This window comes from Armigeres subalbatus, chromosome 2 (assembly GCF_024139115.2).
Source record: "Armigeres subalbatus isolate Guangzhou_Male chromosome 2, GZ_Asu_2, whole genome shotgun sequence".
NCBI lineage: Eukaryota > Metazoa > Arthropoda > Insecta > Diptera > Culicidae > Armigeres > Armigeres subalbatus.
In genome coordinates, this window is record NC_085140.1 from 164,250,485 (window position 1) to 164,786,371 (window position 535,887).

The 535,887-nt window shown below is 39.7% G+C and overlaps 4 protein-coding genes and 1 long non-coding RNA gene across 7 annotated transcripts; 3 read left to right on the plus strand and 2 right to left on the minus strand.

Annotated features, from left to right (window-relative positions):
• Window positions 1-798: 798 nt before the first annotated feature.
• Window positions 799-3,602, minus strand: LOC134211114 (small ribosomal subunit protein uS4). Its single transcript, XM_062687744.1, has 4 exons — window positions 3,454-3,602; window positions 3,052-3,296; window positions 2,633-2,819; window positions 799-1,120 (listed from the first exon to the last, which is right to left on the minus strand). Exons 2-4 carry the CDS (start codon window positions 3,272-3,274, stop codon window positions 943-945), a joined length of 588 nt encoding a protein of 195 aa, XP_062543728.1. The 5' UTR covers window positions 3,275-3,296; window positions 3,454-3,602; the 3' UTR covers window positions 799-942.
• Window positions 3,603-4,365: 763 nt separating this feature from the next.
• On the minus strand, window positions 4,366-4,996 carry LOC134211115 (uncharacterized). Its single transcript, XR_009978927.1, has 3 exons — window positions 4,713-4,996; window positions 4,561-4,646; window positions 4,366-4,478 (listed from the first exon to the last, which is right to left on the minus strand). It is a non-coding gene; the product is annotated as an uncharacterized LOC134211115 (long non-coding RNA).
• An 808-nt stretch (window positions 4,997-5,804) lies between these two features.
• On the plus strand, window positions 5,805-28,703 carry LOC134211116 (cleavage and polyadenylation specificity factor subunit 6). Of its 2 annotated transcripts, none has more exons than XM_062687745.1 (6): window positions 5,805-6,125; window positions 6,185-6,892; window positions 25,901-26,098; window positions 26,210-26,655; window positions 26,719-27,036; window positions 27,679-28,703. In XM_062687745.1, the coding sequence occupies exons 1-6, from the start codon at window positions 6,060-6,062 to the stop codon at window positions 27,842-27,844; spliced, it is 1,902 nt and encodes a 633-aa protein (XP_062543729.1). In that variant the 5' UTR covers window positions 5,805-6,059; the 3' UTR covers window positions 27,845-28,703. The 2 variants fall into 2 exon arrangements, with proteins under 2 accessions (XP_062543729.1, XP_062543730.1); XM_062687746.1 differs by having other exon boundaries at window positions 5,806-6,125; window positions 25,901-26,050.
• A 24,203-nt stretch (window positions 28,704-52,906) lies between these two features.
• LOC134215424 (transmembrane 7 superfamily member 3-like) lies at window positions 52,907-55,327 on the plus strand. The gene is made up of 3 exons (XM_062694623.1): window positions 52,907-53,223; window positions 53,286-54,383; window positions 54,639-55,327. The coding sequence occupies exons 1-3, from the start codon at window positions 53,019-53,021 to the stop codon at window positions 55,178-55,180; spliced, it is 1,845 nt and encodes a 614-aa protein (XP_062550607.1). The 5' UTR covers window positions 52,907-53,018; the 3' UTR covers window positions 55,181-55,327.
• A 58,999-nt stretch (window positions 55,328-114,326) lies between these two features.
• Window positions 114,327-365,589, plus strand: LOC134211118 (protein rhomboid). 2 transcript variants are annotated; one of them, XM_062687747.1, is made up of 7 exons: window positions 114,327-114,346; window positions 361,830-361,942; window positions 362,073-362,190; window positions 362,528-362,670; window positions 362,748-362,869; window positions 363,038-363,184; window positions 363,348-365,589. In XM_062687747.1, exons 2-7 carry the CDS (start codon window positions 361,830-361,832, stop codon window positions 363,656-363,658), a joined length of 954 nt encoding a protein of 317 aa, XP_062543731.1. In that variant the 5' UTR covers window positions 114,327-114,346; the 3' UTR covers window positions 363,659-365,589. The 2 variants fall into 2 exon arrangements, with proteins under 2 accessions (XP_062543731.1, XP_062543732.1); XM_062687748.1 differs by lacking the exon at window positions 114,327-114,346 and adding an exon at window positions 315,986-316,889.
• Window positions 365,590-535,887: the final 170,298 nt, after the last annotated feature.

Below are 535,887 nucleotides of genomic sequence, written 5' to 3' on the forward strand. Positions count from 1 at the left end.
CTTTGATCAGAATGGTATGCTTTCCAGGAAAGCTGTTCTCGCTATACTGTAAGATGCAGATCGACACAGTTGGTGCATGGGACCTGGTAATCACAGCATTTTTGAACAATTTATTTGGCATATAGTAATGATCTGGCCCGTTGTCAAGCGACCTTCAACGAAGCCGGCTGGTTACTCCCCATGAACTCATTCACTATTGGTAACAGACGACGGAAGTTGACCTGGGATATCACTTTGTAGGCGGCATTAAGGATGGGGATATTGTTACACTCCAACTTGTCGCCTTTCTTATAGATGGGCACATGACGGTTTTTTTGACCGTGCACACACGCATATGACGTCACAGCCCTTAACATTTCCATTGAAATCGTGACGTCATGCTTGCACGACACGTTTGACAAATCGTTTGGAGACAGAGAATTTATCTTCGCTCATCTCTATATACTCCACTATCTATATTATTAACCAACTGTGACGGATTGACTTGTTGAATCAGTCCAATTATGATTCAAATTCAGCAATTAGATTATTTATGGAAATTGATTTTTTTTCTCCTCATACTAAGTTGGGCTAGTCTGATGCTTATCCTCAAACATAAAGCGCGATGCGCAAAGCGAGGAAGCACCCAATCAGACCACAGTTGTTTGGGACCCATATATATTCATTTTCTAGTGCATGATATCGCACAAACCCTACTTGATACCGTTTATTTATAAACCTTATAGTCTTTGATATTTAAAATAAATTACCCAAAAATTACTGCGGGAATTGTGATAAAGACAATTGACAACATTGAAATTCCTTCTGACAATGGAAAATTTAATTCACGGCCCTCTCTAGAAGTCGCCGGCAACTCATTGACGCGCGTTATAAACAAACATTATTTATAACGTATTGTTCGACCGGATAGCCGCGTTAAAAGATGTCTCGTTCTAGTAACGCCTAATCTTCCTCTTCCTCATCGGCGCCGCCGCCACCACCCTGTCCCTTCTTCATGTTCTTCCTCTTGACGCGTCCAGGACGGCCACCACCGAACGGCGACTTGAGCGAGAAGTCGATATGCTTCTGGGAGTCCAAACGGACGATGAACGATGGAATGTTCACAACTTGTTTGCGGACACTATTCGTGATAGGAGAAAAAAGGAAATAAAAATACGATTAATTTAAAACAGGTTCAACATACAAATTAATTCAATAATGTGAAAACGTTATTTCATTGGAACTATTGTCTGTGCCAGTGGCGTAGCCACGGGGGTGGTTTTGGACATAAAACCCCCCCAGAGACAAGATTTTTAGAAGAATTTTTTTTGTCGAAAAAAAAAATGTTCAGAAAACCCCCCCCCAGACCAATTTTCTGGCTACGCCACTGGTCTGTGCTATTGTTCTTTATTTTTCGGCCCATTTGCTCCTACTGTTTTAGGCAGCGAAGGTTCCTAATAAAGTTTTTAATATTCCCCTACGTGTGTGAATATGAGCAGTTACCATTGCTCGTCTGGCACCCTGAATCGGCACGAATGTTGCACGATCAAGGCGTGGCCGAGGGGATCGAAAAAACGTTTTCAAGCGACATGCTTATCAGGAGAGCCGAATACCCTAAAAATGAAATGTTTATTGACATTGCCTTGATCCTATGTTTAGTATTTTTCGGCCCGTTTCCGTCCATGTGATAGGAGTCAGAAAGGTTCCTAATACGAAATTTACTCTACCCCGACGTTAGTAAATTAAGAGCAGTTACCATTGCTCATCTGGCACCCGAAACTAACACAAGATCAGTCCGAGCGTGGCCGTGGGGCTAACGAATATTTCTGCATTGACGATTCTAATTAATGTAGACGTAAAAGTCAAGTGTCTCACATTTTTCGGCCCGTTTCTCTTCATATTACTGAACGTAGAAAGGTTCCTAATGTGATTTTTTTACTCTTCCCCGTCGTTATCAAACGTGAGCAGTTACCATTGCTCTTCTGGCACTCAAATACGATAAAAGTAATTACATCGTACCAAGCGTGGCCGAGGGGTTCGGTAAGCACAAAAAATAAACAGAATTCTGTTTTTACACGATTTACATTTTCTCAATTTTGCGTTCATCTAAATTGTTTACCGTTCATTAATTACCATCTGATTTTTCTTTGAATTATTTGGGATTTTTAGGAACATGTTTCATAGATTTTAGAGGTAAATTGAAGGCACACGATCAAAAATACGACCGAAAAAATCGTGTAAAAACAAAATTCTGTGTATACTTTATGTGGACAATATCTGTGATTTTAGGTCAAGTTCAGATTTAGAATCAGTCAGTACAACATATGAAGAAAAGTTACCTGCCATCCGTTGATCGTGCGCATAGGATTTCAATACGTTCCTGTACTCGTCCTTGTGAGATAAGTCAGGCTACATACATTGTTCCATGAGTATGTTTTGTTCTTGCTGCGGAACTATCAGTATACAATGTGAGGCGTTAGGAACCCGAGTGTTAGCTCCGATCCCTAAGTGGCACTCACGATCATTTGCGACAGCAAACCATCGCAAAATCTCACTGAAGAACTGAGACAGAAAGAAATGAACATTTGCTCGATCGACAATGATTCTAACGGGGAAAACCTACGAAGAAGTCCGTTTATCAAGCTTTACTTACCGGATGTGCCTTTGACGGATCAGAACGCGAGCATGATGGTAGGACTTGGCCAATCCCAGCTTGAACACCTGAGTCTGCAGTCGACGCTCAAGGAAATCTTCAATCTTCAGACCGAGAACGTAATCGAGCTTCATGCGGGATTCATCCAACACACCGATACGGACAAGACGACGCAGCAAGGCATTACCTAAAGCGGAATTCGCCATATATTATTGTTTGTGGTTTAACCTAATGATTTATTTAATTTTGTTCAACAATCAGTTTATTTGAATAGTTACTTTCAACAAGAACAGTTCTGCCAAGAGGTGTCAGAATTTTAGGTAACTAGAAATTTCATCACAAATGCTTCCGAACTACTAAATACAAAATTTCTACCCTAATGATTTCACTTCCAAAGCTGATCAAATCGGAACACTTACCCTGGAACAGACGCTTTTCATCCTTCTCTTCAAGGGTGAGCAGCTCACGAGCCGCTTTACGGATCTTGGCGAGGGTGTATTTGACACGCCAGACCTCACGCTTATTGCGCAGACCGTACTGGCCAATGATTTTCAATTCCGCATCGAGACGCGGCTTTTCGAATGGACGACGTGGGGTCACATAGGTCTTGGAGAAGACCGACGGAATACGATGGTTTACCATGTTGCCGGGTGGACGTTAGCACCTGTGGGGAACAAAATGGAAGATTTTGTAATGCTTCAAGTATCGCAGTTTCTCATTAAAAAACTCTTCACTATAACAGTCAACTAACACCGTCTAAGTACTATCTTGAAAGAATTTCAAATTACATGTTCGATTTAGGAAATTAGCAAGAAACCAACCTTAGCTCGCCCACAATGCGTGTTGCTTTGTCAAGATTCGACAATGAAAAGAGACCGGATAGTTGCGAACGGAAATGAGGTTGACATTTAAAGCGACGCTTCACGCTTCACCCACACGGTTGTTTGCGAAAACCCATTAATGGGTGAAAAAAACCCCATTTTCGCTAGAAGTGGCTCTCCCCATTTAATGGGTAAATCCAGTTTACTCATTAATGGGTAAAAGGTGTTTCCGTCAAACAATGGGTATTATTTTACCCATTGTGCAAAAGCAGATTTACAATAAAATGGGTAAATAAATACCCATTTTTAAACATGGAAATGGAGCGGTTTTTGTTGTAGTTAAATTAATTTAAAGTAAAAATTATATCCTTAACACATGTATTTTATTTCCTTAATATTTATAAAAGTTACATAATAATTGCTAATATAGTTAAGGCTCCGTCAGACGTTGCAAGCAAATCACTCGTGCGAGCGAATGATTTCTGAGAGCACTCGCAATTGCAGTCACACGTAGCAGTTTTTTACTTTAAGCAAATGACAGATTTACTCTCATGCAAATATAAACAAAAACGAAAAACTTGTTTTTCGGCCACAAAATCTAATTTCATTCCTATTTTTGCAGTGCAACTCTGCCACCTGAAAACGTTATCACTTTTGCGAGCGAAAAATTTGCTAGTGCTGCACTAGCAAGCGCAATTTCGTTTCTGCGAGTTGAAAATGTTTAACGCTTAGCAGTCACACATTGCAAGCGAGCGTTTGCTTACGAGTTGTAATTTGTTTGCATGCAATTACTTTCAGTGTAGTCAGACAGGCAAATTTTTGACAGTTGTCACTTTCTGCGAGCAAAATGCTCGTTGCGAGTGATTTGCTTGCAACGTCTGACGGCACCTTTATAATTTAGCTTCTTGCTCGCCAGCACTAGATTATATTGCTCCGGCTCCGGATGATGTTGGTGCTGCCCGATTAGGTCCTCGATATGATCCTGCTCTCGATTCGGCCTTTCGCATTATGTTTTTCTTTTAATTCTGTAGAAATTGAATACACAAACAATGTTGAATACAGTAATAAACAGAGTTAGAGAAAAGAACAACGATGACGATGACTTACCTTTTTTTCTTGATCATCATTTCGGTTTTCGGTTTTTAAAAGAAAGGAACAAAGGAGAAACCGTAAACCTCCACTCAGCTGATGCCCTGGTATAAAACAAATAAAGATTCAATAATATTCATATGAAATATATTAATAAGTCGAATACTTACGTTTAATTTCAAAGAGTGTTAAGGGTTTCTGTCTGACCGATTTTTCAATTTTCTTCCAACTACTTTTTCACCCATTAATGGGTATAAAAATAAACATTTTTCCTTGATTTTTCACTACATGAGGTTCCCTCCAATGGGTATTTTTTTACCCATTGCGTGATTCAAAAATTCCCCCATTTTATGACAGATAGTGATACAAAGCAAGACCATGCTGAGGGTGGCTGGGTTCAATTTTCGGTGCCGGTCTAGACAATTTTCGGGTTGGAAATCGTCTCGACTTCCCTGCAGGGCTTCCTTCCCATGGGCATAAAAGTATCATCGTGTTAGCCTCATGATATACGAATGCAAAAATGGTAACTTGGCTAAGAAACCTCGCAGTTAACAACTGTGAAAGTGCTTAATGAACGCTAAGCTGCGAGGCGGCTCTGTCCCAGTGTGGGGATGTAATGCCAATAAGAAGAAGAAGGAGGTCCGCTTTGGATAAATTGAACTCAGCTTTGGGTAAATTGTTTACATGGGATTAAACACGGTTAGGGAACATCCACAAATTACGTAACGCTTAGTGGGGGGGAGAGGGGTTGAGTGAAGTGTGACGATCCATACAATATTTTGAGAAGCTCCATACAAAAAGTGTGACATAGGGGTGGGTAAAAAGCCAATTTTGTGCGTTACGTAATTAATGGATCTTTCCTTAGATGAATTTACCCATTAATGGGTACTATGTTATTGTTGATATTATTCCCACCGTGAAAAATTCACCCATTTTCTTGAAAAAATGGCACTACCCATTTTAATGGGTAGTGGCGCTTTTTAAGGAAAATGGGTGAATTTTTCACGGTGGGAATAATATCAACAATAACATAGTACCCATTAATGGGTAAAGTCATCTAACAATGAAGGCAAACTATAGTGCCAGAAAAGTCATTTTACTCAAATTTGGGTTATTGGCCCGAACCACGGTTTTGAGTGCAAACAACCCAGTTTTTGTAGTTTTGGTTTTCAGTGTACTTTTCGATCTGCGGCATCTACCCGTAAATGTCAAAATATTGAAGAAGTACTAGAATGAATGTTGGCATTTTCTCTTCTTCTTTCTTCTGTGCCGTCGGTTTGCGTTTGCGGCATTTTGCTGAAAGAGAAATGAGAAACGAAAAAATCGCATCAAAACTTTCTCGTTGTGATTTTTGTGCATAATTTTATTTATTTTACTAGATCGTGGGTGGAAAACGTTTTACGAGTGTGAATTGCTACGTACGCTAGTGTATTTCGTTCAAAATAGCTGGTGAATACAATATTCTCTGGCCAAAAAGCGGTTGTTTAGCTGAGTTTTACTTCGAATGAGGAGGAAAGATGGCCGATGGCGTGGATATTGATTTGTATGCTGATGACTTGGAGCAAGATTTTTCGCAAAATAACGTAACTAAAATCAAGGGATTATGCGTTTCGGCAAAAGTTGAATTTATTTTGTCTTGTAGGAGGAATTCGGTGGAGATGGTGGCGATTTGTATGATGATGTGATTACCCCCTCGGGAGATCATGGACGGAATAATTCCGGTAGTGGTCCGTCGATCGAACGTCTGGATGGAGTGGACACTAACGGTGCTTATCACCATCATGGATCAGGACCTATGAATCATATGGCCCGGAGGTTCCAATTGTACGTGGGAAACTTATCATGGTGGACGACGGATCAAGATATTGCGGATGCAATTACGGAAGTAGGCGTCACCGATTTTCAAGAAGTCAAGTTCTTCGAAAATCGCGCCAATGGTCAGTCGAAAGGATTTTGTGTAGTTTCGCTGGGTTCGGAAAACAGTATGCGATTCGTAATGGAACGCCTGCCAAAAAAGGAGCTGCATGGTCAGAATCCAGTCGTCACATTGCCGACAAAACAAGCTTTGAACCAGTTTGAGAGTCAACAAAAGACGAGACCGACTCCACCGGCGCAGGGTCAGACCAACGGGCCACCAAGGCCTCCGGCGCCGAACATGGGTATGGGCCCAATGGGTCCGGGAGGCCCGATGGGTGGACCTCCGGGAGGACCCAATGGACCGGGTGGTCCACCACGAATGGGAATGGGCCCGAATATGCCGCCGGGTATGCGACCACCCCATAATCATCCAATGCCGGGACCGATGCATATGGGAGGTCCACCAGGACCGGGAGGGCCACCAAGACCGCAGGTTAGTTGTGTTTTCACTGCATGGACATTCTTAAGGTTTTGCATGCGTTTTTAATTATTAAACAAAGCTTCAGGGCGCTTACAGTCAATATGCTTGTTCGACTATATTAAATCCATTTAGATGAAAATATTGCTTTAAGAGGTGTATTGAAGCACAATACTGTAACAAAGGTACTTGTCAGGTCCCAATGTAGGTAACAGCATTTTCCGATTTTCAACAAAGACGTGCTTTACTGCCCATGATTTCATAGTTGACGTAACAACCATTGCACTTTCGCATGAAATTCGAATAATTTAGGGACAAAGGGGCCCTCCTTAGCCGTGCGGTAAGATGCGCGGCTACAAAGCAAGACCATGCTGAGGGTGGCTGGGTTCGATTCCCGGTGCCTGGGCATAAAAGTATCATCGTGTTAGCCTCATGATATACGAATGCAAAAATGGTAACCTGGCTTAGAAACCTCGCAGTTAATAACTGTGGAAGTGCTCAATGAACACTAAGCTGCGAGGCGGCTCTATCCCAGTGTGGGGATGTAATGCCAATAAGAAGAAGAAGAAGAAGAAGAAGAAGAAGGGACAAATATGGCAAATTTAAAACATTTCAACCCGTAAGCACTAAAATGAAGATTGGAACAAACAACGTATCGCTGTTGCAGCCTAGTAAATATGTAATAAATGAAATATGCTGAAATTTCGAATGGTTGATACGTCAATGAAATCATGGGCAGTTTACATCTCTCGTGAATTTGAACATGAACAACTGTTTTCAATGATAATTTCTTGATAGGTATCAATCGGATTCGCATGAAACTATCACGCAGAGAAATGTTTTTTTAACCCAATCGTATCACATATGGTCGGGGTTCAGCCAAATCACACCAAGCGCCATCGAAAAATTACCGATTTTTCTGCTCAAACTTTCGTTTAGCAGATTCAATTGATCGCAAATCGCATCGAATATCCCTCAGCCCCATAACTGAGGATATCCTACTGCAAATGTATGCTTAAATTGATATGAAACTATTTCCGTTGTCCTTGTACGAACAAAATATCACAAGTCAGCCGAAAAGCCGCTTGGTGCGGTTTGGCTGAACCCCGACCATATGTGGTCGCGGTTCTGCGGCTTATTGAATGACTTGTGATATTTTGATCGCAAAAGGAAAAGAGAAATCATTTCATATCAACTCATCCACACATTTGTTGTAGGATATCCTTAGTTATGGGGTAGTGGGAAATCCAATACGATTTCCTGAGCGAAAGCTTGGACAGAAAAATGGGTAATTTTTCGTTTAATTATTTTAGAGCGTCTTAGGGGAAATGCTACAAGGTTAAAAGACTATTATTCTTCCATTTACTTCCACTATTCACTTTTTATGTATCAACAAACAGATACGTATTTCGTTTCCTACTTGGAAACAACTTCTTCAGTGATTCCTTCTGATTCTTCGTCCACATAAACGAAGAATCGGAAGTAATAAATTTTGGCTGTTACACCCTTTTCAAATGTTGGTCAACCTATCTCGATGGTCCCTTCAATATCGAGGGAGGCAACTGTAACAACAAGATTTAAAACTAACAATCCTTCCTCTCCTTGATGATCTAAGGACGTGACCGCGCCATTATTGACATTCAGTTTTCGAAATTTCTTACATTGAGAATTTTTTCTTACTTATGGGGTGACCATATGGTTTAGGACATGTCCTCCTTTTTCATTAAAATTCATATGTCCTCCTTTTGCGCTAAAATGTCCTCCTTCTGGATATTTGGAGAAAACAGTTGCATGAATATTTATTCTGAAGATCTTCTTCTTCTTCTTCTTCTTATTGGCATTACATCCCTGGGACTGGGACTGGCACTGGGACAGAGCCGCCTCGCAGCTTAGTGGTCATTAAGCACTTTCACAGTTATTAACCCTCTCTTTCCCACGACTTTATTCAAAGATTTCAATAGGAAGGAATCAACTATGGGAAAAATGCTAGAACAAAAGTTATTTGGCATAGCTAAAATTGGTTGAAAACGAAAAAAAAAGTTTTTGATTGTAAATCAATAGTTACTTGATTGTTTTCAATAGTTTAACTATTTTTACATAAAATTGATTATATTTGCAGTCTAATGAAACCACAAAGTTGTGTCACATACTGCATTTTGTTGTTGAGATAATTCGATGAATGTTGGAAGGTGCAAAATTTGATGGAGCTCTACAGCTACCATGGGAAAGAAAGGGTTAACTGCGAGGTTTCTAAGCCAAGTGACCATTTCTGCATTCGTATATCATGAGGCTAACACGATGATACTTGTACGCCCAGGGAAGTCGAGACAATTTCCAATCCGAAAATTGTCAAGACCGGCACCGGGAATCGAACCCAGCCACCCTCAGCATAATCTTGCTTTGTAGTCGCGCGTCTTACCGCACGGCTAAGGCGGGCCCCATTTTATTCTGAAGATATTTTAGTTTAAAAAAAGTATAACAACAAAGATCCATTCGTAAGTAAAACGTTGCGCACGATTGCGTTGTTTTGCTTTCTAATCTATTTTTTTCAAGTTCACGAATAAAATCAATGTAAATATCAAAAATTAAATGCGTGAGTTATTGTAATAGGTGTCGAAGATATCAGAAGAATTGAAATTGTGGAAAAAGGGATAGGGAAAAAAATGCTTCTCAATACTTCTACAAGTAAACGCCCATCGAATTGCCTTTTGAACGCATCTCACTGTACATTTCTTGAATATGTGAGGCGAAGAGCAATCGCCATGCTATGGCTCCAATGGAATAGTAGTCTGATTTATTCTGAATAGTTTTGAGTTTCTTTAGTCTGATTCTTAACAGTTTTAAAATTCTCTAGTTAAGAATTATGTAGACTGGTCACACAGTTAATAAAAAATCTCCACTTGTCTGTTGATCATCTTGTGATCAGTCCTGATGGAACCAGATGTTAGGTCAGAATTAAATGTTAAATGATCAGAATTGTATGCGATAATTATAATTCTTGTAAAAATTCTATGGAATATCGCTAAAAATGCTAGCATAAGAATTTTCAACAATTTTTCACTGTTGATTTGAAACCTCCCATTATAAAAATGGTGCTTGCATTTTATAACTAGAAGTGCTTAATAAAGCAAGACTATCAAAAGAGTCGGAAATGTTTTATCTGGAGATGTAATGTTAAAAAAGTAGAAGAAGGTGTCGTATTTCTCTCGACTTACAAACACGTCTTCCAACAAACTTTAGTGTACAAGCTTTTAACAAATAGGGGGAATGGCGGCTTTGGCAGGTTTTGTTCTATTATTGTCAGGGGGGTTTTTATGACTGATTATGCTCAAATTTGGCCTAAATATTCTTTGCATATCAAAAAATATTGTGGCCAAATTTCATAAAATTCGGTCGACAAAAACCCCCCTGCAAACAACAAAACCTGCCAAAGCCGTCTTTTCCCCTATAATATTCTTAATCATAATAAAAACTTAAAATCGATTGATTTTTTTTTATGTCCTCCTTTTCAACCAAATGTCCTCCTTTTTCGCTACGATTCGGGTGAATCGTCCTCCTTTGGACAAAATTAATATGTCACCTATGGATCCCATGCAACTCGATCGGAGCAAAATACCAACTTGAAAGATCTCCATCCAGGGACATTCGTTCAACGGTCAACATAATTTATTCCTATATTTCTGTATTTGCTGCAATACCAGGCTGGGTTCCAGTCTAAGGAAAGTTCCAACATAACGCAAAAATGGGTAAACCCTTCTTCTTCTTCTTCTTGTTGGCATTACATCCCCACACTGGGACAGAGCCGCCTCGCAGCTTAGTGTTCATTAAGCACTTCCACAGTTATTAACTGCGAGGTTTCTAAGCCAGGTTACCATTTTTGCATTCGTATATCATGAGGGGCCCTCCTTAGCCGTGCGGTAAGACGCGCGGCTACAAAGCAAGACCATGCTGAGGGTGGCTGGGTTCGATTCCCGGTGCCGGTCTAGGCAATTTTCGGATTGGAAATTGTCTCGACTTCCCTGGGCATAAAAGTATCATCGTGCTAGCCTCATGATATACGAATGCAAAAATGGTAACCTGGCTTAGAAACCTCGCAGTTAATAACTGTGGAAGTGCTTAATGAATACTAAGCTGCGAGGCGGCTCTGTCCCAGTGTGGGGATGTAATGCCAATAAGAAGAAGAAGATATCATGAGGCTAGCACGATGATACTTTTATGCCCAGGAAGTCGAGACAATTTCCAATCCGAAAATTGCCTAGACCGGCACCGGGAATCGAACCCAGCCACCCTCAGCATGGTCTTGCTTTGTAAATTTTCAAACCCTCTTCCCCTCTTATGTCACACTTTCTGTGTGAAGTTGTTCAACACCATGAGACTGATGCCAGTTAAGTCTCAATTATGTTTCTGGAAGCGCGCGTTAATGAACTTTGCTTTGGTTATTGCTATATTTTAGATGCGAGGGCTGGCTGTCGAGCGTTGAGATATTCTACTATCTTAGTAAGGCAAGGTGACACCGACCTGAAACCGGGGCTGGCCTTGTAGCACGTCGTCCGATCCTGCCACCCAGTTTTGCCAACTGGGCCAGTAGGCTCAGATGACAATTTCTGAGTGGGATTCGTCGACAGCTGCAAGGGCGACCCAATTGCTATTGTTTCTTGTTTGTTGTTTCAACAGACGACTAGGTCCTAATGATGGTAAAAACATCGTGGATTGTTTAACATGGCAGAATAAGCCCTGGTAAAATTACGACGAATCGTCTGTCGAGATAGATTAAAATCAAAACCTGGGACAACATCGTTAAATGTCCGTTGTAGACCCAACAACGCTCCACGTTGTCCGTAATTTGTTCTACAAAAAGGTATTCTCAGCATTCCGTTATTTTGCAGTGCCTTAGGTTGAACGTTCAAGTTTACTGATTCCAGAAGTTCGGGACAGTCAATTCTACCTTGGAGCGTATCAGCAACAACCATTGCTCGCGGAATGTGCTTCGCAGTTGTAGACTTTCGAGATTAATCAATTGACAACGGCTGCTGTAACTGGGTAACCGGAATGGATCTCGCCATGGAAGCAACCGAAGAGCAAAACGAATGAAGATGCGTAGAACGAATTAAATTTTTGCTGATCCGTTATACTAGGATGCCAGACAGCGGAACAATGTACAACAGTGACTTCAAGCAATAAACATCGGTGAAGCCCTTGGCGATGCGAAAGATGAATCCCAATGTTCTAGAGGCTTTTCTATTCACATAAGAGACATGATGTTTAAATGTTAGCTGCGTATTCAGAATAACGCAAGATCCTTTATGCAGTCCACAAGTTGCATCACAGTTCTGTTGAGCTCGTAGTTGTAAATTATTGGCTGACGTACACGAGTGAAAGAGATCACTGACCAGTGCATAGCGCTTCATATCATCCGCATACGATAGTCGCGGTCCTCGGAGTACATTGTTGACATCGTTCAAATACAACAGGAATATCAAGGGACCAAGATGGCCTACTTGAGGAATGCCTCAGGTTGCCGAAAATTTGATGGATTGGGAATCACCCATGTTCATCGGCCTGAGTGCCACTGGATAGCGATTTGTTGAAAAACAGTTGAATAGGAGCGAGCAGAAGTTCGACGGACGGAATGCATTCCTGACCTGGATGCATGGATGATTTTAACTGTGAGGTAGCTCTTCGGATCATATCTGCATATATGAAAAACGTGGCACAAGTGATCAAGGCTGATGTAACGTTGTTGGCAGCCTCCGCGATTATGACATCAGAGATGACTTCATTACAATAGGTGCTCGCAAAACTTGGCGGCAACTTCCAGAACGTTTTAGGTATGGCCCTTAAGTTTCGCTGTATATTTTGCTAATATTGCGAAAACCAGAGGCGTTTAGCAACCTTATAAGCAGAGTTTAATTTTTTGTAGTGCTCTCGCACTGAGAAAAAATCTTGTTTGGAATAGCACTTGAAAGCAGCTTTTTAACAGTTTTCATTTTACGAAGCTGACGGGTCTACCAAGGACAGCTGTGAGGAACGATGTTTTTTTTAGGCACGTGCCTTTCAATCGTGTGTTCAATAATATGCGATAAAGTCAATGCCGCATCGTCTGCATCGCAACCGTCAAGAATGTCAACCCAGTCCAATGTAGCGAGGAATTCAACAATCGGCGTTATGGAAATTGTAGATTACGGGCTTGATTGATGCAACAACATTAGCTCGCATGTTGTTCAGCTTGAGTACCAACGAAGGATGATGGTTAACTGCTTTAACTAGCGTGAATGGAGCATGCAAAATGAGTGGAGCAGAGTCCTGAGTGCTAACAAAATACAGATCCAGGCTGCGATTATTTACGTTGGTGACGTGGTTGATTTGACGTAACGTGACTGTGCTGTAGTAATCGAGGAGTTTTCAGGGTGTCTACTTCCTGGAAAAACCTGGAACTATCAGGGAATTTCTCCCCTCCTGGAAAATACCTGGAATTATCAAGAAAATCCTGACATAATCAGGGAAATTTCAATACCCGGTGACCATGAGTGAAATTCTCTCAAAAGATGAAAAAAACCTTAAAAGTATTTGAATAAATATACCAATCAAATATATTGAAAATGTAGCACAAAACAGATAGGCATGATAGAACAAACTACAATTTTTAAAGTAGGCTCTTTGCGTAGCAACAACCGACGAACGGCACTCCCGTACATCCAAGGTGAAAGAAAGAGACATCGAAGCATGCGATGCTGCACTGTCTTATGCACGTTGTTTAGTAAAGTTTGACTTCCACCGCTAGGTTCGCTAGCGTTTCAAAATCATGGAAGGACCACATTCCATGGCGAAGATGCCTATATGTTATGTGAATGTAGTGTTAATGGATCGTTGTTCCGGAAAAAAACGTTTTGCCATCTTCTAAAGAATTCCTGGAGAATTTCCGAATCTATTCTTGGTGGAATCTAGGATTTTTTTTCTGGAAATCAATTAGGGATTGCTTTGTAAATTCTTTTGAGTGTTCCCTCGGAAATTCGTTAGGAATATATTTTTAAAAAATACTAAATTAGTTAGGATTTTTCACAGCAATTCCAGGAGGAACTTCCGAAGGAATTTCGGGATCAGTTTTCCAAGGAATTATTCAAGGAAATCACTAAAAGAGTGTCCATAAGAATGATTAGCAATTTTCTAAATTATTTCTGGAGGAACTTCCAAAATATAAACCGAATTCCCGGGGGAATTTCAAAACAAATTTCCGGACGATTTCTCGTATGGTTTCTTTAAGAAATTCTCGAAAGGGAACCTGAAAAGATTTTAAATTAAAGTGTAGAGTGATTTGTGAAGGATTTTTGCTAAAGAAATTCTTGAAAGAATAAACGAAGGATTCCCGAATGGTTTTATCAAAGGAGTTTCTAAAAGTATTCTCGAAGTATTTCCAAGGAATTCTTAAAAGCAAAATATCCGGAAAAACTCCTCCAGATATTTTCTAAAGTTTTCCTCAAGATACTTCTGAATGAATGGGGTTAGAATTGTAAAAGCACACAAAATAGACATGATATCTCGATTTTTATATTTTTTTCGAATACGCAGTTAATGCTTAAGATTGTTGAATTTCTAATCCCACAAACTAAAAAATGTTTGACAAAAAATGTCTATAACGTTCTAGAGACATTTTAATTCTCATTTTCTATATCATGCCATGTCAAATTTCCATGGTTCTACTTTTTCTCTAAACTTTTCCAGGTGGCAGCACTGATGAAGGAATTGAAATTCCTCTCCCATTGAAATTATTCTGCCAAAATATGCTTCAATAAGCTTGACAGACTATTCAGATTACGATTAGATTATTTATCGTAATAAATATCGTGTTAAAGCGGAGAAAGAAAATTTAATGTATGGGGATGGCATCAGCTTGTTTATCATGTTATTTATGATCATAAATGGCGTAATCTGAATAGGCTATAACTTGGTCGTTTGACACTTATAGTACCGGTACCTTGGCTGCTAGGTCCAAGCAAACTAGATGTCGGTCAAACAAACTAGAACAAACTAGACGTTGGTCATGCGAACAGGTATAAGGACGTTAGGTATAAAGGATGTTAAACATAAAATGTCCCAAAAATAACCCACGACATAAAGAAGGTATTTGCCTAACGTCCTTATGCCTAACGTCATGGACCCAGCAATCTCATATTTTTGCATCAACACATTTCCTGAAGGAGTTTTCGTAAGAAGTTCTGAAGGATTTCCTGACGAAATTCCCAAACGTATTTCCGGAACATTTCCTTAAGTTTCTTTAAAAAAAAGTTTCCAAAGAAATTCATAATAAAAAATCAGATGAATATCTGAAGAAATTTGCAAAGTATTTTATAAAGGTAGTTGCGGAAGATTTTCACAAGACATTTTCGAACAAACACCTAAAGGAATAAAAAAATCGTAAAGGAATCGCTAAATGCATCTCTAAAGGAATTTTCGAAACAATTCTTTGAGATGTTTTCTAAAGTTTTAGCAAAGAAATTTTCAAATTAAATCCTGTAGTAAGTTCTGAAGCAATTCTTAAAATCCGGAGGATTTTCCGATGGAATCTATGGAGAAATTTTCAAAGGAATACCTGGTGGAACTATGGGATTCCTGAAGGAATTTTGATTAAATGGCTGAAGCCATTTCTGGGTGAACTTGCGATGGAATTTCTTAAGTAATTTACAACATTGTTTTTGTGAAGCCACCAAAATATTCTTTAAAATAATATTTTTCGCAATATTTACTTTTTTGAATTGATTATTTTGCTGCTAAAATCTATATATGGCACGTTTGTTTTTGCCTGGAAATTAATGTAAAACACCTGGATAAAACCTGGAAAAATCAGGGAATTTTGTTTTTACAGATGAGTAGACACCCTGGTTTTGCAGCGTGACTATGTAATGAAGAATGTTCCATATCTATGTGAAGAAACCCGTTATAGGAGGAACTCCACGAAATTCCTGATAAATTGAAGTCACCGATAATGACGATTTCGTCCGAAGCATTCGTCATTTCGATCACTGAAAAGACTGATTGTGTGTGGGCCAATTCTCGTACCCTATCTAGCCAAAGACCTGGCTAGATAGGGTACGGGAATCGAGCCAATCATCGGATGTGGTAAGAACATATTGTTCGACATTACAGTTTATCCCGCCTGCGTTCTGATGATAAATCAACACTTCAGGGATATAAGAGTTCTTGCCTGCAATAGCTGGTTGGGAGATACCCGGTGTACATCTAAGTTCAGGGCCAGGACGACTTCGACGAACGCTGGCTGTAACAGGCGCGACTGAACTAGAGCAACCGAGATATTAGCATTAGCATTAGCATTGCCCAAGTTGCACAATATCGTAGGTGCCCGATTAGACGAAAATAGCTAATTAATATCAAATGTTGATAAGATAGCAAAATGAGATATGGACATGATTGATATAAGAGATAAAAGATCAGACGACAATATCAAAATTTTGCACTAAAATATCATGAAGATATCAAAATATGTTATTTGTAATATGTGATCGATATCAAGTATCATTGGTTTGTTCTTATCCATAGCATATCTTGATATTTAAATGATATTTCGTTGCAAATTTTTGATATTATTGCCTGTTCTTTTATCTCTTATATCAATGAAGTCCATATCATGTTTTGTTATTCTGTTCATGGCTTCTGCCCGGGTGGTACTACTCAAGACCATTGTTAAGAGCAAAGTAAACGCTTCACCCGTTTTTGGATAGGTAATAATTTTGGATTAATTATTAACTCTTAGGCGAAGACATTGCTTGTTCCAACAGCCCTGAATAGTCCTGGCCACGTCCTTGCAACTGGTGAGGATGGGAAAGGAATGTTAGTTCAACATTTACTTGAGAGAGATGCAGAGAACTCTACGACCTCTCATAAATGTTACGGGAAAACAGGGATTGTATTAGTAGGGTAGGGATTCGGAGTAAACATATATCAGGTGCAGCAGGACCGACGTAAAGATGAATCAGATGAACTGCGTCTCCTTGTTGCTCGTTGGCGGTTGAATCGATGCACCGTAGGTATGAGAAACACACTTCGTTGTTGTCTTGTCTTCCGAATCCAGACATGTTGGCATTGAATCACATCAGGTTGATGAGCAACGATCTAGAAAGAGTCTTTATATGGACCGAAAACAGTGCTACTAAATACCTTGGAATAAATACGTCAACGTCACCAAAGAGAGAAAAACAAACACATTTTAAATGTTTAGTATTTACGGCCTAGCTTTTAATAATCTTTATACAGTTTAACATTGACATAAAGGACATAAAGCTTCTAGGATTAAAAATAATTCACCATAACTGAATCATTATATAAAATTTATCGATACTCATTCATCCTCTGATTCTGACTCTGGCAAGTTGTATAGTTCTTTCAGTTTATTTTCAAATCGTTCTTTATTTTCGGCCAACTCATACCATTCATCCACACTTATGTTTTCGAACCTCCACATACTGTCGGCGATGGAGTCCCACCACGTGAAAGCTGGTCGACCACGTTTCTTGTGAGGTAGTTTATATTTAGCTGCAAGCTTGAGCAGATGATTATCTGGTCTTCGTACTATGTGTCCCCAATACCTGAGCTAAAGGATTCGAATCCATTTTGTAATAGATCTTGGTCCGTCACAGGTATTTGAAGAATTGTCTTCCTTGCACATTCCATCTATTTGACCATATATTTGCTTCTGATATCTTCGTAGAGATTGCCGGGAACGTTTTGTAAGTACTGTTGCTTGTGTTCCGTAAACCATTGTTGGGGCTACCACAGTTTCGTATAGAATGGTTCCAAGTTTTCTAGATGGTTTCCTTTCCTTAATAAACTCTAAGATGACTTTCGATGCAATGACTGCATCTTTGGAACGCTTCCTCGTTGTCAACTGGCGATTTAACTTCTCCGTGATTGGAATACCCAAATAGTACAAGCAGGATGATGTCTTCAAAACGCGTTCGCCGATCTTTATTTCTGTAGGCGCTTTCCCAAGAGGTGTTCTAACCATTATTTGACTTTTTTCCATGTTCAGATGAAGGTTCACTTCCCCCAAGTAATTTTCCAACACAGGCAGCAGCTTGTTTAGCTCTTCCACTGATCTTGCAATGATCAAGACGTCGTCTGCATATACCAGAATTATTGGAAACTTGAGTCTTCTTGTTTGGTTGAGTCTTAAAAATCCGTCCAACTCGTCTTCCACCGTGATCAACACTTCTTCAATTAGTAGGTCAAACACGTAAGGCGAAAGATGATATCCCTGTTTCACTCCTTTTGATCTGAATTGAGGTGCTGTTTTTTGGCCGTTCCATAAGATCTGTTGTTCTTCCGAATTTAGACAATTGATAACTCTGTTGGCAATCTCTATTGGCGCCCCTTTAGCTAATAGTATTTCAGGGAGTGCCGTTAAGCTTACATTATCAAAAGCTTTTTCTAAATCCAAAGCCATCACAATAAGATCATCTCCGGAATTCCACTTTTCTTCAAGAATTCTACGCGCTGTGAAAATGTGATCCATTGTGGAACGCTGATTAAGAAAGCCTGCCTGATGTGTTCCTATCGTCGTGTTTTGTGTCAGGATTCCCAGTAGCCAGCTCGCATAATTTGTATAACCTACACCTAACACTATTTTTCGGAAATCTTTAACATTCCTCGGTTGCCTTTTTTTTAGGAATAGGAACGACGAGAGTTTTTCTCCAGCCATCTGGGATGCTGTTTTCAATCCACACTCGTTTTAGCAGATTTTTAAATTCTTCCAGAGTTCCTTCGTCTGCGTATTTCAGCAATTCACCTTGGATTCCATTCGGTCCTGCCGCTTTTTCGTTCTTACAGCCCTTTAGAATCGTGTCTATATATGCAGTGTCTGGTATATATTCTTGATCACATTCTTGACTTGTATTTTCTATCAACTGTGGGAGCAGGTTAATGGATGGTGGTTCCAGAAAATGGTTCAATGAGATGTCTATGTTCCTTGAAGGTTTCTTTTTCTTGAACTTTTTTATGTACTTGAATGTTCTGTTAATCCTTTCTCCAGGTTTGAAACGCTTCAGATTATCGAAAAACTCGAATTCTTCTTCCTTTTCCTTTTCTTCACAAACGATCCTGTAGTTGCGTTCTGCGTCGTAAAAGTTCTCGAGCTTACGTTTATTGAAAGGACACCGATTTTTCCAGAATAGACACTTTTTCAGCTTAGCCAAAGCTAATCTCTGTCTTTGAGAGTTTGGAATTTGTGCATATTTGTGAATCGACTTTTTTGCAGCCGATTGTAATTTGCATGCAAGACGATCCCACACTTCTGAGGTTGATAATGACGGGTCTTCAATATCGATCCTTACACTTGCCAATTGCTCTTGGTATTTCTTCCTGAAGACAGCATCTTGTAATAATTTCACGTCCCAAGTGATCGGCAAATTCGTATTATTCTCACCGACCCGTAAAGCTCTTTGTTCGACAGCAGAAAGAGGATTTTTCCTAATATGAATCCTAAATGTAATTTAGCTTATGATCACTTGGAAACTCTTCTATCAGCTTCCCCTTTCAATTTCTTTACAAAACCTTTGGAGGAGATGGTATGCAATATGTGATCAATTTGTGAAGCTTTATCCTTGCATGTCCTTGTTATCAATAATGACGAATGTGCCATAGTATTCCGTGCCACCAGGTTGTGTGTACGCATAAAAAATTTCAGTTGATTTCCATTTTCGTTTGACTTGGCGTGTCCTACAAATTTTCCGATTAGATGTTTTTCATTCAAACTTATATCCATTTTGCCTAACTGGGCATTAAAATCCCCACATATTAAAACTTCGTTCAGATGTTCACACTTCATGAGTGCAATTCCCAATTCAGTTAAGAATGTGGATAGCCCCGTATTAGGTGCATGCACATTGAAAATAATACATTGTCGGCTCGCTTTCCCTGCTCCAATTGAAATCTTTATTTTCATTACGTTATTACTGACTCTTTCATTGCTCAAGATAATTATTCCTGCTGATTTCATTGTAAGTACCGCTAATCCTCTTTGTTTGTTTCCAGTCGCTTTTTGCACGTGCCATTTAAAGTTGTCCGTCAGGATTGAAGTGCATTCAGTGTTCACTTCTTGCAAAAGGGCGATGTGAACGTTGTTTTCCGAAAGGATCTTATCGATATAGTTCCTTTTTTCACTTTTGCAGCAACCTCTCACATTCCATGACGCAACAACACAGTAGTCATTGTCGATATTATCGGAAATTTTATCTTGTGCAGTATAGTTGAACTCTGGATAAGGGGTCCCTAGTCCAGCTTCAACATCATTGATTAACTTTCTCTTATTTGTTCGCAAACAGCTCCCAATAAGACAATGCTCTGCATCATAACATAAAGTGATCCTTTGCGCCAAATTTGCTCTTTGATGAGATGGAGAAAAGTCTAATAGTTGGTTTCCAAGTAAGTCAATAACTAGTACCTTTTTGACCAATACATTACATATGGTGAAGAAAAATTTCCAGGACTCTACGTCGATACCGTTGTTTCGTACTATTTCAGCGTTGGATTCAATACTTTCTCTATTGCGGGCAGAAAATTCATCGAACTCATAACGAAGAATTTTGGCTCGAAGGCCCATTGGAAGAATGTCACCAGTTCTAAATTGATGCTGTACTGCCAAATACCGTGAGTCATTGGTCCTTTCGAAGAAAAATAAGTTGAACTGTTCCCCACTGCGTGCAGTGATAGTTTGCAAACTAGAGCAATCGAGATATACTCCTAAAATGTTTTTCATGGGGCGTCCTAGAGATCCAATTGAAGCTTGTTGATTAGTATTAGATCTATACGATATCGTATTTTTTACGTCGTGGGAATTAATTCTTATCATTACCAAAAATCAAGTGAAGCGTCCGACAACTATGTGGATTGGTTTTCCAGACGAAGTAGTCTTAATAGGTCGTCCCATAGGTCGCCATGGGTAGGCGGCAGTGAGGAGTGTGGTAAGGTAGAGGAAGCGCCAGTGGAGATCAAAATGGATGGCGCCACTCTGACCAAGGTCATTAATGTGGCTATGACCAGCCACCAGGAGAGCGGAGGCCAGAAAATGGAGCTGATCACGAACATCTCGGACGTGATCATGTCCGGGATAACCGCGTGAAATACAACAGGGATCTAAAGATGTCTGTGACGACCATCTGCAACATGGTTGTACAGGCAAAGTAGAAATGGAGGTCCCTGTTGGAGGCTAGTTAAGAAGCGGTACGAAAGATCCGCCTACTTACTGAGGAGAAAGAGTTGTTAGTGAGCTAGGCTACGAAGGCCGAATTGAAGATTCGGCTCCTTACTGAGGAAAAACAGCTGACGGAACGCTAGACTGTTGAACTCTTGAAACGCATGACCGTCAGTAGGATCGGGATGGAATTCGATCAGAAAGGTGAGTGCCAAGCCAGTACCACCAAAGAGGAAGTATACGGCTAAACGTCGGGAGAAGGTCAGGAAAACGGCTGACCCTTAGGAACGGCGGAGGCAAGTGTCTCCACAAAAAAAGGGTGCTGAAGTTCGCTGGGAGGAAGGCCTTCCATGGGAAAAGGTCGTAAACCCCAAAAAGCGAAACAAGCGGAAAGACAGCCGCAAAAAAAAACGGCTGAGGGAGAGAAAGAAGCGCAAGGGCGGGAGGGCGCACCATCCAATGGCTGTAGTTGAAAGGACAGAGGTGAGGCAATTATTGTCAAAGCCTAGGGCAAAAGTTACACCGATGTACACAACAGATATTTTAGTTACTAGATAAAGATTGTCGCTTCGGTTCCCTTTGTTCTGCTGTCCGGAACATGTTGGGTACCAAGCTGTCAAATCGTGTGGATTTTCCTTCTTTGACATTTAGCTCCCATATCCTCGCCAGCAAAAGATGTTTCGGACAGCGACGACAGCGACAATCTTTATCTAGTAACTAAAATATCTTTTATGTACACTCACTCCTCATTATATTCATGAGTTCACACATGGATTTTTGCAATGGGGGTAGCGAAATGGATTCCATATTTTCGACACATATACTATCCATGTGGGTCATTTCGTGTGAATTTGTATTCAAATAAGTATGTGAAGACGCATGATACGCATATTTCAAAATACACGGATTTTTGCCATAAGGTACAGAGGGGTAAGTGGGCAAATGGGGTAAGTGAAAAAAACGCAAATATTTCATTGATGAAGCACAGAATTATTCAATTTCACTTCACAATCATACAAGGCCATTCAAATCAATGCGTTGAATAAGTGAAACATGAAATAATGAACCATTTCAACATGCGAGAGTAAAAATTTATTAACCTTTCAAGTTTATCTTTTGCACAAATTGTTTTGCGTGTCAATAAATACAAATATTATTTTATGTTGGTTTCCATAACACATTCAATTAGTGCATTGATAAGTTGGTTTTCTTTGTAGTTTTGAATCCCAGCCACAAAAATATTGATAAGAACATCAAAAATTTTGAAAAAAATGTTTTATTGCTTTGCCTTTTTCTTACCATGGGTGGGGCAAGTGAAAATTTTCCGACACTGAATGGATTTCTCTATTTTCCCAAACACAAATAATTTCTATTAAGCGTATATAAACAAATGATACCAATTCGAACTCATTCGAAGGCTTTTGGTTATTACAGTGATACGTGGTAATACTAAATCAGGAACCCTAAGTGCCAAGCGTGTCAGTCTTTTAAATAATCCATGTTTGATAAATCATTCGTGAAAAAATGTTATTTATATAGCTTTAATACAAGAATCACTACTATTGCAAGTATATCAACAATTATGATTTATTTAGTTGAAATTTATAAAATTTATTTATTTGTTAATGTAGACTCTTCTACTGAAATCATAAGTGGATTGTTAATGAAACACAATATGATTCCAGGTTTGATGAATATTTCAAAGATAATTTCTCTGCATTATTGCCAAGGTTCATTGTCTTACTATAAACCTGAAATAGAAAGTAGTGTTAGACACAAATGGAGATGAGATATTAGATCTCAAAAAATTCAAGTAAAGAAAACATAAAAACATAAAAATTATTTAATGGAGGCACTCTAGTGCCATTTGACTTTCATGAAGTGTCAAAAAGCATCACAACAGATCACAGTTATGTTCTATTCAGTATAATTATCATTTGCATGACATATATGAACAGAAAATATGTTCTTATATTAAAAATCCTCTTTTAAAATCATTTTTTCACTTACCCCACATGTGGGGCAAGTGAAAAATTGTAACCGATTTTTTTGTTTTCCAAATATTTTGTATCCTAAAAGTATTTTTCAAAGATCTTGTTCGCAGGCATATAAAGCTTGGATAGATGATGCGTTATATCATAAATATGATCAATTTCAATATTATATTCAACTTTTATGACTTGATGAACATGAAATATACGATTTCCTTGACCCACTTGCCCCACTGTACCTTATAGTATGTGTTGTTTTTCCTGAGTGTAGAGAGGGCAATACACAAGTAAAAAAGATAATATTATTTATTAGGATTTCTAATACTTTTTTGCCAACGCCCGCTGCAAAAACTTATACATCGCATTAGTCAAATACATTCCGAAACTTATACTTTTCATTAACTTATGAATGTTATTAGCTTTTTGATATGTGATCATTCATTAGGTGGCATAATGAAGAGTATAAGTATTTTCGAATGGTTTTTTGCCATGACATATAAGGTTATTTTTTACGTGTAGACGATGAAAAACTCGTTGGAATGGGTGAGGATTCAACTGCATTCGCAGAACTCAAAAGGTTGTGATGATTCTGCTGCGTATAAAAACTTAACAGAAGATGGGCTGGGTGGCTGCAATGAGAGATCAGTGTGGTGGTGGTTGGTTGAAGATAAGTTGATCAGTAATGCCCAGGGTTTGCAGAAATCGCTTTCAATAGATAACGAACAACTATAAAAAAGGCAAGACCCCCTTCGAATCACAACTAGCCATGAAAACAAAACTACAGACAAACAGACATAACACATTGAACATTTACTCGTCAAAATCATCGTCGTGACATCTGTTGATTTCAGTTAGTTGGGCAAATCACGAACTAGATGGCGGTAGGGAGCAAACGTCAAACTCGAGCAAATCCGATGCGCGCGCCACGAGTGATCGATTGGCCAACTAATGATTATTTAAATTGACCAGTGAATCAGTGAACGATGAAAATTTTACAAGTGTTATGTCAATTTTTCTGTGACAAAACTGTCGCACTTGTATTATACAACAAGTTGAAAAAAAACGCCGGAGACGAGCCAGCCTCGGACTGAAAGTCTCCTTAATAAAGACACAAACAAAAGAAAAAAAAACTGATTCGGATAGGCGAGGGGGTTTGATAAACCCTTTGTTCTCGCTCATTTTATGTGAGGCACCACATTTTTTCCGCACAGCTGTGTAAAACAAGTTGAAATGCATCATCAGAACCGGTGCCTACCGCATTTGGGGCTTTTTAAAAGAAATTTATCATGAGTTGTAGCCCCCCGAATCAGTTAATTATCGTAACAGCTACGGAAAAACGTCTCTCACGGTATGCTACCTATCGAGAGAGTATACAGACGTGATAAGTGATAGATTTTCTCTTTCTCCATTGGATTCAAACCCTGGTAATGCCCGATGAACATAAAACAACACACTCAGGCCTGCTTTAAGTGCTTCGATTTCGGACATAAGTCCAAAAATGACCTCATGGGTCCAGATCGAAGTAGGCAATTTCGGAGGTGTGGAGCTGAAGAACACAAAGCGAAGCTATGACAAAAGGCCGGAAGATAAAAGGTCGAAAGGACAATAGGTCGAAAAGATAAACCGTCGAAAGGAACAGAAGGTCGAAAGGGACAAAATGTCGATCAAGGAAAAGTATAGATAACAATTTGGGTGTATTCCAAAGGAATTTGTGAAATGCATCTAACTTCAAGCAGAAGTAATACACTCAGCTCATCGACCAAAGTCGAAGAAAGAGCAATTTTCAAAGAAGGAGTAATTACTATGAAACAATATTATGAATATCTACATAGATAGTTCTGTTAGAGATAAAAGAGATTGTTGATTTACGAAAGGGATCTACCTTAGCCGTGCGGTGAGGTACGCGAGACAAATCAAGACCATGCTGAGGGTGGCTGGACTCGATTCCCGGTGCTGGTCTAGGCAATTTTCGGATTGGAAATTATCTCGATTTCCCTGGGTATACAAGTATCATCGTGTACGATTACAAAAATGGTAATTTGGCTTAGAAACCTCGTGGAAGTGATTTATGAAAACTAAGCTGCGAGGTGGCAATGTCCCACGAGGGGATGTAATGCCAATAATAAGAAAAGATGATTTAAGAAATGAATAAAACTTGTAGTGTCAGTGTGCGAGATTGATTTGCTCCGTTTCAGTTTCTTGTCTTTTTCGACCTTTTGTTCCTTTCGACGTTTTGTCTTTTCAATCTTTTGTCCCGTTCGACCTTTTGTCCCTTTCGATCTTTTGTCCTTTTCGACCATTTGTCCTTTCGACCTCTTGATTTACTTTACAAAAGCAGTTTCGCTCTTTTAAAATGCTGGTGCCAAATTGTTCATGGTCACCGTGGAATTATCGTTTCCTCTCACCTTTTGTTCACGTTCATGTTTACGGGCAGGAGAAGTTGTATACCAGGCTTAACAAAGATCACAACGCGTCGTTAAGTCGTTAGTTTATGGTATGATTGAATTCTAAGAATTGTTTTTCGACGTAATAAATATAAATCTAGTATTTATTGCGGTTCGGATTCATTATAGAATTGGCGATATAGAAACAAAGGAAATAGGTATTTTATGCTCTTTTGAAAATTCAGTTGACATATATTGCTGATGGTTGCTGCATATATGCAATGCGTAATTAAACAAATCCTCATAAAAAGTACGTGTTTTCCCAATAAAACATTTTAGCTAGCCAACGCGTAGTTTTTTGTTTTTTTTTGTGTGCTTTTAATGTTTGTGACACCATTTCATGTATCATCTCATATCGAACATTTAATTTTCATGGAAATTCTCGTAGGGTCCACCAATGCATCAAGGAAACGGACCTCCACAGCAAGGTCCACCACGATTCCAAAATCAAGGTCAATGGAATGGGCCACCGAGGATGAATGGGCCAAGACCAGGTGGGCCGGGTGGACCGGGTCCGATGCAGCATAGACCGCAAATGGTAAATAAACCGCCTTACCCATCACAGAGATCACAGAGATTCATGGATGTAAATATGTCTTGCACATTTTATTAATCGTTTAATGTTTCGCATCATCTACTGGTGTGTTTGTCGAAAATATCATTTTGTTTATGCATTTGCTTTATGAATCTATTTCAGTACCAAGGTCCCCCTTCGCGTGGACCGCGACCGGATTGGAATGGGCCTCCAATGCATGGTGGACCTGGTGGTTTTCCCCCTGGACCACCCGGGCCTCGCCAGGGACCACCCCATATGCAAGGACCATCTCGTGGACCTCCGATGGGTGGACCCGGACCACAAGGTCCTGCCCCTCACGTGAATCCTGCATTTTTCAATCAAGGAGGCGGCCCACCTAACCATCCCAACGGTGGACCTGCACCACATGGTCCACCGGCTGGACAAGGTCCACCGCCCCATTTTAATCCACAGGGAGGAGCAGCACCCCGTGGTCCTTGGCCGGGTCCTGGTGGAAAGCCCCCCGGAGGCCCATTTCCAGAGCATGGAATTGCACCGCAACTAAGTGAGGCAGAGTTCGAAGAGATTATGACTCGAAATCGCACCGTTAGCAGTTCGGCCATTGCTAGGTAGCTATTTCATTTATTTTTTGTTTTTTGAAAATATGACATTTTAAATGATTTATTTTTCAGAGCCGTTTCAGATGCGGCAGCTGGTGAATACTCGAGTGCGATTGAAACACTAGCAACGGCGATATCTCTAATCAAACAATCAAAGGTCGCACATGACGAGCGGTGCAAGATTCTGATTAGCTCGCTCCAGGATACCCTGCATGGCATTGAAACAAAGAGTTACAGCCGGAGAGAGCGATCCAGATCCCGTGAGCGTACATCGCATCCTCGTTCGAGATCACGGCGAGAGAGATCATCTTCCCGTGGCTATCGCGAGCGTTCTCGCGAGCGAGACCGCGGTGGAGACCGCGATCGTGATCGAGATCGTGAACGTGACGGGTAAGTTTAATTTTCATTGTTTAGTTCAGTTTAGTTTAGATGCTCATTTTTTTCCGAAAATGTTCCGAACATCCATTAAGCAAAAAGGGGTTAAAACACTTCTATTTTAGAAGTTAGTTTTCAAGCCATCTTTTGAAAGACGAAACCATAAAGGGACATTTCTGTATTCTTGCATTCAAATGCATTTTATTCTGTACATACATAATTACAGTGGTCCAACATTACGGCAAGCCTGCATTTTTAGTATCTGTCCCGCGCTGAGAAGTGTCCCGTAAAACGTCGATGTAAGATAATACCAAACTCTCATGATTTCCTATCTCCTAATATATGGAACAATTAACAAGTTAGAAACAATACAAATTTAAGCAAAGAATTTATTTTGGGTTTTCAACCATAGTACCTACATGTTTTCAAAAGCATTCATTATTTTCGTGTTCCGCTTAAAAACCCTCAGTTACTTACGCGAAGGCTCCTTACACATATTGATATTAAATACATGGAAGCGCCCATTAAAAAACACAAAAAAGTGCAATGGTTTTTCAAATCAATTGAAACTGCACAAACTTCCTAGTTATAGTGTACGCCTCAACAATGCTAATTGAAGTTGAATGTCACCAAATTAAATCAATTGTATCGTTTCAGTTCAAGACGCTCCCGCCCACGCAACAAAACGCCGGAGCCAACCGCTGAAACCTCGACGGACAACTCCAAACGCTACTATAACGATGATCGCTACAGGTCATCGGATCGCGACCGCGAACGTGAACGCGATCGTGAACGCCGCGAGGAACATCGTTCGCGACATTAGGTTGCACATCATCCTTTTTCAAATAATTATTCTTGCGTTCAATTCTCGAAACAGAGCGCTTTCGATTTTTTTATGTTAGATTGGCGCTGCCGAGTTGAAGTATTTGCTACTTACTATACGAGGCGGCACCATTTTGGAAACACACTTCAACATTCTTCAGACTCACTCCATCTTGACTTCATTTTTGCGTATGTTCGCAAAAAGCAAGCCCTCACATTATTAATTTCTAGGAAAAATGTTTATATTAATAATCATTTGTCAATCGCTCGGAGCGAACAAAAATCTGAATTTTAAAAAGTGTAAAATGTACCCTACTCATCGGGTATCAGTCTCATTGGAAACTGGGACCTTTGATTGTAAATTTACTTGCGAAATGTATTTCGAAGTCAAATGCAAGAAAGTATAAATTAATACAAAATGTGGTTTACAAACCACCTAATACTAAAGATAAATGTATCTCCCCATAATAGTAAATGTAGCGATCAACACCTCCACATCTCCGTACCACTCTATTAAACAGCAACCATAAATCCTTTAGCAAGCAACCATAGAACGATGTAATATTTAGAAATTCTTCCATCCATCTAACGTCATCTGTTCTGCGAGTATCATCGTTGGACGCCACCGCGATGTAGATTCTCCGCTGCTTTTGTAGCGGACCATTGTGTCACTCCGGCGATGATGTGCAGCCTACACACCTATCACGCATCTTATCAACATTGTAGCGGAGTGTGGTCCAGCGTTTCATCAGTGTTAAAATCAACGGCTGAGGAAAGGAGAGCAGAAAACAAGAAGATTGTATTCAATTTATTGATTAAACTAATTACGATGATAACCAAAAAAGAAGCAAAAACAAAAACTGTGGTGTGTATTTTTCTATAGCTAAGTAAGAGTGAAAATGTGCATTTATAAGACTACTATTTTTAAGTTGTTTTTAGTTCTCGTTTATTGTATTTCATTTTTATTTATATATTTTGTTTTTGTTTTAAACCATTTCCGTACATTTGTGATATTTCAGTTTTTAGGGAGTGGTTTTTATTGTTTTATTTTGTCTTTTCTCAACGGAATGCATCTCGTATGCCTTAGATATCACTTATTGTAAATAGTAACGAAAAGACTGATGTACTCATCTTAGTGACTCAAACAAGAATTCCTATGTTTTTCTATATGCAATTTTTTGCGGTAGATTGGTATGGGTGCTGTGTGTAGCCAAACTCTGTGATATTGTAATAAGTATAATTAGAGTACAAATCAGTATCCGAACGATATTTTCTTTCTAATGTAACGTTACTATCAACATCGTCTAATGCATCTAAAAATTTCATGTACGGGATAGCTTGAAAGAGCAGTTCCAAAGGCATCTAAAAGCTGCATTGTATTTCTTCCGATGAAGAACAGATTTGTTAGCTTCTTATGAATAGCCTTACAAATCCCACTTATTATAAGCTATTGTAACAAGAGTAATGAAACCTGTATGTTCTGCTATATTCAGAAAGTTATTTCGAGTAATCGCTGAAAAACATAGAATTTGATCAACCTTAAGCTATTTCTTATACTTCCGAGCAGAACAGTAGGTAATTGATCATAAAATGTGTAATATTCGAAACATCTTTTAAATGATCAAACAAGGGAAAGTAGGTATGCAGTAGGTATTGTAATAATTGTAAAAGAATCGGTTGTAGAATACCAAGATCTCTTTTTACCTGTCAAACTGGAATTGTTAAGACGAACACAAAATATATTTTTCTGATGCAATCATACGATTTTTCAAACCCAGTAAAATCTACCGGACATCCTTCACTGCAGGCACGTGTCCAAATGTCATGTACGGTAAGTAGTTTTTGTATTATATTTTATGATAAACATCTTGATTATAATTGCATATTATTCGGCAACTCGGCCGTACGAAAATCATTTTTTCGCCTTTCTCGTACACAAAGTATACGTAAAGGCAATATGATCGCTCCAAAAATAAACTTTTTATAGAAGGCCCGGGGACCCATAGTGTTATATACCGATCGACTCAGCTCGACGAATTGAGGTGAGGTGTGTATGTCTGTGCGCAAAACACGTATAAAAAACTCACATATTTTTAGGCACTAATCCTTAACCGATTTTCTCACAACAAGTTGCATTTGACGCAGAACGCTGTCCCATTTTTTCCTATTGAAAATTAGCCGGATCGGCCTATGGGCTTCGGAGTTATGGCCAAAATACGTTTATTTACATGAAAAATGCTAATTAATTTTTCAGTAAAGCACATGTGATGATTGGACAAATCAAGCATCCGAAAGATATTCAATTTACAAAAAAGAGCTAACCGCGGTGGAGGTTGGTATTCGGATTCTGATGGCTTTTCCGCAAACGTGACCTTCAAGTGGTCTTGTTGTGTAGGGGTTATCAAGCCTATCTAGAGAGTATGAGGTTGTGGGTTCAAATCCCTCCAAGACACGAAGTTTGTATGGTGGTTTCAGCCAAAATAAAAGATATTTTAGTTACTAGATAAAGATTGTCGCTACTGTTCCCTTTGTTCTGCTGTCCGAAACATGTGTGGTACATACCTGTCAAATCGTATGGATTTTCCTTCTTTGACATTTAGCTCCCCTATCCTCGCCAGCAAAAGATGTTCCGGACAGCGATGACAGCGACAATCTTTATCTACACACTTAGCCAGGGTTCCGCTGTTCGGTAATTATTTTTACAATTTTTGTTCAGTAATTTATGGTTTTACCGGGATACCAGTAAACCATCTGTCAAAATTGATATTTTTTACCGGTGACTCAGTTAATTACAATAAAAGTACCGAAGACCGCAAACAAAATAACTGACTTTTTCGGCAATTTTTTTGTTGTTCGGCTGTACGGTAAAAAAATACTGAAATTAATCGTAGAAATAATAATTTTACCAAACAGCCCGTCAAGCATGTCTTTGAAATTACCGAGCACAACTGTTAACCAGCAATGTCAATTTGATGGCAAACCTATAGATCGCCATTTTCATTATTCTATGTGTCGCGGCTTTACAGCATGGTTTTGCGTGAATTAAAAAAAGTTTTTTCTCATTTGATTTAAAGTTTAATCATCTATGAAATTTGAGGAAAGATGGAGAAGCATAGTGAAACCAATACAAATCTTCAGCATACATAAATACTGTTTGTCCGGTTTTGTGTAAAACAGTAACAGACTAGATCCAAAATTCTTAATCATTGCACCATATTAAGATCTCAACTTCTTCTTTTTTTATTTCCACCTCAGTTGTAATCGAAATGGAAGTAAGAGGAAGAAGAAATTGTTATCTTATAATATCCAACTTTCCGCTAAGTTGCTCATACTAAAAAATGTAATTGCTCAGAATACTTATTAAATTCTTTTTCAATATGTTTTCTATTTTAATTTCAAAATAATAAAAAATATCTATTTACCGATTGATCTGTAAAACAAATAAAGTTTTACCGAAAATATTGTTAAGCTTTTACTGACGTCCTGCTATTTTATTAACATTTTCAGTAATGAAATTACTGAACACGTCGTTAATTTATTACCGAACAGACTGCACTTTTTGACAGTTCAAACTTATTTTTGTTTACTGAGCATTCGGTAATCCAAAAAATTACCGGGCTCATTACCGAACGCTCAGATGTTTCAAAACCCGGTAAAATTTTACCGACTCCAGTGATCTGAGTTTACTGTGTAGTATCTAAAATATCTTTTGCCAAAATGCATAGAAAAATACACCTCTTTCGTTCAGGAAATTGGTTCGGTATGCTCGATTGAGCTCAGAATTGCAACAAAGGCAGTTGATATGTTAAATATCAATTCCAAAGAACATTAGGGCATCTTTAGTACTGTTACAGTTATAGTTATATTTATTTCCCGAGTGTAAGAGTAAAATCAGCAGTGATTCAAATCGTTCGGGGCTGTCAGTTTGTATATGAATCTGAAACATTGAATTTTCCAGCAGCTGTTCTAGATTCAGTTTTTATACCAATCAACTGTCAAAAAAATAAAACTGGTATAACGCTTCGTTCTATTTTCTGCAGATTTGAACCACGATTGAGAGTGAAATCAGGAGTGATTCAGTTTCATTCCAAATTTTCGACCACTATTCTAGTTTGAATCTAGAGCCAAATAGAACAAACTCGCTGGTTTCCCCAGCAGTGTTCTATTCATGTTTTCAAATTTTCAATTAAATGAAATCATCATGTTGGCGCCAAGAAAGGCGCCGTAATTGCAAAGTGGGTTGATCCGTATATAAAATGACGCATTCATACACCAAAACAATTGGAAAATATTTGAATCTCGTGATTCAATCGTGGTTCAAATCTGCAGAAAATAGAACGGCGCGTTATACCAGTTTTATTTTTTTGACATTTGACTGGTATAAAAAATGAATCTTGAGCCACTGCTGGGAGAGTGCATGATTCAGATTCATATTCAAACTGACAGCCCCGAACGATTTGAATCACTGCTGATTTTACCCTGAATCACGAGATTCAAATATTTTTCAATTGTTTTGGTGTATGGATGCGTCATTTTATCTGCGGATCAATCCACTTTGCAATTCCGGCGCCTTTCTTGGCAGTAACATAATGATTTCAATTAATTGAAAATTTGAAAAACATGAATAGAACACTGCTGGGGAAACAAGCGAGTTTGTTCTATTTTGCTCCAGATGCAAACTAGAATAGTGGTCGAAAATTTAGAATCAAACTGAATCACTCCTGATTTCACCCTAACATTTTATAACTTTCAAATATATAAAACAAGAAATGCATCTTCAGAGTAAAATCAGCAGTGATTCAAATCGTTCGGGGCTGTCAGTTTGTATATGAATCTGAAACATTGAATTTTCCAGCAGCTGTTCTAGATTCAGTTTTTATACCAATCAACTGTCAAAAAAATAAAACTGGTATAACGCTTCGTTCTATTTTCTGCAGATTTGAACCACGATTGAATCACGAGATTCAAATATTTTTCAATTGTTTTGGTGTATGGATGCGTCATTTTATCTGCGGATCAATCCACTTTGCAATTCCGGCGCCTTTCTTGGCAGTAACATAATGATTTCAATTAATTGAAAATTTGAAAAACATGAATAGAACACTGCTGGGGAAACAAGCGAGTTTGTTCTATTTTGCTCCAGATGCAAACTAGAATAGTGGTCGAAAATTTAGAATCAAACTGAATCACTCCTGATTTCACCCTCAGTAGTAGTTATAAGTTACACTTGTTTTATTCTGGAAAACAAAAAATAATCGTCCAAGGCAAATTCAAATGCTAAACTGTATGGTGTCGATAAAACAGTATTTTTAGTAGCTGATGACGTTATCACAGATAACAGATATTTAGGCTCTGTCTCATTTGGAGAATTAAACTTAAAAGTGACAGTTCGAAAATTAGCAAATAACCCAATCATAAAAATGGCTGGTGCTACCCAGCAATTCCAATAAGACATCGATGCAAAATGATTCGATATCTGTCAAAAGTAATCTTGCTCTGCGAGCAGGGTTATTCGATGATTATTGAAATGTCACTTTTAAGTTTAATTTCAGTTTAATTCTCCAAATGAGACAGACCCTTAGGCTAGAACAAATTTTACTGAAAATCCTGTGTAAACTTTTGAATTGATAAACTTTGGCGCCGACAGGCGTTGGCGTTGACAGCCGCATTCGGGCTGCGTTTTCCACAAGGGCCCCATACGCCTGTCACTGGCGAACAAAGCTCATGTACTCTGCATCGAAGCTTAGAACCAAGAGTGAAATCAGGAGTGATTCAGTTTCATTCCAAATTTTCGACCACTATTCTAGTTTGAATCTGGAGCCAAATAGAACAAACTCGCTGGTTTCCCCAGCAGTGTTCTATCCATGTTTTTCATATTTTCAATTAATTGAAATCATCATGTTGGCGCCAAGAAAGGCGCCGTAATTGCAAAGTGGATTGATCCGTAGATAAAATGACGCATTCATACACTAATACTAAAGACTCACTTGTGGTACAAGTACCACGATTATATACCCTATATAGTACATAGTACTATAGTACATATTGTACCGTGGTTTTCCACGTTGTACCAGCATGGTACAAGGTGACACACTAGTGCTACAACTTGTACCATGGTACGAATACCACCAGTGTGTCATTAGTATAAAACAATTGGAAAATATTTGAATCTCATGATTCAATCGTGGTTCAAATCTGCAGAAAATAGAACGGAGCGTTATACCAGTTTTATTTTTTTGACATTTGACTGGTATAAAAAATGAATCTATAACAGCTGCTGGGAAAATGAATGTTTCAGATTCATATTCAAACTGACAGCCCCGAACGATTTGAATCACTGCTGATTTTACCCTTAGGGGCAAGCCAGAGTAAACGCGACGAGCGATGCGATGCGCAATCGTTAATGCGAACAGTTTTATATTCGGTTAGTTACTGCAAATAAATTCTTTTTCGAGTCCCTTTAATCAAGCAGGTATCTCAAGCATAATTGCTGCATGATTGTTTAATTTTCATAAAATATCGAAAACAAAAGCACAGAGAAACAGACGTCTCACTCAACATATGTTCCATCGTACACCTTTTTAACGGTTTATTTAACTTTTTGTAGGTGGTCAATCGGCCACCGATGGCGCTTTCATCGATTTTGCTTGTGTTTAACGTTTGCACACTACCGCTTGGCCACTCACCGGGATTTTAGCATTGGGGGACAATGTTTTCGTGACGATGATTTTGATTGCATTTTGTTCTAAGTGAGACGTCTGTTTCTCTGTGACAAAAGTGTGCATAAAAATTGCCTCGCCATAACAAAAAGATGGTAGAGATTTAACACTGTTGTTTACATTTTAGAACCAGCACATGTCGTGGTAGGGATACAGTGCTCCGCCTTCTCCCCCTGGTTTTCCATAACAATGATCCTTGTGCCATCTCCAATCGATTGCCAAACGTGGTCCCAATTTAAAATACATTTGAATTAAATTAACTGTTGCGGATGTTTACACACGTATCGGATGCCAGCAAGGATGCCAGCCTCAATATCTGTTATCTGTGACGTTATCTTCTATTGTTTTGAACGAAATAAAACTCGAGTAAATTCTGTTGCAAATTCGTGCAAAAATGCAACTGAGCAGTATTCCAGTTATAAATTTTCCAACGAAACTGTTCGAATTTTTAAAAATATAACGTCTGTTTTTATTCCTTAAAATTGGTGAAATTATACCCATTAAAGAGTTTTCGAGGTTCTCCGTGTAGCTCATTGATCTGAGCAGAGATGCCAGATTTGAAGACATGTCTTCGATTTGAAGACATTTGAATCTCTGTGAAGACATTTATTTCGTGAAGACATTTTGAAGACTTTTCAAAATATTTGAAGACTTATCTACTTATTTGAAGATACTTGAAGACAATTAATAAGCTAGCGTGAGAAAATAAAGTTTTATTTCCTACTTATAATTCTGTGACTTCTATATGTAAATTATACAAACAAAAATACAAAAGTTATAATAGTCTTTGCCTCTGGCTTAGAATCTCAAACATAAAAATACATTCACACTAGCTAGCTGATAAATGCAACGCATTTTAGACCTCATACGCACTTAACTTTGAGTTGAGCGCTGATTTAAAAAATCCCGATACCGTGTATGTAAAAAGGTATTTCGATCATTACATCGGAACGCAATGACCGATCTAATTTACGGCAAAAACAGAATGAACTCTTCTATGACTTGGTTTAATCTATTCAATCGTTGACCTAGAACCTGAACTTTTTCTAAATTCCTTATGAATTCATTTGATTGTTTCGGTATTTCCATGTGACTTTCCTTTAAAATTTCCGACGGAAAACTCTTTGAATTTTCCTTGAATTTTTAAAATAATTTTCTGTGAAAATTTCAAAGAATTGTTCATGTAAAATAAGGAGAATTTCCGATAAAAATTATGAATAGTTTCTTGGCTTTATTAAAGAGAATTAAAATTGGAAATTCAGTATAACATTTTTATTAAATAATTTCCGATAAAAAGTTATTGAAGAAATTCTCAAAAATTTGAACGGAAAATTCATCTTGATTTCCACAACTCCCACAATAAATCCGTTTTAATTTCCACAAGAAAATTGTCTTAATTAATTTTCATAGAAAATTCTTACGAATGTCGATTAGAAATTGAAATTGTACTGGTTTTAAATGGATATTTCTCATAATTTTCAAGGTAAATTTCTGCAAAATCTCCCTAAAAGAAATTCAGAGGAAACTTGCTACACACTCTCGTTAAATTCTTCCTTGAATTCCTTTGATTATTCTTTTAGAAATATCTGTGGACATTCTTCCTTCCCCTCGGATATGTTACCTTGCCGCGGTGGGTCGGCTTACGCCATTAGCACTGATATGGCAACCAAAGACATATCCTGTCAAAGTAATTCGAGGGACCCATACTTCATACCTTCTGACTATAAAGACAAAAATGACATCGTACACATCAATCTATGTAGGTAATTAAAAATTAGATAATGGGAGAGAATATCTATTAAAGTTGTAAATATAATGTCTTTTGAGCCAGTTCAACAGTGTCTTAATGGACGACATGATCCTTGTACGGCTGTAAAACTGCTTCAAAAGTCATTAGCTTGTCATTTTTTATAAATCGGGAATTGAACACTTTCTTATATTTGATAAAAAAACCCAGAATCATCCACCTAGCGGTGATGGTGCCTTTCTCGCGCAAAAAAGTAATAAATGTAGCATTTACGCTTACACCTCGATGATGTACAAGAAAGGCAAACCAGTTACACCGTCTAATGTTATGATAGAAAATTTACACTAGTAGACGACAGATGGCGCTGCCAAAAGTTTCTCGAATTTCCTATGTTCGAATTTTGGCTTTCGAACAATTTCATGGTACTATGAAACTGAACGAAGAGCATATACATACGCCTAAATACGTGCAACACGAGCATCTTTATAGTACGATAAAACTCTTAATGGGTGCAAGCCACGGATAAACTTTAACAATATTCATAGATGCAAGGCATTTTTCATAACACATTATTGTTCTATGTGACTACGTCTCATCACTATTTTAATACTATCTATTTTTTGCAATTTGCAATTATTATGAAATTCAATAGTGATCAACAGCGTATTAGTCTCTGTCGGATGCAACTTGTTGCAAGAAAATCGGTTAAGAGTTTCTATGTGAAAATTTGGCTAATGTTTTTTATGGCATTTTGTGCACACACACACGCACACACATACACACACACACGCACACACGGGTAGCAGGGACTTTGTCCAAGGGCTTGACGACCCCTCCCCATGGCCACTGCGAGTTAGACCGGGACCATCGTCCCTAACCCCTAATCCCAAGGCGTCAAGCGACCCGTGCCGAGGGGATGCATGGCCAGGGGGTGAAATAATAAGCTAGGCCTTTAACGGAGCCTGTGGGGTACCTGGGCACCCTCCACAGTAATTGTCCCTTACCGCGTTATGCTGGGCTCTGGCGTGGTGGACCTCTTTTCCCGAGCAACTCGTGGGACCAAAATGGAAAACCAAGTCAATTCTTCAATTAGTGGTAGTAGTGTAGGCGACAACCCCTTCGCAAGAGGTGGGTTGTTCAGGTCTCCGCCTAGGAGGCCAGAGGCAATAGTCGGCAGCTCAGTGCGCAGCGCCAGCGTGGGTCACTCAACCTTCCTCTCGGCTATAAAAACGCCGGAAGGGGTTATTGACGGCCCATGGCTTGTGAAGGCGATGAACCGCAAACGCGATGGGCTTTCGGCCTTCGAGGTGGCGACGGAACAGCTGGACGCCATCATCGACTTTGCGTCATCGAAGCATAATATCAGCAAGGACCTCAAGAGGAGCTTGCAGAAACTTCGAAAGTCGATGCTGGACGCCAAGCTGGAGAGGGCGGTCGGGACGGCCAAGTGTAAACCCGTGAAATCGGTGGAGTCGAGGTCTACCCAGACTGAGACCCAAGGATTCGCGGACTCGGGCAAGGTCGAGTCGACCGAAGGCGTGCCAGCTAAGACGGTGGTGCCAAAGTCTACCCAGACTGAGGCTCAAGTATTTGCGGGTACGTCGGGGTGACTGCTCCAACGGAGCAGACACAAAAACGGGGGAGACAGTCTCCAGGGGATGAGCTCCCTGGGGGCCGCTCCAAAACGCGGAGGGTTACTACCCCGAACAAGGGTAGTGGGCTGGGAAGCTGAACCCCGGTCAGGTACCTCCAAAACCGGGGGAGGAAGGACCTGGAAAGGTCCGTCCACTCAGGCAAGACGGTGGTAAGGGGTTACGGCAGGCTGAAAGTTCTCAGCCGCACCAGACCAGGGAAATAGAGGGGAATGACGCCTCCTGGACCCTGGTCAAGAACAAGAGGAAACCGAAGACGCCAAGGGCCGAAAAGAAGGCCCAGGCGAATGAGGGTAGCAAGAAGTCTAGGGTAGGCGCCAATCGCTCCAGGGGCGATGCCCTAGTCATCACGGCGGACGAGGCTAAGTACTCGGATGTTTTGAAGGCGATGAGGAGTGACGTCAAGCTCGGTGAACTCGGCGCCGACGTACGTCGAATAAGACGTACCCGGATGGGCGAGATGATACTCGAGCTGAAGCGGGGCGTCTCGCAAAAGGGCGCCGCCTACAAGAAGTTGGCGGAGGAGGTCCTAGGCGAGACGGTCAAGGTGAGGGCATTCACGACGGAGGTGAATCTAAGGGTTAAAGACCTGGACGAGATCACTGAAGTCGAAGAGCTTGTCACGGCACTGCGGCGACAGTGTGAAGTGGAGACGCCCACCGCAGCCGTTCGGCTACGGAAAGGTCCGGCAGGGACGCAGGTAGCATTGGTTCGGCTATCTGCAGCGGACGCCTCCAAGGTAGTCAAGTTAGGGAGCGTCAAGGTGGGATGGTCGGTATGCCCTGTGCGCATATACGAGCAACCCGAACTTTGCTTCAAGTGCCTGGAACCGGGGCACAAGCAATGGGACTGCAAAGGCCCTGACAGAAGCAATCTCTGCCGACGCTGCGGATTGGAGGGACATAAGGCACAATGCTGCACGAACCCTCCCAATTGTTTGATTTGTTCCAGCAAAGCTGTGAACAGCAAGCACCCCATGGGGGGCTCGATGTGCCCGGCGTTTAAGCGTGCTGCAAAATCAAAGTGCAGGTAAAGCAGCTGGCTTGCTCGGCTTCGCCCGAGTGTTTGGTGTGCGCAGGTTTAGAGGAAACGGCGGAACACGTGTTGTTCGTGTGCTCACGTTTTCGCGCAATGCGTGACCACATGCTTGCCACATGTGGTCTGGACACTACCCCGGACAACCTAGTTCGGAAGATGTGTAAAGACGAAGTTGGCTGGAACGCCGTTTTATCGGCTATCGCCCAAATCGTCTCGGAGCTACACAGAAGGTGGCGCGTGGACTCAAGATGGCTAGTTCAGGCGCAAATAAGAGGTGGTCCAAGGGATCGGAGTCGGCTTCATGGGTCATACCGGTGGTCATGCTCTGTGGTCGAACTCGATCCTTTTATCAAACAAGTGGCCGCGCGAAGAACAACATGGTATCGTCGCTTTCGCGGCGTCGGTCAACCGGGCGGGTTTCGAGCCCGAGGACGGAAAGGGGTCCTCGTCAAGGCTGGGGCAGGCGTAGGCCTCGCGTCGGCAAGTCCCTCTGTGTGCTGGCGAATAGGCCCTATCGCAGAAAGGTCAATTTGGGGTGCACGCGGCATCATCATTCTTGATACCAGTCGTGCAGAGGGAAGCAGGCGCGAAGTCGACCCTGCCCACCTTCCGAGGACATAGGGCGTGGTAAGGCCACCTGGAAAGCCGGCAATGCGCTGGCACGATACCATGGTGTTCTTCTAAAAAAAGCGAGTCACGATGTTCGATGCTGCAAGGACACGCAGCTATCCTCGAGGGTGCGTCGTGCTCTGGCTCCCCTTTGAAGCATTACTTTCTGGTTGTACCGAAGGGACGATGGGCTTGGCGGCAATGGAATTGGTTTAGCTGGTCGGGGATGTAGCCCTGCCTCCCTCATTGGAGGTGGCCCCTAACCCAGCACTTCCTGGTCAACCCAGGATGTCTGTTGAGCAGATTCCCCCTCCATTGTTTAGGAAGAAAAAAAAAAAAAAAACACACGCACACACGGACAGACAGACATTTGTTCAGCTCATCGAGCTGAGTCGAATGGTATATAACACTATGGGTCTCCGGGACTTCTATCAACAGTTCGAATTTGGAGTGAAATGATAGCCTTTCGGTACAACTTAGTTGTACGAGAAAGGGAAAAAACTTCCGTCTCAGTTTCTACAATGAAGCATTGGGCAGCATGTTCCATGTGAGTCGGATAAACTGCTTCGGTTGATTTTGAACGCGTACAATGACAATAGACGTTTAAATAGCATAAAAACTGGCTAAATAATGTGACTCTGACAAGAAAATAACAAAAATGGCTTTAAACGATTACGATGTTAGTTAGCTCTGATTATCTATGAACGTAATTCCCTCTGATTCAGTTGCAACAGCGTCTTCTTGGACGACATGTTCCGTGTACGGCTGGCAAACTGCTTCGAACGGAATTATGCAACGGTATCATCAAAGGCCTGGTGCAGAGGTTTCTACTCTATTCAGAGTCCCGCCAGTAAACCTTAAAAAAAAGAAAGAAATATCTGTGGACATTCTTCCAGTGTTTTTCTGCGAATTCCACTAAGAATTTCTTCTAAAAATCGTCCTGGTATTCTTTCAGTAATCCTTCCAGGAAATTGTCCGGAATTTCAGGGATTTTTCCGAAAAATCCTCCAGTAATTCTTCCAGCAATTTTTCCGAAAGTTTTCCCCGGCGGAAGCTCCACCAGGGATTCCTCCGTATGTTTCTCCTCTGGAAGATCCTTTAAGAAAGTTGCCGAATGACTCTTCAAGAATGGCTCCGGAAGTATACTATGAAATTTATCTGGAACTGCTCTAAGAATTCATCTAGAACTACCTCCAAGAATTTCTCCAGAAGTTTCTTCAGGAATTCCACCGGAAATTGCTTCAGTAATTCCTCAGAAATATTCTTCAGAAATTCATCAGGAAAATCCTTCAGGTATTCCTCCAGAAAAAAAACCTCCAGAATTCATCCTGAAGTTTCTACAGGAATTTCTTCTTAAGTTCCTCCAAGAATTTCTCCGGAAGTTCCTTCTGAACTTTTTCCGGAAGTTTCTTCAGTAAATCCTTTGGATGTTCCAACAGGAATTCCTCGGGAAATTTCTTCAGGAGACTTCCAAAAGTAATAAGAAGCTCCATCCAGAAGAAATTAGCAAAAGTATAAGAAGCTCCATCAGGAATTTATCCGGAAGTTGATCTAGAAATTTTACCGGAAGTTCCTCCAGAAAATTCTCTGGATGTTTCTTCAAGTATTTCACAGTAAATTATAAATCCCAATAGGGTTTTCTTTAAAAAGAAATTTGGAAGAATTCCAAGTGAAAATTCAGTTTAAAAATCCGACTCAGTACAAAATCCAGCGGAAACTCGTTATAAAAAAAAATTAAAGAATTTTAAAAGAACATTCTCTTGAATTCTAACAATTTGTATGTGAAAAAATTAACAAGGAGATTATAGAATTTACAAACCTATTGAATTTTGAAATTTCTCGCTGATAATCATAATTTTAATATTGAAGACATTTGAAGACATTTTTAAACGACTGTGAAGACATATGAAAATATAATCTGGCATCCCTGGATCTGAGCAAGGGCCCCATACGCCTGTCACTATAGATAGTAGAATCTATAGATGAGCGAAAGCATGGCTGAGTCGATTTTTTTGCCCGTGCACACGCGCATATGACGTCACAGCCCTTAACGTTTCCATTGAAATCGTGACGTCATGCTCGTTTGGAGACTCGTTTGACAGTTCGTTTGGAGACAGAGGATTTATCTTCGCTCATCTATATATTCCACTATCTATAGTAGAATCTATAGATGAGCGAAAGCATGGCTGAGTCGTTTTTTTGCCCGTGCACACGCGCATATGACGTCACAGCCCTTAACGTTTTCATTGAAATTGTGACGTCGTTTGGAGACACGTTTGACAGTTCGTTTGGAGACAGAGGATTTATCTTCGCTCATCCATATATTCCACTATCTATACCTGTCACTATGGCGAGCAAAGCTCGTGTAGTATGCATCGAAGCTTAGAACCAGTATTAGGGCGCAATCGTTCATGCGAACATTTTTATATTCGGTTAGTTACTGCAAATAAATTCTTTTTCGAGTCCCTATAATCAAGTAGGTATCTCAAGCATACCACAACCACATCGTTATATTGCTGCGTGATTGAGTGTTAAATTTTGATAAAACATATCGAAAACAAAATTGTGCATAAAAATTGCCTCGCCTTAACAAACAGGTGGTATAGAGAATTAACACTGTTGTTCAGGGCATCTTTAGTAATGTTACAGTTATAATTACATTTATTTCCCGAGTTTTACATCTTATAACTGTCAAAGATATAAAACACGAAATGCATCTTCAGTAGCAGTTATAAGCTGCACATGTTTTATACTGGAAAACAAAAAAAATAATCTTCCGAGGCCAATTCAAATGTCAAACTGTTATGATGTCGATGAAATAGTATTTTTTGTAGCTGATGACGTCATCTTCTATTGTTTTGAACGAAATAAAACTCGAGAAAATTCAGTTACAAATTCGTGCAAAAATACAACTGAGCAGTATTCCAGTTATAAATTTCCCGACGAAACTGTTCGAATTTTTGAAACTATAACGTCTGTTGAAGATGGCATTTTTAGGGTGAAATCAGGAGTGATTCAGTTTGATTCTAAATTTTCGACCACTATTCTAGTTTGCATCTGGAGCAAAATAGAACAAACTCGCTGGTTTCCCCAGCAGTGTTCTATTCATGTTCTCAAATTTTCAATTAAATGAAACCATCATGTTGGCGAAACCAAAGGCGCCGTAATTGCTAAGTGGATTGATCTGTACATAAAATGACGCATTCATGAACCAAAACAATTGGAAAATATTTGAATCTCATGATTCAATCGTGATTCAAATCTGCAGAAAATAGAACGGAGCGTTATACCAGTTTTATTTTTTTGACATTTGACTGGTATAAAATATGAATCTAGAATAGCTGCTGGGAAAATGAATGTTTCAGATTCATATTCAAACTGACAGTCCCGAACGATTTGAATCACTGCTGATTTTACTCTAAAGATGCTACTAAAGATACTTTAGGCTCTGTCTCATTTGGAGAATTAAACTTAAAAGTGACAGTTCGAAAATTAGCAAATAACCCAATCATAAAAATGGCTGGTGCTACCCAGCAATTCCAATAAGACATCGATGCAAAATGATTCAATATCTGTCAAAAGTAATCTTGCTCTGCGAGCAGGGTTATTTGATAATTATTGAAATGTCACTTTTAAGTTTAATTTCAGTTTAATTCTCCAAATGAGACAGACCCTTAGGGTCTGTCTCAATTGGATAATTAAACTGAAATTAAACTTAAAAGTGACATTTCAATAATTATCAAATAACCCTGCTCGCAGAGCAAGATTACTTTTGACAGATATCGAATCATTTTCCATCGATGTTCTGTTGGAATTGCTGGGTAGCACCAGCCATTCTTATAACGGGGTGATTTCTTAATTTTTGAACTGTCACTTTTAAGTTTAATTCTCCAAATGAGACAGCCCCTTAGAACCAAATCCAGTTGTCGCACATGTCAGGGTACACGGAAGAAAAAAGTACCCAAAATTGAGTATTTTTAAACTTACTTTTGAGTTATTTTTTCTCTTCTCTTTTATCCACTCTTTCTTTTGTTGTCAAAAACAAAAGAGCCAAACAATCCAACGACGCCAGTTCAATACGGGAAGCCAATTTTGAGTTTTATTACCTGAGGTCGAAATTGAGTGAATTAAACTTACATTTCTAAGCTCTATCTGGTAAAAGGGCGAATGTCGCAAGAGAGAATTCTCCTCGTCGACCTTCCCTCTTTTGAATAAAAGTGACAAGCAGTAGATTTCTTTGTAGTTTATCATCTCAGAATGCAAGTTCGCATTGTTTAATATTGTTTTGAGGCGATAAACCATAAAGAAATCCGCTGCTTGTCACTTTATTTAAAAAAGAGGATGTCGACGAAGAGAATTCTCTCTTGCGACATTCGCCCTTTTACTAGATAGAGCTTGATTTGGGTAAATAAATTTTCCGTTGGGTACTTTTTTAACATGGGAGTAAGGGCAAACTACTTCGACCCTACTTACTCAATTTTGGCTTCCCGTACGGATGTTCGAGGTTGGGTGAATTAAACTCACTATTGGGTAGTTTATTTCTTCCGTGTAGGGATTCAGTGCTCCGCCTTCTCCCCCTTGGATCAGAGAGATCAACGAGATCAACGACGGGAAAAGTTCAGAGTGTCACCCCTGGAAATCCCCAGTCCTCCATCCTGAGATCCTTGAGGAACCCCTGAGCCTCACCTGAACTTTGAACTCCCTTCCTGAACCTCCTGAGCTCAGAGCCTGAAAGAATTTCCAGCAGCCTGAAGTTTCATACCTGAGGTACCCGGCTTCAGCGCACTCCAGCGAACTCCTGAAGAATTTCCTGAACTCCTCAGCCAGGAACCTCCCGGAACTCATGGTACCAATGAATTTTATGAGTTCTCCCGGGGACCTTCCTGAACTCCCGAGCCCAACTGCTTCCCAATCCCTGCAACTTCCCTGATGTTATAGAACCCGGCTAATTCTGCAGTGAGACCCTAGCCACTGACAACTGTCAGTTCAGAATTTCAGTCTTCACACCTTGTTCAAGAACCATCCCTTCCTGCTGCAATTCTCTTTTGGTCTCTCCCCAGCAAGGAAGGTTACTCTAACTTGAGCATAATGTGCACCTAACCTGTGAGATAGTTACACTAACATTCTCACTAACGGTTAGGGTAAAGTGAGGCTAAAGTTACGCTAGAATGACACACTTTTGTTAGGTATGTTTATGCTTGTGGCATAATTTTATCTAACCTGTTACACTCACGTTAGATTCTCGTTAGATATGTTTCGCTTTGGCCGGTTAGGCAGTTGTTATGGTAATTTCTGGTGGGATTTCATGCTGGTTTATTTATTTACATCCAGTTGTCATCAGAGGCAGAATGTATATGTACTATATAAATAGTGATAGTACATAAAGTACATAACTGCCTCGAATGACAGTTGGATGAAAATAAATTATCAATAAAAAGCATAAATAATCATATAATTAGCGAGATAATTAGCGGAAATACATTTATCAAAATAATTACATCGAATCATATTGAGGTAAGTAAAATAAAACTGTTTTTGCAGGCAGGCAGCTTGCCGCATGCTGATATTTTGTCGGCCGGAACCGTATTTTCATCGCCGGAGAACTTATGAAGAAGATGTCTTTCATTTTTCCAGGCTCCATGCCGCGCTTTACGATGCAACTCTCTTCCGGCCTGAAGGAATAGTCCATTCGCCACCTGTCCATTTCCGAAGACATCAAGCAGAGGAGATTGGTGCAACCCTCCAAATAGTATCGTCCGGCATGGGGAATTCCGGTCATCGTCCGAAATTCGAAGGCTGGCGTTTTCAAAGTTTCAATATGCATCAGAGTTTTTTGAAGCGGCTTTGCTCTTTCGATCCGGAATCATCCTCAAAAATTAATATAGCAAAGAAAATTCATTAAAACTAAACATAAAATTATTTTAAATTTAAGGAAAGTTAAATCTTCCATGAATTCTGGGAAAATATGTAGCATTTCTTTCTAAAGTTCGTTCACTTTTCATGCAATCCGGCAATTCCGTTAGAAATACTAATATCTTCTTCCTATTGCTCACCAATTCATCAAGATAATTTAAAATTAATTCCTTCCGAAAATTTCATTAGCAATTCATTCTGAAGTTTCCTGAGATTTAATCATCAATCCTTTCATCCAGCAATTCCCTTCACAGTATTCTATTAGAAGGCATTCATTTATCTATGAATTCCCCCAGGGAATTTCTCCAAAAGCTCCTCCAAGAATATATATGGAACTATGTCAAGGACGGAGACGAGCCAGCCTAGGGCTGAAAGTTTCCTTAATAAAGATAATAAAATAACTATGTCAAGGAATTCCTTTGGTTATTTTTTCAGCTATTTCTCAGGGAATCGTTCTACGGATTGTTTTACTAATTTATCCAGGAATTCCTCTAAGAATATTACCGGCATTTCTTCCGGAGATTTCCTGAATATTTCTCCAGAGTTCCGATGATAATTTTTGCTTCATCTGTAAATTCCTCTGGAAATTACTCCAGTGGGTACAGGATTGCATCAGAAGTTCGACTGAGAATTCCCCAGAAGATCATCTGGCAACTCCTTCAAGGTATCGTAAACTGCTGCAGAATTTTCTTTGGTATTCCTCCAGGATTTTTCTGGGAATTCCTCAAAAGTTTCTTCTGAAATTCCTGCAGGAGTTATTCTGAGAATTCCTCCTGCAGATCCTCTAGGAATTTCGTAGAAGTTGTTCCGGCAATTCCTCCAAGAGATTTTCTGAGAAGTTCCTATAGAAATTCCTCCAGGAGTTCCACTGAACATTCCACCAAAGTTCCTCTTGTTTTCCTGGAAATTACTCCACTAGTTTCACTGGTAATTCCTCCCGGAGTTTCTCTGAGAATTCTTCCAAAAATTCTTCTGGGAATTCTTTAGGAAATTCCTCTGGGAATTCTTCCAAGAGTTCCAATAGGAAATCTTTCAGAAGTTTCTCTGGGAGTTTCTCTGAGAATTCTCCCAGGAGTTGCCCTGGGAAATCTTTCGGGAGTATTCTGGAAATTCATCCAAGAGCTTCCCTAGGAAGTTCCTCTGGGAATTTTAGCATGAGTTTGTCTGGGAATTCCTACAGGTGTTCCACTTGAAATTCTTCCAGGAGTTCCCTTGGGAATTCATTCGGGAGTTCGTTTTGGAATTCCTCCAGAAGTTCTTCGGAGAATTCCTCTATAAATTCTGCCAGAGGATTCTCTTGTAATACTTCCAGAAGTTTTTCTGAGTAATCCTCCTAAAGGAGTTCCTCTGAGATTTTCTTCGGAAAATTCTCTGGGAATGTTGCCAGGAGTTCCTCTTGTAATTCTTCCAGGAATTTCTACAAAAGTTTCTCTGGGAATTCCTCCAAAAGATCCTCTGAGAAAATCCTCAGGAGTTCTTCTGGTTATTCTTCCAGGAGCGGAGAATTCCTCTATAAATTCTGCCAGAAGATTCTCTTGCAATACTTGCAGGAATTTTTCTGAGTAATCTTCCAGGAGTTCTACTAGGAATCACTAAAAGAGTTCTCTGGGATTTTCTCCAAAAATTCCTCTGGGAATGCCGCTAGGAATTCCTTTTGTAATTCTTCTAAGAATTTCTACAGAAGTTCCTCTGAGAATTCCTCTAGAAGATCCTCAGAGAATTTTCTCATGAGTTCTTCTGGTTATTCTTCCAGGAGCTCCTCTGGTAATTCTCCCAGGAGTTCCTTTGGGAATTTCTCCAGGAGTTCCTCTGGAAATTCCTCCAGAAGTTCTTCTGGAAATTCCTCCAGGAGTTTCATAAGAAGTCTTCCAAGAATTACTTTTGGGATTCTTCCAGAAGTTTCTCTGAGAACTCCGCCAGAAGTTTCATTGAAATTTTTCCATGAGTTCTTCTGGAAATTTTTCCAAAAGTTCCTCTAGGAAGTCTTTCGAAAGTTCCATAAGAATTCTTCCAGGAGTTCCTCCAGTTGTTTCGCTGGAAATTCTTCCAGGAGTTGCCCTGGGAAATCTTCCGGGAGTACCTCTGGAAAATCTTTCAAGAATTACCTAGAAACTCATTCGGAAGTTCCTCTGGGAATTCCAGCATGAGATCGTCTGGGAATTCCTACAGGTGTTCCACTGGAAATTCTTCCAGGAGTTCCCCTGAGAATGCTTTCGGGAGTTCGTTTGGGAATTCCTCCAGAATTTCTTCGGATAATTCCTCTATAAATTCTGCCAGAGGATTCTCTTGTAATACTTCCAGAAGTTTTTCTGAGTAATCCTCCTAAAGGAGTTCCTCTGAGATTTTCTTCGGAAATTCCTCTGGGAATGTTGCCAGGAGTTCCTCTTGTAATTCTTCCAGGAATTTCTACAAAAGTTTCTCTGAGAATTCCTCCAAAAGATCCTCTGAGAAAATCCTCAGGAGTTCTTCTGGTTATCCTTCCAGGAGCTCCTCTGGTAATTCTCCCAGGAGTTCCTTTGGGAATTCCTCCAGGAGTTCCTCTGGAAATTCCTCCAGAAGTTCTTCTGGAAATTCCTCCATGAGTTTCATAAGAAGTCTTCCCGGAATTCCTTCTGGGATTCTTCCAGGAGTTTCTCTGAGAACTCCGCCAGAAGTTCCATTGAAAATTCTTTCATGAGATCTTCTGGGAATTTTTCCAAAAGTTCCTCTAGGAAGTCTTTCGGAAGTTAGTCTTAGGAGTTCCTATGATAATTCTTCGAGGAAATCCTCTGTGAATTACACCAAGAGCTTCTATGAGAATTCCTCCTGGAGTTCCTCTGGGAATTCCTCTAGTCATTCTTCCAGCAGTTCATCTGGAAATTCCTTCAGGAGTTCCTCTGAAAATTCCGACAGGAGTTCCTTTTGTTTTCCCGGGTATTCCTCCACTAGTTTCACTGGGAATTTCGTTTTCCGCTGCAACTCCGGACCACATCGAAGTCAAACGCCACATAAACATACCTCGAAACATAAGTTTCCTTGTTTGTCCGTCTGGAACCGAACGATTAATGAATTAGTCATTTCCGCCCTAAGGTACCCACGACCAGCGTCTCGTCGATGCCTATGAGTATGCGCAAGTCACTAATATAGTTGCTGGTGCAGAACTGAATCCTAAAAGTCCCGAAAAGAATTCAAATTTAATGTCCCAATCCTACCTTAATTTTCTTTATTGGTGTAAATACTTACTTGCAAAAATAAATCCGTATTGCAGTATGCCACAATGCTTATTTTCCGGAAGAAAAACATATTTAACACTTTTCTGCGAAGACAGCATGAAAGCAATGTTGTTTCTGTTTCCAGCTGTCATTACCAAGCGCGAGAAGAAAAATAAAAAAGCAACATTCGAGTTTATGTAATATGCTTTCTGAGGGGAAACATAACTAACATTATCTAACAAGAATCTAACCTCTCACACTTTGGTTGCTGGGTACACGCTATTCTGGAGCTACCCATTTTTGGGTGAAAAATCACTCAGTCTTGTAAAAAGGGCAGCTACCCAAAAATGGGTAAATTCTTACCCACTTTTTGGGTAAGCAACACTCATTAAAACTGAGTCAAATCTACCCAGATTTTGACGTTTGACATATGTGTTGTTTTTACCCATTTTAACCGATTTTGGGAAACCACTAATAAATAACTTACAGTAAATGAAGGCGAATGATTGGTTCAATTTGGATCACCGGTAGTAAAATATACTGTTACATTTGTTTATTTGATTTATATATATTTTTATTCTTTCGTATTTTACTAACAGTTTAGTATCCTAAATGACGCAGATCCAGTTCGATTACATGACACGTTTAGATGCTATTTTTTCTATATCACATTCAAAATAATATTTCATCAAATCGAATTAGCGCATTCATTAGTGATACATATCGTTTCACAACGTGTCAATCTATTGACGCAAATGGTAGTAATAAACAAGCAATGGTAAATAGTGTAATGAACAAGCAATGGTGTTACATTTTCTCGGCTGCAATGGCCTCCTTTAAGTTGGCACAAACTTCGTTAACGCACTTCCGGGAGCTATTCTGAAGAGTTTTATATAACAGAACAGAGAAAACGTCTTGATGCTTTTGCAGATTGTTGGGCACTTTTCGTCCGAATACATGGAAACATTTCCAAAATACATCAAGCGAATTGACAAATGAATCGTTCGTCCAAAGAATAACGTCCTGAAATACAATATGGTACAAGCCTGTTTTGAACGTGTCCGCCACACAGGCGATATGTGGATCGTCATAAGCTTCTTTGATGTTCTCGTTGATATCCTGAAAAATAATGTTTGTTTTCAGTCGTATATTGATAGTTGAGATATATAATTCATTGTATAATTTACCTGTGTCCACCTGTTACCGCTTATACGCACAAAAACCTTCAGGTGCAAAATCAGAACATACGCGCCATTTTGAACTTGCGAAAATTTTCAAATTACCGTTTACTCAAATCTGGGTAGATTTTACTCGTCGAAGAAAAATTAATTTACCCAGATTTTGACAACTCCTCAGAGGTCGCAAACATGAGAGAATTCTACCCAGTCACTGGGTAATCTCAGAATAGCGTGTAATGATTTGAGAGGATGGGCGTTTTTCGGAAAAATATCGATACTGCCGAATCGATATTTTTATTATCGAAATATCGATGCCGAAAAATATCGGCGTTGAAACATCGACATTCCGATATTGTCAGCGTAGCACCAACTTAGAATTCGGAAGTCGGGACTTCCGAACCGAACTTTCTTCCGAAGTTTTATCTGTCAAACTAATTGATGCGCTGTTTAGCGCATCTTTAGGCGAATCTAGCGCACTATTTCCGAAGCTGGGAAAGTTGCCTGTATCTGGAGAAAAATCCAACTTCGGTATAAAAAGCGGTCTAGCTTTTATCCGGATAGACAATATATCAATACGTCCGAAAAATTAAAAGCACGACCAAAAAAAAAATAAGATTTCTTATTTCAGGTCATCGAATTACACATCAAAGATTCGCTGTTTTTAACAGATTGTGCCTAATGTGCTATATTTTTACTTTAAAAAAATCGAAATCCGATACACTGCCAAAAATATCTATATAAGATATATGTGTCGCCGTTATAAATTTTTGCAATAGCTCCACCCTAATATAATCGATACAGAACCACACATAAATTAAATAATTGCTAATTCGAGACCACACATAAAGTTTATTTGGACATATATTTTATTAGTAGTTCGCGTGGAGAATGGTTATGTGTGCGCTGATATCCAGCATTTTACGAACGCTAATTGGGAAAAAAATATCGAGTTTTTTGCAGTTTAACATAAAGAGCATGCTCTCCTGATCTCCAACATATTTTTATTTTGTTTGTAAACCTTTTATTTACATTTTTATACAGCAAACAATAAGCCATTTCAATCGATAGAATGACACTAACATTCATAGAATGACAGTTGGCCCATGCAGCATAAGAACAAATTTTTAGCTCCATATAAATTTAAAATGGAAATTAAAAATAGTTCCGGGGCTCCAAAATTCTGAAAAATTGGGGTTAGTCTCAGTTTTTTATGCAGATTCAGAATATGTAAAAACATATTGCTTTTCTCACCGAAGAATAGACTACCGTGCAAATTTGTCGAAGTACCGAAACAAATGCTCACACGTCCAATTGTATAGAAATTAGCGAAAGCACAATCCAAAACATCATTCTTGCACCTTATCTCACACCCCAAACAGCTCTTTCTTGCAGTGGAGACGTCATCCATATATGGAGAAACTGGTGGGAACATATTTTGGTGGGACAATATTTTTTGCATGGGAGTCGAACACGGCGCAAAATTTGCAATATATACCCCTAAACAACCCAATTGCCGCCACAATCAAGCTTGGTTTTTGGTACACGCTATTCTGAGATTACCCAGTGACTGGGTAGAATTCTCTCATTTTTGCGACCTCTGAGGAGTTGTCAAAATCTGGGTAAATCAATTTTTCTTCGACGAGTAAAATCTACCCAGACTGGGTAACGGTAATTTGAAAATTTTCGCAAGTTCAAAATGGCGCGTATGTTCTGATTTTGCACGTGAAGGTTTTTGTGCGTATAAGCGGTAACAGGTGGACACAGGTAAATTATACAATGAATTATATATCTCAACTATCAATATACGACTGAAAACAAACATTATTTTTTCGGGATATCAACGAGAACATCAAAGAAGCTTATGACGATCCACATATCGCCTGTGTGGCGGACACGTTCAAAACAGGCTTGTACCATATTGTATTTCAGGACGTTATTCTTTGGACGAACGATTCATTTGTCAATTCGCTTGATGTATTTTGGAAATGTTTCCATGTATTCGGACGAAAAGTGCCCAACAATCTGCAAAAAGCATCAAGACGTTTTCTGTTCTGTTATATAACTCTTCAGAATAGCTCTCGGAAGTGCGTTAACGAAGTTTGTGCCAACTTAAAGGAGGCCATTGCAGCCGAGAAAATGTAACACCATTGCTTGTTTATTACTACCATTTGCGTCAATAGATTGACACGTTGTGAAACGATGTGTATCACTAATGAATGCGCTAATTCGATTTGATGAAATATTATTTTGAATGTGATATAGAAAAAATAGCATCTAAACGTGTCATGTAATCGAACTGGATCTGCGTCATTTAGGATACTAAGCTGTTAGTAAAATACGAATAAATAAAAATATATATAAATCAAATAAACAAATGTAACAATATATTTTACTACCGGTGATCCAAATTGCCCCAATCATTCGCCTTCATTTACTGTAAGTTATTTATTAGTGGTTTCCCAAAATCGGTTAAAATGGGTAAAAACAACCCATATGTCAAAAGTCAAAATCTGGGTAGATTTGACTCAGTTTGGGCCAGAGTGTTGCTTACCCAAAAGTGGGTAAGGGGGAATTTACCCATTTTTGGGTAGCTGCCCTTTTTACAAGACTGAGTGATTTTTCACCCAAAAATGGGTAGCTCCAGAATAGCGTGTAGGGTGAAAACAGTTTGAAGTTTGGGTTGTGTCGTCTGACACAAAAACGATAAGTTTCCATCATCATTATGATTAATTCATGATGATGATGATCGCTACGATGTCAAACGACACAAGCCAAACGTCAAATCGATTGCACCCTACCAGAACATGAGCAAAGTTGTGGCGGCCATTACCGCACGTAAATTGCTGGATACATCATAAGTTAAACCTATGGATTTTTGCCAATAAATATGTGTGGATTTTTAGTAGTGTATCAGCTACAAAAAATCGTACGGTCAAATATCGAACATAAAAAAATCGATACAAAATATCGATTAATCGGAGCGAAAATATCGATTCTCGATATATCGTATCGGTATCGCCCATTCCTAGAATTAAGATTAAGCTCAAACAAAAATTTTGTTTTGGTTTGTTGTTTTCATAATATTGTATACCTTATCAGACTAAATATAATAAAATTCTTCGAAATCAATGAATTCTGAAAGTTATTTTTTTACGATTTCAATCTTGCTGGTCTGTAGTACATATTCACATCAATATCAAGCCGGAAACTTCACTCCAAACTCCATAAATGGCGGACAAGCAGGGTTCCTTGTACAGGGTGCCAGTACAAACAATTCGTCAGAATCGGCGAAACATGCCGAAATATTCGTGGAACCGGTTGAAGATAAGTTTGGTAAGATTTACTAGTAGAGTCTATGTATCCATCTTGCTAAACAACATTTTTTTGTTCAACAGCTTACAATGTAGTGGAAATGAGCGTACCTAAACACATCAAGATGAACGACATCAATGAATACCGGGAGATAGTCCTCCCGGCTTATTCCAACACAAACATTCAGCTGATTAACATGGCTCGAAGTGGTAAAAACGTAGGATTTGCATTAATTCAGATGAATGCATACGAATTCAACGTTACGCTTAGCTACACCAAAACTATAATAGAAGGAAGTCACTTGACCGGATTAAATCTTGGGCTGATCATGACCAGAGATGGTAATCTATTCGCCATCAATACAAATCCCCATGAGGATATATGGGTTTCATTAGTTCTTATGCTATACAACACGACAGCTCCATTACCGGGAGGATGTAATATGGAATTTCCGGTGGATGTGTCCCCTGTCATGAACCTAACGCTGAGAGATTCAACTATTGAAGTTGATACCCCACCTGCTTCTCTGGCAAGATCTTTCAATAGTTCCGATGATAGTTGTGGCAAAGCACGGCTTGTGTACGAATCTTACTATTTATCGATGCCGTCGTACGATTTCTCACAGAGAACGTATTTCACCTACATTCGTAAACTGATTAGTTATGCAAACGCAAAGGCTTCCGGTCGGTTAAATAATTTGACTGGGACTCTACCAAGCATCAAACGAATCTATGATAGACAGATTGGCCGAGGAATGGTTTTCGTCACGGTTGTAATTGATCCGGTTCATCGAGGATTTTCCGCATATGTTCCAACCCACACATACGCCTGTCAGCCATTTTCCAACATTGTGGGATGCTACGAGTTCAACGTTCCTATCCGGATTATTGGATTAATTGTAACGATTATTATGGCTGCGGAAATCGTTGTTGGATTTTGTCCGATTTTTGTGAAAGCTTTTATATGTGGTGGAATAGTGGGGCTACTGGGAACAATGAAGTTGGTCAAGTATTACAATTTATTCGTAACGGACACGGAATTCATTGCTATGCTGGTTTTGGGAGCCATCATTTGTGCCGTGTTGTTCCTGGTGATATCAATATACTGCCCAATAGCGGCCATACTAATCTGCAATTTTCTTGTTGGCTATATGTTATGCAGCGCCATTTACTACGGATTATGTGAGTATATTATGACGTTTGTGAATGAGAATTAGGTACTTTTGAAATCACTTATAGCAATTCCTTAATAATAAATAGTTGATGTAAACAACTCGAAATCATAGATTTTTATGCATGAGGTACTCCAGTAAATTTGAATAACTGTTTTTCGTTGATGCTCTTCTCACCATCTATTTTTGAAATGTCTTGTAGAGTTGAAGAAATTTTCTTAAGAAAACTTGAAACATGAAATAACATATTCTTTCCTCTTTTCAGATGGAAACATATTTATTCACCTCTACATGGCTTTGTTTTTGCTGCTCTGTGGTATCGGTCTAGGATTGCTGCTTAGTTCCATTCCAGTATTCCTACTAGCGAACAGTTTTCTTTTTGGAGCTGTTGCGCTATTCTACGGAGTCAACGTTGTGTTTAGCGCTCGTTTGCACTATTCGCTTCGTAACCTGTACCATGGAGTCTACGAAGACAACTACCAAACCGTACTATCCGATTCGACGCTGGACACCAACGAAATAATGGCCTGTACGAGCTTTGTCATCATTCTCACGTTATGCATCTATTTGAGAGTGCGCTGTCGGCTTCGGGAGAATCAAGCTTTGCCAAGTGGATTGTGGGTTCCTTGTGGCCACCGTGGATCGAGAAGTAGCCTTGCAATGTTAGCAGACGACGCCTTTACATACGATCATCCGACAATTACTCGTTGGACCAGCGGGGACGATGATGTGTTTGAATCACCCCAAACAAACACAAGATTTTTTGATCGCTTGCGTAACTTCAGAAGGCAGAGAGTTCCTATGTAATTGGTAAGAATGAATATATTCTTTTTTGAAAAATCTCTGAATATTTAATCTCCTTTTCAATTGAATTTTAATAACTTTGCTAAATTGTTTAAATCTAGTAGTTTATTCTGCACAGATAATACATATACCATGCTTAATATAACAAAATTACGTTTTGCTACTTTTATGATATTACATCCCTGAGACGTTGAGTATAAATTATGCCATTGACTAATGAAGAATTCGGTGTTTACAAATATGTTCCACTATGGACCTTATAATGGATGCCACATTTATTTTTACTCTCGATCTTCACATGTTTTGATCTTTAATTACACTTCGTGAAGCTTTTTTATCCACGTCAATTTATCGTTTACACATAAAGTGACGGGGATAGCTTCACGAAGTGAAACATTCACGGTTTTCATGCTGTCCCCAGCGACGGTATAATCAAATTATGTGCTCCCAGTATTAATCTTTCATTTGCTTCTGATATCCAGGCCAGGTTGGCCCCCGTCAAGGGCGCCAGACCTTAGGGGCGCCGAAATCAATAATTTTGGTAAGGGAAATGATCAGCGAATGTAAAACTATAAAGTTGCCATTGTCCGTATGAATAAAAAGTAAAAATCCACGCTTTACTACAAATTATATAATTTTTACCGTGAAGTACCCTAATTTTGCGCACTTAAGATCTGACAAAGTTGAAACGTTCATAGAAAAACATGTAGTGCCCATTTGGGAACATTTGCTACTGCATCACGCAGTAGAATGATTCTGAGTTCTCAACAAAATGTTTTGCAAATTTTGCTGCTATATAAAATAATTTGCGGTATAAATCTGAGACCATTGTATTGTTCCTTATTTCGCGCATGAAAATAGGATGGTTCCTAATTTCGCTCAAAAGTGGTTTTATGAAATATAATGAATTGACCAATAGAAGCATGTATTATTTATTCAGACTAAGGCCGACGTGGCCTGTGCGGTATATAAGAGTCTTCTCCATTCGGCTCGGTCCATGGCTACATGTCGCCAACCACGCAGTCTACGGAGGGACCGCAAGTCATCTTCCAACTTGCCCACCTTGCCCGCTGCGCGCCTCGCCTTCTTGTGCCCGTCGGATCGTTGTCGAGAACCATTTTCGCCGGGTTACTGTCCGACATTCTGGCTACGTACCCGGCCCACCGCAGTCGTCCGATTTTCACGGTGTGAACGATGGATGGTTCTCCCAGCAGCTCATGCAACTCGTGGTTCATTCGCCTCCTCCACGTACCGTCCGTCATCTGCACCCCACCATAGATTGTAAGGAGCACTTTCCTTTCGAAAACTCCGTCCGTAGAGGACTACCGGTCTAATGAGCGTTTTGTAGATTGTCAGTTTGCTACGGCGGCAAACTCTATTCGATCGCTAGCATCTTGCGGAGTCTAAAGTAAGTACGATTTCCAGCCACTATGCGTCTCCGAATTTCTCTGCTGGTGTCATTTTCGGCAGTCACCAGTGAGCCCAAGTACACAAATTCTTCAACCACCTCGATTTCGTCACCACCGATAGAAACTCGTGGTGGGTGGCTTACATTGACCTCTCTTGAGCCTCTTCCTATCATGTACTTCGTCTTCGACGTGTTGATGACTAGTCCAATCCGCTTAGCTTCACTTTTCAGTCTGATGTAGGCTTCCTCCATCCTCTAAAAGTTACGTGCCATGATATCAATGTTGTCGGCGAAACCAAATAACTGGACGGACTTCGTGAAAATCGTACCACTCGTGTCAATCCCTGCCCTTCGTATTACTCCCTCCAAAGCAATGTTGAATAGCAGACACGAAAGACCATCACCCTGCCGTAACCCTCTACGCGTTTCCAAAGGACTCGAGAATGCCCCTGAAACTCGAACTACGCACATCACCCGATCCATCGTCGCCTTGATCAACCGTATCAGTTTATCCGGAAATCCTTTTTCGTGCATTAGCTGCCATGCTGGTTCTGATCGATTGTATCATATGTGGCTTTGAAGTCGATAAATAGATGATGTGTAGGCACGTTGTATTCGCGGCATTTCTGCAATACCTGCCGTATGGCGAACACCTGGTCTGTGGTACACGCAAAACTGAAAGTATGCTCTTTTCGGGAGAAGTATGCTCTTTTGCGGGAGAATGGGACTACCCACAAAAGGAGTAAAATTTGATGCATAAAAAGCATAAGTTTTACACATTTTTCCTGTTTTTATGCATAAAAGTGAATCATTTGTGAATAGAAGAAAGGGGTCGTACACTTATTACGTAAGCATTTTTCCGGGTTTTTTGGTAAGATTTTCTTCATATAAAAGATTTTTTATTTATACGGAGCGTAAGATATGGACCGACCCCCCCCCCTCATAAGTGCTTACGTAATATGTGTACGGCCCCAAAGTCATAATTGTGCATAATATTTATTCCTTTTTAAGTGTAGTCCCATTCTTCCACGAAAGAGCATACTTTAAAGTCTTTTGTGTGTAAACTTTTTTAGCAGTGTAGAGCGTTCACCCATAAATCCCACCTGGTACTACCCAACGAACTCTCTTGCAATTGGTGTTAGTCGGCGGCATAAAATTTGGGAGAGTACTTTGTAGGTGGCGTTCAGCAATGTGATTGCGCGGTAGTTGCTACAATCCAGCTTATCGCCCTTTTTGTAGATGGGACACACGACACCTTCCATCCACTCCTGCGGCAGAACCTCATCCTCCCAAACCTTGGTAATGACCCAGTGCAGCGCTCTAGCCAGTGCCTCACAACCGTGTTTTAACAGCTCTCCTGGTAGTTGGTCAGCTCCAGGGGCTTTGTTGTTTTTCAGCTGGTCGATCTCCTCCTGGATTTCCTGGAGATTCCGACCCGGGCGTGCTCCTAGGTTCATTACCATACCGCCACCGTTGTCTGCCATATCGCCATTCAGGTGCTCTTCGTAGTGCTACCTTACGCTCGTTTGTAAGAAGGTTCCCGTTTATGTCCTTATCGGGCTGTGGCACGTGGTCCTTACGTGAACGGTTTAACTTCTCATAGAACTTTCGTGCGTTATTAGCGCGGTACAGTTCCTCCGTCTCTTCACGGTCTTGAACTTCCTGCTGTCGCTTTTTCCTCCGGAAAATCGAGTTTTGTCTGTTTCGCGCCCGTTTGTATCGTGCCTCGTTCGCCCTCGTGCGGTATTGCAGCAATCTCGCCCATGCTGCATTATTTTCCTCAACTAATTGCTCACATTCGCCGTCATACCAGTCGTTTCTCTGATCCGGAGCCACCGTGCCTAGTGGAGCGGTTGCGGTGCTTCCAATGGCGGATCGAATATCTCTCCAGCCATCTTCAAGAGATGCTGCGCCTAGCTGCTCTTCCGTTGGGAGTGCCACTTCGAGCTGCTGCGCGTAGTCTTGGGCTAGTCTGCCGTCTTGTAGCCGCCCAATGTTTAGCCGCGGCGGACGACTCCGACGCGTGTTGTACACCGTCGAGAGTTTTGAGCGCAGACATAAATACTGTAACGAGGTAGTGGTCGGATTAAATATCCGCACTGCGGTAAGTGCGTACGTTCGTGATGTTGGAGAAGAATTTACCGTCGATTGGAACGTGATCGATTTGGTTTTCCGTTATTTGATTAGGTGATTTCCATGTGCCCTTGTGGATATTCTTGCGGGGGAAGAAAGTGCTCCGGACTACCATTCTGCGGGAGGCTGCAAAGTTTATGCATCGTTGGCCGTTGTCGTTCGATACGGTATGCAGACTATCCGGTCCGATGACCGGTCTATACATTTCCTCCTTTCCTACCTGAGCGTTCATGTCACCGATGACGATTTTGACGTCCCGCAGTGGGCGTCCATCGTATGTTTGATCCAGATGTGCATAGAACACTTCTTTCTCGTCGTCGGGTCTCCCTTCGTGTGGGCAGTGCACGTTGATGATGCTATAGTTGAAGAAACGGCCTTTTATCATCAGCTTGCTCATCTTTGCGTTGATTGGCTGCCACCCAATCACGCGTTGGCGCATTTTTCCCAGCACTATCTAGCCGAATCTAGCTGTCAGTGTGAGCCGAAAACGAAACTCTCAAGAGCTTCCCATGGTAAAACTGTCAAAACGCACGCAAACGTATCCATTCTGCTCAGCTCTTCAGTAAGAAAATGTTTGCAGGCAATATAACAACAATAACACACAAAACAAAATTTATTCTTTTCAGGTGGCGCCTACGTTGATTGTTTTTTCTTGTTGCAAATTTACTTGCCGCATGACAACAGTATATATTAAATTTGATGTGTAGTATCGAGAGCTCCCTCCCAGGTAGAAGGTAGCCGCTCGATGTCCGCTTTTCCACACTTTCTGTCAGGTCCAGCAGATTTCCTGCAGCGCTACGACGTCGAAGTTGCGGGGATGTAATTCATCGTAGATTATCCTATCGCAACCTGCGAAGCCTAGCGACTTGCAGGAATTTAATTGAAAATGTCCGGCTCCGCGGTACCGTGAACAGGCTTCGTTCACCTCACCACCATGTTGAAGAGGAAATTGTGAGCCTGTAAGTGAGCCTGGCAAAAATGTGTAAAACAGTTGAAAAGCTGCTACAAAATAATACAAATGTACGTGAACACTTTTCTCCTTCTTCTACAATGAACGCAGATCCAGTGTCCAGTGTATCGCATGAGCACTCGCTTTCAAAAATACCACCGTTGACTTCTACAATGATTGCTTCGCCGTTTCCTGTTTGTTCGGATACTGCTACAGTAAAACTGCATTTATCGAACATCGCTAATGATGTTACCGAGGACGAAGTTTTGCAGATGATGTATGACTCTATTGGTATCACGGAAGTAATAAGAATTAAATGCTTGAAACCTGCTTGGAAGGGTGCGGCTACGATGGATTTCATATCATTCAAAGTTGAAGTTACTGATTGCTACCGCTCGAGCAGCATAGCATAGCATAGCATAACATAGTTACGGTGTACTTCGTAGATTGGACACTAGTGATACTCATGTTTTTCTTTTGAAATCCTTATTCAGATTGCTATCAGAAATCAAGGTGGGTGTGGTCCTTGATTTCAATCTAGGATAAAAATCACAAAATCATGAGGATTACTACTCCTGGCCACGCCCATCTTCACCGTAACTTGGGAGGGGAAGGAAGTGTTGGTGTAGTACTTACTTAACGAGAGGCCCCCGACTCAGCGACACTCTCATAAGTACTACGGAGTTGGATATTGGGGAAGGTATTCGTTGGATCAGGATTTGCCTGTAGCTGACAATGTGATCGAGGTAGATCTTACACCGTAAAACACCACGCAAAGGTGTCTACCCAGCGTTACGGGGGAGCTGATTGCTACCGCTCGAGCACCATAAATTCATCGAAATGGCCTAAAGGAATCCAATGTCGTGAGTTCAGGGACTTCTCAAACACAACGTGGATGCCAGCCCGTTAGATCTATCATGTGTACTGTAGTTGCAGAGAATATTTGTTAATGTTATTATTATTGATGTTCCTTTGTTCCTTTAACTTACTCGTGAGGCTTGTTTTTTTTGTTTCATATTTTAATACTGATTATCCGTTTCTATGTAAAGCTCCTTAGATATAAGTTTTCAATAAGACAACATCATGTCGGTTGAAATAAATAAACACAAATAACATTGAGCTAACATTATCGCACGTCACTAATGTTCCAAGTACACAAATTCTTCTACTACTTCAAATTTTTCACCATCCAGCACCACTTCGCTACCACCACCGCTAATGAACCCACGTTGATTGGCAGCGACCATGTACTTCGTTTTGCTGGTATTGATCGTAAGTCCAATCCTCGCTGTCTCCCTCTTAAAAGGCACAAAAGCCTCTTCCACGGCACGGCGATCAATCCCGATAATATAGGTATCGTCCGCAAATCCCAGCATATGCGATCTTGTGATAATGGTACCGATTTTTTGCACACCAGCTCTCCTAATCGCACCCTCGAGCGCTATATTGAACAGTAGATTCGAGAGTGCATCACCCTGCTTTAATCCATCTAAGGTAACAAATGACGTCGATATTTCATCCGCAACCCTTACACTTGATTTCGATCCGATTCAGCCGTATCATTTTCGCTGGAAAACCATGTTCAAGCATAATTTGCCATAATTCATTCCGTTTCACTGAATCGTATGCCGCCTTGAAATCAATAAACAGATGATATGTCTGCAAGTTGTACTCCTGGAATTTATCAAGGATTTGTCTCGGGGTAAACATTTGATCCGTCGATGATCGGCCCTCACGAAAACCGGCTTAGTATTCGCCGACGAAGGACTCTTCAAGCCGGCTCAATCTGTTGAACAGAATACGGGACATAATTTTGTACGCCGAATTAAGGAGGGTTATTCCTCGGTAATTAGCGCACTCCAGTCTGTGCCCTTTCTTAAAGAGAGGGAAAATGAGGCCGTCCAACAAGCTAGCCTCGTCTTCCCATATTTTCGACATAATATGGTGCAGAACTTCATAAACCTGCTCACTGCCATGTTTGAGAAGTTCAGCCGAGAGCTGGTCCTTTCCCGCAGCCTTATTGTTTTTCAGCTCTTTAACAGCTTTTTTAACCTCATCTATAGTAGGTGACTCCACAGCTTGTCCATCGTCGCTAATATTCATTCTGTTCAAAATATACATCGTTGAGAAACGTGTTCAAATGATTTGATCGACAAGTCAAGTACGAGACGGCCTTACAGTTGAGGTCGAAATACGTATCTGCAAAGATTACAAAGCGTGGTGGAATTAAATGGAAAGTAGGTGAAGGTGGTCGGTTGTCGCAACCTGTTGTTTTTGGTCCATAACTTTCGTCCAATTGCACATTCAAACCCATTCAAAATGAAAAACTATGAAGAGGGGGCGTTATGGCTCGAAAGATCAAGATCTATTGTGTCAATAGCAATGAAATTTATTACATTTAAGTACATCATACACATATTATAAAGATTTCAAAAATTGTTAGTTTTGCTTACAACTTGGCTTATATCCTGAAATTAGGCAATAAACTGATGATTTATCTTAATAATCACCTGGGTGCCGACAACAGAAATAAGTAACCCTTTTAAAAATTGAAAAAAATAGTTAAATTGTGACCGCTGCGGTGGCATCCAATATTGAATCACAAAATAGAGTAAATTTGCTTTGTAGATACGTAATGTGCTCACCATTTTGATCGTTTTACTACGGTTCCACCTTCCTCTACTATATATATATTAAATTTATTTATATTTTAGCTGTATATCTACTTTACCTTCAGCGTCTATTAATTTATTCAATACTTTCACATAAATGGATATTTCGACTGGGAACGTCCGGTCATCATACGGCAAACCATCAAACATAACACACAAACAGACTTAAATCATATATTTAAAGTATGACAAGTAGTAATCATGTACTTGTTTATTATGCAATGTGAAAGTGATTTTCTTTCTTCTCTCGAAAATGGCAACAATTGGGACTCGTATTATGCGGTGTTCAAAACGAATTTTTAGATAGCAATTGTCAAAGGCTATCACAACAAAAAATATTTGTTTTAGAATTAATATCATTTTAAAATATATCATATCGAAGTACACAATTAGACACAGGGCTTTAAATTCTTTCGTTTAGCTGTTGGATTCTTGCGGAAGCATGTTTGTGAGTATCAGCAATTCATGCACATACACTCTTATATGATTGATGTGTACCCAATGTACTCAATCGAAGTACGAAATAAATCGCGTAAAATTAGATTTTATTGTACCCTCATCATTTTATTATACTGGTATTCGAAAAAAAAATCTTTTCCATCCGTATCCGCGTGTGACATCAATAATTGCAGTATAGTCGGAGAATGTTATTAGTGTGTTCTGAATGATATTTCCTCACCAGTACCTAAGAGTAGCGGTACAGCTCGTGTAACCGCACATGTGCGTGAGCTCATCCTACATCCGACACTTATTTGCATGCAACGCAGGATCAGCCAAAAAGTGACTTTTCGGCGAGAACATCTTGATATTTAATGAGCCTACCGAACGATAATAAGAGATTTTTGTACGAGTGGAACATGTGATTGCAAGGGTAAGTGTAGCAGTAGTAGCGTAATGCAATTTCAAGATTCGTTTCCAGGTGTAGGTTCCATGTGTACAATTGTTCATAACTAAATAATTGGGTCTCATGTATCACACTTAATTTTATTTGACGGGCTCGGTAATTGAATTACCGATTTCTCAACAGCTGAGCTCTCGGTAGTCACCTCGGTAATCGAATTCTGTTACCGAGTTCTCGGTTCAGCATTAATGATGATGAACTGTCAAAATATACCGAGCAGATTTGTATTTCTTACTACTGGTGGATCTGTAAAAATGTAACCGACGGCTGTAATTCAAAAAACCGAGTAAAAAGTAATTTAAGTTTCATTTTTATCATTAATAATAAAAAACAGATGCAATATCAGCTCTTTAATAGTCTTTTAATTTATTTAGAAACATGTAAAGCATTTCGCGGGTTAGGCAATATTAGGTGTATTATTTATCTTCTCCTGTCTTCCTCCAGTAGCACTACTTCGCTCACACCTCGGGAAGCTACCTTGAAGATGGTGGCATATATGCTATGGCACCGCATTGCTGTCCAGAAAGTTTGTATCTGGAATTGTAGAATCTAAGAAAAACAGTAAATTTATAGAAATCACATACCTGCTGTTTTATTACAGACCAGGATCTAGAACTTAGACGAAATTTACTAGAAACGAATCATCAGCACCAACGGCGACATGAAATACTGGCTATGAATATTAGCCTGGAAATTAATTAAATAAAATGATCAACAAAACTCTGTAAACTAGAAAATCTTAATAAATGCTAGTGAAAAATATTAGCACATACTTGAACATTAAGTTAGGATCATATTTTTTCTGGTGCCACTATTCAAATGCGAAACAAATTCGTGTACTGAAATTTATCCGATTCCGAGTCGTAAAATGGCGTCACACCAGGAGACATGTGGTCGGAAACAGAGCTCGGTATTTGTATGAACGGGTGTCCAGTAAAGCACTTTTGATTTTACTGAGGCTTATTATTTGACAAGTGCAGAACATTTTCTTAGAACAGAGTAGGTCGGTAATGCTTATTACCGGAACTCAGTATTCTTTTTTGAACTACTGAGACAGCTGTAAAAATGAATGCAGAAATCAGTAAAAGCTTATCAATTAACTGAGCTCTCGGTTCAATTTTTCTTTTACCGAATAAAATCAGTTAATAATATTACCGAGCTGAAATTCTCGATTTAAGTGTGAAGCCTTGCGAACCAAAGCATAGAATTGGCAATCCGGAGATGACGAATTCTATTCTTGGTCCGGTCTAGGATGGAAAATTCGGGTGGGAAACATACTTGACTACCTTAGCCTAGTGTACCCATTGCATTGTGCTTAGGGGCCGTACACATATTACGTAAGCACTTGTGCGGGGAGGGGGATCTGTCGTTTTCTTCCGCGCCATATAAATAAAAAAAATCATTTGTTTGGGAAAAATCTTACATGGGGGGACGGAGGGTCGAAAAACCCAGAAAAAATGCTTACGTAATAAGTGTACGACTCATCATACACGGTACCGTCAACTGGGGGGAAGATGATCATTTTTAAGACAAAACATGCAATAACAATGTGTGTTTACATTTGAAATCGAAACAAATATTTTCAAAACATATACTGCTATACGTTGCAATAATCAACAACTTTAGTTTTCTGAAATGTGTTCGCATTTATTAAAATAAATTAAATTATCCCACATTTTTTGAGCAATCTGGTTTGGGGTGAAGTTGATCAAGACAGCTCTACTAAAATCATTATTCCCAACTTCGGAAGTAGTGCGCTGGATTCGCCTAAAGATGCGGTAAACAACGCATCAATTAGTTTGACAAATAAAACTTCGGAAGAAAGTTCGGTTCGGAAGTCCCGACTTCCGAATTCTAACTTGGTGCTACGCCGACAATATTCCAACAAAGAAGTCTACGAAGTCAATATTTGAAACGAAAATCGCGTCATTTATGACTATCTCTCTCTTTCTTCTACAAAATACATTTTCATGATTATAATCGAAAAACTCGTTTCATAAAAAAAAATTGGCATTTTTGACTGACACATCAAATGATCATCTTCACCTCAATGATCATCTTCCCCCCAGTTGATGGTACATATGTATGCAATGGCAAGCAAAGATCTTGGCATGTGATCTTTTCCCTCATAATATCGTGTCCTGTGATATACCGTTTTGATTCATACGTTGATACAGATTTCTAACACTCTTTTTTTAGCACACTAGCAGATCCGACGAACTTCGTTTCGCCTGAAATTGATTTATTCTCTAATTAGTTCACGATTTATGCCAAAATATCTGTTTCATTTGTATGGGAGCCCATTTTTACAGAAGGGGGAGGGGTTTCGAATCACAGAAAAATATCTTTCCTTCCAACATACCAACATACCGTTTTGATTCATACGTTGATTCAGATTTCTAACACTCTTTTTTTAGCACACTAGCAGATCCGACGAACTTCGTTTCGCCTGAAATTGATTTATTCTCTAATTAGTTCACGATTTATGCCAAAATATCTGTTTCATTTGTATGGGAGCCCATTTTTACAGAAGGGGGAGGGGTTTCGAATCACAGAAAAATATCTTTCCTTCCAAAACCTCCATATGCCAGATTTGGTTCCATTTGTTTGATTAATTCTCGAGTTAAGAAGAAATTGGTGTTTTATTTGTATAGGAGCCCCCTTTTTAAAAGAGGGAGGAGTCTCGACCATCTTAAGGACCTTCCCCGGCCCAAAAAACCTCTGCATACAAATTTTCACGCCGATCGATACAGTTAGTTTCCGAGTCTATAAGGGTCAGACAGACAGAAATTGATTATTATATAGGGGAACGGTTCGCCACTTCATCTCATAGCTCCTATTTCCATCCCATCAAAAACAAAGAAATGGAAAGGAATTTGGTTTGTTTATTATTTTTGTGATTTTTTTTCAGCAGTGAGCACGCATGTTGACAAAAAGAAGCGACGAATTTGGTGCCGTATTTCTTTGTTTAGCGATGAGATGGATATATGTACAGTGAGATTGAGATCGGAACAGTTCCCCTACTAGTTTATTTGTGGACGCAATAGCGCCCGTGGCAAGTGTTTTTTTTTCAATTTTTAAGCGTGGTATATTCTTTTCTGCATTCAAAAAAAAAATCAAAATTTTCAACGTCTGTTGTCTGTGATTTTTTGTATCAAATGCTGTGTCTGGTTGTCTAAGGTTGTAACAGGTTTTGTTTTCTGCATCGGATAGTAAAAAGAATATAAGTGTAAAATATTTTTTTTTTTGTGAGAATTTCCCCGCGTGCTGCGTCTGGTTGGCTAGTCACCGGACAGACAAATAGGGCTATTATATATATGATGGACTGGCCCAGCTTAGTATGGGGAGAAAAACATGTTGTCGAATTCCACGGGGCACCCCCAGGATTGTGTCTTTTGGTGAGAAAATCAATCTCTCAAAATTTCAGCTCAATCGCTTGTTGCATAAGCTGGCGCATTTGATTTGAATTTTCTAAGGGGATTTTAGCCAAAATGTATAGGAAAATACACCTCCGTCACACATTCGATTTGGAAATTAGCTCCGATTGCTCGATTGAGCTCAGAATTGCAAAAACGCCAGCTTATGCGCAAATACGCCAGCTTATCCAACAAGCGATTGAGCTGAAATTTGAGATTGATTTTCTCACCCAAAGACACAATCATGGGGGATGCCCCGTGGAATTTAACAACTTTTTGTTTCCTGGGCCAGTCTATTATGCTTATAAGATTTCAACTTTCATTGCGCGAATAATTCAACAGCACCTAGAATTCATCAGCACCTAGAATTCATTATGTTCAATACAGGCCTCTTACATGCTCTTATTGATTTCTATTGCTTTTTAGAACCCGAGTAAAAACATCCATTTATTTTAATATTTAATACTTTGTTAGACATATTTGGCCGGTGTTCAGACAAATCGCACCAAGCACAAAAAAAATCATCCATTTTTCTTTCCAAGATTTCGCTTAGCACATTTAATTGATCATAAATCGTATCGGATATCTCTCAATCTCATAACTAAGGATATCATACTACAAACGTACATATGAATCGATATGAAATGATTTCCGTTTCCGTCTTACGAATAAAATATTACATGTCAGTTAAAAAGCCGCTTTGCGCGTTTTGGCAGAGCCCAGACCATTTGTAAATACGTTTTTTATTTAAGTGAGTTCACTTTCAGTTGTGTTAATTTGTTTAACAAATATAATAATTCCTAATAAAATTTAACATAACACGCCTTTCATTACATATACAAAGCATAGGCACCTGCAACGGAATGATGCATCAAACCAAAAAGTTTGATATTTATCTTGTCTAATTACAAAAAAGGCAATGTGACAGAGTCATTACTAGATGATTTTCTTTAGCAAGATCTCAGATTAGATGTATGTTCTGTATCGTTTTTATTTTTTATCCCACTATTATTGGAACATCTATCCTACCGGAAGAATGATATGAGTAATGCGATGTTGGGCGAAGCTAATGGCGACAATCACTATGTTGCTTGTAAATGACACCATATTCGTGTTGAAGATGCTGAGGTCAACATCAAATTCTGCAAAGAATAAAGGAGAATCCATATGCTTTCCGGTCTTTCTGAAATCTTTAGCAAAATTAATTGTTGAGCCTGCTCCAGTATTCTCAGTTTTGATGTGATAACAAAATAATACCAAAGTTAGTGAACATTTATATTATAAAAAGTTTATTGTTTTTGTTTTATTTTTTTAAATGCATTTCAAACTTGCAGGTTCTTTGGGAAACTTGATTTTAATTTAAAAAAAAAACAGATTAATCCACCTAGCAGTGATGGAGCCTTTCTCGTGAGTTATAAAAATAGTATTTTGGCCATAACTTTTGAGCCCATAGTCCGATATTACCAATTTTCAATAGGAAACAATGGGACAGGATTCCGCGTCGAATACAACTTGTTGCGAGCAAATCAGTTAAGGATAAGTACCTAAAAAATGAGTGAGAAATTTTTACGCGCTTGTTTTTGGTATAAAAAAATTGTATTTTGGCCATAACTTCTGAGCCCATAGTCCGATCTGGCCAATAGGAAACAATGGGACAGCATTATAAGTCGAATGCAACTTGTTGCGAGTAAATCGGTTAAGTATAAGTGCCTGAAAAATGAGTGACATTTTTGCATAGTTTTGCGCACACACACACATACACACACACACACAGACAGACATCACCTCAATTCGTCGAGCTGAGTCGATCGGTATATAACACTATGGGCCTCCGGGCCTCCTATAAAAAGTTCATTTTCGGAGCGAACATATAGCCTTTACGTATACTTTGTATACGAGAAAGGCAAAAATAAAACAAATAAATAAAGAAAATTTCGGAAGTTTCGCGCTGTATAGCTGTGTATAACTTAGAGGCGATTCTCTACCATTTTAGTTGAGTACTGCCTCTTTAGATTTCAAAGTTAAGACTATTTGAGTTACCAGCTAGAATTTTTTCTACCAAAATTTGAGATTTTGTGCATAACTGCATAACTGCATACATGAAAATTTGATTATTCGCTTTTCCCTTGGCTGCTATTCAAAAAAAAGTTATCCAAACTGTTAGATTTATTGAGAATTTTTTAAACCTATTTTCAAATTTATCATCGGGCTTCCAACGAAATTTTAAGGATTTCTGCTTTGAAATATTGATTAAGAAAAATATATACGGCAATTTTCATGTGTCTTGAGCACCCTAAGGGGTAAGGGCCAACCTAAAAGATTTCCATCCTAGGCGGCTGCACGCTTTAGCCTTGACATAGGCCCAGGTCAGATTCCTGTCGACTTCCTTTATTTCTTTTTGAGGCTACGTCGCCACGAACCCATGGGTTTGCCTTTGCTGCGATGTCCTGTCGGTTTCCAGTGCAATGCCTACCCACTTCCATTTACGCTCTAGAATTTCTGTCGATATCGGTTTTTAATGGCATCGTCAATGGAACTCAGCATTCGAGATCCAGTTGTGAGGACACCAGGCCCGAATTATAAAACGTGGACATCGGCTGATGAATACTTGCAGTTTCTGCGTGATCTCTGTTACACACCTAGTCTAACTGGCCTAAAACAACGTAGTTTTCACGTTAGAGTTGAATATTCAAAATTTTGCGCATGGATTAATATGATTGGATCTTCATATATTTCTTAAACTCGCAAAAGCAGCCTTAGCCTTCTTGATCCATGTTCCTATGTCGATCTTTGTTCTACCGTAAAGTTGAAGGGGTTGTTCGTGTTGACATCCAACAATAATTGTTGACGTTGATGGTTAGACCCACCGTAGAGGAGCGTTCGGCCAGATCGCACCCACCACAATCTCGCCGATTAAGATGAGGAACAGTAGAGGAGATAATATACATCCTTGCCTCCCTCCAGCGACTACCCGGATGGGGTCAGACAAAGCTCCGTTATGCAGGGCTCTGCACGTAAAAGCTTCGTAATGCACTTCGATGAGGCCGACGATTTTGTCCGGAATTCCCTTGCGTATAAGGGTGCCCCACAGATTTATTCAGACGATCGAAAGTTTTTTCGTGGTCAATGAATATCAGATAGAGGGACACTTGGAATTCGTTGACTTGCTCCAAGATGATACAGGGCGTGACCTGCCTGCTACCGTCGGAGAGTCAGTCTGTTTTTTTCCTGTGTCCGATTTAGGATAACTTTGCACAGAACTTGGTATTCAGAATAGTTGATTCAACATTTGGGCAGATAGAATGGGGTCAGATTTGAGCATCTCTGTTGAAATGCGATCGACTCCGGGAGCCTTGTTGGATTTCATGCTTCGGGTGGCTGCTTTAATTTCCTGCAATGGGTTGACTCCGGAGTTGACGCGGGTAATGCGTCCTACCCTTGGCGGCTCATACCGAGATGTTAATGATGGTTGGTCGTCGAAACGTGAAGATGTTATTCGAAATGCTCGAACCAACGTTTTAGCCAACTTGTAGTTGATGCTAGCTCAATCGCAACATTTGCTTCTCTACGGTTTTCAATTTTCCGCCATTCTGCGATTTAGACAGGAAAAAAATTATTCCGCTAAACAATTCACACCATCGACATATCTGAAGACCATTTTTAATGTTCCACCACAGATTTTCTGCTACACTTACTGTTTCAAGTAAAAATTCTAGAAATTTTTATTTAGAGGCAATTAGTGTTGTATATACACCAAAAAATAATGAATTTTACATGTGACATAAAACGGAAACATGCTTGGAATTTACGTCTTAATTCATGCATATTTTTTGATTCAATTATCGACATGCTCTGAGCTACCAATCATTTAACTTCTTGTCTCGATAGACGTAAGTTTACATGATGTGTTAAATGCAAACATGAAGAAATAGATCAATCACCAGTCTCACTGCAGTCTTTCTATTTTTGCGTTGTGAACGATGGATGGTTATACCAACAGGTTCATTCGCCTCCTCCACGTACCCTCTTCTATCTACACCCCACCATAGATAGCTCGCAGCACTTCCTTTCGAAAAATCACGTTTATTCTCCACGAGCATTGACCAGGTCTCGTGTCCGTATATGAATACCGGTCTAATGAGCGTTTTGTAGATAGTCAGTTCATTACGGCGGTGAACTCTATTCGAGATTGGAGCGTTGTGCGGAGACCAAAGTACGTACGATTTCTTACCATGATACGTCTCCGAATTAATCTGCTGGTATCGTTACCGGAGGTCACCAGCGAGCCCAAGTACAGGAATTCTTCTACCACATCGATTTCGTCAGCATTGATACAAACTCGTGGTGGGTGGCTTACAATATACTCTGTTGACCCTCTTGTGTATCATGTACTTAATCTTTGTACTTCCATAACAACCCAGGTAACTATTAGCACTTTATTTCGCCTTTCGGCTATATAGGGCTATTATAGAGCTAGCATGAAGTTTGTTAGCTCTGTGGTAGCCTAATAGTCGCGCTTTCGGCTTATTTTAATGCTTATGGTTACCTGGGAATATATCAATGTCGTCGGCGAAACCAAATAGCTGAACTGACTCCGTGAAAAACGTAGCACGCGTGTCAATCCCTGCCCTCCGTATTACTCTCTTCAAAGCAATGTTCAACAGCAGGCACAAAAGACCCTTTGCGCGTTTCAAAGGGACTCGAAAATGCCCATGCAACATTATCCGGAAATCCGTGTTCATGCATTAGCTGATCTCGATCGGTTGTATTATATGTGGCTTTGAAGTCGATGAATAGATGATGTGTGGGCACGTTTTATTCGCGGGATTTCTGCAATATCTGGCGTACGGCGAACACCTGGTCTGTGTGGTCTGAGTCTGAGCGTATAGCACAACGAGGTAGTGGTCGGATTCAATATTCGCACTGCGGTTGGTGTGGACGTTCGTGATGTCGGAAAATAATTTACCGACGAGTATTGTAGAGTTTCATAATCGTCGGTCTTGGGCGATGTACCTCCAGTTTCCCCGAACGTTCAGGGGCCCCAGGTCCGATTCCACCGCGTGCAGCCAGCGTGTTCGTGACCTTCCTCGAAGTCGCCGGCCCCTATCTGTTTCTCTGTTGAATATTGTTTTCACTATGTATTCTTTCTTCCGACATTTGCACTAAGTCACTGAAGTCTGCCGTATTTTATACGATTCACAATATTTGCTTCTTTGTATAATTAATACAGTTCATGATTCATGCGTTTGCGCCACACACACCATTTTCTAGTTTCCCTCCGAGTATTGTATGGATATTTTCGTGGATATTTTCCCACAATCTGTTGACGTCGCCAGATCCGGTGGCATCTCCTATCCGCTCGTCCAGCTTCTGGTGGTACTGTTCAGCAACTCCTTCAACTGACAAGCGTTGGATATTGAAACGCATCGTTCTGTTTCGAGAATTCGTGACGCTGGAAAGTCGCGCCCGAATTTTTGCAACTACAAGATAGTGATCCGAGTCGATGTTCGGACCTCTGAAGGACCTTACATCTATAACATCCGAGAAATGTCGTCCGTCGACCAGCACGTAGTCTATCTGTGAGCAAGTGTCTCCACTCGGATGTTGCCAGGTGTGTTTGCGGATATTCTTACGTGCGAAGTAGGTACTGCTTATTGCCATCCCTCTAGCAGCAGCAAAGGTTACAAGTCGCAGACCATTATCGTTGGTAGCGGAATAAAGGCTTTCCGTACCAATGACAGGGCGAAAGAAACTTTCTCTTCCGATCTGCGCATTTGCATCCCCGATGACAATCTTTACATCGTGTGTTGGGCACACTTCATAGGCCTTATCCAGGCTCTCATAGAACTCGAGACAGTTTTCAATCCGAAAATCGCCTAGACCAGCACCGGGAATCGAACCTAGCCACCCTCAGCATGGTCTTGCTTTGTAGCCGCGCGTCTTACCGCACGGCTAAGGAGGGCCCACTGGGTAAGAGGCTAAGAACCGCAAAATTGGGTCTATTTTATTCCTTCAGGTACGCGAGTACCAATGGTACGCTTTACTCAGCATTCGCCGTGCCAGCATTCAATTATGTCCATTAAATATTCTGTATGGCCAACAGATAACGTAAGATGGTTTTATCCAAATTGCCCTTGAGTTCGGGACTTGAGATCTACAGCTTCTTAAACATCCTTTTTTGTTGTTCAAAGATTCGATATGGATTCAATTATATCCATTCCATTTCCTGGAAAGATCAACAGATATCGTAAGATAGTTTTGGGGTATTCTGGGTCACCTTAACTGTCCTTGAATTCGAAGCTATCTCACAATGCCCGTTTATCTACCGGAAGACGTAATAGATAGTATGGAGAACATACTTGAATTTTGAATGTCGAAAAAAAGCTGGTGTCGTACCTATAGATCGCTTGTTCTGAACTCAAGAACAGTTCGACTTCGACTTCCCAGAATTATCCTATCGTACCAGTTGATCTTCTGGATATGTAATGAATATGGTTGACTACATATTCAAACTCTAACTTATGCTTAGCTAACAGTTTCGATAATCGAGAATATTCCAGGAGATGTAATGGATATGGTTAAATACATATCGAAGCTTTGAGTGACGAAAAACGGTAGTTTTATGGCTGTAGATCACAAGTTCTGGATTTAAGGAAAATTTCGATGACCTAGCACATCCTAGTTAGCCTTGCGTGCAAAGGCGTAGGATTGACAATCCGGAGATGGCGAGTTCGATTCTGTGGAAATGCTAATAGAACACTAAGTTGAAAAGCAGGCCAAGTTCCAGGTTCCAGTTGGAATGTAGAGCCATAGAAGACGAAGAGGAGAAGAAGTACATCACAAAAAAAAATCTTTCCTTGTTTTGCCATTTCTTCATTATTTATCATGAAAACAAGTGGAGTATATCGAATGTACTGTCTAATACCGCCTGAAAAAAATTGGGCCTGAAAGGGTTAAGCTACTATTTTTATTGATGAAAAAGTATTTAGCTAAACACAGTATTTTCATAAACACTAGAATTTAGTCATTCGATCGTTAGCCGTGGAACTTCTCATTATTAATCGAACGCTCGCATTGCACCTTCATCACAGGAAGTTTAATTAGAGTTTTATTACCAATTAGTTCAATGGTATGACATTGGCTGAATGACAGTTTAAGATAAGTTGGCACTAATTGAGACAATAAGATGATCTTGACAATCATTTGCCACAACTATCATTCATTCATTCATCATTTCTCAACCTCCAATTTATCATCCAAAGCAAGTGTTGCGAAGTGCATTATGTTACAAATTTTGATTGATTAGTATCTATCCTGCGTTAATTCAAATTGGCCGATAATGAATAAATTTAGGATAAATCAATATTCAGCGTAGATTGATTTTCTAGTTTTGCTATTTAAGATGAAAAGATAAAAAAAGAAAAACGATGCTATATGCATGCAGAGGATAGAGATAATGTTACATTTCATTCATATCAGGTAATTTGATTAGACGTTTCTATGGATTTTTGTACAATTATGCGAATTTGGAATAATTGGAAACAGGCTATGTAGCGTAAAACATAGAAACTTAGCCTTGTACACGACCGACGGACGATCATTATCCTAGTGTGTAAAAATTGAGACAATCTCTTGATACTAGCCGATATGTATTGCTCTTACATGTTTGAATGAGAACAATCACTTTAACCTTTGATAAAACTCATAAAACCAGATTCTATAAAACTAATGTGTTGTGTGTATGAATGATAGTCAGCTCAGATTACGCAGTTATTCAATATGTGCCGTATCAATATTAACGGGATCATCTGACTAGAAAAAATAATTCCCAGATAAATGAAACCATTTATTCTACTAACCGTAACATGACTGTGATCTTTTCGCCATTTGAATCACATTCACGAACCGTTTTGATGTAGCCGCTTCGGACTAATGCAAGCTTCGTCACGCTTATCATACGGGTTACCCGAGCTGAGTAAGAATATGTGTCTATAGCGCCGTCACTGCCGACTATTACAGACAAAGTTACAACTGAAACGCCAGAAAAGAAGCCGAAAATAATTAAATTTGAAGTAGCGAAACGATCCCATCTCTTTCTAATTTCATTATCTACAGATATTATCAAATGTAGAACACCGTGGGAGGAATATTTTCCCATGATTAACACGCCATGTATGTCTGAGTCGGTCCATAAGAGTAAAGTACCAAACTTATATGAAATTGTATAATTTGTGGGTTTCATTCGCAATTAATACAAATCCACTGAACGCTAAGCGTGTCTGCCACCCACCTGGGTTCGATCCGAACCGAAAAATATCAGATCATGACCTCCCTCGGATAAGAGGTAAAGCCGTAAATCCATATACAACACACATGAGAACATTATGTAAAATCCAGGTGTGGAAGTCGTCTTCTTGGCATCGCACTGAGACAGAAAAGCTGGAATGCAACAATGAAATGTATCATTCAATATACCTATCGGTCGTTGGAACCCACAGGAGTCTTCATTTAAGTTTCTGTATTTCTGTATACGTCACTAACGACAGTTTCAACAGACATTGTAGTTTTAAAAATTCTAACAGTTTTGTTAGAAATTTTATAACTGGAATACTGCTCAGTTGTTTTTTGCACGAATTTAAAACAGAATTCTATTCTAGATAAAACTTGATATCCTGTTCGAAGCAATAGTAGATGACATCATAAGCTGCAAAAAATACTATTTTATAGACATCATAACCTTTTTATAGACATCAAGGCTTCGGTAGATTAAAAAAATGTATAAACCCGAGGAAGATCGGGAACGTTCAACTAGTCTTCTTCTCTATATATAAAAATGAATTTGCATTTCCTTTATGGCAATATAACTCACGAACGTATGGACCGATTTGCAAGATTTTCTCACTTATTGATTTATATTGAGGTCGGCTTATAGGGTAACGGTACCAATAGTGGAGGTACTAGTAGATCCACAATAGAAAAGATTTTTTCAAATCAATAATTATGGGAAGTTTACAGCTTTAATATCTTAACCAACAGATAAACTAATAAATTTGCTAACAAAAATTAGATTGATGTTATTTAACACCAACAACTACCAAATATTAATGGCACCACTAATGGGTACACTGTTCCTTTAGGGGTGGTAGACATTAATTTTGGTTCCCATAGCACCACTATGCACCACTGATTTCTTATGAGATTTGCCACGATTGGCACAGTTGCACCACTATAGATGCAAAGGAGTCAATTTTATTTAGGAAAATCAGTGTTTTCAATAGTTTTTCTAGTTCAAACTTATCTTAGGATAAGTTGCATTTAATCGGATATTTAAAGCACGATGCATCAGCTGAAACCATCGTAAAGTGTATAATTATGAAAAATCTCATTAAAACCCCACTACCTCCACTATTGGCGCCACTATTTTGCTCCCTTCAAGGCGCCAGGTAGGGACGGAATTTTTCCTGTACTACTACAGAAGGGAAAAGAAATCTTAGCACTCATTCTGACTAAGATGTTCCGATTAAGCTATATACCGACTGCATGGAAGGGAGTGCGTGTCACATTTATCCCAAAAGCTAATAAGAAGGATAAATCATCCCCAAAATCCTTCAGACCAATTAGCTTATCGTACATCATATTAAAAATAATGGAAAAACTAATAGATGAGCATATAAAATCATCTTATTTAACGAAAACTCCTTTAAGCGGAAATCAGTTCGCGTATCAGGAGGGAAAATCTTCAGTAACAGCGCTTCACAAGCTAGTTACAAAGTTGGAAAGATCTTTTGAAGCAAAAGAAATCTCACTTGCAGCGTTCCTTGACATTGAAGGAGCATTCGATAACACATCTCACAGTTCAATGAAAAATGCTATGTTGAAACGAGGTTTCGATGTATGCATTGTTGATTGGATTGGCGAGATGTTATCAAAAAGAGAAATATCAGCCAACCTTGGGAGCTCATCAATTAGTGTAAGAGCAGTAAAAGGGTGTCCCCAAGGAGGCGTACTATCACATCTATTGTGGTCTTTAATCGTTGATGATCTTCTCAAGCAACTGGAGGCTCGTGGCTTCGAAATAGTTGGCTTCGCGGATGATATCGTTATATTGGTGAGAGGAAAATATGACTGTGTTATTTCTAACCGAATGCAAATTGCCCTAAATTTCATCACACTATGGTGTGAAAAAAAGGATTGAACATAAATCCTTCAAAGTCCACATTGGTGGCGTTTACAAGGAGAAGAAATCATTCTTTTCCTACTTTGAAAGGAGCAGATTTGAAACTTTCAAACTCAGTCAAGCATCTTGGAGTTAGACTTGACAGTAAGCTGAATTGGAACTTACATCTTGAGGAAGCATTGAGTAAGACTACAAATGCTTTATGTATAAGTAAGGCGACATTCGGTAAAAAGTGGCCAAAAAGTGAAGCCAAAAATGATTGTGATTGTGAAACCTAGAATTTCATATGCCGCATTAATATGGTGGCCAAAAACAAAAGAAAGAGTGGTTCAGAAAAAGTTGGAAAAACTTCAAAGATTGGCTACTTTTTCAATAACTGGTTGGTGCAATGAGAAGCACGCCGAATAAAGCGCTAGACGCTTTGCTCCACGTGCTACCATTGGATCAATTTATTCGGTTAGAAGCAGAGAAGAGTGCTTTGAAGATCAAAAGAGATTCAAACCTCTTTGAAGGTGACCTAAAAGGACATCTTAGTATTCTAAACAAAATAAATATCAACTCACTTATCACAAACAATGATGCTGGATGAGGAGAACCCAACTAACATTTAATGTCAATGTAAATGTTATTTCAACTCGTTTATACGGCTTCAAGCTGAATATGTGTGCTATACTTATGATCAAGAACTTCTATTCAATTCCTTTACCAGCAAATCTGGCGAATCTATTCAGCTATTTTTGACGTGCCGGCACAACTACTTTACAGCATGTTACACAATTTTTTCTCAATCTTTACTAAACCATTTAATAATATAATTCGTTTCAATGGCGCTTATTCAGATTTTTTGAATCTGTTAAATAAGTTTTATACAGCCACTGAATTCAATTTGATTAAATATTATTTGAGAGGAGAGTAAATTTCGGAGTTTATTTAATGTTTTTTTTTTGTGAAAACTGCAATATCAATTTTGTTGCTACCTAGATTTGAACTCTTGATCTCCTGATTCAATGGCCGCTGCTCTGTCATCACCGTCACTATGACATATGTAAATAACAAAGAAAATTATGGATGTGCTTCTTCGCATACTCTATAGGTTGTTTTACTAACGCTATTTTCAGATTCATGCTGTATAAACGTTAGAAAGAGGCCTACATGCTGCTTTTAGCACATTTTTTTAGCACTTTTAGCACTTAAAATTATGCTTTCAGCATTATTTCAAATATTATTCAAACATTTATCAGCATGTTCTGTTTGCTAATTTTTTTGCATCATCAATCGCTGAAATTGTTTTTAGGCAACATTTTCTCGATCTGTATGGATGCTACTCTGCTGCTAATCGTTTAACAGTAGCCGTCAACAGAAATATCACTTTTAAATGGCTTGTTTTCTTACACTATCTGCTAGCATTAATGACAGCGCTTTGTCAGTTGCTATAAGAGCAGGTGAAAACCCTTGTAGCTGCATTTCAGAAATCAATAGCTCATACACAGCTCCGGCAACAAAAATCAAATGTAAACATTGCGGTTTTGACATTCCATACTGATAAGCTATTGAAAGAAGCAGTATAAGGTTTACTTAAACGTTGTGTAATCTTCAAAGATACAGAAGTTGCCTAAAAGCTTCGTTAGTTCATTTATAGCGCCATTACGCTATATTGTTAGTGCTATAACAATAGCGAAAACGTTTTCATTGTGAGTGCTACTCACCATAATATGGGAAGTTGCTTACAAGCAACTCAATTACATACATGAGCTCTTAACCGATGAGCTTTGTTGCTAATTCAGACAGAGCTGTTTTATGAATATATGAAAGCTGCATAAACGATAAAAGATGAAATATATTCGGTACAAACTGACTAGCTGATAAATATTTGGGTAATAGTCGAGTTGAAGTTTAATGGATTATATTTGCGGAAGATTTTCTTTTATTCAGCTTTGGTTGCTTTTATTCAAATATTATACAGCCAAAGGCTAGAAGTTGAAGCTTTTAGCACCAAAATTGTTAGTTGGGAAGATATAACTTTTGTCGTTGTTTTGATGTAATTAATTTTGAGCGAAATACATGGGCAAACGGTGGACCAAATCTTCGCTCAGGATCAATTGTATTTTACACCGATGGTTCAAAGCTGAACAATCAAGTTGGAGCCGGCGTGACTGGCCCAGGGATAAATATTTCGATTCCCCTGGGCAAATGGCCAACCGTTTCCCAAGCTGAAGTTCAGGCTATTCTTGAATGCTCTAAATTATGCTTACGCAGAAATTATAGGCATTCAAATATTTGCATAATGTCTGACAGTCAAGCAGCATTGTATGCTTTGAAATCAGATCAGATATATGTAGATCTAAACTCGTTTGGGAATGTGTTCAGTCACTCCAAACCTTGGGTAGTCGTAACAAAGTGAACCTGTATTGGGTTCCTGGTCATTGTGGCATTGAAGGCAATGAACAAGCTGATATGCTGGCCAGACTTGGTTCATCTCGACAATTCATAGGTCCCGAACCATTTTGTGGCGTATCTGCGTGTTCTCTTCGAATGGAACTCAAATCTTGGGAACATTCTAAAATAGAGGACATTTGGAAAAACACTTTGATTGCGAGGCAGTCTAAACGTTTCATCACACCAAACGTATTTATCACTCGCAAAATTTTAGATCTTTCAAAAAAAGATCTTAACACATACACAGGCCTTATAACAGGCCATTGCCCGAGCCGATATCACTTGAAGCTGTTAGGAAAATTTCAAGATTATGTATGTCGTTTCTGCGGCATACATGTAGAAGACTCGGAACATCTGTTATGCCATTGTCCGGCAATTTTTAGAAAGAGATTACAGTTCTACAACAAGGGGCTGATAGAACCCTCAGAAGTTTGGAGAACAAGTCCCAATATGGTAGTACGATTCATCAGAACCATAATACCGCATTGGGATAACGCTGGTAGTCAAGGTAATGCAATTGCTCTAAATAGTAATGATGCGTCAACTTGACAAAGCTAGATCAAATGGGGCATATATCACAATAGATCTAACAAATGGTCGCAGTGATTAAAATACCCAAAAAGGAAAAAAAATTGGTGCTGCCTCCACTAAGGGTAGGGTTACCCTATATACAAAAAGTTATTAGGGCGAGTTGGGAGAAAACTAAATGCGATCGCACAATAATGATCTAGATTGCGGCGCTGCAATGAACTCAACAATTGACAGGTAGAATGCAAAATAATACAACCCGACCAAGGTCGGTTACGTTCAGCTAGTCTTCTGTATATAAAAATGAGTCTGCGTTTCATTTGAGGCACTATAACTGAAGAATGGATGGACCGATTTTCAAGAATTTCTTACTAATCTATTCGTCTTATATAACGTACATTTCGATTTCAAGGTTGTACGTTATATCGAATTGTACGTTATATCGAAGTATGAAAAATCATCCTTTTTTCCACCTCTTAAATGTTGTTTTACCATGTACTTTATGGGCGGATATTTTTTTTAATAAGCTCAGCTACCAGTGTGAAACAGCTTTTCTTGTGCACAATTCCTACAAACTTGTACGTTATTAAGAAATATGACCCGAAAAATTGAAGTCCTTATTCATTATTTATAGACAGCACAGGGATGAATTTGTGAACACAGGGCTTGCTTGTTGTTTGCATGAAAATTTGTGAATTGTTAATTGCGATCACTGGTGAGTTTCAAATAACTGTTGGGTTGGCACTGTGACCCATTAAATTAATATTTTTCGCTGAATATTAATTATATACACCAACATCGTTCTGAAAAAAAAAACTGATATTCCGCCAATTTTTCTAAATCTTGGGGAAACTTCCGAAGAAATTTCTGGAGATATGTAGGATTTTTTTTCGGAAATTTCTTTGCAAATTCCTTTAGGAATTCTTCCCTTCAGTAAAACCATACAAAATACCTGACTTCTATCCGAACTTTTGTTGGATGAATTGTTCCAGAAAATTGCGGTTCTGTGGAACTGTGTCTGATGGGATTCCTAAAGGAATTTCCTAAGGACTTTACAAAGGAATTTTCGAATCAATGCGCAAAGAAATTCTTGGAATTTCCTTCAGAAGTTCCTTTGAAATTCCTTCGGAAATTCATTTAGAAAATCCTAGAATGTTGTTTCAGAACTTTGGATTCATTTTCGGAGGATATTTTGGAGGAATGCCTGGAGTAATCATCAAAGGAATTTTTGGTGGAATTTTTGAATGAATTACTGGTGAGATTTCCGAAGGAATAACTACTTCGAATGAATTCCTGGAACAATTTCACAGGAAATTCTCAAAGGAGTTTTTTCGGAAATTCTTAAAATCATTTGCTTCAAAAAATGCGTTCAGGAACTCCTTCGGAAGTAGGATTATTTAAAAACATCCAGCATATATTTCAAGCTTGGATATACAATACCAATTCCTTACTCGACATTAGCTGACTTAGACCTAAAAGCAACCCCACATCAGTTCTGGCTTTGACAGAACTTTTGCCCAAAATCGACTAGACATTTGTCCGACATGGAACATGCTTAAAACCTCAATATTTTCCAATGACTCGGAAAAATTCTGAGGATCGAGTTCGGTCGTGGAAGTGACAATGGATCAAATGGGGGTGAGAATGAATCACTGATTAAAGTAGTTAGAATACTTGTAGAATAGATTGAATGTATCTGATGAATGTATTGAATGTATGATGTATCTGCAAGGAAATTGAATTATAAGAGACCTTTTACAAGGATTTTGAAATCTGACGTCAATACTGTTGGTGAGAGCGATGACTCATTCTCACCCCCAGGGCTGGATTTAGCGGGGGGAGGGGGGTCTTTGGGCCGTAGCCCCGGGCCTCCACAAAACCTTATGTACCTTATGTACCTTATTCTGGGGCCCCATTCGTGTTAAATTTGGCCCTGCTCACCCCCTACACCCATTGTCACCCCCGAAGACGGCAACAATAATACCTCTAGGCGATAAGTTTTGTTGAAGAATTTTTTAAAAATTTATGAAATTTTCCTAAAATTTAATTGTTGCCCAATAAGTTCATAATTCTGTACAACAAATTACTTTATTACAAATATTTACATGCTTTAGAAGCTCCTACATAAGGGCTTAGACAAAAAGTAAGAGTTTGCCATTTTATTACGGTCCATTCAAATGTATGATAAAACGGAGGACGATTCCATAATTAGTATATCGACGCATACTGGTAAGATATCAATATAACCAAACTTTTGTTTGAATGATACCGTCTCACTACTCATTATTTGTTCTGCTGCGCGCGTCAATTATATTCCGATGCTTATTCCCACCCATTCTCCCAGCACTAAATAAGATAAAAAAAAAATGAGTTGGGAGCAAAAGCGTGGAATAATAGCGGCATTTGAACTAAAAAGATACGCGATCTTGGCTATTTAACTGGCACCGACTGACGCCGGACTGTGATGGTTATTGGACTGGTTGCGAGAGAATAGACAGACTGTGGGAACACAAACCGTTCGGTAATGATGGTAACTAGCTCATTTTTTGGCAAGCCAAAGTACTTTTATTCGTTTTCGGCCATAATTATGAATCAGATCGAAATGAAAACACTGCTATTCTAATTGCAACCGGCACACAAGAAAGAAGGCAATACTTATGCGCTCAACGATTATTTTTAGCTGAATTAAAATAATAATTGCGCCTTTCTCGTGCAACAAAGTTGTAACGCTTACTCACTCATGGGTCCTGAGCTTCTTTAGGATACTTTGAACCAACGTAAAAAATCTTCATCCTGGGCGGTTGGTCACTTTAGTATTGGCCTGAGCTCAGATGAGATACACATACGTCCTACCCAGCGAATATCCGACTATAGTCTTATAAGGTCAGACAATGCTATTGAAAAACACCTTAATAAAGATTAAAAAAAAAAATCAGACAGTGCTCCGTTATGAGGCCGTAACATGAATATAAGAAAGCTTTTTCGTAATCCCGCCACCGAACAGTCGTGTCTATTTATTTTTATATCTGAACTGCACAGAATTTGGGAATAACATGACGCCTCGCCAGTTGTCGCACACAGTCAGATTCCTTGTTTAAGGACCTTTACAGATACTCTTTGCATCCAGTCGACCGAAAAGGTGCAATGTCTCAGATATTGCAGAATAGTTGATACAACATTTGTGCGGAAAGCACCAGGGTCAGAGCTTTGTTGAATAACACGCTTTGGATGGCTGCTAGTAATGCGTCGCTTCCTTGGCAACTCATGGCGAGATGTTGATGATGATTATTCGGACATCAACACTTGGAGAAGTTGATCGAAGTGCTCGAACAAGCGTACGCTGATCAGTTGAGTCGGTGAGTAACTAACCTGTCGCTTCTTTTACTGGGATTCACATAGTCAGATTCATCCTTGCTTCACTTAAGTGAATATTGCCTGTTGCTGCAGCTTTCTCCCCTTCATCGTCCAGGAAGTCTATCCACGCACGACTGTCCTGCCTGCAGCAGCATTAAACTTCCTTTTCTGGAGGTTAACATTTTAACTTCCAAAACGAGCTTCCTATAGGCGGTTTGTAGACTCATAGTATCCTACCATTAGGCTTTCTTTGTCTAGGTACCGTGCGATACAGAAGATGTATTGATATTCTGAGTCATATTCCGCGCGTTTGGATGTTTTACCGGTGAAAGTGTCAGGTGAAGGATTCTTAGCTTCGACTAAGGAGTGGGGCTTATTGGCGAAGCCAAAGTATCCGCAAATTAGTTTTTCCGTATTTTCTTCAAAAAATCACGTTTTGTGAATTTCGTTCGGCGTCGTTTCCCGCGTCATTGATACGATACGACTACGAGTACGAGCTGAGCTTCATTGTTGCCTTCGCGCTGTGCTGGCGTACAATCGATAAGAGCACTTCCCCGAGGGAAGAGTAGCAGTTTCTATCCCAGTTGTTTATTGAAAGCGCTCTTAAAGCACATCGCTGGCCGGTTCCAGGAGCTTCGGATCGTAGGAAACAAAACAGTCCGTGTTGTCTTATTGCCCGTTACATCAATTTTTAGACTCTGGCGCAACTTCGTTTTGCTTCGAATTTTCAGCGTACACACCAATACATTCAAGCTATCTTTGTAATTGTTTTTTGTTGTTGTTATTTATCGGACACACGTGTTTTTGTTTACTCGACAAACAGCAAACAGTATTAATTCATTTGTGTGTCTGACACGGGGAAAATATTCACGCAAATAATTTTCGCGCAGGAGTCTAATAAGGCGGAATCTGCGCAATATTAAGTACGCAATTTTATCCCGAGAAATCCGCAGGGTTCAAAACATTTCGGAAAAACGGCTCGATGCTTGAATTCTCTCTTGCTCTCATTTCATGTAACAATTCTGCTCCGGGGATGGATAGAATCAGGTTCAATTTGCTCAAAAACATTCCCGACGTCACGAAGAGGCGCTTATTGAGCTTGTTCAATCAGTTACTGGAGTGCAACATTGTTCCGGATGATAGGATGCAAGTTAAGCCCCAAACGCAATACAACGGAACGGCGACGGAAACGGAAAATTTGACAGTTAGCCCATACATTTTCTGTCAAATTTGCCGTTTCCGTCGCCGTTCCGTTATATTGCGTTTGGGTCCTTAGGGTGATAGCCATCCAGAAACCCGGAAACCGCGTCGGATTGTAATTTGTATCGGCCTATCGCGATGCTGTCCTGTGAGTCTTCGGAGGCTTTTGGAGAAGATGATTCACTACGGGCTAGACAAATGGGTTGAATCTAATGGTTTGTTGTCAGATACACAATTTGGTTTTCGCAGGGGTAAAGAAATGAACGACTGTATTGCATCACTTTCTTTAGAGTTCAGCTTACTTTTGCTAAAACATGAACTTTTGATTCAGTTTGCGTCGTTGTCTCATCCGACAAATTCCATGCGTTTGAACTTTCACCGATTTTGAACAACTATTTGTTGTCAGAGAAGTGTATGAGTTTTTCTCATAATGACTTGGCTTGGCAACTTCTCGAATTAGTTACATGAGTCTCCCCAGGGACTCCTCAGGGGGTTCATGAAGTAATAGACTTCATTCTGGTGGAGGTCAGTAGAGTAGAGTAAAGAAGCTTCTCAACAGACTAGTAAAAAATGGATGACTACTGGACAAAAAACTAGACAGGCTCTCACGTGCATGCGTGTGTGCATGATTAGCATGCTTACTTTTGTACTCTAACATGTGGCGATAACATATGCGTCACTCTTGAAGTGTCCATTTTCTTACGAGCCTTGTTGTCTGTATACCGTGCCGAAATCCAAAACTAAATTTGCTCGCATTTTCAAAGGCACATCACTCAATACGGAAGGGAAGCACAACTGTCATTTTTATTAGTTTTCAACTGCTGCGATGCAATTAAATTACAATGGCAGTTGTCCAGAGCATGAGCATGAGCATGATTGACCGCCCACGGTTGCTACTCCGTTATTGCCAGGTCAGCTGTAATTACACAGAGAACCAACAGATGAAGTTTGGGACTAACATCATCTTCAATGTGTAAGAACTGGTGACCTAAAAATAAGCAATACCAGCGCCGGCCGTGTCCGAATGCAGGTCAATTGAGGAATAGGTAGGAAATTGTTGACGTGATACTCGCTTTGATAGAAGCCGACGAGTCATCTGCACTTCCACGAGAAATCACTGGGATGTTGGATATATGGGGTAGGGAGTGTGGCATGGTTCGTTTTGGTAAACGGTCTGCCGTGTATAGCGTGTAGTTTGATTTTAAACAAAAACAATCGAACGAACGTTTTTTGATATGAGGACTTAATTTTCTCTTTCTGATTACCTTACTCACCCGCACAAAGCAGAACAAAATTTCGGTGACCGGCCGATCGTTTTGCTTTCCGCACAAAGCAAAACTAAATGTCGATGACCGGCCGATCGCTCTGCTTGCTGGAGAATCATGGCTGGATACGAAACTAATTTTCACTTTATCACAAACAAGTAATTTATGCAGTTGTGTAAACTTAGTCACAACCCTGGAATGCATATCTCGGTTACCCACTCAAAAGGACGCATGCGACCCTGCAAACAAATACTCAAACGTCGACCCGTCCAATCCGATGGCACTCCCACGCAAACCAACACCACTAACAGGTAGCCGAAGGTTTCCCTACCTGTCGGCGGTGACAGTCTGCGCGGAACGCCACCAGACTGGACAAATGACAAATCGACGCTCGAATCCCGTCCACAAAATCACACGCGTCCCCCGAATAAGCACCCGAGATATGATGATACCATGTAAGAGAAATTGAAGGTCCCAAGAACATATTGAGGATTGGAAATTCCAATAAATTTAAATAAATAAAAATGATAAATCTTACCTGAGAGTCCGGATAGGAATATGCCACTTACGTAAAATTAGTGATCCCATTTGCTCTCACTACTGCAGAAAAAATCCAATCCTTGACGATATTTTTCCAATCATTCTCGACTAAATTTGATTTCGTCCTCAAGAATAACTTTCTCGCCCAAAAATAAATAGCGTGCAGAGCATGTACCTAGTTGTCTTTGATCCGGCGCGGCTAAATCACTTCTATGCAAAACAAGATTGGTAAATCTTATATATAAAAATGAAATGGTCTGTGTTCGTATCCGCATAACTCGAAAACGGCTGGATGGATTTTTTTCATTTCTTCAGCAGAAACATTCGTTATAGTTTCCGACGGGTTTATATGATATTTCCTAATGCGAAAATTACGAGTAAAGTTGAGCAAATCGTGAAAAACTAAAATTGTGATTTCTATGCGAACTTTGCATGGGCAGTTCGGAACGCACATACTCGCCTACTATGCAGGACAACGTCTGCCGGGTCGACTAGTAATTATATAAAATATGATTAAAAAAAACACGAGATGTAGTTATTTAGTCAATTTCAATCTGAGTTCATACGCAGTAAGTACAAACAAAGCATCCTGAAAAATAATTGGATTAGTTAGGGGGCGCCAAAACGCCATAAACTAATCATATAAATAAATATTGAAATGATAATATCAAAATGAGCAAGAATATAAAAATATTTAAAAATATATTAAAGGTAAGTGATAATGGGAAATTCCTTAGCCGAACGGTAAGATGCGCGGCTACAAAGCAAAACCATGCTGAGGGTGGCTGGGCTCAAATCCCATTCCGATCTAGAAATATTTCGGCTTGGAAATCCTCTCGACTTCCTTGCCAGTCTCATGAATGAAAAAATGGTAACCTGGCTTAGAAACTTCTCAGTAAACACTAAGCTGCGACGCGGCAATGAAATTTTTTTTTGGGAATATTTCCTAGTACAGAGTAGGTTTAAAAAAAATGAGAATTTATATATGAAAAATAAAAAAAAAATGATTATATGAGTACCAGTAAATATATGGGTCTATGATTAGGCCTGCGAGCAAAATCGCAAATCTACCAATCTGCAGATGGTCCACAGGTCACCCGCCCAGAGCAACACGAAAAAATCGCTCGATGAATATAGTAATTAGGAAAATTAGAATGATCTCACCCGATAAGGAATATACTCCAACTCATACTGCGCTTCCATAGTCCTCCTGTGTGGCATCATACTCCTAACGTGCACCGCTGTTGTCACAAGTCTCTCGTCGTTTTGATTTAATCTGATCGGCCCTACCGTCCTTACCAAGAGACGGAAGTCAGCTATCGTCCATAAAACAGCTAGGGAATCACCATTTAACCGCCTTTGTTGCACGTCGTTTATTTCCTCAGCAAAGCAACAGAATCCGTTCATCCACTTTTCTTCGGAAAATCTTGCTATTCAAAATACTATTACAAGACAAACTAAAGTATAATGAGTTTGTACTCAGAAATAACTTTAATTCTAATTACTATTTAAATCACAAAAATAAATGACAGGACCAATTGAGCAAATTAATTTTCGATCCACAATGGCAGTTGTCCAGAGAAGAAAATGTGTGTTTGTCCCGTTAGCTATGTGAAACATTGCCAAGAATCGTAATTACTTAGACACCCTAAATTCCCTTCTTTTCCTAATGTATTATTGTATTCAAAGGCGCATCCACGTTCTGAGTCGTGGGTAGGACAAATAGAAAATGCCGATTTGAGCAACTGTTCTGGTATTAGCATTGGCAATAAGCGATTCGCATAAATTCGTAGGTGTTACAATGAGAGTAGCATCACTTCCATCCGTTACCATGGATATTGACTTTGGACTATTCACTATCTCTTAGATAGAAACAAAGCACTCTCCAACAGTCGAGATCTGATCTGGCCACGTTCTGTAAATGCTGGATGGGTAGTTGACCACATATCGTTAACCCGCATCGGCCTGCGTGAAGGAAAAAAAAATGCTGCCATTTCGTAATTTTTTGTCGTATTGACTTGGTTTAATCACTGTTCTGCTCGTATACGGATTCCAGAATTCAGAATATATATTGGGACTTGTGATGTGATCTTTCTATCGGGAGTTATTCCGGTGGGTTCTCTTGCAGATGCAGTAAATTGGACCAAAACTTCATTTTTTGCGATATAAATCCAACAAAATGTCACTTTTTTCGTCTATGTTCATATAATTTGAAATATAATCAATTCTAAAAATAAACAGGACTTGAAAAGTTCTTGCGACCAGAATAGTCACATAATTTGAGGAAATTTCCTTGATTTTTAGGGTTTTTTTTAATGTTTATTAAAGTGATTTTTTATGGTTTTATAAGTTCATCACTGCGATTTTTAGGACAAATATTGCTTTTCCAAGATTTTTCAAGGATTTCCAAGATGCATGACATACATCTTGTTATTCTTATGATTATCGAATATCTGTACAAGCTTCCTTGTTTAGACTATCGTTAACTTTAAAATCATCTTTTACACAAATTCGTGCCAGCCGTAATCCTTACTAATCCAGCCTTACCGTAATCATGGGTAGGACAATGCTTTGACTGTCCCATCCAGGAAAATTCATGCGTAGGACATGTCCTACTTGCCCCACCCACTCCCGGCGCCACTGATTGTATTCTATATCCTCGACCAACAACCAAACTGCGAGCCGAGTCTCGACCGCGACCAAACCGCGAATCTTTCATCGGTTCCCAAAAACTAACACTATGAATCTAGAAATGTATTACTAAACTTGATTTCGGCGTCGTAACGCTTCATAAGCTTCCCCAACAAACGAAAGATTTATAATAAATAACCACTGAATTTTTGCCTTTTCAGGCCATCTTCAGTGTCTCGTAAGTTGAAGAAGGTCGATCCTAGTACGAGACACTGAAGACAACCTTACAGTTGAGGTCAAAATACGTATCTTTAACGACTACAACGTGGTGGAATTAAATGGAATAGTACTAAACTCGTCTTACGATAGCACTTTGAGGCGGCACCATACAAGTAGGTGGCCGAAAATATTTTCATTTCATTTCAGCAATATTTCACTCTTATATCGTAGATTAATGTCTAAAATATGTGAAATACTTGTTTTGCAGGTCATTATTGCTTCTAAAGTCTCCAAACTTCCTGGAATACAGCCCTTTAATCTCTATGGAATATATCCCTTTTATCAATGAACGTAACATGTACACAGCAGTCTATAGATATGTATTTTATTGAAGCACAGACCTGTAGAGTTCGAACTAGAAAATTGTATATTGTTTTTGAGTGTATTGAGTTGTACATATGCTTCAAGTTGCCCAAGGAATCAGTACAGGCCTTTGCATCTATAGGTGTAACAGGTTGCCTTCGACGGATTTTTTAAATTGGTTCAAAATCCTCAAATCAAGTAAAGGGAATACAACATGAAGCTATATGAAAGCTATACCAACTCCACGTAATAAAAGCTTCAAGATGTACTGCAACAACATTTATTTAACCATTATGTACATGAACAGCCCTCCTTAGCCGTGCGGTAAGACGCGCGGCTACAAAGCAAGACCATGCTGAGGGTGGCTGGGTTCGATTCCCGGTGCCAGTCTAGACAATTTTCGGATTGGAAATAGTCTCGACTTCCTTGGGCATAAAAGTATCATCGTGCTAGCCTCATGATATACGAATGCAAAAATGGTAACTTGGCTTAGAAACCTCGCAGTTAATAACTCTGGGAGTGTTGAATGAACACTAAGCTGCGAGGCGGCTCTGTCACAGTGTAGGGATGTAATGCCAAGAAGAAGAAAAAGAAGTACATGAACAGCCTCAACAAGTCTCAACAGCCTCAACAATCATCATTTATTTCTTCAAGATCGAATATGTTATCTGCTAGGGCATTTTTATCTGTACTCGAATCTGTTGTACTGCAGGAACTTTCGGTCACTTAAAAACTTTGAACATATTCTGGATAATTCAGATATCGAAGATATCGAAGGAGCCGACGAGTTCATAGCACGAATGAAAACGTCATGTAAATTATCTTCTCTTAAAGCTTTCCTGGCATGATAAGTACTTATGTTGACACTCAGCTGCTTCTTCAGCCAACATTCCAAGTGGCGCTGATGAATGAATTATTGTATCCCCAGCATGGGCAAGGACTTTATGCACCGTAGCAGGAATTTTATACCAATCGTACAGCTGCAAATATAACCTTGCTTTACAATAACTGTCTAGTTTTTCATGGATTGATTGGCTCTTGGAAGTTTATCGCGATCAGAATGTTCCAGAACCGGTGTATTAGCTCTTCATTTTCGTTTCTTGTATGTACATATTGTTTTTAAATTAATATCAAAATTCTACATTAATAATTTCAAATGAAGCCCAGAAGATTTACTTAATCCTCAAGAGTCCATTTTTTATTCATATTTATTTACTTGATACATGATAGATAATGAGTTGCATCCTCTTGGTGAGCCTGCGCCTAATGGAGTATAATATAGCTGCATAAGCTATCGTGACACGGCCTACCACGAAGCCTACGGCACTTTCCGTGTTATCTACTCTCACTATTTTAACTGTTCTTGATGCTCTTTTGGCATACGTTTGAAATTTGTATCCAGCCCATCGCAGTCTGCCGTGTATTTCAGGAATACCCATAATCAATGTTTCAAAATTAATGACCTTTTTTCGAAAAAGTGCTCGGAATCGCAGATTTGCAGCCATAAGCAGCTGGATTTTGTTTTAATGCCTTCTGGGAGGACCAAAGAAAAACGTAGGGGTAGTCGCTAAGCAAAACATTGAGAAACTTTTTTTGTATAAAACTTTTCGTATGAAAAAAATATTTTTTTCTTCGTCGGGTCGTATTTGGATGTTTTACTTCCTATTTTTCCACAAGTTACCCGTTCTTCGAAAGTCCACGAAACAAGCTTTCAGAAACTTTTTGAAGAGTTGGAAAAAAGCTACTGTAGCCGAAGATATTGGCAGTTGAATAATGCATTGATTTTTCAAGAACTAAAAAGTGTCTGGTTCTGATGCCTATATCTTGATAACCATATGGCTTAGAGTGCTGATATTCTGGGGTTTAATGCTCCAAAACATTAGCATTTAGTAGGTCAACTTGAATTACGAATCGGAGAAAGTCGATATTTTTATTTTCGGCCACCTGATTCCCCATAGTGCGATAGGTGAAGACATTCCACTAAAAGAGCTTAGTAATTTTCGTAGAAAATTAGGCCAAGTTCCAGTTGGAATATAGAGCCATTGAAGAATAAGATGAAGAAGGAGGAGAAGAAGAAAATAAGAAGATGAATAAGCAGAAAAAAGAAGAAGAAGATCTTTTAGTTACGTCATGCAAAAAAGTCATTTTCAAACCCTTTTCCATGTCGCACTTTCTACACTGAACTCAGCTCTGAATCATTCCATGGATTCTATTAGCATTTCCTCAGTTATAAGTTGAAAGCTTTTCTATGCCCGCCATTGCATGAGTATGTATCTTGTGTGGTAAGTACAATGGATACCCTATGCCGGATTGGCAATCCTACGCCTTTGTTCGTAAGGCTACTAAGGCATGTAGCAACATCTAATAACTTGAATAGAAAATTCTTATGCAAAACTTATTCAAATCATTTTCGGTTTTAAAATAAATTTGAAATATTTGATTGAATTTTGCATTGATTTTCATGCTTCAAACAGGGTTACTGCAAATCATCGCATATTTGTAACATTTGCTTTTTGGTTGATTTTGTAAATCTTTTATCAATCCTCCCCACAAACTCAATCATTTACAGCTTACCACAGATAAGCAAGATAGTAAAGCCTATTTTACTGTTATGGGATTAGATGCAGTAAATTGAGCTTTCTGAACGATTCCCAGGCTTTTTTTTACAAAATGAACAAAAATGCGAGTGTTACTAATATGCGATCATGGGCAGGTTACTGCTCCTGAACTTCATCTCGTAGCTCAAATATGCATCCCACGAAAAACAAAGCAATGATAAGGATTTTGATTTATTTCTTTCTTTTGTGTTTTTTCAGCAGTGAATACGCATTAGGGTGGCTCAAAAAACACCTTTTCAATTTTTTTGATGGGCCGCCCTCTTATTCGGTTCTATTTGGTGCCCTAATGCTCTGGACAAAATTTCAGCCAAATCGGTCAACGTTTGGGCGGTGCTAAACTCGTTGGAAGTTCATATGAAAAAATGTATGCAGAAATATCCTAAAACAGTGATTTGCAGTTGGACGGCACAATTTACGATCAAGAACCATGATACTCATTCAGTTCATGTAGAATCAAATACAGAATGTTATGCTGGAAACCGCGAGAAGATTCGAGTTTATTAGGCAAAGATATTAGCATTTTACCGGAGTGTTGTAGTGGTGAATTTATTTCTTTTCAAAGGTAAAAGAAACGAAATTTGCTCAAACCCCACTTCAGAGAAATGCTAATAACTTAGCCGGGCAAACTCTAATCTTCTCGCGGTTTTCTGCATAACATTCTGTGTTAAATTCTTCAAGATCTGAATAAGTATCATAGTACTTCATCATAAGTTGTGCCGTCCAACTGCCATTCACTGTTTTAGGATGTTTCTGCATATATTTTTGCATATAAACTTCCAACGAGTTTAGCACCACCCAAACGTTGACGGATTTGGCTGAAATTTTGTCCAGAGCATCAGGGCATCAATGAGAACCGAATAAGAGGGCGGCCCATCAAAAGAATTGAAAAAAGTTTTTTCCATACTAATTTGAGCCACCCTAGTACGGATGTTGGCAAAAAATGCGACGAAATTGGTACTGTATTTCTTTGTTTCGTATTGAGATGAATATATGTTCAGTGAGATGGAAAACGGAACAATTCCCCAACTAAAATAATTCCAAATATAAATAATTGCTTTCATCTCTGTATCTAAGTATCTGAGCAATTCAGCTTGCGGTACTGATGCCATTCTAATGCACACATTAGGAAAGCTAGAGTCTCCTGAAAAGATATTTTAGTTATAAGTTAAAGATTGTCGCTGTCCGGAACATCTTTTGCTGGCGAGGATAGGGTACTAAATGTCAATGAAGGAAAAATACATACGATTTAAGAGTTCAATACCCAAAATGTTTCGGACAGCAGAACAAAGGGAACCAAAGCGACAATCTTTATCTTGTAACTAAAATATCTTTTGGCTCCTGGCAACATGTCTAACATTAATTTTGACAGTTGTGGTGAAAAACATATATAAATAGATAATGTCATATTGAAGGAATTTTAATTTTAATTGCACTGTTCTATCTGCGTTGAAATTAGCACATCACCATATAGATCTGAAAAGTACGAGCACATGTTTAGCGCGCAGACGCCGATGGGCGCATTTTCCGAAGTGTGATGTTTCGTGCATTTCGTTTCCACCTCGTTGTCTATAGAAATTTCATCCCCGTCACAAATGGGGGTGCGTTTTCATGCAGTCTCCGTGAAAGAAGCTAGGGATGCTTGTTTATCGAATGACTTTCTATTATTGGTTACTGTTCACTTGTTATTACTATATGATTAATTTTCATCAAAATTAAATAGGAGATCTGCTCCGTTTTCCATCTCACTGAACATATATTCATCTCATCGCAAACGAAGAAACAATCGTGTCGCTTCCTCTTGCTAACATGCATGCTCACTGTTGATAAATCACAGAATATGAAACAAATCAAATTCCTTTTTATTGCTTTTGTAATAGCATGATAATGAAAGCTATGAGATGAAGTGCTGAACAGATAATTATTCAACGGTTGTTTCTTCTAACGATGCAGTCTTGAGAAGAAAGTCGTATGAGCAAATTTGATCGTGAGCATACATAAGAACGAGCGAATTTTCTTCTCCATAGGGAATGGAGTATGACTTGAATAAAGTTTTTCAATGGAATTTATCAACCTTTGTTTTTTTTCTGTTTTAATTCTTTCTTAATTTCGTTTATTTTTGATTTTTGTTGATTACATTATTTTCAAACATTTCAAGTGTTTGGCCACTTGGCCCTTCATCTTTGATTCTTTAATTAAAATTTAAATGTAATTTATAAAGTCTATCTAATGTATCAGAATAGCCTTAAAGAGGCATTGATTAAATTTCTGTGTTAATTTCCTTGTATACCAATTTCGAAGGCTCCCGTGGTATCTATGATCGATTCTCGTGATCAATGCTAATGGTAATACTACATAATAGCAAATTATTTCAAATTTTCTTATGATAGTATCATAGTATTGTCGGAGTATTATCAAATTCTTTAAAGCTAAATATGTATATTCATTGTGTCTATTGAAGATGACACCCCTAAAAGAAAAATCGTCCTTCCCCTACATCGCAATCAACTCCTCGCACTGTGTCCCATTTCCACCGTAACAAACGCACCCAACACATTTGGAACGAAAACAAATGGCGTAAACAACGGGAAAACCTACCGCGTTCCGGGTTTGTGCAATTCCAGTATAGAAAATGTTCAGTTTGTGGCTTTTTTCATAGTAGTCCAATCAATTTCAGTATTTAGTTGTTTGCGAAACTACTAATAGTGTGGATGTCGGTTCCTCCATTCAGAATCGGTGTTATAATCGGAAGTTACGGAAGTTCATTCAACTTTAGCTGTGTATGTGACGAAACGGTGCGAGTGGGCTGAGTGCGGTTATACGACGGTGGGTGGGTGCATTGTGCTCTGTGATGGAAGAATATGCTTCCGGGTGACGACGTGGTTTCGGTGGCGGAGGGTGCGAAATCGGGATTATATTATAGTATTGAAAATATTTGGAAGTGAATGTTTGTAAACCAAAATATTTATCTGAGTTTGATTTTCGTGTTTTTGGAAAACAGAAGTGAGTTGCTTGCCAAGAATACGCTAATTCCTCATTTTAGTTATGTATATGTATAGGTGGTGATGAATAATGTGATCAAAAATCAGCTAAACATTCCTTCGGAGGTAAGCATTATTGCACACATGCCAAAGTTCGATGTTTTGTTCGTTGGCATACTTTTGATTTGTGCCTTTCTCGTATACAAAATATACGTAAGGGCTATAGGATCACTTCAAAACCGCACTTGATAGAAGGCTCGGAGATCCACAGTATCTAGTATCCCACAGTATATCAGTGTTATAAGTTGCAATCAACGCGGAATGCGGTCTAGTTGTTTCCTATTGCAAATTGGCTCGATCGGCCAAGTTATTGAAAAAACATTGATTTTTGCCAATTTTGGAATTTTTTTCCAGAATCTGCTGCAATACATTCAAATGACCTTCTTTATAGCCATTACATTTCCCATTGGAACATTGCCGCCTCGCCTCTAACCGCATTGTTCTAAACCCGAATATTTTATAGCTAGATCGAAAGCTGGCGTAGATAGTGTAGGTAGGGAGTAGGGAGTGAGTGCTAGTAATGGACCCCGTGCGTATTATGGACCCCCTGAACAAAATCTCAAATTAAACGCTGGAATCGACTGTTTTCTGCAAACTTTCGTCGGGTGGAGTTGCTTCATGTAACAGGACAGCAGTTCCATACGTTTCTTATGGACAGGGAAGAAGGAATTTAGTTATATTAACTAATTTGTAAATATAAATATGCTAAAGGGTCCATTACTAGCACAAAAGGGGGGTCCATTGTAGGCACAAGGAACATGTGGGAATGGAACATGTAAATCAAATGGGAGGACCATAAAGGCTCCCCCAGACCTAAGCGATTTCATCGTCGCGACGGCGACAACTAGTCGCCGCGATTCTATCGTTGGGTCGCTGTAAGCAATTTGGTATTTACGCTTCCATATTGCCGATGACAGAATCGCTGTCGCCAAGCGATAGAATCGCGTCGCGACTGTCGCATCGCGTGTGTTTGGGGGAACCTTAATACGTATATAAACAAACTCGACGTTGCGTATTATGGACCCGGGGGTGGCCATAATAGGCATGCTAGTTACATAATTTTAAAATGCTTACTTTGGTAGTAAAAATAAATGGCTAATTTTTTTTGCTAGTTCTATGTACGAAACACGATGCTGATACCTGTTGCTTGCAGAGATATCCTACACAGTTGGCAAAAATCTGCTCTTTTATTTTTCAACAATCAAATAATTCATTCAGTGAGTGCAACTAATAAATAGATATTTGAGTTTTCTTAATAGTGCTGTCCAATGAGAGCTTGATGTAGCTCGAAGTTTCTCCCTGTCCTGCTCATGCCCATTTGTTGACAAAAAAGAACGAGCAGGACGGGAACAACTTCAAGCTACTTCGATCTGCACATTGGACAGCACTAATGGCACTTCGATCTGTCAAAATAATACACGCCAGGGCCCCGCGGGCGCGCGCACAGCAGATACAATGTATTTATTTTCTGTGAGCGCACCCGCGTGTAGGGTAAATCACTACTTGGGCCTATGGACCCGGTTCCCAGCTCACTGCACAGAAAACTAATGATTTAAACTGTTTGGAAGTCGTAGGTTTATGGTTGATAATTTTTAAAAAGTCTCCCATTTATTTTTCACAATACTCAATATTTTTCTATCACTTGTTTTACTCATAATTGATTCAATTGTAGAAAATAAAAATGTAGAATTCAAAATTTCACTCTCCGATGCCACACCACTGAGCCGGAGTGATTCTTTCCACTTTTACAAAACGGTATTATCGAATAAACACCTACCTGAAAATCGTCACAGTGCTTGATACAACCATTGCATGAAGCTGTTAATCACCACACCATAATTCTAAACACCCGCACTTCAATTATTCTTATTTGTTCGTTTCACTAGAACTTATTTAAACATACTAGAATACATTTTAAAATGTATTCACAAACCGAACAAAAATTCACCTCGGCCCAAGAACTTCTAGCCGCACCGTGCTGCCAAAAGGCCAGGATTATAAAAATGATCCTTCATCGTTAATAGGAAAATTGTCTAATATGTTGACGTTATCATGTTATTTATAGTTCTCTCGATTTTAAAAGGTGAAATAAATATTGTTTTAAAGTATTTGGAAGAAATTTGGATGAGTAAATATATCTTCTCAACCAAATAAAAATGATTATGAATAATACCATCTGGCATCTTGTTGTCGTGGAACGTGCATATTTTTGTTTACATCGCATTTTCTACCGTCCCGAGAGAGAATGAGAGTAAAATGTTGAGAGATTGAGTGAAATTTTGCTTAGGCCGGGAACTGGTTTTTTGTATGCCGGATTGGGAATCGCTATGACTGAAATGAGTGCTGCACCTCGTTAATTTAAATCAAATAAAAGCTTCTTTGAACGATATTTAGCACGAATAGCTATTTTTTAAGCAGAAGTGAACCCCAATGCAGTATTATACAGCCTACAAATTTCAAAAAAAGTTGCTTCCTGTCATAAATATCAATTAAATAATGCAGTCGTACGCATGTTAGGCCGGGAATGGGGTAAGAAACCCTATTTGGCATGCATCATTTTGTCAAATTGAAGTGACATTTCGAAAGCTAAAATATCCATCTATTAGTTACACTCATTCAATGTATTTTATTAGATTGTTTAAAATTGTAAAAAATAAAAGAGCAGATTTGTTTACCAACTGTGTAGGACATCTCTGGTTGCTTGTCATCTGGTGCAGCAGAACTACGATCGATAGACACCCATATTGCATGGTTTCAGGTCAAATAATTGGTCCATATGGCCGCCATCTTGGATTTCAAAATGGCGACGAACATTGATTTTCGAGTTCTACTCATCAAGCATATGCGATACACTTTCATATTACCTTCCATGTTTGTCAAATAGTTGACCGCGATACGCATACTCGGGAATCATACTGTAATTTGCCACTGTTTTAGTGTTTTGTGCCTCACCGCGGTACCGGTGCGAGTCGGCAGGGATTGATCTTATCATTTCATTATCATTTAGTATTCAGCCAATAACTTATTCCAGAAGCGGAATTCTGAAAAGTATTGTATGGCGGACTTCTTGTGCTATTTTCCCTCTTCAACTTTGTCTAAGGATACAATGCTATATGTCTAAAATTTACAGCGTGAAACGCTAATATCATTTAATATACTAAATATACTAATATACTAATATACTTAATATGCTAATAACACTTATTATCATTCAGCATGGGCATGAGCATGAGCATGATTGACCGCTCACGGTTGCTACTCCGTTATCGCCAGGTCAGCTGTAATTACACAGAGAACCAACAGATGAAGTTTGGGACTAACATCATCTTCAATGTGTAAGAACTGGTGACCCAAAAATAAGCAATACCAGCGCCCGTCGTGTGATACTCGCTTTGATAGAGGCCGACGAGTCATCTGCACTTCCACGAGAAATCACTGGGATGTTGGATATATGGGGTAGGAAGTGTGGCAAGGTTCGTTTTGGTAAACGGTCTGCCGTGTATAGCGTGTAGTTTAAATTCAAACATAAAAAAAATCGAACGGACGCTAATCATATAACTGGATGCTAACTAAATTTTCACTTTCTGATTAACTTCCTCACCCGCACTAAGCAGAGCAAAATTTCGGTGACCGGCCGATCGTTTTGCTTTCCGCAAAACTAAATTTCGACGACCGACCGATTGTTCTGCTTACTGGAGAATCACGACTGGACAAGAAACAATGCTAACTGTGAACTACAAACCAAGAAATTCGTTTGAAATGCGCCCGAGCAATAAATGCTGCGGACAGGAAAGAGGGGTACCGCCCAAATGGTCCGATACACTGAAATTAGGTTGAACTCACCGAATTTTCATTCTCATGAAAATGAGCAATCCTGGAAGGTTTCACTACTTTCTCGTCTATAATTAGTTTACTTCGGAAGTTCACTTCAATTTCTATACTGCGACTCAGCGTAATGAGGCCAGACGATATAAACTTAATCATCAATATGTTCCCCACTTGTCCTCATACTTTTTTGGTCCAAACGTGGTCATGAAATTTCCAATTTTTTCATGCTGCATCACTCGTAATAGCAAAAATTTGAGCATTCATTTGTGGAAAATGGGAAATACGAACAAACCTTTTATAAGGTTTTTCTAGCTGTAACAGTTTATCACTATAGAAAAAACTCAAAACTATTTTAGAATTAAAAATTGCTAAAAAATGGATCGAAAAAAAATCCTCCTTCTATAATCATCTAATAACACTTATTATCATTCAGTATATTAATTGATACTAGCGTTTCACGCTGTAAATATTAAACATATGGTAAAGTACCTTTAGACAAAGTTGTAGAGGGAAAATAGCACAAGAAGTCTGCCATACAACACTTTTCGGAACTCCGGCGCTGGAATGAGTTATTAATGATAACTAAATGATAATGAAATGATAAGTTGAATCCCTGGGTGAGTGTAACATTAGAGTGGCCCAAGCTTATATGGAAAAAGTGAAAAGTCTGGAATTTCAAACCTTGCACCCTTAAATGACAGTTTGGGGGTCCCAGAAGCTCCCCTGAAAATTTCAGCTCATTCGGTCCAGTGGTTGGCGTGCGCAAATGGCTCAAAGTTTGTATGAGAAAAGTGATCCAAATGTATGGGGAAACGCAACCGTTCCAGTTTTTTGCTCCTAGGTGGCGCTGTAGTCGACGGATTCCTGTTGAGGACAAAATGTAGAACCTTTCTTATATAAGGAAGCGACTGGTGAAGACCGGATGTAAATCTCTTTGTAATTGGCCAAGTTATAAGCATCCAAAGTCGAGGGTGTCGAGCGTGTCCCCCAGGGGTGTTTAAAATGAGAGCAACGTACCACCGGCGGCGGCGATGCAGGCGTATTCGGTGCCGAGCGAAATTAAATGCATGATTATCACGCAATCTCGCGAATTTTTATCCGATTGGTAAATACTTTCCGTGCTCTGTACAATAGTGTAGCTAGAGAGGAAGGGGGTGATTTACCACTGAAGCCAACGAGCTGAAGTTTTTAAGGGGCGACGAAATTCATGAAATATTTGTAACGAGTTGTTTTCGGACATCGTGATGCCCGTTGCATCAATTTTAGAATGATATTATATAATCGTTACAGACAGAGGGACAGAAGGACAGAAAGACAGAGAGACCTGGGATATTATTTAAGTTATATATTTTTCAAACAACAGTTTTAATGTTTATAGCATAATTTATTAACTCTATAAAACTACAAAGTTATCAACAAATAACACTTATACCTATATTAATTATTTATTTCAACTGCTAGGCCTTCCTTTATAACAGAGCGAGTGCAACCTGGAAAATTTTGCCTATGCTGTTGAACAACTTTGAGAAGATATTGAAGCTGTTCTTCATTTTTTGTAAGTTTTCCACAAAAATCTTGAACTAGTTTAACTCCTCTTTCAGCACAGTCATTCATTACCAAAAATGAATTAATTTGATTTCTACTTTCAACAAATTATTCCAATTCATCCCATATACTAGGATCTTCGTTGAGAAAATTTTCAGATATTCCAGAAATTAAAAAAAAAATCATCGTATTTTGAGAAACAAAATCTGAAAGCGTACAAGAAGTCAACTTATCGATCGTAGATACTTTCAATTTTATTTTTCTTACTTCATCACCCTTACAAGATTTTAAATTGTGTGCCATTTATTTTCTCTCATCAGTAGATATTTCTGGGTCGAAAAAAGCCAGAGCGAGTAGTTCTTCACTCAAGTACCATAGATGATTTGCAAATCTTGAAGCCGCAGCCATATACACATTTCTTGATTGATCAGGGAAAGCATCTCGTTAGTTAGTTATCATTTTTTTTGCCAGGTTTATATCATTTCGTGCTACTGATGAGGGAAAGGAGCTTTAAACCAAGACCAAATGTAAACTCGTAAAATAAAAGCACACATTACTGGAATTTTTCGCCTTTCATCATCGGTCATGTCAAATTGGCCTCTAAACAGCCATATTTTAAGACAATATATTGCTATATTTTTTTAACTCTCGCAAAGGCAGATCCAGGCCTTCCAACTTCCCTTTGCAGAATAAGGAACTGCTTATCCTTATCGTTTTTAATCAAATTTAATGCATTTCGTCGAGCAAAAAATCGATCCAAATTATTAATGAAACTAGACTCTTGCTCTTTCTGTTTATCTCCCGCGTGAGAAGATTTTTTGATAATTGCTCGCATTTTGTTAAATAATTTTAGGAGCTTAACAACAGCATTGTAGTGTTGCATTAGAGGAATTCTATATTTCTCCCAAAAAAAAAAAATGAAGTTCAGTTACTACAGTTTTAGCAGCTGGTTTTATATTCAAGTGTTGATTTTTCATTATAAAATGCATCCGACTAAGCACATCACTGTTTGAAGGCAACTTTACACCTTTAAAACTTTCAATTGGGACAACAAGTTCCATACTTAATTCTTCCTTAGATTTTGAATCCATTTGATGTATTCCACGATCAAATATCACTTCACAAAAGCAAGAAGCACATTTTTCTTGCAGGACCAGTGGTTTTGGAGATACAACGAGATACATCGAGGTATACCTGTAATTTTGAGAAAATTTTTTTAGCGTGTTAGCTCGAAGATAAAACGACGCCAGAAAATTGCGAGATTAAACATCGAACAATATCCCGGATGTGTTTTTCTCATAACAAGATCCCCCCCTTGTCCCCCCTCATTCACCCCCTCCCTCTCTAGCTACACTACTGTACAGAGTACGGAAAGTATTTACCAATCGGATAAAAATTCGCGAGATTGCGTGATAATCATGCATTTAATTTCGCACGGCACCGAATACGCCTGCATAGCCGCAGCAAAGGTCGGTGGTACGTTGCTCTCATTTTAAACACCCCTGGGGGACACGCTCGACACACTCGACTTTGGATGCTTATAACTTGGCCAATTTCAAAGGGATTTACATCCGGTCTTCACCAGTCGCTTCCTTATATAAGAAAGGTTCTACATTTTGTCCACAACAGGAATCCGTCAACTACAGCGCCACATAGGAGCAAAAAACTGGAACGGTTGCGTTTCCCCATAAATTTGGATCACTTTTCTCATACAAACTTTGAGCCATTTGCGCACGCCAACCACTGGACCGAATGAGCTGAAATTTTCAGGGGAGCATCAGGATTTCGTGCATTTTGGGCCAGTCTAGTGTAGCATGAAACAAATGTGCGCATGTGAGATTGACATCCCTGGTCGTAGGGATTAAAACCAACGAAAGCATGGTCCATTTGTTAGAACTCCACTATAGCAGAACGTTTCTCTTGAGTTTACGATTTGGTACGGATGAGTTTGGCAAAAAAAGTGTCTCTATTATTGGTTTTCGAGACTATAACAAAAATAAAAATGCAGACGAAAATACCTGCCTGAGCCCTATTCATAGTTGTTTTTCATCATGTCGTTGAATTTATGATATTTTAAGCTGCGTTATTTAAATACGTAGTACTTGATTTATCTAAATTTGACGAATATACTACTGCTGCAAGCATAACTGTTCCATCTTGACTTAAATCAATTGTTTTCCTATCTATATGGAACAATTATGCTTTGATGAGCAGTCAAGATCCATTGAAAAACTATATCAAAATTTAAAAACAAGTCCAGCATGAGTTTTTAAAACGTTGTATTTTAAAATGAGAGACTCTCTTCCATTACGCTCTCTTTCGCATTATTTTTATTTTTTTAGATCTCTGCTAAAAAATCGGATGTAAATATTAATGGTTTTGTAATAATGAAAAGCTCTTAGCCCGTTCCTTCCCATGGTAGCTGTAGAGCTCCATCATATTTTGCACCATCCAATATTCATCGAATTATTTTAACAAAAAAAGCAGTTTTTGACACAACTTTATGACTTCATTAGACTGCAAATATAATCAATTTTGTGTAAAAATAGTTCAGCTATTGGAAACAATCAAGTAACTATTGATTTACAAGCAAATTATTTTTTTTAATTGTAACTAGGGGAACGGTTTGCCACAGCATACGTCAAAATTTGTAATCACAGTTTATTTATTGCTAGCGTAAAAAGCTGGATTTTTTTTTAATTATTTGCAATTCTGTTTTTTTTTATGAACACGTAGCGCTTTAAAAGTTCTATAATTTTGTCTAAAAGGCCAATTATTTAAATCCAAAATTAACGCCTTGATAGCCAAATTAGTGTCAAATGACGTCAATGTTATGACATTTTTGTATATGCTCGCTCGTAATATCCCACATATTGAATTTGAATTAATGATTTACTAGATCTAGACAAAGTTATCGGATTCTTCATCACAAGTCTCAAATTATAAAAAACTTTAGAAATTTTTGTTGAGCAAATTAGCAATAGCAATCCCATGACATTTCAGTAATATTTCCCAGGCCTGGCAGGGATTAGAAGCTACCGTTAACATATGTAGGGGGAAAGACGGCTTTGGCAGGTTTTGTTCTATTATTGGCAGGGGGGTTTTTGTCGACCAAACTTTATGAAATTTTGACACAATATTCTTTGATATGCAAAGAATGTTTAGGCCAAATTTGAGCCTAGTCAGTCATAAAAAACCCCCCTGCCAATAATAGAACAAAACCTGCCAAAGCCGTCATTCCCCCTATGTATGTTTTCTATTGCCAACACAGCAAAAAATAATGAAAATTCAACAGAATGTAAATGAGAGCATATTTGGAAATACATAAATGTAAAGTACACGGATAAATAGAAAAAAGCTATATAGCTTACTATTTATGTGTTCTAAAGCTTTCTTCGATTTTATTCATTACAAGGATTATGAATAAATCTAGCTAAGCTTGCTTTTAAAGCATTGAAATGATTTAATGAAATATAATGTTGGGAATGCTTAGCAAGCTCGCATTGTTACTCTTAGAAGTTGAGAAAAAATATCATTGTACTTTCATCGTTCAGCAAGGTAGGTCGAATTGCAGCCACGTAAATATTTTAAAAATTTCTTCCAGTTTTTCCCAGCTTATTTGTAGGACTAGGTCAGTTCGATGGCTTTGCGCAGTCAGCGATAAATGTGAATATTGAAATATCCACCAAATGAAACTCTTTTTGCGCACTATCCGGAGCTGCACAATCCGGAGCTGAATTAACAATGCGACCCCACAAATACAACTGGTTTTCTCATGATACGCACGTTTATTCTAGTCTACGATAAATCTGCAAAACTCGAATCATAACGAACGGCACCAGTTTTTCCAAGCAGAACAATCCTGAAAAGGACGGAATATCCCATCCGTGCAGTGGGATATGTCGTCTTTTTCGGGATTTTTATGTTTGGAAAAACTTGTGTCGTTTGTTACGGTTCGATTTTCGCAGATTCCGTCTTTTACCACAAAATCTCTGGTGCGATCGGCTACCACGGCTTAACGGCATTTTTTTGCAAATTGGCATTCCGAGGCATAAAGTTACCTTGTTGGTTCTGATTTACAGATTTGCAGTTTTTTTATTTTTCTCAAAATATTGACATTTGGTTGTAAATAAATAATATGCACACCGCTGCTTAAAAAGCATACCCAAGAAAGCCTTCCAATGATTAAATCAAATTTAATCTTCAATAGATTAAATCAAAAATAATCCTTGCAATGAGTGGATAGACCGAATATGGTTTTAGATTAAACTTTAATCTATTTAGCTTTTAAAATTTTATCCGTGTAGACCGAATATGGTTTTAGATTAAACTTTAATCTATATAGCTTTAAAAATTTTATCCGTGTAAACACATTTCATAATTGAATTTTGCATCGAATATGGACTATAAACAGTTACACAAGTATTCTTCTTCTTGTATGGCTCTACATTCCAACTGGAACTTGGCCTGCTTTTCAACTTACCTCCAATTCATTTTTCAAATCAAAATCTTCCACATCATGTACATATTCACATCGGAGTTTTTCAGAACATTGTAAATTAATACCAATGCGGGCGGCCAATACCCGAAATATAGGCCAAAATTCGATTCTGCTCCACAACGCTTATTCGATTATGTCTTCGCCCCTATTATGGGGATATTATTTTTTTCATTATACTGATTAACGCGCTTCCCTATTAAGCGCAGGCGAAAAGAAAACCTACATAGCTCAAAGGAATACTCAAGAGCTTTCACTCAACGGAAACCGCATCTTGATTAATCGTTCCAATAATTATTAATCGAATTTTTTTCAAAATCCGACGATACAATGAATCGCTTATTCTGTTCGATGAACTTTAAAGATTACATCATGCGGATAGTTTTTAGCCAAATTCTATCATCATAAATCAGACAACTTGCTTGCAAAAAGTAATTCATCTGAAATATAGTAATGGAAAAAGCATGTTTTTACTCGGGAAGTTGCAACACGTGATAATTTTCAGAAGATTCACGCTGATCGATATAGAGAGGAGTGAAATCTGGCGCTCTTTCTAAACTAATAACATCAATGTATGTAGCGTTGAAAATTATCATCCAACCGTTGTAATTATGAATGTTGACGTAATCATATCAGGTATAGGTAGGTATTGCCTAAAATAAGGTTTACTCACCTCACGCATTGTTTATGTTTTGGAAACAAATTCTCTCAGAAGCATCGCTCCGCGAGACAAGGTGTCTTGATTTCTGCTTCCATCTGTATGGAAGGCAGTAGGCCGAAATGTCATGCAAAATCTGAAGTGTGCGTTTAGTTTTCACCAAAAGATATCAACAAACTGAAGATATAAAAGTTCACGGTGACCCAAACCCTACCAAGGGAAGTAAAATTGAATGTGAACCAAGCAACAACCCATCTTCATCCTTCGTATGTTCGAAATCAACAACCACCTGTCCCAAGTGGGCTGAAAAAAGTATCCACCTGTTAGAGACCATATAAGAAAAAAATATCCAACCATTTTATCTATTTCGTTCGACACTTTTGGTGGCCTTAATAAGCGATTATGGACAATTATCGTTGTTTTATCCTATACTTGGCGTAATAATCAAAAGTAAGCAAGTCCCCCGATGACATGATTTTGGTTAGAACTTTAATATAAGAAGAGGTACAACAATAAATGTTCTCAACCGCAGCATAATAGGGTAAGGTTTGAGCCATATACCCTACTGTACATTTCTATTGGTAATAATGGTCCCAAATATGTGTACAGATGGGATTAGTGACTAGTGTAAATCCAACTGTATGCTGGTAATCAATTGCATTGATTACCGGATCGTCAATCACCAGTTCATCTCTGATCTCAAATCAGAAACTCCATTGCCTACCTATCCCGTTGTTCCCATATTCAACGGATGTCGCCAACCGCTTTCTTCGGACCAGAAACTGATTCTCGAAATGATTTAGGATCTCCATTTCTACCTTCTTCAACATCCCTTCGAATGTAATGTAAAGGACTTCTGCAGAAGCAAACGTTGCATGCTCGAGGCGGTTTGTACTATACAAGCAATAACGGGACGCATGATAGAACATCCCTTCCGATGCTTTTCCTCGGGGGAACGATCCACCATCGAGCGGGATTGTGTGCAGCGTTATCAGCATGTGATGATCTGATGGATATAATTTATGTTTTCTTTTAATCGCCATTGACAAACGGGACGTGTACATGACTTAATCAAATGGTCACCAGCATCAGGATTAGGGGTGATACCTCTGTAGGAATGACTTTGACTTTCATTTGTATGTGCATTTTGAAGAAAGCAACAACGCGGGGATAGAAGGGAGCTGTGTTCAATCAAGAAAGTAATGGGTTGGCGCCTACCTGCGGGTAGTTTTATGGCCTTCGCAGGCGTGAAAATTTAAGGGTGGTCACACAGTAATATTGATAATTTATGTGCTGTACTAATCGTAAAACTGTCATTTTTTATAGTCTTTATGGTTAAAAATTTATGGAGACAATGAAAGCAAATGTATTTTAGTAGGTAGTCAAAAAAAATTGAAAATGTGACGGAGGTTTAGATCAAATCAATCAGCAAAACGATTTTTTTTTCAATAGTGTATTATCAATCTTTCATGACAGCAATTTTGTATCTTGGAAATAAAAGTAATAACAGAAAGCCTAAAATACCGTTTTTTTTTAAATAGTTGAGTAAATTAGGATGTACGTGATGTAATTGTTATAAAAACTGAATCGCATAAAGCATTGGCGTAATCTAATCCCTATCGAATGTAGGGTTTTCAAGGAGCGGAGATTTCCTTGACGATTTTGAAGCATCTTGCCGATTAAGTTTAATTTTGTTACACTAGCTTACCCCCAGCAACGAGATGAAAATATAAAAAGAATTTGACTTTTCTTAACTTTGGGAGATTCTCTAAGAAAATATGCTTCCAGCTATCTAGCTCTGGCGCTGCAGAAAAAGTTACTCATTGTGTATTGGGGTCCACTTAAATCAAACATTTTATAACATAACAAAAATTATGATTCACGATTCTTTGGTAACAATTGAAAGTTGTGTGTTCCTAGAATGAGACCCTGGGGTGATTTATCTGAGATTTTTCGTAACCATTCATACGGGCGAATTATGTGTGCAATTAATAGTGAAAGCATTCCTCCATATGCTCACACGGTATTTCGGAAAATATGGAACATCCGTAATAGTGGCCAATTCCAAAAGCTCATTATATAACTAGTTTTTAGTAACCTTTCATACCGGCGAATTATGTGTGCAATCAATAGTGGACATTCTCTATCACCGCCGACGCCAAATGATCACGTAACGGTCTTATTTGGTGAATCGGAAACATCCCTCAAAGTGGCTAAAATGAATTTCAATAGTTCATAGCTCAAAAGTTCATTCCATTCATACCTACGAATTATGTACGCAATCAATAGTGAAAGTTTTCTGTGGCTCCCAATGACAACTATTAATTCGGAACATCAGAAGTTTATTCTAGAGCTTCGAGATTTGTGGTGTTGGTTTGCGTAGTAGGACTATCAGATTGGACAAATCGACGTTTGAATCTATGTTTACGAAATCACATACGTCTTTTTGAATAAGTACCCGAGAATTGTTGATACACAAAGAGTCCACTTTGAAATTTGCACTGTCCTAGCTGGGATAAACACCTCGTATATTTTTCATTTCATAATAACGGTAAATGAAGCACCGTGGAAATGATAGTCGTTGCCAGATTTAGAACACGGGTCCGAAACCTTACTACAGTCCAATGTTATGCGCCAACCAATGCTGTCGATATGCAAAAAGAACATCTACAGTCAACTCAATGCCGTCGTAGATAGAATTCCATGAGCGCATCATGGGACGCCATGGTCTCGGAGGAATGAGCGAAAACTGAGAGCTGTTCGCAAAATTCGGTGGTAATAACGACATGATGATTGGGGTCCCTTATCGACCGTTTAACAAAGTCACGTCGGTCTCCCGTGACGGCCTTACGGAAAATCAAATCGACCACATCTGTGTAGTGCCGATATCGCACCAACGCATTGCCCGGATTCGTCAACAGATGAAGAGCATTGGACGACGATTCACCACACGCCGACTGAAAGATGCATTGGTGAAAAAGTCCTTCGTAGAGAACGTGAAGAACTGTAAACTCGTGCAGTTCGGAAGCTGGCAGACCAATGGATCGCCTCCAAGAACGCCTTCATCGCCAGCAGCGAGAATAATATGAGCAATGCCTGTGAAAGACGCAAATGGTCAGCTATTCATCGACCCAACTGACAACTTTTTCAAGTGCTAGCTAGGACCATCACCACCTCGGCATGATCTGCCAGGATCCGACGGATAACAAGATCAAAAGCAAAACCAATACCGTCAAGCTCCATTACTGCTAGAGATTCAAGCGGTCATTCAAGCTTGAAATCGAACAAAATCCCAGCATATCAGCCGAGATGTTCAAATCTGACTCCATGGCATCCGCTCGACTACTGCATCGTTTATTTCGTAATATCTGGGACACCGCAATTTTTCCGGTCGACTGGATGCACGGTATTTTTGTGGAGGTGCCCAAAAAGGGTGCCCTGAAGGTATGCGATAACTGGCAAGGCATAATTTGCTGTGTATCGTTCTGTGTACACTTATTGAAGTATGTCGACGCCGGTCAAGGTTTCGGCGGCGCGCCATTCGCTGGTTGGCTTCGCGTCGCCGAATTTCGTATTTCACGCCGATAATTGGTCGGGGTTCAGCCAAACCGCACCAAGCGGCTTTTTGACTGACTTATGATATTTTGTTCGTACAAGGACAACGGAAATAGTTTCATATCAATTTAAGCATACATTTGCAGTAGGATATGCACGATGGGGCACGTGACCCAACAAATTGAACATTTTTTTCAATCCTCCTTATACTTAAATTTCCAGAATTGTTCTGAAAAAAAGACAAATTATTTTGATAATCAATTCCCAAAGAAATTTCTTATCTCCGTAGTAATTTCTAGAAGGTTTTCTGGGGGAATCCCTGGAGAAAATTCCGAAGAAATTCTTGGCGGAATGTTCCTTTGGAAGTTTCTTTAGGAGTTCCTTTGGATATTGCTCTAGGAATTCGTATCAAGGTTGTTAACGTTAATCAACGTTTAACGGCGTTACGTTGAATCGTTGACGTTAATTTTAACGTTCAACGCAGACTTCGATGGCTCGCTAAATACCCTGGTTAACGGTAACGGTAACGAAATTCGTAAATTAACGTTAACGTTTCGCGTTAATTATCCCCTCCGGAAAGTCCCTAGGAAATTAATTCTATAAACCATACAAAATTCCTGAAGGAATAATTCCGGAAATAATTCTAATTTGGAGGAATTCCTCAAGGAATTTTCGAAGATATTTCCAAATGTATTTGAGTGTTAAACTTATTATCAGTAAACAAAAACACTTAAAAAACGGTTTAAAAAAAAATGAAGGAATTTTCAAACGAAGTTTCCGAAGATTTTTCAAAAGAATTTCTGAAGAGATTCCCGAAAGAATTGTTTAATAAATTTTCGAAGTTCTACGAGAATTTCTGGAAAAGTTGCTAAAAGAATATTCGGAGGAAAATCCGAAAGAATTCCCATAGAAAATTCGGAAAGAATTTCTGGAGAAAGTTCTAAATAAATTCCAAAGAGAAATTTCGAAAGAATATCAGAAATATCTTCCTAAAGTTTCCTAAGGAATTATTTGAGGAATTACTGAAAGAATTACTATTGGAAATTCCTATAAAAAATCCTAAATAAAATTCCGAAGGATTTCTATAAAGGGATTTCCGAATGTATTCCTAAAACAGTGTCCGTAGGTATTTCTATATAAGTTCTTGAAGGATTTTCCCAGGGTATTTTCTAATGAATACTTAAAAGAATTTTCAAAGGAATTCCTAAAATAGTTTTCGAATTAATTTCTGAAGAAATTACCAAAATACTCCATAAAGAAATTTCCGAAGCAATCCTTAAAGGAATTCCCGAAGTAATCCCTAAAGTAATTTCCAAGGAAATTCCTGCCGGGACTTTTGGAGAAATTTCGGAAAGAGGTTCCGTAAAATATCCATATAGAATTTTGAAGGGAATTCTTGAAAGAGGTTCTGAAGGAATTCATTAGGGAAATTCATAAATAAATTCTTAGAATTTCTTTTTCGAATTTTCTGAGGAATATGTTGAGGAATTTCCAAACGAATTTCTGGATTTATATCCGAAGTACTTTTCAGTGAACTTTTGTGCTGTGATGCGACAACTAGTGGAGGATGTAATGTAAACTTTTGCTGTCGAGAAACAAGCTTTAGCTATTAGCATGTTCACCCCATCAGTCTGACTGTAGCTAGCAATCGTACACAACACCTTGAAATTCATTAAAAGCAAGATATGCCTAGCCGCGTGAAATTTTTTTCTCAGTTAAAAGTCCTTCGCGCCGGTTGACACCGCCGCCGCCGGTGTAAAAATGGCCTTACGCAGCCGCCTTTCACTAATACTTCAGCGCACAGATCTAAACGACTGCAGGTGGGTGTTTATTAGGGTGCCAATAAAAATGACATTAATTCGAATTTCAAAAAACGACATTGCTCACAAGTTTCATTACCCCAAAATATGACCCCATGCAAAATTTGAGCTCAATCGGATATGATTTTGGGGGATGCCCAAAATTCATCAATTTTTTAAATTTTTACCCATGAAAATTTTTCCAAGGGGGGGGGGGGCAAAGGAAAAGTCGAAAATTGATGTTTTTGATGCCAAATGACTTAAAATGCATGAAACGTCGAGATCTGATGTTATTTAAAAAAAAAATTAAAAAAAAAACGATTTTTTCTCTTAGAACATTTTTGGGAAAATTCTTGATAGCAAGATTTTGAGCACCCCTAAATAATGTTCGATGGAGCTTAAATTTTGCATAGGGGCATATTTTAGGGCTTAGGAAATGTTTGCGAAACGTCCGGTTGATGAAAAATTGTTTTTGCCATAAGAATTTTTTTCGAAGTCCCAAAACAGTTGATTTTTTTTTCAAAAAATAATTCTCAAAGGTTCATGCATTTTGAGTCCTTTGGCATCAAAAAAACAAAAAAAGTATTTCCCCCTAGTTAGAAATAAAAAAGGTTTGATTCGACCTGTGCGCCGCCGCCGCCGCCGAACATTTTCTCACGCCAATGCCGTATGAAAATTGACCACGCCGCCGAATATTGTTTACCTGGAGAAATTCCTGGAGGAACTTCCGGAGGAATTCCTTGAGGCACTTCTGGAGGAACTTTTGGAGGAACTTCTGAAGACATTCCTGGAGGAACTTCCGAATGAATTGCTGGGGGAACTTCCGGGGGAATTCTTGGAGGAACTTCCGGGGAAATTCCTGGAGGGACCTCCGGGAGAGTTATTGGAGGAACTTCCAGGGGAATTCCTGGAGGAACTTCCGAGGGAATTCCTGGAGGAACTTCCGAGGGAATTCCCGGAGGAACTTCCGGGGGAATTCTTGGAGGAACTTCCGGAGGAATTCCTGGAGGAACTTCCGGGGGAACTCCTGGAGGAACTTCTGTTTTTCAGATAACATCAGATCTCGACGTTTCATGCATTTTTAAGTCATTTGGCATCAAAAACAAATATTCGATTTTCGACTTTTCCTTGGGTAGGTATTATGATCCGCTATAGATTACAATAGGCTTTTCTTCATTTTTGATATGCTTACTACCGTCCATTATTAAATACAAAGGATTCTGTTATTACACGATTTTTTGTTTCGCTCTAATTTTTGATTTTGTTTGACTTCAATGTACCACCACAATCTTTGCAACATGTTTAAAAAAATCCTGAATAAATCAAAGAAAATCACATGATAATTAATATGCGTTAAACATTCAGGATGAGTGCAAAATTGAGGAAATGAAATTCGTGTAAAAACAGAATCCAGTGTAGTTGTATGGGGTATAAAAATACCGTAACGAAGACCAAAAATAAAATGTTGTACAGCTTTCTTGAATGAGAAAAATAAAAACCTGCTTCAAAAAGAATCAGAATGTATTTTCAAACATCATGCTTTAAACAAGTCCTCCTGTGAGGCCATTAGTCATAATAACCCTATTATTGACAATTTCCTCATACTAATTACATAATTTTCATTAATTAATTCTCAGGAGGCAATACATCAGCGAGAGTCGTATCAACATCTACCTCAGTGGTCACCTCACATCCTATCGCAAAATTAGGAAGGACATGAAAAATTGCGTGTTTGAAGGCAGTTATTTTAACTCTGGTCAAGGTGTGTGTTCCGTACACAGAAACCATTCAGCAGGAGCTTTCCTTTTTTTCTCATGAAAGCCTATAACGCGTGCCATTCGATAGGGAAAAGCCAAACTGCCAAACAGTGTTCATCATGCAAATGAACTGCCTTAGTGACAATGCGTTCCTCAACGAACCAGATACACATATTTTAATACAATGTCGTGATTCAAAAAAATAGTGTAGCTCAGTCGGTATGAAGAAATGGACAGAGAATCGGTGACAGTGATTGCGGGACAGTGTAGTGAGTGGAAGATATGTACGAACAAAAAAGACGCAATGTGGTCGGGCTGTGATAAGGGTGGATCCACTGCCATAGTCGATGCAGCTAGCCATAGTCAACAGGAGACATTGGCAGATATTGAACATATTTCCACGATTGCTGGATCACTCGGCAGTATTGGATCTATTTCTCAAGGCCCGGAAGGTGACCCTGTATATGAAACTGACCATACTGATCTTAATTCTGAGTACGATGAAGCTGAATTGCGCAAGGAACTTATGAAAGATGTAAGTGAAGAGATTCAATGTACAGGTGATTAGGGCTTTTGAAAACTATAGTCTTTTTTAATATTCTTAAGTTACGTTTATATTTTAATTATTTTTTTGAAAGTAAAGTTAAGGAATACTCAATTATTGCTGGTGATTTTTTTTATGATTTGGCTTTCGATTTAATCAAAATAATGGTTACTCAAACAAAATTGAAAAAATGTATTAAAAATTTCTAACTACATAAACACAAACTGTTATTATTTATACACTTTAAAATATAACGCAGTTGTAGCATATCGAATAGACTGGAGCTTCTTCTTATTGGCATCACATCCCCACACTGGGACAGAGCCGCCTCGCAGCTTAGTGTTCATTGAGCACTTCCACAGTTATTAACTGCGAGGATTCTAAGCCAGATTACCATTTTTGCATTTGTATATCATGAGGGTAACACGATGATACTGTTTATGTCCAGGGAAGTCGAGACAATTTCCAATCCGAAAATTGCCTAGACCGGCACCTGGGAATTGAAGCCAGCCACCCTCAGCATGGTCTTGCTTGGTAGCCGCGCGTCTTACCGCACGGCTAAGGAGGGCCCCTTATAGAATGGAGCTGTGAACCTCTAAATATGATTTACATAAGCTACTTTTTTTTTGTTTTAAAAATTTTAAGGGTTAAAAGAGGGTTAAGTTAGAGAAATAAAAGTTCACTTCAACCCGAAATTCACAAATAGTTATGAATAATTTTTGATTAAAATCGAAGTTTGATAATTTTGAAGCTTGCGTTTCGATTTTATGTATATTTACTTTACTTACAACCAACCCTGCCCACCCTGTATAAAATAAAATGATTTTTTTAAAATAACTTAAATGTAGTTATCAATCAATATTTTTGTTTTGCAATTACAGAAATGGCGCCAACTTTTCGATGCAGTGAGTACCAACAGATATGTTCAAATGTACCTAAAACTACGAAGCTTCCTATTTCCAGTTCGATCCAGAAGGCTTCGGAGAGATTCCGGTTGATGACTTCATCGAAGCCCTCAAGTCACCGGAGTTCTTGGCCAATGTACCGCCCAATAAGCGTGACATTCTTTACGATCGTGCCCTAAAGGCAAAATCCTCCAAGGTGGAATCGATTTCGTTTCAGGATTTCGTGAATGTGGTAAGTACCTAGTGTTTAACTCTTAAATTTGTTGCAAACGATTGCTTGGTGTGTGTTCTGCTACAGTTATCTATAGCAGCATTACGGCCATAAAAAATACCCACCACATTGGGAACCGTTAAATGGGGTATCATTGACAATGCTGTGGTAAATTGTACATATGATATGTACTAACTGGGGACTGTTATAAGGATGGTTCGATTTACTTATAGTTGATCAATTCGTATATGTAAAAAAAATACTTCGTAATGCCAAATTAAAATAATGTAGAAAAGTCAATTGATCACCTCTGAATTAGTTTACCAAATTTATTTAACTTATTCAGATTAATTCCGTACAAAGTTGTCTCCAATCCGCTCGGTCCATAATATCAAGTTGGCAACAACGTTGTCTATGGAGGGTCATCTTCCACTTGATCGATCTGAAGTGCTCGCTGAGCAGGCCTCCCTACTTTTTGGACTCGTCAGATTGACATGGAAACCATTTCCATGTGGTAAGGTTCTACTTTTCTTTTTCGCCGATGCAAACTCGTGGTGTGTGGCTAACATTGTCTTCTCTTGAGCCTATTTCTATTATCAAGGTACTTCCTCCTCGATGTATTGCTGGTTCGATCCGGTGTTTCGGTTCACCGAAAAAAGCCAATCAAAGCAACAATAAGTTTCCATGGTGAATAAACTCCAGTCAGTTAAAAAATGGAAAGAATTAAAAAAATTCCGTTGACATAGTTAGTCGATCTAATTCCATTTAGTTGTCTTTTGTATGTCCTGTTCCTGTTCTCGTAGAACTGACATTTACTCAAAAACATGTTTTTTTTAACTTGGTGCATTAATCTGTTAAGAATATTTAGCAAATTAATTTTAAAATTATTCAAAGCTACCCTCGTTTACGGTACCTTTGACGACGAAAAGAAGCAAAGTATAACACTGACTGTAAGCGGCCTACAGACAGGTTCAACAAGGCTGGAAGTTTTAAAAAAAGCATTCGTTGACGATGGCGGAGGTGATATAACAGAAGATCGAATAATTGAGAGATGAAAGTATAGCAGGACATTCGTGGACGGAACGGATTCTCACGCCACGTTTTATGACTTTCCTGTCGTCTGTCCTTTTTTTTTTCGTTATTTCTATACAGCTTTATGCAGTGGTTAGATAGTTTTTCATAACTGTGTTCAGCTGTGATTTGGGATGGGAATCTGTTGTTGATTTTCAATTATCTCACCTGACGAGAAGCTTTTTCCTACTTAAAAGAAAGACGAGCGGTATACATAAGGATGAATTTTGTTATCGGGAACAATTTCAGAACAGATTGATTGATGTTAAGTGCTTCTAGTTTTATGACTTTTTGGAAAAGAAAATATTTGTGGCATTTCTATTCGCTGGGTGTTCTTATGAGATTACGTGTCAACTTATTTATACGGAATCCTCACTTATCCCTGCGTGTAGTGGTGCATGTGCCAGCAGGTATTTTATATATCGATTTGGGTTTGCCAGAATTGTGTGTATTTGTAAGAATTGAACGTAAGGGCATCGCATAAAACTAGAAAATGCGAAAATTAAGGAAAGGAATATTGATTTTTTTGGGATTTGTAAGATATTCACGATGAATTCTTAAAGATGCACAACATTCTTAGGTTTCTTATGAGTTCTGAAATAACTTTAGAAACAATGGTTCCTTGAATTCATATCATGTACCCAAATCAATACCATTCGAAAACAAGGAATTGGTGGGGAAATTGTTTCAGACATTTCCCGGTTTTACATAAAGTTGAAATAACAAAAGGCTGAACAATTGTGAGAAACAGATTTTAATTGGAGAATTCGCAAGTGCTAATCAAGGCACAAACGGAAATAAACCGAAACCTTCCTGAGACTGCTTGTTGTCTCTCAATTTTTATATGTATGTAGTTCTAATTTTTTTGTCTGTTCAGCACCAGAAATTTTGAGGTTCCTTCTTCCTTCTTTTTTCCCTCTATCTTCTTTCTGTTCCTTCTTTCCTTTACTTCTTCCTTCTCCATTCTTTCTTGTACCTTCCTTCATTCTTACTTTTTACCTTCTTCCTTCTACCATCTTCCTTCTTTTTCTTTTTTCTTTCTTCCTCCTTGATTTTATCTTCTTCATTTTTCGTTCTCACTTCTTTCTTGTTTGTTCTCCCTTTTTTCTTCTTTTTCCTTCTTCATTATTTGTTCTTTCTTTCTCTTTGTTCCTTGTCCCTTGTTCCTTTATTCTGTATCTTCCCATTTTCTTTTTTCTTTTTCTTTCTTCTTTCTTCTTTTTTCCTTCTGCTTTCTTCCTTCTTCATTCTTTTTTGTTCCTTCTTCTACCTTCTTTCTTCTTCCTTATTCTTTGTCTTTTATTCCTTCTTTCGTCTTCTTTTTACTTTTTACTTTTTGCCTTTCTTGTATTTCTTTTTCCTTCTTCTATCTTCTCTCTCCCATCTTTCGTCTTTCATCCTTCTTCCTTCTTTCTTCTCTTTTCATTCTTCTTTTTTATTCCTTTTACTATCTTCCTTCTTTCTTTGATTATTTTCCTTCTTCTTCCTCTTTCTTCTACTTTTCTTCCTCTTACTCTCTGCTATATTTTATCTTTATTCTTTATTTTTTATTTATTACTAGTCGACCCGGCAGGCGTTGTCCTGCATAGTAGGCGAAAATGCACGATGTGAACTGCCCATGCGAATTTTACATACGAATCTTTATTTTAGTTATTCATAATTAACTCGACCTTATTCGTGATTTTCGCATGAGGAAATATCATATAAACCCGTCGGAAACGATAGCCAGCATACCTGCTGAAGGAATGAAGAAAATATATCGAGCCGTTTTCAAGTTATGCGGATACGAACACAGACCATTTCATTTTTATTATATAGACTAGTCAAACCTTCCTGATCTTGACTATTCAACCACTCAACTTGTACTCCATCGTATGGTTGGGATTCATTTCATTCCACCAATTCCAGCCTTCTCTAACTTTCAGCCTTGTGAGACTTTTAGCCTTTCGAGATTACAGCCTTTTGAGTTCTGCCTATACGTATTCAGCCTTTCGTAGGACACCCCCATGATTGCATAGAATTGTCTCCAAATAGATAATTCTTTAAGCTGCCTAAGTGAAATTAGAAGGTTTGTTCTACAAAATCTGAAAAACCAAGTTGTTTTGCTACAAACTGTTCGAGACCCAAAAAGTTGGTTTTCAGATCCTAGTCGATGACCAGCAAAACCACAAGCTGGTTTAGAGCAACGGCAGTTTCCGGGGTGGACGCTTTTGATATACTCCCTGGTCCTCAGGGTCGTTTTTTCGTTTTAAATACTCTTCTTGGTGTGTGGAGTTAATTCTTTTTGGTAGTTTCATTTATTTTTATGTACACCCAACCGGTGATTGTTGGATTTTCCCACAATTCTGTATAAGATTATTATACAAATATTGTATGAGACCTTACAATTTTGAAAGCTTTACTTACAATATTTGTTTGTGAGCTTACATTTTTCGTATAAGAATCTAACAATTATGCATATGCCCAGTTTTTATACAGGTTTTCGTAGGTTTCGTAGGTACAGAATTGTTAGAAAATCTAACAGTATCTGGTTGGGTGTAGTGGAAAGGCGGACAATTACAAAGTGGACTTTAACAACGGAAAACAGGATTTCTGGACTCTATACTAAATGGGCAGCTGTGGTTCGGAGGACCATACAGATTTCAATGAAATAAATACTTTTTCTCGTTTTACTTATAGACTAAAGGAGGGGGGGGGGGGTGGTTCGCTCACCAGATTTCCATAAATACACTAAGGTAAAATCAAACGGGGTTGTTATCTGCTGAAATCGGCGGTGCATATTCATAAAATATATAAAAATTGTAGTTTCGACTGCAATATTTTTTTGCGTGTAGGAGTAAATGAGGTTAATTTCTGGCCATAATTATTTAGTGCTTTTAATGATGTTATTTACACTTGTATTAAGTTTAATTAATGTTACGAATTGATTCTGATCATTTTTGGCGACATTTAGTTTCTAGCTTGATTAAGGGTATACGGTATGTAAGTTAAATTGGCGATCTATCTAAAAAAACACCAAACATCAATAATTTTAAATATAACTGGTTGGATAATATATTTTACCATTAGTATATCATTATTCGTCATAATACATAATGAAATTATAGATCTCTCGGCGATTCCTATGTGCTACAAACAAATAACAATGAAAATCGAACTTTTTATTCAAACTAGTATAACTCTGGAGTTCGGACGAGTTCGGATGTGCTCTTGGCAGCAATAGAAGCGTGGAAAAGCTATCTTTCATTCTATTATGCTTTCATAATTTGAATCTATCTTAATCACAACTAAAACTTAATTTTAAAACATGAGAAATATTATTAGCGTGTCTCAACAAGTGTTTAAAATATGCTTAGAGTGCATATACAACTCAAATAAACTTACATATTATTTCATTATATGATCTAACACACTTCAAACTTGAAAGTCCATGTTGAAAAGTCCATCAAAATAGCTGCAAAGTACTCATTTTATGAGCATATTGGAATGGAGAAAAACGCTATTAATTATATTTCAAAAACAACAGACTTTCATCGACTATCTTTCAATGTAGACATACTTGTTTCGCCCTTAAAACCCCGAATAGTTATTCACCGCTCCGGAACATAGAAGGCACGGGGCCTTCTTCCAGAGAATCCCTTTTTATCTTTTTCATCATGGCTTCTAGAAACTTCTCAAAGTCATTATTCATAAGGAAAGCGTCTTATAATGGATGAGTTCTCGGAGCAATGATCATTTTCTTATACACTAATCAAAATTTCCATTAAAAACAAAAAATAATAAAAATAATAATAATAAAAATAATAAAGTAGCTGTCATGTGAAACTATTTATTTTAAATTCCGATGATGGCTACTTGCAAAACCTTTACAATCCTAGCCGGATACTTGTTTTCCATTTCAGAAATTAATTCTTGTAAATAAATGTTTGATGTAAATGTAAATAAAGCATCTCAATAAATAAATAGAATAAATAAATGAGGCGTTACAAATATTTAATTAACATTATGTCCTATTGGTCTCCGGAAGGTCAAGGGGGGATAATAAATAAATATTAAAATGAAAGAAATAAAAAAACTCCTTGGAGTTGTTGAAGAATGTTTTGAAAATTCTCAAAATTATCCTAATTTTATTTTGTTGGCCCCTCAAAATATTATGTTTGGGCAAAAAATCTTAAGATGGCGCGAGATATAATTGTTTTTGAATATTTGTATCGGCCTAAGGGGGAAAGAGAAAAAGGGGAACTCTTTAGAGAACGAGAAAATCAAAGTAACTTTTAAACCCCAGGTCCGATTTCAACCAGATTCGGAACACACAGTCTCAATCCCCAGGGGAAGATAACAAAGGGGCTTAGAGAGTCATTAGGAAATGGGGAAAGACTGGGTGGGAGTATAGTTAAGTTAACGATCTTTTGTAACTTTTGAACCGCTCAACTGATTTCCACTAAATTTGGAACACTTATTCTTTGTCATAAGACGATTATATAATAGAGGAGAGGGTCAAGGGAGAAAAGAGGGAGGGTCATGTTGATGATATAAACGTTTTTACATAGCTGTTAAACGTAACATTTAAACCAAATTTAAGATACGTACTCTCTATCCTGAGGGGACGATTATAGAAGAGTTGGAGGGTCATTGGAAAAGGCGGGAGGTGGTTACGGGGCGCGGGGTATATTTATTATGTAGAAAACTACCACTTTTCTGAACCCCTTGACCGATATCTTAAAAAATTGGGACATATGTCCTTTAGCCTAAGCAGGCGATTATGGATGGAGTTGACCGGAAAAGGGGTAAGTGTAAATGAGGAGTATGGTGCGCGAGGTTAAGCATCAGTATGTCAGGCGTGAAAAACGTAAGGCATAACGTACGATAGGCTTATCGGGCGTTGGACATACTTCAAATTTCCCATTCTTTAGTTAGGTTATTTGAGATTAAAAATATCCCTGGAAACCAATTCTTTAATTGGAAAATCCAAAAAAATAAACCTTTTTCCTGGAAATAACATACCCCGAAAATACCATTTTTCTCAAGTATCATATCCTTGAAAACATTTCTCCGTTAATGACATTTCTTCGAATATGCCAATTCCGCGAATATGACATTTTCCCGAAAATGACAACAATCAGTTTCGAACGTGACATTTCCCCGAATATAACGTATGTGTCCCCGAAAATATTTCCCCGAATATGAGTTTTCCCTGAATATTACATTTTCCCGGATATGACATTTTCCCGAGTATGACATTTCCCCGAATATGACATTTCCCCGAAAATAACAATTCCTCGAAAATGACACTTCTCCGGATCAGGGATTGAACTTATCATTTCATTATCATTTCTAGACCAACATTTGAAAAGGGCGTAACATCCAAAATTTATCCCTTCGGATTCTTTGTCCACATATAAAGCTATATATGTAGACAAAGAATCCGAAGGAATAAATTTTGGCTGTTACGCCCTTTTCAAATGTTGGTCTAGATTTAGTATTCAGCCAATAACTCATTCCAGAGGCGAAATTCCGAAAAGTGTTGTATGACGGATTTCTAGAGCTATTTTCCCTCTACAATCTTGTCTAAGGGTACATTGCTCTATGTCTAATATTTACAGCGTGAAACGCTAGTTTCACTTAATATACTAAATGATAACACTTATTATCATTTAGTATATTAAGTGAAACTAGCGTTTCACGTTGTAAGTATTAGACATAAAGCAATGTTCCCTTAGACAAAATTGTAGAGGAGAAATAGCGCAAGAAGTCCGTCATACAACACTTTTCGGAATTCCGCCTCTGGAATGAGTTATTGGCTGAATACTAAATGATAATGAAATGATAAGCTCAATCCCTGCTCCGGATATGACACTTTCGGTAAACATCTTTTTCTCGGTAATATCATTTCCTAGAATATAACAAGAATTTATTTGCTGGAATAAATGTTTTAAAAAATGACATTTACCTTCTTTCAATTATTGGATGTTCTTTAACCAATCTTATGATCTTCTTATCAACTGAGGAAGTATAAACAACAAAACACGATAACCCTGTTTACAAATTGGTTTTAGCGAAATCAAATTGACAATTCCAACAGCTGCGAAATCAAACTGGCAATCCCGGACAAGGCCGGGTACTTACAGCTAGTAATAATTAAATAATAAACAAATAATAAATAAATAATAAATAAATAATAAATAAATAATAAATAAATAATAAATAAATAATAAATAAATAATAAATAAATAATAAATAAATAATAAATAAATAATAAATAAATAATAAATAAATAATAAATAAATAATAAATAAATAATAAATAAATAATAAATAAATAATAAATAAATAATAAATAAATAATAAATAAATAATAAATAAATAATAAATAAATAATAAATAAATAATAAATAAATAATAAATAAATAATAAATAAATAATAAATAAATAATAAATAAATAATAAATAAATAATAAATAAATAAATAAATAAATAAATAAATAAATAAATAAATAAATAAATAAATAAATAATAAATAAATAATAAATAAATAATAAATAAATAATAAATAAATAATAAATAAATAATAAATAAATAATAAATAAATAATAAATAAATAATAAATAAATAAATAATAAATAAATAAATAATAAATAAATAATAAATAAATAATAAATAAATAATAAATAAATAATAAATAAATAATAAATAAATAATAAATAAATAATAAATAAATAATAAATAAATAATAAATAAATAATAAATAAATAATAAATAAATAATAAATAAATAATAAATAAATAATAAATAAATAATAAATAAATAATAAATAAATAATAAATAAATAATAAATAAATAATAAATAAATAATAAATAAATAATAAATAAATAATAAATAAATAATAAATAAATAGTAAATAAATAGTAAATAAATAATAAATAAATCTATATAATAAAAATAAGTTGAGGTTTCCTTCCTGACGATTTAACTCGCGAACGGGTTGACCGATTCGCAGAATTTTCTCTTTAATCGATTCGTTCTGGGATCCGCAAGGTTTGTATATATAAACAGTTGGTGAACTTAACGGGGAAATGTAAAAAAATCATTTGAATAAAATTTTAGGTCAGCTGTTGAGGAAAACAAAACAAACGCACGGAAATTGATCTAGAGTGCGGGGCTGCAAATAGTTCATTGTGACATTTGCAACACCCGGGCAAAGCTGGGTTTCTTTCGCTAGTAATAAATAAATAATAAATAAATAATAAATAAATAATAAAAAAATAATAAATAAATAGTAAATAAATAGTAAATAAATAATAAATGAATAATAAATAAATAATTAATAAATATTAAATAAATAATAAATAAATAATAAAGAAATAATAAATAAATAATACATAAATAAATAAACTATCTGATAATAAGAAAATATATAAATAATGAATCTGATGCACTATTTAAGTGGAATAAATAAATAAATTACGGGCGAATAAATAAACAAAACTTATAATGAGCAAAACATAAACACATAAAAATATATTTATAAAGCATTTGAATGGACAAAGAAAATCTGCAAACGGAATCTTCTTCTTCTTGATGGCATTACATCCCCACACTGGGACAGAGCCGCCTCGCAGCTTAGTGTTCATTAAGCACTTCCACAGTTATTAACTGCGAGGTTTCTAAGTCAAGTTACCATTTTTGCATTCGTATATCATGAGGCTAACACGATGATACTTTTATACCCAGGGAAGTCGAGACAATTTCCAATCCGAAAATTGTCTAGACCGGCACCGGGAATCGAACCCAGCCACCCTCAGCATGGTCTTGCTTTGTAGCCGCGCGTCTTACCGCACGGCTAAGGAGGGCCCCAAACGGAATACATAACAACAAATGAACGAATAATAAATAAAGACACCTTAAGTTACTAAGCATACAATAAACATTATAATCAAACACAACAATGTGGAAACAAAGAACGCGATATTTTAATAAAAAATATAAACATACAATTTGAAATAAAAAATAACAATAAGCATTCTCCAAAACATCAGCTGGCCTTTCCAACACATAACAACAATGTTACCAAAACGATTGGTAACAAGTGTCCGCATAACAGTAACACTGGAAAATTCTGTCGCCGGTATGCCGTGTTCCTCGAACAAAAAGTTTTGCAGTTAATGGCTTGACACTCAAATATCAAGTAATGTAAATGATTTGGCGATTTCTAGAAAATAATTAGATTTCCATACTAACACATATCATAAACTTAAACGTTCCATTTCTTCCATGAATACTTTTGTCGATTGTCACAAATATGTTGTCAATTGTAATTGCCGTCAAAATGAAATATTATTTACCTTATTTCGAATTATTTTTGTTAGTTATAGTCAATGCGACGAGCTACACAAGTGCACGATCTATCGGGCGCAGATCCGGAAATCCGCTGATCTACTGATTCTTTCACACTTTCTGATCCTTTCTTTTCTCTGCTGATCTGAGATGGCACAATCCAATGCGCACTAATAAAAAAACCGCTAATCGAAGCAGAAACTACTCTTCCGCGGTTGGCGATCCCCTTAAACAAAAAAAAAACTGCTCACTGCTCAGGTAACCGCAAGCACTTGAATAAGCCGTACGTAACAAGCTCTGGCTCTATAATAGCCTTATGTAGCCGAAAAGGTGAAATCAAGACAAAATTTTCAAAACGACTTATCTGCTTTTGTAAACAAAGATTCAAACGACGATTTGACGAATTTGATAGCTCTCCCACGCAAACTAACACCATCAACAGGTAGCGGAAACCTACACCTACCTATTGGTGGGTTTGGTTTGTGTGGGAGAGCTATCAGATTCGTCAAATCGTCGTTTGAATCTTTGTTTACAAAAGCAGATAAGTCGTTTTGAAAATTTTGTATTGAAATATGGTGCTAATGATTACCTGGATGGCGTGTAAAGCGATAACTTGATGCAACTAGGCGAGGTTGAGGTATCATTTCCTCAGTACAACAAAAAAGTTCTGTGCAAATTTGGGATTCAAACCAAATTTGATTGCCTAATTTCCGGTATATGTACGAATCGAGTTTGAAACATAGTAAAAGGACGAGACCAGTGTCATTTTAGCTAAAATTCCGCTTGAGACCCTTTCAAATCATTTCAACAACACTAGTACACCTGCGGAGACAATCTTACTTATAGCTATTATAACACGAATCGGCATATATGTATTTTTAACCAACTCGTTACAATATTGCCAGTCCGTCCTGTTCTTGTGCGGAACTTTCATCATCGCTCCCGCTGGATAAAACGATCGATCACACCTACCAACATAACCCAAAACCTTGGTTTTGCATATCTCGGGCCACCTTCAACGAATCTTAATCCTTTACGTTGATAGACCAGTCACGTTCGAGGTGTAAAAATCACATTCCGAATCATAATTACTTTGTATCCCACCCAAAGACAGAGCGTACTTACACGCAGTCAGTCTACGCTACGGGATGGCGATGCCCTTTGTGACCAGACAGGCGGTACTTTTTATGCAGTCTGCTGATTTCTTGTTTTTTTTTTATAGTTGACCGTGTCTCATCTTTTGATGTAGGTCAGTTCCTTCCAACTATATGGATTACATTTCACGTCGTCGTCACATGGGAGGTTTGTTTGGTTGCATCTTGGGCTTTTTATTAGCGTCAACATAGACGAGGCTTGACCGAGGCTGACGTGAGAAAGAAGACGAATAAAATGCAATAATTCATGGCCAAATTGAAAAGAACTTTGGCTTTTCGGTCGGAACGGGGCTCATGCAAAAGAAAAAAAGAATCGAAAATGTGTTCAACCACTTCGAAATGGGAAGGAAAAGTTATAAAATTAAGATAACAAAACGTCACGTCTGAACGTGTAGGACACACAGATAAAAGTTGCAGGACACTTTGTAGGGTTTGGTAGGTTTTCATCCGTACAGGAATGTTTACCTTTCGTAAGTCTCCCATTTTCTCATAAATAGAGCTGAATTAATTTATATTGGATTTCTGACACCATCCAGTGTCCGCCGTAGTCATCGCCAGCGTTCTCGCCGCCCGACGACGACGGTGCGGTAATCTACAAAGAGGTCCCTCTCCGTCGAGTCGACCGGGATGCTATAATAAAAGTACATTCACAATGATCAAACGATGCTGGATCAATCCCGAAAAACGTTCCTGCATGCTGCAATGGGCCACGGATAATACAACTATGTAACGTTACAGATCTGTTGTTAAAGAGAGGATTTTTTTCTCTAAATAACTAATAGCTTATTTTGAAAGGAAGATGAAAATCGGTAATTTTTCGTTGGCGCTTGGTGTGATTTGGTGGAACTCCGACCAATTATAAAACAGAAATCTCAAAAATAATTCTAACGTCTAACGAGTGTTTACGGATGTCTATAAGTTCGTGTAAATATTATTATCACTTATACATTCTTGCAATATACAAATCTATTAGAAAATTATAAACCCCGGGGTGAAAGTCTCTTTAAGAAAAACAAAAAATATGGTTATTTTGTGTTACATTTCTGAACCGTGACCCACAGTGATACCGTAGGTGTCTGGGATTACCTGGAGGTCTCCGTCGTTCCGTTTTGGTGCGCTGTCTTGCTAGTGTGATAATTTATTTTGAAAAATTAAAAAGCCAGATGAAAACAAAATATCTCCGTCCAAGCGGGAAGCTATTTAGGCACAATTAGTCTTTATGCAGAAGGACAGTTTTATAAATCTGTCAGCAGTAGGAGCAGCATGGGCAGATGCCGCCTTTTCTGGATGCCGTCTGGTTAGCCGAATCGGGGAGGTCGCCTATTGTGTGTTGTGTTTGTTTAAAGTCTATGCATCTTTAGAGATTCGATTTCATCGAGGAGGAAATGCCGCCATGGCTATTATGTCAATATCCTAGGTTGTCTAGGTGGTATCTACTTGGGTGCTGAAAGCAGGAATCGCAATCTGATCGTTCCAATTTTTTAGGTGTTATATTGACGGCGCGATTCATTTTACTTTATAATACTGTGTTGTGTGAATCATCATTCATTATAACGAATATTTTCTTATAACGAATATTTTCTTGGAGAAAAAGATTCTCACACAAGTTCGTATAAAAAAACTAACAATTATGCATGCTTTTATGCCATATCTCTATAATCATTTAACAAGTTTCTGTATTTGTATAATATAATTCAGATTTTGTTTGGTTCCTATATAGAATTGTAAACTAACCCTCTAAGACGAATTAAGCACTCTCCATTTAATTCCACTAGTTAATTTTCGTTATCTTTGCAGATACGTATTTCGACCACAACTGTGTGGTCGTCTTCAGTGTCTCGTACCACTAAAAGAGCTTTATATATTTTTTTGATTGTAAACTAGTTAGGGCAAAAGATCCGATAGTCGTGGATGTTCCTATAGTTGCGGTAGTGTTATTTTAACAAAATCTACGTATTCAACGCAGCAACCCATGTTGTCTATCAATTTGTTGACCTGTCATTATTCCAAATAAAAGAAAACAGATTAGAAAATCCCTCCGAATCGGTAAAATATCACTAAATAACCTTATCTTTTACTCGACTTTGCACCAATAGTTGCGGTAGTGTTCCAATAGTTGCGAGACCCATAAGAAAACAATGGGATTCGCAACTATAGGAACACAAATTAAAAAAATACCGCAACTATTGGAACACTGCACCAATAATTGGAGGTGTAATTTTAGGTTTCTGCAGCGTTTAGAATACTTCTCTTTCAAAATATAATTGATGAAGTGTTGAATGACTTAAGGTAAGTGAAATGAAATATAGATGTGGTGAAAGCTTAGTTCCTCCACTATTGGGTCTATTACCCTAACTTGTTTGGCATTTGGGTGTAGTTGATCACAGCATATTAAAAATTTTTTTTTTACTTATTTGAATGCATATACAATAGACTGGCCCAGGAAACAAAAAGTTGTCTAATTCCACGGGGCACCCCCCAGGATTGTGTCTGTGGGTGAGAAAATCAATCTCTGAAAATTTCAGCTCAATCGCTTGTTGCATAAGCTGGCGCATTTGATTTGAAGTTTGTATGGGGATTTCAGCTAAAATGTATAGGAAAATACACCTCCGTCACTCATTCGATCTGGAAATTGGTTCTGATTGCTCGATTGACCTCAGAATTGCAAAAACGGCAGTTGGTATGCTACAGAACAATTTCACAGAACATTGTATGATGATTGAATGAACTCTTATATAGGTTTCGGCTGGTGCGATTCGATAAAAAATCCAAAATACACAAATCAGCTCCTAATAAATCAGCCGAAAACTATATAAAAGTTCATTTAATCATCATGCAATGTTTTGAGAAATTGCTATGTAGCATACCAACTGCCGTTTTTGCAATTCTGAGGTCAATCGAGCAATCAGAACCAATTTCAGATCGAATGAGTGACGGAGGTGTATTTTCCTATACATTTTGGCTGAAATCCCCATACAAACTTCAAATCAAATGCGCCAGCTTATGCAACAAGCGATTGAGCTGAAATTTTCAGAGATTGATTTTCTCACCCAAAGACACAATTCTGGGGGGTGCCCCGTGGAATTCGACATTATTTTTTTCTCCCCATACTAATCTGGGCCAGTCTAATATACAATCATGAACCATACGCAATGGCTGTCTGTTCTGACTCACCCACCACTGAGGATAAAGTATAACGCTGGTTCTTAGCGTGGAAACCAGCAACAAGTTAAGTCTCAGAAATGAAAAAAAGGTTACTCCTTGTGTGATTATGCAGATAATCCAATGCGCAATGGCCGATAATCCCTATGGTTACAATCTATTAAATCATACTAAGCTGACTAGATCCAAAAATAACCTTTTTGCAATTCCTGATCATAATACCTGGTTTACAGTTGGCGTTTGAGTGATAAAACGGCCTACTTTTCCATACCAATGACATGGGTGCTTTAATGAACATTATACAACTCAAATGGGTTGCATAAAATCCATTAAAGCACTCATTTGGGTGCTATAATGGAAAACCAGCATTAGAACAATAGTTACACGACCATATTTAGCTAAATTGGCTTTGGTGAGTGTTCAAATAGTGAATTCTCGGTGTCATGTAATAAATGAAATAATTTGATGGACATGACATCAAATTCTCCAAAGGCAGGTTTATCTATCGCCTTATTGTCTGTCGAGCACACAATGAGGCACGATAACATGGATTCTGTTTGTTTCCTGTAGTAAAATGATTTTTTGGCAAGATTGGTCATGTAAAGTAAATAAAATTGTACCATTTTGGTACAGATTTATCATATTAAAGCCCATTTTTCGTCATTGCAAAAAATAGCGTGTGCAACTCGTTGCAAAACTCGATTTTTTCAGCACTCGTAGTATTTATCCAACTTGGCAAGCCTCGTTGGATAAACGTACAACTCGTGCTGAAAAAGTCATCTTTTTGCAACTAGTTGCACAAACTACTATTTCTCAATAGAAAATGGAAAAGAGCCCTAAAATCTATTTGACAAATTACAATCCAATTGATACCCATTATATCACGCATGATTGATTGTTTCGGTTCTATTTTTGTGATAAATGTGCGAATATTTATTTGCCCATTTTCATCTCGTTACTATAACGGCAGATGTCTTCGTTAAGAGAAGGTACCATTGCAAATCACTTTATCGTCACCCTAGTGTCATCCCGTGTTTCTCTACGATGCTCGTCCATAGTGGCGTATCCTCATTTATGAAGGTTTTATGAAAAGGTAACATAGAGGAAACCGGATGCAGCCGACTGCATATACGGGAAGGTGAGCACATGGTGTGTGTTCCGTCTGTTGGCCGTAGTTTGGGGAGTGGTGACAATGTTATCCTTGAATACCGAACCACAAAGGAATCCCTACCAGTCCCAATAATTAAGCAAATTAAAATATGTTACCAAGCAGCCAAACGTATAGGTAATCTGATCCTCATTTTCGATCGTTTGGATGTTCTTCGTCTCGGAACGCTCTATAAGCTAACATCGTACACGTTCGCTTGACGAAACCCTTGGGCACGATTCCACAGGCAGCACGTGCTACCCGACCATCTCTCCCGGGGCAGTTTTTTTAGATCACGAAATTCGATTACCTACGTCGAAGGCAACACGCCAGATGACACCGTTGTCGCCACCGCGGCCGTCTGCCGGGGGTTTCCTAATGGGTTTAAATAAACAAATATTGAAACCACTTAGTCTATATAATGCGCGTAAGAAGTACAGCAGAGATAGGGTAAGAGACTGCACACAATTAGTCTAAATAGAGCGCAGGGATGCCGGATGAATTGTTGGTTGCGGCGAAATAGGTTCAATCAATTTTTAAACTCAATTTTAGAATATTTTTTCCATATTATAGAGAAGCGTTCAAGAGAGTTCCGAATTTATTGTTTTTGTCCAATTAGAACAGAATCGACTTTTCTGCCTGATTTCTTCGTAACCTCTAGACAGATTCGAGAGAATATCCAGGAAATATAAATTATCGTAAGAACTCTTGATAATGGAAAAAATATTGTGGATTGTTCAAATAGAGCTTCGGGCTGGGAAATCCTGCATAGGGGAGATCTATTGATCGAATGAATTGAAAACCTTGGGTAGGAAATATCGAGTAACATCCCTTCTTCTTCTTCTTCAATTGATTTACATTCTAACTGGAACTTGGCCTGCTTTTCAACTTGTATTAGCATTTCCTCAGTTATTAATTGAAAGCTTTTCTTACTCGTCATTGCATGAGCGTGTACCTTGTGTGGCAAGTACAATGGATACACTATGTCCAGGGAGTCGAGAATGCTTCCCACCCGAGAACATCCTAGATCGGACCGAGAATCGAATTTGCTATCTCCGGATTGGTAATCCTACGCCTTTGCTCGCAAGGCTACTGGAGACCCCAGTAACATTCTTATTTCATTTAATAACACCAAATAATTGAAGCTTTATTTACAGATATGTATTTTGACCTCCTTAGTAAAGTGGCAGTCAGTGTCTCGTACCTAACTTGAAACAAGATCGAGTTGAGACACTGAAGAAGCCCTTACTGTTGAAGTCGTAATGTAGCTAGCTAGTGATAGTAATAACGAGATACTTAAGATCCGTAAGAGTTCCTGATGAAACATTTGACGTCTGTATTTTCTACACCGGGGTACATTTCGCGGTTGCAAACATCGAGGAGCTTCACGAAAATATGATAGACTTTGAACGGTAATATATCTATCTCTATAACCGTTTCTAGATGGATTTTTAATTTTTTTTTACCTTCCGATCAATGAAGAGTCGGCGTTTCTAAACCTACAGTCTTTTAAAATAATAATTTTCAATTATTAATCATCAGCAATTGTTGAAATAGTTTAATTAGCATAGACATCAAAATCGAACAACTTGCAGGTTCGGCACCTCAGTTCAAACAAGATTTCGCGGAAAGTGGACCAAGTAGCGCACCAACGATGTCCGATCAGCATCGGTGGTGGTTGTCGGGGTGGTTGTTGCGAAGAATTCTAGCTCAACGTCTGTTAGCGGAAATCATCAAGTGGTCGACCAGCAGCAGCACTTTCAACCGCCATAATAGTGCTTTTAAAATTCGTCTCAACTCAACTATCTTTCATTTAATATGGTGGATGTACGCTTCTGGATGCACCTTTGCAACCACTAAACCAACTAAACGATTGTCCAAATCTCGCGAAAATTTTTATTTTCTACTGTTGAATGGCAACAGACAGATGCTAGCGTGGCGAATACATTTTGCCGTTTGCGCAGCAACCATCGCTGACGCCATTGCACATTGGGCCAGGTTGCAAACAAAGTAGTAATACCTTTTTCAAGCCGAAAATAGCAGAGATAGAAAAAGCTTTGCTCTACAAAACAGTTTGCTAAAAAAAAATTCACGCTCTTACATTGAATGATTTTGAGAAATTTTCCCAAGTTGACTTACACAGAAAGAAAAACTCAAAGGTGCAGCCCAATCGGGTTGAACGCAAAGGTGACGCAGAACTACGTAGTTATATGAAATGGATGGTATTTGTCTTCATAGTTTTTGTCCCTTCATTAACATTGAGCAAACTGCTCGGAGGTCAACCGAATGAAGAAGCCGAATAGCAGCTCCCAGTTGGATGGACTTTGAGTCGCATCAGCCGCATGCCCGCTGAAGCCTCTCGTCTGGCCTTCAGTGGAGGACTTCAGAATACCATCCGCAAAAATGTGCGAAATAATGAAAAAAATATGCAGAATCGGAAGCGGCGCGTAAACGCAAGTACAATATTTCTCGGGAACTTTTTCAAATCGGCGTATGTAACATTTTGATCAAGCTGAGAAAATGAGCTTGGAAGTTTTCAGATTTTATTTTTATTCCTATTTAGAAACTAATCATTTTTATTGCAATTGAATACACCTCAACGATACATTATGAAAAGGTTCATCGTCACTGACCCTGAAATCTGCACTGCGTGTGAACATTTCGGTTATTTTGATAAAAATATATGTTACAACGTTCTGCAACAGATAAATCACATACGTCGTTTTGATACGTCAGCATGACCGAGGTCATGCTACTTTCGTCGAAATGTTACGCTGCTCCGTACGCTGCATTGTTGATACGTCGAAATGTTGCGTCAAGTTGAAACATTTCACGCACATGCGACAAAAAAATTGCAACACTTACAACACGACGTAACAACATTTGCTGCAGAAAAACAACGTAAAATGTTTTTCTTAACGAAAATCAGAATATTTAGGCAACATGCTTAATTTTGAGATCAGTGATGAAAAAGTACAAGCAGACGCACGTTTTAAACTATTTAGTTGTTCGAAAAAACTTTTTAAAGTACATTTTCTGCTAAGCGGTGTATGTGCAATATTTTCAACAATGATGTTACACCGTTTTGCAAAAAATTGATTTACATGTTTAAAAACACATTTTCATGTAGCCTTGAAGATATACACATTTTTAGATGAATTTAATGCCATATGCTGTTGAAAACGGGTTTGTTTACAATTTGCGACATACGCCGTTTTGAAAAAGTACCCGAGATTTATTTGCAACGTTCGGTTTACGCCCCGCGATGAAAGCGGACGTATATTGTTTTCTATGGCGCTGGTGGAAAAGGAAGGTGAGAGGAAGCTCAAAAACTAATTAACTAAACGCCAATAACGATCCTGACAAGATCCTTTATTTTTGATAATTCGACTTCTCAAGCACTAAAGCAGCTAAACTTTTTACTTGAACTAAACTTAACCTATTTTAGACTAAGGGTACAAGGAGTTGATCATTGCAATAGAAGATTGCAACGATTTTTGTCTAAAATTGGAAATTATTTTGTTGGACATTTGTTGTGATGTCTCAATATTAGAAATTCTATGAAGTTCATTGGTACGGAGGCAACTTCAGAATCATTTTCAAATTGTCTCGACTTCCCTGGGCCTAAAAGTATCATCGTGCTAGCCTCATGATAATACGAATGCAAAAATGGTAACCTGGCTTAGAAACCTCGCAGTTAATAACTGTGGAAGTGCTTAATAAACACTAAGCTGCGAGGCGGCTCTGTCCCAGTGTGGGTATGTAATGCCAATAAGAAGAAGAAGAAGAAGAAGAAGTGGATATAGACACTTAATATATTTGTTACATTTGGCTTGAAGGCCTTCAATGTGATTTTTAAAAGGTAATTTTTGATCTAGCAGAAGACCTAAATAACCCATGGCGAAAACCAAATTGCTCATCAGCAAAAATAGAATTGTCATTAATATGAACCATCATTTTATTAAAAATAATCTTTTCTAACAGTTTGCTTATTGAAGAAAGCAAACTGATCAGACGATAACTAGAAGCCTCAGCTGGGTTTTTGTCCGGCTTCAAAATTGGAACAACTTTGGCGTTTTTCCATTTATCTGGGAAGTATGCCAATTGAAAACATTTGTTAAATAAATTAACCAAAAAGGATAAAGAGCTCTCAGGAAGTTTTTTGATAAGTATGTAGTCTTTCATATTTTGAAATTTTCTAGTAATAGATCTCATTTCATCCAAATTAGTTCCCAACGAAGGTTCAAAAACATTATCTTAGTTGAGAATGTCTTCGAAGCTTCGTGTAACCTGACCCTCAATTGGACTAGTGAGACCTAGACTAAAATTATGGGCACTCTCGAACTGCTTAGCAAGTTTTTTAGCCTTTTCGCCATTTGTTAATAAAATGTTATTTCCCTCTTTAAGCGCTGGAATTGGTTTTTGAGTTTTTTTAAAAGAATTTTCGTTAATTTCCAAAAGGGTTTCGAACTGGGATCCAACTTCAAGACATTATTCTCAAAGTTGGTATTTCTCAGAATAGCGAAACGTTTTTTAATTTCATTTTGCAAATCTCGCCAAATAACTTTCAAGGCGGGATCGCGAGTTCTTTGGTATTGCCTTCGCCTCACATTTTTAAGACGGATCAGTAGCTGAAGATCGTCGTCAATAATAATGGAGTTGAATTTAATTTCACATTTAGGAATTGCAATGCCTCTGGCTTCGACAATTAAATTTGTCAAAGATACGAGAGCATTATCAATATCACTTTTGGTATCGAGAGGAATATCAACATCAAAATTCCTATCGATATACGTTTCATATAAATCCCAATCAGCTCTATGATAATTAAAAGTAGAGCTGATTGGATTATATATGGCTTCTTGTGAGATTTCAAACGTTACAGGAAGGTGATCAGAGTCAAAGTCAGCATGAGTTACCAATTGGCCACACAGCTTGAATCCGTTAAAACCAAATTAATTGTCGAAGGATTTCGAGTGGATGAAAAACATGTTGGGCCATTGGGATATTGAATAGTATAATATCCCACAGAACAATCTTTAAATCAAATTTTGGCGTTGGAATTGCTTTGAGCATTATTCCATGAACGGTGTTTGGCATTGAGGTCACCAATTACGAAGAATTTAGATTTGTTGCGAGGCAGAATTTGAAGATCAGCTTTCAACAAATTATTTTGCTGTCCATTGCTTTGAAAAGGCAAGTAGGCTGCAATGAAGGAAAATTGTCTAAAATTTGTTTCAACAGAAACTCCCAAGGTTTCAAAAACTTTGTTTTCGAACGATGAAAATAATTTATGTTTGATAAGTCTATTGATGACAATGGCGACCCCACCACAGGCGCTGACAAGACGATCATTTCTGTAGATAAAAGTTTGGATCTCTTTTAATGGAGAGTCCTGGTTTTAAATACGTTCCAGTTATAATGGCAATATGCACATTATGAACTGAAAGTAAGTTGAATAGTTCATCTTCCTTACCCTTTAGAGAGCGGGCATTCCAATTTAGAACTTTCACACAATTATTTGGATCTATTAAAACGGAGTCCGATAACAATTTTTGGTGTGTACTTTATACCAACATGAACAGCTTCAGGTATGGGATTTGCTTTGAGCATTGCATCAATCATGTGATGCAATTTTTCAGTTAAAAATCAAAATCGGAAGCAGACATGCTACCTGAATCGGCAACATGACCGTTATTTTCCGGTGGGTCATGGGTATAAACCTCATTTTGAGAAGAGAAATTTTGTCTACTATTCGAAAAATTGGAATTTACTGAAGTGCTTGCTACCCGTTGAGAAGCAGCAAAATTTGTTTGTGAATTGTGGTGGGTATGAATTGCTCGACCGGTAACTGGTTTCGAATTTTGAGCATTTGAAAAATTTCTACCCGTCGAAACTGGGATCCGATTGGAATTTCCCGTCATCAATTTTGCTTGGGAATTCAAAACTTTTTTTGCGTGAAGGGCATTCCCAGAAATTGGATTTATGATTGCCCCCACAATTTGCGCACTTAAATTCATTGGAATCTTCTCTCACAGGACATGCGTCCTTGGCGTGAGAGGTTCCACCACAAATCATGCATTTAGCATCCATGTGACAATGTTTGGTTCCATGACCCCACTTTTGGCACTTACGGCACTGGGTGGGGTTTTGGAAATTTCCCCCAGGCCTGCGGAAATGTTCCCATGTAACACGGACATGAGACATAATACAGGCCTTTTCCAAACTTGTCATATTATATAGTTCACTTTTGTTGAAATGAACTAAATAAAATTCTTGATAAATGCCCCTCTGGGAAGTACCAGAGTGGGATTTCTTTTCATCTTAATTACATGGACTGGTGAAAATCCAAGTAATTGAGAAATTTCAATTTTAATCTCATCCAGTGATTTATCATCACTGGAGAGACCTTCAAGACGACTTTGAACAATCGCTCAGTTTTGTCGTCGTATGTGAAGAATTTATGGCGCTTCTCAGTTAAATCAGAAGAAGACGTTTGCGATCGTCAAATAATCCCGGCAAAACGCGGCAGTCACCCTTCCTAGCAATCTGAAATGAAACCTTGATCCTCTGAAGGTTACTCAAGATTTCATTCCGAAAGCCAGAAAACTCGGCAACAGATACCACAATTGGCGGAATCCGTTGTTTCTTCGCATGAATCGAATCACCTGTTCTAGAGGTAGATTCGATTTCCTCAAATTCGTCATTAATCAAATCGAACTGATTGCTCAGTTCGATAGGAACGCCAAATCTCGCCAAATAACTTTCAAGGCGGGATCGCGAGTTCTTTGGTATTGCCTTCGCCTCACATTTTTAAGACGGATCAGTAGCTGAAGATCGTCGTCAATAATAATGGAGTTGAATTTAATTTCACATTTAGGAATTGCAATGCCTCTGGCTTCGACAATTAAATTTGTCAAAGATACGAGAGCATTATCAATATCACTTTTGGTATCGAGAGGAATATCAACATCAAAATTCCTATCGATATACGTTTCATATAAATCCCAATCAGCTCTATGATAATTAAAAGTAGAGCTGATTGGATTATATATGGCTTCTTGTGAGATTTCAAACGTTACAGGAAGGTGATCAGAGTCAAAGTCAGCATGAGTTACCAATTGGCCACACAGCTTGAATCCGTTAAAACCAAATTAATTGTCGAAGGATTTCGAGTGGATGAAAAACATGTTGGGCCATTGGGATATTGAATAGTATAATATCCCGCAGAACAATCTTTAAATCAAATTTTGGCGTTGGAATTGCTTTGAGCATTATTCCATGAACAGTGTTTGACATTGAAGTCACCAATTACGAAGAATTTAGATTTGTTGCGAGGCAGAATTTGAAGATCAGCTTTCAACAAATTATTTTGCTGTCCATTGCTTTGAAAAGGCAAGTAGGCTGCAATGAAGGAAAATTGTCTAAAATTTGTTTCAACAGAAACTCCCAAGGTTTCAAAAACTTTGTTTTCGAACGATGAAAATAATTTATGTTTGATAAGTCTATTGATGACAATGGCGACCCCACCACAGGCGCTGTCAAGACGATCATTTCTGTAGATAAAATAATTTGGATTTCGTTTAATGGAGAGTCCTGGTTTTAAATACGTTTCAGTTATAATGGCAATATGCACACTATGAACTGAAAGGAAGTTGAATAACTCATCTTCCTTACCCTTTAGAGAGCGGGCATTCCAATTTAGAACTTTCACACAATTATTTGGATCAATTAAAACGGAGTCCGATAACAATTTTTTGTGTGTACTTTATACCAACCTTAACAGCTTCAGGTATGGTATTTGCTTTGAGCATTGCATCAATCATGTGATGCAATTTTTCAGTTAAAAAATCAAAATCGGCAGCAGACATGCTACCTGAATCGGCAATATGACCGTTATTTTCCGTTGGGACATGGGTATAAACCTCATTTTGAGAAGAGAAATTTTGTCTACCAGCAGCGAAATTCGAAAAATTGGAATTTACTGAAGTGCTTGCTACCCGTTGAGAAGCAGCAAAATTTGTTTGTGAATTGTGGTGGGTATGAATTGCTCGACCGGTAACTGGTTTCGAATTTTGAGCGTTTGAAAAATTTCTACCCGTCGAATCTGGGATCCGATTGGAATTTCCCGTCATCAATTTTGCTCGGGAATTCAAAACTTTTTTGCGTGAAGGGCATTCCCAGAAATTGGATTTATGATTGCCCCCACAATTTGCGCACTTAAATTCATTGGAATCTTCTCTCACAGGACATGCGTCCTTGGCGTGAGAGGTTCCACCACAAATCATGCATTTAGCATCCATGTGACAATGTTTGGTTCCATGACCCCACTTTTGGCACTTACGGCACTGGGTGGGGTTTTGGAAATTTCCCCCAGGCCTGCGGAAATGTTCCCATGTAACACGGACATGAGACATAATACAGGCCTTTTCCAAACTTGTCATATTATATAGTTCACTTTTGTTGAAATGAACTAAATAAAATTCTTGATAAATACCCCTCTGGGAAGTACCAGAGTGAGATTTCTTTTTCATCTTAATTACATGGACTGGTGAAAATCCAAGTAATTGAGAAATTTCAATTTTAATCTCATCCAGTGATTTATCATCACTGGAGAGACCTTTCAAGACGACTTTGAACAATCGCTCAGTTTTGTCGTCGTATGTGAAGAATTTATGGCGCTTCTCAGTTAAATCAGAAGAAGACGTTTGCGATCGTCAAATAATCCCGGCAAAACGCGGCAGTCATCCTTCCTAGCAATCTGAAATGAAACCTTGATCCTCTGAAGGTTACTCAAGATTTCATTCCGAAAGCCAGAAAACTCGGCAACAGATACCACAATTGGCGGAATCCGTTGTTTCTTCGCATGAATCGAATCACCTGTTCTAGAGGTAGATTCGATTTCCTCAAATTCGTCATTAATCAAATCGAACTGATTGCTCAGTTCGATAGGAGAAGACATAATGTCAACGTTGGATTTAGAAGGAATATCTGAAGTCTCCAGCTTCCTTCTATTTTTTCCGCGCTTGGGCAGGATGGTCTTGAAACCTTGTTTCTTTGAAGGAAGTGGATAATTCAGAGACTCCCCCTTTCTCTTGTTTTTATTAATGCTCATGGCTGAGCGTGGAGACGTGACCTTCTAAGATGTTTTTTTCCCAGAACGGTGGCCCTGCAGGATTACCACCGCTTGTCGGAATTTTACTTCCGCAAACGGGTCCAACGTAAAACGAAGGCACGGGTCCTTGCAAAGATCGTAACGGGATCAGTGGGTACAAATAGCGCTGAGAAGCACTGTTGAAATTAAAATAGTTTCGGGTAGTGTTAAAAACTTCCGCAAAGAGAGAAAAGAACAGTACGAAAGCACGATGCGGTCCGGAAAGCAGCTAAACAAAATTTTCCACTAAGCAGACATTTTTAGCGTAAAATAGTGAAAATTTCCGCATCTCAAGCTTCACGTACTGTTTACGTTTGATTATTTTTTTCTGTCAAAGTGGCCCTTTAAAATTGTATTGCAATTTTTTTCTAACAAATCTCTCAGCAATGTGGCGTTCAGACCACTTTTAGAGCATTGCGAGGTGAACTTTTCGCGGACTTATCTTTTCAATATCTCATGCAAATAAAAAAATTTAAGTCTTTATACCGTGAGGGACCGAAATCCGTACAACACTGAAATCCGCCCACTTCGTGAGATATCATTAAATTAAAGGGGGTTTGAGGGAATTAATTAATGAATCAATTATCTTATCCTGGACAGGAGATGGACAGTAGACTCTGAAATTAAAATAACATAAATGAAAAACAAATCGCCACTCCGCAGACGCGAGGTTTTAGGTGCCATTTTGTTTGCGTGTTAGACGCAATTGTACCGAAAATGACTGTGTTCAAATTGCAAATCGCATAGCAGCATAAATAACAAAAGGATCGCTTCCCAAGGTGCGTATTGCGCTATTTACAGTGTTAGTCTAAGCAATTGGTCTATATTTTGTTCGAAAATAGCTGTACGGATTATGATCCTATGATTCGAAATCCGTCCACGATGGACGGATTTCGATTCAAGAAGTGTTGATTTTGTTGGTAATTTTATCATATTTTTTTTACTTTCAATGCAATATAGTGGAGCACATAAAAAATAGAGGATGTTCCGGATCTTCTAGGGGACCACCCAGTGGACACAATGGTCCGTATGTGGGTCAAAACATCAATTCCATATTCAGGGCTGGGTAAAAATGGTTTTAAAAATGGATGGAATTTGCAAATTGATCATTTTTGCGGATGTGCCGGATCTTCAGGGAACCGCCCAGTGGGCACAATGGTCCGTTTGTGGGTCAAAGCATCATTTTCATGCTCAAGGTTTGGCAACGAATGGTTTAACCTTTTGTCTGTGCTCTGGGGTCAATATGACCCCAGGCCACTTTGAGTGGCTGCCATTTTTTTAGTTTTCTACCGATTCTCCTAATTTTTGGTAGTTTGGTAAAACTTGCCGAGATCTGTCTCCTAGGTGCAAATTCACTTGAAAAATCTTGAAAATATGCGCTACAGTGTACTTTTTTCAAAAAACTTACGTTGTCTGTGCTCTGGGGTCAAATTGACCAAAAATTGAAATTGCTATAACTTTTTTAATGTTTGGCCAATTTTGGATTTTTGGGGCTGTTTCGAAAGATAATTTAATCATCTTTCAGGTCGTTACCAAAGATTGACTATAGGTGGGTGGGTACATCACGGGGAGGGGTTTTCGTAAAAAAGGGTACTTGAACAGTGTTTTTTCATGCTTATTTTACTTATTTTGAAAATCCAACCCATTTTGAACTGCACCTTTTCAAAAAGGTTATGCAGGAAGGCGTGTGCTTTGACATGAGGCATCGATTAGTTTAGAGCTTGGTCGCTAGGTGGCGGTATATTAGAATTCATTATTTTATACTACTATAGACTACTATATATAATATACAGATGTACTGTTATATGGTTGGGTACCCGGGTACCCCGTCACCCGTTTAAGTGTTATAAATAGTTTTCGACCCCTAATAAGTGCTCTAATCTCAACTTAAACCTAAAGATGTCGTAAAATCTCGATTTATCGATTAGTAACTAATCGATTACTCTCGTTTATTGGCGATTATTGAATCGATTGATCGTTGGGTAGTAATCGATTCAAAATTAATCGATTATCACAACGATGAATCTATTAATCGAAATAATCAATTAATTTGCAACTTCTTAAGGCTGCCTCACCTCGGGAAAATTTTCCGCCAGAATTTGGGGCCGGTATTTTTACTTTCCGTGCCCAAATTCCGAAAACATCGCTTATGCAAAAATACATGGGGAAAAAATCCGCGGACCAAATTCCCGAGGTGTAAGGCTACCTTTAATGATGTCGTAAAATCTCGATTTATCGATTAGTAACTAATCGATTACTCTAGATTCTTCCTGATTATTGAATCGATTAATCGCTGGGTAGTAATCGATTCAAAATTAATCGATTATCACAAAGATGAATCGATTAATAGAAGTAATCGACAATTAATTGAATATTATTCGGCAACTCGGCCGTACGAAGACCGTTTTTTTGTTAAATATCTTGGCTGTGCATATGCACAGCACATGTTTCGAAATGGACAAATTGATATGAAATTTGCGAAAAACAATCCACATGTCTTGGATGGACTCGAACCCTCAACCTCCTACTCTCTAGATAGGCGTGATAACCCCTACACAACAAGACCACTTAAAGGTCACATTTGCGGAAAAGCCATCAGAATCCGAGGACCAACCTCCACCGCGGTTAGCTCTCTTTTTTGCAAATTGAATATCTTTCGGATGCTTGATTTGTCCAATCTCCACATGTGCTTTACTATTGTATATCCACAGTCAAGCGAGTGCACGTTGTTTATTAAACGATTAAACGAGAGGATCGCACTCCATGCCCCCAACAACAGGCTGGGCGGACTGATATAGAATGCGAGTTAATCGCACTCTGCTGTGCCAAAGGCTTGCTTGGCTAAAGCATTTGATGAGTTTGATTGCCTTACGTGTGCGGTCGAGTGTACTCAGTAATCGATCAATTTGCCAGATCTCTACGAGATTCTACGATTCTATGAGATGTCAGAAGGTTAAGGTTTCATAGAATTTGAACTTACCTACAACAAGTTATTTAAGTTTCAATATCAGAATGGGTACCCGGGTACTCCGTCACTCACATAAGGGTTAAATAGCCCATGGGCCGCTTCACGAAACGATCTTTTTCATAAGTAGCGATTTCCATAGTAATTACCATCTTCTTCTTCTTCTCCAATGGATCTACACTCCTACTGGAACTTGGCCTGCTTTTCAACGTAGTATTCTAAAAGTATTTTCTCAGTTATCTCAGTTATTCATTGAAAGCTTTTCTATGCCCGCCATTGCATGAATGTGTATTTGGTGTGGCAAGTACAATGGATACACTATATCCAGGAAGTTGATAATGTTTCTTACCCGAAAACACCCTAGGACGGACCGAGAATCGAACTCACTATCTCCGGATTGTCAATCCTAAGCATTTACTTGGTTAACTGGAGACCCATCAATTATCGTGCAAACATCAAAAGTCGAGTGCAATCATTTTTTTTCTTTTTTATTAGAGAAGCTTTCAGCTCTTGGCTGGTTCACCTCTAAAAATCAATTTATATCCAAATTAGATAAAAATTTAAGCGAACTATTAGAATGGGAAATGGTATCGTTAAAGTACAGAGAAACAGACGTCTCACGAACAAAATATATTGACCACCTATATACAAAAAAAAGTACACTGTTAAAACGTGTTTTTGTAAATTTTTATATAACCCTCCATTTACTCAGCTAAATGTATTTTTTCAGTTTTTTTTTCTATTCAACTTTCTCAAACGTTGGCATCCCTTCCGCTAAAAGAAGTGAGAACGATGGGTAACAGACGCACTATCTCTAGTGGCCCTTGTTAGCTCGGAAGATATTCTTTCGCTCTATCTATAGACTCGACATAGTATATTATTCGATAGATTTCGACCCACACCGGCAGTCTCGGTGCGGTGTTGATTGATCCGCTTTCAAACAACTTTCAACCCTTTTTAATCATCTCGTTTAGGTCGTCCCGACCGCACTTTACCAGGAGAGTGATGGGTGTTTGTGTACGGAATTGAATTGTTGTTTTGTCTTCACGGTTGATGTATGATTATTTTCTTTTGAACAACACGTAGAAAAATCGTCACAAATTGGTTGTAATGTGGATTGGTTTTTCGGGTTAAAAGGCTAAACCGTATGAGCAGATCGTTAGGGGACTTGAAATAATGTCTAAAAAGTCTGGATTTACAATTCGTCTATTTCATGCCATCTGACAGTGGTTGGAATCCGCTTGTTGGAATATTTTTGTTTAGTAAGGCCGATGCGCGGCTACAAAGCAATACCAATCGAAAGCATTCTCTGGATTTGGGTGTATAAATTGTGCATGTGATTCATGAAGGTAGGCGCCAGAATCTATAACACTAAATAAACGTACCAATAAAATAGTAAAATTATAAATGCATTCCAAATATTTGGATCGTATTATTATAAGTTAGTTAGTTATCCAGGATCATGCGAGACCCGGAAGGTGAGGAAACAAGACTACTATAAAAATTTGTTCCCATACTTTTTCCAGCTGTGGCAAAGGTATAATTGGTGGAACATCTATAGGTTTTAATGCAAATTATTGCGCTATGACTTCTTTTCGGACAAATGACTTTTTTCTCGAAATTCACACATTTGAAATTATATTTACCTTGAGTTATTCAAATACAAATGGTGGGATTTACAACCTTACCTGGAGTTTTATTACATTTTAGAAGATGGCTCATGGTTCCACTTTCCCACGGTTGAAATTCTACCGTTCGAAATCAGGTAGGAGAAGGTAAGAGAAAATCATCGAAGAGGTGGTAAGAGCCTCTCACAATGTACTAGCTAGTTGGTGACAATTTTCAGATTTGTTTGCTGATTAGATTATCAAAGATAGTAATTTGATTCTATTGTGAGTTATACGCTTCGTATGGCTTTTTTCAAAACCCTAGCATTTGGTTATGCCTCGTTGCACCCTCAATTGCGCTAGTGGACAAAAATGGGACACTGAAAATACCACAAACTAATGCCGACCGAGCCATGCCGGTGACAATGCGTTTTTTGCGTTGATTTGGGACCGAAGCCGATTAGGCCTCTGTCTGTCCTTATGGTCCTCGTTCTCAATTATGGGGTAAAATTGTGCGGAAAATTACAAACAAAACAAAAGCTGCTGCTTCGGACCCGACAAAACGGGACCAATGTTGGTAAATAGATGGCAAGCAAATAAAAATAAATTGAGACACAATGCAATGGTGACCCTCCGGATGGTCGCTCGCATGTGGTCCCAACAGTGAGAGAGAATAAGAGGATAATGCAAGCTGGCAGTTCGCTCTATAAACGCCGCCGATATGCATCCAGTGGCCGGTAAGCATGCACCACCCGTAAATCCAGGATGAATAGAGAGGCAATGATAAATTAACGGCAATTTGGTGCGACAATAGGACTCCCCGGAAAGCGGTTCCGATCTGAGCAAATCGAGCATAAATAATTATAAAAGCAGAATAGACGACAATTTGTGAAGCGTTAGTTAGGATGCGTTTCTAGTTGATTCAACAACATTTTATTATCAATATAATTTTGAACTTCGAAGCATTGATAGAATATATAAATCCGGTGGCCAAAACGGTACTTCCTTCCGCCTCGCAGCCTAACTCAGTACTTCCATTGTTATTAACTGCGACGTCTCTAAGCAAAGTTACCATTTTTGCATTCGTATTATCATGAGACTAACACAATGATACTTTTACGCCCAGGAAAGTCGTTAAAAGTTTCAACCCAAAAATTTACAAAAGCGACCGGGAATCGAATCCTGCCACCTTTAGCATGGTCTTGCTTCGAAGTCGTGCATCTCAAGGCCGCATAAGTCCAAATTGAGCCTAAAATGGTAATAACATGATCTATATAAAGATCATGTTAATATAATTCGTATACATATTTTCGTGTTCTCATAGTATTAATATATAATGCAACACTTGACTGATGTAATTGTTATTTTTATATTTCAATGGATATTTGATGGTAGTTTTATTTCAGAAGTTTGAATTTATCACAAAGCTCTAGTTTATTTGACTTACAAACTCTGTAGAATGTTAAAATCGGTTTTGTGGTATTTATTTAACAAAATGACAAGTTTGGTGATCATATTCTAAGGCTCTCGTAGATGTGAATGATTTATCCGCAGTGCAATTAACACGTGCTATTAAAGCATTCATCGCATCAATCCACCACGTAGCGGCCGAATTTTCAAAAATATCAAAGCTTTTTTTTTCTGGAAATATGGTCTTCTTAGGCGGCTACCTGGTGCTTATTTTTTGTTGGGATTAAAAATAATTGGAGGAGTAGATTTTTATGAGCGGTACAACACAGAATGGTCTTGAAAGAAGGTAAGGTCGTTCCACTCTATTGATTTGTTTTTGCCTTTCTCGTACAACGAAAGGCTAAACGATTACCCAAAAAAAACTTTTGATAGAAGGTCCGGAAACCCATAGTGTTATATTCCGATTGATTCGGCTCGACGAACCGAGGTGATATCTTTTTTTTTTTTTTTTTTTTTTTTTTTTCTTCCTAAACAATGGAGGGGGAATCTGCTCAACAGACATCCTGGGTTGACCAGGAAGTGCTGGGTTAGGGGCCACCTCCAATGAGGGAGGCAGGGCTGCATCCCCGACCAGCTAAACCGTTTCCATTGCCGTCAAGCCCATCGTCCCTTCGGTACAACCAGAAAGTAATGCTTCAAAGGGGGGCCAGTGCATGATGCACCCTCGAGGTTAGCTGCGTGTCCTTGCAGCATCGAACATCGTGACTCGCTTTTTAGAAGAACACCATAGTATCGTGCCAGCGCATTGCCGGCTTTCCAGGTTGCCTTACCACGCCCTATGTCCTCGGAAGGTGGGCAGGGTCGACTTCGCGCCTGCTTCCCTCTGCACGACTGGTATCAAGAATGATGATGCCGCGTGCACCCTAAATTGACCTTTCTGCGATAGGGCCTATTCGCCAGCACACAGAGGGACTTGCTGACACGAGGCCTACGCCTGCCCCAGCCTTGACGAGGACCCCTTTCCGTCCTCGGCTCGGAACCCGCCTGGTTGACCGACGCCGCGAAAGCGACGATACCATGTTGTTCTTCGCGCGGCCACTTGTTCGATAAAAGGATCGAGTTCGACCACAGAGCATGACCACCGGTATGACCCATGAAGCCGACTCCGATCCCTTGGACCACCTCTTATTTGCGCCTGAACTAACCATCCTTGAGTCCACGCGCCACCTTCTGTGTAGCTCCGAGACGATTTGGGCGATAGCCGATAAAACGGCGTTCCAGCCAACTTCGTCTTTACACATCCTCCGAACTAGGTTGTCCGGGGTAGTGTCCAGACCACATGTGGCAAGCATGTGGTCACGCATTGCGCGAAAACGTGAGCACACGAACAACACGTGTTCCGCCGTTTCCTCTAAACCTGCGCACACCAAACACTCGGGCGAAGCCGAGCAAGCCAGCTGTTTTACCTGCACTTTGATTTTGCAGCACGCTTAAACGCCGGGCACATCGAGTCCCCTATGGGTGCTTGCTGTTCACAGCTTTGCTGGAACAAATCAAACAATTGGGAGGGTTCGTGCAGCATTGTGCCTTATGTCCCTCCAATCCGCAGCGTCGGCAGAGATTGCTTCTGTCAGGGCCTTTGCAGTCCCATTGCTTGTGCCCCGGTTCCAGGCACTTGAAGCAAACTTCGGGTTGCTCGTATATGCGCACAGGGCATACCGACCATCCCACCTTGACGCTCCCTAACATGACTACCTTGGAGGCGTCCGCTGCAGATAGCCGAACCAATGCTACCTGCGTCCCTGCCGGACCTTTCCGTAGCCGAACGGCTGCGGTGGGCGTCTCCACTTCACACTGTCGCCGCAGTGCCGTGACGAGCTCTTCGACTTCAGTGATCTCGTCCAGGTCTTTAACCCTTAGATTCACCTCCGTCGTGAGTGCCCTCACCTTGACCGTCTCGCCTAGGACCTCCTTCGCCAACTTCTTGTAGGCGGCGCCCTTTGCGAGACGCCCCGCTTCAGCTCGAGTATCATCTGCCCATCCGGGTACGTCTTATTCGACGTACGTCGGCGCCGAGTTCACCGAGCTTGACGTCACTCCTCATCGCCTTCAAAACATCCGAGTACTTAGCCTCGTCCGCCGTGATGACTAGGGCATCGCCCTGGAGCGATTGGCGCCTACCCTAGACTTCTTGCTACCCTCATTCGCCTGGGCCTTCTTTTCGGCCCCTTGACGTCTTCGGTTTCCTCTTGTTCTTGACCAGGGTCCAGGAGGCGTCATTCCCTCTATTTCCCTGGTCTGGTGCGGCTGAGAACTTTCAGCCTGCCGTAACCCCTTACCACCGTCTTGTTTGAGTGGACGGACCTTTCCAGGTCCTTCCTCCCCGGTTTTTGAGGTACCTGACCGGGGTTCAGCTTCCCAGCCCCACTACCCTTGTTCGGGGTAGTAACCCTCCGCGTTTTGGAGCGGCCCCCAGGAGCTCATCCCTGGAGCTCATCCCCTGAGACTGTCTCCCTGTTTTTGTGTCTGCTCCGTTGGAGTAGTCACCCGACGTACCTGCAAATACTTGAGCCTCAGTCCGGGTAGACTTTGGCACCACTGTCTTAGCTGGCACGCCTTCGGTCGACTCGACCTTGCCCGAGTCCGCGAATCCTTGGGCCTCAGTCTGGGTAGACCTCGACTCCACCGATTTCACGGGTTTACACTCTGGCCGTCCTGACCGCCCTCTCCAGCTTGGCGTCCAGCATCGACTTTCGAAGTTTCTGCAAGCTCCTCTTGAGGTCCTTGCTGATATTATGCTTCGATGACGCAAAGTCGATGATGGCGTCCAGCTGTTCCGTCGCCCCCCCGAAGGCCGAAAGCCCCTCGCGTTTGCGGTTCATCGCCTTCACAAGCCATGGGCTTCCATGGGCCAACCCTTCCGGCGTTTTATAGCCGAGAGGAAGGTTGAGTGACCCACGCTGGCGCTGCGCACTGAGCTGCCGACTATTGCCTCTGGCCTCCTAGGCGGAGACCTGAACAACCCACCTCTTGCGAAGGGGTTGTCGCCTACACTACTACCATTAATTGAAGAATTGACTTGGTTTTCCATTTTGGTCCCACGAGTTGCTCGGGAAAAGAGGTCCACCACGCCAGAGCCCAGCATAACGCGGTAAGGGACAATTACTGTGGAGGGTGCCCAGGTACCCCACAGGCTCCGTTAAAGGCCTAGCTTATTATTTCACCCCCCTGGCCATGCATCCCCTCGGCACGGGTCGCTTGACGCCTTGGGATTAGGGATTAGGGACGATGGTCCCGGTCTAACTCGCAGTGGCCATGGGGAGGGGTCGTCAAGCCCTTGGACAAAGTCCCTGCTGCCCCCGAGGTGATATCTGTATGTGTGTATGTGTACACATTTTGTAGACACACTTTATGGAACTTAGCATTACCCGATTTACTCGCAACAAGTTACATTCGACGGGGAATGCGGTCCCATTGTTTATTGTTTGCTATTGAAAATTGACCCGGACCTGGAATCATTAAAAAATCATTGTTTTTTAACTTGGAAAATCGAAAAAAAAATCATGATCCAAATCCAATCCAAATCAAATCTAAATCCAACCCAATTCCAATCTAATTCCATTCCAAATCAAATCTGAATCCAATCCAAATCCAATCCAAATCTAACACAAATCAAATCCCAATCCAATCCAATCCAAATGCAATCCAAATCCAATTCAAATCCAATCCCGATCCAATCCAAATCCAATCAAAATCCATTCCAAATCCAGTCCAATCCAAATCCAATCCAAATCCAACCCAAATCCAATCCAAACCAAACCATCCAAACCAATCCAAACCAATCCAAACCAATCCAACCAATCCAATCCAAACCAATCCAAACCAATCAAACCAATCCAAACCAATCCAAACCAATCCAAACCAATCCAAACCAACCAAACCAATCCAAACCAACCAAACCAATCCAAACCAATCCAAACCAATCCAAACCAATCCAACCAACCAAACCAATCCAAACCAATCCAAACCAATCCAAACCAATCCAAACCAATCCAAACCAATCCAAACCAATCCAAACCAACCAAACCAATCCAAACCAATCCAAACCAATCCAAACCAATCCAACCAACCAAACCAATCCAAACCAATCCAAACCAATCCAAACCAATCCAAACCAATCCAAACCAATCCAAACCAATCCAAACCAATCCAAACCAATCCCAAACCAATCCAAACCAAACCAATCCAAACCAATCCCGAACCAATCCAAACCAATCCAAATCCAATCCAAACCAATCCAAACCAATCCAAACCAACCAAACCAACCAAACCAATCCAAACCAATCCAAACCAATCCAAACCAATCCAAACCAATCCAAACCAACCAAACCAATCCAAACCAATCCAAACCAACCAAACCAATCCAAACCAATCCAAACCAACCAAACCAATCCAAACCAATCCAAACCAATCCAAACCAATCCAAACCAACCAAACCAATCCAAACCAATCCAAACCAATCCAAACCAATCCAAACCAATCCCAAACCAATCCAAACCAACCAACCAAACCAATCCAAACCAATCCAAACCAATCCAAACCAATCCAAACCAATCCAAACCAATCCAAACCAATCCAAACCAATCCAAACCAATCCAAACCAATCCAAACCAATCCAAACCAACCAAACCAATCCAAACCAATCCAAACCAATCCAAACCAATCCAAACCAATCCAAACCAATCCAAACCAATCCAAACCAACCAAACCAATCCAAACCAATCCAAACCAATCCAAACCAATCCAAACCAACCAAACCAATCCAAACCAATCCAAACCAATCCAAACCAACCAAACCAATCCAAACCAATCCAAACCAACCAAACCAATCCAAACCAACCAAACCAATCCAAACCAATCCAAACCAACCAAACCAATCCAAACCAATCCAAACCAACCAAACCAATCCAAACCAATCCAAACCAACCAAACCAACCAAACCAATCCAAACCAACCAAACCAATCCAAACCAATCCAAACCAACCAAACCAATCCAAACCAATCCAAACCAATCCAAACCAATCCAAACCAATCCAAACCAATCCAAACCAATCCAAACCAATCCAAACCAATCCAAACCAATCCAAACCAATCCAAACCAACCAAACCAATCCAAACCAATCCAAACCAATCCAACCAAATCCAATCCAAACCAATCCAAACCAATCCAAACCAATCCAAACCAACCAAACCAATCCAAACCAATCCAAACCAATCCAAACCAATCCAAACCAATCCAAACCAATCCAAACCAACCAAACCAATCCAAACCAATCCAAACCAATCCAAACCAACCAAACCAATCCAAACCAATCCAAACCAATCCAAACCAATCCAAACCAATCCAAACCAATCCAAACCAATCCAAACCAACCAAACCAATCCAAACCAATCCAAACCAATCCAAACCAACCAAACCAATCCAAACCAATCCAAACCAATCCAAACCAATCCAAACCAATCCAAACCAATCCAAACCCAATCCAAACCAATCCAAATCCAATCCAAACCAATCCAAACCAATCCAAACCAATCCAAATCCAATCCAAACCAATCCAAATCCAATCCAAACCAATCCAAACCAACCAAACCAATCCAAACCAATCCAAACCAATCCAAACCAATCCAAACCAATCCAAACCAATCCAAACCAACCAAACCAACCAAACCAATCCAAACCAACCAAACCAACCAAACCAATCCAAACCAATCCAAACCAACCAAACCAACCAAACCAATCCAAACCAATCCAAACCAATCCAAACCAACCAAACCAATCCAAACCAATCCAAACCAATCCAAACCAATCCAAACCAACCAAACCAATCCAAACCAACCAAACCAATCCAAACCAACCAAACCAATCCAAACCAACCAAACCAATCCAAACCAATCCAAACCAACCAAACCAATCCAAACCAATCCAAACCAATCCAAACCAATCCAAACCAATCCAAACCAATCCAAACCAATCCAAACCAATCCAAACCAATCCAAACCAATCCAAACCAATCCAAACCAATCCAAACCAACCAAACCAATCCAAACCAATCCAAACCAACCAAACCAATCCAAACCAACCAAACCAATCCAAACCAATCCAAACCAATCCAAACCAATCCAAACCAATCCAAACCAATCCAAACCAACCAATCCAAACCAATCCAAACCAATCCAAACCAACCAAACCAATCCAAACCAATCCAAACCAATCCAAACCAATCCAAACCAACCAAACCAACCAAACCAACCAAACCAATCCAAACCAACCAAACCAATCCAAACCAACCAATCCAAACCAATCCAAACCAATCCAAACCAACCAAACCAATCCAAACCAATCCAAACCAATCCAAACCAATCCAAACCAATCCAAACCAATCCAAACCAACCAAACCAACCAAACCAATCCAAACCAATCCAAACCAATCCAAACCAATCCAAACCAATCCAAACCAACCAAACCAACCAAACCAATCCAAACCAATCCAAACCAATCCAAACCAATCCAAACCAATCCAAACCAATCCAAACCAACCAAACCAATCCAAACCAATCCAAACCAATCCAAACCAATCCAAACCAACCAAACCAACCAATCCAAACCAATCCAAACCAATCCAAACCAATCCAAACCAATCCAAACCAAACCAATCCAAACCAATCCAAACCAATCCAAACCAATCCAAACCAACCAAACCAATCCAAACCAATCCAAACCAATCCAAACCAATCCAAACCAATCCAAACCAATCCAAACCAACCAAACCAACCAAACCAATCCAAACCAATCCAAACCAATCCAAACCAATCCAAACCAATCCAAACCAATCCAAACCAATCCAAACCAATCCAAACCAATCCAAACCAATCCAAACCAATCCAAACCAATCCAAACCAATCCAAACCAATCCAAACCAACCAAACCAACCAAACCAATCCAAACCAATCCAAACCAATCCAAACCAATCCAAACCAATCCAAACCAATCCAAACCAACCAAACCAATCCAAACCAATCCAAACCAACCAAACCAATCCAAACCAATCCAAACCAATCCAAACCAATCCAAACCAATCCAAACCAATCCAAACCAATCCAAACCAATCCAAATCCAATCCAAACCAATCCAAACCAATCCAAACCAATCCAAACCAATCCAAACCAATCCAAACCAATCCAAACCAATCCAAACCAATCCAAACCAATCCCAAACCAATCCAAACCAATCCAACCAATCCAAACCAATCCAAACCAACCAAACCAATCCAAACCAATCCAAACCAATCCAAACCAATCCAAACCAACCAAACCAATCCAAACCAATCCAACCAACCAAACCAATCCAAACCAATCCAAACCAATCCAAACCAATCCAAACCAATCCAAACCAACCAAACCAATCCAAACCAATCCAAACCAATCCAAACCAATCCAAACCAATCCAAACCAATCCAAACCAATCCAAACCAACCAAATCCAATCCAAACCAATCCAAACCAATCCAAACCAACCAAACCAACCAAACCAACCAAACCAACCAAACCAATCCAAACCAATCCAAACCAATCCAAACCAATCCAAACCAATCCAAACCAATCCAAACCAACCAAACCAATCCAAACCAATCCAAACCAATCCAAACCAACCAAACCAATCCAAACCAATCCAAACCAATCCAAACCAATCCAAACCAACCAAACCAATCCAAATCCAATCCAAACCAACCAAACCAATCCAAACCAATCCAAACCAATCCAAACCAACCAAACCAATCCAAACCAACCAAACCAATCCAAACCAATCCAAACCAACCAAACCAACCAAACCAATCCAAACCAATCCAAACCAATCCAAACCAATCCAAACCAATCCAAACCAATCCAAACCAATCCAAACCAATCCAAACCAATCCAAACCAATCCAAACCAATCCAAACCAACCAAACCAATCCAAACCAATCCAATCCAATCCAATCCAATCCAAATTCAAACCAAATCCAATCCAAATCCAAATCCAATCCAAATCCAATCCAAATCCAATCCAAATCCAATCCAAATCCAATCCAAATTCAATCCAAATTCAATCCAAATCCAATCCAAATCCAATCCAAATCCAATTCAAATCCAATTCAAATCCAATCCAAATCCAATCCAAATCCAATCCAAATCCAATCCAAATCCAATCAAAAACCAATCCTATCCAAATCCAATTCAAATCCAATCCAAATCCAATCTAAATCCAATTATTTTGTATTTTGATTAAATTTTCGCTTTCATTTTGTTTTTTCCTCGAAATGAAGGCTTCTAACGGATTTTGAATCAATGAATTATTGGTTTTGCTCTAAAAAGTGCGTATTTTTTGTTTATGTATGGAATTATTACACAATTGTAAGAAAGCAAAGCAAGTTAATTCGATGGATTCAACGAATAAGATCACGCAAAAATCATGCAATGATGCAAATCGCGAGTAGAATGATGAATGATTCGCTGAGCCATGAGTTGGGTGGGGTTTGACTGTCGCTTGATTTGAATCGTGGGTGAGATTTGAGAATTTGAGTCTTATTTATTTATTTAGTTTTTTTTTATGAAGTTTTGTCCACCGTTAACCGAGTTTGCCTTTAAATCTATAATAAATAACACGAACATCATTGTAATTGTCCACGGTAATACAGTCTTAAACTACTCATTAGCATCTCGGATGCCTCGTGCTCGTGCATTAGGTAGTTATGATTGCGCAGAGCAGGTCGTAGATTACTCTCGTCCTGGATCAGCTGAATTCTTCCTCGGAGGTGTATACTTTCGGTACGATCTGTCATGATATTAGTTAAGAACGCAATATCTGCTACCTTGTGACGGGTGAATATCGTATCCAGATTGACCAAACCACAAAAGTCTTGATAGCATGGCATTACTTCTCCAATCCACGGAAGGTTCAGAAGAGCGAACCTTACGGACTTCTTTTGGACACCTTCCAGATGCTGAATTCGGCCAGCATATTGCGGTCTCCAGACGGCACTGGCATATTCCAGTTTTGACCTCAAGAGTCCAACGGACACAGCCAGCATTGCATGCGGATCAACCAGATCCCGTCCATACCTTCTCAATATAGCAAACTTATAATTTGTCTAATACATGGAAGCAAGGCACTTTCCCACAGTTAATATCTGTGCTGGCCACGTCCTTGCGAAAGCTGAGGAAGGTTTTTCTTTGTTGAGGTTTAAAGTTCTAGACCCCTGAAGGAATTTTCAAAACTGATTTTGGCATGTTCTATTGAATATTCAAATGATGCATTGCAATAAATGTGTAATCATTAAAAAGAATTCAGGGAAATGGTTTGTGGTAATTGAACAAAATAATTGTATAACACACTTTTACACAGAGAACTCTAGCATTCTAATAATAGTAGTTTGTGTAACTACTCCCAACAAGCGACTGTTAAATTTTCTAAAAATTCTGTATAAGAAAGAACGTATAAAACCTGTATAAGAACTAGGCAAAATTATTAGCCTCTTATACAAAAAATGCAGCTATAGTTGCAAAAGGATATTTTTTTAGTACGAGTTGTACGTTTATGTCATTTCCATCAAACTATTTAATTTATTTATTACGCAACGCATAGAATATACTATTTGAATACTCACCCAAGCTAGTTGAGCAACATGTGGTCATGTTACTACTATTCCAATGTCAGTTTTTCTTTATATAGGTTGGGTGTACCAGTTGTCGCCATACATAAGAACAACTATTTTTTAAAAAATAAGTAAAAGGCATGTGGGTGAAATTTATATATCAAGGGAAAGGTTTTACTTCCTGCTTCTTAGAACAGCTGTGAAAACCACAATAAAATTTGTTATTATCCTCAAAATTGATTGATCCATAATAGGAACGCATGCACCAGTTGTGGCACTATTCTTAATTTTGGTTCCTTATTTGGCAAATCCCATTGTTTTCTTATGGGACTGGCCAAATAGGGACCACTAGTGCGACAACTGGTGCAAAGGACGTCGAAAATTAGGCAAAATCAATTTTTACAATTATGCTTTGCTTGTTTTGGAGGAGATCAAAGGTTTTATCGTTTCATATGAATATACTTTATCGATATGAACTTGGTTTGCGGTGATTTGATTGGCCATTTGGCATATAAAGCACTAGTGCGACAACTGGTGCTATAGCCACAACTGGTACATCTAGCCTAGTGTTGTAATGGATTTTATGCAATCATGTTAGTTGCACAATGGTCATTAAAGCATCCATTTTATTGTTGTGGATAAGTAGGGTAGGCCGTTTTATCACTGAAACACGCACTGTATTATGATCTAAAACTGCAAAATTAAAGAAATGCGATTTAATTCACACTATTTATCATCCTAATAGCAATAAGAGAAGCTACATCAATATCCTGCTGCATCATTTATCATTTCTATAAACAGCACGTGAAGCAACGGAACAGTGATAGAGGAAATTTATTTTCTTTCTGCAACATTTACTTGGAAAAATATATTCCTCAGCAATCATCCTCATGCTTGCTTTTGCTTGCTATTTTTCATCTAGCCACGAACTTTTCCTTCTCAATCATTCTCGCCTAAGCTCAGCTGCGGAAGAGTTTTCCCGCACCGAACGGCAGTTGAGCTAACTCGGAAATCCCCTGGAACTCATAACTTCAACCGTCTGTAACGTATTACATATTGCCGCATTTGCCGCAGTACCTACCGAAAGACAGTGTTGGTTACAAAGTATCATGAAGCATAAATCACATCGTGTAGCGGGCGATACGTGATGAACTAATAGCAGCAGGCACCCACGCCTCGGACTGCCTAACCGGGTACCGTGCTAAAGGGATATCTGATTACATCCACACACGTACGGAATGCCGTTTAATGACGATAACCCAACGAGTATGGATGCATTCCATAATCCGGGCTGAAAATTCCGGCTGCCGTGTCCGCCACCGTGCGCGCAAGATGTTAAAGATTAATCACACAGACCCGGTGTGCGACGAGGCGCCCATCGATCGTCGCTCGTGCTACACTTTGCCATGCTCGGGCGGAAATGAATCGGTATTCCGGATGGGCAAGATAGCCCAGCCGCTCCACTATGGGGGATCCCCATACAAGCGAGCGGTCAAAAATAAAATGTGGCTTTTAAAGCAAATTTTAACATAGTTTTAGCTGGATTTGGTCAAAATAGCTAGAAAATATCATTTCTAGTACCCCTCCCTCTCTTTTAAGGAGCATCCATCAATTACGTTATATTTTTTTAAAATAATTCGATTAATTGTCACATTAACCAAATAAGGAAGAATTATTTTATTTTTTTTCTAAGGAGAAGAAAGGTTGTTGTCCACAAACTAAGGGGCCAGCGTGCCCCTCCCTCTATCCTTTTGAAGACTTTTGTATAATAAATATATAGAAATGACGGCTTTGGCAGGTTTTGTTCTATTATTGTCAGGGGGGTTTTTGTCGACCAAATTTTATGAAATTCGGCCACAATATTCTTTGATATGCAAAGAATGTTTAGGCCAAATTTGAGCATAATTGGTTATAGAAACCCCCCTGACAATAATAGAACAAAACCTGCCAAAGCCGTCATTTCCCCTAAATACATATTTTTTGTCTTTCTTTTGTGGAAAAAAGTAACAAAACGCTTCATAAAAGGGAAAAAACAACAAAAACATACATAAACCATATCGTGGTTGCGAAAGGCCAATGTTCTATGACATTTACGTGTATAGTTTTGAAAAAATATATAAGCTTATATTCCTTATATTTGTTCCGAATATTAGATTTCCTAATTTAAAAAACAACATAATTTTTTCTCAAAACTTTTGGTTTATTTCCATTATTTTCAACATCATCATTCTTCTTCTCTATCAAGGTCTATGTCTTCAACAAAATTTTCTTCAATTTCATCAACGACATCCATGACGTCATCTAAAGTAGCAGAGGATAAATAACTTTTTGAATCCTGCAATTTTACTTTAATTGTTGATCCTGTTTGTTCTATTGAATCTTCAGGAGGAGCGCATAGTTTCTTTGCATCTTTAATGACATCGCGAAGGAGTGTCATAATGAATCGATTCATACTGATATTTACTTAAACCAGTTTCGATTAAAAACCCAAATGCTTCTTCTGGCGTCTTAAGCTTATATGAATCTGTTGAATGTATTCTAGAAAAGTGATGCTTGTCTTTCAAAAGTTGACCGATAACTTTGACTATATTGACATCACGTCTCTTGTACGCTGTCCTCCTGGTAAGCAATAATGCCTTTTCCACGGTATCTACATCGGGATTTAAACATTCCTTGTCAATTGTACGACGCTTACTTCTATCACTCAACTCCATAAAAGGCTTACCCGGTCGTCCGCGTTTTAAATACGTTGTAGAACATGTAGCAACATTTTTTCTTCTTCGATGAACTCGTCAATATCAAACTTGGTTTGCAACCATTCTCGGTTGACATACTCAAACCTTTGCGTACATCGAGATGCCTCCTTCCATTTACAAATGAATCTGCTTTCCAATTTGTATAGTTTCTCTTGCAAACGACACTTCATTTCTTCTTTTATTTGAAAACTAGTACAAATATATTCAAAAGCATTTTTAACATTATCCTTGCGTTGCAGCTTTGGATCGAAATTTGAGAATACCGATTTGTTATCCATTAGGCGCACTTGTCTTTCACTTCTATTTCAATAATAATATAACTCTGCACTCAACTGCCGCTTATTTAGTCTACTTGGGTACCTAATTACTAGCGGTAGGTATTCACTACAGCTCAAGACACTTACCTTTGATATTTCTTGAAGAGAGTACCCGCAAATGTGTCGATAGTGAAAGGGTTGAAGATTTCTTAGATATTCCTTTCAAATTGATTTACCTTGAAAATAGACTATTTTTGCTTGTTAATCATGCCTAAAACTGCATTTTCATTCACCTTAAAAAAATGGGGATAATAATAAGGGTAAATTTTAATCAATATGACACGGTGAAAAATCAAATTGAAAAAATAAAATAAAATTGAATTATCTCTGCTAATTGCAAATACTGGTGAAAAATTTCTTCGGGATATTGCAGTCGAAGCTTTACTCTTTATGTGTATCATGATTAGACCTGGGGAAATTTGGGGAAAAAAGCTCTTCACTATCGAAGTTGAAATTAGCGTTTTTTAAAGAAATTTTTGTGTATCTGCATTTTAAAAAAATTTCGCGTGTATACATTACTTTTTGCACACCATTTGAAAGCTTAGACAACAACCTTTGTAACGATGTATTAACATCATGGAAAAAATATGAAATAAAATTTAAAAAATAGTTGAAAAGCGAACATTTTTTCAGTAAATTTGTCTAATTTTTCACCAATTTTTGACTTTGGCACCTTGTATCTCTGGAACTAAAGTACGTAGAGACTTCAAATTTTGGATTTTTCCTAATCAGAATATTGGTAATCTATAAAAAATATTTAAAAATGATTTGGGAGACATGACATTTTCGATTAATGACCGCCTGAAATCCTATAGTGCGCTCCTCGATGGTTTCAGGATTGCCTGCAGCGCAGCTATGTGTGAGCGAAAAACTGCACATGCTCTTCGCTGCACTTAGTCGACCGCATATACACAGATGTGTTGTCCTTCGGTGATATTCCCGTGTCCGAAGAAATAATGTTCTGAGATAGATGGATTTAACTAATACTCAAAAAAGTGTCACAATAAGTGAAGAAATTGAGTATCGTCAATATACAAAAACCGTTATAGTTATTTGGCAACATTAAGTTTTCGAACGTGTTGCTAAAATCGAATGGGGTATGTGCAAAATATTTACAAATTTCAGGTTGAATTTGATAATTTTGTACAATGTAGAATAATATCTGGCGCTGTGGAAATGTAAACTGGACGCAGTCTAAGATCCAGTAGCAATAAAGGCAACAATTATATCAGGATGTTACAATACCAAGCTTAATATGTACTTCACTTTCCCTTTAACAGTGATTGATAAACTTTATCTTATCTTTATATGGTTTTAAAGATATAATATTGTTTACATTATGATTCGAAAAAAAAAACATAACGTTGAGCTCTGTTTAAAAATGCTCAATTGTTTCGAAACATTGTTTATATGCGTGCAAGACAAAAATAAAACAGATCGGTGCAACATAGAAAAGAATCGCACGGGAAACTTTTCAATTTCCCTAAGAAAAAGAATATAGTAGCACAAATATTAGTACTTTGACATAGAAACTTTGCACTCTCTAATTGTGAAGAACTTCATGCTATGTGCAGCCAGGAACGAAGAAGCCAGAACTTTTTTGCAGAACTTTACAAATATAAAAAAGTGAAAATCCGATAGATTTCCATGGAAACAGTTTGACTTAATTTCAAACACAGTTAAAAAAATTGCTTTCATAATAATTTATGTGATATGTGCAATGACTTAGGGGCTCCATAAGCAAGCGAAGGCATAATAATGCCAATCCGAGTATGGCGATTTCGATTCTTGGACTGCTCAAAGATTCTTTTGGTTAGGAAACATTCTTGACTCCCTAGGCATTAGTAGACAGCTACCCAGCTACACAAGAAGCTTCAAGCAATGACCCGCATATAAAACTTTCAATAATACTAATAATACACTTAGTTGCAATGCAAGGCAGGTTTCGGTTACAATGTAGAGCATTTGGAGTAAAATAAGAAGCATACAATGCCATAACTAGGTAGTAGTATTTATTCACTCTGGAGAACATAGGAAGTTTTGTAGCGAAAACTATTCCAACTTCGAAAAAACATTGAACTCGGGACTCGGGTATAGAGATTCCGTAGGCAACAACCCAGTCCTACTGGGCTGAAACATGATCGCCGCTTTTCGGGTGTGATTCCATTTTCCTCATTTTTCAACAGATTTTTTACATCATCTGCCTTGCCGAACGATGGACGGGACGGGAAAGAGGGTCTAGTCTTCAATCAAGATAGTATCGATCAGGATTAGGGCAAGGAAAACAAACTACAGACTGAGGGAGTAGCAAACACGGCTACTTTTGTGCGGACAAAGAAAGGAGAATGATAGGAAAGAAGCGACAAATCGGTTTATTCTACATTGTTTTTGGAAGAAATAAATTGCACAATTTTGATTTAAGTTTCCAAAATTATCCTTAAGATAGTAAAGAACACTTTATTTCAGCACTAATGATTTTTGTTACACTTGCTATTTTTTTATGTTTGATGAGTTTATTTCTGGTTCATGCTTGATGAAATGCCTATTTATATTTCTTCTTGAGCTCGGGTGTGTCGCATTGGTTTTTGGAATCACGCTGCATAAATGTTAAATTTGTTAAATATCCGAAGCGTTTAGCAGTAGACAAAACAATCCTGCCAATCGGATTTACAGCCAAAATAAAGCGATTAGCTTAACATGACTGGACTTTTTTTTAATTCCTTTCTGTTGCGTACCAAATCCGCGCAACCATTAGACTTTTGTGAAGGCAAACACATTGAGTTAGGAAACCTTCGGCAGACCAATTGAGGGATTATTACTGTTTACCGCTTATTTTGTCATGGTCCTATACAATGTTTTCACCATTTTCTCTTTTTCGGCCGAATCAACCACCGTAAATGAGGTAAATACCTGGTGCCTTGTCGGTATGGTTCGTTTTCTGGAAATTTGTTGGGATTTCCACCAGGTTGCGTTTGTTGCCGAGTTGGTTCTGCGGCATACAGTCATTCGTTTGAATTTATCCATGCGTGAATGGGTTTTAGCCCCGAATAGGATTTTCAGCCATGGTTCAGCAAATCTTTGTGCCATTTATTATTGCATTAAGTGAGCTCTTCCTTTTCTGATGCGGTGTTTTGTTAGCAATAATGATATTGAGCTTTGGGTATACATTTGCATATTAAGGCAGAGTTTTTTTTTATTTAAAACCAGTGTCATTACATTATGCCCAGGGAGTCGAGAATGTTTCCCACCCGAAAACATTCTTGACCGAACCGAGAATCGATCTCGCCATCTTCGGATTGGCAATCCTACGCCTTTGCTCGCAAGGCTACTGGAGACCCTTAATAGTATAATACTATTATTATTTAGATTTTTTTTTTGCATTTAGATAAAAAATATAAAACAAAAATTTATTGATTTTGCAATCGATAACCGAAATTTGGAAGCAGGATTCCAAGTTTCCGTCAGATAATGAAGATCGACAATTACTTAAACAAATCATTCTTAAAAAGAGCTGTTCACACAGATATATGTTGGTTACTGTGTTCTTGAAAATCAGCGAATTGGCTTGAACATTCTTTTTGAATGGCTTCGATTTTACAAGCATGTTCAACAGATTTGCATAAACAGTTTTCAACAAGATGAGGGAAATGTAACGGTTTTACGACAGCGCGGAAATGATGAGGGAAATGTACGGTTTCGACAGCGTATGCTATCTTAGAATTTGTGGAGACTAGAACCCCTTTCTATGATATCTACTCAAAAAATATTTTAGCTGTGCATATGCACATCACATGTTTCGAAATAGACAAACTGATATAAAATTTGCGAAAAAGAATCTTCGTGTCATGGAGGGACTCGAACCCTGCACCTCCTACTCCCTAGATAGGCGTGATAACCCCTACACAACAAGACCACTTAACGTGATACGGAAAGCACGAACAATCAAATCTACACATAAGGGATCAAGTGTCCCCATATTGACGCAACAACTTGAATTTCAAACATCGTAAAATTGTGATCGAATGTAGAAAATTTGACCAGTTCAGATTATTTAGCATATTTATGGCTTTGTGCTGTGAAATAATTATAGCATTTGGTCATTGTTAGGAAAAGTTGTTAAAATTTTGGGTTTCTACTAAAAAAATCTTTGGGAGGGTCAAAACAAACAAACTGTCCTGCAGAATCAATACGGTTGTCATTCAAAAATATAACTTACCGCATAACGACCATTTGTATAGATCCTATAATATACTAAAAAATACGCTAGAACAAAACTACTTTGGTTCTTGGTAAAACAGGGGTAATGCAAAACCCCGAATAATCCACCTAGTGGTGATGGTGCCTTTCTGTTGTATTATAAAATTTAGTGAGAAAAACATTGATTTTGTGAGAAAAACATTGATTTTGAAATTGAGCGAAAAAGCGAGAAAAAACTCTGGTCGATAACTTTTTCTAGGTAAATAATAATAAATTGATACCAGCGTGGCATAAAAATCAAATTTGGCGTTTGGTATACGCTGCAGTTTATTAAGAATCCTAGTCACAAGCCAACACTGATTAAATAAAGCATAAAACATGTTGAATGAAGGAAAATGAGGGCTCGACATTTATTTGAGGTTTTTCGGAGCGGTACCTTTGAACTTTAAATGCCTCTAATTTTCTGCCGGTTATAATATTTTAAGTTTTGACAACTGTAATGCTTGCCAAAAAAGTACAATGACCATATGCAATGGATTTAGTATGGATATTGATGAGAAGTTTGATGAAACTACTTGAAACTGTGTTGTGCAAACACATCAAAACCACGTGGAGGAAAACATCTAAAAACATCACTTATATTCTATAAAATCAGCCAAACTCAACACAGCAGTTCGATATATTAAAAAAAAAAGTTTGCCTATAATTTCTGGAAAAGTCTATATGGCGAATGTCCACGTTTCAAACAGATTTTTAAAAATTTGTATGTGCAGTTGTCCACGCTGGTCCAAAACTTGTCCACGTGATACATGGACAACCCCAAATGAGATGTAAAAAATGAAAATGAAAAGTAAGAAGTGAGGAGTGAGAAGTGGAAGCTGAAAAGTGAAAAATGAGAAGTGAGAAGTGAAAAGTAAAAAGTAAAAAGTGAACTGAAAACTGAGACTTGTGAACTGAGAACTAAGAAATGAGAAATGAGAAATAAGAAGTGAGAAGTGACATGCAAGAAGTGGGATGTGAAATGAAAGAAACGATAAATGAGAACTGAGTATTGAAAATTATAATCGTTATTCCATCTTTCGTTCTGCTTTATTCTTTTCTTCTTCTTCCTTCTGCCTGTTTTTTGTCTTCGTTATTCTTTCTATTCTTTCATGTTCCTTCGTCTTAATTCCTTCATTCTTCTTTTTTCTTTCTCTATTTTTATTCTTTTCTCTCTCTCCACCATATTCCTCTTCTCTTTTTCTTTATTCCTTCTTTCTTCTTCATTCTTCCTTTTTCCTTCTTCCTACTTCCCTCTCTTCTTTCTGTATTATTCTGCCTTCTTCTCTCTTCCTTCTTCGTTCATTCTTTTCCTTCTTCCTTCTACCTTCTTCCTTTGCTCCACTTCCTTCTTCTTTATTTTTTCTTCCTTCTTCCATATTTATTCCACCTTCTTCTTTTTTTCCTTCCTCCTTCTTCCTTCTTAACTTCTTCGTCTTTCTACTTCCATCTTCCTTTCTTATTCTTCCTTCTCAATACTTCTTTTTACTTCATTCTTCTTTCCTCTTCCTTCTTCTTTCTTTCTTCGATCTTCCATCTTACTTCTTCTCTCATCCTTCTGCCTTCTTTCTTCTTTCTTCTTCATTCCTTCTTTCTCCTTCCTACTCCCTTCTTTCTTCTTCCATCTTCCTTCTTTTTTTTCTTCTTGCTTCCTTCTTCGTTATTCCTTTTTCATTCTTTCTTCTTCCTTCTTCTTTGTTCCTTCTTCTTTCTTGCCTCTTCCTTCTTTCTTATTCCTTTTTTCTACCTCCTTCTTCCGTCCTCCTTCTTCCTTCTTCCATCATCTGTCCTCCTTCTTCTTCTTTTTTCTTTCTTCCGTCTTTTTCTTCTTTCTTCTTTTTTTCCTTTTTCCTTCTTCCTCCGTTTCTCTTCTTTCTTGTTTCTTTATTCTTTCTTCTTTCTTATTTTCCCTTCTTTCTTCCTTCTCCGTTATTTATTCTTCCTTCCTTATTCTTCCTACTTTCTTCTTCCTTCTTGTTTCTTTCTATTTTCTGCTTTCATCTTTTTTCTTTCTTCTTCCTTCTTTCTCCTTTCTTTTTCTTTGTTCATTTTTCATTCCCATCTCTCGCTTCGTATGTCTCACTGCTTGCTATCTCAGTTATCACATCTGATATATCTCATCTCACTTCTCCTAAATAACTTCACACTACTCATTTCTCATTTCTCAGTTCTCACATCTTACTTCCCACTTCTACTTTTCGCAACTCACTAATCACTTCTCAATTCGAAGATCTCGCTTCTCACTTCACACACTTAATAAGGAAACATATTTCAGCTAATCGGCGAACAGCATTTTCGGCCAAATGACCCTAAACCGTGATAACAAACTCTGTTTGACATACAATCCGATTTTGTTTGTAGTGATAAGTGATTTCAAAAAATGGTCCTGTAATAGACTAGCAAAATAGCCTGTGTGGGAAAAATTATTTATGATCCAATTAGCTTTGCAACATATTGCGATTTTGATAAAATTTGTACCTATAAACGATTATAATCGTGCCTTATTATGCGATGTGTGGTTGTCTGGGGTATATCATTATGTACACTATTATCAGCATATCTACAACAATCCAAACAGTCCACAAATTCAGATCTTGATATTCTAAATCATCAACATGAAGATATTCGATGACCCCAATATTGTTATCAGTTCGATTAGCTCCTAAGGACATTATGATATCTTAAAATCAAAAAGAAGATAACCATTGTCATAAGTTGGATCAGCTGCTAGGGATATCATAATACCGTTATGGATACTTCACAATATTATCAAAATATCTGCAATAATTAAAACTGTCCTCAAGTTCAGATATTGATATTCTAAGCAATCAATAAGAAGATATGCTATGTCCTCACCATTTTTATAAGTTGGAACAGCTCCCGAGGACATCATTACATCATTAAAGATGCATTACATTATTCACAACACATCACTATGGTCCAGGATACAGATTTACGCGGAATAATGCATTTTACGCCAAAACTATATTTTTTAGAAAAAACTGTTGTTCTACAACATTGTTCGAAATAGTAAGGCCATCATTATGATGCAACCAAGAAATAGAGTGGCCCAAAGTTATAATCGTTTTTCTGTCAAAATAACATTTTTTTCATACGTTGTTATCTTCGGTTAGGGCAGATCAAAAAAATATTTTTATACGGCATTTGAAAGAGAAATTCATATTCCTTGTTATGTCAAAAAATTGGAGATATATTATTTTTTATCTCAAGTTTTACCAATTTTACTAAAATCATGTTTTTTTTTTAAATTGATATAACTCGACAATGGAAGAAGATACAGACGATATTCTTATAGCAAAACACGCGTTTTGGAAAGCCCTAAAAGTCTTCAGAAGGTGACATTTGTGAGAAATGAAAAATAAAAAATCTACAGCTTTAAGACTTTTTATAAGTTTTATAATTATTATCGTATTGTAAGATTTACGATAAAAGATGCATTTTCGGCATAAAGCATACTTTTAAGCAAAAACATTTGTTCTACAAAGTTGTTCTGCATACTTGGGCCCTTATTATAGAGTTACCGAAAAATAGAGTGGGCCATTTTATAAAAATGTCAAATTTAATTTTTTTTTATTTTGCGGAATATTGACATAAAATGTTCTACAAAGTTGTAGCGCAACTTTTTCCAATCAACTTTGCTATATAAATTTTTTATGTAGCTCTTAAGCTCACTTATTTAGAGTAATTTTACTTACCCGAATTAGGGTATCTCTTAAAAAGAAAAAAATATGATCTGTATCCTGGACTAAAGTGCACATGTATGATTTAAAAATTGATTGAAGTATGATTCTGAGAAAATTGTGACCTGTTTATGACAAATAAATGACATGCAATGGATTTTTTCAACTAAAAAATTTGGCCAAGCCCAGGTGGAACATCTTCTCAACAATACAGTTCTTCGAAATCTGAGCTCATAATAGTTCGGAGTACCGAAAATACTCCGTCGTTCTGAAAATTCCGTGATATGTTTTTAGTGGCGAGATGATCCTGTGGAGCTATTTCAATTCAAAAGTATAGTCAAGACCCCGTAGAACGCTTTGATGGCCATACATTCCCTCAAGATCTGATACTGCAACATGCTATTAATAGTTTTTTTCCTGTTCGGATGTGCCACTGCGACCAGTTATTAGATCTATTGTAGCGTTATCCGTATCCTTAGCGCATTAAGTGCATGTCGAATTACTCCATTACTATTGAGCTGAGTAGCCATGCAGTTCGGTTTCGATACAGTTCTTGTTTTGTTTTCTCAAGAGCATAATGACAAGGTCTCGCTAGTAAGACCCTTCACAGAGTGCAATCCCATTGAAGGCGCGCCCCTTATCAATAGGAAATCAATCCTTTCTTGAAGAAAACAGAACAGGGTTATTTGGCCATGCACCTGAGCCCTAGCTACATCCTTGTCTTGCTTCTAGAATATCACCAGTAAAGCTACAATCCCGGGATTAATCTCTATCTGCAAAACCATTTCTAGCTAAAGAATTTGTTCGGTTACAAGAATTTCCGTGTGTTCCTTTCACTACCAATGTTAACAGTTCTTGAAGAGTTAGTACGTATTAAAACCCCTAACTCGATTTTTCCAGCGATCAGTTTAGCCTAAGATGGGTACTAGGGTGCGGCTTATTTTTCGAATGTTTCCGAAACCTAGAATTCGTGTGTTTAAACTCTTTTTTATGGCAAAAAAGAGTAGCCTCAGAGCTTGAGGCCAAAATGTTGAAGTTTAGACTTTGACTCCCCCAGATTCGGTTGTTATTTGACAAAGTTAGAGCGTTTGTAAAACTGATTTATCAAAATCTTCATATTACCATCATTTGGAGCTGATTTCAAGAAATATGATGTTCAGCAAAGCTCTTATAAATTTAATACTGAAGAGATTAATAACAATAGATTGTAAATCGGATGAAAATTGCCAAAGTTATGATTATTTTTATGAAAGTTTAAACTTGATGGTCAAAAAATCACCTTAAAGGCCTTTGCGCGACCTTTCAACTTCAATATTTTGGCCTCAAATTCTGAGGCTACTCTTTGTTTGCCATAAAAAAGCGTTTGAGCAATATGACATCAGCATCTAGTCTAGTCTAGTCTTCCACACTGATATTCTTCCCTCCCCCTTCATACGGGAGCTTGGCAGAAGGAAGGTCGTGCGATATGTGCCATCACAAATATTGCCCTCCGCTCGCTTTTAAATCGACTTCTATAAAACATTCTTCATGCCTGCCATATCCTAACGGAACTATCAATTCTATACTTTCGCCTCTAATTCTATCATGAACATGTACGTCTAAGTTTGGAAGATGTTATTTGCATTTCCATATCATAGCAAAATTATGTTTCATAAAAAATAATTTGCCAACAGGATTTATTATTTATTCATTAATTGTAATGAACTATATCAACCGCGTAGAAGCTCTTTATTCAAATTTTAGTGAGGCACCAGATCGGATTGTTATTCTATGAATTAAGAAAATGGATTGAAATATCCATCCATCCTGAAATACTTTAAACAATAATAAGTTTTGTGCAGCTGAGGTGCATAAAAAGCGTCAATCTCTGTTTTTCGCCACACTTCCTGATCACAAACAGTTGAGAGTAGTTCTTCGAAACGGCTCACATTTCTTTAGGTGTCAATTTTGACTCAATCTGTCATCGGCCACCTAATTTGGATTTATCTGATTCGATTTCAGAAAAGGCACTCCGAAATGTAAAACCTTCCATCAATATAACTAATCCAGGATTTCTTTAGGGTTCACCTTTGGAATACCTACTCAGTTCTTTCTGCAAAACAATGAGTCCAGCTACTTTCGCTCATGACCCGGCCAACCAGGCAACGACACCAACTGGCGATACGTGACACTGTTGGCTGGCCGGCGCTGACTGTTGGCACACCGTTTGCTGTAATTCGATCCGAAATGACCCATAAATATCCTATGTACACACAGCCAGCCAAAAAAAGTCTTTGAACGCAAACCGCCTGCCAGTTGTCAGTTGGGCCATGCACGCTTCAAACACAAACAGATGGACAGGCTTGCAGACAAATTAACTGCTAAATGATATAAGCGTGTAACAAATTTCGGAAAACTCCGTACCATCAGTCCGATCTGGCTGCTGTGCCTAGAACAAGATGAAGCTGAAAGCAGTTTGAACAGCTGCCGATCTGAATGATGCTGTTCGTTCACCACATAAGCGGAGAGGAGAGTTACTTTGTTTCGAAATAAAGCAAAAAAAAAAAAGATTTCGCCCAGCTTAGCAAGTGACACGTGTTTGAAAAGGATAAGATTTCAGTACAGCGCGTCGCTTCTTAGACTGTCGGAAAGGTCATACCGTTGTCTAGACGATTGCATTTCTGGTAAAATTCGGTTGAACTGTCACCGGGATAAAATGGAACACCTGATTATTGTTGATAGAATAACTACCAGGTCATAACAGAAGTCAGTACACTACGGAGGAAAATAACGAGAACTTGACAACTATATATATTGAATATCAATAGGTATGTGGGGGTAACATAAAAGAACTTCCGAATTACTAACGTGTAACAATGTCTATGTTAATTGTAGATTGTACTAGTGAAAATATTGATTCTAAAAAAAGCTGGAGCTATGCTGCCCATGATCGCATATTTGTAATACTCGCATTTTTGTTCGTTTTGTAAAAAGCCTGTGAATCGTTCAGAGAGCTCAATTTACTGCATCTAATCTAACAACAGTAAAATATGCTTTACTATATTGCCTATCTGTGGTAAGCTGAGAACGATTAAGTTTAAGGGAAGGATGAACAAAATGTTTTACAAAATCAACCAAAATGCAAATGTTACAAATATGCAATCATGGACAGTATAAGCTTGCTTGTCAGTTTAGTGTTCGTGTTATTACCTTGTTTAATTGAAGGCTTTCAATGTCGGTACCTCTTACTTTTTTCATTGAAATCGTCAAATGATCCATACACTTTTTTCGATAGGTTTCCTGGTGATCAATACATCAGGATAAATTGCAACATAATCAAAACTAGTAGAAATGTGCCCTTTTGTTTTCAAGGAAGATCATAGTACCAATAAAGCTATGTACATTTAGAATCCGGAATAATAAAATCATCTGTATCTCGGTAACGGATTGACGTACAAATAAGGTTAATACATCAAAACAGTGGTAAAGCACTGTACTTTAAGGAAAAATTATTGATACAAATAATTTCTTCTTGTTTCTAGTGAAAATTCGCACCTTCTTCTTTATTCCTCTCATCAAAAGTTGCACACCTCTGGAGTCAAGTTCCTTGGCACATTTGTTCCACATTTTGGTCATCTGAGTCGCGTCCCGAGCTGTTTTTCCACTTTTTCCACTTTTCTTAAGCTTCCGCTTCATTACTGCCCAAAATGTCTCGATGGGCCGGAGCTGTGGGCAGTTGCGTGGATTTATGTTTTATCGATGAAATCTTCGTTATTATCGCGGTACCACTGGATGACTTCCCGGCTGTAGTGGCAACTCGCCAAATCTGGCCAAAACTTCACGGGACCTTTATGGGCTTTATGGAAGGTCGACCGCGGTTTTTGAGACATTCCTCCCTGTACAGCTTCGAGTCCATCGTCTTATTCGTCACAAACACTTAGATCTATGCCCCACAGTTGCATATCCCTTGCCAAAATCATCCGTTTTTTTGCAAGCTTGTCCAAAAAGCAAACTTAAACTTCGCAGGAACTACTCCTCGTGCCGTTACCATGTAGAATTTTTGGCTAGGAAGCTGTCCGAAATCCATTTTGACGTAGGTTCCATCGTCGATGACAGGATTATTAACGTGGGTGTGCAGACTTTTTTTTCTCCTTTCGGCTTCCATCTGGAATAATTTTTGTTACGCTGCACGAAACATCGTGAAATATATACCACAGCAAGGTAGACAAACCGCTGTAAAAGAATTCTTGCAGCGGTCACTTTCCGTGCCGCTGCAATACAATAAATGATTCCGGATTCTAAGTGGACATTGCTTTAGACATGGAGTCTTCTTCACACCCGAGATACAAGAAATATTAAATAGATATGCGTAGATCGTCAAACGTGACATTTTTCAATGTACCACCATGCTTGACGGACGTCGAAGTAACGCAGGACGAAAAAAGTCATTCACTTCTATTTTTTTATCGATTTTATGATTACGTTATGTGTCGGCTAGGTCAACAGCATTAATCATCGTCACCTCATGGTTGAGTAGCATTGTAAAGCACAGCACTCCTATGTTTACCGCCCTGTTAGAACATTAGAACGTACACGACAGGTACCGGTTTGTGAAGTTTTTTTATGCCACCCCTCTCTCTGACTTACTACAATCTGCTCAAATTTACATATTCATAACTTAATGTATCACGAACGATTCATCGACCAAGTTCCCTTTTGCCTTTCTCATATACCGAGCTGTAACGAAAGGCTATAAGATCACTCGACGAGCTGGAAACTATGGGTAGAAGATCTATTTGGGAAACAACCCAATTTCTGTCCAAAAGTTTATTTTTACAAACCGAATTATACTCATTCATTATATTACATTCATTATGTTTTTGTCATGTATAAAACGTTAAATAGTTGAATTGTTTATGAATGACATAGGCAGAGTGTAAAATAATCGAATATTTTTGGTGAAGTCCACCTTTCTTCATTTATCAGTTCACTTCCAGACACATTCATAGTCGGCTCTGGACTGTCAATATTCTGTTGAATATTAGTCATTGAATATTTATGCACATTTTACAAAATGATAAATTATATGAAATCTTAACACGTTTCAAATGAGTAAAGTAATTTATCACATAGAACTAAATTCGATTTTCATTTTAATTTTTCAATTCGTTTCAATTCAATTCCTCATTTCAATGCTAAATTTGTTTTTTTTTTCTGCACATAGTAAGCACACTCAGTGACAGTCGAATGAATGAGTTTGTGGAGTAGTCGTCTGACTATGTCATTCTATGTTTCGAATATTCATGCGATGTTTGTCAAAATTCGGACCGAAGTTGCTTCATGAAGATGAATATTTTAAGCTCTGGACATAGGTAGAAGTAAATTTAATCACTTGTTTTGAGAAACTGCATACTTTCATTTTATACCCAGTTCTTTTTTACACGGTTGGGTTTTAGTCGATTGAAAACTTTAGCGTCAATGAAGCTATGAGTTAACCCCACAAAAAATTAGAAAAAAACAAAGAAAATTCAGGTGGTGTTCAAAAAAGCTGTGAAAGTTCATGTTAACCGAGAAATTAAAGAATACCAACCGTGTAAAAAAATATTGGGTGTACATAATTCCGAGAAAACAACAAGAAACTGTTTTTGAACGAATTGACACCGAATCGTTCGAATAGTTCATTGAGTATTGAAGATATAACCAAAATACTGATTTGTTACAGTTGCACATATATCGACGATTTCGCGCAATACTGGCACAGCTCATTTTTTTTTGTTTTTGACATTTTGATGGCAAAGCACGGAAAATAGTATGAAGTTTCACCTGACAAAGAACCAGGTCGAAATCCGCAATATATCAAAAGTTATGCTAATTTAAAAGCCTGACGGTTTTTCGAAAAATTCGTCCTCGAAAATATCCATTTTTTTTTGTTTTTTGCTGAAGCAAACAAAATTAATCCTTTTTTTTATCGATACATGCAAAAATATCCATGTAACTCGAAATTAATCACAAAAATATTGAAGTTTCATTTTTTGAGTGAAAATTTTAAAGCGTTATTTCAGAACATTTACAGATTTCGAGTTGTGACTGTATTGCACGAAACCGTCGATATATATCCAACAAAATTGAACTTATTTTCGCTCCCTTCAACCATTTTCATTGTACTCAATAATTTTTTTTACGCTGAATTCAGATACGTACTCAGATTTTCTGTAACACGTCCAGTTTTTGAGAGAAACGCATTTTAATTCACAAAAGTATGTATTTTCATAGAAATTTGGTTTCTATGCTCTGCAAAGCTGAATTTCGGCTCCTCACTTTGAGAATAAGGTTTGAATTTTAAAGAATGGGCCTTGTAGAATGCATGTGCGTTGTTGTATTTCATTTGGCACGTTCATTTTTTTGGCTTTACAGAACAGAGAAACATAATATCTATAAAAAATTGTAGTTTTGTGAATTATATTCCGTTTTTAGAAACAAATGTACGTGCCAAATAAAATCCAACAAACCATTTGCATTCTACGTTATACGACCTATTCTACGATATTCAAACTTAGTTCTAAAAGTGCGAAGCCGAAATACTGCTTTGCAGAGCAAAGAAACCAAATTTCTATGAAAATACGTACTTTTGTGAATTAAATTCCGTTTTCGAAACAAATGTGCGTGCCAAATAAAATCCAACAAACCATATGCATTCTACAAGGCCTATTCTACGATATTCAAACTTTATTTTCAAAGTGAGAAGCAAAAATTGAGCTTTGCAGAGCAGAGAAACCAAATTTCTATAAAAATACGTCCTTTTGTTAATTAAATCCATTTTTCTCAACAAATCTTCTTCATCTTCTTCTTATTGGCATTACATCCCCACACTGGGACAGAGCTGCCTCGCAGCTTAGTGTTCATTAAGCACTTCCACAGCTATTAACTGCGAGGTTACTAAGCCAGGTTACCATTTTTGCATTCGAATATCATGAGGCTAGCACGATGATACTTTTATGCACAGGGAAGTCGAGACAATTTCCAATCCGAAAATTGCCTAGACCGGCACCGGGAATCGAACCCAGCCACCATCAGCATGGTCTTGCTTTGTAGACGCGCATCTTACCGCACGGCTAAGGAGGGCCCTCAACAAATGTACGTGCCAAATAAAATCCAATAAACCATTTGCATTCTACAAGGCATATTTCACAATATTCAAACTTAATTCTCAAAGTGAGAAGCAAAAATTGAACTTAAGCCGAAATACTGCTTTGTCGAGCAAAGAATACAAATTTCTATGAAAATACGTACTTTTGTGAATTAAATTCAGTTTTTCGCAACAAATGTACGTGCCAAATTAAATCCAACAAACAATTTGCATTCTACAAGGCCTATTCTACGATATTCAAACTTAATTTTTAAAGTGCTAAGCCGAAATACTGCTTTGTCGAGCAAAGAATACAAATTTCTATGAAAATACGTACTTTTGTGAATTAAACTCCGTTTTTCGCAACAAATGTACGTGCCAAATTTAAATCCAACAAGCCATATGCATTTTGCAAGGCCTATTCTACGATATTCAAACTTAATTCTTAAAGTGAGAAGCCAAAATTGAACTTTGCAGACCAGAGAATCCAAATTTCCATGAAAATACGTACTTTTGTGAAATAAATTCCGTTTTTCACAACAAATGAATGCTTCAAATAAGATTCAACAACTTACTTGGATCATGTACGATTGCTTCTATATAATTCAAACCTCATTCTCAAAGTTATAGGCCGAAAACCAGCTTTACAGAACAGAGAAACCAAATTCCCATAAGAATACGTAGTTTTGTGAATTTAAACCCGTTTTTCTCAAAAACTGGACGTGTTACAAAAAATATTAATACATGTCTGAATTCAGCGAAGAAATATCTTTTAAGTACACTGAAAATGGTTGAAGGGAGTAAAACACTGTTGACTAGTCACTGTAACGTATATGTGACAAGATGCGTATACAACCAAGTTGTTACAACCTAGCTTTCCTAGCTAGTTAATTATTATTTTATAAGAATTAACTAGAAGCATTAAGGGGGGTCCCGTAGCGTAGTTGCCTACACGTTCGCCTTAATACAAGCGAATGGTCATGGGTTCGATTCCCAGCCCCTCCACCAAACCCTCGTCAGTCGCCGGATCCGCAGCCCATACGGTGGCGTTCTGGGGTGCACGCCTTACCGTCACGGCTGCCTGATGACGACTGACAACTTGTTCTTCTCGGAGGCATTCCTCCAACGTTACCCGGATAAATGGCAACCGAACAATGCAACGATCATTGGATAGACGACGTGGACAAACGGACACAATGGACTCACGATGAGATGGACAAGCAACGACAACAATAATGATAATGGTAAAATCTAAAAATAGATTCTGTGTGGATTCTGGCAGCAGAATGCCACAGTAGATCTCGGCACAGTAGCGGTTAAGTAACACAGAGTGCCTACCAAATAAAGAAAGGAATAGAAAAAAACTAGAAGCATTTTGAAGTAAGTATAAGAGGTGAAGATAGTTAATGCTTTCAGCGGAAAAGCTGCGAAGGAACATATCCCTATAACAATGATTATCTTCGACCTTTCCTTTTCTAATGCATGAAGAAAACACAACCATTCCTAGCTGGATTAATCTTGCTATTGGATTTTGCCTCCAACTTTTTACTCTTGCAGGCGATGTCACAAGTAGCAGCTCAGCGATATAATCATCATCGCCAGTGGACGATAAAACATGCTGTTTATGATAATTATTCCCTCGGCTTTGAAGTAAAAATATAATAAAATCTAAGAACTGGCACACAGTCATGGTAACACAACTGTCTAGAATTTTGGAGTGCTTAGAAAATCATTGATTGAGTATGTACTGAGCTAAAGCGGTGCCCAATTTTGCCGAGCTCGAAAAAGAAAAACTTAGTGGAAATTAAATTTGTCATTGTACTTCCCCACTAAGCGCAGACGGAAATAAAATTTACATAGTTAAAAGGAATACTCAAGAGGTTTCACTCACTAAAAACCGCATCTTGACTTATCGTATATCCCCAAACCATCCCGATGAAATTGATTAACATGACTAACATGCAATGCAGTATCCTAGAACTTTGTGATAAAATCATTGTTCTAAATACAAAGTGTGTGGCATGAGAGTGAAATTTAAAAAATGTCACGGAATGTCATGAAATTTATGTCATTTGACACTAATTTGGCTCTCATACCGTATATTTCAAATTTAGAGCAATGACCTATTAGAAAAAGTTGTAGGATCCTCTAAGGGCTACATGTTTATGTAAAAAACACAATTGTGAATAATTTGTGAAAAAAGTTATTAGCAAATCAGTCCCATGACTTCTAAATGACATTTCCGTTACTGCTTCCTAATGAGCATCCTAATGAGAATTAAAGAAAATCAACCTTGTAAATTTCGAACAACTTTGTAGAAACGGTTTGGCCGTGTAGAAACCCTTTCATTTGGCCGAAAATATCACCGAAAGGGTCATCTGGCCGAAAATATTATTCGGTTGAAATGGACATACTGGTCATTTTACCGATAAAGTCGTTTGGCCGTATTTGTCTTTTGGCAGAAAGGGCAGGTCAACATTTTTGGTCAAAGTGTTTAACAAATGTATGAGGGTTGATATTTTGGGGGCAGCAGGGACTATGTCCAAGGGCTTGACGATCCCTCCCCAGGCCATCTGCGAGTTGTGGCGCTTGCCTAGGATGTGGTGGGGTTTGACAGTGGGCCCTGTTAAACCTCTATAAAAAGCTGCATGAATCCGCAAGTAGGCTCCGCCAAAGCGACCGTGTGCCGCTCAAAGCGCACAAGCCCAAGTCCTGGTGTTAGGTGGGACGCTAAACAGCCCTGACACGACGGCCCTCCGACGAGACAGGAGGTTTACGCAGGCCCAATAAGCCGCCTTTAAAAACAACCATTACGAACAACATAGAAGATAATACGACTCGATACAATCGGCAACGACCTAGGCGACGAATAAAGGATCACGATTGGAAGCTTGGAACATGGAACTGCAAGTCGCTAGGCTTCGCAGGTTGCGACAGGATAATCTACGATGAATTACATCCCCGCAACTTCGATGTCGTAGCGCTGCAGGAAATCTGCTGGACAGGACAGAAAGTGTGGAAAAGCGGGCATCGAGCGGCTACCTTCTACCAAAGCTGTGGCACCACCAACGAGCTGGGAACCGGCTTCATAGTGCTGGGAAAGATGCGCCAACGCGTGATTGGGTGGCAGCCAATCAACGCAAGGATGTGCAAGCTGAGGATAAAAGGCCGTTTCTTCAACTATAGCATCATCAACGTGCACTGCCCACACGAAGGGAGATCCGACGACGAGAAAGAAGCGTTCTATGCGCAGCTGGAGCAGACATACGATGGATGCCCACTGCGGGACGTCAAAATCGTCATCGGTGACATGAACGCTCAGGTAGGAAGGGAGGAAATGTATAGACCGGTCATCGGACCGGATAGTCTGCATACCGTATCGAACGACAACGGCCAACGATGCATAAACTTTGCAGCCTCCCGCGGAATGGTAGTCCGAAGCACTTTCTTCCCCGTAAGAATATCCACAAGGCCACATGGAAATCACCTAATCAAGTAACGGAAAACCAAATCGACCACGTTCTAATCGACGGTAAATTCTTCTCCGACATCACGAACGTACGCACTTACCGCAGTGCGAATATTGAATCCGACCACTACCTCGTCGCAGTATGTCTGCGCTCAAAACTCTCGACGGTGATCAACACGCGTCGGAGTCGTCCGCCGCGGCTTAACATTGGGCGGCTACAAGACGGTAGACTAGCCCAAGACTACGCGCAGCAGCTGGAAGTGGCACTCCCAACGGAAGAGCAGCTAGGCGCAGCATCTCTTGAAGATGGCTGGAGAGATATTCGATCCGCCATTGGAAGCACCGCAACCGCTGCACTAGGCACGGTGGCTCCGGATCAGAAGAAACGACTGGTATGACGGCGAATGTGAGCAGTTAGTTGAGGAGAAGAATGCAGCATGGGCGAGATTGCTGCAACACCGCACGAGGGCGAACGAGGCACGATACAAACGGGCGCGGAACAGACAAAACTCGATTTTCCGGAGGAAAAAGCGCCAGCAGGAAGATCGAGACCGTGAAGAGACGGAGGAACTGTACCGCGCTAATAACGCACGAAAGTTCTATGAGAAGTTGAACCGTTCACGTAAGGGCCACGTGCCACAGCCCGATATGTGTAAGGACATAAACGGGAACCTTCTTACGAACGAGCGTGAGGTGATCCAAAGGTGGCGGCAGCACTACGAAGAGCACCTGAATGGCGATATGGCAGACAACGGTGGCGGTATGGTAATGAACCTAGAAGCACGCGCGCAGGACATGCGACTTCCGGCTCCGAATCTCCAGGAAATCCAGGAGGAGATCGGCCGGCTGAAAACAACAAAGCCCCTGGAGCTGACAAACTACCAGGAGAGCTGTTTAAACACGGTGGTGAAGCACTGGCTAAAGCGCTGCACTGGGTGATTACCAAGGTTTGGGAGGATGAGGTTCTGCCGCAGGAGTGGATGGAAGGTGTCGTGTGTCCCATCTACAAAAAGGGCGATAAGCTGGATTGTAGCAACTACCGCGCAATCACATTGCTGAACGCCGCCTACAAGGTACTCTCCCAAATTTTATGCCGTCGACTAACACCAATTGCAAGAGAGTTCGTGGGGCAGTACCAGGCGGGATTTATGGGTGAACGCTCTACCACAGACCAGGTGTTCGCCATACGTCAGGTATTGCAGAAATGCCGCGAATACAACGTGCCCACACATCATCTATTTATCGACTTCAAAGCCGCATATGATACAATCGATCGGGACCAGCTATGGCAGCTAATGCACGAAAACGGATTTCCGGATAAACTGATACGGTTGATCAAGGCGACGATGGATCGGGTGATGTGCGTAGTTCGAGTTTCAGGGGCATTCTCGAGTCCCTTCGAAACCCGTAGAGGGTTACGGCAAGGTGATGGTCTTTCGTGTCTGCTATTCAACATCGCTTTGGAGGGAGTAATACGAAGGGCAGGGATTGACACGAGTGGTACGATTTTCACGAAGTCCGTCCAGTTATTTGGTTTCGCCGACGACATTGATATCATGGCACGTAACTTTGAGAGGATGGAGGAAGCCTACATCAGACTGAAAAGCGAAGCTAAACGGATTGGACTAGTCATCAACACGTCGAAGACGAAGTACATGATAGGAAGAGGCTCAAGAGAGGTCAATCAGAGCCACCCACCACGAATTTCTATCGGTGGTGACGAAATCGAGGTGGTTGAAGAATTCGTGTACTTGGGCTCACTGGTGACCGCCGATAACGATACCAGCAGAGAAATTCGGAGACGCATAGTGGCTGGAAATCGTACGTACTTTGGACTCCGCAAGACGCTTCGATCGAATAGAGTTCGCCGCCGTACCAAACTGACTATCTATAAAACGCTTATAAGACCGGTAGTTCTCTACGGACACGAGACCTGGACGATGCTCGTGGAGGACCAACGCGCACTGGGAGTTTTCGAAAGGAAAGTGTTGCGTACCATCTATGGTGGGGTGCAGATGGCGGACGGTACGTGGAGGAGGCGAATGAACCACGAATTGCATCAGCTGTTGGGAGAACCATCCATCGTTCACACCGCGAAAATCGGAAGACTGCGGTGGGCCGGGCACGTAGCCAGAATGTCGGACAGTAATCCGGTGAAAATGGTTCTCGACAACGATCCGACGGGAACAAGAAGGCGAGGTGCACAGCGGCAAGGTGGATCGATCAGGTGGAGGACGACTTGCGGACCCTCCGCAGACTGCGTGGTTGGCGAAGTGCAGCCTTGAACCGAGCTGAATGGAGAAGTCTTTTATGTGCAGCACAGGCCACTCCGGCCTTAGTCTGATGATAAATAAATAAATGATATTTTATATATACGAGCAATTTGGCTCGAACAAATGGTTTTCCGCCGAACCGTAGAATTATCCATAAGCGAAAAATAGCGAAAGTTCCTTAAAATATCTAGTGGTGTATCACATAATAAACACTGAAGAATTTTCCGTGAAAATTCTGGAGAATTTCTTGTGAAAATTCTGGAGAATTCCTTTTGAAAATTCCAGAGCGTTTCCCGCGAATATTTTGAAAAATTATTATAACTCACTTGTCATAAGACGAGTTTGTACAACCCCATTGAATTCCACCACTTGATACGTATCTTGACAGATACGTATTGCGACCTCAACAGTAAGGCCGTCTTCAGTGTCTCGTACTTGACTCGACTTGAAGAAAGTGATCGCAGCTTACACTATTTATACTATGCGTAGGTATAATAATTTATCTAGGTACTTTTACTACGGTGCTTACTTTTACTCGCTTGTTGCGCTTAATGCTTGGGTATAAACTTGAAGAGCCAGGAGCTACCATTTCCTTGATCTTTATTCAACAACCGCGTTTGTACCTGTCGGTAGATTTCCAAGCTCTCAGAAACATCAAGTTTCCACGGAGAAGAGACATTTCTTTAAATTTTAATGTTTGATGTCGTAATTGAATGATTTTCCTGATATACATGTTCAGCTATCTTAGACCTAAACTCATAATTTAATCCCTTATCAGTTTCCCTCTTAGCCTTACTTAAATACTTCTGCAATATGTTCTTTAAACCTTACATGTTCTTTAGACATTCCATTAAAAAGCTCAAAATAATTTTCTTAATACCTATTATAACTCCTTTGTAACGCGCCTTGATTCAAATGCGAATAGGAAGCTCCCAGGGTCGGTTTATGTCAATTGTGTATAGTCAGCATAGTCACAACATAATTTTTGATGAGCTCTAAAGGTTCATTTACCAGGGTTGAAACCAACTTGCTAGCTCGATCTTAACTTTTCTACCCTCTGAAAGATTCCAGGAAACGAGGGGTGGGAAACTATTGATGAAGTTTGCATCGAATTTAGGGCGATATCAACCATAAGTGTGATTTCTGAGAGCTTCCAATTTCCTATTCTAGTAGAGAGCTAGGTATTTTTGGGTGAATACAATTGCTATTTATTATGCTTTCAAGTACCTAGCTATAGTAGCCTAACCTTGTGATCATGATTTCCCTATTTTAATTTGTTACTTACAGTTTTCCGGATTCTGTGGATCGTAGGCTCTTTTACGGTGATAGTGGCGAATATCTGGATCTATCTGCCATCCATAAAAGTCATCCGAATGGCCTAATGGTGATTGGTCATTCAACCTACTTGACGGTGGAGTGATGATGGGTAGCTTCGGGTGGGGAGCGCAGCAATTATCTTCTCTTTCGTAGAGTGAGGGAGGACCGGGCTAATTATCGCCGAGAACCGGTTCTCTCCCAAAACTATTTCCGCGATTGATTCTAGCCTTTCGAATAAAGGTGGCGTTTCCAACAATGGCGTCAAACTTCGGATAAGAATGGTCTATCAAAAGTCCCGAAAAACATGGTAGGACAATGGTGTTGTCTAGGATCATTCTTCTGCTATTTACCCCGAAAGAGTACACGCAGGGAAGATTTTTGGCTCTGGGATTTGATTTGCTCCGGAAAATTCCAAATTAGCTGCAAGTTGTGCGTTTGGGACCAGTTTCTCCCGGAATTCCAAACACCTAGCCTAAACAAACAGAAAAAGGCCTCGTTATGCCTGTTTAGGTTGATAATAGTGACCTGACAAGATTTCATTCGACGGCTTTTATAATAATTTTGGTCAATTTACCTTTTCCGCTAGGTTCAGTTGCACGCAATTCCCTTGAAATGCGAACCGCTCTTATGAGCCACACAGCACCCTCTATATAGTACATTAATTTTTGGGTTAAGTTTTTCTAACATTATTCACATTTCTTTGCCTTTAAAGAATTATCAACTGCATTACTAAAACTTTATTTTTAGCTTTTTATTACAGTGAACTCTCACTAACTCGATGTTCTGTGACTCGATATTTTCTCTTACTCGATGAAATTGAATGTCCCTTGAATTTTCCATACTGTGATACCTCCGTAAGTCAATATTTCCCTAACTCGATATTCTCTAAGTCGAAGTAATTTCCTAAAGCATTTTCACCTCGCTCAGAATCAGTTCGTATGCACAATATATACTATGTCGGGTTATTTGGTTGAATATCGTTTAGCCGAATGTCGTTTGGCCGAAAAGTGAAAAAAAACTTAGTTTGTGAGTAATGAGTAGTTGGAATTACATGAAGTGTGCAGCGAGAAGTGAGGAATGAGACATTTCGCACATCTCGTAGTAGGAAATATAAAGTGAATAGTGAAAAGTGAGAAGTGAGAAGTAAGAATTGAGAAGTGAAAAGTAAGAAGTTGGATATGAGAAATTTGAGAAGTGAGAAGTGAAAAATTAGAAGTTAAAGGTAAGAGGCGAGAAGCGAAAAGTGTCAAATTCGAAGTGAGAAAAGTTTAAATGTGAAATGTAAATATAAAGTAAGAATTGAGAAGTGAGAAGTTAGAAGTAAGAAATTTGAGAAGTGAGAACTGAGAGAAGTGAGAAGTGAAAGCGATAAATGAGAACGGAAAAGTAAGAAGTCAGAAGTGAGAAGTGACAAATAAAAAGTTAAAAGTTAAAAGAAAGACGTGAGAAGTGACCAATTTTAAGTGAGAATTGTGAAGTGAGATGTGAGAAATGAAAGGTGAGAAAAGAAAAGTGAAAAGCAAATTTCACAATTTGAAGTGAGAAAGAAGTGAAAAGTGAGAGATAAAACATTAGAAAGTTACAGTTACAGAAAGTTAGAAGTGAGATGTGAGATATTCAAAGTGAGAAATGCGAAGTGAAAAGTGAAAATAGAAAAGTGAGGAGCGAGAAGCGCGAATTCAATAGTGAGAAGTGAGAAGTGCAAAGTGAGTTGTGAGAGGTGAGAAAAGAGCGGTGAGAAGTGAAAAGTGAGAAAACGTGAAGTTATAACTGAGAAGTAAAAGGACCAAGTAGTGAGAATCGAAAAGTAAAACGTGAGAATAGAAAAGTGAGAAATGCTGACTTTAAATATTTCATTTCTCAATTCTTACTTTTCACTATTCATTTCGAACAACTCACTCCTCACTTCACTTAATAAGGAAATCAATTTGATCTATTCGGACAAAAGGCATCCAGCTTAGGCATTCTGTCAAATGACCCTAAATCATATTTCTACATGTTATCAAAAGTGTTTGATATTTTGGAGGAAAATATAAATGTGTTTTCTAACTTGATACCTCCCTAACTCAATGGTCCCTTCAATATCGAGTAAGGGAGTGTTCACTGTAATTGGCTTTTAAGGAACAACTATAACCAAAATAATTAGAAACAGGAATTACCTAAAAATCACACATGATTTTCTTTTTATAATTTTCACTACCTCGACTTTTAACACGCGCAGCGCACTTCTAACTTCCTTAAAGTCTTGAGCCAGGAAGAAAGAATTAATTCAATCATGCTAGCAAGGAGTCTATTTTTAAGTATTGGTAATTAATTTGTATTGAATAATGGTTTTGACAGCCCCTCTAGTGTCCATATCGGAAATTATGTTGATTTTATGAACTAGAATTCCCATATACGGTTCACCTTAAATTTTCTTCGAAAATGAACTCCCGCGACCTCAGACATAGGTGGCAGCACCTATCCCATTAGACCAGTTGCGTAAAAAGGAGATCGACATTCTGAAGTAGGTATTTCCCATGGAAATTAAAAAAACAACGCCGAATCACGCCTAAACCTGCTAAAATTACGTGCGTTTAGACTTCGAAAACGCCGATTTTTTGACCGGCGCATACCTTTAACACGTTGTGGACGAGGAGATGCAATGCAGTAGTTTAAGGTGGTTATACAACAAAGCCACAAATCGGCCCTCTTGGAAACCACGTGTTTTTTCTAGTGATTTTTCAAGCGCACGAATTGAGAGAACCACAACGCCCATGGGGATGAAACATTCGTTTGATCGTTTGCTTACTTATGCTAAACAATCGACTTTAATTTCAGCATTGTACGAAAATTATTACGCTAGATTTGACAATAGGAGTAGAAAACCGCGTGGTGAATTTGAAATTCACCACATGGCTTGATTGTATAATCACCTTAAGGAAACATAAGATGAACAGGATGTAACGAAAATGGTATTCAAAAATAAAACTGACCAGTTATGGGTACAAACGCAAGGGTATTCTGAATTATACGGAGAAAAAAGGAAAACTTTTGCGAGAATATGCGGGGGAACAACGGACGAATTTCGCGCCAACTCGACCAGCGGTTGGCAGTACCATCTCAGAATCGAATGAAACTTAGTGGGCATAAAGATATGGTATTTCTAAGCCACTCTGCATACTTAGTTTTTCAAAATTTGTCAAGAGTAACATTTGATGAGGGCCTATTTTTTTTCATTGATTTTCAATGGTTTTCAAAATCGATGTAACTCTAAAATGACAAGACCTACAAAAAAGTGTTGTATGGCGGACTGTCGTGAAATTCCCTGAAGTTTTTGGAAAAATATCCAAAAAATAAAAAACCGATTTCTACACTGAAAAAAAAAATTTAAAAAAAAATTAAAATCAATATTACAAAAAAACCTCATCTCAGAAATCGATGATTTTTTTCTGCAAATAGGTATTTTAATGATCTAACTTTTCTGGGAATAATGTTCCTGTGACATATTTAAGGAGAAAAAGTTTTTCTAACAAAAACTTTTATCATGTCCATATTGAGTGAAAATTTATCAGCGTGTTTTATGCCTACAGCGCCAAATATAGGTTCAGCAGCCTATCATAAACCAACGACACATTTTGAACGTATAAAAATTTGTTTAGGAAGCAATTTAGCATAATCTAACATAATTGTGGACCAACATTTGAAAAGGGTTTATATTTTCTTTGACTTTTTTTGTATCGAAGTAACTTAAAAACAAATAATTGCTTTTAAAACGGGCAATGTTGCCGAAACGAAACTGAAGTGGTATTTAATTGTAATAGTGGAAAAGAAGATGTTGTTTTTCAGCAAAAGCTAACCAATGACAATGACGAACCTCCGAGGAGGATCTGCGAAAACAAGAAAAGTATGCGCACAATGCCCGAAAAAATGCTGTATAGATAGGATAATTTTGTTATTCAATAAACCTATCAGCTCCGTAGAATTTTGTATAACACTAATTAGCCTAAAATCACTAAATTAGAAAAAAAGAATGCAATGAAATGCCCATGAAATAAAGAAGAAATTATCTCTGTAATAAGTTCGATTCTACTTAAAAAGCATATACATATTATTCAATGTTTTGCCTGTTTGTAAAATTATGGAATATTTTGGCCCCTCGATCTTTTGCTTCTTCAACCTTTTGTTTTTAAGCGTTTATCCTTTGACCTTTTGTCTCACAGAAGTTTCTCAAAACGACACAATCTATAGCGCTAAACCACCCATTGGTGATGTACGCACAACACCCAACATGTACTTGATTTTATGTTCTTTGAATTTGTCTACATAAATAATCACCTTCAATTACATCGGCACCCGTCACAGACTAAATGGCATTTCGTTTCTAGGATGTCTTATGCCTAACGTGTTCATCGCCCGGTGCTAGCGGTAGGAACTGAAAGTAGTTGGAAAACGGGGAACGTGTCACTACTGGTTGAGGTGTCGTCAGTTAAAGTTGAAAAGGGTTTTGTCGTACACGATAATTAATCCAATTGACGGGTTGTCGTATGGCCATGGGATTCACCCATGGAAGGGTCATGTACGATTGGAAAGTTATTGATCCCTGTCATAAAGAGTACGAAGGCGTGGTATGCGTTGTAGTGAGATACATGTAGAAACGTGGTAGAAAAATGGCTTTGAACATTAGTTCGACATTTTAAAGGCTACTGTTATTATGAGCATCGATGTTTCTGACCATCTAGTAATTTGAGTTTGATTTGGGTTTGAATTTAAATTTTGTTATTATTTAGTTTAAGTTAATGCTGAAGGGCTATGAAACGTCTTTGGTTACGGTGGGGCGTTTTGCCCAGGTACTTTTTGAAATCCATCTTTCACGACTTTTCAAAAAAGCTTTATTACATGTTCTTTTTAATATTTTTCTATGACTACTCACAGGCAATGCATTTGCGACTTTTTTGACTACCAAATAACATAAAGTTTGCATAAATTGCGTTGAAAAATAAAAAGTTATCATCGATATTGCCTTGGGGGCATATTATACCGTCTTACCCTAACTGCTATTCTGATGTTGGTTTTTCATTATTGCCAAATGAGTGTTATAATGGATTTTATGCATCTCATCTGGAGTTGCAATAATGACCATTACAGCACTTTGTTGTACGCAAATGGCAAAAATGAAAGTTTTTCTATGGAGGAAAACACATTTCATAGTGGCAGAATTAAATGAAATACACATCAAAAACATTTTCTAATTCCAATGCTTATTAAAAACGTATTTTGTCTCTACACGTATTCTTATGATTTTAGTGACTATTTTGTTGCATCACACGTGTGGTCGATCGCTTGCCCAATTATATCCAAAATATAGGAACAAACGTATTTTGTTCCTCAATGTCATTGGCGGTTTCGCAAAGCAAACAAAGAGAAAAAATCAAAACCCACAGTCGCCAAACTATAAAAGGAAAATACAGCCAAAATCTCTGCACCAACCTGCCAATTTCAACAGATCGTTAAAACGTTATCTTTATTTCAATCGGCACTAATTCGTGTGTCCAGAACGCCCACTCGGTCCGATTCGTATCCCCTTCTAAGCGCCTGCTCTTCCCTTTCCTTCCCATTGCATCCCTTCATCGATGAAATGCATGCATTCTTCGGATGACTTATGAGTTTCTTATGTTTTACACAATAAATGCCGCTGCGGATCTGCCTTCACTTCTGTAGCCTCTCGAAAGGCCACGCCGGGTCTTGATGACCGTCTGTCCGTCGACGTGTAGCATTTGGATTCGGTAGGATTGCCGGTCCCGTCGTTGTCCGCCATCCGTAAGCTAAGCTCGTTTTGTTGGCTTAGGCCATCCGTAGATAATTAGGTAATTAATACGCAAGTGGCCTAATGCTTTGCTGTCTGGACGCTGGGACGGGTCCTTTTGGAGGGCAAATGCGGAACAACACCGGCAAGCGCCAAAATTAGAGGCCCGGGTTTCACTTCCAAGCAATTTTCGACATTATTACTGGAACAGCTTGGTGATTTCTTGTTATTGGGACTGAGAAGGATAGGATTTGCTCCGGTGCCATTACAAATCAAACAAACAGATCGATCCGCAACTAGGATCCCGAATGCATTCAAACGCATCGACCCGATATGATGATTTGCGACTGTTAAAATCCATTATCATGCGGCAATTAAGTGGTTTAATGTTAAAGATTTGTGGAATGGTTTTTGCTTGTGACTTACATTAGCCTAATGTATGCTATTGTTATAGAAATACAATAGAGAGGTAAAACATGAGTGTGTCTTCAATGATTTGTTTTTTAGAGAGATAACGATTGTTCTGTTCTGTTTCGTTGTTCTGTAGTGGAAAATTATGTTTCTTATTTACAAACATGTTTTGTGTATAGATTTTGTATGTGAAAAGATGTTATCTTAAAAATAAATAGTATTTAATTTATTTTGACGATTTCAGAAGTTGTAGGAAGAAGCGCGACCTTCCTTATGGCGGTTTTATTTCGTACCGAATATTCTACTTTTGTAACTTACTGATGTAACTTAGTTCAAATAAATGAATTAAATATAAAGCGCTATATTATTCGCTCATATGAAGAAAATCCATAAAAAAAATCTTTATGATTCATCTTTTTTGACCCTTCCTTCGGAAGTGTCTATAATTTCACTTTGTATGCGTTACCCAGATGTGTTACGTATTAATCTATCAAGAAATCTCGTGAATTATTAAATAAAATGTATGGTATTTGAAACAAATTTACTTTGATATTGAAAATATAATTATAACAAATGATATGATATGGAATTATGCCTATTTTTCTTATTTGTTTCAAAGAAACAAATGATTTTAATTGAGGAACATATAGAAGCATGTACAAAAAAATCTTCTCAGAAAAGCAAAAACGTAAAAATTAAAAGGGATTTCAAAAATTTCTTCAGTGGAAGCTAGATAGCAAATGTGAGCATGTTTTGAGACACTAATAGACCACTTGTATGCATGTATGTGTGCAAATTCTGAAATTTACTACCATAAAAATCTAGCTCATTTTTAAGGTATTGAACAAGTTTAGTTTTACCAAATTAAGCATCCATAAGGCGAAATATATGTTATTATTGAACGCTATTGAGTTTCGCTCAGATCAATGACTGATTTAGTTAGTTCTGGATTAATTAATATCGAGGTCTCTGTGAATTAGGAGATATTGCACTCCTGCGTTGCAACCAGCGTTACGATTGTAACTAACCATGTCACAATAGTTATTCAATCCGACGAGCTCCTTATAGATAGGCAGCATGAAGTACAGTACGTTAACATTCGTTAAGTTGTCACTTAACCCATGACATCCGCCTTTGGGTAGGCAATTATTTTGTCACTTTCACGGTAAATCGCCGTGGGAAGCTCAGTAGTTTTATCTCGTTTTTAATACTGGAGACTGGAAAAAACATTCCTTATAACTAAGGAAGGGTCAAAATCTCACTGTAGGTGGATTAATCTGGGTTTTTAAAGACAGGGTCACCGTCTTCGACCAGAGGTCGCACAGACTGAACACTTAACATCTAGCATTAGACAACGGACAGGACATCTACACAACACCCAGTGGACCAGTGGAGAACTTTTCGCTTTACGAAAAGTTTTCTCCTTACCGGGGTCGGGAATCGAACCCACACTCCACAGCACATGCGTCTAAACGATTGACGTCGCTAACCGCACGGCCACGAAGCCCACCCTAATTAATTCAAAATAAATCTGTAGTAGATTCATCATTTTTAATCATTCAAAATAAAATCTATTAAAGACCTTATTTCGAGGCACTGGTTATTTACTTCCTGGTTGGCTATACAGTTGATGCACCAATATCTGTCGTATAATAGAGCATAATCCTCAGTCTTGGGCGATATTCTTCTAGTTTTTCCGAGCGTTCAGGGAGGGTCCAATTGATCCGAAGTCGTGGCACCTATCCGATTTTCTGTTGGATATTGTTTTCGCTATTCTTTACGTGGTATGTTACGGGGTAAGATCCACCACGGTTACATTGCCAGCTACAGGCTCACTGAAGTCCATCGAGTATTATACACAGCACTCCGTGAAGGACCACTGGTAGAATCAGAATTTTAGGTAGATCAAATTTCATTTCCGCCTGTATGTTGTGAGACCTAAGCTGAATACGTAAGCTGTAAAAGGCCCTATTTGCACCAGCAACACGGCGTTTCATTTCACGGTAAACGGAATTGTCACATGTTTTTTTTCCAATTTCGTTTATTTGGTAGGCTCACTCGTGTATAACACTTTACGGAGCCATTGTTCTATGTGATATATACAATCAATATCATTTTATTATACGGTTAGTAAGAGGGGGTAGAAGCCAACGTACTCGTGGTGACTCGAGGTTAGTTTACAATGTTCAAGGATGGACGGGGCTTAGGATTTGGGATCAGGACATTTCAGCTTCTCATCCGGGCATTTAGCGTCAGTGACGATGTGGCGTGTCGTCATGCTCGAGGAATGGTTCGACTGGGAGCATTTTCCGGATGGCAAGAGCTATGGAGCTCTACGGAACAAAAAGGCAGAGACAGAACAAAAAAAAAACTTTAAAGAAAGAAGAAAAAACAAAATATTAGATTTTGATGTCAGAAGCACAAAGAAAACTATAAATGGCCTGCATATAGACAACATCACGATCTCCCAAAACACCTCGAACTTCCCTGAAGGGTTGTTTACCTCGGGCCACAAGGGTATCCAATAATTGCTCTCTGGAGGCGTCATTTTCCGAGCAGGACCAAACTACTTGATCGATGTCATCATAATCGGCTCCGCACCTACATAAGTTGCTATCGACAAGGTTTATTCTGTACAGATGTGCGTTTAGTGAATAGTGATTAGACATAAGTCTCGACGTCACGCGAATGAAGCCTCGACTTAAGTCCTCATCTCTGAACCACGCTTGGTAAGGTAATCTTGAATGATCTTTCGACCAAAACACGCATCTGCTCTCTTATGTTTGTAAGAAAGTAAGATGCGTGCTTAACAGGTTTCATCGACCGGAGTGCCTCGATAGAACTAAGACTATCCGAGAAGATGAAATAATAGTCTACGGAAATTATCCTCAAAGCGAAGTTAATTGCTGCTAGCTCAGCAACATAAACCGAACACGGTTCCTGAAGTTTTTGGAAGGTGGTTGAAGTTACATTGAAAACACCGAAGCCAGTGGATCCGTTAATGCGAGAACCATCAGTGAAATATCTGTTGTTGCAATTGACATGTTCATATTATTCTGAAAAAAGGGAGGGAATAGATATTTGTCGAAGATGATCTGGTATTCCTTGAATAGCGTGTTTCATGGACCGATCGTATTCAATTGAGGAACTGTCGTTGGTGAGTTCACTTCAGGTGGATTATAACACGGAAGACAAAGATCTGAAGAAATGTAGATGAGATAGACTCTAAGGAATCTTGAACGACAAGTCAGTTCAAGCATTTTATCGAAGTTATCTAAGACAAGTGTGTTACTTGTTCCACATTTGACGAGTATTCTTAGTGAGAGCTCCCAGTAACGGTGCTTTAAAGGCTCATGTTATGCGTTGAATGCATACAGCCAAGGGCAATACGCAAGCAACGATACTGAATTCGTTTCAATTTGATCAGGTGGCAATCAGCTGCTGAGAGGAAGCAGAAAGAGCCATACTCTAAAACAGAGAGAATAGTCGTTCTTTAGAGTTTGATGAGGTCTTCCGGGTGAGCACCTCACCAGGTTCCGGAGATAGAACGTAGAAAGTGGATCCTTTTCCGGCATTTTATACATCAAATACTCAAAATGGAGTTTCCAAGTACATTTAGAATCAAACACGACCCCAAGGTATTTAGAAGATAAAGATTGGTTGATGTCATCATTCAACAGTTTTAGTTTCAGTTGAGCTGGGTACCGCTTTCTAGTAAACACAACCAACTGAGTTTTTTTGCGGTGAAAACTCGATCTCTAAATGTGTGGCCCAAACAGTCAGATTATCTAGGGTACTTTGCAATGGTCCTTGCATGGCATATGCACATGGACCTCTTAGAGAGACAAATAATTGTCAATATCTTTAACATAGAAATTATAAAGCAACACACTCAACTCATTTCACAGTATTTGGTAAATTTTACCGAAATCTCAACAGCGGAACTGTTCGGTAATTATTTTACAGATTTTTTGTAATTTTTTCCATTGGTCAACTGTCAAAATCACCGAAAATCAGTAAAGTTATTATACATAAGTTATTATTTATGTTGAGATTGCGGTAAAATTTTATCGAATTCGGCGATTTATTTTAAGTGTGAAGGGACTTAAACATGATCGTTGGGGAAGGCCCATGTAGCTATTTCTGGAAGTTGTCAGAGTGCAGAATTGTCACATGTTACAGGCGTTCCAAGGTAAACAAATTCTTTAATAACCCGTTCGTAGCAGAAACTAAAAGCGCGCGTCGGAGGTAGATGCTGCAAAAACATATGCGCATGGATGACATCAGCAGTATTAGTAATGTGAAATTCGATCTCAAGATTCCTATTTTGGTTTTGCTGCTGTTAGTAACTGAAACTGCGAATTATGGAAGATAATTCGATTCTTTCTAGAACCACAATTTTATAGAAGAAAATGTTAAAGAAATTTTCTTCAAAGTACAAATCATAATCACTTGGTACCGGCAGAAAATGTCTTCTTCCTTTTCTTATTGGCATTACATCCCCATACTGAGACAGAGCCGCCTCGCAGCTTGTGTTCACAGTTATTAACTGCAAGGTTTCTAAGCCAGGTTACCATTTTTGCATTCGTATATCATGAGCCTCATACGATGATACTTTTATGCCCAGGGAAGTCAAGGCAATTTCCAATTCGAAAATTGCTTAGACCGGCACCGGGAATCGAACCCAGCCACCCTCAGCATGGTCTTGCTTTGTAGCCGCGCGTCTTACAGAGAAAGAAAATTTATCGGTTTTAATTAGGACAAACATTCTGTACAAGGCAAAGTTGAGCCAAGACGAGTTCTACATGCGCGTGATAATATGCACTATGATATTATCACGCGCTTGAAAAGTGTTCGCTTAATGACAGCAGAAAGTTGCTGTCCGTAGCAGCATCACAAGTTCAGATCGGAACGAGACGCTGCAAAATTTTATTCGCATGAATTACATCAGTATCAGTAATGTGAAATTATATCCCAAGATTCTCATTTGGTTTTGTTGCTGTTAGGCGCATTATTGAAAATAAATTAGTTCTTTTCAAGACCAACTTTCTAATCAAAAGAAAGCTGATTCGAAAACAAAATTTCTTCAATGAACAAAATTTTGTTTCAGAAGAAAAATCAATCCCAACGATGTCCTTACGTTGTCAAACATCTACCTTATGCGGTCGTGATTTTTAAATAACTTACTTATGTACTTCTTAGGATGGGCCTTTCTTAGCTGTGCAGTAAGATGCGAGGCTACAAAGCAAGAAGGCCATACTGAAGGTGGCTGGGTTCCATTCTCGGTCCGGTCTAGGAAATTTTCGTGTTTGAAATTTTCTCGACTTCCCTGGGCATAAAAGAATCATTGTGTTAGTCTCATGACATACGAATGCAAAAAAATGTAACTAGTAACTTGACTTCGAAACCTCGCAGTTTATATCTGTGGAAGTGCTTATGGAACACTAAGCTGCGAAGCGGCGCTGTCCCAGTAGGGGATGTTATGCTATGAAGGTAGCCTTCAAGTCCGTTATTTTGATGCATATATCTGTAGCATGAAAATAGCTACAATAGCTTGCCATACCAGATACATAGTCATGCAATGGCTGGCATAGAAAAGTTTTCAATTAATAACGGAGGAAATGGTAATAGAATACTAAGTTGAAAAGCAGACTAAGTTCCAGTGGACATGTAGAACCATTGAAGAAGAAGAATATGAATAAAGGAAGAAGGAAGAAAAAATTAAGAAGGGAGAAGAATGAAGGAAGTAGGAAGAAGGTAGAAAGAAGAAGAAATAAGGAAGAAGGATGAAGGAAGGAGGAAGGAGGAAGAAGGAAGGAGGAAGAAGGAAGGAGGAAGGAGGAAGAATGAAGAAAGAAGAAGGAAGAACGAAGAAGGAAGAAGGAAGAAGGAAGAAGGAAGAAGGAAGAAGGAAGAAGGGAGAAGGAAGAAGAAAGAAGGAAGAAGGAAGAAGGAAGAAGGGAGAAGGAAGAAGAAAGAAAGAAGATGCAAGAAGGAAGAAGGAAGAAAGAAGAAGGAAGAAGGAAGAAGGAAGAAGGAAGAAGGAAGAAGGAAGAAGGAAGAAGGAAGAAGGAAGAAGGAAGAAGGAAGAAGGAAGAAGGAAGAAGGAAGAAGGAAGAAGGAAGAAGGAAGAAGGAAGAAGGAACAAGGAACAAGGAACAAGGAACAAGGAACAAGGAAGAAGGAAGAAGGAAGAAGGAAGAAGGAAGAATAAAGAAGGAAGAAGGAAGAAGGAAGAAGGAAGAAGGAAGAAGGAAGAAGGAAGAAGGAAGAAGGAAGAAGGAAGAAGGAAGAAGGAAGAAGAAGGAAGAAGGAAGAAGGAAGAAGGAAGAAGGAAGAAGGAAGAAGGAAGAAGGAAGAAGGAAGAAGGAAGAAGGAAGAAGGAAGAAGGAAGAAGGAAGAAGGAAGAAGGAAGAAGGAAGAAGGAAGGAAGAAGGAAGAAGGAAGAAGGAAGAAGGAAGAAGGAAGAAGGAAGAAGGAAGAAGGAAGAAGGAAGAAGGAAGAAGGAAGAAGGAAGAAGGAAGAAGGAAGAAGGAAGAAGGAAGAAGGAAGAAGGAAGAATGAACAATGAAGAATGAAGAATGAAGAATGAAGAAGAAAGAAGAAGGAAGAAAAGAGAAGGAGGAATGAAAAAGGAAGAAGGAAAATGGAAGAAGGAAAAAGGAAGAGGAAAAAGGAAGTAGGAAGAATAAAAGGGAAAGAGGAAGAAGGAAAGAGGAAGAAGGAAGATGGAAGAAGGAAGAAGGAAGAAGGAAGAAAAATTTCAAAATATCTCTTAAGACATTTTTCTGTACTGATCCGGGGAATTCATCAAAATTTCTTTGAAAAACGGATCTGAATTTGACCCAAATAGGAATTCTTCTGAATTTCTTCATGAAATTCTTCAAAATTTCCACAGGAAATTTTTTAACATCCTTCAACAGCTTTTTTTTAAAAACCTAATTCTCTTTGGAACACTCCTCAATTCCAAAGGGAAATTTTTTTGAACCTTCAGTGAAAACTTATCTGTTTTGAAAATCCTCAAAATTATCCGATTTTTATTTTGTTGCCCCCCCAAAATATTATGTTTTGGCAAAATAAATCCGAGGGGGAGGAGACAAAATACATATTAAATATTTGTATCGGCGTTATTAAAATTTATCCGAATTTCCAAGGAAAATTCTTTTTAATTTGCGACACGCAGACAAATTTACAGTAGAGTCAAACATATTCTAGGTAAAATCAAACAAAATTTCAGTTTGTTCTGGCATCAAACATAAATATGGTTATTAACAAACATTTTGTCGCAATCAAAACAAATGTAAATTATACATTTCCAGTTGTTTCAATCAGCGGATTATTTAAAGCAAACATACATATTATTGTATTAGTTCGGCCGCTAATAAAATTTCCCTATCAATTCTACCAATATTCATATTCTGGTAGCATTAGACTACCAGATTTCACAAATGCGCACGTTTATGCTTCATTTATTTACCATTTTTTACCTAAAATCATCCTGATCAACATTTTAGGAGCATGAAAAAATATGCTTCCACTCCTTTGCTGCTGCTTTGGTGCAGCTTCCGAGTTTTTGTTCACATCTATCTGTAAGAGCTAGCGAGGGGCTGTCCACTAGTGAATGCATAATACAAACAGGAATTTTATTTTGTTTTTAAATTAAATATGTTTGATTTAAAAACAAAATAAAATTAAACATAGTTATCTATTTGCAAACAAACATGAATATTCCAAGGAAATTTCCATTCCAGAAAATAGTTTTATAGTGAATTCTTTTAATTTTTTATTGTTTTTTTTTTAATTTAAGTTTAAAAAACTTTTTAAAGTTTCAGTTGATGCATCGTGCTTTAATTATCATGTTGAATGTAACTTATTCTATTCTTATTCGCTTGAAAAACTATTGAAAACAATGATTTTTGTTAATAAAAATTCCTTGCACCCATAGTGGTGCAACTGTACCAATAGTGGCGAGTCTCATAAGAAATCAATGGATAGCTTGTACCGCAGAGCCACTTTTTTAGATACATAAAATTGTCTACGTACGATGACAGAAAAATTTGGATAGAATTCAAACCGTTTTCAAATGTGATGAACCGTTTTGTTATTGTGCCCGCCAACTCTGAAACAATTGTTTTGAGATAATCGCGGTTGTAATTTGAATTAAACAGATCGGTCGTTCCATCAATTACGGTCGAGCTTTCCGGACACTAGCCCGAGTAAAATTTCCTTTATAATAGACACTTCAAAGAATTTTGTAGACCAAAAACAAACAAAAAATCGATTCTTTGAAACTAGCAGTGTACTAACCCCTCAAAAAGGACTCGTCCTATAAAAAGTGAAAAAATCCACTGAATGCTCTAAATATTTTTCTAATCATTTTCATTTGTTTGTAGCGAATTTGATTTGAACACTTACCACATCGTAAGCATGTTCATTACCGTTATTTCATATTGCAGTTCTAAACAAATTATATTTAAAAACATCGCATCGTTAGAAATTTATCAATACTAGCCATGTACTAAAATCCAAGCCATTGCGTTGCAGTCGTGTATTAAACGTAGAAATTAAACAGGAATAAGAATGCAGCCCAAGTAGATTCTTTCCATATGTGACGAAAAAACAGCTGCTATATCAAACAAAACGATAATCTATTGACATCGCCATATGCGGCATGTATTAGACAAACATTCTGATCACAGCGATTAGACACCGCGCTGTAATTATTATTATGTTTGTTCTGCGCGAAGAGATCTATCATTGCAACGACAAGCACATTGTCGGCCAATTATCCCCGGGGCGAGATTCGTTCCCCAGTGCCGCTGCTGGTCAGAAAAGTTTCTTCAAACAAACACCGGCCCGACCTACCTCGGGTTCACAGGGCCCGAAATTGCCCTGTTCGACCGCAGCGTGGCCACTTCCTTCGATGACTAATAGCCTCATGGTGGTGCGGTGGCGGCCTTCATCAGCCAAGATCGGCAACGATCTGACAATCGTTCGTTAGGCCAGGAAGCGACCACCTGATGATTTCCGTCATTATTAGCACTTCTATTAGTGAAAGAGAATGTTCGGGTGGAATTATAATTATCATTTGGTTGGTTGATATGTTCGAGCTAGTAGAACAAACAAAATCGGCGGCCGACCGCCCAGTTGAAGATAAAATACTCTAAGCGCGCAAAGAACTTCAAATTGGCCACCTTCGGCGAGTGTCTTTAAGAACGCCGACGGACAACACCCTTCAAATCGGCAGACTTTTTGCTCCGCTATGCTCGATCTCTTTCTATATATCTTCGCTGGGCCGTTCAACATCAGAGACAAAATAGCTGGTGATTAATTACAATCTTCTCTCACCCTCTCTGTGTGGCTGGCTGAATCACTGAACAGCTTTTTTTTCCGTGAGAGAAAAAAAATGGATCGGTAACAAATCATAAAAAAAATTTAGCCGTGAACGGACTTCCCTGCTGCGGAAGTAATGTGCGTAGGTGAGGGCTCTGCTGCATAGCAATAGGGGATGAGAAGACCGCTAGCTGTCATCGAGAGAAAAAGTAGAATCGTGGAAATTTCACACAGTGTGGTATAGGAAATTAGGTATATTTTTGTTAAAAAAACAAAAATTAAAGATATTTTTCAAAAAAAATCTTGGTTTAAATCGTTTGATAGCATGCAAAATAAAATAGACCTGATATCTCGAATTTAATATTTTTTTTGAATAAGCAATTAATATTTAATATTGTTGAATTTCTAACACCACAAACTAAAAATTGTTTAACTAAAAAAATATTATAACGTTCTAGAGGCATTTTAATTCTCATTTCAAATATTCCATGATTCTACTTTTTCTCGAAATTTTTCCAGGTGGCAGCGCTGAGGAAGGAACCGCCCTATGTACTCGTGTTCAAACAAAAAAAACTTTAAAAAAATTCAATACTTCTGTGCATATAGAACTTCTGAATTTCGCCAAAAAAAAAATGATGAAAACGACAGATATGTATGCGTGTGTTTGTGGGGTATACGTTTGATGTGCAAATTACTTGTTTAAACATTAGTTACTTATTCATACTTTTGTACTAAACTAATTCTCTATATATTTTTCTCGCCATAAGTTCTTATGTCAGGATTCTAACTTCTATATGTACTCCAACCCTGACTACACCCAGGAAGCCTTGGAGAAAAAAAATCGAAATCTTATTACTGAAACAAGTTCATGACGGATGATAATCAAATGCTGAGAGGTGGGCTCAGCCTTTTATTCTTCCAAACATCTCTACCTCACCATCAACATTTTTTGTTGTTGTTGTATGTTCCGGCGTCTCTCAAGCTCGTGCTAGACCCCACCAACCAGGTATCGCGTTAGTGTGCGGTGGCGGCGGCAGATGCGAAGACCACCCATAGGCAACTGCTTCGCCTATTAATTTTCGCGCCATTCACTGATTTGTTGGGTCCGATTAGAACGATCGATACTATGCCCTACGCGGTGCCAAGAAACCCAAAATTCAAGTCCATAAAAACGGGGGGCAGATCTACGCTTTTTTTCTGTTCTCGTGTACGACGGCGATTCACACACAAACGGGCAGGCGGCCAATAACACACGGAAGGAGGAAAAGATCATTAATGGGAGTTGCTTGAGCTATAAAGGCTCGCGGCTCTCCACGGCTCATCGGACCCCGCAGCTGACTGATTCGGTGATAATCGTGTGGACGCGATCGACCGCAGCGAAATCATGGCCGCGGGAACCAAACAGTCGCTGTCGTCGATCAGTCGGCAGTGTCGGTGTCTGCTTTGCGATGATGGGTCGATGGAAAGGGAGAGAGAATACATTATTGGTTGATTAGTCATAGACAATAGGTGCTCCCAAAACACTGCCCTGATCGGCGGTATTGAACGTCTTCAACTGGGTCGATTGTTTTTACTGTTCTTAAGATATTCTGCAGTTTGAAAACGGAATTTCTACACAATGACGCATTTTACGGGCAGGTCTACCGAAGCACAACTTTTTCAAGCTCAATGCTCTGCACTTCCTATAGGTATTTCCTCAAGTTCTAAATTCCCTTTAACTTCTTTCTTTTTATTTCTCACGTCACACAATTTAAGGCAAAATTAGACAATAAATCCATAAAATAATGTCAGTTCAACGGCATACCCACAAAACAATCTAACAATTTTTGTATAAAATCTTGGCATATACAATTATATTAAGTTTTAATATAAATGTAAGTTGTAACTGTTATAGCTGTGTAACTGGTATAGTTACAGTGTGGAAATAATACAAAATTGGCAGACATTAATGATTGTATTGATTACAGATTTTTATACATATTTTACAAGGTTTTAATACACAGCTACATATATTAAAATCTGCCATCCACTAGTTATGTGAAGAAATTTTTATTATCACTTAAAATAAAAGTCGATATTAATCAATTAATATAACTATTGTACTGTCAGCTTTGAAAACTTAATTCTATTTAAAACCTTTTAGAACAGTAGTTGATGCGTTTTAGTTGATACAAAACATAGCTAGAGAATCTCGTGAGATGTTTGACGAGACACGAGTTTTCCATAAACTCCTGTAGACGACGATGTATTTTAATTATTAGATCTGAAAGACATACGGCTACAGAACATAATATTTAACTTTCTTCAAAATAATCCGTCAATCGATGGAACAGATCCCTAGTAACGATGAGATATATCGTATCGGCACGACAATGGGCCAAATGGGGGTCAAAATGGACGACAGTTTCAACAGCTTAGAATGGTTGTATAATTAAATTTATGTAAATAAGGACAAGGTATGTAAACTATAGGAGACCTTTTGAACGATTTATTTATTTGGCTTTTATCATGAAGGGCTATTATCATGGCAGGGGTGAACTTTATATTAATTTAAAATCAGTATAATATCAGTAAAACTGTTCTGCCATTCGACGACTAAGTTGAAAATGCTATTCCCCGGAAGCTATATCTAAGATGGCAGCCCCATCTTGGTGCATAGGGAACCTTGGGCGAACGATCCAATCCCAAGCAACACCACTTGTTTCTCAGTGAGTTACAACAACTGTGGTGTGACTAACTAAAGGTCGGAGTTATGCACAACGCGTCGTATTTGGAACTCCTTTGTGACACAAAAAGCGCAAGAGGTGGAGCCTATTTGCAACGTCTTGCGGCTACAATGAAAATAAAAACACAAAAATCAACCGGGAATCGAACCATGGACCATGAGATTTGTAACCTTTTACTATAACCGTCACACCATCAATTCTATTTGAATACTCTGCTACGAGTGCACTACATAACCAACAAAGTCATTTGTAACTTCATTGCAACTTATACAGAACAGGCAGGTGACTGTCAAAAATAAAATGCTGCTCAGCTGACCTCAAAGTGTTTTGCAACTTATCAGAAACATTGTCGTAACATCAATGAACCAATGAGTTTTCAATACTGCAACTTATCTGTTTTGTTTCTGATATGAAACACATTGAATTCCAAATCACCCAAGAAGTCAGATGCGTAGCATATTGCAACGCCACTCAAACGGAAATGAAACATTGTAGGTTTCTGAAACTGGAATGTGGCTTTAATGTAACTCGATGTATTGCTAGTGTCTTCAATGCCATTTTTTTAGGAACAAACAGCGTGTTGCTTGGGATGTTCCAGAGACTTCAATCGAAACAGAATTCGACAATGAAAGAGTTCGGACTGATTCTACGGCAACGGCTTTTAGCGCGAAAGAACGGATACGAATAGAAACATGGAACGTTTTATGTCTAGCCCAGCAGGGTAAATTGACACAACTTGCCAATGAGGCGCATGAAGCTTGAGATCTTAACACTGAGTGAAGTCCGTTGGTCAACCATTGGAGAACACAGAATGCCGTTGGGACAAACTCTACTGTACCAAATATACTATATTAACAATATGATTCACTCTCACGAAATTTTGGCGACACCACATGTGGCGCCAACTTGCGTCCGAAAGGATCGATACACACGTAAATCGAACTACCCAAAATATGACGATCGTTTTACACACACTTCAAAATGTCATCATGAAAAAATAGGGATGCTTGATGTTTTTTTTTGCAAACTTAATCGATTATGTTTAATCGAATGCAAATGGAAAATCAAATGTTGTAGCAGAAGTGGTAGGCATATTTTTGTGGAAATGTATAATAAATTTGATATAGGGTAAAATGCCCAATAGTGGACCCCTAGTATCGGAATTTTGCTCTCCCTGTCATAAGGCTTAAAAAATTTCAACATATTAACTCTGCTTGATATCTAACAACAAGCTCTGCATCCCTCTTTACGATACATACATAAAACACCCAACATTAACACATTAACCCCAAAATATTAACATTTTAAAGTCTAACTGAATTCGCCTATAGTAGACCCCTGGGGTCCATAATAAGTTGCTTCCCTATAGTCAACACTTCATTTGATTTTCGTGTCCCGTTTCGGGACGTTCTTCTTCCTTATTATGGACCCCCAAAATATTCCTATAATTAACACTCTCGTGTTTATTTTTATAGAATTGTAAAAATCATGTAATTTTACTTTCCATAGCATTTCCAATGCATGTAATCAAATCATAGGACTGTAAGGTAGGTTCTCCCGATAGAATTTCATAGCAAAATGTTGGCATTGTGCAATAATAATGCAAATATGGCTGGAGGGTCCACTATTGGTTGGGGGTCCACTATAGGGCACTTTACCCTAGCTCGTTGAACTGTATCCGACGGGACCATGCCGGTGCACCTACTCGCTCTCTGTTTCGCACACCATGTTGCTGTTTGCTCATTTGACTGCAACACTTTTATCAAATGTGCTATTGTCGCGCTAATCTTTTTCTAGAATGCTACACTCACAGACTCGACTGTGAAGGTAAACGTCAAGATAGCCGCCGTGTTAAAAGATAGGCAGAATTTTCCCGCTCAAAACAAAACCACGTGCTTTTCGCGAAATGACAACAGTGTTCGATTGTATTAGTGAGAGGCAACCGGAGTCACTGAGTACATGGAGAGTGTTTATCATGGCAAGTGCATACAGTGGGTGAGATTTTCATTGACACTGTTGTGTTTAGTGACCGTTTACCTGAGAAGCAACCAGCAGGAAGCCGCAGTATTCTATTTTATCTCGAGATGCATAATATATTAACAATATGATTCACTCTCACGAAATTCTGGCGACCCCACATGTGGCGCCACGATACACGATACACGTTATAATTAAACTACCCAACATATGACGATCGTTATACACACACACTTACGGAGCCGAATTTATTGAATTCAACATTTGGCTAGCAAACATTACCGCTAGGCAATGGTTAAACTCACTGGTATTTTTTAACAGCAAGGAAGTGACCCTGATCAATTTACTTATGTTTTGTTACACTTTTGAATTTAAATGTAAATTAACAAAATAAAGATTTATAGAGATTTATAGATTTATGATTTATAGATTTATGATTTATAGATATATAGATCCATAAGAGTTTACAAAATGATTGTTTGAACTCGAAAAACGATGGAATTCCGACATTCAAGACTTAAGGATTTTGAAAACGTAACGATTTTATTACATTTTCAAGGATGATATGATCAAAATATTTTTCCTACTTGTGAGCATTAGGGTGGTTCAAAAATTGATTTTGATCTACAGTGCTCATCTGTTTCTTTACCATGTTCTGAGTTTCCGATTTAGCACAAGCCGTTTCAAGTTTGCATGCAAATTAGTATGGGGAAAATTATTTTTTCGTTGTACTGTTAATGACGTTTCCCCATCAAGCGCAGGTTAAAAGAAAACCTACATAGCTAAAAAGAATACTCAACAGCTTTCACTCAGTGTAAACCGCATCTCAATTAATCGTTCCAATAATTCATGATTAGACAATGTTTTCACCACGTAAAACACTTTTTTGGTAGTTGATTTGCATTATAAATATATTAGGGAGAAATATCAATATATTCAAGGGAGATCAGGGATATTGCTGTTACAATAATTTTAAATTGATATTTGAAAACCATCCCTAGAACGGAATAAAACTTGTAATGTTGCTTGGGATATCACCGCATGGCTAAGGAAGGCTTTTATATTACTATGGTAGATTATTGTTTAGCATGATCAATCGTTTTGAATAATTTTATGATACCAGTTAAACTTATTCATTCGCATAACAAGTTTCAATTTTGGCAGGTGTTGAGAAAGAATTGGGTATATATGTAAAAAAGATATCGAACCAGTGCATAATCTCCATCCAAGCGTTTCTCAGCTATTTTCAGAGGATTACATACATTTATCGAGTTTGGCTTCGTTATGCTCTTTGACGCTTGAGCTTCAATAAACAAGTTATTTAGATAAGAAAATTATTTTGAGCTTTTGAGTCGAGTCAAGTACGAGACACTGAAGACGGCCTTACTGTTGAGGTCGAAATACGTATCTGTCAAGATACAATTAAGTGGTGGAATTCAATGGGATTGTATAAACTCGTCTTATGACAAGTTATTTAGACTATAACTTGGTAATAATCGATTCCTCCTTAATTTTTTATATGATGATTGGAAGAAAAAAATCGAGGAAACTCATTTAGTAGTGACGTGGTAAATAATTGACTGTTTTACAACTAAAAGGTTCCGTTTAAGGGAGAAAAAAAAAGTTGTTTGGGACCCCTCGGTAGATTTTTTTCAAATAGTCACGAAATGAAAGCTTAAAGGGTCAAACACAATGGACACGTTTGCGTCCGTTTTGACAGTTTTCCCATGTGTTTGGCCCATAAGAGCTATATTTTCACGTAGTGAAAGTATTAGCGATGCTCATTTTTTTGTCACACCGTTGAATTATCTTGATTTTATAAAATCAATGATGATTTCTTTTCAAATTAACTCGCATGCATAATCACATTTTACTTTTGTGAACAAACTGCCCGATATGAGAGTCTGATATAAATACAATTCAAACATAATTACGTTTGTGGTACAATCTCTCTGTATAAAAATGAGTTTGCATTTCCTTTGAGGCAATGTAACTCACGAACGGGTTGACCGATTTGTACGGGTTTCTCATTAATCGATTCGTCTTGAGGACTGCTGTGTTATAAAATATCACTAAATTTTGAGGAGAAAGTTGAGAAATTGTGAAAATACAATTTTGATGCGAGTTGGAAGGAAACCCAATACGATCGCGCTAAAATGATCTAGAGAGCGGCGCTGAATGAACTCAACAATTGACAGTAAGAATGCAAAATATAGTTGACTTTCTTCATCTCGATGTTCTATATCTCGAAATCTCTCCCTATATGTTGATGGTTTCCTCGGTCCCTTCAATCTACATACATTTTGGCTTTCTACATCTCGATAACTTCCCTATCTTGAAATCTTTCTATCCCGATGTGTTGTAATCGTATTTTGTTCTGGATTCACTCTCCTTATGTCGATATGTTCAAATTTTTAGGCTACTAGACCATATTTGGACGATAACAATACAGATCAACAATAAGTAATGATATTTGTTTTGTTGTCGTTTTTCATAGCAACAAGCTGTTTTGGATCTAGTACCCATTTAAATTTTCCTTCCATTCCTCGATCTCTCCCTATCTCGATGGTCCCTTCGATATCGAGATGTGGAGAGCGACTGTAGTATAATCCCGAGCAAGGTCGGGTACGTAACTAGTTTTTCTTGCGAAAGTATCGAAAAATAATCTATTAAATCTCAAAAATATCTGATATTGGATACGAAATCGAGAAAGCACAATAAAATAAGCGTAATTAAGTTTAGCTGAAATATCTCACCGTAGTGCTACGTTTTGGAAGGGCAAATGAATTGAACAGCTTAGTTTAATGCAATTTACTTGTCAAAAGTTGAACATATTCAACTTTCTTTTCGTTCAAGTGAGTTGAGCGAAGGTGTTTGGACGCGTTTAATCCAAGCGACTTGTTCAATTCACTTTCCATGTCTAAATGTAACAAAATAATCATACCCATTATGATAAGCGCAACATAACAAAACGCAATCGGATGAGTGTCATCTTCATGGCTTTCCACTCAAGATACATATTCATTCAATCAATGGTGGACAGCGAAAAGTTTTCAATTCATAAGTTGAAACGCATGTGTTAAGTTCCAGTAGAAATTTAGGACACCGAAGAGGAAGAAGAATGATGCATTGGAATAATATCGATAATATTCAGAAAGAATTAATCAAATTTCTTGCTGAAGAAAATGATAGAAATTTTACAGTGGAACAATCATTTTAATGTTTGCGGAACGGCTTTCACAGTTTGAACGATTGAAGCAAAGGTGTAGTTTGTCTGCTTTGCACTGCTTCATCGAAATATATCGGTAATCGATTTATTGAAAAATGTATGGACATCCCCACACTGTAAAATGTCATCGAACAACTGTATGACTACTCACCGGAAGATGGCAGGAGGGTTTTCCAGCACAAGCTAGAAAAAACATGTTTAGATTCCTCTTTGCTCGCTAGATGATGTTGTTATCACCGGCAAATTGTTCGCCATTTCGTTGCATGGAAAAACTCGAAGTGAACCATATTGTTGATATAATATATTTGACTGTACTCTGGTTTACGAACACGGTCCCCGGCATCGCGGAGTTGGCTTTCTACTAAACGCCCAGGTACACTCGCTTATGAAGTGGGAACCTATAAATAAATAAGAGGAAAAATCGTTACCAGATTTAGATCACGGGTCCGAAATGCTATAATCCAATGTTATGCGCCAACCGATGCTACCGATCTGCAAGATACTTCTACCACTAATGCCGTCGTAGATTTACCATTGCAGGGCGATACACTGAGCGAAATAAAAATAGAACCACCATGTTTTTCACTAATATATTCTGAAATTATGAACAGATGATGTAAGTACATTCTGTTTCACAACTTTTCAGTGCATTACATTGATATTTATGAGGATTTACTGAAAACCTACGATGATGCATGTATCTTTTCCGATCACATACTGTAATGGAACGATTATAGGAAAATTTAAATAATGGTTATCCTAAAGGCAAATGAGGGAAGAAAAACCAGCTTACGGCAGGATATAGGCGAATAAATTTTAAGGAAACAGTCAAATAAAAGAGTAAATCATACCAAAGTCGTGAAAAATTTCAATATTGAATGACAATAAGATATGTGAACCTAATTCTGCGAATCCCTATTTTATATGGCGACAAAAACATAATAGCCTCAATAGGGTGACTCAAATTAGTATGGGAAAAACTTTTTTCAATTTTTTTGATGGGCCGCCCTCTGATTCGGTTTTATTTGATGCCCTGATGCTCTGGACAAAATTTCAGCCAAATCGGACAATGTTTGGGCGGTGCTAAACTCGTTGGAAGTTTATATGCAAAAATGTATGCAGAAACATCCAAAAACCGTAAATTGCAGCTGGACTACACAACTTACGATGAAGAACTATGATACTCTTTCAGATCTTGGAGAATTTAATACAGAATGTTATGCAGAAAACCGCGAGAAGATTAGAGTTTGCCCGGCTAAGTTATTGGCATTTCTTTGAAGTGGGGTTTGAGCAAATTTCGTTTCTTTTACCTTTGAAAAGAAATAAATTCACCCCTACAACACTCCAGTAAAATGTTAATATCTTTGCGTAATGAACTCTAACCTTCTCGCGGTTTTCAGCATAACATTCTGTATTTAATTCTACAAGAACTGAATGAGTATCATGGTTCTTGATCGTAAATTATGCCGTTCAACTGCAAATCACTGTTTTTTTTATGTTTCTGCATATATTTTTTCATATAAACTTCCAACAAGTTTAGCACCGCCCAAACGTTGACAGATTTGACTGAAATTTTGTCCAGAGCATCAGGGCACCAAATAGAACCGAATAAGAAGGCGGCCCATCAAAAAATTAGAAAAAGTGTTTTTTGAGTCACCCTAAGCCTCAATTTTGATTAGAAGTAGATTACCTAAACAAACGAATTGATAAAGGTACTTGCTTCGGTCGAAAAGTTCAATCTTGATTGTCTTTGTGTTTGACAATGCTATTTGTGCGATCTGCACCAAGAACTGGTTGTCAAAACTAGCTGAAACTTCGGTGATGAAGTAATGATGATTTTGAAGGTTTAAATTTCGGGTAAATATTTTATTGTTGTGAGGATCGAAAATGATTAAGTCAAAGGATCACATCGCAATGCTACAGATAAGCTCAATCAAACACGGCAAGTCGTTCATGGGACCATAACTACCTTTCTAGCTTGATAATGCAAATACTCTCAACTTTTAATTGACTAAATGAGAGTAGAGTAGAGTAGAGAAAAATATTAGCCGCATTATCCGGGGACATTCGCCTCCTCCACGGTATCCCGCGTCGCTCAAGCTGGGCGAAGATTAATACAACAATTCCTGCGTCCATGCCAGCACCACCTTGGCATGATCTGCCTAGGATTCGCAAAAAAGTTCCTGAATTAGTGAACAAGCTAAAATATACCGTGATTTTAGTCATGGATTTGGGAACACCAATCACGTTTCCAGAACGAAAAAGTTGACTGTTGTTCCCGAAACCGTGACTCAAAATACACCGTGATCTTGCTAGTTCACGAGTTCATGAACACTAGAGATTCAAACGGCCATGCAAAGTATGGAATCGAAAAAATAAACCCGGGGGTCGATCGCATAATAGCTGAGATGATCAAAGCAGACCCCATGACATCCGCTCAACTGTTGTCTAATTTATTTCGTAATATCTGGGATACTGTACCTTTCCCGGTAGATTGGATGCAGGATATCTAAGGTGCCCAAAAAGGATGACCTGTATGTGATAGCTGACGAAGCATTATGCTGTTGTTATGTGTAGCGTTTTCAAAGTCCTTTGCTAATTTATCCTAGTCCGGATTCAGGAGAAGACCGATGCGACTCTCCGACGACAGCATGCCGGATTCCGAAGATCCTGTGTGGATCATATTGTCAGGCTGCATCATTTTGGAGCAGGTCAACGAATATCTAGAGCCCCTTGATTTGGTTTTCATTGACTACGAAAACAGTTTTCAACCGTCTCATTCACGAGAATAAGTGAGGCGCCTGGAGACGTAAGGGAGTTCCTAAGAAAATCATCGGCCTTATCGAGGCACAGTACGAGGCCTTCTTGTGTAGTGTGCTGCACAACGGGATCTTGTCTGAACCTATCCGGGTCGTAGCCGGTGTGGGGCAAGGATGTATTCTATCACCGCTATTGTTCCTCATCGTAATCGACGAGGTTCTGGTAGGTGTGATTGACCGCGAACCGGGCCGCGGGCTGCTATGGCAGCCTATAACCATGGAGCGGCTAACCGAATTCAAATTGGCGGATGACGTTGCAACGGTGCTCATATATTCAGAGTAAGCTCTACGGTCTTCTTTTTCGGCAGGTTTAGTCATCAACGTCAACAAGACCGTGTGAATACGGTGAACACGGTGTGGAGTGTTGAAAGCTTCCAATATATTGGTAGCCAAATAGCGTTAGACGTAACAAGATCGACATAGGCGCACGGATCAAGGAGGCAAGGGCTGAATTTGCGAGATTAAGAAATATCTGGAATAACAGGCAGACAAGTAAACGCACCAAAATCAGAATTTGTAAATTCAAACGTGAAATCAAGTTGCTGTTATACGCTATGCTAGCATAAAAAGGGGGTGTATCAGTGGCGATCACTCAACGATTGCATGTATTCATCAACAGATGCCTGCAGTATCTATATAGTATATCGATTCATGCCTGGTTGCCTCATAACTGGATATCAAATTAGAAGCTTCATCGTCGTTGTCACCAGAGGCCGATAGCAATTGAAATCCGGAAACGGAAGTGGGGCTGGTTCGGCAGACACGAAATTTGTAAAAAAGTAATTAACTGGAACCCAGCTGGACATTGCAGCAGAGGCAGATCCAGAGGTGGCAATCAACGTCTGCGACAACATCAACGATCTATGGGAGTCGACAACCTACAAGATGCGAATAGTTAACAGTAATCAGGGGTATACCACGAAAGTTCAACTCAATAGACGCAGTGGTTCTACGCCCCAACAAAAAAATGGGAGTCGATCCATGAATCGGTGAGCACAACAGCATGAGGCACTGCACAGAACGGGTTGGTTCGATGTGGAGTATCAGAGATTGACAGACAAAGAATACGTTGTCGGAAGCTGGATGTTGATGTCGTGTACAAGATGCTGAGATCGATACAAGGTAGCAAGAGCAAAACCGAAAGTCGAACACACAGCAGGATGATAAACCAGTATGAAGAACAAGTTATTACTGAATAGAGAAAGAAGCAGAACGATATGGGGCTCGGTTGGCTCGGATCTTTTTCAGTGGGGAAGGATACTTAATTTGGCGTAGGATCATCGAGGAGGAGCTGAAGCCTATCATGCATCAAGTAAGTATCGTCTGCGAATGATTCAGCACAACACTGTGTCTGACATTTAGATATTTGGGAAGCATGTATTAGATGACCTGTACTGCATTAGATGACCTGTACTAACAACAACAACACCATTTGGAATAGAAAAATATTCAAAGTTTTTTAGTGGAATGCCTTCACTTTCCATAAAACTCCAGTGGTGGAATTAAATGGGATTGTTCTAACTCGTCGTATATGACAATAGAATACCATTTAGTTGAATTAATCAGCCCAACCACCTTCGTTCAGTAAGCTTCATTAAACTATTGGGATCAATGTTTTATTTTATTATTCCCCGATCGTATTGTCAGCGGGAAATTCAGCATCTCATCATTGGGTAGCACCATCATCTTCATCATCGCCGCCACCGAGTGGCTCCAGTTGTTCTACGACAGGTTTCTTTCCTGTGAGTGTACTGCGGCTTAGCGGCTTTTTTATATTTCGGAAGCAATCGTTCCCACCGGCGGGAGGTCCACGGTAAATCCTACCAAATAATAACCAGGGGCTATTTAAGCGAAACACTGACATCAACCAGTCGATCGACGCGGCGCGGCATGGCGGTCGATGTTTTATGTTTTCTACCGAAAAAGTGAAATAATGTACCAATTAGTGACGGTTATTGTTCGTCTCAGCAGCAAACAGCACAACAACAACAATGAAACGATGGAATTGGGATGATTACAATGTTGCGAAAATTAATCAAAATGCGATCATCTTTACAGAAAATGTCTTCAATGCTGTGAAAGACGATTGATTGTGTTCCCTGTTTCACTATATTAGAATGATTTTCTTTGCAAATGGTTTAAATAATTAGTTTGTAAAATGTTTGAAAAATTCTCAATTCTCAAATGGTAATTTTTGATTTTGGATTTTACTTTTAGCTTCATTTCATTATCGACAATTTTAGGTATTCAAGAATTTGGTTTAGATCAAGAATGACCAATCTAATGCAATAAGTTCAAGCATAATCATTTTAAAATCAAATTTACAACTGAAGAAATACAACTTATGGAAAATACCAGGTGCACATTCAAGTCAAATCAAAGCAAAACAACTTCCTGCACACTTCCCTTTATTTAATGATTTGGCTGGTCTCTGGTCGCGGACTCTATTTCGTCGCTTTATGCTGAACTGTTTGCTTTCGTATGCACGGCTGTGTTTATTGAGTTACACTTTAGCGCACTCACGTGCTCAAGTTTGTCTTGAGAACAAACGTACCTCCCTTCCAGCAGGCTGTTCGGATGAAAAGAATCATAACACAATAAAATAATAACAGAGGATGGTAACACGACGAAACCATATGCCAAGTACCTTCCGCTTTCTTCCTGCGCACCAGGAAGTGCAAGGAAGCAATAATAAAAAAAGGTGAATTATAATACGAATTATTTAGACACGAGCCACGGCTCTTCTATTGAGGAAAGGCAGCTTTCAGTTCATTTGCTGAAAGGAACAATTGGCGCAGGGAAAAAAAACTGCCTCTTGTAAATGCCGCATCAAGTAAGCATGTGGCTTAGATTATATTGTTCCCTTCCTATAGGATCAATCTGCCACTTAACTTCCGGTGCTTTTGTTGGACTCCGAATCCTTTTCCAACCTTTAATGAATGCAAATGATAATTGACGGTTCGGGCATAAGGAATCTTTTGAATAAGGGTCGAGTGGCGACAGTGATTTCTAACTCTACCTACGTACAGACAATTGAGAAATGATTTGTGGTGATTTGTTAACGAGATTGATGCGGAATCTGATTTGACTGAATTTATGTGAGGCGGGAAATATAAAATAATTTTCTAGGAATGATTAATACGCCACGTGATTAGATTGAAATATGCACAGAACGGCCTTGCAAGCCTTCCTTAGCCTAGCGGTACGATGAGCGACTACAAAGCACTAAGGGTTCGATTCCCTGCTTGGAGTAGAACATTTTGGTGTTAGAAATTCTTCTATTCTATGGGTTTAGAAATACCATACATGAGGCCAACAGTATACATACGAAAGTTAAATTAGTAAGTTGGATTTGGAACTTTACAGTGAGGTTGTTTAATGAACACTAATAAGCCGCGAGGCGGCAGTGGCTCAGTGGCAAATGTAAAGGTAAATAAGAAGAATAAGTAGAAGAAAAAGAAGAAGAGCATAACTGATTTTTTATATGCTTCATTTAAGTGATTTTTGTCTTTCTCGTAAACAACGATGTTATCGATCATTTAGTAATTTGCGTTCAGGGGCTGCCTATCCGATTCTGTTTTTTCGCACTTGTATACAAGTTTGATAAATTTGTTATCATGGCTTGTTATGATTCGCAACAGTTTTTGTCTCTCTTTTATCGTTGTTCGTTATCTATTGAGAGCGATTTCTGCAAATCCTGGATTGGTGTTCACTTAATATAACAGCTTTTACCACAAACTCAGTAAATTTAATATTACAGTGACAGGTCAACCTTTCTTCTATTGGCATTGCAATTTTTATTACGAGTTTGTTCCATTCAGCAACTAGACATGGACGTAGAAAACTTGTAATGTATTGGTGTCAAATGCTGGTTGTTCCTCCAGTAAAAAAAAATCATTCATATTATTTTGTCGCACGCTCATCTCGCTTCATTCAAATTTGGAACAAATTTTATTAATTATCAAAACTGAATTTGAACAAAAAATAAATTTTTGCCTGAAAATCAATTTTATGTCATGTGTTGACATAGGCAAAAGCATTTAAACACATAGCAAAACAAATTAAATCCTTATGCGACCAACAAAAAACAGAAGTGAATGACAGAAAGGGTACCAGTGTCCCAGATATTGATATTTTCATAACTTTTTCAGTTTTCAACGTATTTGAATAATTTTGGCCATTTTGGAGAACGGAACTTATATACTTATTGTCCTCTGCCAAGATTTACAGCTTTTGTCAAGAAATCCTTGAAGTATGTAAGTAATGCCTTAGAGTCTACAAGCGTAACCAAAAGTCTATCAACCAGTTACAAATATGCAACTTTCTCTTTGCGGTCCTTAGAATAATATGTTCGGGTCATAAAAAATCCCTGGAGTGAGACTTTAGTCATCTAAGAAATCCTTGGAGTAAAGTCCCGCGTATTCAAAGTTCTAACGTCCAAATTCAAATACCATGCATGCTCCTTGTGGTACTTAGCAAAGAATGCGTGCACAATACATGTTTTGGAACATCCAAGGCTAACTCCTGAGACTTCTGCGAGACTGCGAATGAATTCTATGCTAAGTACCACGAAGAGCATGTACTGTATTTGGAGGATAAACCTTTGGCTACGCGGGTAGACCTTAGAACCTTACTCCAGGGCAGAACATATCATGTAAAAGCCTTCATTTCCAAGGACCGCAAAGAACATGTTGTATATTTGGTTGATAGGCTCTTTGTAACCCGTGTAGATTCTAAGGACTTAATTCAAGGATTTTTATGTATAACCATGCAGAAAGGCTATGAACCTTGAAAGCGGAAAAAAGTATATGAGTTCCCGTTTTCAAAAAAGCCAAAATTATCTAGACCGGTTGAAAATTGTTAAAGTTATGAAAATATCAATGTCAGCCACCCACGTGGTAACAAAATTTGGAAAATTCGCTCCACGTCCCCCTTACCGTATCCACGTAATTTCCCAACAGATGCTATATTTCGATGAGTTCTCAGATGTCACCGAGTTTCAGATTCCAGCTATAAAGATTTGATATATCACCACTTGAAGTTGCAAAAGAACACGGGTACTCTGCCGCCCATATAAGTTACTACGGTGTGACTTTTGATACAATTTATGGTCTGCATATTGATAATCTGAATACCGTGGACCCCGATAATTTGAACGGTACCTCATTCAAATTAACGGGGTTCATTTAATTTGAACTTCTGGTTACTCTATTTGCGTCAAAAACCGGTTTCTGGCTGCTCTCTTGCTGTTTTGTTTTGATTCTGCATTCCGTTTCACGATGTTCATTTTTCTTTTCTCGATTCCACGTGTTAAATGACGTTTGAACCTTTTTTAATTTGAACGATGTTCAAACGAACGGGGTTCAAATTAAAAAGTGTTCAGATTAAAAGCGGTCATATTACCGGGGCTCCACGGTAGAAGCATTTGTTTTTTAACACAATTTTAAAATAAATGCCAACGCCGGATATCTTGTTCGTAGTTTCACTAAAATCAAATCACACATAATTCTGCATGGTATATTTTTAGCGTGTGTTTGATATGCTCACAAACACATTCTCACGCTCTATTCTGAAGTGTGCTGCTGCCAAAGGAAACGAAAATTATTTTTCAGTCTTGATTTTGTTTAGTAAAATATTAACTAATTTGCTCTTTCCTGTGATAATAAAGTGGTGATAATGTGTGAAAAGTGGTTTACATAAAAATATATCGTGTCATAAACAATAAAGAGGAGAATCAGGCGATCCAAAAAAGTAAGTAAAAGTTTGCTATTCGTGTGGTGTTCTCTTCAGCAATGCAATAATGGCAAGGACGCATTTGTTTCGGTAAATAACTCCTGAAATATTGCTACTTATACACAAACAACTTATTAAAATGGAAGCTTAGACTTGAAAATGTGTTATTTGATCAAAATTAAGTTCATAAATAGTGTATGTTTGCTGGAAAATGCAAATATTGTTGAGGGTGCCAACAACTGTCGCACCCTGCCAATGCCGTAGACTTTACGACACTACCCATAATTCCATTAGCCATAATTCCATTACCCCGAAGGCCACTACCCCGAACGCCACAACCCCTAATGGGACACTACCCCGAATGCGCCAGTACCCCGAATTAATCATAATTTCAAGTTTATACTTCATTTCAATGAAAAAAAGGTACTCAATAAACACTAATTACGTAAGCAATTTTTCTGGGGTTTTCAACCCCCTCCCCCCATGTAAGATTTTTCCCAAACAATTGTTTTTTTATTTACATGGAGCGTAAGAAAATGGCATACCACCCTACCCCCCATAAGTGCATACGTAATTAGTGTACGACCCCAGGGGAACCGGGACTGTTTAAATGCAGTATAGAGCTAAGTATTCTCACTCCGTAAGATCCCGCTCCAATTCACATGGCACCCTTAAAGAGTCCTGAAGGGGGAAATTATGCAGCACATTCTAACACATTGCAGAGAGTTGGAGGCAATTGCGGTCCACGTCAGCATGGTTTCAAGGGCTACTAGGTTGAAGTTGTTCCTTGGTCGCTATAGTAAAAACAACGGATTCTGGATGAAGCGTGCTCAGAATCGACGAGTGGGTGAATGAGTGAGTAAGAGTGAGCGAGTAGAAGTGAGTGAGTAAGAGTGAGTGAATGAGTAATAGAGCATGTATGAGTGAGTGAGCAATATAGAAGGCATCATCTCCTGCCCGACTTACGCCGGGCAAACGCGTTCATTTAGAGAAAGCATTATTTCCTCTGTGTGCCTTATACCGGGCAAACGCGTTCATTTATAGAATGCATAATCTCCTCAGTCTGCCATATATCGGGCAAACGCGTTCATTTAGAAAAGGCATTATTTCCTCTGTGCGACCGGGCAAACGCGTCCATTTAAAGAAGGCATAATCTCCTCGGTCTGCCTTACACCAGACGAACGCGTTAATTTAGATAAGGCTTTTTTTTTCCTCCGTGTGCTTTATACCGGGCAAACACGTCCATTTAAAGAAGGCATTATCTTCTCTGTCTTCCTTACACCGGGCAAACACATTCATTTAAAGAAGGTAATAATTACCCTGTGTATACAGGGCAAACGCGTTCATCTATAGAAGGCAACATCACCTCAGTCTGCTTTCTAATGAGCAAACGCGTTTATTTAAGGAAGGCATTATTTCCTCTGTGTGCCTTATACCGGGCAAACTTGTTCATTCATAGGCCCTCTTACTCCATTACTCATTTTGCGATTCATCGATACCTGTTAAAATAATAGAATACTACACACTTGAAACGTTTTCGGGGTACTGGCATTCGGGGTAGTGGGGTGGAGCCAATGCCGTATTCTACCCTACCTATTCTACCTAGTAGTTTGTCAATAACTCATTCCAAAAGCTGAATTTCAAAATGTGTTGTATAGTGCACTTCTAGTGCGAGGGTTTTTCTACAACTCTACCTAAAGGTTCGTTGTTTGAATTCCACTTTACTAGTGTTATAGCTAAAGTTTCAGTAACTTAGACTAAAAGATAACAAATTTCCAATAATTTAGTTTAAGTTATTGCAACTAGCGCTATAACTCCGTTATTAGTTAGATTCTAACAACGAACCATTAGGCAGAGTTGTATAAAAACCTTCGCACTAGAAGTCCACCATACAACACATTCAACATTCCGAAGAATTTCCTCTGGAAATTCCGAAGAATTTCCTCTGGAAATCCCGACGAATTTCCTCTGGAATTCCGAAGATTTTCCACATTCCGGAGAATTTCCCTTGGAAATTTCGAAGAATTTCCCTTGAAAAATCCAAAGAATTTCGGAATTTCCGAAAAATTTCAACTGGAAGTTCCGAAGAATTTCCTTTGGAAATTCCGAAGAATTTCCTCTGGGAACTTCGAAGAATTTCCTCTGGAAACTTCGAAGAATTTCCTTTGGAAATTCCGAAGAGTTTCCTTTGGAAATTCCGAAGAATTTTTCTTGAAAATTCCGAAGAATTTCCCTTGGAAATTCCTAAGAATTTTCCTTGCAAATTCCAAAGAATTTCTCTTGGAAATTGTGAAGAATGTCTCGTAGGAATTCCAAATCAATTTCCCGTTAAACGATTCAGAAAAACCTTGATCTCACTTGATTGTATGAAGTTTGCGTTTTTTCATATAACTGCACCTCACTCTACTACACATGCTGAGTAGCAGTGTCTTAAGAGTCCCACACATAGGATATGTTTGCGTTGCGTTTGACAGTTTTCCCATGGGAAATGTGTCGAACGGAACGCAAACGTATCCTATGTGCGGGGCTCTAAAGCGTAGCATCTGTGGGCCCAGGCAGTTAACGTTATGTACTCCTCGAGGCATGGCAGTAGAGTGCTAGAGTGAACATTCAACCCGAGCAGGAGCGACGACCTTGATAACAGAAATTGGTATGAACTAGCCTTGCATGTAATGGCAATAAGAAGAAGCCCAAGGAGGATTTGGTGGACCAGTCATGGCTGGGAGTCCCGCACTCCAGTGCATAAAGCATTACTCCTTGTAAAAAAATGCCTTTACAAGGCTATCATAGAACAGATCCTAACCAGCAGCAGGATTATCGATTACCAATGACGAGCAGACGATAATTGGGTTGATCGGGAAGAATTCGCTCTTCATACTCAGTAGACAGAAGTGATCGCTTGTTGACTTCAATTGAATAACTTGCTTCATTTGATGACCGATCACCATGAAGCTAACTACTCGTTCTGTCTTGTCACCGCTAACAAGAATAAATTTAAGTGAAAACGAAATTACCCAAGTGATTATGGGACATTATTAAAAGCCATCAAAGTTTGATTAAAGATTGGGAACGTCATTTATAATACTGGACATTAATGATTAGATCTATAGTAAATTTAAAGACCTTTGAATTAAAAACCAAAAGATTTGAGAGGTCCTCAAAATATTGTTTACATTTAAATATGGATTTTTTCTCTGGTAATTCAATTTCCATGCAAAACTTTGCATATAACCCTTCTCGAAACTTCAACTTCATTAAAAAGCCGAAAAAATAAAAATCTTCAAACCAATGATCATATTCAGACTAATTTGCATACACCTTCAAAAAGTTCATCGTAATTGGAACACCCCGGCAAGCAGACAGGTCGGCTGGCTGACCGACAGAGAAACAATTCCCTCACGCACTAACATCTGGACCGCTTCATCACATGAGCTTAAAACAAAAAAAAAACGAACTGCTGATTAAAATGCAGCTTCAGCAACTCTACATTTTATCCTCCTAATTTCACTTTTCTTGGCTCCACCTTATTAACTGTGTGCGATTTTCGTTTCTGGTGCTTCTAAGTGCATACACACACGGAATTCACAGCATCTGTTGGTTCTTCCGATGGAGTGAAACAGCCACATCGGGCGATCGGCCGGTCAGCTGAAACGATGATGGTTTGCAGTTTTTTCTCCCCTGGCCGCAGACCAATCCAGCGCATTGACGTAACTAGAGAGTGACTTATCATTGCCAGGATTCACTCGCCCATCCCACTAATCCCAATATAGAATTCTCAATCGCATACATACGGGAAAAAAAGCTTTCTCTAAATAACCGGAAGAACAACTAAATCATTAAGATTCAAGCAAGTTGTCAAGCATTTTGCAGCTAAATATTAAAATGATTGCCACTGATACGAATCATTATTATCTCCACCTATGATTATTCGATAATTTTAACATTGCTATTCTGTCTTAGTGAGTAAATTAGGTTTCGCTATCAACTTCGAGTATTCTCGTTTGCCATATTAAATTTACCAGAAAATCTGCATATGAACAAACCATAGCTACGTCCATGAACTCGAAGAGAAAATCCTTCGCGACTGACTGAATCCAATTAAAAGGCGCACAAAAACAATCCTTTAGAAACCGAAGAGAACCCATCGGACGAAGATCGGCATGGGCAAACCAATATACTAAACACTAAATCACGGGTCCGTCCATTCGCGCGTTCCCTTCAGATATCAGCGTTAGACCGAACCGAACTGATACAAAATGCTTTATCAGTACGGCTTGAGTGAGCCGCGTGTGCATCATCAGCTTCCCTTCAGCTGCCGGTCGGTCGGTCGGTCGGTATCGGGGCTGCTGAAGCAGTCAAAATAGCAATTTAAATTCCATTCGCGTTCACCTTCAAAAGATCGCGTTTTGTGTGCCATAATTTGAGGTACGTAAATTTAAGTTCTTTCGCGCTGTTGGTCCTGGCTGGTCCAAATTCGAATCGTTTTTTGTTTTATTTTATTTTTCAGCCGAAAATCGGTCCAATCATTCCGGGGCGACTAAAGCCATCCCCGTGGTCCATGGATGAAGGCTGATAATGACGGCTGATGCAGCAGCAAAACAGCAAACGTCGCGGAGCCATAATCACTAACAGCCAGCACGAGTCTGGCACGGATCATCGGAATGAGATTATTGGTTCAGCTTTTTTTTTGTTTCTGAACATAAAAGCAAAGTGTAGCAATTATTTGAAAACCCAGAATGATCACAGAAACGTAGTATAAAAAGAATATAAAGAAATCGCAGGGCCATTACATAGCCAAACAAATTGGATTGGTAATAATCTAAACTTGTAAGCCAAATCTATTTTCCATATAATAGTAGTTTGTGCAACTAGTTGCAAAAAATGATTTTTTCAGCACGAGTTGTACGTTCATTCAACGAGGCTTGCCGAGTTGGATAAATACTACGAGTGCTGACAAAACGAGTTTTATAACGAGTTGCACACGATATTTTTTGCGATGACGAAAAATGGGCTTCAATATGATAAATCTCTACCAAAATTGTATACTGCATAGTCTAGTTTAATCCTCATGATCATTCTCACCAATAAATCATGTTTCTGTAGCAAGCAAGCTGATTTTATTTTATCGTACCCCATTGCATAATTCGACGACCCATGAACCAAAGATGAACTTACTTTTGGAAAATGTTGATGTCATGTTCATCAAACTAATTAATTTATTATGAAGCGCAGAGAATTCACTACATAAGCACTTACCCAAGCTAATTCAGCAAAATGTAGTCATGTAATTACTATTCTGATGTTGGTTTTCCATTATAGCACCCAAATGAGTGCTATAATGAATATTATGCAACTCATTTGAGTTGCATAATGTTCATTATAACACTCATTTGGGTGGTATAATGAAAAACCAACATCAGAACAGTAGTTACATGACTACATTTTGCTGAATTAGCTTGGGTAAGTGTTCAAATAGTGTATTCTATGCGCCCGTAATAAATTAAATAGTTTGGGGACACGACATCAAAATTTCCAAAGTCAAGTACATCTATCGCTACACGGCTTATCGAACTATGCAATGTGGCACGGTAACATGGAATCTGATTGTTCTCCGCAACAACATAATTTGTTGGCAAGAATGATCATGTGAGTTAATTAGACTGTACAATTTTGTTACAGATTTATCAAATTAAAGTCCATTTTTCGTCATTGCAAAATAGAGTAACTCGTTGCAAAACTCGATTTTTCAGCACTCGTAGTATTTATCCAACTCGGCAAGCCTCGTTGGGTAAACGCACAACTCGTGCTGAAAAAATCATCGTTTTGCAACTTGTTGCACAAACTACTATTATGCAATTTTCAAGTGCCTATGAGGAACGATAAAAGACAAAAGTCTAGTGGATCGAATAGGTTGTAGTGTCCAAATGACAGTAGCGATTTTAGATAGTTTTTGGTCCATCTGGTTATGCCAATCACAAATTTGAGTACTTATATTTCGTACACACATACAGGATGTGACTGATCGAAGAAAGAATAGCAGTTTCGACAATCTTACAGCCACACAATGTAATTGCGACTCTTTCTTCCTAGTGCACATCCTAGATATGGCTTATTGTTTTTTATGCATTGCTAAGTCATCTCTATTTTGAACGAACGCCAAGAATTCATAACAGTTGACAAGATGGTGTGAAGTCGAACAATGCTGCACTTCATGATCTACCAAATTAAGATCTATAAATTACCAACAGCAATTAATTATTATTTAACATGGTACCAACTGTATTGTTTGAAGTATAACAACACCAAACAGAGCCCTAGCCTAATCTATTTTTCGAGCTAGAGCAATAAGTTGTAGTAATTAAGGATTCATCGTATCAAATGCTCGCTACCAAAAGCAATGTTTGAAGTATAACAAGTAACAACATTACCTTTACCCAACAGAGAGTTGAAAGACTTGAATTTCCTTGGTGGCCATCCTGGGCTGAACTGATCGCTGGAAAAATCGAGTTAGGGGTTTTAATAAAAAAATTTCATAAAAAAGGCATAGGTGGAACTTTAAAAGAATCTAATGGTTCCAGCGAACCTACCGTTGATGCACACCGACGATGCCACGGCAATCTCCTACAATTATTTCATTCGTATTTTTCTCGTTATGTTTCGCACTTTGAAGAAACTTCATCCCGGATCAATTTTCTCTAGTATAAAATAGAGGTCCTGAAAAGAAACGATTTATTTTCAATATCGCGCATTTTAAATTACTAATAGCAACAAAACCAAAATCAAAAACCAGCCGCCGCTCGGACCGATACTGATGTTATGCTATTGACGCAAAGCAATTATGGTATGTTCCTTGAAAAAGTTCGTCTCGTATCAACTTACTATTGTCGCTCTTCTCAGCAATACGTATTTTAAATCACTAACCTGACTTGGATCTTGCGAGATAAATCTGTTAAGAGAGCTGTTTCCAGACCACTCGGACGCCTCCTATGCGAAATTCTTCACTTGAGTACTGAAATTGATGCGCGCGCGAAACACGAGTCTTGCACATAAAAAGGAAGCAGTGCGCCAAAAAAATGTAATTTACATCAATCTAATGTCTGTTTTGGGGATGCATGAACGATTGATTCTAAAATTTATACTGGGTTGGGAAAGAATTGAAGTTTGAAATAGTTTAATGTGGATAATTTAAAATATCAATAAAATTGGCAAGTTGGGGGGAGTTTCCGAGTCGATTGATCTGTGAATCCATCGAAAAAATAAACTCGCTATCAACGTTGTAAATCTTACATAATATAATTAGGGACCACTAATATAGAAATTTTCATTATAAGCCCTGTATCCGAGCCTTCTCCTTAGACGTAGTTCACGTCAAAGATTCAAATAGAAAATCTCAAATCAAAGAAATTATTATAAGCCATTTAAGACCCTCAGATTACCATGATCGAAATGTTGTTGAAAACTTCTAATTTATCGCTAGTTTTAGATGTGACGAGCCTAAGAAAAAAGTATACAACATCTGTTCCAAATGCTGTCAATTTAAGACAGTGGAACGCAAACTAAAAAATTAACTTGTTCGTTAGAAAATGGAATAATGTCATTGACTTTAATCTCAACACCAAATCCGGCTACTTTTTTAGATTCGTGGCAAACGATTATTATCCTATTTTGTTGCAATTTTGGACGATCGCTTGTTGCGAGCTGAATATATCTCGACATTTTCAAGAGAGGACAATGCTGAGGTGGCTGGGTTCGATTCCTGGTCCGGGCTAAACAATATCGAATTGTCTCAACTTCCTTGGGCATAAAAGTATCATCGTGTCAAAGCAAATTAATAATAATAATATCTAAAAGACAATGCTGGCCCTATTGGCAATGTATCAGTTTTACATTCGCTGACCAATATTAGGGTAAGACACTATGATGCGCCCCACCTAGCCAAAACACCCCCCTTTGATTTCTAGAAAACTATAACTAACTAAGGGTCAAAATCAGCTGGTACCTACTATAAACATTTGTAAAACCGTTATACTAGGGTATCTGTTCCCATATTAATAACAGCCCGTATATTAATCCCAACTGTCGATGAACCAAATAAAAAATCAATTTATTTACAATTTCTCACATCGTATGTACACAATAATGGATGGAACACATTCTTGAATGTTTGGAATATTATTTAAGATTTTGTTTGAGTAATGTTTTAATTCAGAAGAAGATTTTGTTTGAGTAATGTTTTAATTCAGAAGAATCAAATTATTAAAAGATAAAATTATAAAGCACTTTTATTTGCATTTTCCTACCTTTGAACTGATGGTTTGATGCACTGCTGGATTGCTACTAGCAGATTCGTCTGTTTTCACGCCGTTGTTTTCCACTCAATTTCGGGCTAAAACAATTCTATCCCTTCAAAATTTACTTCACAGCACATAAAGCACATCACATTTTCACTATGAATATAATTATCTTTTAAAAACCAACGCGATTTCCTATAGTTTGATATAGGTTTCTTTCGAACAACGTCTTAATTATCCTTGTCCGTATTCCAAACTGTTTACATGACTGGCAGTATCTGCAAGGGTTGCCGACCAACATTTTTATTTAAAAAATGCGTGAATGAACTTTCATTGTGAAATTCAACTCTTATGTTTGTAAAACAAATTATATCGAAAAGATAAATTATGACAAACACAAAATTGAACTGATAAGATGGAAAACAGCAACAAAAACAGCAATTTTGTAATTATATTTCAACTCAAATACAAAATATTGAAGAATTCGGCATCACTGCAATCATATCGTTACGTATACACACATGTAATAGTGTGCGTATTTTATGTTGGAAACAGTATTATTGATATAGGTACAGGCATAAGATTAACTGTTTTTGAATGTTATTGAAATAGGTGCATGGCGGTGATGATGTTTTTTAGCTAAATACTTCTATAATGTGATGAAAATTTCATTTTTGAAGTTACCAAATTGTTTTCAATTAAAAATTACATGAGCCGAGCATAATTATTCACATGTTTCTTGATTTTTGGGTGAGAAATCAATGCATTTCATATGCGCATTGCCTTATTGTTATTGATATAGGAACAAATACCCTATGTGAATGTGGAAGTATTTTTGTATTCCATAATGAAACGACGATGGACGATATGCTATTTCCAACTGGACACAAGCGCAGCGAGCTTGCAGCAGTTGCTCCCAAATTATATGGAAACTATTGAAATGTAATTTAAACCTGCTTAAATGGACTTGGGTTAGTTTTTCAATGGCAAGCGTATTGCCCAGGCACTTTTTGAAATCAATTTTTTCACGACTCTTTAAAAAAGCTTTATTACGTGTTATCTGTAATATTTGTATATGACTACTCACGGGCAATGCATTTGTGACTTCCTGGACTGCCAAATAACACTAAGTTTGCATAAATTGCGTTGAAAACTAAAAAGGAGTTGCATAAGGGGGGGCATATTATACCGTCTTACCCTAATTACCGTTTTAGGGTTATTCAAGCAATGAAAATGAGTTCAATTATGTGTGTTTAACTTTAAGGAACCGCATATGTCAACCTCACTTTTGTAATCATCTTTAGGCTTTCGTATATAATTGAAGCTCTATTTCTTACGTTAAAAACGAATTATTGATGAATATGGCATTGGAGAACACATCTTAATATAGCTACAGATAGTAGTAACTTCATAGCAAAAGTTTTCAATGCGTACAGGAACATATCGATCAAAGAGCTTAACCGTTGATTGGTACAACATGATCCACTGAGGAGCTTCATAACAAATTGACAATGAAAAACAATTATCATCGAGCGGCGGACGACATCGAGCGCAACCTGAACCATTTCCAGTGTGTCACGGTTTATTGAGCACAAACAGCCGGCCGTCTCCACCGGAACGATCTGGCACCGCGCGCACATCGCATCGCCATAGATCGAGCCACGCGGCATCGAATAGGTAGGCGGTTGGTGTGAAGATCCACTCAAATCCATTCAATATTTGCTGGTAGGCTCACACTTCGGCGGGTATTTTGAGAGCGTGTCCAAACGGAAGGCAGATGTCGACGCGGCCACGGCGACGGTTGCCACCGTGTTCGTTACTGTTGTCGCTGCCCGGTGCGCTGTGTGAATAATTACATTTTTACCCACTGATGCATGCAACGAATTAAACCAATCAACCTTTTTCCCGAAGCATGGTTTTGATCTAACCGTTTCGTCGCATCAGATCGACGCCGCACAGTGCTTCGAACGAATGGGAAACTTGGGGAAAAGTCATAGTGGAATAGTGTTTCTCATTCGATGTTAGGTTGTAGTAAGCCCTTTGGCAATTGAAATTTTGAGTAAAGTGTGCGGTATTTAAAAATCGTTTCAGGTTATTCGGAACGAAATTCAGTGCGATTCCGCGAAAATTCAGACTTATGGAATCCGATGTTTTAATTTCTTTTCGTTTCTTAAGATTCCATAAATTTCGCCTGCCAAAAGTAGCTTTTGACGAAGTAAACAAGTATTTCTAAATAAATTTTAATCAACAACAAATCTAATACGGTTTATGGTAATTTGGCCGAATGCCGTTTGACCGAATAGTTGAAATACGTTTCCTTATTAAGTGTGTGTGAAGAGAGAAGTGAGTAGTGAGTGAGTAGTGAGAAGTAGGGTTTCTAGTAGCGACCCTTTTTTTGAGGTACCGATACTACGGTACTTATTCGCCGAAATAAATATGTAAAAATGATAATCAAATTGTAGTTAACAAATTGATCAGCGTGGTAAAATTATAATAAGGTTGTGTTCACCTTCAATTGTACTTCAAAATATAAATAACTGGTACCTGTAATGAACCCTTCAGATGTTTGAAAAAAATATCATTTGTGATAGCAGTTTGACTCAAAACATTCAATATTTTTCAACAGAAATCATGGAACTCTTCCAAATCATCAAACTTTCTGTTATAACATTTTTTCATTCTAATCTTTTTTTGTCTAGAACGAGTTTAACTTTGTTGAAATTTGCAACATCCGTAAGCGTTATCGTTTCGATGAATAACACTAAATAATTATATTCTGCCGTTTATGCGATTTTACGATTATTTTTTGGTTATTTTTTCATCAAATCTGTCACTAAATTAAATAAACTTTATAGACGCATAATTTCAAAATGATTGAAACAATTCAACTCCAGCTTAGAGTTTTTTTTTTATCATTGGATACCTAATAGATATTAATTGAGTTCTGGTACTCTTTTTTAAGAGCAAGATTACCGGGCGCGAGTATTAGCCGTCACCGGTACGGAATACAGCAACCAAATTGAGAGCCGAAAATAGTGACCGATACGGAAACGAGTGACGAAACTAAAATTACAGCGCTGTGCGGGTGATTAAAATGCTCGCGACCGATAATGATGCTCTAAGTAATTTGTTAAACGATATTTATCTTTATTTTTTAAATAAAAAACCTTTAAGTTGCGATCAAATTGCCCATGAGTTATAGTATTTAGTGATTATTCCTCCAACTTTTTGTTGTTCGGTAAAAACACATAATTTTAAGTTTTGTTCAAAATAAAATATAGGGTTACGGCAGGTATTCTCGTCTTTTCGTGATAGTCTCGAAAACGAATAAAAGAGACACTTTTTTCCAAACTCATCCGTACCAAAACGTAAGCTCAGGAGAGATTTTAGCTTTTACGACAATGAATGTTCAGTACCGGTACTGTAAATCGACGGTAGCTCCGCGATTTTAAGTACCGCTGCTACAGGTACCACAACACTAGTGAGAAGTAAGAAGTGTTTGTAGTGGGAAGCCAGAAGTGAGAAGTGACAAATGAGAAATGGGTAGTGTGAAGTTATTGGTTAGAAGAAAAAAGTAATAAATGAGAAGTGATAAGTGAGACGGCGAGTAGCTAGCATTACGAAGCAAGATCATCTCTGAATAAATAATAAACCAAGAAAAAAAAAGGAAGAAGAAGGGGAAAGGAAGAAGAAAGAATTGAGGAAGAAGAAGTAATGAAGAAGAAAGAAGGGAGAAGAAAAAATGAAGAAGGAAGAAGGCAGAAGGAAGAAGAAATAATAAAGAATGAAAAAGAGAGAAGGAAGAAGTACGAAGAAAGGAAGAAGTAAAAAGGAAGTAGAAGGAGGAAGGAAGGAAGAAAAATGAAGAAAGAAGGAAGGAAACAGAAAGAAGCAGGAAGAAAGAAAAAGGAAGAATAAAGAAGATAGTAAAAAAGGAAGAAAGAAAACAAAGGAAGAAGAAGTAAGAATGAAAAAAAAGAAGTGAGAAGGAAGAAGGAATAATAAAGAAGAAAGAAGAAAGGAAAAAGAATAATGAAGAAATAAGAAAGAAGAAGGAAAAAAGAAGAAGGAAGAAAGAAGAAGGAAGAAAGAAGAAAGAAGAAAGAATCAGAAAGAAGTAAGAAGGAAGATGGAAGAGAGAAGAAGGAAGAAGGATGAAGGAAGATGGGAAAAAAGAAAGAAGGAAAAAAGAAGAAGGGAGGAAGGAAGATGGAGGAAGGAAGAAAGGAAGATGGAGGAAGGAAGAAAATAAATAGAGGAAGGATAAAAGAAGAAAGAAAAGATGAAGATAGAAGATGGAGAAAGGAAAAGGAAGAAAGAAAGAAAAAGGAAAAAGAAGGAGGAAAAAGAAATAAGGAAGAAGGGCATAACAGGTATACGGAAGAAGAAGGAAAAAGGAAGGATAATGGGGGAAGAAGGAAGAACGAGAAAAAATAAGGAAGAAGGAAGAAGGATAAAAGAAGAAATAAGAGAAACTTTGTATTGTACACAATATGTATGGCGATCATTAAATTAAAGCCAAACCACCTGTAGGCTGTAGGTCAAAAGTTCCAAAGAAAAAAAAAATACAGAGAAGTAATAATTTTTTTAAATCTTTAATTTAATCTATTATATAATTATAGCTTTCGGAATTTCTTTTTGCCTTGGCATTATGTAAAGTAGTAAAAACGAGTTTGCCTTTACATCCGACGATTTCAGTTCTATATTAAACCTCGCATAGAGGTTTTTTTTTGTTTTTGTTAGAACATGGACATGTTCCATATACGTTCGTTGGAACATGTCCATGTTTTAACAAAAAAACGAGCCTCTATTCCTTGAAAAACGTTCAATATAGAACCGAACCTGGAAGGAAAGGCAAACTCGTTTTTGCTGCTTTTAAAGACTGTCAAGGCTGAAAGAATTTCCTAAAGCCAAAGAACCTACAGTCATTTAGCAAGTACAGTATATAATTATATAATATTAGGAATATGCCCCCATTTGAAAGGCTTGAAGGACTTCTTTTTGAAAAGCTGAGTAGTTCCGGTGCAAAAGATTTGGAAGCACCCTTCAAAACGGCTCATAAGACTACTTTCAAAAGGGTCCGAAGCCTCCTGTCAAGGGGCTGTTAATCCTGCTTTCAATAGGCGTTCTAAGAAGCTCATATTCCTCCTTTCAAGAGACTCGGAAGGCTTCTTTCAAAAGGATCGAAAGCCTTCTTGCAAGAGGCCTGGAAGCCTCCTTTCAAGAGGCTAGAAAGCCTCCTTTCAAGAGGCTAGGAAGCCTCCTTTCAAGAGGCTAGGAAGCCTCCTTTCAAGAGGCTAGGAAGCCTCCTTTCAAGAGGCTAGGAAGCCTCCTTTCAAGAGGCTAGGAAGCCTCCTTTCAAGAGGCTAGGAAGCCTCCTTTCAAGAGGCTCCTTTCAAGAGGCTAGGAAGCCTCCTTTCAAGAGGCTAGGAAGCCTCCTTTCAAGAGGCTAGGAAGCCTCCTTTCAAGAGGCTAGGAAGCCTCCTTTCAAGAGGCTAGGAAGCCTCCTTTCAAGAGGCTAGGAAGCCTCCTTTCAAGAGGCTAGGAAGCCTCCTTTCAAGAGGCTAGGAAGCCTCCTTTCAAGAGGCTAGGAAGCCTCCTTTCAAGAAGCTAGGAAGCCTCCTTTCAAGAGGCTAGGAAGCCTCCTTTCAAGAGGCTAGGAAGCCTCCTTTCAAGAGGCTAGGAAGCCTCCTTTCAAGAGGCTAGGAAGCCTCCTTTCAAGAGGCTAGGAAGTCTCCTTTCAAGAGGCTAGGAAGCCTCCTTTCAAGAGGCTCGGAAGCCTCCTTTCAAGAGGCTAGGAAGCCTCCTTTCAAGAGGCTAGGAAGCCTCCTTTCAAGAGGCTAGGAAGCCTCCTTTCAAGAGGCTCGGAAGCCTCCTTTCAAGAGGCTAGGAAGCCTCCTTTCAAGAGGCTAGGAAGCCTCCTTTCAAGAGGCTAGGAAGCCTCCTTTCAAGAGGCTAGGAAGCCTCCTTTCAAGAGGCTAGGAAGCCTCCTTTCAAGAGGCTTGGAAGCCTCCTTTCAAGAGGCTAGCCTCCTTTCAAGAGACTAGGAAGCCTCCTTTCAAGAGCTAGGAAGCCTCCTTTCAAGGCTAGAAGCCTCCTTTCAAGAGGCAAGGAAGCCTCCTTTTAAGAGGCAAGGAAGCCTCCTTTCAAGAGGCAAGGAAGCCTCCTTTCAAGAGGCTCGGAAGCCTCCTTTCAAAAGGTTCTGAAGCCTTCTTTCAAGAGGCTCGGAAGCATCCTTTCAAGAGGCTAGAAGCCTCCTTTCAAGAGGCTAGGAAGCCTCCTTTCAAGAGGCTAGGAAGCCTCCTTTCAAGAGAGGCTAGGAAGCCTCCTTTCAAGAGGCTAGGAAGCCTCCTTTCAAGAGGCTAGGAAGCCTCCTTTCAAGAGGCCAGGAAGCCTCCTTTCCAAGAGGCTCAGGAAGCCTCCTTTCAAGAGCTCAGAAGCCTCCTTTCAAGAGGCTAAAGCCTCCTTTCAAGAGGCTAGGAAGCCTCCTTTCAAGAGGCTAGGAAGCCTCCTTTCAAGAGGCCAGGAAGCCTCCTTTCAAGAGGCTAGGAAGCCTCCTTTCAAGAGGCCAGGAAGCCTCCTTTCAAGAGGCTAGGAAGCCTCCTTTCAAGAGGCTAGGAAGCCTCCTTTCAAGAGGCTAGGAAGCCTCCTTTCAAGAGGCTAGGAAGCCTCCTTTCAAGAGGCTAGGAAGCCTCCTTTCAAGAGGCTAGGAAGCCTCCTTTCAAGAGGCTAGGAAGCCTCCTTTCAAGAGGCTAGGAAGCCTCCTTTCAAGAGGCTAGGAAGCCTCCTTTCAAGAGGCTAGGAAGCCTCCTTTCAAGAGGCTAGGAAGCCTCCTTTCAAGAGGCTAGGAAGCCTCCTTTCAAGAGGCTAGGAAGCCTCCTTTCAAGAGGCTAGGAAGCCTCCTTTCAAGAGCTCGGAAGCCTCCTTTCAAGAGGCTAGGAAGCCTCCTTTCAAAAGGCTAGGAAGCCTCCTTTCAAGAGGCTGGAAAGTCTCCTTTCAAGAGGCTAGGAAGCCTCCAGTCTAAGGGCTAGGAAGCCTCCTGTCAAGGGGCTAGGAAGCCTCCATTCAACAGGCTCGGAAGCCTCCTTTCAAGAGGCTAGGAAGCCTCCTTTCAAGAGGCTAGGAAGCCTCCTTTCAAGAGGCTAGGAAGCCTCCTTTCAAGAGGCTAGGAAGCCTCCTTTCAAGAGGCTAGGAAGCCTCCGTTCAAGAGGCTAGGAAGCCCTTTTTCAAGCGGCTAGGAAGCCTTTTTTTTAAGCGTCTAGGAAGCCTCCTTTCGTGAGGCTCAGAAGCCTCCTTTCAATAAGCTAGGAAGCCTTCTTTCATGGGGCTAGGAAGCCTCATTTCAAGAGTTTCGGAAGCCACCTTTCACGAGTCTCAGAAGCCTTCCTGCAAAAAGCTCGGAAGCCTTTTGCAGTAGGCTCAAAAGCTTCCTTTTAAGGTTTCCTTACAAACGGCTCGGAAGCTTCTTTTCCAAGAAGATAGGAAGTTTTCTTTTAAGAAGCTCGAAAGCCTTCTCAGAGGCTCAGAAGCTTCTTTTCAAGAGACTTATATACCTCCTCCCAAGAGGCTCAAAGGCCTGGAAAACCTCCTTTCAAGATGCTCGGAAGCGTCGTTACAAGGGGTTAAAAACCTTCATGCAATAACAAAATAACGTTTATTTTCGCGAAATAACGCTTATTTTAATTACCGGCGACAAAATAGGGGGTACCTCAATGAATGCAAAAATACGAAGGGGTACCCATCAAGAAAAAGGTTGAGTATCGCTGGCTTATGTGATAAAGATCTTGCTTGATCTAGTGCTAATATAGGCGACTACATGATAACACTATGATGAAGGTGGTCGGTTTTGATTCCCAGTGCGGTAGGATGCCAGAAGGTAATATGGTTCAGAAACCTCTCTGAAACCAAAGTATTTTTCGCTGTGGTCACCTAAAATATGACCAAACTGTTACTTATATCCTTCTAGTCCCACAAATGGAAATGATATGGAAGTCTATTTCCAGTTCTAGCGATTGCTAGAACACGAGGAATATAGAGACAGATTACAACGTAGGGGGTGGAACGGGGCTGGGGTTGAGCCTGCGACTTCCTGCGTATGAGGTAAAATCTGCGTTGGCCATATAACTATCAATCTCGTTTTTACACCCCCTTAAATTGTCATTTTTAACCGGAAAATCCGTGTTAGACGTATTAAAAAAACAACAATGGACAGAAAATGAAACTACTTTAAAATTTGTGAACGGATCTAAAAGAACATCCAACATATTCGTACCTTTAAATGATTAGAAGCATTCACAATTGTCCCAACCTCGACCAAATCGCGAGTCATTCGGTTTCCCAAAACAACTACTTTAAACTATTAAACTACTACCTAAACTACCTTAAAACTGTTTGTATTGATTTAATGGCAGTTTTTAAGGTGATGAAAAAACATGGATGATTTTTCCTAAAATCTACACTACCTCTTCAAGAATTATTCTTCCATGTAGATACGAACGAGAGGGATAACCTTTTTTTTCTAAGTTTCAACGATCTCTTATACTTTCGCCTGTTGACTGATGAACAAGAAGGATGATCAGAGCGACGTGATTAGGTCAGCATTCCTCAGACAGATTTTGACTTCTGCCGCAGAAGTCAGCTCCGTACTGCCAATTAAGCTGGCGCTACCCCCAGTGTTATGCGAGGAGAGCTCACCGTTTTGCAAGATACCGATCGATCGACGGAGATCTTGTGGGGGCTGCTCCTACCACCAAACATAAAAAAACGGCCGAAAAAATCAGCCAAGAACATCATCGGACTGGACCCATCGCCCAGCAGCTCACCTCTCCGCTGAATGGACAGACGCTCCGAACGTGATCGTATGTGCAGATGTCGAATGCAATAAAATGATCGAAAATCACAGTTTCGTGCGAGATTTATGGGCTGTTTCGTTCGGAACGGGTGATTCGGGGGCCAGGAAAGGAAGATAACAACCGTATAAGGACAGAGGAGAAAAAACCTAAATACAACGACTGATCGCCCCCGGGTTAGACATTTTAGTGCACTCCAACTTTGATGATCCCGGCCGGCTGTCTGCCGTGACTGGCACAAATGCAACCGATGAGCTGTTGTTTTATTTTTTTCTTAGTTTCTGGTGCCGCTATAGTTACAAGCCTCCGCCTCAATCTTTGTCATGCAAAAATTATAGGCAGCAGTTATTGGAAAATGTTTTTGGTCAATTATATAATGCAGCGCCGTTTGGCAGATTTTTTTTGGTAAGGTACCCAGCTGCAAGGTCATGGCGTGTTCGAGTCGAAAACCCGGACCAACGAAAGGAAAGGACACATTTGTGATTATGACTAATGAGTATCGGGTTGGAAATGTTTTCGCAAGAATTGCATTCATGATTCATAAGACTTACACATTCAAGAGTCTGATGCATCACGTTTCTAATAAGTGCAATTAGATCCAACTCCACCTGTAATCATATAGGGGAACTGTTCCGTTTTCATCTCACTGAACATATGTTCATCTCATCGCGAAACAAAGAAACATAGTAACAATTCTGTCGATTATTTTTACTAACTTGCAGTGAGCTCTGCTGAAAAACATCACAAAAATAAGAAACAAATCAAATGGAGTTGTTTGGCCAACTAGACTATTAGACCGAAAGTTATTTAGCCAAAAGGGTCGTACAGCCGAAAAGGTCGTTGGGCCGAATAGGTTATTTGGCCAAATAGGTCATTTGGCCGAAAATGTCGTTTGCCCGAAACGGTCGTTTTGCAGAAAGGGCCGTAAATGTTGTTTGGCAGAATCGGTCATTTGGCCGAAACGCCAATTGGCCTTAATAGTCGTTTGGCATAAAGGATTACTGGGAAGTGTGAGAAGTGAGAAATGAGGAGGCCTTTTATTTCTTACTTTGCATTTCTCACTCCTCATTTCTCACTTCTCACTGCGAAATCGGAGAAGTGCGAAATGAGATGTGAAAAATGAGTGAGAAAAGATAAGTGAGAAGTGAGTCGTCTCGCTTCTCGCTCTCACTCGTTATTTCTCATTTTCACTTCTCACTATGATAAGCGAGTAGTGCGAAGTGAGAAGTGAGACGTCTCACAACTCACTTCACACTGCTCACTTTTCACAGTGAGAAGTGTGAAGTTAGAAATGATTAGTGAAAAGTGAGACGTCTTACTCCTTATTCCTCACTCCTCATTCATCTTTTCTTACTGTAAAAAATGAGAAGAGCCTTTCTTCTACTTCATCATTTCTAACTTCTCATTTCCCATTTCCCGCAGTGAGATTTGAGACATGATGCACAAACGTCAATTTATAGGCGATTAGCGCATCGGAAACCCATTTTTTCGTGTATGCTGCAAGTGAGCAAACATGAAAAACTGCTTCTTGCTGTTGTCTGTCATTTTCTTTTGAAGTTATGTGTCTCTGGAATCGCTATGTAGTTTTGAAATTGGATTTCAACGCGATTCACTTTATAGAAGGAATTATGTCGACTATTACCTTATTTTAGGCAAACACCCACTTGTAAAGAAGGAATCACATCTACTATTGCCTTGTTCTGAGCAAACTCCTACTTCCAACGAAGGAATTACATTTACCTTTTACCAAATGGCTCGCTGCCTGCGACTTGAATAACTGAAACTAAAACTAACTAACTAAATAACTAAAAGTTAATAAAAGTATAAAGGACTACTATTGGGGGTCTCGTAGCGTAGTTGGCTACACGTTCGCCTTACAAGCGAATGGTCATGGGTTCGATTCCCAGCCCCTCCACCAAAACCCTCGTCAGTCGCCGGATCCGCAGCCTATACTGTAGCGTTTGGGGTACGCGCCTTACCGTCACGGCTGCCTGATGACGACTGACAACTTGTTCTTCTCGGAGGCATTCCTCCAACGTTACCCGGATTAATGGCAACCGAACAATGCAACGATCATTGCTCGCTTAACTTTTGAAAAGGACCTAAGTAACATTTTTTTCATGAATTAATTTGAGTACTGCAATCAAAAGCTTTCATATTGGTCTGTTGATTGCGCTATTCAAATTAATTCATGAAAAAAATGTTACTTAGGACCTTTTGAAAAGTTAAGCGAGATTGAATACACGGCATGGACAAACGGACACAATGCACAGTGGGCCACGTCGTGAAATTAGGAAGAAAAAAATTATTTTCACCATAATGATAATTTTTTAGGATCAAAGTGTCTTCAGCAAAGTCAAAGCTTATTATTTGAGCTTTATTTTGAAGTTTGTTGTAATAGGGTGGCCCCACTACATTTTGAGATAAAAATTTTAAGTTCTATATTTCTAATTTTAGCATTATACGATGTTCTAGAAAGTTTTTCCTTATTTAATTTTGAGGCACTTTGCTGAAGAAACCATTGTTGTACGTCGTTTGTATCATTTGTTATGATAATTTTAAATAATTATGTTAGTGACCTAAAAATCAATATTTTGATTGTAACTTTTTAGTTTTAATTTTTCATCAAGTGACGTCTTCTACAAAGTTTTAGAGCATAAAATGCATGTTTTGGTTACATAACCAAGTAAATTCATTGGTGGATTGCAGAGATATAACTGTTTTCTTGAAAAAATCCGTTGTTTTCAAATGCCTGTATTTTGAATGGGGAAAAAGGATCCATTTTTCCCTGGGTTAGACAGAGGAAGGGCTAAGTTGCTCTGCATATTTTGGTATTGGGGAATTTGAGGAATTTGAGGTTTTTCCTCCGTCCTCTTCTAACCCAGGAAAAATGGATCCTTTTTCCCCATTCAAAAATACAGACATTTGAAAACAAAGGATTTCAAGAAAAACAGTTATATTCTGCAATCCACCAATGAATTTACTTGGTTATGTAACCAAAACATGCATATGCTCTAAAACTAGAAGACGTCACTGATGAAAATTAAACTAAAAGTTACAATCAAAATATCGTTTTTAGGGTCACCCTAGCATTATTTTTTGAAATTGATACAAACGACGCACAACAATGGTTTCTTCAGCAAAGTGCCTCAAAATTAAATAAGGAACAACTTTCTAGAACATCGTACAATGCTTAAATTAGAAATATAGAACTTAAAAATTGTATCTCAAAATGTAGTGGAGCCACCCTATTGCAACAAACTTCAAAATAAAGCTTAAATAATAAGCTTTGACTTTGCTGAAGACACTTTGATCCTAAAATATTATCATTATGCTGAAAATAATTTTTTCCTCCTAATTTTACGACGTGGCCCAATGTGCAATGGACTCACGATGAGATGGACTGGCAACGACAACAATAATGGTAATGGAAATCTAAAAATAGATTCTGTGTGGATTCTGTAGAACAGAATACCACAGTCAGGGTAGAAATATTTAACAGTCAATGCAGTGAAAAACATGGATCTCAGTATAATCTGCAGTCGCCTTCATCGCCGCCGTGGTGAGTGCGACTGGGTGCAGCCGAAATATCATTTCCAACACCGACAGTTCAATTTCGCATTCAGCCACTCACAAGTCGCTCTGACAGGCTGCTCAGTTCGCGCCATACCGTATGACTGTGAGTGGCCCATTTAAACGCGTGGTGATTTTTTTCAATTTGCTGGCTGAATGTGTACATTTTGCTGTGGTAAATTTCATCTTCGCGGCGCAGTGGGTGATGTGAGTTCTGTTGTTTACTTTTCTGTCTCTCCGGGAATGTGAGGTTGATTTCAAAGCAGGAAGAAAATAAAAACATGATTTAAAAAAACATCACCTTCATCCAGTGCTGCCGAAAATTTACAACCCTGACCACAGTAGATCTCGGCACAGTAGCGGTTAAGTAACACAGAGTGCCTAACAAATAAAGAAAGGAATAAAAAATAAAATAAAAGACTACTATTAGTATTAGTAGACTATTTCACTTGCAAAAAGTGAGATACACAAACATGGCCGTCATTCTTTTTTTTTTTTTTCTTTTTGTTAAGGACATGGCCGTCAAAAATCAAGTATTATTCGCAATTTCTTGGGATAAACTGTAAAATTATGGTATAGACTTGGTATAGACATTGTTGTTTTTGCATTCAGTTTCTAAAATGAAGAGTCCATACCTTCCGCTAAACACCAATGATAAGGTTTTGGGCATTTCTTCAAAACTACTTCGTTTTCCAATGCTTTAGGGTTTGACATCATGTCATTACGCGCGGTCAGTGTTAGTGTTAGACTGATACAAAGTCAAAAATGTTATTATTGTTCCAAATGCCGTCCAATTACCGAGCTCACCTGATTGAGAACTATTGGGTCATCTTGAAAACCCATCTTGAGTATGGCTTTCATGATGACCCAATACTTCCTGTCGGCTATCTTTGGTTTTCGAAACTTTCCTGAATGTCTTTTTATGTACCACGAGGCACGCATTTTACCCTGAACTGTTAGATTGTTTTCGGTATCTATACAATGCATGTTGCTCGTGGCTCACAGGCATGAACGAACAAAACTACAGAGCCGGGATGATATGGTCCTAAAAACTTTTCTCTAAGAGCAACTGCAACAATTTATAAAAACACCTTTTTAAGTTACTTTGTAGACAAAGTGCATGGACTTAAATGATTTTCATTTTAATTTCAATATCGATATCCATCCAAATTTCTGTGGATTTTTTAATTTGGTAGCACAAGTGGGAGAATCAGCAAAAAAAAATACCGGAACAATAAAGGCCGTTTTTTAATGGAATTCTATCGGTGTACAACATTTCATAAATAGGGTATCTGTTCCATTATTAATAACATGCTCCTGTATCAATAACATTCGCAAAACAGGAAATTTAGGCTCAATTTGTGTCGTGTTTTGTTATTATACTGTTATGCACTGCTGAAAAAAATCACAAAAGTGAGAAATAAAACAATTTGCGCACCAATTATATGTTTTCGAATGGTATTGATTTGGGTACAAGGTATGGATTCAAGGAGCAGTTCCACTATCTTATTGACATCAGTTCTATTTGAAACATAGGTTGGTGCAGGTGTTTTCTCTCTCAAGTGTTCGATATTTACGGCATTCCTAGTATTATTCAGCCAACATTTAGCAGCAATAAACAACAGTTATGGAAACTAGCTACCAGTTGCTGAGAATTGATTGCTACCAGCGTATATTATTTAAGGACATCGTTGAATTGCATACCATACCGCAATTTTCCACTTATAATTTTATATCAACCTGTTGCTGTTTTGCAGTTTAACTACTTGATGGCTGGCATAGATGATAATATTTTGATTGGAGTTGTTTTTAAAATTTATTATCTACCTTACAACATAGCATGAACAATTTCAAAACTTTGAAAACTAAGCTTTATTCGGGGTAACAACCGTTATTCATTTAACGAATACTGTAATAAAACTTGACATTGTGGGCAGATGTTGACCTCCTACATATATTGAAGTACGTTGACGGTACTTCCCTTGGTTGCTATCAGTCCATCGTTGATAGATGCATCGCGCACTCTTCACGAAACCCGAAATATAAAGCATTCCGCGTGCAAATTTGACCCTAACACAATCGGCATTGCTGAATTTAATTTCATATCTGTATCGAAATATCAGTGGCAAAACAGAGCCAAACAGTTGGCCACTGTAGTTCATCATGCATGGTACGAACAAACATCTCCCTTCTAAGATACGAACGAAATGCGTGTAGAAGCATTGTACGACTGCATTACGAGGTGCAACTGTAACTGCATTACTGATGGTAAATTCCCTAAACCTAAAGCCCCTTCACGGTCAAAGCGGCAGAGGATAGTGATACAAGGATATGCGCATGGCTAAAATTATCCAATCTACGGAAATAAAGAACTGTATGTATTTTTTTCAATATTTATACAGATGCTTTATAGATCAATTCAAAACGCTTTTTTAGTTTTCATATTTCGTCCGAGATATTTTTTCTACTCTAAGATGTAAAATCGATTTAATTTGCTTTGAAAACAAGAAAAAACTCGCGCATTGGTGAATATTATTTCACAGTAGCGTCTCTAATATTGAATGAATTCCATTTTGTTGGAAGTATGGACATTTTTTACTGCTTATTCAACCAGTGAAAAACAAAAGTTACCTTCACTATTGAGCGGGTTCATCTCATGAGATGTCAAATCATCTTAATTTCAATTTGTAAGTTCAATATTTTTGTTGTCGTTTTGACCTTTAGGTGATGATAATATTTTGCAATTCTTTTTACAACTATAACTCCCATTGTGGTACAATGGAGCCAAAAAAAATACTATGCGATCTTTGATGCGAGAACAAGATCATAAGATACGGCGCGAAAAGGTTCGTCGTCTGTATTTGGTATCCGCGCGTGAAGTCTCCCTAAAAATCGAACGAAGAAAACTCATCATTGGCTATATGTAGCCCCGCGACTGGGCTGTGGACATGTTGATCAAAGTAGAGGGGAATTGTGTGGATCAGTTCGATCATGGTGGGGTTTTGGGGGGAGAGGGAGACGTTCCTTATGCGCGCGTATACCGCGATAAAGTAAAAGTGAAATTTTAATGTGCCCCAAGCGAGTCAGCCAGCTACGTTGCTCTGGCATCGAGGGTATACAAAAAGGACCTCTGCTTTGGGTATGCGCGAAAGGGCCCACCGCAAACTGCCGAAAATTGCTTAACGTTAGCACAGTTCGGTGTTTAAATGCTCGTATTTTAGAAATATTTGCCACAAGCAACTACGAGTGGAATTTGTTCGGAGATTGAAATTACTGTAACGTAAGTAACGTACACCCAACTAGGAATATCGGAATACACCCAACTTGTTATCAATTCTTTATTGATCGACCTTTTGTCCTGTCCCTTTCGACGTTTTGTCATTTCAACCTTTTGTCTTTCGACCTTTTGTCCTTTCAACCCTTTGCCTAGGTAAGGTAGTGATTGATGGAGATGTGTTTGAAGGGAAAAGACGTATTTCTACTGCGTAGTGCACACAGCGCATTATACGGCTTATGTAATCAGCTTAGGTCCGGCAGCATGCCGAAATTTGCTTTGTATAAAACTTTGCTTCTAAAATGGGAAATTCGAGATAGCAAAATGCTCTAACAAATCCGATTTGTGTATCTGTTTTTTCCACTCCATACACAACCTGAAAGCACTGTACATCATTTTTAAAACATATGTGTCATTTTTCAAAAGTGTTTCAATAATCTTTTTTTTTCATATTTCTTTTCAGGTAAATACAAATAAAAATGGAACAGCACGGTATATTGAGATATTTACTCCTAATTAAACTCACCCTGAATAAATGATTATCACAGTCGAATCTCGCACACGATTTCGCAGTGCGTCAAGGATACTGCACATAAAGGTTATCTAATTTTTCCATACAATATTTTGATTGGCCTTGGCCTTGCATCTGAGAGTGAGCCAATTTTATAGTCAATAATATAAAATAGTTTGTTTTCATCATCGTCTCAAAGCGTTTGACAGTGCGAAGCTCTGTCGAAGTCGAAATACGTATTTGTCAAGGTACAATTAAGTGGTGGAATTCAATGGGATTGTACAAACTCGTCTTATGACAAGTGAAGACATTCCACTAAAAAGCTCAAAATAATTTTCTAAGTGCGAAGCTGTAAAACGGGGTGAGTAGGATTATCACAGAAACCTAAACAATTGTGAAAAGAGCAATACATATATTGAATATTTTTCTATACACTGGATTCTGTTTTTACACGATTTACATTTTGGACTCATCCGAAATCTTTAACTTTGATTTTTTGAAACATGTTGCGAAGAGTTTGGTTGTAAATTAAAGTCACACGATCAAAAACACGAGCGAAAAAAAATCGTGTAAAAACAAAATCCTGTGTATTATTATTTAATACTATGTAGTTGACCCAGCGCCTGCAGACGTTGTCCTTCATAGTAGGCAAAAATGCGTATTGTGAACCGCCCATGCGAAATTTCCATACGGATCTGAATTTTAGTTTTTCGCGATTTACTTTACTTTGATTTTCGCATGAGGAAATATCATATAAATCCGTCGGAAATTATAACGAACATATCTGCTGAAGGAATGAAGAAAATCCATCTAGCCGTTTAAATTATTATAGCGATGGCGGGGGGCGAAGACGGATGGTTTTCTGGCGGGATTCCGAAAAGCCCATCCATAGCAGTGCGGTAAGATGCGCGGGTACAAAGCAAGACCACGCAGAACTGAAAGTTACTGGGTTCGATTCCCGGCCCGGTCTATGCCATTTTCGGGTTGGAAATTGTCTCGACCCGGATCATCGTGTTAGCCTAATGATATTGTGCATTTAGACCAAAACTGTTTGTATGTCGCTGATGAACTGGCAGCAAGGCCCACTTCTGACGAGATTCACGCGGAAAATTAAAATAAATATTCAGCAGTGCATGGTTCTATCTGTAACAAAATCGAGCTTGTTTTATCGCCGACAACGTCGCTGGCACCAAATTGAAGTTCGGAAGTAGATTTTTACACTTCCGAACGCTCGTCCGACAATGTGTTGGTGTCAAACTCAAATTTTGTTTTGACATTCAAGATGTCGGAAGTAAAATGTAGGAAGTCGGAATCAGTGTTGGTAAAAGCTCAAAATCTCAAATCTCATCCACGATTCAAATCAAGCGCGAGGCAAACCTTACCCGACTCATGGCCCAGAAAATCGTCCATGATTCGACTCGCGATTTGCATCATTGCATGTTCTTTTTCGTTAAATTCATCTGAATAACTTTCTTTGCTAAAAACAATAGATGGTAAATTCATACGTAAACATAAAATACGCTTCGATTGGGTTTCGACACTTTTTGGAGCGAAATCATTTTTCGGTGAATGAGTGAAACGATGCGATTTTGCGTGAAAAACTCATGTGTGATACTCTCCATGCAGAATCGCAAGCGAGTCAGCTCGCACATGAGGCTTAGGTGAGTGAGAATTGAGCATGATTCTACCAACACTGGTCCGAATACAACTTAGTGCTGGCGACACAATATACGGCTGCAAAAATTGCAACTTGGCTTAGAAACCTCGCAGTTAATAGCTGTTAAAGTTCTTAAAACACCTGTGAGTCGGCAATGTCCCAGTAGGGGATGTAATGCCACTGAAAAAGATGCCGAAGTCGGATGGTTTAAGATCTATAAGATCTTGTCGGGATTTGGAGCATATCAGCATGCGATGGCCGAAGGAACGAGCACTAACTTACTGAAGAAATCACTAAAAATGCCGAATTCCGGCAGTCAGTAAAAAGAACCAAGCTTTGATTGTGATTTGTTATGGACAGAAAGCGGGAATTATTTGACAACTCGGAAACTTGCCAAATGGATTCAATTTTTGGTTAATGTTGCCAAGCTACAAGATAATTTGATAACTATTTGAAGATTTTTTCAATGTTGATTGAAAAGTTTTCGATTTTTAAATGACAGTTTTTTTTTTGTTAAAAAAAACTATCATATTGTAAGTTTTATTCCCACAGTAAATGTTACACTACTCAAAATTACAAAAAATGGCCAACTTTCAAAATAACATCAATTTCTCAAACGTCAAAGCTTTCTGAGAAGAACTTCAAGAATCGACCACTTCCATATATTCCAAAACTTCTGAACCCGAGCTGGAGAAATTGGCTCATTTCTGTTATTGATACCCTACTCGGTTATGATCATAACAGTTCAAACTGCATAAGAGGTAAAATATCGAAGGAATAATACCAAAAAACAATATGTACAATACTTGAGCCATAACTAACTCTGTTATTTAATTCTATTTCAATACCAAATGGATAACAAATTATTATTCGTTAGGTATTGAAATACCTTACATGTTATGCCTCAAGTATTCTGCATATAAGTTTTCGGTATTATTTTTTGGTATTTCACCTCTTATTCAAGATTAGTTCATACCAATTTCTGTTATCCAGGTCGCCGCTTCTGCTCAGGAAGGGCCACTTTAGTGGACATCCGAGATGGACTAGTGGTCTTTGTGTTTATTTTTTTTATGGCCAGAAATTGATCAATATTTTGACACAATTTCATCAAAAAGATTGAATTTTGATTTTAAAAGTATTCCATTTTTCCTAGTAATTAGATGAAGAAATCAAATATAAGTTGACAAAAATTGTCTATTCTTTTAATAAAGATTAAAAAAACCCATCTGTTCTTGAGTGATGCGCGGTCATACAAATGCAAACTTTGTTTTATATAGGGGAACTGCTCATTGAATTCATACCCGGTACCCAAATCAATACCATTCCAAAACAAAGAATTGGTGCGCAAATTGTTTTATTTCTCATTTTTGTTAATTTTTTCAGCAGTGAGCACGCCGGAAAACAACAAAACACGACACAAAATGAGCCTAAATTGCCTGTTTTGCGAATGTTATTGAAATAGGAGCATGTTATTAATAATGGAACAGGTACCCTATAAAGATGATCAAATTTTTTAAATTCCATGCAAAATGTACGAGAAACCATTTCATCGAAAAGATTGAGCTTTGATTTTTAAAGTTTTGCATCATAACATTTTTCCTCGTGAATAGAAGAAAACGAATATAAATTGACAGTAATTTGGTTCCTATTCTTGAGCGATGCGCGGTCATACAAATGTGAACTTTGTTTTATTATATATTGTCAATTCCCGCATAAATCCAAACAATAGCTGAACCATTATTAGAACGGTTTACGTTCCACGTTGAACCATAATTATAATGGTACTGGACCATAATCGTACTATAGTCTGATAAAGTTTTGACCATAGGGGCTACGGTTTTCGCAGACCGGACTGTATGAGCAACGGGTTGTTAAGAATGTTGACCGTAAGAATAATCGATTTTCTTCATACATTTTTGGACGAAAAATTTTATCAGTATTATATTGGTTATGGTTCGTAGACTGTTATCCTCATTGATTACGGTTGAGGTAATTGATGTGTACTGTTCGATGAACTTAATGTTAATGGGTAACGATATCAACTATGTCCATGTTATATTTGTAACTGTACGAAGAATGGTAAATGATTATGCGGGTTGCTGCGTCGCACTCTAGATCGATTCCAGTTCAAGTTTGGTGGCATCTAAAAATTAACATAACATTAGCATAACTCTTGAGAATCATGCATACATAATTTGCAGTATAGCAATAACTCATTTTACCCAAAAAATCAAAAACAAACTTTTGAATTTTGTCACAAATTTCAATTTATTCACCCAGCAACACGACCAAGGTAACAACAAGCTAGGGTGGGTGTACCAATTGTCGCCATACATAAGAACAACTATTTTTTTTAAAAATAAGTAAAAGGCATATGGATGGACTTTATATATCAAACAAAAGGTTTTACTTCTTAGAACAGCTGTGAAAACCACAATAAAATTTGTTATTATCCTCAAAATTGATTAATCCATAATAGGAACGCATGCACCAGTTGTGGCACCATTCTTAATTTTGGTTCCTTATTTGGCAAATCCCATTGTTTTCTTATGGGACTGGCCAAATAGGGACCACTACTAGTGCGGCAACTGGTGCAAAGGACGTCAAAAATTACGTTAAAGCATTTTTTACAATAATTATTATGCTTTGCTTGTTTTGGAGGAAATCAAAGGTGTTATCGTATCATATGAATATGCTTTATCGATATGAACTTGGTTTGCGGTCATTTGATTGGCCATTTGGCATATAAAGCACTAGTGCGACAACCGGTGCTATAGCCAGTAGCCACAACTGGTACATATAGCCTACCCTTTTGAAAATGTGATACCGCCAATCGAAGTATCCATTCATTTTGCAAATCGGTTCATCCGTCCGTAAGTTATATTGCCTCAAAGGAAATGTAAGCTCTTTTTTTATATAGAAGAAGAAGAAAAAAGAAAATATAGATTTAAATTCACATTTCCTTTGAGGCAATATAACTCACGGACGGATGAACCGATTAGCATCATTCATGCACGGTTCGATTCGTTTGAGAATGGACTGTGCTTATATGTTAAAAAGACAAAGCTTTTAACGGGAATAGTTCAGAAATCATAAATATGCAAAAAGTTGGTAAGCTATGAAGAAATTTAAAACGATTGCAGATAAATCGATCTATAATGAGGTTCGGCAATATTTGACATTATCAAAATCAAGGTACTGTACGCAGGGTCCGAACTGCTTGTTTTTAAATAGAAGATCCAATGATATTGTGCGTTTACTTGCTATTCTAAACGACCGTGTGAATAGGTGTTCCACCAAGTGTTCTTTATTTTTTTTTAAATAAAGAACTATTTAACAGTCGCTAGAGTATTCGCTGTTGGTTTGAGCGAGACAAAGTAAATGTAAAAAAAAATCAACCAGCAATATGAGTGAAAAAGCGAATATTTGTCTACTGGTGATGCTTTAGGTAGGTGAGGTCTAGTTAGATGTACATGAATTGTATTGCCTAATCGTGAGATATAAAATGTGTGTTAGATGATTTTCCACGCTTGTTCACGGAGAGGGGGTCAAAAATTAAGTTTTCTGTCCACGTGGTATTTGAATGGCTACTTGAAAATTCCTTCGAAAATACCGGAAGGTGTTCCTTTGGAATATCCGTATGGAATCCTTTCAACTTTCCGTAGAAAATTCAATCATGAATTCCATCGGAAATTGCTGCGGAATTTTTGGATAGAATTCCTCAAGGAATATTGTACGGTTTTTCTAAAGAACTTTCAAAAAGAATTTCTGAGGTTTTTTTCTGAACAATCTTGGCGTATAATTTAAATTCCAGAGAAATGATTCAATTTTTTCAAAACAATTGTGCTCCATCTAGATCCAGTTGAGCTCCGCATGTGATTTCCACATTATCTAGACCTTCCAGGTTCAACCGTCTAAGACGAATTAAGTACTCTCCATTTAATTCCACCAGTTAATTTTCGTTTGCAGATATTTCGACCACAACGACCACACCAACCACAGTTGTGGTCGAAATACGTATCTGCAAAGATAACGAAAATTAACTGGTGGAATTAAATGGAGAGTACTTAATTCGTCTTAGACGGTTGAATACATTCCACTAAAAGAGCTAATATATTCCCCTTCCAGGTTATTAATTTACACAGGTTAATTTACACTAAACTTCATGCACGCAGGATGGTAGTAAAGTAATTGAGTTACATACAAATATACTTTACGGAAAATTGTTCTAACTAGATATTTTATAACTTAGTTCTATCGGTTTTTCGTACCTACCACCTTTTGCCCTTAGATCTATTGCCTTTCGACCTTCTGTTTAGCAGCCGTTATGCACAACACGCGAAATAGGCTGTGTGGTTCTTTTTCCTTGTTCTGGAAAGTTAATAAACAATCAAAGTTTCATTCAATCCTTCATCCGCGGTGATATGCTGCATACCCTAGTAACATTTTGGTTTTATGGTGGTTTTATAACACTCTTGAAGAATAAATTATGGTCTTCAAGAGCATTATAAAACTTAAAATGTTACTTGGGTAAACTGCTGGATGTGCCAACGGGTTCGCAGGTATTGCGATGCACCGTTGCGTTCGCATTCCCTTTGGGGTCCTTTTATTCTACACCATATGTCGCAGAAAGCAACAACACTAAACAACCGACGGACGAGCGACGACGATGCGCCCATCCTGTCTTCCGCCGTGTGGCCACAGTAAGATCGCCAGTCGGCAGCACGTTCAGCCAAGTGCAACGTACACACACACACGCCACAAGTCAAAATATTCAGAAGAATGCCAAATTTTTAAAACAATGCAGACGGCGAATCTAACGGTACTTTTCTGGCGGGTCGTTTTTGGGGGGCTTAGAATTTCACTGCACTTTTGCATTCTGGCGTCCTCTATTCAGCAAAACGCGCTTGGGCTTGATATCCTTAGAAAACTAAGAGTTCTTCTTTTATATAAATTTCGAGAAAATTTAATTTACATAGTTCGCAATATTAAACTCGTAGAATAAATCTGTTGTAGAACAGCTGGTATAGCTTTTATTTATTTAGCTTATTTATGTTGCACTGATAATGTTAGCTTTGCATATGGAGCAATTTGATAATACCTTTACCACAAAACATTCAATATGTACTTCGGTGGAAATGGTAATTCAACTCTGTGGTAGTGTACCAACTATCCAGCCTGTTATTGAAATAAATTACCCACATTGTAATTCTAGCTTATCCTGCAGATATCGGAGCGTTGTGGTAATTGCTCCTTTTGAAAATTCAGCGAAATTTCAAATAAATATATTCCATACGTGAGAACCATTTGGATGAAATACCAAGCCATGCATGAATTGAAGGTCATTTATAATGATTAATTTTGGCAGTTGAACCGTGCACCAATTGTGAATGACAACTGATTTTTCGGTTCCCACTAATCTATCTTCTGTACCGACTTTGCCGCTCATGATGGTAGCCTTGCTTGGCGTTAAAAATGATGGTGGACAAATGAAGCCATCAGCGGAGTCTACAGCAGTGACGCTGCATACATGCCATTCAAATGAGTCGATAATTGGGTGCTGATTTTAAATTGAGGGCCGAGCGGTCAAAATGATGAATTCCTGTCTAACAGAGGTTGGGAATTTTGTGACCATATTCCAAATTTTAACCTGTAGTGATATTTTATATTCATATGTCGTCGAAAGCGCATACATATTTTTAAAGAATCCTGGAAATAATTTTGTTCAGCACTGACTTAAAACTTCTGAACAAAAATCAGCTTACCAATCTTGTACAAGCCATAGATTGAGAATCACTGCTTTAAAGCAGGCCTGCCCAACCTTTTCAAGCTACGGGCCAATTTTCAGAATAACCACTTGCTGGCGGGCCAGAAAGTATTCGGTACATATTTTTTATATATTTTCGAAATAACCAAAGTAAAATACATTTTTTTTTTCAGAATGACATTTAGTTTTACAAAATGGCTAAAAATGGTCAATTATCTCCATTTGAAACATTTCAGGTACATTATTCACATCAGTAAACGGCGTTGCAGCACTTTTTCGGTTTTTGTTTTCGATTTTTAAGAAATTAGAGGCTTCAAAAAATGTGGGTTTTTAGGAAAAATTGACTTTTAAGCCAAAGAATTGACCGAGACAAAAAAAAACGAGATACAATTTTTGACGGGAAAGGTCAATTGATTAACAAATAAACAAATAATTTTAATTTTAAAGTTCCACTACGCCCGTGTTCTTTCAAATCATTGCCAGAACCAAATCAGTTGTTAAGCTTTAAGTTTTTAACGAAGAGTTCAAGCTCCTTCAAACAGGTCTTACCAGCTTTCCTCAGGTCTATACCGGTAGTCATTTCCTTCATCGAGATCAAAGCTGCTAATTACTCTGTGATTTGAAGATGATGATCAATTTCCCTTATGACGACAGATCTGTGCTTTGTTTTTTACATTCAGTATTTTCATCGATTACAAGCAGGAAGAATCAGGAACAGGTGGCATTCTCACTTAACGAAGTTTTCAAATTTTCTGTGAGAACTAACTATCCATAAAACTGGATTATACTGCATTATTCGGCACCGTGCTTGTCCAGATTGAATGTTTTAATCAGTAACGTACAGTATTTTTTTAATATATAATAAGAAAGAGCTTCTCGTGCCAGATAGCAAAGCTTTCGGGCCGGTTATGAAGTATTTTTTCTTTCAAGCCGCGGGCCACAAAAAATAGAGCAGAGGGCCGCATCCGGCCCGCGGGCCGTACGTTGGGCAGCCCTGCTTTAAAGCATTAAGTTATCTGTGGCCTTCGAAAAATGTGTTCAATATCACCACTACGTGAGTAATTCGATACGCGATGCACTCAACTCGCCCTTCAACGCAATCTAGGGTGATGTCGATTTATATTTCGCTACTATATGCATCTTGGTGGAACTGCTCTACCGCAGCACCCCAATCTTCCGTATCGGTTAACATAATTAAGGAAAAATCTCAAAAATTGAGTTCAATGTGCACTTCTGACCGGAATAATAGCCATTCCGCAGCGACGCGATTGCCGAGTAATGACCAAATAAAGGAAGCACCGAGTTCACTCAATCAATCACGGGTATTAATTGAATTCATGCAATTTAATTGACGAAATCCAATTGATTCGAACACATCAATATGATCTTTCAACGCGTCGTCGGCCGTCGCCGCCGTTGTTGTTCTCTTTACCATCGTCGTCAGAATGCTTTTTTGATGCGGGTTGACTACTTTGTGTCTCCGGCGATAGCCATTCGTCGATCCCCAGTTATTTGATTTGGCAGCCACCAGGGGCTGAGGAAGCATCAAGAATCGTTGACCGCACTTCGATCGATCGACCAAACATCATATACGGGTCCAACCAATCTGCAAAGAGAGCGAAATAGGGGGAAAGTGTGCCGAACGAACCAACAGGATTATTTCTAAACATATGGAATACTATTCAAAACTTTACATAGGGGAACGATTTGGCACTTCATCCCATAGCTCCTATCTGATCAATAACGACGCCGGCCAAGTTCTTACAGTCAGTTGGGAAAAGAAGGGAATGTTAGTGTATGGTTATTGTTGCTACTAGAGACCGAGAATACCTCTGCATCTCCACAATACCACGGGAAGGAAGTTGTGTTAGTTGGAAAGTTATGTGATTTATGTAACTTCTGTTCTACTAATTAGCACGGATATAAAACAGCACTAGCACTTCCTTATCTGATTTTTTAAAATAGATTTATGATTTTAATTGTATTTTTATTAGAGGGAGATTAGAACCCGTATAATAAATTGTAACAATACCGATGACTCAAATAAAACGTTCATGAGATATCAAAAACAAGATTCATTCACTCATTTCCTGATCGTTAAGAAAAATCGATCCCTCCATATATATTTTATTTGATCCAACTCTTATATCTAGGTCAAAGTACTATTACTCGATTTATTGATCACGTATTATTAGTAATTTAACCAACAATGTGTCAGCATACATCTATTTACATTGAAATAATTATTGAAGTAAATCTTATAGCTCTCACCATTAGGCTCAATAAAAATGTCTAGCAATCTACGCAGTCACTTCTCGCTTTCTTTTCTTTCTATATAGCCGGAGGATTTATTTAAATCAGAACTTAAGAAAACAATTAAGGGAGTTTGAAACATGATCGAACAGTGGAAAATAGTTTTGAAAACTTGATTTAACCTTATGTAGTAGGCTAGGCTACCCAAATCGAGAAATTAAGACTCCAAACAAGGTGGGCGGAAACCTGGGACAGGGTGACGCCTGGGTGGCTTACCCTATACGATGGCAATAGAAAGTGTGGATTAGTTAATACAATGGAGAAAAGCAAAATTTCTTTCCATATGGGACGATAATGATCAAACATTTGCACAGTTTGTAGAAAATAAGGTAGATCTCATCAAATTGAAGATCCTCCTTCATGGCTAGTACGCTGCTGAAAAATACTGTGCTAATAGATACGATACGGGGGGCAGCAGGGCCATCTGCGAGTTGTGGCGCCTGCCTAGGGTGTGGTGGGGTTTGACAGTGGGCCCTGTTAAACCTCTATAAAAAGCTGCATGTATCCGCAAGTAGGCTCCGCCAAAGCGACCGTGTGCCGCTCAAAGCGCACAAGCCCAAGTCCTGGTGTTAGGTGGGACGCTAAACAGCCCTGACACGACGGCCCTCCGACGAGACAGGAGGTTTGCGCAGGCCCAATAAGCCGCCTAGAAAACCAATCATTACGAACAATATAAGAGATAATGCGACTCGATATAATCGGCAAAGACCTAGGCGACGAATACAGGATCACGATTGGAAGCTTGGAACATGGAATTGCAAGTCGCTAGGTTTCGCAGGTTGCGACAGGATGATCTACGATGAATTACATCCCCGCAACTTCGACGTCGTGGCGCTGCAGGAAATCTGCTGGATAGGACAGAAAGTGTGGAAAAGCGGGCATCGAGCGGCTACCTTCTACCAAAGCTGTGGCACCACCAACGAGCTGGGAACCGGCTTCATAGTGCTGGGAAAGATGTGCCAACGCGTGATTTGGTGGCAGCCAATCAACGCACGGATGTGCAAGCTGAGGATAAAAGGCCGTTTCTTCAACTATAGCATCATCAACGTGCACTGCCCACACGAAGGGAGATCCGACGACGAGAAAGAAGCGTTCTATGCGCAGCTGGAGCAGACATACGATGGATGCCCACTGCGGGACGTCAAAATCGTCATCGGTGACATGAACGCTCAGATAGGAAGGGAGGAAATGTATAGACCGGTCATCGGACCGGATAGTCTGCATACCGTATCGAACGACAATGGCCAACGATGCATATACTTTGCAGCCTCCCGCGGAATGGTAGTCCGAAGCACTTTCTTCCCCCGCAAGAATATCCACAAGGCCACATGGAAATCACCTAATCAAGTAACGGAAAACCAAATTGACCACGTTCTAATCGACGGTAAATTCTTCTCCGACATCACGAACGTACGCACTTACCGCAGTGCGAATATTGAATCCGACCACTACCTCGTCGCAGTATGTCTGCGCTCAAAACTCTCGACGGTGATCAACACGCGTCGGAGTCGTCCGCCGCGGCTAAACATTGGGCGGTTACAAGACGGTAGACTAGCCCAAGACTACGCGCAGCAGCTGAAAGTGGCACTCCCAATGGAAGAGCAGCTAGGCGCAGCATCTCTTGAAGATGGCTGGAGAGATATTCGATCCACACCAGACTGCGTGGTTGGCGAAGTGCAGCCATGGACCGAGCTGAAGGGAGAAGTCTTTTATGTGCAGCACAGGCCACTCCGGCCTTAGTCTGATGATAAATAAAGATACGATACGGAATGCTCACGGAATGATTATGCTCTGAAATTCCGTGAGCAGTACGGAGCTGAAAAGTAGAGAAAATTTCGTAACGCTAATAACGCCTGCTGGGTAAAGTAAATGGAGCTGTCACTTTTTCTTACGGAAAAATATTCCGTACCATTATTCCGTACGGAAAAGTGACATTTCTCCCATACTGAATCAGCTGTCAAATTTAGTAAATTGATCAAATTTTCCGTAAACCCATTCCGTAAAAGCGTACTAGGCTTGAAAAGGTGAACCGGTCGAGAAACTCGTCAATGGAGACAATAATAATAAGTTGTACCAAATTAGGCCGTTACAAATATGTAATAAAAAGTATGTCCTTCTGGCCTCCGAAATGTTAGGGGGGGGGGTGATTATAAAAAAATAATATAATAATGAAAAAAATCTCTAATAACTCCTTGGATTTCTTAAAGAATGTTTTGAAACTCTTCAAAATTTATCCTCGAAATATTATTTTTGAGCAAAACAAAATCCGGGGGGAGACATGCTTATTTTTTAATATTTTGAATATTAAGGCTCAAATTACCGTCATCCAGTCATTGACGAGAAAGACAGCCACGTGCTCGTACCACCCCCAGTAATAAAACCACCCACCGAGGAGAAAAAGCAGTCTCCAGCCGGATGGGGGAAGTATTTTTGTTTCAAAACTACATCATCCAATAGCGAAGACATAACGATATCCGGTGGATGCTTCATTTGGTTGTACATATTTTGCTTTAGTTAAAAAAAAAACAGCCTTTTGCAAAAAAAAAATTCCAAGAGGGAAAATCGACAGTTTACTCTCACGCTCTCTTGTATATGAGAGAGCGTGAGAGTGAATCGTCGTCGATTTACTCTCACGCTCTCTCATATACAAGAGAGCGTGAGAGTAAACTGTCGATTTCCCCTCTTGGATTTTTTTTGCAAAAGGCAGTTTTTTTGAAAACTAAAGCAAAATACAACCAAATGAAGCATCCACCGGATATCGTTATGTCTTCGCTATTGGATGATGTAGTTTTGAAACAAAAATACCTCCCCCATCCAGCTGAGACTGCTTTTTCTCCTCGGTGGGTGGTTTTATTACTGGGGGATAGAACGAGCACGTGGTTGTCTTTCTCGTCAATGACAGGATGACGGTAATTTGAGCCTTAAATATGACCAATCTATAAGAAAGGCGACAAACTGGAGTGTGCGAACTTTCGAGCGATCACCATCCTTGATGCCGCCTACAAAGTAATATCCCAGATCATTATCCGACGTCTGTCAACATTAGTGAATGAGTTGGTGGAAAGTTATCAAGCCGGCTTCGTTGACGGCCGCACGACAACGGACCAGATCTTTACTGTACGGCAAATCCTTCAAAAATGCCGTGAATACCAGGTCCCAACACACCATCTGTTCGTTGATTTCAAGGCGACATACGACAGTATAGACCGCGTAGATCTATGGAAAATTATGGACGAGAACAGCTTCCCTGGGAAGTTTACCAGACTGATCAAAGCAACGGTGGATGGTGTGCAAAACTTACTGTGTGAAATATCAGGCAATCACTCCAGTTCGTTCGAATCGCGCCGGGGACTAAGACATGGTGATAGACTTTCGTGCCTGTTATTCAAAATTGCGCTAGAAGGTGTCATTTGGAGAGCCGGGTATAACAGCCGGGGTACAATTTTCAACAGATCCAGTCAATTTATTTGTTTCGCGGATGACATGGACATTGTCGGCTGAACTGTACAACCGCCTGAAACGTGAAGCAGGAGAAGTTGGACGTAGAGCGTAGATGACAAAGTACATGCTTATGGACGGAACCGAGCGTGACAGGGCCCACCTGGGAAGCAGTGTTACGATAGACGGGGATACCTTCGAGGTGGTCGAGGAATTCGTCTACCTTGGATCCTTGCTAACGGCTGATAACAATGTTAGTCGTGAAATACGAAGGCGCATCATCTGTGGAAGTCGGGCCTACTACGGGCTCCAGAAGAAACTGCGGTCGAAAAAGATTCGCCACCGCACCAAATGTGTCATGTACAAGACGCTAATAAGACCGGTAGTCCTCTACGGATATGAAACATGTACAATGGTCAAGGAAGACTTGCAAGCACTCATAGTATACGAGAGACGGGTGTATAGGACAATTTTTGGCGGTATGTAGCGGCGAAGAATGAACCACGAGCTCGCACAGCTTTACGGCGAACCCAGTTTCCAGAAGGTAGCTAAGCCGGAAAAGTACGATGGACAGGACATGTTGCAAGAATGCTGGACAGCTACCCTGCAAAGATGGTGTTCGCTTCCGATCCGGCAGTTACGAGACGGCGTGGAGCGCAGCTAGCGAGGTCGGCAAATTTGGTACAAAACGACTTGGCGAGTGTGGGGCGCATTCGAGGATGGAGAGATGCGGCCTCAAAGCGTGTATTGTAGCGTCAAATTGTTGATTCAGTGTTATCTGTTTAGATGTAAACTAAATAAATGAAATGAAATCTCATAGAGGGGGAGGGTGGTTTAGATGAAGTTTGGTGATCCATGCAATGCTTCCAGATGCTTCATACAAAAAGGGGGGTTGAAAATGCCCGTCGCACAAGTCGCAAATGCATTTCTGTGAGTAGTCATATAAAATATTACAGAGAACACCTGATGAAGGATTTCAACAAGTGTCTGGGTAAAACCTTAACCAAAGACGTTTCATAGCCGTTTATTAGTATTTTATCTACCCCATAATAAAAAGATCACAAACCCCAATGTACTTGACATTGAAAAACCAACATCAGATCCAATACATACGAAATGGTTTGTTTTAGAGGTGCACTGGTAGAACTCGCCATGTGAATGTGAGACACTCATCTGATGCAATAGATGATTTAAAATTGGAGACTGTCATAGCAGCATAACTGGTGCATTGTACGCCACTTTCCCTTACCCTCGATAGTCCGCCCGCTGCACTACTGACGGTGCTTCCGAATCCCGCTGCCAGCTCTCACGCTCTCCGATCAGGTGTATGAAATGTATAATGCGAGCCAAAGTATGTAATAACATTTAATTGAACCGGCACCATTTGATTTCATTGAACGAATTCTTTAGAGTACTCTTCATTTTTTTTGTAGGCACTGTGTGTACCTATACTTTTTTTTCGGTATGGTTGATTTTTATGAATGTTCCACAAAAGGCCAGCTGAGAGTGAAAGAGATCGGCGGCAGCCGGAATATTTTCCCACGCGTTTCCTGATACCGGTTTAATGGAGTTATTTACTTTTTCGATTGATTGATTTCAAACAGTGAGTGAGGTTCGGTGTTCTGTACTCGTTCCGATATGGTATGATGGAGGTACTACTTGTGGATATGATTCTAATACATAGGTGGTCCGCTGGAGAGGTCTGAACAAGGAAGTCACCTGTTGGTAACGGAAGTGGGCATGATCGAGAGCATGAAGAGCGATCAGTAACAACCAATAAGACTTCTGATTGAAGCCGTGAAAATACACGAAAATAAATCCGTCCTTCTAAGCCTGAGTAAAAATCATACAGTTATCAAATTTGTAAACTAATTTAAATCATGAGTTCACGTTATTATTTCGCGAAAATTGCTCGTGCTTTTGTGTCATTATTTTGGCAGTAAGATAATATGAGCATTGTTGAGCATTTTTTTATTCAGATATAAATTCAAGAAATTCTGAAAAAAATTATGGTACATTTTCGCTAAAACATGCAAAATGTTTTTGATTGGTTTGAACTTTATTCATTGTTTCCAATAAGGAAAAATCAAATTCTATTTGATGGAATTACACATTAATGTAAGTAAAATATTAAATGTTTCATAAAGTAGCGTTGCTGTAGAGATTTGTTTTTTCTAAAAGTGAATCTAACCATCAAAACCAACCTGACGCATGTTTCACATCAAATCAAATGCCGTGAAAAGTAATGATCAAAACTCCTTTAAGCAAAATTGGCAACGAATTCCTCTCGGCTACAGCATGTTATGTGCTGTCGAGAAACAGCCCCTCGGAAAAGTGATCCAACAGCACGGAACGGGCACGTCCAAATGAGAAAACAAAAAGCATAAATTGGCTAAAATTATCCGTCCATAAAACGTTACTATTCATTAAAAGTAACGAAAGTACAAGCGCGCTAAACATGCAAAGCTTGGCGAACGAATCTCCTTTTTATGATCTCTGAGGTTCCGTGCTGTTGGTAGTAGGTACGGTTCTAAAGTGTTTGCTCCAAATTTCTGGTTTTAATCACCGCATATCCAGAAAGCTATAGTTTACTATAAGAGATGAAATGAAAAAAGAAATACAATGCAGTATTAAATCACCTTCGGTGAGACTGAATCTTTCAATTACACCAAGATATTTTCATGTGGTTTGATTTTAGTCGGTTACGATTTTCAGCTTCAATGAAACAATTAGTTGACGCTCCGAAAAATCTACATAAAATAAAAAAACTCAACCTTCTTTTGTATAGAATGGTGGTCTTCAGGAAATTAATTTCCAATAATGCGCCATTCGAATTACTAACAACAACCACTCAATAGTTAGGATTTACAAGAAAATTGTTGATTGAGAGCTTCTTCCATTTTGATTGCCAATCGATGGAACTTCAGGCCCCACCGTTGCATAAATATACTCCACCGTTGCTGCCACGACCGCCACAGATGTCATCGTAGCAAAACAGCCAACCGATAGTCCGAATGTTGGATCACAAATTGAAGTTATCAAAATTTTATCTTGACAAAATTTTACTTGACTTGACTTGAAATTGACAAATTGCTGGAGAGTTTCCGAATGGACAAAAAGGTGGAGATAAACCAAATTTTGTCGAAATTTAAATCAACATAACATTGATTACAATTATCCAATTTTTTTAAAACCGGAATCATCGGACGACGCAGAAACTCTTCTTGTTTTCTGCCCTTATTTTAAATCTAAGACCGGTCCGTGGGCCAAGGAGATATTCCGGGTTTTCTGAGGGTATGTTAAATCGGCATTTTTTGTTCTACATACTTGTCATTTGATTTGACGTTTACTTTCATCATGTTTTATGCTTTCGCCAGAAATTAGAACTAATTTGCTGGCTAATGCATACTGCAGGCCAAGAATCCAAGAATACGCAGAGGTATGGCCATTTTAGGGATTTGGATGGAACCGATGTACAGCGAATGTAAAACTACCAGTCCTGACGGGTTCTTGATCTACAGCCGCTCGGCAAATGAGTTCCCGTTTCTGGGGAAAGCATAAAACATGATGTAAGTAAACATCAAATAAAATGACAAGTAGAACAAAAATTCATTTTTAACATACTCTCGGAAAATCCGGAATATCTCCAGTGCTCATGAATAGGTCAATATTTAGAATAAGAGCAAAAAACTAGACAAGTTTCTACGTCCGATGATCATGGTTCTATCAAAATCGAATATTTGTAAGCAAAGTTATATTGATTTGAATATCGACAAAATTTGGACTATCGCAACCTCATGTCAAACCTCTGTGCAATAGAGTGATTTAAATTTAGACTTTTTGATTAAAATGATTTCGTGACGGTCCTCAATTTGACATTCTGATTTAACAATTGACATCCGTACCATCATGTAAGACGTTGTCCAACGTCAAAAGTTCTTAAGTATATATTTAAAAGTTCATTTCTTTCATGTATACTTTTCGATAATGTATCTGCCACATAGTTCACATTAACCGTGCCCGAAACTGTAAAAATGAGTTATTATTAGCGAGAATTAGCCATCGTTCACACCGCGAGAATTTGAAAACTGCGGTAGGCTGGGCACGTAGCCAGAATGTCGGATAATAACCCGGTGAAAATTCGACTACTATAAGGAGGCGAGATGCTGAATGGAGTTTGTAAACATAAAAAATCGCGATAATAAAGCATTAAAAAAATGCTGAATGGAGACGGCTGTCATGTATTGCAGATGCCTTAGGCTGCATAGATAAATAATAATGTCTACCTACATAGTACATACCTGTTTGACAACAGGGTTTATACACCTACGCCTGGCGTGGGAGTGGGTCATTTGGCGTAACGTCATTTGGCATAAGGTCATTTGGCATAAACACCATTTGACATAACGGTCATTTGGCATAATTAACACTAGCGACAAAAGTGAGGGGCATTTGCCATAAAGGACATATGGCATGATAAGCGGATCGGACTAGTCATCAACACGTCGAAGACGAAGTACATTATAGGAAGAGGTTCAAGAGAAGACAATGTGAGCCACCCACCTCGAGTTTGCATCGGTGGTGACGAAATCGAGGTGGTAGAAGAATTTGTGTACTTGGGCTCACTGGTGACCGCCGAAAATGATACCAGCAAAGAAATTCGGAGACGCGTAGTGGATGGAAATCGTACGTACTTTGGACTCCGCAAGACAAACTGACAATCTACAAAACGCTCATCAGACCGGTCCTCTACGGATACGAGACCTGGACGATGCTCGTGGAGGACCAACGCGCACTTGGAGTTCTCGAAAGGAAAGTGCTGCGTACCATCTATGGTGGGGTGCAGATGGCGGACGGTACGTGGAGGAGGCGAATGAAGCACGAGTTGCATGAGCTGCTGGGAGAACCATCCATCGTTCACACCGCGAAAATCAGACGACTGTGGTGGGCCGGCCACGTAGCCAGAATGTCGGACAGTAACCCGGTGAACTGCGCGTAGGGAGTTCAATCGTGCTAAGCGAACCGGCGATTGGAGCCTATACAGAAAGGCCCTGACGAACTACAACAAAGAAATAAGGTCAGCCAAACGGAAATCGTGGATTCTAATGTGTGAAAGCATAGAGAATACACCCGTAGTGGCCAGACTCCAAAAAACTCTTTCAAAAGACCACTCCAATGGTGTGGGTAGCCTCCGAAAGACGGATGGTTCGCTCACTGTAGAGCCTAGCGATACACTGAGCGAATTGTTAAAGATCCACTTCCCTGATTCAATCCCTGAGTCGAGCATCGGCGACCAAGGCACTGGAATTGCTGTCTCAGATCCACAAGAGATCCAATCATGGGTTTCTGGGTCTAAAAAGACGCAATAAAGGTTGCAAAGGAAGCTTTCACTCGGGCCAGGGTTGAGAGGGCTGTGAGATCTTTCGAGCCATTTAAGTCTCCTGGCATGGATGGAATATTTCCAGCGTTGATCCAAAAGAGGAGAAAACACTGGTTCCACCCTTGGTTGAGATTTTTAAGGCGAGTCTGATTTTGGGGCACATACCTAACGATTGGCGTCAAATCCGGGCTGTCTTCATTCCGAAGGCAGGCAAGAGAGATAAAACCAACCCCAAAGCATTCAGGCCGATAAGTTTATCCTCTGTAATGCTCAAAATTATGGAAAAGGTACTATGCGAGTACATAAATCACACATTTATGAAAGCAATGCCTTTGTCAAAAAACCAATTCACTTATCAAAGTGGAAAATCTACGATCTCGGCACTACATACGGTAGTTCAAAAAATCGAAAAAACACTTAATGCAAAAGAAATCGCTCTTGTAGCATTTCTTGATATTGAGGGCGCATTCGATAACGCTTCTTATTCGTCTATAGGGTCAGCAATGTTGAGGAGAAAATTCGACCCATGCATTGTTACCTGGGTACATGCTATGCTAGCTAATCGGAAAATCTCCTCTGAGCTTAGCGGTTCATACATCACTGTTAAAGCAACAAGGGGTGTCCGCAAGGCGGAGTGCTTTCTCCTTTGTTGTGGTCACTGGTGGTGGATGAGCTTCTAGACAGCTTAGAGAGAAGAGGCTTCGAAGTGGTTGGATATGCTGATGACGTTGTCATTATTGTACGAGGCAAATTCGAAAGTGTTATCGTGGAAAGAATGCAATCTGCCCTAAATCACACTTTTTCCTGGTGTCAAAAGTATCAACTAGGCATAAATCCTACAAAAACTTCCATTATCCCTTTCACCAAACGGAGAAAGGTACAACTGAAACCCCTTTTCTTGAATCAAACACAATTAGTTTATTCAAGTGAAGTAAAATATCTAGGTGTCATACTCGACGCAAAGCTTAATTGGAACTCTCATCTCCAATCAGTTGTGCAGAAAGGTCTCAATACACTTTGGGTTTGTTCAAAACCCTTGGTAAAAGATGGGGCCTAAAACCAAGTATGATCATGTGGATATATAAAACCATTGTCCGTCCCAGGACAACTTACGCTTCCCTTGTCTGGTGGCCTAAAACTAATGAGGCTGCTGCAAGGGCTAAGCTCAACAAAATCCAACGCACCGCTTGCATAGCCATCACTGGTGCAGCTCGTAGTACACCCACTTTGGCCCTAGACGCAATGCTTCACCTGCCCCGGTTAGATCAATTCATAAAGCTGGAAGCGGAAAAAAGTGCTCTAAGGTTAAAGAGAACAAAAACACTGCTGTCGGGAGACCTTACGGGTCAGCTCAGCATATTAAATGAATTTGCCATAAATCCCGCAATAGGAATTTGTAGTGACTGGATGGAAACGGTAGTCAATTATGACTTACCTTACGATGTGTTCATTCCTTCCCGCCAGGAGTGGGAAGGAGGTGGACCCAGCGTTCCAACAGGCTCTATAAATTTCTTCACAGATGGTTCGAAAATGAATAATCTGACAGGATCCGGAATCTATGGCCCTACAACAAAAATTTCTGTCCACTTAGGACAGTGGCCCACAGTATTTCAGGCGGAAATATATGCAATATTAGAATGCGTGTTATTATGCCTGAGGAGAAAGTATAGATTTGCAAAAATATGTATTTTCTCTGACAGCCAAGCGGCACTTAAGTCGCTTAATAACTACACTTGTAACTCAAAGCTAGTTTGGGAATGCATTCTGGCTTTGAAAAACTTATCCATACGCAATCGAGTCTACCTATATTGGATCCCAGGACATACGGGTCTAGAGGGAAACGAGATTGCTGATGAGCTAGCCAGGAATGGATCTAATGAAAGGTTCATTGGCCCTGAGCCCTTCTGCGGGATCTCAGACTGCTCTGTAAAAATGGAACTGAACAAATATATGGTCAGTCAAATCACATCAAACTGGAATGCACTTCCCCATACGAGCCAATCCAAAAGGCTCGTAACGATTAACCCCAAGAAAACCCAACAACTATTAGGTCTCAACAAAAGGGATCTCAACATCTACACCGGTCTAATAACTGGACACTGCCCCTGCAGATACCATCTACAAAAGATCGGAGCAATCCAAACCTCAAATTGCCGCTTCTGTGACGAGGAGAGAGAAACATCAGAACACATCCTCTGCTATTGCAGTGCACTCACCCAACGTAGGTTCAAAGTTCTCAGCAAGCCCTTTTAGGGCCTGCTGACATATGGATCTTATCCCCCAAGGACGTGGTTGGCTTCATAAAGCTAGTCTCGCCAGAATGGGGGAGTCACATACTGTAACTCAGGATCTCTATTCATCAATAATAGATGGTCTTGAGTTCAGTCGATACCAAGGTATCTCAGTGACAAACATGTTACTGAGATAACTTGCGTATTTCACAGTAAAAGGGTATATCACAATAGTCCTAAAATCTGGACGCAGTGATCTTCACCCGACAAACGAGGAAAAAAAAAAAAAACCCGGTGAAAATGGTTCACGACAACGATCCGACGGGCACAAGAAGGCGAGGTGCGCAGCGGGAAAGGTGGATTGACCAGGTGGAAGATGACTTGCGGACCCTCCGTAGACTGCGACGTGTAGCCATGGACCGAGCCGAATGGAGATGACTTTTATTTACCGCACAGGCCACTTCGGCCTTAGTCTGAATAAATAATAATAATTGATGTGATTCGTCCTTTGGATATAGGCGTTTTCTTGGAATAAAGTGGTGAATTTAATCCCGGGCGTTGGCCCGGGGTAAGGCAATGGTGAGTGTGATTTCTTCATTGAAAGTAGGCTTTTGCCTGGATTGAGACAATCTTGGATTTGATCCATTCTTCAAAAGTAGTCTGTTTGTCCGGAATCAAGTAACGGGATAAGGACTATTTATTATGTAGGCGTTTTCCTGGAATAAATCAATGACGGATGTGATTCCTTCTCGGATGTAGCCGTGGCTGATAAATAAATGATAACTAAATTAATTATTTGGGTAAATAAAATGTATAACAAAATGTGTTAATATCAAACCTCCATGAGTCGATATTGAAAGGACCATCGACTTATGGAAATATCGAGAAGTGGAATTGGAAAATCCTTGGAAAGCTGTTTGAAGGACTATCACAGTAACCCAGAAATATTTTTTAAGTTTGGCATAATTTGCCTCCATGAGTCGATATCGAGTCATAGTACATCGACTCATGGAGGATTCACTGTATCAACTTTGTATCAGTGATAACTAAATTTGTTTTCATTTAGTTATTTCAGGAACAAAATTCTGGTATCATTTTTGCTGTGTTCGCTGTTAATTCAACCAAAGTGATAACAAGTTTCTTTTATCAAAATATTAGATAACCGGATAATAGAATATGTTACTAATTATATATTCATCTTTGCTTCATCTTGCCCCTCCTGCTTTTTGATACAACTTCGTTTTCAGTGTTCGCCAAATCCTCGAAGTGCTCCTTTCACCTGGCAGTTACGATATTCTTACATATTCCGGCTTCAATTGTTTTGGATTCTGGGCTGTTTCACCTTAATGTGATAGAATAATTTTGACTTATTTAATTATATAATAATATTGACTATTTATAATACAAGCGGAACGTATCGTGCTTGGGTTTGCTGTTAGGCTTTGCGTTCTAGTGGATAAATATGTCAATTACTGAGATGATTGCGACGCCGCACTCTAGATCATTTTTTGTGCGATTGCATTGGGTTTCTTCACAACTCAACTTTATATTGTAGGGTAAAAGATCCAATAGTGGAGGAGCTAAGGCCCTTCCAATGCTATTTGATCGATTGCACAAAATTTATACTTCATTTTGCTTACTTGGGGGTGTATCCGAAAGCTCTTTAACTTTTCCTTGCTCGGAAAGTGTTCAAGTTGCAATAGAATCCAGTTTTGCTCCCTAAAAACGTTCCTCTAATAATTGGTGCTTTGTTCCAATAGTTGAGGTATTTTGTAATTCATGTTCATGTTGCGAATCTCATTGGTTTCGTATGGGATTCGCAACTATTGATGCAAAGGTAAAACAAAAATAAGGTTTTTTTTTAGTAATACTTTACCGATATTGAGGGCGTTTGCCAGTTATTTTCTTTTCTTTCGTGTTTTGACATGGCAACTAATTAACCGGCAATGCGGGTTGCTGCGTTAAATTTGTATTTTCTATAAAAACTATAGTACCGCAACTATAGGAACACCCATAACTATCGGATCGTTTACCCTAGTTTGAATTGTTTGACTTTCTTCTGAATCCAAGACGAATAGATTATTGAAAAATATTGCAAATCGGTCAATCTGTTCGTGGGTAATATGGCTATGAATAATTTCACCAGATTTTGTGGAGATCTCACAAACATAACGTTTCATTATGATTTATAACAGAAAGTTCAATTTTGAAATACACGGGTGTACCGAATATTTCCGAACAAGGAAAAGCGGATTCTTTCATGTTATTCCTAATACATATACAGAATTTCATGTCCTTAGATGTGATTTCTATACTTTTCTCAACGTGCATGAAAACCAATAACATGAAAACCCCATGCAAGCTTGCGTATTCCACCTATGCTTCTCACTGAAAACACAGTGCCCACCTTTTCCGATGACGGCGCGCGGAGGATGCAATTTGGACCATCATCAGACTGAAAAATTGGCTGTTAAACTTCTACACCACCCTACACTACTGGCTGCTTTGGGATCAGACCCCATCACGGGGTAGCTATAGCATAGTTACGAAGACGAGGTCCTGACTGGAATTGTGCGCTTAGCCACACGAGAATGATAATGTTGATGGTGATGACGATTGGATATGGCAATGGCGATGAGCTGATCTTCCCGTGCAGCAGGGCTTTCAGAACACACGAAATTGAAGAAACGAGATCAGAGCACAGGTGTTTGGCTGATGACCATGGAGGCTGAATATTCGGTGAGGAGGGTTTTCACTCTGTGAAAACTGCTTATTTGAATACCAGAGTAATATGAGAGCCTTTACCACGGTACGAAGTTTGATGATTCAGTCATCGTTTATGATGGCCCATTTTGCAGATCGCTTTTTTTTACAAATTAGTGTACCAAACCAGACATTAAATCAATCGTTAGATTCCAGGTTTTATTGCAACAGTGGCGAAACTTTTGTCTATAGAATTTTATGAAATGATATGTAAAACTAAACAATTCTCTCTGGTTTATTTATACAATATTTGTATAAGAATATAAACTTTTTAATATAAATGTGTCAATTTTGTTTTTGTCGTAAATTACAAAAATATTTCATAAGGTTTATTCTTAAGAAAAAACTGACACTCGATAATTGGAAGAGTAGCGATTTTTTCAACGACCGTGTCAATAATTTTCAACTGTTGCTATCTATTATCTTTCAATCTATGCAACAAAATTCGCGATATTTTGGACGTGCTATCCATTGTAACATTATGCTTGATAGTTCAAAGTGATGCAAGTATAGGTAACAAAGAGGTGAAATACCTTGCTCCCATGTCAACATCGCATCGATGCAGCCAGATGGAATTTCCACGTACATTGCATCAGCAAACTAAAGAAAATGACGCTTATGTCTTCTTATAACGTGCACAGAATTTACAAGCAAGCATTCTGGACAAGTTGTAGTTGAGGGTATTTGGTTTGAACTTGCACACTAAGTTTCCTTAAAATAGATTGACTATGTTTTTCACAATCACTTTACGAGTACTTATCAAATGATGGACTTATTTATTGCATTTTGCACAATGATTTCGTCTAAGACACTTAGTCTTCAGACACCATATTCGCACGGGTTACATAACATGTGTCGCATGTTCAATGCATGTTCACAAACTCCTTGGCGCTAACTTTCTTTCGCGTTTTCCCTTCCTGTACCTCATCGTTCCGCTGCATCATTATCGCATCCATTGCATAGCCGAAGACTGCCCTGTATATGAATGTATGTTCAATGTTCATACAATATGTATGATGATAGCAGTAGAAAATGCTGATGACATACCTGGTGCCGTGCGGTATCACAAAACTACTGCACGCGCGGCAGCAGACAGACTGGAACGTAGCCTCTCCCGAATGTGCTGAGGAAGGAACCAGTTCGCATCACAATTTTTAAAGACCTCATGCAAGATGTCAAGTTCCTGTGCGTCCACCCAATTGCAATTGCAGCCCGGCGCAGATGCAGCTACATACATTGGACACGTGCTCTTGCATTCCTCTCTATCCCGGAGGAACGTGTTGCATTAATCATATAACAGTGCGATGAATCGGGAAAGGTATTGCAGTTTGTCGAATATGAATAAGATGATGACAACATGGAGTCCAAATAGTGTACTCCGCTTCAGTTTAAGGTGAAACAATAGGCGATTCCAGATGCAAAAGCCAATTAGCAAATAGCAATAGCAAAAAAGTTATTATCATCTATGATAGAATACACAATTTGTTTACCAACATGATCTATTGTCATTATTTTCTCAGAGTAATGACGCACATTTTTTTTTCAACTTTAAACCGGTGATGTTTGTAAAGTGTGTCACCTCAAGTGATTTTTTTTTCAAAAATATTTTTTATATTTTATAAAAACAAAAGAACCTGAAAACCGTAAAAATGAATAAAAAAAACATGAGACAGCCCAGTAAACCACATATCGTATAACAAACAGCAACTAAAGTCGCATTTGCGTCCATCAAAAATCTGAATCGCATTGTATATCAAACATTGTCAGATTATTGTCAAAGGATGTTGTATTGAATGCATCGTATACGATAATTTTTACCGTAGTGAAAATCAATCGTAATTGTGTGAATAAAAACTCGTAATGACTTATACTCCTTGCAATATCTTATATGAGTGCGAATGAATGCCTATGTGAATCGTAATACAATCGAAACCACTTCAGTCCAAACGGCTTGTTGAAGTTTCAAGCAGTTGTAAAGATATAAATTGTGTAGTTTATGTTGGACAAAAATCCGAATCAGTTCAAGATGTGCAGTATGGTGCAGTGGTATAGTATCCGCCTGCGAATCCAAAGATCGCATGTTCGAGACTTGGTGCTGGTAAGATTTTTTTTATTTTTCATATTTTTATGTAAAATCGTAATACTGTTCTCAAGATGTCGAAAAAAATCGTATGATAAAACTCGTATGTACCTATACCGCCTCCACTTTGGTACGTATATAGCCAATCTGTGCATTGTATACGATTAAGTTGGTTCTTATATAGTAACCTATATCAAGAGATATAGGTACCAAAATGTTGACTGGGAGCAATGCAAGGGATTCCACAAGTTTACCCTTAATTGTGAAAAAAAAGATGAACTATCTTAGATAGCTTCAATTGTCTTCCATAATGTTCTTCCCCTTAGGAGTCTTGAGGCAAATTAATCACGTCTAATGAATTATTAAAACTCTCTAGCAGCATGTTTTGCTCCAAACTGTCTACATTAATTACCGTTCATCGTCGAGCGAGCAAACGTACATGCTGAAGCAGAATAATTGCAGTGCAATTATTTGACCTAACGATTTGAGACGACGTACCTATAAGAGGACTTACACCATGGAACATGTTTTCTTTGGCTCGTGCTACAATCAGTGCGAATCAATCTGGAGGGCTGGACTTGAAAAAATCAGCTACTTTTTTGTACGTTTATAGATTTTGGGCAACGATTATTTCATTCATATAATTTTACTCGTTAGGGATTTTTTTTCCTTAAATTATTATCAGCTGAGTGGGACATTTCATTTCTAAAAAATGGTGTTAACTGTTATTGACATTTGATTGACGCGCTAGTATGAAAGACGAATCGGTACTATTTTATTTAACTCTACCGCTTTGCCTGTATTCTTCCTTCCTTCTTCCTGCCTGTATTCTTCCTGCTTCTTCTTCTCAGATGTTCAACCTGATAAGCTGACAAATTTACCATAACTTCAGTCCAAAATGAACATTAGAGTCACATATTTTTTATTTCCAATGATAACTAACTGATAACAAAGTCTTATAAATCAGATTAGAATATAAATTTAGCATTTTTGGTTTGTAAAGAAAGGTACATACTGACTTATACCTAATTATGACAAGATGGGATTTTGCAGTCAGAAGTCCAAAGAAAGTAAAAGGAATAACAAAGAGGAAAGAAAGAAGAAGGGAAAAAGAAAAAAAGAATAAAGAAGAAAGAAGGAAGAGGAAGAGAAAAGACGAATGAAGGAAGATAAAAGATGGAATATGGAAAAGGGAAGAAAGAAAGGCAGAAAAAAGGAATAATTTCTCACTTTCATTCATAACTTTTCCCATCTCACTTCTAATTTCTTTCTTCTCACTTCTAATTTCTTTCTTCTCACTTCTCATTTCTTTCTTCTCACATCTGACTAACAATACCTATCTCCTAATTTTACGCTTCTTCTTCCCACTTTATATTTCTTCTCATATTTTCTATTCTCGTACATCAAAGTTGTACCAAAAGGCTATAGTTTGACTGTAATAATGAACTACTTTAGAAAGCTCGAAGGCCCATAGTGTTAGGGGAAGGGTTATTTGGCCGAAAGCCATTTGGTCGAAGGCCACTTTTTGAATAACACGTTAGGCCGAAAATCATCTAAACGAATTTTATTTGAATGAGAACATTTTATCGAATCGGTTTACTTACTTGATACTTGATGGGCTACAGCTCTTCGATGAACCTACGCCGAATGGAGTATCCTTCTCCACTGGACTCGATCCTGGGTCAATCGCTTCCAGTCGCCCTTAACATTGAACGCCCTCAGGTCCTCTTCTACGATGACAAAAAAACCATCGTGTACGCGGCCTTCCACGAAGCCTGCGGCCTCTTCCGGATTCTCTACTAAATATACATACATACAGCATACGAACAACGTGACCAGACCACCGTAGTCTGCCGCGTTGTATAAGCTTAATAATATCCAGCCCTTTATTCACCTGGTACAATTCGTTATTTATGCGACGCCGCCAGATACCGTTCTCCTGTTTACCGTCGAGTATTGTCCGCAGCACATTACGCTCAATCACTCCGAATGCTCTCCGATCAGACTCCTTTAACGTCCATGTTTCATGGCCGTATAAAGCCACCGGAAGAATCAGAGTAGTATACAGCGCGAGTTTTGTTCTCGTTTGCAGACTACGGGACTTAAGCTGGTAACGAAGTTCGTAATAAGCCCCATTTGCAGCTGCAATACGCCTTTTCAACTCGCGGGTACCATCATTATCGCACGTCACTAATGTTCCATGATACACAAATTCTTCTACCAATTCAAATTTTTCACCATCCAGCACCATTTCCCTACCACCACCACTAATGAACCCACATTGATTGCCAGCGACCATGTACTTCGTTTTGCTGGTATTGATCGTGAGTCCAATCCTCGCTGTCTCCCTCTTAAAAGGCACAAAAGCCTTTTCCACGGCACGGCGATCAATCCCGATAATATCGATTTCGTCCGCAAATCCCAGGAGCATATGCAATCTTGTGATAATGGTATCGCTTCTTTGCACACCAGCTCTCCTAATCGCTCCCTCGAGCGCTATATTGAACAGTAGATTCGAGAGTGCATCACCCTGCTTTAATCCATCTAAGGTAACAAATGACGTCAATATGTCATCGGCAACCCTTACACTTGATTTCGACCCATCCACCGTTATACGAATCAGCCGTATCAGTTTCTCCGGAAAACCATGTTCAAGCATGATTTGCCATAATTCATTCCGTTTCACTGAAACGTACGCCGCCTTGAAATCAATAAACAGATGATGTGTCTGCAAGTTGTACTCCCGGAATTTATCAAGGATTTGTCTCAGGGTAAACATTTGATCCGTCGTTGATCGGCCCTCACGAAAACCTGCTTGGTATTCGCCGACGAAGGACTCTTCAAGCATATCTGTTGAACAGAATACAGGACATAATTTTGTACCCCGAATTAAAGAGGGTTATTTCTCGATAATTGGCGCACTCCAGTCTGTGCCCTTTCTTAAATTGAATAGGTAATTAAGCCGAAAACGGTTTGCCGAACATGACATTTGGCCAAAATGGATGTAGAGCAGAAAGGCCATTTGGCCGAAAATGTTGATTGACTGAACAGGTCATTTGGTGGAACAGCTCATTTGGTCGGACAGTCGGCCAATTGGCCATTTCTCCGAAAATACTAATCGGCCAAGATACTCGTTTGGCAAAAAGGATTATTTGTCCAAAAACGGCATACACAATAGTGAATTTGAAAAGTGTGAAGTGATTTATGATAATTTGAGAAACAAAAAAATTGATGCGTTTCAAAAGTTATAGCCAAAAGTTATAGCCAAAATACATGGCCACCTTCACTAACTAACTAACTCAATTTAATGGGAATTATTAGGACGATTTAAAACCTTGTTATTACCAACACATTTTTGCCAAATAACCACGATGTAGGAGTGCTGTATGGATAAAATAAGTATCACAAGATGAAAATTCACAAAACTGTTAAAAATAGAAAACAAAGAAAAAAATGTGGAAATAAGATTTAACGAAAGTTTCAGTATTTAGAATAAATCACCCTCGATTGGGTTGAGCTGGTGACAGCACTTTTGGAATTGTGTTAAGAAAATCATTCTCTAATTCTTATTTTCTGCGCAATTAATTAGATATTGATGAGGAAATAAATATGAGATTTCATAATATTTCGTTAGAGGAAATGACGGCTTTGGCAGGTTTTGTTCTATTATTGTCAGAGGGATTTCTATAACTAATTATGCTCAAATTTGGCCTTAACATTCTTTGCATACCAAAGAATATTGTGGCCAAATTTTATAAAAGGGGCCGTTCAAAACTGACATCCACAGTTTGAGGGGGGGAGGTCGGTCAAGATTTTGTGACAGTGCGTATACTCGGTATACAAAAAAAAACATGACAGGGGTGGAGGGGGGTTCTAAAAATATCAAAAAGTAGTGGACGTCATACTTGAATCACCCCAAATATGGTCAACAAAACCCCCCATGACATTAATAGAACAAAACCTGCCAAAACCTTCATTTCCTCTAGTTATTATTATTGCAAAAGTAATTACGAGCCGTCGCTCTTCTCATTTCCCGTTTCGACCTGTACGGCCAAACGACTTTTTCTGCCAAATGACCTATTCGGACAAATGCCATTTTCGGCCAAATGGTCTATTCTGCTAAACGACATCTTCGAACAAATAACGTATTCGTCCAAATGACCCTTTTGGCCTTGTGGCTTTCGGGCAAATGAGATTCGGCCGAATGGGTCATTTGGCCGAATAGGTTATTTGGCCAAATCGGTTATTTTTCAATTGGTTGAATAGATCATATGACCGATTAGGTCAAATAGCCGAATAGGTCATTTAATGTCTCACTTCTCATTTTTCATTCATCATTTCTTACTTCTCACTGCAAAAAGTAAGAAATGAGAAGAAAGAAATGATGATCTAGAAGAGAGGCGTCTTCCTTCTCACTTCGCTCTCCTCATTTCTCACTATCCACTTTTCACAGTAAGAAGTGAGAAGTGAGAAATGAGGAGCGTGAAGTAAGAAGTACCACTCCTTGTACTTATTTAAAATTTGGACAAATTAGGAGTGAGAAGTGAGATGTTTTACTTTGCTACACTCATTTCTTTCTTCTCACTGTGAAAAGTGATAAGTCTGAAGTAAGTACTGAGTGAGACGTCTTACTTTTCACTTCGCACTACTCACTTTTCACTGTGACAAGTGAGAGATGATGAGTGAGAAGTGAGACGTCTTACTCTCAATTCGCACTCATCATTTCTCTTTTCTTATTTCTTACATTGAATTTCACACTTCTTCGTTTTCGCAGTGTGAAGTGAGTAGTAAGAAGTGAAACGTCTTACTTCTTACTTCTCACTCCTCATTACTCACTCTCACTGTAAAAGAGAAGTACGATGTTAGAAGTGAGAAGCTTCATACTCGCTCCTCATTTTAAATTTCTCATTTCTCACACATTCACAATGGTCCTTTTTGCCAAACGACCATTAAGGCCAAACGACTTTTTCGGCCAAATAACCTATTTGGTCAAATGGCCTATTTCGAAAAATGACCTATTTGACCAAACGATCTATTCGAGCGATGAGAATCCAGCGAGTGTAAATAGTGCATCTGGAGTATGTCAGAGGCCGCTTCTTCTCTAAAACATCATGTTTTTTGTGTAGGTTCTAAAGCAAAATCTGGTGGCATTTGGTAAAATAACACAAGAGTACCTGCGGGCCTCGTACGATGCGTTCCTCGACCGTCTGCAACAAGTTTCAAAAAGTGATAAGTTTTCTTGTGAAATTGAATAAGATTGAAATGAAATATTTTTGTTTTAATCAATTTATCTTCAGCACTTCAATTGCCGGACCTTGTAGATTAAGAAAATTCACGTAAAAACAACCCGACAAATTTGTTTTGGTTTGCGGCGAATTCGACGTCCATTATAAGAAGTGTCGTGGATTCCCACGCCTACTATTACTTGTTTACATTAAAGTAGGCATATATAAATGTGTCACGGTATACAGAAAACAAGGTAGGCTCGTTAGAAAAATGACACTTCGAATGTGACGCATATTTTATCGCCACATGTTGGAGTACAAAAGTAAGCATGCTGCGACCGTAGAGCATCGTCTCGGTCCAGCTTGTGCGCAGATAGCAGTGACGTCACATGTTTACATTCAAACTGAATGTTTACATATGTGATGAGCCTGCCTTGTTTTTTGTATGCCGTGTAAATGCGTATGACTGTTATTTTTACCTCTAACGAAAAAAGGGAAAATTAAATTTCGTCTACTAATCAACGCACTGTGAGACGTGACACCCATCGTTCTATACGTATCATATGAAGCTTTTTGGAAAATTTAGGTGTGTTAAAAACACGCTGTAAGAGAACGAGAACCAGTCATCGGTTTTCAAATCTTCAAACATATCATATAAAACTTAATAGTTTGTTTTAACCCCAACAATAGCTCTTTGTTTCTTAAATGTCAGTTCATGATCCAGTAATTAATCTTCCGCACGCCTATCCCCTCTAAATAGCATGCGCGCGCTTTCATTCATATTCAAATTTTCCTAGGACCCCTAAATAAAAGCCGGACCTCCACATCCGACACACTCAGTGCCGGTGATGCCAAAATACTGCTAGACTGGCGAGGTGATGTGTAAGCGTATAGCCCCTTTCTTCTAAGACAGTTGCGGTTTGACATGACGTCGGAACAAAAAGGCATTAAAATATGACCGCACATTAGAACGGCGCATAAACAAATAAGTCGTCTCATTAAAATCGCTTTCGTGACGGGCGTGTGCATTTGGTTAATAGTTTTTAAAACAAACGCAGAGATATGAATATGTAATCTATCCAAACTGAGCAGAGCACGTACACTTCCATCCATAAGTTTGGAGCCAGCAACATAGAAGCGGGTAGCTCATGTTTATATACTTTTTCATAGTTCACTCTCAAAAGATTTCACTTAAGAAATTAGGAACAAACAATCATTATTCTCAAGGCCACATTCTAAAACATTTTCTAAAGATGTATTTTTTCAAAAATTTCCTCCCATTCATCATATAAAATTAGTCAACTCAAAGTAAAAATAAGTTGTAGAGTAGGATATAATTAGGAAATTCAATACGAAACAACAATAATTATACTGTATCAAATCATAGGACACTGACTGCCCGGTGAAAATTCTATAGTTTGATTAATTATCGATAACAAAACTCTGAAGAAGTTTCCAAGTAGGAAACGAAATACGTATCTGTTTGTTGATACATAAAAAGTGAATAGTGGAAGTAAATGGAAGAATAATAGTATTTTAACCTTTATATAGTTTTTCAATGAATTGATGTGAACAATGAACAATGAAACTATGGAAAAGGAATTATCAAACAGTTCTGCTGTTCATAATTCAAAATTTATAAGATTCACATAAAATATACACTTATTTATTTTATTCATTGAATTATTATTATTATTAGTTGGAAATAGACCCGGTATCATTTAGATACCTATTCATGGTAATTTCACAAAATAAAATAAAGCTCACAATGCTTACGAAGCATTGACCTCAAACTGATGATCGGAAGTGTATCTACGTTGAATGTTCCAGAGAAGGGGAAGTCCGAATCGGGGGTTATAAACCTACGCAACCGAGTAGCAGAAGGGGGTTAAATGCAGGCGAATCAAACAATAATGACGCGACCAACCGACCGGCGACGTAGCGGTAAAGAATTTGAAATAATTTTTCGGCGGAATTGAATTAGCGGTCGGCGGCGTCCACATCAAAGGTCGTGTCATGCGTGTTTGCGTTCTGCGCGGTTTGGGGTAATTTTCAAGTGGAGTGTTTCGGATATATTTTTTGGTTTATTGAACTTCGAGGGCGGGAAAATGACAAAAGAGCGACTTTTCTCCGCCGGTTGAAGTAAACTATGCGACAGGTGTTCAAACATGAATATCGGCACTGGGTACCCCAATGCTTGTAACTAACGCTGCAGTGCAAGATGCGACTGATGAGAGAAGGAGACCGATGGAATTTGAGGACTTTAAAGAGGTCAATGGAGAAAACTACTTGTGAGCTCAATTTACAGAAGATAATTTTGTTTTACTTGTACTAAAGTGCTTGGTTTACCGTTACAGTAGAAAAATATGGGATTCTCAGTTAAATTTGCAAGACAACAATAGTTTAGCTGGTGTTTCATATTTCAGTTTTGAAACAGTTTTCAAAACTTATAATCTTTTCTGATCGTAAAGTATTGTTTAACAAAACAAGCCTTTAACTATAAGTAATTATGGAGTACCAGGGAATATAACAGCGGATAACCTAGCTGGAATCGGTCACTAAGGCTCAGAGGCGCATCCACGTTGTGAGTCGTGGGTAGGACAAATAGGAAATGCCAGTTTGAGCAAAAGTTATGGTATTAGCATTGGCTTTAGGCGATTCTCGCGGTGTTGAACTTAATTTAAAATAAAAAAAACACCTTAATAAAGATTTAAAAAATAAGCGGTTTGCAAAAATTCGCGGGTGTTACAAGCACTATGGCATGAGAGTAGTATCACTTCCACCCGTGACCACCGAGAGCTGCATCTCTTACTACAAAGGTGCAGAGAACTCTACGACCTCTCATAGGTGCTATGGAAGATTTTGGAGCTGTTAGTGTGGAAGTATAGCAGAAGGAATAGTTTCGGTAGAACGTGGAACACAGAAAGAACTAAGGCATAGATCATAGGAAAAGGACGATCATGCGATCGAACCCACGACCTCCTGCTTATAGGCAGAAGCGGTAGCCACTAGATCACCAAGCTTGTTTCCGAAATCGATGCACATTCTACCTATACTGCCGCCAAAAGCGTAAAAGTTACCGTCCCATGTTGAAATGAAATCCATATCAATATAAGACAGTTATGCATGTGGCAGCAACATAATCGATTCTAGAAATAATCTGGACTTAAAAAGATCTTTGCGGACAGAATACTCAGATCATTTAAATCTTGGAGTGTTGGGTTAGTAGGCTGTGCGAACGGAAGGTCAAGTTTTTCTGTGCCGTCAGAATTTTCCTTTTTTTGCAATTTTATGAATTTTTGTAAAACGGCTTGTGATATCGATTTTCTGCGGTACTGCAGTGGACTTGAAAAAATATCCAGACAGATTGTTTGGACGGTGCAACAGTGCTGTGCAAAAAAACGATGACATAACATCGCCCTCGGACGGTACAATCGCATTCGGTACTGAAACCCAGGATCAGCAGGTAATAGCCAGTAGTGACGACACAACCTACGACAACTGTACCGACGTGCTCAACGGCATTCCGGACTACTAACAGGAGAGATGTTTCTAGACGCAACATATAAGGAAGAGATGCTCGCTGTGACTCTGGATGATTTAAAAGGATAAGTAGGAATACGTACAAGGTAAGATCCCCTCCGAAGAGGACGTTATTACTTTATGTGTTTAATATAAGAGACACTTTGAGCCACTGCAACAGCCGCTGTAAATTGCCCCCCATAATTTATACTAAGTATAAACAGTTCAAAAAGGTTAAAGCTAGTAGGGTATTCGCATAATAGATAGGTGGAAGAAGGTAACAAACAGATCCTTGGATAGCTCCAAATACTGCTCGCGTGTATCATTTATGTATCATCTCGTTGTTGAGGATCCACCCCGGATAATTCAATCGATGGCCGGAAGTTTGGATGCAACGCAATCATTAGCGCAACGGGAAAATTTCCGGTAGGACATCTTTTTGCCCAATCATCGGACCGCTGATGCATTGGCATGAAATGGAGAGATATCGTAGAAGGTAAGGGTCCGTTCACAAATTTGGTAACGCTACATAGAAGCGTTAGAATTCTTACAAATAATTTGCATCCTGATTCCATGACTAAAATAAACATAAAAAGAGGAGAGAAAAGATTTAAAATTAACTTATTTTGAGTTCCGTTATTTGTGAACAGACACCTATTGTGACCCAGCCGGTGGGACTTGAACCCGCAATATTCCATTAAGAACACGGACGTATTACCAATTATACAACAGCTGCCCTTGCGAGAAAGCTGTCCCATAACCAGCTAATAACGGTGGCATATGAGTCAATTCCCCGTATCCATCGAATCCTACTTTAGCAATATTTCACATCTTTTCTCTCTACCCAACTATGTGTATCGAAATTGAACAACAGTCGATCGCGTTTGAATCACAAACATGTGCTTCTGCCTGCCGACAATAGAGGCTTGTTTGCAGCCGTTTGATCATTTATTCATCCACTTAGAATTCATTTGTTGATCAAAATCATTATCATATCAGGGGGGAAGGGGAATTTAATTTCTTTTTGCTCTTTTTTCGTTTCAGAGAGCTAGCAAAGGCGCTTAAACCTAGGCTATTAGCCAGGGCAAGGCTAATACCTTCGCCCCATCCGAGGAAAATCATCGACAAGGATAATGGAGTGACATAAATTTCTTAGCAAAATCACTCCCAATTTCCACAAATTTTCTATCATTTTCTTATAATGATACTCCTAAACCACATACCCTACCCACCATCCAATTCCTTGACATCTATGAGGGCGTCGGTGAGTCGCTGGCCTCTCGTTAAGTAGATGTCATATCATCATTTCCTTCCCTTTCCTAGTAACGGAGAAGATGGGCGTGGCCGGCAATGATAGCTTTCATGTTTTATCATTTTGGACCCCCAATTGGATTTCCATTGAATCCCAAATGGAAATCCATAAGCAATTGGGGTAAGAAAGGTAAAGAATATACATGACAACTATCAGTATGCAATCTACGAAATACTCCGTTACAACGCAACGCAACGCAAGAATACTCAGATCATTTAAATCTTATCCATATTTAAATCCATAAATATTCACTGGTATGGATTCAAAGCGAACTTTTACGAAATCGTTACGTACCAGATTTCAAGTGGACTTTGTGATGTTTGTGGTTCCTCAGATTTCAATGAATCTTTTAAGGTTTGTTAAAAACCTTTTTCCTTGGGTTTCCAATAATTCATTTAAACGCACTTCATCTATCAACGCTTTCAAAATTTTTAATTAATCCCATTTGCTGATTTCAACAACTTTTTTTGCCACTGGAAAACTTTTAGACCAAGGATATTTCTAATTATTTAGTAATCTAGGTTCCATTAATTTGCTGATCATCAATAAATCATTCCAGATGCTGAATTCCAAAATGTTTAGTATGGTGAACTTCTAGTGCGAAGGTTTTTCTTCAACTCTGTCTAATAGTTCGTTAATTGAATTCCACTTATAACGTACATAAAGCGCCAGTTGCAGTAACTGTTATCATTTAGTATAATTTACTGCAACTAGCACATTACCTCCGTTTTTAGTGAAATTCAAACAACGATTTGTTAGGCAGAGTTGATAAAAAATTCACAATACTACGCATTTTAAGTCAGCTTCTGGATTGAAGTAATATTGATAAACTTCTAAATGATTGAATCCAAATTACAAAATGATCGGAAAGATCCTTGCTTTAGACATCTTGAACACTTATAAAGTGCTCAACGTCCTAAAGAACAATCAGTAGTCTATTCCTTTGGAAACCTCTGTGATTATTCTAAAGACTCTAATTAGATTTGAAATTACCTTTTAATAACACACAGATTTTTGCCAGCTAATGACTTCATATGTTCTACCAAAAATCATGGGTAGGACAATACTTTGACTGTCCCACCCAGGGAAATTCGTGCGTAGGACATGTCCTACGTGTCCCACCCACTCCCGGCGCCACTGCTAAGGCTGTTAATTTTACCACTTCGGTTACTGGCTTCGATTCGCAAGTGTTCAAACTTTGACGTCCAACGATCCAGTTACGGAATCTCTTCGAGTATGCCTTGGCTGATGATATCGCCAGCCTATCTGTTCCCTCAAAGACGAATGGCATATCAGAAAATTTAGTCACCATGTTCGGCCGTGAGCAACCTAGGTTCCAACCACGCTGGGCTTAGATCCCATCTTTGGAGGCAAACGGGCTACCTCTGCTATTGTCCAGGGGTTTTAAGACCCATCCGTCCCAGTGATCGAACAGAAAAAAATTAAAGTTGTTCGATCACCTGGGTGGGGCTTCAACCTCCTTCAACGTGCTTGTTTTTCACTTCATTATAAATTGTTTGGTTTTACTCATACTATCTCAAAGATGAACTCTGAATTTCTGCACACTCCGAAAAAGCTATGTAATTTTTGGTGGGGGTCGTACACTAATTAGGTAAACACTTATGGGAGAGGGAGGTTTATCATATGTTTACGTTCCATATAAACAAAAATAATTTGTATGGGATAAATCTAACATGGGGGAGGGGAAACTCCGGAAAATATGCTTTGCTCCGAAAATACGCCATGCTCCGAGACTAACCAACCAACCAACCAATATAAGTGAACGACGCCATGTTGTGAGACCAACACCCACGAGCATCACTATTGATGTGAAATTGTGTCATGGCCAATGCGAAACACTGTTCCCTCTTAATTTTACACGACTATGTAAAGATGACACGGGAAGCACGAACAATCATCAATTCGTCATCATTTTCATCATTGAATGCTTAATTTGTTTTCTAAAACAAATATGATTTTGAAAAAGTATCAGCGTGCTTACTTGCAATCTACTTGCTGATACATTTACAGTTACATAAAAAAAAACTGAAAACCGAAATACGTCGCTTCAAAATTACGAGGTGAAAATGCTAGAAAGAGACAAAGAATAGGAAAAATAACACGGTGTGTAGTACCTCCCCGAGTCACCTTAATACCCTTTAAAAAAGGCTATGACCTTGGGCTTTTCTTAAAGGGGATAAGTAGGGCTTTCTTTTGTGTTGTAGGCTTAGGGCGTAGTAGGGCGTGTTGTGTTGAAAAGTAAAAAGTTATTGAAGTATTGCATTATGAAGGGCATATTAATCCGTCTTATTTTAGCTATATAAAAATGATCCTTCCTCATCTCAGCAAATAATCTGTCACGAAATAATTTAGAAACTCGTTCACTCATTTTTACCCTTTCAAATCATGCGGTAAAAAAGTGGAGTGCAATAAAATGGGAGGTCGGTTTCGGACCACTGCTTGCCGGTCGGTTTCAGATCAGCCCGACTTTTTCACGCTAAAAATATTTTACCGATATCTCCTGCAGCTAAAAAATCAATTCAAACAAAACATGGCGTAGTCAAAACACAATATAGCTCAGAAAATCCGAAAAATTCAACCTTGGAAGATGGCTGCCTACGTCCAAATTAGTAGTGCTGCGGCAGTATTCTACTGACAATACAGGCATACTCGCCGACAACGCCATCTGAAAAAAAAATCTACCGAGGGGTCCCGAACAACTTTTTTATTCTCTCTGAAACGGAAATTTTCAGTTGAAAAACTATCGATTATTTATCGCGTCCCCTTTAAAATGAGATTCCTGGAATTACTTTTATTCCAGAAATCATATAAAAACTAAGGGCGAATCGAATGTTACCAAGTAATTGTCTAAAAAACTTATTTATTTGAGCTCAAGCGCCAGAGTGCATAACTAAGCCGAACTCGATAAATTTATGTTATCCCCTGCAAGCTGTTATCCCCTGTTATAGCCCTCCATAATAGGTCGTTTTACCCTATGGCTGGATTTGATTCCCAGTTTTCTATTAACAATTTTCGGGTTGGAAGACTTCTCTGGACATAAAAGTATCATCATATTGGTCTCATGGTATACGAATGCAAAAAAAATGTAATATGGCATAGTAACCTCGCGATTCTCAATTCTGGAATTGCTGATTGAGGTAGCAATGTTCCATACTGCATACTGGGGCATACTGCCAAAACGAAGAAGAAGAAGAATTAAGGAAGTTACACAGAATTCTGTTTTTACACTTTTTAACGACTGTATTTATGACAAGCAAAATTGTTTTACTACAAATGTTGTAGCTCTTTCAAACAGCAGCAAACAGCATTATAACAAATAGTAACACGTCACTTTTATTGATTTTGGAACCTTTCAACTGATTTCAATTAAATTTGGGACACGTTTTCTCTCTTCTAAGGAGATGATTAAAGTGAGTAGGATTTGGTTAATTGTTAAAGAGATATTGGTTAAAGAGGAGAATTGTCTTTCAGTTAACTTTAGAAAAAGAGCGATTCAGTATAATTTTTAACCCCCATGACCAGTTTTAACCAAATTTGGCATCATCATTATCTATACTAAGGCGTCGATTATAAGGGAGGATGTTGGGTCACTGGGAAAACGGGGAGGGTAGGAATTGGCATTATTTGAAAAATAAACAATTCAGCGTACATTTTTAACCCCTCGGACCCATTTGCACCAAATTAGGTACTTAATTTATCTGTCCTGAAGATTGGGAATATATGAATGGTGTGTGTGTGTGAGGGGGAGGGGTCATTAGGAAAAGGGGAAGGGTATGGGAGGTATATAATTTCCAACCCCATGAGCGATTTACACCAAGTTCGGAATAGATATTTTCTACACTGAGAAGAAGGATCCAAGATTATAAACACATTGTAACGACTACTTTACATCAGTGGGCACTACATTAGCATCATGCTTAAATAGCAACAGAGATTTTAACAGATATAGAACAATGAATCCCATTGAAAGATCTTTGTTTCTTGAACCTGTTTCGGAGGTCGAAGTATGTAATATTATCAACGAAATAAAAGCCCTGGCCCTGATAAAATATCAATTTCTGATGTACACAAATAGAATACTTCTGTCGAATATACTATCTCGGGTATTTAATGAGGCAATTTCAAACGGCGAATTTCCAAGTTGCTTAAAAATCTCACGAGTAGTTCCTATTTTCAAAGGAGGCGACCCTAAGGATATAGGAAACTAAAAGGCGACTCTAAGGATATAGGAAACTATAGACCAATTGCTGCAATACCAGTGTTCAGGAAAATCTTTGAATAGTTACTTACTATACGCTTTAGGACATTCGTACAACTTAATAACATGTTATACAATAATCAATTCAAATTTCTGGAAGGTTCAAGCACTGATACTGCTTGTATCGAATCAGTAGATGAAATACTCAAGACTTTCGATTTAAAAAAATGTGGGCGCGTTGTTCATCGATCTTCGGAAAGCCTTCGACACAATAGATCATTCCAATACAAAATTTTCAAAACGACTTATCTGCTTACGTGGCATTGAAGGAAGCTTGATTAGTAGTTACCTAAGTAGAAGATTCTAATTCGCTGAAATTCAAAATATACGTAGCCCATTGAAGCTAATATCTGTAGGAGTCCCGCAAGGTTGTATATCAACGATATGGGTAGGCTTCCTTTAAAAGACAAACTCAGACTGTTTGCTGATGATTCAGCCTGTTTTTATAATGGACAAAACGTAGCTAGTATTGAAGGACCTATGCAAACAGATTTAGTTATGCTTAATGATTATTTAAAACAAAACATGCTTTCATTGAATGTGACAAAAGCAAAAATTGTTGTATTTAAGTCTAAAGAAAATCGTTCCAAAACGAATATCAGTCTATTACTTGGAAACACTGTTATAGAACAGGTTACAGAATATAAATACCTCGGACTTTTATTGGACGAAACTTTATCGTGGCGCTCCCACATAGATCATTTAGTTAAAAAAATGTCTCCCCTATGTGGATTACTTCGAAAATTATCTTATTCCATTCCTGTAAAAATTCTGTTAAAAATTTACTTCGCAAACGTGCACTCAAAACTGCAATACTTAGTGAGCATTTGGGGAACTGCACCAAAAACAGCAAAATAAATCAATAAGAGCTGTTTTTAAATTACCATACATATTTTTCAGTTGAACTGTATCGAGATGTAGCGAAAAATATATTACCATTGCAAGCTCTACATCAGCGGTTCTCAATCTTGCTCTTGAGAGGTGCCCCTTCGAACTTTTGCATTAATTGAGGTATCTCGAAATTCGCCTTCCAATCCTCTTGAAAGAATAATTCCGAGCAATTTTGAAAGGAAGCTCCTTTCAGCTTTTGAATCTCTTAAAGTGGACTTCCGCGCCTCTTGTTTAGAGACTTTTGAGCCTCTTGTAGAGAGGCTTCCGAGCCTCTTGAAGGTGGTTTTAGAGCCACTTAAAAGGAGTCTTCCTTTGCATCTTAAAAGGACGCTTCCAAGCCTCTTAAAAAGAGAATCTCGAGCCTCTTGGAAGGAGGTTTCCGAACCACTTAAAAGTAGACTCCCGAGCATCTTGAAAGGAGGTTCCGAGCCTCTTCAAAGGAGGCTTACGAGCTTTTTGAAAGGAGGCTTCTGAGCCTCACGAAAGGAGCCTTCCGAGCCTCTTGAAAAGAGGCTTCTGAGTCTCTTGAAAAGAGGCTTCTGAGTCTCTTGAAAAAAGGCTTCCGAGCCTCATGAAAGGATCTTGAAAGAAGGCTTCCGAGCCTCTTGAAAGGAGGCTTTTGAGCCTCTAGAAAAGGAGGCTTTTGAGCCTCTAGAAAAGAAGGCTTTTGAGCTTCTTGAAAGGAGGCTTCCGAGCCGTTTGAGCCTGATGAAAGGATGCTTTTGAGTCTCTTGAAAGGAGGCTTCCGAGCTTCTTGAAAAAATGCTTCTGAACCTTTTGGAAGGGGCTTCCGAACATCTTGAAAGAAGGCTTCCGACTCCGAGCCTCTTGAAAGGAGGCTTTTGAGCCTCTAGAAAAGGAGGCTTTTGAGCATCTAGAAAAGAAGGCTTTTGAGCTTCTTGAAAGGAGGCTTCTGAGCCTCTTGAAAGGAGGCTTCCGAGCTTCTTGAAAGGAGGCTTCTGAGCCTCTTGAAAGGAGACTTCTGAGCCTCTTGAAAGCAGGCTTCTGAGCCTCTTAAAAGGGGGCTTTGAGCCTCTTGAAAGGAGACTTCTGAGCCTCTTGAAAGGACGCTCCTGAGCCTCTTGAAATGAGGCTTCTGAGCTTCTTGGAATGAGGCTTCTGAGCCTCTTGAAAGGAGGATTCTGTGCCTCTTGAAAAGAGGCTTCTGAGCTTCTAGAAAGGAGGCTTCTGAGCCTCTTGAAAAGAGGCTTCTGAGCATCTAGAAAGGAGGCTTCTGAGCCTCTAGAAAGGAGGCTTCTGAGCCTCTTGAAAGGAGGCTTCTCAGCCTCTTGAAAGAAGGCTTCACAGTCTCTTGGAAGGAGGCTTCTCAGTCTCTTGGAAGGAGGCTTCCGAGCCTCTTGCAAGGAGGCTTCTGAGCCTGGAAGGAGGTTTTTGAGCCTCTTGAAATGAGGCTTCTGAGCCTCTTGAAAGGGGGCTTCCGAACTTCTTCAAAGAAGGCTCCCGAGCCTCTTGAAAGGAGGCTTCTGAGCCTCAAGAAAAGAGGGCTTTTGAGCCTCTACAAAAGAAGGCTTTTGAGCTTCTTTAAAGGAGCCTTCCGAGCCTCTTGGAAGGAGGTTTTTGAGCCTCTTGAAAGGAGGATTTTGAGCCTCTAGAAAAGGAGGCTTTTGAACCTGGAAGGAGGTTTTTGAGCCTCTTGAAAGGAGGCTTTTGAGCCTCTTGAAAGGGGGCTTTTGAGCCTTATGAAATGAGGCTTCCGAGCCTCTTGAAAGGAAGCTTCCGAGTCTCTTGAGGCTTCTGAACCTCTTGAAAGGAGGCTTCTGAGCCTCTTGAAAGGAGGCTTCTGAGCCTCTTGAAAGGAGGCTTCTGAGCCTCTTGAAAGGAGGCTTCTGAGCCTCTTGAAAGGAGGCTTCTGAGCCTCTTGAAAGGAGGCTTCCGAGCCTCTTGAAAGGAGACTTCCAGGCCTCTTGAAAGGAGGCTTCCGAGCCTCTTGAAAGGAGGCTTGAGCCTCTTGAAAGGAGGCTCTGAGCCTCTTGAAAGGAGGCTTCCGAGCCTCTTGAAAGGAGGCTTCCTGAGCCTCTTGAAAGGAGGCTTCCGAGCCTCTTGAAAGGAGGCTTCCGAGCCTCTTGAAAGGAGGCTTCCGAGCCTCTTGAAAGGAGGCTTCCGAGCCTCTTGAAAGGAGGCTTCCGAGCCTCTTGAAAGGAGGCTTCCGAGCCTCTTGAAAGGAGGCTTTCGAGCCTTTTGAAAATATACTTCCGTGACTCTTGAGAGGAGGCTCCTGAGCCTCTTTGAAAGAGGCTTTTCAGCCACTTGAAAGGAGGTTTCTGAGCCTCTTGAAAAGTGGCTTCCGAACTTCTTGAAAGGATCTTGAAAGAAGGCTACGGAAAACGAAAAAAAAATCATTTTGTTCATTCGACATTTTGCACGTTCGATCTTTTGTTCCGCAGCCTTTATACATTGTGCTGGTTGTGGAAGGCAGAATTCAATTGGGATTTATTGATCGTACAACAAAAATTTTTGAAATAAAAATACACAATTATCAAAACTGGATCAATGAGTTTTGATTGGAATTGTAATACGTCCGCCATTACGCATTTTTGTCCGAGGTACCCCCTAGGGCCAGCAAAGGTACCTCCAGGGGTACATGTACTCCAGGTTGAGAACCGCTGCTCTACATGATTACAGGAAGTTGATTTACATTTTTAAAATAATTACAATAGAAGGAACGCATTCTAATCAACAAATTATCAGACAAACTCATACATATAACACTAGAGTTCCAATAATTTCCCGATATTTCGAATTAGGACAGAATACGGACGAAAAAGGTTAACGCATAGTGGACTTATTATGTTTTTTTTTGTTCGGGATGAACCACTGCGTCCATTTCATTGAACTTTTGTAGTATACCCGTGTCATTTGTTTAGTGCATGTCTTTCTGCTCCATTTCTATTGAGAAGAAATGAAGTAGTCATTTTTTATTCATATTTTTTCAATCTTAATGTAAGGCCTCTTTAGATTAAGGTACCGCTATTTATACCCTTCGAAAAATGGCTTATACCAACTCTCGAAGACGCGCCCCTCAATCAGTTTCAGCTCAACAATAAGTGGGATAATATTGATTTTGGCAATGCATCGGTACTGAAGTTAAAATATATTTTTGGTTCTTCTTATGAGTTCCGAATTCGTTTTTGTATAGAGATCTGATTTCATTGCGTTTGGCATTTCCGAATCTCACCTTTACACAGAGCTCTAATCAGTCAGAGGGTTCAGCAGATCCACCAAATTCGTATCCGCTTCTTTCCTAATTAATCAGCGCTCTGGAGCTTGGAGATTCATGTCGTCGGCTTCGAAAACCAGCCTAAGATTGAGTTACGTTTTTACAATTTACTCCATTGACTCCATCCAAAAGGCGCAAAAAATGGGTCATCTAAAAGCAAATTATAGTCGTTCCATACTCTTCCGACCATCACTCATAAGTATTAACAAGAATAGTAAGAACTTCGGGGCTATGGACGTCATATTGTCAGCTTCAGTGTTGTACCGAGCTTGGCGATATGACCGGATTTACAATGTTACGCACTATTTCAGAGTATCCATATCCCAGCGTAACGGGACACTTATTATGAATAATAATTTACCGAACGAAATTAAAAGAATAACAAATTTATATTCATTTACTAGAAAGCTAAGACTTCATCTTACGGGTAACTTGGATCGATACATTTAATAAGCACTTTGAATTAAAATCAAAATCACACTGATAAATATACAAAAAGTAGTAAGGATGCCGAAATTATAAAAACCATTGGCCAGCCCTTCAAAGAACGTTTTGTTCATTGGGTAAGCTAGTAGGATGCAGAAATCATTGTAATAATCTATAAAAAGAAAAGTAGGTTTTGTGCCTGTGGGAGAAGCGGTTTACGTCTAACTTGCACTCCCAGGGGTTTTTCCCTACTTCAAAAAATAAATAACGAATTCAAAAAAAATCAGGCCTGTGTAGGGGAAAGAGGAGTATTGTTTTGAAAACGACCATTTTAATTTAACTTCTCTATTCCTTGACCGATTTCATCCAAATTTGGTACAAATATTATATATCCGAACAAGAAGGAAAATGAAAGAAAAAATAAAACGAAGTTGAAAGAACGGCGAAGGAAAAATAGAAAAAAATAAGAATTAAAAAAGGATGAAGATAGAAGAGAGAAAAAAAAGTTGGTTGAAATCAGGGCTGACAATAGTCATTCTCGTCGTATGAAGAAAGCGAAAAAAATTTAGTCTTCGTCATAACATTGCACGACGCAACACCTATTCGTTTTCTTCGCGCCGCATGCGTACCACGACGATAGTCGCGCAGCCAAAAGTTATGACGATTTTCGTCGTCACTTCTTCACACAATTGATTGCACGTCATTATATACGGACTGGTTAAAAACATAATAGCGTCTCAAATAAACAAATAGTAGGATATTTGGTAACATAAATGTATCGATAACATTCATAACGCTTTCATAGGTTGCTTCAAATTCATTATTACAAAGAATTAGTAAAAATCTTCGCAGGGCAGCTGCCGCTTGAAGAATAACGGTATGAAGTCTTCGTTCTTCGATGTCGTCAGGACGATTTGGTTACACGACGAAAGCTAACGTCGTGCGCGTCATTGACGATGTGTAGAGTAGCAATGAAGACAATGCAACTCGTCGCTACTGTGGCATTTCGTGCTATGACGATGACGATTGTCAGCCCTGGTTGTAATAAAAGAAAGTTATATACAAAAATAAATAGAAAAAAGAAATAGAGGAAAGCGAAATTAATAAAGAACCTATGCGAACACGTGAACTACATTTTAAAACATATTTGAAATATTAAGTCAAACGGCATCCGGTCAAATCACCTAACACCAAGTAGGACACAAAGCCAAAGCCGGTACAGCTACCATATTCAAAATCCCATCACGAATTGAATTTCTGTATCTATCGATTCTTCGATATCGATGTTATGCTGATAAACCGCGAGAAGATTAGAGTTTATTAAGCAAAGATATTAACATTTTACTGGAGTGTTGTATGGGTGAATTTATTTCTTTTCAAAGGCCCATCAGAAAATTTGTAAAAGTGTTTTTTGAGCCACCTTAATGTATATAATTAAATTAAATAAATTTTTAAAATAAAATATACATGTAAATAAAAGTTTACTGGCTTTATTCGCTCAACCATGCCCACCGTACACATGAGTCGAAATAATTGGTATAGCAGATCGAGTTTAGACGACTACGTTTTTCGACCGATTGCTTGCCAAACTGAAAATTAATCCTCCATCATTCAGACCCCCTCCCTATCCTCCTTGTACAATTGCAATCAACAAATGCAGACCCATTGCATACCGCGTACACTTCATGGAAAAGACGTCAAGTTTTCCGATTGTTTCTTATCATGCCACGATACCACGGTTCGCAAACTTCGCCGGGGAACCTTACCAGAATATGAAATCAGTTTCATGACAGATCGATCTGAGCATGGCCAGCTTGTGCCGAACTCGTGCTCTGCTCACCCGGTCCCATTCCGGCCAGACGGACAGACAGGAGTGTGGCAAGATGGAAAGGTAACCGCAACCTGTCCACCACGGAAGAAGCACGCGGTGACATTGGTCACCATCGGATCGTTCCCTTTCGCCAGCTGCAATATTTGCTCGCGCGTCGTTCGTCAAATTGTGCATTCCGCGGAATGTATCTACACTTATAAGTATACCGTTTGCACCGCGATGGACAGTCGGTGGACATAGCTGTACACTGCCGAAGTAAAAAGCGAAGAAATGAACGTCCCGTTGTTGTCATGAATAATTTACGTAACTTGATTGAAATGAAATTACACGAGAAATTAAAAATTAATTTGATCAAACAGAGCGAGTTGGTGGAAACGGAACCGGGGAAAAGCGAGCGGGAGTTCGTGGAAGCTCGGCAAGAAAAACAGCCAGTCGGGAAAGAACCTGACCGTGTTTGCTTCATGCGGTTTGTGCTTGAAATATTTAATGATGGACTACACCGGCGATGACCAACTGCAATAGCTCCACAGAGCTCCGACAGCCAGCAGCAGTGGCAGTTGTGGAATTTAGTCTTTGGAATTATTGTCCCGGGAAGATGCATTGGTACAGGTCCCTTTCCTAAGGATGTCGATCAATGTTCGAATAAAATTCTCAATTTACCTCACTTAGAACGATGGGCATATTGTTGAAAGTTCTTTAACTAACAGTTCAATAATTCTATCTGCGAATTTTTGCACATCAGAACTTGCAAAAAAGTACAAACTTACAATTTTGAAATTGAGGAAAATAAGAGAGCATATAGAGAGAATCAGTTTATACTTTCGAATATTCAGTTTTCACGTCTTACGTGAAATCTGTGTTGCTGCACGTGAGCAAGACGTGTATCAGATAAAATCGTGCAGTAGCTGCATCAACCGATTCTGAATTTACAATTTTGCAAGCCCATCTTGTTCGGGTATTGATCAAATCTTTCCAGCGTATATGAAAGCTTATGAGAGCTACTTCGTAAGTTACTAACTAGTCTGAGAAATTAGTGAGTGTTAACCTCAGCATACCCACAACGAACTACAGAGGCGGTATTGGCTTTAATAGTTTTGTTGAATTTAAATTCACTCTGAAAAGTGATGTGATCAGTCTGCACAAAATCGTACTTGTTAATAGTTAAGATTGTATTAATGCAGCTTACACTTAAGCATCATCGAGTTTATATTGACCGTTTTCGCTGTTCCAATGCGTACAATAGTTTAAACAGTTACAAAAAAAAGTGTCAGATAATTCTCCTAAATATGACATTGTTAACTATTCATATACGAATGTACTATGAATGTTTTTCAACATTGATTGAAAATAAAAGATTTTATTTCAAGCGTCTTCTGAAAGTAAGTATACATGAAAAATATATCACATAAATTTATCAAACTTCATGTATGGATCATCTGAATATTTCGTACCAATTATTGCACTTCACAAATCCTCCCCTTTCTTCGGCTTCATAATGCAAATGCCATCCAGTAATCCCAGGAATTGTTTAATAACATCTACAATACAGTTTTTTGTATGAATCGATTCAAATTATCAAGCGCTGAACTCAATACCGTGTCCACTGTCCAGTACACAGTTTTCATTTTTCAAATTTCTATTGCAGTTCCCACACTGTTTCAACCGCAATGTACATGAGCAAACAAAAGCTTCGGTAATTATCTTAAATAAACACGTTCGGATCTAATTGATTTACTCGTCCGGGTCCCAAGGGTTCTCGGCTGATCCCTTTACTGTCCGGTTCTACTGTCCATTCTCTAGCCTTCCTTTGCCTTCTTTCGATCCTGTGATTCTTCCAATCGACATTGTTTATTTTTCCACTTAGTTGCAAATGTTTGGTAAGCTATAGGATTTCTTATACATTTTTTATCCTACGTGATCTTTTGATCTCAACAAAAAAGAAAAGCTCGCAAAAAAACGAAGGTAAAACAACTGAAGCAATCTGGTGATCACCACCTCATAACTCGGATAATTTCCGAACGTGATGACAACAAAAAAGATTAACGTATCCTTGGTTGCTCCTAGGACATGTCTTCGCTACCATTCGACGTCCCACTCAAAACAATCGTTTCCCACTAGCTTTGATCAGGCGAAACCGAGAAATAATGTTCTCCGAAGGAGTAGCAAATTGCCCTTCCTTCTTCGGTACGTGAGAAGGTTCGAGTTAACCTTTTCCGACTTGGTTGTGTTGCTTTTCCGATTGAAGGGAACTGAACGAAACGTTCCTGTGCATAAATAATCTTTTGCGTTTTGATTTATGGCAAATGTACGAGTTAAAATGGTAAACACGTCTATTTTCGGAAAGCTGGATGAAGAATGCGTGGGTAGATCCGGGGATGGTGCAGCAAAGTTTGAAAAATTGATGCACTTGCTGTGACGGCAGGGTGCGTAAGAAAATCTCACGGTACAGTAATCGCAGGATGGACTCAATAAATTATACAAATTATCATATACATACCAAATCGACACGTACCTAGTGAGTTTTTATTTCGGGATTAGCTTCTTTCCGTTTGGTTCAAAACACAACAGTAGCAAGCGTGTAAAATTGCTTTACTGTAATTTTCCGAATTCACACGAATGAGTTTCTCCACTAAGTTCCCCGTTTTTTAGTTGAAAATCGGATGATCGTTCGAAAGTATGTATTTTGCTAAAGGAATGAAGCAACTAGGACAGTGGTGTAACCAGAAAATTGGTCCTGAGGGAGGTCTTGTTTTCTAAATTTCATTCAATTAAGCAATTTCGATGTATCATCTCTGATACTTACTGGTTATGGATTGTATTCAACTTTGATTCTCCCCGATTTTGCATCCTGAATCTTTAATACAATCATTCAGAATCTTTAAGTTTTCTCATCAGCTGTTTTCTAGAAAGTTAAATAATGAGCACTGAGATCGAACAGCAGGACAAAATTTTAAAAAGACGGTCAAAATCCACCTTTTCAAAGTGATCCAAATTCCATACTAGGGTCACGGATTGATATTATGTTGTCCACTTTCAATTCGATTGAGTTTTGTAACAACTATCTAACATCTTCAATATAATGACCACACCGCTGCAATCGAATTACAAAAAATATCAAGGCCAGAATGGTGGACCATAGGAATAGTGATTTTTGCAATAGGAACGGCGATCTTCATGACTGTGCAAAGCCATTCTAGAAAATGACCAAAATAATGATACCCAAGCCTTGGCCCATTCCACCTATGATCCGAATAGACAATAATGTCTCTAAGGATCGCTTGATAAATTCTGCAGAGAAGGTCGGCACTTCGTCATCTCACATAATCTTGGGCAAAACATCGTCAGTCCACATGAAGCAGCCGGTAACGAGTATGCAAACAACATTCATCTGACTCCCAACGACTTTTCGGCAGAGTTGGAGATCTCAGCTGGCAGATTGACGGCCTATATCAAATCATCGAAAAACATGAAGGCCCCAGGTTTCGATAGCATTTTGAATCTCGAGCTCAAACACATGAGTGCTCCGTTCTTTGAGCACCTTTGAGCACCTTTGAGGGTCTTCATTCAGTGTCTAAGGCTCAGCTACTTTCCATCGTCCTGGAAGTCAGCGAAAGTCATCCCCATCCGTAAGCCTGGGAAGGATCCTTCCTCCCCAAAAACTTATCGTCCCATCAGCCTTCTCTCAGTGCTATTCGAAAAAGTTATTTCAACGATTACTTGAGTCTGCCGAAAATCTCAACATCTTGCTCAAGGAACAGTTTGGTTTCCGACGCGGTCGGTCAACCGTATACCAACTGACTCGAGTTACCAACGTCCTCAGACGGAACAAGTTTGTCTCCAAAACATCCGCCATTCGATGTTGAGAAGGCATTCGACAATGTATGGCATGATGACCGGATGTAAAAACTACAACGCTACAATCTTCCCAGCTACCTGGTGAAAACCATCAACAATTACCTGTCGGCATTCCGGGTCTCAATCAGCGGAGCGAGCTCTAATGCGCACAACATCGTTGCAGGCGTCCCCCAGGTTAGTATCATCGGGCCCTTGCTTTTCAATTTGTTCACCTCCGACATGCCAGAACCTCCAGAAAGCGACATTCTGTCTCTGTTCGCAGAGGACACCTCCATCATCTACAATGGTAGAGTGAATGGCACAAATATCCCAAATTGAGGTGAACGTGCCCCTGGAGCCGACGTTCTGATGGTAGAGTGATAAGAGCGCTAGTGGCAAAACTCCAACGAGGCCTGGATGCCCTGACAGAGTACCTCACCAGCTGGAAGATCTGTATCAATTCGGCAAAGACCTAGGTCATCATTTTTCCCCACTATAAATCCCCTGAACATGGAATGTAAATTCATCCTCAATAGCACGATTGTGGAATGGGCCAATGAGGCCGACTACCTTGGCGTGACTCTCGACAGCAAGCTTATTTTCTGGCAACAGGTTCACAAGACGGCGACGAAGCGTATTGTCCCCAACGTGGTTATCAAATTCATATTATAAATATTTATTGTACATAGTAGTTATGTTATCAAATTTTTTTTTTTTTTTATTTCTTTATTATAGAGGTTTGCAGCCCTGGGCTGGCTCACCTCTTAAACATGTTATCAAATTTTAAAACACACTAGCGCATCAAAAAGGCCGTCATGATAAATTATATTTAAAAAATCAGAATTGAAGTTGGAGGGCCAAGCCGGCCGATCACTGTGCATGTAAAAAAATAATTATTGTAGAACAAAAAATGTTCAAATAAAGAAGAACTTTACTACTTACTTACCACACCGTACACATCTACAAACCTAAAATATTAAGAAACTATCACAAAGTATAGTCTTAAAAGTAATGAAACCACACCTTTATGTTCGTATCATTTTTGTTCGTGTAGAAAAGACAGTATGTACCTGGTCCTCGTTATGTATGAAATTTGTATTGTAGGAGACGGGTTAGGGACAAAAGGTCAAAAGACAAAAGGTAGAAAGGACAGAAGGTCGAAAGACAAAACGTCGAAAGACAAAAGGTCGAAGGGACAAATGGTCGAAAAGGGCAAAAGGTCGAAAGGGACAAAAGGTCGAAAGGACAAAACGTCGAACGGGACAAAAGGTCGAAAAGGACAACGTCGAACGGGACAAAAGGTCGAAAGAAACTAAAGATCAATAAGATCAAAAGATCGAAAGGGACAAAAGGTCGAAATGGACAAAGAACTGAAACGGAGAGACACAATCCAGAGTTGCCCTACACGGTTAGCAAATACTCTGCTCTTTTATTTTTAGCAATTTTTAACAATTAAATAAAATTCATTCAGTGAGTACAACTAGTAGATGCATGTTGAGTTTTCTAAATGTCACTTCGATCTGTCAAAATGGTGCACGCCGCACATCAAATACACGCCGGTGAATTTTCAATGCGTGCGCCTGCGTGGCTGCGGAGTACACTATTTTGACAGATCGAAGTGACATTCAGAAACCTAGATATGCATCTATTATTTGCACTCATTGAATAAATTTTATTTAATTGTTCAACATAATTTAAAATAAAAGAGAAACTTTTTTGCCAACTGTGCAGGACAACTCTGTCTCGCGCAATACAAGTTATATTCATTTCCTAAATCAACAATCTTTTTTATCTCTAACAGAACTATCTAGATATTCATAATATTGTTTCATGGTGATTACTCCTTCTTTGAAAATTGCTCATTCTTCAACATTGATTGATGTTATGAGTGTGTTATTTCTGCTTGAAGTTAAATGCATTTCATAAATTGTTTTGGAATACACCCAACTTGTTATCAACTTGTTCTTGAACGACCATTTTTCCCTTTCGACCTTTTGTCCCTTTCGTCCTTTTGTCCTTTTCGATCTTTTGTCCCGTTCGACCTTCTGTGCCTTTCGAGCTTTTGTCCTTTCGACCTCCTATCCCTTTCAACGTTTTGTCTTTTCGACCTTCTGTCATTTCGACCTTTTATCTTTTTGACCTTTTGTCTTTCGACCTTTTGTCCTGTCGATTTTTGTCATAGATTCGTAGGAGGCCGATCGTGTTCCTCTCAATGATGGTACCCCTACCTTTTTCAACGATCACTCGACCACTACCATTGATGTGATCACTGCTAGTCGGTCCTTTCTTTTCGTGCTAAAATGGGAGGTTACCCTTCCCTGACCTCTATGGAAGCAACCACAACCCAATCCAGGTCACTGCGAACGCCTCTCCCTCCGCTGTCACTAAGATGCCTCGATGGCGTTATGATACCGCTGACTGGGAATCATTCGATGGCAACATTCGACGCGCGTTAGAAGCACCCTCTAACGCTCCCCGACTTCTTCAGACTTCCATCCCTCAAACCAGTACTCGGCCTGGAAGAAGAGCTCTCCGTTGTTGGTCGGATGAGACGCGTCGTGGGAGGACTTCCTTGACTCCATAAATCCGGCACAATCCGCCGCCGAGCTATGGGGCAAAGTAAATGCCTTAAGTGGCAAGCGTAGATCTTTCCCTATCCACATCGTTTCACAAGACCGTATTATCTCTGACCCATCGGAGATGACTAAGGCACTCGGGGAATATTTTGCATCACTCACATCAGTAAGTGGCTACCCAGCCGATTTTCAAAGGCTCATAGCCACCATGGCCCTGTCGCTCCAGAACTTTCAAGCCGGACCTACTAGTTTCGACCTCGACCTCGACCTGAAAAATGAAGCCTGGACCAATCAAACCTTTCCCGACAGGTGGCGCCTCAGCCACGTTATTCCGATTCCAAAAAAGAGTATCTCCTTCCGCGACACCGCTGATTACCGGCCTATCTCGCTGACCTCCGTCGTCGAGAGGTTGGTAAACCATAGGCGGCGTGAAAACTTGAAGCTGACGGAAGGTTTGGCTTCCGCCAACACACCTTACGCCCGGGATACGGGGCCAGCTCGTACTTTGCCGGATTAGAAGACGAACTCCAAAGTGCCTTCGACCAAAGGAAACACGCCGATCTAGTTTCTCTGGATATCTCGAAAGCGATAAACCACAGCTAGCTGAAACAGCTAATGGGCTGCCGTTTCACCGGTGACATTTTTTCGCGCGATATATACCTATCGTATCCTAACGGAACTATCAATTCTGTACTTTTGTCTCTAATTCTATCATTAATATGTACGTCTAAGTTTGGAAGATGATATTAGCATTTCCATATAATTGTAAATCGTTTAACTTCACGTAGAAGTAATACACTCAAATAGTTAATTAGTGTACTAACCCTGGTGGGGGCATCCATCAATTCAGCTGTTGTTGGTCGACGGTACAGCAGCAGTGCCTTTCTCTGCTTTGTTCTCTCCGAGGCAGCTCAGTTAGTTGTGACGAGACGAACGCATAGAGAAAACAGAACCGGAGTCTGTTCTGGCGGTGACCTTGTTTCTGTTTGCAATGAACGGGGTCTTCAATGGGCTACCAAAGAACATCTACGTCTTTGTCTACGCGGACTGCTTGTGGTCGTCGGAGACACTCCGGCACGAACGCGTATTCGAACCCAAGCAGTGGTTGTGGTGCAGTAGCAGTCCATCGGTGGGCCTCGTCGGTCGGTTGCACCATGTCGGCCGGGAAAAGTGTCTTCGGGCATGGTTGCAACGGGCGACATCGACTCTTCGGCCCCAGTCTCAAGATTAATGGACAGCCGACTCCAAACCGGAAACTTGTCAAGGTCCTCGGAGTTTCCATCGACTGAGGACTGTCTTTTGTTCCTCATTTCCAAGCGATCCAACCCGGCTGCAAATCGTGGATTAACCTTGTTAAAACCTTATCAAGGACAAACAACAGGGCCACTCGATATCGTATCGGGCAAGCGTTGATTAGCAGTAGACTGCTTTACGAGCTTGAGCTGACTTGTGTAGCACGTCGGGAGCTTGTCATCATGCTCTCCCCAGTTTTCAACCAGTACCTCCGCATAGCCTCCGGAATAATTCCCTCTACACCTGCGGAGGTTCCCTGCTGGTGTCCTCCCATTTAGCCACCATGTGCAGGCGGCTATTTGCCAAAAAGCCGCATCATACGCTTCCGCCTCCGGAAACCATAGGGTCCCCCTCCTTGTTTAAAGTGATCGGATCCTGTATACGATGGTCGGCGTCTGCCTTCACCTGGCACCCCTCTACAACCAACATAAATCAGTCCATTGCGAGGCGCTTCAAAAGAGAGGACAACACAGAACACAGATCAGTCGCCGAGCTGATAAACACCGAGTTTAGGAACAACGAGCAAACCGCTACACTAATGGTTACCTTTCGAGACAAGGAGTCGGCTTAATCGCCGCTGGGAACAACCTAGCGGTGTCTGATAGCCTCCCTGAACAATGCAGCGTCTTCTCAGCGGAGACCGCAGCTCTGTTTATTGCCGCTACCACTTCCTCCGACAAACCGGTCCTAGTCCTGACTGATTTGGCTAGTGCCATCGCAGCGCTGTAAAGTGACCATCCGAAACACTCGTGTATCCAGGCCATCTTCGTTTGCGATCCACAGTCGACAACCTTCGCCTGGATCCCGGGCCACTGTGGGGTGCCTGGAAACGTCACTGCGGACACTCATGCTGGAGTCGGGCACCAAGGCCGGCGTTTCATGACATCGGTTCCCCATGCCGACGTCTGGATCAAAAATATCGTCAGCCAGGATTGGGAGAACCAATGGGCAGCTTCCAGGACCACGCAGCTACGGAAGGTCAAAGGATCCACGGCACCCTGGAACGACATGCCCAGTCTCAAGGACCAGCAAGTCATCTCCCGCCTTGGCACAGAGCGCGCCCGATTCTCACATAATTTCGACGGAAGGCTATTTCGGATCGTTTATATAAGCGAAGCAGATAACTCAGTGGAACATGTGATCTGCCGTTGTCCAAAGTTTGACATTCCTCGATCCAGCTACGGGATATCGACTTCCTGCTAATCTGATTATTTCAGGGTGTAAGTGACCAGGCTACCCGGGTACCACAACTCGCTACATAAGTGCTCTGCTCCTGAATCATCATATCAACTTGGTCAGCTGGAGGGGTTTTCCTCGCCGAGTACGCTAACTTCGTTTCCTCATATTGATACCAACCGACCAACTCCTGTGTAGCAGGAACACGAAAATTGTCGCTCTCAGAGTGAGCCATGCTTTCAGCAATATTCTACCTTTTTGCTTGATTGCGATCTGAATATCGTCTTCGCCTAATTGACCTTATTAGTTTTTGTTTTGCGAAAACCCTTCGCGCCGAATAGTTTTTTGCGGAAATCCATCGCTCTGAAAAGTTTTCATTATGTTTTCCATTTTGGTTTTCCTGTCTGACTGCAGTGATTAAACTTCGGAGAACAGCGCGTTTCAACCATTGGATTCCTGGATAACCAACCACCCGACCGAAGTCCCCACCGTGGAACACAACCGTCATCTATTTCTTTGTCCCGCTTTTTTGTCCAATTTTTACCTTCAGACAAGTTTTAATGTATTTTTTTTAAGTTTGTAGTTAAAATTTGATTTGTTATTTATTCTGTACTGTATTTGTTACCATTGACTCGTGGAAGGTCACTAGATTGGACCTGAGGGTCGCTGCTTTCAATCCCCTCTCTGCCAATTGCTTCCATAGCACTGGCGGTACTATAATTAGTGAAGAACTGAATAATCATTTTAAAATTCACAGAAATAAAAAAAAATGCTGTATTAACTGCATTCTATATTCATTGTTTAATGCAATAGGGTATCGATCAATTAACTTAGCACTGTAGCTTCATTTTTTTATCAGGAATCCAATCCTGCTGAGATTAGAATCCGCCACCCTCCGCCCGCTTAGTTATTACGGTTCTACTGATGGTATTCCTTTCGGTCTTGCCAATAAATTTTGACAAGTACAGCAACGCACAATATGTTTTCACCTCCATTTCAACTTTTCATTTGCAACAACGTAACGGTGCATCAAAAGCTGATATTCGTTCAGCACCATTTGTTGATAACCTTATATCAAATAGCCTCCCTATATGGCGGCTTAGCGTAATATTATTTATTTATTTATTCAGACTTAGAGTTATATAGTGCTATTGATTACTTGGACGATTATTCTAGTCAAGTAGAAGACATTAAAGACGAGCTATCTTGAGTGAGCACACACGATTACGGAGGAGTTTTGGCGATTGTACGACAATTCCCCGAATAACAATTCCCCGAATGCAATTTCCCCGAATGTAACATTTCCCCGAACGTAGCAATTCCCCGAATGTAACATTCCCCCGAATGCATCTCCCTTCTTTTCGAGTGAGGCACAAGGCGATGGGTATTAAGTAAGCCATGCGAGCAAAGTCGTATGATTGCCGATCTGGAGGTTGCGAGTTCGATTCTCGGTGTGGCCTAAGATGCTTCAGGGTGAGAAGCATTTTCGGCTCCTTGTGCACAGTGTATCCATTGTACTTGCTACACAAGACATTCATGCAACTGGCAGGTACCGGAAAGCTTGCGATAACTGTGGAAATGAACGCATTTGTCCGGTATAAGATGACAGTAGGAGATAGTTCCTTCTTCAGATGATAGCATCGCCCGGTATTAGGGAAAGAAAGTGATAATGTCTTCCCCAAATGAACACATTTGCGCGGTTTGCCCGTTTACTAAGCAAGTACCACGCTCGCCAGGTATAATAAATAATTGCTATGAAGCAATTCTATGTTTCAAACCTGCTGTTATATTATTCCCCACTTAACCCAGAAAATGCTTATTTGTTTAATATAACATTCTGAAAACGGCATTCTTCCAAAGGTCATTCTGAAGAGGAGAATCCATCAAAAGTCACACCATGAAAGTTACAGACCGCCTAATGCCATGTTGAGAAAATGAATTCGGCAAAATGTTTTTCGGTGAAATATAATACATTTAATACATATTGCGTAATAAGGGATCTTATATATTTTTTTCCTTATTATGGCCAAATTCGCCTGCACCAAAATAAGAGATCAGATTAGTCCTTATTCTCATTCTCAATTCATTCATCTTTGCATTATTTCTAGCCTATTTAACGCCTATTTTTGAAGGAAAACATCTACCGTTTTCTTACTTTATTACTTTAGCATATTCAGGACAGATACAGGTTATAAAAGAACGAATAATAACATTCATTATCTGGTGAAACACCCACTGAAGAAGGGACACATTTACCATTGCATTGTTCCGAGCAGATGCATTATTTTTAAAGAAGGAATCGCATTCACCATTGCCTCTTTCAGGGCAAACGCATTATTTTTGTTTACAAGGATTCACATCCACCATTGCCTTATATATTTGAAGAAGGTATATGCAGGACAGAAGTATGATTCCGAAGATATGAAAAATATTTACCAAAAGGCTTTCAATCAGAATTGCAGTTTGATACTATTTTGGAAAAAAAAAATTACCTTAGCGAACACTGTACTCTGATATCTTTATAATTCAACAACACATCTTGGAGGATCAAGAACTACAAATACTACCAAAGGCTATTCAGCTGATAATTTCCAATAAGACACTCTTGAATGTATCTTTAAACACTGCTTTTTCGGACGCATACAGTCGATTGCGAAGATGTGTTTGCGTTTGCAGGTAGGTATTTTATTTTCGGGGAATTGTTCCATTCGGGAAATGTTACATTCGGGGAATTGTTACATTCGGGGAAATTGCATTCGAGGAATTGTTACATTCGGGGAAATTGCATTCGGGGAATTGGTTTTCGGGGAATTGTCGTACAATCGTTTTGGCAAAATAATGTTTCTTTCTTTTGTTTTTTTAGTTTGTGGGAATGGGACCCTGCCGAGAATGCTATCCATAACCCTATCTATAAAGTAATAATCAAGTTTTTACCTTAATGTGATCGTATGAATTTGGCTTTCCGAGACTCGCATGAGACTGAGCATCGTATATGCATGTCCGAACTGCTTATGATGTTTTGCTTATTACAGCGTACGCTTGATTTGATTTTGCCTGAAATGAGCGTTGGTTTATAATGTCTGAACATGGTTTTCCAGCAGAACTGATTGGGCTGATACGTGCTACGCTGGATGGCTCGAAGCAAGTATTCGGATTGTAGACGTAGTGTCAACCTCGTATGTGACCTTCGATGGATTCAAGCAGGGTGATGTACTTTCGAATATATTGTTCAGCATTCCTCTCGAGGGATCGCTTAGGAGATCTGGCGTGGAGATGAACGGCATTATCATCACACGCTCGCATATACTACGTCCGCAAAACGACATCTAGCTCATTGAAATCCACCAAGTGTAGTAGTGGAGGCTTTTGTCCCACTGAAGAGGCTTTTGTTCCACCAAGGAGGTTCCACATTTTCGACATAATATGGTGCAGAATTTCATAAAGCTGCTGACTGCCATGTTTGAGAAGTTTAGCAAGTAACGCAATAACGCACTCCAATCAAGTTCGTTGACGTCGCTGTTCAGTACCTAATACTTCCTGCGCTGTTGTAGTAACAGTTCCATGAATATTCCCCCGCAATCTGTTGACGTTGCCTGAATTCTAGCAACTACAAGAAAGTGATCCGAGTCAATGTACGGGCCTCTGAAGAACTTTACATTTATAACGTCTGAGAAATGCCGTCTGTTGATCAGCACATGGTCTATCTGTGAACAAGTGTCGCTACTCGAGTGCTTCCAGATGACATCCTTCTAGCAGTAGCAATGGCCACAAGACGTAGACCATTATGGTTGGTAGCGGAATGAAGGCATTCCGTACTAATAACAGGGCAAAAAAAATCTCTCTCGATTTTCGGGTTTTCATCCCCGATGGCAATCTGTAAAAAAAAAATTGAAATATTGAAAGCATTTTGAATTAGTAGTGCATTGTAGTAGTTACAACAGCATGTACTCTGAATACCATTAGGCGGTTATTTATGTTAATTTGCAGTATTAAATAATTAAAAATATAAAAATACATGTGTTAATGATATGAACCTTTAATTTGTAGTTTTCGGATATCCCGAGCAACACACTTGTTATAAATGAGTTCCTGTGAGCTATGTACGACATTATCATTTGAATTTTTGCAACCAAATCCGACTGAATTGTGCTATTCGGGTTGATAATTTCTGAAACTATCTAATACTTTTAACTTTATTTGCAAAAATGCGGTTTACGAAAAATGTTTCGAAATTGGTTAGCGTAACCGGCGGTAATGTTGGCCCTGGATGCAACATTGGCTCATCACGCAAATTAATCAATATTTCAGCGATAATACGTCGATTTGTAGGGAGATATTAACCACTGTTTCTTTAGAAAAGTGTATCAAACATATATCTGCTTCATAACTATAGATTTATACACTTCTTAAACTATTAAAAGCAATTACATTGCGTGAAAAATCACTTTGACTCGGTTTTTTAGCAGCCATGTTTCGTTGACTTATGCAGGCTGGCTGTGCTAGTGTTTTTCTTTTGCCCAATAAAAGAGTTTTCTAAATGAACATACCTCCTTTCGCACATCAGATGAATGGTTAACAACCATACTATGGCAGCTATCCATTTTATTTCACAATTTCCATTAGTATAGCGTTATAGTTAACCAAAACTTTTTTGGACAATACTGGGGGCACCCGTAGCCAAATGGTGGCATGCGCTTTCGATTTGTAGCACTACGTTAGTATAGGTGAAACTCTAAAATCAAAACATTCTCACCAATAACCCGTACTGGAGAAAATAACCGAAAGCTGCAGATAGAATATCCGATGCTTGCGATTAGGCTGCTAAGAATTTTTGTTAAAACAGGTTAATCCACTCAGCGGTTAAGTTTCATTCGCAAATTACATAACGCTAAACTCAACCCACACCAAGTCTCTGTATTGCTTCATGTATGGTAGTGTTTCGAAATTTATAAAGTCCTTGAAGCTCAAACAAGTACCCTCCCATAACCTAAAACGTCATGTAGTTTGTAAATGGGCCCTCATGATGCTTTTCTCGAATCACGATATACCGTGGGGGACCGAAATCCGTACAGCACCGAAATCCGTCCACTTCGTGAGATATCAATAAAATAAAGGGGGTTTGAGGGAATTAATGTATGAATCAATTATCTTATCTTGATCTTATGCTTGACAGAAAGCTTTCTGACCATTGAAATGGAAAGTAGGCTCTGAAATTAAAATAACATAATTAAAAAACAAATCGGCACCCCGCAAACGCGAAGTTTCAGGTGCCATTTTGTGCGCGTGTTGGACACAATTGCACCGAAAGTGAGTGTGTTTAAATTGCAAATTGCAATTCATAGAGCAAGATCAACATCATAAATAACAAAGGGATCGCTTCTCAAGGTGCGTATTGCGCTATTCACAGTGTTAGTTTGATCAATTGGTCTGCTTTAGTTTAAATATTTTGTTAGAAAATAGCTGTACGGATTATGATTCTATGATTCGAAGTCCGTCCACGGTGGACGGATTTCGATTCAGGAGGTGTTGATTTTGCTCATAAATTTATCATATTTTTCATTACTTTCAGCGCAATACAGTGGAGTACACAAAAAATAGAGGCCCTCGTGCAGTTAGATCAATGACGAACGTTCGATTTGCATTCGATTTGTATTTTCTAGAGAATTTTACATATACTGAAGTGCTTAAATGTACGGGTTTCGATGCGCCACGGTAATCGATTTTATTCGCAGAACATACCAAAAATAATTGCCTACCTTACGGCTTCCAAACACGATTCAAGCATCAACCTTTCGTGGTTCGATACACCATTTTCTTCATAATTTCGCAAATAAATGATTTAATTAGTGTAAGAATAATTAGTTTTATCATCTTGCGCACGAATTCTACAAACATTTTCTCATTTAATAATGGAAAGATACAATGGATCGTATGTTTCATTAGATAAACTTTCAACGTCATTTCATGTGAATAATTTCAAGTCAAATTACTTGACAAATACCTTCATCATAATTTAGATTTATTATTGCTTGCAAAAAGTATTTTGATCTGCAAAATGATACTGAAAAAGTATTCTTACAACTCGGGAAGTTGAAACACGTGAGAGTTTTGAGAGGATTCACAACAGCTGATCGATATAGAGAGGAGTGGAATCAAACGCACGTACCAATAATAAAACTTCAATGCACACAGAGTTAAAAACAGGCATCCAATAATTGTATTTATGGATAAAATTGAGTAATAATATTAGGTAATTGGCACAGTTATGACTGTTTATGCACAGTACAAAGCAAGGAATTGTCTAGAATAAGTTTTACAATTGACTTTCTTCAGTAGTGCGTTATGCATCATCCCCACCTAAAGCATTGTTCACGTTTTGGAAAAAAGTTTCTTTGAGAGTATCGCGAGAGTGAGAGCAACACAACTGCCATGGTTTCAACTAGCAGTAAATCTCAAAATTATGCGGCAGCCAATAATTAACGTATGCAATTTGTTTGAAGCCACAACATGAGGACTAGAACATGTAGCCTTTTTGCAAGTGCAGATTTTAAAACAGTTTTCATTTTTCTAAACTTCTTCACTTGCAAATATGGTAAATATTTGGGAAATAAATGATTCATATAATAGTATTTTCGTTAGCATGTCCTTGGTAAGCGTGCTACTGGGGGAATCTGAAACGCACTCTCACAATCAGTGTGGTAGTATTTTACATACAACCAATTAGAATTCACGCTCAATAAGATGATTTGATTTTCTCTATTTGTTTGCATGCTGCCTTTATTTAACGCAAGCAAAATGACTGGTACTATAAACAGCAACCCATCTTTTTCTCTCGTATGCTCCAAATCAACAATCACTCGTCCCAAGTGGGCTGAAAAATTATCCACATGATAGGGACAAGGATGCCGACATTTTGTCCATTTCTCTCGACACTTTCGCTGGTTTAAATGAAATATTGCGGACATTCATCGTCGTTTTTTGCTATTTGGCGTCAAAACCAAATGTAAGCAAGGTGGCTGGTTGAATAATTCTGGTTGTAAATGCAATATATGAAGATTTATAACGATAAATGCGTTCAACCGTAGCATAATGGGCCAAGGTTTGAGCCGTTACCCCTATATACTTTTTTGGGTACACACATAGATTTACACATCCACATGATATATTTAAACTTGAAATATACCCCATTTGTAGCTTTTGCGTACGTACATTTGGTGTACAAAACAGGAAAAAACATAAATTTGAATATCAAAAACACTTTTCTTGATGTTTAAATTTATGCCTAAACTCTATGGGACACCCTATTGCAAAACTCATCTAGCCGAGCACTGTGATAGATACCGGCCCGCACTGACCAAAAGGAATACCCTCTGACCGCCGTAGATGGAAGAGAGCGCAAACAAAATCAGAGATAGATTACTGCGCCTAACAGCAACGGAGGGCCCGGCTCGGTTAAGAATCACGACGGGCAAGAACGAGACAATCATAGTCCTCCATACGGTGCGCAGCTCTCAGCTCATTGCCCACCCAGACCAATGCTTGTGCGCATCAGCGAAGGCGGGGTTTATGCGCATGCTTGCCGCATAGTTGCCTTCTTGTTCTCTCGCTCTCGGTTTCTCCGACATCATTGCTAGCGATGTTTAGTGTTATCGCACTTGTTAGTTATGTTCTATGATTGTGCAGTTCAATTCAACTAATTGCAGGAAATACTGACGATTGTCGGATACAGTTTAATTCAAAGGATTGAAGTAAACTCAATAAAACTTTGAATAACAAGCAAGTGAAATAAACAATTTTTATTTTGATTTGGAATCGATAAATTTTAATAGGATCGCAGATAAATAGAAAATTATTTGAAGCCTTTTAGTAGATTGTCTTCTCTTATAATAAGACGAGTTAGATTTATCCCATTTAATCTTATAGTAAGGCAGTAATTACTGTTGAGATCGATATACGTACAAGTAAAATTGCAATCATTTCCACACTAGGCTAAGGAGGGCCCCTGAAAAGTTGAGCGACATGATTTTAATGTCATGATACAAATTTGCCAATAACTCTTTTCAAAAAGTTATTTACAATTCGGGTTTTTTTTCATGAACCGGAAACGCTTGAAGGATCCTTTAACATTGTCTAAAAGATCATTGTTCTACATGCAAAGTGCAAAAATTACAAAATTGACACGAAATGTTAAGACATTATCATTCGACATCAATTTGGCTCTCACTCCGCCGATTTCAGATTCAAGTAGACAAAGTTATTGGATCATTTATTGTTTCAGGTTGATAAATACCTAACTTTCGTGATCATTTCCCAAGGCTCTCATAGGTGTGTAAAATTTATCTTCTTCTCTCTTCTTCATTGGAATTACATCCTTCACTATGATATTGCCACCTCGCAGTTTAGTGTTCATTAAGCACTTCCACAGTTATTAACTGCGAGGTTTCTAAGCCAAGTTACCATTTCTGTTTTCGTGTATCATGCCGAAAAGTTACACAAAGTTCATTATAACATTCATTCATGTGCTATCATAGAAGGCCGGCCATGCAACAGTACATTAATTTTGCTTAATTAGTCTAGTTTAACGTTTGATTGGTACTTTACTTCGCGTAATAGCCATAATTTAAAGGTTGAGAAAAAGCATACCTGGCTTTCAATCTAATCAATCAGTCCACCAGAATTTTCCAAAATCTTAAGGACACTGTAGCATTTGGCAAGTACAAGTGTTGATCAAAACAAATGGATGTTTCAGGTTAACCGTGGTCATTTGGAGGAACCCCTGGTGGTTTTTATCCTAGCGAAAAAAAAATTGCAATACTGAACACATATGATCAGGTCAGGGTGTTAACCTTCAAAACTTTGGACAAAAACAGGAATATAAAATCAAACTAAACGTACCATGCGAATTGTGAATTTTCCTGAATTTGAAAATGTTGTAATGTGTATCATGTATTAGGATATCTAAAACTCGCACACCCCTTTGATGCATCAGGATGCAAAAAAAAACTCGCGAATATGTTTGGGTAAGAAATTTTCCGAAATATCACTAGATTCCTAAGATTATTTGGGACCTTCCGTAGCTCTGGAGGTACTGGAAATTCTTAAGATATATTATTTCAAGAAGCTTCTTTAAAGGCAAGTTTTCATCCAAAATCTTCAGTTTTAAGTATCTTTGAGTTCCTTTTGATCAAAGTTGTCCTACTCAGTTGGCAAAAAATCTGCTCTTTTATTTTTTCACAATTTTAATAGTTAAATAAAATTCATTCAGTGGGTGCAACTAATAGATGGATGTTTGAGGTTTCGAAATTGTTGCAGGCCGGAGCAACACAGGTGCGCGCATAGCAAATACACCGGTATGCAATACCATCCATCTATTAGTTGCACTCACTGAATGAATTTTATTTACCTATTAAAAATTGTGAAAAATAAATGAGCAGATTTTTGCCAAATGAGTAGGACAACTATGCTTTCGGTATTTTTTTACTTTATATTTTGATTTTTAAGATTTGTTTGGAGTACATTTTCAATCATTATTATAAAATTTTCCTATTAAAAACTATTTTTTTAACCTAGATTGCTTTAGAATTTAGAAATGTAGGTGTTTTTCTGGAACACTGCTGCATTCTTATATCGCAAGAACATCCATTCCTTATTTCTGAAACCCTTCTATGCATTTAATTATTTGGAATTTTTTGTTGAATTTCTAAATGAAAGCTGCATGGCATAACCTTTTTTATATGCAGTACCAGAATTTTGTACATTTCAAGATTTTTAATCAATTATTGATTTTTGGCTTTTTCGTATACAAAGTATACGTTAAGGCTGTTTCTAGCAACTTTTTCAAATTGTCGTAATTGAACTTTAGGTTATTTGAGTTTGAATCGGCGATTGTGCTCTTAATTCAAACTATTATGGTAAACTTCTGTGCCTGACAGAACGAATAGATTCCGATCTATATGGTAGTAATGATAGTTTTACGAAATATGCTGAATTGAGTAAGTATTACCTGTTCCAAATTGCAAGGTCAAATACAAAAAAGTTCCTAGATATGTTCGCTCCAAAAACGTGCAAGGACTCGCTTATTTTTCGCGCACTTACCCTCATCCAATTTACTTGCAACAAGTTGCGTTCGGCAGCAATTTTTATTAATGCTTATAAACAAATGTAAAAAATAAGTCCTATGCACCTATTAGTGTTATTTCAGACTTTACTTATATGTTTCTCAACCGTTTTGAACGTGCGAGAAAGGCATCATCAATGCTAGGGTTTTTAAATCTAAGATTTCCTTGCATGAACATTGATTTCTAATAAAATATCTAGATTTACATACTGGGCACGGCAAATGCTGGGTAAAGCGTACCATTGGTACTTCGCGTACCTAAAGGAATAAAATAGACCCCATCTCGCGGTCCTCAGCCTCTTACCCAGCAACTCCTATCCCTACCTCCCCGCGGTGCTGGCCGGGATACGAGCAACCTTAGGGAAGATCGGGTAACCAACCCCGGTGGGAACTATGGTCGTATGCTGACAGGGAAGAGGGGGAGGGGGTTTGCTCCTCTCCGGAGGTGCAAATCTTATTGAGCGTCTGTTCTCCATGTCAGGATCGGCTCACAACAGCGTCTGTTCTCCATGTTAGGGGCGGCTGATCATCGTCCGAGTGCCAGCGATGGACTCTAAGTGAAACTGTGCACCATGGTCCACCGGAAATAAGGAGGAATGGTCCTCCGGAAATTTAGGGGGTTTGGTGTCAGGCCCTGCAAGCCAGCAAAAAAAACTCACGCAACGAACAATCAACAAGAGAGTACGGACCGGAACCATCGGCGAAGACCACTGCGACGAAAAGGGACTAGCGATTGGAAACTCGGTTCGTGGAACTGCAAATCTCTCAACTTCATCGGGAGCACACGCATACTCGCCGATGTGCTCAAGGACCGTGGATTCGGCATCGTAGCGCTGCAGGAGGTTTTTTGGAAGGGATCAATGGTGCGAATGTTTAGAGGTAATCATACCATCTACCAGAGCTGCGGCAACACACACGAGCTGGGAACAGCTTTCATAGTGATGGGCGTTATCGGGTGGTGGCCGATCAATGAAAGAATGTGCAGGTTGGCCGGTTCAAAGGATCAAAGGCCGGTTCTTCAACTTCAGCATAATCAACGTCCATAGCCCACACTCCGGAAGCACTGATGATGATATGGACGCATTCTACGCGTAGCTGGAACGTGAGTACGACAGCTGCCCAAGCCACGACGTCAAAATCATCATAGGAGATTTGAACGCTCAGGTTGGCCAAGAGGAGGAGTTTAGACCGACTATTGGAAAGTTCAGCGCTCACCGGCTGACGAACGAAAACGGCCTACGACTAATTGATTTCGCCGCCTCCAAGAATATGGCCATTCGCAGCACCTACTTCCAATACAGCCTCCCGTTTCGGTACACCTGGAGATCACCACTGCAGACAGAATCACAAATCGACCACGTTCTGATTGATGGACGGCACTTCTCCGACATTATCGACGTCAGGACATATCGTGGCACTAACATCGACTCTGACCACTATCTGGTGATGGTTAAACTACGCCCAAAACTATCCGTCATCAACAATGTTCGGTACCGACGACCGCCGCGGTACGACCTAGAGCGACTGAAGCAACCTGATGTCGCCACTGCATACGCGCAGCATCTCGAGGCAGCGTTGCCGGAAGAGGGTGAGCTCGATGGAGCCTCTCTTGAGGACTGCTGGAATACAGTCAAAGCAGCCATTAACAACGCAGCGGAGAACAACGTCGGGTATATGGGTCGAAGTCGACGGAACGATTGGTTCGACGAAGAGTGCAGACAGATTCTGGAGGAGAAGGACGCAGCGCGGGCGGTCGCGCTGCAACAAGGTACCCGGCAGAACGTGGAACGTTATAGACGGAAGCGGAGACAGCAGACCCGCCTTTTTCAGGAGAAGAAACGCTGCCTGGAAGAAGCGGAGTGCGAGGAGATGGAACAGCTGTGCCGTTCTCAAGATACACGCAAGTTCTATCAGAAGCTCAACGCATCCCGCAAAGGCTTCGTGCCGCGAGCCGAAATGTGCCGGGATAAGGATGGGAGCATCTTGACGAACGAACGTGTGGTGATCGAAAGGTGGAAGCAGCACTACGAGGAACATCTGAATGGCGCTCAGAGTACAGGCAGTGAAATTCAAGGCAGCGGAGGAGATGACTACGTCAGTTCAGCGTACGATGGGAGCCAACCAGCCCCCACCTTGAGGGAAGTTAAGGATGCCATTCAACAGCTAATGACCAATAAAGCAGCTGGTAAGGATGGTATCGGAGCTGAGCTCATCAAGATGGCCCCGGAAAAGCTGGCCACTTGCCTGCACAAACTGATACATTGTCGGCCGAACATTTGCAAAGGTGGCAGAACTGTACACCCGCCTGAAACGTGAAGCATCAAAAGTTGGACTGGTGGTGAATGCGTCAAAGACAAAGTACATGCTTGTGGGCGGAACCGAGCACGACAGGGCCCGCCTGGGAAGCAGTGTTACGATAGACGAGGATACCTTCGAGGTGGTCGAGGAATTCGTCTACCTCGGATCCTTGCTAACGGCTGACAACAACGTTAGTCGTGAAATACGAAGGCGCATCATCTGTGGAAGTCAGGCCTACTACGGGCTCCAGAAGAAACTGCGGTCGAAAAAGATTCGCCACCGCACCAAATATGTTATGCACAAGACGTTTACAAGAACGGTAGTCCTCACATGAAACATGGACAATGCTCGAGGAGGACTTGCAAGCACTCGGAGTATTCGAGAGACGGGTGCTTAGGACCGTCTTTGGCGGTGTGCAAGAAGGCGGTGTGTGGCGGCGAAGAATGAACCATGAGCTCGCCCAACTCTACGGCGAACCCAGTATCCAGAAGGTAGCTAAATCCGGAAGGGTACGATGGGTAGGGCATGTTGCAAGAATGCCGGACAGCAACCCTGCAAAGATGGTGTTCGCTTCCAATCCGGCAGGTACGAGACGACGTGGAGCGCAGCGAGCGAGATGGGCAGACCAGGTGCAGAACGACTAGGCGAGCGTGGGGCGTATTCGAGGATGGAGAGATGCGGCCTCGAACCGTGTATTGTGGCGTCAAATTGTTGATTCAGTGTTATCTGTTTAGATGTAAACTAAATAAATGAAATGAATGAACATACTGAGCTTCATACTCCGTCTAGACTTTCTTTGTAATTTCTGCTTTTTTAGCATTTATTTAGAACATTCGAATTGGTCATCGGGATTATCTTAAAAACCAAGCTTTTTAAGGAACTGCCTAAATTATTACATTTATTGCTTGGTTTAATTTTGAAATCTCAGTATGGCAGCATTTCTTGTCGACATCTATTTTGTAATTTCATATTTATGCAGCTTCCCATTCGAATTGATTAATTTGGTGTAAACTCAATAATACACTCTGAGTGGCACAAGTAATATTTGAGCATAAATAACAATGTCGGATCTAATTCACTCGACTTAGATCGGAACTATTTAATTTCTACGATATTTGAATTATTTGTTTGAGAAACTGCACATATCAATTTTTTACAATTTCGAGAAAACAACAAAAAACTGTTTTTGAACAAACTGGCACCGAATCTTTCGATTTCTTCGACACAGATCAATAGATTTTGTCAAAACTCAACATCCTGGGGCACTTCCAGTGCAAAAACTGTAAGCAGTACTCCATAATTGCTCTTCAAAGTGCGTGGACATATGTAGTTTCTCAAACAAACGAAAAAAAAAATCATACATTCCTGAACAAAATTTTTTTTTCGTGCTTTTTGCCAGAATACGTATTTTTGGACAAGGATTCAGATTCAGAATATATAAAAAATCACATTTTGACCAAAAATACATAAAAGTTACATATGCAGTTTCTCAAACAAACGGTTCATTTGTTTGTTTATTTTGGATGTTTTTTTTAAATTTCTATGATTTTTGCACCAGAAATTATTTGGAATTTCAACAACATTTTCTTTTTCTATCCAAGAAAAGTTGTTCTGAATTTTTAAGTTTTATAAGTTTTATAAGTTTATAGTTATTCTGGAGCTCCGAGGGAAGCTTTTCGGAATATTCACAAGGACTTTGAATTCACCATGAAAAAAATCTTTGGAATTTCCACGACAAATTGTTCGGAAATTCCATGAAAGAATTCCGAAAAAAAATCTGTGGAAATTTCTAAGAACCGTATATATGGGAAAGTATGCCCAGCTGATTTTTTCTCAGAATTTCCAAGGATTTTTTGAATATCCCAGCGAAATTCGTCTGATTTTTCAATAGAAATAAAAAAATCAGCAGGCTTTCTTTTAGATTCCGAATAATTTCAATCGACAAATTCTAAAAAAAACTTTAATGTGGCATTGCCGTTGAACATAAATTCAGAATTTTCTTGAATATTTATAAGTGTTCTCCTGTTGAAAAAGTTGAAGAACTTTTCTTTTCATGAAAATGAAAAAGAATTATTGGGAAGATTCGGAAGAATGTGCAGAAGAAATTTAAAAGAAGCTTCGGTAAAAATCAGAAAAAAATGTGAACTATTTTTCCCAGCGAACATTATTTGTATTTCTAATGGAATTGCTTTGAATTCTCAAACAGAATTCCCATGGGAATTTCTTCGGATTTGTGAGGAAAAATTTTCGGATTTCATACTGGTGATTGTTCTCGTAATGTTATAGTAATTTTATAGCTAAATTTTTTAGAGATTCAAAGAGATTTAAATTAATTTCCACGATAGTTTTTTTTTAATTCATTCAAAATTCCAGCACTTCATCAGGATTGTATGAAGTAATTACAAAGTTCTTACAGGAAATCTCGTTACGGGATTTTTCCCTCAAATCCACAAGAAATTCTTTTGAAGTTTCTTCTTAAGATTTCACCTGGATTTTTGTAAAATAGAAAAATATGCGTAAAGGCTATATGTTCGCTCCAAAAACAAACTTTTTATAGAGGGCTTGGAGACCCATAGTGTTATATACCAATTGACTCAGTTCGACGAATTGAGGTGATGTCTGTGTGTGTGCGCAAATATTCTAGCTCATTTTTTCGTACTTACCCTTAACCGATTTACTCGCAACAAGTTGAATTCGACGGGGATACTTGTCCCATTGTTTCCTATTGAAAATTGGCCGGACCAGACTATGGGCTTAGATGTTATGGCTAAAATACTATTTCTTGTTAAAAGCGTGCAAAACAGTCTAGCCTACTTTTTTGGCACCTAGACTTCATTGACTAGTTCGCAATGAATTGCATTCGACGGAGAATCTTGTCAATTTATTTCCTATTGAATACTGGCCAGATCAAACTATGGGATCAGAAGATATGACCAAAATAATAATTTCAAAACCACAAAACAAATCACTTTTTTGGCACTTATGCTCATCCAATTTGCTTGCAACAAGTTGATGAAATATGAAAAATATGACCTATCCACTTATTAGTGCCATATCAGACTTTTCTCATATACTTCCTAATCCTTTTGAACGAACGAGAAAGGCACCATCACCGCTAGGTGGATTAATCAGGGTTTTTCTATCGTGTCTTACGTATTACGGTCCAAAAGTTTTTGTGGAAAGTATGAATAAGGTAGTAATCGTTTTACTTTTTTGGATAGAAATTAGATATAAAGACTCGCTTTGCGTCTATTGATTCATTGATGTGTTTTAACTTTGATTTTGCCGAAAACTATTGATTTGTGTCCAAGAAATCAAAAGATTCAGTGCCAATTTGTTCAAAAACAGTTTTTAGTTGTTTTCTTTGAATTGTGTAAAATGGATATTTGCAGTTTCTCAAACAAATAATTCAAATGTTCTTATGCATGGAAAATGTTAATTAAGTAAATTAATCATCAGTTAACGACGATGCTGTCTTTCTCGTGTATTATAAAAAATGTGCTAAAAAAGCACTGGACTCCATTATTTATACCACTTTATGATTATTTGCATTAATTGTAAAGCATTGCAGCCAGTAGCGCCGGGAGTGGATAGGACAGTTGTAGAACTACGCGGCACCCCCCAGAATTGTGCCTTCTCTGACGCATTTGATTTGTAGTTACTATAGAGGTTTCAGCCAAAATACATAAGAGAATACACCTGCGACACTCTTTCGATCTAGAAGTTGTCTTGGTATGTCCGATTGAGCTCAGAATTGCCACACAGTTGATGATATGTAAAAGATCAATGGTAGCATGCGCACTAGAGTGGGGCGCAATTGTATGGAAAAACGCAAAGTTCGTCCGATCAACTGAGATCAAAGTTTTTCTTAATCGTTTTAGGACCCCAATCAACTGTGCAAAATATGGGCTCGATTGGTTGCAACCTCGCATGCCGCATCACGTTTCAAATTTACATGGAGATTAGTTTGGAAAAACGTACTTTTTCATATTTTTGCTCTTAGCAGCTTCAATTTATCATCAATCACGTGACTCAATACGTTAGCATATAGTCTTAAAGATGCCGAAAGACTTTGCCGAAGAAGGTACGTAGCTGGAAGGTCTACAAAAAATGTTATTACGTTTCGAAAATTGATTGTTCAAACCATATGCAAGAAATCAATGTTACTGCCAGCACTACCAGATAACCTACGGTTATCGGAGGGCAAAACCCATCTTCCTTCTTCTCGGATTTTTTTCTTTGTAAAATGATTCCGGATAGCTCCCATTAGCTCTAAAGCCCTATAAGATCAATTATTTTGAAATAACACTCAGTTAAATTATTGGTCAACGTAGTACGGCAGTGCTGGCAGAATAAACGATTTTTTGCATATGGTTTGAACACTCAATGTTCGAAGCGTTATAACTTTTTTCGTGGACGTTCCAGCAACGTGCCTTCTTCAGCAAAGTTTTTCGGCATCCTTTGGGTTATACTTTAACGCAATGTGCCACTTGGTTTACGATGAACTGAAACATCTAGTAGTAGAAATGCAAAAATATACGTTCTCCCATACTAATTTCCATACAAACTTCAAACGCGATGCGGAAAGCGAGGAAGCAACCAATCGGTCCCAAATTCTGCACAGTTGTTTAGGACCCAGAATGGCTTCGAAAAACCATTGATTTGAAAAAATGACCATGACGCCCCACTCTAATGCGCACGTTTTCAATGATTTCCAAAGTGCACAACACATCTCCTAAAAAACCTGCCAACAACTAAAACAGTATTTGGTCTACAGTTGACTTTTACAAACGGATTTATATTATCAATTCAGTAGAAAACCGAAATGGGTGACTAGTGAAGTTGGATTTTTCTCACAATCCGTACGCTAAACCTAACTTCGGAAGTGGTGCGCTATTTTCATTTGGTGATGCGCTGTAAACCACTTCCGAAATTAGGTTTAACGTATGGATTATGAGAAAAATCCAACTTCGCTAGTCGCCCATTTCGGTTTTCTACTGAATAAAAAAAAAGATTGTCATTTCCAAGGCCAGATTTAGTCGTCAATTCGCGGAGATCCCTTAATGTACTAGAAAGGTTGATTTTGGTACATGTAGTATAGCGGGGGCATGTGTTCTTGACCCAACGGGACTTCCTCCGAGCAGGAAAAAATAATTCAAAAAGTCATAAATTATTGTATCTGCCTGATACCTTATTATTTGGTATGAGCTAGGTGTCAATAAGAGGTTAAATACCAAAGCTCTAATAACAATAATTAATAAGCACAATGTTCCATGCATAACATACTCTGTTATTACAATACAAAACGCCAACAAATTATTATTCGGTTGTTGTTGAAATACCTAAAGCATGTTATGCATAAAGTATTTTACGTATCAATTTTTGGTATTCTTCTTCTTCTTATTGGCATTACATCCCCACACTGGGACAGAGCCGCCTCGCAGCTTAGTGTTCATCAAGCACTTCCACAGTTATTAACTGCGAGGTTTCTAAGCCAAGTTACCATTTTTGCATTCGTATATCATGAGGCTAACACGATGATACTTTTATGCCCAGGGAAGTCGAGACAGTTTCCAATCCGAAAATTGTCTAGACCGGCACCGGGAATCGAACCCAGCCACCCTCAGCATGGTCTTGCTTTGTAGCCGTGCGTCTTACCGCACGGCTAAGGAGGGCCCCTAATTTTTGGTATTATGTTTTGGTAATATTACTTCTTATGCACCTAATTCATACCAACTTCTGTTTTCAAGATCGTCACTGCTGCTTGCTTTGAACGCATCAAGTTCTACGGAAATCTTCGACTAGCACTTGAAAATTGTATAGTTTTTAGTCCGACTTGACTATAAACAAATCCCAATGTGCTTTGCGACTCCAGATAATATTGTCGATTTCTTCCACTATGCGTATGCAAAAGTATTACTTTCCACAGTGTGCCAAAATCGATTACCTACAACTGAACTGAACCGAACGGTTAACAGAAGTGCACAAATTCAGCCGCGCATAGAATCGTCGTCGATTCATTCCACCATGATGGGCCATCACCACCAAAGCAGCCCACCTTTCTTCAGGAGTTATGGTCGTCGTGTGTTGTGTTTCCTCCCGTGACGACGATCATGTCCGCTCGCCGACCGATCGACATAAAAAGCATAAACAGAGAGCATAATATCCTCCCGAGCGCTACCAGCTTTGCCATGGCAGGAGCATTGCGCTGGTGAAGAACATCCAGAACGGAAGCACACCACCAAGCCCGGCACGCGTGTTTATTTATTTTTAGCATACAAGTGTTGGTGAGCGTACGAAGAGAGCCGCTCTCAAGTTGGATGCGACCGAGAGTCGTGTCGAGACCGAACTAAAGTCGTTTCGTCCTTCCCCTGCCCAAGTGAATTGGATTGCATTTGCAACCATAAACAAGCCGAAGAGAGCAGAGCAGACCTCACATGCCGGCCTTAGCAGCAGGGTTTTGTGGGTTTTTCTTTTGTGCGAGTTTTCGTGCCTGATGCTTCTGTTATTTTTGTCGCTGGTATTGCTTCACAAAAAGATCTGAGTATTTGAAGATGGCCATCAATGAACAAATTTGACAAAATTAAATTTTATTGTTTCCATTGGTGTCATTTACACTTGGTAGAAGTAAGCAAGTTTGCAAGTAGAAACATCTTTAATACAAAGTACTACTACTTCGATATCAAAGAAACCATTGATTGTTAAAGCAAAAGATAAAATTTCATCCATTTTTCCCTACATTTTGAATTTTTAGAACTCAGTTTTTTTCCTAATTTTATCGTTTGAAACTATTTTAAAATTTATTCGTCATTTTTTATTTTTCACCATATTTAAGGACATAGTTGGAAGAGTACAACGATGGCAGTCAAAATGGCATCGGACCCTCAACCCTCAACGCCTCCCCTACCTCTCTCCCACTTACATTTGAATGCATCTAGTAGCGTCGAACAAAAGTTTAATATTTAAATTACTAACCTGTGCACCGTATATTGAATTACTTCCCGTGATAATGAACATATTTCTTCAGGGAGTCCTACGTACTTCGGCTCGCATTATCAGCACTTTCGTGCCAATTTAATAGCCCTTTGCGGTTTGGTGGTTTCATCACTGCACTCCACTGCCTCCCAAAGGGCATTGAAAAAAAAAACAAATTTTCTCACACTTATTCACCCAGGAGTAACCAGAAATGTTAATCGGATGCAAAACAGTCTTCACTTTTTGTAATAAGTCACTTATTTGATGCAAAAACGTAATAAAAACTACTATTTTTGACCGAGAAAACCATCGAAAAACTAATCACGGAGCGAATGTAAACACCGGAACCGTCAGCAGCAAACTAAAAACTAGGGTGGCTAAAAAAATTAATTTTGCTTCCACACTGATATTCTTCCCTCCCCCTTCATACGGGAGCTTGGCAGAAGGAAGGTCGTGTGATATGTGCCATCACAAATATTGCCCTCCGCTCGCTTTCAAATCGACTTCTATAAAAACATTCTTCATGCCTGCCGTATCCTAACGGAACTATCAATTCTACACTTTCGCCTCTAATTCTATCATGAACATGTACGTCCAAGTTTGGAAGATGATATTAGCATTTCCATATCATTGTAAATCGTTTAACTTCACGTAGAAGTAACACACACGAAATCATTAATTTAGTTATTGATTTCTCACCCAATAATCAAGAAACATCAGAAGAATTATGCTCGGATCACGTTATTTTTAATTGAAAACAATTTGGTAACTTGGTAAAAATGAAATTATTATCACATTATAGAAGTATTTAGCTGAAAACCATCATCACCGCCATGCACCTATTTCAATAACATATAAAAACAGTTAATCCCATGCCTGTACCTATATCTATAATACTGTTTCCAACATAAAATACGCACACTATTACTTGTGTGTATACGTAACTATATGTTTGCAGTGATGCCGAATTCTTTAATGTTTTGTATTTGAGTTGAAATATAATTACAAAATTACTGTTTTTGTTGTAGTTTTTCAACTTATCAGTTTAATTTTATGTTTGTCATAGCTTCCCGCATAGAAAAAAACCATTTCGCTTATTATACAGATTATAAACTCATTTTAATACACACAGTTAATATTCACGTTGCTGTTCATTTACATTAAGACCATAAATGCTTTTCAGTATTGGATTATGAACTACATCATTTGCACAACAATACATATGGTTAAAGTTCAGAGAACAGTTGATGAATGATTGTATATAATCCGCTTATCAATTTTTTTTTACATTTTCCATTCCGTGCACCGTATTTTGTTTTTGTTTAAAAAAAAAGTTCAGTTCAAAACCCGTGTAGTGTGTGGTGTGAGATTTCTATACTGAATGCTCTGTCCAAGTCCCAGCAGAGTCTCAGCCAAGCCGGCAGCAGCAGTTCCAGCTCTAGTTCCTGTCTCGATAGCACTTCCTCGCAGCTGCTGAAGACCACCAAACTGCTGGCCAATTTGGACTGGTGGACGGATGTGGTAGGCAAACAACAGGAGAATGGTGGCGGTGGGAGCAGTGGAAGCGAAAGCAGCACCACCGTGATCGGGGATAGCAATGGGAATTCCGGCAGTGCTGTTCGGGGTATCGGTAGCGTGGAGAGTGTGTCGATCAAGGAATTCGTGCCGGTCACATTTAGTTACACACCCCGCAGGGTAGTAATAAATCCATTGGGAATAGCAGCAGTGCCGGCACCGCGACCAACAACTCCAGCAAACACCATCACCTGATTGCTTCTTCTAGTAAAGCCTCTGGTGGGCTCCTGGGAAGGAGCGCTAATGGCGGCAATTTGAACATGAACGGTGGCGACGGTCTCGGTGGCCACACCGTGGTGTTCTCGGATCTGGAATTGAGCGACGATAATCATCTGAGCTTCAGCAAAAATGGAACCGAAATATTCGACTACGATTGTGATTACAACTATCTGGCCCGCGCTGCAGCTGCCGTGGCAGCATCGAGCAGTGCCACCTGCTCTTGCACTCCCGGTGGGACAAATGCGGCTGGTTCCGCTGCAGTTCCGTCGTGTGGTTTATGTGGAGATGACGGAAGAATATTTGGGCGTTACGAAGGAAGCTAGACATAAGCTGGTGCTGTGCATTCATAAGCTTAAGAAACGGTACAGCGTGCTACTGCGAATGAAATGATTAATGGTAAGTTTAATTAAATGGCATATATTATTCTCTTGCTGATTATTCATTGATTGTTTTCAAGGTTGGCTACCAGGGCCTAACACAAACCCCCTTCTGAGGGCCATTGCACCTAAATTTCCGGTGCGCAAATTTGCTTACAGTCTCTCACTGGCACTAGGACGATGATCAGCTGCCCCTAACATGGGGAACAGATGCTGTTATGAGCCGCTTCTAACATGGAGAACAGACGCTCGTTCAGAGTTGCACTCAAGAGAGGAGCAAACTCCCTTTCATGTTCCCTGTCACCGTACAACCATAGTTCCCACCGGGGTTGGTTACCCGATGCTCCCTAAGGTTGCTCGTACCCCATACAGTACCACGGGGAGGTAGGGATAGGCGTTGCTGGGAAAGAGGCTGAGAACCGCGAGATGGAGTCTATTTTATTCCTTCAGGTACGCAAAGTACCAATGGTACAATTGTTTTAATATATAATTAAATTTTCAATATAAAGAATTGGAAAAAATCTGTATAAAGATGTCATATATTATTAAATTGAAAGAAATTGAAAATAATTATCTAAAACAATAATTAAACGCAAGGGGTACCGTTGCACAAATTCTCCTGATATGCTTCGATTATAACTTCAAAATAAGACTTATTGTTCGAATCTCTTAAAGTGGATGATATCTCAACATTATGTTGTATAATATGTGGAAAATTTTGTTCGAGAAAACGACCGGTTTTTTATAGTAACATAACTTAACCGCCCTTTCCACATATTGTAAATTGGTGAAATACCATTTATCATACTGTTGAAACAATCTGGGGTAGTGTAGACGTATTGTTGCGACGATTATTCGTACTGTTGTACATGTATTGTTTGGAATGGTTTTGAATTATATAGGAGACAGTCATGTTACAGTCCAGAATTATGCGGGTTATCTTTCCGATATACCTTACTTTACAAACATAAGAGTTGAATTTCACAATGAATGTACATTCAAGCATTATTGAAATAAAAATATAGATCGGCAACCCTTGAGGATACTGCGAGTCATGTAAACAGTTTGGAATACGAACAAGGATATTTGAGACATTGTTATAATTAAACGTTGTTATTATCAAACTGTAGGAAATCGTGTTGGTTTTTCAAATATAATTATATTTATAGTGTAAATGTGATGTGCTTTGTGTGTTGTGAAGTGAATTTCAAAAGAAAACAATTGTTTTAGCTAGAAAATAATTGGTAAACAATGTCGTAAAAATAGATGTTTCTGCTAGTAATAATCGAGCAGTACATTAAACCAACAGTTCAGAGGTAGGAAAATGAAAATAAAAGTGCTTTATAATTTTATTTTTAAATAATTTGATTCTTGTGAATTAAAACATTACTTTAAAAAAATCTTGAATAATATTACAAACATTCAAGAATGTGTTCCATCCATTATTGTGTACATACGATGTGAGAAATTGCAATTAAATTGATTAAATTGACGGTTGAGATTAATATACGGGCTGTTATTAATATGGGAACAGATACACTATGTTATACCCGTCTAATCATTCTAAACATATTTTTATTATCTGGTTAAGATATAACAATAAAGACTCGTCTCATTTTACGAAATAACTTGAATTAAAACTAAAAGATACCGTTCTATTGAATAGGTATCATGTCTATCATGTCTTGTATTTGTATTTGTTGAATTCGAATTGTATTTGTTGAATAAATGGGATGTAGCTTAGAAGCAGATAGACGGAACGGGAAACACGCTTGAAGATGAATCGTTTATATTAGATGTGTCATTGCAGGTCCTTTTGATATGCGTTTTTCTCGAAATATTTAAATTTAATCAAACGGTGCACAGGTTGAAGAATTGATCACGCGACGCCTCTGAATATAATCAAGTTTGATTGCATCTTTGGAAATGGCTTTTCAGTCTTGACAAAATCAAAACACTGTTATTTAATCTTGTCTTCTGGACAAAATCAAATATTGACAAAATCAATACACTTTTATTTAATCTTGTCCTCTGGACAAGATTAAATAACAGTGTCCTGATTTTGTCAGGACTGGAAAGCCATCCTCGAAGCATTAAACTACAGTCGAAATTAATAGTTTGATTGTATCTACACAGCGAAAAGTATTGGAAATTCAACGATATATAAAAAGGGGTCTCCAGTTAGCCTTGCGTGCAAAGGCGTAGTATTACCAACGGAGACGGCAAGTACGATTCTCAGTCCGGTTCAGGATGTTTTCCGGTGGGTAACATTCTTGATTCCCTGGGCATAGTGTATCCATTGTACTTGTCACACAAGATACATACTTATGTATTGACGGGTATAGACAGCTTTCGAATAATAATTTTAGAAATGCTAATAGAATACTAAGTTGTAAATCATTTCGAGTTGAAATATAGAGACATAGAAGAAGAAGAACCTTGTCGGCCCCGTGTAAAGAATTGATTGAACGAATAAACATTTTTGACGATAGATCAATTCATATAATAATTATTTAATCAAATTTATACATATTATTATAAGACGAGGCCACATGATTTTTGAAAACAGTCGAATGTTCGAAAGAGAAGCGTTCTCTTTTGGTTAATACAAAGCCATGCTTACATTTACATGTGATTTATTTTGCTGAGATCTGAAAAGAAACAGCTTTTATCATCGTCCTGAATCGAAAATATTTCAATAAATGCAAAACTAGCCAAGGTATTAAGGCTCCCCAGACCTACACACTCAGTTTTTATTTCTGCAGCTCGGCAAAATCCGCACACCCGTGCGCCAGCAAGACAAAAACTGATATTCTGGCAAAAGAACGCTTGTTAGCTGATTTTCGGAAAATTATTTGCTAATTATCAGCAATTTTGACAGAATTCTCGGCAAAAAACATGTTTGCTGGGGCACGGCTGTGCGATTCTCGGTAAAAGTTCAACATTTTGCTGAGATCCCGATAAAAAAAATTAAGTGTGTATGGGATTTCCTCGCCGCGTCGGCGAAAACTAGTCGCCGTGATTCTAACGATGAATCGCTGCATACAATGTAAGTAAAAAAACTCTTCCATACCAATGACGGCAGAATAGCTGTCGCCAAGCGATAGAATCGCGTCACAACTGTCGCATCGCGTGTGTTTGGGGAACCTTTAACGAAAGAGAAAGTAATGAAAGAGAGTTTCTTATTTGGACCTACGATGTTTTCAAAATATATTCTTGATTTATTGGTATATTTGACATTTTTTAGGGGTCTGGGAAATTAAACTAAAAATCTATGACGAAAATAGACGCTTTGTTATATTCACTCTTGAAAATCTTTAAAGCAGTTCATTTTTCAAAATGTTTCATTTGTCATTATTTCTGGATCGGGATTCACTCTCTCGGTCGTATTCGGCTACGTGAGCAGAAATCGCACCTCGTTCTTTCGCTCGTTCAGGTCATCGCTGTGTGTGGTGTGGAGTGTGGATGGAGTGGATTACAGCAGTGTTGTGTGCCTCGCTGTGCTGTGCTGTGCGGTGGAAGGCTGATATTAGTTCGGCTGCAGCGCCGACTTCCGAACCAGTCAATCGCTAGACATCGCCGGTTGTAGAACGTGTTGTGCTGTTTGCACCTTTGCGCAAGTGAGTAAGAAGTCTCGTTCTCGTCCAAATAAAGTTCCGTTTCCGGAGTTTTGGGCCATCAGCTGCCGCTGTGTCGTGTGGGAAGCCTTCTTTCGGGTTTATCGTGTCACCGTCCGTCCGTCCGCAGTGGCGCAAATTGAAGTAAGAGTGCTGCGTTGCGTTCAGCTTGGCGGGTCTGGTGTTAAGGAATTTCGCATTTTGTCGAATAATATAGAATACGAAGGCGAAAGGAAGCGAAGGAGCGTTTTTGGGTTGATACGCGCGCTATTGTGTAATATTGAAGAGAGAAGGCGGTTGAAAAAGGCGAAAAAGTTTATTGTTGCGAATCGAGGTAAATAACAGCAAAAAATCGAATCGAATTTTCTTGTGATGTAGTTACGAATGTTGTCGAATCGGAACCGTATCCTGTAAGCACTTCCGAAAGTGGAGGTTCGAAGAAAAGAAGGTCAGTACCGGTATAGAAAAGAATCAATAGCGAGAAGTAGCAAATAGCGCTATATCGGGCGGAGGAAGCTTATAAAAACAAGTGTGGTTTCTCGTCGAAAGAGGTGTATTGAAGTGTTTTTTTTTGCGAGTGCGGTGTGAGCTCGGGAAGAAAACCGGGACAGGATTTTTATTGAAGCAATTTGTCTTCGAGCTCCAAACGGAAGTAGAAACAGCAGCCGCAGAAGAAAATAACCAGGAGCGAGTGTGTGGAAAACATCGTTCCGGAAGGAAAGCAAGGAAACCAGAAGTTTTATTCACTCCCACCTCTGCATACGATAGCAATGGGTAAGTTGTGGTTTTTCTTGTTAAAGGAATAGTTTTTGCCATTAGAAGCAGCAACTTGTATGTCAAACTGTCCAAAGTTTATGTGCGGGGTCGTTATCTGATGGGTGATTCAGAAGTTATGAAATAGAAAACTAAGATTTAGCAAATTGGCCGATAAAACTTGAGTATCAATGTAGAAATTGGTCTTTTAATGGTAAATTTCCTGAGCAGTAGTTCTTGTTATGGTTCGCTAAACGAATTTTAATAATTTTGAGCATCCTCAGTAGATTAATTTCATGAAGTCGATCCGACATTGATAAATATTGATATAGAATAAAGGTTAAGTTCCGAAAAATATATAAACTGTAATGGATTGTTCCACTCGTCTAAAGCTGAATTATATAAAATGCATCATCATTTTCATTCAGTTTTTTTTGTTTTGAAATATAATAACTTATATTAAAAAAAAAAAGTTATTTACTGGTATCTGAAATTATTTACAAATTCTAACTTGAGTGAGAAACATATTTAACACAAAAGAATTTAACGCTAAAAACAAACAATTATAGATATTGAAGTAACTCGGAATTGAAGAATAGCCTAATGCGCGTTTTCTAAGTTGTTTTATAAAAACTTTTCATAATTGGCAATTATTACTTGGGACCTACCTTATCTTAGTTCTTAAAAACTTCAGTCAATCGAAGTTGCATATTATAGAGCATTTGGTTCATTTAAAGCCGAGAACGATTTTTTTATTAACACAAAAAGAAATAGGTACTAATTTGAACCGAAAATACGTTGAAACGGGTAACAATTTTACCATTACCAAGAAGGCTGCAAACAGTAGATGGCTAATCTCTTTCCCGATTCGCTCCGGTGACTTATTATGGGATTAAAGGGCAGAATTAATCAGAGCCCCTAATCCAATTCAATTTATTTCCCTCCTCTTGAGTAGGTTGGCAATAATAATGGTGTTGAATCAACTCAACGCGTGACTCGTTCGTCTATTTCTGTTGTTCACTCTACTGTGAAACGAGAAAACTTCTGCAAACCCAAACGCGCGCCTAATACAAGTAATGGGGGTTTTCTCTGATGTGCAGTAGCTGCTGCTTATTGGCATTTGGTTGAAGGTTGTTGGACGAAATTTTTTGACTTGGAACGGCGATTAGAAAGTTTTTGGGAAGGAAATGGCATTGATGCAGTTATGTCGATTTCTGCGGAGTAACGAACCTTGCAAACTGCTAATTAGATTGGATTTCAATTAAACTAATTAGACAACATCAAACAATTTGCTTTCGTTTTTGGATTTGGTAAAGCATTAGGTTATATATTTAAAGGTGGAAGTAGAAATCTAATGGGGGGTACAATAGAAGTTTTTTTTTCAACTAGGTATCATGTCAAATTAGAAGTATTTTGAGATGCTTTGTAATGCTTAAATTACCTTCAAGAAAACATAAAGAAGCGCCAGCATTCGACAAAATTCAGGTCATACCGTGAGTAAATAGACATACTTCTGGTCGATTCCTATACGAGCTCGCATGCGTAGGTGGTGAACCCGCAATCGCAGTCGTCATCGTAAAAAAAAGGTGTTGTCTTGAGTATCCGGACTTCTCAACATCAACAACCGATCGCGACGAGAGAGTTTGCCTAAACCGTCAAAAGCTGTCTGGTAATAGATTTCTCGATTTAGCCGCACATCGTCATTGCTTCCACCGTCGCGCCATAGTGCGCCCCATTTCCGACTCGTCTGATCTGATCTTATGGATTGGATGGATGCCGTACGGCATGTTGTTGGCCAGGTTGTAGGTATCGTCAGCCACTCGTCGCTGCCGACTCTCGACGAACGCTCAATATTGTTGGCATTGTGGCTGCTACGACTGGCGTCAACATTGCGCACCGATGAATAATTGAATCAATTTTGTGTATTTCCCACGCACTTGTCAATTTTTCTACTTTCTGCTGCCCCGATCGTGTGGCGTCTTCGTAGTCAGGCCCGCCCGCACAACCCAACCAACGGTACTCAAGTCGGTATTGTACCATTATTGCTGCAATATGTTTGGTGGCGGTGCGTCATCCATTTAGTATCTTTCTCAGTCATTATACGAATACAAGAATACATAACGTAGATGATACGAGGGCGAAAATCTTTCTCTGTTTGATGTCGGCGTTACTTTGCTGTGTTGTAATGTTTATAGAAAAAGAAAAGGTGATCACGTCGTTTGGAAATATCTTGATCGATAAGTAATAAAGCGATTAAGGCTAATAGGAGATCAAAGAAGAGTAAAGTGATTAATGCTAAATCAGGCAAAATAAGAAATACTCGATATTATCCCATTCTAACATGGAACTGGCTGTATCTCTGATGGAGAACGCTTAATTATGGTGTTTCCGTGTCAAAATTTGCACAACCCAAGGTGATTGCGCCCCACGAATAGCATGTCACTATTCAACAGCACATAGAAAAACAACACTCCAGTGACCTTTTCATCACCTAACATAAAAGCAGCCAGTTCAGCTTCGGTTGCTCAAATTTAGGTTGTCGCTAGACAAATTTACCGACCGTTTGTCACGCGATGTCAGTCAGTTGAACATTCTCGTGATTAGAAAGAAATGACGGCTAAAAGTGCCTATGACTCTCGCTCTGGGTTAAACACCCTAAAACTAACAATCTAGATCAGGAAATTCATCACAATGCTTCACTTGTCCGAGTTTGCATTCGAGATTGGCATAGACAGGTGTTGGAATTGTGGGAACCGAACCGAGATGGATTTCGATGCAATTATTTTTTCGGTGATAACTATCAAACCATTGAAATTGTCTGCAAGTGCGAAAGTGAAAAGCGTAGCACCGTCTATGCTCAATTTTTGCCTTGCTTGCTATTTCCTGAAATCCGTGAGAGTGAAAAGCTGGGATCTTTAATTATCAAACATTCTTGCATCATCAGAAATGTCGATGAACAATCCGTGAATCGGTACGCCACGGTACTGACAGGTAAACAAACCGCACGTCGTACAACCCAGCGGAAATTCCTCCCACGTTATTTCACACTCGTTCCGCATCGTTGCACAGGGCGACAGACAATTATCTTTTTATTCTATATTTATTTCCGCTCCTGGCTGTGTCGCCGTGCAGTGCAGCACTTAGCGGCGGGCGGTGGTGGCGCTCTACCTGATGGGAAGTGCATCACATGTGAAGAGGAGCGATTGTGTGTGCGGACTGCGGATAGTGCATTTCCCACGTTGGATGTTTCACCCTTTGGAGTAGACATATTGCATAAGGAACCGACGGGGTGGCACCGATCAATGGCAATGGGCAAAGATAACCAAGTCATTAGATTTTAACGTGTCCGAATAACGTTTAATTCACCACAGTGCGATCAATGTTGAGTTAAATGCACGTAACCTAACTTTCGTGGTGAGTTGGAATGCGTTGTCTTCATACACAAAATTAAAACAATTAAAAAGGGAACGCCCGAGTTAGAAGCAAATGCACCGTTTACTTAACAACAACTGATGTGCTATTGTGTAGCTCATTTTGAACTTAATTAATAAACTACTAACTTAGCCACTTACTGATTCGTGAGCAGCATGTGCAGGGCTTGTCCGCCAATGTCAGAATACACTGCTGCAGTGTAAAAAATGGACAAATTAACATTAACAACAGTTTATAGAAACTTTTTTTATGCCCACCACTGCTGTTATTTGGAGGTGTGATCGAAATACAAAAAAAATATAGCAAAAAATAATATTAGTATTTATTGACCAAGTTCTATTTCATTTCTGTCTATAAATCTGACTTTCTTTTCTGAATCTACGCGCAAAATAACTCTGATTTATATCGAATTTTATCTAAAGTTGCAAATTTGACCATTCTTTTCAGCACCATGCAACCACTTAGAGCACCCATCCGCAAGTGGTTGTAACGAATTTTTCACAATCCACTTTTCATGGGCTGTGGCCGCCGCCGCAATAGCGACGGCAAGCCGCTCGTCAGCTTCTAAATTGGTGCAATCTTTGATTTTCCGTTCGAATTGATTTAATAAGATTGCCAACCTCCGAGCGCAACGGCTGCACCGAGGTTAAGTTTCTCACGCATTGTTCGGGCGGAGGTGGTTGCATAAAAATGGGGACCACCGCTGCCGCCGCGTCGCCGCCGCTATCGCGATGAAGTTAAACCCCGTACGAATAAATTGAGCGATTGACGCGTTGTTTGTTCTGAACAATAAGCGAGTGAGAGAGATAAGAAACGGAACTCGGTCGGGGAATACCGTTTTCGTTCACTAGCGCATTAGTCAAGGTGATGCGAAAATAAGTTTGGTCACAGGTTGTAAATGCTCGAATGCTTAAACCATATTTGAGTGGAAATGATTAGTCTATTTTTGTTACTTTTATCTGAAATGACAATCATGTGATTTTCATGAAAAATGTAAATTAGGAGTTGATACGAAATGATGCCCCGCATTCTTTTAAATACCAATCGATCAGATTAAATAACGAGTTAGTGACGTCCGAGAAGATTATTGCATCATATGACGAAGTCTGTGACCAGCAATCAGCAGCGATACTCTCTGTCAGTTCGCGACAAACAGCTGATGCACTCTTTCATGTATTGAGCCATTTACAAGCGTGATCATGAGTTAACACGCTTCTGGGCTATGGCCAGCGACGACCACGCGATGACGTTTGCAACGGAATTTCACAATTCGTCAATAGAGGGAGATGCGTCTGTATCCGCATGTCTGTGCCGTTGAATCACCGACCGGCGACCTTGCCTCGCATGTTTGTTATGTTTGTTGTTGAAGGTGTTCGACGCTGACGAGCGAACGAAAGAATTCCAATCGAAGCTGAACGCGATTTGTCATGAATCAAGTCATCGAAAGCGTGCGATGATGGCGATGGAACGGCTTGCACCAACAAGAGCCGGTATCCGCATATAACAAGGTTACAGCTCAATTTCCCTACTTATAATTGATTGCTTCGCACGCTCAAGGTGGCGACCATTTCTGCAATACACGCAGTGGTAGCCAAGCTATTGTGCTCCCATGACTGCTGTGGCCTTCGACGGCCCACGGAGGAGCCCTCTATAGGGGGTTGCTCAGTCACCACCGCCACCGCAGTCTGGATCTCCGAAAATAGTACGAAGTTTTGGTGAATGAACGTACCGTGCTGGATACTATTCCGGATAGGAGTTTATTAAGTAGAAGTATTTTCAACAATGATCGTTAAAGCACATTTGAACACAACTTACGTAGTTTGGAACGAGATTTTTTTTTCAAAAACTTCTAAAATATGTGCCCCTACGGTACATGCTGTCCATCGATCTGGCAGACTGGTTCAACGAAGGCGGAATGAATTACCCGATCATGGGCCTCTCGAAGTCTGGCAGTACTTTTACGGCTACTGTCCCTACTGGAAAAAAATATCTACCACCTAGTCATAGTTGCGAGCGAAAGAAAGGAAAGAACGTGCGTGCATGAATATCATTGTTGGAGGGCCCCATTTCGCGGCTGGCGGCTGCTGTTGCTAGTTCGCGCTTCATCGTGTGCCACACGTCCAATCCTGTTCAATCACGAACTCCGACGGCTTTGAGGTTAGAGCGCGAGCGCGGTGGGATTAAACGTAAATGGATTGCGGTTGGTAGCCGCTTGCGCAGCACTTGTTTACACCGATATGGGGTTGTCCGCCGGCGTAGTAGTGGGATTTCGAGTCTTGTTTGTTCGTCTGTGACGATTTTGTGAATGAAGGCGACTGAAATGGTTCTTCGACTATGGCAATGTTATTTTTTGCATGATGCAATTATCAATGAGTTATATTAATAGACACCGATATATGACACCTCTATGAAGGCGGCAAAAATTGTGTGAATGTAACTCCCACATCTATTTGTCTGTTTGCAGTGACGGTACGGCTTTCTTTATGTAGGCAGTAATTTTATGCCAACGGCTTAAGACAGAGTTTGAAGATTTTTGTTCCACTTTGTAGAAGGAAACAATTCTTAATTTGTGCTACATTGCGTTTACTGACAAATAGTTTTTTTTTATGAAATCATGTTCAGTTTCGAGCTTTAATCTATAGAAATTTGTAATCTGTGAATAACTAAATATATTTTTCCACCGAGTCTATACTTCTACAAAGCCGGTTAACAACTCTCAGTGCAGATCTTTTGAACTAACTAAACCCATTCCAATATTAACCTATTTTGAAACATTGCCATCAAAAGTCAACCACTCACACGAATTCAAACCTATTCAGTGCTGTTGCAGCATTCCATTTAAAGGGTGTGTCCAACTGTTTGTTCGCTCGGTATTCCACCAGCCCATCCGTATTTTCTCACGCGTCATTCCGGAGTCATCGAACCAGCTAAACATTTACACCACGCACTTACCGTTCCGTCCGGTGACTCTGTTTAGCTTCCCCGGTTGTCAACATCCCATGCCTACTTCGCTAGTCGCGCCGCCTCATTTCTGAGACGCGATCAGGGTTGACACACACCTTACCTACGTAGTTCGGTTCACCTCATTCAATTCCCTGTATTGTATGAATTCCGAGCACAAAAATCAAAATGAGCTGTCAATATTTGCGGTAGATTAGTACATTTACTCAGTAATTATGCCATACATTGTGTGATACAGTTGTCGAACTCTCGTTGGCTGTCGCGTCGTCGTTGGTGACAGAGTCGCACACTTGAGGCAACGCGTTGGTTTGTTTGCATATCATCGACGTTCCATTGTGCGGGGTTTTCTGTTTAACTGAAAAGACTTTCAAACTGGAATTGAGCAGTGCTCTGTTTGTTTATTTTTTTTGTATGCATACAAATAGGTCACCATAGCCACCACATTCCGTGTAAATTCTATTGTCACATATATTTGATATGGGAGATTTGAGATAACAAAATAAAACAAAAATAAAGATAATCTTCATAATCGAAAATTATCAATACACCTCTATGTGCTTATTATTGATATTTTGAACAATCTGGCAGCTACATTTATTATGTACAGATTTCTTCAAGTTACGGTAAGATTCTCAAAACTAACGCCAAAACGGTGACAGCAAAAAGTGTAAAAAATCGAACTTGTTCAAGCCCAGAAGCCTACGCAATATCAATTTCGCCGAGAGCGATCACCGCGCGACACTGCACTTAAATCCGTGCGGAATGTGATCAACTGCCGATGCTGCAGAAACTCGTCGTTGTCGTTGTTGGTTGTCTCTGGCTCTTTAAGGCAAAAACGAAAGGGGTTTATTATTTATTTTTCGTGGTCCTCGCGGAGGCTTTATTTATCTTTTTGTATCGCAGAAGCTGATGCTTCCTATTCTTTCGCGAAGATCCGCAGAACGTGGGATGCGCACATGGGAACATTTGTCACTTTGCGCCGGTACGCGTCCGCCGTCGTCATCAGTGCATGAATAGAGGGCCACAGAAAGGCGTGCGACACTGAGGCCAAAGTGCAACCGCTGGACGGGGCCTGGCGGCTTTGTGCCTGATGGCGGCGGCGGTGGCGGCTGCCGGGACCGGAGACGTTTCGGTTCCACGTATCTTCTTCTGGCTGCGCTGGTGACAAAGTTGAAGTCAGCAGCTGTATGCGCCATTCCCGATGGTGCCGGTTTTAGCGCCTGCGGTTATATTTATTCGTCCTTTGTTTCAAGCAACAGCGGCGTTGCTGTAAATATTACAGTTGGTTCTTTCGAAATCGTTTTTTGTTGTCGTACATAAAGGATTCAAGTTGATCGCGTTCAATATCAAGCTTACGAGACGACCGATTTATCCAGAATTCACTATTGCTTAGGCCGGGTTTCGCTTGTCACTCAGCTCTCACACACCGTGTCACGACATCCGAAGTGCTGACGGTATCCTATTGTTTACGGTTGCCTCCTTGTGAACTGTCAGTTCGGACTTAACAGGCTCGAGTAAAAAGGGCCTCAACCACGTCCTGGTCGGAGATTTTCCTGTGATGTGATTATTGTAATTTCATGGATTATATAAAACAGAAAGAACGTTGACAACCCGAGGAGGACCCCTGCCGATTCCGAGCCGAGGAAATCAATAATAAAAGAAATCAACATATCAATAAAAAGTTTTATATTCCGACTCCTTTTCTCGGCAGCGAACCGATCGCACACCGCTGCCGTTATTTGTGAACAATGGGCACCTACGAAGGACGACGCAAAAGAGGGAAAAGCGACGGCCGAATGTGGCCAAGAAAAACAAACTAGAATCCGATTGGGAAGTAATTTTTGCCAGACTTTTGCAACCGTCGTACGTCTAGGACGACGTTCGGGCGGTCGGTACTTTTGTTTTGGCCTATTGTTTGGCCCGATTTTGACAGCCAAGAGAAAAAGCCGATTCCAGTTTTATGGCGGGGGCTCAACCTCAATTACTGCCCGGGTTCGGCCTTCGTGTCCGGAAACATCTGGGAAGAAATTAATTCTCATTCGGCGTGCTGTGGGAACAATAAACTGACGGCAGGCATTTAGCTTTAATTTGAAACGGATTTTGATTGTCGTCAGAAAGTGTCTCGTCTACTGGAGAAGGCATTTCTAGACTTTATCCATTGGGGTTTGAATCGAAAAGTTGGTCCGAGCTTACAAAAAAACTGTTATACTTCCAATGACAATAGATCTATCTTTCAAAGAATAATCAGTCCTCAAAATGACCTAATCTCGTTATCTCCACAGTACAGCTGCGGTATTTACTGTGACCCAATAGTTTTCTTTTGAGAAATTTCTCACGTTAATTTGTCTGGCGTGACCTCGAAACCTTCTAATGCATACCTTATTTCTAATTTCAAATAATTACTTCCCATGATTGATCGGCGGCGGCTTCACCAGTAAGTACGTTTTCCGAGACTTCCGTATTTCTTGCGCCTGCAACCTCTGTCGGAAGAAATGGAGTAAAACAATGGAAATTACCCAAAATTATCCACTTGAAGATAGACTTTACTTTCCGTCCCTATCCCGGTTCCGCTCCCAATCTCGAACCAATTGGTTGCCCCCTGCTTTTTTTCGGAAACGCTAGTTCACGTTACCTTTTTGTAGGCATCAATAGAGTTGTCTACCCCCATTAGCGGGCGAAGCATATTGACTCCACCGCATTGCTTCTAGCTTCATCCGCTTATCCACGGGATTATCACTTCTTCCGAAACTCAACCACATAAACACCTTTTGTTCCGCTATCTTCTCAGAGATTTGCGTGATCTGTTTGTGTTGCCGCCCCGCCGAGGCGGCGCTTCGGTCTCGAGGAAAGGAAAATTGGATAGACTTATTAGTCCTCTGGCAGAGCTCGCTAATTCGGATGCTAATTTTCGGAAGCCGCGGAGCTGCGGCGACTTTTCTGAAACAATTGGGCAGCTGTGAGTTAACAGCTCCCGCTCCATGTGTAATCTCCCTAATGACCCGCTATTATTGATTTCTTCTGATGTGGTGCGTCGCCTACAAGGTTGGCTCGCTGCGTGCAATCGACGACTGGAGTGGAGCGCGTTGGAGTGTAGGAAACGAATGCGATTGATCACTGTTTGCGCAGCCGTCGTCGCCTCGGCATAGAACAAGGTTCACACGAGGTTCGTCCGGTAAATTTGTCCGTGGTTGAATGAAGAGATCACCGAGGGAGCGTACCCTCAGAAATTATAATTACCATTTTTTGATTGGGTTATTATCGACAGTTTCCCATGCACGCTGGAAGGCCTTTGCTGTGGATTTGAGTGCCTATTTAGCGTACTCGATGGAAGTTCCATCATCTCTCTTTCGAGGGGTTAATCTCTATTAAGTCAGATCGCGCAGCACCGAAACTCAAAAACAAAGCCAGGGTAACCTGGTTTTGAATCGATCTGTTATTAAGCGTTCGGCGGCGTAGAAGAATTTGGAGGAGAAGGAAATTGAGATTTTATACGCACGGTTGTGGATATTTCTGTTGTATGTAACACGGTTTAAGTTGGACACTATGGAAATACAATTTTGATTTGATATGGATAAATAAGTACACATAATTGATTTACGCTATTCTTGTCTAGAAAGTTATTAGTTATTAGTTTGTACTCAAGACCGTTCCTGATTTTTTCGCATCACAATCTTCCAAATTGCTTTTGGCTAAAATCATAAGTGTGTTAGTATGGCAATAATGATAGTAAATTCTTCATTACGATTCTAATACCCTTAAAGCCAACAAACTATGCAAGGATGGATTCCGCATTTCTGACATTACGAACAAAGTGGAACCAAAGCGAAGCCACAATATGTGTGGGCGAAAATACCAGAATCCCCCACCTTTTCTTCCTTCGGCTCTTCTTTACAGTCCGTTTCTCGCAAGCGGTCGGTGATCGACAACAAGCTCCATTCCCACTTTATATTTACATACAAATAATCAGACTATGAGAAGAGTTTTACCGTCGGCCCCTTCTGCCAGTCAGCCGGCATACCGCCGCAGTCTACAGCACTGCAAAAGAAGAAAAAATCTGCCGGAGGTTTTATTTGTTTTCCTTCCGCGTCCACCACGCGCTCTCTCTCGGTCGCCACACACCAAGAACACTGAACCCCTTCAGAAAAGTTCTCACACTGAGGTCGCCCCTGCCTGTTGCGCCTGCTGTGTGTCGCGGATCGTGCCGGGATGACGCGATCCTTGACCAATCTACGCACCGTCGTCGTCCGGGACGTTGTGGTCGGAGCATGCGGAGAGTGTCATACGGAGGAATTCATGTACTCTCGATTCTTCTCGCTTCTTTGCATACTAAATATGATAATCGAAAAACGCGCGCGTCGCAGCCAGCTCGAGGCTGCTGGCGACAACCGCAACGGCGGTGGCACGACACGGTCTTCGTCGGTCTGCTCTTCCCCCACGCCGATGCCGAAGGGGGAGCAGGTTGAGGTCGAGAACCCTATCCAAAAACGGTGATTTTGAATTGTTTCAAAAACAATACACGAAGCTGGGAGTAACGATCGTGCCACCACGATGACGACGAACGATCCCAGCGTGGACTGACTGTGGACGGAGATAGATGGAGAATCATGTGTAAAGAGCTTAATTTGTTCCAAACGTTATGGGAACGGAATTGGTTTTAATAACTCAATCCCTGTGTAAGTAGGTATGTTTGTTCGCTGAGAACCAAACCAAAACAGTGGGATTTTTCCTCTTCTAATTTTTATGTCAATCATCATCATCTGCTGCCGTACGGGCGGTTTGAGGTTTGGGTTGGTCATTTTGGGAATGTCAAGTGTCGTCGTTGTCGTCGACGACGTCGGTGCTTGGGAGCGTTGAAGAGGAAATATTACGGTACTTCCTGCGTCATGATCTCTATGTATGGGAATTACGAATGTTTTTTTTTAGCTCAAAAGGTTCAACGATCGCCAAAGAGGACTAACAAAACAGTTTATTAAAATATAGAGACTAGTAGTAGTTTCTAAAAGGCAATAGATGACCATTTTTCCTTTCTTGTACAACAAAGTTGTACCGAAACGCTATAATTTCAATCAATTTGTGTGTGCATAAAAGCTAAGAAAAACATAAGCCAACTTTCATATACTGTCCCGTTTTCCATTTTACTGAACATATATCCATCTCATCGCAAAACAAGGAAATACAGCACCAATCTTGCTGGTTCTTTTTTGCTAACACGCGTGCTTACTGGTAAAAAAAATCACAAAAATAAGAAACAAACCAAATTCATTTTCATTGCTTCATTTTTGATGAGATGGAAATAGGAGCTATGGGATGAAGCGCCGAACCGTTCCCCTAATCCTTAACCGATTTTCTTGCAATACATTCACATAGTTGTTCACTATTGAATTTGTATCATTACTAGATGCATTAATTTGGGTTTTTGTTTAGTGGAACAAACTCGTCTTAATAAGACAAGTGAAGACATTTCACTAAAAAGCTCAAAATTTAATTTAATTTTCTTAACTTAGTGGAAAATTAAGTTGCCTTCATGTCAAAAATTATATTGCCTTCATGTCAATAACAACGTTGTGAAACCGTTTGTTATTAATAAATTGCATGCAATGATTTTTTTTAAAGTTTTATGTGGTTAGAAAAAATACACTTCATGTATTTTTGACTCAACCGTATCTTATACTTATACAATTTTTTTCTGTATATTGAGTATCCGTAGGCAACACCTTTTCATCGACTAATACAGAAAAATCAAGTTAAGCAAGAATAATAAAAACTTCTACAATCATTACCATTTGTTTTTTTTTTTTATTTTTATCATGAGTAAATCAACATGTCGTAAATTTTCTTTCCTTCATTTAATAAATGATTTCATGTCCAATCGATGTTGGTAGAACTTATAAACGCTGAGCCGCTTTTGCCATCGGCCTAGAAAACTATTTCCGGCTTACCTCGACCTTTGCTTTTATCAGAGGGTATCATTCAGTTCACGATGGTTTCCCCCATCGTGATTATGCGGTGTCCAAATTTGAGTAAAGCAAAAGCGACTACAAAATGAAATTAACTAAAGTATTTCATGAAGCAACTTTTTAGCCGCCCTGAAAAGGACGGGTTTGATTTAAATTTTGGGATGCCTTCAGAAGCACGATAAGTATTTGTTTCCTTTTCCATGGTGGAGTAGATAATATGTAGAAAACTAGGCTTGTTAGGATATTTGTTTATAGATCTTTGATGACTCATGAATTCGATTTGTATTCGATTTGCCTCCGATTTTCCACTCACAAATTCTGTTTAGTATCAGCTTACGCCAAGTGGTGTCGTAAGCCTTTTTAATATCAAGGAAGATTGCTTGTGTAAAGGTCTTTTTGTGCATTGCTTCTCTAGCTGCGGTGTCAAAATCCGATGTAGACTACCCTTTACAGAATCTCTAACTTAAAAATGACTATAGCTTTAGCTTAGCTTAGCTTACCCTTTACAGAATCTCTAACTTAAAAATGACTATATATTATTAACTTTTGAATGAACAGCTTTTCAGTCTCACAATCGAAACGGCACAGTGTTCATTTTGGCGTGTAGTAGGTGGTAGACATAGTAAGTGTATCAAATAACGAATATTTATTCACTAACTTCGGAAGATACTGTCATAAAAACGACAATCTTTGCAAAGCTTGGTTTGAATTAGGTTTGAATCCCTGAGGAAGGCCAAGACCAAGGACCGAAACGTAGGAAATTAAACCAACTTGTCGTTTCAATTTTTCAACTTTAAGTCTTCTCAAGATTTCTTCTTGGCCTTCACGATGATCTCTTGCGCTTTTATATTTGTTTCTCGGAACTCTGGGGTATGTTGGGATGTAGAGTTCTTCTTCTTCTTCTTATTGGCATTACATCCCCACACTGGGACAGAGCCGCCTCGCAGCTTAGTGTTCATTTAGCACTTCCACAGTTATTAACTGCGAGGTTTCTAAGCCAGGTTACCATTTTTGCATTTATATATCATGAGGCTAGCACGATGATACTTTTATGCCCAGGGAAGTCGAGACAGTTTCCAATCCGAAAATTGCCTAGACCGGCACCGGGAATCGAACCCAGCCACCCTCAGCATGGTCTTGCTTTGTAGCCGCGCGTCTTACCGCACGGCTAAGGAGGATGTAGAGTTCCCTTTTTGGTAATTGTGAATTAAAACCATTTATTTTTTCGTTATTGGGTAAAATTCATTTATAGTCATATTCAATCACCATAGTAATATTTGATTGACAACTTTTTACCATATTTTGAAAACCTAATTGATGGTACCGGTTCCAAGTTGCACTATTTTTTATTTTAAACATCAGTCTATAAAGTGCAATGCTTCGTTTGGAAATTGAACCACCAACACCTTGTTGATTCCCCGTAAATTGGGAAGCATAACGCGGCCACCTTTCAGTGTTAATGAGCGTAAAAATCAGCACTCTGCGTCGATGGCGCTGCGCATCGCCCTGCACGGTTCAGCCAACTGCAACAGCAGCAGCGCCTCCGTGGATGGCTTTGGTTTTCTTCGGCTGATGCATTTCTAATGAGGCTAAAGCCCGTCGCGCTCAGCTTAACACACAATTCCGCGAGCGCATGCCGCGCGCTGGTGCAGGCGCGCAAGCACAAGCCACCTGAATCAGAGCGCAACGTTCATGAAAGTCAGGTACGTACGTACGATAGTGGATTTTCTTGCCCGGTAGCCATGGTTACCCACATTCGTCGACTGCATTTATTTTGAATTGTCTGAGATTATTAAAAAATCGAAGTTTTTCGATCGTTTTCTTCAAATTTGATAACTTTTATTTATTAGACTAACAAATGGCCCTAAAACATACAAACTGTTACAATAAAAAGGTATAAATGCATTTTCGACGACCAAACCGTGATCGTTCCTGCTCTCAGCTCGAGTTCAAAAGCGTGGGAAATGATGATCCCGGAACGAAAGAGACCGCCGCCGCGATCGACATCGACGGCGACGAAACGCACGTAAAAGGTGCCAATGGAAACAATATGCTCAGTATCACCTCAGCCAGCAGAACTGGCAGAGCACCTTTGTTGGTGGCATATTTGTAGTATTATAACAAAAACACATAATCGTGAAACGAATGAGTGCATCCCATCGCCTTGGTCCAGCGCGACCCGAGCCATGGATGATGTGGCCAGCTCGGCCAACCAACAGCTATGTCCACACGATCGTTTGCATTTGAAGTCTTCACCACGATCAGGAATTATTTATGTTTATTTTCAGATATTTTTTATTGTTATTAGGATTTAATTCTGACTTATTATTGTCGTTCCTACCTATTAACAAATTCCGTTTGAAGTTCGAATTGTATGGAAATCATTTAACTGTTGTTATTCGTTGAAAAGTCATAACATTTAACTATTAAGGTAGGTTTAGTAAGGTTTGTAATATTGGGTATATTGTATCCTATATCAGCACACAAGCATCATCTACAAACCAAGGGTCTGTGAATGACCATCTTCGTATTTGAGAACCATAACCACCCGGGCAATCGTTTGCGGTGAGGATCTATCCTAGAAACACCCGCTACCGCTACTAATATGAACAGTAAACAAGCAAACATAAACTCATTCGCCACACAGAACTGAAGAAACGAAGGCACCGCCACCGTCTACGACAACCAGATTTCAGGAGATTCCCATAAACGTCGTCGTTTCTCTCTTGTACGATAATTTCAGCGTGAAATTATCGATAGGAGACCGCGGAGGAAGCAACCCGGCAACCAATCAGGCGGTTTGTGGTGGTCGCTTTACTGTTTGTTTTTCGTCTCGACCACTGTGCCGTGTCCACCTTCGGACCATACCGTTGCGTTGCTATGTTTCTGTTTTTCTCTCCGGCCGGACCTCCCTGCGAGGCTCACCGCAAGGTTTGCTGCAGCAGCCCTTCGAACGCTTGTTCCACTTGGGAACATATTGGTCAGGGTGAGGCGTTTGTTATAGTCAAACGGTTATAAAGCAGCACCTAGTGATGACCGCACAAATGACTTGACTGATGCTTGACATTTATATCATTGGTTTTCATGGCTTTCGAATCAGCTAAGTGTTTCAAAATCTGCTATCAAGAAGGCATTGTTGATAAAATGCTCGATTGAACGAAATTTGGACCTTTGACCCTAGGCCCAGTCCCTCGTTCTGTCAGCTGTTATTAAATTATCGATATTAAGTGTAACGAATCAATAAACGCCTTTTGCTTCACGAAGAAGCGGGAGGAGAGTAATACAAACATAAAAGAGTTTAGGTTGGCCCTTAGACGACCGACGTAGGTTGGCCCTTAGACGACCGACGTAGGTTGCTTATGGTATATCGTCGATCGAGAAGCGATTCTCACCGTTCAGACGCTGGGCGGCTAAAGAACTTTCTTCACACCTGAACTGTCAAAGACGACTCGCCGCCGCTGCTACGCGATGAACGATAGAGCTGGCTACGACGACTGCCTCTGGCTACCAGCGTACCGTTTAGCTCATCTTCATACAATGACTAATCAAATTTCTGGCTAATGTGTAATCTGGTTTTCATCAATGCTCATACAATGTTCGAAAGTAACACATCAAATCCAATTTGGACACCGAGCTCTTCCTTTCCTTACACCTTTCTATCCGTCTTTTTCACTGATCTGTTTGATTGTCATTTATGCGTACACAGAGCTGAAAGGAAGCTGATCCAAATTTCCTAGAAGCTGCGTCCCAAATCTTGTTCCTGTGCAGCGAGTGCAGAGGAATGCTTGATAGGATTACGTTCAACGAAATCCGGCATAAACGACAAAAAAGAACTTTATAAATTATCCAACAAATTCAGCTATTAATGTACATTTTTCTTTCGGTTTCTTTCGTTTCAGGTAAGTTCCCAAGCGTCATCAAGCGCAATGATGTACTGCTGGTCGCGGGATAAATCTTCCCTCAATTAATTACCAATCTATGAGGCGACGACCAAATGTTTGTGTACGGACTATCAAGCTCGTTGACAGCAGCGTGGTTGGTATGGTAGATTAATGACTTTTTCATTAATTATAGATGATTAATCAAATTGTGGAACTTTAACTTGCTTGCTGACTTCAGTGAAGGATTATATGTTTACGAAAAACCGTTTTATTTTAATTCGCAGATTAATGATAGGTTACCGTTACTAAAAGTGACTATCATTGCAATATGAAAAAGAAAATATATTTATTTACTCACATGCTGCGATTTTTTGTAAACAAATTGCAAAATGTTGCTCTGCGGGTAATTGGAAAACAGTAGCGCACCAGGTCCATTCATTAACCAAAAGTTTAAACTAGGTGTTTATGTTTTTCTTTGAATAAGTAAAGATGTTTTTTAACACCCACCCTTCGCCGTATTGTTGTTTCGAAGCAGCATAGACATCACCAAATGTTAATTGGAAGTTTGCTAATTTTCACCGCAAACAAGCAAGTTGAAAGAATTTTGCTCCAAGGACTATGCACTTGTTTATTAGCTGCCAAAGTCTTACCTTTCGGATGTAAACAAGAGAAGAGTTTACTCACTATAGTTTGATCTTTGGTTTTCAGTCATTCATCCAGCCTATTGTTGATTAAAAGCGGCGCAACTTTATGCAACCGCGCGCGCTAGCGTAAGGTAATAAATTTCAATTTACACACGAGACGGGCAGCATAACTTTTCCTCTTTGGCGCGGCACTAATTGTGAACGAGAAGGCGAACGTGCGCAAGCTTACTTACGTAAAAAAACACACAGTAGCTAAAGCGTATAGACTTGGGATGATGGTAGCGCAAGTGATCGCTCGCGCATAAAAGTTTGCTGCTGATGCACCTATTTTAGTGTAAATTTTGAGGAAAATCGTGCACATTTTTCCCACACTTTCTTTTCCGAGTGCGCCTCTTCGAGTGTCTATTAGGCAGAGTGCGGTAATTAGCTGATCGCGAGCAGACACGTCATTGCAACCCTTTATGACAGACCAGGGGTTCTCAGATTAGTCGGCGTGGCGGAGCATACTATTATGTCACTATGCAGGGTCCGTTTTATTAAGAACGGATTAAAGCGTTTTGAAATCTTTCAGAAACCTTGGGTTAGCCTACCCGAATATTTCTGATCGTTCAGCTCATTAAAAAAAATAGCAGCCTTTTCTACCCATTTCTGGAGGTAAGACCTTTGAGAAAAGGACATTTTTTTTCTTGCCCCTCAAAGTTGAGGAACAATTGTGATCAATTTAAACTTATACTCGTAAAATTGTGTTATAGGAGTGGTATTATTTTTAATTTAGGTTTAGCTAAAGATCAACATGGTGCTCTAATGGCTACCGCTTCTGCCTTATAATTTTGAGGTCATGAGTTCAATCAAAGACTTTCCGTAGCACATATAAGTGGTCGTAGAGTTCTCTCATCTTTTTTAGTTGATATCCAACTAATCATTATTTCTCTCTCAGCATTCGCAAGAATGCAAGATAGTGATTAGTCCCAAATCAATATCTATGGTCATACAATAGTACACTCTACGAATTTGTGCGAGTTGCTTAATGCTAATGCTTGATGCGGTTTTGCAGAACCTCGGCCAAATCTTCTTTAACTTTATTCGACACAATTAGTTGTTCTTAACCACTTTTGCAATTACCGATGCGAATCGTGACACATTCCAAATCAGAGTTTTTTTTCTCTCCAAAATCCATCACTGCACCGTCCCCGGTTTGACAACCACTGATTGATGAAGTACCATGCATGACGAATGCCTCGTGATAGTTACGCTGTGTGTCACCTCGCCTCGCTGGCGATGCTGAATAAACTTGCGTTACCAGCCAGCAGTGGGCAACGCCTGTTGATGAACCCATCCCTGGCGGTCTGGCGACGAGTCACCGAATGCGCGGCGCGGTTTATGATCATCTGTGGACTATTATCGAAGCGCGCCCGGAACAGCCCGGTTGGGTAATTACCTGTCGGAAAGCACAGTGCAGTGCAGGGCACAGTGTGCGCCACACAGTTGAGGGTGCGATGAGGTCCGAACGGGCGAGAGATTGTTTGTATATTTCTTAATTAACAGAATCTTTCGTCTCGATCTGGGCTCGTCCGTCCAACGTTGATGACGGAGAGCCTCGCGCTTGGGTTTTATTGGTGATGTTCCTTTTCTTGACCTGAGCTGCACACACAGAAGTTCTCATCTGCTGAAGGATGAAGGCGTTGCGGTGGCCGCTGCTGCGGGTGGATCCGCACGGGGTTTGCGCGACTCCCGAGGATTCTGTGCCGAAGCCCGGGTGTATGTGTGAGGTAAAGCCGCGCGACGACCATCTCTCTTTCTCACTAAAATATTGTACTTTTGTGTTAACGAATTAATGAGTATCACCTGGTGGTCCTCCTCCGCTTTGATTGTTGTTTGTGGCTCTCTCTCTTCCCACTACTTTGCACATACCCTCACGTGTTCTCACTCGATCGTTTGCTCTCCTCTTCGGGTGCCGCCGCGGGTGTTGTGTGGTAGATGGCAATGGGGCTGCCCTGGCCATCAGTATGTGGATAAGAGTGTGCTTTCTGCTCCTCTTTTACAACTTGTTCGGTTCGCTTGGGCCGACGAGGAGCTATAAAGTGGTGTGGTCTTGGTCTCACCGTCCCGATCCGTCGTGGTATTATTCTTTATTATTCCAATATTATTATTGGACGGTATCATCTCTTTTGTATAAATTTATTTATTTGTTTATTATAGGTTTAGATCTGTTCTCCTGTTTATTGACTGCTCTTTTTCACCGTTCCCTGTGTATATGCGCGAAGTTTCTCATCTGAAGGAGCAGTCAATTGAGGTCTTAAGTGGGAAAGTGCCTCGGTTTGTGAGCGTGATGGGGGGTAAACTGTTGTAAGGCTTTTTCCGTCTTCTCTACCAGCCCGAGCCGCCCGTTTGTTGTTTTGTTTCACTTGTCCCGAACCTACCGGGGTGTCATTTCTCGCTGTGAGTTCTTTCGGGGGCTTGGATCATGATTGAGTCACACTCACTTTCGGGTGCGAGCACGAGCGATCCACTTCAATAAATGGAAGCAGACGATGGCGAAGGTTTGGCTTGGATGATTCATACACACATTCATATCACTTTCGGTTGCGCGCCGCCCTGGTGGTCATTTCTGCACACTCGGATCCCGCTTAATTATGTCAGTTCAGCAGCTCGGTGTCGTTAATGCGCCGGGCGCTGAGCTTGTCGTCGTGTGTCCTTGACTGCTCGGCGGTCGAATTTAATTAAGTTGTTGTGGCTCGAGCGCAGGAGGTGCAACGGCGAAGTGACTCAGGTTGGTCCGGTACCGGCAGCCGAAAGGAAGCAAGGAAACTCTTTGCCTTTCCCTCCAATTCCACATTCGTCAGTTCCTACTGCACATCGGTATCGTAGATATCGACCCCCGATGAACACGACCAGTACATTATTTCCCTTTGTGCTCTTTTCTGACTTTGACTGACCTGCGCTGGTGCTGTCTGTGTTTCAGTATGTCTCTGTCTCCAACTGCGATCCTATGGCAGGATACCTCCCGGGTTTTAATGAACATTCACGACCGGTCGAGGTTCGTCTTCTCCAGTGCGGATTAGCCAAGAGCCGGAGTGCTCAGAACGACTTAATCGACCATTAATCGATTTTAAAAGGTATTTCCCAGTTTATTTAAATGACCTAAAATGTTCGCTTCTCTGCCGTTCCAGATCCGATCGGAGCCAGAACCGAACAGCACCGAGGGCCGCGTGATTTTATGGTATTTCAGTAGACCACCGGGATCGGTCTTTATCGGTCAAAGGCTGAAATTTATGGCGAACTCTAGGGTTTTGTCCGCCGCCACCACAGACTGCAATGGGTTCTGTTCGTTGTTGTAGCCGTCGTTCCTTTTGTTGAGAAGTGCTGACAGTGCAACCCCCCTTCCCGCACACTTACAGCTCACGACACACAAGTGCAACGTCTTATTTAATAGGCGTCGTAAGTGTTGAGGAGGCAAGCGGAAAATTTATAACGTGCTGGTTCCAGTCCAGCAGTGACACCTACTCACTCAGACTCGTCGGCGAATGGTCAGTCGTCAGCTCTCAGACGACGACGGTGGGACAATTAAATGACATTTTCTGAATTCACACGCTGGCCGGCTTGCCGCCAACCGCTTGCGTCTGTGGTCATTTATCATTTCGATATTCTTGTGGGTTCTTACTGGTTTCGGCAGTATGACGTAATCTTGATGCCGTCCCAAGGACCAGGTTCCTGGGAACGAAATATTGTTATTTTTTTTAGGATTTGATAGGAAAGAACTGATCGGAATTTCGAATCAACGAAGCTTCGATTATTATATCAGCCAATAGATAGAACCATTTTGGAGTATGCGACCATTCGGGAGAAAGTAACGACGCTATAGTTATTAAGTATATAAAAGCAATTTAACAATTTATAATTTCAAATGACTGTGTTTAATTCTTGCCAAAAATATTTTTTTTCCAGGCAAAGGATACCAAGAAATACGTCAAGCCAGTCAAAACTAAATTGTAGCGGTAATCAATTCGTTGCCAAGTTCTTGATTGGACAATGCCATAAACCTTTGCTTGTAATCGAAGGAGGTAATCTCGTCTAATCGGCGTTTGCACCGCGCCACTGCGGTGGCCACAATTCGGCGTCTTCTAAATAAATTAATACAAACACTTTTATTGTTATTGCTTTATTTTATATTATTACAAAAAAGCAGTATGGCTTGTATGGCTCTTTATTGATGAGATGATGTTTTAGTTTGTTCCTGGTCGTGATGCTGCGTCAGGCTCGCCCCGCAGATCTTCTCAGTTGGTTGGAGTGTGCTATAAAAAGCGGCTGCCCAGCCGCCCAACCTTGCCGTGTTAAACGTTTGCCGCCATTGTTATTGTTGCTGTCTCCTGCAGGAAAGAATTTTTATGGCTGTACACGTTCTGCTGATGCCACCACCATCGAACAGCGCGGCGCTATGCACAGTGAGCAACATGTTAAAAAGCCTTTTATCATAAGTTCTCGCAAATAAAATTTCATTTTCTATGCTGTAAAACCATCAAGCTTGAAGCATAAATTCAAATATTTCGACGCTATTTTAGGATCATTGTCAAAACATCAAACAAAATTGAATCATTCGAATTAAAATTATCGCAAAACCATGGTTTCGCATTAAAATCCAAAAATTAACAATGCGTTCCCTGACCGATTCAAGTACATTTAAAAAAATACTCAAAACTACGACATAAATTTGCCCATTTGACCAAATGAAAGCTGACCTTTTTTTTATGCCGCACACTGTAGCTAATTCCACCGCTCAATCCGCCGGTTTGTTCATCTCCCAGAGGAATGCGAAAAAAAAAGGAATAACAATATAATTATTTACCTTTCGCCATCTTCGTGGCCCACCGTAGTCTAAATTCTGGGACAACCATCCATGAGGGCTTTCCCCCGTCGTCGTCGCATTCCATCCGACAGACGTTTAATCTAATAAACAACTTTAACGCCACTGTCAATCACCGGATGATCCGGCAAGGGGCAGCACCTCACAAACATCTCTCCAGCGCGGAGTGCGATCTTCAGCCGAGCGCGATTGCCATCTTGTTTGTAGCGTCAGGGTGCTTCCGAGATGTTGCAGCCGCAGCCACCTACCGTTGGGAAGCACACATCATCGTTTCGCCGTCTCCACCACCGACCGACCGCAGACGAGAACGCGGAGACAAATAAATAAATAAAAAAAAACAGAAAGCATGTGACAGTTACAGCGTCTCGTAAATTATTCTACGCGTGGCCATCTCCGTATCTTTCCGCGCCAGCCAGCGTGGAGCATCGTCGCAATGGCGCGGCGACGGTCAGGGCGTGAATCCTCCGTATATGCACTCCGTGCGCGGCGCGGCGGCAATAATCCACTCCAATATCTGTCTATGACGCGAAGATCGCCACCCCGGTAATAGAGACGTGTAGTGAAAGACATTCATCTTCGGTGCGCTTCATCGCACTTCTCTTCACCTTTACCTTTCCTGGCTCGATGTCGAGTTGATTGTCAGACAGTTTAGTTTCGAGCTTATTCGTGAGATAGGGTTATCAGATACGTTTCTAACTGCCGAATTCTGGAAGATCGCAATCACAAAATCTGATGCTTCCTTTTAACATTGGAATAAAAGGACTCAATTATTGGGAAACGTAAAACAACCTTTGATCTTTAACGAATTATTATGAAACTGGCAACACTATCCATTGCTATCGTAGAACGATTCGCGCGCGCGGTCTGTCCAAAGAATTGGTCAGCAAAGCTGGAACCAGCTGGCATTTCATTTGCTACTGCGGCTGTCTATGGACGGCTCTACCTTCTTTAATAGTCAAAAAACGAGCAGCTCATGGGAGATCGTCGTCATACGATCCAGGGCAAGCAACAGAGGCGGAAAGGTAAAGGTAAACACGGTGACCGCCGCGAAGAGTAGCAGCATGATGATCATCGGAGAGTATCTCATATGTTTGGAAAATAAACATATGGATAGCAAAAATGTCGATGCGGAGGAAGCTCCGCCGCGATGGACGGCAGCCCGGAGAAGCAACACCAAAGAGGACAAACAACACAGCTTACAGTAATAATATTTACGAAAGTTAAGCGTAAAAAGACGAAGAGAAATTGAAGGTGGTAATTAGTAGATAAATTTGTGTTTTCACACTATCGTCGTCGTCGGTCGTCGCTGGTCAGGTCTAGCAGCAACAGCAGCACCAGCTTCCAGTAGACCCATGCAGGAGCCGCAGATCACGGGTGGGGCCACCCCGTGGAGAGTGATTTTCCGGTACGGCGGTGGGTGAGGAATGCGCTCGTTGACATTTTGACAGCCGACGCCTCCTCACCTGCAGATCGGCATCACCGCGGTCCGATCGTGCGATGCAAGCCTGATGGCCATAATCAGAAACGAGGAAGAATCCAGTACCACTTCACTTGAGCACTGGGGGTCTCCTCGCATCAGGGATGCCAAATGTGGAGCAATGTCGTATGTCCAGTTGAAATTATGTTCTGTTTTCTTGGCCGATCGTGCCAACATTCGCAAAATCACTCGGCATCCCTGGTCTTTATATTCTCGCCGGTGGCTCGCGGAATTCGATCGGCGCACACCGTTTAAATGATGCGGTGTGCAAGGAATCTGAGTAGCAGAAGGCTATAATTTTTTCTCGCCGTATTTTTTCCCATACGTGCAAGTCGGTTATCCTGGCGCACCGATTTTTTTTGGCAATGTTTTTTTACTGTCGCTACCCTGCAGCAAACCTTTAATTTCTGCCCCGTTTGCAATCACTCGCGTGGTGCGCGGGCAGGGTTGTTCTCGGAAGGATCTCGATTTGGGGGACGACAAACGAACATCGATTGGAAATGACAAGCAGAGAGGTTGTGAGCACCTTCACCGTCAGCAACACTACACAGGTCGTCGACTCGAGAAGTGGTGGGCAGAAGGTGCGCTATGAAAACTTTAAAACTCGACTGCAAAGTTTGCACGGATCAGCATCGTCGTCGTTCCATTTAGATCATTCATCATGTGCGACAGTGGTGTGGCGAACAGCAGCGTAAATTTTGCTGCCATGCCATTTGCAAACCATATCTGAGCTCGGGCAGGCTAGTCGGCGAAGTTGGATTGGTACCTGACTTGTCTGTCCATCTGTCCAGTTCTTTTCCAGCACTCTTCGTCTAATTACTTGATTAAAAGGAGCGCCCAGCATATAACTGACTGGGCAAGAAACGACCGCGACGACGACATCTTAGAGTCTCTGTTCACAGATAAATGGACCGCATAATCAGAACATGCTATTTTAGGATAAGATACCGACTGTGGGCAAACGTCAAGGTAAAGTAAAGGCAGTTGAGGCCCCAAACCATCGATCGTCAGATTGAAGAAAATATTAAACTTTTTGAATGTACTGACGGTTTGTTTGTGTTCTAAAATGGAAACGAACGGCCCAACTCCTTCGGACTACTGACTGAAAGTAAGCGTGGGAATGTTTTCAATTTCTGTCGTGCTCACGGCCGTTGCGCCGTTAGTCATTTGGGTTTTGGATGGGTAATTGTGACGTCATGGTCGACACAAGATAACAACCGAATCGGACAAGAATGATTGTTGAAAATATATCAAAGTGTGTGCCCAGTGCGGACCACGCGAATTCACCGACTGGACAACAATAGCCCAGTTGGTGGTGGTGTCTCCGTTTGGTGCAGTTTTTTTTTTGGGGATCAGAAAGGATCGTGCGGAAGCAGCCAAGATTAATAGGTGCAAGGAATGTGGCAAAATGACCAACTGATGCAACGAGCCGAGCTGCTGAAGAGGCTGCTCGATGCTGCCGTTAATAACAAGAGAGGTCCGGTCCACTGTGGAATGCCACCGCAACCTGCTGGTTAAGCGGAGGAAAAGGGATCAGAAGTGCGAGTGTAAGGAGAATGGAGTGGCATCATCATCATGCAAAAAAAACGAAAGCAACGCGTCGGGAATGAAGTGGACGATCCCAATGGAGGAGAAACAGATTATTTATTTTGCTTATAATTACATTCATCGTTATATTGTGTATATCTTTAGTAATAACTTTGGACAGTAGAGGTGGTGTTGTGAAGAGCAGAGTCCGGATTGGGCCAGGTGAAATTATTACGCATAAGTCGGCGCTTCGGGCGATGTGTACGATTTAACGCTGTTTAATATCTAATCACTGGATTTTCTTACATTCTTACAGCATGACGTGTCTTATTGTTTTTTTTTTATTATTTTTGTTTTATGGATTTGTTACTTGACAACATTAAGCGACCGGTCGTTTTCATTAGAGTCCTATAAGAATACCGCCAAGTGCCGCATATGACAGGGCTCCTGCTCGCTGCTCGTTTAAAGGCGCATTAATGTGGAATTGACAGATGAATTATATTTAATTTTGGCGCTTGGTGGCACACTTCTTATAGAACTCGATGATCGATCCTAATTTTGATTACTGTTAGTAACCTCCGAAATCCGATGCCGATGACCGCAATCGACCATTAAAATGACGGAATAGTTTATCCAAGGTAAATAAATTCCAATAAACAAACAAGTTCAATGGCAACAGACCATGCCACACAGCGTTCCCCACGAATCCGGCTCGATTATTGCAGACAGACCCACAACGATGAAGTTGGTGATGTAGACGACACAATCCAGAACGGTTGTGGGCGTCGTCGTCTTCGTCGTCATCGTGACAGTTTTCAGGCGCAACAACTGTCCAACAGAGATGAAAAGATATCTGCCTATGCAATGTACCACCGGTCGACCCCTTGTGTGGCAATAATAATAAAACAACAACAACAAGAACACCTATTGTTTTATCAATCTGACTTGGGGCCACCTTGTCCCTTGCCCTTGAAAGTTATAAATATAATGCACCGTCTCAAGATGACGCTGGCACATGACATTTCTTTCCACCGCTTTTCATTGTTCTGCGCCTGCAGCGGGGACCTTTACGCGAAATGAAAAACAATTAGGAAGATAGAAGGGGGAGAAATTCCAGCATAATTACAACTTGTGGACCCCCTCTACCGGTAATTAAGGTGAAGCGGTAAAAAATATAAAAACGCAACACTGCAAGTGAGGGGCACGTTCACGCATCTGGACTAGTAATGCACAGTATTATAACAATGTGGAACAGTCGAGCTGAAGTTTCGGTTCGACGGTCGCGGGATTCACGGGCTCGGTTGCAAGAAATGGTTAATTAAAATCTTTGCCTCTAAACTTCAAAGTTTAATTACTGGCTTGAAGGGGTTTATTAGACCGCCGGGAATAAACTAGAATGATTATTTCACCCGGTAATCTTCATAATTGATTACGGTGTACAATAAACAATGGATTAGGGTTGCACCACCGGTGGGAGGCCGAGGACAGCGGCGTATTTCAGAGGAAAAATTGACGTTTTGATGCGTTTTAAAATCAAGATAAGAACGCCCGACCGACCGGCCATTCGAATCGCTCACAAAACGAAAACCGTTCTGCGCCAGAGAACTTGCCCGTCATTACTATCATCAAAGTAGCACACGGGGAAGGACGTGCTCGTCAAAACACGAGGCACTTTTGGTCTTCTGAGCTCGTTTTTTGCCTAATAACTGGCAATTATGACATCAGAGGAGTTTTTGACACTCAACAGGAGTTTTGGTGGCTTGATTTCAATCTAACCGAACGTCTCCCATGTTCGTTCGCACAATGAGACGCGGTTGATTTTGGGACTCACGAAACCGGGACGTACGGAAGGCAGGGGCAGATGTAGCCGTGTTGATATCTCGTCAACCGCAGCGTTGATGCGCCAACCGATTAAAGTGTCAAACAATGTGTACCGCGCGCGGAATGACACTTTAGTTTTCCCGGATGACAGCTAGTAAACAATCGATGTTCCGAAATAATAAAAAAAGCAAAAGGAAACAAGTTGGGAAGACATGACTTGCGCTGATGGTGGCAGAGGGCAATTGTAGTCAAAACTCAGCAAGCCGTGAAATGATCTCTCCGCGCCGCTGCCGCAGATCAAACGGGTGGCTATTGTTTTCACCGTGACTTGAAGTTTTTGGCGCCCCCTGACAGTTTTTTTTTCTGATGACTTGGAAAACGGTTAATTATTTAGACAAAAAATGCATGCTTTAGCTTGTTTCGGGTTCTCGTGGTAGTTCCCGAACTCGTTACGTGCGTAATGGTGTGAATCCCAGAATTGAAATCTAGCCTCGTTGCAATTATATTTTCAACGGAACGGCACAGTACCTACTGAAGAATATAAATATTGATTATATGATTATACATTATTTTTTGGGTTTTTATTATCACTTAAATAATAATGCTTGGAACTACCCTTTTCTTCTTAAAGCGCCACGAGTTTCGAAAGAATATAGATTGAAGAAGCCGATTGTTTAAACTCGAACAGCAGCTGTCTGCTTTTGGCGTTCATTTCCATTCCGGACCAAATGCTAAATATTTGCATTTTGCATTTGCAATCGTTTTGGCATCATTAAATTGACACCTTATACTTCGGGCATAATGAGAAACTCAAACTGCCCGAGACAAGGGCGAGTGACGACTCTCAAGCCAACAGGTGTTGTCGGCTGTCAGATATATTGCTACGATCGATGCACTCCCACTGAGACCTCGCGGGGACCTCCGTCTTAATCTTGCGCGCGTCGTCGTACCGACAATGGTGCCTCGGCGGCAACCCCGATTCGCTGCAAAAACACGCACACATTCCGGTGTGCCTACCCCACCTGAAGAGGGGCATGCGATGCGATCGAGCGAGTGGGAAGAGTTCCTTGAACCTGTCTGCAGTTCCCCACATATTTTTTTTTCGTCGGTCGGTCGCCTGGTCGTGTTTTAATCGCTTCAGCTGGTGCCCTCGACTTTGCAGTGCGCCTTGGAAGACCTTCGATGTTGTATTTTTGCGCTGCTTTCTACCCATCTCGCAATAACAATAACAGCAGCAGCACCAACACTAGCGCATGCTTCAAATGGCAACACGCCAACCTGCCCATCAGCCAGCTCCCAGATGGCGAAAAGCTTTTCTTCCGCACTCACCCACGGCATTAACCGACTTACAAAAGCCAACGACTATGTGAATACCACAGACAATCGAACGTAACAGAACTTCACTAAACATATTTGACAGTTGACTTAAAAAGTATAGTTCAATGAACAACTCAAAGAAGGCGCTGGTTACAATTTTGTTTAAGGCTTTCGCTTTATTAAACTGAAGTCGCAATTAAAAATCTGTTTATCTGTGATAGACTAGTTATGCACTACCTCCAACGAGCTGGTTGTTTAATGAAATGAAGAAAATGCAGTTTCACTACTGAAAGCCACGTTAGGAAGTGAGAAAGCCACCAAGAATTGTATACAAATTGCGAAAAATTTATGATAATAAATAGCAACAAAACGTTCTACTCCGGTGAGCACATTCCAAAGCAGGAATCTCAAGGCAGCTCGGAGTTCTTCTGTTGGATTGTTCTCAAATGCAGCTGAAAAAAAAAACTGGCTGCTGTGAATGGCACGACAGTGCCTATTGTTTTTGTTCGTACCCACGGCAGGGCCAAAGGCACACAATGGTGACTCTGCTGCCAACATGATAGTTAACTGTCAAATGCCTATGTGAAGTAGGGCTATGTAGTTGTTTGACATGAGTGACATTTTTTTTACCAGTAATTGATAACGCTTCAGCGTGATTGCGTAGTACAAAGACATGCATGAGGGAAGAGTTACATATTTTCAGATTGACAATATTGGGGCACTGAACCCTACTTGCCATACGTGACGTCACAATAATCTCACGCCCCTGCTTTGTAGCTCCGATTCTGGTCTGCACCCAGTAGAGAAAAAATCAAGGTGATAAAATCTGACTTTTCTCTGTTAAATAATTCATCGGGGCTACCTCCTTTCCGCATCTTTCACCACCGACCAAAGTCGGGATCTTACGCTGCAAACAGGTCCAAACAACCACCGTCTCATCGCCTTGGACTTGAAATAGCTGCACGGAGGGGAGCGTTCCGTAATAAAAAGCGACCGAAGGAAAATATATAATTTAAATTCATGTTGTTCTTGTAATTTCAATGAATTTTATATGTGTTTCCGGTACAAGCTAATCGGTAGAGGTCACTCCGGTAACGAGCGAATGCAGAGGCGCGGGCCGAGGGGCGAAATTCCGAGAGCTGCTCGGTGTAACCTGTGTTGTTGGTCGGTCAGGAAGCACGGTCAAAGACGACGCGATCATCACACAAAACACGAGCTGAACGAAAGCAACAAACGAGGTTAGGCGAAGCAAGGAAGGGTGGACGATCAGAAAAAAAGGTAGCATCTCTATAAACTTGACCCAGGAAACCGCACGATCAGCGAGGAACGATCGGACCTGCAGCAGCAACAACAACACGTCAGGCTGAACTGCCCATGAAAAATGATAGAAACAATATGAAATAATAAGCGTTCTCATCAATTAATTATATTATTTCTCAGTTAACTCCCTTTGGATTATCGTTTCGTCCGATTCTCGGTTTCGGCCGGTGGGACTTTCGTAGCGTAAGGGAGGGTCTCTCGTCAATCCACCGCGGATAATGGAGGTCAGAAAGCGTTCGTTCGCTCTCCAACCAAACAACGCGATCATCAACATCATCATTCTTTTATTGAAACAATTAGATCAGATACCTCGGAACGGGATGGGTCGATGGTTGGTGATTCGTGTGCAAACCGGCAGACAGGCAGAGGACGGTGTGCGGGAATTCTTGCACTTGTTACCTCCGAGGCGTAATCCGAGATGCAGTCGGAAAGGATGATGATAGCCCGCACACGCCTTCCTGTTTACACCTGCAGCAGCAGCAGCAGCAGCCTCAGCGGCAGAATTGACCGGTATCCTTCAGAACGTGAGCGCCACTTCGCGTCGGTCGACCGCCAGTGTGAAAGGCGGCCGTTAAAGGGCGTAATCGGTTGTCCGGGTGGTGGGGCAATTTACGTGGCTCAACTTCAAATTACGGCACCATTTCACGTTAGTGTGCGCGGCTGGCGGGTGGGATTGAAGTCGTGTTGCATCTGCCCTCATTCTGGAAGCAAATTGGCCGAAGTTGGTTCCGTTTGTTCGCTTCGTTTGTCGGGCTTGTAATGGGTATTGAAACCAATTGATGCGCAGATTGCATTTTTTCTTCTCAAATCAATTGAATTGTTTTAATTGTTCTTTTAATTAGTTCTGATTTATCGATCGTATTTATCATTCTTGTTCTAGAACTAGTGCTTGATTAGCTCAAAACTAGTATGTTGAATTTATGGATGTTTTTGATTTATTTGGCAACACTGACGAAAGTAAAAAGATCGTGTAGTTTTTTTTCGGCGTAGCGCGTGATCACAAACGTGTCCGTATCTCTCCTAAACATCTTCGACATTATAAGTAGCTTGTTTACAAAGATTTTGACACGCACTATCAAAGTTTTACAGGCTCTACTCTAACTCCTAACGAGCTGATGATGATGATGATATAAATCGTGCACTGGTCGGTCAATTTGAATACAATTAGAACACAACGCTCCTAGGCGCGTATGATAGTGATCAGCGCCGGCAGTTTTTCACACCTCCTGCTAGGGCATTGCTGCCGGCCTGGTCCGAATCTGGTTAGTTTTATTATGCCCCGTAATGTGAGCCCCGCTTAGGTTATAACACTCCCTTTCGCCCATCGTCTCATCCCAATCTCGCGCTTAGATACAACAATATTATTTATAATTATCCGAAGGTAAACATTACATAAACACCAATTTCCTGTTCTACTTTTGCAATACGCTGCATCGTACAACACACAACCCTTAAACTCAACATTTACTGACACTACCTTTTGTGCACTGACAAACAGACATTACACAACATTTTCTCAACTTCGTGGTTTATCAGCATCATGTTTTAGTGTTTGACAGGTAGATTTGCTAAGATTGTGATTCCTGTTTGACGTTTTTTTATCGTCAACTGTATGACACATAATTTGGTTTGAAATTATTGGATGGTAAATATTTATAACACGTCCGCCTATCTGTGTTCTGTTGATCGTTGGGGCAACGATGGTGAAATTGATGCTATCTGCTGTGCACGGCGTTGTCCAATAATGGGTGCGCGCGCGCAGGAAAAGAGGGATCGTTGCGCCCGCTGTTAATTTATGGCAGTGCTATTCAAACGTTCGCCCCCAAAAAATCGTTTTAGCCTACTGAAACCGAAAACCGAAAATTAAATCTCGCCAAAAACAACAGTAATAATCATCTTCTTGGCCGCCCACCGCCGCCCGCTCGCTCATGGGCGCCACTAATAGGTCAAGACCCACGCTGAAATGAGTAGTATTAATGTGCTCTAAACAGTTTAATAGAGTGGTTAAACAGTGCGCGCGGGAAGCATAATTTTCCCCTTAAGTGTCTGCGCCTCTCGCAACAAGGCCGAAAGAGTTTTTCGTGAATTATGGAGGTTTCCCTCGGGCCCGTTTGGGACGGCCAAAATGGAAGTAGGTGAAACAATAATCGCTGCTGATCATTACGGTGTAATATTTGAACGGTGGTTTTTATAGGACTGTTACTTGGAATTTCACCTTCACCGGACTGTAGATTTTCACTTTCGCTGACGATGTCGTGCAGCAATGGAAACAATCGATCAAAAGTTGCTTAAATCGAAAACAGATTCGTTTAGTTGGGCGCCAATGTATCCTTTTCAATAATTTTCCATCATTCATTTTTGCACTTGCAATTTTAAGCAGATTATCATGATCTGATAAAAATAATTTAATTCATATGAAAAACAGTTTTGTGAACATGTTTGCTGCGCGGAAATGATGACCTAACGCCAGTGACATATCATTGTTTTCTGAATTTCAGATTAATAAACCAAAATAATTTGAAAAACTAGGGGAAGAGCTGTTTGGCTAACATGCTGAATGTTTTTCGTCCGAATATATCATTTGGTCAAACAAACTATTAGGTCGCAACCCATCTGCCCGAAAATGTCGTTTAATCAGATACCTGGGTCATTTGACCGGGTAATTGTCTTTTGGCAGAAAAGGGTTGTTGGCCAGAAAAGGTCCTTATGGCCAGAACAGATCTTATGACCGAAATAGTCGATAAGCCGAAATGGTCGTTCGGAAGATAGGGCCAGCTGGCTGTAAATGTCATTTGGTCGAGCAGGTCTTATGGTACAGACAAATTTCGCTTGATTAGATACTTGTCAATTGACTCGAATATATGTCATCTATTAAAAAAGTCGTTGACTGAACGAGAAAAGACCTAACTGGCGGAAGCCAACATTTGGTAGAAGAACGGATCATTTGACCGGAAATATTGTTCGGCCGAGCAAAAGTGAATGTGAAAAGTGTGAAGTGATGATTGATACAAATGGCCATTTCTCCCAAGAGTCCATTTCGACTAAGCGGCATTTTCGGTAAAATGAGCTTTCGGCCAAATAACATTTTCAAGCAACCTTTGCTGCCAAATAACCATTTCGCCCAAAGCGGAATTTTCGGCCATACGACTTTTTTTGGCCAAATGACCTTTTCGGCCGTGACATGACCTCTTCAGTCCGAACAACATTTCTGGCTGCTTATGACTGTTCCGACCAAATAAGCGCGCTTTCATCAAACTACCATTCAGCCGACCATTTTATTGATGACCAGTTCGAGTCGCCTGTCCCTTCCCAGCCAAACCAGTTCTCGTCATAACTGCTTGCCCCCATTCAGCGTTGAAATGAAATACTGACTTTCAAGCCCTAACGTGTTATTTGGCCAGGCAAAATGGCGCTTGCTTGAATAGCCCTTCCCAGTTTATTAAATTGTAGAAAGCATTCCTAATCATTACTACATGATTCGTTTCACTGCTGTTACTTTGACGAGTCATAAATCACTGGCTTTTACATCTATAGTAATTTAAAAAAAATCAAGTGATTGCCTTCATATTGACAACGCTCAACGCTTTCGGCGCAAATTGATATGAATTTTGCGAAAAAGAATCCACGTGTAACTTAGAGGATTATAGAACCATAAGCCTCCTACTCTCTAGATAGGCGTGATAACCTGTTTTGTTTGCTTTGCAACAGTAAATTAATATTTCAATCTGTTTTTTTTTTTCATTCAAAATGAGGCAAACATCCCAAGATCCGGTGAAGCTGAAATCAGATGCACCTCGTTGAGACCATAACCCCACAGAATATTCCAGTGAAATTGCTGCTAAAACAACGAAAAGTAACTGCAACAGGTCGAAACCGAACCAAGGGGAGACCCATCAGGCAGCGGGTAGAGTACCTACGAGAAAATCCACGGATGGTGCGCGTGTTCGACCATAAACAACTGAATTAACACACCGAGCGAGCAAGCCAAACCATACAAGCTCCGCACGCATTCTTTAATGAATTTCGAGAAACTAAAAGTTGTTCCAGCTCTCCACCGGGTTGTCACCTCGCGTTTCAACGCCTGCAAACCACACCGCATAAACCTACCTGGTTTGTTGCGTTTAATCTGATAACCGCGCACAATAGCCGCGCATCAACGAAGGACATATAATGTCTGATAAATTATGTAAGCAAGACGGGGGAAAAGGGTGAAATACGTTGCCGCTGTTGTTTAAAAATAAGACCGCGACAAGATTATGGTCCCAAGCGGAGGAAAAATGTGTGCACGTTGTCTGTCTAGATGAGAGGCGGCGTGTGTGCGTCCACGCATCAAGCACCAATTAATTATGGACCAATCTCGGAGAATCCGTGCTGTTGTGGTCGTCGCCGCACCCATCTCTTTGGCTGGATCATGTTTCAAGTGGCTAGTTTGTATACCTAGTAGCGATTATCGGTTTCTTCACAGCATTACTGAGTAGGGTATCATATATAATGTCGGTCATATTCATAAACCATTATTACTATTGGGCATTTTTTCTACTGTCAAGCAGTGGCTCATTCATGTTTGGTGGCATTTAAGCTTTATAAACAAACAATTCAAATCAGAGTTGAAACCATTGTTTTGAATGACTTGTCAGATTTGTGAGCAAAAAAGATTAAAATCAATATCTCGGTCGAAGCAGTCTGTCACCCTAAATAACTCAAAAAAGAATTAGTCGTACACGAGTGTTGTTTATCTCAACCGCAAGAGTGCGTGCGTGCGTGCTTGTTCTCGCACGCTTCCCGGACAGCTTGTCCAACGTTTTGTTTATCTTCGCGCGCAGAGCGCGGTGCGTTCGCGATCCGTGATCCCATTCTCAGTAAGAGCTACCAGTCCATTCTGGTTTTCTGCACCGGGAGATGGGATAGTTATGAACTGTGAAAATACTCCAAGATTACTTACGAGCCAATTATAGGCGATGTTTACATCTTTACCAACGAGCAGCAGTTAATAATAGCGGTAATGAAAATAAACGAAATTGAAACATGAGGTGTTGGCGTGCGGTTAGCGTAGGCGTTATAGTTGGAGTGCGTTCACGCAGTCCTGTCAAATGCCATATTGCTTCGGATCACTCAACGAACGGCTGGCATTTGAGCAAAGCGCCCTTTCCCTGCGCTTCTGTGTTCGTTTTGCAACTTTGTAATTTACTGATTCTCCGATTCTTCGCCAAACAGCAATCTCCTGGAATTGCAATAATTTATCTTTGTCGGAAAAGTTTGCCGTTTTTGCGCTGCTGTTCCTTAACTCGAGACTAGTGCACACAGTCCCCTTATAAATACAAACAATGCACGGTGGCGCGGTTCGACTTAAGCGGAGTTGCCCTAGATGTCAGTGCGGGGCAGGCTTCTCCGCCATAAAACGGTAACCGTTCAGCTCGGATTGCTTTTTGGAACGCGCCCCAGACGTGGAAAATGGAATTTCCACGAACCAAAACATTTCTATTATCATTTCGAGCTAGGGAAAAAAGGGTTTCAAAACAGATTCAGAATGCAACCAGTGGGGACAACGGATTGGAACCATCTATATGCGGTTTTTACAATTAATTTCAATAGATATTGTAATCCGAGTTCGATCGAGCTGAACCGGCATCGAGAAGGTGGATTGTCGGGATGATTTTCCATTTGAATTTTATTTTGAAATGGAATCAATGGACTATTACAGAGGTGTCCAAATTGTTGAGGACTGATATTTTATGCATTTTCATTAAGTGTCAATTTCTTTATATGGCAAATTATCTGAATATTTAAACTTATTTTTTATCATGTGAAATTTATCTCATTTTTATGTTTGTTACTTTTGCAGGCGGTTATAACGCTATTAAAGATGATAGAAATAAATCTTCTTTGATTATATAATTGAGATGCTAAATCTATCATATCTAAATGAAACATAAAGTTATTCAAAAATAGTGGGACAAACGCCAGAAAAGATGTTAACCAATTGGTTGTGAGCCACTGATAAATGAATAAATTTACAAATACGCAGAACATCTTTTAAGGTAAGTCCACTATTGTGTTTGCTTCACTTAAGGAATTATCATTGGCCTGATACAACGGCGAAACGAATGTGTTGTCTCCTGAGATGTCATTGAACTGTCCCACTTCCTCCGTTTGCCGCAATCGCCACTGCTGATAGGTTTGGATACGAAAATGTCACGCTCTACTGTCCGATTTCGACAATGTCACTTCCCGTGGTCGAACGATTATCTCGTTTATAGAAATTGTCCTCCACCTTATTGCCACCGGGTCCGGCGACACTTGTGAACGCTGACGACAGTGGAGTTATAATTGCATAATTTCCTCATTAGGTAGAGCAGATTTCCAACGCTTTGCTCATCTTTTTCGTAGTCGCGTTGACCAGCCGCATCGTTATTCATAATCTTAATTGATCAAGCCTGGTTCAGACTGGCACGACGGGCCACAGTGGCCGGATGTCTGACTAAACTTCTACACTTGATAGAATATTTTTCAACATCGAGTTTGCAGAAAAAGTTCACGGCTATAATCTTATGATGTATATACAAATGAGCAGTCGCAGAATTGTCTCAGATTTAGTCCTGCACCTGCTCGCAAGCTTGCCACTGTACCTTGGCGGCGGCTGTCGGCGGAAGAAGAATTAAGTCATGATGACAAATTGGAAGCGCGTGGAACTTGTGCATCACGGCATGAAGAAGGCGTTGGACGACGAACAATAAAAACACGTCTCATCGTGCGCCAGCAGCCCCAAGAGTATTCGCACTTCTCACTTCGGAGCGGTTCATTCAGAAGTAGGTACCGCGAAGCAACTGCGACGACAGCGTCGTCGGTTGGCGCTAAATTGTCCTGACAGCCGGAAATAGCGACTTACTGGCGGAATTTCAATTATTTCAGCGCTGCGAAGGGAATCTTTAAATACAATATGATAGAGAATCCATTTGAATCGTTATACAGTAGATTTTATCTGATTTGCTTTACTGTAAGCCTCCTAACTCGATGGGCATGTACAGCCGAATTGGAGAGAGTTCACTGTAATTGAGATTGGCACTGCGCTATCTGTTTGATCTGATAAAACAAAATACATCAATGTAAGCAAACAGTTCTCGAGTTTTTCCGCAACCCCGATTTGTGACAGCGACAGCAGCGGTATTTGACTGTCGTCTAGACTCTAGACGACTTTTCTTCGGCTTCTCCCTTTCATTTTGGCGATCTGCCATCGAAGGCACTTAATCTTCCGCTGAATTTTCTTCACTGCACAAGCGAAGAAACATGCAAAAACCACTGCTTTTCGGCCAGATCGAAAACAGAATTAATGTCTCATGACAAGGCATTTCCTCCAGGCAGACTCCAGCCAGTAGCACTACTAGACGTCGGAATTCTCCCGGGAGCATCGACGCCGGCTGGTGACATCAGCCGGCTCGTCGGTCCCCTCATTGATGGGGAAACACTTTTACTTTCATCGTTTTTTTTTCTGGAGTCTGGCCTTCCCATTCCAAGTGACGTCACATAATGGAAATTTATTTCCACTCTTTCAGTGCACAGCGCGATTGGTTCTGTCTGGCTGACTCCGACACCAAAGAGGGGAGAAACTAGACGCGATTTGTCATTTGAATAAACGAGCCGAAACGGCGTCGCGCTGGTTGATGCTAAAGCGTATGACATGGGACACAAGGTCTCGGTCAGCTTTTCACGTCCATGTGGCGGCCACCGCATTATGATACCAACCCTGGAAGTGAACCATTAGCATTGATTTCGTAGGTGCTGTACAGGTGCTAAATTTGTGCAATACCGACGCCAAGGTCGCCGCCGTTTGTCTGTTTCATACCGACGACGAGCGGAAACTAATCGAAAGCTGGTCGCTCATTAAAATTCCGTTCCGCCCCAAAAAAAACTCCGCAATTCCACAGCCGACAATGATTCACTGTCAGCATGTGAACATAAACTATTTCTCGTTTTGACATTTCTTTTATTTTAAATATTCGTGCAATTTTTCTGGTTTTCAGAGCCGCCGAACGTTTCGAAAAAAAAACTTCATTATTCCATACTCAACGAAGTCTGAAAAGCGATATCGCTCGGGTAACACCCACTTTATTATTGTTATTGAATCCGTGGCTGCAGCAGCATCCCATAGCCAAACATGGAGCTGATTGCACCGCCAAACTAAAAACCAAATCCCAAAGTTGTTCTTGTTGTGCGCTCTCGTTTTTTGGATTTTCATGTTCCCAAGGATTTTCGAACTTCACCGTTCGTCGGTGATCTTCTCCGGGGAACGGGATCAGTATGCAACGTGAATAATTATTTCCCAACATCATCGCGATTTGCTTCTCTGCTAGTACCGACTGGAATCGCCATAATGCCTCAGACGGGCTGCCCGTTGAAGTTACAATAAAAAAAAAGCGAAACAGAGCCATTCCAATTTATAATTGACTTAATTTATATTCATCAGGTTTATTTTTCCGGTCGTCTCTCGCGGTCCACCGTTTCTTCAAACTTCATCGTACTGGGAGGGCAGTAACTCTTCCGGAGTTTTGCTTTAGAAGAATGCGCGGTATGTCCGTGGGTTGCAGATTTGGTAGAATTTTTGACGTTTGTTATTAATTTAGAAATGATCAAAAATATTCTCACTGAATGCGTTTGTTATTAAATAAAATGTCATGACCCTGATGAACAATACAGAAAATTAGTTCAAGAACGCGCGACATTGGGAGTCATTTTACAAAAAAATTGAGCAATTGGATCGCAAATCAAAGCCGATGTACAAACAAATGCCTTCCCCTGCCAATATCAACCAATTTGCAATTAATTTTGAGAATTCCATTTTGGGAATTCCTTAAGTGCGCACTGACTTTTGCGAATCTCCTCCGCCCCGCTCTCGCATCGATTCCGGAGAGTCTGCCAGGAGACAGCAAAAGGGACAGGTTCCGAAAACATGCAAATAAATTGCGCGATGTAAGTGCACGCGCGCCGGAGAGATGAAGTCTTGCGAAGCGCGAATTCAGGGTCCCGCGCGCCAAGTGTTCTCGAGATTTGAGTGTCGACACTGATATCGCGCGAGACCCCAAAACAGCGGAAAGTGGCAGCAAACAGCAGAGTGGCGCGACGAAAAGAAGAATGGTCCTCAGCCGTAGCATCCGAACCTGGCTGGGCGACGACACGACAACCGCCGAAGCCACGACAGAAGATCCAACGCTCCGCGGAGCGGACAACACCTTGAAGCAAAAGTCCTGATTAATCCACCTTTGCGCGGGGCACTGTCGTTACCGTGGCTAGTGTTGACAGCCGATCGTGACCAAATTTGGAGCAGATGGAGGTTAGCGTGCAGGGCAGATGACGGAATGTCGATCCGTTCGGTCAAATGACACTTACTGCCAAACGACCATTTCGGCCAAATGACCATTTCAGTCGTCCATTTCAGCAAAATTTTCGACCAGATGGGTTTCAGCCGAATGGTTTGTTCGGGAAAATGACACTCAACAAAGCAATTATCATCCTTGTGGCCTTCTGCCAAATATTTTTCAATCCTTTCCGTCGTTTGGCCGATAGTAATTCGGCGAAAAGCCATTTGTTGAAATGCCACTAGGCCGAATAACACGTTAAGCCAAAAGTATAAAATATAGACTGGAGTAAAGAGCCATTGAAGAAAAATAAGAAGAGGCAGTTAGCATTCCTTGGCGAATAGAAGTTTAGAGTTTAGTACTGAAATCTATTATAAGAAAACGCTGAACGGTGTACAAAATCGCCCCCACATTTTTAAATACATAACAATTCCTCGGGTTATTTCAACAATCTTCATGAGCGTGAAATAATAGCCTTTCAGTTCGATTCTTCTTAACAGGTAAAGCAAAAATGTGAACGCCGGACCCAAAGAAGTACCACGAACGAGAGGAAAATATTTAAATTTAATATTACAAAATTTATGCATGCAGAAACATAAAAGAAGAATGCAGCGGCGGAGACCTCGATGCAGCAGCAGGCAGAGAGATACAGAGAAAGAAGCGCGTGAGAAACAAAAAGGGCTTTCCGAAATGCGTTCAAATTTGGTGGCAGGCGCCAATCGCCTTCGGGATACGAACAGTGAACTCTCGATAGTTCGAACTCCCATTATCGATACAGCGTTCAAGAGATTCAAATTAAATTCGAGAGCATGGCACTTTCGCTGCAGCTGATGTGAATGTCGGCCGGATTGTCGAGAGTTGACTGTGTTTTGAATTCAAGAAACTACTCCGGCTAATTTGACTACGGAGGGTGTGCCCTATAAATAGGGCGAGCATTGCTGCCGGCTGACCGAATCTATATTTGCCAAGGACAGTCTAAATTATCGTTATCGCCTCCGGTTCCAGCAGCGGCGGCAGCCAGCAAAATTTCGCGTGCACAGGTGCAACGAACGAAAGCTCGAACCGTTCGTTCGTTGCTCAGCACCTCAGTCACCAAATGCAATGCGGAGAACTATTCGTTTCAGCATTTCAGTGTTTTCATACGTCCGTCGCTTGTGCATGCCCTGGTTTTGGTTGCGATGACCACCTGGACGACGACGCACATGCTTTGCATGCATGCATCCATGCAGTCAGCACCAAACGTGAAATCCCAACAGTAATGGCTGTTTTGCATGTTTGGCTTTTATTTTGTCCCGCCGTTTTCCAGCTACTTCAAAGGACAATGCGCTTATTATTGGAGGATGAGCTGATGGAGTCACATTTTAGGTCAGTTTGAGAAAATAAATGTAAGATTCATCAAGATAAGAACTGACATTTTTGTAAAAAAAAATCTCTAAATTTGATCATTGCAGAAGGTTTGAGCTGTGGTGTCGAAATGCCACAAGATTTCACCCCATGTATGTGAATGAAAACGTGCTATTAGCTCACAAATTGTAGACGTTGAACTTTTCAGACGGAATGGGCCGGTACGAGTTTCCTTTACTAAGAACGCTAGACGATAGAATTTTCTAGCGCCTTCAACATAGCACAATGATGATGCATGAGACCAAAAATTGACTTAATACACAAATTGAAGAATATTTTGAATAATCGAAAAAAAGTTTCGAAGTCAAGAATAATTTGGAGTACCTTGTAAAGTTATATGTTGAAAACTTTAAACCAAAGCTTCCGGAAATATTTGGCGTATGACCACCAGAGTGAGAGAAGCGAGTTCTCAAATCGCCAACAAAATATAATTATATAGTAACTTATGGATACTTCAGAGACCTCAAAATCACCAATATTTACTAAAGACATTCGTTTTTTTATCAATAAATATACAAACGTGTTTAACCACCTCTTTGCATGAACCTCTAGCAAAGTTCAACTGCCGCCTGACAATGTATATTAGACATGCAGCTAAATACCTGTAGCAGAGCAAAACTTCAACAGCTCAAACAAACATACCACCAGCCCAATCCTTTTAGTAACGGGAAACGGCACACGAGTTGTCCCCTCTGTCGCCAGCCGTATAGCAGCAAACACCGCACATGTCACGTGATTATTGAATTATTAAACGGACCTAATTACAGAACTAACTGGCGCACATAAATTGAACTGTCAGTCAGTCAGCCGGATTGGAAGCCGAAGTGGAAAAGGTGCATACTTTCAGGAGCAGCCGCCTTAAATACATACCGCTGCCACATACCACGCCACGTAATATGTAACTACGTGGGACCTGAACTCACGCGATGAGACGGCAGAGGACGATCAAAGGCGTCCTCTATCACTCCATAATTGATCCGGAGGTTGTCGTGTTGGATTTTTAAAGAGCTGAGACAGTCGACATCGCTTGGGACCCCGACCCAGCGCAAGTGCCCATTTACAATTTCTATTACAAATGAAGTACCTGTTCTTAATGATAATGGCCACGTCGTCTGCCGTTGATCCAAAAATGCCGAAAGGGTGCACCGCACTAAATCTTGTCGCATCGCGTTTTCCATCTAAAGCTCTGCTGCAAACCAATTTCGTGCGTACAGACTTCAATCGATCCACTCGTTACTATATCGTAAAAATCGATTCCTCCCGATGATCTCGAATTGGTCAGCCGGGCAGCGAGGTAGCGAGGCCGAGCAACTGAAGGAGCCTCAAAATTAAAGAGGGCAACTCGCGCATCATCAATCATTATCTCCTGAACGAGCCCAGATCCTAAATGCAGAGGGCTGTGCGGTGTGTGGAGGGCGACCGCACGGTAACTAACTGCTGGCTGCTTCAGGAGCAGCAAACTACCGCCACAGTTGCATTCGGTTGGTACCTTCCTGCCCACAACAACCGCAGTAGGAGATGCAATTCGAAAGAAAAACGTATCCCAACGCATCACGGTGCGGTGGTTGCTGCCAGGGCTGTGCAATGTCAGGATGCTCTTTGTACATTCATAGAAAATTTAAAATGATACTCTTTCTGTATGGCTAACCATCATTGCACAAAGAGCGTCCAAGACAACCAAATGGAACGACGCTCGGGCTAATGAAGAACATGCGAAAATGTGTATCCCCGCTGCACAAGATATTGTGTTCTATGCTTTGCATTCATTTTCACACGATTAGCTTTATATGTGTGCACGGCCCAATGCCAATACAACTGCAAATTGATGGTGATGAGTATCTTTTCGAAGGCAAGTGAAATGATGGTTCGGTATCGTGCCACTCTTTTATATTTTGAAGAATGATGGAAGAAGCAAATCCGATCATTTCAATAGGCATGTCACAATAAACAGCTTAGTGTTACTATGATGGTTGAGGAGAATGTGGAATGCAGAAGAATAAGCGTGTCTATATCAGGGTGTTAAAAGGTGTTGATGGTGATGGTGCACAGCACTGGTTGCTGCTACGGATGATGGTGTAATAAACTTTTATGGCCCCCAGGGCATGAGTTGCATACACACAGCACACACTTCGGGACACGCATGCATATATTGAGTTCCGAACTCATCATCGTCGGTCATCCTGGCTGCGCGCAACCCCTGCATTTAGGAAGGCGCGGGATGAGCGATGTGGAGCGCACTCTGGCATAAACGATTATGATAACGATGCCATTCCGGAACGGGCGAGATATTGCGGCGATTGTGGGCTCCTCTCTGTGGTGGGGCTTGGCTCTTCTGTGGCGGCCGAGACCGGCGACGATAATGTTTGTGCGCCAGATATCCACCGACCGACCGCAAATTGATCTGGTGCGCCGCGGCCAATATGAATTCCGAAGGGTCCGGACGTGCTTTGCGATGATGGGTGCCCATTCCATTCTGACTTTTAATTAAATATTTATGGAAATATTTTAATTTTGCACAATCCATAACGCGCTCTCGGATGTTATTGGATGCGCAGTCAACAAGTCCGGATCCGGACAGATGCAGGGTTGGTGTGATACTTGATGTAATTTACTATTGGGTTTAATGGATTTAGATGCGATCTACGTGAAAAATTAAGACAAATTTTTGGATGTTTGATGAACTTCAGCCAGATTGAAAACTTCTTGGCGAACTTCTACATCTTATGTGTCTGGAGGTTCTCGGGAACATCAAACTCATCCTTGGTAGTCTCATGCAGGTTTCCGGTAAGTCCGCCTTCACATATGTCTTGTCATCCGTGGTTTCGTTAACTTCTGGTCGTAAAACTCTTGAACCTTAAACGTACGTAGTCCAGCTCGAGTTGTAAGTATTCCGCACGAAAGTCTTGCTCACATGCAACTTGCAACAATCCAATTTAGGATTAAGAGAAGAACATTAGTTCGACACTCATTGCTACAAGATACCGAGGAATCTTCTGCATCTCCGTGAGTGCCACGGGAAATGAGTAGTTGGTTAGTTGAAAAGGTAACCTATTGGAAGTTGCCCTCGTAAGTAAATAGATAATTGTTTTATATGAAATTATGTCTAATTAATTAACTCACCCGCACAAGTAGAACCAATCATTTCGATGATCGTTCTGCGTTTGATAGAAATTACGAGGAAACGGGCATTCAAAACACGATCGATCGCGCACTGATTGATTTACTTTCCGACCGCGCTAATTGGTTATCTTTCCGACTATACAAAACAGAACTAATCATCCGGATCTCGTGAATGTTTTGTGTCCGACGTGAAACACGTTTGATCTCATCTAATCTCGAACTGTGGCGTTCGGTTTCCGTTTAATGACTACAAACACGCGTTTGTGATCGTTTTCGTTGACCTGACGGCTTTTTTTTTCCTAAATCTTCGCTTCCGATCAGCAGTCAGGCGTTCTTCGAACCAGACACCGTGAAATTCGCGATTCCCAACTTTTGTCCGATGGCACGATGCTCAAAGTACTCGTGGGAAACTTTTTCGCGCACGCACTGTTTTTTCGTCGCCATTCTGAAAACTTTTACGCACGTGGTGAAATCAACTCACAGTGTGTAAACAATTACACATTTAACTATGTCCACGCAAAACGGATCAACGAATTTAAAATTAGAGCAATTTGAGTGTGTGCGAATTTAAAACAGTACACCTTCTTCTTCTTCTTATTGCCATTACATCCCCACACTGGGACAGAGCTGCCTCGCAACTTAGTGTTCATTAAGCACTTCCACAGTTATTAACTGCGAGGTTTCTAAGCCAGGTTGCCTAGACCGGCACCGGGAATCGAACCCAGCCACCCTCAGCATGGTCTTGCTTTGTAGCCGCGCGCCTTACCGCACGGTTAAGAAGGGCCTTAACAGTACAAGCTCTATCCCAAATTTTTTTTTTTCATTTTCGAAGTAGACACACAGACGTCTTTTCTTGCATTCAACACCATTAATGGTACAATTTATCGAAGATATTCATTTGACTGATGAAAATTAAAACCGACCAATCCAGCAATGAGAGCTGGGTTGTCAGATTTTGGCTTAAGTACCGGGCCTGCTGGGAAACGACAAAAACCATTGTCATCAAAACAATAATCCTACAATATCACTTTGCGGTGAGTGCGATGCTATTATAGTGGTTTGGTGGTGCATCCATCCATCTTAGCTCTTTTTACCGCACTAATTTTCGACTCTGATTTGGGCTAGTAGTGGAGCTGTCCGTGGAAACCGAACCCGGCTTGGTTGCGGAAGAAGTGCCCGTAATTATCTAATATGAGGCCTACCTTCGAACAAAACAAAAAATCACATCGACAAGACTAGCTAAATGTGCTGTTTTTCTCAGAAATTTTCGATTGTTACGGCAGAGGCCGCCAGTCAGCCATCAGCCGAGCTTTTCTCGCAATTGTTTTCACGGGCCCAGGGAAAATGAACGACTCGCCGCCCGTGCAGCCGATCCGCAGCTCCCTTTGCATGGCAGCTGATGAGCTCGATTTTTCGGAATACAATAGCTAATATTTTAATTATTTTAATTTATACTTTCTCCACAGAGTGTTTCTCTCAGCTTCACATAATGGCAATAATAAAAATATTACTCCGCTTGATTGCATTTTTATGTTAAACGATTTTTCTGCCCCGTTCCCTTTCAGTTTGTTTCCACGCGGTGGGGGTTTGGTAGGGTAATGGGTTACTTTCATTTCAAACTATCATAAGCTTAGGTTTCCAAAAATCAAGTTAATAAAAATCTTCTCACTTTCAAATTGCCCTGCCATATACATCAATGGTTTAGATCTAAATGATTTTTTGTGTATTTGTTCTTCAGTACATAGAACATAAAATCAACTGAAACAAAAAAATACGAATTTAGAATTAAAACGCTGACTTAAATCAAACCTCAAACCTCCGGTAACTCTCGTTTGGAAATCTCGATTGTTAATCACATTCTTCGCTTTTCTTCTCCTATTCATTTACAGATGAGCGGCAAACGGTCGCGTAGCTTCAAGTGTGCAGTACATCATCGCGATCGTGAAGTGTGCTCGGAGAACGATTTTCATCTGATATTTGAAGATCCACCATTATTCAAGAGGTAAGAATTCGATTTTTGTTCAAAAGATTGCAAAGTTTACAACTCTATCTACGATTTTTCAGAGTTTCTACTGACTGACATCATCATTTAATAATACTTTACATGCTTTCCTTCTTCCTTTTATTTCCAGAATGGTGCACGTAATAGCAATGGAAGTGCTCCCCGAAGAGCGGGATCGGAAATACTATGCAGACAACTATTCATGTTGTCCGCCTCCTTTATTTGTGATATTAGTTACATTAGTTGAGGTACGTACCAAAACACATCGTTGTACCTCTTTTATTATATCATTACAATCTGGTATTCAATGGAAGCAATGTTATTCGCGAAACTGGTTGCAAAGATATAATTTATGGAGATGATCTCAGGTTGGGAGAATCTTCGTTTTCGCCACTCTATGTTTACATTTCAAAACGAATAAAAATCGAATTTCGCGAAAAACGTAATTTATTTACTTCTGAAATAGTTAACTTGTTTCCAAACCAGTTGATCCGATGTAAATAAACATCGTATCAAATGGTTGATTAACATCATTCGATTCCCAGAGTCTAAACAATTCGATTTGTCTCTCTTGTCCACTTACAGTTGGGTTTCTTCACCTATCACACGCTTACCTCGGGTCAGGCGGATCCGGCCGGTCCGGTCCCGATCGATTCGATGTTCATCTACCGGCCAGACAAACGACAGGAAGTGTGGCGGTTTTTATTCTACATGGTTCTACATGCCGGGTAGGTTCCCCTTAGGCCGTTGTAACTTCGAATGCTTCAATGCTAACTTTGCTTTTTTCTTTCTATTATTTGTACAGATGGTTCCATCTGGGTTTCAACCTAGTCGTACAACTACTAGTTGGGTTACCATTAGAGATGGTACACGGTTCAACTAGGATAGGTTGCGTTTATCTGGCAGGAGTGCTTGCTGGTTCGTTAGGTAAGTTTTAGCAAAAATATCTATTGAACAAAAGATACCAAATCGAGAATTTTGGCAACCAGGAACAACACGCAATGTTGCCAGTATTTTTAAAAGGGAATCAATGATTTAGTTAATGAGTGAAAAATACTGATCGGAAATATTTTACTTCTATTGTTTCATCAACAGGAACCAGTGTGTTCGACCCCGAAGTCTACCTCGTCGGTGCCAGTGGAGGTGTCTATGCTCTGTTGGCTGCTCATCTAGCGAATGTAATGCTTAATTACCGCAACATGCAGTACGGCATTATTCGGCTACTTGCGATATTCCTATTCGGTGAGTGTCATATAATAAGTTGAATCAAAATGCTTCTTCAATTGATTATCTTTTGGGAGACACACCGGTCGAACTATATCCAGTTATTGTTAAAAATTGATGCGCCGATAAAAGCAATTTTCTTATGAAACCCTTTTTTCTCTATTATTCTGTGCTCCTGCAGCATCATGCGATGTCGGTTTCGCGATCTACTCCCGGTATGCGGTGGAACCGGACAGCGGGGCACCCTCGGTGTCGTACGTCGCCCATCTCACCGGGGCCCTGGCCGGCCTAACGATAGGCTTGCTGGTGCTCAAGAACTTTGAGCAGAAACTGCACGAGCAGTTGCTGTGGTGGGTGGCGCTCGGGGTGTACGCCGCCTGCACCATCTTCGCTGTCGTGTTCAACCTACTAAATACCGTCACCGTGCAGAGGCTAGAGGAGGAAGGCGAACAGGTCCTGAAGCAGCGGCTTTTCAACAACTTTGGATTTTAGTCGGCTGGTCATCGGATATCCCGATCGGTCACACACACTCGAGGCGTCGTTCGAATGCGTTCTGAACGTGGCCGTTTTCTTCGGCGGATTCCGACCGGAGATGCGGCGAACCTAGCCGTGGAGTCTAAAAATTCAAAGCAATGGGCGAAAGGTGCATAGATTCTGTGCGATTGAGGCTGTGGGCACATGGAATTGAACTACTTAGGGCCTCGGAAAAAAGTTGTGATTTGTGTATAGACTTATTTTGTATCGATTATGTTTATATCTTTGGGAATTTAGTAGGAACTTCAAAGTCTTGAACCGACATCAGTATGAATTGATTAGTGAAGAGAACAAAAATGGCAAGCTCAGTGACCTCGGCAAACTGATCATGGATGGGAAGTCGTTATTGATGATCAGTTTTAGATTTATGTGATTTTGTAAAAATAAGCGAAAAGTATGCGGAAGGTAAGCTCGACAATCAATTTGGCTACGTGCACAGAAGAAACCAAAAAATACGTAACACCATCCAGTGGGTTATAATAATAAAGTGCATTACATATATTTTGTAATATCTAGCCGATTCAAACTTTTTCCATCTAGCAAGCGCGGGCCATTTTGATTGTACCGTGAAGCGATCCATTTCGGTCCAAGATACCAAAGACTGTAAATGACATTATTTCTATGGAAACGCGATGATCGTAGATAGCGAATATCGACCAATCAAAGGAGTCGATGATCTCCTGGTTCAAGTCCAGAGTACATTTTTTTGTGTGTAAATACGTGTACACTTTTATAGAAACTAAAGCAATCCGAGTCGAACCCAAACCTGCTTTTTAAGAAATTTCTTAAGCGAAATCTACGAAAATGTATAATATGAAAGCACTGTACATTCACTCATTCTAATCTCATTGCAAGTAGGTAGGAATACCTTTCGTTCCAAATATGCAAAAATACGAGTAAACAATTTAGTTAGGCTCTTTGAAATGAAATGCATTGAAATAAAGAGAAAATCCTATTAATACTGCATATTACTATTACTACACTGCTAAAAGAGGAAATCAATAATTCTAGTCAATTTCTTTGAAACTATTATAATTATTAATTTTATTATAATTAACATTAACAAATCCGAACTTTTTGAAGAGTATCGTAGCAAAAATTACACACATACACACTCAACTTATTCAAGTCATTAATCACAAAGAAATTTAGTGTTTATTTATTATCTTTGCCCTGAACAAGCAATCAAACAAGTATACAGTTGCCGTCAAAACAGTGAAAAACGTCCCCCGGTGCGGAAGCAATAACTTCCCACCGCTTGAACTGTTATCGAAATCGATTCTGTTGATCACAATCCTAATTGTTTTTTTTGTGCGTCTTAAAGTAATATAATTTTTGTTTTATTAAACACTAGGAAAAGCCAAAGAAGATTTATTTATTTTTTATATCGTAAATTATTTCAAGACTATAAACAAAATCAGGTCGAACGAATCTTTCTACGGGAAATGTTTGCGTAACTCTCCAGTAATAGTTGTTATACAAAAGAAAACGTGTAAATCAAATGCCTTACCAAATAGAAATAAACCAAAAAGTATCCCTCCACTTCCTGTCTCCTTCGAAAAAAAAAGTAAATCCAAGTTGTTCTAGCGAAAGTACAAACCAAATTTTTGGATGAAATGTGCTTTTCTTGGAACATTTTTTTGTGTAACACGCACTGCCAGTAACACACACTAATAAATAAACGAAATTCAAAAACGCATTCATTTTCTTAGGGATTACGTGAAACATAGAGGAAGAAATATTTCTTCCACGAATAAGGTTATCGACAGTGGATTTAAATGTAATAGGTATTTATGATAAATTATTGTATGCGAAGGAAAACATATGCAAAGCGAGAAAAAAAGAAAATATCGAAAAGAAAACAATAATAAAAATAATTCTAAAAATAACTTTGCGAGTTGTTTGTTCTTTTCTTATTGATGACAATCACTGATCTTCACGCTTTACACTCGTTGATTGGTTGGTTTTATATAATGTTTGGTAAGTATTATGCTATTTATTGTTGCATTCTATTGAGTTCTCCAAGCGCTGTGTATCATACACTAATTATTGGAACAACAATATGGCACTTTTTTTGGTATGATATAAAAACAATAGAATTTAATGTTCATCAATAAAATCTCGCTTAACTTTTCAAAAGGTCCTAAGTAACATTTTTTTCATGAATTAATTTGAGTACTGCATTCAAAAGCTTTCATGTTTTTCTGTTGATTGCGCTATTCAAATTAATTCATGGAAAAAATGTTACTTAGGTCCTTTTGAAAAGTTAACCGAGAAATGTATTGTATTTTATGATTTTTTATTGCAACTCTATTGTATTTTAATCCGGGTAATCTGAGATGAATTTCCATCAAAATGCAAATTATAATCGCTTGGCGATTGCGGAAAGTTGCTGTCGGAAGCGAAATCAAAATGCGCGTCAGAGGGAGATGCTGCAATAAGTTTATTCGTATGGGTTGCGTCTATACACTGCCAAAAATATCTACATAAGATATATGTGTCGCCGATATATTTTTTTTGCAATAGCTCCACTCTAATATAATTGATACACAACCACACATAAATTGAATAATTGCTTATTCGATACCACACATAAAGTATAATCTATTGATTTTTGCCAATAAATATGTGTAGATTTTTAGTAGTGTAGCGTTTCAGCGGCAAACCATCGAATTGCTGACGCCAGTAGCAGCCAAATAAAATGTTCTCGTTGACATGACACTCAAATTCTCATTGCTCCAAAATATTTTACGTAGTTTACGTCGGGAGGTTGTGTCTTGGTAGCCTAATATTTGTTCGGGGTTCGGCCAAATCGGAAACATCCTTTCAAGAGGCTCGGAAACCTCCTTCTAAGTGTCTCAAAAGCCTACTTCAATACAGCTTGAAAATCCCAAGAGGCTCCGAAGTCTCCTTCCAAAAGGCTCCAAAGCCTCCTTTCAAGAGGCTCGAAAGCTGTCTTTCAAAAGGCTCGGAAGCCTCCTTTCAAGAGGATCAAAAGCTGTCTTTCTAAAGGCTCGGAAGCCTTCTTTCAAGAGGCTCGGAAGCATCCTTTCAAGATGCTCAGAAGCCTCCTTCCAAGAGGCTCGGAAGCCTCCCTTCAAGAGGCTCAGAAGCCTCCATTTACGAGGCTTGGAAAACTCCTTTCAAGAGGCTCGTAAGCCTCCTTCTAAGTGCCTCGAAAGCCTACTTCCATGCAGCTCGAAAGTCCCAAGAGGCTCGGAAGCCTCCTTTCAAGAGGCTCGGAAGCCTCCTTTCAAGAGACTCGGAAGCCTTCTTTCAATAGGCCTCCTTTCAAGAGGATCGAAAGCTTCCTTTCAAAAGGCTCGGAAGCCTCATTTCAAGAGGCTCGGAAGCCTCCTTTCAAGAGGCTCGGAAGCCTCCTTTCAAGAGACTCGGAAGCCTCCTTTCAAGAGGCTCCAGAGCCTCTTTCAAGAGGCTGGAAGCCTCCTTTCAAGAGGCTCGGAAGCCTCCTTTCAAGAGGCTCGGAAGCCTCCTTTCAAGAGACTCAGATGCCTCCTTACAAGAGGCTCAGAAGCCTCCTTTCAAGAGACTCAGAGGCGTCCTTTCAAAATGCTCAGAAGCCTCCTTTCAAGAGGCTCAGAAGCCTCCTTTCAAGAGGCTCAGAAGCCTCCTTTCAAGAGGCTCAGAAGCCTCCTTTCAAGAGGCTCAAGCCTCCTTTCAAGAGGCTCAGAAGCCTCCTTTCAAGAGGCTCAGAAGCCTCCTTTCAAGAGGTCTGGAAGCCTCCTTTCAAGAGGCTCAGAAGCCTCCTTTCAAGAGGCTGGAAGCCTCCTTTCAAGAGGCTCAGAAGCCTCCTTTCAAGAGGCTCAGAAGCCTCCTTTCAAGAGGCCTGGAAGCCTCCTTTCAAGAGGCTCAGAAGCCTCCTTTCAAGAGGCTCGGAAGCCTCCTTTCAAGAGGCTCGGAAGCCTCCTTTCAAGAGGCTCGGAAGCCTCCTTTCAAGAGGCTCGGAAGCCTCCTTTCAAGAGGCTAGGAAGCCTCCTTTCAAGAGGCTCAGAAGCCTCCTTTCAAGAGGCTCGGAAGCCTCCTTTCAAGAGGCTCGGAAGCCTCCTTTCAAGAGGCTCGGAAGCCTCCTTTCAAGAGGCTCGGAAGCCTCCTTTCAAGAGGCTCGGAAGCCTCCTTTCAAGAGGCTCGGAAGCCTCCTTTCAAGAGGCTCGGAAGCCTTTTTTCAAGAGGCTCGGAAGTCTGTTTTCAAGAGGCTCGGAAGCTTCCTTTCAAAAGGCTCGGAAACCTCTTTTCAAAAGGCTCGGAAGCCTCCATTTAAGAGGCTCGGAAGCTTCCTTTCAAGAGGCTCGGAATCCTCTTTTTACGCACTAATAAATAAACGAAATTCAAAAACGCATTCATTTTCTTAAGAATTAGGTGAAACATAAAGGAAGAAATTTCTCTACAAATAAGGTTATCGACAGTGGATTTAAATTTAATAGATATTTATGATAAATTATTGTATGCGAAGGAAAACTTATACAAAGCGAGAATTATTATTATTGCAACTCTATTGTATTTTTAATCCGGTAATCTGAGATGAATTTCCTTCCAAATGCAAATTATAATCGTTTGGCGATTGCAGAAAGCTGTTGTCGGAAGCAAAATCAAAAATGCGCGTCAGAGGGAGATGCTGCAATAAGTTTATTCGCATGGGTTACTTCTATAGCGTTTCTTCGGTAAATCATCGAAATGCTGACAAATTCTCATTGCACCAAAAGATTTAACGTAGTTTACGTCGGGAGGTTGTGTCTTGATAGCCTAATATTTAGTCGGGGTTCGGCAAAATCGCACCAAGCGTAAAAAAACTCACTTTTGAAATGATTCTCGTTTTCCTTGTACGAACGTACGAATATCATGAGTCAGTCAAAAAGCCACTTGGTGTGTTTTGGCAGAACCCCGACCATACTTATTTGGAACTAGAATGGGAATCTATTGAAAAATCTTGTTTCTGAACTTGGTACAACAATTAAACGGGATGTGAAGTCCGATAATAGGTCGCGACTAAATTATCATAGAAGTCATTCGTTTCAATGCGTGCAAAATAGTACTGGTCAAATTACAAATCTAATTGATGAAACATTTATATGGTACATTAAGATTGGCTGTGCTAGAATTCTTTATTAACATTTCCTGGAGAGGGCAGAAGAAGGTACCACCTTATCAATAGAAAAAACGAACAGTGGGTAATGTCTGTGACCCAACCGCTAAGTGGACGTAGGACTTGACTTGACCATGCCTTTAAGATACATAATATGTCCAAATTTCTCACATCAACTATTTTGGATAAATAATCGGCGTTGCATACCATTCATTGGCAAAATCCTCTCATCAAACCGACACAGAAATCAAATCTACCTCGAACAAGAATCATCAAAAAAATTCAGGAAGTATCTGTCTGGTCACGAAATATTAGCCTCGATAGTGGCAACCTTCCCACTGAAGGACTGCCTGAAATAAACCACAAGTTGGCTCAACAGGGGATGTAGACTGTATCTCACTGTTAGTTTTGACGCTATTTATGAAAATCACGCATAAAATTTTATCTCTAGAATATTGGATTTGACACCCAAGTACAATTTCTATCCCGAAGGGTATTGAAAGCATTGATATTGATCTCTATTATTGGCTCTCTGAAGAACCGTTTGTTTTTTGGACATACATGCTGCAATGCTGCATCATGTGGCTTTTCTTCAGCCTGTCTCGGCTCAGCACCGATGCCGGCCGGTCTCGGCTCGACTCTGCTGCTGTTGCCGGTATCTGCTCAGCATTGCTGCTTTGTCAGGTCTGTAGGGTGGACTGCTGATGTACTGGCTAGGTTTCGGCTGATGATGGTCGCTTCGATGGTGTCGAACCGAAAAAGCGGTCGGTGCAGACTTCATTCCCTGCTAAAAGGTGTGAGTGCTGTTCAATCGATGATGCGGTTCTTCGCTCAAGATGAATACAGTAGTAGGTGCTCCAACCTGTCAAGTTTGTGGAAGAGAAGACGGCGGGGGTGAAAAATTCATTTTCAGTGCAAAACGAAAACAAACCGGCTGGCTCTCCCATACTAAAATCCAAGATGGCTGAATCGTGAATTTGGCAGATTGGAACACCTAGTGGTGTATTCATCTTGGCTTCGCTTGTCCCGGTCAGAATGAAAGGAAAAAATCGCGTTGCGCTATTTTATGGCTTCTCGGCAGACCCAGCGGCTGCTCATTCGCTGGTGTCTGCACCAATCAGAACGTGGTAATGGAATGATGCAAGAACTATGCGGTACCCATATTTATAGGTTCCCTTGATCTCAATGTTTTTCATTGAAAACAGTTTCATGCCTATTGAAACAAGTTTTTCGGGTCTCATCAAGCATAGACATGGAAGGCATACTTGAAATCTGTCGATTGAGGGGCTTACCGCAGAAATCCGTCCACTGAGACGAACGCTATTAACGTTTAAAATCTTTCAACACAGCGTAACGCGGTCGATTTGAATATTCTGAAATGACACCCGGTATAGTAAAGAGAGACGTAAGTCCTACGTCAAAAAGTAATCCTAGCAAAATAGAGTGTAAATGTGGGACAGAGTGTATAAGAAAGTTGAAACTCGTTGGTCAAGTGTACTATTATTGGTAGAGATACGCCAAAAATACAACAAGAGAGTTCCTTTCCACGGACATTGTCAGTAGTAGTCGAAAAATATCGTTGAAGTTCAGTATTATAGAAAATATTCAACTTCCACTTGGGTAACGATACCAATAGTGGAGGTATTAGTAGAACAACTACCAAATATTGCTTGCACCACACTGTTCCTTTAGCGGCGGTAAAAATTAATTTTGGTTCCATAGTGTGCTATCCATTGATTTCTTATGAGACTCGCCACTATTGGTACAGTTACACCACTATATGTTAATTTTATTAAGGAAAATCATCATTTTCAATAGTTTTTCAAGCGAAATCTTAGGATAAGTTGCATTTAACAGGATATTTAAAGCACGACGAATCAACTGAAATTATCGTAAAGTGTATAATTATGATAAATCTCATTAAAACCACACTACCTCCACTATTGGTGCTATCTCCATTCTATAATACTTCTACCCTCACTCAAGCTGTGAAACTGGGTGAACAACCTGCGGCATGTATTAGACGATAATCATAGGCTCGAAGCCAGAAGTGTGGGGCATCTTCTACTTGACCTCAAAGATCGAGTTCTCAAACACCCATTCGACATGTGCCACGGTTGATATCCCCCGATCCAAAATTAACAACACCAAGCATTGTTCTAAATTAATGCTAATTTGTTACCCCTAAATAACCGGCTGACATTATTTCTCCGCCACGAAGAACTTCGTGTGTAGGTACACTTGGGAACTCGCGTCGCCAGGACGTGGGAAAGTTAAACAAATGAATTATCACCACAGCTGGTTCGAGTGTACTTGTGGCAAATATTGAAGAAAAAACTGAAACTGAAAACAGATGATAATAGAAGGAACAATCAGCCACAAGCAGAGCACAAACCAGTGGTGATAATGAGAGGCCCTAGTGAAAAAATGAACTTTTATTCATCCATCTTTCGTGAACTGTAACATTTCTTGTACACAGCGATACTTAGGGTGTAGGTGAAAGTGAAATTTTTTGAATATGAAAATATTCATTACGAATAGAAGATGGTTAATATAAAAAGTTTAGAGTTGCTATAATTGTAAAACGAACGAAGTGAGTAGGGTGACTGTTCCAGTTTTGGCCATGTTCCTAATTTGGCCAGTTTCTTGCATAACTTCGAAAATAAAGCAAATTTAGGAGGGTTTCATTAGCTTTAACAGGAGATATATCCCTTATGCTGCTTCGCTGTGGAAATTGACCGAACGTTTTTGGAGAATATGCCGTTTTCAGGGCTGACCAAATTAGGCATTAAAATATTTTTTAACAATGATATGTATTTTTTAAACTTAAAAAGCTATAGGAACGTCCACCATCTTCTAGGTATCTTCCCAACGAATTGTGGGAGTATTTCTGCCATTAGAATTCTGCCCTGTTCTGTGGGCAGAATTTGGTATGAAAAAGTATAACCGTAAATAAAGTTCATGGCTGAAAATAAACGCAACGTACGGTGTTTGTGAGATACTGTATATTAATTTGAGTTCTACTTTTATAAATTTGAAATAAACTGAAATTGAATTTTAATTTATTTTATCGTTTACTTCATTTGTGAGTGAGAGTAAGCCCGGAAATGTCCTCTCCTATGAGCTCCACGGCGGTACTTCATAGGTTCCAAAATGGAAAATGTGGTCACTTATTCATTTCGGTATAAAAACGGAAATGTCACCATCTATGGGTTCCCCGTGGGCATCTCATTTGTACCAAGAGTAGCCAATGTGGTCACTTATCGATTTCGAGCGCGTTATCATCTATTCTGTGGAAAATCATGACGAAAGAGCCGCCGCACGGCGTATTTTGTTGCTAATACGGAAATGTCCCTTTCTACGGGTTCCCCGGGGGCACCTCATAGGTTCCAAGAGTGGCCAATGTGGTCAATTATCGATTTCGAGCTGAATAACCATCTCTTTGATGGGAAAACACACCGAGAGAGTCGCCGCACGGCATATTTCGGTGTTAAAACGAAAATGTCCCCTTTTATAGATTCCCCGAGGGCACCTCATAGGCTCCAAGAGTGGCCAATGTGGTCACTTATCGATTTCGAGCGAATAACCATCTCTTTGGGGAGAAAACACACCAAAAGAGTCGCCGCATGGCATATTTCAGTGTTAAAACGGAAATGTCCCATTCTACGGGTTCCCTGGGGGCCCCTCATAGGTTCCAGGCGTTGCAAATGTAGTCACTTATCGATTTCAAGCGCATAATCATCTATTTTGTGGAAAATCATGATGAAAGAACCGCTGCACGACATATTTTGGTGTTAATACGGAAATGTTCCCTTTTACGGATTCCCCGAGGGCACCTCATCGGCTCCAAGAGTGGCCAATGTGGTCACTTATCGATTTCGAGCGCATAATCATCTATTTTGTGGAAAATCATGACGAAAGAGCCGCAGCACCGCATATTTGGTGCCAGAACGGAAATGTCTTCTCCTACGGGTTCCCCGGGGGCACCTTGCATATAAAAGGAGTGGCCAATGTGATCATTTATCGATTTCAAGCGCATAACCATCTGTTTGGTGGAAAATCATGACGAAAGAGCCGCCGCACGGAATATTTTGGTATTAAAACGGAAATGTTCCCTTTTACGGGTTCCCCGAGGGCACCTCATAGGCTCCAAGAGTGGCCAATGTGGTCAATTTGAAGCGCATAATCATCTATTTTGTGGAAAACCATAACTTCAACAAAACCGAAATTCTAGAGAAGATCGAAAACCAGGAGAGCAGACTAATAGCAGAGGCTTTCCATATCAAGCTAATTGGTGACGACAGAACCGTCAACATGCAGCGTGAATGTGGTGGAATTAATTCTGCATACAATGGCCTAGTGTGCAAAATACGATCACTCAGAACCAGGCTATAGACATCCCTATCTAACTCCCGTAGCCTAAAAATAGCCACCATGTCCCGGGCACAGTGTGCAGATAGACCGCTGTCAGTTGCATGAGATGTCAACATTCGTCAACAACACCAATGATTGTAGCTTGATAATTGAAAATATCCACAACAATAAAAGAGCAGGATTTATTTTTAAATTCTGCTCAAGCTTTTCACGGTGAAATAAAAGACAAATTGTTGTTCTCCATGTAAGTAAAATCAAAATTGATCATGTAGATAAGTTTGAATCAATGAAACTCATTAGTCATATTTAATTAATATTCCCGATTAAAGTTGAATATTGAAGAAAGCTGAATTTGGATGTTTTATGATGTTAAGCTTTTTTAGATTTGACGTACGTTGCCCGGCGTTGGTGTTGGTGTTGGCTACGCTAAACATGAGCTCTTAGCATAGGGCTGCTCAGAACACATACAACACGAAGAGAAGATGGGTGACGTCAAGCAGAACATCGTGTGGGATGCAGAAATTTAGGGGGGTTTTTAGTTTGAAAACCACACTGGTGGTGAACGTTTGATCAATTGCAAGTGGGTGAAGAAAATTGTACTTTGTATTTTTAAATGAAAATTGTTAACCATGTTTCAATAAATTTTAGATCTGATGATGGCTGAAAAGCAGTAGGCCGAAACGTTATGCAAAATTATGCAAAGTGTGTGTTTAGTTTTCACCGAAAAATATCAACAAATTAACGATATAAAAGTTCACGGTGACCCAAACCCTACCAAGTCATGACGAAAGAGCTGCCGCACGACACATTTTTTTGGTGCTAAAACGTAAATGTCCCCTTTTACGGGTTCCCCGAGGCACCTCATAGGCTCCAAGAATGGCTATTGTGGTCACTTAGCGATTTCTATTTTGTGGAAAATCATGACGACAGAGCCGCCGCACGGTATATTTTGGCGCTAAAAGGGAAATGTCCCCTCCTCCGGGTTCCCCGGCGGTACCTTGCATGTAGCAGGAATGGCCAATGGGGTCAATTATCGATTTCAAGCGAAATCATGACGAAAGAGCCGCCGCACGGCATATTTTAGTGCTAAAACGGAAATGCCCCCCCCCCCCTGCGGGTTCCCCGGGGGTACCTTGCATGTACCAGGAGTGGCCACTTTCGTCGGATTACCGTTTTAAGAGAATATATGAAGAATTAGCGTTCGAAAGGCATATATGGAGCGATTTTTATGCTCCCCTTATATGACCGACAAGGTACCCGTGGAACTCGTTTCCCGGTGGCCATTGTCTCCAGAACCAGCATATTACCACATAGCCACAAAATTGACGAGTTTATCTTTCGAATGGTATATAAACTTTGTAATTCGGTTATAATTTGACTGTTTAATAAGCATTTACATTTCTGGATCAATATGACCCTAACATCTTATTCGTAAGTTTTTTCTAATATCTGAAGAATATTTTTAAAAGTATTTTTCTAAGATTTAAAAAATATTAAAAATGGAAGATGGAAAAATATAAAAGAAAAAAAATTCTGTTGTAGAAAAACAAGATAAAAAAATCGATTGTTTTGTTCCTATATAACGTAGTTTTGGGGTCTCCGCCTGGCGAGCATAGGCGCAGGATTGCCAATCCGGAGATGGCGAGTTCGAATCTCGGTCCGGTCTAGGATGCATCCGGGTTGGAAACATTCTCGACTCCCCGGGTATAGTGCATCCATTGTACTTGCCACACAAGATATATACTCATGCAATGGCGGGCATAGCTTTCAATTAATAACTAAGGAAATGCTAATAGAAATTGAAAAGCAGGCCAAATTCCAGTTGGATTGTAGAGCCATTGAAGAAGAAGAAGATAACGTAACTTTGATACAACCGATGGAAACCGGCCTGTTGTGGCGAAGCGAAGATCCTTATCCTTATCTATAGTTACAATAGCGTAACCCGGCGAATGGAAGCTTTGAATAGCAGGCTGGCGAAAGATGAGGAACTACGAGTGAGAGCGCTCGGAGGAGTCAGCGAAACCGAACATAAGCCAATGAAATTGGAGTCGACCGTAGAAAGAGTTCTGGGCATGGTGTGGAAACCGGCGGAGGATGGATCTGAAAGAGGGAGTACGGAAATTGTGTTCAACAAATCTGTGTCTACAAAGCGCCAAGTCCTGTGGACAATTATGCCACTTTTCAATTCGTTGGGTTTGGTGGGGCATTTCGTAGTACACGGTAAGTTAATCATGCAGCGCATCTGGAGGGAAGACTTAGACTGAACGAGAGATCAACGGTGAAATACTAGAAGACTGGCGTAGATGGTGCAGACTGTTGCTGAAAATCAACGAAGTAAGCGTTCCCAGATGTTTCTTCTCCGGAAATGGATCGTCGTGCGATAGCGTCGAGATACATGTATTAGTGGACGCCAGCGAAAATGAATACGCTTGCGTTGCCTACCTGCGGAGTTGGTGTAATGGAATATCACGATGCACGTTGATAGCGGCGAAGACGAAAGTAGCATCCCTAAAACCGTTATCTATTATACGACTGGAATTGCAAGCGGCTCTCATCGGGAGCCGTTATCTGCAAGGCTCTAACAATCCCAATCTCGGCCCGAAATCTGTGGACGAATTGTACCACTGTTTTGGCTGCGGTCTGAGTCGCGGCGATACCAGTAGTTTGTTGGTTTTCGAGTTGAAGAGATTTTAACCACAACAACCATCGACGAGCGGCGGTAGGTTCAGTCAAAACTGAATGTTGATGATCAGGCGACAAAGTGGAAGGACGGACCTAGTTTCAGCCCGGGAGGCTGGTGGTACTCCGGATCGAGTTTCCTTTCAGACCCGGCGGAGAAATGGGCTGAGCATTCATCCGAGAATTTCGTAACATCGGAAGACATGCGATCATCATTTTTGCACCACAGAAACCTGCGACAACCATTGATCGGAGATTTTGAAAGATTTTCCAAATGGACGAGGTTATTGCGAGCAACAACCTATGTTATTAGAACGGCCAAACGGTTCCTTAGCTTGAAGGTGAAAGGACCATTGATCCAGGATGAGTTGCTGAGTGTGCGAACGCTGCTGAGGCGGCAAGTACAAATGCAAGCATGCCCAGATGCATAGTTTACTCTCCGATTTAACAAAGAGTACGAGAATGAACCTCGACAGTTGGAGAGATCGAGCGTCCTGTTCAAGATGTCGTCAATATTGGAGTGCTGGGAATGAACAGTCGCATAACTGCAGCTCCTCCATCATACCTCGAGATAGTTCGCAGCTTATCAACCCAGTCGTTTGTTATGACCATCCGGAGATTCGTGGCACGCAGAGGTTCCCCAGAATAACGTCCTCAAGAAACAGCTTTGTGCGATTGGAGAGAGCTGTGCAACAACCTTCGCGAATTCAAACACCCGATGTCTCTTTAATCCTTCATTCGCTCCTCATATGGGAGAATCATGGGATCGCTTGGTGAGGTCAGTGAAGGTAGCAATATAGGCAATCGCAGATCATCCTCGTCACCCTAGCGATGAAGTCCTGGAAACCATAATGCTGGAAGCGGAGTCTATCGTGAATTTCCGGCCGCTCACGTACGTCCCACTGGATCATGCGAATCAGGAAGCACTATCTCCCAACCATTCCTTGCTGTACGGAACGCAAGGTATCAACCAATCATCCAGGATTTAGCGGAGGAGCATTCGTCATTGAGAGATAGTTGGAAGTTAGCGAACACCTCGTCGATACTTTCTGGACTCGTTGGATCCGCGAATACCTTCCTACGCTGACGCGGCGTACAGAATAATTCCAGCCAGTAAAACCGTTGAAACCAGGAGAAATGGTAATCGTGGTCGAAGAAGGTAAGCGGAACGAATGGTTTCATGGGAAGAAAGTCCGTAGTTCTTCAGGGAAAGGATGGTCAAGTACGTAGAGCAGTAGTGCAAACAGTACGAGGGTTGATCAACCGGCCAGCTACGAAGCTGGCACTTCTAGAGTTACAAGGATCTTCTAAAGACGCACCAGAGACCCCGGTACTGGGCGTACCGAAACTACACGGGCGGGGAGATGTTGGCGAAACCACCGGGCAGTTTCGAACTCGATGAAGTGAGCTCCGTGTACGCCCTTCGCATTAATCGCAATTGGTAGATGGTCAAAATTTAAAAATTTCATGCAAATTGTACGAAAACCCTTTTTATCGAAACGATTGACTAACATTTTTTCTCGTAGATAGAAGGAGAAAACGAGTATAAATTAATAAAAATTGGCCTGTTTATTCTTGTTTCATATATACAGATTAGTATTTGAGACTTTACAATTTTGCAAGTTTTTCTTATCATACCTGTTGCATTTCTCGTACAATAAAATTGCACCGAAAGGCTATAGGATTACTCCATAAAATATCTTCACCGTTGAAAAAAAAAATTCAAAATCGATTTTTTTAAAGTATGGTGGCAATGCATATTAATAAATGCAAATTGATAGAAAAATGCGATTTATTTCCCTAAAGTGCTTTTTTGTGAGCGCTAAAGCGCTCTACTGTGATTTTCTCAATAAATGGCGAAAAAGGCATCATCGTCGCTAAGTGGATTAATCTGGGTTTTTTGTATTTAGCATTCAGCAGTTTCACATGTACCATATAATTGGAAAGTAAATCACAAAATACAATCAAATACAAAAATGGGTACCAATTAACTTTTAGACAGCCTTTAGTTTTATAAAATGAGACAATTCGCGGAGGATATTGATAGTTAGATCTTAATTATCTCGAAGCTTTATTTCTGATATACCCCCTTCAAATATTATGTACACCCCATCCTCCTCACAACATTTAAAATTAGAATAAAACATTGGACAGTAAATTAGCTTGTAGCTTCCAAATCATCAATAAGTTATGTTTTGAGGTGCCAGAACAGTCCATACCCGTACTGTTCTTAGGGTGCAAGAAAGATAAATAGCATGGTGCGAGTCGAAGAAAAGTAAGGTGCGTCGGCGAGATCCCCACACCTCTCAACTTATCCGATCGTCGACGTTTTGCCAGCTAGCGGAGCGGAGAGACCCTGACGACCATCCACGATGACGACTACGGCTGATGACTAATGCAACTCCGCCGAGTTGCAGCGAAAGACGGAAATGTGCAAACCGGCTGCATTTTTATGTGTGTGCAGTACACAATCGATTGGTGTATGGTGCGAACCCTTTGCCAGACAGCGACTCTATGCTGCTTGAAGGTTCTGCCCACTCGTCCAGACGGGCGTCGTTTTCCGTCTGATGCGATATACCAATTCAGTCAGTGTCATCACACAGCGATCGGAAGAACCCGGCAGAACCTATTTAAAAGGTGAGAGCCCATTTATCCGTTGGCAATGAGGCGTACGTGCACCAGAATGAGCACAGGATGTGAGGCCCACGTGTCTGTCGGTGGCCGATCGATCGCGCTATGGCTGGCTGAGCTGGATCGAGGATAACCGGATGCAATAAGGCAGGCGGAGGCCATGAGCTGTCATGAATGGTGTAAAAATGCTTAAAGTTGGTTTTTGATAGTTGTTTAATGTTAAACACTTCTGTCTTATTGATTGTACTACTTTGGGAAGCAATGATGATCCTAATTTGAAACATAAAAAGCAATTTCTGCATTTTATCATTATCATGAAGATGCACGAATTGGTAAGAAACAATTTGTGGTCCAATCTAAAGTATCTCTGACATCCCTGGGCTTTAATCTTACATAATGTTGGATTAATATGTAACTGTGAACTAAGCCTGTAAGCAGCAGAAATAGCAAATAGGGAAAATGTTATGGCCCTTTTGAGGCCCTGTCATGAGGTTAGTATACTGGTAAATAATGGTAAAGTACCATGCGTAAGTCCATTGAAATCAGAATGTATATTGCTGAGACCATATTACATAGCATATTATTATACAAGACACGTAATTTATGAATGTTCTCAAGTGCAGTATCCCATCCCACAAATTAACAAGCAATTAATTATCACGTTGCATGGATTGATTGATTAATTTGTTGAATTCCCATCGACCTAGATACAAATCGCATCGTTGAGGGAAAAACATCAACAACAAAAACAGCACGGATACAACCTTCACTCACTTCCCAATCATATGATCTTGTTTATTTTACACCTCACGTCAATATTTATATACTCACTATCCAGTACCGGCGAGTCCAGTCCCAATCATGCACTGACTAGGTGGTAGGAGGTAAACAATCGATCTGTGAATAATATGTAGCGGAAAAACACAAATTCTCACTGGAAGTGTGGAAATGCTCTCTGATGTCTGCCTTGCTATTCATAGCCTGTGAGCCATAGCGTGGGTTGCGAATAAACAATAGTAGGTGAGGTAGGAACTGCAAATCGAAATTTATGCTGTAAATTACAGTTGGTTAATTTTTCGTGCGATTTTCTTTTGTCTAAAAGCTAAGCTGAGCTAAAATCAGACTCAAACTTTTAAAAAGGTTCGTGACAGACGAGTTATTTTTAAGATCATGGACAGAGTACCACAAAGAATTCTTCAACTGATCGTTTCTACCGTAGATGGTATTGGAGACAAAAGTTATATAGGAAAAGTAATTAAAACGTAGTGGTTAACATTTATTGACTTTGATTCATCAGTGATCGAAGTCAACGAGATGCATCAATGGAACGAATTTTACTTAGGTCGTTAATCGAAGTGTTCGTCGCCGTACTGAATAGAGCGCGCAAATCAATCCATCTAATACCTTTTTTTCTCCTTGTGGGTTTTTATAAAAACTGCATCTCTTCATCCTCGGTTGCACACCACACTTGCCAAGTCGTTCTGTATCTTATCCTGGAGATCATGAGTTCCACACTTTCTTGTTCCAACTGGCTCTGAAGCGAACACCATTTTTGCAGGGTTGCACAACATGCCCTGCATTGTATCCTTCCAACTTTTGCTACCTCATGTATACTGGGGTGAAATTACTCACCTCGATTAAAAACGAGCAAACTATGCAAACTGTCTTACGGAAGAGCTGTCGAAATGCGCAATGAGGCCCCTGGATTATCAGTAGAGTTGGGCGATCTCGTGGTTCATCTTTCGCCGCCACACAGCGTTCCCTTGCACACCGCCAAATATAGTATTAAGCACGCATCTCTCGAATACCCCGAGTAATTGCAAGTTGTTTACTTCTTGGTGCACATGCTATATCTTCTGAGGATGATTGGGACAGTCCGTGCTTAACTTATATACTTCTATTCAGAGTGCCAAGTATTAAAGCTCTGGCTTCGGTCAACTCAAGGAAAATTGAGGAACTGAATTCAGGTAATAATTTACACCTTATATGGGTACCTGGCCCTGAAGGGCGCGGGACAGACAAAACTCGATTTTTTGGAGGAAAAAGCGCCAGCAGGAAGATCGAGACCATGAAGAGATGGAGCAACTGAACCGCGCTAATAACGCACGAAAGTTCTATGAGAAGTTAAACCGTTCACGTAAGGGCCACCGCGCAATTACATTGCTGAACGCCGCATACATAGTACTCTCCCAAACTTTATTGTTGCCGACTAACACCAATTGCAAGAGAGTTCGTGGGGCAGTACCAGGCGGGATTTATGGGTGAACGCTCTACCACAGATCAGGTGTTCAGTACGTCAGGTATTGCAGAAATGCCGCGAATACAACGTGCCTACACATCATCAATTTATCGACTTCAAAGCCGCATATGATACAGATCGGGACTAGCTATGACAACTAATGCACGAAAACGAATTTCCGGGTAAACTGATACGGTTGATCAAGGCGCCGATGGATCGGGTGATGTGCGTAGTTCGAGTTTCAGGGGCATTCTCGAGTCCCTTAGAAACGCGCAGAGTTGTTTTTCCTTTATTGAAGTGATTTTTTAATTTTAAAGTTAAGTTCATCACTAGAAACGCGCAGAGGGTTACGGCAAGGTGATGGTCTTTCGTGTCTGCTATTCAACATCGCTTTGGAAGGGGTAATACGAAGAGCAGGGATTAACACGAGTGGTACAATTTTCAATAAGTCCGTCCAGCTATTTGGCTTCGCCGACGATAAAGATATTATGGCTCGTAACTTTCGAAGGATGGAAGAAGCCGATATCAGACGAAAAAGCGAAGCTAAATGGATTGGACTTGTCATCAACACGTTGAAGGCGAGGTAAATGATAGGAAGCTAGATAGCTCAAGAGAGGACAATGTAAGCCACCCACCACGAGTTTGTATTGGTGGTGACGAAATCGAGGTGGTTGAAGAATTCGTCTACTTGGGCTCACTGGTGACCTCCGATAACGATACTAGCAGAGAAATTCGGATCATGGCAGGAAATCGTATGTACTTTGGACTCCGCAAAACGCTCCGATCGAATAGAGTTCGCCGCCGTACCAAACTGACTATCTACAAAACCCTTATTAGACCGGTAGTCCTCTACGGACACGAGACCTGGACGATGCTCGTGGAGGACCAACGCGCACTGGGAGTTTTCGAAAGGAAAGTGCTGCATACCATCTATGGCGGAGTGCAGATGACGGACGGTACGTGGAGGAGGCGAATGAACCACGAGTTGCATTAGCTGTTGGGAGAACCATCCATCGTTCACACCGCGGAAATCGATAAACAGTAATTCGGTGAAAATGGTTCTTGACAACGATCCGACGGGAACAAGAAGGCGAGGTGCACAGCGGCAAGGTGGATCGATCAGGTGGAGGATGATTTGCGGACCCTCCACAGACTGCGTGGATGGCGACGTGTAGCCATGGACCGAGCTGAATTGAGTAGACTTTTGTGTATTGCACAGGTCACTCCGGCCTTAGCCTGGTAATAAATAATAAATGGGTACCTGGCCATTCTTCCATAGCTGGAAACGAATTGGCTGACAAGTTTTCTCGCAGTGAAGCGCATCACACGACTCTATTGGTCCTGAGCCAGTTATTCCAATATCTAAGTGTTGGATGCAGCTTTTAATTAACTTTTGGACGGCCACACAGCACAGAGTAGTTTGGATTCAAGTCGCTAAGCACAATTGTATATCTGGGAGTCATCTCTGGTAGTACCAAGGTATTCAACTAATCTGTCTAAATAGAATTGCAGTCAAGGTCTTGGCAGGTCCCTTCCGACTCAACTATCACATGGCAAATATTCAACGCGTTGAATTATTTGTCTGTGATAGCTGTGAATCTGATTCTAAAATACCCAACTTAATTCACCGAGTAGTGATACTGCTTTTCTCGCATTTAGCCAAGACACTAAAATTATATGGTGCTATAACTTTTAAACGCAACGGCCGATCGTTATCAAATTCAATAGTGATCAACTAGGCTTTGCCCCTGTCGAATGAAACTTGTTGCGAGTGCTTAAATTTATGCGATTTAAGATGGACTTGATGAACAATTTAATTAGTTATTCAAAAACATTATAAGAATTAATCATTTTTCCATTAAAGTTATCTAAAAATCGATTTTTACAATAGATAGAAAATTTGGCATTTTCAAAACATGCGGGATACTTGATCCCCATATCGGAGGGAATATATTTATACATATTTACATACATGTTTAGGTTCTTTCAAGTCTGATGAAAGGCCGAATTGGTTTATTTTTAATCCAAACAATTCTTTATAGTCTAAAGTAAAACAGTCATGCAAAAAATTAAATATTGTTGTTATTAAGTAGGGCAAGTATTTTGGTTCCCGAATAGAGTAACAGGGACACATCCCAAGTAACAATTTCAAGACTTCATAGATTTATTTAAGTTTTTTAACGGCTTTATCGCTGCTTTGATCAATACCGCGAGATTAGCCTTATTGGAATACTTGTAGCTATCTTCAAAATCATAATAAAACGTTCAATAAAACCATAAATGTCAAATGCTTTATGAGCTTATTAGGGGCCTAATGATTATTTTGAGGACTCTAATAAAACCAATTTTGAAAACTGTCATAAAACCGAATACATTGGTCAAAGACTTGTCTTACGCATAACCTAAATAAATCTTAGTAGTTTTAATTAGGTTTATAATGGTATTGAACAAGAACATAATGCTTATGTTGAACTTGGTGAACTATGGTCAATCGAATGGCTAAAAACAGATGTTTCTGTTCCATGTTCCCCAAATATTTTAAACAAAGAACATAAAAAATACATAAATTTTCCTAACTGAGCATTCGCATATTTAAGATTTTGTTGTTTATTGGTCAAATTCCACTTCTGAAAATGAAACAGATATTATGATTCCAGTTGAAAATCGAATTTCGAAGTCGCGAAAACCGATTTTATTCGCGTTCAACTTATAGCGCATCATTGCGCAACTGGTGAACATTATTTGCGACCAGATGCGCTATACAGCGCACCAGATGCGCTGTGATGAAACTTGCGACTAATAGGAGAAAGATTGATTGTCGTAAGTTAAAAAATTCGGTTCTGAGCTGCATATATAATAATAAAAATCAAGCGAATATAGAACGATCATGAAAAAAACTAATCGTAAGGAATCGATTGCAGCAACTTTCAGCAAAATACTTATTGTATTTGAAAGTTATGCAAAATGTTATTTTGGCCGTCAAATTGCCCATAGTGTTGTAGCTGCCATGCTGGTAGGAAAAAATAATTTTATATCGGCGTAAATCTTTTGCAAAATATCTTGAAATGCAGCGAGTATTATTAATGACAATGAATTATTGGCAGTGGCTGATTTTCTATCCGCCGCTTTCACATCCAGGCGCTACAGTATATGCGCAAAATAGCCAGCATGAGTTAACCGCCAGAAATTTGTATGGCGAAAGACATCTAACGGTTTTTCTCAGGATTGGAAACTTTTCATGAAAAACTATTTGGTACCGGTTATATAAGAAGGTGTCCGCTACTACGTCTACCAAATATTTTTTCGATGAAGGTGCTTAATTTTGAGAAATCGAGCCTTAGATGCCTTTCGCCATACTGATTTCAGAAAGTTAACTCCAAGTGTGCCGCTGTAAACACGCTCAAAGCAGGCGATTCATTAGTAATAATCGCTGCATTTCAAGATGATTTTCACAATTTGAAGCACGAGAAATGTTTCCTTGTAAATCGGAATGCCACCAGAGGAAAAGGCAGCATATCAATTTATTATCTACACTAATTAATTGGTCGTAAATCACAGTATTATGACGGTGCACTTGAAGAACTGATTTTCTTACCTGTTTTCACCAGAAATTCGAACGCGCAGAAAAATTTGCAAGCACGTGAACGAATTCTGGGCATCCAATTTCCAATAATTGAATATTATTTTCATCCATGCCCGTGATGTTGTTTTTAATTTCATTCTTCCATTTCTGTGATTATCCTTTTTCTTCAAAACAATAACAAAAAGCTCCACGGAAAAGAAATTCCCTTTTTTGACAGCGGTTTTATGGAACTCTTATGAATAACCTTAAACTTGTTTTGAAGACCTCAAAATCTCAAGAGTGGTCCAACTAGTCATAACATAATCTTGTAGCGGTCATCAAGAGGTTGTCATGTAGATTTGAGTTTTATTGCTAGTCTCGAAAATTTACTCTCCAAAACTGCTAATAGAGTATGATAAAACTCAAAATGTTACTTGGGATGTAACGTCTGATATATCAACAAAGTTAGAATGCTATAGTCATGTTTAATTAATTGAAAGACAGTGGTCATATTACGGCAACCATGATGTTTCCAGGAGGATCTCTCTTTGTGGCTAATACAGTTATGGTACAAAACTGGTTGATCGATACATAAATATTAAATATATTTTTGTTGTTTTTTAATCTAATTATCCTGTTTCTAATTTTGAAAATTAGCCGCACCTCAAAAGTCATGGGACCAACAAAAAAGGTCTGTGATTCATCGAGATCGCCAGACTACTACTAATTCCACGACCGTGATCATACCAGGCTGGTGACTTCATACATCAATGTGGTACTGTCACGCATGCTTGAAACATTATTATCCCTTCTGTAGTGAGTGTATTTATTACACGCATGTGATTGGTTTTCGAGAAAACAGGGGGGGGGGATCATTCCCCTAGTGTTTTTCTTCAGTTGAAATAGTGCTAGAAGCTAGAATTTTAGCTTCTCACTTTTTAGCTTCACTGAGATCGAAGCCTGAATTTTATTTAATGGACCATTGCTGGATGCATAAAAGTTGTTTCTATTTATTTAGTACTTGATTTTTTTTGTCAAATCGAAATTAAATTCACAAAAAAATTACTTTATGTGGAAATTCCACTGTTCTGTTCTGTTCTATAAAGCTTCTTGCCTTAGTGCAAAGCTTGAATTAAATTATTATGACAGCTTATTTGAATTGATTGGAATATTATAAAATTGCACTGCATTTTGACATTCATTATAAAATTGATCATGAAACATTGAAAATTTGAATCTATATAGACTTCCTTGAACTATGTCTGGTAATATGCTCGGATTCATCTTTGTACCTGCTGGGTCGTTTAATAAATATTTTACTACCCTTTACCCCTTACCCCAAATGGGTCAGATAAATTATTTCTGCACGAGTACATAATATCGCGTAAAAAAGCTCCAAGTATATGTTCAACCAGTACCTAGTTTTCAAGCGTGGCGCTAAATGGTTACACCGGCATAAATGGCAATTGAGCAGATTTACTGTTTCCTGACGTCATGGAGTAAATAAACACAAACGAATGGCGCTTGGAGCGTGAACGGTTCTGTGAATCGTGGGCGTGTTATCTATTTTTGAAACCCATGCGCTGATTCAGGATCATCAAACTGCAAACCGCGCGTGGTTCCATTCATGCACTTGCAAAGTGCGTTGGCAGTCGAACACCGTGATGAGTCATAATGCCGAAGTATGCCAGAACGACGATCGAATGTGCGGTTTCCGGTGCGGGTCGATTTCTCAGAAGAAATTCCTGACGAGTTCTGGTAATAATTTATTTCTACGTCAAAGTCACTTCCGTTTTCTACAGCAGACTTCACTCCGGAGCTGGTCTCTGCTGCCTGGTGGAAAGCTTTGGCTCACCCACAGTCGAATGGACGGAATATGGTGGAGGCCGGTCGCTCAACCCGTGGCATATGAATGGGTTCTGCGGTATGATTGTCGCTACTTTTCTGGACGGATGGCCGGAGAATGCGATAAACAAACATAACAGCGGATCAGGTTGGGCTGATACGTATGAGGAATATTAAATAGTTTCGGATTTAGCTGCAAGCTATTACGACAGGTTAAATATGAAAAGTATGCAATATCATATGTTTATTAGAATAAGTAAACCTCTTTGTTTGAAGTGGTTCTTTGTGGCATATTTGGTGACAAATTTATAGTTTCAGTTCTATAAGCCTCGCTATCGTAGGATAGGGACAACATTTTAATTTATAGACGGATTTTCAAATTTAAAGACATGCAAAATCTAATTTGTCAAGAGTCAGGGCTTCACATCAATGCGAGATATCAAACTGTATGTTAGATATCAAACATAAACGTGTGTTTTTTAATATATATTTTTTTAAATTTTGCTTGCATTTTTTACAAGTTTTGTTTAACTTCAAATGCTCAACAGTCAAAACAAAATATATGCCGAGTGTATGTCGTTAAAGCTGTAGATTAACCTTCCAGTGTTCCAAACTAAAGCCTAATTGGATGTTCTTACTGAAGAAAGAACAAAATGTACAGTGTTTTTCATTTGGAATAGGATTCTTAATTATAATATAGAAATATCACTATTAGGAGATTTGAAAGGTCCAAATGTTTTAAACAATAACCGTACGTAAATGTACAGGAACTGGGTACCTGGAAAGCTGTTAAATGACAGCAAAACTTTGGAAGGGAAGATATGTTTCTGTGGTGGTTTGCAACGCCTCCTCCTTCTGGAAAGGGGGGCTCCCATACAAATGAACCAAAAATTTCTGCATAACTCGAGAACTAATCAGAGAATAAATCAATTTTAGGCGAAACAAAGTTCGTCGAGTCTGCTAGTAAAAAATAAATATTAAAATGGAAAAAAAAATTAAAAAAAAACTTCTCGGATTTGTTAAAGAATGTTTTGAAAGTTCTCAAAATTCACCGGATTTTTTTTGTGCTCCTCAAATTGTTATTTTTGAGCAAAACAACCCATCATATTATTAAAAAAATATTTATATCGGCCTAATAATATTTTGTCCAATCAAATGCGCGCCTGATTCAGAAGGATTTAACTTTGATTCAGGAAGTGTGAATGCACTTAAGATATTTTTATAATACGTGGGTGCAAACATGCGGTACTTATTGTACACGACAAAAGCTTCGGAACGCATACGTTCTTGAAACGGGCTATATGAGTTACAATTGAGCTAGGGGAACTGTTCCGATCTCCATCTCACTGTACATATATCCATCTCATCGCTAAACATAGAAATACGACACCAAATTCGTCGCTTCTTTTTGTTAACACGCGTGCTCACTGCTGAAAAAATCACAAAAATAATAAACAAACCAAATTCCTTTCCATTGCTTTGTTTTTTATGGGATGGAAATAGGAGCTATGAGATGAAGTGGCGAACCGTTCCCCTATCACCTTTTTGCTCCCTGATTCAAAAGTCTTGCAAATATATTAATAAAATGGTTGCACGAATATTTTATCCATAGTGACACTCAGTGTTGGTAGAATCATACTCAAATCTGAATCATCGAGGTTTCATGCACGAGCTAACTCGCCACCGAAAAATGATTTCGTTCTAAAAAGCGTCAAAACGCAATCGAGGCGTATGTTTTGTTTATATATGCAATTATTAACCATTGTTTTAGACGAAAAACAGTTAATTCAACGCATTCAACAATAAAGAACACGTAAATATCATGCAATGATGCAAATTTCGATTCGAATCATGAGCAAATCTCTGGACCATGATTCTGATGGGATTTGACTCACGCATGGTTTGAATCGCCGATGAGATTAGAGATTTTGAGATTTGACCAACACTGGTGACACTGCCAGACAGTGAGAGTTAGATTGTAATAACACACACACCCTCTTTTCCCGTCCGCAACGTTTACTACTCGCGCACATCACAACCAAATTAATTGGGTTTTGGTACATGATTGACATTTTATGATTTCTAGTGATGCACGAAAAACAAGATATGCCCATGATTGGAATGTTTCTGAATAACAAATGTTGTAAACGGAAAAGAGGATGCTCCCCTAGGGCTTCTTCTATTGAAATATTTCAGGAAATGCTTCAAAACCCAAATGTAGGCAATTCGGATCCAAGGAAGGCATCATTACCACTGAGGAATAAATTTGGGTTTACATAGTAAATTTTTTAAACAATTGTCGTATCCAACAATTTTCATATCTTAAGGTGATTATACAATCAAGCCATGTGGTGAATTTCAAATTCACCACACGATTTTCTACTCCTATTATCAAAAGTTCAAATCCAGCGTAATAATTTTCGTACAATGCTGAAATTAAAGTCGATTGTTTAGCATGAGTAAGCAAACGATCTACGGATGTTTCATCCCCATGGGCATTGTGGTTCTCTTAATTCGTGCTCTTGAAAAATCACTAGAAAAAACACGTGGTTTCCAAGATGGCCGATTTGTGGCTTTGTTGTATAACCACCTTAAGATACGCTAGTTTTGTTCGAAACCAGTGACATTAGTAATCAAATGAATTTTCTAAAAATATTCATGCATTATGGCACTACAATCCTTAATGAACAAAACTGCCTTACGTAGTTTACGTTGGGCGGTTGTGTCTTGTACATAACCCTTCTGATTTTTTTTCGGTGAAAATTATACTACTCAAAGCGGAAGGGTGTCGATCAAAGTAATGGAGATAGAGATACCACAAGCGAGCGGCAAGTGTGAAATAAATAGAAGCTGAAAATTAATTTGCCTGTAATGATACTCGAAGGTAGGAATAGGATTTAACATGGCTTATTCAAGGGTGATCCACCTCTTTTTACCACGGGTGGGTGCACAAGAACCCACCGAACAGCCTCGTCTGATGGAATGATCTCCTGGTCATCCATAGGTCTTAAATCTTGGTACAGTGATCGCCACGTCACTATCCAAGCCGTTCCTGAGTGGACGTTATAATAGCGATTTCAACAATACTTGATCTTACAACTGGCCCTCTGCTAATTCAACAGGTATGCTCGACACATGATCAAAAACCAAGAATTGAAATATTATTCTATTCCATTCCAATCAGACTACTATCTTCTATATAATGTAGCTCTGACGTCACGCCATCTCTCATCGTACACACGAAGCCCTTTGATACGTATTGTCTTCTTGGCTTGGCAGTCTAATTATTGTATCAAACGAACTATAATGTTCTTGTTCCTACGTTTCGGTTCTTATTTGTGACTTTCTTCAGGGATAAAGAATGCGGTCAGTTCTGCTAATTGCTTAAAATTCCTAAAAAATAACTCTTGATATTTTTACAAATTTCTCAAAGATTTAAAAACCATGCGCAAAGAAAGAGATTTCGTGTCGATAAAATCCAATTCGGAAATGCATCGATCGAATCGCTAATGGACTCGACTCATTCCAGCTAAGAAAAAAAAAACAACTCTGGACCTTTAGGCCTATCGGAAGTTTTGAACCACTATTGGACCTACTTGGGCCAATAAAATCCAACTCTGAAGCGAGATTGTCGATGCATGATGGTAAGAGTCAGTGGCGTAGCCAGGGGGGTGGTTTTGGACATAAACCCCCCAACCCAGAGACAAAATTTCTAGAATAAATTTTTTTTTCAAAAAAAATTTTTTTTCGGAAAACCCCCCCAGACCAATTTTCTGGCTACGCCACTGGTAAGAGTTGTTATTAGACCTAGTCGGATCAAAAACCCTGTGGCCGGAACCGCCAGTAAACCTCCACACATGTAGGAGTTGATTACTTCGACCCTATGGAAGTCGTGATTGGAAGAAGAACGGAGAAGAGATGGGGAATGATCGTCATCTGCCTTACGACACGAGCGATTCATATCGAGTTGGCAAACTCGCTGAGTACCGATTCCTGCATAATCGCATTCAGAAACTTCTTGAGCCGCAGAGGAACGCCAAGAACAATACGTAGCGACCGAGGAACCAATTTCAAGAAATTCAACGAAACAATTAACCACGAACTGGTTATGAAAGAATTCGTAACCGCTGAGACAAGTTGGATCTTCAACCCACCTTTGGCTCCCCATATGGGGGGAGCTGGGAACGGCTGATCCGTAGCATAAAGAAAAATTTGATGACCATATGTCCTGCAAGGAAACCATCCGAAGAAGTGTTGAGAAACCTACTAATCGAGATCGAAAACACACTTAACCTTCTGTCTGTGCTCAAAAAAACTTACGTTGTCTGTGCTCTGGGGTCAAATTGACCCCAAATTGAAATTGCTATAACTTTTTTAATGTTTGGCCAATTTTTGATTTATGGGGCTGTTTCGAAAGATAATTTAATCATCTTTCAGGTCGTTACCAAAGATTGACTATTGGTGGGCGGGTACATCGCGGGGAGGGGTTTTAGTGAACAAGGGTATAAAACGAGTGATTTTTCATGATTATTTTACATATATTTGAAAATCCTTTCCATTTTGAACTGCACCTTTTTTAAAAAGGTTATGCAGGAAGGCATGTGCTCTGGCATGAGGCGTTGATAAGTTTAGAACTCGGCCGCCAGGTGGTGGTATATTTGAATTCATTATTTTGGACTACTTAAGATATTCCGATATATAGAATTCTCCTCAGTGTAAATATTCTTATCGCACAAATTCAAAAATTGGAAGACGTACTCATTATATTGAGCACCGCTTTGTAGTGCTACACATCCTGAACAATGTTGCCGAATACAACTTGAGTGTAGGTACGAGGGATCTCAAGCTAAAGCAATATTTCATATATGCAAGAATATTGCAAGTACGCTAGCGCCGCCTATTTGTAAATTTCCTAATTATTTATTCCGTCACATGACAGTCCATCCCACCAGACGAACTTTATTAAAGACGTCATCGTTACAAATTGCAAATTTGTGCGATAAGAATATTTACAATGAGGCAAATTCCATATATCGGAATTACTTGAGTAGTCTAAATTAATGAATTCAAATATACCGCCACCTAGCGAACAAGCTCTAAACTAATCAATACCTCATATCAAAGCACACGCCTTCCTGCATAACCTTTTTGAAAAGGTGCAGTTCAAAATGGGTAGGATTTTCAGATAAAAGTAAAATAAGCATAAAAAATCACTGTTTTTGTACCCTTTTTAGGAAAAACCCTCCCCATGATGTACCCGCCCACCTATAGTCAATCTTTGGTAACGACCTGAAAGATGATTAAATTATCTTTCAAAATAGCCCCAAAAATCCAAAATTAGCCAAGCATTAAAAAAGTTATAGCAATTTCAATTTGGGGTCAATTTGACCCCAGAGCACAGACAACGTAAGTTTTTTGAAAAAAGTACACTGTAGCTTCAAGATTTTTGAAGTGAATTTGCACCCAGGAGATAGATCTCGGCGAGTTTTACCAAACTACCAAAAATTAGGAGAATCGGTTGAAAATTTAAAAAATGGCAGCCACTCAAAGTGGCCTGGGGTCATATTGACCCCAGAGCACAGACAAAAGGTTAATACGGTGAAGGGTTTTGAGCCATCCGATGACCCGAGTAGGAAGTGGTTAGGCGTGAGGGCAGGTGATGATTCATTATCAATGGGCACATGGGTGAGCGGTCGTGAGTTAACCTTTTGTCTGTGCTCTGGGGTCAATATGACCCCAGGCCACTTTGAGTGGCTGCCATTTTTTAAATTTTCAACCGATTCTCCTAATTTTTGGTAGTTTGGTAAAACTCGCCGAGATCTATCTCCTGGGTGCGAATTCACTTCAAAAATCTTGAAAATATGCGCTACAGTGTACTTTTTCAAAAACTTACGTTGTCTGTGCTCTGGGGTCAAATTGACCCCAAATTGAAATGCTATAACTTTTTAATGCTTGGCTAATTTTGGATTTTTGGGGCTATTTTGAAAGATAATTTAATCATCTTTCAGGTCGTTACCAAAGATTGACTATAGGTGGGCGGGTACATCATGGGGAGGGTTTTTCCTAAAAAGGGTACAAAAACAGTGATTTTTTATGCTTATTTTACTTTTATCTGAAAATCCTACCCATTTTGAACTGCACCTTTTCAAAAAGGTTATGCAGGAAGGCGTGTGCTTTGATATGAGGTATTGATTAGTTTAGAGCTTGTTCGCTAGGTGGCGGTATATTTGAATTCATTAATTTAGACTACTCAAGTAATTCCGATATATGGAATTTTCCTCATTGTAAATATTCTTATCGCACAAATTTGCAATTTGTAACGATGACGTCTTTAATAAAGTTCGTCTGGTGGGAATGGACTGTCATGTGACGGAATAAATAATTAGGAAATTTACAAATAGGCGGCGCTAGCGTACTTGCAATATTCTTGCATATATGAAATATTGCTTTAGCTTGAGATCCCTCGTACCTACACTCAAGTTGTATTCGGCAACATTGTTCAGGATGTGTAGCACTACAAAGCGGTGCTCAATATAATGAGTACGTCTTCCAATTTTTGAATTTGTGCGATAAGAATATTTACACTGAGGAGAATTCTATATATCGGAATATCTTAAGTAGTCCAAAATAATGAATTCAAATATACCACCACCTGGCGGCCGAGTTCTAAACTTATCAACGCCTCATGCCAGAGCACATGCCTTCCTGCATAACCTTTTTAAAAAAGGTGCAGTTCAAAATGGAAAGGATTTTCGGATATAAGTAAAATAATCATGAAAAATCACTCGTTTTATACCCTTGTTCACTAAAACCCCTCCCCGCGATGTACCCGCCCACCAATAGTCAATCTTTGGTAACGACCTGAAAGATGATTAAATTATCTTTCGAAACAGCCCCATAAATCAAAAATTGGCCAAACATTGGAGCAATTTCAATTTGGGGTCAATTTGACCCCAGAGCACAGACAACGTAAGTTTTTTTGAGCACAGACAGAAGGTTAAATGACACTGGCGCACTTCTCAAACAAAACTGGCGCACATCGCAAGCGTTAGCAAACCAGTTCTGGAAGCGTTGGATAGCGGATTACCTCCCAGAAATCACGAAGCGGACAAAATGGTTTGTTGATTCCAAGCCAATTGCCCTAAACGAAGTTTTTTTTTTAAATTGCTGGCCAAAGGGCAGAGTCATCGCAACTCATCCAAGGATGTCCGGATACGTGCAGCCACGGTAAGAACAACAAATAGCATCTATGATCGTCCTGTGGCTAAGCTGGCGATTCTGGATGTTCGATGCGGAGATGAGCAAGTCGACCAGACATTCAACTTACCTGGGGGGAGTGTTGGTCATCTCTAGTTGGCTGCGCATCTTCACTACCCAGTAGGCCCCTCGACCAACTCTGCGGACACAGCCCTACGGATGCCTGACAGTGATGGGTGCCTGACGTTGACATCGACGTCGCTGCTGCTGTAGGTCGAATATCGTTCGGGTAAATGCTTTTTGGTGAAACGTAAGCAGTATACAACGTGTGGAGGCTATTATTATATCAATAATTATAATTTCTTAACTATCTCCCAATTATTTCTATTATCGTTAAAAAACCTTAAACTTAAGTGATTTTTTGCCTATAGTGAGTACATGAAATGAAACTGAATTTCTAAAGCATATTATAGCTAAATAATTACGTTCTAGAGTGCTACTAAGATATCCTACAAGCTTACCTAAATCCCAGATATTATAAACGCCTTAGATATTATAAACGTGGTAAGCATCAAAATAACGTATAATTTCTTCAAAATGCAAAACATTTATATATTTCGCAGCTATTATTTCCACTATCGAGTGAATAAGATTAAACTATGTAAAAAGGGGACTAAACGTAAGTACTAAGAAGTTGCTAAACCAAAATATAACCACAGACAAACAGACATAACACATTGAACATTTACTCATCAAATTCATCGTCGTACAAACACTAACGACATCTTTTGATTTCAGTTAGTTGGGCAAATCACGAACCAGATGGCGGTAGTGAGTAAACGTCAAACTTGAGCAAATCCGATGTGCGCGCCACAAGTGATCAATTGGCCAACTAATAATTATTTGAATTGACCAGTAAATCAGTGAACGATGAAAATTTGACGAGTGTTATGTCTGTTTGTCTGTGATATAACTGTATTCACCCCGTATCCATCATGCAAACCCGGATAAAGTAAATGTCATGCAAACATACAGCTATAGAAGAAACACAGAACACAAATTTGTAACGTATATGAACCTAAGTTTTAATGAATAATGTTTTACAGGATTATTATAATATCTACATGAATCCCCAGTCAGTGGTCCCGATATTATAATAACGGAAGAAACCCTTCTCCGTTTGTTGCCACTCGCAACAGAACCACAATAACCCAGTTACCCGTCCCTGGAATGGGTTAGTTATTTCAATGAAATCCAGTGGTGGAGTGAGAAGATCGATGATCGGAAAGTCGATTTCGATTAAGGAGGCACTACTGGTCTCTGGAAATAGTTGGGTTGGGTTAATGAAATCCAGCTCTCAAGTGAGTAGGTTGATGGTCGGAGTTGCTATCGGTAGCAGCAGGGCACATTACTTTCCAATCATCTAATACCAGCCAACAATTTTACAAAACAAATATTTTGTTATCGAAATCCTTCGCTTTGATCTTTTTTTATGTTTCTATTTGGCAAAATTGTCTGATGAGTACCACTAGTTCAAATTCGCATTCTCGTTTTAAGCTTTTGAACTCTTATTGGTCCCAATGGAGAAGTCAAATTCTAATAATCACTGCTAATCTAATATTCAACGGCTTTACTTTGTTTTTTTTACCACTGTGCTAGTTCGTCGGTGGTGGTAGTACAAGTTTCTGGTTTGCTGGGGTCCAAAAAGTCGAAAAGTCAAATACCCCCGAATTGATCAATTTAAAGATTTTCTGAATTAAACAAACAAACTTATCTTGAATCAGAGATGAGCAAGCCTAGGGCTGGTAGTCTCTATAATAAACGTTTCCTGGTATTAGCTATTAGAGCAAAATGATCCTTTAGAATTTGGTTAACCAGCTGATCATTGGGGTGTAGTCCCTAAAAATCTACTGAGAAAATCTGAGTTATTTCAAACCAAATTGAGAATAAATTCTTCTCACTGCTGCATTATATTACGGTTCCAGAGCTCCCGGGTGATATTGGCAAAAATGGAACTAATCCGATCACGCACATGGGTATCAAACTTCAATACATTCAAATAACAATTTCAAGATGATTCTTTCGGATTTTTTATTAAACTGATCCTTGTAATCGCTTTTGAAAGTCCTCGAAAAAACAGAATAGATGTTAAAACTTAAAAATCCACTACATATGACATGTGGAAGTGGAATTGATGAAATATTTTTGTTTGCTCTACATTACTCAAAATATCGAAATATAGATCTGTGGACTAAACCGTTTTCTAATTTGTTTTTGCCCTTTAATTCATACAACTGTTTTCTTCTCATAGGGTGATTCTTGATTTCGGCGCCCCCTAAAGGCTGGCGCCCTTGGCGGGGGCCAACCTGGCCAACCGCACGCTACGGCGCTGCATATACACAAAATGTTGTTGAATTTTGGTGAAAATTTCCACGGTTCGGAAAAGTGTCCCCGAGTACCGGACACTATTACATCATGTTCAAATATAACCAAGTTCCTATTACATGAGTAAGGACATCATTTAGAATAGTAATACTTTTCACTTGCTTCAAGTTGTAGATATTGCCACGTGTTAGCTTATTTGATTCTCCAGCTCAATTTCTCACATCCTACTCAAAATTCCCTCCATTTTCAATAACATCTTCAATTTTTATTTCTGCTTATTTCATTGGATTTCTGATACCCAAGCTAGAAAAAACAATTGAATTGAAGTGAGTTTAACAAAACAGGTGCATAGAATGGCTAATGGCTATTTGATCACATGAAAAAACTCACTGTCCGGACCCGGGGGACAGCTACCGGATACAGAAATTGATTTTGCACCATGAATACATTATATATTTATCAAATCATGATTGTTATTTTATATATGACTAATATTGACCATCTCGACATAATCAGAATGCATTCCATTGATTTTAATATTGTTGATTCAAACCCTCTAAAATAAGGCAAAATATGATTTTTTTTTGACATTTTTGTTCAATTTCAAATTTTGTACAAAGTTTACAACCTGAGGATCTGATATTCCATGCAGGTAAAATACTTTTCAATAGCTTTCTTTTGTACTACATGAGATGATGGAGGGAACGCTGCAAATGTTGTGTATAGAAGTTTCCGGTATTGGGAGGTGTCCGGCGCTGGGGGATCTCCCCCTACATGAAGCGGATATGCGTATAATGGCAGTACAGCTACTATGGGAAGAAAAGAGTTAATATATACACTGACTTTTCAACTTAGTATTTTATTAGCATTTCCTCAGTTTTTAATTGAAAGCTTTTCTATACCCGCCATTGCATGAGAATGTATGTATCCTGTGTGGCAACTGGCAAGTTTAATGAATACACCATGTCCAGGGAATCGAGAATGTTTTCCTCCCGCAGTCATTCTAGAACGAACCGAGAATCGAACTCGCCATCTCCGGATTGGCAATCCTACGCCTTTGCTCGCAAGGCTAACTGGAGACCCCAGTTAAAAAATGCAGACTATCGAATTCTCTGAGTGTTTGAGCGGAAAATACTGTGCTCAATACTTGTCGACGTAATGCAACGTACACACCAGTCAAGCAGTTTGACGAACATTGACTCCACCCCGAAGAAAACGCTTCGGTTGCTGCTTTGTTTGAACGTGTGTGAAGTTGTTCGAACAACCATTTGACAGTTGGCGGCTCGGTTGGAAAAAATTAAAACGGTTTGATTTTGGTTTGAGTTGTCGGGGGTGGAGTCAAGGTTCGCCGAACATGTTTGAGCATTTGTAGTGAAGTCGCACAAACCCCCATATATTTTTTGATGGTTAGTGCTCAAGTTGGCCCTTCGGTCGTTCGTGTGTGATATTGTTGGTCGAATAAATTGATTGTTCGTGCCGCTGTTGGTAAAACTTGATGGATGTTTGAACAAACGAGAGGTGGAGTCAATGTTGGTCAAACTGCTTGACCGTGTGTACGTTCCATAATGGAAAATGGTGAATGGCGCAGGCGCATGAATCACGAATTATACCAAGTGCGCAAAAATGATGACAACGGCAGACTGATAGAATGGGGCTGATGACATTGGATTGGACATGTAGTGCGTATACCGGAAGAGAGACCAGCAAAAGTGATGTTAAGCAGAGAGCCTTGAAGAATACGTCGGCACATGTTTTGAAAATGAATTTATGCGCAAGAAGTTATTATTATTATTGTCTTTATTCAAGAGGCTTTCGGCCCTTGGGTGGCTTACCTCTGGAATCGCCTTTGATGGAAAATTCGATCTTTCTTATGTGATTATCCTTGTTGCACGAGGAAGGCATCATTACTGCTAGGTGGAAAAATCTGGGTTTTTTAGTGCCTCTTGGCTGTATTTAAATTACATTTTTTCTTAAAACCTGGGCGAACTTACCTCATTTTTCTCCATTTTAGCCGGGTTTTCAAAGGTGCCCAGAACTGAACCGCAAATTGAAATATGTCAAATTTGCAAATTTGTCAATGTTTTTTTTTTTTGAATCGTCGAAATTAAGCTCTTTGTTCGTCTAGCTTTCCATTGGTATCCAGGTTTTTTAGATTAAGACCTTAGGCGTAAATGAAAGTATGAGTTAACCCCAAGAAAAAAGTCACAAATATCGGAGAAAATTCAGGTGGTATTTTAAAAATTCAGGTTAACCGAAAAATCAAGAATTCCAACTGCGTAAAAAACCTGAGTGTACTAAGGTCGGCATGATATCAACTAGACTAGATCTAGACGCTCGAGCGTAATCAACAAAACCTTTTACTCTACTATTAGACGAGAATATGTATAACATAATTGAAGAGATATGCGCTCATCAAACACATGATGTGATTTAGGCTTTTGATAACGCTTATTGACAAATTATTCAAATGACTCAAAAAAAATGTATGGTGGATTTCAACAGCGTGAGATACTAGTTTGAATATTTCATTGGCTTTTATCGGTGAACTTTCACGAACTAAGGGGCGATTCAAATATGACGTCCACTACTTTTTGAGATTTGTAGACCCCCGCCCCCTCTGTGGCGCTTTTTGTATACTCACAAAACCTTAGACTCCCCCCCTAAAGCCTGTAACGTCATTTTTGAAGGACCCCTAACATTGTAAAAGGGGACGATAATCGCAATCAAAAACATAGGAAATCATCTTTCATATACCTACAATCAGATCGCACACAAACCCAGATTTGGTCAACAGGAAGAAGCGACAGATGTTTCCAGCGATTTTACGATTTTGAAGCTGCTTCCTGTGCTCGGTTCATCCTTGCTCGTGCTGAATGGAATTCTTCTTCATGGCGGTGCTGTTCACGTTCTACCGCTGCAGTATGAACCTCAACAAGTCCGATCCAGTTCAGATGCCAAGAAAACAAACAAAACTGCATTCTAGATAGGTTATGGGGAGGGAAAAAAATGTTGTAGGTATTTAAGGGAATGAGCTTCAAAAAGCAGAACTTGCAAAAACGAAACTATCGGCTATCACTCCTACACGCACCTTGTCGGTGCGTTGATCACCAGCCGCTATGTGCATTGAATCAAACAATGATCTCGTTTAACGGTGCCATATGATGATCAGCGTAGCACGCGGGGGCAAAACCTGCAGCCATATCGCACCCGTCGGAGGTGATGACAATAAGAATGAAAACTGAGCAGGCAAGCAACTATCCAATGTAAGTATGCGTACGGAACAATGAGACATAAAATGCACCGCTCAAAACGGAAGTCCATTGATTGCGGTAGACGGTAAAAGATGGTGGGGAGGCAAGTGTCAAAGCAATGAATTAAGGCAAAATCTTCGGCGAGGAGAAGGAACTCCCATGGTGACAACCATAAAGGATGCAGCTTAAAGCCGATTAATCGGTCATAGTTTGTTGGTGGGTGCAGAATAATGAATGATTTTGCTGCCATATGTTATATAGAGCACGCACTTCAACTCAATCATATTTTGTATTTTTAGCATAGAAATCGTTCCATCTGAAGGAATGTTTTGACTAAGATAATTTCGAGTTTGTTTTGTTTGTTGAAATTCATTGTCTTCGCATTATAAAAAGGAGCGCATTTTGTGATTTAATGCAAATATATCAATTTGAGGTGCAGCGTTACTTTATTTTTCCCGAGCAGCACAATTTGGACTGGACAGCAACTCAATTGGACTGGACTGGACAACAACTTGAATTAACTGGTATATAATAAGAATCCTGCTACCAGGAGATGAGCTATGTCGAATCTGTAGGCTAACGGGTGTGAACATTGTAATTTTTTTTGTCTTTATTATCGAGACTTTCAGCCCGAGGCATTGTAAATTTTGTTAACATTAATTAATGGAATACATTCTCAAAAGTTCGGAATATTATTTCAAATGTTGATCAGAGTGAACTGTGCAATGAATAAAAGTCTTCTCCATTCAACTTGGTCTATGGCGGCATGTCGTCAGCCCGCCGTCTGCTAAGGGTCCGCAAATCATCTTCCACCAGATGGATTCACCGTTGCTCGCTGCGCACCTCGCTTCTTGTGCCCATCGGATTGTTGTCGAAAACCATTTTCACCGTGTTATTGTCCAACATTTTCGGTGGGGACGATGAATGGTTCTCCCAACAGCTGTTGCAACTCGTGGTTCATTTGCTTCTTTCACGTACCCTCCGCTATCTGCACTCCATCATAGATGGTACACAACACTTTCCTTTCAAAAAACTCCAAGTGCATGATGGTCCTCCACGAGCAGCGTTCAGTTCTCGTGTCTGTAGAGTACTACTGATCTAATGAGCGTTTTGTAGTTTGGTACGGCGACGAACTCTATTCGAAAAGATCCCCTGCCATGATGAGTCTCCGAGTTTCTCTGCAGGGATCGTTATCGAAGCTCAACAGTGAGCCCAAGTACATAAACTCTTCAACCACCTCGATTTCGTCACCACCGATACAAACGCGTTGTGGGCGGCTCACATTGTCCTCTCTTGAGCCTTTTCCTATCATATACTTCGTCTTCGACGTGTTGGTTACTAGTGCAGTCGACTTAGATTCCATTTTCAGTCTTATGTAGGCTTCCTCCATCTTTTCAAAGTTTCGTGTCGTAATATCAATGTCGTCGGCGAAACCAAATAGATGAATGGACTTCGTGAAAATCGTACCCCTGTAGTACCTGTGCTACTAATTCTGATTCGATTTTATCGCTCGATTATGTCACAGAAAAAGGTGTGGGGGAGGGTCCCGTAGCGTAGTTGGCTATACGTTTGCCTTATAAGCGAATGATCATGGGTTCGATTCCCAGCCCCTCCAAACCCTCGTCAGTTGTCAGAAGCGTAGTCCGTATGGTGGCGTTTTGGGGAACGTGTCTCACCGACACGGCTGTACAACGGCGCTCTGACATGCAGAGTAAGCTGAATGACCTGGCCGAACGCTCCTCAACGGCGGGTCTCATCATCAACGTTAACAAGACCAAATCGTTAGATGTAAACACAAATAACCCCTCAACTTTACGGTAGCTGGGCAAGCAGTGGATAAGGTCGAAAACTTTCAATATCTTGGCAGCCAGTTAGCGTCGGACGGTGGAACCAAGAACGACATAGGAGCTTGGATCAAGAAGGCTAGGGCCGCTTTTGCAAATTTACGAAATGTATGGAGATCTAATTAGATTAGTCAACGCATCAAATTTCGAATATTCAACTCAAACGTAAAATCTGTGATGTTATAGGACAGTGAGACTTGGTGTGTATCAGCAGGGATTACGTAGAAAGCTGCAAGTATTTATCAAGGGATGTCTACGTTTTATAATTCGGGCCTGGTGGATCTCGAATGCTGAGCTCCATCGACGATGCCATTAAAAACCGATATCGACAGAAATTAGAAAGCGTAAATGGAGGTGGGTCGACCACACATTACGAAAATGCAGAGACGAAATCTGCAAGCAAGCGCTGGACTGGAATCCAGCAGGACATCACAGCAGAGGCAGATCCAGAGGCTCGTTGCGGCGTAGGTTCAACAAGGAAATAAAAGAAGTCGACAGAAATCTGAACTGGGCCCAGGTCAAGGCTAAAGCGAGCAGCCGCCCAGGATGGAGATCTGTTCGTTTGCCCTATGTATCTCTAGGAGGGGTGCTCATGATACATGAGCGAGTGAGTGGAGGCACCACGTCAAGTGCAGCGGTTGCGGTGCTACTAATGGCGGATCAAACATCTTTCCAGGCATCTTCAAGAGAACTGCGTCTAGCTGCTCTTCCGTTGGGAGTGCCACTTCCTGCTGCTACGCTTAGTCTTGGGCTAGTCTAACGTATCGTAGCCGTCCAACGTTAAGCCGCGGCGTTCGACTTCGAACAGCACCAGCTTTTGTAATTTCCATCTGTCGGGGGAGCCGCACGATTCCAATCTTCTCGGAATGCACTTACTATAGTTTCCGTTTACTGATCTGTATTCAGATGTAGATTACTATCTGCCTCACGAAGTGACTTGACTAGGAAGTCTTTATCAAAGTGTTTCGTTTTCCACATCTTCTCGCAATATCTCATCCACTACCACTGTACTGGATAAACTGCAGAACGTGAAATCAATGATAGATTCTCGACAGATTGCTGAATCTGTTAAACTTTGCCTTCGTTAGATAGTCTATACATCAGTTTTGCTTTAAAGCTACTGGCAAACTGTAGCTTCTTTCTTTGATTAGCCTACTGCATCACTTTAGCATTTATAGCCACCAGTCAAATGGTCATTTATTCCATTCTCAGCTTTACAAAGCATACACCTTGCTGGCTTCATGCAGCCTATAGCAAAATGTCTTTTTACTTTACTTACTTATGGATCCTGTACACCTCCGGTGGTGCAAAGGGCCGACTTGAAAGATCTCCATCCTGAGCGTTGCCCGGTTGTCGCTGTAACCTGTTGCCAGGTTAGATTTCGGTCGACTTCTTTTATTTCTTTATTGAGGCTTCGCCGCCATGAGCCTCTGGGTCTGCCTCTGCTGCGATGTCCCGCTGGGTTCCAGTCTAATGCTTGTTTACAGATTTCGTTTCCGCCCCTACGTAGAGTGTGGCCGACCCAGCCCCACTTCCGATCCCGAATTTCTGTTGCTATCGGCCTCTGGTGACAACGACGATGGAGCTCGTTGTTTGAGATCCAGTTGTGAGGCCACCAGGCCCGAATTATATACCGCAGGCATCTATTAATGAACACCTGCAGCCGTTGAGTGTTTTCCACTGATACACACCATGTTTCGCTAGCGTATAACAGCACAGATTTCACGTTAGAGTTGAAAATTCGTATTTTGGTGCGTTCAATTATCTGCCTGTTTTTCCAGATATTTCTTAAACTCGCAAAGGCAGCCCTTGCTTTCTTTATCCGTGCGCCTATGTCGATCTTGGTACCGCCGTCTGACGCCATTTGGCTACCAAGATATTGGAAGCTTTCAACATTCTCCACTGGTTGCCCGGCTACTGTGAAACTGGAAGGAGTCACCGTGTTTACATCCAACGATTTGATTTTGTTGACGTTGATGACTAAACCTGCCGAAGAGGAGCGCTCGGCAAGGTCGTTGAGCTTACTCTGCATATCAGAGCGCCGTTGCGCGAGGAGTGCAACATCATCCGCCAATTCGAAGTCATTTAGGTGCTCCATAGTTATAGGCTGCCATAACAGCCCGCGGTTTGGTTCACGGTCAATCGCATTTACCAGAATCTCGCCGATTACGATGAGGAACAGTAACGGTGATAGAATACATCCTTGCCTCACACCAGCTACGACCCGGATAGGGTCGGACAAGACCCCATTGTGCAGCACTCTACACGAGAAGGCCTCGTACTGTGCCTCGATGAGGCCGATGATTTTCTCAGGAACTCCCTTGCGTCTAAGGGCGCCCCACATATTCTCGTGATTGAGACTTTCGTAGTCAATGAATACCAAGTAAAGGGACTCTTGGAATTCGTTGACCTGCTCCAGAATGATGCGGAGCGTGACAATATGGTCCACACAGGATCTTCCGGCACGGAATCCGGCTTGCTGCCGCCGGAGAGTCGCAACGATCTTCTCCTGAATCCGGGCTAGGATAATTTTGCACAGAACTTTGAGAACGGTACACAGCAACAGCCTGGTGGATCTCGAATGCTGAGCTCCATCGACGATGCCATTAAAAACCGATATCGACAGAAATTAGAAAGCGTAAATGGAGGTGGGTCGACCACATACTACGAAAATGCAGAGACGAAATCTGCAAGCAAGCGCTGGACTGGAATCCAGCAGGACATCACAGCAGAGGCAGATCCAGAGGCTCGTTGCGGCGTAGGCTGAACAAGGAAATAAAAGAAGTCGACAGAAATCTGAACTGGGCCCAGGTCAAGGCTAAAGCGAGCAGCCGCCCAGGATGGAGATCTGTTCGTTTGCCCTATGTACCTCTAGGAGGGGTGCTCAAGATACATGAGCGAGTGAGTGGAGGCACCACGTCAAGTGCAGCGGTTGCGGTGCTACTAATGGCGGATCAAACATCTTTCCAGGCATCTTCAAGAGAACTGCGGCTAGCTGCTCTTCCGTTGGGAGTGCCACTTCCTGCTGCTACGCTTAGTCTTGGGCTAGTCTAACGTATCGTAGCCGTCCAACGTTAAGCCGCGGCGTTCGACTTCGAACAGCATAAGCTTTTGTAATTTCCATCTGTCTGGGGAGCCGCACGATTCCAATCTTCTCGGAATGCACTTACTATAGTTTCCGTTAACTGATCTGCATTCAGATGTAGATTACTATCTGCCTCACGAAGTGACTTGACTAGGAAGTCTTTATCAAAGTGTTTCGTTTTGCACATCTTCTCGCAAGATCTCATCCACTACCACTGTACTGGATAGTCTGCAGAACGTGAAATCAATGATAGATTCTCGACAGATTGCTGAATCTGCTAAACTTTGCCTTCGTTAGATAGTCTATACATCAGTTTTGCTTTAAAGCTTCTAGCAAACTGTAGCTTCTTTCGTTGATTAGCCTACTGCATCACTTTAGCATTTATAGCCACCAGTCAAATGGTCATTTCCGTCCTCAGCTTTATAAAGCATACACCTTGCTGGCTTCATGCAGCCTATAGCAAAATGTCTTTTACTTTACTTACTTATGGATCCTGTACACCTCCGGTGGTGCAAAGGGCCGACTTGAAAGATCTCCATCCTGAGCGTTGCCCGGCTGTCGCTGTAACCTGTTGCCAGGTTAGATTTCGGTCGACTTCTTTTATTTCTTTATTGAGGCTTCGCCGCCATGAGCCTCTGGGTCTGCCTCTGCTGCGATGTCCCGCTGGGTTCCAGTCTAATGCTTGTTTACAGATTTCGTTTCCGCCCCTACGTAGAGTGTGGCCGACCCAGCCCCACTTCCGATCCCGAATTTCTGTTGCTATCGGCCTCTGGTGACAACGACGATGGAGCTCGTTGTTTGAGATCCAGTTGTGAGGCCACCAGGCCCGAATTATATACCGCAGGCATCTATTAATGAACACCTGCAGCCGTTGAGTGTTTTCCACTGATACACACCATGTTTCGCTAGCGTATAACAGCACAGATTTCACGTTAGAGTTGAAAATTCGTATTTTGGTGCGTTCAATTATCTGCCTGTTTTTCCAGATATTTCTTAAACTCGCAAAGGCAGCCCTTGCTTTCTTTATCCGTGCGCCTATGTCGATCTTGGTACCGCCGTCTGACGCCATTTGGCTACCAAGATATTGGAAGCTTTCAACATTCTCCACTGGTTGCCCGGCTACTGTGAAACTGGAAGGAGTCACCGTGTTTACATCCAACGATTTGATTTTGTTGACGTTGATGACTAAACCTGCCGAAGAGGAGCGCTCGGCAAGGTCGTTGAGCTTACTCTGCATATCAGAGCGCCGTTGCGCGAGGAGTGCAACATCATCCGCCAATTCGAAGTCATTTAGGTGCTCCATAGTTATAGGCTGCCATAACAGCCCGCGGTTTGGTTCACGGTCAATCGCATTTACCAGAATCTCCAGAATCTCGCCGATTACGATGAGGAACAGTAACGGTGATAGAATACATCCTTGCCTCACACCAGCTACGACCCGGATAGGGTCGGACAAGACCCCATTGTGCAGCACTCTACACGAGAAGGCCTCGTACTGTGCCTCGATGAGGCCGATGATTTTCTCAGGAACTCCCTTGCGTCTAAGGGCGCCCCACATATTCTCGTGATTGAGACTTTCGTAGTCAATGAATACCAAGTAAAGGGACTCTTGGAATTCGTTGACCTGCTCCAGAATGATGCGGAGCGTGACAATATGGTCCACACAGGATCTTCCGGCACGGAATCCGGCTTGCTGCCGCCGGAGAGTCGCAACGATCTTCTCCTGAATCCGGGCTAGGATAATTTTGCACAGAACTTTGAGAACGGTACACAGCAACACAATGCCTCGCCAGTTATCGCATACAGTCAGGTCACCCTTTTTGGGCACCTTCACCAAGATACCTTGCATCCAGTCGACCGGGAAAGTTGCGGTGTCCCAGATATTACGAAATAAACGATGCAGTAGTTGAGCGGATGTCATGGGGTCAGCTTTGAGCATCTCGGCTGATATGCGGTCGACCCCTGGGGCTTTATTCGATTTCATGCTTTGGATGGCTGTTTGAATCTCTAGCAGTGATGGAGCTTCGGTATTGACGCCTGTTATACGTCGGATCCTAGGCAGATCATGCCGAGGTGGTGATGGCCTGGCTGGCACTTGGAAAAGTTGTTCGAAGTGCTCGAACCAGCGTTTCAACTGGTCAGTTGGGTCGGTCAATAACTGATCATTCGCGTCTTTCACAGGCATCGTTGCATTCATCTTCGCCCCGCTTAAGCGTCGTGAGATATCGTAGAGGAGGCGAATGTCCCCGGTTGCGGAGGCTCTCTCTCCTTCGTCGGCCAGAGAGTCTGCCCACGCTCGCTTGTCCCGTCGACATGAGCGTTTTACTTATTTCTCCAGAGCCGAGTATCGTTGACGGGCTAAGACTTTGGCTCCTCTGATTTTTGATCGCTCTATCGCGGCTTTGGCTTCTCTTCGCTTCTCTATCTTTCTCCAGGTCTCACCGGTGATCCATTGTTTTTTTTCTGGGTGCGCAGTTCGCCCAGATTGTTCTCGCTAGTGGTGATGAAGGCATTCTTGATGGCGGTCCATTGGTCTTCCACGCTGCCACCTCCCGGAATATCTGCGGCACGCGGCTCCAGTTCTTCAACGAAGGACCGTTTCACCGTGGCATCTTCCAGTCGGCGTTTGTTGAATCGTCGTCCAATTTTTTCCTCCTGCCGACGAATCCTCGCAATGCGCAGGCGTATTTCGCCGATGAGGAGGTGATGATCAGACGCGATATCGGCAGCTCTCCGTTTTCGCTCATTTCTCCGAGACCATGGCGTCCCATAATGGGCTCATGGTTCGAGTTGTCGGATCCGATCTTTGCATTGAAGTCGCCCAAACAGATCTTGATATCACCCTTCGGAATTCTATCTACGACGGCATTGAGTTGACTGTAGAAGTTCTCCTTGTCTTGCAGATCGGCAGCAAAATGTCTTACTCTATCACATTTCCTGCTAAGTTTAAATATGTTAGGGCTCCTGCAGTTTTTCGACAAATTTTGGAAGTCCATGTACTCGAAACATCTCTCCATTTGTTTGGAAACTCCAAGGATGGTTTTCAGAGATCACACAGACCATCCCACTTGAATGTTTCCGAACCATTTTCACCCAATTTCTTTCCAAACTGAAGATCCTCTCGCACTTTTCTGAGTAATGCACCATACGAAGCTTGGTTGTTTGCTTCCACGATTAGCGCATCACCCGTGTACCTCACTCTGCGAGCACTAGGATTTGTTTTCTTTTTTTCTCAGTTTTCTTTCTGTTTTTCCTTTTCAATTTCTGTTTCTCGGCGGAATGTCATTTGTTTTCTGTTCTTCTTCCTTTTACACACTAGACTTCAGGTCCTATCGCTCCTATTATCGATGATGGTGATCTCAGTATCTTTCCGCTTCTTGCGAAAAAAATAACTTTCTATGCTAAAAGGGTTCCTCCTGCAGGCTGTTATCTCTACTTATTGTAAATAGTCGCCATTTTATGATTCCATGGGGTCTCTTCGAATACAATGAGGCCAATGCCAGGGTTGACTTCGGTGCCTTCGGCGTAAATCAGACATGTTACTTACATCACACCGGTATAGGTGAAAGGTGTCGAATACTTCCGTTGGCCTTCCAGGTAGTTTACCGGAACGGAGGCAGACGAATCTTCACCAGAGTAGCACACATGTTACAGATCCCGAGCAGCACAAATCAGGCAACTCTGGTTGCAGCTACTTGATTGCGACTAAATTTGATCACATATGAGTTGCAGTAACCTGTATAGAATATGAGTGCTGCTAGGGATAGATACAGTAATACAGGGATATACAGTAACATATATATGACCAGATTCAATCACAATTAAGTTGCTGCACCCAAACTCGCTTGACTCTTGACTTGTGCTGCTTGGGTAGCCTACTTGTCATTTAAAAAAGATGGAATAATTTGGTTTTTTTCAGTTTGCCAATAAAGTTCCATAGTTAGCAAACAAAGACAAACCTCGATTCTTCCGGTGACCTTATACTGCTATAAAATTTAAAGGAATGGATATTGTTAAACCTATACAACCCGGCATTCTATGGCTGGCTGGACACGTTGTTTGTATACCGGAAAAGCACACATGTCACAAATAAGCTACAGTTATATATGACTAGATCTGTTCATAAACAAGTTGCTGTAACCAAAAGTAATTAAATTGTGCTATTAGGGTCATAATACCTACCTGGTTATACAGTTCGAGTTTGAGTGATGGAACAGCATACTTTGCCATACCAGTGAAACGGGCGCAAAATGATCTTTATGCAACTCAAATGAGTTGCATATAATCCATCATAACACTCTTTTGGGTGCTATAATTGAAAACCGATGTTAGAACAATAACTACATGACTTCTTCTTCTTATTGGCATTACATCCCCACACTGGGACAAAGCCGCCTCGCAGCTTAGTTTTCATTAAGCACTTCCACAGTTATTAACTGCAAGGGTTCTAAGCCAAGTTACCATTTTTGCATTCGTATATCATGAGGCTAACACGATGATACTTTTATGCCCAGGGAAGTGTAGACAATTTCCAATCCGAAAATTGCCTAGACCGGCACCGGGAATCGAACCCAGCCACCCTCAGCATGGTCTTACTTTGTAGCCGCGCGTCTTACCGCACGGCGAAGGACGGCCCCGGGCTACATAACTACATTTGGCTCAATTCGGGTGAGTGTTTTAATAGTGAATTCTCTGTGTCGCGTAAAAAATGAAATAGTTTGATTAACATGACATCAACTTTATCTTAAGACAGGTTGATTTATTGCTTCATGGTTTGCCGAGCTATAAAATGTGGCACGGTAACATAGAATCTGATTGTTTTCTGGATGATAATTTGACGTAAATTAGATTGAACCATTTTGGTCCAGGTTTATCATATCAAAGCTCATGTTCCACCTTTGCAAAAAATAGTGCAGAGCCTCGTTGGATAAACGTCCCAAGCAGCACGTTTGTCATAAATGAGTTACTGTGACCTATGTACGACCAAATCCAGTCATATATGAGTTTCTGCAACCAAATCGACCTAAATTGTGCTATTCGGGGTACTATGTACTCGTGCTGAATTAATTATCTTTTTGCAGCTAGAATAGTTGTACTAACTATTATTTAGTATTTCGTCCACCTTTCCAGTTCACTCGACTCTTCACAGGCCTTAACTAAAACTATATTCTGTTTCTCGTTGATTTAATTTTCAATAGAAAAAATAGCAATAGTGTATAGCGCAAATCAAGAAAAAAAAACTATAATACCAGGATAATTAACAGTTTATTTTGATTTGTAAAAATGTTAAGTTCATAGTGGCCACTATTGGTGTGTAGCACAATGAAGGAAAAATACTAAGGGTATCATTACTGCATCACGCAAGTATGCTGAGTGCAATATGGGTGCCCCTGCCAAGCTCACTTCCTGTGCACCTTTCTGTCCATGTACGGAAGTGCTTAACCATCGTGACACGTATTGTGCGTTTTACGGTTCATCAGTGCCAACTTCATTCAGCTATTATCTGTTCTGTAGGCCGCCGCACTGCAGTGGCAATCGTCAACATAGAGGACAGAGAAACAGCTCGAAAGTGCATACGGTTTCCGATTACCTTCCTCCGATTACCGGCGGCTTGCCCAGTTTTCCGTTTCTGTGTTATTGGGATTGCTTACTGCCAGAAAAGTCATGTTCAGTCATGTCATGACCTAAACCAGCTTTACCGAAGCAGGGAGATCCCTCTAATTATAGAATTATTGAAAGAGTGTCTGGCGGCGACAATTTTATTCTGTATTTAGGTTCATTGAAGGAAACTGCATATTTAGCTACAAGACAAAGGCGTTCAGAGGTGCTCCTGCTTGGTCGATGATAAATCGAATGTGGTGACAGAGATGTTCGTACACATGGTGTCCTCTGGTTGTTGTTAATTAGAGATAATTTCTTAAGCAAGCAAACCTAATGAGTTCTAGAGGAAGGAAGTGTCAATGATTTTTGACAAATTATTTCCCATGCTGTTGACATTGGCGAAATCTTATTTTATGTTTTTATTATTTCGTAAACCAATAACCAAATATGTATATGTTGTACATATATTTTGATATGGTATATCTGTCTGACTAGGAGAAACGCGATTAGTATGGATTTTTAGCAAAGTGTAGCTAGTTATGTTGTTTAGCATAAGAATTGACTATATCTGTATAAGAACTTAGTACATTTTGCCTGGAGAATATATCTGTTTCCACTTTTTTCCATTTATCTCTATAATGATCATACAATTAGATGTGTCATAATTTTACTTACATTGTATTATAGTCCCTCAGGAATCAAAATCAAGTTTCAGCTGTTTTGGGTGAATTTATTTCTAGATCTCGCTTCAAATTCAATGTTTATTTTTTATTTTATCGAATTTATAATGCTCATTCGATCAATTTGTTGAGTAAGTACATTAGTATAAAATATTGACTGCATTTCTCTGCATTCAGGAAATTTGATGCAGTTGTCCGTCGTTCACCTACAGTTCCGATGAACCGATGTTGCCCGGAACAGATGTTTCCGTTTTTTCTCGGATCTTCACCAAGCGTCAGTGTCGGTTCCTTTCATCCTCCGTGTGTTGTGTATGTGTTTATGCTGTTCCTCGAAGTATGTGTGTTTATAGGAAATGAGCGAGAATGGCTCCGGACTGTTGTGGTTTTACATTCTCTGGTTGCCTTCCTCCGTTCCGGGACACCGTAAATAATAAATTAAAGGACATTAAACGCACGTGTCATTCACCACTGACTGGTATGTAGAAGCTGCTGCAGAGAAGCTGAACATATCAACCAGCTTTAGCCACCAGCTTTCGGTACAACACGTGCTAAGAAGACAAACGGAAAGGTGAAGAGAGAAGAAAAATGTAAACGAAACAACACTGCGACGGTGGCGGCCTCAAATATTTATCAACTGCACTTGCTCGGGCCCATATTTAGAGCCGGGATCCTGGTAATTATGTCCAATTTTCGGTCGTTATTGTATCCAATTATTATCGCATCGGTTCCTAGGATACTGTTGGTTGGCAGCGTAATTTTACGGGAAAGTTCTGTATCGACTTCTGGCATGTAAGTCCACTTAGCTGATTGATATGGAGAGTGATGGGTTTAATTCGCTACGGCATGTGCTTCTTAAATTGCCTTTTTCACATATATTCCGCAATGTTTTGGAGTGGAAATTAGTTCCAAGCTGAAAACGAATGAGGTTATATTCTTTGTACTAATCCAATAGGATTTTAGCAACACCTTCGAAGATTTTCTGTTTCAAAAACTAGGGACACGGCAGGTATTTCCGTCCATCGTCGTAGGGGCTAAAACCAATTATAGCAACGTCCATTTGCAAGAACTCTACTATAGCAAAACGTTTCTCCTTTGGTACGGATGAGTTTGGCACAACAGTGTCTTTTTATTGGCTTTCGAGACTATGACGAAAAGACGAAACAGCCTGCCTTAACCCTAATTGTTTCTTTTCTTGGCACTCCACATTCTTCACTTATTAAATCCGCTGTTCACGTGGTTTTTCACACTATTTTTTTTACTCTAATATTGGGATTTATGCAAGGTTTATAATTAGTTTTTTATTCGTTTATTTTGGAGCGAGCACTGCAGTAGGAATTACTACGAGTTGCAAGGCTAGGTTGAGGCAGGGGTTAAAGTAGGTTCTGTTAAACTTTAATAAAAAGCGACTCATATCCGCACAACACAGTCAATTTATTTGTTTCGCGGATGATTTTTTGTCGGCCGAACATTTGTAAAGGTGGCAGAACTGTACACCCGCTGAAACGTGAAGCAACAAAAGTAACGGGGGAATTTGGGCCTACTGCGGGCTCCAGAAGAAATTGCGGTCAATAAAGATTCTCTACCGCACTAAATGTGTCATGTACAAAATGCTGATAAGACCGGTAGTCCTCTACAGACATGAAACTTGGACCATGCTCGAGGAGGACTTGCAAGCACTCGGAGTATTCGAGAGACGGGTGCCTACGACCATCTTTGGCGGTGTGCAAGAAGACAATGTGTGCCGGCGAAGGGTAAACCACGAGCTCGCCCAGCTCTATGGCGAATCCAGCATCCAGAAGGTAGCTAAAGCCGGAAGCGTACGATGGGCAGGGCATGTTGTAAGAATGCCCTGCAAAGATGGTGTTCGCCTCCGATCTGGAAGGTACGAGACGGTTTGGAGCGCAGCGAGCGAGGGGGGCTAATCAGGTACAGAACGACTTGGCGAGCGTGGGGCGCATTCGAGGATGCAGAGATGCGGCCTCGCTCCGTGTATTGTGGCGTCAAATTGTTGATTCAGTGTTATCTGTTTAGATGTAAGCTAAATAAATGAAATGAATTAAATGAATCGCAATTTCTTGCAGTTGAGAGAGATCGAGTCCAGTAGAGAAGGATACTCCATTCGTCGCAGAAGGATACTTCATTCGCCAGCGACAGACTCTATGCAAAACTGTGCACCACCCAAGTAACATTTTAGGTTTTATAACGGTCATGAAAACCAATATTTGCTCTACAAAGCTTCTATTAAACCATCATAAAACTTGTATGTTACTGGGGCATGGTCCTCCGGCAATTTAGAGTTGTTGTCAAACCGTGCTAGCCAGGCATAAAAACCATGCAATGAACAATCAACAAAAGAATACGGACCGGAACAATCGGCGAATACCTACCTACTTTTGATACCTGGTTGGCTACAGCGTTGATACACCTATGCCTGGCGTATTGTAGAGCTCCATAATCGTCGGTCTTGGGCGATGTTCCTCCAGTTTCCCCGAACGTTCAGGGTCCCCAGGTCCGATTCCACCGCGTGCAGTCAGCGTGTTCGTGGCCTTCCACGAAGACGCCGGCCTCCATCTGCTTCTCTGTTGAATATTATTTTCGCTATTCTTTCTTCTGACATTTGCACTAAGTGACCAGCCTACTGAAGCATGCCGTATTTTATACGATTCACAATATTTTCTTCTTTGTATACTTGATACAGCCACACACCATTTTCTGGTTTTCCTCTGAGTATTGAACGCAGCACTTTTCGCTCGAAAATCCCGAAAGCTCTCCTGTCTGTCTATTTTAACGTTCATGCTTCATGTCTATAAAGGGCCACTGGTAGAACCAGAGTTTAGTATAGAGCTAATTTCGTTTCCGTCTGCATGTTGCGGGACCTAAGCTGGTTACGTAATTCGTAAAAAGCCCTATTCACAGCAGCAAAACGTCTTTCCACTTCACGGGAAACGTCATTATCACATGTCACAAGCGTTCCAAGGTAAACAAATTCTTCAACAACTTCAAACACATCCCCATCAAGCACTACCTCAGCACCAACACCACTAGGTCTTGCTCTATCTATACCTGCCACCATGTACTTTGTCTTGGTAGAGTTAATGGTTAAGCCTATCCTCGCCGTCTCCCTCTTTAGTGGTACAATAGCCTCCACTACTGCTCTGCGATCGATTCCTTTGATCACCCTGCTTCAATCCATCTAAGGTCACAAACGAGGTTGACACTTTGTCTGTTATCCGACTACTTGATTTCGAGCCATCCAGCGTTGCACGTATCAGTCTAATCAGTTTCGCCGGTAAAAAAAATGTTCGGACATTATCTGCCACAGCTCATTTCTTTTCACTGAATCGTACGCTGCTTTGAAATCAATGAACAGATGGTGAGTCTGCAAGTTGAACTCCCGGATTTTATCAAGGATCATCTGCAGGCTAAACATCTGATCCGTCGTTGATCGGCCCTCACGAAAGCTTGCCGGGTATTCGCCGACGAAGGACTCCTCAAGCAGTCTCAGTCTGTTAAACAGGATATGCGACAGGATTTTGTACACCAAGTTCAGAAGGGTGATCCCTCTGTTATTGGCACACTTTAGTATGTGCTCTTTCTTATAGATTGGGCATATGAGGCCATCCGACCAGCTGGCTAGCAGTTCTTCATCCTCTCATTGATCGATGCAGCTGCTCACTTCCGTGTTTGAGAAGCTTGACCGGGATCTCGTCCTTCCCAGCAGCTTTATTGTTTTTTCAGCTCGTTTAGAACTTTCTTTACCTCGTCCAGCGTTGGCGACTCCACAGCTTGACCGTCGCCGACTATGTCCATCCTGCTCCTTAATACACCTTCATTTTCACCGTTCAACTAATCTTCGAAGTGCTCCTTCCACCTGGCTGCTACCATCGTCTTGTCTATCAGCAAATTCCCCTCTCGGTAATTGCACATGGCGGGCACTGGCGCAGTCTTATGCTACGCGCCATTGACACTCATCGGCGAAAACCACAGTGATGATAAAGGACTAACTATTGGAAGCACGGTTCGTTGAACTGCAAATCTCTCAACTTTGTCGGAAGCACATGTATTCTTGGCGGTTTCTATCACAAATGTCCGAATGCCATAAACCTGAATTTTATTCACCCAAATGACAAACGCTCGAATAGACAAGACGCCCAAAAAGATCAAACACCTGAAAAGATCATTTGCCCGAATGGACCATTCGCCCGAATGAACAATTGGCCCAAATGCATCAAATGCTCGAACCAATTGTTTAGTCAAGTTGAGTTGATCTTCGATTGGCATCATGCAAATCTTAATTCGCATTTGTCCGGAATAAGACACATGAGAATTTGGTTCCATCTTTGAAGGCACGCACATACCAAGAAAAAGAAAAAGAGTGTAATGCTCTTTTTCAAATATATTTTCATCGTAATAGTTTTCCGCTTAGCATAAAATCATATTGCAGAAGAGATCATTTACTCTTCACATTTTCTGGACTAATTTGTGCTTTAGAAGGAGAGTTTATAATATACGTCGTTTGTTTGGCATAATAAACGTCACTAAAGAACAGCCCAAGCCACTAAGAAGGCAGTCACAAATCGTCCACATTCTGATTGATTAACGGTACTCCTCCAATATGAATGACATCAGAATCTATCGCGGCGCTAACATCGTGTCTGTCCACTATCTGGAGCCCCTGTTGAGGATTGTTCTGCCATTACACCCAGGTTTTTTTTACACGGTTTGGTTTTGGTTGTTTAAGACCTTCAGCGTCAATTAAGCAATGAGTTAACCCCACAAAAAATTCACAAAAAATCAAAGAAAATTCAGGGGGTATTTAAAAAGCTGTGAAAGTTCAGGTTAACCGAGAAATTAATGAATTCCAACCGTGTAAAAAAAAACCTGGGTGTATTTGAAAAAGTAACGTATGCACCAAATTAAAACATACAAGTTTTCTATTTTTCTGTTAAACATTTTTGGAAAATGGAATTCTAGATTATGGCATAGCTGGAGTGCAGGCCATTACCGTTGCAGTAGAGTGCCACGTTGGGTATGTGGGACAGAGTCAACGAAACGACGAAGATTGCCAACAGATTCTAAAGGAGATTATCGCAACACGGGCGATCACGTTGCAGCAAGGAACATGGCAGAAAGTGGATCGCTTAGATGGACACGGAGACAGCAGACCTGCCTCTTCTAGATGGGCCAAATACCCTCAGAACACATTTATTTGGACTTTTTTTGAAAAATCGTGAAGTTTGATACGTCGCAAGATCTTAGTAATGATCAAAAAGTGTCTACTCCCCCCAGGGAACCAGCATTCCAGGGCATTTCGAAATGTTACCAGATGGACCAAATACCCTCAGAATACATTCCGTCGAGCTTGTTTTGCAAAATCATGAAATTTGGTTCCGAACTTTTTCGAAAAGTGGCCACTTCGCCCAGGGAACCACCATTCCAGGGTGTTCCAGAGTATGATCAGATGAGCCAAATACCCTCAGAACGCTTTTCTATGAACTTGATTTGGAAAATCATAAAGTTTGACACGTCGAAAGACGTGTTTCCGGTTTGATCAGGCAGTGGCCATTTTTCCGCACCGGGATGTTACCTCAGTACTTCCATCAATATCTTCGGAACCATGTCCATTTTCAAAACGATGTTCCAATGTTCCTGGAACTATAGGAATTTTGTGATCGATTGCAGAAAACAGAACCAAATTCCGATGCAAGACTGTTGAGAACCATCATTTTGAAAATTTAGTTTTACGTGAAATTGGGGGTCATGTACGTAAGTGATTACTGGTCTAGCGAAGTGAAATATTTAGGACTTTTGCTAGATAAAAAAAATAAGTTTTAAAAATCACATTGAAGGCTTCGAGCCAAATGTTACAAATATAATAAGTGTCCACTATACTGCCGTCACATGCATATTTGTCCCATGTTTGCTGGAATTTCCTATATACATGGGACAGTTATGCGTATAATGGCAGTATATGTCTTAAGAACAAATTTTTGATTTACAAACACATTTTTAGACCAGCCATGTTGTATGTTGCGCCAATATGGTCTAGGTGCTGCAATACCAGAAAGAAGGCACTTCAAAGGATTAAAACAAAAATTTAAAAAATGGTTCTGAAGTTGCCTCCGTGGTATAGTACCAATGAACTTCATAGATTTTACAATATTGAGATATTGCAACAAATGTCCAATAAAATAATTTTCAATTTTAGACGAAAATCGTTTTAATCTTCTATAGCAACGAGAAGCTTATTGTACGATTAGTATAAATTAAGTTAAGTTTAGTTTAAGTTTAAAACATTATAATTCCTGCATGGTTCAATACAATCAGAGGAAAAATCCTAACTGCCAGAGGCAATTGGAAATCATTAATAATTAAAAATGTACCATGGCAAATAGAGATGATAGTGTTAAGAAAACACGGAACACCTAGTCTAATAGATGAATGCATGTGTTAGATAATTAACAAATAAAATTAGTTGAAAAAATACGGTTGTCATTACTTGTCAATCTACCATTCCTTTTATATATAGGCTTAAGTTTTTAATTTACAGTATATATTATGATAGGTTATCATTTCTTCTGAGTCAATATCGAAGTTAAAGTATTTATTTACCCTAGACAAATTAGGACCAAAACACAGAAAGCATCTTCCCCTCCCAACTAACGATCGACCCTGACACGCGCATATCAACTTCTCAGCACGTGCCAGAGACCGCAGGTGCAAGCATGACCACAAACTACTCATTGACCAACTTAAGTACGGCTCAGCGGATCACGACGATTGATGAATGCACTGGTTGCAGCTGAATGTAGGTATGATTAACCCCGCCAAAGTCCATATTGGTTAGCTGAATTGCCTGGCGCTAACCGGGTTTGGCGGTGGCGGTGGTGGGATAAACGAAAAATCGTGCTTTACCAATCATCATTTGCAGAGAACATCATGCCAGGGAATCGGCGCGAACTGCGAATTGGTAAGAACCACAGGCGTTCATCCGCATCCTCAAAGTGCCGTTCCTTGCGTCATGTTTCACCGAGCTCGAGTAGCATTTGCCACTCTTCGGGTATGGATAGCAGCAAAGGGTATGGGAGATTTAAAAAAGTCGTTAAAAATAGAATAAACCAGGTTTTGTGAGATTATGAGCTATCCTATACTAGAATACTTTGTTTATTTTCTCCGATATATGTATATAATGCCATTCATTACCCAAATTTACCATAGTTGGATGAAACATGCAATTTATTAGGCTGTATCGGTCCACCACAAGAGCACGTTTGAGTAGGTTTGGTCTAACGAGAGATCGTGCTTTTTGGCAATAAGGACTGTGAAGTCCATGAAAATTTTGGAGAAAAGTTATTGATTTGTCTTGGAGGTAACCGAGGAGTAGTGAGTAGACTGGCCCAGATTAGTATGGGGAGAAAAAAATGTTGTCGAATTCCACGGGGCACCCCCCAGCATTGTGTCTTTGGGTGAGAAAATCAATCTCTGAAAATTTCAGCTCAATCGCTTGTTGCATAAGCTGGCGCATTTGATTTGAAGTTTGTATGGGGATTTCAGCCAAAATGTATAGGAAAATACACCTCCGTCACTCATTCGATCTGGAAATTGGTTCTTATTGCTCGATTGACCTCAGAATTGCAAAAACAGCAGTTGGTATGCTACAGAACAATTTCACAGAACATTGTATGATGATTAAATGAACTTTTATATAGTTTTCGGCTGATTTATTAGGAGCTGATTTGTGTATTTTTGGATTTTTTGATCGAATCGCATCAACCGAAACCTATATAAAAGTTCATTTAATCATCATACAATGTTCTGTGAAATTGTTCTGTAGCATACCAACTGCTGTTTTTGCAATTCTGAGGTCAATCGAGCAATCAGAACCAATTTCCAGATCGAATGAGTGACGGAGGTGTATTTTCCTATACATTTTGGCTGAAATCCCCATACAAACTTCAAATCAAATGCGCCAGCTTATGCAACAAGCGATTGAGCTGAAATTTTCAGAGATTGATTTTCTCACCCAAAGACACAATGCTGGGGGGTGCCCCGTGGAATTAGACAACTTTTTGTTTCCTGGGCCAGTCTAGTAGTGAGTTATGAAACAGAGCTTTGGGCCAATATCATAATTTCACATTTTCGTCGTATTCTTAAAGCGATATCAGAAGAATCAAAGGACCACATACCCCTAATAGGTACTCCATAAGGCACGTGGTCTACCGGTTCAGCCGCCACCGCGTCGTCGTCGGGCTCTCGTTTTGCTTCACTTAACCCGGCTTGCTTGGCGGAACGTCAGTCGGATGGTTCGGTTCGGCTCGATGGATGGAAAGAACGCTGGCTCCAGAGTAAACAAGCAATTTAATGCAATATAAATTAGTTTATGGAATACTTACGATTGCACGCCATAAGTACGGGAGTTGGCTCCGATGCTCTTTTGAACCCGGTGGCTTCTTTTTTCGTTTTCCGCTTTCGGTTCGGTTATTACTTTATTGCCTACACACCACTTGGCAGGGATGTTTGCTTTATTTTCGCCACTTGAGACGCGTCGTCACATTGTCAGTTGGCGAGTGGCATGGCTCAACTAGAAGGTAGGTAAGTAGCATTTTGATCATCAGTGGGCAAGCACGGCGAAAGAGCGCTTCGGCGTTATTGATCTTGCTACGACATTCCCCGAATTAACAGCAGTTTTTCTTAATAAGAAAATTATTTTGAGCTTTTTAGTGGAATGTCTTCACTTGTCATAAGACGAGTTAATACAATCCCATTGAATTCCACCACTTAATTGTATCTTGACAGATACGTATTTCGACCTCAACAGTAAGGCCGTCTTCAGTGTCTTGTACTTGACTCGACTTACGAAGATACAATAAAATGGTGGAATTCAATGGGATTGTATTAACTCGTCTTATGACAAGTGAGCAGTTTTTCTATTGATCGGTTGCTGGTTTTTCAAAAAAAATGTTTTACACAATGAGAATAATAGCAAAAATACAAAAAGTTAAAGTTTTGATGTAACTGTCAATGCTTGTATGCTCAACATTCTGGAGCGACGCTAGCATACTGTCCGCAAAACTTGAACTGGAACACTCAGTTGGGCAACAAAATAACTTTTCTCAGTGGTTAAATTGCTTCCATCTTCAAAAATCAAAACGCCCCAGTGTAGGCAGGACGATATGCCCTTACCTACTAAACACAAGCGCGGTGAGCCTGCAGCAGTTGCTTCCAAATTATATGGAAATTATTGAAATGTAATTCAAACCTGCTTAAATGGACTGGACTTATGTTGGTTTTTTAACATCAAGCACATAGGGGTTTGTAAACTTTTTATTATGTGATAGGGGAACTGTACCGTTTTCCATCTCACTGAACATATATTCATCTCATTGCGAAACAAAGAAATACGGCACCAATTTCGTTGCTTCTTTTTGTTAACATGCGTGCTCACTGCTGAAAAAATCACAAAAATAAGAAACAAATCAAACTCCTTTTCGTTGCTTTGTTTTTCGTGGGATGAACATCGGAGCTATGAGATGAAGTCCAGGAGCCGTAACCCTAGATAACATACTAATGAAGGGCTATGAAAAGTCATTGGTTACGGTGGGGCGGTTTGCCCAGGCTCTTTTTGAAATCCATTTTTTCACGACTTTTCAAAAAAGCTTTATTGCGTGTTTCCTGTAGACCTGTGCGCCGCCGCGCCACGCCGCCGCCGCCGGTGGTTTTACTCGCGCCGCCGCCGCCGACGATTTTGGGTCGGCGCGCCGCCGATCATAATTTTGCCACGCCGATGACTAATCGCAATAAAAAAAAGTCTATTAACTTAAGTCGAGTCGAGCCAAGCACGAGTCATTGAAAACGGCCTAATAATTGAAGCCTCAATAGTTTGAGAGTTTGAATGAGGCTTTATCTAGTATAATAATACATAAATTGTTAAACTGATCTTTGGAATGCGTTAAGCCAAGGCCTCATTCAGTCGGGTACCTAAATTTGTAGGTGACTCGCAAAATGGGTTTGTTGTTGTTCATAAGCTTTTGTGGGGCCTGGATACATGCCCAAATCGTCCCCATTCTTAAAGTATGTGTCATTGCTGCAGGTAAATTATTGCAGTTTAAAATTTCAAGTTAAGATGCACATTAGTTTTTTTTAAATATTTTTATTTATTTATTTAAATCAATTGTTTTTAGATTTGTGCTACTAGGACAGTTGGCTTATAAGACAAACACGGTGTGCCTGTGACCATTATTAACGAAAAAAATGTCCATCCATTCTGAACTCGCCTTTCGAAAGATATAATATCCAGGCGTCTGCTATGAAAATTTCAAAATATTTCATCTAGGGAATCGAAAGTTATAGCAGTTACAAATTTAATGATTTTTGCGTTCGATATTTCACTAATATGCAACCATATGCCGTGAATTTCCTCCTGATTACATCCAAATAAATTATCATCAAATATGCAATTTGCAACCTCAACCAACTATAACCTAAAACCTATTCTTTGAATAATAGAAAAAAAATAACAAAGGATGTTAGAGGTAATATTGTTCTAATAACAATGACAAAATATCACCACAATGACCACAATACAGTATTCAAATTACATAATTATTCACTTCAATCTCCTAATCATACCAAAGTGTGAATATTGTTTATTACAGACAAGTAACTACACTCTGTATGATGATTCTGCTTTTATTAAACATGATAATAGTTGGTAATATAGAATACCGCGCTGAAACAATTTTGTCTTTCATGGGTACTGGGTAGTTAGTAAGACTAGTAACCAACATTTAAACAACAATGTGCATCATTTTCCTCGTGTGTACAGTTAAGGTCGAAATACGTATATGTAAAAGTAATGCGATTTGGTGGAATTAAATGGAATTGTAGTAAACTCGTCTCATGACAGTGAAATATTTGTTAAATAGTTTCAGTCTTCTAAAATCTCTCATTTTCTTACCTGGCTTTATGAAAAGGCGATGGTTTTTCTCTTCTAGTTCTAAGTCGGATACTATTATTCCCTATGTCAGTTAATTTATGTAGTAAATGCATTAATTCATGAAGTAAATGCATCTTAGTTCAACAAGTCAGTTAGAGTTGAGACGTTCTGAAGTGGTGCATATATGCTTTTTCCGTCTACCGTTCTCGGAAAAGGCGGTTTTCCTCGTGTGAGCTAGCCTTTCCCCTTTTTTTTCCAAATGGAACTCGTTTTCGTACCACTGCTTGAATCGAACTGGATGATGGTTGAAAAACTGACAACAAATCATGCACACTGTTGTTTAAATGTTGGTTACTAGTCTTACTAACTACCCAATACCCATGAAAGACAAAATTGTTTCAGCGCGGTATTCTATATTACCAACTATTATCATATTTAATAAAAGCAGAATCATCATACAGAGTGTAGTTACTTGTCTGTCATAGACAATATTCACACTTTGGTATGATTAGGAGATTGAAGTGCAATAATTCTGTAATTTGAATACTGTATTGTGGTCATTGTGGTGATATTTTGTCATTGACATTAGAACAATATTATCTCTAACATCCTTTGTTATTTTTTTCTATTATTCAAAGAATAGGTTTTAGGTTATAGTTGGTTGAGGTTGCAAATTGCATATTTGATGATAATTTATTTGGATGTAATCAGGAGGAAATTCACGGCATATGGTTGCATATTAGTGAAATATCGAACGCAAAAATCATTAAATTTGTAACTGCTATAACTTTTGATTCCCTAGATGAAATATTTTGAAATTTTCATAGCAGACGCCTGGATATTATATCTTTAGAATGGCGAGTTCAGAATGGATGGACATTTTTTTTTTCGTTAATAACCGTCACAGGCACACCGTGACAAAATGATTTAGCAAAATAATTAAATCCCAACTGTGAATGCTTTATCGATTTTTTGTTCCGACTTCCGAGTAAGTAATCTATATTTTGAAATCAATTTCTGAATATAACTGAGAAAACCACTTGCTGAGCATCAGCAAATCAAATATTGCTGAGCAAATATTACGAGCCTCAGTTAAAAACGCTTCTAATTTTCTTATTCACAGCCATTGTAACCCAGAACTGGGGCGTTGTCGCCTCGCTGCATAGTATTTAGTCAAATTATTTACTTAAAACGTCAGGTATTTTCAAACATTATTTAATACTGTATTGTAAAAGCCTTATTGTAAAATTCCTGGAATTTTTGAGAATATTCAAAGAAGTATCGTTTAAACATTCATTTATGAATTCCTTCGAAAAATACTCCAGAAATTAGTTTGGAAATAAATTTATTTGATAATTCCTCTAGATATTCCTCCGAATGTTTTTTTTAAACCTTAGAAGATTATTTAGGAATTAGGAATTTTGGGTTTCCTGCGGAGATTCCTTGTAAAATTTCTCCGAAAATTCCTTAAGAATTTTCATTACGGATTTCTTCAGAAAATTCGAATTTTGTTCCACTAATTCTTACAATCTCCTTCGGAGACTCCTTGAGGAATTCCTTTGGAAGTTTCTTTAGCAATTCCGGCGGAAATTTCTTAAGGAATTCCTTAGAAAATTCCATTAATTGAGGATGTCTTCAGAAATGTTTTTCCTTTTGAAATTGTTTATGCAATTTTTTCATGAATCGCTGGAGGGAATTCTTCTAGATATCCAAAAGGAATTCATTCAAAATTTGCCTAAGGATTTTTTCAGAACTTCTTCCAGCAATTCCTCTAAAACATTCTCCGAGAATTCTTGCAGGAATTTCTTTGAAAATACCTTCATCTTTCCGAAAGTCTTTTAGTGTTTGTTGTTCATTTTTGGATTTATTTTTCGAAAATTCAATAAGTAACTACTAAACAACTTCATTTTCAATAAATTTCAAAGGATTTCCTGGAAGATTTCCTTTTCTTTCGAAAAAAAAAACTGGAGAAATCTCGGAGGTTTTTCGAATAATCTTTGAAAGAAGTCCCTGGAAGAATATCCGATGGAATTCCGGGCGGTATTTTTTTTGAATATTTAAGAAATGAAATTCTTGAGGAGTTCCCAAATAAATTTTTAACAACACGGTGTAGTGATAGCAATGAGGTTATTAAAAAAAATAATAAGAAATTAAAGTTACACAAAAAGAAATATTTAAATGTTCTGACACAAAAAGTACATACAAGGCACTTTATGAATCTGCGCATATCACAAATTCTTGAACATGCGATGTAACCAAGCTATGAAAGCTCAATGCGTATTACTGATAATTCGCCAAAAAGTAGGCAATAATATTGCACATAATGAACTTGAAGGCATTAATGGTAAAATATGGCAACAGGGTATGAATGGCACGAACGGAGTGTTGACTCATCACTAACGAACCATGTCTCATATGTCCATAAATATGAGTAAAATGGTTCAATTGATTTGAACTTTTGGCCGATGTGTTGAACCACATCCAGCAGCAGGACCATCGACGGGCCAAGGCGGCCCATTCTAGGATCCACAGGAGTGGATCCGAAGGATTTCCCGATGACATTCCGGTGGTGAGTAAGCGGGTGGCACCGCCCTCTGCCAATACCGGAATGACTCATCGGAGGTAGCAGCGAGCATCCGCTTCGATGCCGAGTAGTGGGTGGCACCCTACACGGCTAATCGGAGCGTCGATGAACATCAACAACATTTATGTTGTTGATGCAACGGTTAGTGACTAGGACCGGTCACGACACACGGTAACACGGTAGATCACTTTGATCACAAAAACCTCGGTACCCGGTCCTAGGCTGAACTGACTGCTAGAAAAATCGAGTTGGGGGTTTAAAAACGTACTAACTCTTCATGAACTGGTGAAAAATGGTAGTGAGAGGAACACACGGAAGTTCTTATTACTGAACAAATTCTCTTGCTTGAAATGGTCTTGTAGACAGAGCTAAATCCCGGGTTTTAAGGGTTTCGCTGGTGATATTCTAGAAGCAAGACAAGGATGTGGCTAGGGCTCCGATGCATGGCCAAAAACAGTATTACTGTTCTATTTTCTTAAGAAAGGATTGATTTCTTATTGTTAAGGGGCGCGCCTTCAATGTGATTGCTCTCTATGAAGGGTCTAAATAGCGGGACCTTGTCATGGTGGTCTTGAGAAAACAAAACAACAACTGTATCAAAACCGATACTACATTGCTTCTCAATAGCACTGGAGTAATTCGACATGCACTTAAACACTAAGGATACGGGTAACGCTGGGGCCTTGGCAATGTACATTTCGAATAAAATAAACTATCGCTTGATATCATCTGAAGTTTCGGATGGATTGCACCATATTCACATTGAACTCAAAATACTTCAACAGCACTACGATATACACGGAGTTTATAGACCTCCTTCATTTGATGTTAATAGTTTTCTGGACAAACTTGAAGATTGGATCAGTATTTCTTCCTTGAGTCACTCTTGTTTTATCCTAGGAGATGTTAATATCCCAATGAACTTGATTCATAACAATGTTGTTAATAAATATAGGTCACTCATAGAGTCATATGGAATGGTTTGTGGTAACACCTATGTGACAAGACCTGCTAGTAATAATTTGTTAGATCATATTGTTTGTCGATTGGAAGATTTAGATCGTCTTTGTAATGATACCATATTTTCGGATATAAGTGATCACACGCAAATTGTTTCAACTTTTAAATTGTTAATTAATAGGGAGCCAACGGTATTAACCAAAAGAATAATAAATCATCAACTACTAGAAACTGAGTTCGAACATTTCTTAGACACTATTATAATTGAAGATGATGTGTCGAAAGTTTTAACCGAAATACAGAACGCGTATAATAGCATATTATCCCGTTGTACAAAAATCGTATCAAAACAAATCGTAGTGAAAAATCAATGTTGTCCTTGGATGACCTTTGATCTTTGTGCATTGATAAAAATTAAAGATAACTATTTAAAACGAGTTAAACGTAATCCAAATGATATCAATTTAAAAACTATGCTGAACCATATAAGTAGGAAAGTTCAATGTACCAAACAGCTATGCAAAAAACGATACTACGAAAATTTACTGAACACAACATGTCATTCGAAAATGTGGAAAACTATCAATAAATTTTTTGGGAGAGCCAGTGATAAATGCCGAATTATGGTTAAAGGTGAAAACAACCTCACAGCAAATAGCATTCAGGAATCTTGCGAAAATCTCAACAAATATTTCACAACAGTTGGACAAAAGTTAGCTGATGAAATTCCCAATCGCACTGGTACAAATCCGTGTGACAATATTCAAACTGTAAGTAACTCAATATTCCTGCGCCCAGCGAATCCCAATGAAGTACTATCACTCATTAAAGACCTAGATGGTAGCAAAAGTCCAGGTCCAGATAATTTACCTTCCTCGGTTCTTAAAACACACTCGGTGAAATTTTCGAGACTACTATCCAAAATGTTTAATAACATTATTTCCAGCGGCGAATATCCTGATCAGTGTTGTAAAATGTCATTTGCATTCGTTTGTATAATTTTCCCAGAACTTTTTTCAGAAGGTAGCTATCAATTCATGTTGTATGACGAACTTATAGCGGTTAAATGGGCCTACAACTTTGTCTAACGAGACTTTGCTGTAAATATGTAATCTGGGGCGTGGGAGGCAAAATGTCATTCAAATGACATTATGTCAAATGACACGTGACATTTTGGAGAGTTTTCACTCTCCAGCCTTTGATGTTATACTTAGAGCAATGTACCCTTGGACAAAAATATAGCCCTACTCAAGCGTTATGAGTACATTCAAAATTATGGAAGAAATTTGGCTTCTAAAGAAAGTTATGAACAAATTAGTCAAATGACATGCAGATGACATTTTACAAGCCTGATTCTGATTGCTTTAAAACGGCCAAAGTGATACCAATCTTTAAATCTGGCGATACACATATGGCGTGTAACTATCGTCCAATTTCCACGTTATCAGTATTCAACAAAATTTTCGAAAAACTGCTTGTGAACAGATTATATAACTTTTTTGAGCAACACAATATTGTGTATCCGTTGCAATATGGTTTTCGACGTGGCTGTAGCACTACCACAGCAGTTGTAGAACTCGTTGATTATGTTACCAGACAAATTAAAGCAAAAAATGTTGTCGGAGGACTGTTCATAGATTTAAAAAAGGCTTTTGATACGCTGAATCATAACATTCTTTTAGCAAAGCTTGAGCGTTATGGTGTCAGAGGAATTGCAAATCGGCTAGTTGGCAGCTATTTATCGAATCGAAAACAATATGGGTCATTCCGCGCCAAGTGACCGAGCACGTGCAATTAACCTATTTAAAAATAATGAAAAATATCTGGCACATATTAATTATGGTCCATTATTTTGAATAACCATATGACCATGGTGATTGAACCGCCCCTTCGACCAAAAACCCCTCCCTGTTTTTGGAGATTTTTAAAAACATGCTATTTTCAAATATCGATATCTCAGCCCCCGATAAAGCTACAAGAAACTTTAATACCAGTTTTCCCCTTGAAATTTGATGAAGTTTTTAGAAAAAATACTTTGAATGCCAAGCAGTGTTGCCAACTATATTATTTTTCTAACAAAATAATAAAAAAGCATTTTTTTCAAAATACGTATATTTATTTCTTCGATTTTTCATCGGATTCGAGCTTAACAGACTTTTTCCAATCCGAAACACTTATCGATACAAAGTAAAATGCGCCGTTGCTGAGATATGGCAGCTTTAGTAAATCTTATTTGATGATGTGCCTCCACCAGAAGTAGCCGCTTTTATTTCATATTGCAGAAAGCAAAATAAAGCTTTCATTATCGGTTGTGACGCAAACGCTCATCACACAATATGGGCTAGTTCGGATATCAACAGACGGGGTGAGAACCTGTTCGACTATATTGCAAAAATGATGTAGATATATGTAACAGGGGAAATAAACCTACCTTTTCAAATGCTATCAGGCAAGAAGTTCTAGATTTAACCTTGTGTAGTCATACACTTTCGGAGAAAATCACAAATTGGCATGTTTCAGATGAAATATCTCTATCTGATCACATGCACATATTATTCGAATATGAGGCTGGAAATCAACTCATAGAAACCAGAAGAGATCCCAGGAAAACTAACTGGGAATTTTATATCTCAAATTTGATAAGTGAGGCGGAAAACTTGAGCACCTCATCAAATTCTTATCGTGGACTAGAAGAAAGTTCTAAGCAATTTTCTGGCTTAATACTGAAGTCTTTTCAAGTCAGCTGTGCTGCTAAGGAACGTTCTTCAAACAGAGATGTACCCTGGTGGAACAGTAACTTGCAAAAGATGCGGAAAAGAACCCGGAAACTCTTTAACCGGGCTAAACGTACACAACAGTGGGAACAATACAAAGAATCCCTCACTTCTTATAATAGAGAAATTCGGAGATCTAAAAGGATAAACTGGAGGCACACCTGTGAAAACATTGAAAGTACTCCAGTAGCTGCTAGATTGCAGAAAACCCTTGCTAAAGATCACACAAATGGTCTTGGAACTATTGAAAAAGACAACGGGTCTTTTACCAAGACAAGTTATGAAACATTAGAAATAATGATGCAAACACACTTCCCGTGTTCTATCATTAATTCACATGAAGACCAGAATGCATCTGATACGCAAACTAGTGTAAATGAAGCCAGGAGAGATATTCAACAAACGAATAAAGTCACTGGGATGAATTACACCAGGAGCAATACTAGCGCTCTGGCCAATGAAATATTTACTGAACAGAAAGTTGAATGGGCGATTGATTCTTTTGAACCCTTCAAAGCTCCAGGTAGGGATGGAATTTTTCCTGTACTACTGCAGAAGGAAAAGTGATCTTAACACCCATATTAACCAAGATGTTCCGATCAAGCTTAATATTAGGCTATATACCGACTGCATGGAGAGAAGTGCGGGTTACATTTGTCCCAAAAGCCAATAAGAAGGATAAATCATGCCCAAAATCCTTCAGACCAGTCAGCTTATCGTCCATTATACTTAAAATAATGGAAAAACTGATAGATGAGTATATAAAATCATCTTATCTAACGAAAACTCCTCTAAGCAAAAATCAGTTTGCATATCAGGATAACAGCGCTTCACAAGCTAGTTACAAAGTTGGAAAGAACTTTTGAAGCAAAAGAAATTTCACTTGCAGCGTTCCTTGACATTGAAGGAGCATTCGATAACACATCTCACAGTTCAATGAAGAATGCTATGTTAAAACGAGGTTTTGATGTATGTATTGTTGATTGGATTGGCGAGATGTTATCAAAAGAGAAATATCAGCCAACCTTGGAAGCTCATCAATTAGTGTGAGAGCAGTAAAAGGGTGTCCTCAAGGAGGCGTACTATCACCTCTATTGTGGTCTTTAATCGTTGATGATCTTCTCAAACAACTGGAGGCTCGAGGCTTTGAAATAATTGGCTTCGCGGATGATATAGTCATATTAGTAAGAGGAAAATATGACTGTGTTATTTCGGACCGAATGCAAATCGCTCTAAATTTCATCACACTATGGTGTGAAAAAGAAGGATTAAATATAAATCCTTCAAAGGCCACATTAGTGGCGTTTACAAGGAGAAGAAATAATTCTCTTCCTACTTTAAAGTTGAAAGGAGAAGATTTGAAACTTTCAAACTCAGTCAAGCATCTTGGAGTTAGACTTGACAGTAAGCTGAATTGGAACTTACATCTTGAGGAAGTATTAAGCAAAGCTACAAATGCTTTATGGATAAGTAAGGTGACGTTCGGTAAAAAGTGGGGACTAAAGCCAAAAATGATTCAATGGATTTATACGGCGATTGTGAAACCCAGAATGTCATATGCCGCATTACTATGGTGGCCAAAAACAAAAGAAAGGGTGGTTCAGAAGAAGATGGAAAAACTTCAAAGATTAGCTACTCTTTCAATAACTGGTGCAATGAGGAGCACGCCGAATAAAGCGCTAGACGCTTTGCTCCACATGCTACCATTGGATCAATTTATTCAATTAGAAGCAGAGAAGAGTGCTTTGAAGGTCAAGAGAGATTCAAACCTCTTCGAAGGTGACCTAAAAGGACATCTTAGTATTCTAAACAAAATAAGTATCAACTCACTTATCACAAGCAATGATGATTGGATGAGGAGAAAATACAATTTTATCGATGCTTTGATGTAATTAATCTTGAGCGAAATATATGGGCGAACGGTGGACCAAGTCTTCGCTCAGGATCAATTGTATTTACACTGATGGTTCAAAGCTGAACGATCAAGTTGGAGCAGGCGTAACTGGCCCAGGGATAAATATCTCGATTTCCATGGGCAAGTGGCCAACTGTTTTCCAAGCTGAAGTTCAGGCTATTCTTGAATGCTCTAATTTATGCTTACGCCGAAATTACAGGCATTCAAATATTTGCATAATGTGTGACAGTCAAGCAGCATTGAATGCTTTGAAATCAGCAACATGCACATCCAAACTCGTTTGGGAATGTGTTCAGTCACTCCAAACCTTGGGTAGTCGTAACAAAGTGAACCTGTATTGGGTTCCTGGTCATTTTGGCATTGAAGGCAATGAACAAGCTGATATGCTGGCCAGACTTGGTTCATCTCGACAATTCATAGGTCCCGAACCATTTTGTGGTGTATCTGCGTGTTCTCTTAGAATGGAACTCAAATCTTGGGAACATTCTAAAATAGAGGACATCTGGAAAAACACCTTGATTGCGAGGCAATCTAAACGTTTCATCGCACCAAACGCATTTATCACTCGCAAAATTTTAGATCTTTCAAAAAAAGATCTTAACACATATACAGGTCTTATAACAGGCCATTGCCCGAGCCGATATCACTTGAATCTGTTAGGAAAACTTCAAGATGATGTATGTCGTTTCTGCGGCACACATGTAGAAGACTCGGAACATCTGTTATGCCATTGTCCGGCAATTTTTAGAAAGAGATTACAGTTCTTCAATAGGGGGCTTATAGAACCCTCAGAAGTTTGGAGAACAAGTCCCAATATGGTAGTACGATTCATCAGAACCATAATACCGCATTGGGATAACGCTGGTAGTCAAGGAAATGCAATTGCTCTAAATAGTAATGATGCGTCAACTTGACAAAGCTAGATCAAATGGGGCATACATATATCACAATAGATCTAACAAATGGTCGCAGTGATTAAGATACCCAACAGGGAAAAAAAAAAAATCTTATTTGGGTCATTCCGCGCCAAGGGACCGAGAAAAAGTGAAAACTTGCAGGTGAATACTATGAATTCCAACCAAAATAGGTGTATCTACTTACTTTGGGCCCACATTTCAAAAAAAAGCATTTGGTCCGTCCGTTTGAGCCGCCCCTCCGGCCAAACACTCCTCCCCGTTTTTGAAGATTTTAAAAAACATGCCATTTTCAATAATCGATATCTCCGCCCGCTTGAAATATTGTGAAGATTTTATAAAAAATATTTCAGATGCAAAGCAGTGTTGCCAACTACATTATTTTTCAAAAAAAAATAAAAAATGACATTTTTCTCAAAATACGTATAATTTTTTTTAATTTCACAGCAGATTTGAGTTTATCAGGCAATTTCTTGTCAAAAACACTTATCGACCTCCAGGGATGTCGCGGGATAATCATTGATGTGCCGCGAAAGACAACTCTTGATTCATACTTGAGTCCCTTTTTTGGCCTAAAAATGTATACCAGCTTTTAGATTTGAATCTTATAAGTAATGATTAGATTTGGAATACTAATAAACGAATGACTAAAGAACAACAAATTTTAAGAAGTAAATAGCTTTCTATAGGTATCCAAAACAGGTGAATATATGAATGCTGAACTGTGCTGGTCGTCAAAATCCATGTCCAGTCCAAAAACAATATAAATTCAATTGAAAAATCTATTCGAAATCCAACCCGTATCTGAACCAAATTCAAACCAAAGCAAATCAGAATCCAGTCAAATCATATACAAATCCAATTCAAGTCAGATCCAAATTCAATCTAAATCTAATCCAATCTAAATTCAATCAAAATCTGATCCAATTTAGATGCAAATCTAATCCAATCCAAAACTGATCCAAATCCTATCCAAATTCAATCCAATACAAAACTAATCCAAATCGTTTGAAATTCCAAATCCAATCAATAAAGGAATATAAAGTAATTTATTATGATTCGCTCAATATAACTCACTTTTTATTAAATTTCTAAAAATCAATTCATTTTGCACCTTGTGGGTCGCAAACAATATTGGATTCTGCTAGACCCACCTAGCATATCCAAAAAGTTTGGGAACCTCTGTACTAAGGAATTAAAGAAGATGGGGCTCGAAAATGTATCGTGGTTTATGGGCCACCCCTTATTGATTATAAATTTATGTTTTGACATAATTATCAAAATTTTATTATCTTCAGACGAATTTCAGTGTTCAGAACGCTTAGTAAGGAACATGAAAAAAAAGGTATTTTGTGCTGCCCCAATCTTAAGAGGAGTAATCCCCTCCAACAAGAAATTGTACAAAAAGTTCAGGATTTCTTTCGCGAGGCCGACGTAAGCAAGGAACTGGCAGGGAAAAAAGAATACAAAAGCGTGCGTGAAGGAGGAAAACGGGTGCAGAAGCAGAAGCGTTTGGTTCTAGCGAATCTGTCTGAAATATATGCCCTCTTCAAGGAAAAAATGTTTTTTTTTACCAAATTGGATTTATCTAATTCGCCGAACATCGGCCGCCCGAATGCGTTTTAGCAGGAGCAGCAGGCACTCATACAGTATGTGTATGTGTAATCCACGAGTACTTCAAACTGATGTTAACGGGAGCAAAACTTGATCTCATTGAAGTTAATGGAATCAAAGCATTTCCCTCGTTTAAAGATCTATTGAAACTGAACTTTTGTAGCCCACCAGCAGAGCTAATTGAGCAGTATGCAGTCATGTAACTACTGTCCTAATGTTGGTTTTTCATTACAGCACCCAAATGAGTGCTATAATGAAATTTATGCAACCCATTTGAGTTGCATAATGGTCATTACATCACCCATTTCGTTGGGATGGAAAAGTAGGCTGTAAACCAGGTATTATGATCAGGAATTGCAAAAATAACTTTAAACCATTAAAACATATTCAGTGGAAATCTGGCATCACTGGCCCAAAAAGCATTATGTGCTGCAAAAATATGTTTTTTTTTTGTAAATTATTCGAATAAAACTAAAAAAACTACATTATCATAGTTGTTTACCTTTACAGAACGAATTGAACGATATGCTGAATGAAAACCTTCGATTATACCTAACTAAAACCGTCATAACTCAGCAACTGCTCATTTTACTTTGTAACGATAAGTGTTTCTGACAGGAAATTGCCTGATAAACTCAAATCCGCTGAGAAATCAAAAAAAAATTATACGTATTTTGAGAAAAATGCTATTTTTTATTTTTTTTATAAAAATAATGTAGTTGGCAACACTGCTTTGCATCTGAAATATTTTTTGTAAAATCTTCACAAAATTTCAAGCGGAAAACTGGTACTAACGTTTTTTGTAGCTTTATCAGGGGCGGAGATATCGATTATTGAAAATGGCATGTTTTTAAAAATCTTCAAAAACGGGGAGGAGTGTTTGGCCGGAAGGGCGGTCCAAACGGTCGGATCAAATGCTTTTTCAAAATGTAGGCCCAAAATAAGTAGATACACCTATTTTGGTTGGAATTCATAGTATTCACCTGCAAGTTTTCACTTTTTCTCGGTCACTTGGCGCGGAATGACCCATATGTAACAATTGATGGCGAAATAAGTAGGACACTTGGTATAAACGTAGGTGTCCCTCAGGGAAGCAATATTGGGCCACTTCTTTTCCTTATTTATGTTAACGATATTGGTACATTAAATCTAAAAGGTGTGCCTAGACTCTTTGCAGATGACTCAGCTATATTTTTTCCTGGATCCTCTGATGTCATCGTCCTAAATATTGAGCATGACCTTGCCATCCTTCATGATTATTTTTGTACGAATCTCCTCTCACTTAATTTGAACAAAACCAAATTTATGTTGTTCCATTCACCACGAAAAAAACCAACTCTTAGAAACTATCCAAAATAACACAATATAATTATCGAACAAATCAATGCATTCAAATACCTTGGTATTATCCTAGACCCTACTTTTTCATGGCATAACCACATCGCGAATGTTGAGCAGAAAGTATCAGTATTATGTGGTGTCATTAGGAAAGTTAAGTCCTTTGTATCGCAGACCGCTCTGTTGAATTATTATTATGCTTGCATTCACTCCATATTACAGTATCTGAACATAGTATGGGGAAATGCATGTAAATCCAAACTCAAAGGGCTTCAGACATTGCAGAATCGTTGTTTGAAACATATTTTCAATCTTCCTCGTTTGTATCCCACAATCAGCTTATATAATAATGAAAGTCATAAAATTCTTCCTTTTCGTGGTCTTTGTGAGCTTCAAACATGTACTTATGTGCATGATATAATATATAACACAGGCATCCATAATAACTTACTCATTACATTGAATAATCAACTCCAGAATACACGACAAGCACATCACTTAGTCCGAACCCAGGCTAAAACTAATCTTGGACAGAGAAGAATCACTTTTATAGGTCCTCAAAAGTACAACACATTACCTAACGAGTTGAAACAAGTCTCGAATAGAAACATATTTGAAGCCAGATTGAAACTGTATCTAAAACATAAAATATGTGAATATCTTTGAACTGATCATTTAACCATGAACTATCCTTAATAAAAGTATAATTCTTCGTCATGTTTCCAACTATATATGTTTACTTTTAGTGTTTATAGGGATCCCTTAAAAGGAATTTAGTTTCCACTGGGTACACCCTGCTTATCTTATTGTTGTAATTGTTCATCACACATACCTAAGTATTTAAATTTATTTTTGTATTTCCATGTCAGTCTTTCTTGTTTAAAAATTAAATGCGTCCATTGCCAGGAAGCTCTCTGTGCGAGTTTCTTGGTGTGGGGGAAATGGTGGGCCATTTATATATAAAAAAAACGCTACGATAGATCTAATAATTGGTCGCAGTGGCACAGCCGAACAGGAAAAAAAATAGTGCTGGAATTTCCAAATAACTTTTTGAAGGCATTCCTAAAAGAGAATCTGAATGGATTTTCGAAAATAATTCCTAAAGGAACTTCTAAAAGAGTGTTTGAAGGTAAAATACTTCCCTAAAGAATTCCTAAAGAAATTTCCAGAGGAATCCATAAAGGTATTTTTGAAGGATTTTATGATAGAATTCCCGAAGGAATTCTCAAAGAAAATTACGAAGAAATTCCCAATAGAATTTCAGAGAAAATGCCTACTGGTATTTCTGATGTAATTTCTAGGTTTCTTCAAGAATTTCTTTGGATTTTTTCCCAGTAATTTATTCGCAATTTCTTCCAAAGATTCCTTTGAAGATTCATTAAGGAATTCCCTAGGAAATTGCCTCAAAAAGTTCTACAAAAACGAATTCCAGAAAGTTCTTCGGAAATTCTTTCTGATATTCCTTAAAATTTACCTCAGGAATTACGTCAGAATTTCCTCCACGTATTCCTTGTTTAAAAAAAACCTTAGGAAATTCGTTAATGTTCGTTATTTTGGAAATTTCGTAGGAAATTGCTTTAGGAATTGCTTCATAAAATCCTTTAGGAATTCTTTCGTAATTCCCTTAGAAATTCTTCCGGATATACCTTCCGAAAATCATTCGCAAATACCTTTTGAAATATCGACGGAAAATATTTTAGAATTCCTCTAAAAACTCCTTCAGAAATTCATTTACAGATTTCTTCGGAAATATGTTTAGTTTTTGAAAGTTTGCTTAGGAATTTCTTCGGAAATTAATATGGAGGATTATTTTTAGGAATTCTTTCGGATTTTTTTTAGAAAAAAAAAACGTTGGAATTTTTTTAGAAATTTCTCTAGGGGTTCCTTAGCAAGTACTTTGACAACTTTTCCTTAAATTCTCATAGGAATTCTGTCATAACTACCTTAAGTAATTCCTTGGGAATCTATTATTCTGCGGGAATTTCTTCGGTTCCCTAATGTAAACTATTTTTGAAGTCGGTGCTACCGTGCAAAATATTCCTATATAATTCCTATACACATAATAAGCAAGGCCTGCGTGCCCAAACCTTTGTTCCTTATGACGAATAAACGAGTCTACATTTTGCATGCAAGCAAACAAGCTAGTTCGGTTTTGTATTTCCTTGGTGTGATTTGTGGGAAGTCAGTCGTGGGATCAATAGTGAAGTTGGTCAAGTTCGGACGAAGTATTTTTACACTAAGTTCTTTCGAAAATTCCTTCAAAAGTTTTGACAGGAATGCCTTTATAAACTCTTTTCGCTCTTTCCTCGGAGAGTCCTTTCTGAACTCCTTCTAAGATATTTTCGGGAAATTGTCTTAGAACTGTCTTATTTGATTCCTTAATACATTTCCGATTAAAATCCTAAAGGATATTCTATGGTTTTACCTGTGGTTTTACTAAATAAATTTCCCAACGAGAACTTTAATGGTTTTTGAAAACATGCCTATATGAGTTTCCGCAGTTTCCATAGGGTTTTACAAAGGAATTTCTAATGAAACGTTAAAAAAATCGTTGTTTCCTCCGGAAATCCCATCAGGAACTCCACCAAGAACTTTTTTGTCATATTTTACCAATTTTTGAGGAAAATATTCAATTTGGTTGGTCATCGTGCCCCAGCCTTACTCAGCCAGAGCTCATTTTAGTTATGTTGATCATCTATTGAGATTTGTGCATACAAGAACGCAATGTGGGGAGTAAGCTGTCCATTGTGGTTGTCATTAGTGGATTTCATCGTGAATGCCCTTCCAGGATCCAAGGGTCACAGTAGGTTAACGAACTGCAAATTTTCTAAATATACTAGATATGTAGCCGCTTAAACATTGCCCAATTGTATATGTAACTCAAAGAATAGTAGTTAGAATTTTTTTTCTGAAATTTAGATATATTGAAAAGTAAATCGACTGGAGTTTATCAAAATCCTTAATTAGGAAAGCTTTTGGAAAAAAATATTAACAAATTAGTCCTTTGACACCGAAGTCTAATCTGCTCGAAGGTAACGAAAAGTGAAGCAGGATTTGTTTTTAAATTTTGATTCATCAAAATCAGAGAATAATAAAAAAGTTTTAATTTAAATAACATTTTGCGATCAGGTACTAGTTTCGCTTGTAATTTACTATGGAATGTGCTGTTTGATGATCGACAAACATAGAATATTACAAATTTAATCCACTGAAGTCGACTTTTATACGGGCGATTCGTACCGTGTGAATCAAATCCACGTGAATTCAAAAATCCGCGTTAAAATTGATTTTTTAGCCAATGATTTTTTCATTCACGCCGGTTCACGCCGCCGCCGCCGCCGATAAAAGTCAACGGCGCGCCGCCTCCGCCGGGGCAAAAGTTTATATGACCAGCGCACAGGTCTAGTTCCCTGTCATATTTTTATATGATTACTCACTGGCAATGCATTTGCAACTTTTTGGACTACCAAATAACACAAAGTTTTCAAAAATTGGGTTTGAAAAGTAAAAAATTATCATTGCCTTAGGGGGGGGGCATACTATATCGTATACGTTGGATACTGAGTTGGATACGTTCAGCTCATGATTGATTTGAACCGTTCATGAATTTTAAGATTTTGAGTTTCGACGTAGGACTTACGTCTCTCTTTACTATACAGGGTGTCATTTCAAAATATTCAAATCGACCGCGTTACGCTGTGTTGAAAGATTTTAAACGTTAATAGCGTTCGTCTCAGTGAACGAATTTCTGCGGTAAGCCCCTCAATCGACAGATTTCAAGTATGCCTTCCATGTTCATGCTTGATAAGACCCGAAAAACTTGTTTCAATAGGCATGAAACTGTTTTCAATGAAAAACATTGAGATCAAGGGTACCTATAAATATGGGTACCGCATAATTCTTGCATCATTCCATTACCACGTTCTGATTGGTGCAGACACCAGCGAATGAGCAGCCGCTGGGTCTGCCGAGAAGCCATAAAATAGCGCAACGCAATTTTTTCCTTTCATTCTGACCGGGACAAGCGAAGCCACCGCATCATCGATTGAACAGCACTCACACCTTTTAGCAGGGAATGAAGTCTGCAGTCTGCACCGACCGCTTTTTCGGCTCGACACCATCGAAGCGACCATCATCAGCCGAAACCTAGCCAGTACAGCAGCAGTCCACCCTACAGACCCGACAAAGCAGCAATGCTGAGCAGATACCGGCAGCAGCAGCAGAGTCGAGCCGAGACCGGCCGACATCGGTGTTGAGCCGAGACAGGCTGAAGAAAAGCCACATGATGCAGCATGTATGTCCAAAAAACAAACGGTTCTTCAGAGAGCCAATAATAGAGATCAATATCAATGAAAGCATTGATTTGGGATTAGGGATAGAAATTGTACTTGGGTGCCAAATCCAATATTCTAGAGATAAAATTTTATCCGTGATTTTCATAAATAGCGTCAAAACTAACAGTGGATAATTTTTCTGATTTAACCGCGAAGTGGACGAAGGACTACGCTTGACCATGCCTTTAAAGATTCATAAGATGTCCAAATCTCTCACATAATATTAGGGGCCGTACACATATTACTTAAGCACTTATGGGGGGAGGTCCCACCTGAACTGCAATTCTAAGCTCGCTTGCCCGGCTTATTGGCCTGTATCTAGCGAAAAGTCCCGTTAGGAAATAGACGCCAGCAGCGAGCAACAAGCGTACAAAGAAGAAGCCCTTCTCGAACGCGTTGATGATGATGACGCTTTGGCTGACAGAGAAGCGGGATACAAGACACTAGCTGATTGGCCTACCAATTGGGAAGTAGAGAAGATTCAAAATAAGGTATAAAAGAAAAGTGGATTCGCTCGCAGATCATTCAGTCTTTTTTATACCATCACTAGAAATTCGCGGTTATTTGAAAAGATCGTTTTCTTACTTTTTGCACTTAGCCGAAGCAAACAGCCTTTTTCAAGGCTCTGAGAGTTAAAAATAATGTTCTCCTTCAGTCGCTATCGCACGGATTAGAAGGCTCTTCAGTGGAAGGGCTGAGATACAGTCTACATCCCCTGCTGAGCCAACTTGTGGTTTATTTCAGGCAGTCCTTCAGTGGGAAGGTGGCCACTGTCGAGGCTAATATTTCGTGACCGGACAGATACTTCCTGAATTTTTTTGATGATTCTTGTTCGAGGTAGATTTGATTTCTGTGTCGGTTTGATGAGAAGATTTTGCCAAGGAATGGTATGCAACGCCGATTATTTATCCAAAATAGTTGATGTGAGAAATTTGAACATATTATGTATCTTAAAGGCATGGTCAAGTCAAGTCCTACGTCCACTTAGCGGTTATGTCACAGACATTACCCACTGTTCGTTTTTCCCAACACTGAAATCGTGACGATGCTAATTAGGCACTCACGTTTGATGGCCATATATGGGCACTAAGAAGGCTCAAAAAACACTTTTTTCAATTTTTTGTTGAGTACTTTCTAAATAAGAGAGTAGGCATAAGATCGTTTCATTTTTTTAAATTTTTTGATGGGCCGCCCTAAACTCGTTGGAAGTTTATATGGAAAAATGTATGCAGAACCATCTATAAAAAGGTGATTTGCAGTTGGACAGCATAATTTACGATGAAGAACTATAATACTCATTCAGTTCTTGTAGAATTAAATACATAATATTAAGCTGAAATTAATTTAATTAACCGCCAGAAGATTAGAGATTATTAGGCATAGATATTAGCATTTTACTGGACTGTTGTATGGGTGAATTATTTCTTTTTCAAAGTTAAAAGAAACGACATTTGCTCAAACCCCATTTCATGCTAATAACTTTGCCGACTATACACTAATCTTTTTTCATACTAATTTGAGCCACCCTTATGGGTACGATAGGAAATTTTCTAGAAAATGGATCGTCCTTGTAGTGATACGATCTAATGCATACCTTCTTATTTAGAAAGCACTCAGTTTTAGGAAATTTTGTTTACCACGCAAAACACACATTATTATAAATAACTAGGTGATCTTACCGATCTTACTCGGGTGTCATTTTCGATCTGTCAATCATTTAGTTGATTGCAGCGTCGCACCTCTGCATGTGGATAATTTTCCTATTTTTCCCGTCAAATTGATCAACTCTTAGCATGCACAAACACAGCTGACCTCAAGACGAATCGATTAGTGAGGAAATCTTGCATATCGGTTCATTCGTTCGTGAGTTTGACCCGGCAGACGTTGTCCTGCACAGTAGGAGAGAATGTGCGTTCCGAACAGCCCATGCAAAATTCGCATAGGAATCACAATTTTAGTTATGCACGGTTTGCTCAACTTTACTCGTAATTTTCGCATTAGGAAATATCATATAAACCCGTCGGAAACTATAACGAATGTTTCTGCTGAAGAAATGAAAAAATCCATCCAGCCGTTTTCGAGTTATGCGGATACGAACACAGACCATTTCATTTTTATATATAAGAAGAAGAAGAAGAAAGATATAGATAGATAAACGCTTTCATTTCCCAAATATTTTTTACAAGACTGAAATTGTTATACAACAGCATTTAGCATAGGAAGTATTCTACGAAGTAAACGTGTTGATTCTTATAATTTCAATGTCAGCGGGTGGCTTCACGGAACATTCTTTCAAGAAAGAGGCTATGTCCATAGTAACTCTCATACAACATACAATCATAAAATGACGTGTGCACTGTCGAATTTCAACCAATTCAGCGTAAAGTTTAGGAGGTAACAAAATGACAAATGGCTGGCAGCGTTTTAGCATAGAGGAGCAAAAATCCCTAATTTGAATCTCTATGTGCAAAATATTGAATTTTATCTATTAACACAATCGATTTACATGCATAAAACATCCATATAAAAAGCGTCCACCGTTTAACCCCTGTAGTTTCTTTTCCTCGCATGTATTCTACGATGTTGAAAAGAGATAATAAATTAACCATCACTTAATTTTTTCTACTGCTAAGTATTTTTGTTGTCTTTGATTTCGACCTTTTTCCGACGTGAAAAAAACCAAGCTGAAAAACTTACATGCCTAAAACAGATAGCAGTAAATCATCCGATCATCCTACATTGGTTCCTGTTACGCTTCGTCTCTAACCAGTTTTTTTGCCTCTACCTAAGGATACGTGTTAAGGGTCAAACGAGCGCCATGGTTTTTTTCCCAGCAGTTGAGATGTCATTTTTTTAAAGTTTTTTTACTTCACGTTTATGAATGTGTGACTCATTTAAAAACAATTTAAGGCATTTCTGCGGGGGTGACAAAATATTGAAAGATATGTCAAATCTGTTGAGATAGAACACCATGTTTCAGCGGGAATTATGCTCTTGTTTTAGATTTTTTTTGAGTTTTGCCTCAAGAGATGGAATTCGTGTGGGTAAGTTGGTGAGTATTTTTTACAATGCATTTGAACATATAAATAAAGCGTATCATAAGTTCTATGAATAGCATTGAATCTCGTTTCTCTTTTATACGATGATGGGATTATTGCAAAAAACAATGGCTGCTAAAACCAGTGTTAGATAGATAAAACCGGTTGTTGCCAAACATGAACAAGGAAAAAGGCACTGTACAAATGAAACTAGAGCATATGTTCCAGTTATCATCATTAGAACTTTCAGTGGATCACATTCCCACGGTTTGCTGTAATTGCTCGAGCATTTACGTTTTTTCTCTCTAACGTGATGAGCTCTCAACCGCCCGCTACCGTATTTTTTCACCCATTTGGCTATGGCGCCACAATGATAAAATAATTACCCTGCCAAAACACTGACTGACCGAACGGCGTGCGGACGGACTTTGTGAGTTCAATTGGTTCATCGCTCATCGGATCGGTAGGTGCCCACAATGGATCGAGAATCGTCCGTTTCTTTGCGGCAAGGAAACGGTATACATAGAAGTACCACAGTGATAGGTAACTTTAACAAACCATCTCCGCAAGAAAACCGACGATTGCGCCGCTTGATGAAGATATGGGTAGCTGGAGTGCGCTTCTGATCGGAAATAGAAAAATAAACTCAAAACAGTATAATTATATGTAATATATTAGGCAATAATTATGATTATTCGTAGCTGTAAAGATGAAATAGAGCGTCAAGTTTTATACAACGTATCATCCAACTCATGGATTCTAGGTCTAGCAAAGAGACCATAGAGGATTATCCTTTCATTCATGCGAATTTATTTAAAATAAGGCATTTCAACTAATCAACTCAGAGAAACAGAAACCAAACTTTTAGTCGACGAAAAGGCATATGTTAACAATTTATAGTAGAGATAAAAAATAATGAAAACAAATTTTCAATCGGGAAAATTCTTCCAAAAAATAAGAACTATTGCTTTCGATAATGCAAATCGATAAAAATTTTGCCAATGAAGGTAAGCCACACGGATTTTTATTTTTCCATCAGAACTCAGTTACCTTCAACACCACATACATAACGAGTTAATGAAGTATTCACATAAAGTGCCGAATCGATATGCCTTATTTATGCTTTATTACTATAATCATCTGCATTATAATGCTAATCACAACATAGTTTATTTGAATAATATTGTTTGGCTTTCACATATTTGGCTCCCCAACACATCGTCCATTGAGCTCATAATCTTCATATTTTTAAGCCCTGAAATGATCAGGAGGTTGTCCGTGGCTGTCTGCTGCGGGTGGTCCATCAGCTAGTTCAACAGCAGTGCATTACCGGGAGGGATCATAGAAAGGAATGAAAGACTCATCGCTCGATGATACTGCCAGGAGGACTGATGCACGCCACGCTATCCACGGGAAAATAGAATAGATTCCTGTTTCCCTAATCATAACAAAGTGCTTTCCCACGACCATGACGATAGACATTACTTCTTACCTAATCTTTGCTGGTTCGATCAGGTTCGATCATATGGCTCAAATACATCAGGTATATTAAATATTTTAGATATATTTTTATATCGATTTGCTATCTACATCAGCGATTTTATTTGAATTTTATAGATGTTTGAGACAGTTTGGAAAGATGTACGTGTGTCACTGAATGGGTGTGTGGTGACAAGTATTGAAAAATTCAAATATTTCAGCAAAATGATAGCAAATTGATAACTATAACATTATCAATTACTTATCTACAAATTTAATCAGCGGTTCTATGTGAAACCTATATACGATCTCTTTGATTTTTGAAATATTTAATTCCTAAAATAGCGTAAATGCAAGCGATTTATCAGCTACACATCTGTATTTTTTTTTTCGAAGACATGTAACCAGCCAGCTTGGTAGTCATATGGCTATCATTTCTGCCTCATACACAGGGCCCTCCTTAGCCGTGCGGTAAGATGCACGGCTACAAAGCAAGACCATGCTGAGGGTGGCTGGGTTCGATTTCCGGTGCCGGTCTATACAATTTTCGGATTGGAAATTGTCTCGACTTCCCTGGGCATAAAAGTATCATCGTGTTAGCCTCATGATATATGAATGCAGAAATGGTAACTTGGCTTAGAAACCTCGCAGTTAATAACTGTGGAAGTACTTAATGAACACTAAGCTGCGAGGCGGCAATGTCCCAGTGTGGGATGTAATGCCAATGTAGAAGAGTAGGCCCGTTCAATTCCTCCCACTTTGCATCTTTTCGGGCTTTCACCATCACCATTTTTATGGTAAATAGCTAATATAATGGACCGTTTTCCCTAAAAAAAATACGTTTGTGAAAAGATAGGGCTTTGAGATATTTGAGTTTTTGTGTCAAAAATGATAATTTTTAACGCAAAAAACATTTTTTTACGGTGCACATTTTATAAAAATCACCATTTAGTTGTCCAACTTTGCTGAAAAAAAATCGTACCAATCGAACATTCCGTTTTTGCTGTGCAGCTTTTTGAATATTTTTGAACCATTTTCACATACACCCTTTTGAAAAGTTAGTCGTGACTCAAAATGAAGATTTGATATCGAAAAATAATGATTTAGATGAAATTGAAAAACTGTCCAAGGTTTCAGAAATTTTCGAAAAAAAAATTGATGAAAAATTGAAAATCGGTTTTTATGAAAAAATCATCTGAAACTATTTATCATAATTTCATACTTTTGAAGACATTCAATGTAACTTAGAAACTCTTGAGAATGCTTTGCTCTTCGAGTTCCTCGAGAAATTTTCTCATTAATTTCTAGCAATTGGTCCAGGCCTAGGATGAAGATCTTTCAAGTTATGGTGTGATTCACTTGTGCATAAGCAGTGGATTGGGGCGTTCAAAAATTGATGACAAACAACTCAAAGGAAATAAAATAGATGTTAGAGCAATGTGGATTCAATCAAATCATAAAATATCGACATGATTTACTTAGCTTAGAAAACGATAAAAACCTAAATTTCTGGAAAAAAAGTTATTGCTTTCAATGAGATGTCCGTATAAAATATGTTTGACCTTACAGGTCAGGAGGACTATTCGTACTTCCTTTTAAGCTATCACTATTATTTGAAGCTCAATTTGTAAAAAAAGGCACAGCTTTATAATTCTGAAACTTTCAGAAATGCAATGTGGAAATTGATTAAAGAGAATAGATTTCAAGTATAATTAACATAGTAGTGAATCGTGATAAGTCAAACCATGATTTCAAATATTCCTATTTGAGTTTTGACAGTTGGCGCTGTACGTAGAACGCAAAAATCACACTGTTTGTGCCCGGTATAGTGGTATGAGCCTCACCTTTACTAGAAAGGGATTAGAAAATGGCTATCTCTATTATATTCAACCTTTGCTCGAAGACGGTGATCCAGTTTTTACAAAACAATTGCTGATGTAAAGGATGTAATGCTTAAATCAATCCTGTGTCTACTCGTCTGCATATCAGCACAGGCATGCAACATATCCTTGACATCTTATATTGCAACTGTCGCAAACCACAAGCACTTCAATTATCTTTCTGTGTTGTTCGGCACTTCAATTATCTTTCTGTGTTGTTCAGATGCACTGTCAGTTGTTCGTTAAAATTAACAGAAATCTGCCGTATGCTTTCATGTAAAGAAAGTGTTTCAATTTGAACATTTGTTGCTCTTCCCACGAAAGTGATTTTTCGAAGTGTAGACAATTTGTAGGGTGATGGGAACCGTTGTCAATAGATTCGTTATTTTTAGCAGATAATTTAGAAGTAGCGCCCCGATCATAAGTGGTCGCACATTAAGGAGGGCGACATCATCAATATCCACGAAAGGCGTTGTAGAGTATATTCATTCAGCGGAAGTAAGCAAGCATGGGGAAAAAGATCGACATTTTCTAGTCTAGTGGTTTGAATATGATACCGCATGAGAACGACTTTCTTCCGCACTCTTTGATGGTGGCTTCTATCGTTGCGTTGTATGATCTATTGCCGTTGGATTGCTTTTCTGGTCTACCGTACATAGCATCTGTAAACGTATACAGTTAACACAATTATTAAATAACTTTTGAGCTGCTCATTTTAGATGCCAAAGTGAGTAAAGTAGCCATTTCTTTAAACATATTTATGATGGTTTCATAGAGATGTAATTTCCGAAATATATGAATTTAATGATAACTTGTTTCAGTAGGTGCCACAATTGTGGCATTGGCATTCATGAAATACTTCTCAACATTTAGACTGTGAGTTTTCTATCCTAAATGAATTCATCTTATAGTCTTATTAACACATAATATTTACATAGGCACATGTATTTAAAACTATGGTACAAGAATTGGGCAAGTTTTTTTTTCTTCAATGATCCATTGATTGTTCGAATCAATTTTAATTATCACCCATGCAGTCGATTTACTGATGGAAATATTTTTATTTTGTTTTCCCATGATTGACAATAACCGATGCGTCGGGAAATTGACACCCATACCTGCACATCGTATCCATCAACACATGAGCCGGGACCAAGGGATTTATGTCCTGTTTATGAGGGAAAACGGAACCAGGCATTTTTAGTCTTCGAAAAAGCCAACGATAGCCAACAAACTATTTTATTTGTTGAAACCATTCAAATCACTTCGTTTTGCCTTTCTCGTATACAAAGTATACGTAAAGGCTATATGTTCACTCCAAAAACAAACTTTTTATAGAAGGCTCGGAGACCCATAGTGTTATATACCAATCGACTCAGCTCGACGAATTGAGGTGATGTCTGTGTGTGTGTGCGTGTGTGTGTGTATGTGTGTGTGTGTATTAGGGTGTCCCAAAATTGGACAAAGTCTGGGATTTTGGGGGCTCAACCTTCAAATGAAAGCTTAGGGTATAACAAAAGAAAAATTGTTCTACGACAACTCTGGGAAATGACGTTTAGGGGTGGCCCCGACGCGTTTTATGAAAAAAGTGCATTTTTTATAGGTAACATCGAAAATACCGGTATATCGGAAAGAAATTCGATGAAACCCATCCATTTTATATTTTTTACATTTAACTTAGGGTCTATACTTTATGGTAAAACTTTGATACCGCATGTTTTAGGTCTATATATTTTCACTGATGCTTTAAATGCCCAAAAATGATGAATTTTTCTTAATATTTTTTTATTAATGCATCCAAAACGGGTATCCATCATAATGCTTTCGAAACTAGATATACATAGAAAGATGGGGAATTTTATTGTACGAAAATAAATATTATTGCTAAAAATAGCAATCTCCTATCTCTATCCGTTTAAAAGTTATTCACGATTTACTGCAGCTTGGAAAAAGACTTTTTGAAATTTCGGATCATAATACCTGGATCATGTTTAAGTAAAAAATACGAGAAAGGCAAAAACGCCTACTTTTCCATACCAACCAAATGAGCGCTTTAATAACCAATATAGTATTCATATGAGTTGCATAAAATTGATTTTAATACTTATTTGAGTGTTATAATGGAAACCCAACGATGGACCAGCAGTAACATGACTGACTACAAATTGTTCAGTTAGTCTGGGTGAGTGCTCAAATAGATTGATGAATATGGTTTCAAAACTACCCATAGGTAGGTTCAGTTTTCGTGTCATGGTTTGTCGAGCTGTGCAATGTTTCTCGATAACATGGAAATTAGTTGTTTTGTGACCATCTTTATTTTTTGCAAGAACGATCATGTGAAGCAAATCCAACTAGATCATTTAGATATCGATTTGTCATATTTTACGCCATATTGAAGCTCATTTTACGCCATTGCAAAATAGTGTGTGCAACTAATTGCAAAACTCGATTTTATCAGCACTCGTAGTATTTATCTCATTCGGCAAGCCTCGTTGGATAAACGAACAACCATGCTGATTAAATCATCTTTTTGCAACTAGTTACACAAATTACTATTATCATTATTATTTTATAATGCATATTGAAATATTTGGCATCTACTATCTACGGAATCTCTGGAAATAAGAACAATTTACACTAATTACGAACTATTTTGCCTACCAATACTGAATACAATGATAAATTGATTGCATCCATAAATCGGGACCAAAATGATCCAGCCGGATTAACTTCACGTGATCGTGCTGGTTAAAAAATCAAGTTGGTCAGAAAACAATTAATTTCAATGTTATCGTGAAACATTGCAAAGGTCACCAAACCATGAAACGATAGCTGAACCTACCTATGGGTAGTTTTGAAACCATATTCATCAATTTATTTGAGTACTCACCCAGACTAACTGAACAATTTGTAGTCAGTCATGTTACTGCTGGTCCATCGTTGGGTTTCCATTATAACACTCAAATAAGTATTAAAATCAATTTTATGCAACTCATATGAATGCTATATTGGTTATTAAAGCACTCATTTGGTTGGTATGGAAAAGTAGGCGTTTCTTTACTTAAACATGATCCAGGTATTATGATCCGAAATTTCAAAAAGTCTTTTCCAAGCTGCAGTAAATCGTGAATAACTTTTAAACGGATAGAGATAGGAGGTTGCTATTTTTAGCAAAATATTCGTTATAAAATTCCCCACCTTTCTATGTATATCTAGTTTCGAAAGCATTATGATGGATACCCGTTTTGGATGCATTAATAAAAAATTATTAAGAAAAATTCATCATTTTGGGCATTTAAAGCATCAGTGAAAAATATATAGACCTAAAACATGCGGTATCAAAGTTTTACCATAAAGTATAGACCCTAAGTTAAATGTAAAAATATAAAATGGATGGGTTTCATCGAATTTCTTTCCGATATACCGGTATTTTCGATGTTACCTATAAAAAATGCACTTTTTTCATAAAACGCGTCGGGGCCACCCCTAAACGTCATTTCCCAGAGTTGTCGTAGAACAATTTATCTTTTGTTATACCCTAAGCTTTCATTTGAAGGTTGAGCCCCCAAAATCCCAGACTTGGTGAAATTTTGGGACACCCTAGTGTGTATGTGCGCACCAAAAGAGCAAAAAGTCTCGCTCACTTTTTTTGTACTTCCCCTTGACCGATTTCTTCGCAATTGTTGCATTTGACGCAGTATTCTGCCCCATTGTTTCCTATTGAAAATTGGCCGGATCGGACTATGGGCTTGGGAGTTATGGCCAAAATACTTTTTCTCATAAAAAAGCGCGTAAAAAAGTTTAGCTCACTTTTAATGCACTTACCCTGGCCCGATCAGACGATTGGCGCAGAAGTAATGCCCAAAATACTATTTTTTTACCGCACGAGAAAGGCATCATCACCGCTAGGTGGATTAATCTGGGTTTTTTTTGTTATTGTGATATAAAAACAGTTTCACAGTTTCACAGTTTTTATACACCGAATTCGCTAGTACGCGGTTGGTTTTCATCAACTTCTCGGTCACCTCGAATTCCACGACTTTTTTTTAATATGTGCCATCTATTTTTTTTCTTATTTTTTTGAAGAATTTTCGAGCGATTAACGTAAAGTTTTATTAGGACCAAAACAACCGAAAACAAATAGCGTAAAAAGCATCCCCAGTGCACCCCGCATTATAAATACATATTTGAAGACCGGAGCAGAATGTATACGTTTGCGTGCGTTTTGACAGTTTTCCCATGGAAAAACTGTCAAAACGCATGTAGAACCCGTCAAAATGCTAGTTGAAGAGGGTGCAGATTTCACACGTGCGTGGGTGAGTAAGTGAGTGAATGAGCATGTGAGTGAATAAGTTGGTGAGCAAGTGAGTGAGTGAATGAGTGAGTAAGCGAATGAGTGAATGGAAGATTACACATAGCTCTTTTTTACACGGGTAGGGTTTAATCGATTAAGACCTTCAGCGTTAATGAAACTATGAGCTAACCCCATGAAAAAAATCACAAAAAATCTAAGAAAAATCAGGTGGTATTTAAAAAGCTGTGAAAGATCAGGTTAACTGGGAAATTAAAGAATACTAACCGTGTAAAAAAATATTGGGTGTATAGTTCATTACGAATTGGTCGGGGTTCTGCCAAAACGCACCAAGCGGCTTTTAAACTGATTTGTAAATACAATACAGTTAAATACAACCAAATGAAGCATCCACAGGATATATTTATGTCTTCGCTATTGGATGATGTAGTTTTGAAACAAAAATACTTTCCCCATCCAGCTGGAAACTGCTTTTTCTCCTCGGTGGGTGGTTTTATTACTGGGGGGTGGTACGAGCACGTGGCTGTCTTTCTCGTCAATGACTGGATGACGGTAATTTGAACCTTAATGTTTATGATTGAAAAAAAAAATGAATAAAGTAGTTTTCATTAAACCATTCAAACACCGCATTGATTTCACCTTCATCTGAGGCATCATCATGTTTCTTTAACTCGTCTACCAGCTCACTGAGAACAAGCACACCAATTATTTATTCTAGGAAGAGTTTTAGAGTTCTCCGTGGTGTCATCTTGCTCCAACGAAATGATTTCGTTCGCAATAGGGTCATTTTTTACGCGGATTTTTCTATAAGTTTTCTTTTGGCGATTTTTTAAAACGATCGAAAACCTCTTAAAAACCACGAAAAATCGATTTTTGATGAAGTCGTTTTTACGCGATTTTATTTCACGCGAATTTCAGAATTTACGCGGTTTTCGGGATTTACGTGATTTTGATTTACACGGAACGAATCCCTCGAGTAAAAACTGTGTACTTATTTATTCAGTTAATTCATTTTTAGCTTGACGTCCTTTGTATGATAATTTTGTTTTTTTATCCTATTATTTTATATAATTATTTTGGAGCCATTCACAAATCACAGCCTTCCTGGGCGCCCTTTAGCAACTTTCTAAATAATAACAGGATGACTTGTACTGTATTGAATTTATAAAATGTATTTAATATTAAAGTTGTGAATAATCGACAGTCACGATACATTCCTTCGAGTCGTTATAAATTATAATTCGTTTTACCCCATGTTCTCCAGACGCAATACGGCCGATTAAAATCTCTAAAATATGAATAATCACTTACTATATGAGCATGAGCATGAGCATGATTGACCGCCCACGGTTGCTACTCCGTTATTGCCAGGTCAGCTGTAATTACACAGAGAACCAACAGATGAAGTTTGGGACTAACATCATCTTCAATGTGTAAGAACTGGTGACCCAAAAATAAGCAATACCAGCGCCGGCCGTGTCCGAATGCAGGTCAATTAGGGAATAGGTGGGAAATTGTTGACGTGATACTCGCTTTGATAGAAGCCGACGAGTCATCTGCACTTCCACGAGAAATCACTGGGATGTTGGATATATGGGGTAGGGAGTGTGGCAGGGTTCGTTTTGGTAAACGGTATGCCGTGTATAGCGTGTAGTTTGATCGATGAAAACAAATAAAAAAAAATATTAAAGACCGCACAAAGCAGAACAAAATTTCGGTGATCGGCTGATCGTTCTGCCTACCGCACAAAGCAGAACAAAACTTTGATGACCGGCCGATCGTTCTGCTTACTAAAGAAAACATGTCTAGACGCGATTTAAACTTTCACTTTCTAATTAGTTTACTCACACGCACGAAGCAGAAAAAAATTTCGGTTACCGGCCGATCGTTCTGCTTACCGCACAAAGCAGAACAAAATTTCGATGACCGGCCGATCGTTCTGCTTATTAAAAAAAACACGTCTGGACGCGATCGTCGATCGTTCTACGTCTAATACAAAGCACGAACAAATCTGCATTGATCGGATTGTTTCACTATCCAATTTACACGCCCCCTCAGCAGAATCAGACATTTTGATAACCGCGCGACCGTACTGCGTCCAACACAAAACACGAACAAACTTGCACTCTTTACCTTCATGGTTCTGCGATGAAGAGAAAAGAACAACTAATACAAAGCAGGCTCGGTCGTTTCTACATACTGAGAATTGTGTTACTCCAACCGAATCGACGCGCACTAATGAAGCACGATTTATCAAGTTATATTTATTCCGTTTTTTTTTCTTTATTTAAGTGATTTTTTAAGCAATTCATTCCGTGGATTATCTTGCGATGAAAAAAAAATCTCACAAACCGACGCGCACTTCAACCCGATCTCTACATTTTGTATTGCAACCGTTACTCCTAGATCTTACCCTCACCCAACCTTCAGCATATTTATTTGAAAAAAAAAACTGATTTACTTCACAGTAGCAGTCTGCTCACAAACTCTTCTAATTCACAAGTGGAACTGATTGCTGTTTAAGGAGTTTGTTGTGAGCTTTTGTAGTAGTTCATTATGATATTTTTCAATAAGTTTCATTAACAATCCAAGAAATTCCACGAGGTTCTTTAATCAGGAATTCTTCTTGGAAGATTCGTTGTTAATTACACAAAATAATTTTTTGTTATTTTATGGTGGAAATATGACTTTTAACCTGTTGGTAAGTCGGCTGGAGATCGCCATCAGTCAAGTCAGAACACCACCAGGGGTGCCCCAGGTAACCACGAATTGCTTACTTTAGAATACTGAGATGGTGTGATACACTTGTGTATATGTCATGGCTAAGGCTTTTGAGAACTATCGAAACACATCTCAGAATAAAGAAACCAGATGCAAGATCCTTATAGATCCTCCTTAGAAAAATCAAAAAGCGTCGACTTTGATTTAGTTTAGAACAGCGCAATTTTAATATTTCAGAATTAAACTTGTACGCGATGAACGCGTTCAGTCATCAAAACGAATCCATTGAGCAGCGTGGCCAAAATGGGCGGGGCCTAAACGGACGCTAACTGGTTGCCGATGCTGTAGAAAGTAGTATATAAGACCTGTACATTCATGTTCTTTTGAATCAGTTTGTAATAAAAAGTGAACGAATACAGAACGGAGTTGTGGCTTTATTCGAGACCAGAAGAGTACCAATCTAGTCAACCTGGCGACTAGCATTCTCTCTCTCTCCTTCTCCTCATCGGCGCATAAGCAGTGAGTGTGTGATTCAATTCGTCGTTCGGGTGGAGTGACGCGTCGTTAGTGTTCGAGTGCGGTGCATCAGAACAGCCAGGACGACGGAGAATCATCGAGAACGTGAGCATCAACAGAGCATTGCTGCAATTGGATTATCCTTCTCAAAGGCCGCCACAACCAAACCCTCGCTTGCCGTACATGTTCCAACCTGTCCGTCGCTTGAACAGTTCGGTTCAAGTTGGAGTTAATTAAATAATTTTCTTTATTCGGTTGGAGCATACGAGTGGTTTGTGTTGGTGGCACGTTCGGCATCTGCCGTGGTCCTTCATCAGTGAAGTGGAATCTCACACAATTCTGTCGCTGGTACCAGGATTCCTGCGCTGGTGGCTGCAGTGTCAGTTGCTAGCAGTGTGCTGCTGCCTGTGATAGGCACGGTCGCCAGTAATCGTGTTGTGATCGTGCCCGCTGGTGACTGCAAAGTGCACAGAACCTGCATCCTCATCATCCTGCCCGGCGACTCGATCACGAGGTAAGTCTACGTCGGTGTTGCTTGAAGGGTAAGTGCAACGAATTGCCTCGTGATTAAATAATTACTAAACAAAACTAATCTTTCTTCCGATTAAGGTAGTAGTAATTTCAATAATCATATTTTATCATTGTAACTGATAAGTTTAAAAAACAAGTGTAAGCGACTTATATTGGCTACAGTTCAAACAATAATTACCACTTTTTCTGAAAGGATGCACACCCTGCACTAGCCTTCTCCATAAAAAATGATTGAATCTCAGGATCACAGAACAATAGTTTAACCCCAATGTCGAGAAATTACATGAAATGGCAATACTTTAATGTAATGTAAATTGCATGGATCTCACCAAATTGATGTTTTTAAATCTTCCGCGTCACATCCTTTCACACCATAGTTATCTTTTTTCCGGATGGAAACGTTCAGCCGTAGAAGTTATAGTTCACTCAGCTAGATTTTTGAACAGCATTGAATTATGTTGAATTTTGCAATAACTAATTTTTGTTCACAGCACACGCGCATGACTCTGGACGTCATTAAATGAAAACCACACTAACGACCATATAATTTTTCTTTCCTGACATATTCTGAGGCATTGCCTATGAACTAAAATTTAATTCCACAATTTGACAGCGAGTGAAAACACAGGACGAAAATTTCAACACGTCCGTTTTGATGATGACACTACTCTCCATGAATAATCACTTACTATATACTAACTAATTAGTCGCATACTATTTATACCCTTAGAAAGTGAGGGAAGTCTGATTTTTTTTCTTTTTTTGAAAAGGTGTTGAACTTTTATACACATAGGGTGGGTGTACCAATTGTCGCAATACATAAGAACAACTATTAAAAAAAAATAAGTAAAAGACATGTGGGTGGACTTTCTATACCGTGCAAATTCAAACTTCGGACGCTTAAGCATTTTTTGCTATGAAATCAGTCTGTTAACAAACATTTGTTAACAAACACATCTCACCGTTGTAATTACCATCACAATCATAGAGCATATTGCTTATCTTTGTAACACGGAATTAACATGTACGAATTATTGTGTAGAATCTTTCCTATTAATGACAATAATCGGCTTCTGTTTTACTCAAACTCCGGACAGCAGCAACATTGGATTCATATTTCGGACACCATGCTTCAAACTTCGGACAACAAATTACACAATATTGAGAAGAAATATTGCAAAAGATTAACACTTGATAGCTCAGACTGACATTCAATTATTTCTTCACATTGAATTAACGTGGATTACTAGAATGAAACTATCCTAAATAAAGCTAAAACTGTGAGCCCTTTCAATTCAGCTGGATGAAACATTTCAATGACATATTTCTGAAAACCTCCCATACAAATTAGAGTGTCCGAAGTTTGAGTATGTCCGAATTTTGATTATCCACGGTATCAAGCGGAAGGTTTTACTTCCTGCTCCTTAGAACAGCTGTGAAAACCACAATAAGATTTGTTATGATCCTCAAAATTGATTAATCCATAATAGGAACACATGCAAAAAAAGACGTCAAAAATTAGAAAAATCAATTTTTACAATTATGCTTTGCTTGTTTTGGAGGAGATCAAAGGTGTTATCGTATCATATGAATATGCTTTATCAATATGTACTTTGTTTGCGATGATTTGATTGGCCATTTGGCATATAAAGCACTAGTGCGACAACTGGTGCTATAGCCACGACTGGTACATCTAGCCTAGTTAAGATTGCCATTTTAAGGTGTTTTATGAGATATTGCGAAAAAAGATTAGGCTGCCGGTGGGACTTGAACCCACACCATTCCATTAAGTTCACGAACGTATTGCCAATTATACAGAAGCTGCCCTTGCTAGAAGTTGTTCCATAACCAGCTAATAACGATGAGATATCAGTCAATTCCCCGTATCCATCGAATCTGTTTTGGCAAAATTTCACACCTGGGCAATACGTCCGTGTACTTAATGGAATAGTGTGGGTTCAAGTCTCACTAGCAATATCTCATAAAATCTATTAAAATTCTCTTTAAATGGCAAACTTAATTATGTGTATCAAAATTCAACATCTTTTCCAAAAAAGAAAAAAACGGATTTCCCTCACAAGCCCTCAATCAAGAAAAGAGAAACGATGATACCCTCACACACCGTAGTTGATCGGACGCCACCGACGCCAACGACCCTCTATTGTCGTTGCAGAAGCAAACCCACCTCAATATGACAAAAGAAGCACATGTTTGTGATTCAAACGCAACCGACTGTTGTTTAACATACATACATAGCTGGGTGGTGAGAAAAGGTGTGAAATTTTGTCAAAGCAGATTTAATGGATACGGGGAATTGACTTATATCCCATCGTTATTAGCTGGTTTTGGAACAACTTCGCGCAAGGGCAGCTATTGTATAATTGGCAATACGTCCGTGTACTTAATGAAATGGTGTGGGTTCAAGTCCCACCGCTAGCCAAATCTTTTTTCGCAATATCACATGAAACACCTTAAAATGGCTAACTTTACTATGTGTATCAAAATTAAACACCTTTTCCAAAAAAGAAAAAAAATCCGACTTGCCTCACAAGTCATTAATCAAGTATAAAATTTCCATAAATAATGCAAAGTTTCCATAAACAATAAAAAAATTTCCACAAAAAAAGCAAAAATTGCAATTTTAAAAGAAGAATTTTGCATGAAGAAATCAAAATATTCAGAAGAAAAAAATACATATAAATCAATATTAGCAACAAACAATTGCAAAATTTTCCAAAAAAATAAATATTTTGGTCCACAAGGGATAAACAAACTTTCCACGAAAAATAAATAGAGCAAAAGAAAAATGAAAATACACTGACCCCACAATCATGGGTCAGACTGGCCCAAAATGCATGAAATCCTGAATTTCAAACCTTGCACCCTTAAATGACAGTTTGGGGGTCCCAGAAGCTCCCCTGAAAATTTCAGCTCATTTGGTGCAGTGGTTGGCGTGCGCAAATGGCTCAAAGTTTGTATGGAAAAAGTGATCCAAATGTATGGGGAAACGCAACTGTTTCAGTTTTTTGCTTCTAGGTGGCGCTGTAGTCGACGGATTCCTGTTGTGGACAAAATGTAGAACCTTTTTATATAAGGAAGCGACTGGTGAAGACCGGATGTAAATCTCTTTGAAATTGATCAAGTTAAAAGCATCCAAAGTCGAGGGTGTCGAGCGTGTCCCCCAGGGGTGTTTAAAATGAGAGCAACGTACCACCGACCATTGCGGTGGCGATGCAGGCGTATTCGGTGCCGTGCGAAATTAAATGCATGATTATCACGCAATCTCGCGAATTTTTATCCGATTGGTAAATACTTTCCGTACTCTGTACAGTAGTGTAGCTAGAGAGGAGGGGAGTGAATAAGGAGGGGGGCAAGGGGGTGATCTTTTTTTTTCAGTAGAAAAACACATCCGGGATATTGTTCGATGTTTAATCTCGCAATTTTCTGGCGTCGTTTTATCTTCGAGCTAACACGCTAAAAAAAATTACTCAAAATTGACATAAATTGAAGAACTCAAAATTTGGTCAAGTTTGGTTTATGCTATAGTTTAGAGTTCAATTTTCGAGGAGATCGTAGTAAACTATGTCCAAATACGGACGCGAAACTGTTTTTCTCCCGTCAAAACATGTGAAAAAGTGAAAATTTAAAGTGTACGGTTTTCATCCGAACTCTACCCTTTAGTTGGAATGGAATACATTTTACAGGAAGAAATAGAAATCAACCGAGCCTTGATTGAATCATCTCAAACTGATGTCCCGATAGGGTGGATGACCTAATGAATTCCTCAAGCCTTCAACATCATCAATTTATTCAAGTAAGATCCATCTAATTTAACGCTAAGAATTTGTTTCCTTCCTTTACATATAACATACAGATCCTCTCCTAACTATACTAATTTAGCGGATGTTCTAAACGGAATAGATTAGAAAAGGCGCTATGTACGGTTTGGGCTATCAATTTAGACTGACAGTCAGCTTTATGCGTCTTCAGAGCCCATCGGCTTCAGGTGGTGTTAGTTATGCGATGGATCGGGGTTTATCGGTGCAGGAGGTATAGTCAACTCAAGGGTATCTTCCTGGCATCGAACGGGCAAATTCTGAGAATCTCAGGCGCGCAGTCAACCGATGCAGGCGAATACAAGTGCGTCGGACGAAACTTGCATGGACAGATTAGTCGCGAATTCTTTGTTACTATTGACGGTAAGTGGTTCGCAGTCGTGAAATAAGATCTGTTTCTATTCAATACTGTTCCATTCTAGTTCCCGTCAGTTGCCAGCTTACTAAGAAGCTAATGAGAAGAAATTTGAAATTCAATCTCAGTAGGCTGACAGGAATTCTAGAAGATTCAACGGTGAAAATAAACGATCATTCAGTGTTATGTTTTTGAGGCGTGAACATGCGAATTATCCTTCGGTGTTCCGCGCTTGTTTTCGTTAGTAAAAGGAAATTCGGAAGACGGATTTGCTTGGCTACGACAATGACGTAGTCGTTGCTCCCTACAAGGTAAGAAAGGTCAGCAGTAGAAGAAATGCTGAATGAGGCAAAAAATATGGTAAGCCTCCGACGTGAAAAATATGGCAAAAAAAATGATAAGCTATGATTGGTGAAGGGTAAAAAAAAAGGTAAACCCCAGACGAGATATGGCAAAAAATAGTGGTAAGCCTCAGTCTGAAAAAAAATGGCAAAAATAATGGTAAGCCATGCTATATAAAAGGCAAAAAAATAATGGTAAGCCTAATGGAAAGAGAACGGCAAAAAAAATAAGCCTTGATATGCTAAGGGCAAATAGAAAGAGAAAGAGAACGCGAGAAAATAACATGGCAAAAAAAAAATTAGAAAAGTCATGAAAAAAAAATTACACGCATATGAAAAAAATAAGGAGTGTCAATAGGCGAGAGATATGGTCCATTTCAAGCAGCGTGTTAGATTGACAGTTACATTGGCAGTTCGGCTGAATATCTTGACATCTGTGAGATTTGAAAAGATGTCTTCTACAGAAACGTTGAGAAAACCAAAATCAATGAGATGAATATTTGTTAAGTCTTAAATTTATCTGATTGACGGAGCTGTTGTTCAAGATAGTAGGTTGAGTTGAGTATCTCTTTGTCGGTGAGATTTTGAAAGTTTTCGTAATCTAAAAAAGTTGTAAATGTTGTTGTTGTTGTTGTAATAAAAAATAAAAATAAAAATGCTGAATTGAAGATGGTTTTGTTTGCAATTCATCTACTTGGTGGCATCAAATTGCATGTTTTCCAATTCGGTTAATCTCAAAATCTTGGATTTGGATCGGATTTGCATTGGATATAGATTGGATTTGAATTTCATTTGGATTGGATTTAGAATAGATTTGGATTGGGTTTGGATTGGTTGGATTGGTTTGGATTGGTTTGGATTGGATTTGGATTGGTTGGATTTGGATTGGTTTGAATTAGATTTGGATTGGTTTGGATTGGTTGGATTTGGATTGGTTTGAATTAGATTTGGATTGGTTTGGATTTCATTGGTTTGGATTGGATCTAGATTGGTTTGGATTGGATCTGGATTGGTTGGAATGGATTTGGTTTGAATTGGTTTCATTGGATTTGGATTGGTTTGGATTGGATCTGGATTGGTTTGGAATGGATTTGGATTGGTTTGGATTGGTTTGAATAAGATTTGGATTGGTTTGGTTCATTGGGTTTGGATTGGTTTGGAATGGTTTGGATTGGTTTGAATAAGATTTGGATTGGATTTGGATTGGATTTGGATTGGATTTGGATTGGATTTGGATTGGATTTGGATTGGATTTGGATTGGATTTGGAATGGATTTGGATTTGAATTGGATTTGAATAAGATTTGGATTTCATTGGATTTGGATTGGATCTGGATTGGATTTGGAATGGATTTGGATTGGATTTGGATTGGATTTGAATAAGATTTGGATTGGATTTGGATTTCATTGGGTTTGGATTGGATTTGGAATGGATTTGGATTGGATTTGAATAAGATTTGGATTGGATTTCATTGGGTTTGGATTGGATTTGGATTGGATTTGGATTGGATTTGGATTGGATTCGGATTGTATTTTGATTGGATTTGGATTGGATTTGGATTGGATTTGGATTTGAATTAGATTTGGATTGGATTTGGATTTGAATTGGATTTGAATAAGATTTGGATTGGATTTGGATTTCATTGGGTTTGGATTGGATTTGGATTGGATCTGGGTTGGATTTGGAATGGATTTGGATTGGATTTGGATTTGGATTGGATTTGGATTGGATTTGGATTGGATTTGGATTGGATTTTGATTGGATTTTGATTGGATTTTGATTGGTTTTGGATTGGTTTGGATTGGTTTGGATTGGTTTTTGATTGGTTTGGATTGGATTTGTATTGGATTTGGATAGGATTTGGATTAGATTTGGATTGGATTTGGATTGGATTTGGATTGGATTTAGATTGGATTTGTGAAGAATGTGAATTGGATATGGGTTAGATTGGTTTAGTTAATGGTTTAATAAATCAATAGTTCAAACAGAATTATCTGAACAGTTTAAGGACAGCGTCAATGCTTTAGAGCCACAGATAATAAATAATAAATTCACAGCTGTTATTGATATATAAACAACTGCACCGGTATGAAATAAAGAATACAATTAAATTCATGTTATCGTATTAACATCTCAAAAAAAAAAACCTAAACGGAAAAAAGAAAGAGTAGAGACGGTGAATATTGTGGGGAATAAAGTGAGTCTGAAAAATGCATTTGCATTTGTTGGTTACATTGATGGATAAAGTGGAACGTATTTCTTATTTCATGATAAAAATAATGAAATAAACTAAAATATTTAAAAAAATGACATTAATAGAAAAAATGATAACGAATTTGAAATTCAATCGTAGTTGGCATTTAAAATGCCAGCATACTAAGAAGCTAATGAGAAGAAATTTGAAATTCAATCTCAGTAGGCTGACAGGAATTCTAGAAGATTCAACGGTGAAAATAAACGATCATTCAGTGTTATGTTTTTGAGGCGTGAACATGCGAATTATCCTTCGGTGTTCCGCGCTTGTTTTCGTTAGTAAAAGGAAATTCGGAAGACGGATTTGCTTGGCTACGACAGGGATGTCATCGGTCATTTGGTGGTTTGTCGGTTTCGGGTGCCTGGTTTGGAAGTGTGATGTGTGGTGGACTTCTGGTGTAGGGGTTTTTCCGCAGCTCTGCCTAACTATTCAAACAAACAAAGAACAGTTGGGCAGAGTTGTGGAGGGGCCCTAGCACCAGGGGTCCACCATGCATCGCGCTTCCATGTCGGGCGTCTGAGACTGGCAGGCTACCGAATGATCGATGACATCCTTGATTTCTTGTATTGATGAGTATCGATTCATCGTGTAACTGATACCACCTGAAGCCAGTAATATCACTGGTAGCAGATTTGTACGGCTGGTTGCAGTGACTTATACTAAATGACAACAAAATTTTAATCATTTAGCGCGGTGACTTTGTTGTTGGCGGAGTTCAGACAACGAATTGTTGGCCAGAGAGTGGTGATGGGCTTTCACACTGAAGGACCTCCAGGCAGCATTTTTCTAGATTGCCCTCAGAGATAATTTACTGACGGGTTGCTGAATGATCGAGCCCTTACTGATCTTGACAAAAGTCGACAGCTTACACGCTCATTTTGAGGTTTCATTGATTTTTGTTGGAAGTGGAACTACAGTATTGACCCGATTTTGTCACTCCCCGATTTTGTCTACCCCCGATTTTGTCTACCCCCGATTTTATCACGTTTTCGACCCGATTTTATCACGTCCCGATTTTGTCACGTTTTCGTCCCGATTTTGTCACCCCAAAATTTTTTGAAAATTTTAGTCATTCTTTTTATTTTCTTAAATAATACCGCAAACAACGTTGATTTCCATGAAATAGCTTTCACCGCATGTAGTTTATTATAAATGACTTCTGAGTACCTGGGAAGGATTCTGTAAGCATTTTCGACCAGAAATAACTGGTACCGTTAAAGTATTTTGCCTTTCCAAGGCTTAAAATGATTCATACTTGTGAAATGAATTAAAAAATTATTTTTTTTTCGATTTTGTCACATACCCTGTTTTATCACCCCGAAATTCAGCAGGGGGTGATAAAATCGGTATATTACTGTACTCAAATTTAAAGTGGTTCCGCTTTTAATGAAGAGTGAGTGAAATTTCCGTTAGAAGAGAATGCTCGGCAATACAATACTTCTTACTATAGAGTTAAAAGTTCGATGTGTGAGGTTTTTTCATCCAGCGGATCATTCATTATGAATGTGAATAAGGCCAAATCTTGAAACTGTCAAACCTGAACGAGTTCTAGTTGTAGTTAATGCAAGTGTAACCATTTTAACCAAAGTTTTGATAATATTCTATAAAAATGATAAAAAATACTCTATATATAACTTGTTTAGTAAAAAATTAGATTCGTTTAAACATGTTCTAAAAGAAAAATGTATGAAAACTGGACGTTTTATTATGGCTCACCAGAGGGGCTGATTTTAGAATTTTTTTATAGCGATTGTTTCACTTTCAATCGCTCGTTTGTTTAACTGGCAATGGTCTTAAGTGAAATAGGTCTACAATTGCTAGTTAGCAAGCTCTGCAACATATCGACAGTTTCATGAAATGCAGACACGACTCAATATTTGCAAATTTTCAGAAATGAAGTTTTTAATTTTGGACTAAAAAAAGAAACTTTCATATTTTAGTAATTGTTTTGAATTATTCGGCTCTCTCTCTCTGCATGTGTTCATACAAATGTATTAGTTTTATGTGTTTCAGCAAGAAAATCTAAAAAATCAAAATTTCCAAGAAATGTCCAAAAAACATTAATTTTGAAATACACATAACTTTTGATGTATTGTGAATTCTGACCTGGATTTTGACAGGTTAATCTTTATACCAGTATATTTGCCAGTATTGTGTGAAAACGTTGATATGTGTTAAGTCTCATAAGTTTGAAGTGATAAAACATATTTTTTTAGGATTTATTGAATTTATGTTTCTGTTGTAATCAGGTTTCTTTCACTAGTCAAAAAATCATTGAACACTTTTTCGAACATTTAAATCAGTTTCCACATATGTACTTTGTGCTCTATGATCACTATTTTCACACTTTCATGTAGCAACAAACAAACATGATCTACTTTTTTACTCAATTCCGACCGGGGGTTTGATACTCCTAGATACTTGAACGTCTCTGGGGCGTGTTTTCAAGTTCAGCATTCAGAGGTCACATACAGTCGTGATTTATTTAGTAGGCAGAACGATCGGCCGGTCATCACATAATTTGTTCTGCTTTGTGCGGTTAGCAGAACGATCGCCCGATCATCGAAATGTTGTTCTGCTTTGTGCGGGTGAGTAAATTAATTAGAAAAGTGAAGATTCAGTTCGCGTCAGTAAGCAGAACGATCGGCCGGTCATCGAAAATGTTGTTCTGCTTTGTGCGGTTAGCAGAGAGATCGGCTGGTCATCGACAATTTTGTTCTGCCTAGTGCGGTTGGTAATTAAAATAATTAATGCTCGTTCGATTATGTTTTGAATTGATCAAAATACACGATATACACGGCATACCGTTTACCAAAACGAACCCTGCCACAATACCTACCCCATATATCCAACATCCCAGTGATTTCTCGTGGAAGTGCAGATTACTCGTCGGCTTCTATCAAAGCGAGTATCATGTCAACATTTTCCTACCCATTCCTTAATTGACCTGCATTCGGACACGGCCGGCGCTGGTATTGCTTATTTTTTGGTCACCAGTTCTTACACATTGAAGATGATGTTAGTCCCAAACTTCATCTGTTGGTTCTCTGTGTAATTACAGCTGACCTGGCAATAACGGAGTAGCAACCGTGGGCGGTCAATCATGCTCATGCTCATGCTCAGTTTAGAGTTCAATTTTCGAAGCGTGAATGTAAATTAAGTACTTCTTCCATTTATTTTGTTAGCCTCAAAAAAAATATACAGCCATCCATTTCCAACAATATTTATATGATCCCTCAAAATTACCTTATATTTGGTAGGATCGTTTCTTATAGAACAATATTGGTCCCATTTTATTATTTCCCCTTTATGGTGACCAATTTCAATATGGGGTATTCAGAAAAATCGATCATTTCAGGAATTTTAATTTTTCATAAAATTGTAACTCGCAAATCATTAGGCCTATTTGTTGTATTAACAAATCAAATAAAAGCTCTTTATTTCTACAGGTATACCTCGATATAACGTAACTAACTTTTCACTCTTCAAACCGTTGTATTTCCAAAACCACTGGTCCGGTAAGAAAAATGTGCTTCTTGCTTTTGTGAAGCGATATTTGATCGTGCAAGTGGAATACATAAAATGGATTCAAAATCTAAGGAAGAATTAAGTATGGAACTTGTTGTCCCAATTTAAATATTTAAAGGTGTAAAGCAGGCATTGCAATTTATCCCATCATTCGATCTTCTGAGCAAAGATACTGATGATATACTGGGATATCGATCTTAGTTATCTCTCTGCTCAGTAAACAAAGTGCAATGTTCGCCATGGAGAAAAGTTTTTTCACTGCCTTTGTTGTAGCAACGCCCTCGCAACGTGAACAAACCCCGAACCGCGCTGGCTATCAGGATCATCATCAAATGCTCAAATGATAATATCTTTCCAGAGTGCTCTTTGATTAGGGATAATATCTTTGCACAGGTAAAGATGATATACTGTGCTCAGATGATATTGCAATGCCTGGTGTAAAGTTGCCTTCAAACGGTGGTGTGCTTGGTCGGATGCGTTTTATAATGACAAATCAACACTTGAGTATAAAACCAGCTGCTAAAACTGTAGTAACTGAACATAAAATTTGTTGGGAGAAATATAGAATTCCTCTAATGCAACACTACAATGCTGTTGTAAAGCTCCTAAAATTATTTAACAAAATGCGAGCAATTATCAAAAAATCTCACGCAGGAGATAAACAGAAAGAGCAAGAGTCTAGTTTTATTAATAATTTGGATCGATTGTTTGACATTGCTCGACGAAATGCATTAAATTTGATTAAAAACGATAAGGATAAACAGTTCCTTATTCTGCAAAAGGAAGTTGGAAGGCCTGGATCTGTTTAAAGCTCCTTTACCCTCATCAGCAGCACGGAATGATCTAAACCTGGCAAAAAATTGATAACTCTGATCAATCAATAAATGTGTATATAGCTGCGGCTTCAAGATTTGCAAATCATCTATGGTACTTGAGTGAAGAACTAGTCTCTCTGGCTTTTTTCGACCCAGAAAATATATACTGATGAGAGAAAAGAAATGGTACACATTTTAAAATCTTGTAAGGGTGATGAAGTATGAAAAATAAAATTGAAAGTATCTACGATCGATAAGTTGACTTCTTGTAGGCTTTCGGATTTTGTTTCCCAAAATAAGATGAATTTTTTTGAAATTTCTGGAATATCTGCAAATTTTCTCAAAGAAGATGAATTGGAAGAATTTGTTGAAAGCAGAAATAAAATTAATTCATTTTTGGTAATGAATGACTGTGCTGGAAGTAGTGTTGAACTTAATTTTAAAATTAAAAAAACACTTTAATAAAGAAAAAAAAAAAACTGTGCTGGAAGAGGAGTTAAACTAGTTCAAGATTTTTATGGAAAACTGACAAAAAATGAAGATCAACTTCAATATCTTCTCAAAGTTGTTCAACAGCATAGGCAAAATATTCCAGGTTGCACTCGCTCTGTTATAAAGGAAGGCCTGAGAGTTGAAATAAATAATTAATATAGGTATGAGTGTTGTTTGTTGATAACTTTGTAGTTTTTTACAGTTAATAAATTATGCTATAAACATTAAAACATTATCCCAGGTCTCTCTGTCTTTCTGTCCTTCTGTCCCTCTGTCTGTAACGATTATATCATATCGTTCTAAAATTGATGCAACGGGCATTACGATGTCCGAAAACAACTCGTTACAAATATTTCATGAATTATGTCTCTCCTTCTTCAGCTCGTTGGCTTCAGTGGTAAGTCACCCCCTCGCTCTCTAGCTACACTACTGTACAGAGCACGGAAAGTATTTACCAATCGGATAAAAATTCGCGAGATTGCGTGATAATCATACATTTAATTTCGCACGGCACATAATACGCCTGCATCGCCGCTGCAATGGTCGGTGGTACGTTGCTCTCATTTTAAACACCCCTGGGGGACTCGCTCGACACCCTCGACTTTGGATGCTTATAACTTGGCCAATTTCAAAGGGATTTACATCCGGTCTTCACCAGTCGCTTCCTTATATAAAAAGGTTCTACATTTTGTCCACAACAGGAATCCGTCGACTACAGCGCCACCAAGAAGCAAAAAACTGAAACGGTTGCGTTTCCCCATACATTTGGATCCCTTTTTCCATACAAACTTTGAGCCATTTGCGCACGCCAACCACTGGACCGAATGAGCTGAAATTTTCAGGGGAGCTTCTGGGACCCCCAAACTGTCATTTAAGGGTGCAAGGTTTGAAATTCCAGACTTTTCACTTTTTCCATATAAGCTTGGGCCACTTTAATGGGTCACACACTAATATGAGTTATTTCCATGTAAGCAAGATGCAAATTGGAGTGACTAATTATTGTTACAAAGTGACCCATATATGCGGGATCAGTGTAGGTATCATTAGAAAAATATAATAAAGCAATAAAACTCAAAAAACTCTTTAAAAGTGTTTGTTCATGGAAAATTTTATCATTTTTTGTTTGCTTTTTCTTATTTTCTTTTAGGAAACTTTTTTATTTCTTTATTGCTCTTTATTGATTTTTTATCAAATATCCTTAATTTTTTGTGGAAAAAAAATTATTTTGTGGAAATTTTTGTATGTAATTGTTTATTGCTATAATATTGATTTAATTATGGATATTTTGTTTTTTTTTAATAGATTGGATTTTAATGGATTTAAATTGCATTTCTATAATTAAAATTTTTGTTATTAAAATCGCTAATATATTTTTGTTTTGTGGAAAATTCTTTATTGTTTATGGAATTTTTACACTATTGTTGCTTATTTGACATTTTTTTTTTAATTTTTGGTAAAATTTCTAATTCTTCATGAATTTTTTTTTGCTGCCAAAGATCACAACTCAAGATTTCAGGAGGCATCACATATGCGTGATATGCATCCTGTCGTGATCATCTCGTTGCAACAACAGCCGATCTCCTACAAATAATAACTGCTTGTATGCTTTACGATTATGTTCAAAGAAAATGTTACTTGAAAAAGAACAGAAAAAAACCGCAAGACCTCGTGCTGGTGATTTGAAACAACCATGAAATGAATAGGAATAAAATTAAATAATTAATTTTTATGACCCGCCTCTTATGCTTTCTCCTCAACCCATCAGATCCTGACCCGCGCGCGTGATAAGCGCAGCGGGACGTCGCGGCTGCAGCGCTAGATTTCGAGTCCCGATGGTCCTTCGGGGGCGTTTGGGCGAGGCCAACCGCTACTGCTGCCACATCTTCTACTTTGAAGCTTCTGTTCCTGATCTCGTGCGGTTCGAGGCTTTCTAGGTGCTGCAAAGGATATGTTTTATGGGCTGTTAGCGGAGAAATTATTGAGCACAAACCTCGTGCCATTCCCATTCCTTGTTCGCTCTCGACATGGTATTGCTTCGCACAAAAGGATCCGCGCACGCGGGTGCACAGGATGTATAAGAGAAATTTTCCTTTCCAACTTATAAAAATGGTATAGCTTTCTCTAGAAAAGAAACGAGATCGTAATCATTAGTGGTTTGGGATGTTGTAAAGCTGCGCGATGAATTTTACAGCTGTTTTGTATCTTGTCGGTTGAAATTGTTATGAGCCATGAATTTATGATATTAGAATAGAACGTTAAAAAAACAGTTGGCAAGTTGGTGGCGTGACTAAAGGCGTGCTGATCGCTGAGAAATGTATTCTTTAGAGTAAAATCATTTAGACTAGATTTATGATAGGTTTTATGTTCATTGTTTTAAAAATTCATTGGGTTAAAATTGCGCTAGTAACATGGCTAGTTGAATTATAGCAACTTATTTCAAGATTTCCCGTCAAAATAATTTTCCAATAGGATAAGTGCCAAAAAAAGGGCTAAACTTTTGCTAAGCATTTTTTTGTACAATAATCATAGCATTTTCTAATGTTACTAATTTGAATAGATAGATAGAATTAACCACAGAATTCAAATTGTTGCTTGCAGTTTAGGCAGTGCCAAAAAAGCCCCACAGATTAGCTCAAGATGAATTCAACAAGAAACTTGTATCGTATATGATGCAACATAAGATGCTAAAGTAGAGGTGTATAGGCTCCACTTTAGCATCATATACGGCATAATATACGATCTTGTGTTGACTGGGACGTAGCTTTGCGAATGCTACTACGAAGAATCTCGAAGAATGGAGCGGAAAACGGAAACTTTTTAGCAGAGAAAGTCGGAGACATATCTTGACAAGGCTTCAAGGGCTTAATAAATCCCCCTGTCAACTGTGAGTTGGGGGGATTGCCTAGGATATGGTAGGATTTTACAGGGGTGTGAAATTCAGGTTTGTGCGTTGTGTGACACCAATAAGAAATGCGTCGACCTGCACGAGGCTACCTTGGTTGAAGCTAGGGTCTTCTTCATTGGCATTACATTCCCTACTGGGACATTGCTGCCTCGCAGCTTAGTGTTCATTAGGCTCTTCCACAGTTATTAACTGCGAGGTTTCTAAGCCAAGTTACCATATTTGCGTTTGTATATCATGAGGCTAACACGATGGTACTTTTATGCCCAGGGAAGTCGAGAAAATTTCCAACCCGATAATTTCTTAGACCGGACCGAGAATCGAACCCAGCCATCTTCAGCATGGTCTTGCTTTGTAGCCGCGGATCTTACCGCACGGCTAAAGAAGGCATACAATAATCTACTACGATTGAAATTTTTAATCCCGTTTTTGCAATAGTAATATTTTATGAGTTATAATTAAGTTTATTGATAAGTTTTGCTCGATGATACAGAAAATTTACGAATTGCATCAACACCTAGAAGTCACCAATCTTATTTTGAGATGAAGCCTTATTGTAGCACATTCTACATCGATCGATCACAGACCAGCAACCAATCAAAAGTAAAGTTGATTAAAACTATGCAAAATATTGCATGCAGCTTTATCCTTAGTAAATTGTCTACTGAAGAGATTTTGATTTCCTCGGGACGGGATAACAAGAATATATATATGGATATATCAATTGAATAGATGATAAAAAAAGTTCCATTCTTCTCGAAAAAAGGCAATCTTAGAAATATCGTCCAATCTATTGATATCATGCTGAGTTAAATGTAAGAATGAGAGCAGTTTCTGAATGATTAATGTGGACAATAAGTTGGTACCATCTGTTGCACTGAAACAATATTTTCTTAACATGTGGTTGAACCTGCTGTAACCAACATTCCGCACTGGTCAAAATATTCTGCAAAATGTTTAATTCATAATGCGGTGGTCTGCGTCGGAAAATAAGATAAAAAATATTCGATCGATCCTGCTCCAATTATTCATACAATCAACGACGTGCGGCAGAATTATTCCTAGCGATAGAATCTTTCATCACAGGCCAGAGAGGTAGGAGCAATGGACACGAAAGAATTATACCAAAAAAAAACCCAAAGACCAGTATCGTTAAGTGCAAGCACGTGTCCAGCTGGTCATTACAATTGCGTTTAATGTCGCTGCAATTGCGGGTATCGTTGATGATCAGCCTCCTGAATTATGCATTTATTGAACAACGAATAGGCGGACACTAACTCCCGCCCGGTACGAGTAATAAAAGCAAAAGATCCTCCTGATTGGGCAATGATGTAAAGTAAAAAGTTAGAAGGGAACAATGATTTCAATGACTTTGGATTCAAAAATAGAGTTATGTTCACCCAAGCTAAATATTTTTCGCAATAATGAAATGTTACGATATGAGAATCCTTACAATACCTACGAATGTTATGATAATTCAGCGCGTTGCAATACGGAAATACTTGGTTAGCTAAGAAATGTTATAACCGTTATGTTATGCATCTTTTTGGCAAATTTAGTTAGTATTCACGGAGACCTTGACTGGGTAATTTGCCATATTATTATTACATAGAATCATTCCTATTTACGCCCCTGTTTGGTAACAGCTTCCCTCCTCATCGAAGATTGCGGAGAGCGACGATTTTGAAAGATGTCATCTTCGGCGATCGATAATGGTTGATTCGTGTGCAGCGCACGGTCAGGATGCAATGGAAAACGCAAGTTGATAATAACTCGTGCGAGCAAGCGATGCAAGGTGCACATGTGGAGAAAAATGTGTGGTTTCGAGGGAACGGATCCCCACAAATTGGCGCGCAGTGATGATGGGTGCTGCTTTTGGTTTCACGGTACGTATGTACGGTACAAACGCATGTCACACTCGGGCAGGTGCCATTAAGATGCTGGAAGGTTAAGCGGTTTCAAGGGCAGGAAAAGTTTACTTGTTGGTTGGCGATTTTTTTGCATCGCACGTGTTTCGAGGAAAGTGAACTTCATGTAATTATTACCAATAATTATTGACCAAATACATCTGTGCTAGCGGAGGAAAAAGGATGATGTCTTGTTTAGGTAAATATTTAAATATTTTATCCATCTAAAAGAGAACCTGGCGAAGTAAGTGGTTCTCAAATAATTTCTGATATGCAACCCTCGTTTTCATATTGGGTACTGCAGAAACTACTTTTGTGTCTTGCGAATAAGCCGTTTTATTGCTAAACAAAGAGTTTAATACACATTTTTCGAGAATGAGTGATCGTCCACTTCTTGGGTATAATGCATAATTTTTAGGAAGCTTTATTAAAATGAAGATTTATCATTGTGATTGTCACTCGACACACGAAGTGCTTCGAGAAACCGAGGAACAGCTAACAGCTAGTGGTGAAGAATTTCAAAACTGCATAAGCTGCCTCACAGATGCAATCTATCGTTAATTGCCTTATTTTTTTTGTTCTAACAATGATCTCTTATATTAACTTTGCGCTATGGACTTCCAGTCATTGCTGCATTGTTTCGATCTAGATAGGCCCCTTCAGCACAATGTAGTCAACACTGGTAGCCTACCGATGATTCATCATTTATTAAAAAGGAGAAAGTAGAGAATCAGCAACATGACCCGGTAATGCATAAATGACAACATTCTTTTATGCATCAAAATTTTGGTGATGTTTTTGATCAAATTCATTCAATTTTTGACCGATTTGTTTGAAATTTTCAGACATAAACCAAAAAAATTATCATAGTCTCAGAGGATCCATCGATTGTACATGTCGGTCCAACGGTTCCGGATTATACGGAATCCCAGTGGAATCTGTCGGGTGGCCATTTAGAATATTTTTGACCTTTATGTTTGTTATTCGTACCAATATCATCGTATTGTGAAGAAAACTTATTTGGAAGCATGATGACCACATTGGAACCGGTTCAGGGGCTCTAACTGGGGACATATATCAGAATACTTCGAAATGTATTATGATTCATGAGGCATATCAATCATCGGCATTTTTTTTTCGAAAGTTATTTTGAAACTGATTTTGAATTTCTTCTTTCAGTTTTGATCCATATGATCCAAACATCACGGGACACCTGGAACCAATTCTGAAGACCCTGTGGAAGACTTGAATCCGATTTATGAAAAGAACATAGCATGCGAAATTTCAAACATCATGATTCCCCGTGAAAAAAATGTAAGATAACATTGTTAGGTCCTGATTCTACTTCTAGTCACTTCCGGGAAAATCCGGAACTCGAAGGCAGTGAATTTGAAGTTCAAGTTCGTTACCAAAGCAATCACAGGTTCACCTCTAATATAGTTTTAAACCTTATTGGGCAGGTTTCGGGTACCCGGAACGGATCTGGGTAGAACTGTGAGCCGATTGCATTTTTTAAATCTTTATTAAGGTGCTTTTTTAATTTTCAATTAAGTTCAACACCCGCGCATTTCAATTTTATTGGCGACAGTGTGATGGATAATTTTAAGTTAGCGATGGCGGCGTGACGGCGTTTCACCATTGGTGATCGGAGGAAGCGGTGCGGAATTTCCTGCACAGTTTTCTTTGAAAGTTCCTGCAGGAATTACACCTGAAGTTCATTCAGCAATTCCTCCGGAAGTTCTTTCAGGAATACCTCCGGAAGTTCTTTAAGCAATTCATCCGGAAGTTCCCTCAGCAATTCCTCAGGAAGTTCTTTCAGCAACTCGTGAAGAAGTTGCTTCAGGAATTCCTCCGGAAGTTTCTTCAGCAATTCCTCTGGACATTCCTTCAGCAATTCCTCTGGAGATTCCTTCAGCAATTCCTTCAGAATTTCCTTCAAGAATTCCTCCGGAAGATTCTTCAGAATTTCTTTCCAAAGTTCATGGAATTCCTCCGGACGTTCCTTCAGCATTTCCCCCGGAAGTCTCTCAGCAATTCCTCCTCCCCCCGGAGTTCCTTCAGCAATTTTTCCGGAAGTTCTTTCATAAATTCCACTGGAAGTTCCTTGAGGAATTGCTCTATAAGTCCCTTTCGGATGAATTCCTGAAAGAAATTCCGGAGCAATTTCTGAAGGAACTTATGAAGGAATTGCTGAAGAAACATCTGAAGGAATTGCTGAAGGAACTTCTTGAGGAATTCCTCAAGGAACTTTCGGAAGAATTCCTGAAGGAACTTCAGTAGGAATTTCTGAAGGAACTTCAGTAGGAATTTCTGAAGGAACTTCCTAAGGAATTTGGGCTGCGAAATGGTGAATTGACATCCGGGAAGGGGCGCCTAACGCTTCCACGGGTCTTCCGATGTCAATTGACCGCCAGCTAAGGGTTGCGTACTTAGCTGGTAGTGAAGCCTGGGCACTGTTGTCCTTCTGACATCAGCTAGAGCGAGAGGGTGCGTCCTGTGGGGTCTGCCTAGGATGTGGTGGGGTTCGACAGTGGGCTCTGTTGAACTTCTATAAATATGAACTTCGAGAATCCGATAATGAAAGAATATGGACTGATTTTACGGCGACGACTCTTAGCGCGAAACAACGGACACGAATAGGAACATGGAACGTTTTAACCCTAGCCCAGCAGGGTAAATTGAGGCACGCCGCATGAAGCTTGAGATCCTGGGACTGAGTGAAGTCCGTTGGCCAAACTTTGGAGAACACAGAACGCCGTCGGGACAAGTTCTGCTATACTCTGGTTTACGAGGTGAACACGCTCCCCGGCATCGCGGAGTTGGCTTCCTACTAAGCGCCCAGGCACACTCTGCGCTTATGAAGTGGGAACCTATAAGTGAAAGGATAATCGTTGCCAGATTTAGAACACGGGTCCGAAACCTTACTATAATCCAATGTTATGAGCCAACCGATGCTGCCGATCTGCAAGACAAAGAGAACTTCTACAGTCAACTCAATGCCGTCGTAGATAGAATTCCGAAGGGTGATATAAAGATCTGTTTGGGCGACTTCAATGCGAAGATCGGATCCGACAACTCGAACCATGAGCGCATTATGGGACGCAATGGTCTCGGAGAAATGAGCGAAAACGGAGAGCTGTTCGCAGAATTTTGTGGTAATAACGACATGATGGTGATCGGGGGATCGCTCTTCCCTCATCGACCGGTTCAAAAGGTCATGTGGGTCTCCCGTGACGGCTTTACAGAAAATCAAATCGACCACATCTGCATCAGCCGAAAATGGAAACGGAACCTTCTTGATGTACGGAATAAACGTAGTGCCGATATCGCGTTTGATCATCACCTCCTCATCGGCGAAATACGCCTGCGCATTGCGCGGATTCGTCGGCAGGAGAAAAGAGTTGGACGACGATTCAACACACGCCGACTGGAAGATGCCACGATGAAACTGTCCTTCGTTGAAGAACTGGAGACGCGTGCTGCAGATATTCCGGAAGGTGGCAGCGAGGACGCGAGGCAGCGAGGACCAATGGACCGCCATCAAGAATGCCTTCATCGCCACCAGCGAGAACAATCCGGGCGAACTACGCACCCAGAGAAAACAATGGATCACCGATGAGACCTGGAGGAAGATAGAGGAGCGAAGAGCAGCCAAAGCCGCGATAGAGCGATCGAAAACCAGAGGAGCCAAAGTCTTAGCCCGTCAACGATACGCGGCTCTTGAGAAGGAATTAAAACGCTCATGTTGATGGGACAAGCGAGCGTGGGCAGACTATCTGGCCGACGAAGGAGAGAGAGCCGCCGCAACCGGGGACATTCGCCTCCTCTACGATATCTCACGACGCTTAAGCCGGGCGAAGATGAATACAACGATGCCTGTGAAAGACGTGAATGATCAGTTATTGACCGACCCAACTGACCAGCTGAAACGCTGGTTCGAGCACTTTGAACAACTTTTTCAAGTGCCAGCCAGGCCATCACCACCTCGGCATGATCTGCCTAGGATCCGAAGTATAACACGCGTCAATACCGAAGCTCCATCACTGCTAGAGATTCAAACAGCCATCCAAAGCATGAAATCGAATAAAGCCCCAGGGGTCGAGCGCATATCAGCCGAGATGCTCGAAGCTGATCCCATGACATCCGCTCAACTACTGCATCGTTTATTTCGTAATATCTGAAACACCGCAACTTCCCCGGTCGACTGGATGCAAGCTATCTTAGTGAAGGTGCCCAAAAAGGGTGACCTGACTGTATGCGATAACTGGCGAGGCATTATGTTGCTGTGTACCGTTCTCAAAGTTCTGTGCAAAATTATCCTAGCCCGGATTCAGGAGAATGCGATGCGACTCTCCGGCGGCAGCAAGCCGGATTCCGTGCCGGAGGATCCTGCGTGGACCATATTGTCACGCTCCGCATAATTCTGGAGCAGGTCAACGAATTCCAAGATTCCCTTTACTTGGTATTCATTGACTACGAAAAAGCTTTCGACCGTCTCAATCACGAGAATATGTGGGGCGCCCTGAGACGCAAGGGGGTTCCTGAGAAAATCATCGGCCTCATCGAAGCACAGTACGAGGCCTTTTCGTGTAGAGTGCAGGACAATGGGGTCTGTCCGACCCTATCCGGGTCGTAGCTGGTGTGAGGCAAGGATGTATTCTATCACCGTTACTGTTCCTCATCGTAATCGATGAGATTCTGGTAGATGCGATTGACCGTGAACCAAACCGCGGGCTGTTATGGCAGCCTATAACCATGGAGCACCTAAACGACTTCGAATTGGCTGATGACGTAGCACTCCTCGCGCAACGGCCCTCTGATATGCAGAGTAAGCTCAACGACCTTGCCGAGCACTCCTCCTCGGCAGGTTTAGTCATCAACGTCAACAAAACCAAATCGTTGGATGTAAACACGGTGACTCCTTCCAGTTTCACAGTAGCCGGGCAAACAGTGGAGAATGTTGAAAGCTTCCAATATGTTGGTAGCCAAATGGCGTCAGACGGCGGTACCAAGATCGACATAGGCGCACGGATCAAGAAAGCAAGGGCGCCTTTGCGAGTTTAAGAAATATCTGGAGAAACAGGCAGATAAGTGGACGCACCAAAATACTCTTTCAACTCTAACGTGAAATCTGTGCTGTTATACGCTAGCGAAACATGGTGTGTATCAGTGGAGAACACTCAACGAAATTATAAAAATTCAAATACCAAGTAATGGAAATGTTTCTACCGAAGATTCCAACTGAATAAAGTGTTTGTGCAATTTTTGGGAATTTTTAGAAAATCATTGAGATTTGCATACTTATGCATATCACAAACTTCATCGTTCCATTTTTCCCATGCCTACTTTTGTCGATTGTTACAAATATGCAATCATAGGCAGTACACCAGTGTAGAATTTTTCTTGCACTGAAACACGGTATACAGAAAACAATACAATATCGGGGCTGGATGGCGCCTACATATCCTTCGCCTAAACATCCTTCGGAATTCGAGTTGACCTCGCTCGACCTGTGGCCATGCAAATAGCTGTCCTATTTTTTCAGTCCACTAGAACACTCTCATGGCAAAATAATATCTTTTGAAGACATGGCAAATGCTCTGTAAAGCGTACCATTGGTACTTCGCGTACCTGAAGGAATAAAATAGACCCCATCTCGCGGTCCTTAGCCTCTTACCCAGCAACTCCTATCCCTACCTCCCCGCGGTGCTGGCCGGGATACGACCAACCTTAGGGAAGATCGGGTAACCAACCCCGGTGGGAAGTATGGTCGTATGCTGACAGGGAAGGGGGGGTTTGCTCCTCTCCGGAGGTGCAAATCTTATTGAACGTCTGTTCTCCATGTTAGGATAGGCTCACAACAGCGTCTGTTCTCCATGTTAGGGGCGGCTGATCATCGTCCGAGTGCCAGCGAGGGACTCTAAGTGAAACTGTGCACCATGGTCCACCGGAAATAAGGAGAAATGGTCCTCCAAAAATTTAGGGGGTTTGGTGTCAGGGCCTGCAAGCCAGCCTTTAAAAAATCATAAGCAACGAACAATCAACAAGAGAGTACGGACCGGAACCATCGGCGAAGACCACTGCGACGAAAAGGGACTAGCGATTGGAAACTCGATTCGTGGAACTGCAAATCTCTCAACTTCATCGGGAGCACACGCATACTCGCCGATGTGCTCAAGAACCGTGGATTTGGCATCGTAACGCTGAATCACAAATCGACCACGTTCTGATTGATGGACGGCACTTCTCCGACATTATCGACGTCAGGACATATCGTGGCGCTAACATCGACTCTGAACACTATCTGGTGATAGTTAAACTGCGCCCAAAACTATTCGTCATCAACAATGTTCGGTACCGACGACCGCCGCGGTATGACCTAGAGCGACTGAAGCAACATGATGTCGCCACTGCATACGCGCAGCATCTCGAGGCAGCGTTGCCGGAAGAGGGTGAGCTCGATGGGGCCCCTCTTGAGGACTGCTGGAATACAGTCAAAGCAGCCATTAACGACGCAGCGGAGAACAACGTCTGTTATATGGAACGAAATCGACGGAACGATTGGTTCGACGAAGAGTGCAGACAGATTCTGGAGGAGAAGGATGCAGCGCGGGCGGTCGCGCTGCAGCAAGGTACCCGGCAGAACGTGGAACGTTATAGACGGAAGCGGAGACAGCAGACCCGCCTTTTTCAGGAGAAGAAACGCCGCCTGGAAGAAGCGGATTGCGAGGAGATGGAACAGCTGTGCCGTTCTCAAGATACACGCAAGTTCTATCAGAAGCTCAACGCATCCCGCAAAGGCTTCGTGCCGCTAGCCGAAATGTGCCGGGATAAGGATGGGAGCATCTTGACGGACGAACGTGTGGTGATCGAAAGGTGGAAGCAGCACTACGAGGAACATCTGAATGGCGCTGAGAGTACAGGCAGTCAGAGATGTCCATCTCCTCAGTGTGGTGAAAAGAAATTTTAATACACGCTCACGCACCGTTGTAATTGAACGGGAGCGCGCCTCTTACGTTTGAATTCACCACAGCTTCGGAGAAGTGTGTGATAAAAGAAAATCGAACAAAATGAACCGAGCGCACAATCAACAGCAGAACAGTGCAGTGTGGAAAAAGGGCCCTAAAACGCACTGCAGTGAGCGCTGATAAATACGCAGCCGCGCGCACGGCCGTGTATACGCGCCGGTGGCATTTCTGTGTGAATAGAGATGTCGTAAAATCCCGATTAATCGATTAGTAACTAATCGATTACTCTCGATTCCTGTCGATTATTGAATCGATTGATCGTTGGATAATAATCGATTCAAAATTAATCGATTATTACAACGATGAATCGATTAATCGAAGTAATCAATTAATTTGCGACATCCTTATGATGTCGTAAAATCCTGATTAATCGATTAGTAACAAATTGATTACTCTCGATCTCTCTCGATTATTGAATCGATTAATCGTTAGGTAATGATCGATTCAAAATTAATCGATTATTACAAAGATTAATCGATTAATCGAAGTAATCGATTAATTTACGACATCTCTATGTGTGAATATTACTGCTGAGCTAATAGAATTAACCGAGCAGTTCGTAGCGAATTTTTTAGGATATAATATTGAATGTTCTTAAGTCTTTTGTTTTTCAGCTTAATCCATTTGCATGTAAAACATTATGATTGCCCTAATGAATTATTTTCTCACACGGCACTTTTTCGGTCATACGAAAAATCTAATTTTACTGAAAATTTACAAATTCTATAACTGCCTATAATGCAAGGCAAGTGGATTGGACAAGACGCTTGAATTGAACTCGAATTGAACGTCTAAACACCTCCATTCAACTCACTTGAACGAAAAGCTCCGTGGAATAAAAACCGAGTAAACAAATGTATTCATGATCCCCTTCGATGCAGGGTACTGCAGAGAGCATGCACGCTATGTTGACTGGACAATTAGTGGACATCAAACCTTAGAGGAGTGTACTAAAGCGCAAAGGCCTGCCGAGAATATTAATCATTTTCCCACATACATATTAAGAATTTGGAAATTACAATGAATAGTAAAAATCACGTAAATTTCACTAGTATCACTAACTACATAGAAAATTAATCTATTTTACGATTCTTGTGACTGACATACTGCGACTCCATACTAGACCTGTGCGCCGCCGCGCCACGCCGCCGCCGCCGACACTTATTAACGTACGCCGACGCCGGTCAAGGTGTCGGCGGCGCGCCATACGCCGGTTGGCTCCACGCCGCCGAATTTCATATTTCACGCCGATGTTTGGCCAACACAAAAATCACATTATGCAGTGCGTTCGCATCTGCCAAACCAAGGCAACCTATCAAGCATTAATTAAATAGCTATTTTACCTTTAGCAGATTTGTTTACTTTTATCCCTGTCACTTTTACCCGCTTTGGCGTGTTAAATGTTAGGTCATCCAAAAACTTCTTGGCTACAGATCTATAAATCAATGAGCGTGGCGATGAACTTCTAATCTCATATGTAACTTCATGTGGAATAACCTCATTCTGGTCGCATTGGGTGGTTCATCATTTTTTTAAATGTTTGAATGTTACATATCCTAAGAGGGGGTCATATGCAAAGGGGTGTAAGTGAGAAAAACTTAGTTTTGAGAAAAATGGGTGCGAAGATTTTCAATATTTTTTCGTTTCATACTAATTGTATGGACGTTCAAAAAATTACTAATTTTCTGTGAATTTTCACATTTATTACGAACATCGTACAAACTATATTAGTATATTGCCGCAAAGCTCTAGAACCAAGGAATTTTTTGCTATAGTCAGCTCAATTTTGACAAAAATGTCACTTACACCCCTCTGCTTCTAACCCCCTCAACCCCCTCCACTGCTTACAAACGCGGCTACAAATCAACACCATAATGAATGTTGGATTTGGATTCCCAGTCTCGTAGGATTTTTTTACCTTCCCTGGGCATGGAGTATTATTGTGCTAGCCTCATAATATGTGAATGCAAAACTGATCTTTTGGCTTCTGGAGCTGGAGCACGATGGGGCACGTGACCCACCAAATTGAACATTTCCTTCACTCTTCCTTGTAATTGCTAGAATTGTTCTGAAAAAAAAATATGTTTCGATTTATTTCGATAAACAATTTCCAAAGAAATTTCTTGGTTTTCTTGAAATAATTTCCAGGAAGTCCTGGAGGAAGTTCTGAAGGAATATCTGAAGAAAATTCTTAGAGCCTTGAGGAATTTCTGGATTTATCTCCGTAGTAATTTCTGGAGGATTCTCTAAAGGAATCTCTGGAGAAAATTCTGAAGGAATTCTTGGAGGAATGTCCAAAGAAATTCTTTATGAAACTTCAGAATGTCGGTAACTCCTTTAAGAGGTCCCTTGGAAATTGCTCTACGGAGATATCTGAAAATTCGTCCTAGAGTTTTGGGAGAAAATAGCGTTGGAAATTCCGAAGGAATTACTAGATTAATTTCCGAGGGAATGGAATGTCTTATGGAATACCTGGAAAAGTTCCAATGGAATTGTTAAAATAAATTCCAAAGGAATTTTGTAGAAATTTTTAAAAGTATGTATGTTGTTATCCATCACCCTGGCTTGAGTCTTGCTCTGCATGCGGCTCCACCCAATAGTACAATCGAATTTAATTACCATTCTGCTTTCAATGCACTTCTGTGTGAAGGGCAAAAAACGGAGGTGGCGGACCCGTAAGCAGAGACACTTACGCGAAGCCCACGGGATAGAAAGAATATCCTTTTAGCAATGTAATCAAACAGACTAATAAATAGATTCGCAATCCTTTTTAAGCTTTCCGAAGGATGGCATCTTTGAGGGGCACGTTGAATCCATTACAACTGTGGGGAATTGTACCCATCTACATGAGTAGAAATTATTAAAAGTATTCCAAAGGAGGAAGGAATTCTTGATGGAATGGTCAGAAAGAATCTTATAAGAATTTTTGAAGGAATTTCCAGAAGAATTCCTTAAGAAATTTCATAAGGTCCTAAGAAGTTCCGAAGCAATTCCTGAGGGGAATTTCTAACAAAAGCCTGGTTTCATTTGTGGAGATTTTTTTAAAGGACTTCCTGAAGAAATTCTGGATCGGATTCCTGACGGATTTTTGAAGGTATTTTAGAATGAGTTTCTTTATGACTTACCAAATTAATTCCTGAATATTGTTCCTAGGGAATTATTTAAGGTATTTATGAAAAAAAGTGCGCGGGCGATAAATTCAGAGAAGCTTTTATCGAAAGTGTAGGTGGGATATAACTTGACCAACATCAATAAACATTTCAGAAGCCACAGTGAAGTGCAAAAAAAAGAGACTTGTGAACTCTAGTGGAACGCCATTGTTAATTGACGACGTTATGTCATACAAATAGAGGTAGTAAACTATAGAGGACGGTTGTCGCTGAGGTTTCCTTTCTCGTTCCCAAACATGTTGGGTACATATCTGTCAAAACGTACTGATTTTTTCTTTGTTTAGCACCCTACCCACCCTATCCCCGCCAGCAAAAGATGTTTCGCCAGTGACGACAGCGACAGTCTTCCTGTTTATTAGCTCTACAGTGATCGTTCGCTAATTAGGGCACGACATCATCCTAACTAGCGAATGCCGTTCGCTAATCGGGGCGTTTTGACAAGCGTCAATGTTGTTTACTTTTTGCAATGAACAAAGAAAAATTCTTCGCGCCAGAAAATATCGATCCCGGGGGCACGGAAACAAGACGTCAACGCGTTTTTGACATCACATTCTGACGTTCAGCTGCGTTTTAATTGGGTTTCGCCCCAATTAGCGAACCCCCAACTAAAAAGCGCCCCAACTAGAAAAAAAACCCAACGTTCACTGTATTGTCATACAGGACACAAATATACACAATAAAACTTCTAAATCGCTGAAGAAAGTGGAATATATGTACACAAAAATGTCGGAAAATAAACGTAACAACGTTTTAGCTGCTTTATAAGACAGAAAGAGCCGATAATATTCAAACAAAAATTACTATAGAGGTTTTCGGACCTTGACTGGTTCACCTCTTTGAAATTCATTTGAAAATTCTGTCAGAAAATCTTTTAAAGTTCTCATTCGATAATTCCTTCAAGAATTGAATCGAAAATTCCCCCAGGAGGTATTTTTTTCCAAAAATTCCTCCAGGAAGTCCTTAGGAAATTCCTTAAAAAAACCATACGAAATTTATATACGAATAATTCCGGGAAGAATTCTAATTTGGAGGAATTTTCGAAGAAATTTTCAAAGGTATTCGGGTATTAAACTTATTTTCAATTAAAAAACCACTCAAAGAACGGTTAAAAAAAAATTAAAGTAATTTACAAACAAAACTTCCGAAGATTTCCTCAAGAACTTCTGAAGATATTCCCGAAAGAATTCTTAAAGGAATTTCAAAAGAAATTTTCGAAGTTCTACTGGAATTTCTGGAAGAGATGCTAAAGGAATTTCCGGAGGAATGTCCGAAGGAATTTCTATAGGAATTTCGGAAAGAATTCCTAGAGAAAGTTCTAAATAAATCCCAGAGGGAAATTTCGAAAGAATACCAAACATATCTTCTTAGAGTTTCCGAAGAAATTCTTTAAGGAATTACTGGGAGAATTTCAATTAGAAATTCTTAAAAGAAATTCTTGAAGGAATTGAAGAAAAACTAAATCAAATTCCGGAGGATTTCTCCTAAAGGGATTTCCGGATGTATTCCTAAAACAGTGTCCGTAAGTATTCCGATGGAAATTCATGAAGGATTTCCTATGGGTATTTTCTAAAGAATTCTTGAAGGAACTCCCAAAGAAATTCCTAAAAAAGCTTTCGAATGAATTTCCGAAGAAATTCTTAAAAGACTCCGTAAAAGAATTTCCGAAGTAATCCCTAGAGTAATTTCCACGGAAATTCCTGAAGGAACTTTTGGAGAAATTTTGGAAAGAATTTCCAAAGCAATACCCAATAAATGTTCAAGGGAAATCTTCAAGGGTTTCCCGAATTTCTTTTTCGAATTTTCTGAGAAATATCTTGAGGAATTTCCAAACGAATTTCTGGATTTATATCTGAAGTACTTTCCAGTGAACTTATGTAAACTTTTGCTGTGGAGATACAAGCTATAGATAGCATGTTCAGTTGTTCACCCTATCAGTCTGTCTGTAGCTAGCAATTGTACAAAAACCCTAAACTTCAATAAAAGCATGATAGGCCTTGCTGCGTGATTTTTTTTTTTCAGCTTAAAATTTTTCACGCCGATTCACGCCGCCGCCGCCGCCGATGTAAAAATGGCCTTACGCCGCCGCCGTTCACAAATACTTCGGCGCACAGGTCTACTCCATACTCGATTTTTCCAGTTTTCAGGCCACGCACAACATTTTTGTTGAATCCCAAGCATCTGAGCAAGGGTCATAGTGCCTTATCACGACCAAGTTTTCTCGAATTTAGCTAATAAATATGGGTTCTAATTTTCGGTTCGAATTTAGCTAATAAAATTGGTTCGGTGTTACATTTTGGGTAAATTATTTTAATTTTGGAAGACTTAAAAAAAATTGTCCATGTTAAATTATGTATGCAACACACTTCACTGCATTTGAATAACAATCCTTCTGTAACTTATGATATTGAATTTGGAAACTAAAAACTCGCTTGAGAAATCACATCAAGTCACCCAATAAAAAAGCCCAAAATGGCAATGTAGGTAGCCGGTATTCCCAACATGGTATTGCGCTACATATTTAAGTTCCAATGCAAGTAGCTGTAACATAAATTCTCGAGTGGGCACAACGAAGGAGTACAGAGGAGTTTTGGCAAAAAAATGTTGCTATTTTTAGTTTTTCAGCCGGTGCCGGGAATACAACCCGCAACCCCATATTTTTTATCAAATCTCTTCGAAGCCTACGGAAATTCCATATATATGTACAGTGGCCTCGAATACCTACAGGGTGGAATTGTGTTTGATAATCACAACATAGGGTTCATTACTTCTAGTGATATTTTTAAAGGCATTTTTAAGGTAAGGTTCCATTTACGCATTGTGGGCCGTACACAAATTACGTAAGCATTTTTCTGGGTTTTTCAACCCCCTCCCCCCATGTAAGATTTTTCCCAAACAAATATTTTTTTTTATTTAAGGTGATTATAGAATGAAGCCAGAAATCGGCCATTTTGTAAACCACGTGCTTTTCCAATATTTTTTTCAAGCGCACGAGATGAAAGAACAATAACGTGTATGTGGTTGAATTAATGGTGGATCGTTTGCTTAGTTATGCTGATCAATCATAATTTGTGTTTCGGCACTGTACGAAAACTATTCCGCCAGATTTGGGCTTTTTGAAATGTATGTAGATAAACGTGTGGTGAATTTGAAATTCACCACGGGCTTCATTCTATAATCACCTTAAATGGAACGTAAGATGAGCGATTTTTTCGCCTTTTTTACGTCGGTTTTTGGGTCTAACCAATTTGTTTTAAGAGGGTTACGATATTTACGTGGTTTATAAGCAATATCAAAAATTAAAAAAAAAATCTTGCCAAAATCGAATGGTTGTTGCCAAAATCGAATGGGGTCTGTATTGGTTTTTCGGGGCTTCCTTAGCCGTGCACTGAGATGCGCGGGTACAAAGCAAGGCCATGCTGAAGGTGGCTGAGTTTGATTTCCGGTCCGGTCTAGGAAATTTTTGGGTATCGGGCATAAAAGTATCATCGTGTTAGCCTCATGCAAACGAATGCAAAATTTGTAATTTGGTAATCCCAGTGGCAGTAAGGGGTCGTACACTAATTACATAAACCTTTTTTCTGGGTTGTTCGAACCCCTCCTCCCTTCATATAAGATTTTTCCCACTTAAATGATTTTTCGTTTATACGGAGCGTAAGAAAATGACAGATCCCCCTCCTCTTTAAGTGCTTATGTAATAAGTGTACAGCCCTAATGCCAATAAGAAGAAGATGATATTGGCTTTTCGCTACTTCTTGGTATACGAGAAAGCAAAACAGTTGCTCAGTCTAGGCTAGATAAGTTATAATTCGTCATAAATACTATACTTCATGATAGGCCAGAGCTTACTAATTTTCTAGGGTTCAGGGTCTCCAGTAGCATTGCGAGCAAAGGCGTAGGATTGGCAATCCGGAGATGGCGAGTTCGATTCTCGGTCCGGTCTAGGACAGGACACCCTGGGCATAGTGTATGCTTATACTTACCACACAAGATACATACTCATGCAATGGCGGGCATAGAAAGCTTTCAATTAATAACTGAGGAAATGCTAATAAAATACTAATTTGAAAAGTAGGCCAAGTTCCAGTTGGAATGTAGAGCCATTGAAGAAGAAGAAGAAGAAGAAGGGTCCAGATAATCTCTCAGGTAATAAACATTATGAACAATTTGAATTTAATAATACTTTTTGTTGACCGCACGAAACAATACACAATTCTAAGAAAAATTAGGTGGTATTAAAAAGTTGTAGGAATTGCTGTAACCCGAGAAATTTTATTGAAGCCGATACTGAATAAAAGGCGTGTGCCTTTGGGAGATGGCGTAAACCAGGAATATACATAGCGAAACTTTAATCTAAAGTAGCCTCGAATATAAGAAATATGTATCTGCATAAAAGGAGTGCTTCATTTCTTGTCAATAAGAATGGAGTGAGGGGTCTTCAGTTAGCCGCGAGCAAAGGCATAGGATTGCCAATCCGGAGATAACGAGCTCGATTCTCGGTCCGGTCTAGGATGTTTTCGGGTGGGAAACATTCGCGACTCCCTGGGCCTAGTGTATGCATTGAACATGCCATAAGAGGATAACCAATAGTAAAGTTAACGTTGTCCACTGTATCCGCATGGTGATGGAGAGTGTTCTTATCTTTATAATGCATTGGTTCAATTAATTTGTAATCTCTGATGAATTGAATAATATCTACATTTCATTTTTTGGGGTATCCAGTTAGCTTTGCGAGAAAAGGCGTAGGATTGCCAATCTTGAAATGACAAGGCCGATTCTCGGTCCGGCCTAGGATGTTTTCAGAAGACATGACAACAATATGTCTTTATTAAAGAAACTTGCAGCCCTTAGGCCTTGGCTGACTCGTCACTGGATAGCGTGAAACATTCTCGGCTCCTTGGGCACAGTGTTTCCATTGTACTTGCCACACAATATTCATGCAGTTGGCGGGCAATGAAAAGCATTTAATTAATAACTGTGGAAATGCTAATAAAACACTAAGTTGAAAAGCATACCAAGTTCTGGTTGAAATGTGAAACCATTGAAGAAGAATAAGATAAGTAACAGCTACATTTATTTGATGAAAATGATAGTTTGACTGAATGTATCCATTTTAACATTATTCTTCTATTCATCCAGCGTCAGACCATCTATGGAGTAAAGCTTAAATATTCAATATAATGAAATTAACACTCGAGCACGCCTGTGTGAGCGAGCACGCGTGATGTTGTATTTTGTACAACATTTATGAAAAAATCATCGCTCGTGGTACACAGCACGAGCGAGCCTGCATGAGCGTTTCAGGATCGAGAACGTCTTAACGGTTAAAATAAATCATTCGATCTCTACCACATCGCACCAATTTACTGCTGCGATCCTGAAAGAGCGCACACTGGCGTGTACACGGCAGTGAATACGCAGCCGAGCGCGTGCGAGCGTTTTTCTAAGCACAAGTTTGGTACACATGCACTGTAGCATGCAGGCACCTACACTCACCGGCGTTCGGTGAACTCACCAGCGAAAGAAAGAGTGGGTCGCATAAAGTGTGGTGAGTATTGTTTGTAGGCTTATTTTTTTGCATTTCTCATGCGCTACAGTGCAAGCACTGTGGTGAAATGCCATCTCTGCAGGCAGTGAAAGTCAAGGCAGCGGAGGAGATGACTACGTCAGTTCAGCGGACGATAGAAGCCAACCAGCCCCCACCTTGAGGGACGTTAAGGATGCCATTCAACAGCTAAAGACCAATAAAGCAGCTGGTTAGGATGGTATCGGAGCTGAGCTCATCAAGATGGGCCCGGAAAAGCTGGCCACTTGCCTGCACAAACTGATAGTCAGAATCTGGGAAACTGAACAGCTACCGGAGGAGTGGAAGGAAGGGGTTATATGCCCCATCTACAAGAAAGGCGACAAACTGGAGTGTGAGAACTTTCGAGCGATCATCATCCTTAATGCCGCCTACAAAGTGATATCCCAGATCATCTTCCGTCGTCTGTCACCATTAGTGAACGAGTTCGTGGGAAGTTATCAAGCCGGCTTCGTTGACGGCCGCTCGACAACGGACCAGCCGTGAATACCAGGTCCCAACGCACCATCTGTTCGTTGATTTCAAGGCGGCATACGACAGTATAGGGCTGCGAAATGGTGAGTTGACATCCGGGAAGGGGCGCCTAACATAGCTCTGGTCCTCACAAGTTCCAATACTCACGCTTCCACGGGTCTTCCGATGACAATTGACCGCCAGCTAAGGGTTGCGTACTTAGCTGGTAGTGCAGCCTGGGCACTGTTGTCCTTCTGACATCAGCTAGAGTGAGAGGGTGCGTCCTGTGGGGTCTGCCTAGGATGTGGTGGGGTTCGACAGTGGGCTCTGTTGAACTCCTATAAAAAGCTGCATGTGTCCCCAAGCAGGCCCTATCAAAGCGACCGTGTGCCGCTCAAAGCGCACTAGCCTAGTCCTGGTGTTGGGTGGGACTTTAAACAAATTTGACCCGACTGACCGAGCGTCTGTTCACCAAGGAGGTGCGGCTCCAACAGCGTCTGTTCTGGCATCCAGCGGCTGAGTATGAAATGCTATTCCCGGAAGCTATACCTAAGATGGCAGCCCCATCCCGGTGGATAGGGAACCTTGGGCCAACAACCTACTGTTCCCGAAACATCAATTTGTTCGAGAATCCTGTGAGAATCGGAAATAAGCTGGAAAGGAACCACCTATCCAGATGCAACGCGTCTTACCTGTCCGTTGGTTTGCTGTCGAATGTGACAGATTGACTTGGTGTCTGGACGAGCCTGCTACGATCGCACTCGAGGTGAGTGTCGGCACGCTGTAGTGAGTAGCAAATGTTAAGCACATTGTACACTAGAATGTAAAAGCTCTTTCACACCCACACATCCACCTCTCTCTCCAAAATAAAAAAATGTATCGATCAAGCATCACTCATAATCTTGTTATGTTCGGATTCACTTCATTACAAAATTTAATTGGCATTCCTTTTTATGTACTAGCAAAGTCAAATAAGCGAACGCATCGAAAGAATCACCAACACATCGTGACAGGACATCGATAGCACTATATAAGTATGAAACCTGGGCAATGATCATGGAGGACCACCGCGTACTTACAATCTTTCAAAGAAAATTACTGCGTACCATCTATGGCGGGGTACATATGGAAGTACATGGAGGATACGAATGAACCACGACGTTCTGATGGGAGAACCATCCGTCGTTCACATCGCGATAATCGGACGACTTTAGTGTTACCAGAATGGCGGACAACAACCCCGTTGAAATGGTTCTAGATGGACACATAAAGGCGAGGTGCGCAGCAAACAAGTTGACTGGTGGTGGAATAGGATGTACAGCCCATCGGTAGACTGAGTGGTTAACGACGTGCAACCATAGACCAACTGGAAGGAAGAAATCTTTTACGTTCGGCATAGGCCACTCCTGTATTCGTAGCTATGAAAATCGAAAAAAAAACGCCATAATTCCATATGGGATATAGCCTAAATGTATACAATATTCGACGTGAATCGTCAATATTGCATACAAGTTGTAAGCAATCTTGTTAGCAAGAGGACAATTTCAGCCTAGTTTTACGCGCTGTTTATTTTTCATTACTTTTTTCACGTCGACTTCAGTGTTCGTATAAAATACGCTTTGGTAGAGCTACATTATTTTTCCAAGATATTCTTCTTCTAGGATTTTGTAAGTTTATTGTAGTTAATTTATTGTCAACTCTAACCTTGCATTTCCACGGTTATTGGCCGAATGACTTCGATTCCAACCAATACATGCATTTGTATACAAGATAGTCCATAATACAGAGCTCCGAATAACTTAATACGAAAATATTCATTATTTACGCCACTGCCGATATAATTATAATTCTATCCTATAGCTATTATACCTCTACACATTTTAACAGAATTCGATGATATATTTTAAATATTTACAAATAATTCTGTAATATTCCTTTTGTTGCCATTTTCCCATTGATTAAACGACAGTGATTACGGACTAACTTTCAAAACTTTTCATCGAAAATACTGTAAATAAATTGTATTACAGATGGCTTTACATTCCAACTATGAATTGATCTGCTCTTCGACTGTTTTATACTATTTCTGAAAAGTGAAAACTTTTCTATGCCTGCCAATAACATAAATATCTGTTTTGTTTGGCATATCATCGCGGGTGGTTGTTGAGTGCGGTTATCTTCGACAAGCTCCGTACGGTTTTTTTCGCCGCCTAACCACTCGCGCATTATTGCGGATTTCTTTTAACCATTTGAACTTGACTGGATATATACGTTTATTTATTATACATAGGTACCAGTCGAAGCGTGACATACAAGATCTGGCGTTGATTCAAAGTTCAATTTTTGTAAAGTCACTATTTGCTTATTCAGTGCAAATTCAGGAGATAATCATTTCACCATATTCTTCATTTATCCTCCTACTTTATTCTAAAACACACCAAACATTTATGGAAAATTGATAAATTTACGTAATTCCTGATTTTCTCGGACATTTCATCGATTCCCAACCATTCTGTGGTTACATGATTACAATTTCAAAACAAAGAGTAGCAGGTTTAATACAACAGATACGAACTCTGATATCGCCTCTTAACGATGAACACTGTAAACTAGGTGCTCAAAATGTTATTGTCCACACTTATCACTGCTGCTGCCAGTTGGAAGTGAATTTCATCGAAATAAACAGTCAGTACCTCGATGAAATAAAAGTCGAAACCTTTTGCTATTACGCGATCTTCACGATCCGTTTCTATAGCACGCTCAAGTTGTTTTTTTTTGTGCATGACCTTCATACCCGCTTCTGTTATGCGCGGCCTTCTGTCCAGCTTCTTGACCACCTGCTCAAATATTTTGTCCATTTTTGACTGTATCTTTTTTCGTATACGTTATCTTTACTTACAATGCGCGACCTTTGTGTCCGCCTTTTATGTGCGCCCGCATATGAAATGCGCCACAAATGCGCGACTTTATGTCCGCTTCTGACTTGCGCAACTTTATATCCGCTTTTCACTTGCGCGACTTTATGTCCGCTTCTGACTTGCGCGACTTTATGTCCGCTTTTCACTTGCGCGACTTTATGTCCGCTTCTAATTTGCGCGACATGCAAGTCCGGTTTTTGATTGCGCGACCTTTTGTCCGCTACTAAAATGCGCGACCTTCCGTCCGCTACAAGAAAGCGCGATACTTTTAGCCGCTTAAAAGCGCGCAACTAAATCCGCTATTTTCAAAAGCGCGGTCTTTTACCCGCTACAAGTGCGCGACATTCGATGTCCGCTTTTCGTTGCACGATCATGATGCTGTTTGTTTTTTTACCACTAGTTTTTTTTTGCACTGCAAATAGGTGGTTCCTTTCAGGTACACTTCGTTCCTACTAAATGTGCTGCGAATTTCGCAGATCCTGGCAGGATCGCCATTGTGAGAATCGGAAATAAGCTGGAAAGGAACCACCTATCCAGATGCAACGCGTCTTACCTGTCCGTTGGTTTGCTGTCGAATGTGACAGATTGACTTGGTGTCTGGACGAGCCTGCTACGATCGCACTCGAGGTGAGTGTCGGCACGCTGTAGTGAGTAGCAAATGTTAAGCACATTGTACACTAGAATGTAAAAGCTCTTTCACACCCACACAAATCCGATAATGAAAGAATACGGACTGATTTTACGGCGACGACTCTTAGCGCGAAACAACGGACACGAATAGGAACATGGAACGTTTTAACCCTAGCCCAGCAGGGTAAATTGGCACAACTTGCCAATGAGGCACGCCGCATGAAGCTAGAGATCCTGGGACTGAGTGAAGTCCGTTGGCCAAACTTTGGAGAACACAGAACGCCGTCGGGACAAGTTCTGCTATACTCTGGTTTACGAGGTGAACACGCTCCCCGGCATCGCGGAGTTGGCTTCCTACTAAGCGCTCAGGCACACTTTGCGCTTATGAAGTGGGAACCTATAAGTGAAAGGATAATCGTTGCCAGATTTAGAACACGGGTCCGAAACCTTACTATAATCCAATGTTATGCGCCAACCGATGCTGCCGATCTGCAAGACAAAGAGAACTTCTACAGTCAACTCAATGCCGTCGTAGATAGAATTCCGAAGGGTGATATCAATATCTGTTTGGGCGACTTCAATGCGAAGATCGGATCCGACAACTCGAACCATGAGCGCATTATGGGACGCCATGGTCTCGGAGAAATGAGCGAAAACGGAGAGCTGTTCGCAGAATTTTGTGGTAATAACGATATGGTGATCGGGGATCGCTCTTCCCTCAACGACCGGTTCACAAGGTCACGTGGGTCTCCCGTGACGGCTTTACAGAAAATCAAATCGACCACATCTGCATCACCCGAAAATGGAAACGGAGCCTTCTTGATGTACGGAATAAACGTAGTGCCGATATCGCGTCTGATCATCACCTCCTCATCGGCGAAATACGCCTGCGCATTGCGCGGATTCGTCGGCAGGAGGAAAGAGTTGGACGACGATTCAACACACGCCGACTGGAAGATTCCACGGTGAAACGGTCCTTCGTTGAAGAACTGGAGACGCGTGCTGCAGATATTCCGGGAGGTGGCAGCGTGGAAGACCACTGGACCGCCATCAAGAATGCCTTCATCGCCACCAGCGAGAACAATCTGGGTGAACTACGCACCCAGAGAAAACAATGGATCACCGATGAGACCTGGAGGAAGATAGAGGAGCGAAGAGAAGCCAAAGCCGCGATAGAGCGATCGAAAACCAGAGGAGCCAAAGTCTTAGCCCGTCAACGATACACGGCTCTTGAGAAGGAAGTAAAACGCTCATGTCGACGGGACAAGCGAGCGTGGGCAGACTCTCTGGCCGACGAAGGAGAGAGAGCCGCTGCAACCGGGGACATTCGCCTCCTCTACGATATCTCACGACGCTTAAGCGGGGCGAAGATGAATGCAACGATGCCTGTGAAAGACGCGAATGATCAGTTATTGACCGACCCAACTGACCAGCTGAAACGCTGGTTCGAGCACTTCAAGCACTTTCAAGTGCCAACCAGGCCATCGCCACCTCGGATAGATCCGCCTAGGATCCGACGTATAACACACGTCAATACCGAAGCTCCATCACTGCTAGAGATTCATGCAGCCATCCAAAGCATGATATCGAATAAAGCCCCAGTGGTCGATCGCATATCAGCCGAGATGCTCAAAGCTGACCCCATGACATCCGCTCAACTACTGCATCGTTTATTTCGTAATATCTGGGACACCGCAACTTTCCCGGTCGACTGGATGCAAGGTATCTTAGTGAAGGTGCCCAAAAGGAGTGACCTGACTGTATGCGATAACTGGCGAGGCATTATGTTGCTGTGTACCGTTCTCAAAGTTCTGTGCAAAATTATCCTAGCCCGGATTCAGGAGAAGATCGATGCGACTCTCCGGCGGCAGCAAGCCGGATTCCGTGCCGGAAGATCCTGTGTGGACCATATTGTCACGCTCCGCATTATTTTGGAGCAGGTCAACGAATTCCAAGAGTCCCTTTACTTGGTATTCATTGACTACGAAAAAGCTTTCGACCGTCTCAATCACGAGAATATGTGGGGCGCCCTGAGACGCAAGGGGGTTCCTGAGAAAATCATCGGCCTCATCGAAGCACAGTACGAGGCCTTTTCGTGTAGAGTTCTGCACAATGGGGTCCTGTCCGACCCTGTCCGGGTCGTAGCTGGTGTGAGGCAAGGATGTATTCTATCACCGTTACTGTTCCTCATCGTAATCGATGAGATTCTGATAGATGCGATTGACCGTGAACCAAACCGCGGGCTGTTATGGCAGCCTATAACCATGGAGCACCTAAACGACTTCGAATTGGCGGATGACGTTGCACTACTCGCGCAACGGCGCTCTGATATGCAGAGTAAGCTCAACGACCTTGCCGATCGCTCCTCCTCGGCAGGTTTAGTCATCAACGTCAACAAAACCAAATCGTTGGATGTAAACACGGTGACTCCTTCCAGTTTCACAGTAGCCGGGCAACCAGTGGAGAATGTTGAAAGCTTCCAATATCTTGGTAGCCAAATGGCGTCAGACGGCGGTACGAAGATCGACATAGGCGCACGGATCAAGAAAGCAAGGGCTGCCTTTGCGAGTTTAAGAAATATCTGGAAAAACAGGCAGATAAGTGAACGCACCAAAATACGAATTTTCAACTCTAACGTGAAATCTGTGCTGTTATACGCTAGCGAAACATAATTCGGGCCTGGTGGCCTCACAACTGGATCTCAAACAACGAGCTCCATCGTCGTTGTCACCAGAGGCCGATAGCAACAGAAATTCGGGATCGGAAGTGGGGCTGGGTCGGCTGGGCGGAAACGAAATCTGTAAGCAAGCATTAGACTGGAACCCAGCGGGACATCGCAGCAGAGGCAGACCCAGAGGCTCATGGCGGCGAAGCCTCAATAAAGAAATAAAAGAAGTCGACCGAAATCTAACCTGGCAACAGGTTAAAGCGATAGCCGGGCATCGCTCAGGATGGAGATCTTTCAAGTCGGCCCTTTGCACCACCGGAGGTGTACAGGATCCATAAGAAAGAAGAAAATACGACAGTATAGACCGCGTAGAGCTATGGAAAATTATGGACGAGAACAGCTTCCCTGGGAAGCTTACCAGACTGATCAAAGCAACGGTGGATGGTGTGCAAAACTGTGTGAAGATTTCGGGCGAACACTCCAGTTCGTTTGAATCGCGCCGGGAACTAAGACAAGGTGATGGACTTTCGTGCCTGTTGTTCAACATTGCGCTAGAAGGTGTCATGCGGAGAGCCGGGCGTAACAACCGGGGTACGATTTTCAACAGATCCAGTCAATTTATTTGTATCACGGATGACATGGACATTGTCGGCCGAACATTTGCAAAGGTGGCAGAACTGTACACCCGCCTGAAACGTGAAGCAACAAAAGTTGGAAAGTGGTGAATGCGTCAAAGACAAAGTACATGCTTGTGGGCGGAACCGAGCGCGACAGGGCCCGCCTGGGAAGCAGTGTTACGATAGACGGGGATACCTTCGAGGTGGTCGAGGAATTCGTCTACCTCGGATCCTTGCTAACGGCTGACAACAACGTTAGTCGTGAAATACGAAGGCGCATCATCTGTGGAAGTCGGGCCTACTACGGGCTCCAGAAGAAACTGCGGTCGAAAAAGATTCGCCACCGCACCAAATGTGTCATGTACAAGACGCTTATAAGACCGGTTGTCCTCTACGGACATGAAACATGGACAATGCTCGCGGAGGACTTGCAAGCACTCGGAGTATTCGAGAGACGGGTGCTTAGGACCATCTTTGGCGGTGTGCAAGAAGACGGTGTGTGGCGGCGAAGAATGAACCATGAGCTCGCCCAACTCTACGGCGAACCCAGTATCCAGAAGGTAGCTAAAGCCGGAAGGGTACGATGGGCAGGACATGTTGCAAGAATGCCGGACAGCAACCCTGCAAAGATGGTGTTCGCTTCCGATCCGGCAGGTACGAGACGGCGTGGAGCGCAGCGAGCGAGATGGGCAGACCAGGTGCAAAACGACTTGGCGAGCGTGGGGCGTATCCGAGGATGGAGAGATGCGGCCTCGAACCGTGCATTGTGGCGTCAAATTGTTGATTCAGTGTTATCTGTTTAGATGTTAACTAAATAAATGAATGAAGACATTTTCGTATGGGTCCAATCGCGAATACACTGCCTCGTTGTCAAACAAATAATACGGTTTCTTTTACACACAGCCTATTGTGATAATTAACATGTTTCTTTATGACTTGCGAGGAAAAGTTTAACTTCGATACACATAGTTAAAGAGAATAACACGATCCTCCCGAATATTTCACCGTTACGTAGTTACTGTTTGGCCTCATTGCCTTAATGACCCCTTACCTTACGTATTATAGCCCTTTACCAAATCCTGATTATTTTTTGTTTCAAACTAAATTAAACGTAATTCGTCACATGCTTGCCACCCAGAAGCAAATTGAGCCGTATCAGGGCTTATGAATAAAAATAAAACATGTTAACTCGTTAACTCCCCAACAGAATCTACCGAATTTCCTCGAAAGTCAATCAAAATACCTTCAACTGAGTCAAGAATTGTTATGACAGTTTTAGTCCTCCCTCGCGACCATAGCAGGAGGCATGCTGCATTAAATTTCTCTTTCTTCGGAACGTACAAATCTGGAGCAACCACAACACAATATCGGGTCTGGTGGACAAAAGGGTCTGGGACAGAGGCACATAAAAAGTCGATAACGCGAGACCCGCTTTTGATGAATATGATGATTAATCGACTTTCGAGCGTATTCCCAGAAGATTAATGAAATTAAGTCCAGTTCTGATAACTTTTACTAATAGGATGGATGGGCCGTTTTTGGACGCTTTAGTTTATCAACTGTGCTGGCAGAGTCCTAACAAGTATTTCTCATGAAAGAACAAAAGTGACAATACGTGGTTTGATGAAATTTTAGCCACAAAAGTGGCCTAAATAAAGGCCATGGTCAAAAGCCTGATATTCACCCTACAAGTGCGATCGATATGTGTGACTTGGTTGTGAACGTCAACGCTGATATCCTCGAATCTTAAAATGGAGCGATGAGCTGGTTGATATAACTGAAAATTCTTTATAATATTCAAAATCATACACAAAAGGGCAGTTTTGGTATACATTTATGATCATACAAAACTGCACAGTTTGTGTTCTAAAATGCATATGAAGAATTCTAAGTACTAAGTATGAACTCAATTCAAGCAGCATTGCAATGGTTTAGTTTAAAAACAATCAACCGAATGTTTATGAAATGTTCTTGGCATTGATTTTCTAATGAACTACAATAATGTTATTATTCCAAACATGAATAAGGGAACACAATTTTTGTTGTTCTAAACATTATTTTAAAATGTTTGATTGTTTTATCAAACATTTAGATTGTGGAATAATGTGAATTTGCAAGGTCCCATATACATTTTTACTATTCGTATAGTGTTGCAACAAAGAGGACAACGACGGTAGCGATCACGTCGTTGCCTCTTTGGTCATGGACCACCGTCGCAGTTTATCGGTGGTGGCGGCCAATAAAGGGAGAAGTTGTTAATGAGTTAATTTCACTGCATGGCACACGATTACTCGCATGTTTCTGATTTGCGCACCTCTTCTCTGCCGAGCGAGGAATCGTCCTCCGAGGAAAACTGAATTGCGCCGCACCGCAATGATTGATGGTCAAATTTGGCATCTTTATTTACTCCAAAACATTCCTTTGTAGGTAGGTACTGGTTATGTCAATGTAAAATCAATGCAGAACACACACGTTTAACACTCCTGGCAACGCCCTCCTGAGCTGAAACTTATGACAGTGCCTCGCAACTTGGTAAGGTGACATACGAGTCTCGCGAAAGTTTCTTGTGAGGTCTTTAGTCTGAGAATGTTTATTTCGAGGGGCTAATGTGCTGTGGTACAATCTCCAAGGATTTTGACGATGTCAATCACAATTTTGATTTAACTCACTGTTTGCATGAGTACATCAGTGTTTCTTGTCCTCTCACATGATTTCAACCGAGACACAAATTAAAGTAATAATTTCCAGTAAGAACATCATCGGTCTGCTTTTCTTGTTTTCGTTGAATAAATCACGATCTTACCCCAGTCAACTTCAGCATGGTCTGCATTGTAGACGCACGTCTCATGGAACATTTCGAAGTAAATTCAAAAACTGTAGCTTTATTTGAAAAAGGTGTAGGGGTAGATCCCCAAGCGGCGAACACCTATTGATACCGGAAACTTCTCAAAACAACACTTACAAAGGTTCTCCAACATCTTATGTCCTTTACCAACATGTAATGTCAGATCTTCATGTTGTAAAGTTTGTATAACATTTGAAATTGTTAAGAAAATTATTTTGAGCTTTTTTGTGGAATGTCTTCACTTGTCATAAAATGAGTTTGTACAATCCCATTTAATTCCACCACTTGATTGTATCTTGACAGATACGTATTTCGACCTTACTGTTGAGGTCAAAATACGTATCTGTCAAGTACAATTAAGTGGTGGAATTAAATGGGATTGTACAAACTCGTCTTATTGCAAGTGAAGACATTCCACTAAAAAGCTCAAAATAATTTTCTTAACATTTGAATTTGAGCAACACTGCTCAAAATTTTGTTGTTTCACCTTACTTTAGAAAGTTTGAATCGACAATATTAAACTCAATCTAATGCTTTCTGGGGGCCCTCCTTTGCCGTGCGGTAAGACGCGCGGCTACAAAGCAAGACCATGCTGAGGGTGGCTGGGTTCGATTCCCGGTGCCGGTCTTAGGCAATTTTCGGATTGGAAAATGTCTCGGCTTCCCTGGGCATAAAAAGTATCATCGTGTTAGCCTCACAATATACGATTGCAAAAATGGTAACTAGGCTTAGAAACCTCGCAGTTAATAACTGTGGAAGTGGTTAATGAACACTAAGCTGCGAGACGGCTCTGTCCCAGTGTGGGGGGATGTTAAGCCAATAAGAAGAAGAAGAAAAAGAAGAATGCTTTCTGATTATGTGGAGATGGTCAATATTAACCATATTCTAAATAACAATCATGATTTCTCGCTTGAAATTTCAAAAGGACCTAAGTAATATTTTTTTCATGAATTAATTTGAGTACTGCAACCAAAAGCTTTTATATTGATCTGTTGATTGCGATATTTAAATTAATTCCTGATAAAATGTTACTTAAGTCCTTTTGAAAAGTTAAGCGAGATTTGTCAGATATATAATGTAACAGTGGTATAAAAATATTTTTTTGTATCCGGTAGGTGTCGCTCAGATTCGGAAAGATTTTTCATGTGACCTAACTTGTTTCTTCTTGTTAAAATATCAGAAAGCCACAGAAATACACAGCAAATAATTTTGAAAATTCAACGACGTGTAAAACTGCAGCGTATCCCATCAAACGAATTAACATTCGATACTCAATTAAATTTGATTGAATTTTACAAGCAAGCACAGTTTAAACTTATTTCGATTTAAAAGAAGAGTGAGATCGATTGAATGTTACGTTTATTTGCATGCTCCAAATATGTGCATGAAAATACATTTAAAATCACAACATATTTTTATCTGTGTAGACAGAATCAAAAATTTGAAGGTGAAGCATTTGAAAAAAGGTTGGAATTTGGAGTAGGATGTAAGAAAAATAAGGATTTAAGAAAAATACAAATAAAATGTAAAAAACAAACTATTTATTCTAAATATTAGATAGAGCGAGAAAAGCGATATCACTGATACGTAAATTAGTCTGGTTTTATTTTAACTGATGGAACCAGTACCTGAATCGAAACCAGGAGAACGCCATATTGCGGGCTCCGTCGGAATAAAATAAACTTCAAATCAACCACTTTTCCTTTCGATTTAAATTATATTCTGACAGTGGCACACGTCAAAGTGCGCGGAGGCAAGCCGTAAACCATAATTTTTATTGCACATCTTCAATCCCACCATAAGCTAAACAATAAAGATCAACAAACCTAATTCCGATCTGTCTTCGATTTAACGACCGGACGACGGTAATTTTCCTTTTTTGATGGGAAGGACACCTTCAGTTTCATCGGCTAGCAGCAATCTATATAGGACGAGACTTTGACGACGGTGGCTTGGCATTGACAACATGTGGCAAATAGTTTCGTTTTCGCTGGAATTCGGCATCGCCCATGAGGCTTGCGTTGATGCGACACATATGAGCACCGGAGCGTAGCACGTGCTACTTTTCTTAGCCGTCGAGCACTTTAGCCAGGTAAAGTAGTTCAAACGGAGGCAGACGAGGTGATTTTATGGGTCTCCCTCTTATTTCTAAACTAAAATTTGCTAGGCTGGAATAGTACTAACAGAGGGTGATCATATGCCAGGAATATGAGATAAAACAAACACGGGGATCCTTGAACAAATGTCACCCATCAAAAAGTATGACATGACGGATACTTTTTCTTGCTGCAAAAGCGATTCAAGAACAAATGTAATTTGTCAAGAAAGGCATACGATCAGATTAGGGACTTTATAGCTTCTTATATGGTGTATTGTAGAAAGCATTAAAGTGTTTGATTCAGTGTTAAAGCATTTTCGAGACGTTTTCTCCGCTATTTAGCAAATAGCACTTATTATAGTACAAGCTGTCTGTACCCGGCCTTGCCCGAAATGTCAGGTTGATTTCGCAGTTGCAGATAAAATTGGCAAATAATAAAATTGGGAGTTCAAAGCACTTATTGTATAAAACTAGAAATATATGCATCAGACCAAGGAACGATGCTTTTATCCTCCTCCGGGTCACATCCAAGCCTTTTTCTTTGCCGAAGACATCCATCTTTAATCGATGCATCTCGCTACACATCTGCATTACCCTTGTCTCCATATTCCAGACGCTCGGTTGACTGGAGGCGGTCAAGTTCACAGACTGCCGTGATATGCGCCAAATGACAACGTTGCGCTGCGATTGTGTGTGACCTTCGCGAGTCCAAAATCATTGCATTGCGAGAAAAATTTACCGTTAGTCAGGGCCGCCTTGTCTGCATTGTTTTATTGATGCATACTCCGCGCCCCAGTGAAACGGCGACAACGACGACGACCAGCACACATTTGCCTTTTTCGGAGTGTTTTGTTCTCGATCCGAACGGAGTTTTCCCTTTGTACATCGATTACATTTCGGTTATAAGATCGCCATTCAGTAGCCCAGAAGCTGCGTATCTTCCCAATGTATGTTCGCATCTTATGTGCATACAAATGGGACAAAGATCGCGGGAGGACAAAAAATCTTAGTTCGCACAATCAATAATGATTCTGAAGGTATTTTGTTTCACTTTTACTTTATCATTGTTTGTTGATCCTTGCGCGAATTCGAGGTGCATTCGCACAATCATGACGGTATGTGCTTAGTCTGGTTTTTCCATGCGCTGTCGGTTTCGCCATGTGGTCAAGGATTGCTTCTTTGTTTCTACAGTGTTGCCTGAAATAACCGTATCTACTTGATGTCTCAAGAGAAGTAAATTTGTTTTTTGATTAAGAATAAAGGAGGAATTAAATAACACAACCAAACTTGAGAATTAAAGACATTTCTCCACCGACAAGCTTTGATAAGACATTTCGTTCTCAATTGCCATTGGGGACTATTATTTTTTCGCTCAGCTGTGGTGCCCCCTGCAGTTAGGGTTACCGTATTGAATTTCCACAAAGGAGGACACTTTTCCAAAATCATGACAAAAAGAAGGACATTTTGTTGAAAAAAATAATCATTTTTGAATCTCTAGTTTATTTGAACATTTTAATTTAAATACTACTACGGCAGCTAATTCACGGAAACGGATTTCCGGATAAACTGACACGGTTGATCAAGGCGACGATGGTTGTGCGTAGTTCGAGTTTCCGGGGCATTCTCGAGTCCCTTCGAAACGCGCAGAGAAGTGTGTGCGAGGATCGTATTATTTATTGTATTTAGTATTTTCTATAATATTATAATTATTTGCTCTTTGCTCCGTAGAGTTTTAAATAAACATATGAGCCCAATAAATAAACAAATAAAAGAAAAAATCCAACTTAATTCACCGAGTGGTGATACTGCCTTTCTCGCATTTAGCCAAGACACCAACCGTATATGGCGCTAATATTGTTCAGTGTATCGTTTTCTCAATAGCTTTTAAACGCAACGGTCGATCGTTATCAAATTCAATAGTGATCAACTAGGCTTTACCATCTTTCGAATGCAACTTGTTGCGAGAAAATCGGTTAAGGATCACTATATGAAAAGTTGTCTAATGTTTTTCTTAGCTTTTTGTGCACACACATACACACGGACAGACAGACATTTGCTCAGCGATTGTTATATAACACTATGGGTCTCCAAAACTTAAATAGAAAGTTCGTTTTCGGAGTGAAATGATAGCCTTCCGGTACAACTTTGTTGTACGAGAAAGGCAAAAACAGAAATTATTTTTAAAATACGCTTATACATTTTACCAAATTGTCATACTCTTCTGCACAAGATTAGTGTAAGCTCTATTCTTCACATTGATCGATTTCTCAGACTGATATCGATAAAAAGTTTTTTGTATCGAAAGAAATAGAATCAATGCTAACTAACTAACCCTACTGGAATCATTAAGGTCCAAAGATAATTTTATTATTTGAATTCACCTACCTGGATACATGGTTGACTACAGCGTCGATATTTCTATACCCGACTTATTGTAGAGCTTCATAATAGTCGGTCTTGCTTGTCGATGCTTCTCCAGCTACCCCGTCCGATTAGAGTCCCACACGGATAAAAATAAATAGGTTAGTTAGCTTAAACTTTAATCTAAAACCATATTCGGTCTATCCACTCATTGTAATGATTAATTAGAAAATAAGCAATCAAATATTAAATTGCATTAAATCTTTATGAAGATTTCTTAAAAAGTATCTATGAATGATTAAATTGAGAATAAGCATGAATGTTCTATTTTTTTACGTTAATGTGTTTTATTTATTCTTCTATGTTTAAACCCAAGCGAAAAATAAGGGAAGTGCAAAACGAATTTCATTATCAGCATTTACAGTTAGGTTCCGATTTTATCACGTTCCGATTTTGTCACGCTCCGATTTTATCACGCTCCGATTTCATCAACAAAATTATTCCGTTTTTATCAACAACAAAATTCAATCATTTTTTCAGAGATTTAGCTTTTAAAATGAAATAACTTGAGCTAGTTTTTGTTCAAATGTTGTATTTATAATATTTCAAGCACTGGCGGTAATAAGGCCGTAACTAACAAGAGAGGATTCTCTTCATCGACTTCCCCTCATCGAAATAAAAGTGACAAGATGCGGGTTTGTTTGCACTTTTTTACTTTAGGACGAAGGATTACGTTGTTATCTGGCGTTCTGATATAACTGAATAATCGTTGAAATACTTTTTCGGATGTTCTAGGCCGTTCAAACTGTTCTGGAGTACATATCCTGGAATGTACCAGGAAATATGTCTAGGAACATAATGTCTTATGCTGAGATATATGTCCAAAAATATCTAAGTGATCATAAGACATAAATTGATCGTGTTTAGAATAAACGTAAACTATTTCAAGGTCTCCAAAACGCCCTGGAGCTCAAAACATGTAATGTGCCCGATCAACAAAGTCCTGAACAACGTATTTATGCATCGTTGAACATCTTAGCTGATACATTAAGCCGATAAGATTTCACTCATTACTTTTATACGCAACTATAGGCCTTTTAGTTTCTCCAAAACGTCCTTGAGTTCAAAACAGTTCAGTACATGTGATCTACCCAATCAACCAAGTCCTGAACGATGTATCCTTGCATAGTTGAACTTCCCAGCAGGTCTATTTAGCCGATAGTATTTCACTCATTATGTTTACAAGCTACTACAGGCCTTTTCGGTTATACAAAACGTCATGGAGTTCAGCATATGTGATCTAATTGATCAACCAGTCCTGAACGATGTACCTGTGCATCACCAAGCATTCCAGCAGTTCCATCGAGCTGGTAGGATATGGCTTCATTCTCGCGCTCATCATACTGCAATACTGCAATTATCGATTTCTTTCCATCATTTTTTTCATCTTATCATGACAACGAATTTCTGCGTTTTACCTTAGATTTTATTGTTTGGGACGATAAAGAATAGTTGCAGATTGCACCAGAAGCAACATTCATGGCTGTGCGCTTCGTGACCGTGCGATGTCAATCGTTTAGATGCATATGCTATGGAGAGTCCAAAAATTTCAAAACGACTTTGATCTATCCAATGATCCAACTTATGAATGATGTTAGATATGATGTCCCAGTGAGATAATTTAGTTTACATGACTTCAATCATTACTTGTACTTGCCATTGCAGACCTTTACGATTGGCTAAAATATTCTGTAAGTCGTTTTGTTTTACGTAATCATCCAAGTTCGTTATATGCCTCAACAAACAATTCCACAGCCATATTGCTCGACACAAACACCTCCTTAGTTATTGTTCATCTAGTAGATATCTTGATCTTAACTCAAGATCATTTTGGAAGACCTTAGACATCTTCTTCTTCTTCTTTTTCTTTTTCTATGGCTCTACATTCCAACTGGAGCTTGGTCGGATTTTCAATTTAGTATTCTATTCGCATTTCCTCAGTTATTAATTGAAAGCTTTTCTATGCCCGCTATTGCATGAGTGTGTATCTTGTGAGGCAATTTCAAAGGAAACACTATTCCCAAGGAATCCCACCCGAAAACATCTTAGATCAGACCGGATCTAACTCACCATCTCCGACTTGGCAATCCTAAGCCTATGCTCGCAAGGCGAACTGGCGACCCCTTGGACACCTTAATCATGGAAATTCCTTTGCTTTTTGAACTGGATTTGATATATACTGACGATGAAGACATTGCAAAGTCATGATTGGTCTAGCAGATACTTTGAACTGAACTCGAAAACATTTTGGAGTACCGTTACATTATTCCTATTGGGTATATTAAGTATATCACGGTGCTCCCCTGAGCGTTATTAACAAAAAAAAATCTCCATCAAAACTAATACCCGGAGCTGAATTCTGGGGCTATACTGCATCTCTGGACGAAATTTGAAAAAAATCGTAGGGCCCGTTTTGGAGTTACGCCCTTTTTAAGACGTAACTGTAAGATATCGAAGAAAATCAATATAATATCTCGTCTTATGCATATTTCTTTACTTCCATTGTGTCGTCAGCAATAAAAGTACACCCGATTCTTTTTTTACACGGCCTCCTCGTACCGCGTAAAAAAAGTTTTCAGTTAAAAATTTGAAAATCCATGTAAAAAAGTTTCATGAATCATGCAAAATGGAGCAACTTTGCAAAAATTTTGTATGGGATTTTTTTTTACACGGCCGTGTAAAAACAGAATCGGGTGTAGTTTGCTGATATACCAGTTGCATACTACAATGATGTACCAGCTTTGATTCAATTTATTAAAAACAGTAGACATATCCTTGACGAAAATGTGTGTATTGAAAATGGTATCGATTTCAATAATTCCAGATCAAACAAAAATTTCAAAACCTTGCGACAATCGGCTACAAGTGCTGTCTTTGTATCCACACTTATTACCTGGAAAATTCGAACCGTATTTATATGGAACAGTTTGTCAAATTGAACCATTTCGAGTACATGATTGCAGGTGACCTTAAGATTATAAACCTGATAATAGGAATAATGACTAATTGCGATGCCGAGAAAAGCTTGAGAGTGGCGTTTCCAGGACTATTGTAAATATTCAGCTACTAATAAAAATTGAAAAAGTCGGGCATGCTGCGAAAAATACATCTAATTCCCGACAAGGACAGTTGATGAAGTGTCCTCTTTTTTCAATCCACGTGAACACTCTTTGTTCGTTAACGTTACATAAAAGCAGTGTTAAAACGAACTGGGCAGATTTATGGGTTTAAGGTATTTAATATTTATGGGTTTAAGGCATAAAAAAAGCTTCACTGAGCATACCACGATCTTCTCGATTCTGTGCACATTTTGTAAAATAATGCGGATTTGAGAAAGTTTTGTTGACGTATGTGTGGATGAAGCTTTAGTAAAGAACAGATGGGTTACTGCTCCTTGAATGCATGTACCCATACCAATATCAATCAAAAACATAGAATTGAAGTGCAAATTGCGTTGCTCTCATTTTTGTTATTTTTTTTTTCAGCAGTAAGCATGCACGAGAGCATTGGAAATGACACGTATCAAATCCATAACTTTTATATAGAATAACGTTTGTCACATGTTATGTACAATTGTGTTTTTATATAAACAAGTAGCCCTTAATGGACCTTAAAACTTTTTTCTAATACAGTCGCCTCTCCACATCTCGATATTGAAGGGACCATCGAGATAGGGAGAGGTCGAGGAATGGAAGGAAAATTGAAATGGATACTAGATCCAACATAGCTCGTTGCTATGAAAAACGACAACAAAACAAATGTCGTTTCCTGTTGTTGATGTGTTTGTTATTGTCCAAAGATGGTCTAGTAACCTAAAAATCTGACCATATCGACATAAGGAGAGTGAATCCTGAACAAAATATGATCAGAACCCATCGAGATAGAGAGATATCGAGATAGGGAGGTTATCGAGATGTAGAAAGCCTAAATATATGTAGATCGAAGGGACTGATGAAACCATCGACATAGGGAGAGATATCGAGATATAGAACATCGAGATGTGGAGAGTCGACTGTATGTCATTTCTCTAAATCTAAAATTGTTGGCGTTATCGGAGCATGTTATTATGTTATTAATAGTGGTACAATTACCCTATGTGAATGACATCTGTGGTTTTTGTTTAAAAGTTTTGAAGCATTTTCAAAATTTTTGCAACTCCTCATATAAACCTTCACCTGGATTCTATGTCTATAAAAGGATTTTTTGAAGGATGGGCAGGGATGGCACAAAGAGTATATATCGACATATACGCCAAAGTTGTATAAAACCCATCTCTTGCGAGCTGAAATTTATTGCGAAAAGAAGATATGTGTGCATTTGATATTGTCCATTTAATTTAAACATAAAAGGGTTAATCATACGTAGTTGGCTATAATTGAATGTAGACTTAGGATGAAGCTTATCTTATTTTTAAATGTTCTTAGACAAATCTCATTTTACTTATCGTCATAGTCAACAATTTCGTATAGAATTCTAATGGCTATAACAAAAAAAAACTTTTTTTTATCGCTGACGATGCCTTGGAAGTTGAGAAATATGTATTTGATGATATGTTATACACAGAATCCTGTTTTTCACACGATTCTGTTTCGGTTGGATTTTTGATAGTGTGGCTTTAATTTATGACCAAAATCCATGCAACATGTTTCTAAAACCACTAATAATCCAGAGAAAAGTCAGATGATTATTTATATAGGGGAAACCGCCAAATGTTGAACGGTCAATTTTGTCGCCTATTGTTGAACTCCCATAAGAAATGCACGTGCGTTCAACAATAGGCGAAGAAATTAGCCGTTCAACATTTGACGAATTACCCTACGATAATCATTTTAGATGGGGATACAACTTACAAAATTTAGATCGTGTTGAAACAGAATCCTGTGATTTTTTTCGATATACATATATCAGTTACGTCTTTAAAAGGGCGTAACTCCAAAACGGGCCCTACGATTTTTTTCAAATTTCGGCCAGAGATGCAGTATAGCCCCAGAGTTCAGCTCCGGATATTAGTTTTGATGGAGATTTTTTTTTGTTAATAACGGTCAGGGGAGCACCGTGTATATGCCAAAGATAAGAACCATGCAAAAACCTTGATTGATTGACCTGGAATAACTTGATTGAGGGTTTAGATTTATTAAACAATCAGTCAGAAGTAAAATCTTCCCAAGGTTTTGGATATCTAGGTCTTCAGCCTGTAGTCAAACTTGACCTCCCATATTTTTCCTGTGTAGCCGACATCCTCATGAACATTTTTGCTGAAGCAATTGGGTACCAAGCTCCCTTCTGTGATTTTTCACAGCCAATCTAAAACGCTGGACATATATGACCCATCCGTCCCGAAGTTTAAGGAGACCAAATATTTTTGAATTTATTGTTATGTTATCAACGGATGGCACCTTATCTAAATAAATGTCCATAAATTACGTCACGCTTTTAGTGGACGCTTTCTAAAAGTGTGACTACTCATATATTTTTTTTGGAAATTTCATACAAAAAGTGGGACAATGAAGGGAGGATGGATTGAAAATGATTATTTTTAGCGTAATATAATTTTTTGGGCTGCAAAATGGTGAGTTGACATCCGGGAAGAGGCGCCTAACATAGCTCTGGTCCTCACAAGTTCCAATACTGGTGTTGGGTGGGACTTTAAACAAATTTGACCCGACTGACCGAGCGTCTGTCCACCAAGGAGGTGCGGCTCCAACAGCGTCTGTTCTGGCATCCAGCGGCTGAGTATGAAATGCTATCCCCGGAAGCTATACATAAGATGGCAGCCCCATCCCGGTGGATAGGGAACCTTGGGCCAACAACCTTCTTCTTCTTCTTCTTATTGGCATTACATCCCCACACTGGGACAGAGCCGCCTCGCAGCTTAGTGTTCATTCAGCACTTCCACAGTTATTAACTGCGAGGTTTCTAAGCCAAGTTACCATTTTTGCATTTGTATATCATGAGGCTAACACGATGATACTTTTATGCCCAGGGAAGTCGAAACAATTTCCAATCCGAAAATTGCCTAGACCGGCACCGGGAATCGAACCCAGCCACCCTCAGCATGGTCTTGCTTTGTAGCCGCGCGTCTTACCACACGGCTAAGGAGGGCCCCAACAACCTACTGTTCCCGAAACATCAATTTGTTCGAGAATCCAATAATGAAAGAATACGGACTGATTTTACGGCGACGACTCTTAGCGCGAAACAACGGACACGAATAGGAACATGGAACGTTTTAACCCTAGCCCAGCAGGGTAAATTGGCACAACTTGCCAATGAGGCACGCCGCATGAAGCTTGAGATCCTGGGGCTGAGTGAAGTCCGTTGGTCAAACTTTGGAGAATACAGAACGCCGTCGGGACAAGTTCTGCTATACTCTGGTTTACGAGGTGAACACGCTCCCCGGCATCGCGGAGTTGGCTTCCTACTAAGCGCTCAGGCACACTCTGCGCTCATGAAGTGGGAACCTATAAGTGAAAGGATAATCGTTACCAGATTTAGAACACGGGTCCGAAACCTTACTATAATCCAATGTTATGCGCCAACCGATGCTGCCGATCTGCAAGACAAAGAGAACTTCTACAGTCATCTCAATGCCGTCGTAGATAGAATTCCGAAGGGTGATATCAAGATCTGTTTGGGCGACTTCAATGCGAAGATCGGATCCGACAACTCGAACCATGAGCGCATTATGGGGCGCCATGGTCTCGGAGAAATGAGCGAAAACGGAGAGCTGTTCGCAGAATTTTGTGGTAATAACGACATGGTGATCGGGGGATCGCTCTTCCCTCATCGACCGGTTCACAAGTTCACGTGTGTCTCCCGTGACGGCTTTACAGAAAATCAAATCCACCACATCTGCATCAGCCGAAAATGGAAACGGAGCCTTCTTGATGTACGGAATAAACGTAGTGCCGATATCGCGTCTGATCATCACCTCCTCATCGGCGAAATACGCCTGCGCATTGCGTGGATTCGTCGGCAGGAGGAAAGAGTTGGACGACGATTCAACACACCCCGAAAGGAAGATGCCACGGTGAAACGGTCCTTCGTTGAAGAACTGGAGACGCGTGCTGCAGATAATCCGGAAGGTGGCAGCGTGGAAGACCAATGGACCGCCATCAAGAATGCCTTCATCGCCACCAGCGAGAACAATCTGGGCGAACTGCGCACCCATAGAAAACAATGGATCACCGATGAGATCTGGAGAAAGATAGAGGAGCGAAGAGAAGACAAAGCCGCTATAGAGCGATTGAAAACCAGAGGAGCCAGAGTCTTAGCCCGTCAACGATACGCGGCTCTTGAGAAGGAAGTAAAACGTTCATGTCGACGGGACAAGCGAGCGTGGGCAGACTCTCTGGCCGACGAAGGAGAAAGAGCCGCCGCAACCGGGGACATTCGCCTCCTCTACGATATCTCACGACGCTTAAGCGGGGCGAAGATGAATGCAACGATGCCTGTGAAAGACGCGAATGATCAGTTATTGACCGACCCAACTGACCAGCTGAAACGCTGGTTCGAGCACTTCGAACAACTTTTTCAAGTGCCAGCCAGGCCATCACCACCTCGGCATGATCTGCCTAGGATCCGACGTATAACACGCGTCAATACCGAACCTCCATCACTGCTAGAGATTTAAACAGCCATCCAAAGCATGAAATCGAATAAAGCCCCAGGGGTCGACCGCAGATCAGCCGAGATGCTCAAAGCTGACCCCATGACATCCGCTCAACTACTGGATCGTTTATTTCGTAATATCTGGGACACCGCAACTTTCCCGGTCAACTGGATGCAAGGTATCTTAGTGAAGGTACCCAAAAAGGGTGACCTGACTGTATGTGATAACTGGCGAGGCATTATGTTGCTGTGTACCGTTCTCAAAGATCTGTGCAAAATTATCCTAGCCCGGATTCAGGAGAAGATCGATGCGACTCTCCGGCGGCACCAAGCCGGATTCCATGCCGGAAGATCCTGTGTGGACCATATTGTCACGCTCCGCATCATTCTGGAGCAGGTCAACGAATTCCAAGAGTCCCTTTACTTGGTATTCATTGACTACGAAAAAGCTTTCGACCGTCTCAATCACGAGATTCTGGTAGATGCGATTGACCGTGAACCAAACCGCGGGCTGTTATGGCAGCCTATAACCATGGAGCACCTAAATGATTTCGAAATGGCGGATGATGTTGCACTCCTCGCGCAACGGCGCTCTGATATGCAGAGTAAGCTCAACGACCTTGCCGAGCGCTCCTCTTCGGCAGGTTTAGTCGTCAACGTCAACAAAACCAAATCGTTGGATGTAAACACGGTGACTCCTTCCAGTTTCACAGTAGCCGGGCAACCAGTGGAGAATGTTGAAAGCTTCCAATATCTTGGTAGCCAAATGGCGTCAGACGGCGGTACCAAGATCGACATAGGCGCACGGATAAAGAAAGCAAGGGCTGCCTTTGCGAACGCACCAAAATACGAATTTTCAACTCTAACGTGAAATCTGTGCTGTTATACGCTAGCGAAACATGGTGTGTATCAATGGAGAACACTCAACGGCTGCAGGTGTTCATTAATAGATGCCTGCGGTATATAATCCGGACCTGGTGGCCTCAAAACTGGATCTCAAACAACGAGCTCCATCGTCGTTGTCACCAGAGGCCGATAGCAACAGAAATTCGGGATAGGAAGAGGGGCTGGGTCGGCCACACTCTACGTAGTGGCGGAAACGAAATCTGTAAACAAGCATTAGACTGGAACCCAGCGGGACATCGCAGCAGAGGCAGACCCAGAGGCCCATGGCGGCGAAGCCTCAATAAAGAAATAAAAGAAGTCGACCGAAATCTAACCTGGCAACAGGTTAAAGCGATAGCCGGGCAACGCTCAGGATGGAGATCTTTCAAGTCGGCCCTTTGCACCACCGGAGGTGTACAGGACCCATAAGTAAGTAAGTAAGTAATATAATTTTTGGACGTTTTCTTGATGCACTTTTTACTTCCCAGGAACCTCAACCAATCATAATTGACAATAAATATACATTTCCTATGTCTTTTCACTAACCCTTGCGACCCATTAGCATGTTTACGTGATTTATGGACAGTCCCTTGGCATTTACAAAATGTTAGAACCTGAAAATCTTACATTTTCCCGACAATATATCATCGCTAAAAAAAATCGTAAAAGAAAATCATTCCGATTTTGTCACTGTTCCGATTTTATCAACTGAAACGCACGGACCGTGTTGATAAAAACGGAACATATCTGTATTTGAATCGTAACTATCACTTTTGATGGTAATATTTGAACGTATTTGAATGCCCTTTTTTGCCTAGTGCATTCAAGGGTGGGGCATGGTTACGGCGGCAGAATGTTTGGAATGTTCACTGTTGGTAGCCCCGGTAGAGCGTCCCTAGGAATCCTCGTCAGCTGCGTACATACATATATGTATAGGCTGCGTATAGGCAAATACATAAATATGACAAATCGGCCAAGCAATGCCACAATGTCTTTATCCATAGTTGCGATGGCTGGAAATCCGTGGCAAAATTGTTGGCGATGATCTTAAGGTGAAGGTGGGTGAGTACCGAAACAAAGCTTTGAAAGTATTTGTACAATAAAAACTGTCATATACTGTAGTAGTATTGGTGTCGTATTAAAAAAAAACAAAGAATATTACTAGGGTGGTTCAAAAATCGACCCAGCACCACCACGCTCACTCGATTCCGTCCCATGCTCTGAGTGTCCTCCAAAAACCGATTTGAACAAAAAGTGGTTGAGCGCATGCCGGTTCAAGTTTGTATGAAAACTAGTATGGAAACTAAACCTTTTATTACACTGGCTACAGTGCCTCCCCTCCATACGCTGGCGAAAAGAGAACCCACATAGCTGAAAGCAACATTCCAGGGACTTTACTGAAAGAAAACCGCACCGCAGGAAAAATCCATTAATTACGTAAGGGGTCGTACACTTATTACGTAAGCAATTTTTCTGGGTTTTTCGACCCCCCCTCCTCCCATGTAAGATTTTTTTCATACAAATGATTTTTTATTTATATGGATCGTAAGATATTGACCGACCGCCCCCTCCCCCCATAAGTGCTTACGTAATATGTGTAAGTCCCCTAACGCAAAAATTGCATTTTATACCCCACTCACCCCCATGTCACACTTTTTGTATGAAGCATCTGCCACTGGTGCGATAGTGTAGACTAGACTAGACTAGCAGTATCTGCCCCTGGTGCGATAGATATCACAGACAAATTCTGGGTATTTTGTTGAATTGCACGTTTCTCTGATGCCTTCTGAGAAGTTTAATTATCATGCTAAAGATTCGCAACCTCGATTAAAATCGACTCGCAACTATTGGAACTACCATTCAATATGGATTGTCTATGGAGCTGAAGCCCTTGAATATTTCATCCAGTCATATGGTCTCCCCCCTCGCCAGGGCCCAATGACGAAGCACCACAATCAGAATAATGTTACATTCAACCTCGCCATATAAACTGTCATACAAACCTGAAACGACTTGTGCACGGTAAGCCTCTATTCAAACCAGCCCAAACCATCGGATGACACCCAAATTATAAATCACAATCGACTGAGCGTGGTGGAGCAAAATTATTTTTTGAGCCACCCTAATTATTTGTTTGCTGCTGCCGGTGCCGTTGTTTACATTCGCTCCGCGATCAGTTTTTAATCGTTTTTTTCGGGCAAAAATAGCAGTTTATATTAAGTTTTCGGTTTAAACAAGTGACTGATTTCGAAAAGTGATGTTTAATTTGCATTCCATCAACATTTCGGGCTCCTCATGTGCGGAGAAGTGAGTGAAAATTTGATTTTTTCAGTGCCCTTTGAGAAGAAGTGAAGTGCAGTGATAAGCCTACCAAATCGCGAACGGCTAATAAATTGGCACGAAACTGCTGATTTATGATATTATTCGAGCCGAAATGCATAAGACTCTTTGGATAAACATGTCATTATCACGGGAAGTGAATAAATATGCTGTGAGCAGGTTAGTAATTTGAATATTAAACTTTTGTTCGATGCATTCGAATGTTGGTAGGAGAGGAGTGCGGGAGGTGTGGGGTTGGCCCGTGGAGGGTCCGGTGCCATATTGGCGGCCATCGTGGTACTCTTCCAACTATGTCCTTAAACCAATGCTTATTTGGTGGCCGCCGGAAACAATACCATATTGCACATTATAGGTTGGAGGTTATGAATGATGACGTTCTTCATTAAATCCCAACTCTACCGGATTCTTCGGCGAATTCCAATCTGCAAGTTCAAAAAACATTTTGAAATTTATTGTTGTGTTTTAAAATATGGTGAAACTTACCGCTACGAATATGATCCGAAATAGATCGATGCATTTTTCGCGATTTTATGGCGATGGAAAAGGAGGAAAAAGTTCGAAGCGGGAGCAACACGTTCTGCTTAGGGAAAAAAACATAGTTTGAATTTGACAGTTATTGATATGCTGGTCAAGGATTATTTTTACAATAATCCTGAATAGATTAAATTTTAATATTTATAAGTTTATTTTTTAAGCTTTGTAATGAATTTAGTCGAAAAAATCATGAGACGAATTATAAAAAATCTAAATAGCTTATTCATATTTATCCGTGCATGTCCGATTCTACCGCGTGTATCCAGCGTGTTCGTGGCCTTCTCTGTTGAATATTATTTTCGCTATTCATTCTTCCGATATTTGCACTAAGCGACCAGCCTAGCCCAATGAAGTCTGCCGTATTTTATACGATTCACAATATTTTCTTCTTTGTATACTTCATATAGCTTGTGATTTAGGCGTCTGCGCCACACATCATTTTCTAGGTTCCTAAAAATATTCGAAGTAAATTCAAATATAATGTGATTTGGTTCTGGCATTAAACATGATTATTATTAAGACAAACATATTGTTACATTTGAAACAAGCGTAAATTGTCTTCCTCTTCATTGGCATTACGTCCCCCACTGGGACATTGTCGCCTCGCTCGTTCATTAAGCTCTACCACAGTTATTAGCTACTGTTTCTAAGTTACCATTTCTGCATATGTATATCATTAGGCTAACACAATGATACTTTTATGCACAGGGAAGTCGAGAAAATTTCCAACCCAAAAATTTCCTAGACAGAACCCAACCACCCTAAGCATGGTTTTACTTTATAACCGCGCATCTTACCGCACGGTTAAGGAGGGCCCCGTAAATTGTATTTGAATCAAATAGGGGAACGGTTCGCCACTTTATCTCATGGCTCCTATTTCCATCCCATCAAAAACAAAGCAATGGAAAGGAATTTGATTTGTTTATTATTTTTGTGATTTTTTTCAGCAGTGAGCACGCATATTGACAAAAAGAAGCGACGAATTTGGTGCCGTATTTCTTTGTTTAGCGATGAGATGGATATATATACAGTGAGATGGAGATCGGAACAGTTCCCCTATGTGTTCATGGTTGCTTCAATCGGTGGATTGTTGACAGCAAACATAGATATTAATGTTTTGATTCGATTACTCATAATATTTTCCAAGCAATCATACCAATATTCATATTCTGATTTCATTTTACTATTGCAAACGTTCATACTTAATTCACTTACCTTTTTGTACCGGAAAACACACATCCTTCAATAATTTAGAAACAGGAAAAAATATGTTTCCACTCCTTTGCTGCAACAAAAGTTTACACATATAAAAGCGAGCGAGAGGCTGTTTTGGTGTGGTTTTAAAAATGAATCAAAACATAATAGCTGTTTTTAAATAAACATTTATATTTTTAAATCGATTGAAATCGAATTTGTATTCGTGTACGGTCACAAACAAGTATGACACTTCGTCTGCAATCCAAATACTTGATTTCGAGCCATCAAGCGTTTTACGTTTCAGTCTAATCAGTTTCATCGGAAAACCATGTTCATACATTATCTGCCACATCTCATTGCTTTTCACTGAATCGTACGCTGCTTTAGAATCAATAAGTAGATGGTGAGTCTGCAGCTGTTCCTCTGGAATTTATCAAGGATCATCCGCAGGCTAAACATCTGATCTGTCGTTAACTTTGTCTCGCCAAGAATTCATCAATTTTCTTACATTTTTTGCGTCCACAATTTATCTAGAAAACAAATCGGTTCTTCAGAATGATCTCTAATTTTTTTACAACTTTGTTTTATACGTAACGGGATGCCACTAAATAGCGGGAATGAAAAGAATGGCTCGGAAAGAAAACTACCAAGAAGTACAGTTCAATCTGATATACGTTATATAAAGAGTTGACCTTAGTCTTCAAACTTAGATTAATGAATAATAGCATATGGTCCGTGGTCCGCCGTAGTTCAATCTTGCAGGTATCACATGACCGTTGGACGGCGGCATTTTCCGGATGATGCTATTGATGAGTTGCTTCGTATCATTGGCCTTCCAATCACCTTTCTATACAATGAAGCTAAGCAGACAAAAAAAAACCTAAACGTTTTCACGTTCAAAATTGTCCACCGTGTACTTTTCCCACGATCTTTGTAGGATTAAAAAATTGTACAATGCAGCGCGCATCCTTCCTGTTTTGACGGCATGTTTAAAGCATCTGAACATGTTGGAGTAAAAGTGTGTGGGCGACAATTTTCTGAATATTCTAAGGATTCATTTACATAAGGAGATATTTCTCTGAAAGCATTAAAATGTTTTCATATAAATGAATTAAAGTATTGAAATTCCCGTTTTTTAGTGACCACCTGTTAGATGATCCAAATTTTTAAATTTCATGCAAATTGTACAAAAACCATTTCATCGAAAAGATTGAATTTTGATTTTTGAAGCATTCCAATTTCATCATAACAGCTTTCCATGTAAAAAGAAGAAGAAAAAGAATATAAATTAGCGCAAAATTGGGCTGTCTATTCATGATTGACGCGCGGTCGCGCAAATTGGGCTGTCTATTCATGAGTGATGCGCGGTCGTGCAAATGCCAACTTTGTTTAATATATTATAGATATAGAATAGAAGATAGATATAGATGATCAAAATTTGAAAATTCAAGGCAAATTGTACGAAAAACCGTTTTATCAGAAAAATTGAATTTTGATTTTCAAAGGTTTCAATTTGACCATAACATTTTACCTCGAAAAAAAAAGAAGAAAACGAATAGAAAGAGTGATACGCGGTCGTACAAATGCCTACTTTGTTTTATGTAGGGTAGAAAACCATTTGGGCAGCACACCCTATTCCCGTCAGCAACGTTCATTACTCGAGCGCATTACAACCGAATTACTTGTTTTTTAGTACATGGTTTAGTTTCTGTCGATATCTAGTGATGTACAAACAATCAAGCCCTTTGGTTGGAACGCGGTCGAGTTATTAACATTGCGGACGGGAATAGGGGGAGCTGCCCAAATGGTCCCGCTCCCTATATATAAATATATAAAAAGTCAAGATAAAGGAAACATGATCAAAATTTGAAAATTCTAAGTAAGTTGTACTAAAAACCGTTTCATTGAAAAGATTGAGCATAACTCTTTAAAGTATTCCAGTTTTATCGTAACATTTTTCATCGTGAATAGAAGAAGAGAAATTAGTAAACATTGGGCTGTCTATTCTAGAGTAATGCGCGGTCGTACAAATGCCAGAAAAAATCTTGAACTGCTTAAGTCAATCATACATGCCTTCTAAAAAAAACATTTCAAAGTGATCACGCGAGTTTATTGCGTTTTTGAAAAAGTGCAGGAATCTAGCGTAGTGCAACTATAATGTGCTCGATACACTTTTCTAATGCAGTGGGGATTAACATTTCCCTGCAAAACTATGTGTTATCGCTAAATGATTGATTTATGTGCGTGATGAGCCAACATTTTATTCTATGCTAATACTACCTCCCGTAACCCTATAGCTTAAATATACGAAACGACATTTTTGCATTTGGCCAATGCTTCTTAGTTGTCGCCCAAGCGTGACTAAGCAGGACCGGAGGGCTGAATCGGACGCATAGTCGGAGCCCTCACAATCGTTTTCCCAAACCAACGCTTCCCCATGTGACTACACACAATTAACTTTGCTTGAACTAATAACACTTGTAACACCCGACATTACTGCATTTGGTAGAGCTCAAATAGCTCGGTGGCATAATGATACACAATTCGGCAAACTACTTTTCCAACCGCATCGAAATAAGGAATGCTTTCAGATTAAATAATATGTCGATCTATTATAACATAGCTTGAATTACATCATGTCAGTATAAACACTATCGATACTCTGATCATTATATCTCCATATTAAGAAGTGTTACTTGGAAGTTGCAAGGGTACCACCACCCGTTGTCAACATGCACTGCTATTAGGTATTGGATGTCGGCTCTAACTTAAATCTACTCTAAACTTAAATCTACATTCAAATTGTTCGCAAATTTTACAGTTTAACTCTTTGTTATGCGTTAAAAGCTTCCATTATTTGCCTGATTTATTGACAGACAGAAAGGAAACAAAAACAGAAACTTTGAGATTCTGCTGGCTACCAATACTCAATTAAATAGTTTTCAAGTGGTCAACATAGACTAGTTCTTCTAAATATTGATCATAGTAGAAGCAGAACTTCTGTTTGGGTCCAGTCCTGACAATTTAGGCTACCAGGTAGTTTCAGCTGCATTCCCCACAAAATGGTCTTCCTGGTTTATAAACAGCTCCTAATAGAGATAAGGGAGTGGAAGTTTTCCATGACCCTAAAAATTGAAACTATCCAATATCCATATTTGGTGGTGAACTACCCTGGTTTAAAAAACTACTTTAGTTTACACTCAAACATAACGTGTTATCATTACTCGTCAAGCACCTTGAGCCTTCCATATGGAATATGTTTTTGCAGTAGTCTCATGCTTTTCGGCACACCTTGGTGTCCAGTCAATTCCTAGCTAAATATGAAATCTGTACATTCTGATGTCACTGCCACCAGGTGATCGCTTCTCATCGATAACGGCGCTGACAACGAACGCAAGGAAAGGGACCAAAATTAAATCAAATTAAAATTTAATTTTCGTTATCCAAGCTCTCGATTTATTTGCAATCTTCTTCGCAAGATTCTGAAGTGGCCGACAGTCGATTGTCGCAGTCACCGCTAGATCTCGATCTGATCTCAAGCGCACACCGTTTCTGCTGTTTGCTGCATGCAGACAGAATGGAAACAAAACCGAAAAAATGCGACCATGCTTATTGCTTGCATCGCATCATCATCGACACGCAGCTTCAGCAAGAAGGTGGATATCACTGATCAGAGCCAGAAGTGTGGCTTTGGTCGCATTGTAGTAGGGTCATAAAGAGGTGGAAGTCTGTCACTTCTGATCGCACTGGTCAAGCTTAAGCGTAGCAATGCCGACTACAGCAAAACCCAGTCTGAGTGAGAAGGCGGTCTACACGAACAGGTCCCCGTTCCCGGTCGCGACGGACCGAACAGGACATGGCACTTAGCTATAACAAAATTCACATTCGTGTTGAATGATTTTATCGGAACGATTACAATCTAACTGAATAATCAAGTTGAAGATGATGAATTATGTTTAGAATTTGTCGTCTGGAATTCTGTTTTGTCGACTATATCTGTCGTATTACTTGTCAAAATTGTAGTGGAGTTAACAATCAAATTCATTTCATTCCGCCTGGTATTCATTTACTTTAAAATACATATTTTTGTCAAAAATATATGATTAGGTAATTAAATTTACATTCCCGAATAATCCAAATTAGCTTAGCTTAGCTTAGACTGACTGTACATATCAATAATTGCTACTCCGTGATTGATCAGAACTGGTGCAAATTGCATTTCGATCCAAGCGAATAGTGATTGGGATTTAACGTCTACTCTACATTGCAGAATATTCCAAATTGCCGTTTTACCTTAAAAATTCATTTTTCACAACTTCCTATCCAATACTTAGGAATTATAATAGTATGCATGTATTATGTTTATTATTTCCAAAATTCATTGAAGAGTTCATTGAAGTTCATTGAAGAATTTTTCATGACAGATCTCGTGCCATATTGCGGCAGTAAATAAATAGGATCATGTTGATATTGAAGTAAAACCTCCTATTCCGCTCCCAGCATAAACAAATTTATAGGAACAATTTCCTGTCTATTTCCTTTGCTATAGCGTCGCTTCGCATAACCAAACGGAATCATAACATCATCCACTTTGAAAAGAAAATAAATCGCTCTATCCTTTTGGTTTACCCTCCTAACTACTCATCCGCTAGTCAAATAAGCACGTGACATAAGAACAACCGGTGACAACCAGCAAATGCCACGACGGGGAGAAACAACTTTTTTAATGGAGTTTTATGTTTCACGCACAAGACCATTAATGCACTTGGGAAAACAAATTTTTTAACGTACATATATTTTGTATCAGCAAACCGTTTTGAAAAGCGTCATTAACGGGAATAAGAGGAGGAAATTGAGATTAAGTAAGTGCGGTACGATTTATGGTAAGTTTAGTAACTCTTTAGCGGCTGATGGTAGTAAAAGGAAGCAAGAATTATGATCCATAGGCGAGTGCTAAACACAGGTCTGTACTTAATAGAGATGTGACACCAGGAGTACACTTTTTACCGAAAGACTCTCCATGGTTTTGGAGGGATTGTCAAAAATAACCAGCATGTGACGTATATCCACATGGTTTGTGGCTATATGCGAGAGTGTGGTTTATCGTTGAGGCTGGCTAAGAACCCTGAATAACTAGCATTCCTGTGTTTGTGGACCAACGCGATACTATTGGGTCGATAGATTACAAAGAATAATCATCGATTACATTAAAAATTGCGGGATGTTATTGACAACATCGGACATGGCATGTTGTGCTCTACGAGAGACGATAAACTTTTAACTTCTAAAACAAAACATCATACCGCGTCAGATTTTCCATAAATGGAATTTTAGAGCGCTTTGAGAATAGGTCGTATGTGCAAAATAATGCCTCTGTTTGCTTCCTTTCTTCTTCGATTATTACAACACTATAGGTACTAAATTTTACTTCGGATTTCTTGGTAGATGTTCAAAGACAATAGCTTGGAATAACGTTCTGAAGTAAAAATGTATCAAAACATCCAAACTAGCCTATCTATTATCGAAAGAAAGCGTGAACAGAGAGATCCTCTCTTCGGCACATATTCTATTTTCAAATCTAGAATTATTGTTGAGCATTTTGAGTGATATTAGTTTTAATATCGGAATGAATCAAATTTGCTATTTTTGTTAAGCTGTACGCCATCCTTAATCACACCAAGCTGGAAAAGATGCCATTCTCGGAGCCTCGCCTTGTATGCCATGCACTGATAACAGTACTTCCGAGAGTTTCGAAATGCCACCCTCGCCTTCGACATGGATCTTCTGCCACATTTCATTCTCCGCTGCCTCCGCGATGCGGTGGTTGAACTGCCTATGATGCGAATCAACAATTAATGAAGGTGGTTCTTTGGGCAGCACCGTGGGATACTTGCTTATACTCGTAAGATTTTCCAAGGTAGACGATACTCCGACCTCCATTAAAACAACTCCGCGGACATCTAGACACGGCGATAATTCGTAAAGTTGACTTACCATTTCAAAGCGACGTTGATGTGGATGTGGTTGTTGATTTTTTAATCATCGCCGTTATCTTTTCTGCAAAGACTACAACTAGTCAGCAAATTTTACGCTCTGTGCATTGCAGTTTTTCTCGTGAAAGTATTGTATTCATTTTGCAACTCTTCCGCTTCAGTTGTTCGACGAATCGGAACGTATGTAACCGTTCGCAAACAGCGTTCTCATTTAGGAAATCAGGGGAACTGCGCTCGTTATTCTAAAACGCTTGCTTGATGAACGTGTTTCGGACGGAGTTTCACTCTGGAATGACAAAGAAATAATGTTTTTTTGGGGCCAAGAATCTAAAGTTTCTTACAAGAAGGTTGGGTCCCGGAACCGACGATGATGGATGTTGACTTTCATGCCTTCCTTTCGCTTAGCAGCATCATCAGTGACATTCAAGTGAGACGGAGCGTGCTGCCATACTTCCACTTTTAAGATTTCCAAGACAGAACACGCTACGAATCGTCGATATTTAGGCTGATCTGAATGCAACTAAGATAAAATGGTGTTAGTGTCAGTACAGTAGAACTTTTGTTGAATGCTAAGGGTATGGTTATCTGCTACAGACTTCGCCATCAGGATCCTTGCAATTCAGCTGTAGCTCGAAACGGGGTTTGAATAGTGGTTTCAACGGCGTCACTTTAGTTTCAGAAGCACCAGAACACAGAACACTAGGCCTTGATCTACGATCCGGTAGTGTCCGTGGTCACGTACGCTTCCAAGCTTGCGTTGACGAAAACATGTAGTCCCTGGAAGATATTCAGGGAAGTATCTTGGTATTGGACCAGTTGCGACTAGTTGTCCAAAAAAATGGACCCATTGACGCCATTCATGGATGTATTTATTTATTTACTCAGACTAAGTCCGGAGTTATCAGATTTCTAAAATCAATTCGGTCCATTACTGCACGTCACCCTCACAAAGTCTGAGGTGGGCCCACAAATCCCCTATCATCTGATCGATCCAGCTTGTTCAATACACACCTCGTCTTCTTGTGCCCCTCAGATCGCTATCAAAACCATTTTCACCGGGTTATTGTCCGACATCTCGAACTACGTGCTCGGCCCACCGAAGTCTTCCGATTTTCGCGGTGATAGTTCTCCTAACAGCTGTTGCAACTCGTGGTTCATTCGCCTCCTCCATGTAACGTCTTCCATCTGCACCCCGCCATAGGTAGCACGCACCACTTTCTTCTCGAAAACTCCAAGTGCGCGTTGATCCTCCACGAACATTGACCAGGTCTCGTTTCCGTAAGGGACTACCCGTCAAATGAGCGTTTTGTAGATAGTCAGTTTGGTATGGCGGCGAACTCCATTTCATCGAAGCGTTCTGCGGAGTCCAAAGTATGTACGATTTCCTTACATGGTGCGTCTCCGAATTTCTCTGCTGGTATCGTTATCGAAGCTCATCAGTTAGCCCAACTACACGAGTTCTTCAACCACCTCGATTTCGTAGCCTCCGATACAAACTCGTGGTGGGTGGCTTACATTGTCTTCTCTTGAGGCTCTTCCTACCATGTACTGCGTCTTCGACGTGTTATTAACTAATTCAATCCACTTAGCTGCACTGCAGGCTTCCTCCATCTTCTTCAGCTACGTATCATATTATCAATGTCATCGGCGAAACCAAATGCTGGAATGTTGAAGCAGGCACGAAAGACTATCACGTTGCCGAAGCCTCTTACACACGTGGCCCTTACGTGAACGGTTCTACTTCTCCTAGAGCTTTCGTGTGTTATTAGATCGGCACAGTTGCTCCTTTTCTTCACGGTCTCGATCTTCCTGCTGGCGCCGTTTCCTTCTTAAAATCAAGTTTTGTCTTTTCCGCGCCCGTTTGTATCGTGCCTGGTTCGCCCTCGTGCAGTGTTGCAGCAATTTCACGCATGCTGCATTCCTCTCTTCCGCTAACTGCTCACAACACACAATTTCTCAAGAAAATCCCTTGGAAATATCTTTGTAATATACTTTGGAGATTTCTTCAGGTATTCTTTTGAAAAATCTCCGAGAATTTATTTAGGAATTTCTTTGGAAATTTATTAAAGAATTCTTTTGGAAATTTCTTCAGAAATTCCTTTGATTTTTAATTCGGTAATTTCTTTAAAAAAAACTTTCGAGATATTAGTTTGCAAATTTATTCGGGAATTCCTTCAGGATTTCTTACAAAAACTTCTTCAGAAAATCATTTGGGGATTCCTTTTCTAGGTCTTTCAGAAATTATTTTTTGTAATATCCTCGGAAATGTTTTAAAGAATTCCTTTGCAAACTGCTTCAGGAGATCCTTTGAAAATTTCTTTACAAACTCGTTCGGAAATACAGTTGAAGCAAAAGTATAAGATTGCTAATGTCGCTCCCGTTCGCGTGACCAACCTCTAGTTTGCTTGAACCAAACAGTAGAAGCATAAGTACTAGAACGCTAGTGGCGCTGTAGTCATTAAAAGTATTTTGCCAAAATATTCTTCCACAAGCCTACATGGCGGTTTATTATGCATCATGTTGTAGTGCATGTTTTGTTTTATCACCGACATTGGTTTGACACTTTTAGTACCGGTACTTTGGCTGCCAGATCACGCGAACAGGAACGACATTAGCAATCTTATACTTTTGCATCAACTGACCTAGAAGACCAATCTCATTTTAGGATAAATATTCAATTCGGTGGGCCACGTGTCTCAGCTCAGTTTCGTCAACACGTAATTGCGATCTACTTCCCGATCACCATGAAGCCAACACCAAGTTCTGCAGCCATAGTGATACTTGAATGAAATATTTGTGATGCGATCCACCGCTCGAAATTCACGTTGTCCGGTTTCCTGGATTGCAGCCACGCTCACGCCAACCTTCTGCAGCTCACGAGCCAGGAGCCCAACACGTGCGGGTTCATTCCTAGCTCTCATGTTCCAAGATCCAACTTTCCAATCGTAGTCCTTTTTTTCATTGCCGGGTATGTTGCCGTTGAATTCCATTCGCTTGTAATCATTTGAAAAACTGAATCCGTTCATTGAAGGTGGCAGAATCATAGAAAATTGAACTAACGAAATCAACAAATTGAAAAAAGTTAAGTTGGGAGACGTTTTAAATCAACATATTTTATAATATCTAATGTAGTTTATCTATTTCCGATTTTCTTTATATTCACTGAACCATGCATAAATTGCAGAATTCAAACGCAATATGATTGATCATTGAGATGCCGAAATTTAATCCGCCGTATGGTGAATTCAGTTATCATATAGTCGGACAAACAGCAAACGTTCGTGCTCGAGCTTGCCTTATGGCATCTTCCATAGTTTTCTTCGTTTTATATGAGCTTCCAAAAAGGTAGCACATTTTTCGTTTTATTATTTCTTTGTAAACACCCGTCACAGCAGCGCAGCCGCAACCGGTAATAAGGAGCATGACGTGTGCCAAAATCCAGTCAAATTGGAACATGTGGCTTGTGTGCCTGTTCTGCGTACCAGAAGTTCCAATTTTCGGTAGACCTTTCCAGTCTGATTCGGATCCCGTTAAAATCCGCCCCCTATTTAATCAATCTATTTCGGATGCACCGAACAAAGGGCGAATGCAACTGATGCCATTTGGAACAGTCAATAGAGCAGGATTGCCGTGAGTCATGCAGTTTTCTTTTCTCGACAGGCAGCCAATCTACCAATCTAGATCGGCAGGAACGTGCTACTTTAGGAAACAGATGAAAACATTGTGCAACCAAACATCCTGACGGAAGCGAAAGAGCGATATTAATCACCCATTAGGATTTCTCAGCACGTGCTTCGTATAAGGATGGCTTGCAGGCTGCTCTCGTAGCAGTAAGTGGAAAGTGGTATCTGATACACTCACTCTGCTGCAATCTGGTGAAATACGATCCTTTTTCATTGTATTTTAAGCTTGTGTCTTTCAAATCGTTGGGTTGTTATGATAGCGATTATTTATATGTTGATATATGTTTCTCTTTCGCAAGTATGTAAGTTTATCGAAAAAAATGAAAATATTTTGAACATTTTCTTACAGTTCAAGGTAAAAAATCCCCTACAAAGCTTGTTATGATGCTACCATCTATTGAAGAAAGGCATCTGCCTATAGCACTGGTCATATGTAACAAACAATTTTTTAAAATTATAAATGTGTTTTATGCTCATATCTGGCAAATAAACGCAACTTTCAATTCGGCTTGATGCCATGAATTGGTACTAAAATGTAAGCAGAAGGTTATATAATTAGCTGTTTAAATCTTCACTAGAATGTTAAAAATTAAGTTGATAGTTCTGTGTCCACTAAAACTGATCACAGATTTTAATATTAACTCAACGAAACGAAAACAAATGAAAAGCAGTGATTTGGTCGTATTTGCTTCTAAAAACTAACAGTTCTGTTATCAATGTCGAGCATTGTAAGCATGTTTCTGCAAATCAAATTCCTCTACCCGATGAAAAGAGCTTGATCATCAAGGAAGTGTTATTTGCAAAATAAACTATGTCTAAGTCGCAAAGTTATCCGGAAATATTATTCGAAAAAATATCGCAGATTCATAAAATATAGGAATGAAGACAACTATATTACAACGTTGCGTTATATTGATACGAAATTCGATTACCAGAGAAGCTACTATGAGAAAAGGGAACAGCATTTATTTGCCGCTGAGTGAAAAAAGCACCATAACAAGATTCTGTGCAGTCATTCAGTGTTCATTCTTAAGGCAAAAAAGTAATCGTATAAGTAATATGCAATGATGTCTCCTTTATATGCATTTACATTTTTTGTTCGGAATAAATCTTCCGACAACTAAAGAGCGTCATGAGAATTACCACGGTTTGTGTGGGAAACATACGGCAGACGACAAGGAACAACAAGGACGTCCAAAACCAATCAAATCTGTGGGTGATGTGAAGGACCAACCTGACGACGGCTGGCTCTGTGGATGCCCGCCAAATCAAGACCAACCTTTGACAATGGTCTGATATCACTATTGATACCGTGGCAACTAGCCGAATACAATGAAATGAGAAACCTGGAACAGCAACCCTTCGGGACTTCGAATATACAAATTGACTTATGTTTTTTTTTGTGACGTGGAATCTTATCAAATGTTGCTCTCAAACTTCCAGCGGCTGCCTGACGGCGGTGTGCAGAAAAAGTGGACCCCATAGAATGTAGCTGATGGTCTCACAATTAAATGGGTTTGTGACTTCATTTCCATCGTTTCTGTTGCCTCAATCCTGTGAGTGGTGACTCGACCGACCGTTCGACCGAGTTTCGGAACGAGCTTGTCCTCGACGGAGGTCCTGATGGAAATGTGTTTCGATTTGTTGCTGTCTGGTTGAGTGGACCACTCAGGAATAGGGAATAAATCTGATTATAATAAACTAATGATCCAATGCATGGGAATGCAGATTCGGGGTTAGCTTTTGATCATCGATTGCAGATTGCCGTAGGATAAGATTTTGATCTTATAATCCACGGACAGCATAATTTTGCATGACATTTTCAATTAAAAATTTATTATGTTATTTTTTTTTTAAATAAACTTGAACTGCATGTTAGTCATTTTATTATTCGTTGATCATGTGACTAAACGATAAAACATAATACCTTTAAAAATAGAAACATTTCTACTTTGAAGTTTTAAGTGCAGACATCTTCATCATAAGAGCTACTAATAGGGCCACATATCATCGATGGCACGGCAAATCCTGGATAAAGCGTACCATTGGTACTTCGCATACCTGAAGGAATAAAATAGACCCCATCTTGCGGTCCTTAGCCTCTTACCCAGCAACTCCTATCCCTACCTCCCCGTGGTGCTGGCCGGGATACGAGCAACCTTAGGGAAGATCGGGTAACCAACCCCGGTGGGAACTATGGTCGTATGCTGACATGGAAGGGGGGGTTTGCTCCTCTCCGGAGGTGCAAATCTTACTGAGCGTCTGTTCTCCATGTCAGGATCGGCTAACAACAGCGTCTGTTCTCCATGTTAGGGGCGGCTGATCATCGTCCGAGTGCCTGCGAGGGACTCTAAGTGAAACTGTGCACCATGGTCCACCGGGAATAAGGAGGAATGGTCCTCCGGAAATTTAGGGGTTTTGGTGTCAGGCCCTGCAAGCCAGCCTTTAAAAAAACTAGCAATGGGTAATGTTTTTAACATAACCGCGAGTAGACGTAGGACTTATATAAACGCAACGTATTTACATTTGACCTCTAACTTTTGGATCTATGGAGTTTGATTATAGGTATTGATATTGGAAACGACAAATTCCATGCTGTGTAGAATTATTAGCAATATGTTTATTCAAAGCTTCTGGAAGTAAAACTAATGAATAAATACATAATTAGAATTGCGTTGTTTCTAACTATTAGGCCTTTATTTACTTAAGCAAATGTAGGGCATTTATATATTTCTTAATGCTGATAGTATTTGAAGTTTTAAAATTCTATTAATAAAATTTTTAATCTTGTGCAAAATGTGCTATTTTAGGGGAACCCGTTTACCAAACAAAGAAATACCTACAGCACAAATTTCGTTGCTTCTTTTTGCTTACTGCTGAAAAAATCACAACAATAAGAAACAAGTCAAGGAGCAGTAACCCTACTAAAATAGAGGAGGTACTGCTAATACGTCAACGAATAAATATTCAATGTTTTGATTCCATTCTACGTCAAGTTTAATAATATAATTTCTCAGAAAATGAAAACCAAAGAATAAGATTATTTTTATTGGAATATTCTTCTGGAAATGATTTTTTGCAGACTTTTTCAAAACATTTACATGTAATACAGCGAAATTTTCTAACCTAAAATGGATATTAACACTTTTGCTGATTGTGCATCTTTAATTGCTAATGCCTTCTGCGAATAAATGAAAGTAATTATTTTTATTCTTATCATTGTAGTTGTTTTTTTCTTGGCTGGGAAATCAGAACTGTTATAGTATAACAATGTTTTAATGTACGTGTCGTATAGTACCAAGCACAACTTAACATAAGGTCCGTCATATGCCATGACTCGTACCCATCTCGGGATCATGTGGATTATGAAACCAATTACTTTTCGTGGATGAGCAGACTAAATCCCTCTAATTTTATTCTTCTTCATCCACCACCGCTGCCCTCGCTGCCTCAGCCATCATCGGCTACTAGCCATGAACTCCGAGCGATGCGATCGGCGATTGCATCCATCGCAACCGACACCACTGCATCCGACCATCATCAAGCACAGAATGACAAAAAAATGCGCCCACTTCTTTCATGCATATTCGCAGACCCACCGGCAGTTCTACTGCTGGCGACTGCATGCTGTGTACGTAAACAAACACAGCGAACGAACGAACGAAACGAACAATGCGCGAGCAAAAAGCACGTCAGTACGCGTTGCTGTCACAAATTGTAATGACTCGCACACGGCAGGCATTGCTTCTTTTATACACGAAGAAAATCTTCCTTTAGACCCGAAGGCCCGTGACATACCGCATTCGGATGTCCGTGTTAGGAATGCACGGGATTGATTACATATGAAATTTTTGCTGGCTTTGGCAAGAATTGAAATTATAAATAGTCTATCGTTAAGAATCTTAAGTTTCAATGAAATAGGCAAATTGCTGAAGTGTGTCCGAGTCGATTGATATATAAATATTAAAAATCCATCGAAAGATAAAGGCGCTAGTATCGTTTGAAATCTTCCCTTCCAGCGTAACGCTCTCGATTTCCAAAAATCTAAATGACACCCAGTATAGTAAAGAAAGACGTAAGTCCTACGTCAAAACATACGCAACGAACAATCAACAAGAGAGTACTGACCGGAACCATCGGCGAAGACCACTGCGACGAAAAGGGACTAGCGATTGGAAACTCGGTTCGTGGAACTGCAAATCTCTCAACTTCATCGGGAGCACACGCATACTCGCCGATGTGCTCAAGGACCGTGGATTCGGCATCGTAGCGCTGCAGGAGGTTTGTTGGAAAGGATCAATGGTGCGAACGTTTAGAGGTAATCATACCATCTACCAGAGCTGCGGCAACACACACGAGCTGGGAACAGCTTTCATAGTGATGGGCGATATGCAAAGGCGCGTGATCGGGTGGTGGCCAATCAATGAAAGAATGTGCAGGTTGAGGATCAAAGGCCGGTTCTTCAACTTCAGGATAATCAACGTGCATAGCCCACACTCCGGAAGCACTGATGATGATAAGGACGCATTCTACGCGCAGCTGGAACGTGAGTACGACAGTTGCCCAAGGCAAGACGTCAAAATCATCATAGGAGATTTGAACGCTCAGGTTGGCCAAGAGGAGGAGTTTAGACCGACTATTGGAAAGTTCAGCGCTCACCGGCTGACGAACGAAAACGGCCTACGACTAATTGATTTCGCTGCCTCCAAGAATATGGCCATTTGCAGCACCTACTTCCAACACAGCCTTCCGTCTCCAGGTACACCTGGAGATCACCACTGCAGACAGAATCACAAATTGACCACGTTCTGATTGATGGACGGCACTTCTCCGACATTATCGACGTCAGGACATATCGTGGTGCTAACATCGACTCTGACCACTATCTGGTGATGGTTAAACTGCGCCCAAAACTATCCGTCATTAACAATGTTCGGTACCGACGACCGCTGCGGTACGACCTAGAGCGACTGAAGCAACCTGATGTCGCCACTGCATACGCGCAGCATCTCGAAGCAGCGTTGCCGGAAGAGGGTGAGCTCGATGGGGCCCCTCTTGAGGACTGCTGGAATACAGTTAAAGCAGCCATTAACGACACAGCGGAGAACAACGTCTGGTATATGGGACGAAATCGACGGAACGATTGGTTCGACGAAGAGTGCAGACAGATTCTGGAGGAGAAGGATGCAGCGCGGGCGGTCGCGCTGCAGCAAGGTACCCGGCAGAACGTGGAACGTTATAGACGGAAGCGGAGACAGCAGACCCGCCTTTTTCAGGAGAAGAAACGCCGTCTGGAAGAAGCGGAGTGCGAGGAGATGGAACAGCTGTGCCGTTCTCAAGAAACACGCAAGTTCTACCAGAAGCTCAACGCATCCCGCAAAGGCTTCGTGCCGCGAGCCGAAATGTGCCGGGATAAGGATGGGAGCATCTTGACGGACGAACGTGTGGTGATCGAAAGGTGGAAGCAGCACAACGAGGAACATTTAAATGGCGCTGAGAGTACAGGCAGTGAAAGTCAAGGCAGCGGAGGAGATGACTACGTCAGTTCAGTGGACGATGGAAGCCAACCAGCCGCTACCTTGAGAGGGAAGTTAAGGATGCCATCCAACAGTTAAAGACCAATAAATCAGCTGATAAGGATGGTATCGGAGCTGAGCTCATCAAGATGGGCCCGGAAAAGCTGGCCACTTGCCTGCACAAATTGATATTCAGAATCTGGGAAACTGAACAGCTACCGGAGGAGTGGAAGGAAGGGATTATATGCCCCATCTACAAGAAAGGCGACAAGCTGGAGTGTGAGAACTTTCGAGCGATCACCATCCTTAATGCCGCCTATTAAGTGATATCCCAGATCATCTTCTGTCGTCTGTTACCATTAGTGAATGAGTTCGTGGAAGTTATCAAGCCGGCTTCGTTGACGGCCGCTCGACAACGGATCGATCTGATCTGATTACTGTACGGCAAATCCTTCAAAAATGCCCTGAATACCATGTCTCAACGCACCATCTGTTCATTGAGTTCACCTCGTAGAGCTATGGAACATTATGGACGATAACAGCTTTCCTAGGAAGCTTTCCAGACTGATCAAAGCAACGGTGGATGCTGTGCAAAACTGTGTGAAGATTTCGGGCGAACACTCCAGTTCGTTCGAATCGCGCCGGGGACTAAGACAAGGTGATGGACTTTCGTGCCTGTTGTTAAACATTGCGCTAGAAGGTATACGGAGAGCCAGGTGTATCCAAACAATTTATTTGTTTCGCGGATGACATGGACATTGTCGGCCGAACATTTGCAAAGGTGGCAAAACTACACACCCGCCTGAAACGTGAAGCAACAAAAGTTGGACTGGTGGTGAATGCGTCATAGACAAAGTACATGCTTGTGGGCGGAACCGAGCGCGACAGGGCCCGCCTGGGAAGCAGTGTTACGATAGACGGGGATACCTTCGAGGTGGTCGAGGAATTCGTCTACCTCGGATCCTTGCTAACGGCTGATAACAATGTCAGTCGTGAAATACGAAGGCGCATCATCTGTGGAAGTCGGGCCTACTATGGGCTCCAAAAGAAACTGCGGTCAAAAAAGATTCGCCACCGCACCAAATGTGTCATGTACAAGACGTTAATAAGACCGGTTGTTCTCTACGGACATGAAACATGGACAATGCTCGAGGAGGACTTGCAAGCACTCGGAGTATTCGAGAGACGGGTGCTTAGGACCATCTTTGGCGGTGTGCAAGAAGACGGTGTGTGGCGGCGAAGAATGAACCACGAGCTCGCCCAACTCTACGGCGAACCCAGTATCCAGAAGGTAGCTAAAGCCGGAAGGGTACGATGGGCAGGACATGTTGCAAGAATGCCGGACAGCAACCCCGCAAAGATGGTGTTCGCTTCCGATCCGGCAGGTACGAGACGGCGTGGAGCGCAGCGAGCGAGATGGGCAGACCAGGTGCAAAACGACTTGGCGAGCGTGGGGCGTATCCGAGGATGGAGAGATGCGGCCTCGAACCGTGTATTGTGGCGTCAAATTGTTGATTCAGTGTTATATGTTATGCCAGTTAAACGATTTACAATGATATGGAAATGCTAATATCATCTTCCAAACTTAGACGTACATGTTCATGATAGAATTAGAGGCGAAAGTATAGAATTGATAGTTCCGTTAGGATACGGCAGGCATGAAGAAGCGAGCGGAGGGCAATATTTGTGATGGCACATATCACACGACCTTCCTTCTGCCAAACTCTTCCCTCCCCCTTCATACGGGAGTTTGGCAGAAGGAAGGTCGTGCGATATGTGCCATAACAAATATTGCCCTCCGCTCGCTTTCAAATCGACTTCTATATAAAAACATTCTTCATGCCTGCCGTATCCTAACGGAACTATCAAATCTATACTTTCGCCTCTAATTCTATCAAGAACATGCACGTCTAGGTTTAGAAGATGATATTAGCATTTCCATATCATTGTAAATCGTTTAACTTCACGTAGAAGTAATACACTCAAATCATTAATTAATGCATTTCTGGATTGGCAATGGTTCGTCTTTACTTACAATGTTAACTGGAGACCCCAGCCAACAAAACCGAAATAATAATAACGGTCTTGGTGTCAAGCGGCTATTAAAGATACAGACTATAGACACTATAGGTTCCATAGCCCTCTCCATCCCCATCAGTGTTGGTTCTGTGCACCCTACTGTCATCGCCTATCTCTCCAATGGGAAAAAATGGTGGCTAACATCTCTGGGGTTAGCGCGCGGTGGGCCCCACTGACAATTCAAAATTAGTAAACAAAAACAGCATTTCAGGACTAATTTTCTGTAATGGAGTAATTGTTGTTAAGCGATTTGAATGAATTATCGTTATGTACCACGTATTCCGTGCCGTGAAAAGTGTGTTCGATTTACAATTTAATTATAATAAGACCGTCATTTAACACAACACGGTTAGTACAGTGCAAAACAAATTTGAATATTTGATAACAATGTTGTATCAGAAAATAACGCCCACAGCAAAATAATAACGAGAATTTTATGCTGGAGCCAGAAGCATAGCTGTGTGTCATCCGGCTGGTTCTGTGTTTACAAAATTTTCCTTTGTTTGCTGTTAGAACTGTCATATATTTCTTGTTTTCTGTTAGAAAACAACAAACAATGCGTTAAACACTAAGAAAAATATAGCAAATTTGAACTAGACATCAGGTGAAAATGATAATTTTCGTTTTGATTCAGTGTGCAGCAAAAAAAATTCACTCTGTGATAGTGTTGGTAAAATCTGCTTGGAGACCTCAATAGACGAGCTGAGGCGAATGCGAGTGTAGCCAAACGAACTGTCAGTTAGTGTAGCCAAACGAGCATGACGTCACGATTGTAATACAAGCAACGGAGCATGTGACGTCAAATTCACGTGGTACACTGTGAAAAAGTGGATAAACACACTTAATCGAAATGGCCGAACCGTTCCTGCGCTCGTCTATGGAACCTATAGTGTCTATAATACAGACGAGCTAACGCAAAAAGGGAAGTGTGGCCAAACGAAATGTCAGTTGTAGCCAAATGAGCATGGCGTCATAAATTTGAGCAATGTTGACTTCTAAATTCGCGTGTCTCCGATTATCTATAGAATCTATACCAAACAAACATTGATTGAGCGCTTATTTAACCAAAAATAGTTAGTTATTCAGCTTAAATTGTTTGTTGGGTAGGGACACGGCAGGTATTTCCGTCCATCGTCATAGGGGCTAAAATCAATGAAAGCAACGTCATTTTGCTAGAACTCCACTATAGCAGAACGTTTCGCCTAAGCCTACGATTGGGTACGGATGAATTTGGCAAAAAAGCTTCTATTTTATTGATATTTGAGACTATGACGATAAGACGAAAATGCCTGCCTTAACCCTAGTTGCTATAGTAATTACTGCTTCTGAAATTGGGAAGAAAGTACTTTTTCATTTAATTGTTTTTCGAAACTTTTCGCATATCATACAAGCATGAATAGAGAGTCCAAAAAACTGCAAAGCTGATTTGGAAAGCCCTGTACCTAAACCATGAAAATACAATGAAATACACTTAAACCAGATACGATTGATGGACATCACGATTAAGAATCCTCAGTCTACACCACGCATTTATCTATAATTAGTACAATAAATATAAAAATCAGATATGTATTGATTCAATCACTCCATTACTAGAAATCAGTTTATTTAAATGCATATTGAGTAATGTTAACAACAAGACCAATGAGCAGTAAAGGCGAATGTGCACTAAATAATGCTTCATTAGCATATATGTACCAACATGAAATAGTTTGCTGTCGATTTATAATTAAAAATCTGCATTATGATACAATACACACGAAGAAAGAAAACATAATTTTGAGATCATATTCGAGACATCGAACCAACATAGTTTCATAGTTAAGCCTTAGAAGTGTTACAAGTTGGCGTCAGCTTATGAACATATTAAAAGAGATCCGAAATGGTTCTATCAAAATGGGGAATAATCGCTGTATTAAGTGTCATTAGGGATGAATTTTATGTTGCATTATTCCTCATTATAAGTAGATTAACTGCTGACACGGTAGGTTAAGTGTCATGTTTCATCACATCGTACAAACTGGCCGAAACTCGAGCGCGCAAGAAGATGATCAAAAACTAAAATGTAAGTAAGGCAAAGCAACGTCAATAAACCCCAGGAGGCACACACTATGCGTTATGGCACTGAGCTCACGTTTCATGGATGGTTCCATCTCTGCTGCACCTGCTGACGACAGTCGGCAAAGTTTCGGTATAGCTTCAACCAACTACCAGGCCTCTCCCCAACTAAAAACTGGAAGTTGATCTAGAATTTCAAGGTAAAAATCCTTGCTCTAATGGAACGTGCCATGGATATGTTTTTTTTTGTGTAGCTCGCTCTCTTGTTTGTACACCTTTCGCATGTACAGTGTACATGTATGAAGAATTTAATGTGTATAAATAGGTATCAGATGGTTTGGATGAAAGGGGCTGCTACCAATGAGCATATGCCAAAACTGCATCAATTGTGGCTTACATCAAGCCAGACTGATCGGCTGCAGTGCCATCAGGACGGAAGGAAGCAAACAACCTGGTAGGTAAGGAAATTCGATACCCATGTTGTTTTCCGAAGGATATGAATTACCGAAGGCCAGAGTCTGTGTTGTATGAGTAGGTACTGTAGTAGATAAATATAATTTCTTTGTTTAGTAGTTTAGTAGAATTTTTCTCATACTTGAATTTAATTTAAGTTTCAAATAATATTTTGTAATGCTTTTAGTGAAGTTTAGTAGTTCTCAAGTGATTGTTATAAAAGAACTTTTAGCACTTTTAGAAATTGAAATTGTTAGAACCCTTTGTGAACATCTAGATAGCTTTTCAGATTCAAATGAGAGAAATTCCGAAGGCCACCTTTCTTCGTGTTATATCATTGAAGGCATATAACATTGATCACTCAAGCCATGTTCTGTTCTCAAACGAGCCAACCACGATAGTATTGAGGTTAGCACGCCAGCAAATTTGAGAGGAACAGGAATGGAACAAATGTGGATTTATAGCATGTACTATTTTAAATACGAGTTAATCGATCTACTGTTATACGTGTTTTAAGGTTTACGGAATTTGTATCATATTTTGTAATGCTTTTAGGTTCATCTCACAGTTCTTATGTTAATACATCAGAAACAAAGCGATGAAAAGGTGTTTCATTTGTAGTAATCTTATTTTTGTGATTTTTTCAGCGGTGAGCTCAAATGTTAGTAAAAATTGGTAGTGGTGTTGTATTTCTTTTTTTCGCGTTGAGATGAATATATTTTCAGTGAGATGGAAATGGGAACAGTCCCCCTATAGCATTTGTTGCACCCATATTGATTCTATAATTCACCAAGAACATGAACCATTAAAAAAAAAAGATTTATTTGACCTTTGATTACACATGTATACTTTAGCCCTTCCCGGACGACTTTTTTTTACGCAGATTTGACGTACAAATTTGTTTTTTTCACTGGATCCTGCCAAAACTAGTAAACAAAGAACTGAAAAGGCATTGAAATATTTTTTCCGGATGTCCTAGGCCGTCCAAATTGTTCTGGAGTACATATCCTCGAGTGCATCAGAAACTATGTCTAGCAATAAAATGTCCTAAAACAAGATGTATGTCTCAAAACATCCATCAGGTCATAATACATAAATAAATCGAGTTTTAAATAAGTCATGAAGTTCAGAACATGTAATCAACCCGATCAACCAAGTTCTGAACGATGTATCCGTGCATCGGTAAACATCCCAGCACGTCCGTTGAGCCAATAGGATTGAATTCATTACTTTTACAAGCTACTACATACCCTTTATGGCTCTCCAAAACATCCTGAAGTTTAGAACATGTGATCTAAACGATCAACCAAGTCCTGGACGTTTTATACGTGTATTGGAAAATATCCCCGCAGGACTGTTGAGCCGATAGGATTGCACTCATTACTTTTACAAGCTACTACAGGCCTTTTATGGTTCTCCAAAATGTTCTTGAGAGCATGTGATCCATCTGATCAACCAAGTCCTGAACGATGTATCCGTGCATCGGTAGATATCCCAGCAGGTCCATTTAGCCAAAAGAATTACATTCATTTTTTTTTTTACAAACTACTACAAGCCTTTTCGGTTCTCCAAAACGTTTCAAATGATCCATCTGATTAACCAAGTCCTGAACAATGTTTCCGTGCATCGCTGAACATCCCAGCAGGTTCATAGTGCCGATACAAGCAACTACAGGCCCTTTGTGGTTCTCTAAAACGTCCTGGAGTTCAGAAAATGTGATCTACTTGTTCAACCAAATCATGAAAGATTTATCCGTCTGAACTTGTGAATGTTTGGGAGTACCTTGAACATCTCGTAGAAGAATCAGTTTACAACGATTGGAAAGTCGGATCTTGGAACGTGAGAACTTTGAATGAGCCCGCACGTGTTGGACTCCTGGCTCGTGAGCTGCAGAAGGTCGTCGTGATTGTGACAGAAATCCAGAACTGGAGAACGTGAATCCCGGGCGGTGCCAATTACAGAGGGATCACACTTCTGAACTTGGCGTACAAAATTTCTGTCGCGTATCCTGTTTAACAGACTGAGACCGCTTAAGGAGTCCTCCGTCGGCGAATACCAGGCAGGTTTTCGTTAGGGCCAATCAACGACGGATCAGATAATGATTCTTGATATATTCCGGGTGTACAACTTGCAGACTCACCATCTGTTCATTGATTTCAAAGCAGCGTACGATTCAATGGAAAGAAATGAGCTGTGGCAGATAATGTCCGAACATGGTTTTCCGGCGAAACAAATTAGACTGATACGTGCAACGCTGAATGGCTCGAAATCAAATATTCGGATTGCAGACGAAATATTAACCTCGTTTGTGACCTTAGGATTGTAGGATTGTAGCAGGGTGATGCACTTTCGAACTTATTGTTCAACATTGCACTCGAGGGTGCTATGAGGAGATCTGGCGTGCAGAGGAACGGCACTATTATACACGGTCCTGGGATTTGCAGACGACATCGACCTCATTGGAATTGATCGCAGGGCAGTACATAGTGGAGGCTTTTGTCCCACTAAAAAGGGACCAAGTCAAAGTACATGGTAGCAGGTAGAGCTTAAGGAAGATCTAGTGGTGTTGGTGCAGAGGTAGTGCTTGATGGGGATGTGTTTTAAGCTGTTGAAGAATTTGTTTACCTTGGAATGCTTGTGACATGTGACAATGACGTTTCCCGTGAAGTGAAAAGACGTATTCGCCGTGACAGAGGCGTGCTAATGCCACCTGGTGGAAATGCTTTCAAAATGTTTTTATCAGTGATATACTGAAAACTTTTAAATACGTAGGGTTAGAATTTTTGAAAACTACATTTTAGGCTTCATATCAACATATGTTTTTTGAATCAAAATAATTCAACGTTCCTGCCGATAATCCAAAAGTAAATTAAATTCAAACCCGAAAAATCAAACTATTTTCGGGTAAAATGTGTTTTAACGTTTTAATAAGTACAGTACAGTTTTTCATGGCAACGAGCTTTTTTGGATCCAGTACCCATATCAATTTTCCTTCCATTCCTCGATCTCTCCCTATCTCGATGATCCCTTCAATATCGAGAAGTGGAGAGGCGACTGTATTTTAAAACTTCCGTCCCGTTGACGGTGCCGTGTGAAACAGAAAAGCATCACTCAGCTCCCATTTTGTTTTTGCGCTGCCATCAGGGCCAATTGCTGCTGCGAATAAGGCCTTTTACGGATTACGTAACCAACTTAGGTCCTGCAACATGCAGACGGAAACGAAATTTGCTCTATACAAAACTCTGATTCTACCAGTGCAGTGGCCCTTTATGGACATGAAGCATGGACGTTAAAAGAGGCGAACCGGAGAGCTTTCGGGGCTTTCGAGCGAAAAGTGCTGCGTACAATACTCGGTGGGAAACTAGAAAATGGTGTGTGGCGCAGACGCATGAATCATGAGCTGTATCAAGTATCTTCTTCTTATTGGCATTACATCCCCACACTGGGACAGAGCCGCCTCGTGCCTTAGTGTTCATTAAGCCCTTCCACAGTTATTAACTGCGAGGTTTCTAAGCTAAGTTACCATTTTTGCATTCGTATATCATGAGGCTAACACGATGATACTTTTATGCCCAGGGAAGTCGAAACAATTTCCAATCCGAAAATTACCTAGACCGGCACCGGGAATCGAACCCAGCCACCCTCAGCATGGTCTATCTTGCTTTGTAGCCGCGCGTCTTACCGCACGGCTAAGGTGGTATCAAGTATACAAAGAAGAAAATATTGTGAATCGTATAAAATACGGCAGACTTCAGTGGGCTAACCACTTAGTGCGAATGTAGAAAGAAAAAATAGCGAAAACAATATTCAACAGAGAACCACATAGAGGCCGGTGACTTCGTGGAAGGCCTCGAACACGCTGGTTGCACGCAGTGGAATCGGACCTGAGGACCGTAAACGTTCGGGAAAACTTTAGGAGCATCGCCCAAGACCGACGATTATGAAGCTCTACAATACGCTAGGCATAGGCGTATTGACGCTGTAGCCAACCAGGTATCCAGGTAGCACATAACATATGTGTAACTCGGGTAGCAAAAGTTGTACCCTTATAACACATTTTATTTGTTATACGGAACATCGAAACGTCAGAAGATAGTATAACAGTATTTGATCTAGCAAGGGGTCACGCGATTTATATTGTATATCTGAATACGATTCGCGTTAAAATTATACAGAAGATTTTCCCTAGTGGCGTTGGGTGTTCAGGAGCTGAAATTGTTTTTTTATAATTAATGGGAGATTGGGGTAAACAATATTAAAGTAGAAAAGAAAGGAGTTAAAGGGAACTGATTTAATATTGTATTGATGTTGATTCGACAAACTCGAACAAAATCCATTCTTACGCCGTGCTGGGGCTGTTAACTAGTAAACGATGAATTTGTTTGGTGTTTGGTTGAAATTTAGCGCACACATAATCATTCTCCACGCGAACTACTAATAAAATATGTCCAAATAAACTTTATGTGTGGTCTCGAATTAGCAATTATTTAATTTATGTGTGGTTCTATATCGATTATCTTAGGTTGGAGCTATTGCAAAAAATTATAACGGTGACACATATATCTTATATAGATATTTATGGCAGTGTGACATATGCCACCCGATATCGCACCCGAATTTGACTTTTTTCTAACATGTATGTAACTGACTTTTTGTCTT

Bases quoted from the DNA above. Each gene is read 5' to 3' on its own strand.
- LOC134211114 (XM_062687744.1), bottom strand. From the start codon at position 3,274: ATGGTAAACCATCGTATTCCGTCGGTCTTCTCCAAGACCTATGTGACC. The intron at 2,820-3,051 runs GTAAGTGTTCCG...ATTCCGCTTTAG, and splicing joins TGAAAAGCGTCTGTTCCAGG to GTAATGCCTTGCTGCGTCGT. The intron at 1,121-2,632 runs GTAAGTAAAGCT...TATCACGAATAG, and splicing joins ATCCGTCAAAGGCACATCCG to TGTCCGCAAACAAGTTGTGA.
- LOC134211116 (XM_062687745.1), top strand. From the start codon at position 6,060: ATGGCCGATGGCGTGGATATTGATTTGTATGCTGATGACTTGGAGCAA. The intron at 6,126-6,184 runs GTAACTAAAATC...TTTGTCTTGTAG, and splicing joins AAGATTTTTCGCAAAATAAC to GAGGAATTCGGTGGAGATGG. The intron at 6,893-25,900 runs GTTAGTTGTGTT...AAATTCTCGTAG, and splicing joins GAGGGCCACCAAGACCGCAG to GGTCCACCAATGCATCAAGG.
- LOC134211118 (XM_062687747.1), top strand. From the start codon at position 361,830: ATGAGCGGCAAACGGTCGCGTAGCTTCAAGTGTGCAGTACATCATCGC. The intron at 362,671-362,747 runs GTAGGTTCCCCT...TTATTTGTACAG, and splicing joins TACATGGTTCTACATGCCGG to ATGGTTCCATCTGGGTTTCA. The intron at 362,870-363,037 runs GTAAGTTTTAGC...TTTCATCAACAG, and splicing joins AGTGCTTGCTGGTTCGTTAG to GAACCAGTGTGTTCGACCCC.
- LOC134215424 (XM_062694623.1), top strand. From the start codon at position 53,019: ATGAATTCTGAAAGTTATTTTTTTACGATTTCAATCTTGCTGGTCTGT. The intron at 53,224-53,285 runs GTAAGATTTACT...TTTGTTCAACAG, and splicing joins ACCGGTTGAAGATAAGTTTG to CTTACAATGTAGTGGAAATG. The intron at 54,384-54,638 runs GTGAGTATATTA...TCCTCTTTTCAG, and splicing joins CGCCATTTACTACGGATTAT to ATGGAAACATATTTATTCAC.